Here is a 576,716-nt window from a genome sequence, read left to right as displayed (position 1 = left end):
TAGCAGCCATTTGAGGGGTGAAAAAAATGGAAGGAAGACCTTTCTCTCTGTCTCTCTCTCTCACTGTCCAACTCTGCCTGTCAAAAAAATAAATAAATAAAAGTCATATTAAATAATCAAAATCTATTTTAATCAACATTTCAGAATATTAGTCTATCCCTCTTGACACACAAGTATGTTGTTTGTACATCAGCATTTTTTTAGAAAACTTTTATTTAATAAATATAAATTTTGAAAGTACAACTTTTGGATTATAGTAGTATTTCCCCCAACAACCAACCTCCCACCTGCAACCATCCCATCTCCCACTCTCTCTCCCATCCCATTCACATCAAGATTCATTTTCAATTATTTTTATATACAGAAGATCAATTGAGTACAAACTAAGTAAAGATTTCAACAGTTGGCACCCTCACACAAAGTATAAAGTACTGTTTAAAGACAATTTTTACCATTAATTCTCATAGAACAACACATTAAGAACAGAGATCCTACATGGGGAGTAAGTGCATAGTGACTCCTATTGTCGATTTAACAATTCACACTCTTATTGATGACGTCAGTAATCTCCCTAGGCTCTTGTCATGAGTTGCCAAGGCTATGGAAGCCTTTTGAGTTCCCCAACTCTGACCTTAGTTAGACAACGCCATAGTCAAAGCAGAAGTTCTCTCCTCCCTTCAGAGAAAGGTACCTCCTTCTTTGATGGCCCGTTCTTTTCGCTGGGATCTTACTCATAGAGATCTTTCATTTAGGTTATTTTTTGCCACAGTGTCTTGGCTTTCCATGCCTAAAATACTCTCATGGGCTTTTTAGACAGATCCAAATGCCTTAAGGGCTTATTCTGAGGTCAGAGTGCTGTTTACGGCATTTGACATTCTATGAGTCTGCTGTATATCCTGCTTCCCATGTTGGATTGTTCTACTCTTTTTAGTTCTATCAATTATTATTAGCAGACCCTAGTCTTGTTTATGTGATCCCTTTGACACATAACCCTATCTTAATGATCAGTTATGAACTTAAGCTGATCACTTTAACTAGTAAGGTAGCATTTGTACCTGCCAACTTAATGGTATTTGGAGTCCCATGGCATGTTTCTAGCTTTACCCTTAGGGGTAAGTCCTAGTGAGCGTGTGCCCAGTTGTACATCTCCACCCTCTCTTATTCTGACTCTTATTTTTAACAGGGATCAATTTTCAATTGGATTTAAATTCTTAAGAATAATTGTGTGTTAATTAAAGAGTTCAACCGATGGTATTAAGTGGAAAAAGAAAATACTAAAAAGAATAAAATAGTAAGTTGTTCCTCAACAGTCAGGACAGGGCTGATCCAGTCATTGTTTCTCATAGTGTCAGTTTCACTTCAACAGGTTTCCTTTTTGGTGCTCAGTTGTCACCGATCAGGGAGAACATACGATATTTGTCCCTTTGGGACTGGTTTATTTCACTCAGCATGATGTTTTCCAGATTCCTCCATTTTGCTGTGAATGACCAGATTTCATTTTTTTTTTTACTGCTGTGTAATATTCTATAGAGTACATATCTCAAAACTTATTTATCCAGTCGTCTGTTGATGGGCATTTAGGTCGATTCCATGTCTTAGCTATTGTGAATTGAGCTGCAATAAACATTGAGGTGCAGACAGCTCTTTTATTTGCCAATTTAATTTCCCTTGGGTAAAATCCGATGAGTGGGATGGCTCAGTCATGTGGTAGGGCTACATTCAGGTTTCTGAGGAATCTCCAGACTGACTTCCATAGTGGCTTAACCAGTTTGCATTCCCACCAACAGTGGGTTAGTGTCCCTTTTCCCCCACATCCTCTCCAGCATCTGCTGTTAGTTGATTTCTGTATGTAATCCATTCTAACTGGGGAGAGGTGAAACCTCATTGTGGTTTTGATTTGCATTTCCCTGATGGCTAGCGATCTTGAACATTTTTTCACGTGTCTGTTGGCTATTTGGATTTCCTCTTTTGAAAAATGTCTATTTAGGTCCTTGGCCCATCTCTTAAGTGGGTTGTTTGCTTTGTTGTTGTGGAGTTTCTTGATCTCTTTGTAGATTCTGGTTATTAATCCTTCATCAGTTGCATAATTTGCAAATATTTTCTCCCATTCTGTCGGCTGCCTCTTCACTTTCTGTACTACAAAAAAAAAAAAAAAAAAGTCAGGAAACTTCTCAATTTGATATAGTCCCAATTGTTAATTTTTGGCTTTGACTACCTGTGCCTCTGGGGTCTTTTCCAAGAAGTCTTTGTGCCTATATCTTGCAGGGTTTCTCCGATGTTCTCTAATAATTTGAAGGTGTTGGGTCGTATATTTAGATCTCTAATCCATGTTGAGTGGATTTTTGTGTAAGGTGAAAGGTAGGGGTCTTGCTTCATGTTTCTGCATGTGGAAATCCAGTTTTCCCGGCACCATTTGTTGAATAGACTGTCCTTGTTCCAGGAATTGGTTTTAGATCCTTTATCAAATATAAATTGGTTTAGATGTTTGGATTGATTTCTGGTGTTTCTATTCTGTTCCATTGGTCTATCCATTTGTTTCTGTACCAGTACCATGCTGTTTTGATTATAACTGTCCTGTAGTATGTCATGAAGTCTGGTATTGTGATATCTCCAGCTTGTACATCAGTATTTCTAAAGTAGACAAGCAACTTATATTCTCACAGAAAAGGTGAAGATTTCATTGCACTATTATTTACTGTGGTCACTTGCTAACTTTCTATCTCACAACCTGCTTCCTACTTAATGATAAACTTTGGACTAAGTTGTATTCTTATCATAAATCTAAATTTTAAAAATTAAATTATTTAATGTTTATTTTAGAATATTTTGATAATTACTTTTAAAAAATTGCCCTTCAAGGAATTAACGTGTTCTTTACCTATTCAAAATAAGTTTTAGTTTCAGTATTTTCAAAGTTATTCTTCATGGGGCCAGCACTGTCGCTCAGCAGGTTAGCACCCTGGCCTGAAGCGCCAGCATCCCATATGGGCGCCGGTTCTAGTCCTGGATGCTCCTCTTCTGATACAACTCTCTGCTATGGCCTGGGATAGCCGTAGAAGATGGCCCAAGTCTTGGGCCCCTGCACCCACGTGGGAGACCCTGAAGAAGCTCCTGGCTCATAGCTTCGGGTTGGCACAGCTCCGGCCGTTGTGGCCATCTGGGGAGTGAACCATCGGATGAAAGACCTCTCTCTCTCTCTCTCTCTCTCTCTCTCTCTGTCTGCCTCTCCTCTCTCTGTGCAACTCTGACCTTCGAATAAATAAATAAATCTTTAAAAAAAATTACTCTTCAGAAACATTTGAGAAACTTTCAGTCAAGAGATTCAAAAGCTGAGGATTTCAATATGTCTACTAAGCAGGCCAGCCCTGCAGTGTTGTAGGCTACAGCTCCACCTGCAGTACCAGCATCCCGTATGGGCACTGGCTTGTGTCCCAGCTGCTCCTCTTCCATTCCAGCTTTCTGCTTAAGGCCTAGGAATTCAGTGTAGAATGGCCCAAGTGGTTAGGCCTCGGTACCCACATGGGAGACCCAGGGTAAGCTGCTAGCTTCAGATAGGCCTTGCTCCAGCTGTTGCAGACATTTGGGGAGTGGACCAGTGGATGGAAGACATTTTTTTTGCCCCTCCCTCTCTCTGCCTATAATTCTGCCTCTCAAATAAATAAATTTTTTAAAAGGAAATATGTCAACTCAGAATATTCCGTGTATATTTTAAGGCTGAACAATGCTATCAGAGCACCAAGATTAACTTGAATTTTCTTCACACTTTTTTTTTCCAATTTAAAGTCACCTTAGGAGTCCCTGTTGTGGCTTAACAGGTTGAGCTTCTGCCTACAGTGCTGGCATTCCTGATGAGCAGCAATTTGGGAAGTGGCTGCTCCAATTCTGATCCAGATCCCTGTTAATGTGCCTGGGAAAGTAGTGGAGGACTGCCTGAGTGCTTGGGCACCTGCACCCTTGTGGGAGATCTGGATGAAACTCCTGGCTCCTGGCTTCGTCATGGCACAGCCCTGGCTGCTGTGGCCACTATGGGAGTGAACCAGCGAATAGATTTCTCTCTCTCTCCCTCTCCCTCTCCCTCTCCCTCTCCCTCTCTCTTCTGTAATTCTGCCTTTCAAACAAATAAATCTTTAAAATGTCATGACAGTTTCAAATGTTAATAGCAAATGTTATCATTATAGCATTTTTCCATATGGCAAATACACTGAAAACAGAAATTGATATAACCATCCTCAACATCAATCATAAAGTTTAAATATTAACATGGTAAAGAAAAATGTATTATTATATTTCATGGTCATGTATTTCAGAGACTCAAACTTTTACACTAAATCATGTAAACAATGTATGCAAAATATGTGTATGAGAGACAGAAAATCAAATAATTCTGAATCACTGAGAACATTCTCCATGTTGCATTCACATTTCAATCTCAAAATATTTTACAGGGGGGCATTTAAGACAAGACGCCATAGCCCTCTTTTATATATAAATAATGGTTGTTCAGTGAAGTTTTTATACAGCAGTTGGGAAAGAGAGAAAGAGAGAAGCTTTGAACAAGGTTGCACACTTAATTTACTTCCCTCGTGAATTCTCTGCGACCCTCTGGGCCTGAAAAGGTAGAAGCTGGACGTTGATGGTAATTATTTTGGATCGCACTGCATGAAGGCCGCTGAGTGGAATCCTATACTTCAAAGAAGTGCAGTCATGTGTCACTTTGAACAACCATCACGAAGGTGACGTGAGGTGCTCAGGGATGCCTTTCGAGCAATGATCTGCGTAGATCAGTGATTTTTCTTTAGATGGCGGAGATAACCACATGCATGTACAAATAGATTTTTTTAAAAGAATAAGTAGAAGAATTGGAACCATGAACCAAATTGTCTTTTGAAAATGTCAAATCAAAATGAGATTTTTAAGTGCACCATTAAGATAAGTCTAAAGAGATAGCAGAAGTCGTACTGAAATTGATGCTGAACTTTTTAGAACCAGTAATATATTGGTAAGACAGTTTTTCTTTTGACTCTGCACAAAGCCAATCCTGTTCAAAGTCAGCTCTGGATAATTGGGAAGGAAAAAAATCTCTTCATCTTGCAGAACTCATGAACTTTTGTCTTCTAACTATAGCAAGATCTGAGTGTAGCACTCAGCCCTTTTTAGTGAGAGCTATTAACCTACAAGAGACATTCTAATTCTCTTACGTGCATACAAATGTATACATTACACACACACACACACACATCCTACTTCATTCTGTATTATCAAATCATTCAAGGTTGACATTAGTTCACAGACATTTGTGAACAACTTCCGTAACAGGTACTGAATTAGAGACTGGGTTTATGGATGAGTCAGTTGCAAAAGGACCCTTACCTAGAGAAACACAGCCTACTCATTGAGACAGACTTGTCTTTAATCCCTAGCAGATCCCAAGGTTACATTATTGAGAGCACCAGTGATAATAACACTCTTGAAAGATCACTATCCTATAGAAAATACGAGGAAAGATCAATTATGAGTATTTTAGCTCAATAAATACATTTTATAGAAGATATTTTCTTCCAAATCAAATAGAAGAATAGATGCTAGAAACCTGTTTGGGAGAGCAGGCATCTGAATTAATAGTTAAGATACCAGTTAAGGTCTGCAGCCCACATCAGAAACCCTGAACTTGATTCCTGACTCTGGCTCCTGATGCCCGTTTCCTGTTAGTTCAGACCCCCAGGAGACATCAGGAGATGTCTCAAGCTGATTGGGTTCCTGCTACCCACATGGAGACCTGGATTGGGTTCCCAACTCCAAGATTCAGTCCCATCCCAGCCCCAGCCACTGCAACCACTATAGGCATTTGGGAAGTGAACCAGTGGATGGGATGGGCGCACCCTCTCGCTCACTATCTATCGATCTATCTATCGATCAATCGATCTCTCCTCTCAAATAATAAACAGTCTCTTGGATCTGTTGGATCTAGTGTTTGTTCATGATCTTCTAAGACAAGTTCTTAAATAATTTTGGTTTAGTTTTTAGTTTTGAAACCAGACTTTAGCTTCTATCTTTCATTCCTGTGTACTGAGGTAATGTGTTGAAATATTAACTGACACCATGTTTTTTCAGGCTTTCTCTTTTCTTTGTTCTTTACCCAGAATAGAGCTGAATTATTCTGCAACAGTCCAATTTTTAGTTTTATGTCCCAAAACACACTCTGAAATTCGTTAGGAGAAAGTAGGAGAGATAAGAGTCTCTAAGGTCAAGAATTTAATCAGCAAAAGCCAAGTTTTTTAGACAAAGAAACCATCTCTTAGTGGGAGGAGTCCCCAGAAACTTACCATCTTTTATCAACCAAATGTAGTAGTTTTACTTTTGTCAATCAATTACCTTCCTTACTGAGTACATGTGTCATATGATGACAGAAGAGAATTGGAAGCCAAAGGAGTTCCAACTAATGAGCAGCTTGGGTGTAGTGATTTAATTGTTCTGAACCTCACTTTTCTCATGCCTAAAACAGTGGGAAAGGAATGTCTATGGCCATTTCCAGTTGCAAAACCTAACACAAAAAGCAAAAGACAGTTGCTCAGGGCCATCACTGTAGCTTAGGGAGTAAAGCTGCTGCCTGCAGTGTCAGCATCCCCTATAGGCACCGGTTCAAGTCCTGGCTGCTTCATTTCCAATCCAGCTCTCTGTTATAGCCGGGAAAGCAGTAGAAGATGGCCAAGTCCTTGGGCCCCTGCACCCACATGGGATACCTGGAAGAAGCACCTGGTTCCTGGCTTCAGATTGGCACAGCTCCGGCTGCTGGGGAGTGAAGCAGTGGATGGAAGAATTCTCTCTTTGCCTCTCTAACTGCCTTTCAAAGAAGCAAGTAAATATTAAAAAAAAATACAGTCGCTCTACTAAACTGAATAGAAGACACTCATAAGTTGGGCAGACTCCATCCAAGAGCTTAAAGTAAAATTCTAAAATCAGGACAAGCTCTTAGGAACATAACTAAAACAACAAGACATGTCTGATTCTTGACTGGTAAACATTTTTCCCTACTGAAAAGAACAGAGATTGTGGGGAAATGACTGATTCCAAGGCTGTGGCAAGGAAGCTCAAGGTGGACCTGTGTCATTTTGGTAAGCCAGGAAGGAAATATCCAAAAACTTAGCTTCCATTTACCAAATCTGGAAAAAATTGGACATCAAATGAACACTAGCAATATTATCAATAATGACTCTAGGAATCTCTGAGATTAGGTAGGCATTGGGCCAAGTGGTTAAGACGCCATTTAGGATGCCTACATCCCACACTGGAGTAAGTAGGCCTGATTCCTACCTCCAGCTCCTGACTCCAGCTTCCTGCTAATGCATACCCTGGGAGTCCACAGATGTCAGATCAATAAATTGGGGTCCTGGGGCATGTGCTGTGGCCTAGTAGGTTAAAACTTCGCCTGCTGTGCTGGCATCCCATAGGAGCGCTGGTTTGTGTCCTGGCTGCTCCTTTTCCAATCCCACTTTCTGCTATGGCCTGGTAAAGCCGTGGAAGATGGCCCAATTGTTTGGGTCCCTGCACCCATGTGGGCAACCCAGAAGAAGCTCCTGGCTCCTGGCTTCAGATCGGCCCAGCTGAGGCTGTTGTGGCCACTGGGGAGTGAACCAGCACATGGAAGATCTTGCTCTTCGTCTCTCTCTCTCCCTATCTGTAACTCTAACTCTCAAATAAATGGAAAAAGAAAAGAAATTGAGTTCCTGAATATGACTTGGCCCTGAACTACGTCAGTCTCATTAGAATTTCCTGTTTCTAAAATGCTGTCTTTTACTTGAAGGTATTTTAGTGTGGTTTATGTATATAAAATAAAGAATATTCAACACTTCTCACATTTCATAGTTGATCTTTAAGGTCAGGTGCTTTGAAAGTCAGCAGATATGAGTAATAAGTTAAACTTTACTTTTAAATTCCTTACTACCTTAAACTAAGTTACAATTCTGAATTGTCTATAAACAGCTATTTGGAAGCACACAAAATTGAAAAACTACTGTATATTTGTGTTTAGTAAGAGTGAGTGCTTTTGTCCTCTCATTAAAAGGACAAAGGTAGAGGAGACATACCATCAGCACAAATTTCTAAATTCTGTGATTACAAAAATACAGATCGGGGGTCGGCGCTGTGGCTCACTTGGTTAATCCTCCACCTGCGGGGCCCGCATCCCATATTGGCACCAGGTTCTAGTCCTCATTGCTCCTCTTCCAGTCCAGCTCTCTGCTGTGGCCCGGGAGGGCAGTGGAGGATGGCCCAAGTACTTGGGTCCTGCACCCCATGGGAGACCAGGAGAAGCACCTGGCTCCTGGCTTTGGATCGGCACAGTGCCGGCTGTAGCGGCCATTTGGGGTGTGAACCAAGAGAAGGAAGACCTTTCTCTCTGTCTCTCTCTCTCTCTCTCTGTCTATAACTCTGTCAAATTTAAAAAAATTACAGATCAAAAAAAGAAAGAGAAAAAGGGGGGGAGAGAAAGAGAGAACGAAAGAAAGAAAGAGAAGAGAAGAAGGAAGGAAGGAAGGAAGGAAGGAAGGAAGGAAGGAAGGAAGGAAGGAAGGAAGGAAGGAAATGGACACAAAACCATTCTGTTCTTCACCTGCCCCAAACAAAACTATTTTGCCAGAGCATAATCTTCTTTTGATTAACCACTGTCTATCTTACCTTGGGGAAAGTAAATATCCAACTCTAGCACTCCCTAGTCTTCCTATCCCATCTAATCTGGAACCAGGAACTCAATCTGAATCTCCTACATGGATGGAAGAAACCCCATCACTTGAGCCTTCACTGTTGCCTCCCAGGGCCTACATCAGCAGGAATCTGAATCAGGAGCTCATCCATCTATTAAACCAAGTATTCTGATCTGGGATGTAGGCACCTTAGTCACCAGACCAAATGCCTGACTCACGGAAGAGAAAAAGTCTGCAGCCAGGACTTTAGCTCACACCCACAGGGATTGCCAGTGCTGCAGGCAATGGCTTAACCTACTCTGACACAGTAAAAGCCCAAAAAGGAAATCTGAAAAGCATTTGTGAATGTCACAGTCCAGGGGAGCACAGGCTCACTAAAAAACCGAGGCCTAATCACAGGGCTATAGAATACTTCCTAACCTCCCACCCCTGCCCATCACATCAACAGATCTCTGTATACAACAGAGAAACTCAGCTGCAAGAACTGCACCCCTTTAAGTGATTCTTTTTAAGAAACAAACCAGGAGCCCAGCAATGTGGTGTAGCAGGTAAAGCTGCCACCTGCAATGTTAGTTCAAGTCCCAGCTGCTTCACTTCTGATCCATCTCCCTGCTAATGGCCTGGAAAAAGCAAGGGAAGATGGCCCAGTGTTTGGGCCCCTGCCCCCATGTGGTAGACCTGGACGAAGCTTCTGGCTTCATCCTATCTCATCCTTGGCCACTGCAGCCATCCAGGGAGTGAACTAGCAGACGGAAGACCTCTCTGTCTCTCCTTCTTTCTAACTCTTTCAATTAATTAAACAAACCATTTGTAAAAGAGAGAGAGAGAGAGAGAGAGAGAGAGAGAGAAGCATACCCTAGGGAAACTCAATGACAAGAAGGGAAACAGATGAGAACACTGGAGGAAATTTAGCTACAGGAAACAACAGACAGAGACTAATTCTCAACTAGGTAAACATTAAGCGTCACACCAAAGGTCTAGTTATTTTAAACTCTCTTACTGATGTGCTATGTCTTGCTGGCAATAAAAAGTCCCAAGTCATGTTAAAAGGCAAAGACAGGATGCCACATTGTGACAAACTAGATTAAGGTGCCACTTGTAGCACAAGAATCTCTTATTGGAGCACCGGTTTGAGTCCCAGCTGTTCTTCTGATCCAGCTCCCTGCTAGTGCACCTGAGAAGGTAGCAGATGATGGTCCAAGTACTTGGGCCCCTGACACCCATGTGTTGACCAGGATGGAATTCCTGCCTCCTGGCTTCAGCCTGACCTTGACCTAGCTGTTGGGGCCATTTAGGGGAGTGAAACAGTAGGTAGAGTCTCTCTGTTCATCCCTCTCTCTGTTGCTCTGCATTTCAAATACTTTAATAAATACATTAAAATAAATCAATGGCAAAAACAATCTTCAGAGGCAAAGTAAGCATTACATTCAGACTCAAATATTACAGCAATTCTGAAATTATCAAATGAGGATTTACAACAACTGGTTAACAGCTAAAGGTTCTGATATGAGAAGAGGACGTTGTCCAAGAAAAACACGGATAAAGTAAGCAGAAAGTTGGAACACAAGAGAGGATGAAAAGGAAATGTCACAAGTCCAAAGCAGTGTAACAAAAGGAAGGTATGAATTTTGTTCCTTCCTAAGTGTGCCATCCAAACATGAGTATGACCTCTCCTTGGAAAACCCTCGGTAATCAGGGCTGTCGTTCCTAGTTGCTGTCAAGTGCTCCAGAAAATAACTGTGTTTGGGGGAAAAGAAACAAGTACACAAAATGGTAATGATTTAGGGTAAAAGATATACAAGAGTTCATAAATTCATATATTTTTCTGAATATTTTGTCATTTAAATATATATATATATATACATGTATATTATATATGTATACAAATATACATATATATGGGACCAGCAGGGTGGCACAGTAGTACAGCAGATTAAGACGCTGCCTGCAGTGTGGCATCCCACATGAGCACTGGTTTGAGTCCCGGCTGCTCCACTTCTAATCCAGATCCCTGCTAATGCACCTGGGAAGGCAGCGGAAGATGGCCCATGTCCTTGGGCTCCTGCACTGCATGGCAGACCCAGAAGATAATCCTGGCCCCTGGCCTCGGCCTGGCCAAGCCCCAGCTGTTGCAGCCATTTGGGGAGTGAACCAGTGGATGAAAAACATCTCTCTCCCTCTCTCTCTCTCCCTCTCTCCAACTGTGCCTTTCAAATAAATAAATAAAAATATTTGAATAAGAGATGTGCATGTAAACAAGATAATACAAATAGAAAATAAGTGGTGGAGTGTGTCCTTTAGATGCGAGAGAGGTAGGTATGATACGGGATCTGACACCTGAGAGCAAGCCTGACGTTTGGAGTGTTTCCAGGGAAGCAAAGAGGAACAGAAACGTGACCATGAGGGAGATGGGCTTCTCTAAAGCCACAGCCAGGAATGCGCACGGTGTGATGGACGGGTGAAGAGTGAAGTCACGTGGCAGAGAAATAACGGGGAAAAGTGCGGAAACTGTCTATGCATGAAAAGTAAACCAATAAGGCAACAAATTACCAATACAGGCATGTCTAAAGATACGCATAGTCCCCATATACACATACAGGGGTAAAGGTATTGTGGACCAAAGTGTGACCCAAGTGACCAGCTGCAAGTTCAGATGAGGTCAGACCCAAGTGTGCATCTTCACATACCAGGTCTAACACCTCGTGCAATCTGTTTTTATTTTTTATTTTTTTCTTTCTTTATTTTATTTTATTTTTTAACAGGGAGAGAGAGAGAGACAGAGAGAAAGGTCTTCCTTTTTGCCGTTGGTTCACCCTCCAATGGCCGCCGTGGCTGGTGCGCTGCAGCGCACCGTGCTGAGCCGAAGGCAGGAGCCAGGTGCTTCTCCTGGTCTCCCATGGGGTGCAGGGCCCAAGCACTTGGGCCATCCTCCACTGCCCTTCCGGGCCACAGCAGAGAGCTGGCCTGGAAGAGGGGCAACCAGGACAGAATCTGGCACCCCTACCGGACTAGAACCCGGTGTGCCGGTGCCACAGGTGGAGAATTCACCTGTTGAGCCAACGGCGCTGGCCCCACCTCGTGCAATTGGAACCTTCTGAGTTGCAGGTTCCCCTCTGTACAATATGAAATAAAGCTTGTTTCAGAGGGACCCAGATGGTTGAACAGAGAGAAGGCTCACCCATCTCAGCCACAGAAAAATACTGGAACAATAAGGGAAAGACCACATTTTCAGGGGACTGACTGAGGGACATTTTCAGTAAAAAGGTGACAGGAATGGCGAACAGCACCAAGACTGTGAGAGCCAGCAGGGAGGGGAACAAGTCACGTCATAGGCACTGGCCAGGGTGATGCCATCTTGTTGGGTAAAGAAGAGAAACTGAAGGTGCATGGGAACCTACCTACACATGTTAGGGCTGCAAGTCTGTGGTGGTGACAACAGAAGTCCATGGTTCTCACTGATGGTAAACGCAGCCTACAGAGCTGACTGGGGTTCAAGCAACTATTTTGCTCTGAAAAGGGAACCCACACTGCCTGTTTCTTTCCCCAAAGCATCGAATTCCAAGCTGCTGTGATGGAGCTGCTGCTAAACCCTATTATGACTTCAGAGGCAGCAAACAACCCCTTCGCTACCAGAAGCCACCAGAGACAGGGAGTTTCCAGGGCAGAGAGCAGTCCCACTGCACCGCTCACGGGGATTCTGAGCACCGGTCTTAGAGCCAGTCTCTCACTTGGTATGATCAGGGCGACTTCCCCCAGCTTCTTGGAGCTGAACCCCAGAGGCAGTCCATTACAAACAATCCAAGAGAACCGGACCTGAGGAACTCCCTCTGCATTTCTTAGCCCATGGTGCTGGGTGCCCGGGCACAGGCCCCAGTATCACTGCTGCGGTTTCTGTGGGAACCAGGAACAGTTCCCTCTGTGCCCTGCAGATCTAGAACCACAGCTCTTGGTACTCAACCTGCAGTGACTTGCAATCACCCGTGGTGTCTGGACCCCTGTTTTCATTTCTCTGTTTCAGGCTGGTGCCTGTCATTATACCATAACTGGATCTCACGGTGTCAGACCTGGTTAACAACCCTACTGCACCCTGACACTACAGGACTGTGGCTATCAGTACTAGAATTCTCAAAGCCACTGAAATCTACCCTACAGGAACTAGCAAAGAACCTACCTGCACCCAACCACACCATACACACACCGCCAGGGAAAAATCCCCAGTGTGTTCTGTAGTCACCCTACAGGACACAGGAGGCCCTGTACACATCTCCCCGTGCTGGGGATAGGGCTTCTGGGGCTATAATCTACAGCAGGAACTGGAAAAGCCCCCTTCCACATCATGTGATCCCAGAGCCATAGCTGCTGCTGCCACAAGCCCCAGCACCACTCGGGCTTGCCTGTTGGAATGAGGTGACAGCCTCCTATTTGTCCTTCAGCATCGAGAACAAAACTCAAAGCTCTAGCCATCACAAACTCAAGTGTGACTGATAAGTAACTCTCTGGGGACTGAGATACACACCTTAAGAAGGCCACTTTCACTTCAAAATCAGACTTTTACCTCCATGAACCCTGCAGACCAGACAACTGTGGCACTAACAGACGCTGCTTCCATTGATTAAAGAAATCACTCAGAGGTGCGGCGGGAGCCGAGCCGTGCGGCGGGAGCCGTGCGGCGGGAGCCTTGCCACAGAATCTCGCCAGCGCGGGAACCAACGGAGGAGGGTAAGACCTCAGAAACCCAAGACATTGAGGGGGGAGGGAAACAGAGGCCACACCCTTCACTCAACAAGCAAAACAAAGAGCACTGCGATTTTACATATCTAAAGCGCAGCCAAACTCAATAACTTTAGCAAAACTGGAGAACACATTGAGGGCTGAATAAACTCTTGGTGTGGTCCCAGAAGTAGATCAAACGAATACTCACAGAGGCCAGATTTCAACTACCCTCAACTCCACTCCCAACTGAGTCAAAAAAAAAAAAAAAAAAAAACCAAACTATAAATTATCTCCAACATGCCAAACAATAAACACAGAAGCCGAGGTAACAAAAGCAAGGAAGACACTAGGACGCCCCCAAATGAGAAAGACACGCCAAAGCAAGATTATGAAGATGAAGAGATAGAGGAAATGCAAGAAGCAGATCTCAAAAAAGCGATAGGAACATTAAGAAATTCTCAAAAACAAATTCTTGAACTACAGAAATCCTTAATGGACAAGATAGAAAATCTCTCCCGTGAAAATGAAATATTAAGGAGAAATCAAAATGAAATGAAAAAACTAGTAGAACATAAAACTGAGATAGTGACAAAAAACCTCAATGAAATGAAGAACTCAATAGATCAAATGGCAAACACACTAGAGAGCCTTAAAAACAGAATGGGTGAAGCAGAAGAGAGAATATCGGAATTAGAAGACAGAGAACAGGAAAGGAAACAGTCAAATCAAAGAAAAGAAGAAGAAATCAGAAATCTAAAAAACACTGTCAGGAATCTACAGGATAATATTAAAAAACCCAACATTCGGGTTCTAGGAGTACCTGAAGGCATGGAAAGGGAGAAAGGATTAGAAGACCTTTTTAGTGAGATACTATTAGAAAATTTCCCAGGTTTGGAGAAAGACAGAGGCATCCTAGTACAGGAAGCTCATAGAACCCCTAATAAACATGACCAAAAGAGAACCTCACCACGTCACGTCATAATCAAATTCACCACAGTGAAACACAAAGAAAAGTTCCTAAAATGTGCAAGAGAGAAACGCCAGATTACTCTCAGAGGATCTCCAATTAGACTTACAGCTGACTTCTCATCAGAAACCCTACAAGCTAGGAGAGAATGGCGAGACATAGCCCAGGTACTAAGAGAGAAAAAGTGCCAGCCCAGAATATTATATCCTGCAAAGCTCTCATTTGTGAATGAAGGTGAAATAAAGACCTTTCACAGCAAACAGAAACTGAAAGAATTTGTCGCCACTCGTCCAGCCCTGCAAAAGATGCTTAAAGATGTATTACATACAGAAACACAGAAACACGGTAGCCAATATGAAGGAAGATAAAGGAAGGAAACCTCACAACAAAAGAACACAGGAATCTCAAACCAGATATTAGAAAATATCTTTGGCAAATGGCAGGACAAAGTTACTCCTTCTCAATAGTCACATTGAATGTTAATGGCTTGAACTGTCCAGTTAAAAGACACCGACTGGCTGATTGGGTTAAGGAACAAAACCCATCTTTTTGCTGCTTACAAGAAACTCATCTTTCCAACAATGATCCATACAGACTGAAAGTGAAAGGCTGGAAAAAGATATACCATGCCAACAGAAATGAAAAAAGAGCAGGCGTAGCCATCTTAATATCGGACAACATAAACTTTACCATAAAAACTGTCAGGAGAGACAAAGAGGGACACTATTTAATGATTAAGGGATCCATTCAACAGGAAGATATAACAATTATCAATGTATATGCACCGAATCACAGGGCACCAGCTTATTTAAAAGACTTGTTAAGGGACTTAAAGGGAGACTTAGACCCCAATACAATAGTACTGGGGGACTTCAATACTCCACTCTCAGAGATAGACAGATCATCAGGACAGAAGATCAACAAGGAGACAGCAGATTTAAATGACACTATAGCTCAAATGGATCTAACAGATATCTACAGAACATTTCATCCTACATCTAAGGACTTTACATTCTTCTCAGCAGTATATGGAACCTTCTCTAGGATTGACCACATACTAGGCCATAAAGCAAGTCTCAGCAAATTCAAAAGAATTAGAATCATACCATGCAGCTTCTCAGACCACAAAGGAATGAAATTGGAAATTAGCAACTCGGGAATCCCCAGAGCACGTGCAAACACATGGAGATTGAACAACATGCTCCTGAATGAACAATGGGTCACAGAAGAAATTAAAAGAGAAATCAAAAATTTTCTGGAAGTAAATGAGGATAACAACACAACATACCAAAACCTATGGGATACAACAAAAGCAGTGTTAAGAGGAAAGTTTATATCAATAGGTGCCTACATCAAGAAATTGGAGAGGCACCAAATAGATGAGCTTTCAAGTCATCTCAAGGATCTAGAAAATCTGCAGAAAACCAAACCCAAACCCAGTAGAAGAAGGGAAATAATTAAAATCAAAGAAGAAATCAACAGGATTGAATCCAAAAAAACATTACAAAAAATCAGCCAAACGAGGAGCTGGTTTTTTGAAAAAATAAACAAAATTGACACCCCATTGGCCCAACTAACTAAAAAAAGAAGAGAAAAGACCCAAATCAATAGGATCAGAGATGAAAAAGGAAACATAACAACAGACGCCACAGAAATAAAAAGAATCATCAGAAATTACTACAAGGACTTGTATGCCAGCAAACAGGGAAATCTATCAGAAATGGACAGATTCTTGGACACATACAACCTACCTAAATTGAGCCAGGAAGACATAGGAAACCTAAACAGACCCATAACTGACACAGAAATTGAAACAGTAATAAAGGCCCTCCCAACAAAGAAAAGCCCAGGACCAGATGGATTCACCGCTGAGTTCTACCAGACATTTAGGGAAGAACTAACTCCAATGCTTCTCAAACTATTCAGAGCAATCGAAAAAGAGGGAATCCTCCCAAATTCTTTCTATGAAGCCAGCATCACCTTAATTCCTAAGCCGGAAAAAGATGCAGCATTGAAAGAGAATTACAGACCAATATCCCTGATGAACATAGATGCAAAAATACTCAATAAAATTCTGGCCAATAGAATGCAACAACACATCGGAAAGATCATCCACCCAGACCAAGTGGGATTTATCCCTGGTATGCAAGGATGGTTCAACGTCCGCAAAACAATCAACGTAATACACTACATTAACAGGCTGCAGAAGAAAAACCATATGATTCTCTCAATAGACGCAGAGAAAGCATTTGATAAAATACAACACCCTTTCATGATGAAAACTCTAAGCAAACTGGGTATGGAAGGAACATTCCTCAATACAATCAAAGCAATATATGAAAAACCCACGGCCAACATCCTATTGAATGGGGAAAAGTTGGAAGCATTTCCGCTGAGATCTGGTACCAGACAGGGATGCCCACTCTCACCACTGCTATTCAATATAGTTCTGGAAGTTTTAGCTAGAGCTATTAGGCAAGAAAAAGAAATTAAAGGGATACAAATTGGGAAGGAAGAAGTCAAACTATCCCTCTTTGCAGATGATATGATTCTTTATTTAGGGGACCCAAAGAACTCTACTAAGAGACTATTGGAACTCATCGAAGAGTTTGGCAAAGTAGCAGGATATAAAATCAATCCACAAAAATCAACAGCCTTTGTATACACAGGCAATGCCACGGCTGAGGAAGAACTTCTAAAATCAATCCCATTCACAATAGCCACAAAAACAATCAAATACCTTGGAATAAACTTAACCAAGGACGTTAAAGAACTCTATGATGAAAACTACAAAACCTTAAAGAAAGAAATAGAAGAGGATACCAAAAAATGGAGAAATCTTCCATGCTCATGGATTGGAAGAATCAATATCATCAAAATGTCTATTCTCCCAAAAGCAATTTATACATTCAATGCAATACCAATCAAGATACCGAAGACATTCTTCTCAGATCTGGAAAAAATGATACTGAAATTCATATGGAGACACAGAAGACCTCGAATAGCCAAAGCTATCTTGTACAACAAAAACAAAGCCGGAGGCATCACAATCCCAGATTTCAGGGCATACTACAGGGCAGTTATTATCAAAACAGCATGGTACTGGTACAGAAACAGATGGATAGACCAATGGAACAGAATAGAAACACCAGAAATCAATCCAAACATCTACAGCCAACTTATATTTGATCAAAAATCCAAAACTAATCCCTGGAATAAGGACAGTCTATTCAATAAATGGTGCTGGGAAAATTGGATTTCCATGTGCAGAAGCTTGAAGCAAGACCCATACCTTTCACCTTACACAAAAATTCACTCAACGTGGATTAAAGACTTAAATCTACGGCCCGAAACCATCAAATTATTAGAGAGCATTGGAGAAACCCTGCAAGATATAGGTACAGGCAAAGACTTTTTGGAAAAGACCCCAGGAGCACAGGCAGTCAAAACCAAAATTAACATTTGGGATTGCATCAAATTGAGAAGTTTCTGTACTTCAAAAGAAACAGTCAGGAAAGTGAAGAGGCAACCGACAGAATGGGAGAAAATATTTGCAAACTATACTACAGATAAAGGGTTGATAACCAGAATCTACAAAGAAATCAAGAAAATCCACAACAACCGAAGAAACAACCCACTTAAGAGATGGGCCAAGGACCTCAATAGACACTTTTCAAAAGAAGAAATCCAAATGGCCAACAGACACATGAAAAAATGTTCAAGATCACTAGCAATCAGGGAAATGCAAATCAAAACCACAATGAGGTTTCACCTCACCCCGGTGAGAATGGCTCACATCCAGAAATCTTCTAACAATAGATGCTGGAGAGGATGTGGGGAAAAAGGGACACTAACCCACTGTTGGTGGGAATGCAAACTGGTTAAGCCATTATGGAAGTCAGTCTGGAGATTCCTCAGAAACCTGAACATAACCCTACCATACAACCCAGCCATCCCACTCCTTGGAATTTACCCAAAGGAAATTAATTTGGCTAATAAAAAAGCCATCTGCACATTAATGTTTATTGCAGCTCAATTCACAATAGCTAAGACCTGGAACCAACCCAAATGCCCATCAACAGTAGACTGGATAAAGAAATTATGGGACATGTACTCCATAGAATACTATACAGCAGTAAGGAACAATGAAACCCAGTCATTTGAAACAAGATGGAGGGATCTGGAAAACATCTTGCTGAGTGAATTAAGCCAGTCCCAAAGAGACAAATATCATTTGTTTTCCCTGATCGGCGACAACTAACTGAGCACCAAAGGGGAAACCTGCTGAAATGAAATGGACACTATAAGAAACAATGACCTGATCAGCTTAGGTCCTGACTCTAGATACACAATGTAATACTTTATCCTTATACTTTGCGTTTCTGTGTGGGCACAAACTGATGAGCTCTTTACTAATGATATACTGAAGTGATCTTCTGTATATAAAGAGAATTGGAAATGAAAAAAAAAAATAACAACCTGGTGTTGAAGGGGAAATGGCATAGAAAGTTAATTAATTTGAAAAAAAAATCATGTGGGTTCTCTGTCTTTAATGTGCTGTACATTGCTATTTGATGCTATAATTAGTAATCCAATGGTAGTTTTTTCACTTTGTATTGCTATATGGGCAAAATGTTGAAAACTTTACCTAATATATACTAAGCTGATCTTCTGTATACAAAGAGAATTGAAAATGAATCCTTACATGAATGGAAGGGGAGAGGGAGCGGGAGAGGGGAGGGTTGCGGGCGGGAGGGAAGTTACGGGAGGGGGGAAGCCATTGTAACCCATAAGCTGTACTTTGGAAATTTATACTTCATTAAATAAAAGTTAAAAAAAAAAAAAGAAATCACTCAGAGATTACACTTTAGGGATCACCCAGAACCAGAGCCAAAGTGACACTCAGATTCCCACCCAAATGGAAAATCTTTTCCAAGGAAAACCATTCCACAAGGAAGAAGACACAATTACATCCGATGCACAAGTATTAACATAGGGACACAGGACATGCGAAGATGGCAAGGATGTGGCACCTCCAGAAGAGCCTAACAGTTCTCCAGAAAGAGAGCCCGATCTGAAGGAAACACCTGACATGCCTGAAAAAGAATTCAAAATAGTCATCCTAGGGAAACTCACTGGGATGCAAGAGAATAGTTAAAGAAATCAGGAAAGACAATACATGAGCAATTCGACAGACATAGGAATCACTTTCTAAAAATCAGAAATTTTGAAGCTAAAAATTTCAAAGAAATAGAAAAGACAATTGGAAGCTTCAACAACAGATAGAGCAAGGGGAAGAAGACCTTCTTATCTTGTGAACAAGATATGTGAAATAATCCAGCCATGCAAAAATAAAGAGACAAGAATTAAAACAAATGAAAAAAAAAACTAGATATTTGGGTTACTATTAAGCAAACAAATATTTACGCTAATGGGATACCTGAAGGAGAACAGAAGCAAAAAGACTTTCAGAACCAAGAGAATGAAGCTTCCTGGGTATGAAGGAGAAATGGACCTGTAGATACAGAAAGCTAAAAGAACCCCAGCATAATTCAATGAAAAAGACCTTCTTCAAGGCATACTATAGCCAAATTGTCACTAGTTCCAGATGAGGAGAGAATCCTAAAGACAGTAAAAAAAAATGCCACATTATGTATTTAAAAAAAAAAAAAAAAAACTTACTAGCCTAACAGTACACTTCTCAGCAGAAACTCTAAAGGCCAGAAGAGAGTAGGAGGATATATCCAAGGTCCTGAAAGAAAAACGCTTCCCCAATATTATGTCCAACAAAATTATGTCTTAGAAATGGAATGTTTCACAAGCAAGCAGAAACTCTGAGAAAGTATCACCACAGACCAGCCTTACAAGAAAGCCTAAAGGGAGTCCTACATTAGAAGTAACTGTCATGAAAACACATGACAACAACAAAATCATAGCACCCAGCTCTTATCTATCAATATTCACCTTTTTAAAAGATTTATTTATTTGAAAGTCAGAGGTTTTTTTTTCTTTTTTTTTTTTTTTTTTTTTTGACAGGCAGAGTAGACAGTGAGAGAGAGAGAGAAAGGTCTTCCTTTGCCGTTGGTTCGCCGTGGCCGGCTTGCTGCAGCCGGTGCATCGCAGCAGGTGCCTCTCCTGGTCTCCCATGGGGTGCAGGGCCCAAGCACTTGGGCCATCCTCCACTGCACTCCTGGGCCACAGCAGAGAGCTGGCCTGGAAGAGGGGCAACCGGGACAGAATCCGGCACTCCGACTGGGACTAGAACCCGGTGTGCCAGCGCTGCAGGCGGAGGATTAGCCTATTGAGCCACGGCGCTGGCCCAGTAAGTTTCTTATGGGTTGCATATAGTTGGATCTTTTTTAAGGTTTATTTTGTTTATTTGTAAGGAAGAGTTACAAGGAGAGGGAGAGGAATGGGCACGGGGAGAAAGGAGGAAGGGAAAGAGAGAGAGAGAGTCAGTGAGCATGCTTCCATCCACTGGTTCGCTCCCTCAAATGACTGCAATGGCTGCAGTTGGGCCAGGCCAAAGCCAGGGGCCTGGAACTCCATCCAGAGTTTTTTTTAAGAAAACTTTTATTAAATAAATTTTGAAAGCACAATTTTGGATTATAGCAGTTTTTTCCCCCCGTAACCATCCTCCCACCCACAAACCATCCCATCTCCTACTCCCTCTCCCATCCCATTCTTCATTAAGATTCATTTTCAATTATCTTTATATACAGAAGATCAGTTTAGAATATATTGAGTAAAGATTTCAACAGTTTACACCCACACAGAAACACAAAGTATAGAGTACTGTTTGAGTACTAGTTATAACGTTAATTCACATTGTACAACACATTAAGAACAGAGATCCTACATGGGACTAAGTGCACAGTGACTCCTGTTGTTGATTTAACAATTGACACTCTTATTTATAAATCACCTGAGGCTCTTGTCATGAGTTGCCAAGGCTATGGAAGCCTTTTGAGTTCACAGACTCTGAGCTTATTTAGATAAGGCCATAATCAAAGTGGAAGTTCTCTCCTCCCTTCAGAGAAAGGTACCTCCTTCTTTGATGGCCCCTTCTTTCCACTAGGATCTCACTCACAGAGATCTGAAAGTCAGAGCTATAGAGAGAATGTGTGATATGGAGAAAGACAGAGAGATCTTCCATCTGTTGGTTCAATTCCCAAATGGCCCCAACAGCCAGGGCTGAGCCAGGCCAAAGCCAGGAGCTTCATCCAGGTCTCCCATTTGGATACAGAGGCCCAAGGACTTGGGTCATCTTCCACTGCTTTCCCAGTCTATTAGCAGGGAGCTGGATCAGAAGTGGAGTGGCCAGGCACAAACCAGTGCCCATATGGGATGCCACCATCACAGGAGGTGGTTTTACCAGCTACACCACAACACCAGAACCTACGTTAACCTTTGATATGAATGGATTAAATTCCTCAGTTAAAAGATGTAAACTGGCTGAATGGATTTAAAAAACAAGACCAGGTGCCAGTGCTGTGCACAGCAGGTTAAGTTCAAGTCCCAGCTGCCTGGCTTCTGGACCAAAGCCCAGTGCCAAGGAAGGCAGCAGAAGATGCCCAAATGCTTGGGCCCCTGACACCCAGGTGGGTGACCCAGACGGAGTTCCAGGCCCCTGGCTTTGGCCTGGCCCAACTGCAGCCATTGCAGTCATTTGAGGGAGCGAACCAGTGGATGGAAGCAGGCTCACTCACTCTCTCTCTTCCCCACTTCCTTTCTCCCCGTGCCCATTCCTCTCCCTCTCCCTGTAACTCTTCCTTACAAATAAACAAAATAAACCTTTAAAAAGAACCAACTATATGCAACCCATAAGAAACTTACTTCACTGGTAAAGAGAAATGTAGACTAAAAGTAAAGGGTTGGAAAAAGACATAGCAGGTTAATGGAAACCAAAAATGAGCTAAAGTAGCTATACTTGTATCAGCTAAAACCAACTTTAAATCAAAAACTAAAAAGAAGCAAAGAAAGACATTATATATTAATTGGAGGATAAATTCAGTAATAAGGTATAATAATCACAAATATGTATGCACCCAACACAAGACCACAAGATATATAAAGTGAATATTATTAGAACGGAGAGAACGACTCCAACACAGTAATACTGGGGGTCTCCCAACATCCCGCTGGCATCAAAGGGCAGATAGCCCAGACAGAAAACCAACCAACCAAGTTCCGAGCTAAATCATATCATGGAGCAAGTGGACCTAGCAGAAATTTACAGCTGACAGTTACAGAATACACATTCTTCCCATCAAGGCATGGAAAATCTTCTAGGATAGACCATGTATTAGGCCACAGATCAAGCCTCAGTATGCTTTAAAAACTATAAATCATATCATATATCTTCTCAGACTGCTGAAAAAACTAGAAATCAACAAAATAGAGGAACAATGGAAAATTTACAAATACATAGAAATTAAAAAATATATTATTAGAGCACCAATGAATCATTGAAGAAATTGGGAAATAATTAAAGAAAAAGTTTTTAAAACAAATGAAAATGAGAATATAAAATAGTAAAACCTGTGGGATATAGCAAAAGAAGTATTAAGGGAGAAGTTTATAGCAGTAAATGCTTAAATTGAAGAAAAGCAGAATGCGAACAATCTAATCATGTATTTCAAACAAGAACAACATATATCCAAAATTAGGAGGTGAAAAATAATAATAATCAGAGCATAAAAAAAGGAATTGAGACTAAGAAATACAGATGATCAACAAACCAAAGGAAGGGCTTTTTTTTTTATTTAAGGCATACAATTTCATGTATACCATATATATAGAGTTATAAACACGGTGTTACCTCCCACCCTACCTTAGCCAGACTAACAAAGAAAAAAAAAAGAGAAAAACTCAAATGAATAAATTAGATTTGAAAAAGGAAACATTGCTACTGATACAACAGAAAGAAAGGATCATAAGCAACTACTATGAACAACTATATGCTAGCAAATTCGAAAATCTCAAAGGAATTTATAAAGTCATGGATACAAATAACCTGCCAACGTTAAAAAAGAAGGTCTAGATCATCTAAATAGACCCATAGAAAGTAAAAAGACTGAAGTACTAATTAAAATCTCCCATCATGGGGCCAGCACTGTGGCACAGCAGGTTAAAGCCCTGGCCTGAAACGCCGGCATCCCATATGGGAGCCAGTTCTCGTCCTGGCTGCTCCTCTTCTGAGATGGCTCTCTGCTGTGGCCTGGGAAAGCAGAAGAAGATGGCCCAAGTCCCTGGGCTCCTGCACACACGTGGGAGACTTGGAGGAAGCTCCTGGCTCCTGGCTTTGGATTGGTGCAGCTCCAGCTGTTGCAGCCATCAGGGGAGTGAACCAGCAGATGGAAGACCTCTCTCTATCTCTACCTCACTCTGTAACTCTGTCTTTCTTTTTATTTTTTTTTTTGGTGTCTTTTTTTATTTATTATGAACACTTTTATTTAGTAAATATAATTTTCCAAAGTACAGTTTATGGGTTACAATGGCTTCCCCCCCCATAACTTCTCTCCCACCCGCAACCCTCCCATCTCCCACTCCCTCTCCCATCCCATTCACATCAAAATTATTTTCATTTATATACAGAAGATCTATTTAGTATATATGAAGTAGAGATTTTATCAGTTTGCACCCACACAGAACATAAAGTGTAAAATACTGTTTGAGTACTAGTTATAGCATTAATTCACATTGGACAACACATTAAGGACAGAGATCCCACATGAGTAGTAAGTACACAGTGACTTCTGTTGTTGACTTAACAATTTGACACTCTTGTTTATGGCGTCAGAAATCTCCCTAGGCTCTAGTCATGAGTTTCTAAGGCTATGGAAGCCTCTTGAGTTTGCTGACTTCAATCTTATTTAGACAAGGTCATAGTCAAAGTGGAAGTTCTCTCCCCCCTTCAGAGAAAGGTACCCCTTCTTTGATGGCCCGTTCTTTCTACTGGGATTTCACTCGCAGAGATCTTTCATTTAGGTTTTGGTTTTTTTTGGTTTTTTGGGTTTTTTTGCCAGAGAGTCTACAATACAGGCTCTTGAGCCAGATCCGAATGCCTTAAGGGCTGATTCTGAGGCCAGAGTGCCGTTTAGGACATCTGCCATTCTATGAGTCTGCTGTGTATCCCACTTCTCATGTTGGATCGTTCTCTCCCTTTTTGATTCTATCAGTTAGTATTAGCAGACACTAGTCTTGTTTGTGTGATCACTTTGACTCTTAGATCTATCAGTGTGATCAATTGTGAACTGAAAATTGATCACTTGGACTAGTGAGATGGCATTGGTACATGCAATCTTGATGGGATTGTATTGGAATCCCCTGGCACATTTCTAACTCCACCATTTGGGGCAAGTCCGATTGAGCATGTTCCAAATTGTACATCTCCTCCCTCTCTTTTTCCACTCTTATATTTAACAGGAATCACTTTTCAGTTAAATTTCAACACCTAAGAATAAATGTGTGTTAATTACAGAGTTCAACCAATGGTATTAACTAGAACAAAAAAATACTAAAAGGGATAAAGTATTAAATTGTACATCAACAGTCAGGACAAGGGCTGATCAAGTGACTGTCAGTCTTTCAAATAAACAAAATAAATATTTTAAAAAGAAAGAAAAGTAAGGACTACTATCAATAGGACCAGTTAGTACATATTTTTTAAAAAATCTCCCATCACAAAAAAAAAAATCCAATACTTCATAACCTCAGACATAAATTCTACAAAACATTTAAAGAGAAAAAAACGCAAATACTTCTCAAAGTATTCCACAATATTGAAAAGGATGGAACTCTTCCAAACTCTTTTTATAAGGTCAGCATCATTCTGATACTGAAACCAAAGACATAATTCAAAAAGAACATTATAAATATCCTTAATGAATATAGCTACAAAAATTCAACAAAAGTTCAGCCAATTCCAACATTACATCAAAAAGACTATATATCATGAACAAGTAGGATTTATCCCTAGGATGCAAGGGTGGTTCCAATATTTACAAATCAATAAACATCATAAATCACATTAATAATATGATTATCTCAATTTTGTGGATAAAGCATTTGATAAGATTCCATAAGATTCAATGCCCCTTCATGATAAAAGCTCTCAACAAATTAAGTATAGAAGGAACATACCTCAAAATTATAAAGCCTTTTAGGACAGATGAGCAAAAAATTTGAAAGCATTTCCCCTGAGATCTGGTACAAGACAAGGATGTCCACTTTTACCCCATTTGTTCAATACAGTATTGGAAGTATTAACAAGAACAATTAAGGAAACCAAAGAAATAAATGGCATAAGATCAGAAAAGAAAAATTCAAAATATCCATTTTGCAGATAACATGATTCTGTATACGGAAAAACCTACACAAGCCACCAAAAAGCTGAATGTAAAAATCAACATAAAAATTAGTAGTAGTTCTATACATAAGTAATAAATATTGCTGAAACAAAATGAAAAAAGAAATCCTATTCACAATAGCTATAAAAACATACATTTAGGAATAAATTTAACCAAAAAAGTGAAATATCTCTATAATTAAATTATGAAGTACTGACAGAAGACCTCATCAAGGGCACATATACGGAATACTACATTTTCCTAGATCAGAAGAACTGATATCAAAAACTGCCCATACAACATAGAGAAATCTATGGATTCAATGCAGTCCCTGTTCGCACAGACTGTGGTCTTTCCTACTTTTTACTTGTTGAATAGTATGATTAGTGGTGAATTAAGCCTCTGAATATACAGTAGAATACAATTATGGCTTTGCAAAAACTGATGAAGGGGGAGGAGGAGGGGACTGTGGGTAAGAGGAGTGAGAGAAGTATGCTTGTCTTCTTCGAACTGTACCTCTGGAATCTATGAAATCTGCTCTTATATTAATTAAAATATCTGTTTAAATTATATTCTTCACAGAATACAAAAAAAAAAACCAAAATTCTTATATAACCATAAAAATATAAATGGCCAAAGCAATTCTGAGAAAAAAACTCAATCTGGAGGGTATCACAATACCTAATTTCAAAGTATAATTTTTTTAAAAGATTTATTTTATTTATTTGAAAGACAGAGTTAGAGAAAGAGGTCTTCCGGCCAGCGCCATGGCTCAATAGGCTAATCCTCCTCCTGCAGCGCTGGCACACCGGGTTCTAGTCTGGTTGGGGCGCCAGATTCTGTCCCAGTTGCTCCTCTTCCAGTCCAGCTCTCTGCTGTGGCCTGGTAAGGCAGTGGAGGATGGCTCAAGTGCTTGGGCCCTGCACCCGCATGGGAGACCAGGAGGAAGCACCTGGCTCCTGGCTTCAGATTGGAGTGGTGCGCCGGCAGCAGCGCGCCAGCCGCAGCAGCCATTAGGGGGTGAACCAACGGAAAAGGAAGACCTTTCTCTCTGTGTCTCTCGCTCACTGTCTAACTCTGCCTGTCAAAACAAACAAAACAAAACAAAAAATTAAAAAAAAAAAAAAGAGAGAGAGAGAGAGAGAGAGAGAGAGAAAGGGGTTTTCCATCCACTGGTTCACTCCCCAGATGGCCGCAACAGCCAGAGCTGCACCGATCTGAAGCCAGGAGACAGGAAACTTCTTCCGGGTCTCCCACATGTGTATAGGGGCCCAAGCACTTGCACCATCCTCCACTGCTTTCCCAGGCCATAGCAGAGAGCTGGATCAGAAGAGGAGCAGCCAGGATTAGAACTGGCGCCCATATGGGATGCCAATGCTTAAGGCCAGAGCTTTAACCTGCTGTGCAATAGTGCCGGCCCCCAAGTATACTACTTTTGACAAAGGTATCAGTAACATACATGGGAGAAAGGAGTCTTTTCAATAAATGGTGCTGGCAAAACTGGACATACATATGTAGAAGAATGAAACTAGACCCATACCTCTGACCATATATAAAAATCAACTCAAGATGGATCAAAGATCTAAATAGAGTACCTGAAACTATGAAATTGCTAGAAGGAAACATAGGGGAAACACTTCAAGAAATTGGTTTAGGAAATAGTTTTTAATATGAGACCCCAGAAGTACAGGCAACCAAAGAAAACTAGACAAATGGGATTTTATCAAACTCAGAAGCTTCTATAAAGCAAAGGAAACAACAGAGTGAAAAGAACCCAATAGACTGGGAGAAGACATTTGCTATGTACATATCTGACAAATAATTGGTATCCAGAACATATCATAAACTCAAAAAATTCAACATTCAAACAGCCACCAATCCAAAAATGAGCAGGAGACCTGAGCAGGCAGTTCCCAGAAGAAATACAAATGGCCAACAGATAGAGGAAAAAATGTCTAAAATCACTAGTCTTCAAGGAAATGCAAATCAAAACCACAATGAGGTACCACCTCAGTCATGTCAGAATGGCTATCACCAAAAAACCGGAAAGTGACAAATGCTGGCAAGGACATAGAGAAAGGAAGACTGTTATATATTGTTGGTGTAAATTAGTACAGCCATTGTGGAAAACAGAATGGAGATTTCTTTAGAAAGTAGAAATAGAACTCACATTCTACCCAGCAATCATAGCACTTGGGATATATCCAAAGATAGTAACGCACTGTGTCAGAGAGATAACAGCGCCACCATGTTTATTGCAGTACTGTTCACAGTAGCCAAGATATGTAATCAACCAAGGTGTCTGTCGTTACACAAATGAATTAAGAAAAAAATACACACACACACACACACAATGGAATATATGAATCCATAAAACAATGAAATTGTGACATTTGCAGCAAAATGGGTGGAACCGGAGGGCACCATGTTGGGTGAAGTAAGCTAGACACAGAAAGATAAATACCCTTTGTTCTTCTTCATATATGGGAGCTAAAAACAAAACAAGCAAACAAACAACTTCAATATAAATACAAAATATTTACTAATAGAGGCTGAGAGGGAAGTGGGATAGAGTTTTGATAAAAAAAAAAAGAGGAAACTGTATATGGTTATTGGATTGTGACACATAAATCAATTGAAGATGTCAATAAAAGGGAAAGCTGAGTGGGGTAGATGGGACTTTTGGTTTGTAAATGTAATGTTACTCTAAAGTTAAAGGTTGATAAAAAATGCAGTTTCCCACTCAATGTGTTTATATAAGTTTGGACTAAGGAAAAGAGACAAGTACATAGAAGAAATTCAATATCATTATTATTAGATACAGCTTCTCTAATTCAAATATTTCTCAAAGGCAGAAATAGGCAAATTGTTATAGTTAGATTTGACCCACATGGCTGTGTCCAAAAAGACTTGAAGGAGAGGAAAATTAAAGTATCTATACACTGAATTTACTAAATGATTTGCAAGGAACAGCAGTAGAATTCTGAAAAGCAAATTCATTCTGAAGTGAGATCAAAAAAGATTTCTGATCTTTAACCTACCATAGCAATCTCAGGGTCAGTATGAATCAGGAACAAAAAGCAACTGTGATTGATAGTTGATGTTAAAAGCATCTAAATCTGTATTCCTATAATTTATAATTTAGTCCAAAATTTATCCTCATAGAAGACATCATCAACAATTAGTCCTGTTCTGTACAAATATCCCAAATACTAGGTCCAAAGCAGGTGATAAAATACGTCACCAAGTAAGATGTCTGTGAGTTAGAATTAGATGGAAAGTATCACCATCTTCCAGTAATTCGCCAAGATGACAGGAAGGGAGAGGGGAGGCACCCAATACCATCCTCCAGGCCTTTTAGAAAACATGGAGCTGTTCCTCTGGCCACATACATATATCCTACACTGTACATATGAAGGGAATGGTTACTTTCCCAAAAAATGCCTCATGTATGTTACCATTGCGAAACTGGAAGAGTCTACAGTGTTACCTAACATGCTGCTGGCAGTATTGTAAACAAAGAAGTTACGGTCAACATTCTTGCCAAGAGAGTAAACGTGCCTACTGAGCATTCTAACCACTTTAAGAGCCAAGATACCTTCCTGAAATGTGTGAAGGAAAAGAGCCAGAAAAACAAACAAAGCAAAAGGAAAGGCACTAGGGTTCAACTCAAGCACCAGCTTGCTCCAGCCAGAGAAGCCCACCTTGTCAGAACCAAGGGAAAGAAGCCCGAGCTGCTGGAACCCATCCCCTATGAATTCATGGCATAGTAAGTATAACAAAAATAATAAAAGACCTCTGGACTGTGAAAGTGTTTCTTAATTGAGCAGAAGCGCACTGTCCTGTTTCCCAAAGAAATATGTAAAAAAGAAATCAGGTGGAAGGGGAAAAATCAGGTGTGGATTGTAGTCTATGAGTTAAGAAACAGTTTTGAAACACATTTTCAGTCCAGAATTGAGGTTCTGTCCCAGAAACTTTGAATTTTTTCCTGCACAGATGATATTCCACAGCTGAATTGTCATAAGGAGAAAGAAAGGTTGAAAAGCATCCAAACAGAAATTGCTTACAAAAGCTTGAAATACTGCATGAAATCCCTATTTAATCTCCTAAACAGATTTGAGGACTCAGTGGCTTAGCTATTTTCCACAGCTGTTATAAAAAGCGCCAGAGCTTACAGTGTTTTCTCAAGCAGAACTCAATTAGCCATCACCTCCTAAGAGAAGCAGAGAACTTGGGTGCTGTAGGTTAAAACAATTCATGTATAAATTATTTCATGCTTATCTGCCAGATTCTATGAATGTTCCTGAGTTGGACTTTGTAGAATTGTGTGTTTGATTAACACAATGGACAGAACACTTGTGTCCTTCTAATTCTCGATGTTATGGTATTTGGAGGTGGTGCTTTTATGGCGTAACAAGGTCACAATAGTGGAAGCTCAAGAATGGGATTAGTGCCCTAATCAATGCGACCCCATAGAATTTCCTCTCCCTTCCACCATGTGAAGTTACAGTGAGAAGACATTTGTCTTGGACCCTTCACAAGCCCCAGAGTGGTCCCAACTTGACGTGGACTTGCCAGTCTCCAGAGCATTAAAAAATAAGCTTCTATTGTTTATAAGCCCCTCAATATTCAGTATTTTGTTACAGCAGCCTTAACAGACTAAGACAACTAGTTAAGGTTTCTTTTGAAGAAAAAAAATGTGTTTAGTTGGCTTACATGATTGGTTGGGCATTTTCCACCAGATGAGTAACCCACACCAAGTGTGACAGTCAGTTACGGTTGTGAGCTGGAGTGCATCAAGGAACACCCACAGAACTGGTGAAGCATGTTTTTCTATGGCTGTCTGAAGTGTTTCCAGTGGAGCTGGTGGCTAAGTACAGACCCGCCCTCTGGTGCCATCCAGCTGGCTGGGTGCTCAGAGAGCACAAAAACAAAGGAGAAATTCCCTCTTTGCTAAAGCTGGGCAAACCTTCTCCTGGCCTTGCACATCAGAAACCCAGGCTCCCCTTCTTGGGACTCTAAAATGTACTACCTATTTACCCATCTCTCTCACTCTTATATACCTATGTGTCTACCTATTATCTATCCGTAGTCTATGGGTTCTGTCTCTGTGGAGAACCCTAACTAACACACCAGCAAGAAACCTATACCTTTGGATGCTCTTGAAGGTAAGGGAATGCATGAGAGAGATCAACCATCTCTACTATCACTTTAAAGAAGAAACTGGTCTTCTGGGCATCACGTTATCACTGCATTGCTCCCTACTCTCACCAAGGTCCTTTCTAAGAGCATCAAGTTTAAACTCTTTTACTCCAACTTCCTTCAGTTCGTCCTCCCACATAATGACATTCATATTTCCCCATGCAATTCTCATCACACCTACCAAGGTTCTTTTCCTTTAAATGTACTCTTCTCTGATATTTGTTCAACAAAAAGAGTCACTGTCCACTAACTTCCCGCGAAGGACTTCTGTCCGCAAAGAGTTGTACCATGAAACTTAACAGTAAAACTCGTTCTCAAGAATCACTTCCTGGGGCTGGCGCTGTAGTGCAGCCGATTAATCCACCATCCCATACGGGCACCCATTCTAGTCCTGACTGTTCCACTTCTGATCCAGCGCTCTGCTATAGCCTGGGGAAGCAGCAGATGGCCCTGCACCTGTGTGGGGCACCTGGAAGAAACTCCGGACTCCTGGCTCAGCTCAGCTCCGCTCCAGCCATTGCAGCCATTCGCAGAGTGAACCAGGAGATGGAAGACCTTTTTCTCTGTCTCTTCCTCTCACTGTCTGTACTCTACCTCTCAAATAAATAAAACCCTTTTTAAAAAATCACTTCCTTTTAGTATATTCCAAAAGGAAAGAAGGGGGAGGAAGGAAGGAGAGAGAAAAAGGGGGAAAAAAGCGAAATCACCTTCCAGAAGCAGTAACATGGATCAGCCCTTGTGTAGACTGCTGAGGAACCCTTCTGTTCGTTTTCTTTACTCCATTTGTTCCTTTTTCTTCTTTTTCTTTATTTCTTTTTATTTCTCTTTCTTGGATAAAACAGGAGAGGGAGCAGAAAGAAGGGGGAGAATGGGTGGGAGGGAAGATACACTGGGAAGAATTACCATGTACATCATGTTGTATTTATAAGATGAATACAAATTAAAAATTAAAAAAATTTAAAAAATAAATGGATTCTTCTCATTAACCATCTCTTTTTTAATCTAAGGACAGCCTGCTAGTAGCTATATATTGCTTTAAACCCAAAAAAATCATTCAGTAATATATATTGTTTTTAACCCAAAAAATCATTCAGCCATTAAACATATGTCTTGAAATAAAGTGTCGATGCCCTAGGCTATGCAAAGAGCTCTGTGCAAAGAGCAAAGGGGAATACACTTATGTCCCTTCCCATAAGAGACAGCCCAGTGGAAGGCATGATACACTGAGTGTCATTCAGTGCCGTGAATGTAATATTATGGCATCACAATATACACATGCTGATATAATTTTACATCTGCATAGCTTCCTCTTTGTCTTCGTTAAATTTCTTGGCCATTATACTAATGCTATCCCAAATCTCAGCTTTGAAAAGAAAACTTTTTTAAAGCTCATCCAAAATGTGAAAAGATAAGAACGAGGTTTTGGGATCATCACTGACACACATGAATGTACATGGAGACAAGATAGGAAGGAAAGAGAAATGGAAGAAGTAGATGAAACGTTTCTCATCAGTATGTGCCCAGAAGTCTAGCGTGTGTCTCTGTTGGCGCATATCCTGTAATGACAAGAGTATGCTTTCAGTCGAGCAGTGATGTTTATATATCACCAAGTGATATGTTCTACAAGCAGTTTCAGAGCATTTTCATATACTTCTGGTACTCATCTAATAGCCAGAATTATTTAAAACAGTCATTTTAGTGAACAGGCATTTTTGCAGTCTGAGCATGTCAACCCCGTAGACCAGTGACTATGGCCTTGTACATCTCTTAGTATGCTGGAGATAAGGAAGAGAGTTTTATCCAGCTACTATTTTTTCATTTTATCTATGCGCTATCTTTTTACAAGTCTAAGGCTAGAGGATAAATTTGTGATTCACACACTGCTTTAAAACTGAGAGGCTGCTACCATGATGGGTGAAAGTACTTCCCCCAGGACCTCCAGCCAGATAATGAGGTCACTAGATAAGTACAGTAGCAGACAGAATACATGCATCTTACATGGCATGGCTAGAAGCAATAACCGAGCCCTCAAGTTTTCCTAAAGTCTTTACTGAAGTCCTTGAAAGTTAACCCACTCAAAGAATGTCTTACCCTAAAACGTCAAAATTGGCCACAGTGCTCTGGAATCCAGGTGCGTAGGATGTCTTGTGTGGGACTTTTTCCTTTTTGTGGGTGTAAAATAAATATTTACTGTGAAATCCATCCGTTGCATCAGAAAATTTTATACAGTTTTTTTTTTTTTTTCAAAAAGTATTTTTGTCAGTGGCCTGGAACTCAGAAAATATTTCCCCATGGCTGCTAGACAAAGAGTAGGCTGTGTACAGAAGGACCAATCAATTCCATTATTTTGTCAAATATTTGGCTCTGCTTTACACACTATGAGATTCGAATAAGGATTTAGGACATCTTACAAAGGCTTACTAAATTTAGCAAGGAACTACAAATAGAAAAGAAAAAACATTAGCCCCATTCTGGCAAAGGTCTGGCAATATGGGGCATCTCATGTATTTTGAAAGGAAATATAAAACATTCAACATTTCTTGAGGGCTATTTTTACCAACATTCACAATGTACATACCATGTGATGCTACACCTCCATTTCTCATCACTGATCTTAAGGAAGTAAGTGTAAATTTACAAAGGTGCTATATAAAGATGCTCACTGAATATTGCATAATAGAAACTATTGAAATGCACAAAATAAGAGACTGAAAACAATGATGTATGCATAGAATATTATCAGGACATTACAAAAAGGTTGTGGAAAGACATATAAATTTACTATAGTACAAAAAAACAATTTCTTCACATACTTGGTTGATTTTATAATCAAAAGCTTAACTCTCCACCAAATAAAGAATTCAACAAGTAGTAAATAGCAAAAGCCACTCTTCCTCAAGAGTACAGACAAGGGTTTGTAAACAATAATCAAATCTCAAAATGTCAGTTTCGTGGCTGGCATTGTGGAAAGCCAAGTAAATTTGCTGCCTACAACACCAGCATCCCATACGGGCAACAATTCAAATCCGGCTGCTCCACTTCCAAACCAGCTCTCTGTTGGTGTGCCTGGGAAAGCAGTAAAGGAAGGACCAAATAATTGGGCCCCTGCACCCACTGGGAGCCCAGAGGAAGCTCCTGGCTGTCTCTCTCTGTAACTCTGCCTTTCAAATGGGTGGATGAATCTTTAGGGAAAAAAATGCCAATTTAACTCATACGTATTTTGTGCTCTGTATATTAAGTACCACAAATCAGGAAAAATGTAATATTTGTGTTTTTGGGGACTGGTTCATTTCACTAAGCATAACGGTTTCCAGTTGCATCCATTTTGTTGCAAAACACAGGATTTCATTCTTTTACATAGATGAGTAATATTCTATGGTGTATGTATACATTTTCCTTATCATTTGATGGATATCTGAGTTCCTTTCATATCTTAGCTACTGTTAATTAAGCTGCCATATACATGGAGGAACAGATAATCCTTTCATATACTGATTACATTTCCTTTAGGTTAATTTCCAAGAGTGAGATGGCTGGGTCATATGGTAGATTTATTTTCATATTTTTTAAGAGTCTCCTTACTGTCTTCCATTATGGTTGTACTAGTTTACAATCCCAGCAAGAATATATAAGAAATCTTTTTTCCCCTCATCCTCGCCAGCATTTTTTATTATTGTTGTTATTTATGTATGAGAGCCATTCTAACTGGGTGAGGTGAAACCTCATTGTGATTTTGATTTGCATTTCCTTGACAGCTAGTGATCCTGAGCCTTTTTTCATGGTCTGTTGGCCATCCGAATTTCATCCTTTGAAAAATGCCTGTTCACATCTTTAACCCATTTAGTTACTGGATGGTTTATTTTGTTGCTGTTGACTTTCTTGAGTGCTTTATAGATCCTGGATATTAATCCACTATCATTGCATAGGTTGCAAATATTTTCTTCCATTCTGTTCAGTTGCCTCTTCACTTTATTCAGTGTTTCCTTTGCAGTGCAGAGATTTCTTAGCTCGATGTAATCCCATTTGGCTATTTTGGCCTTTAATGCCCACGCCTCTGGGGTCTTTTCCAAGAAGTCTTTGCCTGTGCCAATGATGTGCAGATTATCCCCAATGGTTTCCTCTAGGAATGTGATGCTATCAGATCACAGATTTACATAATCAATCCATTTCGAGCTGATGTTCATAGAAGGTGCAGGAAAGGGGTCTTGTTCCATACTTCTGCATGCAGAGATCCAAGTTCCCAGCACCTTTCTCCAGGATTGATTTCAGCTCCTCGGTCAGAGACTAGCTGGTTGTAGACACATGCACTGACTTCTGGGGGTTCTATTCTGCTCCATTAGTCCACATGTCTACATTTCTGTGACACCAGACTGTTTTGATGATAACTGGTCTGTACTGTGTCTAGAATGGTATTAAGATGCCTCCAACTTTATTTTTGTTGTATAAGATTGCTTTAGCTATTCAGTGCTTCATGTTTCCATATGAATTTTAGCAGTTTTTTCTAGATCTTAGAAGAATGTGGGATCGCATTGTATCTATAAATTGTTTTCAGTAGTATGCACATTTTGATGGTATTAACTCTCCCAATCCTCGAACATGGAAGAGTTTTCCATTTTATTGTTTTTTTCTATTTACATTTTGTAATTTTTATTGTAAAGACCTTTCACATCCTTGATTAAATTTACTCCAAGGTAGCCCAGGATTTTTTTCATGGCTATTGTGAATATGACTGTTAGAAGTTCTTTCTCAGCCATTAACTTGTTTATAAAAAGGCTATTAAGGGGGTCAGCAATGTGGCACAGCAGGAAAAGCCACTGCCTATGACGCAGCATCCCACATGGGCTCCATTTCAAGTGCTGGCTGCTCCAATTCTGATCTAGCTCCCTGCTAATGTCCCTGGGGAGGCAGGAGAGGATGGCCCAAGTCCTTGGGCCCTTGCAGCCATGTGAGAGATCCCAATGATGCTCCTGGCTCCTGGCTTTGGTCTGGCCCAGCCCTGGCCATTGTAGCCATTTGGGGAGTGAACCAGTGGATGGAAGAGCTCTCTCTGCCTCTCCATCTCTGTAACTCTGCTTTTCAAATGAATAATTTTTTTAAAAAAGGCTATTGAGTTTTCTGTGTTGATTTCATATCCTGCAACTTTACCAAAATCTCCAATAGTCTCTTAGTGGAGTTTTTGGTTCCCCTATATATAGAATCACGTCATCTGCAAACAGGGATAATTTGTCTCCCACTTTTCATATTTGTATCCCCTTGATTTCTTTTTCTTGCTTAATGGCTCTGGCTAAAACTTCCAGAACTATATTAAATAGTAGGCACTTGTCTGGTTCCAGATCTCAGTGGCAATGCTTCCAACTTTTCCCCATTCAATATGACGCTGGCTGTGGGTCTGTCACATACTGCCCTGCGTTCAGGAATATTCCTCAACACACTTTCCACAAACATTTCCGAAACCATTATCTTAAATCTTTTTTTCCTCTAAGGTAGCCTTTATTTTACATATTTTTAAAAGATTTATTTATTTAGTTGAAAAGCAGAGTTACACAGAGGAAGAGAGAGAGAGAAACTCTTCCTTCCACTGGTTCACTCCCCAGATGGTCACAACGGCTGGAGCTGAACTGATTTGACGTCAGGAGCTTCATCTGGGTCTCCCACACAGGCATAGAGACTTAAGGACTTGGGCCATCTACTCTTCCCAGGCAGAGAGCTGGATGGGAAGTGGAGCAGCTGGGATTTGAACCAGCACCCATAGGGGGTGCCAGCGCCTCAGGCGGCAGCTTTACCCTCTACACCACAGTGCCGGCCCCTATTTTATACATTGACATGGAGATATGTCCAAAACATTTTACTAAGTTAACAAAGTAGATAATGGATAGAATGTAGAATGTTACATTTTCATAAAATGTATGTATTAGTTTTATATTCACAGAAGCATCTTGAGAGATAAAATTCTTAAGAGCAATTATTTCTGAGGAATGAGATGGGGAACTGTTTGTTATACATTACTTTAAAATATAGTTCTCTCCATTTTCAGAAAAACACAAGAGGGCAACTCATCTGAAATGTTGAAGGAATGGTTCATGGTGTTCAAAAATTCAATCACATTGTAAGTGAAAAGAAGCCGGTCTCTAGTCACTATACATCATAGGAAACTAAATGTATTAATACCTAAAAAAGTTCTAAAAGTTTGTACCAAAGCACTCATGGTACCATTTTAATGAGAAAAGTTAATCCTAGTTGCCGTTTGAGAAACCAGACTGGAAAGGCCACTGCCTCCATGCACTCCTGGTGGTTGGTGACTACGGGGATTCTGTCCTCACATGAGGGGACGGCATCACCACAGGTCTACAATCACCTGCAACAAGAGCTCCCGGAAGGAAGGAGTGTCCAGTGCGCCTTAGCACTGTCTGGACAAATAGCAAACCTTGAAGGAGGACGTTAGCAGTGTCCACAGTAGTGAGATGAGCCCAGGGTCGCTCACAGGGAGAGCTCACGCCACAGTAAGCAGGCTGTCAAGAGCAGTGGCTAGGAATGCACTGCTTCACCCTAGAAACAATCTTAGCAACAGAACACTCTGTTTTTTCTTTTTTCCTTTTGACAGGCAGAGTTAGAGAGAGAGAGAGAGAGAGAGAGAGAGAAAGAGAGAGAAGTCTTCCTTCTGTGGGTTCACTCCCCAAACGGTCACCACAGCCGGCGTACCGCGCCGATCCGAAGCCAGGAGCCAGGCGCTTCTCCTGGTCTCCCATGGGGTGCAGGGCCCAAGCACTTGGGCCATCCTCCACTGCCTTCCCGGGCCACAGCAGATAGCTGGACTGGAAGAGGAGCAACTGGGACAGAATCCGCACCCTGACCAGGACTAGAACCCATGGTGCCGGCGCCGCAGGTGGAGGACTAGCCTAGTGAGCCGCAGCACCGGCTAGAATACTCTTATCACCTCCTTTTTTTAGACGAAGAAGCAAATTCTAATAAGTAACCAGTAAGTGGCAAAGCCTATAACATAACACGGGCCTGCCAGATTCCTCAGACCGTGCTTTCTAACGACTGTATGCCTGTCAGTACAAACGATGTGGGCACTGCCACGGTACCTTTTTCTCTTGTTTTAAGGTGTTAGTCAAATCAACGGAGTCTGCTGCTTTGTGTTGATTCAGACCAATCTCACCTGGCTGCCACGTGGATATCCTCACAGGTGCCATGTGGAATACAATGCACTGCATAAAACTCAAGGCATCTTTCTGAAGTGTGCAGTACAACTTTCAACTCGGAAATCAGAGACAGAGAAAGTGACCATCCCCAAGATTGCTCTTCCACAAAAGATAATTGCTGTTCATCTTATTCTGCTCACAAAGTACTTGGCTACAGTGGCACTTACACCATCGGAGGTCAACCTACCCTTCACTGACGTTACCAGTTCAGCTATGTCAACTTCACCTGCACCTGCCGGTCAGCAGTGTTTCCAGAGCACCCAGCTTACCAAGCCATTATTATGTTGTACCTGTGCCCAGAGAGATTTACAAAGGGTGCATTTTAATCCGTCCAGAACAGGTAGATGAATAAGCATCCCGTAGGTAATATGTGGTTTACTGGAGAAGAAACACTGTGACCTGCTGCCCTGACAGTCCCCAGCCTGATGCCTCTAGGGATTGCTTGGAGAATGCGATGGTGCACAAAGGCTGAGTTTCATTTCTGAGCTCATTCCTTGAAATTGTTAGTTGATGGATCTCGCCTCAGCTTGCCTCAAATGTCTTTGCTCATCTCCTTGCTAAGGTAAACATGTTTCACTGAGGAACTGCATCTATGCATGAATAATGACGCAGGCATTCAACATCTCCTACAAGCCTACTCGGTCTATAAAGGGAATCCAATTGAGTGTTGAAAATCACCAAAGCATCTTTTCCTCTCTGCACTGCACACACAAAAATATCAAGGAACAGAGTTCTACTTTTCAGGTCAGAGGATCCATCTATCTTGCACTTTCAGGTACATCTGTGTTGTTCTAATTTTGGCAAAGTTGATTAAAATGTTTTGCATGAGAAGCAATATTAAAGCTAAAGTCTTGAGTTTTAAGATTTATTTATTTATTTAGCTATTTAATTTATTTATTTGAAAGGCAGAATGACATAGAGAGAGAGGGAGAGATTTTTCCACCCATTGATTCATTTCCCAAATGGCCACAATATCCAAGTTTGGGTCAGGTTGAAGCCAAAAGCCATGAACTCTATCTGGGTCTCCCACACAGAGAGCAGAAACTCAAGTACTTGACACATCATCCACTGCCTCCCAGGCACAGCAGTAGGAGGCTGGATTGGAAGCAGAGCCTTGAACCAGTGCCCTAATATGAGATGCGGGCTTCCCAAGTGGCAGCCTACCTGCTGAGTCACAACACACACCTTCATAGTTTTTGCTTAATGGCAAAACTAAAGTCCTTAAAAAACACTCCGAACTCTTAATAGTGTGAGTTTTGTGGACCCTGTAGATTTGGAATTCCTGTTAACTCCTCACATTTTATGATTTTGAATGAGTGTGCATATGTTACAACTTACTAAATGTCTGAAAACCCAAACAGCAAGGGGTCGGCGCCATGGCTCACTTGGTTAACCCTCCGCCTGCAGCACCAGCATCCCATTTGGGCACCAGGTTCCAGTCCCGATTGCTCCTCTTCCAGTCCAGCTCTCTGCTGTGGCCCAGAAGGGCAGTGGAGGATGGCCCAAGTGCTTGGGCCCTGCACCCGCATGGGAGACTGGGAGGAAGCACCTGGCTCCTGGCTTCAGATTGGCACAGCTCCGGCCATGGTGGCCATTTGGGGGGTGAACCAACAGAAGGAAGACCTTTCTCTCTCTCTCTGTCTCTGTCTCTCTTACTGTCTATAACTCTACCTGTCAAATAAAAAAAAAAAAACCAGCAAGGGGGCAGGGTATCTGTAAAGCTAGTGTTTTTTACATGCACATCTATCTCAAAAACACTCATTCATCTTTATTTCATTATTGTTACTTCATTCACATGAGGCCAGTCTCTTCCCATTTTATCTTCTGCCTATTTCTACTTTTAATTTCTGTTATTGAACCATTCCCTTTTGCATATGCTGAAACCCAACTCTACTTAACTGTCATGACTTTCAGTGAGGAACTTTAACTCACAATGATTTTTTTCTTATTTTTAAATTTGTCTAAGAGTCTGGGAAATCACTTACAGAACCTGTGTGCTTGTGTTTTCCATAAATGTCTCCTATATGGTCATCTTCTCTCCAGATACATTATGACATCCAACACATGCATTCACCTTTATACATTCATTATTGTCAGGGAGCCAGCAGCTTGTCAAAGTCAGATATAAGTCTTACCTTTTGTAAAGCCTTTACTGTTAGGTGAACGTGGTAACCACTACACTATGGAAACTCACAATAAAGCCTTTACTGTGACTAAAGCTCTGTATGATTCACATGGTACTATGAACTATCAGTAATCCATGGAAATATCTGTAGTTCTAGCATTCCTCTCTGTAGTTGAACTACCTATAAACAATGTTTCTTCTCAAAAGTTAGAAACTATGATATAACTTTAGAGTGAATATGAATTAAAAAGGAATCAAAAATATGAAGTATTTCTAAAGTAGTTAAATTATAAGTTCTATGTCTAACCCATACAATTTACCATCAAACCCTATTAGCATGTCTGGCAAATATACACACATTTTTTCCCATAGAGTCTGGTCTGCTTCCGCTATTCCATTTCTATCATCCCAGTCTTTCTGTGATCATTGCAAAACCCTCCTGACAAGTATCTATATTTATATCTCTCCCCAGAGTCTCCTTCCCACCATGCCATCAGAGTGAGTCTTTAAAATGTGAGTCAGATCACGACATTACTCTCCTTCAAATGTTCCCGTACCTCTCATCTCAGAGTAAGGAACAAAGCCCTTAAAATGGTCCCCAAAACTCTGGCTAGTAGGCTACCCACACTCCACTTTAGTCACAACTGCTATAATTTTAGTTTTCCTCCTGGGCCACTCGATTCAAGCCAACAATTCCAATTTCTGCACCAATTCCCAGCTGTTCCTTGAACATCTCAAATGTACTCCTATTTCAGGTGTTTGCTATTATCCCTGCTAGCACACACTCCCAGCTCTCCTCTCACTACCTGCTGACCAAGAGGCCGGCCCTGAGCCCTCGGAAAACAGCATACACCTGAAGCACTTACCTTCACTTTGTCTGTTACACAGGGTGCTTCAAAAAGTTTGTGGAAAAGACAGAATTGAAGAATAGCTGATTTCAGTGCAAAACAATTGAAATCCATACATATGTGTGATCACTTAAAAGTTTGTGAAAAATGTGTATTATGAAAAATCTATGCATCAATTCCAAAAAAGGTCACACCAAAATATACTTATCTTTTTATTCCATGTTCTCATGTGTTTTTGAAGTATTTTTATAGTTGGCCTTCAACATGGGCCCATACCTCTTTCTTCCTACTATTCAAGCGTGATCTCATTGGGACTGTACTATACATGCTAGGAATAAAGGGAAAAAGCACACACTAGATTTGCAGAACCTGGCACTTAGATGCTCACAGGAACTGAAATAATATGCCCAGACACATGTACTGGAAGTGCTGAACTGCAGATGGTAGTCTAGAAGGCTGCATAGAGGAGAAACTCTAGACATGTGGCCATGCTTCTCTAACTTAACAACTAGCAGAAGCCTCGGAAGTCAGTTCTAATATACTTTGCTTGGTTTGTTCCTGCCGACTTGGAGAAAACAATGACTCACATTATCTGAGGTGGAAATGCCTTGGCAAAGTATTGGGGGGGAAAGAGATGAGCAGGCTCAGAGATGTGGACAAGATAATTAGGTGGGAACTAGAAGGCAGCAGATGAATCTAATTCCTGCCGAGTGCAGGAGGCACTCCCTCTGCTAAGCACTGAGCAGTGTGCTAGTGAGGAGGACACTGCATCGTCCAGGCTCATTTATGACCGTTCTCAGTGGCCTAGGGTTGACAACGAGAAATGTTCCTGGGGAACTGACTTCCTGTTTCAGTGGTAACATTTGATATAGCACAGTCCATATGGCAGCATTTAATTAGCAAACAAAAGGGGAACGGAATTACCACAACAGACATCAAAATTACACGTGTCCATGGTGATATGTAACACAAAATGGCGTTTCTGGGACAAGTCAGATGGGCAGACAACAAGAGCATCACCTGATAATTTTTTTCCTAAAGGAAGAACAAACACGAGAGTAATGTCAGATGTACTGATGGACAAATCACTGTGCATTCCCTAGTTTCCAGGCTACAGACAGGTCTCAGACATAGAGTCTATCATTTAAAAGGAAGGCCAAGCGTACTTTAAGAAGGTTCCAACAGTGCCACAGCAAGTATATACAACACTGAGTCTCCTAGCCTTCGCCAAAGGGATCTCTAGGCACTGACACAAGTAACTGTACACTGATAAATGGAATACCCGCGTTTTCCTTGTGGCTCAGGTGCAGGGTCCGAGCTAACACTGAAACCAGGAGTTTCCAAAAATGGGGGCCTATGGAGGTCATATAATAAATGGAATGCTGGTCCAAGTCTGTCTCACACTGTGTCCATGGCCCCAGAGATCCAGTCGGTGACAGGACAATGATATTTAGCAGTTGATGGAGCACTTGCGTTGCTTGACATATGATAATGACCATCACTGTAACAAAGCCAAGTGCAATCTCTCAAAACCATGCCCAAAGATAATAAATCAGAAATGCCTCCACAGTCCAGGCAGAATTGTAGAAAGAGGTGATTCATCCAAAGATTTAGAATAAGCAGAGGCAATAATGGCCATTATTTCCTCATTTATATTACCAATCTAGACATTGAATAATATAATTAATTATGGAGAGTTCTTTAACTACATTGCGGTTCCAATTACATGAGCCATACCAGTTGTGGCATTTCTTTTCTTTTTCAACAACCATCAATAAGAAGGATCATTTTTCATCCCAGGAAATAGACAGAAGTATGTGAATGATTCTGACCTCTAACAATGTCATCTAGAGGGACTTTATCATCAGGAAATCCCACAGAGCACATACTGGCCCACTGAATAGATGGCATGATGATGATTGGACCTAATCTACATTACATTGCAAATAATCTGGGTGCCTAGTAAGCACAGGGACAGAAAAAAAAACACAATGCAATGTGGGCCCTGGCCCATAAGTGAGGACGTTAGTAAATCATTGATTTGGACAAGCCAGGGATCCTCCCCAAGATAAACAACAAGTTAATATACCTTGTACCTCCTGCCATACCACTGATAGTTCTCCTCAAGTTTTGCACTTGAAAAGGTTGTTCTAACTCTTACGCTGTGTCACTCTAGCAACTAGCCAATCAAGATAGAACTTTGGATCAGGTTAGGCTTCTGTGTAAGTAATTCAGCCTCTTGGACCATGTAAACAACAGATTCTAGGATGCTGAAGATGTCCCTAGTAAATAACGCTATTTGAATTCTCTGACAAGTCCCAAATAGGGTCTCAGCACAGATGCCAAGGTTCTGAAACATAGCTATGATATTCACGGCAGAGAACTACATACTCCAATTGAAAACAAAATCCTGGGGCCATCGCTGTGGTGTAGTGAGTAAAGCCGCCGCCTGCAGTACTGGCACCCCATATGGGCACCAGTTCAAGTCCCGGCTGCTCCACTTCCAATCCAGCTCTCTGCTATGGCCTGGGAAAGCAGTAGAAGATGGCCCAAGTCCTTGGGCCCCTGCATCCACGTGGGAGACCCAGAAGAAGCTCCTAGCTCCTGGCTTTGGATCAGCACAGCTCTGGCTGTTGCAGAGCCAACTGAAGAGTGAACCAGCGGATGGAGGACCTCTCTCTCTCTCTGCCTCTCCTTCTCTCTCTGTTTAACTCTGCTTTTCAAATAAATAAATAAATATTTAAAAAGAAAATAAAATCCTAACATGTTACTGGGCCCTTGGTGAAACTGAACAAGTAACCATGAGACAATAATTGCTATACTAAAGATTTCCATCAGGATCTTGATTTTGATGCACCCACCAAGCTATAAGATCCACTTATAAACAGTATTTCATTATATATCCAGGATTGTCGGGAAGGCTCAAGTAACCCAAACAGATGTCCTAGGCCCTCATATCATCCACCTTGGTTGTCCCAACACCTCTCTCTCAGTCTCATGATGGTTTCTGACACCAGCTCAAAACACAGACCTGGTTCATGGATGAAATGATGGCACACACTGGTTAAATCTGATGATAGATTTCTGTTATTCTACATTGCCACTCAGAGATAGCCCAGCAAAATGGTACTACTGTATAATTATCTCCCTCAAGATCAGAGTGTCAGCTGGTATACCCAGTCATCTACACTGTTGTCCGGATAAGTGGACTGGGGTGAGGATACAAATGAACTCCCATGCGGTATCAAGTCTTGGCTAATTAGCCAGATCCTTGAGAACAGCAAAATTCAGTTTTGGTGGAGGAGATTAGGGAAAATTAAGGAAGCTCAGAAGTATGTGGATGTGTGTGTGAGAGTGGACACCCCTCAGTGGGTATCTTGCTGATTTCTGCTAGAGAGCAGCCACCGCAGGTATGACTCACAACCTGTCGACAGGATGTCTCACGCTAAGATGTCAAGTATAGTCTGTATATCCTCCCTTCGCGCACCCCAGAACCCGCACAGTAGAGCCCAGAACCCGCACAGTAGAGCCCAGAACCCGCACAGTAGAGCCCAGAACCCGCACAGTAGAGCCAGCTGCCATTGAGGCAGACACGGAAGCTGCTCCTGGGCCCAGAGCACGGGCTCTCCCTCACTAAGGCTGATCAGCTAAGTCCTGTTCAACACCCAGTCAACAGCAAAGATGGACAGAGTTCTCAATAAAGTACCATCCCTCATGGAGAAAGAACATCCACCTAGTGGCAAATTCATCACATGAGGCCCCTCTCACACTAAGAAAGGAAGTGGCACAAAAATTGTACATGTTTATGGGGGCACTATATGATGTTGGAATACATGTATACATGTGTAATGTCCAATAAGCGTAAATATCTCTTCAAAGAATTAATGTTTCTGATGAAAACATTCAAAATACTATCTTACAGGTTTTAAAAGAGGGAAACATACAGCACATTAATGTTACCTAAAGTCACCCTACAGTAGTTTAGAAGCCCAGAACTGCTTACTCCTATCTAACTATAACGCACTACATGTCGATCAACCTTTCCCCGTCCTTTTCTCCTCCTTCCATTTCCAGGTGTCCTCTAGAGTTTTAGAGTTCTTTTACCTCTGGGGTAAATTTATTTCTATGTATTTTTTTGTAGCTATTGGAAATGGCATTGCTTTATTGAATTTCTTCGTCAGATAACTTGCTAATGGTGTATAAAAATGCTGCTGATCTTTGCACATTGACTGTTATCGTACAACTTTTCTAAATTCATTTATCAGTTCTCTATGATGGAATCGTTGGGGTTTTCTAAATATAAGATCATGTCATCTGCAGACAGTGATAGACTGACTTTCTCTTTTCCAATTTGGATGCCTTTTATTTCTTGCTGTTGTCTAATTGCTCTAGCTAGGACTTCCAATATTAAGCAGAACTGGGGATTCCAAGATGGCTGAATAGGGAGAAGACAGGATAATGTTGAGGAGAGGACGACAGCAGGAGAAAAGCAGAGGCAGTGCACTCCCAGGGGAGAGTTAGTTAGAGAGCAGTTAGCAGTGGAAGTTCTACACAAAGGAGGGACACCGTGGAGCGGCACACAAAGGACAGACATGCAGTACAAGTGGAGCTGGAGGAGAGGCCAGCTTCCGAGAGCCAGGTGAGGCCAGGCTGCGTGACAGAGACCCTGCAGATCACACCGACTGAATCCAGTCTGGAGCCCTAGCGGGGGCAGAGTACTCACCTAATCCAGTGAAGCAAAAAGCCTAGTTCTTTATCCCCATCCTCCCACAAAGGCACCCAGCAACCAGCAGGGAGAAGGTGATACCTCAATACCAGCAAAAGCTGTGGCAAAAATGCACACATCAAGGAGACTTTTTTTTTTTTTTTTGACAGGCAGAGTGGACAGTGAGAGAGGGAGACAGAGAGAAAGGTCTTCCTTTGCCGTTGGTTCACCCTCCAGTGGCTGCCATGGGTGCAGGGCCCAAGCATTTGGGCCATCCTCCACTGCACTCCCGGGCCACAGCAGAGAGCTGGCCTGGAAGAGGGGCAACCAGGACAGAATCCGGCACCCCGACCGGGACTAGAACCCGGTGTGCCGGCGCCGCCAGGCAGAAGATTAGCCTGTTGAGCCACGGCGCCGGCCAAGGAGACTTTAACAGAGGAAAATATCTGCATTTCCCACTGCCTGGCTCAGAAGGTTGGCAGGGGGCTGGGTCCCCACTAAGGATTGTGAGGTGCCCCCACCCTCTCAACCTATCCACAGGCTCTAGCAGAACACACACACAAGCAGCTGGATCTGGAAATGACTCTGCTGTCTCTGTGGGTAGAGACAGGATCCTCTGCACCCCTGGCTATGGGAGCTTTGCATGCTGTAACTGTGGGAATTCTGTGACTGCACGACAGGTCATAGGGGTCTCTGGGCAATCACTGTGTCTGGCATCAGAGGCTCAGAGCTCCCTGACTGCTAGTGCTGGGTCACTGTAGAGGGTTCCGTGCTCACACTGAGGACTGCACAGGGCCTTGCAGCCGTTCAGGTGCCAGCATGGGTGAGAGTTATAGGTACTGTGAGCTACTCCTGGGCACTGAGCACCTTGGAAGAGAGGGTATGATTGTGCCAACAGGCATGATCATAACCTTCCCCAGCCAACAATACAGGTCTCCCGTGCCCAACCTGGGTGTCACCCTGCATTGTCACTCCACCCTGAGCACTGACCATAGCTCTCTGACTCCACCCAGCACATGTCTCTGGGTATTCACTGAAGGAGTAGGCACTCCATAAGCCACAGATGCATAGTTCAAAAATAAAACCCATCAGTGGGAAAAAAAATAAGTGTTTCCACAAATGCATAAGAATAAATGCAGAAGTACAACAAATAGAACAAGGAAGACATCATGACTTCCCCAAGGGAACACAACAACAAATCGATATTTGAATGTGAAGACAAAGAGATTGATGAAATTCCTGATAAGGAATTCAAAAGAATGATCAAAGGATTACTAAGAAGCAACGAGAAGCAGTTTAATGAGTTAAAGAAATCCTTAAATGACCCTGATAAAAATGTTTCCTTCCATATACAGATTGCAAGAGAAATTAAGCTGAAGCACAAGAAATGAGGAATCTAATATGTCAAACAAAAAAATACAGTTGAAGGCATTAACAACAAACAAAGTGAGGCAGAAGAATGAATATGTGAACTGGAAGACAAATCTTTGGAAATATTTCAGTCAGACAAAACAGAAGAAAAAATAAGAAAAATTTTAAGAAGTGTTCAAGACTTACGGGATGCGAACAACCCAACATATGGGCTCTGGAATTCCTGAAGCTATGCAAAGAAGTCTTATTCAGAGAAATAACAACAGGACACTTGCCTAATTTGCAAAGGGAAGGGTTATCCCAAGAATTAATATCATCAAAGTCTCCATATTACCCAAAGCAATTTACAGAATCAATGAAATCCCAATCAAAATACCAATACCATTCTTCTCAGTTACAGAAAAAAATGATGGTAAAACTCATATGGAAACACAAGAGACTCCAAATAGCCAAACCAATTATAAAACAACAACAAAGCTGGAAGCATCACAATGCCAGATTTCAAAGCATGCTACTGCGCCCTTTATTGACACCAAGATAGACAACGTAGACCAAAAGAGCAGAATATAAACGCCATAAAACAATCCATGCATCCATAACCAACTTGTCTTTAAAAAGGGAACTAAAATCAACTCCTGGACAAAGAACAGTCTTTTCAGCAACTGGTGCTGGGAAAACTGGATCTCTGTGAGCAGACCTAGGAAACCAGACCCTTCCCTTACACTTCATACAAAAATGAAATCTAAATGGATCAAGGATCTAAACCTACAACCCCAAACCATCAAATTACTAGAGAACTCTGTGGCAATACTACAAGACATAGACATAGGAAAGATTTCTTGGAAAGGAATCCAGAGGAAAAGGCAATCAAAGCCAAAACAGACAAAAGGGACTACATCAGCCTGAGGAGCTTCTCCACTGCAAAGGAGACACTCAGCAAGTGAAGAGCAATCGACAGAATGGGAGAAAATTGTTGCAAACTATGGGAATGTTGTTATGGTATAGTAGGTTTAGCCTCCAGCTACAGCATCAACATCCCATATGGACACCAGTTCAAGTCCCAGCTGCTCCGTGTCCAATCCAGCTCCCTGCTAATGTGCCTGAAAAAGCACTGGACAGTGTCCCAAGTGCTTGGACCCCTACATTCACCCACAAGGGAGACCTAGAAGAAGCTTCTGGCTCCTGGCTTTAAACTGACCCAGCAGTGCCTGTTGTGACCCTTTGGGGAGTTAACCAGCAATTAGAAAACTTCTAGAATGAGTTTTCTAATTGCTGGGAGCCTGTCCCTCCCTCTTTTTGTAACTCTGCCTCTCAAATAAATATATATTTTTTTAAAAAAATTTCAAGCTATACAACTGATAAAGGATTAACACCCAGAACCTATAAAGAGCTTAAGAAATTTAACAACAAGAAATCCAGCTAAGAAATGAGCAAAGGATTTGAACAGGCATTTTTGAAAAGAAATTCAAATATCCAACAGACACATAAAAATTGCTCAGGATCACTAGCCACTAGAGAAACGCAAATCAAAATGACAATGAGGTTTCACTTGGACAAATAAGAATGACTCTCATATAGAAATCAATGATGGAGGAGGGGCTCCAAGATGCTGGAATAGGGAGGGAGTGCACTGATAGTCTGGAAAAAAGATAGTTTATTAAAGTGGAGATACTGCAGCCTCAGGGAAGAGTTAGGGAAAAAACTACAGTGGAAACTCTTCAGGAATTAGTAGGACAGTGGACCTATGTGGAGGGCACAGGCACCCACAGCTCGGGACCCCAGGTTCTGAGTCTATGCACCAGCGCTGGAAAGGGAGGTGAAGCAAACCTGCAGTAGCCCGAAACACTGGTGGAAAAGCAGCAGGAAGAGACTAGAAGGAATGAGGCTTTGAAGCCCCATGGGGGAAAATTCACCAGGCTGACTAGAGAGAGGAAAAAAATAAAAGGGACTGGTACAGACGTGATTCTCTCTCTCCAATCACCTTACAAAGGCAGGCAAGACAATAGAGCAGGCGCCATTTTGGACATACATAACAGCTACACCAGCTTGGGGCTGCACCCACCCTCAGCCAAGCAGAAAAACCTGACTCTGGTGGGGAGAAATAACAGGAGACTAAGACCTAGTGAATGTGTGGAGCTTATGAACTGGGACTGTGAAAAAAAATAAAACTGAGGGTGTGGGGGAATCTACAGGATACTATTAAAAAATCCAACATTATTTTTTTTTGACAGGTAGAGTTATAGACAGTGAGAGAGAGAGATAGAGAGAAAGGTCTTCCTTCCATTGGTTCACCCCCCAAATGGCTGATACAGCTGGCGTGCTGCGCCAATCTGAAGCCAGGAGCCAGGTGTTTCCTCCTGGTCTCCCATGCAGGAGCAGGGCCCAAGGACCTGGGCCATCCACCACTGCCTTTCCGGGCCACAGCAGAGAGCTGGACTGGAAGAGGAGCAACCGGGACAGACTGGCGCCCTGACCGGGACTAGAACTTGGGATATTGGCACCGCAGGTGGAGGATTAGCCTAGTGGGCCGTGGCGCTGGCCTACATTCTTTTGTATGATGGCTGTGTTTCTGTGTTTCTGTGTGTAACACATCTTTAAGCATCTTTTGCAGGGCAGGACGAGTGGTGACAAATTCCATTTCTGTTTGCTATGAAAGGTCTTTATTTCACCTTCATTCACAAATGAGAGCTTTGCAGGATATAATATTCTGGGCTGGCAGTTTTTCTCTCTTAGTACCTGGGCTATATCTCGCCATTCCCTCCTAGCCTGTAGGGTTTCTGATGAGAAGTCAGCTGTGAGTCTAATTGGAGATCCTCTGAGAGTAATCTGAAGTTTCTCTTTTGAACATTTTAGGATCTTTTCTTTGTGTTTCACTGTGGTGAGTTTGATTACGACGTGTCGTGGTGAGGATCTCTTTTGGTCATGTTTATTAGGGGTTCTATGAGCTTCCTGTAATAGGATGGCTCTGTCCTTCTCCAAACCTGGGAAGTTTTCTGCTAGTATCTCACTAAAAAGGCCTTCTAATCCTTTCTCCCTCTCCATGCCTTCAGGAACTCCTAGAACCATCCAATTTTCAGAAATAGATCAACCAGACAGGAGAACAACAAGGAAACACAGATTTAATCAACACCATAGCCCAAATGGATCCTACAGATATCTACAGAACTTTTTATCCTACACTTAAAGAATTCACATTCTTCTCAGCAGTACATGAAACCTACCCCAGGATTGACCACATACCAAGCCATAAAGCAAGTCTCAGCAAATTCAAAAGAATTAGAATCATACCATCCATCTTCTCAGACCACTGTGGAATAAGATGGAAATTAGCAACTCAGGAATCCCTAGAGCGTATGCAAACACATGGAGACTGAACAACATGCTCCTGAATGAACAGTGGGTCATAGAAGAAATCGAAAGAGAAATCAAAAACTTTCTGGAAGTAAATGAGGATAACAACACAACATATCAAAACTTATGGGATACAGGAAAAGCAGTGTTAAGAGGAAAGTTTATAGCAATAGGTGCCTACATCAAAAAATTGGAAAGGCACCAAATAAGTGAGCTATCAATGCATCTCAAGGATCTAGAAAATCTGCAGCAAACCAGACCCAAAACTAGTAGGAGAAGAGAAATAATTAGAATTAGAGAAGAAATCAACAGGATTGAATAAAAAAAAAAAATTACAAAGGACCTCTCCTCACTCAGCACCCCATTCCTCTTTACTGAGCACTCACTAATGCCCACCCCTCACCTTTTTCTCTGTATCCCCTATCATTGTCTATCATTACATATTGATTTGTCTATACCTGTCCCACCAGCCCTTAAGTTCCTTGAGATAGAGACTGTTAGCAGACACAGCGGTCCATTTGCTTGCGGTGTTGCCAATAATGAGCCTCAAGTGGGAGTCGCTCAGAGGAAACCTTTCTTTACTTTTGCCAAGCAGAAGTAGTAGTGGTGAAATCGGAGAAGACCCCCTAAAATTTACACTGAAAATGTGGCCCCTTAAAGTTCCCCAGAAGTGCTACCTGGGGTGCCACATATGCTACCGGAATTTGGGGTACCATACGATTTCTCCATGTGCTTACTAATAAATCCTCAATATTAGTAAGCCCAAGAGGGTTCTTGCCCAATATTTAGAGAAGAATTCTAAATACTGGCACAGATAAATGAGGCAGCATGGTACATTTTAAGCTTTTATTTAGTGAGAAAGATGCATAGGAGAGTGAGAGCTTTATTTAAGAGAGAGAGGTGAATAGGGGTTCATACCAAGCACCAGAAACCAGCCACATGGAAGAGCATCGAGGCCAGGAAGCCTAGAGCTCATGGCCTGAAGGCCACGTGCCCTGGAGGTGTGGGGCTACAGCAAGCCCCCTCCTGGCAAGAGGCCAGGGAAGAAGAGTGGGGACGGGCCACACCGTGTCCTGGCTTTTAACTCACTTCCAAAGGGGAGTGGTTAATTAACCTGATTGGCTGGTAGGCACCCAGGTGTGGCCAGGCAGTAGAATGAGGCCACACAGGGGCCTGGTGAAGGCATCAGGTAGGGGCATGAGGTCACACAGGGGTGTGGCAAAGGCGTGGTCTTCCAGTTCACAAATCTAACAATTTTAGCCTGTATGCCTGCCTACTTCAGTGGGAAAGTACAGTTAAAAAAAATTGTCCTGGTGCCGTGACTCACTTGGTTAATCCTCCGCCTGTGGCGCTGGCACACCGGGTTCTAGTCCCATTTGGGGCGCCGGATTCTGTCCCGGTCGCTCCTCTTCCAGTCCCGCTCTCTGCTGGGGCCCGGGAGTGCAGTGGAGGATGGCCCAGGTGCTTGGGCCCTGCACCCACATGGGAGACCAGGAGAAGCACCTGGCTCCTGGCTTCGGATCAGTGTGGTGCATCGGCTGCAGCGGCCATTGTGGGGTGAACCAAAGGAAAAGGAAGACCTTTCTCTCTGTCTCTCTCTCTCACTATCCACTCTGCCTGTCAAAAAAAAAAAAAAAAAATTCTCCCAGGGAAGTCAGGTCTTTCACAGCAAGGGTGTCCATGATGTAGAAAATGGAGATCCCTTCCTGCTCCGGCAGCACAACTTGTATGTTCAAACTCTGACTCAGACTTGGTCTCTCCTTGTGTGTGGGGTCTCATCCCCTCTGCATACAATGATCCAGGATGGGCTTTCCTGGGACCTCCTGACAAACAAGTGTAGAATCAGAACCAAAATGGACTGAGTGTGGCTAACAGCTAATGCTGGTCTCTTGCTTCTGTACATATTAGCTTGCTTGCTAACAGCTAAGGGTGGATCTTGTGAAACTATGTGGGCCCGAATTCCCAGGAACTAGGTTGACCTAAATGTGTGCTCTGCTGTTATCTTGCCACCATAGCTTGGATCTGTTATTGGGTTTGTTGTTGTTAACTGTTACCTTACAACCATATTTTGGTTTTCCTCTTTATTGCTCACTGCATACCATGGATAAGGTTCAAAATTGTGAGCCCTAGAGGACAGAATACTACAAAAAACTGCGTAACCCGCTGTTAGGGGCCGCACTCTGGTAAGGAGTGTTGGTCCCGATTGGTTACCTTGCCTCTCCTTTGTCTCTCATTTGCTTCTCATTTTCAATAAAATTCGTGTGTGACTGTCACTGGTTTTTGTAACACTCTACCTTAGCTGACGAGTGGATGCAACACAAGCTCAACCCACGGAACTGTTTCAGATTCTCTGCCCCTGCTCTTGTGCCCTCACCCCTTCTAGCCCCATCCTTGCATCCTCATCGCTTAAATCCTACCCCGTTGACCACAAAACTTTCACTTAACTTGTGTGTCCCCAGGTCCTTGATGCCAGATACACTGTAGGTGCTCAAAAGCACTATTTGCTGAATGAAGGGGGGAAAACCTCGAGAAAATACCATGGCTTCCATTTCAGTGTTATTTACATACACATTACCCTTCCAAGTTGCCCCATCCACCACCCCCAGCTGTGTGGCTGATCTCAGCTACAGAAACCCACTCTAAGAAACTTCTCCCCTGAAGTCTTTCATTTTTTGGATGCTTCACATTTTTTCTGCTATCAAATATTAACAGTGCTCCATGTCCTCTGGGAACCACCTTCTCCTCATTTGACTACACTGCCTTGCATATAAAAGGAGCCCAATTACTAGATGTTAAATGAGTGAAGATGGCAGCTTGCCAGCCTATGTTAATGAAACAGCCCTCCTGTCCCCCAAGGCAGCAGGCAGCTTCACTTGGACAGGAGCTCCAGGAGACCTTGTACTACTGCCTTAACACAAAAGTTACTGTTTAAGGAGGATTGGACCCAGGGCAGGTGTCTTGGAAGGAGGAGACCTTGTAGTACCCCTCAGGTCATCTATGAATACAACTGTCTGAACCACTTAAAAGAATGTGCTACGCAGCTTTTTACTTGTCATGCTAATGGGATCTTATTTGTAAAACACAGTCATGAATAAGTTCTGCAAAATAGTATAAAGCTAAAAACATCTGCCCTCTTGTCCTCCGTGTACATTGCTGGCTTGACCCAGAAAAGCAATGGCATACAAACATTTGCATAGAGAGAAAGCAGACCATGTTTGGATAACTTCTACAGAGCTTGTGCTTCTGCTCCCAAGCTTAACTTTTGATGTGTGCAGCTATTGCAAAATCAAGGCTACGCATAATGAGGGGATAGTGGAGCCAAGCTCAGAAATACCCATAAACGCAGAAATACAGACTATCTTAGTCTACAAATCTACTACTCTACAAGACTGTTTTGTGGCACAGTTTAAGCCGCTGCTTGCAACACCAGCATCTCATAGCAGAGTGCTGGTTCTGGTCCTAGCTACTCAGCTTAGCTTCCAGTAAAGCTCTCTGCTGATACACCTGGCGAGGCAGCAGAAGGCGGCTCAAGTCCTTGGGTGCCGGACACCCATGTGGGAGACAAGTGGAGTTCCTGGCCGGGCTGTTGTGGGCATTTGGGAGCTATACCAGAAGATGGAAGGTCTCTCTCTGTCTCCTCCCTACCCCACCCACTCCCTCCCATTTTGTTACTCTGCCTTTCAAATAAATGTCTTTAAAAATTGTGCCTGTTATAGTTAAAACTGTATTACACTCTTAAACATTTAAGAAGGTAAATCTCACATTAAGTGTTTTCACACAACAACAAAAAAGGCTTCTGATTGTGGGTCTGTTACCGGAGAACTGCAGAGTTGTTGTCTTCACGCAAGAAAGAATTCAGGCAGAGACAGAGAGCAGGGGAAAGCAAATAGCAGGGTTTATTAGGGCAGGGACATCCGTAAGAACGGATGGGCACCTCTCCGGACAGAACCTGAGAGAGAGCGCCCAGTCACTCAGACTGGGGGAGAGCGGGGCTGCATGGTTGAGTGGAGAGAGTACACCTGGGCAGGGAGGTAGGCGGCTCAGCAGAGAGGCAGTGGGCTGAGCGCGCAGTCTGGTTGAGGCCGGGAGTTTTTATTTTTATTTTTTTTTTCTTTGACAGGCAGAGTGGACAGTGAGAGAGAGAGACAGAGAGAAAGGTCTTTCTTTTCCGTTGGTTCACCCCACAATGGCCGCTGCAGCCGACGCACCGCACTGATCCGAAGGCAGGAGCCAGGTGCTTATCCTGGTCTCCCATGGGGTGCAGGGCCCAAGGACCTAGGCCATCCTTCTCTGCACTCCCGGGCCACAGCAGAGAGCTGGCCTGGAAGAGAGGCAACCGGGACAGAATCCAGCGCCCCAACCGGGACTAGAACCCGGGGTGCTGGCACCGCAGGTGGAGGCTTAGCCTAGTGAGCCACAGCACCAGCCAGAGTTTTTTAAGGGGATGGGTCTTTGTCTTCCCACATCTTCTCCTCATGGAACAAAGGACTTTTTGGATGTAAATACTAAAAATTCCTTTCTGAGTTTTCCCCCTGAAGCTATCAGACAGGAGGAAGCCTGGCTGGGCCGCTGGTTAGAGGAAGGATGGGCAGGACACCCTGGAAGATCAGGGGCAGGAGGTTTGAAGTGCGGACACTGGGCTGCCCTGGAAGGTTACTGGGATGACTTTGAGATGCAGATGCTGGACCCAGATGTCTCCTTAGGCCTTTGTCACACACACATATGCTCATATCTGACCTTCTACCTAACGGTCCACAGATGTGTGTGGTCACACTGATAATGGTGATTACATTGATCACAATTCTGCAGTAACAAGCTCCTCAATACTTTCATGATTACTAAAGGCAACTTTACCAGGGAATGAGAAGTGGGTTCTCAGCAAAGTCTGTGGACAGAGATCTCTGCACTACAGGCTGGAGGACTATCCAATACACAGCAAACAGTAAGAACAGGCAAGAATGCCAAGTAACTACTGAACAGAGACCTTAAAACTGCTTTGACCTGAAAAACAACTCAAAACAAAACCAGTGATTTATAAACTGAAACAAAGACATAAAAATACAAGTGGGTCATCTGTTTTCCCAGATCTTTCTCACAACAGTGCCATCTGGAGACTCCAAGGGCATGAGATCCTAAGGAAACTCAGATACAGACCCCTAAACGGCTTCTGAGTCGGTTCTGTTTCTCCCATTTCTCTAGTGCCGCTCATCACCAGAGCAAAGAAACCTGAAAGTTCGACAACTGAAATTTTTAAAAAAAAATCTGGATGAACAAAGTAACAAAACAGAAAGTAAAGTCTTAAGTATCCTAAAGGTAAATACAGAGTAGTTAACGTGTGGTGTGTTTAGCCACGATACTATTATTTGAGAATGAGGAAAATGATGATGGGATCAGCATTGTGGCACAGATGGGTAAACCGCAGCCTGCACAGCCAGCATCAGTTGCAATCCAGCTCTCTGCTAATGCACTGGGAAGGCACAGAGGCGGCCCAGGTACCTGAGCCCCTGCCACCCACTTCAGAATGGAGCTCCAGGCTCCTGGCTTCGTCCTGGCCCAGCCCCAGCTATTGCAACCATTTGGAGAGTAAGCCAGTGGATGGAAGATCTTCTTCTTGGTCTCTCTACCTTTTGAATAAACACATAAACAAATTAACTGACTTTTTTTAAAAAAGGTAGCAATAATAACATCCTGTATTATGAAGTATGCCAGTATTCTTAAACATGTTAATTTATACATTTGAGATTACAAGTGAACAGATGTACTTCTCACCCTGAAGGATGCAATTCAAGTAGGATCAGCAAGCCTGATTCTTAGAAAGCAAATAGAACCTGTTAGAAGCTGCTGGGCTAGTGGAATGTGTATTCCTCAGGAAAGCCTCTCATCTGGGACATTCCAAACTTGAGACAATGCATTGTTACCTTCACCACCACCAGGGGGCCTTTCTACACATCCCCCACCCTGACCCCACCCGCATGACCAGGGTCCTTGTGCTGCTTGGCACCTCCCTACTGCCCGAACGGAATGAAGCCTGGCTTCAAACCACCTGCCCTCTGCCAGGCAGGCTCAACCCCTCCTCTCCCTGGCCCTATTCTGTAACCCCTGAAATAAAGTGTTTTCGACTTAAACTGCCTCATTTTCGAACCCTGAAATCCGAAAACCTAACAGAACTCATTTTCCCAGGCCTTCCCCCAGTGCTCACATGAAACCTCCCCAGCCTCCTAGTTCCCTTCCCGGTATCCCTGCAAGGCCGCCTGAAAGGTCTCACCGGCTTACACAGAATCTGGCCAGTAGCCCCTGGGTACCGCCTGGTGCCCCCACGGGCCTGGCGTGACGAACACTCCCAGAGCAGCTTACACAGAATCTGGCCAGTAGCCCCTGGGTACCGTCTGGTACCCCCACGGGCCTGGCGTGACGAACACTCCCAGAGCAGCTTACACAGAATCTGGCCAGTAGCCCCTGGGTACCGCCTGGTGCCCCCACGGGCCTGGCGTGACGAACACTCCCAGAGCAGCTTACACAGAATCTGGCCAGTAGCCCCTGGGTACCGCCTGGTGCCCCCACGGGCCTGGCGTGACGAACACTCCCAGAGCAGCTCCTCCTTTCCTACTCTACCTTTCAGCCCTCATTCTGTCTCCCAGGCATGGCTGATTCTTCTGCTTTCCTGCAGGTGATCCTGGGCACCACCAGCTCCAAGAGCACGGGCTCCCCAAGTATAAAACCTGAGTGGCGGCTGGTGGAGAAGAGGAGGGGAAAAGGGATCCTCACCCTCTTTGTGTGGTACGTTCTGGAAGTCCGATTTCAAAGCATGATTATTTCTGCATGGCCTTTCCTGAAAATTCCTGTGCCCAGAAGCTCTTCCACTCTGGGGAGTGAGCCAGTGGATGCAAGACCTCTCTCTCTCTCTCTCTCTCTCTCTAACTCAAATAAATAAATGAATCTTTAAAAGTCTATGGAAATAGATTATTTAAGTCCAAAAGGACCAGAATTGCTGGTAAGCTTAGCAAGCAGGCTGGGGGGCAGAGGAGAAAGGAAAGCAAAAATTCTAATGATGACAACTTTTTCCAGCAGAGTCTGTTCCCTCTGAGTGTCTCTAGTCTTCCTTGCATAGGAACTTGGTTAACACTTAGGGAACTGATAAAGAAAAAAAAATGAAGTTGTCAATCATCCTTGCGTCAGGGTGTTGGGAAGGATATGTGACGAAGAGTCCTGGAGAAGAACTCACACATACCACTCCTGTAGAAGCCTGTGCCTGCTACAGGAAGACCTCAGTAGTTTGAGCTTCAGCCTAAATTTGTCTTTGCTTTTCTGATCTAGCTTGACATAAGTTACCAAAACATACTGTTTTACTCAATAAATATCTTATGAAGACGTTAGTTAAAATAGCTGTTTCTGATTTAACTTATTGTGTCTAACTGGATTTTGTAGTCCAGGCCTCTCAGGTTTCTCCCTCTGGCTCACGTGTCTTGGCTAGAAGACAAGTACTAGTGGGTACTAATGAATACTGGTCTAGGTACTTGAGATAACCCAAGCTGTTCTCATCACACTTAAGAACCTTCTTTTCATGCACCCCTGAGACTACTTCTGTGTTTTACTCGCCCCTCAGCTGGCAGCAGAGAGAGATTCTTTTCACCTCTAAAATGCTCCCAATTCTCACTTAAGTACCCCCCAGGGGGGTTCCTCCACTGGACCTGGGGGCACTCCCCACGGTATGCAGCGGTCTGAGCCAAGCTGAGCTCTCACACATGACTGAGATATTACATCAACTATCGGATCTGTAAAGAAAAAAAAGTATAATGGCTCAAAGTCAAAAACGTCTGTAGATCATCGAGTCTGAGTAGTCCAGGACCTTTCTGAGGGCATGAGGCCATGTTGCTTTAAAAATCAGATCTATCGGGATTTTTTTCACACAAAATTCAACTGAATTTGTGTAGCCGGTACAAAGGAAGATGAAGAGGAAAAGCACAGCTGGAAGGAAGTTAAGGGGAAACACAGTTCTGTTTCCACCAGGAGCATCGAGAAGTCTGAACCTGAGTCATGTAAACTCCCTGGCCCCTACTCATCGCGTGAAGGCGCTGGGCTCAGTGACTGCCAAGGGCCTGTTCGGTTCCAACAATGTATTTCAGTAATAATTACACGGTTCTCTATCACCTGGACAAAGGAGCTGGTCATAAGTAAAAGAGAGACCTGAGCCTCGGCTGGTTGGTAGCAGGGTTGGCCCAGCAGGGCATCTGGCCAAAGGAAAAGTGGTTTACAGAGTGACTGTGACAGGCAGGGAGACAGCAACCACGGGAAGGCCCAGGAGCTGCCATTTGTGTACTGATGACGTGAAGACCGGCACGTCGCTCAAACAGCAGTGTTTCCCTCGGTCTAAGAAATTCTACTCAGACAAAAGCACTTTCTCAGAACTGAAATGCCACACATGTTAAAAACGGCTTCACAGCTAACATTACAAGTGTGTTCCTTGAGATTAAAAAGCAGCTTGCAGGATCCCAGCCAATTTTAAGAAAGCAGAAATCTGACTTGAAGCAGTTTCCTTTTGGGTCTCAGACATCCTTTTTCTGAAAATGTCATCTTTTTAGGCAATGGACTCTTCACTTAATCTCAGTGAATGCCAATTGTGTCCCCAACTGCCAAAGACAACTCTGCCCAACCTTCCATGTATGGGAAAGCAGCAACTGAGGCACACAAGAATCAACACTTAGCAAGCAGCAAAACTTCGGAGATTTTGTCAAGAAAATAGGGAATAGATACCTATCCTGCTATGTTTTGGATGTGGAATTTCTCCCAAAATTCCATTGATTAATAGCCTGGTCACCGAGTGGTGCTATTGGCCCATTAGGAGGTCGTGTGTGGGGGAGGTCCACAGGGCACTAAGGGTGTGCTCTCGGAAGGTCATTCTCTTCTGACAGTTGGAAAAGCCCACGTTGGGGCCCGCGCAGTCTCGCTGCTTCCTGGCTTACCACGTGATCATTCCTCTGTATGCACTCTGCCCTCAGCCGCCAGGACTCTGCAAAGCCTGCATCGTGCTATCGAGACCTATAACCTCCAACGCTGTGAGCTACATAAACCTCTCTTTCCTTCGTCACTAGCTTGTCTGGTGTTTTGTTGTAGTCACAAAAACCAATACCTACGCATGTATGTGTGTGTGTGTGTGTGCACTTTGTCTTCTTGACAGATGTTTTCCTATTCTCCATGGCACCCAAAGAGATTTCCAGGCCTAAGATAGAAGTACCTGAACTAGCCCACAAACCTGAAAGGAACACAGTAAAATTGGTGTTTGGATTTATAGTAACATATTTAATCATCAAAATTAGGAAGTCATCATGGTACTTTATGTGGTTAGGTTTGTCTTTACTATTCAGCACTCTTTATGGTTCAAGAAAGGAAATTGGGATTCACATGTGAATTTCCTGTTTTGTGGCACTCTATTAAAATTATAATGAAAAATTCAGCTCCTCTGCTGGGAACTTCAGCACATAATGAATTGCATCGAAGAACAGGAAAGAACGGGGGAGAGAAAGCGCAGTTCAGCATGATCAAGTAGAAAGAACACCAGGCGAGGAGTCAGAGGTCTGGATTGGATTCCCAGCTCTGCTACCAACCGGCTGCCTCATTTTGGCCAAATCATTTTCTTTCTCCGAGCCCCGGCTTTCTCATTTGTAAACTGTAGGGACTGGTTCAGATGAATACAATTCTATGATCACCTCTGTCAGATCTTGTAGCACTTTCTGTGCCAGTAGAGCCCCAAAGCAAATTATCAAATCTCTCCCATAATAGGAAACAGCATTTCATTGAATCCAGCCCCTCCCAGGGGACCTGGGGTAAACAGAAGAACCCAAACACTCGGTATATTATGCATCCAGTTGATCACAATTTGTCTGCAGAGTATCCCTTTTCTGACATTTGAAAAGGTCAAAATTCTCAAGAGCTTAATAGGAATCTGAGTGTCCTTTAAGCCAGTATTGTCCCTTGGTTGGGTTGAATCATCCAAGCGCCCATAGGACTATGCAAAATGAATGGCAGTGACATTGCACATCCACTCCACTCTTGTCCAGAGTAAGGGCAGGAGAAGGGGGAAATACTGGTACTCTTTCAAGAGCTTGTATAGTCACTGCCAACATAGTTAATGTTCTGTTCGCATCTTTACCTTTCTATAAATGTCCTGAGATGCAACTTTATTACACTGAGAGATCTATGGGCAACATTCCAGTAGTTTTCCACACAGGTGCTAAGATGCAGTGTAATTACGATAAACATCAGCTACCTGGCCACCTGCCTGGAATGTTACAAGTGGAGAAGGCAAGACACACAATTAGACGTTGGACTGCACAGCCAGAATTCTGTAATTACGCACATTTTTACTTTTAGGAACTTTGGTATTCTTTTGAGAAGAATAATTATTTAGCCTCTTTGCTCAAATTTCCATTGTTTCACTCAGGTATATGATAATCTTCCACATTAGCAATGAGAGTCAGACACCATGTATACCATTAGTTAGTAACAAGTAAATAAATTAGGCAAATAACTTTTCTCCAGTTAATGTGTATGTTTTTCTTATCTATTGTTGAATGTATTATTTGAACACAAAAGAGGATTTTAAAAGTCATTTTACATATTCCACTTTCCAACTGTGATGGACGCCCACTGCTAATTTGAAAAAATTTAAGTTTTCTCTTCTTCCTCCTGATCCCATCCCCACTCACATTTAATAAACAGCAACTCAAGGCCAGTGGAGCGTTTCCTCTCTTGTCTCTGAAAAGATCGCCGAGGCAATAAATTGCTTAGTGTAGATAAATGTATATGAACTTCAACACTGTCATTTTTAGATGCTTAGGGTCTTATTATTTGTATGTACAAACCTATTATAAAACATCAAGGACTATTTTAAAATGTTTACAGGAAACAGACTTGAGATTGAGGGGGAAAAGCAAACAAATAGCAGAGCTGAGTGGGTTAACGATGCAGTTCATTCCAGCAACAAATACTCTTTTTCAAGCTGATGAGAGTTCTTTCTTAAAAAAAAAAAAAAACTGTCAGTATTTAATAAATGCAGAAATAAGTACAACTTTGGAACTAAGATATTTTCAACAGTCCGTTCGGACTGTGCTCAAGAAGCCAGTCCTGACAACACAGTCTAGCTCGTAAGAACCAACAGCTTTACCAATAGAACAGAATAGAAACACCAGAAATCAATCCAAACATCTACAGCCAACTTATATTTGATCAAAGATCCAAAACTAATCCCTGGAATAAGGACAGCCTATTCAATAAATGGTGCTGGGAAAATTGGATTTCCATGTGCAGAAGCTTGAAGCAAGACCCATACCTTTCACCTTACACAAAAATTCACTCAACATGGATTAAAGACTTAAATCTACGACCCGAAACCATCAAATTATTAGAGAGCATTGCAGAAACCCTGCAAGATATAGGTACAGGCAAAGACTTCTTGGAAAAGACCCCAGGAGCACAGGCAGTCAAAACCAAAATTAACATTTGGGATTGCATCAAATTGAGAAGTTTCTGTACTTCAAAAGAAACAGTCAGGAAAGTGAAGAGGCAACCGACAGAATGGGAAAAAATATTTGCAAACTATACTACAGATAAAGGGTTGATAACCAGAATCTACAAAGAAATCAAGAAAATCCACAACAACAAAACAAACAACCCACTCAAGAGATGGGCCAAGGACCTTTAGACATTTTTCGAAAGAGGAAATCCAAATGGCCAACAGACACATGAAAAAATGTTCAAGATCACTAGCAATCAGAGAAATGCAAATCAAAACCACAATGAGGTTTCACCTCACCCCGGTGAGAATGGCTCACATCCAGAAATCTACCAACAATAGATGCTGGAGAGGATGTGGGGAAAAAGGGACACTAACCCACTGTTGGTGGGAATGCAAACTGGTTAGGCCACTATGGAAGTCAGTCTGGAGATTATTCAGAAACCTGAACATAACCCTACCATACAACCCAGCCATCCCACTCCTTGGAATTTACCCAAAGGAAATTAATTTGGCTAATAAAAAAGCCATCTGCACCTTAATGTTTATTGCAGCTCAATTCACAATAGCTAAGACCTGGAACCAACCCAAATGCCCATCAACAGTAGACTGGATAAAGAAATTATGGGACATGTACTCCATAGAATACTATACAGCAGTAAGGAACAATGAAACCCAGTCATTTGCAACAAGATGGAGCAATCTGGAAAACATCATGCTGAGTGAATTAAGCCAGTCCCAAAGAGACAAATATCATTTGTTTTCCCTGATCGGTGACAACTGAGCGCCAAAGGGGAAACCTGTTAAGTGAAATGGACACTATAAGCAACAATGAACTGATCAGCTCTTGTCCTGACTCTAGATGTACAATGTAATACTTTATCCTTTTTAGTATTTGTTGTTGTTGTTGTTGTTCTAGTACTAGTGGTTGAACTCTGTAATTAACACACAATTATTCTTAGGTGTTTAAATTTTAACTGAAAAGTGATCCCTGTTAAATTTCAGAGTGGAAAAAGAGAGGGAGGAGATGCACAGTTTGGGACATGCACAATCAGTCTTGCCCCAAATGATGGAGTTAGTAATGTGCCAGGGGATTCCAATACAATCCCATCAAGGTGGAATGTACCAATGCCATCTCACTAGTCCAAGTGATCAATTTCAGTTCACATTCGATGGCTTGGATAGGTCTAAGAAACAAAGGGATCACACAAACAAGACAAGTGTCTGCTAATACTAACTGATAGAATCAAAAAGGGAGAGAAGGATCCAACATGGGAAGTGGGATACACAGCAGACTCATAGAATGGCAGATGTCCTAAACAACACTCTGGCCTCAGAATCAGCCCTTAAGGCATTCGGATCTGGCTGAAGAGCCCATGAGAGTATTGTAGGCATGGAAAGCCAAGATACCATGGAAAAGAAAAAAAGAAGAAGACCTAAATGAAAGACCTCTGTTAGTGAGATCCCAGTGGAAAGAACGGGGCCATCAAAGAAGGAGGTACCTTTCTCTGAAGGGAGGAGAGAACTTCCACTTTGACTATGACCCTATCGGAATAAGATCAAAGTCAGCGAACCCTAAAGGCTTCCATAGCCCTGGCAACTCATGACTAGAGCCTAGGGAGATTACTGACGCCATGAACAGGAGTGTCAAATTGTTAAGTCAGCAACAGGAGTCACTGTGTACTTACATCCCATGTGGGATCTGTCCTTAATGTGTTGTCTAATGTGCAGTGATGCTATAACTAGTAATGAAACAGTATTTTTACACTTTGTGATTCTGTGTGGGTACAAACTGATGAGATCTTTACTAATTATATACTGAATCGATCTTCTGTATATAAAGATAATTGGAAATGAAAAAAAAAAAAAAACCTGGTGTTAAATTGGAAATGGCATAGAAAATTAATTTTTAAAAAAATATTATGTAGGGAGCCGGCGTGGGGGCGGAGCCTAGGCGACGCCCACCGGGAGCTATCCCGGCGGGCCGCGCGCCCGGCGGCGTTTGAATGGCTGTGCGTCGGGCCCGGCGGGGGAGCCGAGGGACTCTCTAGGCTGCCGGGCGCGGTCAGTCAGCGCCTGGGCACGGCAGGTGCGCCGAGGTACCATGAGGCGCAGCTTCCTGGGATGGCTCAAGTACTTGTGTTCCTGCAACTCACATGGGAGACCCAGATGTAGTTCCTGACTCCTGGCTTCAACATGGCTTAGCCCAACTTTGGGGAGTGAACCAAGGGTATTTAAGAGATTATGGCATCTGAAACCCACAATGTTAAAAAACGGAACTTTTGTACTAATATTGAGGATCATTCCACTGATCTTCCTAGAAAAAGGATCTCTAATTTCACCAATAAGAACATGAAGGAGGTTAAGAAATCTCCCAAACATTTGGCTGCTTACATAAACAGAACAGTTGGACAAGCTGTGAAAACCCCAGATAAACTATGTAAGGTGATCTATCGCAGAAAGAAAGTTCATCATCCCTTTCCAAATCCTTGTTACAGAAAAAAACAGTCCCCTAGCACTGGGGGCTGTGACATGGCAAATAAAGAAAATGAACTGGCTTGTGCAGGTCACCTGCCTGAAAAATTACGCCATGATAGTCGCACATATTTGGTTAATTCCAGTGACCCTGGCTCTTCACAGACAGAAAGCCCATCATCAAAATATAGTAGTTTTTTTTCTGAGGTTTCTCAGGACCATGAAACAATGGCCCAGGTTTTATTCAGCAGGAATTTGCGATTGAATGTAGCTTTAACTTTCTGGAGAAAGAGAAGCATAAGTGAACTTGTAGCCTATTTGGTGAGGATAGAAGATCTTGGAGTTGTAGTAGATTGCCTACCTGTACTCACCAATAGTTTACAGGAAGAAAAACACTATATCTCACTTGGCTGCTGCGTGGACTTGTTGCCTCTAGTAAAGTCATTACTTAAAAGCAGATTTGAAGAATATGTAATAGTTGGTTTAAACTGGCTTCAAGCAGTCATAAAAAGGTGGTGGACAGAACTGTCATCCAAATCAGAAATCAGAAATGATGGAAATATTCAGATTTTAAGACAACAATTAAGTGGGTTGTAGGAACAAGAAAACCATCTTACTTTGGTTCCAGGATATACTGGTAATATAGCTAAGGATGTAGATGCTTATTTATTACAGTTGCATTGAGAGATTTCATCTACTAAACAGCATTTGGTTATTCGAGACATCCTGGGACTATAGGATTTCCAAAAATAGGTCTCTTCTGAGAACTATGAACTGTGGAAGAAATCAAAATCATTTTTTCTTTTAAAAAGCCACAAATTGAAACCACTAATGAAACCCTAAGAATCTACTTCACATTGAAGTGGAATAGTATCCAAAAGGAGCAGTTTCAACTTCAATGAGGTGAAAGTGCACTATGAAGATTGTTCGCCTTTGCTGCATTTGGGATCTGTATGGTTATTTGATAACATTGTTTAAGAACTACTGGGTCTTAATGCAATCATGCATAAGAATATAATTTATACTCTGCAAAAATAAGACAAGAGTTATTACTAGAAACTACAAAGACCAATCGTGATTTTTTTTCAAGATTGTGTTTTATAAAAAAACTTAAATGTGTGCAGCTATTTTCTTATGTTGTAAGACTTTGAAAGTGAAAACATTAAAGTAAATCAATATTAAAAATGTTCACACTGACATGCTGTTTATGCAAAAATGCCTTAATTATTAACTAAGCCAATATATTACGATACCAATATCTGTTTTAAAAAATTGAAACCAACCATGCTTCTGGCATGATAAAATCCTGGAATTAAATCAGGGGTTTACATTCACATAGAATGTTATTGTTCAGATATATTCCACACAGTTTTTAAAACTTGAGAATATTTTTAGTATCTCTGATTTTTTTTTTTGCCAGAATCATCATGCCATGTATGTATGTATTATCCCTATATAAAAAAGGTGAATATGTGTATGAATGTTTAACTGGAAATGTCCATGGAAATAGCTAATTTATATTCACTTTTTATTGTATATATATTTCTAATATTTTTCATTTCTGTATCATTTAAACTTTCTTCACTTGAGTAAATTCACTAAATATTTCAAAAAAAAAATATTATGTAGGATCTCTGCCTTTAATGTGCTGTACACTCTTATTTAATGCTATAACTAGTACTCCAACCGTATTTTTTTTTCACTTTGTGTTGCTATATGGGGGCAAACTGTTGAAATCGTTACCTAATTTATACTAAACTGATCTTTTGTATATAAAGAGAATTGAAAATGAATCATGATGTGATTGGAAGGGGAGAGGGAGCGGGAAAGGGGAGGGTTGTGGGTGGGAGGGAAGTTTTGGGAGGGGGAAGCCATTGTAATCCATAAGCTGTACTTTGGAAATTTATATTCATTAAATAAAAGTTTAATAAAAAAAAAAAAAAAGAACCAACAGCTTTGAAACAAGCTCCTTAGATTTTCACCTGGCTCTGCCACTCTGCAGCGTAATGATTTTGACAAATCGAGGAAGAACTCGCTGTATCCTTGCTAACTTTAATGGGAAACAGGGATGAAAGTATCTCAAAATGTTGACTCGAGTTTTAAAGATCAATGTTAACACCTGTGGAAGCATTGGAAAAGTGCCCAGCACTTCCTAACGGATCAGTCATAGTTAGCTAGCATCATTTATTAATGTAACAAAAATTGGATCATTTAAGAATTCAGCAGTTCTGGTTCACTGCAGCTGCAGGCAACCCGTGAGGACCTGAGAATGCCGAGAAAGAAGGAAGCACAAACAGCATGGGAGCTGGTGACTCAAATGCTACTTACACTTAGTACTATCACCACATTGAGTTTCAGAGGGGTTTGGCCACCCTGCGGCTACCACTGGCCTACAAAACGGACATTATATTCTAATTCCAGTCTACACGATGCTAACGTCTGGATAAAAAGTTTAAAATACTGATAGTTTAAGCCCTCAGTTTTAATACATTGAGGTTTATTTGTAGTGAAAAATGGGAATGAATTCCTTATTTACCTCCAGACTTATTGTCATGTAGCTTTACTGTATAAATATCCATGTCTGTCAAACAAAAGGAACAGCATATAGGTGAAAACCTAACTACCAGGAATATATTAGGAAGAACTATTGGCCAAATAGATATATTTCCTAATTCATTAATCATTGTGTCAATCACTAACATTAGTTGATGATATCCTGTTTTCCTTGTATTATGGAGCCACCCTCATAAACCAAAAGGCTCCGATTGAAGAAACACATTTAAGGGAAGGTGAGTTTACTTATTTTTTGGTCAAAGTCTCTTTTCCTGTGGTTTTCTTTCCGCCCTAAACCAGATATTAAACTCAGTTAAAAGGAGAATGATTCCTTTGTCTCCTGCAAACCTGCCTGTCCCCAATTTCACTAACCCACGTGCCTCACGTGAGCCTCTGAGGGCAGTAAGTCCAGAGTTCAGGACTGGCCCTGGGTTCAGGACTACCGTGAGATAACAGTCCTGCCCCTTCCCTCAGAGAGTCAGACCCCGGAACTTTCACTGCAGCCTGCATCCCTGGAGGGCCCTGGCCAACCCCCAGGGCCCCTCCCGCCCCAGCGTCCACTGTCAGGCAGCCGTGCTGACCTTTGCAGCGAGGTGTGACCCAGCTTTTCCTCGCTGCTGTCAACAAGACTGCACTGCGGTTCTGACAGTTTTGAAGTAACCTATTTTTCTCGCCTTGCCGAATCAAATTGCCAGTGAAATTGTATTGAAGTTTGATGTGTTCTTGTTACCCACATGTCATTTAAACTCTACTCTGTGTAATTCAGATGCTGTTTGTGAAAGTTTACTGAAGATGTCTCAAGGAAAATCTCCATTCTTAGCATGACCGAACTATTTTATTTTTGACGAAGCAATGAGTGTTGGGATGCTTTCTCCCGAGAATCCCTCTAATTGTCCCAAAACTAAAAGTCATGAAGAAGAAAGGTAAACAGGTAAAAGACTGCCATTTACTCCTTTCAGCAAACAAGCAAACCAAATTTCGCTTTCTAATGAGAACAAATTATCTCAGTGGCTAAGGTGCTCTGTGGTTGGTTGAGTAGATGAGAAAGCTAAATTAATTTCTTCGTGTCACCAAGAGGTATTTGTTGCACTGAGACAGGAATTTCCTAAGTCAGGGATGGCTCACAGAAGCATGAAAATGCAAAGGGAATGGAGACCTGTGCGTTCTCTTCTGCCAGTACTGAAGCTATAACCCCTACAGGGAACTCACTCACAGGAAAAGTACCCTCCTCAGAGGACATGGCCTGTAAGCAAGAGTTGTATTTGAAGGCAGTAAAAGCCAAATGGGATAGTGATGAATCAGTGTAATGTCACCACTGTTTTAAGTGTTTTGCATATATATATATATATATATATATATATATATATATCAATTTGTTTACTTTTCAAAACCCCATGATAACATAGAAGCATAAGCACCATTTTACAGTGAGACACCAAGACAGAAGAAGAGTTGTCTTGCCACAAGTTACATCTAACAAGGATCAGAGACAGAACTCGAGCCCCAGTTGTTGGATGGCCAAGGCCTGCTCTTTCCTCCTGTGCTAGCTGGTGATCAACAGTGCTGTCCAGCAGGCCCCAGTCAGGGAGCCATGGGCCCATGGTTGGCTGTAGCCTATCACATCGAAGTGGCACTGAGGTGTCATTCCGTATGCAGACTTGAGAAGCTGAGGACCCATTTGGTGCTGAGATGATCACATGGCAGTGTGCATCAGTTAGAGCTTTCACTGCCTGGTTTCCTGAGTAGTTAACAATGAGCAGAAACCTCCCACAAGCTAACACTGCAATGGCCAGGACTGCGGTATAGCAGAGTGAGCAACCATTTGCAACAACAGCATCCCATATCAGAGTGCTGGCTTGAGTCCAAGCTTCCTGCTCACGTGCCTGGGAAGGCAGCAAAAAGATGATTCAAGTACTCTGGCACTGCCACCTGTGTGGGAAACTAGGATGGAGCTCCTGGCTCCTGGCTTCGGCCTGGCCCAGTCTGGCCATTGTGGTCATCTGAGGAGTAAACCAAGGGATGGAAGATCTCTCCCTCCCTCTCTCTCTCTCTCTAATCCTGCCTTTCAAACAGATAAATATTTTTAAAATAGTATAATAATGCAAATATTTAAGAAGCATCAGATGTGTAGGATAGGTAAGAATCAATTAAACCTACTGGAATTTTAGATTATTTATTACTATTACAAAATTTGCCTGCCTTGAAACAGATATACTGCCTTTTCTTGAAATTTCACTCATGATCACTTTTGGAGAGGATTCAGGATGAGTATGATTTATTGAGGTGAATTCAGGAAACAGAGACAGGAAAAGATGGGATAAAAGGCCAAAAAGCACACTGTGCATGAAGCTTTTGAGATTTCAAGTGGTTGAGAAGATTAAAGGTATCCACATTAAGGAAAATCCATAAAATACACCAAGATTCACATAAAATTTGATGTGGAGGATTGACTTCTACGATCTATTTTTAAATACAGAGCTCTAAATTACTTATTAGATGATCCATTCTGAGATATCAAAGATTCAATTTCATTAAGACAAGTGTATCGGGAGCTGAACTCTGTTGAACTGTTGTCACAGAACAGCAAACATTTGCATTGCAGAAGCTCCGAGTTGTTGGCTGAAACCGGCTAGCAGGTGCCCCAATTCTCAACCTGTATGGCATCTTTTCTAATTCCACTTTATATTTTTAAATTTACATGTAAGCAGGAGTCATTAAAATACTGAGCACATAATCACAGAAGGGCCCAATTTCTCAATACCCCAGCAACATCAGGCATTGAGTTCCACTCTACAGAACAAACCTCATTAGGAAAGCCTTTTGCAATGTTTTGTTATCCTATATGACAGGTAACAACATTATGAAATTATACTATTTCCAAAATATAAATATCCCTTAAAGAATATAATTTTTGTCTTGCTAAAGAGAGACATTGGCGGAGGCGGCAAGATGGCGGAATAGGCAGGGAGCACACTATTAGTCTGGAGAGAGAGACAGGTTAATATAAGTGGAGATACTGCAGGGTCAAGGAAGAGTAGGGGATGAAACAGCAGAGGAAACTCTTCCGGAACAAGAGATTCACAGTGTACCTGCGTGGAGAGCGTGGGAGCCCAAGTTCGGGACACCAGCAGCAGACTCAACGCACCAGCGCTGGAACGCGAGGTGAGCCGAACCACAATAGCCCGAGACACCAGCGGGCAAGCGGAAAGAGGAGGCTAGAGGGAACGAGGCTTTAAACTTCGTGGGGAAAAGTTCACCAGGCTAACTAGAAGAGAGAGAGGAAAAAAATAAAAAAAGCGACTGATACGGACACAAGTTTCTCTCTCTCCGCTCACCTCTCAAAGGAGAGCAAGACAGAGCAGGCGCCATTTTGGACATACGTCATAAGCAGGGCGACCTCAGGTCTGCGCCAGCCCTGAGCCTAGCAGAAAAACCTGACTCTGGGGGGAGGGGTGAAATAACAGGAGATTAGCATCTAACTTGGCAACCCAGTGGGAGATTGCAGGAGAATTGGAGCCCACACTGAGGGCAGCAGAGATTCCCTGTGTGGTCCGTGGGAAAGAGCTTCGATCTCTGGCTCCTGTGGGTATATCATTTGCCTGCTAACTACCTCCAATTACATTCAGCTGTGCAGAATTACTTCCCTTTTGAATCAAAAAAGAGAGAGATTTACCACACCTAACCTGGGAGTCTCATCTTTGACACACCCTCAGCCCTGAGGAACCAAACACAGCTCTCAGTCCACACTCATCTCAAGCCTCTAAGGCACCACTGAAAGCAGACAGTCCACTTAATATAGAGCCATAGTGTAACAAGAAAAAACACCACAGTGAAGAAACCAAATATCTCCAACATGCCAAACAACAAACGCAAAAACCGAGGTAACAAGAACAAGGAAGACACTATGACACCCCCAAATGAAAAAGACACCCCAATTCAAGATTATGAAGATGAGGAGATTGAAGAAATGCAAGAAGCAGATCTCAAAAAATTGATAAGAACATTAAGAAGTTCTCAAAAACAAATTCTTGAACTACAGAAATCCTTCATGGACAAGATAGAAAATCTCTCTCGTGAAAATGAAATATTAAGGAGGAATCAAAATGAAATGAAACAACTAGTGGAACAAGAAACTGTGATAGTGATGAGAAATCATAATGAAATGAAGAATTCAATAGATCAAATGACAAACACATTAGAGAGCCTTAAAAACAGAATGGGCGAAGCAGAAGAGAGAATATCAGACTTAGAAGACAGAGAACAGGAAAGGAAACAATCAAATCAAAGAAAAGAAGAAGAAATCAGAAATCTAAAAAATACTGTCAGGAATCTACAGGATACTCTTAAAAAACCCAACATTCGGGTTCTAGGAGTACCTGAAGGCATGGAGAGAGAGAAAGGATTAGAAGGCCTTTTTAGTGAGATACTAGCAGAAAATTTCCCAGGTTTGGAGAAAGACAGAGACATCCTAATACAGGAAGCTCATAGAACCCCTAATAAACATGACCAAAAGAGATCCTCACCACGACATGTTGTAATCAAACTCACCACAGTGAAACACAAAGAAAAGATCCTAAAATGTGCAAGAGAGAAACGCCAGATTACTCTCAGAGGATCTCCAATTAGACTCACAGCTGACTTCTCTTCAGAAACCCTGCAAGCTAGGAGAGAATGGCGAGACATAGCCCAGGTGCTAAGAGAGAAAAACTGCCAGCCCAGAATATTATATCCTGCAAAGCTCTCATTTATGAATGAAGGTGAAATAAAGACCTTTCACAGCAAACAGACATTGCAAGAATTTGTCGCCACTCGTCCAGCCCTGCAAAAGATGCTTAAAGATGTGTTACATACAGAAACACAGAAACACGGTCACCAATATGAAAGAAGGTAAAGGTAGGAAACCTCACACCAAAAGATCACAGGAATCTCAAACCATATATTAGAAAGTATCTCTGGCTAATGGCAGGGCAAAGTTACTCCTTCTCAATAGTCACATTGAATGTTAATGGCTTGAACTGTCCAGTTAAAAGACACCGATTGGCTGATTGGGTTAAGGAACAAAACCCATCTATCCAACAATGATCCATACAAGCTGAGAGTGAAAGGCTGGAAAAAGATATACCACGCCAACAGAAATGAAAAGAGAGCGGGCGTAGCCATCTTAATATCGGACAACATAAACTTTACCACAAAAACTGTTAGGAGAGACAAAGAGGGGCACTATATAATGATTAAGGGATCCATTCAACAGGAAGATATAATGATTATCAACGTATATGCACCTAATTACAGGGCACCAGCTTATTTAAAAGACTTGTTAAGGGACTTAAAGGGAGACTTAGACCCCAATAAAATAGTACTGGGGGACTTCAATACTCCACTCTCAGAGATAGACAGATCAACAGGACAGAAGATCAACAAGGAGACAGTAGATTTAAATGACACTATAGCCCAAATGGATCTAACAGATATCTACAGAACATTTCATCCTACATCTAAGGACTTTACATTCTTCTCAGCAGTACATGGAACCCTCTCTAGGATTGACCACATACTAGGCCATAAAGCAAGTCTCAGCAAATTCAAAAGAATTAGAATCATACCATGCAGCTTCTCAGACCACAAAGGAATGAAATTGGAAATTCGCAACTCAGGAATCCCTAGAGCACGTGCAAACACATGGAGATTGAACAACATGCTCCTGAATGAACAATGGGTCATAGAAGAAATTAAAAGAGAAATCAAAAATTTTCTGGAAGTAAATGAGGATAACAGCACAACATACCAAAACCTATGGGATACAACAAAAGCAGTGTTAAGAGGAAAGTTTATATCAATAGGTGCCTACATCAAGAAATTGGAAAGGCACCAAATAGATGAGCTTTCAAGTCATCTCAAGGATCTAGAAAATCTGCAGCAAACCAAACCCAAACCCAGTAGGAGAAGAGAAATAATTAAAATCAGAGAAGAAATCAACAGGATTGAATCCAAAAAAACATTACAAAAAATCAGCCAAACGAGGAGCTGGTTTTTTGAAAAAATAAACAAAATTGACACCCCATTGGCCCAACTAACTAAAAAAAGAAGAGAAAAGACCCAAATCAATAGGATCAGAGATGAAATGGGAAACGTAACAACAGACGCCGCAGAAATAAAAAGAATCATCAGAAATTACTACAAGGACTTGTATGCCAGCAAACAGGGAAATCTATCAGAAATGGACAGATTCTTGGACACATACAACCTCCCTAAATTGAGCCAGGAAGACATAGAAAACCTAAACAGACCAATAACTGACACAGAAATTGAAACAGTAATAAAGGCCCTCCCAACAAAGAAAAGCCCAGGGCCAGATGGATTCACTGCTGAGTTCTACCAGACATTTAGAGAAGAACTAACTCCAATTCTTCTCAAACTATTCAGAGCAATCGAAAAAGAGGGAATCCTCCCAAATTCTTTCTATGAAGCCACCATCACCTTAATTCCTAAGCCAGAAAGAGACGCAACATTGAAAGAGAATTACAGACCAATATCCCTGATGAACATAGATGCAAAAATCCTCAATAAAATTCTGGCCAATAGATTGCAACAACACATCAGAAAGATCATCCACCCAGACCAAGTGGGATTCATCCCCGGTATGCAGGGATGGTTCAACATTCGCAAAACAATCAACGTAATACACTACATTAACAGACTGCAGAAGAAAAACCATATGATTCTCTCAATAGACGCAGAGAAAGCATTTGATAAAATACAACACCCTTTCATGATGAAAACTCTAAGCAAACTGGGTATGGAAGGAACATTCCTTAATACAATCAAAGCAATATATGAAAAACCCACGGCCAACATCCTATTGAATGGGGAAAAGTTGGAAGCATTTCCACTGAAATCTGGTACCAGACAGGGATGCCCTCTCTCACCACTGCTATTCAATATAGTTCTGGAAGTTTTGGCCAGAGCTATTAGGCAAGAAAAAGAAATTAAAGGGATACAATCGGGAAGGACGAACTCAAACTATCCCTCTTTGCAGATGATATGATTCTTTATTTAGGGGACCCAAAGAACTCTACTAAGAGACTGCTGGAACTCATCGAAGAGTTTGGCAAAGTAGCAGGATATAAAATCAATGCACAAAAATCAACAGCCTTTGTATACACAGGCAATGCCACGGCTGAGGAAGAACTTCTAAAATCAATCCCATTCACAATAGCCACAAAAACAATCAAATACCTTGGAATAAACTTAACCAAAGACGTTAAAGATCTCTACGATGAAAACTACAAAACCTTACAGAAAGAAATAGAAGAGGATACCAAAAAATGGAGAAATCTTCCATGCTCATGGATTGGAAGAATCAATATCATCAAAATGTCTATTCTCCCAAAAGCAATTTATACATTCAATGCAATACCCATCAAGATCCCGAAGACCTTCTTCTCAGATCTGGAAAAAATGATGCTGAAATTCATATGGAGACACAGAAGACCTCGAATAGCCAAAGCAATCCTGTACAACAAAAACAAAGCTGGAGGCATCACAATACCTGATTTTAGGACATACTACAGGGCAGTTGTTATCAAAACAGCATGGTACTGGTACAGAAACAGATGGATAGACCAATGGAACAGAATAGAAACACCAGAAATCAATCCAAACATCTACAGCCAACTTATATTTGACCAAAGATCCAAATCTAATCCCTGGAATAAGGACAGTCTATTCAATAAATGGTGCTGGGAAAATTGGATTTCCATGTGCAGAAGCTTGAAGCAAGACCCATACCTATCACCTTACACAAAAATTCACTCAACATGGATTAAAGACTTAAATCTACGACCCGAAACCATCAAATTATTAGAGAGCATTGGAGAAACCCTGCAAGATATAGGCACAGGCAAAGACTTCCTGGAAAATACTCCAACAGCACAGGCAGTCAAAACCAAAATTAACATTTGGGATTGCATCAAATTGAGAAGTTTCTGTACTTCAAAAGAAACAGTCAGGAAAGTGAAGAGGCAACCAACAGAATGGGAAAAAAATATTTGCAAACTATACTACAGATAAAGGGTTGATAACCAGAATCTACAAAGAAATCAAGAAAATCCACAACAACAGAACAAACAACCCACTCAAGAGATGGGCCAAGGACCTTTAGACATTTTTCGAAAGAGGAAATCCAAATGGCCAACAGACACATGAAAAAATGTTCAAGATCACTAGCAATCAGAGAAATGCAAATCAAAACCACAATGAGGTTCCATCTCACCCCGGTGAGAATGGCTCACATTCAGAAATCTACCAACAACAGATGCTGGAGAGGATGTGGGGAAAAAGGGACACTAACCCACTGTTGGTGGGAATGTAAACTGGTTAAGCCACTATGGAAGTCTGTCTGGAGATTATTCAGAAACCTGAACATAACCCTACCACACAACCCAGCCATCCCACTCCTTGGAAATTACCCAAAGGAAATTAATTTGGCTAATAAAAAAGCCATCTGCACCTTAATGTTTATTGCAGCTCAATTCACAATAGCTAAGACCTGGAACCAACCCAAATGCCCATCAACAGTAGACTGGATAAAGAAATTATGGGACATGTACTCCATAGAATACTATACAGCAGTAAGAAACAACGAAACCCAGTCATTTGCAACAAGATGGAGCAATCTGGAAAACATCATGCTGAGTGAATTAAGCCAGTCCCAAAGAGAAAAATATCATTTGTTTTCCCTGATCGGTGACAACTGAGCGCCAAAGGGGAAACCTGTTAAGTGAAATGGACACTATAAGCAACAATGAACTGATCAGCTCCTGTCCTGACTTTAGATGTACAATGTAATACTTTATCCTTTTTAGTATTTGTTGTTGTTGTTGTTGTTCTAGTACTAGTGGTTGAACTCAGTAATTAACACACAATTATTCTTAGGTGTTTAAATTTTAACTGAAAAGTGATCCCTGTTAAATCTAAGAGTGGAAAAAGAGAGGGAGGAGATGAACAATTTGGAACATGCTCAATCGGACTGGCCGCAAATGGTGGAGTTAGAAATGTGCCAGGGGATTCCAACACAATCCCATCAAGATGGCATGTACCAATGCCATCGCACTAGTCCAAGTGATCAATTTCAGCTCACAATTGATAGCTCTGATAGGTCTAAGAGTCAAAGAGATCACACAAACAAGACAAGTATCTGCTAATACTAACTGATAGAATCAAAAAGAGAGAGAAAGATCCAACATGGGAAGTGGGATACACAGCAGACTCATAGGATGGCAGATGTCCTAAACAACACTCTGGCCTCAGAATCAGCCCTCAAGGCATTCAGATCTGGCTGAAGAGCCCATGAGAGTATAGCAGGCATGGAAAGCCAAGATATCATGGAAAAAAAAAAAAAAGACCTAAATGAATGATCTCTGTGAGTGAGATCCCAGTGGAAAGAACGGGGCCATCAAAGAAGGAGGTACCCTTCTCCAAAGGGAGGAGAGAACTTCCACTTTGACTATGACCCTATCGGAATAAGATCAAAGTCAGCGAACTCTAAAGGCTTCCATAGCCCTGGCAACTCATGACTAGAGCCTAGGGAGATTACTGACGCCATGAACAGGAGTGTCAAATTGTTAAACCAGCAACAGGAGTCACTGTGTACTTACACCCCATGTGGGATCTGTCCCTAATGTGTCGTCTAAAGCCAAGTGATGCTATAACTAGTACTGAAACAGTATTTTTATACTTTGCGTTTCTGTGTGGGCACAAACTGATGAGGTCTTTACTAATTATATACTGAAGTGATCTTCTGTATATAAAGAGAATTGGAAATGAAAAAAAAAAAAAAACAACAACCTGGTGTTAAAATGGAAATGGCATAGAAAATTAATTAATTTGAAAAAAAAATTATGTAGGATCTCTGTCTTTAATGTGCTGTACATTGCTATTTAATGCTATAATTAGTAATCCAATGGTAGTTTTTTCACTTTATGTTGCTATATGGGCAAAATGTTGAAATCTTTACCTAATATATACTAAACTGATCTTCTGTATACAAAGAGAATTGAAAATGAATCTTTACATGAATGGAAGGGGAAAGGGAGCGGGAAAGGGGAGGGTTGTGGGCGGGAGGGAAGTTATGGGAGGGGGGAAGCCATTGTAACCCATAAGCTATACTTTGGAAATTTATATTCATTAAATAAAAGTTTAATAAAAAAAAAAAAAGAGAGAGACATTGGCTACCATTGTTTTATGCTGAGCCCAACGTTTCCTTCCCAGTTACTAGAAATCCAGTGTGAATTATTTGGAAAACTTCTCCAGGGTAAACCACCTCCACTAAACAAGCACTGCTGTGGATGGGGCCACTGGGAGTAAACTGCCCGGCAGGACGTGATGGACACGCGTGTTTCCATTAAAAGGGCAGACACAGTGGGAGTGCACGGCAGCTCAATCTCCTCCTTCAGGGCGAACCCCGACGCAGAGATCTGTTTGGGTCAGAACCTGAACCTCCAACCCCCCTCGTGCAAATCCAGCCCTGTAATTGCCTATACTCTGTTACCTTTTTGGAGAATTGAAGAACTGATGAGATATCGATAGAGGCTCTGCGAGACGGGAAAAAGAGAAATCAAAAAAAGCGGTCAGAGTTTCTGTGAGTACAGAAGTTCTCTCGCCGTGGGTTTTTTCAAAGCATCCCTGACCCTTAGCTGATGGAAAGCCTTCGATAATCACGCATTCTCTGTAAGTTGCCATCAGGATTATTAATCTCTTTCCCTGTCAACACTGCCACCAACACACACACATATGTAGCACCTTTTGCATTTTACACAAAATTTTATTCAACTCCCTCTACTTTCCAGAAGCTTCCTCAAACAATGCCAGTTACCCACTTGGTCACACAGTGTCTAAAAGCCAACTCGGTCCATTTCTCATCACTGTGGCAGGTTCTCTTCAGCTTCAGTTGATCTCTCTCTCAGTCAGCCGTCTCCCACCAGCTCACCAAAACCAGTTAGGGACAGAAGCTGTCACTACAGCCAATAGGCAGCAGCCTCCAATTCTTTTTTTCAAGGGGGCTTAACATAAGCAAATTCTAAAAGCATGTGTCTTTTAGTACATAATGTAAAAAAATCCATTTCTAGGCATTCTACTTTCAGATCCAGTCTCTAAAAACATAAAAAGACATTATTATGAAAAAAAGAAAAAAAAAGGAAATCCAAAAATATTGGGAGCGTCATTTGCTTGTATAGCAACAGAAAGAAAAGATTGAATAAAACTTTGAGAAGAACAAGCTAGATACTCCTACCGCTAATTCTAAACTTTGAAAATGCTTTATGAGGGCCAGCGCTGTGGCATAGCAGGTTAAGCCGCCACCTGCAGTACTGGCACCCCATATAGCGCCGGTTTGAGACCCGGCTGCTCTACTTCTGATCCAGTTCTCTGCTACGGCCTGGGAAAGCAGAAGATGGCCCAAGTGTTTGGGCCCCTGCATCCATGTGGGAGACCCAGAGGAAGCTCCCGACTTCTGATTTCGGATCAGCTCAGCTCTGGCCCTTGCAATCATTTGGGGAGTGAGCCAGCGGATGGAAGACCTCTCCTCCTCCCCCTCCTCCTCCCTGTGTGTAACTGACTTTCAAATAAATTAATAAGGGGCCAACGCTGTGGTGCAGCGGGTTAAAGCCCTGGACTTCTGAAGTGCCGGCATCCCATATGGGTGCCAGTTCTAGTCCGGGCTGCTCCTCTTCCGATTCAGCTCTCTGCTGTGGCCTGGGAAAGCAGAGGATGGCCCAACTCCTTGGGCCCCTGCACCCTTGTGGGAGACCTGGAGGTAGCTCCTGGCTCCTGGCTTCAGATAGGTGCAGCTCCGGCCATTGCAGCCATCTGGGGAGTGAACCAGAGGATGGAAGACCTCTCTCTCTGCCTCTAAATCTCTATGTAACTCTGTCTTTCAAATAAATAAAATAAATCTTAAAAGAAAAAAAAAACAAAAAGGAAATGCTTATATTTCCTTAATTATTCTTTATTCTTTTCTACCTGATTTCTCCCTCATAAGTGATTAATAGAGATTATATCATCCTGTCCAGAAAGTTCTTGCTGGTGATTGGGCTCAAACAACAGGGTTTACTGCCAAGATGTTAGAGAACAAGAAGAAAAGTGCAGACATCTCCTCCCTCTGCCTGCCTAGTCTGGGCCACATTTGTGGCAGTGGCTGCACGTTGTGATGTGTTCAGCTGTTGTCCACAGTCCGTTCTCCTTAGCTCTAGCTCTCACTGGCGTCTGCGAACGTGATGCGAATTGCTTCTTGCTCTTGTTCATGTCTGGGTATCTCAACTCTCCTTGTTAGTTCCCCGAAATCCCTACACCCAAACACACACACCCCTCTCTCACTTATTTTTATCAAATACATCTTGCATCACTTGAGCACAAGTTCATGAAAAATTGAGTTATTGACTTAGAAGTATGAGTTTTATAATTTGGTATATAATATTTGGAAAATATTTTCAAAAACTATACATTGATTTCAAAATTGTTTTGCACCAAAATGACTATATACTTTTTAATACCATTTTCCATAAACTGTTGCAGTCTGTGCATAACCAACTTTCTCTATTAAGTTAATTACAAGTGTCGTTCTAATAGAAGCTACTGCCAAGCAATCAACCCAAAGTGTTGAAGCAAAACTCACCTGTGTCTCAAAACATTTGTATACTCATTTTCATGGCAGCATTATTCCCAATAGTTAAAATATGGAAGCAATCTGTTCACCAAGAGATGAGTAGATACACAAAATGTAGTAAATAATACAATGGAATATTATTCACCCTTTAAAAGCCTTGAGATTCTTTTTAAAAGATTTCTATTTATTTGAAAGGTACAGTTACAGAGAAAGAGAAAAAGAGGTAGAGAGGATCTTCCATCCTCTAGTTTACTCCCTAAATGGCTGCAGTGGGCAAGGCTGGGCCGGACTGACCTAGGTGAGAGCCAGGCACTTCTTCCAAGTCTTTCATGTGGGTTCAGTGGTCCAAGTATTTGGGTCATCTTTCCCTGCTTTCCCAGGCACACAAGCAGGAAGCTGGATCAGAAGTAGAGCAACCAGGACCCAAAAAAGCAGCTGCTATACCACAATGCCAGCCCCTGAAATTCTTTTTTTATTAATCCATTGTAGAGTCAGAGCAAAAGGAAATTAGAGACGGAAAGAGCTCCGATCCACTGGTTCATTTTCCAAATGCTTACAACAACTGGGACTGGCCCAGGCTAAGGCCAAGAGCCCGGAACTCAATCCACATCTTCCATGTGGGTAGCAGGGATCCAATTACTTAAACCATCAGGTGCTACCTCCCAATGTACACATTAGCAGGGAACTGAACCACAGCCAGAGCCAGGACACAAACCCAAGTACTCTGATACAGGACACAGTCACCCCAAGTACCATCTTAACCACTACACCAAATTTCTGCCCCAAAAGGAAGGAAATTCTGGCATACGCCACCTGAATAAAACTTGAGGACATTATGTTAAGTGGAAAAAAAAAATCACAAGAGCACAAATACTATATGAGTCCACTCATAAGAGGTATAAGAATTTAAAAAAAAAACCTTAGAGACCAAAATCAGAATGCTTGTTGCCTGGGGCTGGGAGAGATGGGGACTGGGAATTACTGTTTAATGGGTATACAGTTTCTGCTTTACAAGATGAAAAGGGTTCCCGAGATGAACAGTGTGACTGTTGGATGAGGATGTGAATGTACTTAGTACTACTGAATGGTACACCTAACAATGATTGACATAGCGAGTTTTATGCTACATGTATTTTAGTACAGTAAAAGAGTCCCACATGATGTTGCAGAGGAAATATTTTCTGCTCTTATATAAAAAAAGAATATTTTATTTGCCTGAGGTCACAGGAAAATCAGGGAAGCATCCAGCAAAATGTATAACAAAAACTACTAAATGTGTAAGAGCAAGATCTTAAGAGGTGCAGTAATCTGGAATCTCTTTTCTCCTCGAAGCTGGGAAACATAACAATGACTGGAAATTTTCACATTGGTCTTATTTGACCTATAAAAATCCTAAAGTTTTCTTTTAGTAGGAACACTTTAGAAAGCTGAACTTTCAATTCCCCAGTGATAGGTAGATACTATTCCTCAATGATCTATCATTTCATGGTTGGTGAGCATTTAGCCAATATATACAATTGCCTTTCATCTAAAATGGAATACCAGACATCTCTTCCCAAGGGTCAATTATATGCCACTAATTAAACAGAATGTTGGGTGTTATAGTGGTTTCCAAATAAATTCTCGAGTACACAATGACCAAATCGCCAAATTGTCCCCTTCACTTTGGCCACAGAGTTCCCGGGAAAAGATATAAAAGACAAATGTTAGTTAAGAACGAAATTATACCTCAAAAAGACAGAAGTATCCAATTTAAATTTTTCTGTTTTACTTGATTATGGCTCTTTGATCTAAATTTCCCCTCTATAGACTTAAAATTCTCATAAAGTATCAGTGTCAAGAACAATGAATCTAAAAAAAAAAATCAAAAAACAATGAATCTCACAGGTGCATATGTAAGCAAATGCAACTTTTAAGCATAAAAGATGACTACAATGAATATTTATCTCTTAACTGACCAGTATCTAACTCTTCTCTATATTTGGAAATTCTCAAACTCCTGAGTCTTAAAAGGCTCAAAATCCCACTCAAGAAACTGAAGATTCTAAGTGCTTCCCCAAGCTTTCTTGTAAATAGATTAGGGTGGCCTGAAGTTTATCAAACAAATTAGCTTAGACTTTGGATAAGGAGCTAGTGACATGAGGAATTAGGAGATAAGGGAAGAACCAATGATATCAACAGCATTTCAAACAAGGTCAAAATCCTTGGCAAGAAGAGAAAACTAATCAAATGTAAACACATGAGGTCTTCCGTGAAAAACGAAAGATGACTAAGAGGCAGATCCCAGAACCCAGAAAGCAAAACTATGAAAACCATTCCAGGCCTTGAACAGTCAAATCTTAAAATACTTGCATACTTGGATGTCCAAGTTCCTGTCAAGCAATAACACACTTCTAATTCCCCTTTTTTAAACACACTAGTAACAGATAGTTTGTCTTCTTCCATGCTGTATGTTTGACGCAGAGGGTGAGAGGCAGACAATTTGCCTCTTTAGTTTCACAGGTACAGAACAACGGGATAGATGCTGTAAGTAAAGAACGATACCTGATGAATGACATCCACATCTGGACCGGACTTGAGATTCTGGAACTTGAGCTGGTGCTATAATGAGAGGAGCCTCTGGGAGACCTATTAGTCATCTTTTCATTAATACAATGAAATGCTTACACAGGCTACTTGTGAAGAAAATAGAAGCTTATTTAGCTCATCCTTTGGAGGCTTAAAGTCCAAATGACCTGGTACAACCTCTCTCTCTGGCCAGGGATGCATTGCAAGTGGTGAAATGCATGTGGAAGAAGGAGCACATGGTGATACAGGAAGCAGAGAGTGGCCGGGCGTCAACGCAGGCTTTTATAGAAACCCTCTTGCAAGAACTACCTTCTGAGGTCACACCCTCTAGGATCTAAGGACTGCTCACCAGGTCCTACTTCCTACAGGTTCCACAAATGCCCAATAAGGCCAATGTGGGAACCAAGCCTTTAACACACAGAACTTTGGGAGAAATCAACTAATACCCAAACCGCATTGGGTGGAGATTCATGCGTTTCCATGTGGAGTGGACTTGACTTACTGGACTGAGGGGGTGAAGCACAGATGGCAACTCTAAGACATCCCCAACCATCCCTGCCTGCTGACTGGAGCTTGTGCTTCACCCTTCCTGCCTGCAGACTGGACTTGGTGGATTCTAACAGAATATGGCAGAACACACGAGATGACATCAAGTTAGAAAAAAACTAAAACCCGAGACTCCCACTTCCATGCCCTCTCCTTGCTCACTCAGAGAAATCATCTGTGTTTCGAGTAGTCACCCGGGAAGACTCCCATTTTCAGGAACGGAGGAAGAACTGGGAGGATTCCAGGATGGACGAATTGGGAAAACACACGATGCTTCTGAACAGGGGGAAGTAGCAGGAAAAAAGATGCAATGCGCTCCCTGGGGAGAGCTGGAGCGAAGTTTGCTGTGTGAGTTCTACAGAAGGAAGAGGGACACCACGGGCCAGCAGAGAAGGCTCAGGGATGCAGCAACGAGTGTGGACACAGCCAGGAGCTGGAGGAGACGCCAGCTTTGGAGAGCAAGGTGAGCGCGGACTACAGCAGCCCATGCCGATGGTGACACTGCCTGCGGGAGAGCCTTGCGAACCACACTGACTGAGTCTGGCCTGGAGCCCTAGAGGGGGAAGGGCACCCTCCCAATCAGCAGAGGGAAAGCAGGTTTCTTTCTCCTCAAACCCCCCCCCCACCACCAAGGGTGCCCAATAACAAGCAGGGAGAAGGCACCATTTTGACAGCGTTAGATGCTGCAGCACTCTTGTGCATGCCGGTGACCAGGGGATAGTAAGCTGCATTTTCCACCGATTGAGTCTGGCTGGGAGGGTTGACAGGGAGCTGGGCACCCAGGTGGACTCTGAGGAGCCCCCAACCTCTCAACGTATCACAGGCTCTGGGGCTCAAACTGCCACGGTGCAGTACCCATGAGAGCTGGCTCTGTAAATGCCGCTGCTTTTCTGTGGATGGAGCAAGCCTGCGGGGTCCTAGCAGACCATCTTCCCCCCATGACAGTGGGAGTCTCGTGTGCTGCGACTGTGGGAATTCTATGACTGCATGATAGGGTGCCGGTGCAGCTGGGTCTCTGGGTAATCACCGTCTGGAGTCAGACGTTCAGAGCTGCCTGACAGCCTGGGGTGAGTCAGTGCCCAGAATTCCTCGCTCATGGTTATGCCCACACAGATCCTCCGTGCAGTTCATGAGCCAGCACGGATGGGGGGAAGGGGGGTTACCCCACTGTGGGTTAACCTTGGTCACTGATAACCTTGGAAGACAGGAAGTGAGGTTATGATTACACAAACAGGTGTGACATCCCGTGTCAACTGCTGACAGTAGAGCTCTACAATACCAAATTTGCGGGTCACCCTGGATTCTTGCACCACCTTGGAGCACTGACCAGAGCTCCCTGGCCTCACCCAGCACACTCCTCTGCATATTCACAGGAAGAGCAGACATTCTACCAAGACACAGGGGCACAGTTCAAAGATCAAATCCATCAGAGGAGAAATCCAACAAGGATTTGCCTAAAATCAAATATAGAAATTCAAGAAAGAAAAAGGAGGACAACATGACTCCCCCAGAGAAACACAACAATACTTTAATATTAAACGTTAAGATGAAGAGATTGATGAAATGCCTGGAGAGGAACTCCAAAGAACAATCAGAAGATTATGCAAGCAATGAGAAGAACATTCAGGAGCTAAAGAAATCCATGCTGGACACAGAAGAAACATTCTGCAGTGTTATTTTTCAAGAGAAATCAAACTGAATTATTAGAAATTAAGAATTCAATGTCAAATAAAAAATACACTGGAAAGCCTAAACAAAAGACTTCATGAGGCAGAAGAAATAACATCCAAAATAGAAGATAAATCTTTGAAAGTTTCAGTCAAGCCAAAAAGTAGAATTAGAAATATTAAAAACAGTGTTAGAGATTTATGGGATACTATCAAGTGACCCAACATACAAGTCTTAGGAATTCCTGAAGGTGTGGGAGAAGAAATGGATTAGAAGGCCTATTCAGTATAAAATTTCTCTCTGATTTGGAGAAAGAAAGGGACATCCAAGTACAGGAAGCACGTAGAACTTTTAATATACATGACCAGAAAAGATCTTCACCACGATACATTGTGGTCAAACTTTCGACAGTAAAACATAAAAAAGAAGAAAAAACCAACCGAAGTGTGCACAAGACAATGCCCGATTACTTTCAGAGGATCTATTATTAGACTCACAGATGACTTCCCATCAGATACCCTAAAGGTTAGAAGAGAATGGAGAGGTAGTCCGAGATTAAAAGAAAAAAACAGTGAACCCAGCAGACTGTACCCTCCCAAGCTCTCATTTATGAATGGATGTGAAATAAAGACCTTCCAGGACAAATGGAAATTTGGACACCACTTGTCCAGGATTACAAATGCTGCTTAAAGATATGCTACACACAGAAACATAGCAATCACTATGAGATAAAGTGAAGGCAGAAAATCATGAAGTACAAAGGAAATCTGAAGCAACCAATAGGAATTTTTATGGAAAAATGGCAGGGCCAAGTTCTTACTTGTCAATAGTAACCTTGAAAGTATATGGACTAAATTCTGGCTAAGTGGATTTGAAGACAAGATCCATGTATTTGCTGGGTACAAGATACACATCTCAGAAACAAAGATACACACAGACTGAAAGTGAAAGCACAAAAAAGATATTTTATGCTAATAAAAACAAAAACAAGCAGGCTTAGCCATTCTATTACAAGATAAAATATTTTAATACAAGAATCGTTAAGAGAAAAGGGGGCATTATGTAATTGTTAAGGGATCAATTCAAAAGGAATATGTGACTATAATAAATGTATATGTACCCAATGCCAGGGCAACTGGCTATTTAAAACAATTGTTAATAGAAATAAAGGCAGACACAGACTTCAGTACAATAGTAATGGAAGACTTCAACATGTTCAGGATCACTAGCTCTCAGGAAAATGCAAATCAAAACCACAATGAGGTTTCACCTCAACCCAGTTAGAATGGCTTTCATACAGAAATTAACAAGCTATGTTCCTAAATCTGTATATATGAAATATTTAAAATTTGTTCACCTGAAAAAGCATAACTGATTTTCTAAAGGAGGAGAAGATGAAGTAAAGGGAGGGTCTCCAGCCAATAGCCAGCAAAGACGCAAGCATCTCAGGTGAACGGCCTGCAAGGAACTTGCTTTTTCAAAACCACTGAGTGAGGTTGGGACTGTTTCCTCTCCTAGATTAGCCTTCAGATGAAATCACAGCCCCCAGATCTGGACTGCATTTTCTTGGGAGCCCTTGGACTACGGGTATCCAGCTAAGCTCTATGCCTATTCCCTGCATAGAGAAATTGTAAGAAAATAAATGATTGCTATATTAAGTCTAAGTTTTAGGATATTTTGCTACACAGAAAAAGGTAACTCATGTGCTTCTCTGAAAAGATGATTCAGTCTACTTCATTAGATAATGTTTAGAAATGAACAATCAATAAATAACATTCACTTGTGTTTATAAATATTCAGTTCAAATAGTTGAAAGTGGTTGCTCTGTGTCTCAAGACTCAGGTGCAGAAAGGGGTGAGACAAGAATTGCTGCCTTAACAGACAGATCGGGCTAAGTTTAAAAGTGATGATATAAATAACATCAAGTACCTGGTAAAAATAATAAAATTAAAAAGGAAGGAAGGACCAACATGGGAAGCAGTCCACACAGCAGACTCCTAGAGTAACATTCACAGTAAATAACATTCTGACCTCAGAATCAACCCTTAAGGCTTCCTAGTTGAGCTGAAAGTCCTGCAAGAGCATTTCAGGCATGGAAAGCCAAGACTCTGTGGGGAAAAAAAAAATATCCTACATGGAGGATCTCTGTGAAACTTCAGAGGAAAAAAAGAGTCATCAAAGAAGGATGTACTCTTCTCTAAAGGGAGGAGAGAACTTCCACTTTGCTTATGGCTCTGTCCAAATACCAACAGAGGCTATGGCCACAAAAGGCTTCCTTAGCCTTGGCAGCCCATGGCAAGAGCCTCGGATGATGACTGACATCATAAAAAAAAGTATTAATTGTTAAAGAAATAACAGTAGTGACCTATGTCCCTAGTGAATTGTAATATGAGAATCAACTGCAAGATCTCTCCCCAAACTGTACTCTATATGTTGTATGTGTGCGTGGGTCCAAATTGTTGAAGTCTATGATTAGCATGGAGTTGTTCCTCTGTATATAAAGTCATACTAAAAGTGAACCATAATGAAGAAGGAGATGGAAGAAGGAGAGGGAGGTGGGATGGGAGCTGGGGAGGGGGGGGTGGGTAATGGGGGAAAGAACCACTATATTCCTAAAGTTGTATCAGTGTAAAAATGCATTCATTAAATAAAAATTTTTAAAAAAAATAATTGTTGCCTTTCATGAAATTGACTGTCAAAGGCTTGCCTCACACTACTAAAAACCTCTATGATAAAATCCCTTCTTCTGGTCTCTGAGGAGTCAAATGTTCATGTTAAGGCTCAGAATTGGAGAGCAGTGTCACACAGCATTAGCATCATCACCAGATGCACTTCTTCTATAATTCCCTCATCTCCTTCAATAGACGATAAAAACAGTAGAGATCCTAACATGGTCCTGAAAGGAAAAAAAATCCCAGAAAGGAGATTACATAACTCTTCAGTGAGAGATTAATTCATAAGACAAAATATTGAATATTAAAATCATGTGAGTATTCTAACATCTAATGACTTTGTAAAGGAAAAAAGATGAAGCAGTTGTGAAAACTCAATGAAGTGGCATCCATAAGCTAAAACTCAAATCAATGTCCTTTAATACTGAGCTGATAGGGTCTTGCTTGATTTAACTTCTTTCATTAAAAAGTCATACAGATTTCTTTGCTTTTTCCCTTTAAACAGCTTAGATCTATAACCATATCAAAAACAGACATCAAGATAAACAGGTGCTGGCGCTGTGGCACAGTGGGTTAAACTGCTCCATTTCCCATCCAGCTCCCTGCTCATGAACCTGGGAAGGCAGCAGAGGATGGCCCAGGTGCCTGGGCTCCTGCGCCCACACGGGAGACCTGGAAGAGCCTCCAGGTTCTCAGTTTATGGCCATCTGGGGAGTGAACCAGCCGATGGAAGAGTCTTTCTCTAACTCTGCCTTTCAAATAAATAAACAATAAATCTTTAATAAAAGGAGTAGGGAGGAGACAGAAATAGCAAGGCTCAAAAGACGGAATTCCAGGATTTGAAGGAAGTAAACATGAGCGCTACTGACCTTCTTGAAGTTGCATGAACTCAGTTAAGCTAATTAAAAATCACCCATGGAGAATAAAAATAAAAAATAGCCATCTACCTCATAAGGCTGTGTGGGAGCGAACAAATAAAAGGGATCATAAAGCACTCAACCAAACAGAACCAAAAGGTTTGGAACTATATTCCATGCTAACAATATTTTGGTGTCCTCATTTAACCCCTAGAAATTGAAAAGCATTGACTACAGACCTAAGACCATAGAGTTGGAAAAAAATGGCTCACAGTTTCCAAAACAAATCTCTCTCCTTGAAAGAGGTGTCAAAGGTTTACCACTCAAATATAATTAAAATGAACAAAAGTTTCCCAGACTGAAGGAGGCAAGTAATGAGAATGAAATCTACAATGACCCATCACCCCTGTGGTTTGTTGCAGGCTTGTCACATGCCAGGCACTGCGCTCAGTCTGTTCTGCTATTTATTTATTCATCACAACACTAATTGGTTATATTTACACCCATTTTAATACAAGAAACATCATAATAAATAAGTATAGCACGCTTAAGTAGTTGAGTTGATATTCAAACAAGATTTTTTAGCCAAAAAAAAAAAATCTGATAGTAAAGAAAGAACACTAGGAATAAAAAGGACCTTTCAGGAACAAAAACAAAAAAGTAAACAAAAAACACAAATGTCTTATCTTTTTTTTAAAAGATTTATTTGAAAGGCAGAGTTACAGAGAGGCAGAGGCCGAGAGAGAGGTCTTCCATCTGCTGGTTCACTCTCCAAATGGCCACAAGGGCCACAGCTGGGCCGATCCAAAGCCAGGAGCCAGGAGCTTCTTCCAGGTCTCTCACGCAGGTGCAGGGGCCCAAGCACTTGGGCCATCTCCTACTGCTTTCCCAGGCCATAGCAGAGAGCTGGATTGGAAGTGGAGCGGATGGGGCTCCAACTGGGGCCCATATGGGATGCGGGTACTGCAGGCGGCAGCTTTACCTGCTACACCACAGTGCTGGCCTCAGTGTCTGTTACCTTAATGAGAGGAAGAAGATTCACTCTCGTTGTTGAGAAATGTACGGAACAGTCTTCTCAGTGTCCTCCATAGCTGGGTGGACCTAAGGGAACTCAAGCAACCACTTCACGTCATGCTGGACAGCGCTGTGGCATATGAAAGACCAGTTGAGCCAGACTATCTATACATCATTTGCTCTAGGAGTATGTGACGAATTTGTCAAGTGGAAGGAGCACAGTTAATTCATGTTAATGCAAACCCTGCAACAGCAATTAAAGCCCCTGCTTTCAGGCACCCGGCTCCACAGGGTCCAGCTTTGCTAGGATTCCTTGGCTTCCTCCGACTGGAAAGTTCACTGCTTCCCGAGTTTGAGCTGTGTGCACTGCCGACATTGTTAGAGGTCAGGGGCAGGTTCCCAGTGAACGCCTTACGTAACAGGGATTTCTGCGCACGAGGTTTACTGGAAAATGCTTTGGAAACAGCATCTCTAAAAGGGAGACAAGCAGGGTTGGGCGGAGTGAGAGTTAACTACAATTCAGTTATAATTAGAGGCTTCAGCCCATCCCATGAGGAGCTCTGGAGCCAAGATGATCCTTGAAAGACAGTGTGGATTGAAGCCTGGGATTCTGAATCAAAGGAGGCCCCACATGGAGGAGTCATTAGGCAAAGCCTTCGACACACAGAGGCAGTCACTCGGGCGAGACAGTTCCCAGTGGCCAGGAGAACGCCCAAAGAGCAGTTCAGCTGGGAACTCTCAGCCACAGGAGCAGGTGCCTGTCTCAGATACACAGCCAGCATCCAGCAAAGTTCACCCCAAAGTCCACCCTCTGTGCCAGCGACATCTACTTGTTTCATACAGAAGGTCCACCTCACTTGGGAAAAACTCCTTCAGAACTGGAGTTGGTCTTTCTTCCTGGGGCAATTTCCAAGAGAACAAACTTCAGCAAACACCACAACTGGTGTTGAAACACAAGTGGTACTCACCCGTCTCTTCATCTACTACTCAGCCCACAACTCTGTAGTCCCAACGGCCTTCCACTTGAGGCAATGCCAAGCCTCATCCCTGAGGAGCTGGGGACCCCAGATTTCAGCGGTTTTTCAGGTCCATGGTTTCTGCCTATACTCTTGAAGTGGAGCAGGGGAGTATCAGCAGATGCCCCAATGGAAGATCTGAATGTACAATTTGTTCTTCCCTACTGCTGCCATGTAACAGCCACTCTATGTCATCTCAATGGTCCAGGTTAACTTCTCTGCAATGTGATGACCCCTCTTGTCCACCAGTCTCTTAACACAGGAAGTCAAAGTGACCAAGTGGTTGTGATAGCTGAAAGGAGTTAGTTTTAACCTATAGCAGGTTTCCTTTTTCATCTACCCAAAAAGCAGCGAGACAGAGAGATGATATAGATAAAGACAGAAAGAGAGAGACAGAAAAAATGAATTTTCCATATACCAGTTCACTCCCAAAATGCCAGGCTTTAGCCAGTAGCCAGGGACTCCATCTGGGACTCGCACATGGATACCCAGGCCCGAGGACTTCAGCCATCATCTGAAACCTCCCAGAATGCACAGCAGCAAGCTGCATCAGAAGTGGAGTAGCCAGGACCAGAAACCAGCCAACACGAGATGAAGACATCCCAAGTGGTGTCCATTCTGCTGTGCCACAATGCCCATCTCAGTGTAATCTTTCTGTGCCTCTTAACGGAAGTTTTTCAGGGCACAAAACTGCAGGAAAAGGAAGCACACATCCGAGTGAGTATCTTAGAGTTGTAGTAAACAGTACTTCCCAAACAAGTCAATGGGGTGTGGCATTCAGTACACACTGGGGGAAAGCGTCTTGTGCTCAAAAGGGTTTATGTTCAAAGTGTCCCTCTAGCCTTCAAAGGTCCACTCCATCGGGCCAGAACATCATTCATGTGGTGTGCTGAGGGACAACTGGATCCCCCAGTCAGGTGCCCATTGTCTGTCTCCTTTGCTCTAAGTGAAATAGGATATGGGATGCCACACTGGTGAATAAATATCCCATAAGCCTTAAGGCGCCGCGGCTCAATAGGCTAATCCTCCACATTGCGGCGCCAGCACACCGGGTTCTAGTCCCGGTCGGGGCACCGATCCTGTCCCGGTTGCCCCTCTTCCAGGCCAGCTCTCTGCTGTGGCCAGGGAGTGCAGTGGAGGATGGCCCAAGTGCTTGGGCCCTGCACCCCATGGGAGACCAGGAGAAGCACCTGGCTCCTGCCATCGGATCAGCGCGGTGTGCCGGCCGCAGCGCGCTACCGCGGCGGCCATTGGAGGGTGAACCAATGGCAAAAGGAAGACCTTTCTCTCTGTCTCACTCTCACTGTCCACTCTGCCTGTCAAAAAAAAAAAAAAAAAAGACCATGAGGTCCTACAAATAGGAAAAGCAAGTCTATATTTAGAATATGTATCACTTCCAGTTAGGATGAACAATTGTCCCTTCTGTAGGAAGGAAAGACAGAGCTCACTGGAAGCAACTTGACACCAAGTTGTATACTGGTCTCCTAAACAGATTATGCTCCAGTGAGGGCTCCGTGATCTCCAGGGCTATCACAATGGACGTTCAGCACCAAGTAGCCAGATCAACCTCTGTGGGGCCCGTGCACTGAGGCCTAGGCAGAGCCTCCGCTCACCACAGTCATTGTTCTTGTGTGTCAGCCTTGGAGCTGGAAATGCCAGAGGCTGCCACAGCTGTCGGCCACTCTGTCTACTTCATTGTTGCCACCCCTTCTGCAGAGAATGGATGTTTTCTAGGGGCATTAACACAGACAGAGATCTCCATACTTTGAGCCTGCTTCCACGTGCTCCGCTCTTTGTCCCTGCTCAAACAGTGAACCATTCACAACTCCCCGTGCATCGAGGCACACATCTTGACTAGAAGTCACTGCTCCTCATACAGGTGCTAACCACTGTGGGGACTTCTTTCATTGCTATCTTTTCAGAGCCACACCCAAGCAGTGTGACAGCAAAACAGCCGTCTGTTTAATGTGCATCCATGTACTAAGCCATTTTATCCTGATACCAGGGTAAGCCTTTGTCTTCCTCCACCAGGGCCATGCAAGCGAGCTGAGGCATTAACACCATTCCAAGAGTGGTGGCCGACATGAGGTTCTCACCTTATCGGTACCTTCTGGACCTACTCATGCCTGATCTTAGATGCATCACTCCTATTTTTGACTAGTTGTTGCTGATCCTGTCCAGCAGTGACTTGGTCGGTCTGACCAAACCCAGCCCGTCGTGGGCAGCTCCGACCCAGGTTTAGACACTGTGCCACTACAACGCCCAGTATCACACCAGCAGCTATTCTGGAATGGATATTGTTTTCTGCTCACAGGTAGCCCTTCAGAGTTATCCTAAATTAAGACAAAGTAGCCAAACATCTCTACCTGCACACACAGCAGCTACCATACAGGGAGCAGGTGCAGTCTGGAACAATGCAGTTCTCAGGGAGGGACTCAGCTGGAGCCCTAGGCCACCAACACTCCCGGTAGGTAGGGGAACGTGACTCACACATCAACAAGTGGGCTGTGTGCAGCACACCCAGCCTCTACTAGAAATAGCTTCAATCAAGCTACTTGCTCGAAACAAAACTACTATAAAACAACAATGTAGCATTTACTGTTTGCATTTGAGCTCTGAACCAAATATCAACAGATATGCGATTACCCTCGGGCAATTCACCAGTTCAGAGAGAAAAATGGGTAGACTGAAACTCATGTTAAATGCATTACTCAACGATGTCACACTTCCGCAGTCTAAGGTAATAGAAGGTATGCGGGTAACCAGGAGCAAGATGGTCTGAATTTGGCGTTGTGGGCTTTTCAAGTTAACAATGAAGCAATATTATTCTCATAACTACACTTACACTTATATAAGCTCATTCTTGAAACTTATCTTAATGACTAGGAATTCACACAATTTCAGACTAACACAAATACTATTTCAAAGGTTCATCTGGAACTCAAAACTATATAGGCAATGTCATGCCTAATAGCCAAGGCTTCCACTAAAGCTTAAAATTGGGGAAAATTGTAAAACAATAAACCACCACCTAAAAGGAGAGATATATGGGATTGGAAGCTGTTAAAAAAAAAAAAAAACAGGGATACAATTTCTTATAAGTGGAAAGTTTATAGACAAAAATCTCTTCCTCCTTCATCTTATCCTGTCCCAATTTCAGAAATAACTTTTATCTAGGTGTTCTGTTTCCCTTTAGCACTTTTTATAGTCTTCTATTGGCATTTATCTCAGGACGTTAATACCTTATCTAAAAGTCTGCCTTTTTATGCACTCATTGCCTAACATCTCTTTAATGCATTATATGTGTTAAATATATACTTGATAGAAGAATGAATGAATCAATGAAGACATCAAGAAAAGGAGCTTATTGTGAAGGACCCTTATGGGGGAGAGGGACAAGAAACTAGGCCTGGGCAGATATCAGGGGCTTCTTAAGAGGTTAGATGTTCCCCAGGGTCCAGCGGGCACGTTCTCTGGGAAGGAAAAGTCTATCCCCTTTAGAGAACCTCTAGGCATGCCCAGAGCAGAGCTGCCACTCCCCTTCGGAGAGTCTCAGTACTCTCCTCAGCATTCTCCTCAGCTGGTTCCCTCAGCACTCTCCTCAGCATTCTCTTCAGCTGGTTCCCTCAGCACTCTCCTCAGCATTCTCTTCAGCTGGTTCCCTCAGCACTCTTCTCAGCATTCTCCTCAGCTGGTTCCCTCAGCACTCTCCTCAGCACTCTCCGGTATGCTAATTGTCCCTCCGAACCGGCCAATCCCATATGCTAATTTGTTGACTATATAACCTGTGTGAAACTGCCGCTCAGGGCTCCTCACCGCCTTAGGTGGGGGCCCGTTTGCGCAAACGTACAATAAATACCTCATGCTTTTTGCATCAACTGGTCTGGAGTCTGGATTTTTGGGCGTCCTCTCGAGCAAGTGGGCATCTCTACAACTGAGAGGTCCAACAATTGCCCCAGAGGAACTACCCTGGTTGTCCCGGCAGTTCAAAAATGGCACCTAGAATTTCATCACTGTCTTCCAAAGAATGAAAAATTGAAAACTGATAAAGTGAAACATTTTTTTCTGAGCCAGGTGTTCATGTAAGACACTAGGATGGCAGCAAGAAGCCTGTGGGAATCCCGCCTCCTTTCCCTTCTATAGCAATGACTGTGGCGGTATCAAAACAGAGCAACCCAAGAAATGTACACAATGAACCAATTTCCTGGTAGAAGTCTACATGTTGAAGCCTTACCAGACGGCCTCCACTAACACAGAATGTATGGCATTGAAGCCATGATTTTAGGTTCAAGGACAAGCTAAGAGTTCCTCTGCAATGCCACATTCATGTATTTTCAGCTTATGTTTACAGCTCTTGTTCCTCTGTCCCCAAACTCAGTTGGACTTACCCTCTCTTAAAATTCAGATGAAGAGTAGAATGGAGGGGAGATGGGAGAGGCTCATCAACCTGAGACATCAAGAATAAGTTCTGAGAGTCTACCACACACCAGAGTGCCTGTGTTTAACAGTCACGTCATGTGTATCAAACTAGCTGGAAGCGGGAATTTTTAATGCTCTCTTCATGAAGACTTGAAGTGACAGATATGCTAATCACTCTGACTTGATCATTATACAAGGTAGACATGGATTGAAATATCACAACATCCCCTCTATAAATGTTCAATTGTTGTATGTCACTTTTAAAAAGGAAGGGGGAAGAAACTAAAATAATTGAGTGCAGTATGAACTCTTAGCCCATTTCCCCATTCCACTCCCTCATGAAGATTTTCTGTCCCACCCAGCCTCTCAAGATCAGAAAGGGGAGGGGAGCATTTGTATTTCTCCCACTTGGCTGTGGCTTCAAGTTTCTTGTGAGCTCGGTTAGTTGGTTTTGTTAGGCAGTGAGGCAGACATTAGCCTATATGTGCAAAAGGGGTAGAAGAGAAAAGACAAGAAGACAGAAGGAATGTAGCAGACTTAGAGGCATGCCTGGGATAATTTTGCCTCTTGGCAATTTCGTAGGTGGTCCCAGCCTTCCCCACTGGCAACATGCCAGGAGAATCTACCCAGTCTGATAACAGGGTAATAAAACCTTGTGAGGAATTCCATCCATTTCACTCAGAAATCCCTTTGTCCAGAAGAAGAGGTAGGGGAAAGGAGAAACAGTGGGAAGAAGTGGCTAGCATGGAAACCCCAGAGTGACTGTGGACTGGAAACATTCAGTTTGTTCCGACAGGTTGTCTATCCAGCCTGCGGGATGTATGCCCTAATTAAACTGTGCTACCTCTGCTTACTGTCACTCTGTCTCATGTCTGCAATTATTTCCTTGCTGGAAGACAAAGACCTATGTCACAGCCATCTCCACTGACAGATTCGGAGACCCTCTCACTGTATCTTTCATACCACCAACTCCTTACCCACATGTTTTGTATTCAGAGACTCTGCCAACCAGTGATCAAAAAAATATTTTTAAGATGTTGCAAAAAGGCAAACTTGAATTTTCCTTACCCAGCACTATAATAATCTACACTAACAAAGCAATATGTAGGTACAGCCTGCTGTAGCCTTCTGCCTTGTGAGCCTGGCACTTTTTGGGTGAATATTTTTACCCTGGCATCTGGTTTGTGTACCAAATACTCAGACCTACAATGCTTGAGTCTGTAGTGAACATACACAGACTTTTTCTTATCATTATTAATTTAACAAAACAGTATAATAACTATTCACACAGCACTTATTTAGTATTTGGTATCACAAGTAATTAAAGTATGTAAGAGGCTGTAGGTAGGTGATATGCAAATATTGTGCTATTTTATACGGATCTTGGGTATCCATTGACTTTGGAATTTGTAGGAGTCCATGAAGCAATTTCTGGTGGACACTGAAGAACACCCATGACCATGAATCCCTATCATATAAAGCAGGACCCAGCCTTTTGTCCATCTCCATTAGCCCAAGGTATCCTTGCCTATCCTTTATCAAAAGGAATGACCTGAAGTGAGGTAGTGATATAGCCGGTCCACCAAGGTTCTAATAATTTGCTTTTCCAACAGATAAAACCCCGTCAGCCAGTATTGCCTGCAGAGGTTTGTTTAGGGGAATTACAGGTCTAAGCAGAAAAATCCCAGCTCTGCGGCAGAAGGCTAACGCTTACATATGATACACTCCCCCCATCCCATGCCAAGACCAACCAAAGCCCACCTGGCCATCATAAATTCCCTACTGCAGTGGCTTTCAATGTGGTAAGCCTGGGCTTCAGCAGAAGTCAGCTTGTGAAGAGCCCTGGCAGCTCTGCCAAGAGTTGGATCACTGGAAATGGACCTGCCCTGGAGTCGAAGGATGCCCAGGTCAGAGCCACAGATCTTATTGGCTCTAAGCTGAAAAGCCCTTCACTCAGCCCAACTTTCAAAGTGACCACTGCAGCTGAGGGGATGGTCAAGTAGGATCAGCAACATTGCAGGCAGAACTGTAAATTTCTTGTTAGAGATGCCACCTGCCTTTACCTGGCCAGCTCTCCTCCCAGCCCAGCCAAGTAATGAAAGTCAACAGAGTGCCTTCCCCTAGGAGATTCACACCTCCCTTAGGATATACCCCATGTGAAGAGATAGATAGGTCTGGGCCTCTTAGCTTACAAGGCCTAAAGCCCAACAGATTATTATCAAGCCCCTTCTATCAGGTTCTACTTGCCTCTCAATCAGAAAACTTAATTGTAGCTTAGACAGCACCTTTCTTAGCTCCTCTAGTAATGACTCTGTCCTTTGTTCTAGACCCTGTCTAGCACACTTGGGCCTCATTCCTTTGTAATCATAACCTCTACTCTACCACCAATGGCTCTACTCCCAACCTGTGTGTACTGATGGTCCTCTTCCCCACTTCATGCTGTATAATTGTTCAAACCTGGTTAAGGCCACTCTTAGGATCATTGGGTACTATCCTCACTGTCTTTTATGACCTTGTCTAAATATGATCAGAGTCGGCAAACTTGGAAGGCTTCCATAGCCTTGGCAACTCATGACAACAGCCTAGGATGGTTACTGGCACCATAAACTAGAATGTCAATTTGTTGGGTCAACAACAGGAGCCACTGTGCAGTTGCTCCTCATGAGGGATCTCTGTCCTTAATGTGCTGTACATTTTGACTTAATGCTATAACTAGTACTCAAACAGTATGTTTCACTTTGTGTTTCTATGTGGGTGCAAACTGTTGAAATCTTTATACTAAATTGATCTTCTGTATATAAAGAGAATTGAAAATGAATCTTGATGTGAATGGAAGGGGAGAGGGAGCGGGAGAGGGGAGGGTTGTGGGTGGGAGGGAAGTTATGGGAGGGGGAAGCCATTGTAATCCATAAGCTGTACACTGGAAATTTATATTCATTAAGTAAAAGTTAAAAAAAAAATTCCCTAAAGATCACAGCATCACCAACCAAAGGCAGGTCAGGAGCACCACTGACCAACCAGGAACTTGGACGTGAACTGAACACACACCTCCCAGCCCCAATTTCAGCCTCCAACAACCTTGACCCCCAACTCCTCTGGAGCCCAGACCTGAGCAACAGCTGCCTGGCTCCTTGTTCCATGCTTTGTAATAAACACCAACTTTCTTCCTTCTCCCAGTTGGCCGTGATTGGCTTTCCGCACGTTGGGCGAGTGCACCCAAGCTTGGGGGTTCCATAACAACTCCTTCAACCAGTTTGGGATACTGTTCTGTGATAACTGTGCCAACAAACTGAAGTCTGGGCCTAAGCTGGATGTCTACGAAGGTCTCAGAAGGGAAAGGCAGACTTTGCAGCAGTACCCATCAAACTAGATTAAAGCAGGATATGAGTTGCCCATGCTACAAATACCCTTCCCTAAGCCCACTACCTATGCCCTCTGTATGCTCCATGTAAGCTCTTGGTCTTCGCATTGCAGCTGGGATCCTCTTGCCCTGTTTAATCCCTGACAATATCCAAAGTCTTGTATTGATAAAGGTAGTTTAGCTTTTTCTTGTTTCTGCGCTTTCCAAGCCTTTCCCTGAAGCTTATTTTTCACAGCCAAATGGCTCATCTATTCCAAAGAGAAATTCTGCTACCTCCTTAGGATTCAGGAGTGGCTACAGTCTGCTGGGATTTTAAATAACAAATTGTTTCTCTTACACACAAAGATTGGTCAGGTATAATAGAAACTCTTCAGGGGCTTCCTCTCACAAGGTTTCTACCCTCTAAGAATTCCCACAGCAGTCATCAGATAAGTAATATGTGGAGTTCTCCTGTCCCCATCTATAGCTGATAAATCCTCAAAGGAGCACCTGACTGAAGCTGGACGAATCTGATTTTCTCCTCCAGGAATTGGTAGCAGGAATTAGACCCAGGGGTCTGAAATCAGAGAGAGCCAGGCCGATGTCAGCACTCAGAGAGGATGACCAACACTCCTGCTACAGAGGTGCCTCAGTCTTCGGCTGCCATCCTGCTCAGGGCTGGGTTGGTTTGCTTTTTTTTTTAACATAGTATTTTATTAAATGATTTTTTTTTATTTTTAACAATTTATTTTATTTGATCTGAAGAGTTACAGAGAGAGATAGAGACAATGAGAGAGAAAGTGAGGTCTTCCATCCACTGGTTCACTCCTCAAATGGCCTCAACAGCCCAGGGCTGGGCCAGGCTGAAGCCAGGAACCCAGAGCTTCTTCCAGATTAGGTCTACACATGGGTGCAGGGGCCCAAGCACTAGGGCCACCTTCCACTGCTTTCCCAGGCACATTATCAGGGACTGGATTGGAAGTAGTGCAGCCGAGACTGAAACTGGTGCCCATGTGGGATGCAGCTTTATCCACTACACAACACCAGCCCCAGTCTCCTCTTTCTGTACTCAGGGAATATTCCACAGACGCTTTGTTGTTTAAATAGGTGAGGTTGGGGCTGGCCTTCAGTGCACTGGTTAAGAAGACATCAGGATGCCCACATTCCATACTGGAGCACCTGATTTGAGTCCTTGCTCCACTTCTGTTCTCTTTTATTATTACTCTTTTTAACCTAGAAGCCTTTTATGTAAGGTACACAAACTTCATGCACTTCATAAATACAAATTTGGGAACATAGCGATTCTTCTCTATTCCAGATTCCTGCTGGTACACACCTTGGGAGGTAGCAGGTGATAGCTCAAGTATTTGGGTCTTTGCCACTCAGTCTGGGCTGTTGAAGGCATTTGGGGAGTGAAACAGAAGATATAAGACCAATATCTATCCATCCCTCCCTCTCTTTCAAATAAATGTTGAAAATAATTTTTAAAAAATTAGATCGTCTACTTTCCATCACTTTTCCCTAAAAGACTTTAGCGGATAGAGTCCTTCTGACAAACCTACAAAGACAACCACACCAACTCTCAGAGCAGGATATGCAGCAAGGTTTTTAAGAAAACTTTGGGTAGTCCGTGTCCTCTAACCAAGGAGGTAGTCAGCCCCAAGTGCCAGAGAATGAAATGCCATGAATTCTCTCCTATGTGGATGCATTCGTTTTACAGGGCAATCAAGGACACCTTGTAAGACATAATAACGAAATTACCAATATCAGAGGCTTCCAGCTCCTACTAATGGAATCGGTAATTCATTCTTGGAAGGGTGCAGAATTCAAATAGTCATTAGAGCATGACAGACAGGATCTTCCAGGACCACTTCATCCCCATCACAACATCTCAGGAAGATCTGGCAGGGGTGGTGGGAGGTACTGTCTGAACGTTGTTTGCTGTTAGAAAAGCTCATCGATTCCCCAGGATCTGCCACTCGCAGGCAGTGGCTAGGAAATGCCATTCTTCAGACTTGACCTATGCAGAAATGAAGCCAGCTGTGTACATGAGGCTGTTTCCTCTGTTAATCGAGTTATGGTTCCTCCCATGCCCTTGACTCTCAGAGTGAAGCTTATAAATAATCTGATCTTAACATTTAAAATATGCGCTCTCCTTCTGTCCGCCAGAAGGTAATGAGCAGTCTGAAGTCACTCAGGCTGGGTTTCCTTCCCCTAATTGCCCTAAAAATTAAATAAAAAGCTTCCTGCGTCCCTTCTGCGGCTCGGTGGAATCAGGATAAAATACAGCAACTTCTAATCAGCCAGCATGCATGACGTTTCCCTCCTTGCCCCTTTAACACCACATTTACATTCCCTTCCAAACAGCACTAACTTCGCTGCCTCTTTATCTCCATAGAAATCAAATCGCCATAGCTCAAATTCATGTTGCAGAGAGAATTTTCCTCTATTAGAAAAAGATCGTCTTCCATTTTGCGGGGAGGAGTTTTCTGTTTTATTCCTTTAATGCAAGACCGGGGAACGGGGAGAAGGGTGGCTTGAATTACGGGACCATTTAAGCTGTAATATTTAATTTCAGACTTCGCCCTTTAGAGCCTATTACCTCAGCTGCCTTCTCGCTCTTTCCCTCATTTTCTGTGGAAAATTGATCTCATTGTTCTTGTCTGAATAAAAGGGTCCAGGCTCAGGGTATTTCAATTGGCTTCAGCTCAAGAATAAAAGATTCCTTTTAGAGTGAAAATCATGGTTTTTTTGCCAATTCAAATCACATTACTCATTTCCCTCCCAGCCCAGGCAGGAAGGTCGGGGGCTGCACCCTTAGGACCCATGCATGTGGCTCAGAGATCTGGCAATCTGCCATGTGGCTGGCACTCTCTGGCATGTGTCCTGGGGGTCTCCTGATGGGAAAACCCCAACAACCTGCTCAGAGGGGTCTTCAATCCCAGAAACAGGAAAAGGACAACATCCCCATGGAGGAATAACCTTTGCACTTGAATTTATTTTCTGCATCTCTGTTAACCACCTACAAAGAAATACTGTATTTGATGCTAACCTATGAGAAAAATGGACACTCATTCAAGTTTATTTGGAAATAAGGCTGCAGAGCACTTAAGAAATCCACGTCACTGGAGCTCAATTTCTGAGTCCGTGTTGCAGGAACAAAGCATATCTGAGACAGTACTACGAAGCTTCCTGTAATTCCCTTAATAAGCCCTTCACTTCAACCCATCCCTCTATTTTTTTTTTTTACAGGCAGAGTGGACAGTGAGAGAGAGAGACAGAGAGAAAGGTCTTCATTTTTGTTCCGTTGGTTCACTCCCCAAGGACAGAACCGGCACCCCAACCGGGACTAGAACCCGGGGTGCAGTGCCGCAGGCAGAGGATTAGCCTATTGAGCCGCGGCGCTGGCCCTGTCCCTCTAATTCTATTCCCACCTCCTCCTAAATGCTCCCCTCATTAGCAGCCCAACAGACCCCACACAGTTGATCTCTATACTCTACGAGGGTAGTGAATTCCCCAAGAATTTAGAAAACAGAAAATGGTCATGTCATTGACCATAGGTTGAACAAACTCAGGATAACAACTGGAGAATTTGGGTGAGACATACAGAGTAATCTCTTGTTCTTGAAACATTTGTTTAAGTGTGAGTCATTTCAAAATAAAATACTACTGGGGCCAGCACTGTGGCGCACTAGGTTAATCCTCCACCTGAGGTGCCAGCAACCCATATGGGCACCAAGTTCTAGTCCCGGTTTCTCCTCTTCCAGTCCAGCTCTCTGCTGTGGCCTAGGATATCAGTGGAGGATGGCCCAAGTCCTTGGGCCCCTGCACCCACATGGGAGACCAGGAAGAAGCACCTGGCTCCTGGCCTTGGATAGGCGCAGCTCCACTGTTGCAGCCATTCGGGGAGTGAACCAACGGAAGGAAGACCTTTCTCTCTGTCATCTCTCTCACTGTCTGTATACCTGTCAAATAAATAAATAATAAAAATAAAATACTACCAAAAGCAGTATCATACTCATAGCACATAGTAAAACTTTGAACTCACCATGTGAGAAACAGCCTCACCTGTCCACTCGAAGGACAGACTGGAACCCAGGAACTGCAGCAACAGTGAGGCTTTGTCTAGAAAGACGGGGCACCTGGTGGGCAGCACAGCCAGGGAGGTTTACAACAGGCTACTTATTTCCCAGCATGCAGGCCCCTCCCCTAGTTCCTCATTGGCTGAATACTATGGGGTTACAGTCTTCTTGACATTTGCTTCAGCTGTTTGGCTACTAACGTCTTGTTTGCCTAAGAACTTTCAGGTGCATATAACCAAGCTTTTATGCTAGCTACTCGTCTGCTGACACCTAAACTTTAACTTACTTTGAAAATCAGACAAATGTTCACTTCTCACAACCAAAGGTGTAACAACATTGGCACTAGTAGAGGCCGGTAGGACAATAGAGCCTCACTGGAGAGAAAAATACTCGTGATTTAGGTGTGAAAAAAAATCCCTCCGAGTTAAAGCATGGAAGTGGATTAAAGATTTTACTATAGAAATGTATTCTGTGCTCTAGTTTATGGATCCAGTTTCAAGGCAGCGACCACGGGGAGTTGTTGCCGAGTTGTTTGCTGGTCTTGAGGCTTATCCTAAAGCACCATTCATATATTTCTAAACACATTTCTGTGTCAGTCACAAAATGCCCCAAGAGAACCCTCCATGTTGGTATCACTATCAGACAAACATAATCCAGGGGCCAATTAAAACATGGCAAACATAAAACATGACTTGAGACAGATTAAAATGAGCAAGATATTCACTGACATCAGACTGAGATGGCAAAGTGTAATCAATAATGATAATGAGCCCCTTATCAACAAAATTATTCCTGAATATAGAGTGAAGAAGCAGTCACAGAGTGAAAGGAAGCAGAAGAAATGTATGTGGGTGACGTTACATGAAAGAGGACCCACAGGAGGCGTATAGTGTGCTACCTTTGAGACAGGCAGGCATACACAGATTACTCTCTCAATTGTTCAGTGAAATGGCAAACAGGCTTGTCATTTCTCTACATCTCCGTCTGGAACTGGATAAGTGAGCCCTCCTGTTTTCAATACTCAAAACTGTTTCCATTTTGTCAAGACTCGGTTCACATCACCAGTCCTCTTTGAAGTTTTCCTCTCCGAAATAAACACACTCAGCATTGCACAGGTGCACGAGAGAGGCCAACTATTTTTCAAACTGCAAGCAGCCCCTTGGAGATGGAATTTGCTGTTACACATAGCAGTTCTTAGGGCAGGAAGCTTTTGGGAAATGGTAGCAAATAAAAAACATTTGAAGATTTTGGGAGTTCACATTTGGGCTGACCCTGGGGTAACTATCACCTAAAACTAAAAAATGTGGACCCCAAATCACAGGTATATAGAAGGAATCTAAGAGCTCTTACAGTTCTCCTCTTAGCTGTACCTGGGTTATAACTGACAAAGTAATGGATAACTTTTGTTTTTATATAAAACAGCCAATGTCCCAAAAGAAAAATAAATACCCCCAGACACACGGAGTGGATCATGTTGGGGCAAACTCTGGCTCCAGTGGAGGGTGAGTTTGACCTAGGACAACTTTAGTGCCTGGGTTTGAATCCTGCCGCTGCTGCCCAACGACCTTGCACGAGTCGCTGAACATCTCTGCGCTGCAGTCTCCTCATATTTAAAAGCAGTAACAGCAGAAAGGGCAGAGCACAGGGAACAAGGCCCTGATAGAGACAATCCAGAGCTCAGAGTACAACAGTGAAGCCAGCAAAAAGACACTGACAGTATCCAAGGAAACGGACAAGAGACCCGGAGAGTACGACGTGGAAATCAGGACCAGAAAGTCTCTCCAAACAGCAAACGCTCTATCTGTGGAGATCAGACCAGGGAGTCTCCTCTTTGAAACAAAGATAATATCCTTCCCCATCTTAATTTAAAAGTTAACCATATGTTACCTTTAGGTAAGCAAAATAGTTAATTCTATCTCAAATGCTAACTATATGAGGGTACTTCACAAAATTTATGGGAAAGTGGAATTAAAAGATAAGTTTATTCTGGTGACAAAACAAATTTGAAATCCACACATAGTTTTTTCATAAAAAGCATTTCCATGAAATTTCTGAGGACTCCTTCAGCTGTATCTCAATTTTTTTGCACCAAATGCAACTTTCAATGTCATTTTCCACAAACTTTTTGAAGTCTGCTCAAACATGTCAACAAAAGGCAAGAAGGAGGCAAGAAAGCAAGAAGGAATATTTTGATTATAACCAGTTCACCATGTGTGTATTGAAGACTGATGTCGTAGCATCCCACTAGAAGAGGCAATTTTCACTTGCATAACCTAAAAATCCCCAAGTGCAAGTTTTGTTTCCCAAAATCATTGAGACCTGTGACTGGTGTGAGGAAAATTCAGCAACTTGAATTTCAAACTCCCTGCAGCAGGCCCGGCTGCTTCCCTTCTGCCACCGACTGCAACGATTTCCAGCGGCTTTCAAAGCCATTTAGGGTCCCAAGGCAGCCCACAGCTTCACAGATCACTGCCAACCACTGAGCAGTTCTGTTTGAGTCAGGCACAGAGGAAGACCAAGCAAAAACATCCACTCTATTCCACAATTCCAGCACAATTTTTCTTAGGGAAATATGCAAAGTTCATATTCTAAAGGTCAGAGTAAAGTTTAAAAGTTAGAACATGCACTTTCTAACTTAAAAGTTAGAAAAATTAGGGCAAGTGACGATTTGCAATGTGTGGAAGTGACTTTCAAACAGCAAAGCGCTGAGGCATGGTGAAATACAGGCTCCATGCCCCAGACCCCAGACCCCAGACTCCAGACCCCAGACCATGCACAATGAGTTAAGGATGCCTCCTCAGGCCTACCTCTCTCCATGTGTCTCCCCGTCGAGAAGCGAGACCCCCTAACACCTGCTTTGTGGTCTATGTTTCTGCAAGCACCTCCTATCCTGAGGCCCTGGGTGTGTGTCTCTGACGAGAGAGCTGACTGGCTAGGCCCACAGTGCCCGCGGGGGGATGAATGGCATTTACTCAGCACTTAGGTAGCACTTCTATTCATGAGTACTGGCCGTTCCTCACAGGATTCCTGGAGGTGGGGAGTCTCCAGAGTCCAGGCAGATGGAATGACTTGCCTGGGGTTCCACAATAGGATGGGAGGCTGACTCAGAGCTCCAGGGCACTGCCTGGCCTGGGAGACAGACATCAGGACAGCATTTCATCAGCAGGAGCCCACGCCACGGAGCTGCAGCGAGAAAGCCCAAATTCAAACCAAAGCAAAAATCCTGCCACCTCCCACTCACAGGGTCTCTCCAAAGGTGAGTTCTTCCCAAACATGAGGCTACTTCAGAAAGTTCCTAGAAATATGGAAAGACAAGATAAATTTATTTTGGTGTGAAAAGATTTTTAAATGCATGCATAGTTTTCTCGTTGTACATGTTTTCCATGAATGTTTTGAAAGCTGCCTCCCACAAGGCCAGGGGGAGAACACACTTGGCAGTGCCCAGTGAGCAGCAGGAGCTGGATGGGACGATCACGCCCCCGCTCCCTGTGTTCACCCGTGCCACCCATGGTCATGAAGACAGCCCTCAGGGGCAGCAGCCTCTGCTGCTTCTGCTTATCAGACAGGAGCCTACGACACTGAACTCTCCCTCTTCCCCAAGAAACAGACGCACGTTCACAGTGAGGCCACGCTGCTCATTTAGAAAGCGGTACAGCGCTGCCTTTGGAAGCTCTCGCCAATGTGGTTTCTTCTCAGTTCCCCGGCTCTGCACATATGGCGAGCTGTGCATTTGGAAGCTCACTGCGCCCTGGCACACTGTTCTGTGCCCTCAGCTCTTAAGCAGAATCAATGGAACCTACTGTCTGGCAAGTGTGTCTTGGAAGTGGGATAAGAACCACACGGCTTAACAGGAGGGCAGCCTTACGAGGCAGCTCTGTTTGAAGGGAAACCTCATGGATTTAAGAGCTGAAGAGACATCAGTTCAAGTCTGCTCCTGCACTTACTGGCTATGTAATCTTAATGAATTCTGATCAATTACCTGAGCCACAGTGGCCTCAATGATAGATCTGGGTAACAGTAATGTACCTTGTAGCATAGCCAGGAGAAATAATAATACGTACTATAAAGACAGCTTGACACATATGAGGGTACTTCAAAAATTTCATGAAAAATGGAATTGAAATTGGTAAGTTTATTTTGGTACAAAACCTTTTCAATCCATGTAGACAAAATGTTTTTTTAATAGAATGAATTTTATTTATTTAATTGACTTTTTCTTTTCAGTTTATTAGAAAGACAGAGAGGAAAATAGAAATTTTCCATCCCCTGGGTCACACTCCAAGTGGCACACCAGCCAGGACTGGGCCAGGCTGAAGATAGGAGCCCAGAATTCAATCTGGGTCTCCCCTGTGTGTGAGTCATCACGCGCTGCCTGCCTGTTTGCACATTAACAGGAAGCGCAGTCAGAAGTGGAGAAGACCGGGCTCAAACCGAGCCCTCTGGTGTGGGAAGTGGCCATCTCAGACAGGGTCTTGACCACTCTGCCAAATGCCTGACCCTTCAAAATTTTCATGGAAAGTGCATGTTCTAAAAAAGCTAGGCATGGACTTCAATTCTTATGCACCAAAATAAACACATGTTTAAAAATATTTACTTATTTATTTATTTTAAAGGCTGAGAGAGAGACAGAGATGTTCCATTTACTGGTTCACTCCCCAGACGACCACCGGTAAAAACCAGGAGCCTAGAACTCCATCTGGATCTCCCATATGAATGGCAGGGGCCCAAGCACTTGGGCTAGCTTCCCAGGCCCATTTGCTGGGAGCTGGATCAGAAGAGGAGCGGCCAGAACACAAACCAGTGCTCCAATATGGGATGCCAGAGTTGTAGGCAGCAGCTTAACCCACTGCACCACAACACTGGTCCAAAAATAAACACCTTATGATACCATTTTTCTGTGAATTTTGCAAAATTCCCTTATATAAGGAACCCAATAAATGAAAGCTCTGGACAAGTTTCTTGGTTCCATGAATTTCAGTCTCTTAATAAAGCCAAATTCAACAGTGAATTGTTAGGATTAAGTGAGATTATATATATATATATATAGAATATACCTCACAGATCACCGTGTACAGCAGATAGAGAATAAATGTTATTTTGCTCTCCTGGGATTCTTCCACCACCAGATTTTATTTCACAGATAAGGAAACCAAGGATTATTCTCATCAATCCAAGGTGGTAGAGTTACTATGACATAATCTCTCTTAGTCTTCCTTCCTGTCCAACAGTAAACCCAGGACCCTTCATGTTTATTAAAGAATTACCTTTGGGGGCAGGGGCTGGTGCTGTGGCGCAGCAGGTTAATGCCCTGGCCTGAAGTGCTGGCATCCCATATGGGCGCCGGTTCTAGTCCCGGCTGCTCCTCTTCCAATCCAGCTCTCTGCTATTGCCTGGGATAGCAGTAGAGGATGGCCCAAGTCCCTGGGCCCCTGCACCCATGTGGGAGACCCAGAAGAAGCCCCTGGCTCCTGACTTCAGATTGGCACAACTCTGGCCATCGCGGCCATGTGGGGAGGACATCAGCAGATGGAAGACCTCTCTCTCTCTGTCTCTACCTCTCTCTGTAACTCCATCTTTCAAATAAATAAAAATAGATCTTTTTTTAAAAAAAAAAAGAATTACCTTTGAATTGGAACCACAGACTCATAGCTGAGATGTTAACGAATAATAAAATAATGACAGTTAACATGTAATTAGTATGTACTATGAACCAGGCAGTGTCCTGAGATTTATATTTATTATGTCCATCAGTTAAAAGAAAACATCTTAGAGCCAGTGTTGTGGTATACACTGTGGTACCGTGGCAGTTAAGCCACTGCCATCCCAAATGAGCACAGGTTCAAGTCCCACCTGCTCCACTTCTGAAACAACTCCCTGCTAATGCACCTAGGAAAGCAGTGGAAAATAGCCCAATTACTTAGGCACCTAGCTCCCTCGTGGGACACCTGGATGAAGGCACTAGCTCCTGCTGCCTTTGGCCTGGCCCAGCCCCAGTAGTTGTGGCCAACCAGGGAATAAATCAATGAGTGGAAGAGTCAGTCTCTGTCTCTCTTTCTCCCTCTCTCTCTCTTCCTGTCACTCTGCCTTTCAAATAAATAAAATAAGTCTTTTTAGGAGAACAAAAGAAGAACAACTGTTTATTGGTATAGCACCGGAAGAAGCTCTGATGTTTCTCCTGGACTCTGTCCTGGCTCTCTGCCTCGCAGCACTTCAGCAGTTATGTCGGTTCCCATTGGTAGACCGCGGTGCACAGACAAGGCGACTGCAGCAGCCGCTCCAGCACGGAGCACAGCGGTGTTTTTGTTAAAGATGGGTGGTGGACAAATGCCCTGGCGCACGTCAGAGGCACAGATGTCTCCTGCTTTGCTTGATCTGCCTCAAGCCACTTACCCAAAAGGAACCACACACGCGCGAGAAATAAAGTCTATTTTAAAAGTCAGCAGAAAGGGAATTTTCCACGCTGGTGCAATCGAGAGGGAGCAGGCCTGCCTGAGGCCAGACCGTGGCAGGAAACGTCTCTGTTTTGTTGTGGTTTTTTCCTGTGCACATCCTCCTTGACCGGCCACTCTTTCATGCCTATAAACCCATGCCCTCTTCAGTCCCAATCAGTCATGCATGGAGACTTGCACACACACTCACTCACTCACAGAGAGACGAAGCATGGTTCCGACTCCTCTGGCATGCATTTTGCATCGGCTTCATTAGGCTAACCATCTGGGTCATTGCTATTCTGTTTTCAGTCCTGAAATAACTAATTACAGCATCTGAATCAGCCATTCCCCACCTCCACCTCCCCCCATTACCCCCTCCCCCAAACTGCACTGGTGTAAAACTCCATAAAGCAATATAATTCACACTTGGGGAACACTGGAGAATTTTTTAATCCACGCAGGATCATATGGTCAGGGGTCCAGAGCGACTCTCTTTGTTCGTCAGAGCAGAAAAAAGTGGCCCAATCGTGCCACGGCAATAATTAGAACTCTGTGTCCTCCCCACCTCTATTTCTGATCTCTCTGAACTGTCTGATGTGACTAAGCTCATAATTGGGACAGCATCCAACAAACAAAATGAAGCTCAGTAATTTCATCTGCATCCATCCAAATTGTCCCGAGACGGCTGCGAAGGCCTTTGGCCTCTTACTAACTGCTTGATTTTATTTATGCCAAAGGAAATGATTATGGTGTGGTTTAGTATAATCTCTTGTAGGCCCCAAGAATTCCCAAGCTTGCAAAGGGTAAGTGGCTAATGTATATAGAAATATAGTTTTTGGAAGACACTGGCTATTAAAGTCCTTCAATTACGGTGTTTTTAAACTACAAGATTTGAAGAGTTATGGAAAATAAAGGAAGGAATTGGACTGATCCTGACAAATCCCCAGCCAGTTACCTCACACTGATGTAGCCATGCGTACTCTGTCTTAAAGATGTAAGCACGCGGGGCAGTTGTCCGGCCTCGCGACTGAGACAACACCGGTAGGGGTGTCCCAGCCGCATAGCCGAGTGCTGGGGTTGATTTCCGGCTCCAGATCCTGACTCCAGCTTCCCTCTAATGCAGACTCTGGGAGGCATCATAGTTCGTTCAAGAAACTGGTCCTCGCCACCCCCATAGGAGACTGCATTGAGGTTCCAGCTCCTGGCTTTAGCATCCCAAGTCTAGGGAGGCGTCTGGGGAGAGATCCACTGGATAGGAACTCTCTCGGTCTGTCTCTCCCTTCCCCCAACCAACTCTCTTCCTCTCAAAAAGAAAAAAAAAGATGCAAGCAGCAAGCTCTAAAACAAAGAGCATCATAAGAATATTTGTTGATTGTTTTTGTTTCCTTGAATGATTATAAATATCTCCGTCTTTTTGCCTAACGTGTCATTCATCTGCCGATATAGGTTAATTTACTCATGTTTATTACCTCATGCCAAAAGACAAAATTGCAAACAAGTCGCACACAGTCCTTGCCCTCACAGAGTGTAGGGTCAGGGAGAAGACGCAGAAGAGTAAACAAGATTTTACAATGTGGCATGAAAAGGCGAAGTACAAGGCATTACCGAACCAAAGCAAACATCCCGGTGACTTGAGGACACACTAAAAATAGATCCAGAGAGCAATCTATCAGATAAAACCCAAGAACCCAGAGTATTCCAGGCAGAAAAACAAAAAATGACCAAAGGACAACAACTTGAAGAGAAGAACCAGTGTAGCAGGGCAGTGGGTTAAGCCACCACCTGTGATGTCAGCATCCCGTATGAGCACCAGTTTAGGTCCCTGATGCTCCACTTCTGATCTAGCTTCCTGCTAATGTGCCTGGGAAAGCTGCCCAAGTACTTGGACCTCTGTCATCCACCTAAGAAACCCAGATGAAGTTCCAGGCTCCTGGCTTCGGCCTGGCCCAGCCCTGGCCATTGCAGACATTTGGGGAGTAAACCAGCAGATGGGAGATCTCTGTGTGTGTCTCTATCTTGCTCACTCTCACTCTCACTCTCTCTGTAAGTCTGCCTTTCAAATAAATAAATCTGTAAAACAAAAGAAGAAGAAGCAGTAGCTTGAGAGACCACAGCTCATTCCAGGAATTAAAAGCAATTTTTTGTAGTTGAATGTTAAAGTATGATGGAGAAGGAAGTCGAGAAGAAACTCAATCGGTGAGAAGGAGCTGAGGAACATGGAATCCATCCTAATGTCAAAGATCTGCATATTTAAAATAGAGAAACGCCACATTCAGAATGGCGGCTGAGAGGCTATTAGCTACGAGGAAACGGAGCCAGAGGGCACACGCTGAGAGCATGAATCCACACACAAAGACTGGGCTAGAGAAATGCCAGGACAAACTGGACCACGCAGATCATTCTTTGCTCCATGTATCGGTCAGCTTTGTGTTTCTATAATGAAATGCCTGTTACGTGGAAAGGTTTCCTCTGACTCACATCCTGGATACACAGGCTCCTGCAAGGGCCCCTGCATGCTGCATCGCATCCCAGCACGTGTGGGACTCTGTGTGGCTTCTCGCTCTGCTTACAAGGCCACCACATTCAACTGTGGGAACTCTCTGTGAATGACCTGATCTCATCTAATCGCTTTCCAGAGACCCCAGCTCTACACACCAGAGTCAGACAAAATTGCTAACCTTTTAGTCCATTAACCTGTGACTCTGGGGTTAAACTCCTATGTGAGTGGGGTAAGGTGGAGGGACAAACCATGCTCAGATCAGAGCGCCCTGATAAGCTAGACATTCATGTGCAACCAAGGACATTAGGCTGTGGGTGTTCAGTGTGTCTCTCATTTCTTCTTTGGAGATGCCTCAGGTTGGTGGTAGGGCTGTTGTCTGTCCGTCTCACAGTGAGGTCCTGCCAGGCCTGTGAACAAGCCAAACAGGGGACTGCCAAACTTCGTATTTCCCAACACTAACAATCATTTTTAAAAATTACTTATTTGGAGTGCAGAGTTATAGAAAGAAACGGAGAGACACGGAGATAGAGAGAGATCTTCCATCTGTTGGTTGATTCCACAGATGACCACAATGACCTGGTTTGCACCAGGCAAGGCCAGAGGCCTGGAAATCCCACTGGGCTTCCCACATGGGTGGCAGGGCCCAAGCACTTTGAGCATTTTCTACTGCCTTCACAGGCACATTAGCAGGGAGCTGCATCAGAAGTGGAGCAGCCAGAACTCAAACCAGCAGCCATATGGGGTGCCAGTATCTCAGGTGGCCGATTAACCTGCTGTATCACAACACTGGCCCCAACCACAACAATCTTACATGCTAGCATGGGTAACTTGTATGCAACAACCACACTTTGCAAACATTGTTAGTTGGGTCAGCATCCAAGTATCATACCTGAAAATGGCACAAGCATGGCCTGACAGATTGCTCATGTTATATCAAAACATTGTATCAATCACATATCACTCAGATGTCATCCCATTGCAGCTCTAAGTAATGACCAGTAATGACCAGTCTGTGAGTGTGTACAATTCATCTCCTGCTTTATAAGATCTTACCACATCTGTTGTTACAAAATACCAAATCCTGGGTAACTTAGAAAGAAAAAAATATTTTTCACAGTTCTTGAGGTTGGGAAGTCCAATACGGAGAGGCCAGGTTAGGGTCTTCTTGTGACATAATATGGCAGAAGGCATAGCATCATGACAGAGCTTGTGCTAGGCAGCTAGCTTTATATTATGATAAGTGAAATAAGCCAAACACAGAAAACCAAATGTTGCATGTTCTCACTGATATGTGGAAGCTAAAAGTACTGATTTCAGAGGAGTAGAGCATAGAATAGTGGCTTCCACCAGCTAAGAAGAGGAGGGGATGACAAGGGTAGAAAGAAGTTGATTTTAGAGTATAAAAATGCATTTAGCTAAGAACAAAAAGTAGTGGGGTTCTGTAGCACAGTAGGACAGTAGGTGGCTATCAAATTAATCATTTATTTTATATTTCAGAGTACCTACAAGAAAAGATTTTGAATACTCTCAATACAAACAAATGATCAATGTTTGGGATGATGAACATGCTCACTGCCCGTATTTGAACACTATGCATTGTACACCTGTATCAAAATATCACACTATGGAGCTAGCACTATAGCATGGCAGGTTAAGCCACCACCTGCACACTAGCATCCCATATAGGTGCTGGTTTGAGTCCCAGCTGCTCCACTTCCAGTCAAGCTCCCTGCTAATGCACTTGGGAAAGCAGTAGAATCAGTAGAATATGACCCAAGTGCTTGGGCCCCTGCAAGCATGTGGGAGACCTGGAGGAAGTTCCTGGAGCCTGGCTTTGGTCTGGCCCAGCTCCAGCCATTGCAACCATTTGGTGTGTGAACCAGAGCATGGAAGATTTCTCTCTCTCTCTCTCTGTTTCCCTCTCTCTCTCTCTCTGTCACTCTGCCTTTCAAATAAAATTTTAAAATCTTTAAAAAAAACACACTGTACCCCAAAAATATGTACAAGTATATATCAAAATTTTTTCAGAGCTATTCTCAAGATAATGAACCCACTCCCAGAATACAGGCATCAGTCTCTGTGAGAGCACAGCCTTGATGGCCTTGGGACATCATCATCTCACAAAGGGCCACCTCCCCACACCGGGTGTTCACAGTTCATCACGAGTTCTGGGTGACATCCAAACCACACTACCAGATATGGGAAGGATTGAGCAAGACAGGCCTGGGAAGAGCCCACCACAAACAGGGAGATCCACTGAAAGGTGGGAAAAATGTAGATTAAGATTACAGAGATTAAGATTTCAGAAAACTGACAATTCAAGAAATAATTAGAAGATTGCACGTGGCTACAGACTACAAGTAGGGCAAGACTCCCAGCTAGGCCAAAGCTGGGAGCCAGAAACACAAGCTAGGTCTCCTGTGTGGAGACCCTACTACTCGAGCCGTCACCTGCCTCCCAGCAGGGTCATTAGCAGGAAGCTGGAATCAGGCGCAGAGCCAGGACGTAAACTCAAGCAACCCAGCGTGGGAAAGGGGCATTTTAACCAGCATCTTAACTGGTGGGCCAAATGCCCAACCCAGACGTACATTTTCTAAAGACTCTGCCAAGAGTACAGCTGCAGTACTGTGTTTGGGGGAGACTTTACCGCATTTTAAGTTGACCAACAGCATTGGCACCGTCACTCTGCATCATCAGTTTGTCCAGCAAAGATTTCAAGCCCAGCGTGGCAGAGGAGGAACAAAGCAGTGAAGGCTGGGGTGGCTTGTTTCCTTACATTCTCTGTCCTCTTTTGGCTCCTACTTTTCCCTCTGGGGCTTCCCACCCTCCACCCACTGAGGGCTTGATACTGATTCCTGGCTTCCAGTTCCAAATAATCCCAGACGCTAGTGTTCTACTCATACACAGTCCAAAGGCAGCACTTCCGTCAACCAGATGCCAGGGGAAGAAGAGCTAATATCAATCCCGAGCTGACCACACTTGCTAGTGGAGCTGGTGCTACAAAAGCCGGGCACTGGCTGATGACAGAGTCACTTTCATGTTATCCTCTGGTTATCTGTAAAACCTGAATGGGTTGGAGTAGGTCAGAGGTCTCAAATGCAAGTACCTTAGAGACTGAGCTTGGAACACAACCTAAGGTATAAGACAATGGGAGGCCGGCGCCGTGGGTTAACAGGCTAATCCTCCGCCTTGCAGCGCCGGCACACTGGGTTCTAGTCCTGGTTGGGGCGCCGGATTCTATCCCGGTTGCCCCTCTTCCAGGCCAGCTCTCTGCTATGGCCCAGGAAGGCAGTGGAGGATAGCCCAAGTGCTTGGGCCCTGCACCCGCATGGGAGACCAGGAGAGACACCTGGCTCCTGGCTTCGGACCAGCACAATGCGCCAGCCACAGCGGCCATTGGAGGGTGAACCAACGGCAAAAAGGAAGACCTTTCTCTCTGTCTCTCTCTCACTATCCACTCTGCCTGTCAAAAAAAAAAAAAAAAAAAAAAGACAATGGGAAAGGTGAATTCCCCAGGGACCAAGAGGACTCCCGCTCCAACCTAAAGGGTGTTCAGCTTCAATAACAGAGCCCGTACTCAGACCTGCTGCCCTGGAGGCTCAATGTTGCCAGATCTTCCAATTTTTTCAAGAGAATTTAGAAATGTACCTTTTTCAGCTTAATTTTCCAATTTCAAAAATTTGCCACCATACCATTCAAACTATAAAAACCACTGAGCCAGCACTGTAATGGCCAAATTGGGCTGATGCTACTGGTGGACATCCTGTGGATTAGACAACCACTGAGGCTTTTCTCTGGATCTTTAACACTGGAGAAACTGAAAACGCCTTCACCTTCGGGAATTAATCTGTAAAACTGGAATTTGAGACTCCGGTCAACCAGAGGTGGACATAAGATTGTACCAATGGGTTGCTCAGAATGTCCTCCAAATCTCAGCACGTACACCCCTCATTAGTATAAATGATTAAACCTCACTCTTGTTGACTTTACAGCACAAGGTTTGAAACCTTCCAATAAAAAGCAAAAAGACAAGTGGATCATTCCTCAGGATACACAAATCCTTGCTTTTATCTTGACCCAAATCTAAATGGAATTTAACCATATTAATAATTAAGATTGTCCTTAGCATTTTATCAAAATGATGTGCAAGCAAATATTTTTTTCGAGCTATGACATTTGAGAATAATCAAGGGTTTTGTTTGTTTCAAGTAACAATCATTTATTATTTCTCACCGTTCTCTGAGCTCACTGGTCCTGCCTCAGTGTGGGCCAGCATGGCTAATGTCTGTGGCCAAGTTGACACCTTGGCTGAGTTGGAGGCCCAACACGGCCTCAGTGTTGAGCCTGTGTAGGCTAGTGCTTTGACTCAAGGGCTTGCCTGTGCTCCACACCATCTTATGCTCCAGTCGACTTCCCGGGAGTCTGCACAGAATAGGCCCAAGGTTCCAGGAAGAGAAAGGGAAGGCATCTCCACTGACTCATCCAAGCAACACACTCAACCCTTCCGAGGGTCAGAATCTGTGACCGCTGACCTCCTCTAAGTAATTTCTGTGATTAACTTTGTCATGTTTCGTAATGTTCCAGGGATCTGACTTTGAATTTCTTCCCTCTCTATCCCTCACATTAGCCCACATCCCCTGTACCCAGATTTGCCAACAAGAGTGGCCTCCCTATACCAGGCCAAGAAGTATGCAATTTTCTGAGGGCACCAGGCTGTAAGAACAATAGCTCTTTCTTATTTTTCTCTTATTGATGTAAGGCATTTGGTTAGCGTCTTGCTCCATTTTGTGCTGCTATAACCACACACCACCAATTGGGGTAACTAGAACAGAAAAATATTGACATAATTCTAGAGGTAGGTACATATGCAGCACCAGGCAAGGGCCTTAGGTTGCATCAGCCATGTAAGAAGAGCAAACAGAAGGGAAACAGTAAGAGGTTAAACTCACAACCTCAAGCCCTTTTCTAATCAGCATTAACCCATTCATGAGGGAGGAGCCCTCCTGAGCTAGACACTCCCTTCAGATCTCACTGCCCAACACTGTGACAGTGAGGATTAATTTTCCAACACATGGGGAGAGCACTGTGGCACAGTGGGCTGGGCCACCTCCTGCAACATCGACATCCCATACTGAAGCGCTAGCTTAAGTCCCGTATGCTATACTTCCAATCCAACTCCCTCCTAATGCACCTGAGAAGGAAGCAGAAAATGGCTGAAGTGCCTGTGCCCCTGCCACCCACATGGGAGACCTGGGTAGAGTTCCTGTTTCCTGGCTCTGGCTTGGCACTGCCCCAGCTGTTGCAGTCATCTGGAGAATAAACCAGCAGGTGGAAGAAATATATATATATATATATATATATATATATATATATATATATCTGTAACTGCCTTTCAATAAATAAATCAACACAATTTTCAAAAACCTTGCCAACACATGCCTTTTGGGAAACACAGTAAGGGTGCCTCATCTCCTCATGTCAAGTGTTGGTAGATCTCCATTCTCTCTGTATGCTCTCACACTTTCTCTGAGATTTTAACCATTTCAGTGTCAGTCTTGTTTGAAACCCAAAGAGCTATGGCCCTGGATCCCTTTAGAAGATAGTCAGAGACACCACTGAATGTCAATTTCCACCCCTCCCGATCCTTGCTTTTTGGCTTTCTCATGGCCTCCTTCCCTTTTTGAGAAAGTAAACTCTCTTTAATGGAGTTTGCCACCTCCTCCTGCCGCATGGCTCACCCTCTGTAATCACTCCTTCAGTACAGGCTCACTATATTTCAAGCCAAGCCCTGGAGAGGGTCTAATTTGCCTTGGGTCAGCAGAAGGTCTAAGGATCAAGCTTAGATCTTCATTTTTATGTCTATTCAAGAGGTCAGACAGGAAATCATGAAGACTTTCGCTTCACGAGAGACTTTTAATGAGAAAGATTAAAGTGGTCATTTTCCAAATAAGCTAATCATTGCATCTAGGCTGGCATGTATTCAAATGGAGTTTAACCACATTAAAATGTAATGTAACGTGGGGGCAGCTATGTGCAAATAGATTTTGTCCACTTATGAAATTTGAGAATGATAATGCAAGGTGTTTTTAATGCCTATAAAATGACTTGACTACCTTTGAATTGACATCTTATGCATTCTTAGCTCAAATTGTTTGCATACAATATTCCAAGAGTCCCTTAGAAAGAAAACAGAAACATTAACTCAGCTACCACTTTGCCTCACATGCTATTTAATTCTGTTTTCCAACTTGTTCAAAATACTCTCTTGGGAGAGCTGAGCAGTTTTAAAAATTGCACTTGTTAACTGTTCATAAGAAGCATATTATTTTTTAATCTATACATTTAAAGTTATTTAAAGATGAGTCCTCATAAAATATAGTGCTAACTGGCTTGAACTTCTGCGCCAATCTTCTAAACTGGAAATGAACATGAAAATCACCGAATCCCTTCAACCCAGACTCATGGGTTCCTCATAATTTGTAAAGCAACGTCGGTCAGCACGTCTCATAACAAGAGTCAATTAGTGCTTTGGGAGGTTGAATCCTGCCCTTGTCTACCACGGAGCCTAATGTCTGTGAAACAGTTTTGCCTTTTGTTACATGCTGTCACTAAGTTATTTTTCATTACATATTTGTGAATTTCTTCTCTGATTTTAAGGACACAGAGAAAAATATCCTTCTGGGGAGTGTAGAGAAAACACACAAGAAGCAGGAGGGGAAAAAAAAAAACCAATTTGAGTATTTGTTATAAAATAGGCAACAAGTCAGAGTAGCTGGCAAAGAGGTGACAGATGGACACGCAGGCCACGCTGTGCTCCAAGCACCGCTTGTTAGGAGGAGCACGGGCAGCCACAGCTCATCCAGGGGGAGGAAGAACCGAGAAATGTAGCCTGCTCCAAAAATTAAACAAAGACCCTGAGACATCAGTGCACAGTTAACAAAGACAAGATTTGGGGGTGGCGGTGGGGGGTGGGTACCGGCACTGTGGTGTAGCCAGTAAAGCTACTACCTGCAGTGCCGGCATCCCGTATGGGCGATGGTTTGAGTCTTGGCTGCTCCACTTCCAATCCAGCTCTCTACTGTGGCCTGGGAAGGCAGTGGAGGATGGTCCAAGTGCTTGGGCCCCTGTACCCATGTGGGAGACCCAGAAGAAGCTCCGGCTGTTGCAGCCATCTGGGGAGTGAACCAGCAGATGGAAGACCTCTCTCTCTATCTGCCTCTGCCTCTCTGTAACTCCGCCTTTCAAATAAATAAATAAATCTTAAAAAAAAAAAAAAAGACTTGGGGGAATGCAAATTCAGGTGAGTAACTTCCTTCAGATTCGTGAAGGACTATCATGCAGATGGTTGACTCACTACGAGCAGAACATGTACCACCACGTGGAAAAAGTGTGCCCTCAGGAGCAGGCGCTTGGCCCAGGGTTAAGACACCTACATCCCACGTTAGTGTCTGGGTTCCACACGCAGCCTTGGCTTCTGACTCCGGCATCCTCCTAATGCAGACCACAGAAGGCAGCCAGTGAAGATGCTAACTGTGTTCCTGCCACCCCTGCGGGAGAACCAGTCTGAGCACTCACGCCTCTCGCCCTATCTCTCTCATACATAAACAGTTTTTAAAAATGAATTATCACGGAGCCGGCACTGTGGCATAGAACACTAAGCCTGAGGCCTCTGCCTGCAGCACTGGCATCCCATATGGGTGCTGGATTGTGTCCCGGCTGCTCTTCTTCTGATCCAGCTCTCTGCTGGTGGCCTGGGAAAGCAGTGGAGAACAGCTTGAGCTCCTGCACCCATGTGGGAGACCTGGAGAAAACTCCTGGCTCCTGGTTTCGGATCTGCCCAGCTCCAGCCGCTGCAGCCACTTTGGGAGTGAACCACAGGGAGGAAGACCTCTCTGTTTCCCCCTCTCTCTGGGCCATTTGGGAGTGAACCACCGGGAGGAAGACCTCTGTTTCCCCCTCTCTCTGGGCCATTTGGGAAGTGAACCAGTGGAGGAAGATGCTCTCTCTTCTCTCTCTCCTCTCCCCCTTCTTTCCATCTCTGCCTTTTGAATAAATAACCTTTTTTAAAAAACTGAATTATCATATTTTTTTTCCAGCTAACTACAGGTCAGAGCCCCCTTAGGGTCTGAACTGTCCAAAGTCAGAAGGGGCCGGAGAGTCCGCATGACGACCATGTGTAACTACAGCCAGGTGAGCAGCAGATCAAAAGGCTGGGTTTTAATGTTCTTTTGTCCCCTCTGGCCTGAGATTGACAGTCAAACTGTGAGAGTTAAGAGCAGGTATCAGGTGCACCTGGGCTCCTTTGCGCTCCATTTTGCCATCCTGGAAACAGTGTCGGTATCACAGAGCTCTTCTGAGGGTTATCACACAGGCACCTGCTCAGTGAGAGCCGAGGTGCCAGCCGCTGCCTTCATGATAACCGCGTCCCCCACAGACCCTTCCCAAGAATGATAACAGTGCAGAGCTCGACTGGCCAAGTGTTCTTGCGGCAGACACGGGAGAGACAGGCAAGCGCAGACCAACGGTGAGGAGAGTGGAAGGATCACCGTGAAAAACCTGGGGATCTGAACTTAATGTTTTAAAAATGCATTTACAGAACCCTTTGAAGCGTGAGGGGTCAGGAGTAGCGTCTCATGTTCTGCACCGGAACACGGCGAAGGAAGCCTGCCTGCAGGCTGGGCTCTGTTCTGGGTCTCTGAATGGAGATCAATAGCCTGGGAACTGAAAAGGGAGTTCCGGCCCCGCAGGTAACTCCGGCCCAGCGGGCTCGATGATTGCAGTGCAGCCCGAGGGTTGCTCCCCAGCGAACGGCAGCGTTTCTGGAAGTGAACTCGAGTTTTTCGGGGTTTAGTTAGGATTATGAGCGAGTTCTGTGTTTGTCTCCGCAGGGCTTTCCAGTTCTCGCACGGGAACTTTTTTCCTTCCCTATTTCTGCTCGGAGAATGAGCAAGCCTCGGATTTATTACCTGGTTACTGGGCGACCCCTGCTGGTTATGAGGGGTGTTGCCGCCTTTTCTAACCTCCTGGCTTTCTGCTTTCCATTCCAGTTACCAAACTGAAACAGAAGCTGCCACTCCCCCGGAGTCCGTTCACCTCCACTCAGTTGCGATCGCTTCTGTTAACGTCTGCTGTGCATTCAATGCCATCTTCACTGCGTTAGACCCAGAGGGTTTGGATAAACCCCTCCCTATGAAATGATTAAATCCACAGCAAACGAAGCCATCCCGTTCGTTAGACTGTGCTGGTGAGTTTTAATGATTCAGTGGTCTCCTGCTGACCCGGAAGATGACAGTTTTTATATTTCCTTGAAAAAATGTTGTCGGCAATAAACATAAGGACGGCCACATTTCCGAGCCCAGCTGGCAACACAAAACATTTGCCTAACTCTGCGGCCCAGTGCTCTCAATGATTGAATGTGCATAGCTACCCAAATGTTACACAAGGTAATCTATGGCTTACATAGCCAGGAGAGATTTTTAAATAATGTTTAAAAACCCCACCATTTTAAAAATCAACACTCTACTCTCCCTGAGCCACTCTATCCATAAAACCATTAATGTTTATCTAATGAATACAGCTTACTGCACACACTATCTAAAAGAATACGTTCAGGAGGGGGCTGGTGCTGTGGTATAGTTAGTAAAGCTGCCAATGGCGGCACCTGCATCCAGTATGGACCCCAGTTCAAGTCTGAGCTGCTCCACTTCTGATCCCACTCCCTGCTATGGCCTGGGAAAGCAGTAAAAGATGGCCCAAGTCCTTGGGCCCCTGCTCCCGTGTAAAGACCCAGAAGAAGCTCCTGGCTCCTGGCGTTGGATCATTGCAGCTCCAACCTCTGTGACCATTTGTGGTGTGAACCAGTAGATGGAAGAGATTCTCTCTCTCTCTCTTTCAAAAAAATTAAAGAAATTTTTAAAAATACGTTCAGGAACAGAATGAGTACTGAGTAGAAAATGGGAGAAAACAGTCATATCTCAGCAGCCACAATAAGAAAATCTATATATTCTTGGGTCTTTTATCTGTTTGCATGTACAAAATAATTTATGTCAGAGGACCTCAGCTTCTACTGAGTTTCTCATCTTCCTCAAGCAGCAGTAACACGACAGCACACACAGAATTTCTTTGCCCAATCTCGTCCTCCATTGCACTCTAAGTAAGAGTTCACTGTAAGTGGAATGGACCCTGGAAACAATTGCATTGGACATCCCTGTGGACAACAACAGCTTTCTTCAGCTGGAGTTGACGTACACAAACATCAGTTCAGCCAACCGAGTATGATCCTTAAGTTTCTATAGAGAAAATAAGGAAAACTCCAGTAGTCTCGGAATTCAGCACCAAAGGAAAACGCAGGGAAAAGAAAAGGGAGATTTGACATGTATTAGTTATATGGCTGTGCGATTGCACAGATGTCCCAACTATACAACAACGTGGATGAGGAACTGCCCATATTCTAACCTGAAAGGCAGAACCACACTGATTGCAAATCACTTGTGGGTTTAAATGAGACATGCTACTTCCTGTTACCTTGTGATTTTGCACTGTTCGATTCTAGGCACATACAACATATCACTTACCCGTCATTAGACTTTGCAGGCACAGACAACATATCACCTACCTCTCATTAGGCTTTGCAGACCAAGCTGTTATTTATTCAAACTCTCCCTTGAAAAGCCAACCCGCACAGACCTGAAACACTTTGGTGGTGTGTGGGGTTCAACTCTGAATTCCCATCTCTGCTCACATTCATCTCCCTGGCAGTGGAATGCCTCAAACTGAATACAAGATCCCGGGCTTTCGAGAAAGGGCCTCATGACTTTCTAATCATAAAGACCTCGCCTAGGTTTTGAAAATCAGCTTGTTGAGAGAACAGTGGATTCACAGCCTTACGCACTTTAGGTCTTAGCACAACTCTGCTCTTATTGACGGATTCGCCTCTGTTTTTCTCAAAGGCCCTTCCTATGTTCTTAGAACATCCAGCCCTCTCCACAGACCTCAGTTTCATTAACTTTTTCTGCTGCTTGGTGTATTTTCTCTTACAGTTTTCACTTTTTCTTGGTGCTCTTTTAAGCCCACCTCTTTCCTATTTCTCAATATTTCCATGACCCTTAGACCTTTGAGAAAATATTTGCAAATCTACTCTGACTTCTTATTTATTCATGTTCTCCTTAGCAATGTTTTTTTTCACTTTGTGGAGAGCTCAAAGCCACTAGCAAACACTGAAGTTATACTTAAAATACACCTCGCGTCGCAACAAAGACAAGGAAACATATTTTAGGAATGCTAAAGCTACTCAGACATGATTTAAGTTAGACATTAGAAGAATATTTTTCAGTGAAATGATGTGGTCCTTTGAAGACACTTTTTCGATCCAACTTGAGAATTTAAACTTTCTCCAACTTCATAAGAACTGAACTCTCCAAATATCATGGAATTTATCTCCCTAAAAACCTAAAAATCCCTGCTTGGTTGCTTTATGGTTAACAGTGAAAGTGTGCTTCACAATCTGTATCTCAGCCACACATCTACTCAGTCTGCATAATTGCCGAGCTTTCCTGATATTCTTAAACCTTCAACTTGTTCTTTCTTCCGGTGGAGGTATAGATATGTCCTAATCTTTCCTATAAAGATGTATTCATTTACTTGAATGAGTTAGAACGAGAGAAGTCTTCCATCTGCTAGTTTACTCACCAGGTGGCCACAATGGCCAGGAATGGGCCAGGCTGAAGCCAGCTGCTTCTTCCGGGTCCCGCACGTGGATGCAGGGCCAACCTCCGCTGCTGTCCCAGGCCATAGCAGAGAGCTGGATCAGAAGTAGAGCAGCTGGGACATGAACTGGTGTCTGTGTGGGATGACATCATTCCAGGCAGCAGCTTAACCCCTTCCCCACGGTGCCAACCCATAGCTATGTCCCAGTCTTAACCTTAGCCAGGTTCTACCCAGTCTGAATCATAACGTTTTCCTTTTTCATGGGAAAAGATCTCGTGGTTAATGAGCTCCTCTGTCACTTCTTATCTGGCTGATGCTTGTGTAGATAAACTGCCGGATCCACAGTTACCCATAGGCCACTGAAGCCTCCTAACCTGTAATCCTGGGAGATGGGCTGGTTTTAACATCTTCACCCATTGCTGCGTATCAGATGACTTCTCAGGGACTCTGGTGTGTGCCTCACACCTTTACCGCCAATGCCAAACATCATGATACAGAATTCTAAACACCATAACAGGAAAGAGCTTGGTTCCTCCTCCCCTTTGCTTTATAAATGAAGGACTGAGTGTGGCAAAAGAATTGAAGAGATTTATGGGCCATGCACTGTGGCGTAGCAGGTAAAGCCGCCACCTGCAGTGCCAGCATCCCATATGAGTGCCGGTTTGAGTCCCAGCTGCTCCACTTCCAATCTGTCTCTCTGCTATGGCCTGGGAAAGCACAAGAAGATGGTCCAAGTCCTTGGGCCCCTTCACGCCCGTGAGAGACCTGGAAGAAGCTCCTGGTTCCTGGTTTCAGATCTGTAGAGCTAAAGCGATTGCGGACATCTGGGGAGTGAACCAGCAGATGGAAGACCTCTCTCTCTTTCTCTCTCTGCCTCTGCCTCTCTATGCAGCATCCCATATCAGAGCACTGGTTCAGATCTTGATTGTTCCAATTCTGATCCAGCTCCCTGCTGGAAAAGCAGCAGAAGATGACCCATGTCCTTGGGCACCTGCCACCCACGCAGGAGACCTAAATGGAGTTCCAGGCTCTTGAGTTTGGCCTGTACCAGACCTGATGGTTTTGGCCATTCTGGGGAGTGAACCAGCGGATGGAAGATCTCTCTGTGTCTCTCCTTCTCTCTGTCACTCTGCCTTTCAAATACATAACATACATCTTCTTAAAAATGCTTATCTAGAGCTTTCTCTACACCAGATATAGTCTGAGCACCTGGGAAATTCTGGCCCTCTCATAGCAATCCTATGAAGTCAGTTCTATCATCATTCTATTTCAAAGCAAAGGAAACTGAGACACAAAGAGGTTAAGTAACTCGCCCAAAGCCATACACCACGTAGCTTGCAAAGCAGGGATCGAAACCCAGGCAGTCTGGCTCCCAAATCTATCCTCTTAATTCCTGTACACTCTCTTCCATGAGTGTCAGTCAACCACATGTCATCAAAAGGCAAACTTGCTTCAGCAAGTGTGTCAATTTGCCTCCAGACAACCTGGCTCAGCATAGTCCCCATCATCAGTCAACACATCTTGGCTTCCACGATTCTCCTCACACTGGGAACACAAATACGCTCTCCACATATTCACCCACACAGCCAAGGTATGCTTCAACCCACGTGCACTGCTACATAAGGAAATGTATAGTCTTACTCCTCCACCGTCAGGGAAACCAGAACCATACAGAAGGTTACAGCAGATTTTTGAAAATCACTACACTCCTCTCCTCTGCTCACAATATGTTTCTGTAAGCTCCCTTCTGTCCCCTCGTGGGATCTGAGCATTTCTAAGGGTAGATGCAGAGTAAGCACCTTTGCATTTCAACAGATTCCTTCCCTGTCCCTGGCTTGCCTGTGGCTGCCTTTTGCTTTTCAGGAGCCTCTGGGATTCGGACATCACGCCAGGCACCTGAGGCGAGGCGCTCTGCAAAGGTCAATCACGGTCTCCATCACTCAGAGCCTGCCCTTGTCTGCATCTGCTGGAGCTTCCACATGTCAGCTTCCCACAGACAGCGCAGGGCGGCCCTGGGCCCCTGAGAAGACTGACCGCATCGTCACCTGGCGAGAACACAAGGAAACGCAATGAGCACACAGCACCAGAAGACTGCTAAGAAGCCCATCACCCACTTACTTCGCTATTATGCTGACAACCTCAGCACAGATTCTTATTTCTCAAAACATGGCAACAAAAACGCACCAGAGAAATACGTTTCTAGGACTTGCCTGTTGCTTTAATGAATCTTTGCTTGGAAGCTGTAAGGGGAACGACATTAATATCATCTTCCCCTAAGACACTGCCCAACCAATGCAATAGGAACAACTAGTTATGCTGTGGGAGCGATTACTGGTCTTGAAAAGCCTGAAGTGGCTTGAAGTGGTTTTAAAGGGGTTTTGGGAGACACAGGGCGAAGCCTCTGACGGGCTTTAGAGGAAGCCAGTGTCAGGTGTGGAATTATCGGACTCGGCAGGCCCACCCAAGGAGTCAGAAAGGGCTCTGATGTTTTATTTTCAAGGAGCCATGGATACCTGCATTTACTGTCAAGAGTAGAGGACCCATTTAGAAGCAGAAAAATCACCCAGCACGCCCGGTATGGGATGTAGACAACTGAGAAAATTCTGAAAGAAGGTGAAGATGGATTTCTAAAATAATGGAGGGGAGCTACAGACGGAATATTTGTGTACTCCCAAATTCATATAGTGAAATCCTACTCCTGAAAGTGATGATAACAGGAGGTAGGGCCTCAGAAGCTGAATAAGTCATAACGGCAGAGCCCCCACAAATGGGACCAGCTCCCTATGGGAGAGACCTCAGGGAACGCCCGCCCCCTGCCTATGTGAGGTCTACGAACCATCTGTGAGTCAACAAGTTGACCCTTGCCAGATACCACATCAGCCAGCATCTTGATCCTGTACTTACAGGCTCCAAAACTGTGTGAAATAAGCTTCTGTTCTTTATTAGTTTACTCATTATAGAAAACAGTATGGACGTTCCTAAAAAAACAAAAACAGAGCTACCCTCTGACCCAGCAGTCCTACTGGGTATATGACTAGGGAAATGAAAAAGTCTGTCAAAGAGACATCCACACACCCATGCTTATGACAGTAATATTCACAACAGCCAGGAAAAGTTAACAAGCTAAATGTTCCCCACTGATGAATGGATGACAAAAATGTGGCACATGACACAATGAAACACTGCTCAGCCGTAAAAATGGACGAAATCTTGTCATTTGTAATAGCACAGATGGAACTGGTGGTCACTATGTTAACTGAAATAAGCAAGCACAGAATGACAAATAGTAAATGATGGCGCTGATATGTAGAGTCTTAACTAAAAAGTGATCTTGTAGAAATTAAAAGTATAATTTTGGGGGCCGGCGCTATGGCACAGGGGGTTAAAGCCCTGGCCTGATGGGTGCCGATTCTAGTCCCGGCTGCTCCTCTTCCAACCCAGCTCTCTGCTATGGCCTGGGATAGTAGTAGAGGATGGCCCAAGTCCTTGGACCCCTGCACCCACGTGGGAGACACGGAAGAAGCTCCTGGCTCCTGGCTTGGGATCAGCACAGCTCTAGTCATTGCAGTCAACTGGGGAGTGAACCAGTGGATGGAAGACCTTTCTCTCTCTCTCTCTCTCTCTCTCTCTCTCACTGCCTCTCCTCTCTCTGTGTAATTCTGACTTTCAAATAAATAAAATAGGGGTTCACTAGGTTAATCCTTCGCCTGCGGCACCGGCATCCCATATGGGTGCCGGGTTCTAGTCCCAGCTGCTCCTCTTCCAGTCCAGCTCTCTGCTATGGCCTGGGAAAGCTGCGGAGGATGGCCCAGGTGCTTGGATCCCTGCACCCATGTGGGAGACCAAGAAGAAGCACCTGGCTCTTGGCTTCAGATTGGCACAGCTCTGGCCGTTGCGGCCACTTGGGGAATGAACCAATGGAAGGAAGTCCTCTCTCTCTGTCACTTCCTCTCACTGTCTGTAACTCTGCCTGTCAAATAAACAAATCAAATCTTTTATTAGAAAAACAAATAAATGAAATAAATCTTTTAAAATATATATATATATTGAAATATCACATGGTACTCCATAAATACATATGATCATTATGTGTCTGTTATAAAAAATTGATCCTTAAAAAGTTTTTGTTATTTGTAATCCATCAAGTCTTTGTTATTTTGTTATCAAGGCCCAAATTTACTAATACGAGGAGTCTCAAAGAGAAGTATGAGGAGTTAAGTTTGTTTTTCAGGCAAGAATATCAAATACACTTCCCTGTTATTATCATGTGACAAGCTTGGATCTTTGTGTTAAATATTATGGACTGTAAATATCACAGAGTGTTTTATCCTTTTCCTCTCAAATTATCATTTAGATTTAATTGGACATTGTAGTCATGGTCTAAGTTTAACCAACTGCACCCACCATGATTTCTTGCTCACTTTAAGAAGCTGTCCCAGGCCCTTCATTGTATAAGGATGGACACAGAGTCAACAATGGACACAGGAGAGGACCAGCCCACAGGACTCACTCCCCAGTCACAGGGGATTGATATTGAAATTGGATCTCCGATTTGTTTGTCTCATTTCTTTCACATTTTCTCTCTCTTTCTCTCTCTCTCTCTCTCTCTGCCTCCCCCACCCTCTATACCCCTCCCCTGTTCTCTCTCATTCCCTCCCTCCTCTCTTTTATATGTATTATAATTCCACTTTCCAGGGTTCAATGTCAAGGTTGGGCTGACTCCATCCCTTTTGGTTTCTTCTTCCAATTCCATCCAATTTTCCTAATAAGGCCACTCAAGCTCAACACAGCAGCCTCTCCATTTGTGCACTAAGAGATAAGCACTCTCATTAGGGATTAAGATATAACAACCTAAAAATTAGACAAATATCAGATATTTCTAAAATTGGGTCAGTGCTATTCAACGAAGTGCTAAATTTGATTTCCGATATTCAACACAATTCCACAAATATGGATCCTACACAGCACCCTGTTTAACAGGGAGCACCAACCTGGATGAAACAGAGTGCTGACTTCCAGTTTGCTCACCACAGGGAAACAGAGTAACGTGGAGAAATCATTATCACAGTAGGCAAAACCTGACTGTGCTGCTGGAGCAAGGGAGGCCTGGAAGGAAGCAAGGGTCAGCCAGGACTTTAAGAGCCTCAGGGTGGCCACTCCCCGTGTGTGTCTACACATTTCACACAGCCAAACTGTGATCGCAGCTGCCCAGAGTCCTTCTTCATAAACATATGCTGAGAGGCATTCGAGGGGCCGGCGCTGTGGTGCAGCAGGTTAACGCCCTGGCCTGAAGCACCGGCATCCCATATGGGCGCCAATTCCAGACCTGGCTGTTCTGCTTCCTGTACAGCTCTCAGCTATGGCCTGGGAAAGCAGTAGAAGATGGCCCAAGTCCTTGGGCTCCTGCATCCACGTGGGAGAACTGTAAGAAGCTCCTGGCTCCTGGCTTCGGATCAGTGCAGCTCCAGCTGTTGCGGCCAACTGGGGAGTGAACCATCGGATGGAAGACCTCTCTCTCTCTCTCTCTCTCTCTCTCTCTCTCTCTGCCTCTCCTTTCTCTGTGTAACTCTGACTTTCAAATAAATAAATAAATCTTTAAAAAAAAAAAAAAGAAGCTGCTAAAAGAGGCATTCGACTGGACTCTTTTGAGACTATTCCTGCAGGCACCAGCTTGCCTGGTCCTCAGGGAAATTTTAGAGTAAGAGATCATGATCTTTTGCCCAACTATTTGTCTAGCTCTTCTCTTCTCTTTTTATGTGTCTTTTGGAATAAAGGCGCCTCCATTCTCAGTTCCCTTCACTTGAACTTGCTCTCTGCTTCCGGAGCCTGCTGCAGCCCACCCCACCTTGCCTGCACTCCACGTCTGTCCCATTCTACCATACTCTGGCCACGTGCTCAGATGCTCTACGTTGAAGGGCACAGAACCGACGACCTTCATCCTCTGAAGTATACCTGTCTTTTAATGGCAACTCACTGACGCCACAGAACTGCAAATTGATAGAACTATCTTAGATAAAGAATTTCGAAATCGTACCTTCATTCAGCCTTCAGTTTTCAGGGTGTCCCAGCATCCCCCCCCCCACACACACACACACACACTCACACACTCACACAATAAAATCTCTCTGCCAGAGAGACACAGGCAGAATTTCTGGCCACCTGGGAAGAAATTAGTCTCCAAACCTAAGAAGTAATAAAACTCTAATTAAACATAATTAATGTTACATAAGCGCCCATGCCATTTCTAAGTAAAAATTCGATTCTGCATACTAGAATTTTGTGCCTTCCTGTTGCTGTGTAACAAATTACCTCAAAGTCTAGTTGTTTAAAACAAACATTTATTTCCTCACAGTTTCTGTGCATCAGGAATTTGAAAGTGTCGTAGCTGAGCCATTCTGAGGGGCTGGAATCTTCTGAAGTTAGGAGATTCCTGAAAAAGTTCTCAGAAAGAGATGTGCATTTGACCTACTGGTTAAGATCCCAGTTAAGATATACACCTCCCACTTCAGAGTGCATGGGTTCAATCCCTGACTCTGGCTCCTGACTCCAGCTTCCTGCTAATACAGACCTTGGGAGGCAACAGTGATGGCTCAAACCTCTGGGTTCCTGCCTCCCATGTGGGAGACCCGAATTGAGTTTCCAGCCCCCAGGTTTGGCCAAGCTGGTTATAGGCATTCGGAGAGTGAACCAGACAATGGAAGTGCTCTCTTGCTCATGTTTCTTCTCTCTCTGTTTAAGTAAATATTTTCTGTTTTAAGATTTATTTATTTATTTGAAAGTCAGAGTTAAACAGGGAGGGAAGGAGAGGCAGAGAGAGAGAGAGAGAGAGAGAGAGAGAGAGGTCTTCCATACGCTGGTTCACTCCCTAGATGGCCACAACAGCCGGAAGTGCACTTATCCAAAGCCACGAGCCAGGAGCTTCTTCTGGGTCTCCCACACAGGTGCAGGGGCCCAAGAACTTGGGCCATCTTCTACTGCTTTCCCAGGCCATAGCAGAGAGCTGGATTGGAAGTAGAGCAGCCAGGACTCGAACGGTGCCCATATGGGATGCCGGCTGCATGTGGCAGCTTTACCCTCTACACCACAGTGCTGGCCCCATAAGTAAATGTTTTCTAAGTTAACTGAAGACCAGAAACTAAGAAAGTGCTAGAAGAAAGCTGAGGAGAAACACTTTAAGACATTGGTGTAGCAGATGATTTCTTGAATGAGACCTCAAAGGCCCAACAACAAAACTAGACAGTTGGGATAATATCAGACCAGAGGCTTCTGCACAGCACAGGAAGCCATCAGTGGAGTGAAGAGACACAAGACAGAATGGGAGCAAGTATGTGCAAACTACATCTCTGAAACAGGATTAAATCCCGAAAATATTAGCAACTCAAATAACTCAATTAATTAAAATCCCAGTCATGTTAGGGAATGGACAAATGACCTGAAAAGACAATTCTCAAAAGAAGAAATACAAATAATTAACAAATATATGTATTTTTAAAAGCTCAATAGCATTCACCAGCGGGGAAATGCAAAGCAAAACCCAATGAGACGTCATCTTATCCTTGTCAGAATGGCAATCAATGCAAAAGACAGCCAAAATGCTAGGTGTGGAGATCCAGCAGGATGTGGAGAGAGAACTCTCACACATGGTGGGGGGGGGGGGGGATATAAATTAGTGCAGCCACTGTGGAACACAGAATGGAGATTTTTTAAAAACCAGAGATGGAGCTGCCACATGTTCCAGCAATCTCACCACTGTATATGTATTCAAAAGAAGGAAATCATGGTACCAAAAAGATACCTGCTCCACCATGTTTACAGTAACACTGTTCACAGTAGCCAACTTATGGAACCAAGCACTGTACCCATAAGATGAATGAATAAAAAATTATATATACACATTTATAATGGAACACTATTCAGCCATAAAAACTTATGAAATTTGCAGCAAAATGGAAGAAACATGATGGAGGACATTACATTGAGTGAAATAAGTCAGACAGAGAAAGACAAATACCACATGTTCTCCCTTACAGATGGGAGTTAAATTTTTTAAAAAATCAATCTGAATATAAAATGTTGACTACTAGAAGTTGGAAGGGTTATAAGAAATAAAAAGATTCAAGATTAAAAATAATAGAGGAATCTGAGTGCAATTCATTAATTTCTACAAATATACTAATATGAGATTTTAATAACAGGGGAAGCAGGATAAGGTATATAAGGGAACTCTTCGTACTACTACTTCACAATTTTTTTTGCAAATTTGAGACTTTCAAAATTCATGGAAAATGTGTATTATGAAAAATATATGCAAAGCCAGTGCTGTGGCTCAATAGGCTCATCCTCCGCCTTGTGGTGCCGGCACACCAGGTTCTAGTCCCGATCCGAGCGCCGGATTCTGTCCCGGTTGCCCCTCTTTCAGGCCAGCTTTCTGCTGTGGCCCAAGGGCTTGGGCCCTGCACCCCATGGGAGACCAGGAGAAGCACCTAACTGCTGGCTTCGGATCAGCGCGGTGCGCCGGCCGCAGCGCACCAGCCATGGCAGCCATTGGAGGGTGAACCAATGGCAAAGGAAGACCTTTCTCCTTGTCTCTCTCTCACTGTCCACTCTGCCTGTCTATATATATATATATATATATATATATATATATATATGCATGGATTGCAAACACTTTGCACCAAAGTAAACTTACCCTTTAATTCCCGGAAAGTCTGACTGAAGCTGGGCTTGACGGAGGCTCACTATGAAACTAGGAGGTTGATGCTGCTTGGAAGGCTTCAGCTCCTACCGTTGTCCTGTGCAGGGTTCTGAGTGTCCTAGTACCATCATGGCTGCCTTCCTGGGGAGGAATCCAAGCACTGGCAAAGCAGAAGCACTGCGTCTTCCTTGACCAGGCCCAGCGTGTTAGTCACCGTAATTTCTCCTTTAGAAGCCAGGCACTAAGTTCATTCACAATCAGAGAATGGAGCAAAGGTCAAGAAAAGAGGACTCGTCCTGCTCTGGTAAGGAGGGCCAGCAATGAATCTTTGTACACATGAGGAGACTTTAACAAGTTCATGGAAAATGGAAGTGAAAAATAACTTCAGTTGGAAGCAAAAATGTTGAAGTCCATGCGTACTTTTTTTTATAATATACATTTTTCATTAACTTTCTTAGTATCGCTCATATGCATGGATTTCAAGGTTTTTTTTTTTTCTTTTTGGCAACAAAGGACATTTATCCTTTAATTCTATTTTCCACAAGCTTTATGGGATACCCTTGTATTTTAAAACTACCATATCTCCCATGCCCACTTCTTGAGTCTCTCCCTATCCCTGTTTGTTTAGTAATATACTATATTGAGTCAATGCTCTGTTAAGTAAATATTTTTAAAATATTACTTAAATTCCTAGATCTTAAATAATCCCATAAGCAAGAAATTGTTTTCAATTATTTGTCCCTAATCTCTTTTCCCAATCGTCCATAAGCTTTCTACATTCCAAAATAGACAGTACTGTTCAAAAATAAATCTTCTGAGTAATTTGAAGTTCTGTTATATAGCATTGCTGTTCCTGAACTGACATCCTTAAAATCAATTTTCATTTGCTTGTATGTAGCCAAGTTAAATATTTTATGAGACATTGGATCAAGCATCTGCTTCTTTTGATTACTATTTCAGCAACGGAATTATTTTTAGAAAAAGTAATCAAATTAGTTTCTCATAATTACAGACTGCTTATGGCTCATATTTCATATCCTTTACAACACTTAAATTAACAGTAGTTATTTTATCCTCAAAACCTTTGTTCAGTTATTTTTCTAGAAGGTAAAGCAGTCTTATTTACCTGACTGACCTGCCTCAAAACTGAAGTCTGTTTCTTAGTAACAATGACAAAAAATGTTTATTTTCTTGTTCCAAAACCAGAGGTATGTTTCTCTCCTGGTTGACTGATTTATGCTGCTGAGAAACTATGGAAAGTATTCACAGCAAGTTAGTTTAAGTGCAGCAAGAGTTCACCAAGCATAAACCATGTAGATAAACAGAAATCACCACTGTCTCTCTCCAAGTCCATAAATTGTGTTAACAGAATAACAAAAGTCAAACAGTCAATGTATCTAATGAGGTCACACAACCTTATATTTCACTGAAACACCCGTTATTCAATTCATTTACTCATTCAGCAAACATCTATTGCATACCTGCAATGTTCCCATTAATATTTTAAATGCCCTAAAGTCTGAAAGGAGTTACTATGCATTTTTAAAACAAAACCAGTATTCACTTCTAACACATTTAAGAAAACTCCCAATGAACCTTAGCCTCATGAAGACAGCAACTATTAACCCGGGCAAAATAAAATAATGACCTGAGGCACAGCAGAGAATGAAGGAAGCAGACAAATCCTGGGGGGAAGGCAGAAATTGGAAGAAGAAACCAGCACCAAACAGACCGTGTTTACAGTTGTTATTGCTTTTCATTTGAGAGCAGAACAAAGGTAATGTCAGAGGCAGTCACTAAGGCTTCCACACAACAGCTTGAGTATTTCTAACACATGTTTGGCCAAAAGAGAAAGAAGACAAGAGTTTGTAACAACCACAGATACCAGAAAGTTATCGAGGTGGGGGCTGGGCAGAAATTTCAGGAAAAGAGAATCAGAGCAAGGGCACAATGTTATCTACAAACTCTCTAGGCCGCCTCATAAACTCAAGAAACAGAGTCAAACAGTGCAGCTAAATTAACATACCTGAACTCTGACTGGAGTCACCACCCAAAAGAATGTTTTAGGCTTAGGTCCAAGTAAGAAAACTATAATAAAACTCTCCTAAAACGTATACAGCAGACTTGAGAGATTCTCCAACATAATTCTCACAATGGCTAGGATAAAATCCAGAATTAATCAACACACAAACAAGAATATCTGACTCATTCTGAAGAGAAAAGAAAACCAATCAAGATAGCTCCTGATGACCCAGATTTTACAACTATTATATGAGGATTTTTAAAAATCTGTTGTAGCTAGGTTCACAATGATATGAAACTTCAAAAGAGAAATATGAACCAGGAACAGGTATTTGACACAACACCATTTTAAGATACAGATTAAGATACCAGCAATATCACAGTTCCTGGTTTGGTACCTGCTGCAGGCTCCTGACATCAGCTTCCTACTGTGCAGACCCTGGGAGACAGCACTGAGGGCTCAAGTTGCATTCCTGCCGTCCATGTTGGAGACCAGAATCGAGTTCCCAGCTTCCAGCTTTGGCCCTGACCTTGCCCCAACTGTTGTGGACATCTGGAGAATGAACCAGGGAGTGGAAGCTGTCTGTCTCTCTCTGCATCTCAAAGGAAAAAAAAAAAAAAAAAAGAACCAATGAAAATTCTATAGCTGAAATATATAATTTCTGAAATTAAAAGCTTGTTTTTAAAATCTAAACATACCTCAAACACCTGAGGACAATATTAAATGTATAATAGATATGAATAAAATTCAAGAAAGAAAGGTAAGATGGTATGAGGTATATGACTTATTGAGGAAACAAAGCCCCCAAACTCCCCAAATTTGATGACAGACATAGTTATGTATGTTCAGGAAGGTCAGTAAAGCCCATATACAAGAAAACCAGGCCAGACACAGCCTAGTCAGACTGCTGATGGCTAGAGTCTAAGGGAAGTAAACCCTGAGAGGCTCGAGTTGTGGCTCAGCAGGTTAAGCCACCACCGGCAACGCCGGCCTCCCATAGCAGAGCTCCTGTTTCAGTACCAGCTGCTCCACTTCACAGCCAGCTCTCTGCTACAGCGCCTGGGGAAGCATCAACATCGTCCAAGTACTCGGGTCCCTGTCACTCACATGAGACACCTGGGCTGAAGCTCACGGTTGGGAAGAAAACCAGCAAATGGAAGATCTCTTTTTCTGTCTGTCTCTCCCCCTCTCTGTCACTCTGCCTTTCAAACAAAGGAAACAAATTTTTTAAGGCAAAAAAAAAAAAAAAAAAAAAAAAAGAAGGAAAAGGGAAATCTTGGAGACAGACAAAGGAAAATGACATACCACACACAGAATATGGATTTGAAATCTGTCATCGGGAACAATCACAAACAGAGCACAAGGAACGTCATCTTTTAAATACTGAAAAAACACTCTCAACCGAGAGTCCACATCCAGTGGAAATGGTCTTTAAAAATGAAGATGAAACAGAAACACTTTCATGTTTTAAAAAATATTAAGAGAACTCATCCCAATAGAACTCTTCTACAAAGAAACGCTTTGAAGTTTCATTCAGGCTGAGGGAAAATGGAACCAGACCGAAACTCGGACCTTCGAGAAAGACTACAGAGCACCAGAGATGGCTACTGTCTGGGTAGACAGAAGGGACTGTGCAATCAAGACCCCCACAAAGACGCAGCTATGACCATCACCCCAGCCTCCCCCATCACGCCCTGCTGTGTCCGCTCTCCCTCCCAGCAGGAGACCAGTGTTCTGAGGTTTTCCCACCCGGGATTAAGTTTGCTGGTTAGAAAGGAGATGCGAATGATGAGGAAATAAAACCCTTGACAAGTAGTGAGTCCAGGGAACTAAGAGAAATCTGCTTTGACCAGCTGACAATACTGCAGTTAAACTTGCACTGAACCAAGAGATGCAGTGGGGCCAGGCCTAATGGCAGCAGCAGCTGTCATCTGAAGGCCGCGACCAGTACACCCGGGGAGCTGCATAAAGCAGAGTGTACACAGATGCTCCTCAGGTTACCCTGGGTTATGTCCCAATAAAAGCGCTGTGAAGCAAACGAGCATGCGATGCGTCTAACCTCAGAGCGTCCCGGCTTGTCAGCACAGCACACTGCAGAGCCCCAGTGGCCGCCCATCGTGATTACAGGGCTGACAGAGGTGCAGCTGCCCCGTGTCCCAGGGGAAGATCTCACTGTGTGTTATAAGACCTGGGAAAGATCAAACTCAAAATGTCAACCCGAGTTCCAGCTGAATGCATACATCTGTCTCATTATTGGAAAGTCAAGAAATCCTGATTCAAGTCATCATTAAGTCAGGGACTGTTTCAACTAAGCAAATCTTGATTCCCTACCTCATTCTTTTTTTTTTTTTTTTAATATTTATTCATTTGAAAGGCAGAGTCACAGAGAGGTATATTCCATCTGTTGGTTCACTCCCCAAATGGCTGCATTGGTTGAGGCTGGGCCAAGCTGAAGCCAGGATCCCAGAACTCCATTCGGGTCTCCAATATGGGTGGCAGGGATACTAGTACTTGGGCTATTTTTGCTGCCTCCTCGGGCACATTAGCAGGGAGCTGGACTGGAAGCAGAGCAGCCCAGACTCAAAATAGTGCTCCAACATCATATGCTGGCTTCACAGGCAGTGGCTTAACCAGCTGTGCCACAATACCCACCCCTCCCTACTTCACTCTTTCTAGCAAAAATCTCAATTACACAGAATAACACCACAGAAGTTCTATAATAAAATAACCATAGCCCTATGATCTAGCACAGATCATTGCATATTTTTAAGACTTACAGGTAATTGCAGTGCTGCACACCATTGTTAAGAAACACTCCAACATTTCACAAGCTCCGCCCCTCTCCTGGGACACTCCTTCTGCCCAGCAGCCATGGTTTCATAGCTCACCCATGGTTGTGGCGTTTATTTGCTGAAATGGCAGGGACAGTATCTGAACGGCAGAGTTTAGAATAGGACCTATAATTGAAACTGCAAATAAACAGCCGAAGTGGACCAGAGTAGCAAGCTGCCTCTGTCCTCACAAGGGAGCCCTGATACATATGTTAGCTGTGTAAGCACTTGGCTTTGCAGTATGTCATTGTTATTCAGCTAAAATACTCCAAAATGTCATTTCCTTTCCTTTAACCAGTGACACTGATGAGACTCGTTTCACGAAATAAACCACATTAGAAGTGTAAACAAAGAATGGAAATATTCCCAACAGGAAGAGGCTTTGTTCTGAGCCTGCTTTTGCTCATTGTGAAATCCACCTGCTTGGTGGACGTCTTGGGTCTTCCTTTCCACATTTCTCATGGGGGAGGGTAAATAACCCAGTGGTGTCAAAAGAACAGTCAGATGGGCATCTGATATCTCTTCTACTAAACAAACTAAATAGTGTGCCCTACCTTTTATTCCTTCTTTCCAATATGTCTACTTGCAAAAACAAAACCAAAGTTCTGTTTCAGTCAACAGTTCACAAAACAGGCTACCTAGCTCTATGAATCTCATTATCTTTCTGTGAAACTATTGTTGAAATTATTTTAAAATCAGTGAGCTAAGGAACATCCACATTTTATGTGGACTGCTTTGAAAAATAAATTACTTGTGGGTGTGGAATCCAGATGCTGTATCTCAGGGGCCCTTTGGAATTAGTTTTAATTAACTGTGTAAGGCAGGACCAGACGTCGCTGCACACCTGCACCTCCTGTAACTCCAAGAGCAATTAACTGATGAGTCATCCTATATATCAGCATTTTTTTCTATGAGGGAAATTCACAAAAGTTCATCGAAAAGTGGATTTAAGGCAGCAGGCATTTATCACAGTGGTTAAGATGCTGGCTAAGACTCTCGCGTCCCACGTTGCAGTACCTGGGTTCAATTAGTGCCAGCTCCTGACTCCTGTTTCCTGTCAATAAAGAAACTGGGAAGCAGCCACCATGGCTCAAGTAGGGACATTTACCACCCACGTGGGAGACCCAGACTGAGTTCCCAACTCCCATTCTGGTCCTGTGCAGGCATTTGGGGAGTGAGCCAGCAGATGGGAGCTAGTGAGCTTGTCTGCTTTCTTTCTTTTTCTTTCTGCTGTTTCTATCTTTCTGCCTCTGAAATAAATTTTAAAAAGAAAAAAAATTTAGAAGATTACTTCGATGCAAAAATCCTTTGAAATCATGCATTCAAGGGAGTCTTCAAAAAGTTCACAGAAAATGTGTATTACAAAAAAAAAAAAAACATAGATTTCAAAAAAAAAGTTTGGTCCAGAATAAACTTATAAATTAATTCCATTTTCCATAAGCCTTGTGAAGAACCCTGGTTGTTTTGTTGTTGTTTTCACTGCTCCATTTCAGAAACCTGTTTGAGAAAGGCTGGGGTGTAGCTTGTTTCCTGGTCACCGTGAGGATTAGAGGGTGTTCACCTTTCACGGTGAAATTGCCTTCATGGTTCCTTCCTGAACCCTTGAGGCTTGACGTTCTTAGGTACTTTGAGACAAGAACCCTGTTCAACCTGTGCTCACAGAGCACACTGTGCAAGGTGCCCAGGACACAAACTCAGACACGTCAGGTCACAGGCTGTGTTCATAATGATCCATCCTTCAATCCTGGCCTCGACTTCCTCCGTAGTGAACTCGTCTCGAATGTGAACTTAAAATCTCTTTCCATGCATTAGGCAGACAAGAGTCTGAGCAGATCTTTGTTTGCAGGCTTCCTTGCCACTGTTGCCTCCTGAAGAACTGTTTTCAGCTGACAGTGTTAAATCTGGACAGTGCTTATGATGCCGCTGAATAATATTTTACCCTGAAGACCCTGTAGATGGCAATTCAGGGAACTGGCCAAAGCAGCACAAAATTCTCTGAGATTACAAAGGTCAAAGCAAGACAAATGGAACAGCAGAAAAGGAAATTAGAAAAGGAGAGTTTGAGTTTGCCCTAAGTCTTGGGCCCAGGAACCAACAGTGCACATTGCAGAAGTCAGCTTATGAAGAGCCCTGGCAGTCATGCCAGCCAAGAGTTGGGTCACTGGAAACAGACCTGCCCTGGAGTCAAAGAGCCGAGGTCAGAGCCACAGACTTTGTTAGCTCTAAGCTGAACAGCCCTCCACTCAGCCCAGCTTCCAAAGTAACCACTGCTGTTGAGGGGACGGCCAACCAGGGTCAGCAACATTGCAGGCAGAACTGTGTATGAACTAAAATGTTTCCCTTTTAGAAATGCCACCTACCTTCTCTTCAAGCCAGCTCTCCTCCCAGGCCAGCTAGGTAATGACAGTCAACAGGGCGCCTCCCTTATGCTGTGCCCCATGTGAAGAGGTAGATAGGTCTGACCCTCATAGCTGGCAAGGCCTTAATCCCACCTGATTGTTTCCAAGCCCTTTCGGTCAGTTTGTATTTGCCTCTCAATGAAAAAAAAACTTGCTCATGGTTTAGACACCTTTCTTAGGGCCTCTAATAATGACTCTGTCTTTGGTTTTAGATCCTGTAAGTTTAAACTGCTTGTTAGATTCATTTTCTCCAGACTTGAAAAAGTAAAATTCTAGGTGGCCACGCACGTGAAACCTCGGATGCAAGCAGTTTCTGCAAGCTGGCATTGCATCCCCTTGGAGAAGCCACCTCCTGCTGGAAGCCTCTCTTGACTGCACTTCCCAACAACGCGCCTTTTCAACGTGAAGCAGCCGGAGCAATCAGCGTCCAGTCCCCCCAACAGGTGTTAGGGTAGATCCTTGTTAAGGGGGGATGTGAGGAGTCAGATGGGTTAATAGGCAGTCAGGGTGGTCCCAACAGATTTGGGGATGTAAAATATTTGCTTCCTCCCCCAAAATGTTACCTTAGCAAGAACAAACAGGCCGTCCTCCTTCCTTTGGAATCTCCAGATTTACCCCAGAAGAGCAAGGGAGCTCCTCCTGAGCTCACAGCTTATTGCGAAAACAAGTCACCTGGCCCAGCCTTCTGGGTGGTTTTTTGTTTTATCAAGGGCAGGCCAGACAGGATGGAGAATTGTAAATCGGGTCTTTTCATGGTTTTTGTCCCCGCCTGGTAACCAAATGCCAATCTGTCAAGTTTTTTTTTCCTTTGAAATTGTACTTAAAAACCCCCGGTGCCGCCGTGGGGGCTTTTGGGATTTTTCCTCTCTTGGGAGCTCCCCTCCCTGCTGCTCTGGCTGGAGCTCTTTGACGCTAATAAATCTTTTTAAATCTCAAAAAATAAAGAAAGAAGCTGACTGTCACCGGGAGTGACAAGCACAGGAGTGGTGCTTGGAAGGGCCCTCACTTAGCCGAATGCCCTGCTGTCCTCATTTTAAAGTCTGAATGATTTTTTAATAAGGACTCTGCGTTTTCATTTTGCACTGGGATCCACAAGTTATGCAGCCAGCGTGGTTTCGTTTCCTGCTCTTTGTAAACATCGTGAATCAGGAAAGAAGAACAGCGGCTGAGGAGAAAGTGGCTGAAGGTCAAGGACGTCTGTGCAGGCTCCTCAGCTCCCCCTTCCGCCGCCTGGCCAGCCTGGGCCGCGCGGCACCTTTAGAGCTCTGCCCTCCGACTCCGCAGTTACCGTGCACTCTGAACAGCGGTGGGTCACAGGTGCGCACCTCCTTTTAGTGTGCAATGGAATGCAGGGCAAGGATACCCCATATCGGGAGGTCCTGGAGAGAGGATGGGGCGCAGTGACTCGAAAAGGAGTGACAGTGACTCTGGAAAAGAAACCTTCAACACTCAGGCAGCATTAAAATAGGTAAACGGGTACACAGCAAGAAGTAAATGCAAAAAGAGAATTTCCCTAGAAAATGACCCAGTTCCCCCTCCACATGGCAGAATCAGCTCAGAGTCCCACGACACAGAATCATGTTAAGGGGTCCCAGAATGCAAGGTTCACACAGAAGATGGTCTCACAACATAGTCAAGATTGTATTCTTTTTTTTTACAGGCAGAGTTAGAGAGAGAGAGAGAGACAGAGACAGAGAGAAAGGTCTTCCTTCCATTGGTTCACCCCCCAAATGGCCGCTATGGCCAGCATGCCGCGCCGATCTGAAGCCAGGAGCCAGGTGCTTCTCCTGGTCTCCCATGCGGGTGCAGGGCCCAAGCACTTGGGCCATCCTCCACTGCACTCCCAGGCCACAGTAGAGAGCTGGCCTGGAAGAGGGGCAATGGGGACAGAACCCGGTACCCTGACCGGGACTAGAACCAGGTGTGCCAGCACCGCAGGCGGAGGATTAGCCTAGTGAGCCGCATCGCCACTCACTAGGCTATTCTGAAAACACATGAGGGGTCTTCAAAAAGTTAACGGAATATGTGTAGTATGAAACAACTATGCATACATTTTCAAATTTTTTGCACTAGAAAACGTATCTTTCAATTCAATCTTCCATGAAATTTTTGAAGTCCCCTTGTGGGTCGATGAGCTAGGGGAGAAGAAGGAAATATTGAGCCCAAGGAAGGGTACTCAGTGCGCGGTTGAGTAGGTGTGGAGGCTGGCGGCAAAGGTGGATATGACACCCACCCCGGAGCGTGAACGATGCTGGGAGGATGAACACAGAGGTAGTGAAGTCCCTGTATCTCAGACGACAGCCTGGGGAAGGAACGGTACCCTGACATCTGCATGGGCTCCAATCTCTGGTGACTCAGGAATCCTCATGGCTTCCACTTGCAAACTGCATTGAAGTTTGATATATGCTATGTGGTATTTTCTCTTAATTAACCTTCCTAATTAAACTTTATGACAAAAACACTTGTCTTTTATTTCAGATAGCCCCGGGAGTGTTCAAAAAGGTGAATGTACCACCAGGAATTAGTCCATAAAAGTAATTACATGGAGGAATTCATGAAACAAATGCACTGATTCAGGTGTTTCACACACTATTAGTCACATTTGAAAAACCATAGTACAAACTAAGTATCTTTATCCTCTGTGGTTAGCACCAGCTCTGAAGAAGGCATCACGCTGCTCGAGTGACAAATGTCAGTGCTGCTACGGCGGGAAGAGCGGCACACTGGAAGCCTTGACTCTGGATCTAATCTCAATTCTGTGAGAACCCAGCCACAGGACATGGCCTGGCCATTGCCTGCATGGACTTCAGTTGAAAAAAATGAAATATTTACTACACTGGTTTCCAAAGCATGATGCCAAAACAATCACCATCAACATCACTGGGGAACTTTTTAGAAATGCAAATTCTCAAGCTCCATCCAAGACCCACAGAGTCAGAAACTAGGGGTACACCTAGCAACCTGGGTGTTAACAAGGCCTCCAAGTGATTCTGATATATGCCGAAATTCGGTGTTTTGATGTTGTTGTTGTTTAGTTCTTATTTATGCAGAGGTACAGAGAAAGCTCCCATCCACTGGCCCATTTTCCAAATGCAGTTGGAGCAGGGATGGGCCAACATCAGGACCCCAGAACACAATCCAAGTCTTCCTGTGGACAGCAGGAACCCATCCACTTATCTCCACTACCATCACTGCCTCTCCAGATACACACAAGCAAGAAGCCAGAGCCGGAGCCGGAGCCGGAGGTGGTCACGTACACCAGGCACCTTGATATGGAACACAGACATCTCAACTGGCATCTGAACTGCTAGGGAAAACGCCCACCCTCGTGGTGAAATTTGAAACTCACTCCATTAGAGGATCGCCAATTCTCGTGATGGCTCAACAGGTCTATAGCATTACCGTCATTATGGCCATCATCAGTAATACAGTCTGATAGCAAGAGTTTGCTTTGTGTCCCCCAGCGCTGTCCCAGGCACTTTATGTAGGAAATCTGTCTGATCATCACAACACCCCGGGAGGTAACTCTACTGTTATCACCTCTTGGCAAACGAGAACCTGGGACATGAAAGGTTCGGGCGCATGGTGAAGAGGCGCCAGGGTCCTTCCCTAAGCGAGGGCTTGCTCTCCAGCTGTCTGCTCCTTCAGGGTTTTCCACAGCTGCAGAGAGCCTCGTTGCCACGTCCTTTCCAAGGAGGCCTTCAGCAAGGAATGACTCACAGAAGGGTTAAAGGCCCGAGCCCTGGACAGCTCCAACAGGGCTGCCACGCGATTGGCCGAGATTCTGGCAGGCCTGCATCGCTGTCCAGCCTCTCCTTCTGCTCAATCTTGCCTGCCCTCCCTTCTTTCACTTGTGTTGATTCATCTTTGAATTATTTATTTAAAAGAGCAGACAGACAGAGAGAGAGAGAGAGGGAGAGAGAGAGAGAGCTCCCCTCCACTAGTGCACTCTCCAAATGCCGTCAATGGCCAAGGCCAGGGCCAAAGCCAGGAGCTGGAAACTCAATCCAGGCCTCCTCCACGTGTGGGGGAACCCCGTTCCTTGAGCCACCACTGCTGCCCCCAGGGTCTGCCGTGGCGGGGACATGGATTCAGGAGCCATGGAAGGGGACTGAACCCAGGCAGTCTGACCGGGGACGCAGGCACCGCACAGGCTTGGCTAACTGCCCACCTACTGTGCTGACTATTAAATCTTCTGCACACCACGCTTTCAGGGAGTGAGCAAGCAGATGGAAGATCATTCTCTCTCTCTCTCTCTCTCTCTCTCTCTCTCTCAGATGGAAGATCATTCTCTCTCTCTCTCTCTCTCTCTCTCTCAGATGGAAGATCATTCTCTCTCTCTCTCTCTCTCAGATGGAAGATCATTCTCTCTCTCTCTCTCTCTCTCTCAGATGGAAGATCATTCTCTCTCTCTCTCTCTCTCTCTCTCAGATGGAAGATCATTCTCTCTCTCTCTCTCTCTCTCTCAGATGGAAGATCATTCTCTCTCTCTCTCAGATGGAAGATCATTCTCTCTCTCTCTCTCTCTCTCTCAGATGGAAGATCATTCTCTCTCTCTCTCTCTCTCTCTCTCTCAGATGGAAGATCATTCTCTCTCTCTCTCTTTCTCTCTTGCTCTATAAATAAATAATTTTTGATAAAAGAAGAAATGCTTTAGTCTTACAAATGAGGAAACCAAGGAAGAGATGGCCCCATGTTACCCCTGGCTTGTTGTGAGTGAGCACCAACTTGATCTGGGACATTCTGACTGCCACTGCTCCACTGCGGGGCACCACCTCCCACTCTAAGGGGAGGGCTCACATCGTGTCATAGCAGTAAGATGAGGGCTTTGGAGTAAACTCTAATCTTATTAAGAAACATTAGATACAAAGCCTAGTTTTAAATAATCTATTTCTAAGGGCCAGCGCTGTGGCATAGTGGGTAAAGACATTACCTGCAGTACTGACATCCCATATGGGCGCCTGTTTGGGTCCTGGTTACTCCACTTCTGATTCAGCTCGCTGCTATGGCTTGGGAAAGCAGTAGAAGATGGTCCAAGTGCTTGGGCCCCTGCACCCAAGTGGGAGACCTGGAGGAGACTCCTGGTTCCTGGCTTCAAATCGGCACAGTTCTGGCCATTGCAGCCATCTGGGGAGTAAACCCACGGATGGAAGATTCTCTCTTCTCTCTCTCTCTCTCTCTCTTTCTCTCTCTCTCTCTCTGTTTCTGCCTCTCTGTAACTCTGCCTGTCAAATAAATACATAAATCTTAAAATAAATAAATGAATGAATAATCTATTTCTATAAAGTCCAAAAAGATCAGAATTGCTTACCAAGTAGGCTATGGAGCAGAGAAGAAAGGAAAGCAAAAATACTCATGATAACAACTAAACCAATGCTCCCAAACGATGGAAGGGCCTCCCCAGATGCTTGTAACACTTTTATCATGAAGATATCAGAGCTAGGAATTATGGGTCCCCGGAGCCCTCAGAGAGCAGGTAACACACAAGCCCGGCTCCGTGCAGTGAGCAGGAAGAACAGAGCCCACACCCTCCCAGATACCAGATATTGGCTGACTGCCCATGTCTGCTCCCAGCTGGTCCACGCTCTGCCCAGACACATTCCAACATCGTTAAGGTCCGCTAGTCTGCGTCCCACTTTCCTCATCAGAAAACCAGACGTTAATGCCTATTTCATAAGAATCTGTGAGGACGGAAAGCAGCCAGCTCAGGGCCTGATGCGTAAGAAATACTCAGCGAGTGTTAGAAGCTGCCCTAGTGTTTATTATTGTTATGAGTATTATTGTTAGAGTATGATTGTTATTAGAGTACTTTCATAATTAATATATTATACTTACACACACTGTAATAATCAATACGAGTATTACTATCAATAAGTGTATTTGCTTGAACCAGATACCTCAGGTGACATGGAAGGTAAAATTACAAGCACTGGGGACCCTTCTGGCTGACTAAGGTGACTTCTTGGCCAGCAGGATATGGCAGTCGTCTGTTAGAAGCAACAAGGTTCCCGAGATTCTGTTGGTAGCCTGCTGAATGACAGGGGCAGTGCACCACCTAGAGACAAACCCAAGCAGTAAGCTAACAGCTCGCCTCACAGGCCATCTCCAGCACGGCAAGCGTCCTGGTGAGCACCAGGACTCTAAGTCTACATTCAAGATTCATCAGAACCCCAGAGCAGGGCCATCGCAGCCTCACCTCTCCTCAACAAAAATTATGAGCCGGTGCGTTGCTCTAAGGTCACACACAAAATCAGGATCCAGGTGGAGAATCATGAAGTTTCCCACGTGCCCTACTGCAAGAAAACTGGATCAAATGAACCCTCTCTTGACCCAAATGGTTACTCTTCTTCCTCCTTTCTGCTGTGGCAGATAACAAAATATAGTAATTTTTCTGATAAAAAGGATGGGTAGACCGGTGCCGCCATAGCTCAACAGGCTAATCCTCCGCCTGTGGCACCGGCACATCGGGTTCTAGTCCCAGTTGGGGCGCCAGATTCTGTCCCGGTTACTCCTCTTCCAGTCCAGCTCTCTGCTGTTGCCCGGGAAGGCAGGGGAGGATGGCCCAAGTGCTTGGGCCCTGCACCCGCATGGGAGACCAGGAGAAGTACCTGGCTCCTGCCTTTGGATCAGCGTGGTACACCGGCCGTAGCTCACCGGCCACTGAGGGGTGAACCAACGGAGAAGGAAGACCTTTCTCTCTGTCTCTCTCTCTCTCTCTCACTGTCCACTCTGCCTGTCAAAAATTAAAAAAAAAAAGGATGGGTAATAGAATGATTTCTAGAGTGCTAATAATACCTGTCATCTTTAGAGTACTTCCCACATACCAGGTCTGTGCAAACCACCTTACAGTCATGACGTCACTGATGGCACTTAACCAACTGAACACCACAAGAAGAAGAGGTCTTGTGTTCTAGGCCTCTGCTGTCATCCTGGCTCAGCCCTGACTTGGTGAGCATTTGCAGACTTTACCAGTGTTGGACTATTTCAACCTGTCTTTATCTCTCTGCCCTTCAAATAAATAAAAATAACGTTCATTAATTTTTTAAATGGAGGCTTTTATTTCATCCAGGAGGAATGGGGGCCACTGGACACTGTTCAAGAATAAACAGAGGACGCTAGGAAAGCAAGGAAAGTAAGTCTCCCCCAGGCAGCCAGTTTCTAAGAAGGAGTGATCTTGCCGTTAAAGGAAGGAGAAGAGCAAAACAAAAAAGAGGAATGTGTCAAGGAGAATCAAAGACTTCCAACCAAAGTGTCCTCTTCAAAGCAGGGCCTTTTTAAAAAAGAAACGACGGAGAGGAAACCTGCGAGAGCTTTGGACAGCAGGATTCCGGGCACAGAATGTTGTCAGGCTCTGCAGTGTGCTACACACAAAGCAAAGAAATAAGCTCGTTTAAAGCAAATAACCATTCCCAGATAAGATCCCTCCCTGGGCACACACGCTAAAAATGCAATGACCAGAGTCTGCTTGCACACTGACGTTCAATACTGGGTGCTCAGGGAGCTACCAGAGATTCCAACTTAATTGGTCTGGGGGACGGCCCAGGCATTGGGATTTTTTTAAAGCTCCCTGGATGACTGATATTCAGCGAAGATTGAGGACTCCAGCTTCAGGGTAAACCCAATTCTCATCACACAGCAAACAACTCCTTATTATAGGAGAAACCACTCATGTGTGATAAATTCGGAAAAACATTTAAACATTTCATTTCCTAGGGTGACCTGTTTGATAGATTTAATAGCATACAAGAGATTTATCCAAAAAGTGGCGAGATACAAAATAAAGGTGCATTTCTATTTTAAAGTAGGGAAGAGGAGAAAAAAACTTCTCCCATTTTCCTGCCTCTTTCTCCCATCCCAAAGTCAGCCCCGTTTGTATCACAACCATTAAAGCTGCCTTTGGTCAGATTGAGAATGACAGATATTCTAGGCTATTGACTCCATCCTGATAAAAACTGACGACTGAGGGTGGGCATTGGGTCTAGCAATGAGAGCACCACGTGAGATGCCCACATCCCATATTGGAATCCTGAGTTTGAGTCCCAGCTCCACTCCTTAGTCAGCCAGCTTCCTGCTATGTGCATCGTGGAAGGCAAGCAGGTGCTGGCTTGAGTTCTCAGGCCCCTGCCCCCTCCGTGAGAGACCCAGACGGAGTTCCAGGCTCCTGGCTTTGGCCTGGTTCAACCCTGGCTGTGGTGCCATTTGGGGAGTGAATCAGCACATGGAAGATTCTCTCTCTCTCTCTCTCTCTCTCTCTAATAAACGTCTTTTTTAAACTAATGCCTATATACAACTTATTTCTCACAGAGAAAGAATCATCACATTCAATACCCACAGAGGAAACTCTGTGAGAATATTGTGAGTAGATGTTCTATTACTTAATAAACCTGGGAAGGCTTAGTAAGGTGCCCAGTGCCACTGCTCCCCCTTCCTGTGGAAGTCCTCAGAAAACGTTGGCAGCCATCAAGGGTTATAATGAAGACAAGTAAGAGCTCAGCGAACAAATGAAATTTCTGTAGTGAACATAAGCAGAACACAATCGGGTAGAGGAGGGATACACTCCCACCACCAAAGAGAAACCATGAAAATGAAGCCAGCTGAACCAATGGAGGATCAAATAAATATATGTAAAATATATTTATTTATCTATTTAAATTGCATCTGGGGCAAGTATTTTGCAGTGTCTGAAGCTGCCACATGTGACACCTGCATCCCACATCGCAGTGCATAGCCCAGGTCTCACACTCCAATCCAGACCCCGGGAGGCAGCAGGTGATGGCTCAAGTGCTTGTGTCCTGGCCACCCACATGACCTGGATGGAGTTCTGGAGCTAGCTTTGGACTGGCTCGGCCCTCATTCATGCATGTATTTGAGGAGCAGTTGATGGGGATCTCTCTCTCTCTCTCTCCCTCACTCTTTCTCTCTCAAATAAAATGAAAATAAATTAATTAAAATTTTGAAAAAAAAATGAGTCTTTACTGAACATGTACAGACTTTCCTTTCCCTTGTCATTGTTGCCTAAACAATACACTATGACAATTATTTACATGGCATTGGCATTGGGTTGGGTATTATAATCCAGAGATGGTTTAAAGAATACAGGAAGATGTGCATATGTTACATGCAGATACTATACTATTTTGTATCAAGTACGTGAGCATCCACAGATGTTAGTATTGGGGTGGGATACTGAGGAACAATCGTATTCCACTCTAGAAACCAGGCTGGCCAATGCATAGGGGGCACGTTGGAAAATAAGATGAGGCAAAAGAGTAGGCTCAGAGTCTACTCAACCTGAGAAATCAGAGACGAGGTCCCTGGGTCTCTGCACATCCAACTCAGTGGTTTAGAGAAGCCCGGGGCCACTCTGGGTCATGAATAGCTCATCAACTAAATGGAGGAGGGAAGGCGGCTGGGAGGTTTATCCCGTCTCCTGCTTCACAACCTTATGATTTAATGTGACTGCCCAAGGGGAAGCCGTGGGAGGCTCCTCAGTGGGGAAACAAGAAGATGAAAGGGAGGCTTAAGGAGAGGGCCTGTCTGCAGCTATCTACTGCGGGAATTACATGTTGATTACACTCTCAGCACAAAGCTTCCGTCCTGATGTCACATGTTGGAGTCCTCAGAAAGCCTTTGATCTACACTGGGCAGGAAGCACGCATCACTGACTGGACACGGCCCTGTGTCTCTCCTTCAGAAAGCATAATGGCATAATTGCAAAATGGCTTCAGATGCGGCTTTCAGAAGAGGCACTGGGGGTGGCGAGATATGTGTAACTGCACCCATGAACTGCTCAGCTCTCTGTGGTACAGATACTGTGCATTTAGTCAACACAGGACTGGGCACTGCTGTAGGGCGGGCACATGACAGGTGAGGCATACAGCGGTTATGTCAAGCTAACCCAGTCCCTCCCTGTATGGAGAAGATAAATAAGCGTGCTAATTTAAACTGCCAGCAGCACGGGCAGGCACTTGATGCAATGGTTAAGACATTGCTTTAAATGTCGAAGTCCCTTATTGGAAGGCCTGGGTTCAAGACCCGGCTCTGGCTTCTGATTCCAGCTTCGTGCTGGGGCAGACCCTGGGAGGGAGCAGTGATGGCCCAAGTAATTGGATTCTTGCCACCCATGTGGGTGACCTGGATTGAGTTCTGGCTGTTGGCTTCAGCTTAGTGGTATTTGGGGAACCAGTAGATGGGAGTTCTCTCTCTCTCTCTCTCTCTCTCTCTCTATATATATATATATATACATATATATACACATATATACATATATACACATATATATACATATATATACACATATATACTCATATATATACACACACATATATATACACATATATATACATATATATATACACCTCTCAAATAAAATAACTAATTAGAAGTATAAACTGTCCGCAGCACTATGAAGAAAGCTACTGGAGAGAATGAACAATTTTAGCCTGAAGTTCTGGGTTCTGATCTAGATCAGGAGTCAGAGGAGCTGACAAGTCCTCTGTCAAATGTTTAAACTGAGAACTTGAAGGATGGGAAGGGAGCCAGGACAAAAACAGGGCGACCACTGGGGTTCTGGGCATTCATTCCCTTCAACTTCCTCAAACAGCACAGCGAAGACTGAATGGGAGTTTATGCTGGGGTGCTTTAGAAAATGTGTGGGAAAATGGAATTAAAAGATAAACTGATTAGGGTGTACAACATTTGGAAATACATGCATTTTTTTCATAATACGCATTCCCATGAACTGTTTTTGTAAAGTGCAAGTTTACATGGATCCCAGCTAAATGCAAAAGGTGACCCACTGTCCAGCAGCCCCAATCCCTGCAAGCCACCAGCTGGCTCAAGAAGGAGCAGCAGAGAGGGTGTGGCCCCATGGTTGCAAGTGTTCACATCCTGCTCTCATCTCCTGGAGTTCAAGGTCCCCATAAAGCTCCTCCCTTTCTACTTCCCACCTACAGAAAGAGGGAAGACTACTGTTTTTACTCATTTCTTTTCTTAAACATTTGGAAAATGATTCAAAAGAAAAAAATTATGTGGCGCAAGTGTGGTGGCACAGGAGGTTAAGTTATGGCTTGTAACACCCCTATCAGAGCACCTGTTCAGGTCCTGGCTACTACTCTGCTTCTGATCCAGCTCCTGGTTAACGTGCCTAGGAAGCAACAGATGATAGCTCAAGTTCTCTACTCCATGACATCCTTGTGCAAGACCCGGATGGAGTTCATTGCTTGTGGCAGACCTGGCTGTTGTGGCTATTTGGGTAGTGAACCAGCAGTGGAAAATATTTCTCTCCCTTGCCCTCTCCCACTCCCTTCTCCTCCCTCTTTCTCTCTCACTCTTCTCTCTCTCCCTCTCCTTCTCTTTCTCCTCTACCCCCCCCCCTTACTCTACCTTTCAAATCAATAATTTTTAAAGGAAAAAATGCTAAAAAAGAAATATTACCCAAAGTATTTCTGGATCAACTGCCTCAACACTACATAACACAGGTACTGGAACGCTCTCTCCTCCACAACTGTCTCCTTGGTATTCATTCTTTTTTTTTAATCTTATCTTCACAATTGTTACTCCTGCTAACATGTTGGGCATTCCCTTCTTGATTTTTTCCTGTTTACTCAAATTTAGCTTTTTTTTTTTTAATATAAATGACTTCTCGTTTCACACTTGAAGGTTTCTAGAAAGTATATTCCCAAGATGTATATACAATACAACATCATTCATTTCCAAGGAAAGAGAAAAGCCACCACCATCTGAGAAAAAGATCCTCTTATCATTCTGATGTTTCCCCTCAGGGATGTTGGACTCAGCAGATTCTGAACGGATAAACCAGGACCTACTTTGAACGACAAGATCACTGGTATGGAACAGGGAGACCCACAGTCAGAGGGCTAGGACAGATCAACCACTTCTGGGTTAAGCTGTGCTTAGGCCTTAAACATAAATTATATTTAGAACAGTAGAGTTTAAGTTTTAAAATTAAAGAAGGGGCAGGCTTTTGGCCTAGCAGCTAGGACACCCATGGCCCAAACAGGAGTACCCGGCTCCTGTTCCTGACTGCAGTTTCCTGCTAATGCAGACCCTGAGCCAGCAGTGCAGGTGGAACTGGGTTCCTGGCAGCCACACAGGAGATCTGGATTAAGATCCCAGCTTCCAACTATAGCCTCCTTCACAGCACAGGGCCACGTGGGCATCTGGGGACTGAACCAGCAGGTGGAATCAATCACTCTCTCTCCTTCTCTCTCTCCTTCCTCCCCCCTCCCCCACCCCCAGTCTCCCAAATAATATAACACAGCATAACACAAAACATAAGATAAAAACATAACATAATAACATAACATGAAAACACCAAAAGTGCTATATTGGGGCACTTTGGAAAAGAAAGAGAAATTAAGACTATCTTAGTGAAATGACTGTGTATATAGCCTTTGTTTCATAAACAAGCTAACACATCTGAAGAAGAGTTGAGACAAGTGAAATGAATAACACATAACAATATATATAATGCATTGGATCGAGGTCTTATGACACTTAACAAGAGTTGTTTAGAACAAAGAAGAAAGAAAAAGTATTTAACAATTTCAGCAGGCACAAGAACAATATGCAATTCCATTATCTCTGAACAAAAAGGAGACAAAGAACAGGCTTAATTAGAAAACAAATTAGAGTAAGATTCCCTGAGCAAGGTAAACTGATTATTATCAAATTAGTTTTAATACAAACACTCATGTTCAAGTATAGGTAGGTGCAATGTCTTCCATGAGCTTTCAAATATTTTTCCAAATTAGCCTTCTTTTACTTTCCCATCATTTAAAATACAAACAGACTGTTCTGCAACCTCCCCTATCCATGGCCTCACTGGTTGCTATAGTAACCAAGCAAAGCCACTTTTAAAGTGTTCAGTTCAGGAAAAGGATGGAACCTCTGACATGGCTTTTGTGATGTGTCTATCATTCCCTTGGAGCCTGGAAGGTCTTTGAGTGGGAAGCTTCCATTACAAAGAGCATACGAGTGGAGTTTAAAATCGGCCCCATTTCTGCTTATCCCTTACTCCAAGAAATCTCAGGGAAATAGTCTGAGGTTGCCTGGAGCTACCACCAGAGGGCACTAAACCATAAGAAAGGAGCCGAAGGAGGAGGACTAACAGCAGGAATTCCAAGAACAATTGGAAAGAAAAATAGTGTTTATTTTGTCAGTGCATTTTTGAGATTTGGATATATTATTTATAATTCAATATTTAATATGTACAAATAAGGCTGAAAGAATAAAAGAAACACCTCTATAATCCCACATAGCCAAAGACCTAATCCATTCAGAATACCATGAATGCCCTGGGTTTGCATACTTTAATACAAACATATGAATCCCTAAAAGATACATTACTGTTATGTATGCTTTTAAGCTTTATGTGGCATCATACTGAATATGTAACTTAATACCTTGTTCTGTCATCTGAGAGGTTTAATCATATTGGTTACACACAGTGTTAATTCCTTTTCAATGAATTTGTCGCACTCCTTTGCACTTATATACTGTAATATCTATATCAATTTTCTGTGTCCAGAATAAAGCACCCCTAGGTTTAATAAGAAAAGGATAAACAAAGCAATGAAATGCTGTGTAGGAAATATATTTAAAAAGACAGGATATTATCACCGTATTCCTAATGCAAATAATGTTATGAAAGCAATAGTAAACACATCCCATCATATACATGGAAGAGTTTCTCTGGGATATATGAGTATGCATGGATTTCAAATTTTGGGCACCAAATAATGTTTTAATTCTGTTTCCTGGAATATTTTTAAATACCATCATATACTCAGCAGTGAGCACACTAACACAAATTCACACGCAGCACGCAGTTACTGTTCCACCTCCTCATGTGTGCTGGATGCTCTCAGACCTTCGTACTTCCCCCACTCTGATGAGCATGAAGTGCCTCCTCAACTTGGTTCCGCTTCTCATCCTCATCACTCTAGTAAAGTCAGGAATAATGCCACATGGTTAATAGCCATTCACGATTCCTTTGTTGTTATCAACGGTTCAAATCTTCCATCCGTTTTCCCAATAAGCAGTTTATCTTTCCTTATTGCTCCTGGGAGTCCTTTAATTGTTAGACCTTCATTTGTTTGATGTACTGCAAATAACTTTTCCCCATCTAGCTAGACTTCCACTTTTTAAATAATGATTTTTGATAAACAAGTATTTATTTTAAAATGTTCTCTTTAGCAATATTTTCTTTATCTTTTGTACCTTCTACTACATTATTGATAAAAATTCTTCCATATTCTGAAGCTGTATCCATGCCTGCATTTCCTCTTTAATTTTTAATGTTTGGTTCCTCTTATTTATCTTTAATCCATGAAAATTTGTTTTTGTGTAGAATATGAAATGGAAAACTAAATTTTTCATATGGATAAACAATTACTTGAGAATCATTCAGGAAAAAATCCAAAAATGTGCACTCCATCTGTGTCATGTCAGATGCACCTGTCTGTCTGTGTCCTCTCTACTCTGTTCTGTTAGTCCACATGCCAGTGCTTCCTTCAGTATCACATTGTCCCCATCTACTACCAGATGATGCCAGATAGTCTCTTTGTTCATCTTCAAATTTGTTTTGGCTGTTTTTAACTATGAGTCTCTGTACAAATATTATAATAAGCTCACCAGGTGCTATGAAACTCTGAATTTCTTACTGTCCTGCATTTGATTTATGGTTTAATTTGAACATGAACTCGACATACATTCCATGAACATAATGTATTTTCCCTTACTTAGGACCTCTTTGAAATCTTCTAATAGAATTTTATAATTTTTTTCATGCATTTGTTAAATGTTGTATGTATACCTTGTGCCTCTTTTTTTTTCTTATTGCATATTATACAGTTTTTAAATTATTTTTTGTTTGGTTGCTAGCATACTATATAGTAATTCCCTTCTCTACAATTTATCAAGCTATAATATCCATATAATAGCTGCACACGTTTAAAATGTACACCTTAATGTGTTTTCCATTTTATATAACAAACAATGAGCAAGATGAGAGCAATTACACACATCCAAAGTCTTCTTGTGCCCTTTGCAGTCCACCCCACTTCTGCCCATATTGCCAGGAAACTAGTGATCTGCCCTATGTGCCTGTGGGTCATTTTCATGTGCAGAACTTCCCATAAATGAAACCACATGGCATCTACTCTTCGACAAAGGCATCTTTCTCTTAGCAAAGTTTTCCTGAGATTCATCCACACAGTTGTGTGTCAATAATTCATCTCCTTTTTTCCTATACATTGTATAGAGAGAATACATTTTGTTTATACATTGACTGAATGGTTGTGAAATATGTTCACTTGGTTGTCACCAGTTCACGGCTCTTAGGAATAAAGCCACGATAAGCATTTGTGTAAAAGATTTCATGTCGATATATATTTTCATTTCATTGGGTAAATCCAGCAAATGTAATGGCAATATTATATGATGGTAAATATTTACTTACTTAGAAACTGTCAAATATCTCCCAAACTGAGTGTCTGAGAGCTGCCATTTCTCCACAATCTTGTCAAAACTTCCTAGTTAATCACTTTAATTCTAGCTGCCATAATGGTATGTAATGGTATTTCACTTGGGTTTCAGTCTGCACTTCCCTGATCACCACTGGTGTTGAGTATCATTTCATGTGCCTACTTGTCATGTGTATGTCTTTTTGTGTGTAAAGTGACTGTCTGTTCAAGACTTCTGCCCACTTTTTTTCTTGAGGGGTAGAGAGACAAAGAGCTCTCATCTGTTAGTTCAGTCCTCAAATGCCTATAACATCCAGGGCTGGGCCGAGGCTGAAGCCAGGAACCACAAATCAATCTAAATCTCTCGCATGAGTGGCAGGGGTGTGATCCCTTGAGCCATGACCATGGCCTTCCAGGGTCTGTACTAGCAGAAGCCAGAGTCAGAAACTATGGCTGGGATTCAAACCCAGACACTGCAATGTGAGACCCAGGCATCTTAACCTCCGTCAACGCTAGCCACGCCCTCTTACACACACTTTTTATCAAGTTGTTCCTCTCCTTAAGCTATAGAATTTTTTATACACTTCATCTGAAGCATATACTGTGAATATTTTATGCCAATCTAAGACTTGTCTCATTTTCTCAACAGTGCCTCTTCAAAGAACAAAAATTTCTCATTCTGATAAAGTCCAATTTATCAAATTTTCTGAGACTCTGTCCATTTTCATAACCTAAGAAAATTTTACCCAACAAAAAATTTATGTTTTTTAGTTTTAATAGATCTTAAGGATTCCAAGGTGGTGCAATAGGGTGGGAGCTTACTGCTTTAGTCTACAGGAAGATACTTAAAAGAACGTGGAGAGAGTGCCATCTCAGGGAAAAATTGGGGAGGAAATGTCAGAGAGACTCCACACACATTAGAGGGACACTGCAGATCCACATGGAGGGTGTGGACATATACAACTCAGGACTCCAGCAGCTGAGAGCCTCAGTACTAGCTTTGGAGAGTGAGGTGAGACCAGACAGCCACAGTCCAAGCCAATAAAGCTATGGGAAGAGCTGTGAGAACAGCTTGGAGCTCTGTGGGAGACAGTACACCTGTCAACCTAGAGGGAAAAAGAGGGGGCACATTTCTCTCTCCCAACCACCCGGCACCAGTGTCTGTAAGTAGCCGAGAGTGGGCAGATGGCACTTTGGACGTACGTAACAACTGCACCAGCTCGTGTCCGTGCACCTGGCAACCAGCAGAGAGGAGATGTCTGAGACTGGCTAGGAGAACTGACAGGGGCTGGGTGCTCTTGACTGTGGGAGGCTTGTATGCCAGGACTGTGAAAACACTGTGGCTGTGTGTGAGGGCACAGGGTGTGACTGGGTCTTTCGGCAGTCACTGTGGGCAGCTCCACACACTCGGGGCTCCCTGACCCCCTGGTAACAGTCACTGCTGCACAATCGATGCTCACACCAAGGACTGCACAGATCCTTTGTCTGGTTCTTGTGGCAGCACAGATGAATACTGTACCCACTGGGGCTAGCGCCTAAGCATTCGTCTCCTTGAAGAGGAGGAGATGAGTGTGAGACTACGCCAACATAACTGATCAAACTTCTCCTCCGACAAAAAATAAATAAGTAAATAAAAGGATAGAGAAGTTTAACACTCCCAACTTGAGTGTCACTTTGGATACTCCCCTCACCCTGAAGCACTGAATTGAGCTCCATGGTCACACCCAGCACATACCTCAGGGTATTCACTGAAAGAGCAGACACTCCACTAAGCCACAGAGGTATTGTCCAAAGATAAAAGCCATTAGAGGGGGAAAAAAAGTATCTCCACAAATGCCTAAAAATAAATTCAGCAATTCAAGAAACACTAAGGAAGATAACATGACACTCCCAAAGAAACACAGCAACACTTCAATACTAGAAAGTGAAAATGAAGAGACTGAAGAAATGCCAGAAATGGAATTCAAAAAACTAATCATAGGATTACTTAGAATTAATCAGAAGCAAAGCCATGAATTAAAGAAATCCATGCATGACATGAATGAAAATTTTTCCATGAAATTGATTTTTTTAAAGATTTATTTATCTATTTGAAAGGTAGAATTACAGAGAGGCAGAGGCATAAAGAGAGAGAGAAAGAGGTCTTCCAGCCGCTGGTTCACTCCCCAGTTGGCTGCAATGGGCAGAGCTGCCCGATCCAAAGCCAGGAGCCAGGAGCTTCTTCTGGGTCTCCCACATGGTACAGGAGCCCAAGGACTTGGGCCATCTTCTACTACTTTCCCAGGCCATTAGCAGAGAGCTGGATAGGAAATGGTGCAGCCAGGACTCGAACCAGCATTCATATGGGATACCAGCACTGCAGGTGGTGGCTTTACCCACTACACCACAGCATCGGCCCCAAAATCGAAATTTCAAAGAGGAATCAAAATGAAATACTGGAAATGAAGAATTCAATAGAACAACAACAAAAAAAAATGCAGTGGAAAGCCTTAACAACAGAATCAGTGAGGCAGAAGATACAATATAAGAGATAGAAAACAAATCTCTGGGAATTTTACAGTCAGACCAAAAAAAGAAGAAGAAATTAAATAACTGAAAACAGCACTGGAGATCTATGGGATACTATCAAACAACCCAACATAGGGGTCTTAGGAGTTCCTGAAGGCATGGAAAGACAGAATGATTTAAAAGGACTTTTTAGTGAAATAATCACTGAAAGCTTCTTTAATTTGGAGAAACAAAGAGATGTCCAAGTACAAGAAGCACATAGAACTCCCAATAAACACGACTAGAAAAGATCTTCATATACAACACACTGTAGTCAAACTCTCCACAGTAAAACATAAAGAAAAATTATAAGATGTGCATGATAGAAACACCAGATAACTCTCAGAGGATCTCCAATTAGACTCACAGCTGACTTCTCATCAGAAGCCCTACAGGCTAGGAGAGAATGGCGCGATATATTCCATGTCTTAAGAGGAAAGAACTGTCAACCCAGAATACTATACCCTGCAAAGCTCTCATTTATGAATGAAGGTGAAATACAAACCTTTCATAACAAAGAGAAATTGAAAGAATTTGTCAGTACTCGTCCAGCCCTACCAAAGATGCTGAAGGATGTGATACCAAGGAAACACAGAAACATGGTCATCACTATAAAAGAAGGTGAAGGCAGAAAATCTCCCAGTTTAAAAGTACAAAGGAATCCAAAGTAAACAATAGGAATATTTATGGAAAAACTGCAGGGCCAAGTTGTTACTATCAATAGTCACCTTGAATGTAAATGGCCTCAACTCTCCTGTTAAAATATACAGACTGGCTAAATGGATAAAAATCAAGGCCCACCTCACCAACAAAGATACATGTAGACTGAAAGTGAAACGGATGGAAAAAGATATTCCATGATAACAGAAACCAAAAAAAGAGCTGGTGTGGCCATCCTCATATTAGGAAAATAGAGTTTAACACAAAAATGGATAGAAGAGACAAAGAAAGTCACTATGTAATGATTAAAAGATCAATTCAACAGGAGGATGTGACTATAATAAAGGTATATGCACCTAATTACAGGGCACCTAGCTATTTAAAAGAAATGTTAATGGATCTAAAGGAAGACACAGACTCCAATAGTAATGGGGGACTTCAATACCCTACTTTCAGCAATGGACAGATCAACCAGACAGAAAATCAGCAAGGAAACAACAGAGGTAATTGATACTATAGACCAAATGGACATAACAGATATCCACAGAACTTTTTAATTCTACAGTATCAGAATACACATTCTTCTCATGAGTGCCTGGAACTTTCTTTAGGATAGATTACATGCTAGCCATAACGCAAGTCTCAGAAAATTAAAAAAAAAATCAAAATCATACCATGCATCTTCTCAGACAATAATGAAATAAAGCTGGAAATCAACAACTCAAGAATCTCTAGAACACATGCAAACACATGGAGACTGAACAATATCCTCCGGAATGAACAGTGGCTCATAGAAGAAATCAAAAATTTCTGGAAACAAATAAAGGTGAAAATACATCATTTCAAAACTAAGGGGATACAACAAAAGCAGTGTTAGGAGGAAGTTTATAGAAATGGATGCCTATATCAAGAAATTGGAATGACACAAAATAAATGAGCTTTCAGTGCATCACAAGTACCTAAAAACAAAACAAAAAATAATAATCTGAAAAAAAAAAAAAAACAAAATTGACATATCATTGGCCCAACTAACCAAAAAAAGGAGGGAGATGAAAATCAGTAAAATCAGAGATGAAAAAGGAAATGTAACAACAGAACTCACAGAAATAAAAAGAATCATCAAAAATTACCACAAAGAACTGTATGCCAACAATTCAGGAAACCTAGAAGAAATGGATAGATTACTGGAGACATACAACCTACCTAAATTCAGCCATAAAGACACAGAAAACCTAAACAGACCAATAACCAAGACAGAAATTGAATCAGTAATAAAGACTCCTCCAACAAAAAAAAGCTCAAGACTGGATAGCTTCACTGCTTAATCTATCAGACATTTAAAGAACAACTAACTCCAAATCTTCTTAAGCTATTCAAAACAACTGAAAGGGAGGGAATCCTCCCAAATTCCTTCTAGGAAGTCAGCATCACGTTAATTCTTAAACCTGAAAAAAAATACAACAGAGAAAGAGAACTAGAGACCAAATTCCCTGATGAACATAGCTGCAAAAATCCTCAACAAAAAATAGCCAACAAAATCCAACAACATATCAGAAAAATCATCCACCCAGATCAAGTGGAACTTAACCTTGGTGTGCATGGGTAGTTCAACATTCGCAAATCAGTCAATGTGATATATCACATTAATGACATGAAGAATAAAAAACTTATGATTCTCAATAGAGAAAGCATTTGATAAAATACAACACTGTTTCATGATGAAAACTCTAAGCAAATTGGGTATAGAAGGAACATTCCTCAATACAATCAAAGCAATTTATGTTCTCCCTGATCTGTGACAACTAACTGAGCTCCTAAAAGGAAACCTGTAGAAGTGAAATGGACACCATGAGAAACAATGACTTGATCAGCCTTTGTCCTGATTTTTGAGGAACAATTTACTATTTTATTCCTTTTAGTATTTTTTTTTGTTCTACTTAGTACCATTGGTTGAACTACTTAATTAACACACAATTATTCTTGGGTGTTTAAATTTAACTGAAAAGTGATCCCTGTTAAATGTAAGAGTGGGAGTAAGAGAGGGAGGAGATGTGCAATTTGGCACATGCTCACTCGGACTTACCCCTAATGGCAGAGCTAGAAACGTGCCGGGGATTCCAAATCAATCCCATTAAGGTGGCATGTACCAATGCCATCTTATTAGTCAAAGTCATCAGTTTAATTCATAATTGATCATAAAGATAGGATTAAGTGTTAAAGGGATCATACTGTTGGTGGGAATGCAAACTGGTAAAGCCACTATAAAAGACAGTATGGAGATACCTTAGAAATCTGAATGTAGACCTACCATATGACCCAGCCATCCCACTCTCGGAACTTAGCCAAGGGAAATGAAATCAGCACATCAAAGAGTTATCTGTGCACCCCTGCTCACTGCAGCACAATTCACAATAGCTAAAAAATGGAATCAACCAAATATCCAACTGAAGACTGGACAAAGAAATTATGGAATATGTATTCCATGGAATACTACACAGCAACAAAAAATGAAATCCTGTTGTTTGCAACAAAATGGATGCAACTGGAAAACATTATACTCAGTGAAATAAGCCAGTCACAAAAGGACAAATACCATATTTCTCTCTGATCTATGGTAACTAATAGAGCACCCAAAGGTAATCTATAGAAGTAAAATTGTCACTTTAAGATGTGGTGACTTTGAACAGCCCTTGTCTCGACAGCTGAGAAACAGGTTTTTTTTTTTTTTTTCCATACTATTTGTTGAACTCCTTACTTAGTACAGTTAATCTTATGTGTACAAAGTTAATTGAAAACAGATGGGTTCTAGTCCCGGTTGGGGCACCGGATTCTGTCCCGGTTGCCCCTCTTCCAGGCCAGCTCTCTGCTGTGGCCCAAGAAGGCAGTGGAGGATGGCCCAAGTGCTTGGGCCCTGCACCCCATGGGAGACCAGGAGAAGCACCTGGCTTCTGCCATCAGATCAGCGCGGTGCACCGGCTGCAGCGCACCAGCCGCGGCGGCCATTGGAGGGTGAACCAATGGCAAAGGAAGACCTTTCTCTCTGTCTCTCTCTCTCACTGTCCACTCTGCCTGTCAAAAAATTTAAAAAAAGAAAAAATAAGAATAGGAATAGGAGAAGGAAGAGGAGGAAGCATAGTTGTTTAAATCATTTATCAATTTTTAAAGGCTAGGAAAATGCTAATAAATATTTTGTCATCAGCATTTCCATCATTATTGCACACTATTCTTAAAATTATTTAATGGCCATTATTATGTGATATAAATAAACCTTGTCAACTTAAATCATTCTTGACCTAACATTGATGTGGTTTCATGTTTTGTAATGACTTAACATCTTTGTATGAAGTGTACACAATGTATTTTATTACAAAAAGCATAAATTCTTTTCTGAGTCTCAGCGTATACTGTACCTAGGATTCTGCATTTCAGTCATGACTACTCTGCTGCTGGAGCCTTCTTAAGTTGAGTTATCCAGGTGCGTGTATGTGGTTTCTTCAGTGCTGTCTCCTCTGAACGTCACAGTTACAAGAATCAAAGCAATGTATTGCTAAATATCCCCAACCTCAAGTTGTCGTGGGGATCCCAAGCCTACCATCTCCAAAACTTTACTCATTGTGTTCCTCTGCCACCAGCCTACAATTAGTATTGAAAACGCTCTTCATTGAGCACCTAGTTACCTAAGCTAGAGACATGTGAGCCATCCTCCATTACTCTTCTACTACTCTTCACAATTCCAATGACTCATCAATCACTGAGATTTGCTGTTTGCATATTCATCATAGTTCCCAAGCCCGTTTCTGCTCTCCTTGCTTATTAACTACTTCTACTACAAACTTGTCCCTCTTAAATGTTTTCCTCTCACTGCTTCCAGAGCAATCCACCTACAACAAAGCAGTCACAAGCCTATTCAGGTTCTGTGTTTCATCTTGCCTAACCTGGAGGGCGGGGCGGTGTCATGGCTGCAGGGGGATAAGCTCATTTCTTCAAAGCTGTCAAGTGTGTCACCAGGAACTTGCTTGTACTTGCCACTGCTTAGGTGCTTTTGCCTAAAACTAGAACTAAAAATCTTGGGTTGAAAGTTTGGTCCCCAAAGTGATGCTACTGTTAAGTGGTAAGACCTTGAAGAGGTGGGGCCTAGCAGGGAAGGGATGAAGTCACGGGGCACTGTCCTTGGAAGGGTTAGGCCTCACTGCAAGAGTGGCTGTAACAAAGCAGGTGAGCCTCCTTTGTCCACTCTCACACACGCGCGTGGCTGCGTGCAGCTGCCTCCATTCACTCCTCCACACTGACGTGGCACAGCACGTGGCCTTCACTAGGAGCACGGTGCCAAGCTCTCAGACCCCCAGCACTGTGAGTGAATTAACCTCTTCTGTTTAGAAACCGTCCAGCCTCTGGTATTTTGCTAAAGCAATAGAAAACAGACTGTGACAAGAAATTGGCACTGAGAACTGGGATTGATAGATAACTATAACTGAAAATATGGAGGTGGCTTTGGAACTGGAGGTGGGGAGACGTTTGGAGGAGCTAACGACAAAACGCCAGAACTGTTGTAAATGGGGCATCGGGATTTTCAGAAGAGCTGAAAACAGAAAGTCCACAACTTGTTAGAGATCAGCTTCAGCGACTGATCAGATTGCTGCTGGGAACGTGGGTGGCAGGGGCCGGCACTCGGCCTTGCAGCCAAGATAACTGCTAACTCGGCTGCACCGCACCCTGCGGTGCCTGGGTCTGGCCCCCGGCCCCGCTCCGAGCCCTGCTTTCTTCTGGTGGATAGGTGCTCTGTGAAGCAGCAATGATGACTCCAGTCCCTGGTTCCCTGCAACCAGCGTGGGAGACCTGCATTGAGATCCCAGCTCCTGGCTTTGGCCCAGCCCAAATGCAGCCACTGAGAGCATTTGGGGAGTGAATCAACAAAGAGGAGCACCCTCTTGCTCTCTTCCTCCCTCCCTCCACCCTCTCTCCTTCCTTCTCAAGTAAATAATAATTAAAACATGTATATTTTATCATGGGTAGTAGAAGCCATGCTGGTGAGGTCTCCTATGAAAATAAGGACAATCTGACCGGACACAGGAGAAAAGACCCTCCTTGTCACACGGTTGCCAAGAACACAGCTGCATTATGTCCACGCCTTAGGACTTCATGAAAGGACAAATATAAGCATGATGAAAAAACTGGCGGAGACGTTTCTGAGCAGCGAAGTTTAGGCAACTGTGTGGTTAGTTTTAACTATAAGCAGTATGATCCCGGAACAAAGGCATGAGCGGAAGGTGAACTGATAATTAAATGGGAGGCAAAGAGAAAAATGTTGGAGAATTCACAACTTCGTCATGAAAAGAAGGAGACAATGTGCTGAACAGAGGACGCTAAGAGTATTGCCAAGGACAGGCAACTAAGGAGATTGGGAAGGCAGCCAGGTACTAACTGTCAAAACAAGGCCTACAGTCAGAACAGTTTGTAAGAATGGGCCCAAGGTGAAGAAGCTCCTGGTTCCTGGCTTCAGTGGGCACAGCGCCGATCATTGTGGCCATCTGGGGAGTGAACCAGCAAATGGAAGATTTCTTTCTCTCTCTGTGTCTCTCCTTCTCTCTTGGCAAATCCAACTTTCAAAAATAAATAAATACATCTTAAAAATGAAAAGAGATAGTTCAAGTTCCATTTCTTTTTGAAAATGGTTTCTGCATTTTTTTTCCTTGAAACCATACTTGTATAAAATCAGGTGACTGTAGATACGTGGGCTTACTCCTCGGCTCCTTATCCTGTTACATTGATCAATGTTTCTGATTTTCTACTAGCACCATATTGCCTTGACTTCTGTAGCTTTATAATATGTTTTGAACACAGGGAGTATATTGTATCCAGTATTGTCCTTTTTCCTCATGATTATTTTGGCTATTCAGGGTCTTCACACACAAAATTAGGGACTATATTGGCAGTTCTGTGGAAAATGGCATTGAATGTTTGGTAGAGGTTTTGTTAAATCAGCTGCCACCCAAGGGCAGTCCTGGAAAGCCAGCCATGTTGACACAGGGACCAGCCCAGCCACCAGCCTTACTGAAGGCAATGGAGGCCCTGCTACGTTCTGGTGGTAGTATTTCCTCCCATTGAACACTAGGGGGTGCTCTGTACACTTCTATAAGAGGCACTGAGCCCAAAAATATGCATGCCCTCCCCTGAAATCACACAAGTAGAGAAACAAAGACTTCTTAAGCATGCACATGTTTTCAGACACATGGACAAACACCCATCATTACACACATACTACACACCTCCATGACAGAGACATGCACTTGCGCACCGGCGTGCACACACACTCATGAACAGTTACACGTCTATAAAAGTCCAGCCAGGCACACCACTGAATGTATCTATACACACGACAGATACATCCAGATACACACATAGAGACCCACACAGATCAGCTTACACACGCATGCATACACATACAGCAGAGGTGCACAGACGTGTAAGTAGTCATGGACACACAAGCAGACACACTGCACAGATACTTTTCTGCCCGTGAACTCAGACTGGGTTGGGATGATCACTCATGAGTTACAAGTGAGGAACTGAGAGAGCACCCAGGGATATAAACTGCTAGTCACACAGTAACAGATCACAGTTCAGATCAGGCTCCATGGGCTCCCAGGAGGAGCAGCATTGTCTTAAAGAAGACGAGTCAAAGTGGCCATACTTTTACAGCTCCTCCCTTCCTGAGGTCAGTCCAGCAGCTGTTCCTTGAAAGCTATTGTTCTGAAGGCACCACACTCAGACACACTAGTAACTTCACTGATAGTCTTTTGCCAACCAAAAACATTCTGTTTGTTTTACTATGAGCAGGGACAGGGAGAGGAGATGCTTAGATCATTCCAACATTGCAACTGCCTCTCAACACCCAGGGTAGCGGAGTGCAATCTTGCTCAGCAGGAGAGGCCAAGGAGGAGGACAATGGTCTCTGGTTGAGTTCACTCTTTCAGCTCTCACAAAATCAGTCTTTAGTTTTTAAGATTTTTTTATTTATTTATGTGAAAGGCAGAGATACAGAGATAAAGGGAGGGAGGGAGAGAGAGGCATAGAGAGAGAGAGAGAGTGAGAAAGAGAGTGATTTTCCATCTACTGGTTCACTACCCAGATGGCCACAAAGGCCAGTGCTGGGTCAGGCCGAAGCTAAGAGCTAGGAATTTCATCCAGGTATCCCATGTACATGGCAGGAATCCAAGCACTTAGGCCATCTGCTGCTGCCTTTCCAGGCACATTAACAGGGAGCTGGACTGGAAGTGGGGCAGCCTGGACTCAAACCGGCGATCAGGGATACCTGGGACGCAGGCATCACAGGCAGGGGTCTAACTCGCCATGCCACAACGCTGGCTGACATAAGCACGCGGAACTCACAGCCAGAGTGCTGGCTGCATCAGCGTTTGGATAGTATACATTTGACCCTTCAATATCCAACTGGGAGGGTGGAATGACATTTGAACAAACTTCCACAGGGTCCACCGTAGCAAGGTTAGAGTCCGTAAGTGGTAACTTCAAGATTCCAACTCAGGACCCTCAGACAAGCAACAATGTGTTTAACTGGTAGTGTGTATTTTTACAGGTGGAAATTGGTATTAACAGGTCCTCCAGAAGCCAGAGCTTGAGGCAGTAGAGTCTTGGTATAGTGTTTATTGATGTGTTAGGAAGCAAAAGTGAGCAACAGGAGGGCAGCAGCAAGAAGGAAGGCGAGCCAACAGAAGAACGCACTTTGAGCTGGCCACAGCTAAATGCACCTCCTTGCTGGATCTGTGAGACTGCAGCCCTGAGATGTCGCAGAAAATGCAGCTCAGCTCAGTAGGATTGGAAAGCGAGTTCTCCTTTCTATCAGTCCAAGGTTCATTGCCAGGAGCATCTTGGAGCAGCAATTACAATGCTGCTTGCGATGTCCACATCGCATACTGGAATGCCTAGGTTCCCGTTCCCGTTCCTCTCCCACTCCCAGCTTCTGATATGGCACACACTGGGAGGCAGCAAGTGATGGCCGCCATCCATGTGGGAGACCGGGTCAGGTTCCGGGATGCCACCTTTAGTCTGGGCCAGGCCCCGTTGTTCCAGACATTCAGGGAGTGAATCGGTGATGAAAGCTCGCTCGCTCTCACCACCTCTCCCTCCATCCTTCTCTCCTCCTTTCAAATAACTAATAATTAAAAAGGAGAGAAGGGTTCACTCCTAGAACATGAATTCCACCACCACTTCCCAGCTATGTGTGCATGTCTAGGACACGCCGATGATTGAACAGGGAGGTCACTTCGTAACGGGCCGTGACCGGTGGCTCATAGATCCAGGGCTTGATTCTGTGAGCACTGGAGAGTCGCAGAGATGTTTTGAAAAGGAGAGTGGCACAGTCAGTTGCATGATTTTCTTAGAGAATCTTCATGATCTCCGAGAGTGACGCATGTGTAGAATTCTCTCTGCATCCCTTGGGAAACAGGTGTGACGCGGACGAACTGCCCGTCCCACTTCCAGAAGGGGCAGCATCAAGCAGACCTGGAAGATGGAAGACTGGGGTGGCCAGAACTAAATTTGGCCCAGGGAGCAGGCTGGACTGGGAAGTTTCGTTCAAATGGAGATAAATTTCAGTTCTCTGCCAGGGAAAAAGTTCTTTCTTCCAGACAAACAACAGAAGGACAGCATTGTGGTTTCCCTTAGGGTTGTGGAGATGCTGTTAGGAGATGCTGCCTCCCCTCCCACTGTTTTCTCTGCACAGGTCCCTGGGCTAGGTACCAGCCGAGCACTGCCAAGCCAGATGGCTGCGGCTTTTGCTGCCAGCATCATCCAGTGGGATAGGGCAGACTCTGTTCCCTGCCTGCTGCTCTCCTAGCACTTTCAGTCTACAAAAAACCAGGGCAGATGATATGAACAATCTTTCATTTGAATAGCAGTTTACAGAATCAACCCTTTACATGTCCAAATATTTACACGTGCTAAATGCGCAACTTTCAAAACCTTTCTGAGTTCCTATCCCAATATTTCTGTTCTACTCCCAACGACAGTGATTTCTGGCCAATTACTTACCCTCTCTGTGGTTTAAATTTTTAAAAATAGAAAAGACAACAATCTTAAGAAATAATAGTCCTTACTTCATGTTTTGCGGAAGATATAACAGGATAATGTAGAAAATGTGTTAAGCACATTACCTGGCATGTATACAGAAATTTCAACAATTTTGTTACTAGAATAAACTTACCTTTTTTAAAAGATTTATCTATTTTGAACTTCAGAGCTATAGGACAGAGGGAGAGACAAGAGAGAAAGAATCGTCCATCCACTGAAGCTGCAACAGCTAGAGCTGGGCCAGGCACAAGCCAGGATCCCAGAGCTTCATTCCCATACTGACTGCAGGGGCCCAGTCACTTAGAGCATCTTCTTTTGCTTTTCCCAGGCCATTAGCAGGGAGCTGAATCAGAAGTGGAGTGGCCAGGACTCAAACTGGCGCCGATATGGTATGCCAGCATTGCAGTCGGCGGCTTTACCTGTTGTGCCACAACTCTGGCCCCTAAGTGTATCTTTTAATTCCATTTCAAAAACTTTCTGTAGTGCCTTTGTGGAACGCCCTCAGTAAATGCCAGCTGCTATTTCAGTTGTCATCATTATTGCCGTTTTGCTACTCTCAGCAAGTATTTGGTTCCATTACGAACCTTCTAGAACTAACCCTAACTGAGCAGGACAAAATAAAATGCCCAGCTTACCATCTAGCATGTGGCACTCCATACATGCTACAGATTCCAGCTGCTTTTCCCCACAGGAGAGCTGGTCCATGTATCTATGTCCCATTTCTCTGAGGAGCCCTAATACATTACCCTAGCAAAGGGAGACAGTGTGAAAACAGAGACAGCATTACAACACCCTGACTGGAAAGTCTAATTTTAAAACTTCTTAACATTCCAAGTCAGAAACATGGGCTATCTAGACACTCTGTCCAAGCTCTTCGAAGAGCAAAATCTAGAAGTAGGCCCTACCAATCGAATACACTAGTCAAATGATTTGTCAGGCATTAACATCTGAGGAGCATAAGCGGTGAAACCAGCCACTGTCAAGATGAGCAGGACCACAAACATGTACATTACCGAATTCTGAAAAGGTAAGGTGATATATCCGTCACCAATCTCCACCCAGAAGATTTGCTTATTTAGGATAATTTGTAAGAAGTTGAATCCACATGGGGCTATGGAGAAAAATAGTTCCTGTGCCCAGAGATGTTTTAGAGAACTGTTTGCCTTATCCAATGACACAAACGCTGGTGAGCCTGCCAGTCATACACCCAGCCCCGGCAAGCACACTGGTGGATGTGAAGCCACACTAAGCTACAGGCTACAGTCAGCAGAGTCACACCCCCCACCATGACTACGTCTTAGTCTGAGGACCAGTGAATCGGAGATATTACATGGCAAGGGGGGATTGAGGGACCAGAGTAAAGGTTGCTAACCATCTGACCTCACAATAGGAACAATATCCTAGACTATAAAGGTGGGATTAAGTAATCCTAATAGTATAGAACTCAGTCTGGTAAGAAACAGGATGCTAGGTTTGACCCAGGTGAGCAAGAAGCATTTTGATATTAAGTCCCTTGGTGTTGAGATGGGTCAACTTTAAGATTTTTCTTTGAATATTTATTTACTCGAAAGTCAGAGAGACAATGAGAGCAAACACATACACACACACACAGAGAGAGAGAGAGAGAGAGAAAGAGAGAGAGAATCTTCCACCCACTGGTTCACTCCCCAAATGCCTACGACACCCAGTGCTGGGCCAGGCTGAAACCAGCAGCCAGGAACTCCATCTGGGTCTCCCAAGGGGATGGCCTGCACTCAGGTCCTGAGCCATCCCTTCCTGTCTCCCTTCCTGCTCATCAGCAGGAGGCTGTATTCAAAGCAGAGCAGCAGGGACTTGAATAGGACTCCTCCAATGTGGAAGGCAGGTGTCCCCTAAGTTAGGTGGCTTAACTCTCTGTACCAGAGTATCCGTCCCTGTCTTAACATTTTATTGGAATTTATCGAGGCAGGAACTAGAAGTCGAAAGTCCATCCTCAGGCAGAGGAAGGACTCAGAGAGAGAACTGGACAGTTTGGCCAAACATCACTCCTCTGAAACAAGGTCTCAGAGAATGAACCGTCTCCCTCTGCCCTCGGCCCTTCTCTGAAGGGCCAGGGCTGCCCGGTGGGTTCATCCTTTACTGCTCTTCTCAAGTAGTCATTTATGCAATCCTGCTGCTTTTCAGAATATGTGAAGAAACCGCCAATGAATGTCACAGGAGTCCGCTGAAAGGAAATATGGATGGCTTCTCCACTGAAGAAAACCTCTGTGAAATGCCAAATTTAAGAGGCCCCTAGGTTCCTGGCCTCTGGTGTGATGCCCTCCCCTTGAGTGCTCACTGGAAACTGTGAATTTGATGGAGCAGGCAGTCCCCTGATAAATTTACATCACTCTAAGGCAAAAACGCGAGCAAAGTCACACTGATTGCATCAGCCTTGCAGGATTCTGTTTCGTAGGCCTGGCCTGAGACGCCCCTGCTGCCCTTGGTGGAGTAAGCTGCCGTGCTGCGAGCCACATGGCCAGCAACAGCAGCACCTCCCTGCGCTGGGAGAGCCGGCAAGAAAGGAGACCTGTGACCGCAAGGAGCTCAGTTCTCCCAGAAGCTGAGGACGCTTGGAAACAGACCTCTCCCCGCTCAGCGTTCAGATGAGAACAGAGCCTGGCCTGGCACACGTTCAGCTGGCAAGACCCAAAGCACAGGACCCAGCTAACCTGTGCCTGGACTTGTGATCTGTGGGAGCAAAGACAACATCTGTGTGTATTGTGAAAGCTGCTAAATTTGTGGTAACTTGCTGTACAAAAATAGGAAGCTAATAAAATGTTCAACCTCACAAAGAAATGCAAATTAGAGCTCTAGGGTGATACCACTTATTCCCTTGTCAAATTGACAAAGAGCAAAATAATTGAAAATACACCACATAAACAAGAGTATGGGAAACAAGCATGCCCATAAATTACTAGTGGCAGTCCAAGCAGTGTAATTCCTGGGGGAAGTAGCTTGAAATATCCAGCAAGGATTAAAAACACATCCCTCTCAACCATCACATCACCTGAAATTTAACATAGATACATTCACACACACAGCAAAAGGTCAAGGTGCAAGCTACTGAGAGCAGCACTGTTTGTAACAACAGACTTAGATTCTTCCTCTGTTTTCACCTGTAGGTGCCTGGTTAGGTCATTTTGATACCTCTACAATATGGAATATTCTGGAACTACTAAAAAATGAGAAAGTTCTCTATTGCTATTGAAGATATTCAAGACACATTCTTAAAGAGAAAAACCCATGTTTTGTACAAGCTATATACTTCATTACTATTTTGTGGGCAGGAAAAAAGGAGATGGAAGAATATATTTGCTTATATAAGCATAAAATATCTCTGGAGGGTTGACAAGAAACTGGTAACACTGTTTATCTCCTAGGAAGGCACTGAGAGGTTGGTGCAGGAGTAGAATGAAGAATTATTACTATGTATTTTTATATGTTTTAAACTTTGAACTCTGTGGATGTGTTGTCCATGGACATGTAAGCAAGTTTGGAAAGGCCGCTATATGCAGGCTCTTCCTGCCCGTGCCTGATTGCTGACTGGTCCCCTGGAGAACACCCCACACCTCGAGGGGTTAGATGTCCTCAGAGCAGTGCAGGCCCAGAAGAGCTAACACAAGGCCCTCCCTGAGGGGCCAGCACGGTGGTGCAGGGCCTTAAGCCACCACCTGAGACACCACGGGCACCTCATATGAGTGCTGGACTCGGGCCCCAGCTGCTCCACTCTGATCCAAATCCCTGCTAATGCACCTGGGAGCAGCGAAAGATGGCCCACGTGCTTGGGCCCCTGGCGCCCATGTGGGACATCTGGATGGAGTTCCTGGCCCAGCCCTGGCCATTGGAGCTGTTTGGAGAACAAACCAGCAGATGGAAGAGCCTGTCTCTCTCTCTCTCTATCTCTGTGTAACTTTGCCTTTCAAATAAATAAATATTCCTTGGGGGGGGGGGGGGGACCCTCCCTGAAGGAATCCAGCGTGTTTTGTCCTGAACATTAAATATTCTAAAACTGTAAGCAAGTGTATGCATTAAACGGGAGAGGACATGGGTGGATTTTCAACTACCGGTCACAGCGAGTAATTAAAGCTCCGTGAGATCTGTTGTGCCAGGGAGCGCAGCCCGGAGCTTTCTCAGCAGCTGAAGCGCAGCCGCCCAGGGTACCTCTGATAAGCAGAAGGAGCCACCGCAGTGCCATCCTGTGCCCCAAGGACAGGCCCAAGTGCATGCTCCAGATCACAGAGAACGGAACGTCATCAAGCGTCACTGATCAGTGTCCAGAGAAAAGAGGGCAGCATGAGGTGAGAGGAAGCTCACCAGGAGAATTTTTAAATAAATCAAAGGGTACTTGCTAAAACAAGAAAACCGAGCCTGAGGCCCCAAGGCTCCATGATCCCGGGGGAGCGCAGGACTTGGAGGCAGGCTTGTCTAACTCTCACCGCCTGTGTTAGCACTCATCAGGAGTACCGCAGACAGAGCTGGGAGGCTGGCGAGGAAGGGCGCCGTGCTAAGTCGATAGAGACAGGGCGATGTCGGTCAGCTACAGTTCATCCAAAATGCGTCTGCAACAAAATTCAAAAAATGCTCCATCGGAGCACAGAGATAATCACCATGAAATTACTGTGAGTCTCTCATGAACATTCAATGTCAACTAATTGTCACTGTGACTACCCTGTTGTTGTTTTCTATGAACAACAGTGTGATAGAGGTGAATAATGAGGAATGCTATATAATCACAAAACACCACGACTACGGAATATGAAGTCACTGCTTGTTTGTCAAATATTTATTGTAGTTATTTGTTGAATGGCTGAAAGAGAGAAAGGCAGAGAGACAGACAGGGCTGGGCTAAGCTGAAGCCAAGAGCCAGGAATTCCATCTGAGTCTCTCCCGGGGGTGGTGGGGACCCAAGAACGTGAGCCATCTCCTGCTGCCTCCCAAGGTGCACATCAGTAGGAAGCTGGAATTGATGATAAAACGTACGTACTGTGTGTGTATGTGCATCTGCACACCTTGCTTTTGTTTTTAGCCTAGTATGGCTGTGTCGTGGTGGCTCCTTTGAAAAGTTGATCATTGCAAGCACTGCTGATCCATGCCATTGCTGGCCTCTTTCGACCATGGCTAAGGGAGATGGATAATTCGGGCTGCACATATTCGACACTGGAAGCTGTGTTGTTTTCAGGCCTTTCAGAGGCAGCTGCTTTATGAGTTTTATGCTTTTCCAACAACCTTCCAAACCCACTGCAGAAAAGCAGAACTTCCTGCACCCCAGACAGGGGCTCCAGGCAGCAGGTGCATCCGTGCTGTAACTACGACAACCCCACAAGCCCGACGACTGGCTATCCTACAAACTCCCCATTAAGCCAAGAGGGGCTTAAAGGAAGACTGATGGCATTCGGGATGCTTAGTGATTCAACCTCTGCCAGGGACAACACAGAGAAGGACAGAATGAAGGCATCTGGACAAAAAAAAAACACAAAAGTATTTACAGTAAAGCAACTATTCGCAGCAGCAAGATGCTGGAGCAAGCCCCAGTGATGCAGTCAGGACGGCCCCTGAAGACCCCAGCCAAGGACCATGTGAAAAATGGAAAAATAATCCTCTTTCTACTCAGGCCAAAGCCCAAGGAAACCAAGAACAGATCAGAATCCAGATCTTTCCAGTCTTGCCCTCTCCTGACCATGTCCACTTTCCCCAGAAGGAAGAACTTTTAAAATGTAAGTCAGAAGGGCTGGTGCTGTGGCGTAGTAGGTTAAGCCACAGCCCACAGCACTGGCATCCCATTGGGGCACAGGTTCCATCCAGCTCCCTGCTAATGCAGTGGAAGGTGGCTCAAGTGCTTGGGCCCCAGCGCCCACATGGGAGACCTTGAAAAAGCTCCTGGCTTCTGTCTGGCCCAGCTCCAGCTGTGGTGGCTATCTGGGGAGTGAACGAGTGGGTGGAAGACTTTTCTGTCTCTCCCTCTCTCTGGAACTCTTTCAAATAAAAAATAAATAATTTTTTAAAAAAAGAAAAAAAAATGTGAGTCAGAATTAAATTTTGGCTATGTATGGGATTGGGCATTTAATTACTAACCAAAGAACTTTATATTATCTACTCGTGAACACAGGAGTCATTAAAATTTGTTCCAAATTTCACTCAGCACATAAATGACTTCCAAAGAGTAAATCTCAACTATGAGAAGCAATAAATAAATGAATTTGCCTTCTGATTTTACCTCCGAGATGATTTTAAGAATTACAGAGAAAAGGTGACTTGGAAAAAAGACAAGAAAGGGGCTGTGATGATTTTTAAAATGACTCGAAGTCACATTCATAATTCATTCACCAGTTACACTAGTTGAATGCATAAGAATCTACTAGCCACTTGACACTTGACAAATGTGAGGGCTATAAAGTGGGAAAACGCTACTCCTGAGGCCCTGCAGAGAGGAAAGGGAGTCAGCCTCGCAGCCCCTTCCCAGCAGGGGCTGGAGGTAGTTAGTTCTATGTCACCACTCCACCTCTGGAAAGTTCCCCATTGGCAGCCTCTGCTCCCAACCTCCCATCCTGTCCTCTCCCCTGACACAGGACGGCAGGTCTGAGGAGCATCACGGGAAGACCTGATCACCATGGAGTCTCTCAGTAAGCTGACAGCTTGAAGATCAAGCTGGGACAGCATGCCCTTGGGCATCACAATCCTGGGGGAGTAGTTGCTGTACTTCTAAGACTCGCAGGAACAAAACAAGAACGCAAGAGCACAAGACCTTACATTTCAAGCCAGCAAGGGCTGGCTCCGAACCCTGTGAAAGGAAGCATCTTTATAGAGTACAAAGCCTATGGCCTCCACAGCTCACGGAGCCAACTGCAACATCTCTCCATCAGTTAGAGAGGATAATCCCGGAAAAGACATTGTACTGACGAAATGGGTTCTTTCCTGAATTGATTCAGTACAAATATAAATTGTTAATTTAAAAAAAAATTTAAAACCTATTCTGTTATTGTTCTCACTTAATGCTCTGTCTTCTAATAAACCCTAATCTTGCCAGATGATAATCTGCCTGCCGTTCTCCTAAGAACCGCAGCTTCTTCCCCAGACGACAGCGACAGCCCCCTGCGTGTTCCCAGCCGCAACGTCTCTGGCATTGTGTAAACACTCATGCTTTCCTTCTCTCAGGAAAGAGCCCAGGCCAAACATTCCTCGAGTCAGAACCACTGCGTTAAGGCAGAGTTTTGCATTATGAATTTAGTTTGGGAATTTTTTCCCTTTTTTAGAAAAAATGAAATGCAAGCCATCATAAACTGCTGGACTTTTCCCATTTGAATTCCAGCCAGACACTGGGGTCAGGTGATGCCTGCAAGCACAGTCCTCTGTAGTTCTCAAAATAACCAGACATTCTCTCTGACTTGAGGGGGTTATTTGTTTTTCCGCAACTGGCAAATTACCCAACCACTGGCCGTGATAATCCCAGCTATGATATTAATGATATTTAATATTTCAAAAAAGGGACCGTACCTTCACGGCTTCTCCAACCTCTGTGACTTCAAGGCTGTAACACTGATTCAGTTCTTTACAAACAAAGGAAAAGATTCTGAAATTATGAAATGTCAGTGCTTAAGGTATAGAACGTCAGAAACAGCTCAGTGCTATATAAATGGTCTCAATGGCTGTATTATTTGTTCTCAATGCATTTATTAGTAGCCTGCTGGAGAGACTGAAAAGATCTCAACAACAACCCCAGCTGTTTCTGAACTGGCAGTCCTTTGAGGGAGAAAGACACGCACGAATAACTAAAAACAGGCAACACGTGGACGTTGCCTTGCAGTGAGAGTGGTGCAATTACAAGCTGGAGTTCTCCCGGACATCTGAGTAATCGCTTGTAGAATGGAGGACATAATTCAGGTTCTCTGTAACAAGGTTGGTTCCTCAATATGGAAGTGTGTGGTATGGCACGCTCTGGTTCAATGGTTTCCAAATATGTTTGATTACATTTATCCATCAATAAAACTCATTGTATCACACTCCAAATATTTATCTGTAATGATGTGCATGTACTAATATATTATATATACTATAACACAATAATTAGCTTGGGAGGCTTTTTTCAAAAATACCAAGGCCACGGGGCCTGCACTGTGGCTCACTTGGTTAATCCTCCGCCTGTGGCGCCGTCATCCCATATGGGCACTGGGTTCTAGTCTCGATTGCTCCTCTTCCAGTCCAGCTCTCTGCTGTGGCCCAGGAGGGCAGTGGAGGATGGCCCAGGTGTTTGGGCTCCTGTACCCGCAGGGGAGACCAGGAGAGGCACCTGGCTCCTGGCTTTGAATCAGCACAGCGCCAGCCGTGGCGGCCATTTGGGGAGTGAACCAATGGAAGGAAGACCTTTCTTTCTGTCTCTCCCTCTCACTGTCTATAACTCTACCTGTCAAATAAAAAAAAAAAAATACCAAGGCCACGATCCTCTCCAACTAACCCTACTGAGATATCTGAGTTGGGCATACACACAGCTACTGTTTAAAGTACTGCAGGATGCATTGAGTTAGGATGCCCACCTCTCACATCAGAGTGCCTTGGCTTGATTCCTAGCTCTAGATTTTTAAAAAAGATTTATTTATTTAATTGAAAGACAGAAACACACACACACACACAGAGAGAGAGAGAGAGAATCTTCCAAACACTGATTACTCAAATGGCCAAAACAGTCATCTAGGCCAGGCCAAAGCCAGGACCCGGAACTCTCTCCTGGGCTCTCCCATGAGTGACAGGAGCCAAAGTACGTGAGCCGTCCACTGCCGCCTGCCCAAGCACCTTACAGTGGGCTGGATGCAAAGCAGAGTAGCCCGGAGTCAAGCTGGCACTCTGGTACTGGACGCTGGCGCAGTAAGCAGAGCGTTAACCTCCTGAGACAATGCATGCTCCCAAGCTCCAGATTCTGGTTCCAGCTCCTGGCAATGCAGAGCCTGGGAGGCAGAAGTGATGGCTCAGTGCGCGGGTTCCTGCCACTCATGTGGGAGACCTGGGATGCATTCCCACAGCTGGCTCTGGCCTTGGCCCAGCCCCAGCTGTGTGGGCATGTGGGGAGTGGACCAGCATATTGGAATGCTCCTTGGGGCTGGCACTGTGGCGTAGCGGGTGAAGCCGCCACCTGCAGTGCCAACATCCCATATGGGCGCCGGTTTGAGTCTCAGCTGCTCCTCTTCTGATCCAGCTCTCTGCTATGGCCTGGGAAAGCAGTAGAAGATGGCCCAGGTCCTTGGGCCCCTGCACCCATGTGGGAGACCCAGTAGAAGCTCCTGGCTCCTGGCTTCAGATCAGCTCACCTCTGGCTGTTGCAGCCATCTGGGGAGTGAACCAGCAAATGGAAGACCTCTCTCTCTCTCTCTCTCTCTCTCTCTCTCCCCCTCTCTCTCTGTGCCTCTCCTCTCTCTGTGTAACTCTGACTTTCAAATAAATAAATAAATCTTAAAAAAAGAAAAAAAGAACGCTCCTACTTGCTCTCTCTCTGACCACCCCACCCAAAATTAGAAGTTACCTCTGAATCACATAGTGAAAAGGTGGAGGCAAAGTGACACAGTGTCGCTAGAACAAAAGGTAAAGCACCTCAAGACCAAAACGAGACGAAAAACAAGAAAGTAAACATTTGTTATTGTGCTGGGATGAAATCTGACAGACATAGAGAAAATTAGGTGTTGGCATCGTGGCACAGAGGTAAGACCAGCACCTGGGTCGCCAGCATCCCATAGAGGCACAGGTTTGCGTCCCAGCTGCTCCACTTCTGAGCAAACTCCCTCCTAATGGCCTGGAAACAAGCAGCTGGAGATGGCCCCAGTGTCTGGGCCCTACCACTCATGTGGCAGACCTAGACGAAGCTCCGGGCTCCTGACTTCAGCCAGGCCATTGCAGCCATGTGGGCAGTGAAACAGCAGGTGGAAAATCGCTCGCTCGCTCTCTGTAGCTTTTACTTTCAAATAAATAAACAAGATCTTTAAAAGACAGAGAGAGAATTAGAGAAAATAAAATTAACCATGATCAGAGGTTTCTCCTAGAAGGCACCCCCATTTAGAAGCTGAGCTGTGCAGGCTCTCTGCGTGTGGACAGAGGAGCTGGCAGGAGGAGCCTCACACACTGAAGCCCACATCCAGGAAAATGACCAACTAGAGTAAATGCGGCTGAATTCGAAACTGACATGAGGGCCGGCACTGTGGTACAGCGGGTTAAGCCACCATCTGCAGCACCAGCATCCTGTATGGGCGCCAGTTTGAGTTCTAGCTGCTCCACTTCCATCAGCTCCCTGCTAATGCGCAAGAGAAAACAGCAGAAGATGGACAGAGTCCATGAGCCCCTGCACCTTTGTGGGAGATGTAGAAGAAGCTCTTGGCTTTGATTTGGCCCAGACCTGACCATTGTGGCCATTTGGGGAATACACCAACAGATAGAAGAAGTCAATCTCTCTCTCTTTCTCTGTCTCTCTCTTTCTCTGTAACTCTACTTTTCAAATAAATTAATAAAATCTTGGCCAGCGCCATGGCTCAACAGGCTAATCCTCCTTGCGGCGCCGGCACACCGGGTTCTAGTCCCGGTTGAGGCGCCGGATTCTGTCCCGGTTGCCCCTCTTCCAGGCCAGCTCTCTACTATGGCCCGGGAGTGCAGTGGAGGATGGCTCAAGTGCTTGGGCCCCTGCACCCACATGGGAGACCAGGAGAAGCACCTGGCTCCTGGCTTCGGATCAGTGCGATGCGCCGGCCGCAGCGGCCATTGGAGGGTGAACCAACGGCAAAAAAAAAAAAGGAAGACCTTTCTCTCTGTCTCTCTCTCTCACTATCCACTCTGCCTGTCAAATAAATAAATAAATAAATAAATAAATAAATAAAATCTTGAAAAGAAAAATTGACGTGAGCTGAAGCTGGAGAATTAAATACTACCTGGTCCTTTGGGGTCTTACAGTATGAAACCTGTCAGGATCTCAGCAGGTCAGTTACGTGGTCTGAAGAAAATACTCAATGTATAATTAGCCTGAACTTTTCCTTAAGATGCATTTATTTATTTGACAGACTTACAGAGAGAGGGAGGGACAGAGAGAGAGAGAGAGAGAGAGATATTTCATCTTCTGGCTCACTCCCCAGGTGGCCACAACGGCCAAGGCTGGGCCAGGTCAAAGCCAGGAGCTTCTCCCAGATCTCACACATACAGAGCAGCATACAAGCACTGGAGTCACCTGCTGCTGCTTCTCCCAGGCCATTATCAGGGAGCTGGCCTGGACGTGAAGCAGCCAGGACAAGATCCAGCATCCGCCTGTATCTAACTGAAACACGCCATGTGATCTCCGAGAAGCCTGTCCTCACACGTTCACAGTGCAATTTCAGACTGGAAACCACCCAAACGCTGCCAACAATAGACATTGCACTCGCATTTGCAGCAGCCCTGATGAACCTCACAAGCACCACACTGACTGAGAACTGGGCACAGAGGAGCATTTACCGTAAGATCCCCGTCATACCATGTACAGAAACAACTCTTTCCTTGAACGTGAAGGGAGGGGAGCAGAAAGTGCGGACAGGGCATTTGTACAGCCAAGGTTAAGAAGCAAGGACGTGATATAATGGATACCAGAAAGACACAGAGCATCTCTCAAGCCTGTGGTTCTAAGTGTGGCCAGAGTAGTGTCTGTAAGACCTTCTGGTTAAGCTTTCACAACTCTTTCTCTAAAAAAACAAAAAGATTACATATTTATTTATTTAATTACTTGAAAGGCAGAGTGATAAAGAGAGGGAGAGACATCGCGGGTTCACTTCCCAAATGGTTGCAATAGCTTGGGGCTGGGCCTGGCTAACCCAGGAACCAGGAACTCCACCCAGGTCTCCCAGCTGGAAGGCAGGGGCCCAAGCACTTGGGCCATCTTCCTCTGCCTTCCCCAGTGCATTAGCAGGAGTGCCATCCAGTACTCAAACTGGCGCTCCAATACGGGATGCTGGAGTTCCAAGTGGTGGCTCCTGTACCTTTTTAAGAGAGTGCTTTAAAAGAATTAATGCCTAAGGACAGAATAATTCTGCCTGGAAATTTTATAACTTTTTTTATAGTGACTTTAAAAAATAAAATGCTACCCATCTGGATTCCCAAGAAAAAATAAATAGAAGGGGAAAAAAGATTCAGCAAAAAGGGAGAGGGGAGCTCCTGCAGGGGAATATTACAAAAAGGAAAATCAAAGAGCCCAGTGAGTGTCATGAGCCTGTTGACAAAGCTACCCTACTGTGGAGAGACTTTGCAAGCTCCCAGAGACCTGCGGAGCAGCCTTCTGATTGAAATGGGGCTTCCAAGCCGGTACTGCGCAATCACCATCTAAAGGAGGGTGATCGGCTGCTCACACTGGCAGGCACTCCTTCACTCTTCTCTTTGTGTCTGCTAGGTTGTTTTTCAATGAACAGTCTGAATTTATACATCAGTCTTTGTAAGCCAAGTAAATAACAGATATTCTCCTAGAAGATGTTCTTGTGAATTCTGTATGCTTCCACTTACATGAACTATATGAAATAGTCAAGTTAGGGCATTTAGCCTAGTGGTTAAGATGTCCCACAGCCTGGGGCAGTTCCTGGCTCCAGCTCCTGACTTCAACTCCAGTGATGGCTCAAGTACTAGGGTCCCTGTCACTCACATGGAAGACCAGAGAGCATGCCAAGCTCCCAGCTTCAGGATCTCTCTCTCTCTCTCTCTCTCTCTCTCTCTCTCTCTCTCTCTCTCTCTTTCTCTCTGCCTCTCTGACTCTCGAATAAATTTTTAAAACTTACAATAATTAAATAAAACATTAAAATTACTTTTTATAAATATTAAACTTAACAGAAGCAAAAAACAGGATGGTGGTTGCCAGGGAATGAAGGAAGAGGAAATGCTAATTGGTGTCCAGTTGGTGTGACCCTGCAGTTACACAGGTCATACCAGATCTGCTGTACAATGTAGTGCCTACAGAGGACAATCTGCTGTTACAAACACGTTCAGAGGCCAGACTCATGTTAAATGCTCTTAGTACACACAGACGGAAGCAAAGGGACACAAGATACTTCTTGGAGGTGAGGGATAAATTTATTTCCTTGGTTGTGATAACACCATCACAGGTGTATTCCTATGTCCAAACTCATCAAACTGTATACATAAAATGTGTGTGGGCTTCTGTCTATTAGTTATGCCTCAGCAAAGCCAAAGTTTTTAAAATCGTGTGTGCTCCCAAGTTAGAATTTCTAGCACACCTGGCCAAGGGGCAAAACCTAGACTGTGGAGAATCTGCATCAGTATTACATTGTTTCCTCAAATCTAGACACAATTCATTTCAAGCTTCACAATTTCACTTTAACAATGGCTTTATTTTGAGGAGTGAGGTGGAGGCTGGAAGGGTAAGCGTGGGAGAGAAGAAACACTGCCATCACACTGAAAGTCCCTAGCAACAGGAAATTTCAATGTGCCTCGGAATTAAGACCACAGGTTCCTCCCAAGCATCTTCCTGTTTCTTTGTCTCATGACCTCTCATTGTTTCAGGCTCCTTGTCGCCTGGTATTGCACACTGAGCTCTCTAACAAGGTTCCTGAATCTCTTAAAAAAGATGAAGTGACTGCTTTCTTTGGCAGTGACATTTGCCACTTGAAAGGTTTACTCTGGTGCCCACTCCTTCCAAGAGCTTCTACCAATGTGGCTGAACTCAGCTCGGCATCCACTATCCTCATTGCTATTTGGGAGCCCTGCAGGCTAACCACGCTGCAGCCTTGGAGAGGAAGTGCAATGTGGGTCATCTGTAGGTGGAGGGGAGAAGAAGAAGAACACGAAGATTTGTTAACAAAACCTTAATGTGCATGTGGCCTCCTGGGAAGCCAGGGAAGCACGCAGGCTAACCTGGTTGTAGTCACAAGAAAATGGAACAGCTATTTTTAGCACACATGCCTGGCATTTAAAGCAGCTACAAGCAAAGCCCTAAGGGGGGAAGAGGGGGACTGTGGTTACAACTGTGAGCTACATCAGACAGATCTGCAGTGAGAAAACAGCTACTTCCTAGATACACCTTCTGCACATGACATCCATACACAGCGGCACAACATAGAATCAACTGTCTAACCTGTTCATTGAGGTCATAGTCCAGTTGTTTAGTGACTAGTCAGGACTGAACATAGGAAATCGTCCATCCCATATGATCCATATTTTACCCTTTATTGATACAGCCAGTTTCAAGCTGCCCCCACAAAGCAGATGGCGCAAGGTCACAGGGGTCTAGAGACTTAAGCTAACTCCCTGAGACTGAAAGACGCCCCTGTCCCCTTCCCTCCCTTTTATAAGCATAAAAGCAAACAGATCGATGCACACCAACATCATCACTGGGAATTCCACTTGTTCCCGCAATATATGTCACGTGCACTTTGAAGACAATCAAGAATACTGCCTTTCATACTTTAAAAATATGAAACCCCTTTCATCCACAGACTATATTAAAGAGTTCATACAAACACAAGTAAAATATCAACCTATTTCAGTATTGTTGAATTGAATGTGTGTCCCATGAACACATGTTGTTGTTGTTTGTGACTGTGGGGCCTCAAATGACGAAAGAAAAAGACCACAGAATCAGACAGCACTGGACAGGAATCCGAGAAGAAGAGAACAACACATACGCAGGTCTCCAGAAGTCAGTAATCCCAGTGGAAGGTAAAGGTAGGCCTATGTTCTAGGCACCATGGAGGATAGGAAATAAAACAGTCTCTGATCTTGAGGACGTGCCTTTGTCCGTGTCCTACTGCTGTAACAGAATAGCACAGACCTGGTGATTTATCACAGATGGAAACCTGGCTCACAGTTCTGGAATCTGGGAGGTACAAGAGCACGGTGCTGGCAGCTGGCACAGGCTGCCATGCTGGGTCACAACGTGGCAAAGGCAAGGGAGTGTCCGTGAGACAGAGAGAGCAAGCCAGGCCAAGCACATCTTTTATCAGGAACCTATTCCTGTAACAAGTAACCCACTCCCACAGTAACAATGCTCTGGAAACACTGTTAACTGAGAAATCAGTTAGGGCTTCATGGGGGTGATTGCATTTGAGCCGGGATTTCAAAGCTTTTTTATTTTTTGTTTTATTTGAAAGGCAGAGAGGCACTGACACACAGAGACACAGACACCTCCCATGCGCTCGTTCACTTCTCAAATGCCTGCAACAGCTGAGCCTAGGACAGGCAAAGTCAGGAGCTAGGAACTCAGTCCTGGTTCCCCTCGCCTGCTGCCTCCCAGGGTGTGCAGTAGCAGCAAGCTGGAATTAGAAGCAGAGCCAGGACTCAAGCCCAAGCACTCCAACCTGGGATGCCAGCATCCCAAGGCTCTTAATCATTACACCAAACATCCACCCCAGATTTGAGAGCTTTTTAACAGGCATAGATAGAGATAAGGCAACTGTATGCTAAATATTTGCTTAAATCCCCAGGTCTTAAAAAATTGCAGGTGCTATACAAAAAAAATAAAATTAATAAAATAAGAATAAAAAGAGAGGGACTGGGTTAAAGGAAGAAAGGCAAATATGACAGCCTGAAGTATGTCGTATGATTTTCAAAGGCTGAGCATGTAAGTTTGACTTTATGATACCTAACACCATACAAGCAGTATCACTAAAGGCAATCACCTGGAAAGATGTATAAAGATCAAGGGACAAGTAGTTCAGTGTGAGCTGGAAAACAGAGATGGAAGAGCTATGGAAAATAAAGCTATTCAGGATCCTTTTGCATTTCTACTTTGTACACAATCATCTACTGTCCAAAATCCCTATTCTTTTTTTATAGAAAGCTTATATTTAATAAAAATAAATTTCATAAGTACAACTTTTGGATTATAGCAGTTCTTCCCCCATACCCGCCCTCGCACCCCAAAACCATCCCATCTCCTATTCCCTCTCCCATCCCATTCTTCATTAAGATTCATTTTTAATTATCTTTATATACAGAAGAGCAACTCTATACTAAGTACAGATTTCATCAGTTTGCACCCTCACAGACACACAAAGTATAAAGTACTGTTTGAAGACTAGTTTTACCATTAAGTTTCATAGTACAATACATTAAGGACAGAGGTCCCACATGGGGAGCAAGTGCACAGTGACTCCTGTTGTTGATTTAACAACTGACACTCTTATTAATGACATCAGTGATCACCTGAGGCTCTTTTATGAGCTGCCAAGGCTATGGAAGCCTCTTGAGTCCACAAACTCTGACATTATTTAGACAAGCCCATAATCAAAGTGGAAGTTCTCTCCTCCCTTCAGAGAAAGGTACCTTCTTCTTTGATGCTACCTTCTTTCCACCAGGATCTCAGTCACAGAGATCTTTCATGTAGGTCATTTTTTGCCACAGTGTCTTGGCTTTCCATGCCTGAAATGCTTTCATGGGCTTTTCAGCCAGATCCAAATTCCTTAAGGGCTGATTCTGAGGCCAGAGTGCTGTGTAGGGCATTTGTGAGTCTATGAGTCTGCTGTGTGGCCTGCTTCCCATGTTGGATTGTTCTCTCATTTTTAATTCTATCTATTATTATTAGCAGACACTTGGTCTTATTTATGCTATCCCTTTGACAATCCTATCTTTATGATCAGTTATGAACTTAAACTTATCACTTTAACTAGTAAGATGACATTGGTACCTGCCAACTTAATGGGATTCGGTGTCCCATGGCAAGTCCAAAACCTCTATTCTGAACCTTCCTATTTGCATATTTGATATGGCCTCCAAATTATTTGACACTTTTCTTATTTTTGTGAAGATTTATTGATTTATTTGAAAGTCAGAGTAACAGGGTGGGGAGGAGGATCAATCCATCCCCTGGTTGGCCACCAATGATCAAGGCTGCCCCAGGCAAAAGCCACAAGCCAGAAACTTCTTCTAGGTCTCCCACATGGGTGTCAGGGGCCTCAACATCTGTGCTATGTTCTTCTGCTTTCCCAGGCCATTAGCAAGATGCTGGATTGGAAGTGGAGCAGCAGGGATACAAATTGACACCCATAATGGATGTCGGCATCACAGGTGGTGGCTTTATCTGCTACAGCACAACTCTGGCCCAGATACTTTTCCTGGTAAGAGGCACAGTCTTTTCTTTCTGCTTGTTTGCTTGTTTTCCATGAGACTATTACCTAGGTTCAATTCTCATCTCTCTTCTACTCTTATTGCACACTTTACCTGATGGATACTGCTCATTTCCCCTTCTGCTGATATTGGTACCCTGAGGATGATCCTAAAACCTATTTCTCTGGTTCTGACCTCTATCTTAAATTTCAAACTGCCTGGTAAATATTCATGTTTAGGTGTTTTGCCAGCAGATCAAACCTAGATACTTGTACCTTTGACAGCTATTTACCAGTAATATGTTAAATCCTGGGCAGTGTGCTAGGCATTAGGAGTACAATGACATGGTCTTGGGGCCAATGTTGTGGCAGCCGTATGGGCGTCCATTCTAGTCCTGGCTGCTCTCCTTCGGATCCAGCTCCCTGCAAATGCACCTGGGAAAGCAGCAGAAGACAACCTGAATACCTGGGCATCTGCACCCACGTGGGAGACCCAGAAGAAGCTACTGACTTCTGACTTCTGTCTGGCCCAGCTCTGGCTGTTATAGCCATTTGGGAAGAAAACCTGTGGATGGAAGATCTCCATCTCTCCCTCTCTCTGCTGCCTTTCAAATAAATAAAATAAGTGGTTTCTAAAAATAGAAGTTTCTAAAAATAGATATGCTCTTTACTTAGAAGAGCTTATATTCTAGGGAGTCAGAATTAACTAGAGGTGTAGGCTTGGAGGGAGAACCACAGAGTGTTCTGGGAAGAGGGTAAAACACATATAAAAGCCGCATGGTAGTGTTATGGTTGATGAAGGTGATCTTGGTTCTTGTCATCCATCAGAGAAGAATTTCTACATGGATAGGGATAGTGAACAAAGCAGGATTTATGGAAATGAGAAACCTCCTGCTGCAACAGTCAGGAGAGGGTCTCCAAGGGAAGTGTTGCCCAGGAAACCTCAGGGTATCGGCTCTTTTATGCACAAAAGTGGCTACCTAGATTCAGCCAGTCAGGGGAGTAGAAGAGTAACAGCTAATAACCAGTCAGCTAGAATAACAACCAATCAAACGGCTGGGATAACAACTAATCAAAGGGCTGGGATAACAATCACTCAGAGGCAGAGATAAAAATCCATCAGAGAGTTGAATTCATAATCTGGTCTAGCCTGCTCTTATGGAATTGGTAATCCTGCCTAACAGATTCTCATGATAAAACTAAGTGTTACTAAAAGCAGCCTCTGGGAAGAAGCAAGCACTTTGTCACTCTGAAAGGAACTTTGCCCTTTTCTCATTCTGACAGGGACCTAACCTAACTTCCTATTAGCCCATCTAACTCTTCATAGTAGGGTCACAGAAAGTTCAAGGACTAAAGATCATGATGGTTATCGCAGAATGGAGCAAAGTAATGTAATGTTTAAAGAACAAGGCAAAGATGGACCTACCCTGCAAGCCTTATAAACTATGTTAAGACTTTGCTGTTAATATTGAGAGCTACTGGTAGCCATTGGGAATATTTTTTAAAAATTTGATCATAGTTACATTGGAAAAAACACTCTGGCTTCGAGGAGCAGATCCAATGTCTGGAGCAGTGTTATGTTGAAAAGAAAGGCTCTAAGGGATATTTTGTAAATAAACAGACAGGATTTGGTGTGACAGTGAGTGTGGGGAGGACGGAGGGATCTGTCCGGATGTACACTAGGTCTCTGGGTTTGGGCAACTGGATGGACAGTATTACCATCCCATGAGACAGAGCATGTTGGAAAAGGACCAGATTGAAGAGAGAAGATAGGTACTAAATTGGAAGCTGCAGCCAGGCATAAAACTACCACACAAAATGCTGGCATCCCATATGGAGGCTGGTTAGTGTCCCAGCTGCTCCACTTCCCAACCAGCTCCTTGCTAATGGCCTGGGAAAAACAGAAGATGGCCCAAGTGCTTTGGCCCCTGCCACCAAAATGAGAGACCCAGATGAAGCTCCTGGCTCCTGGCTTCCACCTGGTCCAGCCCTGGCCACCATGGCCATTTGAGGAGTCAACAGTGGATGGAAGATCTCTGTCTCTCCCTCTCTCTCTGTAGGTCTGAATTTTAAAATAAGTAAAAAATCTTTTTTTCAATTGGAAGCCAGGTACATGATGTGTATGTATCTGATAGCAGAGACATGGATATTGGCTGTCTTCCAGAGCACACCTCTCTGGATATCCACACATCCATGAGCACCTCACTTCCCACCAATGGAACACAACTTTCCCTCAAAGGAGAAACCCAAAGTAAGGCTCTTTGGGGACCTTATTCTTCAGGTACTTACTATAAGGAAGTTCAAAGTTTGCTTTCAAAGGTTTCAAGTTGAATTCACTGAAATGAACTGACAGTAGAAAGATTAACAAGAGAAAGATCTCACACGTTTTATCAGTACACATAAGCACAGAAGCTATCCAAATATGAAAGACACTCAAAGAAAGGGCCAGATAGCTGAAGCTGAAGCAGCATTTTGAGCTCCAGAAAGAAGCAGGCTCGAGAGTTCTGTAGAGAAAGGCAGTGGGTACAGCAGAGTGAAAAGAGGAAACTTCACCTCTAACAAACGTGTGCAGATCAGTCTCCCAGGTTGTCTCTCAGACGTGCCTACAGGCTAGCAGATGAAAAAGTGTCAGGGGAGATGACAACATCTGGTTTCCTCTCTCCTCTGGTGGTTTATCTTGTCTTGTTATTTAATGAGGTTGCTCAGTACGGGTTTTAAGATGGTTGCATTTCATCTGGAAGATTTTTTTCTCAGTCATATAAGTGAATTCCAGAAACAATTCTTCCCTGAACTTGGCAGGGAGAACCAAGAGAATGGTACCAAGTCCTTGATTCTGAAGACTCTTCTAAGGTCTTCCAATTCCTTTTAATTCACAAGTGTTCAGCATACTATAAAGCAGCACAGTAGGCGATATGGCTCTCTAAGCAAACTTCCTTCCCATACACTTGTCTTCTCACAGTATTCCTGCCTCTGAAGCCTAGGACTGCTTTTCCTTTGTCATGTTGCTTCTCTAAAATTGACCGCCCTTCGTTGAAATACTATTTATAAAGTAGACTCCTAATCCACAGCTTGTGTGTAGACGCAATGCCTATGTTAGTAGACTTGCTTTGTGCTGCTTTTTCTCTTGTTGATCTGTCCCTTGTTACAGGAGACTGCCCCAACTGCAGACAATGAGAGCTAAGGGAAAATTATGTTTCTCTCCTTCAGAGTAGGCCAGTTGCTTCTTTAGAAATACAATTTCCTCAGAATCTTCATGGTTTCTGGTGTTGGAATTCACTTCCGGCATTGTTTGCCAGCCACAGTTTTTAAAGCAGTTTTCTTCCTGTTTTTGTTTTAAGTAATATAAAGTTGCTGTCTAATGGTACTGGAGGCTGAGAATCTGAGGTCAAGGTGACAGCACACTCAGATTCTGGCAAGGGCTCCATTCCTGGCTTGCACATGGTCGACACGGCTCCATGGTGTATTTTCATAACACATAGCTTTCCTCGGCACAGCCATGCTATCAGGCCCCAGGAGCACAGGGCAGGGAGCCGCAGAAACCCTAAAGGAGGTGAACTCTGAGCTTGCCGACAGTTTCGGCCCTCTGATGATTCTGTCCCCATCCGCTGACACCTAAAGCTCTTCAGGCGTGCTCCAGAGGAAGCTCCTCCCAGAGGAAACCTGCTTCCCACCAGGGACCCTCAGAGGGACCCTCAGAGGAATGCCGTGCTGCTGTCCCTCAATAATTCCTAACAGCATTTAGGGTCCATCCTCCCGGTGAGGGGAGGGGCACGCGCGTGGGATGTGAGGAGTCATATGGGCTAGTGAGCAGTTAGGTCAGGTCCCTGTTGGAGCGAGAAAGGGAGAGTCCCTTTTAGAGTGGACGAGATGCTTGCTTCTCTCCAGGAGCTGCCTCTAGCAAGACAAAAGTGCCGATCACACCCCTCTGAGTTTACCTACCCCACCCTTCAGCTGGCTTTTTTTTTTTTAATTCAGCATGTTATTGTATATTTTATTATATTATCCAAAGTGTTAAAATTAAGAAACTGAGGGAAAAATGTAGGAGGATCATTGAATTATACTAGAGATTGGGAATATACTGGAAAGCCTTCCTAAAGAATATGAAATACAAGATAACACTCAAAAGACCAATAGAAAACAGCCAGATCTTGGTAGAAGAGCCAAGGACATATAGGCAGAGAATAACAGGGTAAGAGGGAAACACGCCGAGGAAGAGATTCTTGGAAGAGGAAACTACATGTTTAAAGTAGTGAGGCATCATGCTGTCAGTGTGTCTAGGGAACTCTAAGCACTTTGATAGAGCCAGAGTAGGGTGCCTGATGTGTGTGGAGTGGTAGCAAAGGGAGGCTGTGGTGAGAGAGGGATTGGGAGCCCACAGCCTGACAATGAAGGAACTTTTCTCCCATGTTTCATCTTTACAAGATTTTATGAAGAATGACTTGATCAGATGGGCTTTTAGAAACAAGTTTGTTCTACATTACTCAGGATGTATGAAATGTGTCTGAAAATGTGCAGACACTGACCTGTTTCACCTACACAGGTTCAATTTCCATGACTCAATACCCATATTGTACAAACTTACTCATAGTCACTGTCTATTGGCTTTTTTGTTTCACCATGAGATGGCTAGACAAGATTATCACCCCTCTACACCATAGGTGTGTCAGGCTAAATTGTATCTCCAGCATCGTCAACCAATGAGAACCAGAGGGATGCGACCTTTGTATGGCAGGGATAAAAGGAACCGAGTGCCTGGGCTGGCCTGCTCCCACCAGCTGCTCACCAGGCTGGAGGATAAAGCCTCACTTTCTGCTTCCTTCTGATTCCTGGGTCCATCCTTTGGTGGGTAGGTGAGCCACAGTTGGCTTATTTCCTACACAGTCACCCTCCTTCTCATGGTGTCCTCTGATGGCCTTTGCATGGTGTATGCACATGGAGGAAAAACAAGCTCTCTTCTCTGTCTTTTTATAGAGACACCAGTCCCACATGAAGGCGCCACTCGCCTGCTTTATTTCTTAGTCTCTGGCTTCTATTCCTTTTATTTTTTAAACATCTGCTTTTTAAAAATGATGTGTTTATTTATTTATTTGAAAGAGCAACTGAGAGAGAGACAGTGAGAGAGATCTTCCATCCACTGGTTCACTCCACAAATGCCTGCAGGAGCCAGGCCTGGGCCAGGCCAAAGCCAGAACCCTGAAACTGAGTCTCCATGTGGGGGCAGGGACCCAAGTACTCAGACCATCACTGCAGTCTTTCTGAAACTGAACCCCCATAGAACGTCCCTGTGCTGAGGAAGGAGGACAACCAGACCCGGCCTCCTGGCCACTCACCCTTAGCTCAAGGTATCCTTGGCCTCCCTCTAGCATTGCTAACTAACCACTATCAGGCCAATGCTGTGATGCAGCCGGTTAACACCCTGGCCTGAAGTGCTGGCATCCTTTATGGGCTCCGGTTCAAGACCCGGCTGCTCCACTTCCAATCCAGCTCTCTGCTGTGGCCTGGGAAAGCTGTAGAAGATGGCCCAAGTCCTTGAACCCCTACACCCACATGGGAGACCTGGAAGAAGCTCCTGGCTCCTGGCTTCGGATTGGCACAGCTCCAGCCATTTGGCCAATTAGGGAGTGAACCATGGGATGGAAGGCCTCTCTCTCTCTCTCTCTCTGTCTCTCTCTCTGTCTCTGTCTGTCACTCTCTCTCTCTCTCTCTCTCTCTCTGTGTGTGTGTAACTCTGACTTGCTCTTAAAAAAAAAAAAAAAAAAAAAAAACTTATCAAAAGGAATTCAAAGAATTGAGGGAGTGGTGCAAGTGGCCCAGAAAATTTCTCCGGTAATTAAAATCTAAGTGGTCAGTGGAGTCTCACAGGGTCTCACTTCAGGGAAACTCCTGCCCAGCCTGGAGGAAACCACCACCTGCAGCCCCTAGACTCACTGAAGCCCACTAGGCCAAAGTAAAAATTCCCTGACGAGCTGGGCATCACTAACCTATCCAAGGGAAGTCATGAGCACCAGTGACCAACCAGGAACTTGGACATGAGCTAAACACACTCCTCTCGGCTCCAGCTTGAATCTGTAAGAACCTTCGCACCTAACCCTTCAAGGAGCCCAGGAATTAAGCAGTGGCTTCCCAGCTCCTTGCTCTGCATTTGGAAATAAACGCCTCCTTTCTGGGGCTGGTATGTGGCGTGGTGAGCTAAGCTGCTGCCTGCAACGCTGGCATCCGATATCAGAGCACCAGCTCAAGTCCCAGCTGCTCCGCTCCTGACCTAGCTCTCAGTTACTGTGCCTGGGAAAGCAGTGGAAGATGGCTCAAGCACTTGGGACTGTACCACCTGATGTAGTATAATTAGGCAGCTAATTCAGGTCTGAGGGAGCTGGAAGTCCCGGCAAGCCCCAGTGCAATGCTGAAGCAAGAGTGGGTCATTGTTCCCACCCGCTCAGGTTCACTGTCTGTGTCAATGAGGTAGAAAGGCATGGACACAGATGGGTGAGTAGTGGAACAAAAGTGTAATGAAGAGAAGTACCCCCGACAGACCAAGTGGGCACCTCAGGAGAGAAGCGAGAACCAGGCTACACTCAGAGCAGCGATCTGATGGATTTGGGTATGGGCCCTTTGTTTCTCCTCCCTCCTCCCTCTCTGGGATGTTACTTGGTAGAGGGCTTTCTGGGCATAGATGTCATCAAGTTATTCCCAGAACTTCATAGTGGACCTAATAGCCCCCTTGGTGTAGAGTGAGGTAGTTTCCCCTAAGCTGCGCTGGGAACACCCAACCAGGTTATTGAACAATGACAAGACTTTTGATATGTAAATGCTAATTTGCTTCTACATTGCTTCCCTCATTCAACCTACAAAAATTCCCTTTTTTTTTTTTTTTTTTGGCCCCTCTCACATACATAGGTTAATATCTACCTAGCTACCTTAATAATACTATTACTCCAGTTGCCAAACACTTCCTCCCCCAGGATGCACCTACTTCATCCGGGGACACCATGAAAATATGGATACTAACCTTCATGTGGAATTTTCGGAGGTATCATACAACTCCCAGGTGGTTTCACAAATGTAGAGCCATCACCCTCTGCCTCAGGAAAGAGGCCAAAAAGAGAGCTCTCGCTCTCGCTCTCTCTCTCTCTCTCTCTTTCACCATGGACCACCACTGGTTACTCAGGTAACTTCCCCCTTCTGCCTTTGGGCAATCCTTTGGGTATTTCTTCCTGTGGGGCAACCCACATTCACACATGAATTTATGCTTTCTCTCAATGGTAAGTCAACCCTGTTCTTATTTGTGCATCTATGTAAATTCATTTAGAAGTCTTGTCTTTGTGTAAGACAAAATCTTGCAGTAAAATTAATATGTTCATGCCCACATCACAATCCATGTGGGAGACCCAATGGAGTTCCAGACTCCTGATGTCAGCCTGGACCAGCCTGGCTGTTTCAACCAGTGGAGGGTGAACCAGAAAGTGTAACATCTCTCTCTCTCTTTCTCTGCCTTACAAATACATAAATTTTTTTTTTTTTTTAAGAAAAGCCTCCTTTTTCTACCACCCCAACGTCAGTGACTGGTTTTCTGAGTGTCAGGCGAGCAGACCAAGGTTGGGTGTTCCATAGCAACACCTCCAACCAGTTTAGGGGTTGTTCTGCCCCATTTCCAGACACATTAGTAGGACGCTGGATTGGACGCAGAGCAGCACTTTGGTCAGCACACTGATATGGGCTGTGGGTGTTCCAGGCAGTGGCTTAACTCACTGCGCCACTACACTGCCTCCATTCTTCATTTTTTTAAAAAGAGGTATTTATTTATTTGAAAGACAGAGTTACAGAGAGGCAGAGGCAGAGAGAGAGGAGAGGCCTTCCATCTGCTGGTTCACTCCCCAGTGGCCACAAGGGCTAGAGCTGGACAGATCAGAAGCCAGGAGCCAGGAGCTTCTTCTGGGTCTCCCACATGGGTGCAAGGGCCCATGGACTTCAGCCTTCTGCTGCTGCTTTCCCAGGCCATAGCAGAGAGCTGGGTTGGAAGAGAAGCAGCCAGGACTCCAATCAGTGCCCATATGAGATGCTGGCACTACAGGCGGCAGCTTTACCCACTGTGCCACAGCAGCCTTCATTTTAATAAAGATCACCTTGAGGTCATCTGAAACAATAGATTTAGTTAGCAGAGCCAGAACCTTTTGCCAAAGGCCTGTTTCTGGTTTTTTTTGGTTTTGTTTTGTTTTGTTTGCAGAAAAATCTCCATGAGTCTTTTTAGCAAACTTCAAGCGGTTCAGAAGTAGTCAGCCTTTCTGACCATATGAGGCTCCAGCTCTCCGGACTCTTCCCATTGCCTTACATCTCTGACTACAAACTGGTTAATTCTTGCATGAACTTGACTTTTTATTGACTTTCTTGTTGAAATCCTCAAAAAAAAAAAAAAAAAATCCCAAACCACATACTCAATTCTTTCCAATCTCTTCTCTTAGATCAATAGTGTGTCTTTCAAGTAAAAGTTATAGCAAGTACTTTGCCATTGTGTGCAAAAATATCGCTGTTGTCCAGTCTGCACTATCAGTATTTTTCACCATTTCACTGTTGTCAAGGAAAAATAGCAAACGTGCCACCCCAAAATATGTCACTTTGGCATCCAGATTATTTTGACCTGAAAACTCAAAACTGAAAAGAAATATAGGGGCCAGTGCTGTGGCGCAGCAGGTTAACGCCCTGGCCTCAAGTGCCGGCATCCCATGTGGGTGGGTGCCGGTTCTAGTCCCGGTATGGGAGCTGGAGTCCCTAGCTTGCTAAATGCTGGTTTTGCTTCTGTACTCTGGCTTGCTTGCTTCATCCTGGACCAGGAAGGAGGCAGGCCGGGTCCTTGAGAACAAAGAGAGTAAGTTCTCCTAGAATTTATGACCTTTGCTCCCCACCAGCTCCCCTGGAATATATGGCCCAATGCTTCCCGCCAGTTGCTCCCCTGTGCTGTCTCCTTTGTGTGGCCTTCCCACCACCTAAGTATAGCCTTTACATTTAAATGAACCAATGAGCATGCTAGGTCCTAATACCTTGCCATATAGAGAATAAGAAGGTAACCTACATACAGATGACGAGATGACTGCATCCTTGTAAATGTGAGGCTAAAAAACCTCTCTGTGCAGACGAGGGGGCCTTTAGCAGTGTACTGCTAAATGGCTGTGTGTGGGTAGGGGGTACCGGTTGTGTGGCTGTGTGTGGGTAGGGGGTACCGGTTGTGTGGCTGTGTGTGGGTAGGGGGTACCGGTTGTGTGGCTGTGTGTGGGTAGGGGGTATTGGTTGTGTGGCTGTGTGTGGGTAGGGGGTACCGGTTGTATGGTTGTGTGTGGGTAGGGGGTACCGGTTGTGTGGTTGTGTGTGGGTACGGGGTATTGGTTGTGTGGTTGTGTGTGGGTAGGGGGTATTGGTTGTGTGGTTGTGTGTGGGTAGGGGGTATTGGTTGTGTGGTTGTGTGTGGGTAGGGGGTCCCAGCCGGCTGGTAACAAATAAACCTCTGTTTTTGCATCCGCGACTGTGCCTTGAGCATTGATTGGGAAATTTGGACACAACACCGGCTGCTCCACTTCCAGTCCAGCTCTCTGCTGTGGCCTGGGAAGGCAGTGGAGGATGGCCCAAGTGCTTGGGCCCTGCACCCGCATGGGAGACCAGGAGGAAGCACCTGGCTCCCTGGCTTTGGGTCGGTGCAGCTCCAGCCATTGCAGCCATCTGGGGAGTGAACCATCAGATGGAGGACCTCTCTCTCTCTTTCTGCCTCTTCTCTCTCTGTATAACTCTGACTTTTAAATAAATAAATAAATCTTTTTTAAAAAAAGAAAAGAAATATATACAAGTAGAGCGCTATACCTTTCTGTTTGCCTAAAAATGGGACATAAATTTGTCAATGTGCCATCCTCCAGCAGGAAGGGCAGAAGTTAGTCACCAGGCACCCTCACCATCCTGGAGACGCCAGAGGAATCCATAGAACACAGCTGCAAATTATCCCTGACCTTCCTTAGTTTCCCCATACATTTACCCTCCCACCATTTGCCATCCTTAACAGTTCTTCTGTCTTCCAGTTCTCTACAACTCCATTGTTCTTCCCGTAAGATGCAATCTGAGCTCAAGTTCCAACTGCTACAGAACAACCCCCAACTGGCTGGAGGTACTGGCGTAGAACAGTGAAACCACGCAGAAAGCCAGTCACTGCCGTCGAGGGGGTGGAAGAAAGCAGGCATTTATTACAAAGCACAGAGCAAGGATCAGGACAGATGTTGCTTAATTACCAGGTTCCCGGGAGCGGTAGGCATGAAGGTTCTTACAGACTGAAACTGGGGCTGCACATCAGCTCATGTCAAAGTTCTGATCGGCAGTGGTGCCTGTGACCTTCCCTTGACTGGTCGATGACGGTGTGCTCTTTAAGGAATTTTTATGATGTCCCAGGAGGCTTTGTTTGCTTGGGGCATTACAGGCAAGTATCCGTTACTTCTGTCACAGGCCTGGAATCCCATGCCTGAACCTGTGATTCCTCTAAACAGACCCCTCCAGACAATACTAGCCAACAGGGTTTATCTTTTGTAGAAGAAAATGACTTCTTGAGTCTGGGAATTAGAACCTGGTAGAGCCAGCTGCACCACCTCTGGAATCGTAAATTCTCTTGATAAAGGACAGGCAAAGACACCTTGGGCTAAGGGAGACAGATGCGAGGCTGGGTTTCCATTATAGGGGTTCCATTTCACAAGCACCCCACTGAGTTACTCCTCAGTGATTCTGCATGATAACAGGCTTCTGTTTGTTTTTCCCTGTAGATGTGCCTTTTGTCAACCAAATTTATGGAACCTTGGGCATAGAACCTAGAAAGGTAGAGGGGAATTTTTTCCTTCCTCACCTCAAATAATTCATAATTAATAGTATAGTTATTTCACAATTAAGGCTACATTGCTTTAACAGAAATCAAAAATACAGTGAGTGGCCGAACAATGAAGATCATTTACCTGTCGGGTAACAATCTCAGTGAGTGGGGCTTCCCATTCCACATGACTATTCATGGACCCAGGTTGCTTTAATCTTGTTCTGTCAAGGGCTCTGTGGCCACCTCTTTGATCAAAGCTGAGTCACAACCTAGCTCCACAATCTCACAGGAATGAGAAAGAGAAAGCCCAGTGTCCTCAGAGCATGGAGAATCCCACAGGAAGTCCGGAAAGAGTCACAGATCACCGCTTACCTGACCAGCAGAGGAGGTGATGTTAGGAAACTGGCGCAGTTTTAGCCAGGTAGCTGCATGGCCCAGCTACCTGAGCCAGGCTCCACCCCCATCCTAATGGGATTCGCTGCTCCTGCTTCCCTGCCCACCCTCAGGCGAAGTTTTAAAAGGGCCTGTTCCTGAACACGTGCTCTCTCTCGGTTCTCTCTTGGCTCTTGATCCTTCTCTCCTGCGCTCTCTTGGCCTCTCTTGGCTTCTTGGTTCTTCTCTCTTGGTTCTGCTCTTCTCTCTCTTCTCTCCTTGCTAGCTCCTCTCCTCTCTGTTGCTCTCTTATACTCTCTTTCTCTCTTTTCCCTTTGCCGCCCCTTCACTCCAGTCTATAGGGTGTTCCCCAATAAACCCTTTCCCTTACTCTGGTGTCTGGTGTGTTTTGCGATGGCTAACATTAATATATAACAGGTGAACTGTGGAAACTCCACAGGAAAACATCTAGAGTCAAAAACTGCCACTAGCCACAAAGTGAACATAACAGAAAATGGAGTCACTCATGCTAAGCCAGGAGCTGATGACATCACTCATGTCAAGCTCAGCGTTTGCTAGAAAAATGCCCCTCATCAGACTGGACAGACATCTCTGGACAGTCTGATAAGCATGTGCTATGGGCGATAGCTGGAATTACCTCACCAACTTGCATGAGGATTGGACAAGAGTGGGAGACACCCGAGCCCAGACAACGGATTGGTGACACCTCGGGGAACTCTGAGCTGACTGGACTGAGTCAAGCGTGGACAGCACGTGAACAGCAGGTGAGCTGCAGGAAAGAATTAGGATAAAAAGGGAGCCTTTTTGCACTGCTTTCCATCCTCTCGGGGATCATGGCCCGGTGTGTGTGAACCTCTGGATCTGCACACATCTGGAGCTGAAGAGGCAGCCCACTACTCTGCATGGAGCAAATAGCAGCACAAGCCGACAACGGACAGAGGGCCCAGTGCGTGTGAACCTCTGGATCTCCTCGCACTTGGAGCTGAAGAGGCAGCTCGCTAGCCCCCTTGCTAAGCAGCACAAGGCAACTACAGGATCAAAACTCCAGCCAAGATGCCGCCTCACCGCCTTGCCTGGACCCCTTATCAGCTTACTGCCAGACCTGACCACAGAGCCGGACCAGGCCTCTCAGCAGGGGACCTCTCCAACTTCTCGCCTGGCCGTCCACCTGGGAACTTTGAGCCTACTGCCTAGAGTGACAGCCTTCCCACAACTTCCTGCCTGTAAGTGACTGATCCGAGACGTGGAGCTCTGGACCTTGAACACTGACACTCTTTTTTGTGACCGTGATACGAGCCTTGAAAATGCAGCTTTTACAAATAATGTTAGTCATGTGTAATACAATATAATTATGCTTTGACCCTATGTTTTGACACTATGCAAGGTATCTGTAAATAATGCTGGAGACCTTGATGTACATGTGCTATTATAACTGGATAGCCCTCGGCCGGCACCATGGCTTAACAGGCTAATCCTCCGCCTCGCGGTGCCGGCACACCGGGTTCTAGTCCCGGTTGGGGCGCCGGATTCTATCCCGGTTGCCCCTCTTCCAGGCCAGCTCTCTGCTATGGCCCAGGAAGGCAGTGGAGGATGGCCCAGGTGCTTGGGCCCTGCACCCCATGGGAGACCAGGAGAAGCACCTGGCTCCTGCCTTCGGATCAGCGAGATGTGCCGGCCGCAGAGGCCATTGGAGGGTGAACCAGCGGCAAAAAGGAAGACCTTTATGTCTGTCTCTCTCACTATCCACTCTGCCTGTCAAAAAAACAAAAAACAAACAAACAAAAAAAACTGGATAGCCCTCAAAATTACTTTAACACTGTATACTGTGATCTGTGGATTAATGAATAAGTTCAAGTAGTATTATTGATATTAATGGTATTGATTCCAGTAGTCCTCTAGTCATTAAGGAAATAGTGTTACTTTGATAGTTAAGTGTTATTATAGTAAGTTAAGTAGAAGATAAGCAGTTATGTTAAGCTAAGTAGTTAAGCTAAGTAGTTATGTTAAGCTAAGCAGCTAAGTTAAGCCATGTTAAGTAGTGGTGTTAAGTTTATTGATAAGTGTGTTAAATAGTATAGATTGATAACTATATTGATCCTGATAGTTGTATTGACCTCAATGAGCATGCTGATGAATAGTGTGATAAAAAAAAAAAAAAACCTGGTGTGTAAGCAATAAAATCTCTCACTGGAAAGAGTTTTGTGTCCTTGTGTTCCTTTCTTCCCCATGCTCTGACATGTTGTTCTTAGACCATGTCGAGCTGTGTGACAGCAGGCGCTCGTGACACAGAATCATAGCAACCAATCTCGAACACCACTTCTGCTCATATTCCATGGACAAAACCTTGGTCATGTCACAAGGGATTTTGGTCATATGTGGATGGAGCAAGAGGTACTGAACAATGGAAAATTTTCATTTACTGTGTATTACTTCTCATTGAATTATAGACCAAACCTCTTCTACCTGTACGATAAAGGTTGCCCAAATTTTTTCCTGCAGCTGGCCTCCCAGAGAAAGGATTGGCTTTCGGCAAATCCCATAAAATCCAGCTATGGCCCCATGCTGAAAGCAATCAATTCTCATCAACAACAAGCTTGGACCTCAGTCTTCAACCATGCCAGCAGAAAGCAGGTATCTTCCCAGCCTTAGAAGCTTATATATCAAATCACACTGCCATCTTGCCACATCACACAGCAGTAACTGCAAGGCCCTGAACACCAGGCCCCTGACCACCCCAAAGGAAAGGTTAGCATCTCTGGTAATAAATATTTAACCTCCAGGATAAGGCTCAGCTCAAGACTTTGCCTCGTGATAATGTAACGAATGACTGTCCTGATACCAACAAGGGGGCACTGGTGCTTCACCAGTAATGCAGGGTCACACGTCTGACTTCAAAATTTTGGCTCCCTCTCCCACCCTGTCTTACTAGATTCATTCGCAGTGTCGTAGAAGGCAGTGTTCAGGGGCCAGTGCTGTGATGTAACAGGTTCAGCCTCCGTGGCATCAGCATCCCATATGGGTGCTGGGTCCAGTCCCAGCTGCTCCACTTCCGATCCAGCTCCTTGCTTAAGGCCTGGGAAAGCAGTAGAAGATAACCCAAGTCCTTGGGCCTCTGCACCCACGTGGGAGACCCAGAAGAAGCTCCTGGCTCCTGGTTTCATATCAGCCCAGCTCCAGCTATTGTGGTCAGTTGGGAAGTGAATCAGCAGATGAAAGACCTCTCTCTGTCTCTCCCTCCCTCTGTCTGTAACCCTGCCTCTCAAATAAATAAGTAAATCTTAAAAAAAAAATTGCAATGTTCAATGAAGGACAAGTTTACCTACTACTGTTCCTGTCTCTGTCAGTCTTGGCCAACACATAGTGAGTGCTACACCAGCTGAAGTGAGTATGTTTCTTGGCAGTCTGTCTTGTGCAGAACTCAGGTGTACATGTTTTCTCTAAAGGAAAAGCTTAAGACCTTTTTATTTAAGTACCACATGCAGGGGTAATTCACAGAAGCTGGGAGGACATGAGACACATGGGACACTGACATTTGGGTTACACCAAATACCAGGCCCAACTAGACGATATTTTTTTCCCTCCAATATCCTAGAGATGAAGGAATTAACTTTTTATATAACAAAACACTACAAATTCAGAAATTAAGGTTAAACATCTCAACACAGTGATTATATCATAGTATTGGTACTTTAGATTAAAAAAATCACTATTTTTTCAATAAGTATTATCAGCTCTCCCTTTCCAGTAGGCTTTTCGGAATGCGCTAATAAAAGTTCACAGGTTCAGGAGATCCAAGATGGCTAAACAGGGGCAGTCATGCTAGCTGAAGCTCCCCTGGGATATGAAGAGACCAAAGACAGGACTATGCTCCCAGGGGTCTGACTGATGGAAATTTTCAGTGAAATGAAGAAAAATAAAAGACTCCCTGGGAGAAGAGGAGAGAAGACAGAGACACTGCCACAGCCGTGCGGTACAGCACAGCCAGCTGTCAGCTGTGAGCCACAATCTCACCGTGCCCAGGTAGGGAGAAATCACCGTGCAAACCTCTGCTGGCACCTGTAGCTGAGCGGAAATTGCACAGTCGCTCCTGGCTTTTACTTCAGCCCAGAGAGCTGACTGGGGTCTGAGCCACTGCTGGGCGTGGAGCAGGGAAGCTGCCTTGATTCCTGCCCCTCCCCACTCCTGCAGGGAGCCGTACTCAGCAGGGAAGTCACTCAGCGTGACTGTTCTCCTGCCAACATCACAGTCAGAGTCAGGGCAACACGTGGGGCAAAGGACACACCCCTGCATCCTGCAACTGTGCAAGTTTTTGGGCATTAATCCAAGAGCTACACTCATGCACTCTACATGAGCCGAAGGATTCACCTTAGCTGCTGGGGGCCAATGCCAGAAGCAGCCCATAAAATATCTGCTCACACCAGGGAGATCTGGGTAATGACCCCACTACATGCTGCAACTCCAGGAGTGCAAATTCATTTTAAATTTCTAGGAGCCGCTGGAGTCTGCCCAGTGGACATGGGGAAGAACCTGCTGGCATGCCACCTCTCTGGACCCATGTACCCTCCAGAGTAAAATCTCCTGGATACCTTGTGGTCATGCTGTAGGGCTGAACAGGGCTCAGTCCACAGCCCCGAGTCCCAAGACTACAGCTGTTGGTACTACAGGCTACAGCACCAGCTGGATTCTCCTGGCAGGACCTGAGGAAGGGTCCATCTGCATCACACAGTCCTAGAGCCACAGCAATGGTACCACAAGCCCCAGAGTCAATCAGGCTTGCCAGTAGGACAGGGGGCAGCCACCCCTGTCTCCTCAGCACCAAGAACAAGGCCCTGCCTATCACATTCACCAGAGACTGACACCGAACTCGCTAAGGACCAAAGACACACACCTGAGGAACCCTTATTCCTCTCAAAGCCACACTTCTACCCCTATGAACTGCAGCAGATTAGCCCCCTAGGCCACTTATAGACACAGCTGACGCTGATTAAGACAAAAGAAATCACTCAGAGACTACACTCCTGGGCTCACTTAGAACCAAAGCCAAAGCAGCAAGCCAAGTGATACCCTGCATTCCAGCTAAACCATAAACTCTTTCCCAATAAAACCTACTCCATAAAGAAGGGCCGAGTACACCAGATGGGCAGACATTAACGTCTGGACACAGGAGACATGGAGAAGCAAGGTAGCGTGATGCCTCCAAAAGACACAATACTCCTCCAGAATTAGGCCCTGAATGGAAGGAAGCCTATGAAATGACAGATATAGAATTCAAAATAATGATTGGAAGGAAACCCAACAAGATGCAAGAGAACACAGATGGACAGACTGAAGAAATGAGGAAACAAGAATATCATCTTCATTGCATCTGATGTGAGGACATATTTCTAAGTTTTATGAGAACAGGAAACTTGACTGTTTTTCCTGAGTCTAATGCCCTGGCACCCGGAGGACCTACATGGGGAGTATTTTTGGAGCTGATGGTTAAATAGTGCCTTAAAATATCAGCCCGGTATAGTCAGAGCTTTTGCCATCACTTCAGTCTAAGCCTAGAGCTTGACATTCTCATCAAGCAGAGAAAGACCAAGCTCTCGCCTCTGCGTACAGAAATACGACACAGCTACTTGCAGCCTCCTCCGTTTTCATCTGCCGTGCTCACAGGACCAGATGGCTGCCCGCTCTGTCACACTGCGGCCCAAGGGGGACAGCATGACAGAATGGGAGGCTGGCAGCGTCTCATGAGCTCTCCACCATTCCGCAGCGAAGGCGCTCCGCTCGTTTTACATTTTTGGAGGACTTGCCGTCTAAACAGGGTCCATCAGATGAACAAGTATACAAGCAGGTAACCTCTGCGGCAGAGAACTCACACGGCTTCCACTGGTGCTCAGACATCCCCAGAGCGCCAGCGGGCTGTCCACCACACCCCAGGGGGCCCCAGACCCCCCGGGAAAGCAAGCTTCCGATTCTGCCTTTGCAGTGAACGCTAGGATAACAGAAACAGGCTGTGTTTTCCCCACGTCACAAACAGCACAAATCGCACAGGCATTTGGTACTTAGAAGTGAGCAAAATGGCGTCAAGTGTTTCAGGTGTGTGCCTGCCTTCCTCCTCAGCCCTGCAGGAGCTGCCTGTCTCAGGTGTGGAAGTAGCCAGCTTGTTTCAGAACAGGCAGTTCAGGTCCCGAGACTACAGAGAAATGGACTTTCAGCCTTGACCCTTGAGCCTACGTCTCTACAAGTTCCTGCTGAAGGACCCTGTGTGGCCCCCAAGCACGCCCTGTGTGGCTTCTCGGTTTTGCCCGTGGGGAGGCCACGTGGAGCCCTCAGCTCTTCAAGGGGTTTGTGTCCCTGGGTCCTGTGACTGCCTCACGCAGCTTCTTGGTGTTTTTCTGTCTCTGACCTAAAAAAGAAAACCAAGTTTGCATCTTTACCAGAGTCAGTCACAAAGCACTAAGATCGAGTGATTTGTGGTCCTCGCTATTCTAAACAAAACATATATTTAAGGTTATTTTGGGAAGTGTCTGAGTGTGTGTGTGTGTGTGTGTGTGGACATGTGTAAGTGCTTAAGGAAGTTCATGGGTTAGAAACTGAAAAATAACTTTAATAGATCTTTAACAAACGATGGCTCCTACCCTGTCAGGAGTGACAGACAACAGCAAGCTCATGAAAGAACGGCTGTTAAACCACGAAGGGTGGAGGAGGTCGGGCTGGAGCAGCAGACCCTCACTGACAGAGAAAAACAAATGAACACAGGCGAGGACAGGATCCACCTCCTCGCACCTGAGCAAAGCTGCACGCCAGCACAAGCGTGGAGAACTGCCGCTTCAGTCCGCTTAGCATCTTGTGCTGTTCATAGATCCACTTCTCAGGTAGTACCTGTTAAACCACCCAAGGGTGATTGATAATGGATGATACATAAATGATAGACAAAGATTTAATGTGTCCATCTATTTTTTTAAATCAATGAAAACTGAGCTTAAAAATGAGCAATATGCAAATAGGTAGATGTGCAAAAGTGAGACAGACAGAGAGACCTCATTTGGCCTATTTTTTGTCACACAGAGAATTCACAGGTCTTCTGCAAAATTAATATTTCCCTTCACGTTAGGTTTAGCTGGGATGATTTAAAATGGCACTGCTGGCTGGTGCCGTGGCTTAACAGGCTAATCCTCCGCCTTGCGGCGGGTTCTAGTCCCGGTTGGGGTGCCGGATTCTATCCCAGTTGCCCCTCTTCCAGGCCAGCTCTCTGCTATGGCCCGGGAAGGCAGTGGAGGATGGCCCAAGTGCTTGGGCCCTGCACCCGCATGGGAGACCAGGAAAAGAACCTGGCTCCTAGCTTCGGACCAGCATGATATGCCGGCCGCAGCGGCCATTGGAGGGTGAGCCAATGGCAAAGGAAGACCTTTCTCTCTGTCTCTCTCTCTCACTATGCACTCTGCCTGTCAAAAAAAAATAAATAATAAAATAAAATGGCACTGCTGGACTGAATGCTAGTGAAAACAGAGAAAAAACAAAAACCCTCAATAAAACAGCCCAGTATCTATCCTTGGTTAATCCTACCTTAAATCAACACAGCCCTCACCCCCACGTCCTCAAGGGGAACGAAGCCAACATGATCTCACTCATTCGTCACTAGACAACTCTGTGACTCACATGCAGAAGCAACAGCAAACATTTCTGTAGAGCTTTCAAACTTTCTCAGACACTTCACCTACAGACGATGCACCATTCTTGTGATAGTATCTTTATTCTTTTTTAAAAGAGCTATTTATTTATTTGAAAGGCAAATTTAGAGAGGGAGGGAGGGAAGGAGGAAGGGAGGGAGTTTCTTCTGCTGGTTCATTCCCCAAATGGCTGCAATGATCTGGGCTAGTCCTGGCCAAAGTCAGCAGCCAGGAACTCCATCCAAGTCTCCTAATTGGGAGGCAGGGCCCAAGAGCTTGGACTGCTTTCCCAGGAGCATTAGCAGGGAGCTAGATCAGAAGCAGAGCAGCTGGAACTCGATCCAGTGCTCACATGGGATGCAGGCATTGCAGGCGGCGGATTAATTTACTTCATCACAACATAGCCTCAGTTTTGCTATTGTAAACAGTTTCCAGAGACGACTTTAGTCAGCCAGTTTAGAGGTCCTGTGGGGTTTGATTGGCAGAAACTGGATGCATGCTTATGGCCACTAACGGCAGAGCCCATGGTGCTTTCACATTGCAAGCAGTTGACCCAAAATTCAAAGTGAAAATAAATGAATAAGATCTCATAAGAAAAACCTGGGAAGTCTCTCTGAGCACAGATATGTTCTAGGGATGGTAATCTTTTCACATGCTTCTTTAGCAGTTAGTTTGGTAATTATAAATAATTTTCTTTGGAGTAATTGGTTAAGTTGTATATTAGCAAAACAGTTCAAAAAATTGAATACAGAAAGTTTAGTAAGTTAAAAGTTAAAAGGGAGACAGAGTGATGAGAACCAAGGAATTAAATAACAGTGTTTAATTCACTTTTTTTTTTTACCTGAAAACCTTTTATTTAAGGTATACAAATTTCATGCATTTCCTAAATACTAATTTAGGAACATAGTTACTCTTTCTAACCTACCCGCCCTCCCACCCACACTCCCCACCCTTCTTCCTCCTCACTCTCCTAGTCCCATTTTTATTTTTTACTAAGGTCTATTTTCAGTTAACTTTATACACATAAGATTAACCTACACTAAGTAAAGAGTTCAATAAATAATATGAAAAAAAAAAAAAACCTGTTTCTCAACAGTTGAGACAAGGGCTGTTCAAAGTTGTCCTGTCTCAAAGTACCAATCTCACTTCTATAGATTACCTTGTAGGTGCTCTATTAGTTACCACAGAACAGGGAAAACATGATATGCGTCTTTTTAGTCCCAGCTTATTTCACTAAATATGTTTTCCAGTTGCATCCATTTTGTTGCAAATGATGGGATTTCTTTTTTTTATTGCTGCGTAGCATTCCATTGTTTAAATATCCCATAGTTTCTTTATCCAGTCTCAGTTGATGGACATCTGGGTCGATTCTGTATCTTAACTATTGAGAATTGAGCTGCAATAAACATGAGGGTACAGATAACTCTTTCATATGCTGATTTCATTTCCTTTAGGTAAACTCCCAGGAGTGGATGCTAGGTTACATGGTAGGTCTATATTCAGATTTCTGAAGTGTTTCCATTACTGTCTTCCACAGTGGATGTACCAGTTTACATTCCCACCAACAATAGCTTAGGTTATCTTCTTCCTCACATCCTCACCAGCATTTGTTGTTTGTTGATTTCTGTATGAAAGCCATCCCACCTAGGGTGAGGTGAAACCTCGTGTTTTTATTTGCATTTCCCTGATGGCTAGTGATCCTGAACATTCTTTCATGTGTCTGTTGACCATTTGGATTTCCTCTTTTGAAAAATGTTCAAGTCCTTTGTCAATTTCTCAACTGGATTGTTTGTTTTATTGTTGTTGAGTTTGAGCTCAACATAGGTTCTGGATATTAATCTGTATCAGCTGGGTAGTTTGCAACTGTTTTCTCCCATTCTGTCAGTTTCCTCCTCACTTCGCTGGGTGCTTCATTTGCAGTGCAGAAGCCTTTTAATTTGATGTAATCCCAGTTGTTAATTTTGGCTTTGACTGCCTGTGCCTCTGAAGTCTTTTCCAAGAAGTCTTTGCCTATACCAGTGTCTCGCAGGGTTTCCCCAATGTTCTCTAATAATTTGATGGTATCGGGCCATAGATTAAGGTTTTTGATCCATTTTGAGTGGATTTTTGTGTAAGATTTAAGGTAGGGTTCTAGTTTCACACTTCTGAACTTGGAGATACAGTTTGCCCAGCACTGTTTGTTGAAGAAACTGTCCTTTCTCCAGGAATTGATTTTAGCTCCTCTATCAAAGATAAGTTGGATGTAGATGGGTGGATGGGTGTATTGATTTCTGGAGTTTTTATTCTGTTCCATTGGTCTACCTGTCTGTTTGTACCAGTACCAGGCTGTTTTGATTATAACTGTGCCCTGTACTATGTCTTGAAATCTGGTATTGTGATGCCTCCAGCTTTGTTTTTCTTGTATAAGATTGCTTTAGCTATTCGGGGTCTCCTGTGTTTCCATATGAATTTCAGTGTCATTTTTTTCTATATCTGAGGAGAATGTCCTTGGCATTTTGTTTGGTATTGCACTGTCATTCACTTTTCAGAAAACGTGTTTTTTAGGGCCAGCATTATAGAGCAGAAGATTATAGCACTGCTTGCGAAGCTGGCATCCCACATCTGAGAGCTGGTTTGAGTCCTAGCTGCTCACTTCCCATCCGGCTCCCTGCTAACGTGCCTGGGAAAGCAGCAGGAGGTGCTTGGGCCCCTACCATCCACATGAGAGACCAGGCTGAGTTTCAGGATCCTGGCTTCAACTTTGCCCTGCCCTAGCTATTGTGGTCATTCGAGGAATGAACCAGCAGGTGAAATTCTCTCTCTCTGTGTAACTTTGCCTCTCAAATAAATAAATCTTTAATTTAAAAAAAGTTAAGGTTGGGCATTTGGCACAGTGGTTAATTCGTTGTTTGAGAAGAATTATGGCTGCTTGAGACACCCATATCCTGTATCAGAGTGTGGCTCCTCCACTTCCAATCCGGTTTCCTGACAGTGCACACTCTCAGAGGAAACAAATTATTGATCAAATACTTGGGTCCCTGCCACCCATGTAAGAGACCCAGATTGAGTTCATGGTTTCTGGTTTTGGCCAGGCCCAGCAGAGGCTGTTGTAGGCATCTGGGGAATGAACCAGGGCCTGGAAGATAACTGATTGTCTGTTTCTTGGTCTCTCTTTCTCTCTGTATTTAAAATAAAATGAAAATAATATATCTATAAAAATTTGTAAATAAATAAATATAGAGAAATAATGTGTGGGAAAATAGCTCAATATTCCCTTGAAAGGGGCTACTTGAGCCAAGGAAAACAGAGAGACCACGTCTCTCCTCCATAGTAATTACATGTTAGTAGGAAATAACTATTTTTGAAAATAAAGTCTCATGTAAGGAAGTAGTCAGTGCTAACAACAAGAAGAAAAAAATGAGGAGACAGACTATGCAGGACACTATTTTGGATAGAGTGGTTAGGCAGTTCCTCCAAGGAAGGGACTTTCAATAAAGATCCCAAAGGAACACAAAGAAAATCAAAAATCAAAACACTAAAAATACATTGAGGAAGTGCATCCCAGACTGAGGCGAGAGTACATACAAAGGCGCTGAGGTGGGAAAGTCCTTGACATGTAAGAAATGAGATCATGGTGAGGGGCAGGGTCGGTGTCTTGGCACAGGAAGTTAAGCCGCTGTCCGGAACACCTGCATCCCATGTTGGAGTACTGGTTCAGCTCCTCGCACCTCTGCTTCAGAGCCAGCTTCCTGCTATTGCATCCGAGGGGTAACTGATGATGGCTCAGGTGTTTGGGACCCTGTCACTCATGTGGAGACCTGTATGGAGCTCCAGGTTCTGGTGTTAGCCTCGTTCCAGGCATTCAGGGAGTGAACCACTGGATGGAAGCTTGTGCTCTCTTGCGCTCTCTCAAACCCCCTCTCTTTTCTCTCTCTCCTCTCTCTTTCTCAAAATGTCTCTCCTCTCTCTTCCACTCCACTTTTCAAGTAGATAAAAATAAATAAACATTATTTTAAAATAAAGAAATCAGTGATGTCAGTGTGGTGAGAGCAGATTGAAAAAGGAAAAGAAGGTAGAAGTTGGAGAAATGTGCAGAAACTTGATCATGGAGAGCCTTTTAACTGATGTGGTATAATACTATTTCATTTCAACTGTATCAGTTACAATTCCACAAACAGAATCAATTGTGTGTGTGTGTGTGCGCGCACACGTGTATATGAACTGGCTCACATGATTATGGGGACTGATAGGTCCTAGTATCTGCAATCTACAAGTTGAAGACCCAGGAAAACTAATGGTATAGTTCCAGTTGAATCCAAAGGCCTGAGAACCTGGAGAGCCCATCAATGGAATACGTCTAGTCCAAATTCCAGTAGCCTCAAGCTCCAAGATGAGCCAGGGTCACAGTTCAAGTCCAAAGACAGGAAGACACCACTGTCCTGGCTCCAAGGCAGCCAGGCAGGGGGAAGTCACTGCTGTCCCAGAGGGCCAGCCTTCTCATTCAACTCATGACCACTGTGCTCCTCTGATCTGAAACTCCAGAACTCAGGGGAATAATGGGAACCTGGCAAGGTGTGGAGACCTGGGATGGCAACACAGAAAGGGGAACAGGGCAACCAATAACCCAGACCTGACCCAGTGGCCAGAAGGAGCCCCTGCTGCAGGGGAAGGAGCGAGAGGCTCAGCAGAGCCCATCAGCACAACTACCTTAGCAGGCAGTACTTGCCACAGGATAAATGCTCGGGCACTGCTGACCAGGAGCCCAGTAATAGAGATCCCTGCCAGTCTCATGCTCAGCTGCTTTGAGTCAGAGAAAGAACTCACATTTTCTCTCCCCCAACTCCCAGGAGCCACTGTGGGAATCCACACAGCCCCCGGGGGATGGGAGTCCCTGCATATCTCCATTCCCCACAGAGACTCCACCACACTAGCAAAATAAATACATAAATTTCAGACTCACGAATCCAACGAGAACCAGCACAGCAACGGTGAGCCTGGCCCTGCACTCACAGTGCTCTGCCTTTATAAAGGACAAAGAAGACCGAGCAGCAGAGGGATCCTGCCCCCAGGACTCTAGGAGTAAGGGCACCCTCGGACGGCAGCCCACCTCTCCAACTCCCCGCTGCCCTCGGTCACCAGGGGTATTGCTGGCTACTGCTGGGACTCGTGCATACCAGGCCTCCCAACCAGGGTTCCTGGGTTCCAGCCTATCTGAACAGCACGGATCAGAACTGTGTTTGCTCTCCGCACTAGACATAAGCACCAATGCTGATTCTGCAGCCTTGGACCCTTGGACAGACAACAGCTGGGATTCGGGTGCCCTGCACACCCTAGTACCTACGTAAGCCTTTCAGCTTCAGGCTCTTGAGCAGAGGCCAGTGATCTGCTCGTGCCATCATCCCAGCACCAGCATGGCCCTTGCACAGACAGAAGAAGGGTGCTGTCAGCTACACCCACGCAGCACCAGTGCTTACCCACATCTTCAGGCCCTCCCATACTCCACCTCTCCAAGACAGTCCCAAGGTTTGGGTCCTTGCACAGGCAGTGGCCAGAGGCCTGTGTGCCTGCTATCTGAGCGATCTCTCTGGACCCAGGAAATGCCACATTCCTCAGCCACTGCTACCACCACTGCAGCAAGAGAAGGTGTAGGGACACTGAACTGTAACGTCCCAATGTCCCGGAGTCAAAGCAGCCTGTGAAACTGACACCAAAAGACACATCTTCAGAAAAAAAGTGCCCCAAATTCACAAAAATAGTGATTTAAAAACAACAGAAATAAAAGATCTGCTGGAAGCACAAAATTCAATGTAGGGGTAAAAGAACTATGAAAAAACAAGGCAATAGGATACCTCGAATAGAATACAATAATGCTGTAGTATCAGACTACAATGAAAGGGAGGCTGAAGAAATGCCTGATAAATAATTCAAAGAGTGATTATATTGATGCTCACAGTTATACAAGAGAATACAATTAAATGAAATTGGATGCTATGAATGAGAAATCAGCAGTCAGAAATCTTGAAAAAAAAAACAAGCAGAAATCTTAGAGATGGAGAGGTCAATTAGTCAATTAAAAATACAGTGGGACAGCTCAACAACAGACTAAATCAAGCAATAGAAAGAAAATCTAAACCTGAAGACAGGTCTTTTTGAAATATCCTGGTCAAAAAGAAAAAAAAAAACATGCAGACAGCTACCATGATCTTTCAGACAACATTAAATGAATTAATATGCGCTTAATGGGCATTCCTGAAGGAGAGGGGGAAAAGTGTAGAAAACCTACTCAATAAAATAACAGCTGAAAATGTCCCAGTGTGGAAAAAGACATGGACATCCAATTACACAAGGCCCATAAGCCCCATATGGACATGGTCAGAAAAGATTCTCACATTATTGTCAAACTCTAAAAGGACGATGCAAAGAGAACTCTGAAATGTTCAAGAGAAAAACAACAGATTTCATTTAAGAAACCCTCAACTAGATGAACAGTAGATTTTCCATCAGACACCTTAGAGGCCTGGAGGGATTAGAATGGCATCTTCTGGGTTCTGAAAGGAAAGAACTGCCAGTCATCCGTCATAAATGAAAGAAAAATAAAGACTTCCAAGATAAGCATAGACTGAAAGAATTTACTGTCATCAAACTAACCTCACAAAAGATGCTTAAGGGTGCCCTACATACAAAGAAAGACAGCTACCATCATGAAAATACAAGAAAGCGCAAAACCCACTAGAAAAATAACAAAGGATGTTCAAAACAAAAATAAATACTAAAGAAAAAACTGGGGCTGGTATTGTGGCATAGCGGGTAGAGCTGCTGCCTGCGGTGCCAGTATCCGTTATGGGCACCAGTTATAGACTCAGCTGCTCCACTTCCATTCCAGATCTCTGCTGTGGCCTGGAAAAGCAGTGGAAGATGGTCCAAGTGCTTGGGCCCCTGCACCCATGTGGGAGACCCTGGAGAAGCTCCTGGCTCCTGGCTTCAGATCAGCTCACCTCTGGCTGTTGCAGCCATCTGGGGAGTGAACCAGCGGATGGAAGATAACTCTGTCTTTCTCTCTCTGCCTCTGCCCCTGCCTCTTTGTAACTCTGCCTTTCAAATAAATACATCTTTTAAAAAAATAGGACTGATATCACTTATCATTTATACCTTTGAATATAAATGCACTAAATTCCCCAATTAAAGAAATACAGATTGAATAGATTTTTTAAAAAATCCAACAATATGTTGTCTACAAAAAACTCACTTCACCAGTAAAGACACACAAAGACTGGAAGTGAAAGGATGGATAAAGGTGTTCCATGTGAACTAATGTGAGCAGGAGTAGTTACACCGGCATCAGACAAAACAGTCTTTCGGACAAAAACTATAGGAAGAGTTATACGAAGATGGTCACTACAAGGATTGAATTCACATGAGATGTGATGATTATAAATGTATATGCACCTAATTCTGAAGCACCCAGTTTTATAAAACAGACATTGTTAGATCTAAAGGGAGAGATAAGCTCCCATTCAATGATATTTGGGGACTTCAACACCTGTCTTCCATCAATGGAAAGACAAGAGATCAACAGAGAAACAGCACAGTCCATCCAATAGCTGCAGAATACAAATTTTTTTCATCAGCACATGGTACATTCTCAAAGACAGACCACATATGAGACCACAAAATAGCTCTCAGAAATTTCAAAAAATTGAGATCACATCATATGTCTTTTCTTATCACAATGGAATAAAATCTGAAGTCAACAACAAAAGAAACTAGAGATTCTACAAATTCATGGAGACTGACCAACATGCCCCTGATAAGTCAAAAGGGAAGTTTTAAATTCCTGAAATGAATGAAATACAACATACCAAAACTTATGGGATACAATAAAGTCAGCATTAAGAGGAAAGTTTATAGCAATAATTGCCCAAGTTTAAAAAAAAAAAAAAAAAAACAGAAAGCCGGCGCCGTGGCTCACTAGGCTAATCCTCCACCTTGCGGCGCCGGCACACCAGGTTCTAGTCCCGGTCGGGGCGCCGGTTCTGTCCCGGCTGCCCCTCTTCCAGGCCAGTTCTCTGCTGTGGCCAGGGAGTGCAGTGGAGGATGGTCCAAGTGCTTGGGCCCTGCACCCCATGGCAGACCAGGAGAAGCACCTGGCTCCTGCCATCGGATCAGCGCAGTGCGCCGGCCGCAGCGCACCAGCCACGGCGGCCATTGGAGGGTGAACCAACGGCAAAAGGAAGACCTTTCTCTCTGTCTCTCTCTCTCACTGTCTACTCTGCCTGTCCAAAAAAAAAAAAAAAAAACAGAAAGATATTTAAAAATGTATCTCACAGAGATCTTTCATTTAGGTTTGTGTTTTTTTTGTTGTTGTTGTTTTTTGTTTTTTGGCAGAGTGTCTTGGCTTTCCATGCCTACAATACTTTCATGGGCTCTTCAGCCAGATCCGAATGCCTTAAGGGCTGATTCTGAGGCCAGAGTGCTGTTTAGGACATCTGCCATCTCTGCGACTGAGATCCCAGTGGAAAGAACAGGTCATCAAAGAAGCAGGTACCTTTCTCTGAAGGGAGGAGAGAACTTCCACTTTGGCTATGACCTTGTCTAAATAAGATCGGAGTCAGCGAACTCAAAAGGCTTCCATAGCCTTGGAAACTCATGACTAGAGCCTAGGGTGATTACTGACACCATAAACAAGAGTGTCAATTTGTTAAGTCAACAACAGGAGTCACTGTGCACTTACTCCTCATGTTGGATCTCTGTCCTTAATGTGTTGTACAATGTGAATTAATGCTGTAACTCATACTCAAACAGTATTTTACACTTTGTGTTTCTGTGCAGGTGCAAACTGTTGAAATATTTACTTAATTTATACTAAAGTGATCTTCTGTATATAAAGATAATTGGAAATGAATCTTGATGCAAATGGAAGGGGAGAGGGAGTGGGAGATGGGAGGGTTGCGAGTGGTAGGGAACTTATGGGGGGGGGGAAGCCATTGTAATCCATAAACTGTACTTTGGAAATTTATATTTATTAAATAAAAGTTTAAAAATGTATCTCAAGGACTTATAAAAATAAGAAAAAACTAAACCCAATGTTAGAAGGAAAGAAATAATAAATATTAGAGAATAACTAAGTGAAATAAAAGCTAAGAAAACAATACAAAATATTAATGAAATGAGGCAGTGTTATTTTGAAAAAGATATACAATATCAATAAACATTTCCTTAGACTAAGAAAAAAGCAAACTCAATAAAACCAAAGATGAAAGAGAAACATTTCAACTGATACCACAGAAAATCAAAGGGTCACTAGGAATTTTTATGAAGAACTGTATGCCAACAAATTGGAAAACTTAGAACTGGATAAATTTCTGGATACATATAATTTACAAGATTGAACCATGAAGACATAAAAACATGAACAGACCAGTAATCAGTGATGAAAGTGAGTCATTAATAAAAAGTTCTCAAACTACAGCCAATAACCAGCTGCCTTCACTGTTGAATTCTACCAAACTTTCAAGGAAGAATTAACACTAATATTTCTCAAAATTTTCCGAACAATGAAAGGGAAAGAACCCTTCCAATCTCATTCTACAAGACCAGCATTATCTTGATTTTGAAACCAGAAAAGAACATAACAAAAATAAAATAAAATAAAACTATGAACCAATACCCTTGAAGTACATAAATGTGCAAATACCCAATAAAATACTAGCAAATCAAATATAATCACATATCAAAAAGATCACAGGAGATGGTGCTGTGGTGTAGAAGGCAAAGCTGCTGCCTGCAATGCCTGCATCCCCTGTGGGTGCCAGTTCATGTCCTGGTTGTTCCGTTTCTGATCCAGCTCCCTGCTAACGACCTGGGAAAAGCAGTGGAAGATGGCTGAAGAACTTGAGCTCAATCCTTCCACAGCTTCAGCCTGGCCCAGACCTGGCCATTGTAGCCATCTGGGGAGTGAATCAACAGATGGAAGATCTCTCTCTATGTCTGTCCCTTTCTCTCTGTAACTCTGACTTCCAAATAAATAAATAAATCTTTTTTTAAAAAAAATTAAAAAAAGGTCATCCACCCTGAATAGGTGGGAGTTATCCCAAGGATACGCAGATGGTTCAATATGCACAAACCAATAAACAATATATTACATCAATAGAATGAAAGGGAAAAAAATATGATCATCTCCATAGACACAGAAAAAGCATTCAATAAAATTCAACATCCATTCATGATTAAAAACCTTAAGCAGTTTATGTAAAGGACTATCCATCAACATAATAAATACTGTCTATGACAAACCCACAATCAACAATATTGTGAATGGTAAAGAGCTGAAAGCATTTCCTGTAAGATCCTAAACCAGACAAGGATGTCTACTGTCACTACTCTTATTTGATGTAACACTGGATATCTTAGCCAGAGCAATTAGACAAAAGAAGAAAGACATACAAATAGGAAAGGAGGCTGCCACGTTATCCCTATGTACAGATGGCATGACTGCATATAGAGAGACAGAGAGACTTCACCAAGAGACAATGAGCACTGATCAACAAATCCAATGAAGTTGCAGAGTACAAAATCAACATGCAAAAATCAATGGGATTTCTCGTGAGAATGATCCAAAATTATAGGAATTTAGTCCTTCAGTAGGCGAGAGGGGATGGCATACGGTACACAGGAAAGAAACTGGCCTAGACAATTCACCCGTCATACGTGCAAGGAACGCAGAGGACATCTAGTGAAGCTGCCTCCTGGTGACTTCCACATTCAGCGAAAGAATTTCAGGAAAGTGAGAGAGAACAGGAGATAGTCTGCAAGACAAGCCTGTGTGGGAATCACTGTAGTTTGACTGTCTCAAATTTAGAACGAGACTAGTTCAGTTGTGTTATTTTCTGGCCATGCAGCTACGTGACTGTGGACATTAGGGGAGAGCCTGATTCAAACCTGGTTCAGAGGTCCGTTGGAAAGATGGAGAGAAACAGAGACTTAAAGGTATAGGCAAGAGATAACTGCAGTGATGAACATAGACTCTGGAAGAGCCAGGGGCTGGCATTGTGGCGTAGGAAGCTAAGCCACCACCTGAGAGGCCAACATCCCATGTGGGTGCTGGTTCAAGTCCTGGCTATTCTACTTTCAGACCAGCTCCCTCTTAACATATCTGGGAAAGCAGCAGAAAATGCCCCAAGTCTCTGGGCCCCTGTACCCACATGGGAGACCCAAATGAAGCTCTTGGCTCCTGGCTTTGGCCTAGCCCAACTTCAGCTGTTTCAGCCATTTGGGGAGTGAACCAGCAGATGGAAGATACCCCTCCCTCCCCCCCCCCCAACTCTGCCTTTCAAATAAAATAAATATTTTTTCAAAAAGCTGAAAGTTCCAGTAGAGTCAAAGAATTATTAGAATGGGAAGCCCACAGAAGTGAGATGTAAATACTTATATAAGATGTAGCAAAGAATGTGATCTCTTTAAATTTATTTATTTGAATGGTTAAGTTTCAGAGAAAGAAAGAGATCCTCCATCTGCTGGTTCACACTCCAAATGCCTTCAACAGTAGAGCCAGGTCTCCCAGATGAGTGGCAGGGACCCAAGTACTTGAGCCATTATCTGATGCCTCCCAAGACGCACATTAGCAGGAAGCCAGATCTGAAACGGAGGCAGAACTTGATCCCAGACACTCTGACATAGGATGCCCAAGCCTCAAGAGGCAGCTTAACCTGCTGCACCACACCACCCTCCTCAAAGAATAGGATTCTTGAAATTAAAATTTTGGATGCTGTGGAAGTGTAGGCATTGGCAAGAATATGACGATGGTGGGATGGAGGACAAATCATTGCGAGTGAGAATGTTATCCATACATCGTTTATAGTGATCCTGATGAAGAAAGAGGACATGAGTCATGATAGGTAGAGCAACAGTGAACTGGCCACTAAGATCTTCAACAACAAGAGGGAAAGGAGTAACCATGAGAACGGTAGTAATTGCAATATGAAGCAGCAGAGGTAGAGCAAATCCAAAGGCATGTGCTTCAAAAGATCAGAAATGTGTTAGGGAATGCCATGAATAATGGCTGGGAAAGAGCAATGCGGAGCCAGGGGCTACCCCCCATCCCACGGGCCCAGTCTGTGCAGAGGGCATGAGGAAAGGCCAGCCCCCATTTGAGTGGCATTCTGAAGAAAAGGGTCCTCGAGGGCAATACCAGATCTCAGCCAGAGCAGCACTGCCCTACAGCAACACCATCTGAGCCACACGAGTGATTTTAATTTGTCTACTAGCTAGAGCTGACACTATGGCATGCTGAGTTAAGCTACTGCCTGTAATGCCAGCATCTCAGATGAATGTGGATTTGAGTCCTGGCTGCACCATTTCTGATCCATATTTCTGCTAGTATGCCTGGGAAAGAAGCAGCTGATAGCCCAAGTACTTGAGCCCCTGTCACCTATGTGAGATATCTGAATGAAGCTCCTAGCTCCTGGTTACTCTGGAAATTTGGAGAGTGAACCAGTAGATGGTGGATCTCTCTCTCTCTCTCTCTCTCTCTCTCTCTCTCTCGCAAACTCTGGCTTTCAAAAGTAAATCTTAAAGAAAATGAGGGAGAGAGAAGATAACAGAAAGAAAGAGAGAGAGAGAGAGAGAGAAAGAAAGAAAGAAAGAAAGAAAGAAAGAAAGAAAGAAAGAAAGAAAGAAAAGAGATTGATTGATTCTATCTGCTGGTTGACTCCCCAGACAGCCAGGCCAAATCCAAGAGCCAGGAGTTTTACCCAAGTCTCCTACATGGGTACAAGCACTTGGGCCATGCTCCACTGCTTTCCCCAGGTCATTAGTAGGGAGTTGGATTTGAACTGGAGCAACCCAGGACCCAAACCAGCCCCTAATAAGCAATTATTTCTTTAAAAATTGCCTACTAGCCATGTTTTTAAAAGGTAAACAGAAATAGGTAAGCTTAATTTTAGTCACACATTTTATTTAACCCCATATAATAAAAATATGAATTTTATCATGAGAAACCATGAAGGCCAAAAGGAAATGATACAACCTTTCGACATACTAAAGAATAAAACCTATCAACACAGACTCATATACCCACCTATCTTTTTTTTTTTAATTTTATTTTTATTGACAGGCAGAGTGGATAGTGAGAGAGAGACAGAGAGAAAGGTCCTCCTTTTTGCTGTTGGTTCACCCTCCAATGGCTGCTGTGGCCAGCGCATCACGCTGATTCAAAGCCAGGAGCCAGGTGCTTCTCCTGCTCTCCCATGCGGGTGCAGGGACCAAGCACTTGGGCCATCCTCCACTGCACTCCCTGGCCATAGCAGAGAGCTGGCCTGGAAGAGGAGCAACCGGGATAGAATCCAGCGCCCCGACCGGGACTAGAACCCGGTGTGCCAGCGCCGCAAGGCGGAGGATTAGCCTGTTAAGCCACGGCGCCGGCCAATACCCACCTATCTTTAAAGATGGTTTAAGTTCTGCCTTTCCTTTTTTTTCCCCAAGATTTTATTTATTTATTTATTTATTTGAGAGTCAGACCAAGAGAAGGAGAAACAGAGAGAAAGGTCTTCCATCTGCTGGTTCACTCCCCAAACGGCCTCGTGGCTGTAGCTGGGCCTTTCCAAAGCCAGAAGCCAGGAGCCTCTTCCGAGTCTCCCACGTGGGTGCAGGGGACCAAGCACTTGGGCCATCCTCCACTGTTTTTCCAGGCTATAAGCAGGGATCTGAGTTGGAAGAGGTGCAGCAGGACACAAACTGGCGCCCATATGGGATGCCGGTGGCACAGGTGGAGGCTTTAGCCTACTACACCACAGCACCAGCCCCACGTTCTGCTTTTCTTAGAGTCTTCAGATGCAGCTGGTATTTCATGTGGGCAGCACATCTCTGCTGAGACTAGGCCCACGTCAATACTCTGCTGCCACATTGGGTAACAGCTGCTGTATTGGACAGCAGAGTTAGAACAAGGAGGTGAAGGAAAGGGTCACAGATAACACTGAAGACAGGGAACGCTATGTGGCCGGCTTTGGGTTTCTGGGCACACAGGAATGGCAGGGGGATGGTGGGGGCTTGCATCAGAGGAGGATATGTTCTGAACCCTCAGGGAATCTGAGCCAGTCATTAAGGACGGCCTGGAAGACTTCAGGAGTGACTGAGAGTTGCAGGGCCCAGTGGTGAAGGAGTTTGTCCCAGTGTTTCCCTGTAGGGATATGGGTAATCAATTCCAATGACAGCCTCCTTTGGGGGATGTTGCCACTGGCAGCGAGGACGAAGGGCAGGTGGAGGGTGTGGGATGGGGGGCTGTATCAGAGCTCCTGGAACCCTGTGGCCCTCTGGCAGCCCTGTGGGGGAGGGGCTCAGCCTGGGAGAGGGGTCAGAGCCCTGGCCTTGCAGCCAACTGTGAAGGACAAAACTGCAGGAAACAGAGACTGGCCAGGCACGGGGAGGGCGTTTGCTACTCTGAACAAAACAGTATTGTGCGGGAGAGAAACAGCACAGAATGATCATACTGATGACCAGCCTTAGCTAAAGGACCCGACAGGACTTTCAACAGGAAACCTCAACAGAGCAGACAAAAGGAGGCAAGGAAAGAGAAAAGGGCAGGACAGGAAGGCCAGAGGGTGGAGGAGGACAGGAAGAGGGCAGTCGGAGGGCATGAGCGAGGGCAGGAAGGCTTCTAACCCTCGCCGTCCCCCTCGTTCTCAGGGACCCTACAGAGACCTGCCCTCGGTGCTCTGGGGGGCCCCGCCCTGCAGCCCTGACCTGCGCACACTGTCCGTGCTTATGCACCGCGCCTGCTCCTAGGCACACCTTCTGGACACAGCGACCTCCTGTCAATGCCGCCATGCAGGGCCGTCTGTCTCTCATTTGGATCTCCTTGCCCACCCTGCAGAATCCTGCGTACAAACGACATCGCATATGTCCCTGGAATAAACCCCTTCTTGGCATCTGCTTTCCCTTCTGTGTTCATTCCAGAAAACGGGGCTGCCTCTCAGCCCCCAGCAAGCACTTTCCCAGCACGTCGTCCTATGAGCCCCAACTCGCCCGCCTCAGAAACGCACCTGAAGGACCCAGCGACAACTGGCATCCCCAGGGCTTTGCTTTGCTCCAAGCTGCTTCTCAACACCTCCGAAATGTGGGTGTATGCAGCCGCTGTTCTCAGACAAGGTGCAGGCGGTGTCCAGGGACAGTTCTGCAGGCTGTGAAGTGGAAAGGGCAGCTGCTGGCCACCCTCCGGAGAAACTCTCCCGGGGCCGGTTCCCCAACACAGAAGAGGCGGCAACATCCGCAGGGGAAACGTCACTGGGGTTCTAGGGGCTGCCTCTCCCAGCAGCAGCGTTGCATGAAACATTCTCAGAGTGCAAACAACAAAAAGGCCTGTGAGAAGGCTCCACTGGTCTAATTTTAGGATAGCATTCTACGCAGTTCAGAGGAAAAAGGTGGATGTTTGCTAAATTCGTTCAAATTGGTTTGACTGCAACAGAATCGCATTCCCCCTAAGAGTCGGACAACCCCAGCTCAGGCAGAACGGGTGCACCAGCTGTCCTCGGCTTAACCCTCAGTGAGCCTGCACCTTCATGAGCTCCTACCGTAGGACCCACAATGGTAGGACATTCAGCACCCGGACAGTGGGGTGTCCAAGACCGTGCTCTATCAGGCTGGGTCACCTGCCCTGCCCTGCCTTCCATCCAGGGAAGGACTTGGCCTGAGAAGAGCAAATGAGCCAGCAAGCAGACTCCCTATGGCCTGAGGCGTCATTGTGCATCTCTGAGGGACACCTTGCTCCCTTTGCCAGCCTCTTCCTCGTGGCTACTGACCTACAGGGCTGACCACGTGCCATGCCTCCATTCCTAGCCTTGAAATAGGAATAACAACAGTAGCACTTTCGTCACAAGAGTTGCTGTGAGGGTCAAAATGCATAACACATGCAAACCAAGAAAAATCACTTGGAGTACTTCATAGCCACAGACCGCTGACCTTTGAGAAATTCCAGTTATCTCTGTTCTGGCCAGATCTTGTCTGTATACGGTTCAGAAAGCTCTAGAAAAGAAGCCATTGTGGTCGTCTTTGGCCATCCAACCCTGATTTCGCATTCACTAGAGGGGAGAGAAGCCTGATGTCATTTCAAGCGTACAGGCGAGGCAGCTGCATTATGCCGATGCTTCCAGGACCCAAGTTATGTTTGTAGGTGTTTAATTAACACACAAGAACTACATCTCCCATTTACACTTAAGTTCTAGCTTCTCTTCTGTAAAGTTAAATACCTGCAGTTATGTCCTGTGTTGGGCATTCTGCAGAGCGATGGGCCAGGATACAGAGGGAAGAAATGTGTACAGCACATTAAAGGCCGTCTTTCTGAGGAAGCAACTGGTAAATCTTAGCCATGTTAAGGGGGGACATCTTTGCCATGTTCTGCTCTTTGCAGGCCTAAGTCTGGCCTCAGTCTCTTCTTGGTCCTGGCAGCCACCAGTTTTATTTGAAGTTCATTTTTCAGTATAATGTGACACATTCCTCGCCCCTACACCATCACCATCGCCAACTGATCTAAACCAGAGAGAAAACAGACATTCTCCAGTGAAACCAAAAAGTTAAATACATGTTGGGATTTGACTAAGATCTGGCTCCCCAAACTTGCAGTCACTTCAGCCCAAAGTCTTATGGTAACAGTTAACAAATTCATGCTGATGGCTGATAGCTTCAGAGTGGACATTTGATCTAATCAAGCATGTGGGAGATGAGCTGGCAGGAGGTCCTTGGGTAGAAGGTAGCTTCCACCAGATGGTTAATTCAGGAAAAGCAAGCTTCCTGTCTCTGCTTCTTTGTTTGCCATGTGCTCAGCCTTCTGCCACCCTCGGACCTCACCAGATACCTGAAGCATCAGGGCTGCCTGGTCCTGGACTATAAACCTCCAAATCATGAGCCAAAAGAAATCCTATTGCTTCCTAAGAAGCGCCTCTCAGGCATTTCAGTAAAGTAACAAAATCTGACCAATACAACACCTAGAAGCACTCTACCTTCCCTCCATGGCCAGTGTGGGTACACTTCCATTGCTCTGCTCCAGGTGAGTGTCTGCTCCTGCTGGCCCACAGCTTGGGAGGTTAAGGAGAAGACTCTGTACCTCAATTTGTCCAAGAGTTTGTGCTGAAGCTAATTCTGTCAACCCAGCCAGTCCTTGAGATCTCCAGGGGAGTCCTAAAGCCCAGAGAAGCCCGCAGAAAGGAGGCTCATAGATCCCAATTCTCATGGAAGGCCCCTCTGTGTCTCCAGGGACATGGGTTCAGGGCACGTCATTTTTAATGTATTCAAAGTATTTTAACATATTATTTTAAATGTATTTTTATGTTCTAATTTCAGAGGAAGAGTGATAAGAGAGAGATTCCATCTGTTGGTTCACTCCCCAAATGCACAGAACAGTCAAGACTGGGCCAAGCCAAAGCTAGGAGCTCAGAACTCCATCTGAGTCTCCCACATGGTGGCAGGGACCCAAGCACTTGAGCCTTCACCTGCTGCCTCCCAGGGTGCACAGTAGGATGCTGGACTGGAAGCAGAGGGAGAACCCAATCTCAGGTACTCAAGTACATACAGGATGTGGGTATCTCAAGAGATGACTTATCCCACCGTGCCACAATACTTGCCCCGGGACACGTTACTTTAAATAAGATGGATATACCCGACAGACCATACGGCTTCTAAGTTAAAGGTGAGCAGGTAGCATGTTTTAGCCTCTGTGTGGAAAGGTTTCAGGTGAACTCACAAGCTAATGAGTATTCAGTGGAAACATGGCTGGTCTGTGTTGGGATGCAGGCCCAAGGATCTGACTAGCCTCCGGTTCTCGTTCCTCCCTCTAAGGACTTCTCTTACATACACCACTGGGCACTGCCCCTCCTCGCAGTCAGCCGAGGACGCTTTTAATTGTAATTGGATCTGCTCTCCCCAGAGTCAAACATGTGCTCATGTCTGAGAACCAAAGTAAATAAACAAGGAAACCTTTTCCGTGGCTCACCACGTTGATTTTCCCAAGTTTTTCCCAGCTATTAAAAGATACTTCAACTGACAGGAAATAGTTTCCTGAGCGGCACTCGGTCTCCCCAGGGGAAGTGTCACTTCCTGTCTATGGGCATTCTAGCCTGGCTAAGGAATCCGCCTAACTTCCTCTGAAAGACTCCTGGGGCTCTGGCTCCTGGGTAATTAGGTGTTCAAGTCATGAGCCCCACCCACGATATAATCTGCACTTGACGTTCCTTTCACAGAATTCAGCTCCCTGGGAAATCCCCACCTTTACCCCTAACTGGAAATATTCTTTTAGTTGACTCAGGGAATGAGGCCCAGGCATGTGTGGAGACCTTTTCTTCTCCCTTCTAGCAAGAGGTAAAATATTTTTCACCAAGAGGTATTCCATTCCAAAAATAAATATTTAACTTTGTGTATTAGTTTTCTTTTGCTGCTATAACAAATTAACACACATTTTGTGTCTTAAACAACACAATTGTATTCTGTTACAGTTGTGGAGGTCAGAAGTCTGGGTGTGACAACAACAGCAGGGCAAGTCCATTCTGTAGGGCCCGGAGAATTCATTCCCTGTCTTTTCTGCTTCTAGAAGCTGTCTTGGTATTTCATGGTCCATGGCCACAACATTCCACACTGTTTCTGTTTCACATTACCTCCTTCCTCCATTGACCTGCATCTAGGTACCCTATGACCTAGATGAATTATTACATTTAGGGCCTATGTGGACCATCAAGTATGATCTCATCTTGTGATCCTTCAGCCAATCACCTTGGTAAAGCCCCTTCTGCCTTACAAACAATACCACTTTCTGGGACCAGGACGTAGATGTCTTTCTGGGGTGGAGGGGTGGAGGAAATGCCACTATTCAGCCTACTATGTATAACTTAATTCTTTTGAAGAGCGTGGACTAGCTGCGTTATTTTTTAAAGCAATTTCTTGCCTTTAACATTACACCGTGGGTTAACTGACAAAACCAAGTTTTTTTGTCTGACAGCGTGTATTATTTAATTGCTAAATTGAAACTCTGTCCTTAAAGTTGATTTTCTTCAGTCTCTCATCTAAGACTACAAGACCTCCTTAACAATATTTCATTCCTTGCCCTGGCCAATTGTTACAGTTTTCAGAAAAACAATTGAATTGATCAAGAGTTTTATGGCTGCCCGAATAACCTATTTAAACTCACTTAAATTTTTTTAAAAATGTGTTTGTCCACAGAACTGAAAAATACAGGGATATGCATGGACCCAGGCACAGATGAAGGAAGTGTTTAATTCTTTTTTTTTTTTTTTTTTTTTGGACAGGCAGAGTTACACAGTGAGAGAGAGAGACAGAGAGAAAGGTCTTCCTTCCGTTGGTTCACCCTCCAAATGGCTGCTACAGCTGGCGCTGCGCCGATCCGAAGCCAGGAGCCAGGTGCTTCTCCTGGTCTCCCATGGGGTGCAGGGCCCAAGGACTTGGGCCATTCTCCACTGCACTCCCAGGCCACATCAGAGAGCTGGACTGGAAGAGGGGCAACCGGGATAGAATCCGGTGCCCCGACCGGGACTAGAACCCGGTGTGCCGGTGCCACAGGGCGGAGGATTAGCCTATTGGCCTACCCAATCACTTTAACTAATGGGTGCTCTGATTGGTCAGATCTAATCAACGCTCTCCTGGAAGTACAGAATAAACATTTGAACCAGGCCACATAATAAAGAGGCGTGGACTCCCCTGCGCCCCAAATAAAGGGACAATGAATAGGAGAAAGGGGTTATGGCTAAACAAAGCCAACATGTTTACTGTACCAGTGTCATACCCAAGTAAAGCCTTTTACATGGAACGTCTGATAACACACAGACACAGTTTCTGAAGGCAAACTTAATTTATCATTGCTTTCTTAAAGCTAAATCCTTACCTCTGTCCTTGAGCTACACAGGATTAATTGGTTGTTTGTGGATTCTCAAATAACACTGGAGTCTGGGGGAAAGTGAGCTTTTCTCATGCCCAGGGCTGAATCACAAAAGGATTATTTTCTTACTAAAATGACCAAATGCTATGGGATTGCAAAACCACATCACAAAAATCTCAACCCATAGTCAGCTCAGTTAACCCTGGGGAAATTTAAAAGAAAATAAGCAATTCAATTGTCCAAAAGATTAACTGACAACAATGAAAACATAATGTTTACAGCACTATACTCTCATTTCCAGCAAGGCACAGAATGATAGGAATAATTGATTCAGAAGTGCTTGATTTTCAAAAATCTTCTGACTACATCAAATAAGAGATCGATAAAGCTTTTGATTTTACGGCTTTTTAAGTTTATTTTCCCAAACTAGTTCTTGGATTCACAAAGTTAAAAAAAATCTATTTCTGGGTGGAATATTCACTCTTCATCCAAGAGTAGATAGATAGATATTCTTAGCATGTTTTTAATTTTTCTCTTATTTGGAAAAGATGACTTAGAGTATCAGGGGAAAATGATACATGGAGGAAGAAATCTGCAAAATCATAGAATGTACTTTTATATAGATATTTATTATTCATATTGTATTTATTATCGTATACTGTATTTATTATTTATATTGTATATAGATATTTATTATTTATATTGTAAAAGTTTAATCTCAGGCTCTCACAGTACATGTCGAATCAAAGACCAGGGATCGATCTTTCTCATCTGATTTTCCTATTTGGGGAAGAGAACTTTATGTCTGCTTTTAGTGGGGATCCACTTTGCCCATATAACTGTGGGAACAGCCAAGGACGCTGTTTAAGTCATCACAGTAGGGTGGAGGGTTGCCCCATGACACTGAGAAAGTCCCAACGCTAAGGCAGGCTCAGGGGCTCCCCGGCTCTGCCCAGAATGGAAATCACCTACCTGGGAAAACCTGTTTGATCATGGGAAAAGCTCGACCTCACTGAGCAGGTAACGCAAGTACAAGTTTGCCTCTCTGTAGCAGACAACCTCTGCCTTCCTGCCCACTGTTCCCTTGCAGCTCCCGGACGGCAGCGGCTTCCAACTGTCCTGCCAGCCTGTTGCTCCCTTGCAGTGGGCTTACTAAATCTAACTGCTCACTCAGCCTGACTGCCCTGGAGAATTCTTTCACGACCTGCAGCAATCGTGCAAACAACTGCAAAGTTAACAATAATAGCTAAACTCACATCACAAAATAAGGATTGTACACGTTACAGTAATTAACTCAACCATAAAGGACAAACAATAATCTCTGACATTTTGATATATTAGCTCCTCTTAGGAATCCAGGACACAATTAAAAGTATTTTTGCTCGTTTGTGATTGTCTTTTCTAAGTTTTTCTGGTTTTAACTTTAGAAGTCTCCACTGAAATATTAAGTGCAAGGTCGTTATTCTGTATCATCAATTTATTTTTTAATTACTTTTCCTTTCTTAGAAAAGTTTTTTTTATTTGAAAGGCAGAGTTACAGAGAGAGGGACACACAATACTCACACACACACACACACACACAGATCTTCCATCGGCTCACTTCCCACAACAGCTAGGGTTGGGACAGACCAAAGCCACCCAAGTCTCCCGTGTGGGTAGCGAGGACCCAAGTTCTTGGACCAGGATCAGCTGTCTCCCTAGGCATATAAGCTGAAAGTCGGAGCTGAGACTCAAACTGGCACTCCAATACAGGACGCAGGCATCACAAACGGCAGCTTAACCCACTGCGCCAAAATACGAACCCCCACCTTTTTATGTTAAATGTTCTGTAAAACTACTGCAACTCTCCCCTGGGAATAGTTCTTCTCTATCAAAGTATGTACACCTTTGATAAAGCAAGAGGCTCCCTGTAGCAGGTTTCTGCTCAAAGTCGCACTCCTAGACACCCAGTCGGTGATTATACTGGAATTTCCTTCTTGCATACGACGAACAATAAAGGCACAGAAACAATTCTCAAACGTCTCCCTGTTGCTCTGTGTTCTCCATTCCTCTCCTTCCCCACAACTGTTCAAGATCCTCTCCTAAAGCTAAACGAAAGCTTTCACTCATCCCTGCCTGAGCACCCCCCGACTGCAATACCTAAGACTGGGACAGTCAACGGCCCAAGTTAAAACAACCCAAAAAGAGCAAGGGATAGAGGAGTCCATACAGAGAAAATCAAAATCGTCTGCTGAGAGTGGGGGAAGGGCCCGAGGACTATCACAGGGAACCAAAGCCTGCCCCTTGTGTTTTGGCACATAGCTTCTGGATCCAGCCTGTGTGACCCACATCAAATAGAACAGGGTTAGAAGGGTTTGTACAGAGCCCATGTTGTGGTGTAGTGGGTAAAGCTGCTGTCAGCAACGCTAGCATCCCACACAGGCTCTGATCCGAGTACAAGCTATTCCACTTCCTGACCAGCTCCCTGCTACTGGTCTGGGAAAGCAGTGGACTGCCACCCATGGGGGAGACCCGGAAGAAGCTCCTGGCACCTGGCTTCAGACTGGTTCAATTCTGGCTGTTGTGGCCACTTGGGGAGTGAAGCAGCAGCTGAAAGCTAACGCGCACTCTCTCTCTCTCTCTGAAAATCTGATTTTCAAATAAATAAATAGATATTTTAAACTAATTTTTCTTTTTTTTTTCACCTGATAGCAAAACAATTTTAATTAATAAAACCAACCCACCAGTGCCAACTTGTTTTTCCTACGTGAGAAAAACAAAGATCATCTGTTTCGATACAGTTGTAAAAAAGAAATAGTAGCCAATGACTAAAAAGCACTTCTAAATCACTCAAAAACAGCGTGCAATCCTTTTCATTCAATGGATGTTTTTTAAAACTTTGTTCTTTTTAAGATTTAACAGAAAAAAAATTCCCTTAATTTCAAGTTCATTCACACAGGTGATGAGAATTCACACCAAACGAACATCTGCCACGTACTGAGGGGCACATAAATGAGAAATAGTTTTGGAATTCCCTAATTCGACAAGTCATGCGGAACCCTGGTGTGCATGGTGGGAGTGAGGCTCACAAAACCTCCCTCACTGTATGCAGACACAGGTCCCCACTCCCACTAGTAAGATGCCACCTCCAATAGTAACTCCCTATCCTAAATGACAGCAAAGCTCTAAAGATTTACAAGTAAGTGTTCCTATTAAAACATGGCAATTATGCTACAAGCACATTATTAAGTCCATCTAATCCAAATTGCCACAGAGGTCCTTTAAAGCAATCACAATAATCTGTGAAAATATTCAAGAAAAGTTATTCCTCTTCCCCAAGAAAAGGTTAAAACATTTGGCTGGCGCCACGGCTTAACGGGCTAATCCTCCGCCTTGTGGCGCCGGCACACCGGGTTCTAGTCCCGGTCGGGGCACCGATCCTGTCCCGGTTGCCCCTCTTCCAGGCCAGCTCTCTGCTGTGGCCCGGGAAGGCAGTGGAGGATGGCCCAGGTGCTTGGGCCCTGCACCCCATGGGAGACCAGGAGAAGCACCTGGCTCCTGGCTTCGAATCAGTGCGATGAGCCGGCCGCAGTGGCCATTGGAGAGTGAACCAACGGCAAAAAGGAAGACCTTTCTCTCTGTCTCTCTCACTATCCAATCTGCCTGTCAAAAAAAAAAAAGAAAGAAAGAAAAGGTTAATACATTAGTCATCTCTACTTTTCAAGCTACTGGAAATGGAATAATGAACATTTAAAAAATAATAATAAAAAGGAAAACTCCCTCCAATAAAGATCTGCTAGAGGCAGAAATTTAAAGCAGCACACCCTGTTTAAGCCCCATCAACCAGGGAACAAAACGGTGTGAATCTGAAATTACCTGAATGTCTGCTGCTTACAATATTGAAGACAGACCATGGGTTGTAATAAAAATAATTTTTCTTAAAAGAAAGGTTATACAGGAACTTGATTTTTAAAGAAGAATAACTCCCAAACAACCTGAACTGATTAGTGCCCTGAAATCGCGAGTCCCGCGGCAATTTGAAGGAGTTATTCCATCAGCCTTCCAGCAGCTCAGCAGTTAGCGTTTCTGCTCCTTTGTGGAGGAAAGACCCAGAGGAGTGCAGGCTGGGGGTTTCCCACAGCAAGCTGCTCACCTCTGTTGTGCCTCAGTTTTGTTTTTTTGTTTTTTTTTTTTTTCATATTCAAAATGGAGATAATAATAGACCCTCCCATATAGGGTTGTGACAGATCAGCCTGTCACTTTATGTGACATGCTTACCACAAGCCCTCACTCTCAGAAATGGCTTAACCCCTAACACAGATTAGTGTTGATCATTCATGTCCAGTCATATAAGCTATACAGACACGGTGATTTTGCATATTAGGGTATTATCTACTAAAGTACTTTTAAAAAAAGATTTATTTATTTATTTGAAAGAGTTACACAGAGAGAGGAGAGGCAGCGAGAAAGAGAGGTCTTCCACCAGATGGTTCACTCCCCAATTGGCCTCAACGGCCGGAGCTGCACTGATCCGAAGCCAGGAGCCAGGAGCTTCCTCCGGGTCTCCCACGTGGGTGCAGGGGCCCAAAGGTTTGGGTCATCTTCTACTGCTTTCCCAGGCCACAGCAGAGAGCCGGATCAGACCTGGAGCAGCCGGGTTTCAAATCGGCGCCCATATGGGATGCCGGCGCTTCAGGCCAGGGTGTTAACCTGCTGTGCCACAGCACCAGCCCCTAAAGTTTGTTTGTTTGTTTGTTTGTTTTTTACAAATAGAGTCATAGACAGTGAGAGAGACACAGAGACAGAGAGAAAGGTCTTCCTTCTGTTGGTTCACACTCCAAATGGCCGCCATGGCCGGCGCTGCGCCGATCTGAAGCCAGGAGCCAGGTGCTTTCTCCTGGTCTCCCATGCGGGTGCAGGGCCCCAAACACCTGGGCCATCCTCCACTGCCTTCCCGGGCCACAGCAGAGAGCTGGACTGGAAAAGGAGCAGCCAGGACTAGAACCCAGCGCCCTTATGGGATGCCGGCACCGCAGGCAGAGGATTAACCAAGTGAGCCACGGTGCTGGCCCCCTGAAGTACTTTTAAAACAGTCATGGTTTACACGGTGGCAAAAAACAATCTAAATGAAAGACCCTGGTGAACAAGACCCCAGCAGAAGGAACAGGCCATCAAGGAGAGAGGCGCCTTTCTCTGAAGGGAGGAAGGAACCTCCACTGTGACACGGCCTTGACTAAACAAGTTCAGAGTCGGTGAACTCAAGGGGCTTCCATAGCCTAGACAGCTCATAGCTCGGGTGATTGCTGACGTCATAAATAAGAGTGCCAATTGTTAAATCAACAACGGGAGTCACTGGGTACATGCTCCCCACGTAGGATCCCTGTCCTTAATGTGTTTTACTATGAAACTTACAAACACTACTAGTCGAACAATACCCTATACCTTGTGCGGTTGCGTGAGTGCAGCCTGTTGAAATCCTTGCTTAGTATATACTAAGTTGATCTTCAGTATATGAAGGTAATTGAAAATGAAACTCGGTAAAGGGCGGGATGGGAGAGGGAGAGGGGAGGGCCACGGGAGGGAGGGAGGTTGGGGCGGGGGGAAGCAACAACAATGCAAAAGTTGCACTTTGTAAATTCACATTTATGAAATAAAAAATAAAAAAAATAATAATAAAAAGACAGTCATGGTTTAGAAAGATTTCTATCAACTGCAGTTCCACAACTCTGGGTCCACAAAGCTATTTAGCTAAATTAGAAAATCTTAATTTTAAGTCTCCTGCAAGCAAAGACCAGCTCTGCTAACAGAAAGGCTTATGAACATGGGTGCTGGGTACGTGCAGCATCATGCAGAACAGTGCCAAGTTTTGACTGAACTTAACAGTTGAACAAGTCATGGTTGGCCAGTGGCCTGCTATTTCCATACCTGAAACCGCTCCTTCCAGTTCTGGGCTTTCTCACTATCATTCTAACACTTCTGTCAACTGAGTGCGGCCATAGCCTCTTCCGTTCAATGTGAGGTCTTCCTGATTCACGGTACGAGTGATTTTCTATTGAAACCTAGACATTTGGGGTATCATATTGAGATCTGGGAAAGCGGACTGGGACATGGACTGCAGGGCCTATTCCTGCTCCACTCGTGGCCTCCAGTGGCCCATGGAGGAGCAGCAAGTCCTGACTCCAGCGAGTCTGCCAGCACCCAGCAGGCAGGGGCAGGGGCACCTTCTGGAGGCCGGTGCAGGGGGCAGGTCAGGGATTCCATGTGCTCACCCGACACTACCCGGGAGGGAAGCGAGCTTCCTGCATCTCCCTCCTTCGTTTTCTCTGACGCCAGCCCACTGGGGGACTGCAGGGGAGGTCGGTGCCACCGCCATTGCCGCCTGGGCAGAGCGGCAGGCTCTGCTTCCCATTCCACGTGCATGGGCGAGGGATGGAGTGGAGCTACCGCCTGCTCTGCGGTGTGCAGCAGAGCGGTCACTGTGGAATCATTTGCTGCCTCTCCAGCTGCCCACCTCCTGGTCCTCAGTGAGAGAGAGCCGGGCTTGGGGGATTTTTGCTCTGCTGTGTGGTTTGGGCCTGTTTGTCTGCTGCCTGTAACCTCTGGCATTTCTGGGTTGCCAGGCTCTGCAGCTCCCAGTCTGGGGTCCATGAGTCAAAGGAAAGGCAGGGGACTCTGCCTTCAACTTCACCTTCTGGGTCGTCCTATCGTGGCCTTAGATGTCACAGCCAGGGGTCTCATTTGTACGTACAGGAAACAGTGGGGCAAGATACATTCACTGCAGCTTCCCGGGGGTTCATTTCTGAAGACGGAACTGCAGTGAACTATTGTAAACACAAGAGGTCTCTTCTAGCACACTTCTTCATAATCTTTTCAACTCAAGAAAGACTTATTTTCAACATTCTCAAACATAACTCTGAGGGATTAAATAGTTGTTTTAATTTATTTTGAATTCCTAAATACCTAAATTTTTTTCCATTCCATCTTGAAAAATATTGGCTTTATGTAGTTTTTTTTAAAAGATTTATTTTATTTATTTGACAAGCAAAGTTCAGAGTGAGAGACAGAGAGAGATTTTCCATCTGCCTGTTCACTCCCCAAATGGCCGCGATAGTAAAGGCTGGGTCAGGCTGAAGCCAGGAGCCTGGAAATCTATTCAGGTCTCCCACATGGGTGGCAGAGGCAGAGGCCTGAACACTTGGTCCATCTGCTGCTCCTTTCCCAGGCACATGAGCAGGGAGCTGGAGCAGAAGCAGAGCAGCCAGGTACTAAACAGATGCTCTCTTAGAGAATGCCAACATCGCAGCCAGCGGCTTAACCCACTGTCCCAGAACTGGCCTTATTTTCTAAGGTTACAGTATTCAACAGGAGAGGCTGGGGCCTGAGTAAACTGTGGTACTATTAACTCATCCACATTAATCAGTTGACTTTTGACATATTATATCTATTAACGATTTTAGAGGAAATGCATCAGGATCTCCAAAGAGATCTGAAAATGTCAAGTCAACTTAAACGTTTTACATTTTTGAACTCTGGGCCTGCATTGTGGTACAGTGAGGTAAGCTGCCACCTGTGATGCCGGCATCCCATATCAAAGCACCAGATCCTGTCTCAGCTGCTCAGTTTCCAACACAGCTCCCTGGTAATGCTGCTGGGAAAGCAATGGAAGATGACCCAAGGACCAGGCTCCTCCACCCATGTGGGAGACCCATGTGGAATTCCCGACTTCAGCCTGGCTCAGCCCTATACGGAGCAGCTATCTGGGGATTGAACCCAGGGATGGTAGATCTCTGTGTCTGTCTCTCCCTCTCGCTGCCATTCTGCCTTACAAATAAATAAATAATAATAAATCTTTTAAATATATATTATATCAAATTTCTTTTTTTATAAACATTCTTGAAATCTATGGAGGGTCTTTTTATAAAAAAAAAAAAAGATTTGTTTATTTATTTGAAAAGCAGAGATACAAAGAGAGAAAGAGAGAGAGAGATCTTCCATCTGCTGGTTCACTCCCCAAATGGCAGCAATGGCTGGGGCTGGGCCAGGCTGAAGCCAGGAGCCAGGAGCTTCTTCTGGGTTTACCACGTGGGTAATCTTGGGCCATCTTCTGCTGTTTTCCCAGGCTCATCAGCAGAGAGCTGGATCGGAAGTGGAGCGGCTGGGATTTCACCAGCACCCGTATGAGATGCTGGCACTGCAGGCCGAGGCCTAACTTTCTATGCCACAGCCATATTGAAAATTTCAGTTTGACAGGAGGAATAAGTTCTGGTGATCTCTTCCACAGCAAGACGGGCCTAGTTAATAGTAACATTTTTTAAATGCTAAAAGAGTAGATTTTAAATGTTCTCACTGGAAAGACTACTATGTAGATAATGGATGTGTTAATTAGCCTGATTTTCTCATTTTACATTGTATAAATATATCAACACATCACATTTTATTCCATTAATATATAATTATTTATCGATTAAAAGTAAAATTCTAAAGAATTTTAGAATTAGTTTCACTATTCATTGCAAACCTAAATTTTTCTCACCACATCCAGAAAAGCAATTTACAATAAAAGTTTTTCCCATTTTAGCCAGGAGTGAAACAACAGATGTTGTAATGCTTGAATCTCTGAACTTTAAATAGTTTATCAAATATGAACACAAAAGTGAGTTAAATATTGCGATGGAAATACTGGAAACCCTTGTGGTGCCTCCAGCTGATTGTCAGCTCATCCTGAGTCTCCCCTGCTCACACCTATCCCCACATTCTTTCATCTCCCAGGATAAAGCTCATCCTCTGCAGCACAGAAATTCACATTGCAAATTGGGTCTTTGGACATCAGCACGCCAGTCCAAGTGTAGGGGAAGGTCACCAACTGCTTCTTTACGCCCAGTGTCTACAAGCCTTTGGCCATGTAATAACTCACATCCAATACCTTACCCTGAGCTAGAAAGTCATTCCCATGACCTCTAGCAGCAAGCAGGATTTGACCACTAGATCTCTTCTGTATTTAAAAATAAAAATTACCATGACAAAGCACGGGTGTCATTTCAAACCAAGATTCCCTACACTTTTGACCTGGCTGCGTTTGTAAGGGAAGACAGGGAAGAAAAACAACTTTCCTACAGAGAAAGCATTTTAGTTGCCTATTATTCAGAATTAGTGGTCATGACAGCTTTAAAAAAACGGGGTTCACAAATCTAGTGAAAGGCATTCCCTACTGTGAACTCTGAAAGGGACCAATGGGGAACAAGGGCAGGTTTGCTTCGTGCTGCTCCGAGGGGTCTTTTCCATAGACTACAACAGGAATGCCGCCTGCTGCTACCACTCAGCTTACTCATCCCTAGAAACCACACCTGCCTTATATGAGAGTACATCAAGTTACTGGAAAACTGAACTCAAAGATAAGTTATTTTGAAGCAAAAAGATACTGAAGTCCCTGCATATGAGGACCTCAAAATTTCATGGAAACATATATTATAAAAAAAAAACTCATAATTTTTGCATCAAAATAAACACCTTTTACTTTCATTTTCCATGAGCCTTTTGACATATTCTTGTGTGTTTCATGAGTGTTTTGAGGAATGAGTGAGATATGAGTTCTGAGCAGGGTGTTCAAAGTACAAAGTAATATTTGTTTTTCCCCTGTTGAGGCTGTTTTTTTTTTTTAATGTGTTTTTTTTTTTTAATTTGCTTTCAAAGTTGTAAGAGATATTGCTGAGGCTTGCTGGCATGTCCGAGTTTACTGACAGGATCTGGGGGAAAGAGAACATGTATGAAAGCAAAATAGTATAAAATAATTGATAGGGGCCAGTGCTGTGGCACAGCGGGTTAACACCCATATGGGCACCAGTTGGAAGCCTGGCTGCTCCACTTACGATCCAGCTCTCTGCTGTGGCCTGGGAAAGCAGTGGAAGATGGGCCACGTGGGAGACTCAGAAGAAGCTCTGGCTCCTGGCTTCGATCGGCACAGCTCCGGCCGTTGTGGCCAATTGGGGAGTGAACCAGCAGATGAAAGACTCTAGCTCTCTCTGTGTGTAACTCTGCCTTTCAAATAAATAAATAAATCTTTTTTTAAAAAATAAAATAATTGATAGCACTTAAGGAAATACAGTGAAGAAACTGATGAAATGAACAGAATCCAGACCATGAGCAACCTTGTCTACTTAAAGGTTTATTTATTTATTTAAAAGGCAGTTACAGAGAGAGAGGGAGAGATGGAGAGAGAGATCTTCTATCTACTGGTTCATTCCTCAAATGGCTACATTGGTTGGGCTGGGTCAGGCCAGAGCCCAAAGCCTGGAATTCCATCCAGGTCTCCCATGTGGGTAGGGGGCCCAAGAACTTGGGCCATCTTACACGTCTTCCCCAGACACATCAGCAAAGAGCTAGACTAGAAGTTGAGCAGCCAGGACTTGGACCAGCACTCATATGAGACACCAGCGTCATGGGTGGTGGCTTAACCCACTGCACCACAATGTTAGCCCGCCTTCTTCATTTCATAATATTTCTTTATCCTTACATCACAGGAGGACGCTAAGTGCTTCTCAACAGAAGAGACAAATGAGTACATATACACTTAAGAAAGATCTGGCCAGTGCTTTCTGGAGGACCAATTAAAGGCAGGTGAGTTCGGAGGTCAAGAGAGAAACTAGAAGCTTGTGGCCAGAGGGAGGAAATGCTGAAGCCCATCATGATGAGGGCAATGACAGTGGGAGGAGATACCAAAGGTGCTGAATAGGCAGAGCTTTGCATTTTGATGGCTGTGTCGCAGGCACAAACAGGAAATTAAGGACAATTCTCAGATTCGCTAACATGGAAAACCATATAGAGTTGATTTTGTGTCTTGTGATTGTATATTTTTCTTTTCGTAAGCCTCTGAGAATGGACTTGTTCCTGAGTTTTGTTTCTGTGGTCCATTCTGGTATTATCAAACCTAGATACATCGATTTGCCCATAGGCATCAGAATACCAGGATACTGAAGCCTAGGTCTTTTGCAAAGAACAGCTGAGTAAGGATTCATGAGTAATGCTCAAATCTGACTCTCACCCAGGAGTCAGGGAGAGGCGGGGAAGCTTCTGTGGATTAGGTAGGAGGGAGCTGGCATGCAGAAATGTTGCCAAGGCAAGTTCTGAGTAAGTGCTTGGAATCATGCCAGCAGGGTGCTGTTGTGTTTTTAATTTTTATTTACTGCACTTGAGAGATAGGATGGGTGAGGGGGAGGGTGGAAGAGAGATAACTCCCTTCCAGTGGTTGATTCCGCAGATACTGGCAACAGCCCTGGCTGGAATTCAGTCCAGGTCTCCCTTGTGGGTGGCAGGGACCTAGGCACTCGGTCATCACCTGCTGCCTTCCAGAGTACACATCAGCAGGAAGCTGGAACAAGAAGCAGGACCAGGACCAGAACCCACGCACTCTACTACAAGATGTGGGCATCCCACACAGCACCTCAACCACCACACAGACACCTGTCCCATAGTTACTGTGTTTTCAGTCATTGTACTAAGCAAGCATGAACTTTAAAAAATATATATGATTAAAGTCATTGTGAAAAAATATATATGGAAAATATATAAATATATATACAAAACAAGCATGAACTTTAAAAAATATATATGATTAAAAACCACTGTGGGGGCTAGTGCTGTGGCATAGCAGGTAAAGCTGTCGCCTGCAGTGCCGGCATCCCATATGGGTGCCAGTTCGAGTCAGCTGCTCCTCTTCCAGTCCAGCTCTCTGCTATGGTCTGGGAAAGCAGTAGAAGATGGCCCAAGTCCTTGGGTCCCTGCACCCGAGTGGGAAACCCGGAAGAAGCACCAGGCTACTGGCTTCTGATCAGCTCAACTCCAGCCATTGTGGCCATCTGGAGAGTGAACCAGTGGAGGATGGAAGACTGACTTTCTTTCTTTCTCTTTCTCTCTCTCTCCCTCCCTCCCTCCCTCCGCTCTAACTCTGCCTTCAAATAAATAAATAATATCTTAAAAAAAAAAAAGCATTGTGAAAGCCTAAGATTAGGGAGCTTGCAGGAAAGGAATGGGAAACAAAAGACGTACACAAAGCTCCATTGTGTACTTGTAACTTGTGTGAAGTTGTGAACCATTCCAAACACAACTGAAAAATAAAGGCATTTTATACTGAAATGATGTCTTGAATTTCTTCACAGTAATCCATTGGGATGGGGGAAGAAATATACAGTGCTAGATAAGATAGTTAATCATTGTTAGAACGGGATGCATGGAGAATGTATCAATATACAATCTTCCCTTCCTTTGTCTATAATTTTCCATTTATGAGCATATGATAAAAACTTACTTTTAAAACTAATTTTAAAGTAAATTAAATACATGCACAAGTTTCTAAAACACATCTCCAAGGAAATTTTGTTAAAAAAAATGTCATTCTGGGAACTAGGCAATAGTGACAATAGAGTTTTGTAGTCTGTCTGAATTCCTCTATAACAACAATCAGAGCAAAACCAAAGCCAGAGATTTCCAGTGCTACTCTGTGTTCCCCTCTGGAAGGCAGAGGGGGCGATTCTGAGAGTAGCTGCAGATTCTGGAGCAGCACCTTGCAGGTGTTATCGTACAGCTGTCTGCAATGGGCTTGCAGGGCCATCTGGGAATGCAGGATCTGACCAGGGGTTTGCACCTGCAAACTCTCGAAAGTATCATGTTGTTAAACACACATTTGTCCCTGCTTTCTGGCATACACTCCTAAAATCCTGGGCCTCTCTGAAGCAGTCGTATGCCTTTCTATATTAATGAGTTGCCCGCCTGGCTGGCAGCCCCTCATGTCTCCAGGACGGGGGCTGATTACTGGAAATACCAAAGCAGCTTGACAGGAAAGAGATGTTGAAGCCCACCCCACAATCTCTGGGGAGGAGAGGAGAGGAGTGAGTGAAGATTAAATTGGGAGGGGTTTGGAGAGCTCCAGATAACGTTTCAAACAAAATGAATTTTTTTTTAATATCTGCTTCTTTCTAATTTGAAAGACAAAAGGAAGGGAGGAAGAGGCATCTGTAGAAGACAGTAAAAGAAGGTTTAACAGCACATACAAGGGGTCTCATATCTGAAATATGGTAACACTTTCCTTAGAATTTGAAATTACTTATGGAATGGACTCTGCTTGTACAAAACAGTAGCCCGGAGTCTCCAATGCCAACACTTTTTTTCTTTAATTATTTTTATTTACTTGAAAAGCAAAGGAACAAAGACAGAGAGCACTAACCTGCTGGCTCACTTCTCCAACACCTACAACAGCTGGGGCTGAGCCAGGAGAAACCAGGAGCCTGGAACCCCATGCAGCTACCTGTCCCATGTGGGCAGCAGGGACCCAAGGGCTTCAGTCATCACCTGCTGCCTCCAAGGTGCACATTACAGGAAACTGGCATCAGGAGCAGAGCTGGGGCTCTGACCCAGGCACTCTGATACGCGATGCAAGCTTCCCAAGCAATATCTTAACCTCTGTGCCAAATGCGCACCCCACCAAGACTTATTCTAGTAAAGCTATAGTTTTCAAAAGAAGAAAAAAAATTCCTTTATGCCTCAATGCAAGAAGACCACAGTACTGCAGAGAAATGAGACAACTGACATCAGATTCTGAGTGAGCACTTCTGTACGCAAGAAAAAAAGGAGTACCATCTTTTAGATGCTCAAAAAAAAAAAAAAAAATGTGCTCAGGACTGTATATAACCACACTGAATCCCAAGTGCGAAAGCATTCCCGTAAATCTTGCCTAATGAATCTAACAGCCACCTCACTCCAGACAACCAAAATGACCAGAAAAGCAGTGTTGGAAGGATGGGAAATACAGCTACGGTTGTGAGCCTGACCCATTCATCCCAGAGAAATCTCTGTCATTTTGCACTAGACCAAAAACTCCTATGTCATTTTGAGCAAGGCATTGGTTTTCATGGCTCTGACACTAGAATTATAGATGGCGACAACTGAGCCGACATTCACCAGATTCTAGGGAAAAATCATTCCTGGGAGATTCGGGACACATTTCAAAGAACAAAAGCAACATTTAGGAACCTGTATTAATTCATTGTCTATTGTCTAATAAATTATGCCCAAACCCAGTAATTGAAAGTAACGAATAGTTTCTGTGGTCAGAAACCTGGGAGCAGCTTCACTGGGTGGTTGTAGCTCGGGTGTGTCACGATGCTGCAGACAACCTGTCACGCGGGGACGCGTCGTCTCAGGGACCGCGTGGAGGCAGCACATCTGTTTCTACACTCCCCCACACGGTTGTTGGCAGCCTCCAGTGTCCACCACGCAGCCGCTCCACAGATGGCCTGAGTGGCCTCGCAGCAGGGCAGCTGCGTCCTCCCAGAGCTGCGAAGCAAAAGAAAAGCAAGAATTCCAGACATGCATTGCAGCATTTTATAGCCTAATCTGGGAATACCGCTATTTTTGCCCTATTCTTTAAGATTTATTTATTTATTTTGAAAGTCAGAGTGAGACACACACACACAGAGAGAGAGAGAGAGGGACAGAGAGAGAGACAGAGAGTCTTTCATCCATTGGCTCACTCCCCAGACTGCCGTAAGGGCCAGGCTGGGCCAAGCCAGGAGCCAGGTGCTTCTCCTGGTCTCCCATGCGGGTGCAGGGCCCAAGGACTTGGGCCATCCTCCACTGCACTCCTGGGCCACAGCAGGGCGCTGGCTCGGAAGTGGAGCAGCGGGGAAACAAATCCAGCGCCCACGCGGACGCCAGGGTCACAGGCCTGGGCTTCACCCCTTGCGCAAAAGCGGTTCCCGTATTCTTACAACTACGAGAAAAAAGGAACTAAACTGTCCAAGAGTCCATACCTACACCTGCTTGTTTTTCCTCTTCTGACGTATTTATTTATCCGGAAGGCAGAGCACAGAGCTCCCATAGGTGGCTCGGCCAGGCGGAGCCCTGGTGCCCAGCGCTCTGGCCCTGTCTCCCGCAGGGGTGCGGGGGCCCAGTGTAGAGGGGAGCGCCCCGCAGGCCTGGCCCGGTCTCCCGCAGGGGTGCGGGGGCCCAGGGTGGGGGGGAGCGCCCCGCAGGCCTGGCCCGGTCTCCCGCAGGGGTGCCAGGGCCCAGGGTGGAGGGGAGCGCCCCGCAGGCCTGGCTCGGTCTCCAGCAGGGGTGCCAGGGCCCAGTGTGGAGGGGAGCGCCCCACAGGCCTGGCTCGGTCTCCAGCAGGGGTGCCAGGGCCCAGTGTGGAGGGGAGCGCCCCGCAGGCCTGGCCCGGTCTCCCGCAGGGGTGCGGGGCCCAGTGTGGAGGGGAGCACCTGCAGGCCTGGCCCGGTCTCCCGCAGGGGTGCGGGGGCCCAGGGTGGAGGGGAGCGCCCTGCAGGCCTGGCCAGGCCGGGTGGACACGTGACTCCCCAGAAGGCCAGAAGGCGGGAGCGCTGACAAGCATGCGCACACGCAGAGCCCCGTGGTGAGGGGGTGGCCTCAGGCTGCCCCGGCGGGCGCGGAGGCGGCAGGGGCTGTTCAGATGGCGCCTCCCAGCGCCCGGGAGAAGCGGCAGCATCCCGGAAGGCGGTAGTTTGATTGACAGGTGGGCGGGTGCAAGGGCGGGCGAGGGAGGGGCTTCCGGCGCAGCAGCGGAGCCAGCTGCCCGCCTGTCCCGTACCGGAAGTTCTTGAGCGTCTTGCCCCGCCTTCCCAGGCGCCTCAGCAGGCAGCTGGAGTAGAAGTGAGGTAGCCAGGGGCCTGCGGTGCTGCCGTCCCATGGGGCCGCTGGTTCGAGACCCGGCTGCTCCGCTTCCAATCCAGCTCTGTGCTGTGGCCCGGGAAAGCAGTGGAGGATGGCCAAGTGCTTGGGCCCTGCACCCCATGGGAGACCAGGAGGAAGCTCCTGGCTCCTGGCTTCGGATCGGCACAGCTCCAGCCGTTGTAGCCATTTGGGGAGTGTATCAGCGGACGGAAGACCTCTCTCTCTCTCTCTGTCTGCCTCTCCTTCTCTCTGTAACTCTGCCATTCAAATAAATAAATACATCTTTTAAAAAAATAGCCAGGACCTTAACCAGCACATAGGAGGGGTGATGGCACCACAGCAGGGGCCTGGCCCGCCCTGCCAGGACACCGCGTACCCGTACATTGTTTGTTTGCTTATTTTTGTACCTAAGAGGCAGAGGTTTTCATCTGCTGGTTCACTCCCCCAATACCCGCACTGGGGGGTACGCCAGCAGATAGCCTGTTGGGCTCGCTTGCAAATAAATATTTACAATGACAGAAAAAGCAACACAGGATGTGAATAAGCAGCTTCTTTTTGGTTTGTTTCGTGGGTAGCTTCCTTGTAATGTAGCTGAGTTTGTTTTTAAAGGAAACTTACTCCTGACTTCACAAGTTTCTGTTCTCAGAGAGATGGCTTACACCATTTTGTTTCTACTCCTGGGGGATGAGTATGATAAATAGAGGCTCATATGGATGTCAGATTGCTCTGAGCTAGCAAATATGCGTAGACATTAGCGATACACACTTTGATTAATTGCTTTATTGTGTTGAATGCATAGCAACAGAATTTACTACAAATCAGCAAATAATTGTTAACGTATACACTTTTGGAAAACATTTTATAATCTAGAAAGTCTGACAGAAGGCTCCGGTGCTGTGGCATCGCGTGGAAAGCTGCCACCTGCGGTGCCTGCATCGCAAATGGGCGCTGGTTCCTGTCTCAGCTGCTCCACTGCTGATCCAGCTCCTCGTCTATGGCCTGGGAAAAGCAGTGGAAGATGGCTCAAGTGCTGTGCCCCTGTGTGGTGGAATGAGAAGGCCATGCCAAGGTGGCCACTGGCAAGCCAGCGTCAGTTACTCAGGATGGGCTTTGAAACCCACCTGGCAACAGAGCCTGCCTGGCAACAGGCTGTGATTGGATGGCTCTGGAAACTGCCTGGCAACAGGCTGTGATTGGATGGATTTGAAACTGCCTGGCAACAGGCTGTGATTGGATGGCTTTGGAAACTGCTTGGCAACAGGCTGTGATTGGTTGGGGCATAGACCGCCCCTTGACCAGATTGGCTGGTCTTGGCTATATAAGCTGTTGTACCAACTGTAATAAACGAGTCTGCGGGCTGCTCGCCTCAAGCCTGCTTTCACCGGACTCCCGGGGTCTGTGTGTTGACTCTGCGCCTCTTGCCCCCACCACACTGCTCCTCTCAGAAGCGAATCCACTGCAACATAGTTGAGAAATCAACGGCAACACCCCTGCTACCCTCGAAGGAGACCTGGAAGAAGTTCCTGGCTCCTGGCGTCAGCCTGGCCCACTGCTGGCTGTTGCAACCATCTGGGTTTCTTTTAAAAATAAAAAACCTAACAACAGCTCTCATTCTCTGAGTACCTACGATGCACCACAACTGCATAAACTATTTAACAAGTGAAATCTCCTCTGCTCTCACTACATAAGCCACTGAGGTAGGTACTATCTTTTTTTTTTTTTTTAAGATTTATTTATTTATTTGAAAGGCAGAGTTACAGAGAGGCAGAAAGAGAGAGAGAGGTCTTCCATCCACTGGTTCACTCCCCAAATGACAGAGCTGGACAGTCCAAAGCCAGGAGCCAGGAGCTTCTTCTTGGTCTCCCACATGGGTGCAGGGGCCCAAGAACTTGGGCCATCTTCTACTGCTTTCCCAGGCCATAGCAGAGAGCTGGATTGGAAGTGGAGCAGCCATAGCACCAGCCCCGGTAGGTACTATCTTTTAATCCATATAAGAAATTGAGGTGCAGAAATTCAGGTCCATGTCTAGAGTCTTAGAAGTAAAAAATCAATACCAAGCAGTTCAATTGCAGGATTCAAACGTGTAGACTAACGAAGACTGTGAGAGAAAGCCTGGCATTTCACAGCTGCTTTTCCAGAGCCCGGCATCCTGCAGCCTTGGCTGTGGCCCAGGTGGAGCAGAATCCATCTGAAGGACTTGGGCTTCCATTGCCTGTGCTTGACAGAGGGGCTCACTGGAAGGCCAAGGCACAGGTGCACCTTGTCCAGGCAGCTGCTGGGAGAACAGAGCCCAGAGTCGGAGTTCTGAGTAGGCCGGGCCAGTTTTCATTCTATGGGTCCTCTGGGGAGTGATTTTTTTTTTTTTTTTTTGAGGTGGGGGAGGATCTTTGAAATCACCTGGGTCCCAGGCTGGCACGTGAGTGAACAACTCTAATTTAGCAGGGCCCGTGGTTTTAACTCCTTCCCACTCCTTATTTGGTTCTTTCCATTCAATTCATTCACATCTGCTCGTCGTTGTCTTCTACATTTTTGGTCTTCTGAAGTCTATAAACCAACAGAAGCAAGATCACATACGTTCTGTCACTGAATAGTAACCTGGGGACACAGTGCCAGAAATAGCTTGGCTGCACACTGCCCAGCTGCCGTAACAACATATCTGAAGTTAGATGCTCTATGGAGAAAGCACATTTATGCAGCACACGGCGCTGCAAGTGCAGAGTGAACCCGCTGTTCCTTCTGTGCGAGGGCCCCTTGGACTTCGTCACAGTGGGGCAGAGCCGCACAGAAGGAAATCAGAGGCAATCCGAAAGGGTAAATGTCTGGGAGGCTTCTCCGGTTCACAACCAGCTCTGACAAGAACTTGCTCTGCAAGAACGGTGCTAATTAATCCCTTCACAGGGCGGTGCCTCCATGACCCAGCTACCTGACCCGAGGGCCTCCTCTTTAAGACTGGGGCACCTCAGTGCTCTCACACTGAGGACCAAGCTTTCAGCACACACATCCAGCCACCTTCAAACCATAGCGGATGTAGTGCCTCGTCCTCAATGGCCTGCAGCCCAAATACGATACAAAACAATCATTCAAATGTGTTTTTGTAAAATGCAACTATATACTGTGTGGGCTTCCCAGTGCCCTCACAGGGTAGAACGTCCATTTCTCCTAACACGTGGAGATTTTCTTTGTGGATGCAGGAGGTATACTGGGGGCAACATGGAACTTCAGATCCCAAAGACAAGAATCTCTTTTGACTTGGTTTAAAAAAAAAAAAAATCAGTATCATGGGACCACCGCCTGCCATGCCAGCCCCGGGGCTGCCCCACTTCTGATCCAGCTCCCTGCTAATGTGCCTGGGCTTTCAGGCATGTGTTAAGTGCCCAGGTCTGGACGGCAGCAGCCGTTCCCTAGCTACCTACCTTCTCCATGCCTCACCCTTGCAACTTGCCTGGTGCTGCTGAAGCCAGTCATTCTCTCACACCACTGTCTCATCAGATTCTGGCATTCTCCTTTCTTTCCTTTTTTCTTTCCAGACGCATTTAATGATAGCCTAAAACGAGTAAGCACAAGCTGTGTAAAACTTCTTTGGTCTGTGTCATCTCATACTCTTCTAGTTATCCCAATGTTTAGGCTGTCCAAAGGTGATGCTCCAGCTAATCAAGCATCAATCATGGTCCCACAGCCAAGTCAATGCCATGGCCTCCTTGCTTTGGTTCATCAGGTATCCCAGCAACACTTCAAGGTATAGGTGAAGTCTCCATAAGAGACTTGGCTGATCTTTCCCCCTTCTGAATTTCTTTAGGCATACACAAAAGAACCATTTAAAAAAATTTTTTTTATTTGAAACACAGAGTGACCGAAAGGGAAGGAGATAGATCTTCCATCCACTGGTTCAATGGTCTCAATGGCTGGGGCTGGGCCAGGCTGTAACCAGTAGCCTGGAACTCCATCTTGGCCCCCAACATGGGTAGCAGGGGCCCAGGTTTTGGGTCATCTTCCACTGCTTTCCCAGGCACATTAGCAGGGAGCTGGATTGGAACTGGGGTAGCCAGAACGTGAACGGGTACTCTGATATGCGATGCCAGTGTAACCACCCCCAAACAGAGCTCTTAAACAGTCCTTCATTGCTTGCTCCTTTTGGTTAATCTTAAATCCTTTCTAGCCTTGTTCAGTCATTTATTTCACTTTTGAATATTCACTAGTATGAGCATAAATAAATGCATTTTGGCTGTCCAGTTGACCTGTGTGATTTGGGCTGTTTAGATTGCTTGGTAGATTACTCACATACTCAAAATGTTTACAAGACCCCAGGCACTGCTTCTAGGTGCTGGGCACAGAGTGGTTAATGAGAGGACACACAAAAGCCAGGAATGGCTCTCCCTCCTCGTCCCACTCAGAATATGAACAGTCCTAGAGCAAAGCTCCAGGGAGTGGTTCTGATGCTTCTATTCTGGTACGATCACAGCAGGTCACTTGGTGGCTCTCTCAGAGATAGGTGTCTGCTGAGCTAAGTTTTCAACACTACTTCTGCCTTTGACTACTCGAGTCCTTGACCCTAGTAACCCTTTCTCCTCCAGGATTTCCGCACATGCATCATTTCTCATGAACTTGGCACACTCACTTCTCTGGGACAGCTTCTTTTGCCTTTGCGAAGAACGTTCCCAAAGAAAATGTGGCACGTTCCTTGGTCGTTACTTTACCTGCTGGTCACAGTGCTCACCGCAGCATACTCCTACAAACTGCTGGCAGGCCTAGGCTGATATTTCCTGGGCTAGGTGTCTCCTTTGATCCAGCTGTGATGGAGGCGATGGGGTCACTCAGTACACACTCACCTGAAACAAGGAAGTTTAACTTGAAGCTTCATCAAGAAAGTGCTTATACCATAGCAAGTGAGCAATGTGAGTGAAATTAGCTCACTAAAATAGATGCAGAGCATTGTACATACTTTCATCTTTTCAAAAGACATTTGAAAGGCAGAATGACACACACACAGAGAGAGAGAGAGAGAGAGAGAAAGAGAGAGAAGAGAGACAGTTCTTCCATCTAATGGTTCATTCCCCAAATGACTGCAACAGCCAGATCTGGACCAGACCAAAGCCAGAAGCCAGGAATTCCATGCAGGTCCCCTGTGTAGGTTACATAGTTCAAGGACTTGGTTCATCTTTTGCTACCTTCCCAGGTGCTTTAGCAGGGAGCTAAATCAGAATGAGAGCAGCTGGGACTTGAACCAGCACTCCAATATGGGATGCCAGCATGGCCAGAGGCAGCTTAACCTGCTGCTGCACCACGCCCGCCCCCTCCCCCCCTTTCATCTTAATACCAAATGTAACATGGACCAGATCCTAAATTCTCTAGTCCTATTGGAAAGCAAGGTCCAATCTATACACATTAGGGAGAACATCAAATATTCTGAGATCATTACTTCATGGGTTCTCATCTGCCCATTCAACATTTGTCAACTGCTGTATTGGGTCAGATAGCTAATATCATTAAAAGTTCTTTACCAGCTCCTGGTTGAGTGGAGGAATACCCTAGCCTGAATTTATTTCACATTTCCCCCTCTTGTATAAAGTTGGTCATTTGACTCTATATTTACTGCAGATACTTCAGGCTTAGACATATTTCCCATAGTGAAAATTGTTTTAATCTTGATAGCCCATAAAATAAGAACTTTCCTAAGATTTTTTAACCTTGCATGCAATGTTTTGATCACCTCTATAAATTTTTCTATTATGTAGACATGCAATGTTTTGATCACCTCTATAAATTTTTCTACTATGTAGACATGGAAATGAAAAAATTAACTGAGCAATACATAGACTCTCACATACAGTGATTTTATTGTGCTTGCTTTGTACTTGGCTAAAATGTGAATGTTTAAAAAAGTACAATTCACAAAAGTTCCATTCCACGTTTTTGTCAATTTCAACTAGGTAAGTTTTCATTTTAAAAAATTAAATTTTTATTGACTCATTTATTGACTTTAAGGTCTTAATAAGACTTGTATTGACCTTGCCGGCAGTCTACCTTACAACTCTATTACATCAATGCCCATTTCAACAGCCTCTGCTGGTTGATATTCTTAGTGAATCTCCAAAATGTCATTTGCCTCTCCAAACAACAGTTGGACTCCTCAGCTGCTAGATTGCCTTTCATCTCTAAGCCGGCTCTTTTAAAAGGAGAATCAAGGCATCAGAGAGCTGCGTGTTTTTCTCTGGCACACATGTAAATGTAATCGCATGGCCGACACACATGCTCACTCAGAGGCTTGAATCACACATGTTGAGATGATGTCAGTTAACTGGAGATAAAACACATTAAAGCAATGAGCACAAAACCTACAATTCTCAATAGCAGGGCAATGTTGACTGAAACAGAACAAACATGGAAAACTTGAGCATAGGTAGCAAAACACAGCCTCAGGTCTGCCTGGGCTCTTTGCTGAGAGAGGAGAGCACCAGATACCCACCAGGATCTCCTGTGGTATGCTTCAAACTGGAGGAAGTCCTATTATGAACAAAGATTAAGCAATGTCACCACTGTTGGTTACAACTGGCAATGCCAGTTTCTTAAACCTTTGAAGCAGACACAAATCTTTTGCAACAGAGAAGTAGCAAAGACATACAAGTGTAATAAAACACAATTAATAAAACACATTATGGCTGATTTTTCATTTTCTTCTATTTTTAGCACAATACAAAAAATGATGATCAGGAGGTTATTCTCTAAAACACCAGATTCTTAATATTTTTCAACAGAAAATTTTTGAGTGACACAATGGTTTTTTTTTAAAGATTTATTTATTTATTTGAAAGTCAGAATTACACAAAGAGAAGGAGAAGCAGAGAGAGAGAGAGAGAGAGAGAGAGAGAGAGAGAGAGGTGGTTTACTCCCCAACTGGCTGCAAAGGCCAGAGCTGCGCCGATCTGAAGCCAGGAGCCAGCAGCTTCCTCTAGGTCTCCCATGCAGGTGCAGGTGCCCAAGGACTTGGGCCATCTTCCACGCTTTCTCAGGTCATAGCAGAGAGCTGGACTGGAAGTTGAGCAACCGGGTTTTGAATTGGTGCCCACATGGGAAGCTGGCACTGCAAGTAGCAGTTTTACCTGCTACGCCACAGCGCTGGCCCCACAATGGGTTTTATAATGGAAAGATAGTCAAGGTGACCACTTAAAAACACATGCATAGGAGTACAATCATTTTAAGAAGGTACTGGGATGGCACCAATGTGGAAGATTTCACACACTGTTTTGGACGGCTAGATGTTTAACATTGTTATTCAGCAAAACCGCTGGTGCAAATTCCCCAGATTTTCAAGTTTGGCTGGTGGCTGTACAGTCAAGAGGACGGACTCTGGACTCGGCTTTCGATGCCCTCTCATTTTCTCATGTTTTGTTCAGGGGCTTTCACTCCAAAGAGTTCCCAGTGAGGGAGCAATACTACTCTCCTTTATGCCTGCTTGACACTAAGGAATGAGACCTTAATTTCAAAACATACTAAAATAGGCTATTGCTTAACAGACTGTTACCTTCTAAACAGAAGCGCCCTGTGAAAGCCTGAAATATTATTCAGATTTTCTAACAGTCTTAAGAACTAGTCAGAAGTTCAGGGTCACCCAGGGATCAGGACCTTGAAGGTCAGTGTAGGAGTCTCAGTATGTATGCTGGGAATCAGAAGTTTAAATCCCATAGAGCTTTTCACAGGAAAAAGGCTGAGATCAGACAGATTTCATCAAACACATTTTGATGTCATCTTCATTTTTCAAAAGAGATTTTTCTATTTGAAAGGCAAAGTTACAGAGAGGGAGGAAAAAAAAAAAATTGGGGGATGAGGGGGAGAGAGAGAGAGCGAGCTTCCATCTGCTGGTTCACTCCCAAAATGGCCATAGCAACTACAGCTGGGCCAGGCCAAAGCCAGGAGCCTGGAACTCCACCTGAGTCTCCCACGTGAGTGCAGAGGCCCAATCACTTGGGCCATCTTTTGTGGCTTTCCCAGGTGCATTAGCAGGGAGCTGGATCAGAAGTGCAGCAGCTGGGACTCGAGCCATCACTCAAGTGGGACGCCAGCATCGCAGCTGGCGTCCTAACCCACTGCTCCACAACACTGGCCCCATCACCTTCATTTTCTCCTGAGCCTTGAGAAACACTCTGAATTCTGAACATGGTTTGGTTGGTGCTAGTATTAATGATACTAATTTCTGAGTCAACAGAAGGCTATCAAACAGTTCCTACCAAGCAAGAGCCACGCCTCCTGATGTGAGACCAAAGACCTCTCTCTGTCACACGCACCTCAATCGCTAACAGCATGCATGGTTTTGTTAAGAATATAGGCAACACATTATGTTATATCTATTTATTTTCCAGCTTATACAAACTGGATGTAGAAGCATAAACATAGTACATTTCTACCATCTTCAACAAAAATATAACCAATATGTACAATTATTGTATTAAAAATACAAAAGGGATACAGACTCCACCAATGTCTTTCTAAAAGACATACAGGTACAAGTAGTATCAAAAGTATGAGGAAATCACCAGTTAATTGTACATTCTGCACTTGACATCACAGAGCGAACTGAGATTAGCAGTCCTATGTTCTACGATTACTTAATGTTTAGATAACATTTGTGCAACTTGTGGTAGAGCTAGATTTTTGTCTTTCTATATGCACATGAGGTCCATAGCCTATATAATAAAACTGGCAAAGAATGCATATTACATGTAAAATTACAAATGCATAATTGACAATGTAATATATAAGCAAGTAGACAAATGCCATGATACAGGAGAGAAATATTAAATAAAGCACTGACATTGTTTGATACAGTGAAAAAACACTGCAATTCGACTTTTAAAATTTGAAGCTATTTACGTTTACCTACTGATCAATATGATCAGCTGAATTTAATGGAAAAAAAATCCAAGACCAGCAGTTCCTCACATTTGAGTACTACTCGGATTGGCAGCCTTCACTTTTCCGGAGTCTGTGCAAAAACAACACAAAAATAGAGTGGAGGGGTCATTTTCAGTCCTTATAGGGTTAATAGCAGCTGTGAGCAGATGGTTGCTACACGTAGACCTCTACACGCACTGTCCGTAAAGCCACTTCATGGTTAGTCTTTGATGACTAACCTGCCTTGCAAAGGCTGGCAAGTCTAACCAGGTTTCTGATCTTTTATACCACGTTTAAAGGCTTGTTTATTCCCTAATGCCAATTCAGTAAAGGGAAGCTGTCTTGAAAGAGCAGTATTAACAGCTGGCATTAGCTCCAACACCCCAAGCTGCTTTCACTGCAATGCTATCCAGTTATAACTGTTTCTCTTAAAAAAAAAAAAAAAAAAAAAAACCTAAAATTCTCAATTAATAAAAGTCTAAGAAACATAACTTAAATGTTGGGGTTTGCCATCTGTCTCAGTGGAGCAGGACGCACCCTCAAATGACACTGTCCTGCCTCCGTAAGGCTCAAGAGGACGCAGGAGTCCCACTTCTCTCCCCTGGCCGTGTGCAAACAGTTCTACAGAAGACCCCCACCAACTGGGGAAGGGGTGGCGGCGGAGGCGTCTCGGCATCGAAGGAATTGGCCAATGTTTTAAACTTCCGGATAGGGCACTTCGCAGGTGAGGCCACAAGGATGTGGGAAGAGAGGGCTGTGAGCCCAGCCGTCCCCTTGTCTTGGTGTGGCCACACCGTGTCCGGCATATTTGGTTTTGCAGAAACCAAGGCTGGCAACCCTACTTAAGGATCAAAATAATACTGTAATCAATAAATGGATATAATAACATTTACTCTCTGAACACAATCTTTAAACTCATTAAAAATAAAAATTAAAAAAAAAAAAAAAAAGGACATTGTAAACAAGTGGACAAGCACTGTACTCAAAGGATTTCTTGTTTCTCTTTGTCTTCCTCGGTGGGTTCAAGGCCCCAAGTAGTTCAATGGCTAGCTTTTCTCATTATCCCAATGAGACCAAGTGCTGGGACTGGATTGAAATCGATAAGGAAGATTTAAAAAAAACACCAAATCCTTCCAGGCATTGAGAAGTGCAGCCAGAGTGAATCATCTTGTCATGATGATCTTGGAATTTGGAATGACACTGTGTGACGTGGCAGGCAGCAGCAGTGGGCGCTCAGAGACTGCTGCACTGTGCATTTCAAGCAACAAAGTCTGAAAAGTGCCAGGGCAATTTCTTCACAGTATTTCACATGCAAAGGGGACAGGAAGAAGGGGAGAAGCCCCATGCTGCGTTTAAGGCAGGGAAGGAGGCAAACTGGTCCACCATCCTCGGGATGCGAGTTCCAAGGCTGCGACGGGAGGGACGTCTCCGTGCTCTCCTTGTGGGTGGCTCACGGGAGGGACGTCTCTGTGCTCTCCTTGTGGGTGGCTCACTCTGGATCCAGGGAAGCCTGTGCCTCAAACAGCAGAGACCTGCTCATCTTCTGCAAACACGGCAAGGAAGAGGAAAACAAGAACTGGTGAGCAAGCAAGTACGTTCTTGCACTGCGGAGAATACATCCACTGAGACGCTAAGTGAAAAGGTCACAGCTAAGCTTCCCAGTATAACTCACGGTAAAATCCTCGTCTTGTTTTGGGGGCAATGACCAATGAATTTAAAAAGTTTAAAACTGTACTTGTGACGCGTATCTTTAAACATATACGCAACACAAGAGGTATTGACATTTTTCTATTTATTGGTCAGAAAGTTATTAGTGACAAACTCATTGGAAAAAGTTATAAAATGCATATGCCACTTTTTAAATAATATAGTCACACACAGATATTACACAGTCTAGAAGGATATATAAAAATGTTAACGGTGGTTGTCTGCAAGTGGTAGATTTAAGTAATTTTTATGTAGTCAGTATAAGTAATTATTATGTCTTGCTTTTTTCTACAATGGTTGTGTCCTAAAATCTAAACCCACAGAGGATGGTGTGGGGGGGTCATGATGCCCCTCCTCATCCTAACCCACTATGTCAAGGTGGATTTGTAAAAAGAAGGCTAAACAGTTTGACCCCTCTGAAATCTCTGGCCTTTCTTAAGCCATTTAGAAAAGAAAACGAGAACGACCAACATGACATCAGTCAAAAGCTTTAACCCTGGCCCAGAACCCAGTCTCCCATGCTGTGTGGGCAGCGATCAGCCGACCCGTGCTAAGAAAGCAGCGATGCCTCGGGGACCCATGGGCAGCCCCGGTGGCTGTGTGGAACCCAGGGCTTCAAGGACACAGTACCTACCGTCCTCCTCGGTGGAAAACCCTGGGGACTGGTAGGGGGCAAGGCGCGGGTCCGACTCGTTGGGCTTGTGCCACTGAGGTTTGCTTCCAGGCCTGCTGCCCGCTGCGTGCCCAGGCGGCTGCTGTACCGGGGAAGGCCCAGCCGCCTCCGAGGATCGGGCCACCATCCGGGATCTCTGAAGGGCCACGTTGTAGTCCGGGGGTTTCCTGGCTGGGTGGGGATGTCCTTCTGGGAAGTCCGTGATGGGGATTCCGATGTAGCCCGGAGGGGTGGGCGGGGGCTCTCGATACCTGCCCTCCTTTCGCGCTACAGTAGAGACAACGCACCAGCCATTAGCCACTCTGCAGAAGAGCATCTCACGCTGCAAATACTTCCTGAAGTATTTTTTAAATTTCTGAGGCAGAATACGCAGCGCAGCAGCCAATGTGCTTTTTTCTGATAAGGGACAGTGGCCCAGGCCGGGGCAGGGATGTTGGTGAGACAATTAATTAGACAACGGCGATCTCTGTGTGATAAAACTGGCAAGCGAAGCTATTAAGCAATGTAAGTATCTCCCCTTTTGGAAATTTCATTTTTATTTATTTGAAAGGCAGAGCGGAGAGAAGAAGAGAAACTGAGAAAGAAGAGAGAGCAGGAGAGAAACAGCGATATCTTTATCCTCTGGGGCTGGGTCAGGCTGAAGCCAGGAGCTGGGAATCTATCCAGGTCTCCCATGCTGTGGCTGGGGCCCAAGCACCACACAGCTATCATGTGCTGCCTCTCAGAGTGTGCTGGACCGGAAGCAGAGGCAGGATCTGATCCCAGGCACTCGCATACGGGATGCGGGCATCCACAGGAGTGGCTTAACTCAATGAGCCAAATACCCATCCCCAGGGGTTACTCCAAACCCTGTCTATAACTACAGGATAGTACTAAGGTTAACACTTAACCTTTGGATTTATTGGAAAGATTAATGCAGAGCAATAACATAACAAGTACCTAACACCATGCCTGGAACACGCAAGCACTTAACGTTCCCTTTCCTTGGCCCTACCTGCCATCGTCATGGGGCTCTTGCCCCTGTCAGTTAAAGAATCAACTCCACATGACTTTCAGATCTTTGGACTTCACCTTGAAAACTAGTACATTAAAATAAATTTGGAAAAGCAGTCGCCAAAAAGGGTAGCAACTTAAAAACCTTAATACTACACAGTATTAATATTTCTGAAAATCCTTTCATTTTGTATAATGTAAATATACATTTTTAAATATCTGTTTTCATTTTTATTCAAGATCTCCCATCTACTGGTTTACTCCCAAAATGCCCACAATAGCCAGGGCTGGGGCTGCGGCTGGAGCCAGGAGCCAGGAACTCAACCCAGGTTTCTCCTGTGGGTGGCAGCGAGCCAACGACCTGAGCCATTATCTGCTGCTTCCCAACATGTGCACTGGCAGAAAGGTTAGGAGCCGGAGCCAGGGATCAAACCCAGGCCTCCCACTGCTGGGCCAAGTGTCTGGCCCTTTGTAAAAACTCTTTAGTACTAGTGTACATGATCTAGGACATGAAATCTGGAAGAGCTAGCAAAAATCAGATTTTAGTTTCTTTAACTTTCTAGATTTAACTGTTAGGAGCTATGCATTGTTATTCATTTCTCGGCAATAGAAATTCTGATGATTAGTTAAAAGAAAGCACAAGAAAAAGTTGAGCTTAAAAATATGCATCACCCAGGGCTGGCACCGTGGTGCAGTCGGTTAATCCTCTGCCTGTGGCACCAGCATCCCATATGGGCGCCAGTTCTAGTCCTGGCTGCGCCTCTTCCAATCCAGCTTTATTCTATGGCCTGGGGTAGCAGCTGAAGTTGATCCAAGTGCTTGGGGCCCTGCATCTGTGTGGGAGACCCGGAAGAAGCTCCTGTCTCCTGGTTTTGGATCAGCCCAGCTCGAGCTGTTATGGCCATGTGGGGAGTGAACCAGCAGATGGAAGACCTTTCTCTCTCTCTCTCTCTCTCTCTCTCTCTCTCTCTCTCTGTCTCTACCTCTCAAAAAAAATAAATAAAATCTTAAGAAAAAAATGCATAACTGTGATCTCCTTTTTCCTCTTAAGAGGATATTAAGCTTGACACCCTCTCAAGACTACTTACGACTACAATTTCTCTATTAATAAATAGTGACATTTGCAATAGTTAAGACTCCAGTTTTGTTTTGTTTTTTAAATTTGAACATCAAAGTTATAGAGAGACAGAGACAGATAGACAAAGATCTTCCATCAGTTGGCTCACTCCCCAAATGGCTGCAGTGGCCAGGGGTGGTCCATGCCAAAGCCAGGAGCCAGGAGCTTCTTCCTGGCCTCCCAGGTGGCTGGCAGGGGCCCAAGCACTTAAGCCAACTTTCATTATTTTTCTAAAGCCATTATCAGGGAGCTGGATTGGAAGTGGAGCAGCTGGGACACAAAGTGACGCCCATATGGAATGCCAGCGTCGCAGGAGGCAGTTTACCCGCTACGCCACAACACCGGTCCCCAGAATTTCTTACTCTACATCGTACAATCTATCGCTACACTTTGCTTAAACAGACATTAAGTATGCCATAGAAAATGCCTATTTTCCATACCCTTAAGGGAACACAAACGCCTTTACTCGGGGGACAGCGGCAGCACCTGCCCCGTTTTGGGAGTCTGCCACCCGGGCAGACTCGGCGCTCTGCACAGCTCTCCTGCCCTCCTCACGCCCTGTAGAAGGAAACTAACCCCGTGAAGGAAAACTGCTTAAGATCACTTTATAGATGAGGAGTCAGGCACGGTTTACTGCTTTGCCGAGTGTCACCCAGCTGGTGCAGTGGCCACACAGGGGCTCAGAGCCCAGAGTGCCTGGCTCCTAGCCCAGCTCTCCTCACTACACTACCAATTCACATCGGCGACTCCAGGACATGCAGAAACTGTTTAGCACAGAGACAATTTTTCTGCATAACAGAACCCACTGGAAGATGTTCAAGGATTTCTAAATCCAACTCAAGGTAATAAAATAACATTTAAAACAGTCCCATCTAAAGAAAAGATCTTCCTCTATGAAGAATGGGAACTGTCCCGGTAATTTTCAGAGCACAAGAAAAAAGATCAGACCGGACCCCAACCACACTGACAGTCTACGGATTGACTGCTTTCTTGACCTGGAGTAAATCAGGGATCTTAATCATGATTCGCTTCAAAACGTACACAGCGCTAGCTTGGAAGCCCTGCACAGCAATGGACGAAACAAAGAAAAGAACCACAGACACACAGTTTACTCTTGAAACAAGCCAAGTCACAATTCAGTAACTTTTAAACTCACCAATGAGCCCCTTGGCAGTGCTCGACGTCACGGCTATGTGGGCAGGCACGGGGACGGGCTTGGTTTCCTCCGCGGTCACCAGTGCTATGCTGCTGCTCTCCGCTTCCATGGAAACGTCTTTCCCGCCCCTCCGCTTGATTGTGCCCGTGTCACCTTCCGAGTCCTCTCCCCAGTAACCTGTGGATGACGCCCAGCTGGCCCGGGACTGGGCTTGCTCCAGACTCTCTCTACTTTGATTTTGCCTGTTGTACTTTGTGCTATGATCAGAAAACATCATTTGGTCCATATGGCTGCTTGAGGCCCATAAGCCTGCAGGATCCCCTGAATAATCAAAGTGAGTGTGCCCGAATGGAAGTGTCTCCCAGCTTCTCTGGTGCTGGATGGTCTGTATGTTGTCGTGGGAACCACTAGAGCAGGACGTCCAGCTCCCTCGGCCGCTGTCGGCAGCGTCGAGGGAGGCGCGGTCCCCTTGATCTTGGGAAAGTTCCTCTGTGCTCGGAGAAGAGATTACCGTAGCTGTGGCGTACAATCCTCGACTCTCAGACATCGGTGCGTAGGACCTAAGTGGTCAAGAGAAAATGAAACAAAAGTGAAATAAAAAAGCAAATTTTTAAAATATTCTTTTTTCCCCTAGGAGAGCAGCTTTCTGTCATCCATGGGACAGGAATGAAAGTGCCACTGAGTTGCATCACAATGTCCAGTTCCGCCCTGTCCTGTCTTTTCACCTTGCCATGACTACGGAGACACTGACTTGTATAAAGACAGGGACATTTCCCTTATAAGGCTAAGGATAGCTCAATACAATCTCATTGTTCCAGGAAGGCAACTGACACCAAGCAACTGTGGTACACGCTACCGTCACACTTCAGCACAGAACAGCTGTGTTTCAATAAAGGGAAACCTAGCGGGGGAAAAAAGTCCACACAACAAAAACACCCTGGTGCTCAGAATCCAGGAAATCTGAAAATGAGCATCGGGGTGGGAGGAAATTCTCCTCTTTCTAAAGATACGTTGGTTTATTTGTTTGAAAGGCAGAGTGACTGAGAGAGAGGGGCAGAGAGAGACACGGGGAGCGATCTTCTGTCAGCTGGTCTGCTCCCTCAGGAGCTGCAAAGACCAGGGCTGGTCCAGACCTCCCATGTGGGTGGCAGGGGCCCAAGCACTCGGACCATCACCTGCTGCCTTCCAAGACTCATTTGCCAGACGCTGGACTGAAAATTGAGCAAACGGGACTGAGCTGCACTCTGATACGGATGCTAGCATCACAAGAGGCAACTTAACCTGCTGTCCTAAGTGCCAACCTCAAGAGGAAATCTCTTAGGCACTGTGTAAAATAAACACAAATACGTGGGGCAGGCATTTCGTTTAGCAGTTAAGCAGTGAGTAAGATGCTCCCTGCTAATGTGCACCCTAGGAAGCAGCAGGTGATGGCTACAGTCGTTGGGTTCTGACCCCCATGTGAGAAATCTGGAGTGAGCTCCTGGCTCCCAGTCTCAGCCCAGCCCGACCTTAACTGTCGCAGGCACTGAGGAAGTGGATCAACATGTCAAAGCTCTCTCTATATCTGTTTGTCTCTCTGTGCCTCTGAAATACATAAATAAATACAAATGTTAAGGGGAAAGGATTCATTATTAAAACAGACATGAAAGAATGACTGTTTTTTTTAAACAAGCAGAGAACGTGGGGAAAAGCCGCCTACCCCAGGCTGTACTGGTCGGGTTCAGTCATGGCCCGCCGCTCCATCCTGCCCACACCCAGGCTTGTCTCCACGATGCTGACAGAATGTCTCTGGCGCCGCTCCTCGTGCAGCGAGACTGGCACAGAGTCAAAAGAAGAATTGCTGACGATACTGGAGCGCGAGGAGATTTCACTGTGGCCAGAGTCCGAGAAGTTATCCACAGTTCCACTGGGAGCCAAAGTGTAGCCTGGACGAGAAGTGTAACCACGCCAGTTAGACGCACAGAGCTACAGCAGGAGAACTGCAGTCCACCAAACAGAAGCAGAAGGGAACTGTAGGCCCAGACACCGCCACTGAAGTACACAACACTATGTTCCTGGAGGAGCCAGGTGACTAAGATAAGGTGAATGTTCACTCTCACAAAGCTAAGCTGCTGAATCAACGGTTGGAGAGGCAGAATAAAGCACTGTTTACAAACCAGGGAAAGATACAGAAATTACAGAGCCACATGACTCTTCTCAGCTCCCTTAGCTTTGTATTACACTGATTAGGCCACATAAACGAAGCCATGATTTAAAAGTCAGATTTAAAAGTAGCTATTTTTTTTTTCAAACTGCAAGGTCAATAATCTTATTTTCAACCGAGTTTTTAATTTTTAGAATTTTAACTATGGTACAGAATAATTCAACTGGAAACATGTGCATCCTACTTACAATTTCAAGCAGACATTATAAATAAAGAGACTAAGAGACAACACCCAAAGAAGACATCTTTGGATTTGTGCCACTCAGTTTTTCAATATTAATAATGCATTAGTGGAATCATATAAAAGCCCATTGTTCTGGAGGATGGGATGTGCATTTTTCTCCAGGCGATCACTATAAAATGTCTAAACTGCTGCCTATTTCCTGCCCTGAAAGGACTTAATTCTCCTTTCTACTGAAAATACTTTTGAAAGTCATAAAGAAAGAGGCTTGTTTTGATACTTTTAATGTAAAAATCCAAAACTTCGTTCTCGGCACTTATATTTGTTCTTTTTTACAACAGTACTAATTGAACTCACATTAGTTCAACACTGATCTTATATGATGACACGCAATGTGAATTTTATCAGTGTCACTTGCACACACACACACACACACACACCTGGACCACCTCAGTCTTCTCACCCTTTCAGCAAATTGGTAGCTCCTGATTTATTTTTTTCAAGGGTGCACAGGTCTTGATAAGGTTTCATGTGTTTGCCTAATGTGTTTTTATAAAGTCACACTGAAAGTTATGACAGACAAGGTGTAAGGCCTTCCCTGAACAGTAGGCTAAAAAAGGAGTCTCAGGGAAAATCATCACTCAGATGGAGTGCCTGACAGCTGCAGGAATTCCCCATCTTCTGGGACCAGGGACACCGCTCCTCTCCTTCCCACCCTGTTTCTGGTTCTATCAACCCCACCTACCCCACAGGCCCACTGTTATCGATATGGAGCACTTCTGAGAGAAGAGGAGGAACTGGTTAAGTCCAACCCCCAGGAATCAAAAGATCTCAGCTGACTGCCACTGCCGCTTGACAGCAGGATGAGAAAATAACGGAGAGATACCCACTGAACCAGGACCGGAGGCCGACATCCACCCTACACCTTCAGGGGTCGGAAACAGCTACAAGTACAGCAGGATTTGCTCTGCCAGTGAAATCCCACCATTGGCTAACCTTTCTGGCTTTTTCCTGGGGAAACACAATCTTAGCCATTTATTACTGACTTATACCCATTCAAATAAAGGTTAGGAGGAAGTGGTAACCTGGAGAGATACACAGCAGAAAACAGGCTACCATTTTAATATGAGAAAGTATCCACCTAAGGAGATGACTCTGGCTGCCTACAATGCAGTCTCTTTAAAATATGACAGCAACAAAAAAGTAATCAAGACCTGTGTTAGTATATGAAGAAATATATATTAGTTTTCTAAAGGTCTTTACAGCCCTTTTTACCCAATATTAGTGTTCTATAAAAAATATTAGAGAAAATTTTAATACACAGAGTTTCTTTTCAAAGTTACAACCAATAAAAGAAATTTAAATGTATTTTTAAAAAGCTGGCCAGCGCCGTGGCTCAACAGGCTAATCCTCTGCCTTGTGGCGCCGGCACACCGGGTTCTAGTCCTGGTCGGGGTGCCGGATTCTATGCCGGTTGCCCCTCTTCCAGGCCAGCTGTCTGCTATGGCCCGGGAGTGCAGTGGAGGATGGCCCAAGTCCTTGGGCCCTGCACCCGCCTTGGAGACCAAGAGAAGCACCTGGCTCCTGGCTTCGGATCAGCGCGATGCACTGGCCGCAGCGGCCATTGGAGGGTGAACCAACGGCAAAAAGGAAGACCCTTCTCTCTCTCTCTCTCTTTCACTATCCACTCTGTCAAAAAAATAAATAAATAAATAAAATTTTAAAAAAAGCTTTGTTTAACAATACTGTAAATATTAAAAAATAGATATCAAAATCCTTTTAAATTTATAAAATGAGGAGACAAATCCGTTGAACGTTATAAATAAGATCTTTTGACTAAGATTAAAAATTAAGTAATACATAATTCTGGAATTATGATAGCTGAAAGGTAGACATTTTGCTCAAAGGAAACAAGTGACTTCGTGCTACCTTTCCTGGGAGAGCTCTGGGGAGAAGTGGGTGGAGAAGAAAGCTGGGAAGACGCATTTGACATCGTATCCTCAGCTTGTTTCTTGTGACGCTCTAAACTTCCTTCTTCAGACAAAGAAAGAATTTTCTTTAAAGCTTGTGGAGAGTTTATGCCTGGAAAAGAAAGAAATGGCTAAAATATATCTCTGCAAGACTGAAAAGAAACAACACTGATGACTGAGAAGCCGTTCGTATTAACATTTCCTATCGTATTGTGTTTCCGCCTGTTTTCAATCACTGTTCTGTGTGCTCTTCATTGATACTTGTTGCTTTGTTTCTTAATGGCATCTGCCGGAGGACAAACAATGGGATGCTTTTGATGTTTACTTTAGATTCCGAGCTTTAAAGTGGTCACCGTCTTTATCCAAAGATGACTTATAAACATTTGAATCTGGGCTCAAATGGCACAGCTAAGAATATTTGTTATCAGAAGAAACAGTTATTTTGGTCCTGCTGGAGACCTTAATTCAAGGGAGGAAAAAAGTGAAGGACCAAGAGCTATTGAGAACTTCCTAGGAAAACGGACTAACAGAGCCCTCATGAGTTCCAAAGAAATAGATGAAAGAGAAGGCGGGGCAGCGCTGTGGGAGTGCTGCATCACAGAAACCACACGTTTCCAGAGAAGGGAATGAGCCGATGCCAAGTGCACAACCCAGTAGGATGAGGATGGAGGGAAGGGAATTACAAGTGACAATAAGGAAATCTTCCCCAACACGTATTTTTCAGAAATGAAGATTCTGGGGGCTGGTGCTGTGGCACAGCAGATAAAGCCAACACCTACTATGCCGGCATCCCATATGCGTGCCAGTTCGAGTCCCAGCTGCTCCACTTCTGATCCAGCTCCTTGCTAATGCACTTGGGAAGGCAGAGAAAAATGGCCCAAGTCCTTGGGCCCCTGCTCCCATGTGGGAGACCCAGAAGAAGCTCCTGGCTCCTGGTTTTGGACCCGCCCAGCTCTGGTCGTTGTGACCATTTGGGGAATGAACCAGTGGATGGAAGATCTCTTTTCTCTGTATCTCTCTGTATCTGTGTGTGTGTGCGTGTGTGTGTGTGTGCAACTCTACCTTTCAAATTAATAAAATTAAACTTTTTTTAAAAAAAGATTTCATATCAAAATATTTTACAAAGCTCCTCATATTGTTATGACACACTCTCAACTACTTGTTTTGAAGATCAAAGAGATATGAGGGAAGGAAGGCACTACAACCTCAAACTAATTCCGATCAGTGCTAGTTTGAGATGGTCACTTAACGGTCCGTCAAAGAAGAGCCAATGAAATCCAGCATAGACTTAATCCTTCATCTCACCTCACGTAAGTGCTTTGGTATCGTTTTAACATAATTTTTTAAAATCACTTTTAAAGTAACACAATAATTAAATGTAGAGATACTAATATATACAGTAAAATGAAAATACAGCTACGTTAGAGTCACATGAATGGTTTTCACTTGGAAAAAAATTTCCAAGGTGAGCATCACACAAAGATTCAAAAAAGTTCTGCCTTTTAAACAATGTAGATGGATGTGAAGATTATATTAGAAAATTGCTAAATACTTCAAAAGTAGTTCTAGAAATGATAAAGACATTGATCTAAAACATACAAACTGTTTTGAACAAAACTATTTCATGAATTATAGTGTGTGTGGGGTGAACTTAAGCTCTATAAAGTGATATATAATGTGACTTTAAATACAGTCTTAAATTGAAAAAACATCATAAGATGACACATGGTACTATTTCTCTAGGGCAATGCCTGCCTGAGACAGTCAACATTTCTATTCTCACAATGCTTCATTTTTGAGAACAGGATGCCCTGTGGTTAGAGGTTCTTCCTCAGGCTATCCGGCCAGAACAAGCTGGATCCAAGATGGCCATCTCAGTGACCTCCAGTTGACCTCAGAATGCATTTCAATATAATCTCCAAGCTAAATGAAACATGTAGTGACCACTAAGACAGGGAATAGTGGAACACAAAGGGAGAAAAAGAAGTGGCATGCAAGTTAAGTGAAATCCCCACCTATTCCAAGAGGAAAAAAAAAAAAAAGAATATTCCTCATTCATTAGCATGACCTCATCCTTACTCACCTTGCCCTATATCTAGGACTCCTAAGCCCTCAGCAATTTGAGAAGATTTGAGAGCAAGGCTCTTGCTTTTTCCATTCTCTGGCCATTGAACAAACTTATGTTCCTGATGTTCAAATTTTGGTTTCATTATTCAAAGAGGGAGGGCGACCAGCATTATGTTGGTAACAGATGTGGCGACCACAGAGGGGCTTATCACTCATCTTCCTGTTAGGGAAAGTTGCATTTAACCTCCCCACTCCATTACTTGGGATGCCTGAAGTTACCTGGGACTTTGAGATGTATTTACTGGGGTAACTTGGAGGTCACATCTTTAACGATTCAATGACTCTCAACAGCGGTAAGGGTTCGTGTTGAGAAAAGGACACCCTGGGATAAACAGGCTGGTGGTGTCTGCCCAAAAACGAGGGTCATGCATGGGGGGCTTGGCACAAGGTCATGATTCCACCTAGATTAAAAGTTCCAACTCCAAGCTCCTGAGAAGGTGGGTGAGGGTCGACATCCACCCCTGGAAACCGAGTGGCCTGGAAGTGACTGCAGCTTCCTGGTAAATCATCCGTTAGTCACGTACATGTCTTTCACTGGTCTTCCTCCTGTGCAAGTTTAACTTGAGTCCTTTTCACATCCTAGCTCCCTGTAGACCTCAGCGGCTGCCCTCTGCAAAGCTTCTCTCCCACCTTCCCTCCCTCATACGTGGGCAGCTGACTTGCAGACTCCAGGTTTCTCTGTCTCATTCCTGGACCGAGGACTTGCTCTCACTCCTTTTAATGTACAGGGACGGCCCCCTTCTTGGTGACCTCCCTAATCTCAAAGGTGGTAGCTTTGGGATCCGCAAGGAGGGAAGGCCTATACTTCCAGGAATGGAGAGTCCTTGTCAAGGTCCCTGCGAGTGCCTAAAGATCAACCAATGAGGATCAGACCCGCCTCCACCTTTAACCCCCATGCCCTGAATCTGTAAAAGGAGCCCTCCCAATCTCTGACGTGCGACTTCCCTGGCCCCCACTCTGTTGGGACCGGGGAACCTCGCCCGGGAGTGGAATCCCAATAAAAGCTTGTGAATTAATTGATTCGTCTGCCTGGGAAGATTTGTTACGCCCCGGACACCTTGCAAAAGGTACTCTCCGGGAAAGGGTGGGTAATCTTATCATTTTCAAGAACTGAGTAGGCAAGGCCTTGAACATCCATTTTCCTGATGTTTCCAGGCTCTTTATCTTTAAAAGGGATGCCCCAACTTTGCCTTACTCTACCCTCCACCTCCTCAGGGCCCTTACCTCTCTCATCAGCCAAGAACTCTTTGGCTAGCCTCTTTCCTTCCTACCTTTAAACTTCTTTCTATTCCTTCTTACTTTCTCTGTTGAGGTTCCTCTGATAGGCTCTGCATAGGAATCCATAGGATTTCTGGAACCCAAAATGCTATCTTTTTATTTATTTATTTGACAGGTAGAGTTATAGACAATGAGAGAGAGAGAAAGAGAGAAAGGTCTTCCCTCCATTGGTTCTCTCCCCAAATGGCCACCACGGCTGGTGCTATGCTGATCCGAAGCCAGGAGCCAGGTGCTTCCTCCTGGTCTCCCCTGCGGGTGCAGGGGCCAAACACTTGGGCCATCCTCCACTGCACTCCCGGGCCACAGCAGAGAGCTGGCCTGGAAGAGGAGTATCCGGAATATAAAGCAGCAGGTGCCACAGGCATAGGCTTAGCCTAGGCCACAGCACTGGCCCCAGAGCTTTTTATTTTTTTAAAACTTTGTTTGTTTGTGAACAAATTTCATGTATTTCATATATACAGATTTAAGAGCATAACGATTCTTCTCAACCTATCCTTCTTCCTCCACACACTTCCACCATCTCTCCTCCATCCTATGCTTTAATTTTTATAATGACATACTTTCAATTTATTTTATAATCACAAGCTTAACCCTCCACCAAATAAAAAATTCAAAAATAGTAAGTGGAAAAACCACTGTTCTATAGACGATGGCTGTAAACAATAATCAAATCTCAAAATGTCAATTTTGCTCAAAAACCTTTTTTGTGCTCTGTGTATTAATTACCACAAATCAGGGAAAACACGATATTTGTCTTTCGGTCACTGGCTTATTTCATTGAGCATAATGGTTTCCAGTTGCATCCATTTTGTTGCAAAAGATGGAATTTCATTCATTATTTTTTTTTACAGCTGAGTACTAGTCCATAGTGTATATATACCAAATTTTCTTTATCTAGTCTTCAGTTGATGCACATCTGAGTTGATTCCATATCTTGGCTATTGTGCACTGAGAATTGAGATGCAATAAACATGGAAGTACAAATAACTCTTTTGTATGGTGATTTCATTTCCTTTGGGTAAATTCCCAGGAGTGGATATGGCTGGGAACATGGTAGATCTATTTTCAGATTTCTGAGGAACCTTTACACTGTCTTCTATATGGTTGCACTAGTTTACATTCCCACCAACAGTGTATTTGGGTACCTTTTCTCAGACATCCTTACCAGTATTTATTGTCTGTTTTTGGATGTTGACATTCTAACCTCACTGTGGTTTTTATCTGCATTTCCCTGATGGTTAGTGATGCTGGGCATTTTTTCATGTGTCTGTTGGCTTTTTTAATTTCATCCTTTGAAAAATGCTTGTTCATGTTCTTTGTCCATTTCTTTCTCTCTTTTTTTATTTTATTTATTTGAAAGACAGCATTAAAGGGGGAGGGGGGGTCTTCCATCTGCTGGTTCACTCCCTACATGACCACAATGGCCAGAGCTGAGCTGATCTGAAGTTAGGAGCCAGGAACTTCTTCCGGGTCTCCCACAGTGGTGCAGGCCCAAGGACATGGCCATCTTCTACTGCTTTCCCAGGCCACAGCAGAGAGCTGGACTGAAGAGGGGCAGCCAGGACTAGAACCGGCGCCTACATGGGATGCTGGCGCCGCAGGCAGAGGATTAACCTACTGTGCCACAATGCCGGCCCCCTGGATGTCAATTCTTTACCAGTTACAGAGCTTGCAAGTATTTTATTCCATTCTGTCAGTTGCCTCGTCACTGCTGAGTGTTTCTTTTGCAGTGCAGAAGCTTTCTGGTTTAATATAATCCCATTTATTGATTACTGGTTTTGCCTGTGCTTCTGGTGTCCTTCCCAAGAAGTCCTTGCCTATGCCAATGTCTTGTAGAGATTCCATGATGTTTTCCTCTAACAACTGGAGGGTGTCAGAACATAGATTTAGATCCTTGATCCATTTAGAGTTGATTTTTGTATAAGGTGTAAGGTAGGGATCTTGTTTCATACTTCTGCATGTGAAGATCCAAATTTCCCAGCACCATTTTTTGAAGAGATTGTCCTTTCTATGTAGCCAATATTCTATCACCAACCCCATGGAGGAGACGTCAGATCAGAAGACCAGGATGGTCTTCAACCTCTGGGCGAAGAGTTAGGAGGCATCACATGGAAGGCCCAGGTCTCCCACCAACCAGTGGTGTACCCAGGATTTCTCAAATTCTATCTCAAAACACAGGAAGTTGTATGTCAGCTCCAGGCTCCCCCAAACCAACTCAAGGGCTTTCTGGGAAAGGTGGGGTTCTTTCAGATGAGGATCCCAATTTTTTGTCTTATAGCCCAGCCTTTATGTGAACAACAAAAAGGGAAAGAGAGCGACCCTTTTGCAACTCAACTCATGACAGCTCCAGCACTTTAATCCCGAGTGAGTTTTCCATCTCCATGTCCATGAGAGAACCAGAAGGGCCCTACGAGTGCTGGCTCAAAGGCTCAGCCCCTCCCTAGTTGGTAGCCTCTTTCTCTAAACAACTAGACCAAGTGACTAAGAGCCGGTCACCCTGCCTCTGGTTGGTGGCAGCTACCATCCTTCTTTTAAAACTGACCTTTGGATGACTCCTGGCTATCTGCAGACCTCACCATACCCTACACAGTATCTTACAAAGGAAAGGGGGATGGAACAGCTGGCTCCATGCAAGCAACGCTCATCGACAATCCAAGCATAGCTCTCATGGTATGTGTTACCTTAAACCCTGCTACGCTCCTTCCCATAGTGGGCAGCGGAATAGCTTACATTGCTTGGAAGTGTCTAAAGAAGCATATTCTTCCAGCTCAGATCTTAAGAGTGAGCCCCTGAATAACGTAGAACTTGAATGGTTTACAAATGGGAGTAGCTTCATGCAAGGATGGAAAACAAGAGCAGTTTAAGCAGTGGCCTCTCTAAATGAAACTACAGAGGCAGGCATTTTAATACCAGGAAGCCCTGAACAAAAGGCACTTGACTAAGCACTTATTTTCTTGATGAAGGCACTGGAACCAGGAAAATCAAAGATTCTTAATGTAATCCAAGTACACACATTCCACCCTACAAGCACATGGGGCCACGTGAAGAGAGGTACGTTGACCTCTGGAAATAAACAGGTTAAAGACTTCTGAAATCCTTTGTCTTTTAAGAAGCCTAGCCATGTGACAGTGAGAAACACTGAAGTTATCAAAGGAAACAATTAACAAATAAGAATTAATCTTCAATCGCTTCTCGGCCTTTTGGCTAAGATCAAGTGTGAAGAATTAATCTTCAGAGAAATCATTTAGCTTAACAATATTTTGCCCAAATTCCATAATAATTGATAATGAGGTAAAACTACTTTTAATACTGCACAGGAAAAAGGCAATTCCTATAAGTCCTTTAGAAATTAAATCAGAAAATGTATAACTTCCCCACTTGCCCCCTCAAATTCACCATGAGGAATGAACATGGTTAAAGGAGGAGCTATTTCTAAAAAGAGCATCTTCCACCAGCAATACCGAAATCTAACTTGCTGAATATTAATGTTTTATTAGGAGACAGGAATCATGGGGAAATTCAAGTATACTGGACGAAGTTATCCCAGATAAGCACCTTTTCCCTAATCTGAGAAACATGACAGTGACTAAGTACCCACACGTGGAGTCACTCACCGAAAGGCGGGAGGTCCTTCACAGGCACTTTCTTGCGTGAAGGGTACAGGGACACAGCAGGAACCTGCAGTCCTTGGCTGACTTTGTGTGGGGGCGGGGGCAGCTGTGGCTGCGGCTGTGCCTTCTGCTGTGACCCTGCCCTTGGAGCCACCGGGGAGGTCTCGGACTTGACGGGCTTTTTGTCACCAGGATTCTTAGGCACTGGCAATTATTTAAAATCAGAACAAAGAATGTATGATGTCAGTAGCTCTGTAGATGCGACCTTAAGCAAACCGCGAGCATTTGCTGCCATTACATTACAAAAACTTTTCTGTTGTCTACACGGAGGACAGAAATCAGGGAGTCGGGGGAGGAACCCTAGTTACAAAAAGTGCTGAGCTTGTCGCAGAAGATGGTTTTACTGCTAAACATCACATTAAAAGTGACAACAGAAAACCGAATAGTTCAGTATGTTATGTCTGTGCATAAGAAACACAGGATAAAAACTGTAACTGGAAAACTGTCAGAAACTATTTTTCAAAAACTATTCCAATTAACTGAAACACAGGCTATGTTTTTATTTAATAAATGCTATTAACACTAATGCATTTGCTATCAAATTCTCCAATGGGGTAGACTTATCTATGTAAGCAAATAGCAGTCAACACTACTGGAGTCTTATGCTGAGTATATAATTCTGTGGCAAATAGATGAAAAATCAAATTAATAGGGCATATAGTATCTTAATGCTCAAAACAACTCAATGCCATGTGTCCCTCCTCCATTTAACACATCAGGGAGCTTGGCTTAGTCATGCTGCCAGTAAGAGAAAGAAGCAGGATCTGAACTCGGACCACCTGATCCTCAAGACAAGCTCTTCACCACGACACACAGTGCCACAGCAGGATCCTGAGTCAGTCTAATAATCTGAATCTCCTCAAATCATCAACTACATTCAACAGAAGTTATCTTCAAAATTGCCCATAGAACAGTTAAAAGCACTCTAAATGAAAAAAATAAAAAAATGCCGGTCTTGCAAGTACAGGTAGAGATAAAACTACCTGAACTCTACCCCAGACAAGTGTTTAAAGGCTGAGAACCTACACGCTGGCTGCTGGGGTCCACTGGACAGCGGAATCACTGCTACCCAGTGCCTATCGGGTCCGCAGTCTCCCTCTGGGCACCAAGCCATTGCTGGCACCACCCCGCCACTGCACAGGGCCTGCGTTCAAGCCAGTGCCCGCAGCCCTTCAAGCAAAGACTCACGTGTGTTGGTTGCTGGCTCGCACTGCAGCGACAGTGTCTGGAGGCTCTCCTCATCCATTTCTAGCTCCAGATTGGACAGGTACTGCTTCACTTTCCGAGCCATCTGGGCGTCTTCATAAAGCTTTTTGGCATTGAGAAAGGAACTGCGGCGTACCCGCTTTTTATGACCACCTGTCTGAGCAACATCTAACACTGTTGCGTTTGTGCTACCTTGGCTGAGAGACCTGCAAGACGAAAGGGCAGATACACACTCATTCTGGCATGGGGTCACTCCGCCTAGCCAAAATGTGCTGAGACTTCAACAGACCCAGTCTATGCTCCAAAGGTCACAAGCCTCCTTCCAGTTAGTGAACTACTACGATGCATTACAGAGTAACACAGGTTGACAAGAAAAAAATACCTAATACACATTTAAGTAAACCTTCGGCACATGCTCTATTTCCACTAGAAAACTCTAGCTTTCACCTCTGTAGAGCACTCAAGGCGGTTCTCTCATAGAAGCCAGCAAATAATTATATATAAAAGCTCATGCGAGAATACACAGCTATAATCATTAAGGTTTACAAGACTAAATTTATTTCTCCTAAAAAGGATGCTTATATGGGTTAAAATAAAATTAGCTACAACGTTCACGGTTGTTCTTATTCCTTGAGTTGAATGTGGTAAGTTTTTAAATGCATATAGTCAATCTGTTAATAAACATCATCATGCAAATGTAAATACACACATATGGAAACTATTTAGCACATGAATTGTTAAGAATTATTTTTTTAAAGGATTGGTTTTAACAGAATGAAAACAGTAGTTAGTTGAGCTGTAAAAAATTTGGTCTTAACACCTGGGGGCACCTTTTATGTTATTTACTTCTCAAACATCTGTGCAATAGTAGCTCCATTGCACCTCTTCTCCCCTTCTAAAAGCCTTCCTCCCCTCCCCTCACTTTTGGACTTTTCCCACTTTAGGATATACAAATTATATTGAAATAAAATCTTTCTGTGAGCTCAGAAATACGCCTGGCCGACAGTTCCCCAGAACAATCATCAATCATTTCACAGCTCTCATGGACCATGACTTCAAAAGTGAAAGCTCAAATGGATTAAATTTGAAGTCAGTTTGCCATCTGAAATTCAGCTACAGCAAGAGGGTTAAGAAAAAAAAATGCAAAAAAAAAAAAAAAAAAAAAAAAAGCCAAGCAACAGAAAATACAGCAGGTAAGAAAATAATGCAATGGGTGGAACAAGAACTGTGTGTGGGTGTGCAAGGTCTCCTTCCACTTACCCCAGACTCCGCCATTTCTTCTTCCTGTAAGTGAGAGCCATGGAGATGGAAGCATGGGTGTAGAAAGAGAGACAGAGATCACAAGCTCAGAGAGAGGACCAGACTTCCGGATAAGCAGTCTAGAAGCCCACAAACATCGAACTGCACAGTCACCTCACACGCACACAGCTTTACTAGAAACACTTTTCTGGCTCAAAAGACAAATATGTTTAAATCATTTGGTCTAGAAGAACACTAATTTCTTCTCTCTCCTCTACAGAATTCATTATTTTCTCCTACACTGACAGCTAACTCCACGGCGTGGCTACTGAGACCATATTGTTGGGGGCTGTTTACGTATTGTGGTTCTTATTAACAGTTATGAATTCTAACTCTACAACTCAGGGTCCTGAAAAGTAAGAAACAATAACCAGTGACAAACGTTAAGTCACCAGTGTCTGAAGGACGGACTGATTTTGCCAGGGGTCCAAGCACGAATGGATGAGAGCGCGCGGGGTGGTCCTCGGTGGTCTGGACAAGCACCGAGATGTCCTCTCCCCTCACTGACTCGGAAGCTCTACACTTGGCTTCTCCAACCCCACACACGCCACGGACGGTGACACACTCACCGAGTCCTGAACATGAGGGCGGGGTCCATGTTCACGGAAGCCATGCGGCCCACGTGACGGATCTCTTTTGCGATCATCCTTAGCTTCTCAAAGTTGACCAGCCCATCGACCTTCGAGTCGTTTCCTGCAATCGGCAGAGAGCACAGTGGAAATCAGGTGGCACTCAGGCTACGCTTCCGCAGATGAAGACAGAGGTCCTCAGCTCAAAGTTACCTTCGTGGAGGAACGTGAGGTCCTTCTTGATGACTGGGAACAGAGGGATTATGGGAGGCTGCAGGTTTTGACTGTTGAGCACGTTGCGGTATTTCGCCATGTTTCTGGAGGGATCGAACAGGTCCTGGAGATCTTGAAATAGTTTTTCGTATTTATTAGGAAGTTTTTCCCAGGTGGTCCGCAGTCTTGCCACTGGTGCCAGGTTTAGGCCACTGAGAAGGGCAAAAAGAAAAGTGGTATACATGGAAATGATCTCTGATGAGCTGAGGGAAGTAAAACCGTGTACTGTTTGTCTACTGCTGGACAACGTCGCTGTGCACGTGTTTTATATACAGAGCGATTCACAGAAGGATGCGTGAGAAGCCACAGATAACAGCTCTGAGTAACTGGAATGGCGACAGGAGCAGGGCCGCACCAGGGGGTTTCACTCTTCTTCCCTTTCCACCCTCCAGATCTACTATTCCCAAAACCACGAGAACAGAAGTGCTGTTCCTTCGGCTTCACACACAGAACAGTGCTTGGCCCAGAGCGGGCATTTGATAACACAGACTGAGCAAACACCCCGTGTTAGTAAATTAAAGCAAGAGCCACAGCAGCCAAAGAGAACAACCAAACTCCGAGAAAGGCATAAAGATTAATTTAATAGCCATCCTCGATTTAACTAATTGCTTCCATTTGTATCTTCTTCCAGCTTCAGTCTCAGCAGTAAAAAGGGAAGAAAATCAACATTAATTGGGCATCTGCTCTGGCTGTCTTCTAGCCCTGCACACACATTGTATCACTTAATCGTTGGACGATTCTTTGAGATACTGTTGTTTTACAGAGAAGTAAACGGATGTTCAGAGATGCTCAGATAATTCCCCTAAGGTCAGAACTATAAAGTGGTAGATACTGACTTTCCGGACTCCAGATGAGGAGAGGAGGAATTTTAAATGAAGGACTAAGAATAGGATTCAGAGAGAAAGCAGTGTTCATTACGAGTCGGTTAGGAAGTGGGTGTTTGGTCTAGCAGTTAAGACGCAGGCTGGGACACCCACGTCCCATACGGAAGAGCCAAGGCTCAAGTCCTGGCTGCACTGCCCATTGTAGCACTCTGCCGACACATAGCCTGGGAGGCAGCAGTGACATGGCTGGAATCCAGTGAACAGAAAGCCCTGGGCTGGTGTAATTGGGTGGTGTTCCTGGATCCATGCACACCCTTACCGTGTAAACGGAACTGCATCTCAGGACAAAATGCTCTTACCTGATGATTGCAAACATTGAGTTAAAATTCTTGCACTCCCTGCAGTGCAGGGCTATTTTGATGAAATGCTTAATGATCTTCATCCTCTTCAGCTGGTTTGTCTCTCGCAGAATTTCAGATGCCACCCAGAACGTTTCCTGGTTAATGACTTCTTCAAATTTCTTCAGGTTGGCACAGCTCGTTTTTGACTTGAGCTTGAATAAATCATCTATGTATTCCGTAGGCTCGATGTTGCGGAAGAGCTCGAAATTGCGCATGGAGAGCTGCGTGGCCACCTCGACGGTGCTCAGCTGAAGCAGCGAAATCTGACTTTCTCTCAGCAGCTCCTGAGCATCCTCATCCGAACACAGCGTTTCTGTTTCCATGTTGTTTTTCAGGTAATACCTAAGGAAAACAGACACTTAATAGGCTTCGAGGCCGGCCAGCAGTCTCGGATATTCCTCGAAAGGACCATGCTACCTCTCAGGCACGTGTGAGAGGACACAGTCAAGGGATGCCAGAACTGTCTTCCCAAGGAGCACGCACCTCCTACCTCAGTCACTGGACCCTGCAGCTTCCTGGGCAGAAGCTGGCGATGGAAATAAACAGGTCACTCTGCGTCCGCTGCCGTTTCTTTTTCTCCTTTCTCACTTTTCAATTATTTTGGACTGCTTACTAACAGTGACAGAAAACGACTAAAATCTGTTACAATAAAAGACCCTCAGGAAGGAAGCAGGAAAGATCAGACACAAGTCATTATTTTCTGAGAGGGAAGGGAGGCTGACTACTGGTAGGTCTAAACTGGATCAGCCCATGCTTGCTTACTTATCCAAATACCTAAGAAACCTAAAAAGCTATTTTCCCTCCATTTGAGCCTCTGACTAGAACTATCCCTACTGCAAATTTAGCTGGTAAATTTCTGGATTTTCATGAGAAGCCTATAGGTAAAAATGATAGGTATTATCCTATTTTTTCAGAACAGGGAACAGAGGCTTCTGAGATGAATGAACAGAGAATACTAGATGAACTCTAAATGAATGCTGAAAACTCAGAGCTGGGGGCGGCACAGTGGCATAGTGGGTAAAACTGCCACTGCTGTGCCAGCATCCCATATGGGCACCGGTTCAAGTCCTGGCTGCTCCGCTTCCGATCCAGCTCTCCGCTGTGGCCTGGGAAAGCAGTGGAGGATGGCCCAAGTCCTTGGCTTTGGAAGAAGCAGCTCCTGGTTCCTGGCTCTGGATTGGCACAGCTCCAGCCATTGCAGCCAACTGGGGAGTGAACCAGCAGATGGAAGTCCTCTCTCTCCCTGGCTCTCCTTTCTCTGAGTAACTCTGACTTTGAAATAAATAAATAAATCTTAAACAAAACTCAGAGCTGGTGCTCCTTCCTCTTTGTAAGCAGTTTGTGGAAAACAGCTACCAGAAGGTTGCCCTATGATTCATTTGGGTAGGGAGGACTTGGGAGAAAGCCAGAGGTACACAGATGTGTTCTCTCAGCCGAACTCTATAAATGAAGACATAGAATGAGCACAGCCAGAGTTCTGCTCAAGTGATCAGAAAACAAACACCGTGAGTCCCTAACATTCATAGACTTTATGTTTTCCACTTTGATTACCATGAAGCCACAATATGGATTCATCTACAATTTTTCTGAGTAATGAAATCTGAATAATGGATCCCGCAACCCACTGAGATTTGTAGAAACCCGTCATAGTCACAGATGCCAATGGACATTCAAATGCTAACTGGGGAGAGCTGACCTCCTAAAACAAAACCATCTGCTACTGATGGTTGGAAGTAAAAGAGAAGAAGGTAAGAAAGTTATAGTTGATAGGAAGAAAACAGAACTTATGAATGAATTAAATCATAGTTTAGATCTATAACATGAAGAGGTCAAGTACAATGAAACAGTCTAAAGGGCAAGAAAAATATAAAAAATGTCATTTCTGGAACTATTAACTTTCCATCAGTGTAGAATCTAGTCATTATACAAGATCCAAATTTTACTACCTCTTTCAATATTCATTTATTTTTGACTAGAGGGTGATATTCCATATATTTAACTTTGGAAATATCATTCAAGAGAATGACAAAATCAGGTTCAATGTTTTCGTGCAAGTAACATGTATGAGGCAGGCTCCTACATGGCAAGGCATCAAGCTCTGTGGCAAGTATGGTTTGGTCCGGAGTTAAGATATGTTTTTCACAGTGGACAACACTTGGCAATATTAGCTGGCCATGCTGTCACAGTTAGCTCTGCCTAAACCAATGAAGCTCCTAGAAGGAAGGATGCAGGAGCCAATGTCACTAGAATGTTATTAGAAAATGCGTTTATGAATGTACAAGCGATCCTTCAAAAGCTCATGGAAAACAGTACTATGCAAAAAACCATGCATGGATATCAAACGTTTTTGCACCAAATAAACACCTTCTAATTCCGTTTCCCCATGAAGTTCTGAGGTGCTCGTATAGAGGCCCACGGAGAGGAGAACATTAGCCTGATTTCGCTCCCACTCTCTGCCCAGTGCTCTGCATACACGGCAAACCTGAGAAGTTGCTGTGTGGACACTGCCAGTCGATAGCGACAGTCTGGTCACGGTGCCTTTGAGCAAGTTCTTGGGGAGTCCCTGTGATGGTCAACAGACTGCACTGTGCTTTTACTATGCTACAGCAATTCTTGGTGAAGAAAAAAAACAACTTTTCTTTTTAATGTGCAGGGGCACTTATTGATTTAATAAACTCCTCGAAAGTGCTCTTCTTTGAAGACTCTGACGTGGGTTTGAACAAGGTAAAGAAATGGAGTAAAATAGATATTGCGTACCTTCCGCTCAGTTGTATTCTATCAGCAAGTTTGGAAAGCTGATCTGGAAGTCGTCTTTGCTTGATGACTCCCTCAGGAGTGACGGAGACCTCACACAGCGAATACTGATCCGGGGTGGCAGTGACAGCAAACTCCCGGATCGCCTGGACGACCACTTCCTTCGCTGTGGTGTCCTTGCTGATCATGATGTAGCGGCTCTGCTGATCAGCCTTGAAAACTCTTAGCACCTGGTCTGGCAAGTCTGGGGGAAAGAAAAGCCACACTTCACTGTAAAACGTTTTAATGGCTGAGAGTGCAACTAAGCAAAGTCAATCTGCAAAGAAAAATCTTCCTAGCAAAGGTGATGATGAGCCCCCCCCCCCCCCCCCCCCCCCCCCCGCAAAGAGTCCATCAGTCAACATCTGGTATGCGGCAAGAACACATTTTCCCCTATAGACAAATGAATGATCTACAGACAACACATTAGTACACTGTGCAACATTAGTACAATGTACTAATGTGTTGTGTGTAACCCACAGACAATACAACACATTAGTATAAACACATTAACACACAATAGCAGCACTAAGAAAACATTTAAACTTGACCTTTATTGTTGTGAAAAGTCCACTAAGCTGACGTAAAATATGCCTCTGCTCTATTTATTTGCTATAACGTAGTAATAACTGCATGGTGTGTTATTTTATGGGAGGGGAAACAAGATCAGAGAGATTTATTTGCTCACAACCATCTTAAAATAGTTTGAAAAATATAAAAAGAACTGGTTACAACTGTTTGAAACTTAAGGTTCATCTTGTCTCTGAGTAGCTGATATACCCCACATCAAACCGAGACACACAACACACAGCATGGTCATGTCAGAAGGACAAGGATTGCTGCAAGAAAACAAAGGGCATGTTGGTGGTGCTCACCAGGAGTGGTGCTGAAGTCTAAAATGCGATGATGTGACTGCAGTAAGTCAGGGTTACTGGATGATAAGGTTCCACTGACAGGCAGTGCAGTTGGGATGTGCTTTGTCTGCCTCAATCCCACGATGCTGTCGTCTTGGGACTGGCCAATCCCAATATCACTGAACAGAGAAGAAAATGGGAGAATAATCAACAAATTTAAAAGTTATAAAAACTGTCAATATATAAAAGACCACAAATAAACTATATTCCATAAAATCTGCAGTTAATATAAAAAGTTGTCAATAAATTTGTTTGAAAATTGCAAAAGCAACTACTGTCCAAGCGTATCTAAATCATATTACCATTTTTTAAAGTATATAGAAGGTTTTTCTAAAACTTGTCTTTTGATCCAGACAAGCCATAAGTAAAGTAGCTTCTCAGTATAGAAATTGGAAACAATATATTTCTGCTACAAATGGATTCAAGAAAAAGCACGTTAGAGAGAATGCCTTTAGTCTCAGCCAACTAACGGTTCTGCATCAGAATAATAAACTGTTTTTACACTCTGATCTACAAGAACTAGAGAAACTGAATGAGGCCAGCACTGTGGCATAGTGGGTAAAGCCGCCTCCTGCAATGCTGGCACCCCATATGGGTACCGGGTCCAGACCCGGCTGCTCCTCTTCTGATCCAGCTCTCTGCTATGGCCTGGGAAAGCAGTAGAAGATGGCCCAAGTCCTTGGGCCCCTGCACCCACGTGGGAGACCCGGAAGAAGCTCCTGGCTTCGGATTGGTACAGCCTGGCCATTGCAGCCATCTAGGGAGTGAACCAGTGAATGGAAGACCTCTCTTTCTCTCAGTGTAACTCTTTCAAATAAAATTAAATAAATCTTAAAAAAAAAAATCAACTGAATAAAATGAATAGAGGAGAAGAAAACTGAGCTGCCCTAATTTTCCTCCCCGATGTTTTAGAGAGAAAAAATGAGATCACTCTGGAGTCCAATGTAAGGCCCTGACACAGACTTCATTTCTTAATTATACAGAGCGTGAAAAGCGGTGGTGCGTGGTGACACTTCCTAGCATCAAAGAAAAGGCACCGGAAATCGAATGACTCGTTTCTACTTCTAATGCTCAGCTCAGAATTCCATGTTACACATTTAAGTTCCCAGAGAAATACTGGTTATTACTGATAGCCACAAACTCATTTCCATTTGTAAAAAGTCTGTCACTGGCCGGCGCCGCAGCTCACTAGGCTAATCCTCCGCCTTGCAGCACCGGCACACCGGGTTCTAGTCCCAGTTGGGGCGTCAGATTCTGTCCCGGTTGCCCCTCTTCCAGGCCAGCTCTCTGCTATGGCCCAGGAGTGCAGTGGAGGATGGCCCAAGTGCTTGGGCCCTGCACCCCATGGGAGACCAGGATAAGCACCTGGCTCCTACCATCGGATCAGCGCGGTGCGCCAGCCGCGGCGGCCATTGGAGGGTGAACCAACGGCAAAGGAAGACCTTTCTCTCTGTCTCTCTCTCACTGTCCACTCTGCCTGTCAAAAAATTTTAAAAAAATAAATTAAAAAAATTTTTAAAAAAGTCTGTCACTGTGGACACTCTTGAAACATGAATTAATAATATATAACAATTCTCTCTCGATATGAAGCCTCAAGTGTCCCCAAAGCAGAACCGGTGGAACAGTGAGCCTGCATGCACGGTGATAAGTCCATCACAGGTAAAGGCTATTCTTCTGAATAGTTTCTGTGAAGACTGTCAAACAGACGGAAAACTACACTAAAGTGTCATAAATAAAATTAAGCCACATCTTTTAATAAGTTTTCAGCCATTAGCATTTGATCATAGTACCTCCAATTTTTAAGTTAAGCTTAAAAAATCTAGCACTAATTCTTCTCTATTTTGGGGGGAGAAATGGAGATCACAGAGGTAAATAACCAAGGGCAATTACCTCCTTTTAAAGTCAAGACAAAAAGTAAACTTAGAGATGATTTTGGTGGAAAGTCTTCTAATCCATAGTTAAATCCAGGCAAAATTAAATCTCTATTTAAAAACATAAATACATTCACAGAAAAGTTAAAAGTATTAATTCTCTATGAATGATTAAAATGTTCTCATTGGCAGAATTTTATTTTCCAACATATAAGTATCTTTTCTAAAGATATTAGACATAGCTGACGGGGCCACTCCTAGACAAACAGCTATAAATAACAGTACACTCCAGGCACAGCCCCAGAGAACTGCCTCTCAAGAGATGTGTCTCGGCAACACTTTAACACCTCATATGATGATCTAACTTTACACTCTCACAGTTTCTTCTTCTTCTTCTTCTTCTTTTTTTTTTTTTAAATTTGAGAAGCAGAGAGCTGAGAGAGAGAGACAGACAGACAGACAAGAGAGTATGACCAGGACCAGGGCAGACTGAAGCAAGGAGGTAGAATTCAGTCCAATGTCCCTCTGGAGTGGCAGGAACCCAACTCCTGAGCCATCCCTGCTGCCTCCCCGGGTCTGCATTAGCAGGGAGCTGCAGTCAGGAGCCAGAACTGGTATTGAACCCAGTTACTCTCATACAGCACATGGACATCTCAAACATTAGGCTAAATGCCTGTCCCTCCTATAGTTTCTTGACTGCCACCTATTATTTTTCTCCCACAAACATGAGGATAACTTGGAGTAATACTCCATATTCATGACAGCACATAAACACCTTTCTCTGATAACACTTTTTTACTGTTGAACTTCTCCAACACTTTGATTGTTACTGAAACTAGCTTTTAACCTTGGCTGATTATATAGTTGATTGACTCACTCCTGTTCTCTGGGATCAGTCAGATTTTTTCTCTCTACTTACTACATTTGAATTCTCTAATTCTCATGTCCCACCCGCTTCTTTCCCCTCAATGCAAACCATTCTACTGTGCTGAACCTTGTCAATTTGTCACCATCCAACATCCTAGCTTCTATGAGACTGATAATGTCTGATGGCAAAAACAAAAATGTGTATTAAATCTAGAATCTTTAGAAATACCTATTGATATCTAGAAAAATTTTAGTAACTTCTATCAAATAAAGTCTATTACCACATTATAGAACTACAGTTTTCTAAGCCTTCTTTAAATGCAATATTTTCATTTTAATTGCATTACATATATAAAGGTATTTCAAATAATTCTCATAAGAAAATATTTAAGCCACATTTTCTTAAATATTCATACAAATTATTTAAGATGTTTCCCCAGTGTTTTAAAATCAACACATCTAATTATGTTTTGTTTCCCTCGTCTAACTTGAATATCTTTATAAATACACATAGAACAAAATTATACATAGTATTCTCACACTGTAGTCCTTGCCAACATCCTGTACTGTGGATGGATTACATCCCAGTTCTTACATGTGACATGTCTATTAATACTTGGCAGGGTCATGGTGGCTTCTGTTTGATTTTTTTTTTAAGATTCATATTTAACTCATGGTCAAATATGACTCTATTTTCTGTATTATGCTGCTAATAATTCCTCATTTAGCTACTTTTTTTTTTTACTTGTTTAAAAATAAGTTTTTCATTGAGAAGGGCTCCTTTACAAGTCAATTCCTATTTTCTGTAAATGCCAACTGTCCCTAATCCATTGTCTCTTAGAAACTTGCTCAATATAAACATACTTAAGACTTTATTTATATTTTATTTTATTTATAATCATCAAACTCATTGCTTAGCCTTAGGACCTAAAGTCTTTTTCAGAGAACATGAAACCACCAATCAATGCTATATAGTTTTTTTTGGACAACACAAGTTAGACACTCAACCCATCAATAATATATCTTAATTCCTATCTCTCTAGTCTGTGGGTGAAATGTTATCTGAAATGCAATTAAAAATAAATGCTTGGTTTCATCCTAAAGTCTACTGCCTCTCTTTAGACTCATTAAATGACCAGAAAAAGCATAAATCTGTATGTTTACTAAAGCCTGAGGAATCCATAGTGCACATGGCGTGTCCTGCTACTTAACATTCAAAATACTGGATGATAGTAATGGAGTTTCATAAAGCTACTCTAAAGTAAAGAAGAAGCAAAATGAAGACATAAACCAGCAAACAAACAAAGCTCAAAGAGCTAACCTTACCTAGTCTAGTTCCTGGCATAAATGCACAGCCAAGAAGAAAGTCAAGAATACACCTGACTTCTTACTGTAGAGCTGGCTAGGAACAATACAAAGAGGTCTGCACTGCTTGTTGTTTTTGACAGTAGTTAAAGAATTGAAAACAGAAGAGGAAGCAGGGAAAGAGAACGGCAGGGATGGACAGCAATGACTGAAAGAGGCTGTGATTTGGCCGATCAAGAGCAGATGCAGGTGGTAGAGCAGAGACCCAGACAGAAAGATACAACAGCAAAAAATCAATTATGGAGGAGACACACCTTGAAGAAGTCTAAACAGGAAAAATATAGTTCGAATGAACAAGTGTTATACCATCTCTAATAAACATTAGGAGTGGACAAATAAGTGGCAAAAACAGAATGAAAACAAACTTGATGGTCCAACACTGATTCTAAGAGACCTCATCCATAAAACCTTAAAACATTCATCAAACTCAAGTGCAGGTATTAATCCTAGCACTACCCCTGCATATCATTTTAACACCGATAAACAACACGGAAAATTTGCACAGGCACTTACTTATATGGTTTCTGTGGCAAGATACTTATCCGAGTCTTGTCAAGTATTTTTTTTAGCTTGTTCCTTCCTCCAACAGTGTTTGCTTTACTTTTTTTGTTGACTTTTTCAAGGCCTATCACCTGCTCCACGTCCACAGCGAGATCGGGAATGGAGTAGCGGCTGGCCTTCTTGATGTCTCCAATCTTAGGAAGGTGAGGGGCACCGTTTCTTTTCTCTCCCGACAATCTCGTTAGAAGTTCTTTAAATACTAAAACACATGGAAACAGAAACACCAACTATAAAAAATCTGAATAATTTCAAGGTAACTGTAGAATTTGGAAATATATGAGAAACATAAACTTCTATCAAAATTTCAGTCATGCAGAAATATATTACTCCAATACATAAATGACATCAAGACATTCCTTTGTATGTTGCTCGGTCACACCAAGCTTAAAGTACCGCACTCTCTAATCTACAGGCATTTAGCATTTATCAACGAAAGATAAATTTCATATAATAACAAAGATAGATCATAAACATATTTATGGTCTTCAAATCAGTAGATTTTGATTTAGATCTAGTCACACACTTATGTAATTAATTCTGTATTTGTGGATTTCACTTTACTCTAAATACTTTGATTCTTATGATGTTTGAAATACGACTTAGAAAAAGGTCTCCCTTCATGATTAAAGACCTGCATGTACGATTTTTTTAAAAAAAAAGACCAAAAGGAAAAAGATGAAAAGATGCAAAAATACTTACCAAATAAATTGGTTTTCACAGTGATAGATAAATGTGTGTTATTTCTAAGAATTTCCATGGCTTTTGACAGCTGAATATTTTCAAAGTTTTGGCCATTTACTTCTAATATCTAAGAATGAAATTATAAAATTAATGACAGTATCATTTCTTCTGATGGAAGACAAGACAGACAATAAAAATTCCCCCATAAACCTGGATTTAGGAATATCTTACCTGATCCCCACGTTTCAAGCCTGCTTCTGTTGCTTTGCTACCTGAATCTACACTGTCAACAAAGATCCCAAATCCCTTCTCAGAGCCTCCAAGTAAGATGAAAGGCAAAGGAGCTTCCCGGGACGGCTTTGTTAACGTCATCAATCTTCTTTTTGCTTTCGCTGCACACGCGATATTCAGCAGCCTGAGATGCCCACCCATTTTCTGTAAGAGTTCAGAAAGAGTGGTGTCAATGCAAACATAGGCTGACTAAAATGAAGGTAAACTTGATTTCTTATTAAAGACAAAAATCACAAATATTACCTCCCTTTCCAGATTGTTTTCAAATTCTTCTAGAAATCGAGTCATTGCCGGATCTCCTTCAAAGTCATTGAAGTGATTATTTACCCACAATAAAACTACCCGTGTAACCTGAAAAACAAATTATTTTCAGTGTTTTCTCCTTTGTAGTGCTAACAACCTGTGAATGCAGTCACTTCAACAAAGATATCTAACTTTCTATCATTTACCTAATAATATTGAAGAAAAAAAAGCAGCAATAAAGCCTTCAATAAGAATTTATTCACATTAAAAATTAAAATAGTCATTTAAAAAGGGACTTATGTTTTTTAAAAGGCAGAGTTACAGAGAGAGACAGAAACAGAAAATACTCATATTTTGAATGCAGACTTTATGTTGCTTTGCTAGGAACAGTCATAAAACTGTGAAGATATTTACATCTTGATTTAAGTTCAAAACATATAAAGAAAAAAGAAGTACAAGGTCGATATAAAAGAAGACAGAAACCAAATAATAAAGGTAGACGGACTAGACAAAGAGAATGAGCAGTATAAATCTAGAACGACCTGCAATGGGAACAGGCCATCTAAGAAAGAGGATTAGAATGAACAACATGGTCATCCAATCTGGCCTTGAGGGAACCCTCCAGACGTCGTGGGGTCCTACAGCCTGCGAGCACTGTCATGTAGTGCTGCTCTGAGGAAAGCGCTGGAAGGCTCACTTTAATCTAGCTTATCCTGCCAAACTGGAGCATGCCGATTACCAGGGCTTCCAGGTAGTTGGTTCCCAAGGACTCCAGACGTCTGGGGATGCTTAAACATGATCCCAACAGAACTAAAGTTTAAACATTTGGCAGTGAACATATTTGCATTTCAAGAAAAAAAAAAATCTCTTGGGGTGAACATAGAAATCTACATACAAAAGCAATATTTGTATCACCTTATCTTTTTTTGGCTTAACAAACACATTCTCCTATTCCATTAAATCAATCTGAACATAATAGCTATGACAAAAACATACATTATAGTAATTTTAAGTTTGTACTTCAGCATTCCACACCTAAGAATCAAAAAGGAATATTATTTCTAACCTTATCCCTGAGGCTCGGGTCATTAAACCACTCCAATAACTTCTTGCCCACTTCCATTGGGCTAGAGAGAAAAGTCCTATAGGTCAACAGGAAGTCTTCTATGAACGTTGGATCCACTACCGAGTGTTCTTCCACCAAGTGCATCGTTAGCCGTTCTGAGGTGCCCTGGAAATAAAAGGTTTAATTATCACCCTGAACAAATAACACACATATGCTACCTTAATTTCAAACCTTCAGCATAAACTGGGTAGTAACACAGATAATAACTAATAATGTGTAATTCATCCAGAAACATTTTTTGCAATTGATAACCGTTAATAGGAAAAAAATCCTCTTAAAAATAAAACTTTTAAATATGCTTAAAAATGAAACACACAAAATTGCCGTAACTGGTGCTAGCAAAGACTCCCTTTCTGTGAAGGGAGGAGAGGCGGCTCTGCGTCTCACCTTGATGACGATGTGCCCCTTTCTTGTGCCAGTGCGATCAAGTTCTCGGTGTTCTTTCACCATAACAATCTCGCCTTCTTCTTCCACTTTTTGCATGTTCTTTTCTACCTGGTTGAGAATTCGGCAGTAATCTTGCTGGGCTATGCAGACAAACTGGAATAAAACATAAGTCACATGCTAATGATAAAGCGCCCGAGAAAGTCCTAGCAGTACTAATAACTCAGTGTGTTAATTATTTAATACGGACATTTTTCTTTGTCTCCCATACTTTCTAAATTAATGCAGTAATGGCCCTTAATCAAGCATCTCTACTTTTAATGTATTTCTTCCTTGATCAAGAAGTTTCATTTTTGGACTACTTATACGTAATTTACATTCAAAATCCTAACAATTTTATCTAGAACTCCATCAGGGTTCTCCACGTGAGTGCAGGGACCCAAGGCTGCAGCCATCACCTGCTGCCTCCTAGGGTGTGCAGGAGCAGGGAGGTGGAACCAGCAGTGGAGCTGGGACTTGAGAGAGAGCAAGGTGAACCAAGTGTCGTCGTTACGGCTGTGCCAAACACCCACCCTCTTAAGATTTTTAAAAGAAACAATTCAAAAACAGGAATAGTTCTAATGAAAATATATGTTGAAAGATACTCATGGAGTGCTTAAATTTGCTAATTATACTGATGAGAAGCCATTTTATAAAGGCTATTCAAAAAGGTCACAAAACAAGCCATAAATTTGTTGTAGGTCAAACCATTATTCCTGGGCCTGGCGCTATGGCATAGCAGGAGAGGCCAGCGCCTGCAGTGCTGGCATCCCACATGAGTGCCAGTTCACGTTCTGGCTGCTCCACTTCTGATACGACTCTCTGCTATGGCCTGGAAAAGCAATGGAGGATGGCCCAAGTCCTTGGGCCCCTGCGCCCACGTGGGAGACCCAGAGGAAGTTCCTGGCTCCTGGCTTTGGATTGGTGCAGCTCTGGCCGTTGCAGCCAGTTGGGGAGTGAACCAGCTGATGGAAGACCTCTCTCTCTGCCTCTCCTTCTTTCTCTGTGTAACTCTTTCAAATAAATAAATGAATAAATCCTAAAAAACATTATTCCTTATAACTGGTAGTAATAAAGATAATCTTCATTTTTAAAGAATAAGTTTATATTAAGCATATACCAAGTACTTGCTTCTCCATGACTCCAAATACAAAAAAATTTTAGGACTTGGGGTCAACCACATAAGTAATCATGTCCCTTAGTAGTTTTAAAGAAATTTAAGAATGAATTGACTTATTACACAAGTGAGCCAGAGACCAGTGAAGAAACAAGACCAGATGCTTGGACACATAAAAACCACTGTCTTTTTAAAAGTTTAATAATTTATTCTGATGTAAGAAATCACTTGAAAATGGGAAAAACCATGGCATTTCTTTTCCCCTTAGAGCAAAGATGATGAAAAATAAGGTGGTTAAATTATACTGCATAAGATAAAACAGGATGCAATCATCCAGAATTATGTTTTCATAGGACATCTAGACCCCTGCAGTACTGCTCATGACTACATTGGATGTTTTAGAAGGTACAGTGCAATACTATCAAGATTTTATTTTATTTTATTTTATTTATTTGAAAGGCGGAGTTAGAGGAGGAGAGACAGAGAGACAGATCTTCCATACGCTGGTTCATTCTCCAAATGGCTGGGCCAGGCCGAAGCCAGGAGACTGGAGTTTCCTCTGGGAAGGGGCCCAAGGACTGGGGCCACCTTCCGCTGCTTTCCCAGGCACATTAGCAAGGAGCTGGGTGAGAGGCTGGAGCAGCTGGGTCTTAACCCAGAGCGTGAATGGGATGCCGGTGCTGTGGCTGGAGGCTTAACTGGCCATGCCGCAGCGCAGGCCGCCATGCTCACTGTGATAGCAATGAAAGCAGCAGCCGCAGCAGCACCAGAGTCTTGTGACCTTACAGCTGCTCTCTCAAGTCCTCCTCATCACCCCACGAAGGCGGTGCTATTGTCCCTAATGGGCACATGGAGAGACACCCCTAAGCTTCAGAACCACATAGACACTCACATGCACACCATCATCTCGATGGGAAATGTAAGCAAATGCTAATCATTATTTCTGAACAACATGAATTCCAAGTGACTTCAAATTTACTATACTTGTCAATATTTTCAGCAAAATTAATGTTTTTTGAAGTAGCACCAGATATTCACAAGACAAACAGCATATTGCACTATCAAGGTTCTCCCACTATGTTGGCGAATATTACTTCATTAATTTTTCTATTAAGTGTTTAGAACACTTTTAACTTTTAGAAGTTAAAAATTCAAAAACTAGAGGCTTTTCTTGTAACAAGTAATGGTGCACAGTTTAATTAAAATTTAAAAAATATTGAGGCGGCATTGTGGTGTAGCGGGTAAAGCCGCCACCTGCAGTGCTGGCATCCAATATGGGCGCCACTTAGAGTCCCGCTGCTCCACTTCTGATCCAGCTCTCTGCTATGGTCTGGGAAAGCAGTGGAAGATGGCCCAAGTGCTTGAGTCCCTGCACCCACATGGGAGACCTGGAGGAAGCTCCTGGCTTCTGGCTTCAGGTCTCCTCAACTCTGGCTGTTGCGGCCACTTGGGGATTGAACTAGCAAATGGAAGATCTCTCTCTCTCTCTCTCCGTCTCTCCCTCTCTCTCTCTCTCTAACTATGCCTCTCAAGTAAATAAATAAATCTTAAAAAAAAAAAAAATTCAAAGCTTGAGCACACCATGAGACTCCAACCAAAAGAAACAGACTCCCAAATCTAATCTGTTCACCACCAGGTTTTTAGGCTTAACATGAGCTTAAACATACAACACATGATATGATACTCATTCTAAAACCCAATGCAATGTAAGATAACTCCAGGAAAAACTGCTTTTGCTTGGTAAAGATCCTATCACGTTTGCTCATTTCCTTCGATAACTGCTGATCCCCTACAATATGGTCCAGAGAATGATAAACTTCTGGAGGCTGTCTTACGGGTGAATAAAAATATGGTTCTATTTCCAAGAGGAAGAGCTAACATTTTTATTTTCTGACAGACATACAGTAAAATGTTATCCCAAACAAGCCTTTACATTAAAACGTCTGAACTCATTGTCCATCAGTGTTGTAGTCGGCCTGAGCAGGTGGGCTGGTGGAAGTACTGACTGAACCTGCTCCTTTTACAACGGCTTGGAGTTCAGCAGACACGAAGACAAAGCCTTGCCCCAGCAGGGACCTCACCCGTGAACCCCTTCTCACTCCTGGGGGCTTCACTAGGGGTACGGGAACCTATGTGTCTCATCATGAGAGTTTTCATGTGAACTGGACGCCACCTTGCTGACTGCCACTCTGGGTCTCCCGCCTATCCTTTGTTCTACAAAAAGATTAAATGCTTCCCCTGCACTGCCCCTACTTTCTCTTCCTTTCCCAGAATTCCTAGATAAACAATGTTACCTGGTACTTCTGACATAACTTAAGCACTCTGTGAGTGAGATCACATACTCATCAATTGTTCTGAAACATTTATATGCTCCCCGTGCCATTTCAGTTCCATGATAAAAATTTCTAACTAAAGGGGTCTGGCCAACTAATGGGTGTTAAGGTAACAGTGAAATTCTCAAAAAGGAGTAACTTTTTTATTTGTTCCTTAAAGGACAGAGGCCCCCAGCTTAAATGCTAGGGAAATCGCAACACACAGAGGCAGTTACAGAGCACCTGCTGAGAGACAGGGAGAGACACAGACAAAGAGAGACAGGGAGAGGGAGAGAGAGAGAGAAGCAGGGAGAGAGGGAGGGGATGGAACAACCTTTAGCACTTTTCTACCTGACTTGGCTTCATTTGGTTTTACTCTTTTTTGGAGTACAATTCTAGAGCCAAAGTAGCGCTTCTGATCCCTTTTAAGTGCACATTCCAAGGCCAAATGAAGACTCTGCAATTCATCTATCATTTTGTTTTCCTCCTTTAGACTAAATATTTGAAAGATGACTACAGTTAGGATGTTTTTTGTTATTACATATTTAAAACACTGAATTCAGGTTTTTCTTCTCAAGAGTGTTCACCAAAGGTTTATCTAGCAAAAATGTTTTAATGCTACATGTAACTTTTTATTTATAGCAGTAAAGTAAAATGTGTATATGGAAAATTAAGTGATGCCAGTTTACATTGATCTGATGCTATAAAACGCAATTATGTTCTTTTAGAATAAAGTATATGCATAAGCTTTTCAACTCAGACTAATAAAAACAATGAGTAGTTAACTAGGTCAAGTCTTGTTTTATTTACATGAAGACATTTTATTTTTCAAAGAAATTTTCTATGAAAATAAAAATTAGAAACAATAACAAAAGCATCTTAAACTTATTTATTACTAATATAGAGGTCCCTGGTTAAATTAACTGTCACATTTTAACTTCATATTTGCTCTATTCTATTAGTTATTTTAAATATCAATACTGATATTATTTCTCCTTAGCAAAAGTAATTTTAGAAGCATTTTTTAGCAGTAAGTCTTTCTAGTTTTTCATACTATGATTAATTTCCATGCTTCTTCTAAAATTAACTCTTATTTAAATAAAAACACTGCAACTTGTACCACATCTTTATTAATCTACTTAAAGTTTCTTTTCAAAAGATGCATTTTACTTTAATATATTTGATGACGAGGTCATTCATTATTATTGATGGAGATTTATAGAACTCTTTCTTAAAAGTAGAACCCTTTTGGGGGTAGGCATTCGGCACAGCTGTTAAGAAGCTCAAATCCCACATCACAGCGCCTGGGGTTAAGTCCTGGCTGCACTTCTGATTCTAGTTTCCTGCTATGTGCATCCCGAGAGGCAGGGGGTGATGGCTAGAGTACTTGGGTTCCTAATAGCCAAGTGGGTGGGAACGTGGACTAAGTTCCAGGTTCCTGCCTTCAGTCTGGTCCGGACCTGGTTGTTGCAGGCATTTAGGGAGTGAACTAGTGAATGGGAGAAACTTTCTTTGTCTCTTTCAAGTAAATAAAACTAATTAATTAATAAAAATAAAACTCTTTAAAAATGTCCATGGCTGTGATAAGATTACAAGTAATAGTTTTATGTTAATCTATCTACAAATCTAAAAGATGACACTTACAAAGGTAGGGAAGTCTCACCACAGCTGCATAAGTGTTCTTTATTAAAAACAAAATAGACATGTTTTTATACCTGGCAGTCATCCACCTTTGTCCTCATGACTCCTTTCATGTACTCTTTGTCCATGGTTGGAGAGACACCAAAACTATTTCCCATGCATAACATCTCTGCCTTCCCGTCTGGATAAGTCACCTCCACAGAACCATTGAGAATCACTGACCAGGAGTCCAGCTGGTAAAAAAAGAAAAAGAGAAGACAATGAGAAAGCACTATTGTAGTCATGCTGTCCTAAGTGCTAGAGTGATTAAATGACTTCAGTGATCCTCCATCGTCAACATGGAACCAAGAACTCAAATGAAGTGAGCTGCCTACCAAGTTCACAGTACAGGAGCAAAAGTCACATGTCCACATATTTTCAAACACCTAGCTCAGAGACGTTATTCTTCCAATTTGACCTTGCATGTTATTCTTTAAACTGATACAAGGAAAAACATTTATTCTGCCTCCCAAAGTGCATGTTCAACAAAATGAAACAATTACCTCAATAAGAATAGCGTTTTGTTCTAACAAAAAGCATTACAGGAACATTTAAGATGCAAAAACTGAAACGTTAATACATCAAAAAATCTCTATCAATATTTTATGTAATGCTCATATAATAGAAAATAAAACTGTGAGTTTGGAATACTGTGACATAAGAAAGTATATAATAATTCTTGACTTATGCAAACTTATGATGTGTGCTTTTAAAAAGAAAAACAGTAAACAAAAAAAATTGCGTTTCTGTTCTAGCACTGTCCTGAAAGATCCTCAAACAGAAACTCAAGTGGTAGAGTGTTCACCAACCTCTTCACCATCATTTAACACTACAGTTCCTGCTCTCTCCACCACTGCGAACACCATCACGGCACAGAGTTCTCGTCTCACCGACATCGTCATATTGGCGAAAGCAGGCAACTGGTGCATGAATTCCAAGAGTTGTTCTGAAAAGCAAGCAAAAGATGTTCCTTGTCAGAACTACAACTTTTATCCAAAACAAGTATTCAGAAATGGTGTCATTCCCTTGTTGATCAGAAGTACCCGTTTACATCATGACTCAAATTTTACTGCCACTGATGTTTAGTAAACTTCAAATGGAAATTTCAGTTGAAGATGAGCTATGATCTTATTAAGCTCATACTGAGAGCTGAAATGAAACGGAGCTCTGGGAATTATCCAACAAGTCAGTAAGTCCATCCCAGTGGATAAATAAAACAATCAGCATAAATAACTGTCTTTAACTAACAAATATCCCAAGGGATATCTGTTATGGATCTGACAGGTTCATAAAAAATAATCAATTAAAATTTACAATATGATCTGATAAATGCACATGAAAACTGATCCCAAAGTCTGGCAAAAAAGAAAAGTTTGGCCATTGCTTCTCTCGGCAAGGCTGCGAAGCAATAGACTGGGCTGTTGGCAAGGATGATTCAGGGTGTCTCTAAGCCACACATTCCGTACTTTTCGATCCTGTTTCACTACTATGAGGTAGCTTTACATTGCCTGCAAGGGCCTCTCCTGTATTGTTTTTCACTTCACAGGGAGGAAAGTGAGGTTCCAACTCATATAATTAGTGACATGAGTTGGGACCATGCTCCTCCAAAGCTCTACTGAACTTTATTGAGAGAGATAAACAGCTTAGTGTGTATTGCCAGGCACTTAAATACATAATAGCTGTATTACTTTGGGCAAGTTGCTGAACTTCCCTAAGGCATAGTTTTCTCATTTGTAAAAGACTAATCTAATACTCACCTTCACTGAACAGCTGTGAGAACCAAACGCAATGAAGATGACAAAGGCTTTGGCACCAATACCCAATAAATGAGAACTGCTACTGTGGCATTTTTGTTACTACAGTCATGATAGCATTCAAACTCTCAGCTAAATAAAAACTCCTCATTTTTTTGTTCCTACATAATCTACTGCCCCTATGTATAATCTCTCTATCTGTTAAGATTCACTTAAACATTTGCTACTGGATACAGTTAACTGCAAAAACAAAGAAGAATAGAGTTACATTCTGTGAAAACATGACGTTTCCAAGAGGAATGACAAGTGGGGTTTCCTGGTGGAGCTGCGTAAGGTTCTGCTGTGGTCAGATCTATGCCAGTCCTGCTGGATGAAACTTCCTTACGAAGGGTCGCTCTGACAGGGATCCTGCCCAAAAGGAAGGTGTTCTTCAACCCGACCCCGGCTCACAAGTCAGGGAGGCACTGCTGCAACAGCATTTTCAATAACAAAGATAAAACTATCAAAGCACATCCCTTACAAAAACAGCTACGTTCTCTTGAGTGCAACTGGTATTTCTGGAATGGGTAGGTGGACTTGTGCCATGCTGTAAAATGGGGACAGCCCTGAAGAGTCTGGATCACAACTCTAAGAGGTGACCCGCATCGCTCCACGTCTGGCAGGCAGGAATGGCTATTTTATGAAGGTGATGGTCTTCTGATCTGAGACAGGAAGGCACCTGGAGAAGTCACGCTCTGAGACCAGCACGCTGGAGTCAGCTGTGGCTGGCAGCCTCTGCTTCCTGTCCCGTCAGCCCTCATCACAGAACACACACTGCGCTGTTCTTCCGTCTCCAGCAGCTGCTGCCTCTCCTTGGGCAAGCCGAGATTTACAGGTTTAAGACAAACGTGAGAGCAGGGAAGACGAAGTGGGCAGAAAACACGAAACGTCTTCACTGATACTCGCTCTCGTGAGTTACAGCGTGCTCACACACGCTTCCTGCTTTGTGCAGATTCCTGTTTTGTAAGTGGGTCATGAAGTCAATTTCTGATTTAAGAGTAGTGGCCAGCATGAAAGAAAATATAGCAGGATAGAAAATAACCACGTTACACGTGTTACAAGGATAAATACAGGAAGCAGCAAAGATCATATCATAGCCAATGTACAGGATTCCCTGGGCTCAGCGGAAAACTCAAGTTAACACACACGCTTCACTGAACAGCACCTCAGCGTTTTTAAGACTCTCGAAGATTCAACAACAGCATCATTAGTTTTGTGGTAAATTCTTTCCTAGTATTTATTACACTGGAGGACTGAAACAATTTAAAAAATAAAGAACTTTATTACCAGTCTTCATATATGACATATTACATACACACACACACACACACACGTTTATATACAGAGAGTATTTGATTACAAGGAGCTCAAAATAAACTCTAGTATGGATGCCATGGGTGGGGTATGAGGTTGAGGGATTAGGATGACCAAGACTTCAGAGGTCAGGACGGGTCCTCAGTTCCCAGGACATATGCAAAGCAGCGGTCACAGATGGGAGAAGAAGTACTACTTTCTTTTCTGTTTCATGATAGAAATATTAGAATCACACACTAATGCACTAGGATGATATACTGCTGTGCTGTACGCTATTTTGTTAGTTAAGAGAATAATCCAGTTTATGAAAAACATTAATCTTAAAAATCTTTTCTGGTTAATGTGACACTAAGAACAAATAATCAGCTTACAGACACCACAAGCCGAAGCCAGTTCAGAACACTGCTTATCTTGGTTCGTCTGATTAGATTTTACACAAAAATGCATAGTTTTTTTGGTAGGACAAGAGGCAGAAAGATCAAGATGTCCTTGAGTTAAAAGTAGCTCTCTCTACCTTAATGTATGAAAGCCCTTAAAACAAAAATATTCACAAGCAATTGGTGACTGAGTACTTACAAAGTTTGGAGTTTTCGAGTGAAAAGGAACATGATAAAGTCCCTCTCTTCAAAGTGCTGAAACAAAGGACCAGCCAAGAAGCTCGGGGAACCCAAAGGAAGTCTGCTCCCTCCTTGCAGTTGTTGAAAATCTGGGAGGCAGTAGTTAGGACGCCTCCATGCCACACTGCAGTGCCTGGGTTTGGGTCCCCGCTCCTGCTTCCAGCTTCCTGCTACTGCAGGCTCAGGGAGGCAACAGTGACAGCTCAAGTCACTGGATCCCTGCCCCGCCTCATGAGAGACCTACACTGAGCTCCTAGCTTCCACCCAGCCGCAGCCATTACACCATCTGCAGAGTGAACCAGCTGATGCGAGTTCTGTCTCTTTCTCTCTGCCCTTCAAATAATATTTTTAAAAAGAACAAATATGAGTGATTTCATTTAATTTGACCTAAACACTCAGGTCTGCACCTGTGCAGCACGCACATTCCGCCCCCCGGCCCCAGACTTTTTTGCAGGAGGGGAGGAAGGTTAAGTAGGAAGAGAAGAGTCTAAAGAAATCATCAATCACATAGATGTTTGCGGTCATATAAAACATGTCTCATTTTCACAAAGTACTGGAGCATGAGTGAGATTTAGTGACAGTGTAACAGCAAACGAGCTCGAGTCCTCTCATGTTGCTGAATTTTGAAGGCTACAATACAGCATTTGCAAGATCCAACACTCTTCAGTCCTCCTCTTTACAGGTAATGATTTATTACTTCACATACATGTAGATTTGATAGCAGTAAGCATCCGAATTGTCACTGCTTCCAAGCGATTTTGTATTGAAACAAATGTTATTTACTGGAGAGATTATACAGACAAGCGTGTTTTTTTCTTAAAAGAGACAGCTTTGTATTTATATTTATTCACAGAAAAAAAGCACAGCTCCTGCTTTCCAGAGATTCTGGGAGAGAAAGCTTCTCACATACACATTGAAAGCCTTAAATTTCCAGGAACGACAAACGCGCCACACGTATTTGAATAGCCTGCATGTTCTTCCGCGACTGTGCTACCGTGAACAGACTCCAGAGGTACAAAAGGACAACTTCCACGTCAGTCTGTTCATCAGCAACGGTCCATCTGACTAAAGGAGGAACACACACAGCTACGAGCAAGGATCCTGGATTAAGATGCTAAACTGAACACATTTTCAATGTAAATCTTTCTTTAAAGTACAATAAAGAAGTTTTAAAAAGAAGCTGGCAAGGACAAAGAATGAGAGAGCGAAATCCAATTTTGGATGCTGGAAATCCGATAAACACGTGGTAGTGGACCAAGAAAGCCAAGTCCTAAATCCTCAGGGAGCAGCACTGAGCACAGCTCTGTTCAGTCCTCTCCTCTGTGTCTGCTGGCCCAGCCCCCGCTTCAGCCTTCCTCACTGAACTCACCACAACCTGCTTACCACGCCGCCCCCCTAAAAGACAGACAGCAAGGACCTCATCTTTCTGGTTCACCACCGACTCACCAGGAACCACAGAAACCGCGGAACCACACTGGCTGAAGACATACATCTCCCATAGTTTGCAATTCTTAAAAACAATTTTAACTCAGTTTTCAATATCTAATCCAAGGTTCTGGTTTTCTACCTTTAATCTCCTCGCAGATAGTTGAACTATTACACGTTCCTCTTCACATGGCGGTCTACTCAAACACGGGCAGCAAGCGCTCGACCTCACGCCCGCACCCTCCTGTCTCTGATCCCATAGACTCGGGGCATAGAATTTCTCCTGAAATACATACTGGCCCAAGAGCTGGGGCAGTGGTGGAAGCAACGCCAGGCAAGGCTGATTACGGATTTCAGAAATATTATTCCAAGAAAGAAGTCAGAGTCTGGGAGGCATCCCCAAACACAATGCCACACTTGCTCCAAGGGAAAGGTGGGTGAGGCCAGCTGAATTTTTAAGCTTAGGGTCTAAACTTCTGTAGCCCCCATGCTGCTAACCTGACACTTGGCTGAATTCCTCCACCTAGTCTCATCTCCATATGTAACCGGGGTAGAATCAGATTCATGTGTGGAACAATTTTACCCGCTGTGACTTGAGTTGACTAATGTTTACCTACAGAACCATGAGCTTAACAGAATAATCTTTACAAGAAATTAATAAAGAAACACTGCTTAGAAGATCACTTCTAATTCCCCCCACCCCTTCTTGTCATAAACTAAGAAAGAAGCACATGGGAAGGTTTTACTAGGAAATTCTATTCAGTCTTATTTAAGCCTCTTGGAGGTACTGACTGGGTCAAGTTTTTTTCAGCAAACATTACTATTTACACAAAAGGAAAACTTCCAACACTGCTGTACATCCAGAGAATTTAACAAATGCTGACTTCTCGAAGCCTGCGTGTCTCACTCTACTGGACGAGACCATGGTCCCTCCTGGTATTTTGCACCACTCTTGGATGCCGTCTGTCACTCGAACTTACCGATGTCATCGTCCGTCCTGTCGATCGGGTCCTTCTCCAGGCAGTCTCGCACAATGTCCCTGCTCATCAGAGGATCCGACGCCCGCTCGATGTCTTCCTCATCGTCATCGTCCTCGGAATCCACCGCCGTTTCTGGCAGCCCACTCAGGTCCATATCACCAGCCTCACTTTCGGTGGCCTTACACCAGAAAAAAAATTTTTTTAACTATTCTAAGCAAATCAATTTTCTTCTGTTTACTTTCATCCAACAACTATTTATGCATCAGACATTGTACTGCACAAAAGAATTACTTCAACAGAATACGAGTGATTTTTATCTCCTATTAAATGTTAGGTCAGGATTAATGTTTTTTATTTCAGTAATTACGGTTTCTTATCTGAGCTGTCACATGGCATTTGAAGCAGAATTAAAGAGGAAAGATACTTGCTTTCATTCCACTTTTCAAAGAGAAGGGCTTAAGCTGAAAGCTCAAGGGTGACAATTTATTAATTATGAGCAGTTCCTTCTCCACAAGACAGGTGTGAATTTGCTAACGTCAAGAATCACTTTTCCACATTAGATAGTCTTTATGACAAAGTGAACCACAAATCAAAGGTGATTTGATAAATATACAAACATATTATCAATTAATTAGATTATTCCAATGACCACACTCAAACTATCAATCAAGAAATAGTTGGGGAGACCAGATCCCTAAAGATGACACATTCTTTCTTCCCATTAATCAAGTATAACTGATTGTATCACCAATTAAATTTCAAGCTACTAAGATACACACTAGGGGCTGGTGCTGTAGTGTAGCAGGTAAAGCCATTGTCTGTGGTGCTGCCATCTCATATGCGTGCCAGTTTAAGACCCAACTGCTCCAACTTATCTTATGCTTTCAAATATACTACCAATCCTTATACACATATTTTTCTTTTAAAGATTGGTTTATTTGTTTGAAAAGGCAGAGTTACAGAGACAAAGACAGAGAGAACACTCCCATCTGCTGGTTCACTTCCCAAATGGAAGCAACAGCTGGCCAAGTAGAAGCCAGGAGCCTGGAACTCCATTTAGGTCTCCCAGTGAGTACAGGGGCCCAAGCACTTGAACCATCCTCTGCTGCTTTTCCAGGCATATTAGCTGGGAGCTGGAGTGGAAGTGGAGCATCTGGAACATGAACTGGCACCTATTTGGGATACTGGCATCATAAATGACGGCTTAACCCACTGTGCCACAAAGCCAACCTCCTTGCACATCTTTTAACATGTGCACAGAGTAAAGATGGGCACTGTGGCACTGAAGACAGAAAAAAAAATTTCTCTTCAATAATTTCTTTAACTAAAGGGTCTTCTTTAATTTTAAAATAGCTAGTAAAGACTAAGAGATGAAAAATATATTTTAGAGCATCCAAAATAAATCATTATCACTTAAAAGGATTATATTGACGTCTTCCAAAGAATACAGATTTTCAAATGTTCACTGGATCCATGTCACCAAATCTGAACCTCATTTCTGGAAGTGAAAATAGTTTGTTATCTCTATGTTTTCCATCCTCTAAGAAATAACATCTTCATAAAAAATTCATTAAAACAGTAACTTGGAGGATTAGTTTTATTTAGGCTCAATATCCATTTTGTTTAAAACACTATTGAATTCTCCGAGTAATATGTTTTAAAAGAACTTGATATTCAACAGATTTTCAGGAATCTACTAATAGCACTGTCTCCTGAGCAAGGCATTTGGATGCTGAGTTAAAAGTTTAATCACATAAATTGCTTTCCAGGAAAAAATCTCAACCTAGTGTCTGCTAACTTTATATTCACAGAATAAAGAAACAAAGAGTTCAGTGGCTCCAAATCGTGCCTCTACCATTCATCATGGGATTGTAGCGAGACTTCATCTCCACGAGCCCCCGTTTTACCATCTACAAACTGCAAGTACAGCTTCTAGCCTCTTACAAGCCTTCTTTTGTATAAAATAAGGGACAAGAAAGCCAGATACAAGCAGAGGAGAACCCCTCCTTACACTCTACATCTTACTACGTGTGCGCCCTCTACCTTTCTGCTTATCAGCAATGAGCCTTGAACACAACTATTATATAGATTGTTTTTAATGACTTATTTTATTTATTTAAAAGACAGAGTTACAAAGAGAAATAGAAAGAGAGATCTTCCATCTGTTGGTTCACTCCCCAAATGGCCACAAGGGTCAGAGCAGAGCCAACCCAGAGCCAGAAGCCAGGATCTTCTGCTGGTCTCCCACATGGGTGCAGGGACCCAAGGATTTGGGCCCATTTCTACTGCTTTCCCAGGCCATAGCAAAGAGCTGGATTGCAAGAGTAGCAGCCGGGTCTAGAATTGGCACCCATATGTTTTCTGGCACCACAGGTCGGGGCTTAGCCCACTATGCCGCACAGTGCAGGCCCCTACATTGACATTTTATATTTAAAGGGCATCTAATTATATTTGTCTCAGAAGCAAGCTGAAAGCCTTACATATTTCAGTAGGCAAATAACTCTTGTCCTAAATTAATCTACCTTATACATGTGTAGCTTCGTACTGGCTTAGCTGCCTGGTAATAGTTAAATAGTAATCTGCTTTTAAAATTAATATTCTCAGGTAGATATTGAAAGCTCTATGACTTCCTTAAAGTATTTCCAAAAAATGAAGTTTTGCTTAGTAAACATCCCACACATACTTCTACATTTCAGAGGCTGTTTGGTAAGTACTCTTGATGTGAATAATTTCTATGCAGAATCTCAAACCTATATAATTAAACCAAATAGCAGTTAATTTAGACCCCAATATAAATTTAGACTAGAAAGTTATACTGAATGCTCATACGGATGTTAATGTAAGAAAGACAAGAAGTAAGCAGGACCACATAAAATCATACATATGTGGAAAGTATAAAATATATTTAGACATAAACATCATGGTTGCATTAAGTTTAGTTTGAATATCAGAATAGCTTATGTTTTTCTAATTACATGCTATCATAGATTTTCACTTCAATTTAGACTTTGAATTTATATAAATGCCTAAAGGCAAGGGACAAATTTTAAAGCTCTTAATGTAAAGTGTTAGGTTGCTTTCCAAAAATTTCAATCCTATCAGGAGTATATAAAAATGTCGGCCTATAAGTATTTAAATAAGAAAATCTGTGCTAATTTAATAGGCAAGCCAGTTTCGTTTTTAAATCCTCATATGGAGTACTCAATTACCCCCATGTTTTAAATACTTTATTTAAGGTACAGACATTCATATTTTCCTTTCCATAAACCACCTATTCCTGTCCTTTGAACATTTATTTTTATATTATGTTGAGTGTTTTTCTTATTGCTTTGTATAAATTAGTGACGTTCTGACTTTAAATCTTTGTCTCAATTAATTGATCCTTTAATTATTAAATGCTTGAAACATTACAAAATTAGAAGCTTGCTAACTCTTTAACTGAAATTCACTTTATTTATGATATAAAGTGACTATAAAGTGATTCCCCCACTTCAAAAAGTTCACTCCCCCAATCATTAACAAGAGGTTTGTATAAGATATGTATTATGAAACAAACTGTGCATGAATTTCAAATCTTTCTCAACAATATAAACATAATTCTATTTGTCCATGAACCCACTGGAGCCTGTTTTGTTTAATAACCCATGGCTCACTTCAGTGAGCTGTGAGGTTTGTGCTATTACATGCCACATTCTTACATGAATTCCATTCTGCTGGAACTGTTTTACTGATTTATTTCTGTACAACTACTTCTAGTCCACCTAAGCAACCCACTGTGTGACAGTCACATCACTTAGACCTTATCCTGGCCGGAAGTGCACCATCTGGTGTCACTAACATGAGCGTTCCGCTTTCTGTCACAGTCTCCTGCTCTTCCCGCTGGCTTCCCGAGCCAGCCTTTCTCCACTCACAGACCTGCAGTCTCGACGACTCCACTAGCACGTCCAGCTCTCATTCTTCCCCAGAAGTTCATATTCCCTAGTCTACTTCCATTCCATTCACGGAACACATGCGTTCTGAACGTGTACAGTTTCCTGGCACTGGACGACGCATGGGAGAGGAAACATGGACAAGACGGGTAAGTTCCCTGCCTGCCTGAAGCCGTCACCCTGGAAGGCAGGCAGACAACACAGATGGCAATAATCATTTCCAGTGCAATCCAGGAAGAAAAGAGAATGACCAGCCAAGGAAGGAATCACTATGTAGGACTCCTCTGCAGAGGGCAGTAAGGAAAGAACGCTATGAGGAGAGGACACCTGAAAATGAAGGCAGGAGATCAGACTGGGAGACAACGTTCCAGGCAGAGCGTACTGAAAAGCAAAGCTGTGCACTTAGAAGGAGCTTGGCATGTAGCTTCACCTGACTTGGTATTACATCCATTTAGCAAAACTTCAATCCTGAGTGAAAGCCAATCTTTGCTTTCATTGTGTTTACTGTGGAGAAAATTACTTAACAGGGCAGAGGGATATCACTCTATATTTGAGGGCACCAACTCAATCGAGCCTCCAGTTTTCTGGCCAATTTGCTCCCCTACTCTCTGCAACCATTATTTCAAAAACTTCCTTCTTCTTAAAACTCCCTACCCACCAGCCCTCTCACTCTCCACAGATGAACTCAACTCTTCAGAGAGAAAACAGAGGCCACAGGACAGGAACCCACTCAACTTACAAATTCCTCGTGTCAAAGCTCTCAGGCTGTGTCCCTGTTAGAACAGAGGGGGGGTTTCTTCTCCTAAAGTTACTCATTCCACTTGAATTCCTCTCCTCCCACCGTCTCAGTAACATTATTCTACCAGTTTCTCTCTTGTACTCAGCCTTCAATTTCAACCTCTTTGTGTTCAACTCGTGAACACTGATACTCACTTCAATATGATGCTTTCCACAAACAAACAGAAAAGACTATTTAAGTCAGAATTGCACAAAGATAAAATGTGCTCCCCTGGAAGACAGTTACTCATTCCCAAAACTGTTCAAGACAAGACTGAATGCTTGGTTGGTGGAAAACAGTGAATGATTTAAATATGAAATTAGAAGTTAAGGGATGAAGGTACTCTAAAAGCTTGTAGAAAAAAGTATTAAAGTTCATTTCCATGCAAAGACACATTTTGAAAAACACGCATAGTTGCCACAACATGCATTTTCACAACCAGCTGAAGAGCCCTCATCTGTACGTGTGGATTTCTGAAGTTCCTGATAACAAAAGAAACTTTTCTCTGAATTCTATTTTTCAAAAACTTTTTAAAGTATCCATGCACATGTATCAGACTTCTCAGGTTAAGAATTACTGATCCAGAGAAAACAGGATTAGCCTTTACAGGATTTCTATTATATGTTAAATTTTGCATAGCCAAGCCTTACATTTTTAGATACAGCTTTGGATTTTTATATTTTTTTCTTCTAAAGAATTACTGACTCATTCAAAAGGCAGAGTTACAAAGATAGAGGGAAGAGTCAGAGAAACCTTTCATCTGCTGGTTCACTCCCCAAATGGCCACGACAGGCAGGGCTGGGCTGGGCCAAAGCCAGGAGCCTGGAGCCCCATCCAGGTCTCCATTCTTGGGCCATATTCCACTACTTTCCTGGGTGAACAAGGAGCTAGACTGGAAATGGAGTAGTCAGGGATTGAATCAGTACCCACATAAGATGCTGGCATCCCTGGTGGCACCATAACTTGCTGCACCACAATGCTGGCCCCAGTCTGCAGATTTTTCTTGACAGAGGATATGAATGTGTATAGGCTACATGTCTGCGATCAAGTTTAAAATGAAGAGCCTTGGGGGCCGGCACTGTGGCGCAGCGGGTTAAAGCCCTGGCTTGAAGTGCAGGCATCCCATATGGGCGCCGGTTCTAGTCCCGGCTGCTCCTCTTCCAATCCAGCTCTCTGCTGTGGCCTGGGAAATCAGTGGAAGATGGCCCAGGTCCTTGGGCTCCTGCACCCATGTGGGAGACCCAGAGGAAGATTCTCGCTCCTGGCTTCGGATTGGCGTAGCTCCAGCCGTTGCGGCCACCTGGGAAGTGAGCCAGCGGTTGGAAGGCCTCTCTTTCTGTCTCTACCTGTCTCTGTAACTCTTCAAATAAATAAAATAAATCTTAAAAAAAAAAAAAAAAAAAAAAAAAAAAAGAAGAGCCTTGAAATTCAATCAAACGAATCAAAACACTGTGCTGGGGGATCCTCCTCCTCCTCCATCTCCAGAGATACAGTCAGACGGCAGGCTGCAAGTTCCCGTTCTGTCAGAGCAAGCAGGAACTCTCACCGCACTCTGGTTTCTCAGAGATTCTGATGACAAGAAGCCCCACCAAGAACTTCCTCCTGCACTCATCCAGCTGCTCAGTGAAGAGCACATAAAGCTAACACCAGCCTCAGGAGACGCCTCCATGGATGACAAGAACGAGCCAGCACGCGCTATTGCACGCACTGGCCTTCCGGGGATTCATTTATGGCTGCCCAGCGGAAGGAAGCAGTGATAACCGCTGTCACTTCAAGTTGTATTCCCACTACAGATCTTCAAAGCGTATAGTCATTTTTTCAAGAATTTAGAGGACAGGGGCTGGCATTGCGGTGTAGCGGGTAAAGCCACCACCTGCAGTGCTGGCATCCCATATGGGGGCCAGTTTGAACCCCAGCTGCTCCGCTTCTGATCCAGCTCCCTGCTGATGCCCTGTGAAGGAAGCAGTGGACAGCCCAGGTGCTTGGGCCCCTGCGCCGAAGTGGGAGACCTGGAGGGGAGCTCCTGGCTCCTGGCTCCGGCCTGGCCCAGCCCTGGTCATCACAGCCATTTGGGAAGTGAACCAGCGGATACAAGACCTCTCTGTCTGTCTCCCTAACTCTGCCTTTCAAATAAAGTCTTTTTAAAAAAAATGTAGAGGACTAAACTTCTGCCATAATGTTACGATTAATACAAGCCAGAACGCAGCTTTTACTCACACTGTTCACTGTGCTGTGTAAATAAGCACTTAAAGAAATGTTTTTTAAAAATCAGCTTCCAGGCTGGCGCCGTGGCTCAACAGGCTAATCCTCCGCCTTGCGGAGCCGGCACACCGGGTTCTAGTCCCGGTCGGGGCGCCAGATTCTGTCCTGGTTGCTCCTCTTCCAGGCCAGCTCTCTGCTGTGGCCCGGGAAGGCAGTGGAGGATGGCCCAAGTCCTTGGGCCCTGCACCCCATGGGAGACCAGGATAAGCACCTGGCTCCTACCATCGGATCAGCGCAATGTGCCGGCCATGGCGGCCATTGGAGGGTGAACCAACGGCAAAGGAAGACCTTTCTCTCTGTCTCTCTCTCTCACTGTCCACTCTGCCTGTCAAAAATTTTAAAAAGTCAGCTTCCAGAAACAGGCACAGGTGTGTTTGTGTGTGTATGTACATGTGTGTATGTACATGTGTGTGTACATACGTGTGTATGTACATGTGTGTATATGTACATGTGTGTGTATGCGAGTGTGTGTACAGGGCAGGTAAATGTACCCTGACCCATTGCCCCCACTGCCATGTGAGACCCTTTAACATTTAAAATGGCATCAACATCTACTGAGTTAAACTCCTAACGGATTGAAGTTAACATGTAATTGATCAACACACAAATTTGTGATATGACCTTAAAGAGCCAGATCACTAAATTTCTTATTGCAAAAATAATAAAGAAATCTTTAATCAGCTAAGAATTTACAAATGATTGCATGTATGGCTAACAACACATTTTTTGAAAAATATATTTGGAGTTGGGGCTGGCGCTGTGGCACAGTAGGCTAAGCCTCTGCCTGTGGTGCCAGCATTCAATATGGGTGCCGGTTTGTGTCCCAGCTGCTCCTCTTCTGATCCAGTTCCCAGCTATGGCCTAAGAAAGCAGTGGAGGATGGCCCAGGTGCTTGGGCCCCTGCACCTGCACGTGAGACCCGGAAGAAGCTCCTGGCCCCTGGCTTCAGATCAGCTCAGCTCCGGCCATTGCAGCCATTAAGTGAACCAAAGTATGAAAGACCCCTTTCTCTGTCTCTCCCTCACTCTGTCTGTAACTCTGCCTCTCAAATAAATAAATAAAATCTTTAAAAATATATCTTAGGAGCTATTTATAATACAGTTACTCATCAGTGAATTCTCTCTAAAACCACTAAATTATAGAAAGTATGCACCCAGTATATGATCTTTTCAAAAGAGAATTTATTTTCTAAGATCCAGTAAATTTAGGACTTAAGTATAGCTTACACTTTGGTATTCTGTTCACTTACTTTCAGAAATTAAAAAAAAAAAAAAATGAAGCGGTCTATGGCCTAAATGCATCAACAATCCTGATTCACTACAATGCTCCCATAGAGAGGTACTTTGGCAGTCACTTCTTGCCACAATTCTTAAGAAGTCAAGAATGACACTTTGTAACGTGAGTATGCTCTTTTTGTTTGAAGCTACCTCAAAGCCAATATTAATAGTTTGTATTTGAAGGCCCCCCAGAAATGATCTCTTTTGGTCTATTGTGGTCACTTTCCCTAAATTTGCAGATCTTAAGACAATAAAGTATCATTTAACAAAAAAATTATCATTTTAAAAAACATTTTTAAAATTTCATACTTGCAGCATTTTCCCCTATCAATATCAAAAAGATTTTCCTCAAATATATAGCTAAGTCTACAGGTAATTTTTTTTTCACAGATTTATTTATTTATTTATTTGAAAGTCAGAGTTACATGAAGAGATGGAGAGACAAGAAGAGACAGAGAGAGAGGGAGAGAATGAATCTTCCATCCACTGGCTCACTACCCAAATGGCTAAAAGAGCTGGGACTGGGCCAAGCCAAAGTCAGGAGCCAGGAACTTCTTCCAGATCTCCCATGTGAATGCAGTGGCCCAAGAACTTGGGCCGTCTTATGCTGTCACATGTAGCTCCTGAAAGTGGAACAGCTGGGTCTCGAACCAGAGCCCATATGGGATGCCTGGCACAGCAGGTGGTGGCTTTACCTACTATGCCACAACGCCTACCCCTACAGGTAATTTTTTAAACGCACAAGAAATATAATCTGATGACCCGATCTTAATCCCTCTCTCTTGCCATACTCAATATGAACTTTAATAAGAACATTTAAAAGTATAATCCTGCAGCTTTCTTGTTCAGTAGCGTCAAGAAGGAGTTATAATACTGCTATGCCTACAGCTAAGTGAACAAGATATTTAAAATAAGAGAAATTATTCCACTGCAATCCTTCTATTTAAAATCTTGCTAACTGGTAATAGAAGAGGCTAGTTAGATAGTAGTTCTACTTCCCAAAATAAACAACATGCTATGTGTCTGTGTGTGTACATACATGTACTTATACTTACTATACAGAGTCTATCAACTCAGAACCATAAAACTCCTTGGAATAAATTAAAATGAAATGAATGACAGGGAAAACAGCTTCTTACCTGGTAGATATCAGAGAGACTGCTGCTTCCAGAGTCACTAGTGATACTACATCCTGAATGGCTAGAAGAGACGTGGGTCACCTGTGGGTGGAGACTGTCAGTAAGGTGCAGTTTTGTGAAATCTGCAGGAAGCTACGGAAGGAGCAGGAAAAACTAAGATTACAATTTGAAGCAAGAACTCCAAGAAGTCATTTCAAAATTATAACATTACATCTGATACCACTGAGCCAAAAGTTATTATGAGTTTCCATTTTTCAAAGTCACACGTTATAAAATATTGCCCTATTTACCAAACTCACAAAATAATTTTTTAGAATTTATCAGCATACAATAAACCTTAAGTAACATTAAATTCAATGATTAAATAGGTGAGTTTCGTGAATACTTTGAACTTGATTGAGCATTTAATTAGTAAGCTTCCATTTTCAAGTTATATATCAATGAGCAAATTAGTCTAACACTATTGTTAATAATCATAAATGCAACTCTGCCGCAAGAAACAATGTAAATAGTGAAACAAAAAAGAGAGATGTGAGGTTCTTTTATGTCCAAATGATGTTAGAAAGTAAAACAACAACAAGAACAGAATATTTTAGAATCAATGATATGTACTGTTAAAAGCAACTGTGGGAGGCTCCATGGAGAAAACAGACAAAGGAATGCCATAAAAGAAGTTAACATTGAGAAAGTTATGGACAACATTTACCTATCCATACACAGATATAGATATCATTTTATTAGTCGCTCAGGTTTAAGTAAAAATAGCCTCCATTAAAATAAACACTGAGCATCCCTCAAATGCTTCTATCACCCCTCCTTTATCAGAGAAAAGACATCTTAAAAGAAAACATTCATACATTCACTCATTCAACAAATATTTACTGAATCCCTTTTTTCTCACTGTGTGCTAGTCTGCGAGGCTCTATGAATACACAGCCCTTGTGATCCTTTTCCTCTTATTACCAATGACTTGCATTAAACAAGGACACTACAGTTCTCTATAATGCTGTACCTTACACGCAGTATTTCAAACTCCATACTCACTGGCACCACGAAACCTCTGCAACATTTCTCTTTCCTGCCTGCACACTGATCTACGTAGCTGGTTAATGTTCACCACCCCCTAGACCTCTAGCCTCTCTCCTCCTCCAAAAACACAATGCTACTGCATAATTTATTTGAAAATTTATTTTCAACTGCTTGAAAGGCAGAGAAAAAGAGGTGGGGAGAGAGACAGAGATAGAGACGGGGCGGGGGGAGAGGGAGAGAGGGGGGGCGAGGGGGCGAGGCGGGGAAAGGGAAGGAGGGGAGAGGGAGAGAGAGAGAGAGAGAGATCTTGCCTCCATTGGTTCACTCCCCAGATGCCTACAACAATCAGGGCTGCATTGAGTCAAGCCAAAGCCAGGAGCTGGGAAATCCATGTGGATCTCCAGATGGTACCCAAGCACTCTGGGCTATCATCTGCTGCCTCCAGGGGGCATATTAGCAGGAAGCCAGATCTGAAGCAAAGCAGCTGGGACTCAAACCAGCTCTAAGATATGGGATGCAGGCACCACATGCCACAGTTTAATCTAGTGTGCCACAATGTCCAATTCCAGAGGTGGGAAGAAGCCTCACAGATGATTCAGGTTTGGGACAATGACGGATGGGTTTTGATACTTCAAAGCTCCAAATGGGCAAAATGTATTTATATCCCATAATCATTCAGACCTCACTCCATGAATAGATTACACTCCTTCCTACTTTAAGTACATGGTATTTAACAATATTGACAGATAATCTGGTCAGAAACAATGGGATACAAGGTATACAAAGAAAAGACTGAAACATGAATTAACTAGGAGTCATAAGATTAGATGACAAACAGACATAAATGTTGGAGGAGCTCAGGAAAGTGAGACACTCAAATGCAGAGAATCATTATAAATATGAATGAACTATCTCACTAAGTACTTTTAAAAAAAAAACCTGCTAAGTGAAAATCTTATGAAATAAACTTTAGGAGACTAAGGACTTCTCTAGAATTTACATGTTTTATTCACAAGGTAGAATGGTGAACTACTCTCAGGACTTCTTCAGGAACAGACAGGGATTGACAACCATGACTTTACAGGCAGGATATCAGACACTACAATGATGTGTTCATGGCCAGGATGAATATCTTCATCATCCCAGCTACATTTTTAGTTAATCCAGTCACTTGCTGCAGACGGCAGTTGGAGACATTATTCTGCGGCTCAGCGATTTTAAAAGGCATCAGTCTATACTTGTAATTACAAGACAATAGACTGATTTCTGCTGACCATCTCTTACAGACACGTCTCACCACCCAGTGTACATGTGACGTGTCAGACGAAGATGCAGCCGCTGAACGCACTGCACTAGGTGATGATTCAGGCAAGCCTCACGGTGCTCTCTTCTCCAGGTGTCCATCACCGGGCCATCTTTCCTGATAGAATTCACGATACGCAGAGCAACCGCTGGAGCTGCACAGGGCTCCAAAGCTCAGAGAAGAGACGTCAACTCAGGCTGTATGTATCAGTCAAAAGCCCACATCCCACGCTGGAGTGCTGGGGGTTCAGGTCCTGGTTCTCTTCCCAATTCCAGCTTCCTGCTATTGCACAGACAGCAGGCGATGGTTCAAGTAGCTGCCTACCTGCCACCCACATTGGGACCCCAGATTGAGTTCTGTCTGGCTGCCAGCTCCAGCCTGTCCCAGCCATGGCTGTTGCAGGCGTCTGGGGACTGAGCCAATGGACAGGCGTTCTTGCTATCTTCCCGAACCACCAGGCACTCCAATAAATACATTTCTTAAATTACACGACCAGGTAGGCCTGGAACCATAAAGACTGTCAAACAACAAATATTCTTGCTTTTAAATATTTAGTTCTATTTAATAAGTAATTACTGAGTACCTGCTATGTCAGATAACCTACAAGGGACAGGGACTATCAAGGTGAGAAATTCCTTTCTATTCAAAAAAGTCATCGTGACAGGTGTTATAAACAATATAACATTGCTTTTGTTCCCCTCTCCCTATCGTCTATGTTCTTTCATTATTATGGTAATAATGATATATTAAACTTGGGTAAATACACAGCTAATTTAGTATGCATTGAATATTTATGTATATTAGAAACAAAAAAATTATATTAAAAAAAAACCCTTTAAGATCTTTTCCCATAAATTGGGGTAATAACACAATTATTGAATTTTACTGACAATAAGCATCCATCAAGGTTAAAGAGAGAGAGACGCTGTAAAAGGTGTTTCCATAAGACAAGATTCTGAAAGCACTGATTTGGTCCTGCCAAAATGCTCTAATGAAAAAGACCTGAACCCATGCCTTGAAAAAGATGGAAGTCTGAGGAGGCAAACAACCCACACAGGGGCTGGGAGTGGGGAGGCAGACGAAATACAGGACCCAGGTTTAAACTCCAGAGCGCCAGGTTAACACGGGACCTCCAGGGAGATGGCAACTCACATTCCTAAGATGGTTTTTAAAAGGCACAACATGACAACAAGATTCACTTGTTTCAAATTTTTGATTTAAACTACCATCACTATGCTATTTGATTTCAGATTAAAATGGGGTTATGAATCATCTTGTGACTCTAGCCTCCATTTATCACAGAAATTCTGTTTAAAAATTTTATGAAACGGCTGGCGCCGTGGCTTAACAGGCTAATCCTCCGCCTTGCGGCGCTGGCACACCAGGTTCTAGTCCTGGTTGGGGCGCCAGATTCTGTCCTGGTTGCTCCTCTTCCAGGCCAGCTCTCTGCTGTGGCCCAGGAAGGCAGTGGAGGATGGCCCAAGTGCTTGGGCCCTGCACCCGCATGGGAGACCAGGAGAAGCACCTGGCTCCTGGCTTCAGATCAGCGAGATGTGCCGGCCGCAGCGGCCATTGGAGGGTGAACCAACGACAAAAATGAAGACCTTTCTCTCTGTCTCTCTCTCTCTCACTATCCACTCTGCCTGTCAAAAAATAAAAAAAAAAATTTTATGAAGCTAATTTTCCTTTTTTTCTTCATATTATTTGCTGAACTCTTTACTTAGTGTAGGGTTAATCTTATGAGTATAAAGTAAACAAAATAGATCAAGAGCGGGAATGGGAGAGCAAGGAGAAAGAAGGATAGGAGTGGGGATGGCAGAGAGGGTAGGGCTGGAAGTATCACTATCTTCCTAAATCTGTATACATAAAACGCATGAGACTTGCATAACGTAAATAAAATTTTAAAAATTTTTATAGGGGCCAGCACTGTGGCATAGAGGGTAAAGCCCCAGCCTGCAGTGCCAGCATCCCATATAGGTGCTGGTTTGAGTCCCGGCTGCTCCACTTCCAATCCAGCTCTCTGCTATGGCCCAAGTGCTTGGGTCCGTGCACCCAGGTAGGAGACCCAGAAGAAGCTCCTGGCTCCTGGCTCCTGGCTCTGGCCGTTGTAGCCATTTGGGGAGTGAACCAGTAGATGGAAGATCTCTCTCGCTGCCTCTACTTCTCTGTAACTCTGCCTTTCAAATAAATAAATAAATCTTTAAAAAGAAAATTTTTATGAAGCTAGGACTGACTACACACAGTAGTTACCTAATAAAATCAATACTAATTAAAGGATAAATTGACATATTTTATACATTTTGATGTTAATACTGATGCTTCCCAGAAAATCATTAACAACACAAAGGAATCTAATATTTTCCATTTAAATATTTTTATTCTAATACCTAATAGTAGGAATATACTACTGCTCAAAATTTTCCTGTGTCAACAAACTTATAGTCCTAAAGATATTTTCCTTGTGAATAACCTACTTTTATGCAAATGACTGAATCATTTGACCATAAATGCTATTAAGTACTTAAGAAATATGAGTGATATTAATTCAAGTAAAACTCATTCCATAACACTTTTATATCATTTGTATCATAAGGTATTATGTTTATTTGGGGGACAAACAAGAAAGTTTCAATCAATCATTAGCTTTAAAAAAGGAAGTTGTGCGTATCACTTAAATTTTACAAATGAACAGGCATTTGATAACCACTGATTAATTAATCTAATGGTTGACATTTATAGACTACTAGTTAACACATGAATCTATTTTGAACACAAATGAAGTACGTATGGATGCCTTGAAGGCTAAGATGTCACTATGTAAACACTTTCTTGAAGAGTTGAAATTCCTGAAGTTGGGCAGAGTGTAGTAGAGGGTCTTCCCCCTCCTAATCTTTCTAGTAACCCCTCGTTTGCTGATACAGCCTACATTTGTGGTACCAGACCCTCAATCCAGCTACAAAGTACAGGGATGAGTTCTGTCGAATTCTATGTCCAACTGGTGTTCTATATGAAAGACTTTGATGCTCCACAATGTTTATTATCATGTAGGGCCACTGGGAGTCATAAAAGTTAAAAAAAAAAGGGGGGGGGGATGGGTAAGTGACAAAAATAAGCAAAAACTTCACATATTGCAACCACTAGCTGAAATTTATTTAACTTTAGAATCACTCTATTTCAAGTCACAGTTACCAAAAAACATGCAGGATTTGCAGTCTTACTAGGCAGCTTACCTGGAATACCACCACCTAAAGTAAACTAAATACCACACTTATTAAAACCAGACTTTATATTAAGATGTGTCACTAAGAATTTACCCACAGAAATACTGTTTATCCTATTTCATCACCGGAGTTTGGTGAATACTCATCTTTGTGTTTTTCTTTGATAGGTTCTGTCAGTATTACTGGATATATTTTCTATTTTTTTCTCAGGTATTAGTAAGAATATAGGAGATTGTGTTTTCGCTCGTCACTCACCTATCATCTTTTGAAAGCCAGTATTGTGAGGATTAAACGAATTAATGCCTGTAAACCACTTAAGAGATGTGCCTGGCACACCAAAATCACTAAAATAGCATGGCAACTTCAGATTACCACCTGCCAGACTCCGCAAGGTCCTTTCCAGCTCAAATTCCTGCAGCTGGATCTAAGATTAGAGACCAGCGAGCCGGTCCATGAAAAGGCATGGACGGCCAAAGTCATCCAGCTACAGACGCCGGCCTTTACCCACTGTGGAGCTCAATTCACAGTATGTCTCTCTTTTTCTCTGGATATACACACATGGGCGAATGTACATGCATGTACACGGAGTGGGTTTGGTTTCTGCTTTTTTTTTTTTTTTTTGGTTCCCATTTACAGTCTTTTCAGATATTACTCTTTGACCTCTTTCCACATATGCTTAGTTAAACAGACCAGTCCATAATATGATCCACTTTTATTCCCCTAAATCATAGTTCTTAACATCAAAAAAGTAAACATCTGTACTCCTAAATATTACTTCCCTCACACCCCTTAATATACACCCTGGATACAGGATATGCTTTGAATACTTTATCCACCAGTAGCCATCACAAAGCAAAGAGAAAGATTTTTGTACAGCATACAATTTCTTATGTTTATAAATACATATGATGGTAGGAAACAAGTTTTCTAAATGCATCAAGTGACAATACAGTCACAGCACTTTGAATTTTTTGTCATTAAATTACATGTACAGTTGGAGTTGTTGAAATGACTGTTGTATAGGAAAAGTTCTACAAAAATTTATATGCTTTGCATCTACTGGATAAATCCAGCAAAAAAAAGTTAATAATTTTTAAGAACTTAACACTCTTCCAGCTTCCCACCTTGTTCAAATGAAACATTTATGGATTTAAAATCTGTTCAACTACCTGCCAAGTAACTTTGGGCAACTTAATTCACTTCTTTGCATCTTAGTTTCTTCCATGAAATGGATATAACACAGTGATCAAATAACGTAGTCACTGTGACCCAGAGAATCTCAGATGCCTCTGTCTCCCTCTTCCCTTCTGTTGTTTTCCTGAAGTTCCCCAAAACGTATTTTTGACACTGTCACAGCTAACACCACCATTAAAGTAATCCACTTATTATGTAGTGTCCTCCTCAGAAATCTATTTGTTACATGTGCAGTGAGTCACATGTTTATGTGGAGAGTCCACTGCTTAAATATGTGACAATGGGCTTTGCAAACTGCGAATCTTCACTGTCATGGTATGCCTGTGTAGTCCATTTACTCTTTTTCATAAACATTCAAGTTTTCATAGCTGAGAATCCTCAAAGAAATAAAAACTTAGGTGGTATGTGTGCTTTTCAGTGTGTAGTCTTATTTTGTCTGACCACAAATGTCCCCAGAATAGTTGTGCATTTGACCCAAACACATATTACAGACTAGGTGTGGTGCGACCACAAAACATCCAGCCTCCAGAGAGCAGTGTGACAGAAACAGCAGTGTGTGTGTGTCGGGGGCTGGGGCTGGGGGGCTCAGGGGCTGCTTCTTTCAAATGCTCCTTGCTACTTTCCTACATTATGATAATATTTTAGAAGGAGCTGTCATGGAGAGGACTTGATAATAAGATATGGCTTACATACATAAATATTTCACATGCCTTTCTGTCCAAACAAAAATGTTTATGGGTTGGAATCAGCTACTGAAATATGGTTAACACCTCTAATTCAAAATTCAAAATGCTCCAAAATGCAAAACTTTTTGAGTACTGACATGATACCATAAATGGAAAATTCCACACCGCAGGTGACAAGTCTTCAGTAGAAATGTAGGTCCCTGAAAATATTGTATAAAATTCTCTCCAGACTATGTGTACAAGGTGTGCATGAAACATAAATGAATTCTGTTTAGACTTGAGTTCTTTCCCCAAGATACCTCATTATGTATGTGCAAATATTACAAAAAAGTCCCAAAATTTGAAACATTCTTGATCCAGACATTTTGAGTAAAGCCACCTTTTTTTTTTTTTTTTTGAGCTAGAATTATCAGCTTAATTGATTACATTTGAGGAAATTAGAATCTATCAGGATCAGAGCTGTGATGCAGTGGGTTAGGTTAGGCCACCTGCAATGCCAACATCCCAAATGGGCTCCAGTTCATGTCCTGGCTGCTCCACTTCCCATCCAGCTCTCTGCTAATATGTGTCTGGAAAAGCAGCAGAAGATGGCCTAAGTGGTAGGACCTGGAAGAAGTTCCTGTCTTCAGCCTGGCCCAGCCGTGGCTGTTGCAGCCATCTGGGGCCTGAAACAGCACTAGAAGATCTCTCTTGTCTCTCTGTAATTCTGCCTTTCAAATACATAAATAAATAAATCCTTAAAAATTCCAATCTATCTAAAATTTAATTTCTACATTAAGAAAAGGATACAACATGAACACATATAGGACATTCAGGGCCCCAGTTGAGAAAAACAATCAAAATTAGTGAACTGATTGAAAAGACATTATCAATCACAAGATGACTGAAGTTTGCTAGCAAATCATTTTCTATTACATGTTTTGAGAGAAAGCATTGAGTTGAAGGAAACCCACATGTACCTGATTTCAAAATGGGAAAGAAGAATCATTTAGCATGAGAAAGTATAAGGGTGCAGCCCATATAGTGGTGGTGAAACGGGTAGGGCCATCGCCTGCAGAGCTGGAATCCCACGTGGGTGCCAGTTTGAGTCCCGGCTGCTCCACTTCCGATCCAGCTCTCTGCTATGCCCTGAGAAAGCAGTGGAAGATGGCCCAAGTCCTTGGGCCCCTGAACCCGCATGGGAGACCTGGAGTTGGCTCTTGGTGCCTGGTTTCGGTTCAGAGCAGCTCTGAACATTGCAGCTATGTGGGGAGTGAATTAGCAGATGGAGGACCTCTCTCTCTCTCTTTCTCTCTCTCTCCCTCTCTCCCTCTCTCTCTGCCTCTGCTTCTCTTATAAGTCATTTCCCCAACATTTCAAGCTAAAAAAGATTATGCTGAAAAATTATGAGTGTTTATATAGACACAGACACCCAAATCACAGAGACACATTTAAGCTAATCATCGAATTTCATCACCTTAAGAAAGACACCTGACATAGCAAGAGCAGTTACAGAATTACTTTTTTTTTAAAAGATTTTATTTATTTATTTATTTGACAGACAGAGTTACAGACAGTGTGAGAGAAAGACAGAGAGAAAGGTCTTCCCTCTGCTGGTTCACTCCCCAAGTGGCCGCAACAGCCAGAGCTGTGGCGAGCCAAAGCCAGGTGCCAGGTGCCTCCTCCCAGTCTCCCATGAGGGTGCAGGGCCCAAGCACTTGGGCCATCTCCACCTTCCCAAGCCACAGCAGAGAGCTGGACTGGAAGAGGAGCAACCGGGACCAGAACTGGCGCCCGTATAGAATGCCAGCGCTGCAGGCGGAGGATTAAACTAGTGCGCCATGGCGCCAGCCCCAGTTACAGAATCACTGTAAGAACTACAAGAACGCTGTCATCTAAGATAGTCATGTGTTAAGTATATGTATACACATATGTAAGATTTAGTTACTTCTCTGAAAGGCAGAGGTTGAGAGAGACCTTGCATCTTCTGGTTTCTCTCCCCATTGGCTGCAGTGGCCAGTGCTAAGCCAAGCCAAAGAGCCCTAAGCTTCGTCTGAGTCTCTCACATGGGTGCAGGGGCCCAAATGCTTGGACGGAGTTCTGGTTCCTAGCTTTAGCCTGGTCCAGTCCCAGCTGTTGCAGGTATCTGGGGAGTGAACCAGCAGAGGGAAGATCTCTCTGTCTCTCCTCTTCTCTCTGTAACTCTGCCTTTCAAATAAATTACATATTTTTAAAAAACTCATCTGAACTGTTTATACAATTTTCCATAGCTATACTGAGGTAGCTGGTGAATTTCCATGTATACAAGGGTATTCTAGAAAGCTCCTGGAAAATGGAATTAAGAGAGAAGTATATTTTATTGCAAAAACAAAAACTGCCTAGTCAGGCACAGTTTTTTCAAATGCACATTTTCCATGAACTTTTTGAAATAGTCTCAACTATGGTCAAAGGAACTATCCTGTTGCCGTACACACACAGTTTGATGATACTCTTCAGGAGACAGCCACTCCATTCTCCAAACACATAAACGCACACACTCTGCAGACTTCCTGTCTGATCTTCAACCACCATGAAGCACTCATCTGAAAAGTACAAATCCCTCCAAGTCAGTCAATGTCAGAACGTGCTCTGAAATACATGGTAAACTGTTGGCACTCAGGTGATTCAAAAATCAAGTTCTGGGAAGCATTTCACTTAACTTAAATCCCATTTTCTCTCCTCATTACCATACTTACTTGCCATTACTCTGGGGTGGGAAAGAAACATGAACTACATGGCTACCATGGGTAATGTACTCAAATTTTTATACACTGTTAGTTCTAGCACATACAAAGAGCTACTGAGTTCAAGTGGCTTATACAAGCCCTATGGTGAGAGGTTCCAACATCTATGCACGTCAACCAAAGAGAATAATTAGATTCTAAGCATAAGGAAATCTGCTATTCATAGAGTACCACTGATGATACCGTGATAATTTTCCACAGTCACTAAAACTTGAGTTCTCAGGCTCTTGTTTTCCATAACCAACCCACACTGGTGCTATGGAAGCAGCAATCCTCAGAGAGGGAAGGTGGCTGCTGGTGATGCCAGAAGACAGCTTCTACAACCAATTAGATGGCAGCCTTGATGAGCTCCAGAGAGACTGTGCTTAGTTATCCCAGCTGAAAGGAAAATGCTCACGGGAGTATGGCGGCCAGAAATGAGTGTGTAAAGCCGAAGGAAAAAGATCCCCGTGGGATCCATGGCAGACTCTAAGCTGTCTTCTTTTTGAACAAAAATATAGTCATCCCTTAGTATCCACTAGTATCCATTATTAGTATCCACTAGTATCCATTTTATGGTTACATAAAATGCTGTAGTATTTGCCTACCACCTACGCACATCTTCAGAATCTGTATAATACCAAATACAAAGCAAATACTATGTAAATAGATGTTCTGTATAGTTAAGGGAATAAGACAAGGAAAAGCAATCTGTTAATGTTCAGTATAAATTTTCATTTTTAATTTTTCCAACATTTTTGACCCAAGATTGATAGAACCCATTAATGTGGAACTTGTGGATAAGGATAGCCAACTATAGTAGCTTGTTTGGGAAGAAAGCCTCACACTAAAGTAAAAACATTAACCTGTGAGTAATATTTAACTTTTTTTTTTTTTTTGAGGAGACTTTTTTTTTTTTTTTTTTTGACAGGCAGAGTGGACAGTGAGAGACAGACAGAGAGAAAGGTCTTCCTTTTTGCCGTTGGTTCACCCTCCAATGGCCGCCGCAGTAGCGCGCTGCGGCCGGCGCACCACACTGATCCGATGGCAGGAGCCAGGTGCTTCTCCTGGTCTCCCATGGGGTGCAGGGTCCAAGCACTTGGGCCATCCTCCACTGCACTCCCTGGCCACAGCAGAGAGCTGGCCTGGAAGAGGGGCAACCGGGACAGAATCCTGTGCCCCGACCGGGACTAGAACCCGGTGTGCTGGCGCCGCAAGGCGGAGGATTAGCCTGCTGAGCCACGGCGCCGGCCGTAATATTTAACTATTACATGGCTGAGCTGAAGCCTTGGGGTATGGATAACAACAAGTGATTAGGACACGTACATGCTTAACTTATGGCAGTCTTGCATATGAGCTCCTTCACTGAAAGAAACCAACACAAACTTCACACTGAAGGTTAAAGTTAACAGAGACACAAAAACGGAGGGGCCATGAACCCTGAATTCCCGCTTACAGGGGAATTGTCTGTTAATCAACAATTTCGGATTTTATGCAACAGAGAATAAAGTTCTGTGTGTTTGGACCTATATTTTATTTGCTTTGGTAAAATGGTTAGCATTATGTTAACTCATACAAATACTGTGACCTTTCTTTTTTCTTTTTTTTTTTTTTAATCTACTTATGGAAAATCTTCCACAGTGAAATTCTAAATTCCTGATGGAGGAGAAAGGGTTCTGATAACACCCTGATTTATCTTTTCATAGGACTGCATGCATGGACTTCACGCATTTCAGATAAAATGAGCTCATTTGCTTATTTAGTCTATTTCTAGTCAAACAACATTTATTGAAAACTGGTATGCTAGGTACTAGTCCATGTTCACAAAGTATAGCAGCATAAAACCCATGGTCTCATGGATCTGATAACTAAGTGTGTGGAAGCAAATAACTAAAGGAGAAACAAGAAAACTGTCAAATAGCAGGAAGTACTATATTCAATAAAGATGAAAAAGAAACTGATGAGACAAAGGGACTAAACAGCCTAGGATGACCTAAGATGTGATAAAGAGATGATAAAAATTGTTTTTGTTTTTTTACAACTCAGTTATTTCTCAAAGGAACAGTATCATCTTTATGAAATACATATACACATATACAATATGTATATGTGCAAATATCTATACAAACACAAACCACGTATTCAACATATTTTCATGTATCTACATACAACATATGTTATGAAGTATAGTTTACATTTGTTTTTGTATTCAGTTGAGATAAATCTAGCATATCAGGGAAGGTGTTGTGACGTAGCAGGTAACATCCCGTATGGGTGCCGGTTTGGGTACTGGCTGCTCCACTTCCAGCCTGGGAAAGCAGTGGAAGATGGCCTAAGTACTTGGGCCCCTGCACCCACGTGGGAAACCTAGAAGAAGTTCCTGGCTTTGGATTAGCCCAGCTCCAGTCATTGCAGCCATTTGGGGAGTGAACCAGTGGGATGCAAGACCTCTCTCTCTCTGCCTCTGCCTCTCTGTGACTCTATCCTTAAAATAAATAAATAAATAAATAAATCCTAAACAAACAAACAAAAACCCACAATCTAGCATATCCCCTAAACCAAAGGAATATTACTAAGTATTTTATGAAAATCTCTTGTGCTATATATACAATTTTAAAACAAAACAAAGTATCATAGTATCTTATGAACCAAAGACAATGAGGTGTTCAGCACCCTATGAACTGCACAGTGCTAGTATCTACTCAAATTTCAAGATGCAAATGTTAAACAATAGAAATATGAAAGCTTCCAGACAGTTATTCTCAAAAGTACTGCTTATTGGTTAAACGGAAAATTACATCTAGATGTCACCTACCTGGGTCTGTTGATTTTGATTATTCATAAATTTCATTGAGTAACAGGGGAACTATTTGAGAATAAACACATCTACTGAAATTTACGCTACAATCTTTTAAAAAATATGGATTAAGGAAACTTGATTTCAGCTTAGACATACTCAAATCCTTGATCCCACAGACCAAACATCCTAGCATCTGCGTGGGAGTAGAAAGCTGGGGGAAGACCATCAAGCAAGACAGAGCATCTCACACATCAATGAGAAATCTGAAGACTAACAAAGTAGGGTATGGAGGTTAGAAGTTCTCATTGCTAAGGCAACAGTAAACAGTAAACAGCTCTGGATGAGGAGCTAAGCCCTGCAGAAACACATGGGAACAAGAGGCACTTCAAGTACAGGTCAGGAAAAGCAGACAAACACAGGGTGGCCTTGTCATATTTTAGTAACAGCTGGGAGGTCAGTGCAGGCTCTGAGAAGACCAGAGGGAGACTGTGGTAAAATCATGGAGGGCGTCTACTGCAAAGGGTTCGGGTGTTATAGTAAAGGAGGCAGGGAGCCACAGGAGGGTTCTGAGCACTCCAGCATGATATATATCAAAAATTTAAAACACTGTAAATGTCAACAAAGTAATAATGGTGCATAAAATAACTTCCTCATCTCCTTGTGAACCAACTCCATCTATAATCTACATACACATAAGGGTACTTCAAAAAGTCCATGGAAAATTGAATTAAAGGTTTATTTTGGCGCAAAAAAACTGAAATCTATGCACAGCTTTTTCATAATACACATTTTTCATGAGACTTTTTTAAGACGATGGGAAGTGATAAATGAAATTTTAACAATAACATTTGCAGGCTGAGATTATGCATAATTTAAAAAATCTGCTTATTTAAATTTTTAAGTTTTTAATGGGAAAATGCATTACTTTTGTGGTAAGAAAAAGAAAATTTTATGAATAAGTTCATGTAATGTAAATAGAACACTACATCTATTACGTTTGTAACAAGAGGCCATGACTACACAGCACCACAGTTGTCTTGTGGTTGTACCATGTGCAATGATCCAACTGTGAAGGTGTATCTACCCTAAGTTATCACTTATGGGTGCAATGGCTACGTAACATCCCCTAGTGAAAAATTTCACCCCATTCCAGAAGGTAGCTAATGAGCACGTAGGAAGGTAGGCAGACAGACAGATAGGTAGATCACACTCACACTCCCACACACAAACCCACTTTAGTTTTAAATGAAATTTTAGATTCCGGACTGCAAATGGTCCGTTTCTTGGTTGTACTGCAACACCACCACAGGTACAACGCTTCAGGGATGAGCGTTACCACCCGGCCGGGCAGTAACTTGTAAGTTAGAAAACCACTATATGCTGCCAGTCTTAAGATGCTAACAAAAAATGCTAGACGTTGACTTCATGTGTCTCATATATCCCCTTTTCTTTTTTACTCCAATGATAAAGACACTCATATGAGCACTGACTTCCAAAGACACTGGTGATAAGACACTCAGTTTCATGTTTATTTTCAAGGACTTGATGTGTCAGCCTTGGCACACCAGACAGTTTCGTGGCTTTCTCTGGGTCTGGAGAGTGCCAAAAAAGAACTGATTGAATCACAGCTCACTACTCAATGCCCGGGCCAGCACAAAAGTGCACTCCTGAATGCAGGAAAGTATAATCGAGTTTTCCTTTTCCTTCAACTTGCCTTGTTAAAATTGTGCTCACATTAGTAAGCCGTTTATCCTCATATGAATAGTCTAAATTGCTAATAGTCTGAGAAACATTACCTCATGAGGTCTCCTTTCTAATACCCTCACTTCTGTCCAATGCTCCAGTATTTTTATGACTTTTTTGTTCATCTGCAATGACTTATTTACACAATCAATTCAGTGGCTCCCATAAAAAGTTCATTCTCTCTAAATTAATACCAACTCAAGGCTTTCTATGACTCTACTGAGCTTGGCTCACTTTCATCAGCTTCAACTGCTTTCTCTGACTTGTGCGCTATGTATGTGTGACTACTAAGTTATTATCCTAGATTTAAATCAAGGAAGTATAACAACACTGATCAGGATATACTCAGATAATCTTATGACCAGTTAAATATAATGTGTGGCGTCATTAGTGCACACACACACACACAGTAATAACTTGAAAATGTCTTTAGTTATAAACAGTTTAACCCCAGAACTTACAAGTTATAAAGCCTCAATCCACCTTCAGGAATAGCCAAAATTAACCGAGCTCCCACTACATCTGAAGGCTCTCTGATGGAGGAGGATTGACAAATAATATCCCGCTTCTTTCTAATGCTGCTGCGTTGTAATTGTGTTTTGCTTCTTCCAACAATCTCCCATTTCCCTGTCAATTTCTTCTCCGTGTTGTAGTCAGAATAAGCTTTCAAAACACAACAGGAAAATACACAACAAACTTACTCCCCTGCCTCTCTTTACCCTTAGGAAGAAGTTTATAACCCACTGTCTGCTCCTTTTGATCTTTGCACACGCATCTCTCTTCCACTCCTATCTGTTCTTGACAGAGCTACTTCTGGCTATTTAGTCCTACTTCCTCTCTCACTCCTGGGTCTTTGTTGTTCCCTTCTCTAGAGTTAGGGATTCTTTAAGATGCTCCTGTGATGTCCAAGGATGTTTCCTGTCTCAGAAATTAAACACTGTTTACAATAGTTGCTGATTTAACTGTTGGATGCCTTCTCTAGATAATTCCCAAGAGAGCACTCCTGGCTTTTGCATCACTCTTCTCCCAGCTTCAAACACACTGCCTACAATATGACACAGTCAGTACAAAATAACTCATTGACCTTCTAATGCTGGCTTACAGTCAATGTGCTGAGGCTGAGATAAACTGAACAGGATTGCCTGATTCCGATGTTTTCATTATTTCCCACCGTATGGCTGCTCCCTTTCACCAGCAATCCCAAGTAGGAACACCAGGATAAAGTTAAAAGAGAAGAGAGATCCACTTACACTAAACCCAGGCCAACAGTAACTACAACTAAGCAATCAATGTATGTAAGGACAAAAAGTCTAGGAAAAACTTTCTGAACTCACACATTTTTAATTTCCTATCCTTATGGAACTCAACAGAGGAACCTGGCAGACTAAGAGTTACATGAACTCTATTCAGAATCTCAAGACTCATTCAGCCACTGAAATCAGCCAACAAGTCTTCATGGCACTGCACAACAAGTCAGTCTCTGTTAACGGGAGCTAGTTAGTGATACGGCAATAAGTAGGGTGAGCAAAGTCCCTGTTCTCTGGAATCTGTATTCCTGGAAGGAGAAGGAGCTTGTGTATCAAAGAGGAAACAGGACAGCGTAACAACAAGCAAAACAACTCCAGATACCATTAAGTACCACAAAGACAATACTAACAGAGAGGGATAGAATGATGATGATGGCTGGGAATGGGGAAGCTAATATTTTAGATTAGGCACCCTGGGAGACTCACTCTAAGAAAATAACATTTGCAGTGAAATATGAGTAAATACAAAGGCTCTAGCCAAAGATCTGCAGGTAAAGTTTGATAGATCAAAGGATGATCATGGGCAAAGGCCCTGGGGGCAAGCGCCGTGGCGCAGGTTAATGCTGTGCCTATAGTGCCGCCATCCCATGTGGGTGCCGGTTCTAGTCCCGGCTGCTCCTCTTCTGATCTAGCTCTGTTATAGCCTGGGAAAGCAGTAGAAGATGGCCCAAGTTCTTGGGTCCCTGCACCCACATGAGAGACTCAGAAGAAGCTTCTGGCTCCTGACTTTGGATTGGCGCAGTTCCAGCCATTGCGGCCATCTGGGGAGTGAACCAGCAGATGGAAGACCTTTCTCTGTCTCTCCCTCTCACTGTCTGTAACTTTACCTCTCAAATAAATAAATAAAATCCTTAAAAAAAAAAAAAAAAAAAAAAAGGGCAAAGGCCCCAAGGTGAAATGAGCTTTCAACATTCAAGGAACAGAATGAAATTCAAGGGGATTAGAGGACAGACAGCGAGAATGGTTGTGTTACAACTGCAGCCAGAGCATGAGGACCGAGACTACTAAAAAGTAGGGTAAGCAAAAGAAAAGCCGTTTGCGTGTTAAAGTTAACAAGGTCCCGTTATACGTCATATTGTCTGTAAGGGTGGGGGAACAGACTGTAAGGGGCTGGAAGGAAAGTCAGAATGGAGTGCCGCGTATCACATCACCTAGAGATAACAAACTGAAATCACCATTCAAAACCTGGCCTGATGATACTTTAGAATCCAGGTCTTACTTTAATGTAAGAAAAAAATGTAAATAATTTCCAGATTTTCTGCAATGTAAATTTTATCATTCATTTTTTAAACAAGTATTCTTAAAAAAAAAAAAAAAAAACCTGGAATTCATCATTAATGATTTATTAGGTTGCCCAAACAAAAATTAACATGGTATTTTAAGATGAGCTCCATGATATATGCACATTAACATACCGACTGCTCTTGAAGAAGCAGGTATGTTTCATAATGCTGCCTAAGGTCAAGGTGCCATCACTTACCTGGTTTGGGCACCAAATTAATTGAAAGCCTTCAAAGATAGTTATATCTTCAATATAATACACATTTGTATTCTTTCTAAATAGAATATCTTGATTTCTTAATTTAAAAAAAGGTGACATGTGTTTATTTATTTGAAAGGCAGAGCTACAAACAGAGCAGGAGACACAGAGAGAGACTGTCCATCTGCTGGTTTACTCCCCAAATGGCTGAGACAGCTGGGCCTTGGCCAGGCTGAAGAGAGTGGCCAAGAACTCCACCAAGGTCTCTCACATGGATGACAGGGGCTTTCTTCCGCTGCATTCCCAGGCACATTATCAGGGAGCTAGACGGTATGTGGAGCACCCAGAACTTCAACTGGCGCTCATGGGGTACTGCCATTGCAGAAAATGGCTTGCCCTGATGCACCACAATGCTAGGCCCCAAACAGTTGAACTTCTTTTTAAAATAAAGATTTATGTATTTATTTGAAAGGCAGAGTTACAGAGAGAGAAGACACACACAGATATCTTCCACTCACTGGTTCACTCCAGAAAAAAATGCAACAGTAAAGGCTGGGCCAGGCAGAAGCCAGGAGCTTCAACCAGGTCTCCCAGGTCAGTGCAAGGGCCCAAGGCCTTGGCTATGTTTTGCTGATTTCCCAGGTGCATTAGCAGGGAGCTGGATCAGAAGTAGAACAGCCGGAGACTAGAACCAGTGCCCATATGGGATTGCTGGCACTGCAGGCAGTGGCTTCACCTGCTACATGACAATGCCAGCTCCCAAATGTTTGAATTCCTAAAACTTTCTTAGCTGTTTATCCTAGAAAATGTTTGGCATCTAGGTAAACAATATTTATTTCCATATTTCATGTTCATAGCATTCTATGACTTGTAACAAAATTCTGACATTAAACAGTGTCAATCCTAATGTATCTGAAAGGTTGTCAATATGAATATTCAATGGTTGATGCCTGCTGACTCTTTACTGCTTTTAGTCTTTATACCCTATTCATTTCATCTAACTTCAGCCACAAATGAAAAACAAACAAAAAAAGACACTCCCAAGATGAAACAATTATCCACTAATTCTGAACTGATGGGCTTGTGTGCCTATAAGTTTGTTTAAATTTTCTACTAGTCCATCTCTCACCCATCCCAAAATATTTATCAAAAGGTTTTTATGTTCAACACATCCTAGACACATGACATGGACCATGTCCCTACTCCTGGGATGCTTACATTCCAATGGGGAGAGACTGAAAAAGCAAGCAGTGAAAACATCCTAACCAACAACAAACAAAAGCTATAATAATAAATGCTTGGCAGAGAATTAATACAATAGGGTATGTTTGAAGAGATGGCAAAGCCAATGAAAAAAACTGGGGAACCATAAGAAGAGTCTATTGGCTGGTGTGGCTTAGGTTTTTGGTGGAGGATAGTGGCAAATGCTCAAAAGTTATCTTTTGGCCATTTCAAATGGGAAAGAAAACAGTTATACTGAAATACCTCACAGGTAACTGACTATACAGTCTTGAATTTTATCATAATCAACCAAAGAGTGTGCCATTTTGCCCAGATTTTATGAATTTTTCACGTGGTGATCAAGACGACTATGATGTATGATGCTGAGACTACTTTGAGCCACACTGTGGTAGGATAGTGATTCTTGAAATCGACAGACGGTGGGATGACAGGTAGTAACAACAGCCCCACAGGAATGCAAAATAAGAATTCACTTATATTTTAAAGTAAAGTTTGCTTAAACAGGTAGATTTTAGCTCATAGAATCTTTTGAAGAACTTAAGAAATACCTAGTTTTTTCTTCAAATAGAGAAACCTATTAAAAGTTGAGGTAAATTATCAAGCTGGCTAAATGTGTTTTCACTTTTATCAATAGGATTAACAAACTTCCTTTGACAGAAACCCTTCCTTTTACATTTCAAGTCATAGAACTGAGAAATTAGAATCAAGAAAAACTAAACAGTAACCCAGATGTCTATAACAAAACAAACCAAAGCAAATCAGATATGGCCTGTGGTTGCTTTTGTGTGTCCTCTGCATTTGAAAATCCCTGCCTGATACCCGTGATTCCCTGGTGCTTAAAACCAGCGATCTTCACGTAAACTAGACATCCACGTGTCTTCACACGTGGCCGAGCAAGGCTTATTCTGATGTATTCTACACATATGGAAAACTGGGGAAGGAAAATGAGAAGAGAGAGAGAGGCAAAGTAATTTCTAGTCAATGCAGTAATAGTAAATTAAAGAAAAACATCTTTAATTCCAAGGTGAATAACTACTTACATGATGAAAGGAAAAATAAGTTGATTAATTATACCTTCACCAAGAATCTTATGTACTCCAGATAATGATGGTTCAAACCTCTACGATGCTTTCTAGGGAACGAAGCAACAACAATAGCAAAACACACAAAAGATTTCATTATTTTAACCCAGGGAAGGGAAGATGGGCCATCTACTGGAGCAGACACCTGAGAAATCAGGCACCACACACTCCCACCACACCAGTGGTTCTTTATCTCTGTGAACCGACTGGAGTGTGTGTGTGTGTGTGTGCGCCTGTGTGTGTTGGGAAGGATTAACTGTGTCTTTAATATATCCAACCTGACTCGTCCTCAGGGTCCCAAAGAAACAAATCTTGAGATGTTAAACTCCCTAATCCTTGAAGGATTTCCCCCCGCTATATATTTAAGAAGCTTATATAAGCATCTCCCTCCAAGTCAGTGCTGAGACAAGAAAATGCTTGGACCACATGAGAGCATATTTAGTTGACAGAGTCAGTCCATCACTGTGCTACTGTGTTGGAAGAAAGCACGTGCCTTTTCAGCTGGCTGATTTGGGGAAAACAGCTCTGAAATAATGACTGGCATCCTGGTAGAGGTATGACGGACAAAGAGCCAACAAAGCCAAATTCCGGGGCTCTTGTGCTATTTTTCAGTAAAGAAACAAAAGCCTGAAGTTGGTTAGTTTTTAAAAATTGAAATACAGATGATTCCACTGTAAAATGCCTACAAAATCAAATATTCTACACAGCATCTGAGAACTTCAGTGCTAACACCTCTTTTGGCACAGATTTGCAATTATTATAGCATGCAAATTTGAGGACGGGAGTGGAGAATGAACTCATGGCTTAAGAATCTGGCAACTGCCTGAATTTCACTGTAGAGAAGCATCATTAAGAAGCTGGGAATCTGAGTCACTTAATATCAGGCTTCAGCTAAATTCTTAAATGGTTACATAACACCACTAATTTTTAAGAACAAGAAAGAGCTGTTTTAAAATGTCATGATTTTCGGATTTCCTTTCTGCTTTCCATACTCTAAAGTCATCTTGTCTGATCCTTCCAAGTACGTGTGCCTATATGGGTATGTATGTAAAAGTATATTTAGATAAACAGAAACTTATTTGTTCTTTTCTTGAAAAATGAGTGCTCTCCACATCTTCTGACTTTCCAAAGCATGTCTTTCTCAAGGGACTGATTTCCCTATGATGATGCTTCATGCTTTCAATATAAGGAAAAATAGGAAGAATTCCACAGTACTAAGGTGTGTATTCACACGTTACCACATAACTAAACTAAAAATTCAAGGCTATCTTTAAATTCTGGGTGCTTCACACCGTGCAGATAACACATTTGATTAACACGAAAGCTTTCATTCAAACTTTGACACTTTGACAAGTAGTAGATATAACTTTTAAATTTTCAAAGATGGATAAAGAATGTTTTCAAAAATTAATTTTAAAAGTCTTTTAAACATCTAAATGAATAGTTTCCCAAAACTAGCTGTAGTAAAATTAGGGAGGAAAAGGTAAGTACTACATTTAGTAAATCACTAAACAGTCATCCTTTTGTGAGAACAAGTGTCACAAACAACCAATATTAATTTGCCTAAAAACCCAGAGTTTCTTTTCCCAGTATTTTGAATGCGATGCGAAGAACCAGACAGAAGAGGATATTATCATAACTTCATATAAACACTATGTTCAGAGCAACAAGAAAGCACAGAACCACGTCCCACTTATATGCTCGTCCCTCTGCCATGCGCGGCATTAAATTACCTTTCGCAAAGCAAAAGGCTTTTTTTTTTTTGACTGATGAAGTAGCATGTAGAGTTAGGAGGTACAGAACTCCCACATCCTGGCCTTTACCATTGTTTTCTAAAAAGAAGGGCGCATTTATGAGCCCATAATGACTATTTCAAATCATCCGAATCACAGTGTAACAGAAAAACACGGTGAAGCATAACATACAATGGAATATTTTAAAATGACCCAAAACTGCACGCTTCTGTGGTTTATATTAAGTTGTAAGCAAATAAAGACACTTCTACCTTGATCATTTCACTAAGCAGAGGTTAACCAGGAAAGCCAGCCTTAGGAAGAAACAGAATACATACCATGGTATAGTCGCTTTCGTTAGAAAAGGCAAGAAGAGCAGATTTAAATTAAGACTTGGTGTATAAAAGCTGAAAGCATAGAATTTGTGTCCACATAATGAACTGATGTCTCCTCTAAAGACGTCAGATTGCTGTTCAGCTAAACCATCTAAAAATACCTCCTTGCAAACACACACACGGAATGACTACAAAGACAGGTCTTACTAAGCAGCTCTACTTGCACAAAAATCACTTAATAAGTGGAGAACATTTCTGAAGTACTTAGGGAAAAAAATTAACAGGATTTTTTTATACATCAGCTATGATCTTTCATGAGCTATTTTGCAAACAGGTACCAATGTATAAAAAATGTGATAATGAAGGCTCTTAAAGCAAACCACAACTGATCTAAAATGTCCAACGGCAAATTGTATTCTGTGAACTTAAAAATTGTATAAAGAACACCGGGTTCTAGTCCCGGTCGGGGCACCGATCCTGTCCCGGTTGCCCTTCTTCCAGGCCAGCTCTCTGCTGTGGCCAGGGAGTGCAGTGGAGGATGGCCCAAGTGTTTGGGCTCTGCACCCCATGGGAGACCAGGATAAGCACCTGGCTCCTGCCATCGGAACAGCGCGGTGCGCCGGCCGCAGCGCGCTACCGTGGCGGCCATTGGAGGGTGAACCAACGCCAAAGGAAGACCTTTCTCTCTGTCTCTCTCTCTCTCTCACTGTCCACTCTGCCTGTCAAAAAAAAAAAAAAAATTGTATAAAGAATGAATCTGCAAATCACCATCGATATTCTATTAAAAAACCAATTTTTCCAGTTGGAAAAGCAGGTGTTGAGTCCATGGCTGCCATGGTGTGTCAGACCACGTGCCAACTATGTGAACCCTCCTAACCATGTAGAAGTAAGCACTGGTAACAGCACTTCACAGTTCAGAGCATTTACGTAGTCCGATTGATGCCACACAGGAACAAGGAAGAGGTGCGATTCCAAGCCACAAACAGGTGGCTAGAGCAGGGCTCTGAGGTTCGCAGACTCTAATGTTTTCAGGATTTGATTCTCAAGTTTTCATCTGCAAAATGGGCAGAATTCCACTTTTCTCAATATTCTTTGATGATTAAGGAAAACCATATACATAAAGCACTTAATAAAATACAAGAGTATTTTTAAAAGTGATTGGAAAATGGAATTAAAAGATTATTAGATGCAAAAAATCTTGAAATCCAAGTACACGAGGGGTCATCAAAATGTTTATAACAAATGTGTGCTAGGAAAAAGCTATGCACAAATTTTAAACCATTTTGTACCTAAATAAACGTAACTTTTAATTTCATTTTCCTCAAGCTTTTTAAAGTACCACTATAGTTCTAACTATATATATGTAACCATTTTATATATATATAATGTAATTTATATATATATATATATAAAATATAACCATTAATAATCTTCAAAACAACATTATAAAATTGGCCAGTAGTATAATCAAGATCATCACCATTTTGAAGTGAGAAAAGAGAACCTTTAAGAAGTTAGATGATGGGGCCCACACTGTAGCACAGTAGGTTAATCCTCTGCCTGTGGCGCCGGCATCCCATATGGGTGACGGTTCTAGTCCCGGCTGCTCCTCCTCTGATACAGCTCTGTGCTGTGGCCTGGGAAAGCAGTAGAAGATGGCCCAAGTTCTTGGGCCCCTAAATCCATGTGGGAGATCCGGAAGAAGCTCCTGGCTCCTGGCTCCTGGCTTCAGATCAGCCCAGCTCCTGCCGTCAGGCAATTGGGTAGTGAATCAGCAGATGGAAGACCTTTCTCTCTGTCTCTCCCTCTCCTTGTCTGCAACTCTACCTCTCAAATAAACAAATAAAATCTTAAAAAAAAAAAAAAAAAAAAAAGCCTGACTTGTCTAACCAATGCAAAGCTAGTCAACATCACAAGGCTTCAAAGGAAGCTCTTCACACAGGAGATAGCTTTACACACAAAACCTGGTTGAAATAGTGCTTTCCTATTATTATGTGGAAAGACCTACTGATGACATAAATTCAGAGGATTTGCTTTAAATATTCCTATTAGCATTCTTGAAGATGATGTGTTCTGAGCTCTGTTAATGAGCTTTGCCATGTTTCCTTCGCATCCCATTTGCTCTCAAAGCCACTCATTAACCGCACCATAAACCAGCCGAGGGTAGTATCTTTTTCACAGCAGCTCTGGATGAAACTTAAAAGGAACAATATGGAGAAGGCATGTCCAGAAAGCCAGATTTGACATACATGTCCTTATTGGAGGACATACCTCCTCCAATGCACCACCCATCACACTCCTCGGAACTGAACTCAGGGCAGTTAGCCGTGCCAGGTGAAGGACCGATTGTTCGTGATGCAAGCAGGACCAAACTCCTCAGCTCTGAGGTCGTTCTGCTGTGGCCAGGTTAAAATAACTTTTAATACAGCTTTCCAAAAGGAATAATTGAACTCCAAAGTCCCAAGTGTTTGTCTTTTTTGATGGAAGTTAAAGAATTATCAAAAATGTAAAAACAGATGGAGCAAGTGATTACTTTTATTTATCTGTATTTTAAATGGCCTAGATAATATGGCCAAACCTGGCTGGCTAAGAAAATGCCTTCATCTGGTCAGAAGCTTAACTTAGCTCTCTATAAATTACGAGCTGCAAACAAATTATTAGAGCAAACGCATCATCCAAACAGCAAGTCACAGTAAAACTCTTCTCAGATCAAGTCTAAAACCAGGATAATGTGAAAGACTGTGGAGAAATATGTAGATGGGAAATCTCACATAGACCTGATGACCTTATCTTGAAAGGCTAAATTAATAGGAGAGAATTTGCATATAAAGACTTAAGGAGTGGCTGGCGCCGTGGCTTAACAGGCTAATCCTCCGCCTTGTGGCACCGGCACACCGGGTTCTAGTCCCAGTTGGGGCGCTGGATTCTGTCCCGGTTGCCCCTCTTGCAGGCCAGCTCTCTGCTATGGCCTGGGACGGCAGTGGAGGATGGCCCAAGTGCTTGGGCCCTGCACCCACATGGGAGACCAGGAGAAGCACCTGGCTCCTGGCTTCGGATCAGCGAGATGTTGCTTTTATTTCCATCAGGATAAAGGTGAGCCACTCTATAATTTATGGTGGTGGTGGCGTAGGTACTACATCATACGCACGACTCTAAAACTTATGCAAAACAGAAGCAACTCTGGATGCAGAAGGAGGTATGAAGTATTTTCAAAATTTCTACTGAGAAGGAGAGTCTACAGGGCACAAGGAAAACAAGAGAAACTGTCCATTCTTGCAGCTTTGTAGTAAGAGCAAAGTTCATGTGTTTTTAAATTTTATTTAAGTATTTACTTGAGAGGCAGAGAGACAGAAATCTCCTACCAGCTGGTTCAACCCAACAATTGCCTGTAACAGCCAGGACTCCACGAGGACGAAGCTGGGAGCTGGGAACTCCATCTAGGTCTCCCATGTGGGTGGCAGAGGCCGAAGTACTTGAGCTTATTACCACTCTTCTCCATGGTGTGCATGAGCAGGAAGCTGGAAACAGGAGGGAAGCCAGCGCTTGGACCCACGCACTCTGATATGGTTTGTGGGTATCTCAACCACTACACCAAAATCCTGGCCCCCGAGAGCAAAGATTTTAGATATTTCATGCTGCCTCCCAAGATTGATCTGTGGGTGCACTCCTGTGCGCATGTCTGTGTTTGCACATACAACAAAGACCTCGATGACTTCACCCATTACCTGTGTGACTTCGCGAAAGCTACCTGAGCTCTTTGCGCCTTTCTTTCTTTATGTATAACAAAGGGAAAGCACACGTACACTGTTGTAAGGGTTACGTGAGATGAATTTGGAACACTGCCCAGAACACAGAAAACTTCCCATCTTAGCTAACACCACCACTACTGCTACTGTTTTGCCATAATACCAAAGTAATCATCAGGAGATTACTGGCCAGCGTAGACCTGCAAGGGAAAGGACGGCGAATCACAGTGGACCGGTCATCCACACAGAAGGACATCAAATGCACTGTCCCCGATCCACCTGCAAGACAGATTTAACTTTCCTTCCCTTCTGCTTAATGGAGTTGGATAAACACCACCTACGGAAACATAACAATCGTATTTATTATGGGCCATGCATCCCTCTAAGCTCCTCACGGGTTTTACCTCATTTAATCTTCACAAAATGCTGTTATCTCCACTTTACAAGTAAAGATTCCATGTAAGAGACACACAGCCAGGATCACAACAGTGCACGCGCGGTGCCACCTGATTAGAAATCCGAGGGACCCCCACTGCTGCACGCTGGTTCTCACTTATGCCTTCTCTTCCCATCATTCCCTTCCCAGAGGTCACAGCTGGTCAGATGGCAGCTTTCATAACCCCAGGTACAAACTACTCCCTAAGCCGGGTTATTTTCCTGACAACCACATGGCCAGGCTGGATTGCATTTCTGGCTTCAGCCTGGCCCAACTCCAGCTGCTGCAGGCATCTGAGAGTGAACCAGTGGATAGATACATTAGCAGGAGCGGTTTCACTCCCAACCACTGCTAAGTTATCAGAGCGCCTGTGGAGCCCAAGGGGGTATTTCAACCTATTTCAGCAAAAGGCTCCCTTCGGAGCAGGGATGACATCATCACGTAAATTACAACCGTATTTAAGACAGTATTGCAACAGGTCCTCTTCAGCCCACTTCCTCTTGAGCTTCTTCAAATCCTGTAAGCTCTCTCTTCTAGGTGACTCCAATACGCTCTTTAAAAATCTCCAAAGTCCATCTGCCTGCAAGGCCCTTATTCTGCATGTCCACCAGTCCCCACCTGGTGGGTCCCAGCTGCTCCCTGAACATTCCCCAGATAGCGTGCACCTAACACTTAGCACACGACTCAGCAGGTCTTCTCACCTGTCACTATGCCACAAGCTGCTTCAAGACAAATAACCACGGCATGTGAATCTTGACACTGAGTGTTTCTTGACAAGTGAGTCTGTGCCAAGGAAATTGGAAAAGGCAATAGTGTATCTAGTTCCACAATATCTTCACACTTCTGTTACTGTAACATACAAATGTCACTATATCAAACACAAGAAGTCCATTAATGGCCAAGATCGTATTAAATTGCTTCTAAGATTTCACTTCATTTTAACATCTTTGAAATCATAATCCACCTCAAAAACAATGAAAACAACGTATTACTGGGTCATTTAAAGTAAGCTGAATTAAGGAGCGGATGCTTAGCCCAGTGATTAAGACGCCTGCATCCCAAGGCAGAGTTCGTGGGTTCGAGTCCCGGTTTTGGCTCCTGACTCTAGCGCCCCACCCACGCAGACCCTGAGAAGCAGAAGTGAAGGCTAGGTAACTGAACCCCGACACCCACATGGCAGAGCTGGGTTGTGTTTCTGGCTCCAACCTGGCCCAACTCCAGCTGCTGCAGGCATCTGGCAAGTGAATCAGTAGATGGGAACTCCTTCTCTCAAGTAAGCCAAAAACAACTTTTGTAAAAAGTAAGGTGAATCAACCAACGTTGCCTTAAATTTGATGAAAACATGTCTTTAAAGCACAGAACAATCAGGGGCCGGCGCTGTGGCACAGCAGGTTAAAGCCTCTGCCTGCAGTGCAGCAGCCCACATGGGCACTGATGAAGTCACAGTTGCTCCACTTCCGACCCAGCTCTCTGGTAACGGCATTGGGCCCCTACGCATATGCAGGAGACCCAGCAGAAGCTCCTGACTCTGGATCAGCCCAGATCCAGCTGTCACGTCAATTTGGGGAGTGAATCAGATGATGGAAAATCTGTTTCTCTTTTTATTTATTTATTTATTTTGATAGGCAGAGTTAGACAGTGAGAGAGAGAGACAGACAGAGAGAAAGATCTTCCTTTTTCCGTTGGTTCACCCCCCAAGTGGCCACTACGGCTGGCGCGTGCACCAATCTGAAGCCAGAAGCCAGGTGCTTCCTCCTGGTCTCCCATCCAGGTGCAGGACCTAAGGACCTGAGCCATCCTCCACTGCACTCCCAGGCCACAGCAGAGAGCTGGACTGGAAGAGGAGCAACCGGGACAGAATCCAGCGCCCCGATCGGGACTAGAACCCAGGGTGCCAGCACCACAGGTGGAGGATTAGCCTAGTGAGCCGCAGCACCGGCCTCTGTTTCTCTTGATAACTGTCTATAACTCTACATCTCAAACAAATAAATCTTTTAAAAAAAATAATAATCTCTCTGTCTCTCTGCCTCTCTCTCTCTCTCTGCTTTAAAAAATAAATAACAATCAATCAATCAATCTTTAAGGAAAATACTGCCAGGGAAGTCTGGATCCATCTACCCACTCACATAGTATAGTTAGAAGTGAGTAATGGGCCGGCGCTGCGGCTCGATAGGCTAATCCTCCGCCTTGCGGCGCCGGCACACCGGGTTCTAGTCCCGGTCGGGGCACCGATCCTGTCCCGGTTGCCCCTCTTCCAGGCCAGCTCTCTGCTGTGGCCAGGGAGTGCACTGGAGGATGGCCCAAGTCCTTGGGCCCTGCACCCCATGGGAGACCAGGAGGAAGCACCTGGCTCCTGCCATCGGATCAGCGCGGTGCGCTGGCAGCAGCGCGCCTACCACGGTGGCCATTGGAGGGTGAACCAACGGCAAAAAGGAAGACCTTTCTCTCTCACTGTCCACTCTGCCTGTCAAAAAAAAAAAAAAAAAGTGAGTAATGAGTCAGCTATGTCCGGATCAAGGGAGACGCTCGACCCTATCTAAGAGACCCCACACATGAACATTCTGTCAACACAATGGGCCCATGCTACTCCACTTTATTTCATTTTATTCAACTATGAACAGCTTTTCAATTACATGAATGCATAGTATAAACCAAAACTCCTTGAAGACCGGACACTCTCAGAGGCTTCTGCAGCCTAATCTTTTCAACCTCCCGACTTTGCTCCACTTGATCCTGTTCTTCAACCAACTTGACCTATTCATAAACTTGATCTATGTACATAAACACTCTGCTTCAGTGCTTGGGAGTTCATTCCTTTTGCCCTGGAGAAGTTCCTCCCTTTTCCTTGGTGCTTCGCATCTTGTTTCAAGGCACAGTTTAATTCTTATTTCCTTCTCAAAGTGCATGTGATACTCCATCCTGTACACTCCTATGTGTTCTTTCTCCTCACTGCTCACCCAGCGTTTAACTATGTGGGTACTTCAAAAAGCTCACGGAAAGACTGGAAAGTGTATTTTTTCAAATGGCTTGGGAAAAGCAGTGGAACAAGGTCTGTAATCATCACAACTCAACATGTCAGCTGTACTCCTACCCATGATGTTTTGGTACTCGACCAGTGTGTCTGCTCCCATATTTAGCACCGCATTCTAATGTACATGTTATACTATCAATATCTATTATTTGAGTATCTTATCCATAACATATGGCAAACTTTAAACCAATAAAGTAGATGGAATAGATTATGATACAAACTTAACAATTATAAAATGACTCTTAAGTTAGTTGACCTTAAATATATCTGCTACTTATCTAGAATAAATACCATTATCAGATTTTATGTGATGGAATAATAAAAAAAATATATAATAAAAGAATCTGCATCACAATGTAGTTTCACCTGGTTAGAAAAATTGTGATTCCTTTTCTGTTCTTATCTTCCTCTATTCACTGACTTTTCTTCAATAGCTACACAGCTGTGTATTTTTAAATTCACAAGCTATACACAAGACTAACGACACACAGATCAAACCACTGCCAGAGTGACCAAGATAAGTGGTAAAAACTGGGTTGGCAACTAACAGGATACCACTTCTAAATAAATAGTTTTAAATTACGTTTACTCTTAGGTGAGTATTATCTTTAAAGTAGTCTGATTTTGACATTTAGTTGTGTCCAAGAATAGCATTAATAATTTCAACAAGAAATAGGAAGCCCTATAGTTTCGTATTTTTAATTGACACTGAAAATGAACAAAAGCATGCGTTCAGAAAAACAAGTCTGGCCGGCGCTGTGGCTCACTTGGCTAATCCTCTGCCTGCAGCACCGGAACCCCGGGTTCCAGTCCTGGTTGGGGTGCCGGATTCAGTCCCAGTTGCTCCTCTTCCAGTTCAGCTCTCTACTGTGGCCCGGGAAGGCAGTGAGGACGGCCCGAGTGCTTGGGCCCTGCACCTGCATGGGAGACCAGGAGGAAGCACCTGGCTCCTGGCTTCAGATCGGCGCAGTGTGCCGGCCATAGCGGCCACTTGGGGGGTGAACCAACGGAAAAGGAAGACCTTTCTGTCTCTCTCTCACTGTCTAAATAAATCTGCCTGTCAAAAAAAAAAAAAAAAAAAAAAACCCACGCAGAAAAGTCTAAGGTTAAAGCTAATTTCGCCTTCACAACTCAAACCCTGGAAACCCATGGTGTAAGCTGTGCTCATCACTTGACCACGGCTGAGCTGGCCACCACGGCCAGGCCTTTAGGGTCCCGAATCTGCTCTTCCACTGTGACTCCAGGCACCAGCCAGTCCTCAGCTCCACGATGCCCTTGAAAATGCTCTGCTGCCATAGTCTCATGCAAGTCTATAGATTGCTAAACTGCAGAGAGAAGTTTTTAAAGGTGCTTCCACTTATTAGAAATAGAGAGAAAACTCTCTGGTTTATCCATTATTTTCTAGGAGGGGAGAAGAAATTTTAAAAAAATCACTTCTCTACAGTATTTTTACAGTCATGTTCGTCTTCTTTCATGTGACTCTGTCCCGGCACTCTTAGTGAAAGGAGTGAAGTGAAGACCTCCGGAAATGCCCCATAGCAAGGCGGCTCCTTGGTAATCTGCACCTCTAGCACAGGGCAGTAGGAATACACTTATCACAAGACAGGGCACTCATTCCTGAACACTGATCTCTACTAATAAAGGAAACCAAGAAGTTTAAACTAATTAGCCTTTTCTGCATGCCTTAACTAGAAACGGGATGGTGGATTAATCACATTTACACACACACTTATACACAAAATATGTGCATGTATAAATAGGCAGAGAGGTAGGAACATATGTTTCATCTGGTAATCAAATCTAGTCAATATTATAAACCAATAATGCATGCCTCTAGAGTTCACTAAAGAAGAACATGGGCTTAGTAACGGGAAAGGGATTTTCCAGACTGCCACTTTATCAGTCAATAAACATGAGGCTAATCCGTGCCCAAGATGCCTCTCTTAGGAGGAACATCTGGTTGAGTTAAGAGGAAGGTTCCAGCATGGTGACGTGGGATGAAGAGATCAGAGTGTGCGTGAGCATTTATAAGGCAGAAAAGAAACCCAGAAACGGCAAGACTGCTAAGTTTTGCAGAAAGGACAACTATTGCAGACCGTGCAGTTCAGTGTTAACATTACACCTGCAGGTCATACTACACTGGAGATAGACAACAGAGGGAGCCTGGCACATTTCACACAAGGCCTGTGTCGGCAGAGGCACAGCACTGGCTGTGAGAATGTGGGTGTGCTGCCTCTCCACGTCTTTGTGGACATCATAGCAGCAGATCTCTACTTACTGCATACTCTGTGCTAGCTTCTCAACCTATGTTGCAAAAGTTAGGCACTCTTCTTTATAACTCGTTCTATAAAACACTCGGGACAATCCTAAGAGTATCGGCACTTGAATGAAACAGGTAGAAACAGTCACAGGCATGTGTTAGGTCTCCAAACACAAAGACGACTTCTTAATGACAAAGAAAAATACACAGACCAGAGACAGCAATGATGTGAGGACAGGAAATTGATGGACACTGAGACCTTGAGGACATATTTCACAAACTTTCATTTTAAATTAAACACACACACACACACACATAGACATGAACATTGTTATGCATATATAACCTACCTGGCTACGTGTATAAATATCCAGACACTCATTTTATTTTAGAAATATTTTTAAAATGCATAACCCGACCATAATCCAAATAAAATATACAGTTAATAATGGAAGGTTTTTCAATCTCAATAGGATAGGCTTTTGAGAGTTCACAAACATTGCTACAGACAGGACAATGGTAAAGTTACTCTTTTTTTAACCAGGTATACAAAATAAGCATTAAGAAAGTAGTTCATTATGAATTTAAATTATCTATAAAATAAGATTTATATCCTTACTGCTAGCACAGGAAAACTAAGAAAACGGAGGCACACTCCGCATAAATTCTCAATAGATTCCAGAACAAAATATTTAAGGGTATGGGCAGGCCTGCAAGCAGGAGATGGGCTAAAGAACTGCCAAGTTATGTCTAAGGGGCAATTATACCTACAGAGTGAGTTTATCCAGTGTTTATCTGGGTACAAAACCAGTATTCCAAACATATAAAACATGATATTTAACATGAGTAACTGATCTTTTTATGGCCTAAATAATTGAGAGAGAAGTAACTGAGTTTCCAATGATACATTTTGAGCATTCTGTCCATTTAAAAAGTCTCTTTTCCACTAATCTTAATTGATATAATTTTCTTTTCAAGTAGTTTATTTTGAATGGATCATTACTCAACAATATTAAGAAGCAAGGCTATGACATATACTTCCTCTTTTGAATAAAAGCAAAGCTCTTACTTTAACATGTCCTATAATGAGACAGAACTTTTCTTTTAATCTTACACATATAAGCAGTGCATGTACACAACGCCTTTCAGGTTTCTAAATATATTTCCTCACTTCTAACAGGGGTAGAAAGGATCTATTATTTGTTGCCTGGGTTTCTTGGCCCAAATCCAAGGCAAGATGACCTTGTCCTTGAATAAAACAATAGGATATTGCTTCCTCTCAGGTCTCTCTGCAAGCAACACGGTGGAAAACCTTCCCAAGAGACAAGGTTATGTCATCTCAGGAAATGTTATCCGTTATAATAGACAAAATGAAAATCAGATAAAGAAAAGGTGGAGTCTTAACTCAAAAGAGCCATAACTTAGGATCTATAAGTAGTACAGGTGCTATTTTTCTACCTTGCTAAGGAGAAGGCATTGATCAAATTATATTAGAGAGACACTGTTCCCCATGTCTACAGACAAGGTTAAATGGTCATGATGAGATAAAATCAATTTTTAAAACACATATTCTTCGATATGTTCTAGTTCAAAGAAGGAAAGGTGCGAGGCGGGGGGTGGGGTAGAGAAGAGGCTGTACTCATCTGCTGGGCCCTCCAATTATCGTCCTCCGTTTGTCAGGTACCCTACTGGCCTCGGCTCCACCACCCGTCCTGACCCACCGCCGGCTGTCTAACGACCCACACCAACAGTGACGATTTCATTGTTCGACCTCATGAGCTTCCGTAGCCTCACATCCTGTATCTTCCTACCTTGGGTCCTCACATGCTACGCACTCAGCCATGCAGAGCCTGCTCCATACTTGACTCCTAACAGCTGATAAACAGCTTTAAATTCCAACAATACCCTTAACACATGGCACACAGAATACAAGGGGGTGAGGGGATGGGGGGTCGTTCAACAGACGATCCCTTGGGAGCAGGCATTTGGCCTAGTGGTTAAGATGTCTGAGTCCCACAGGAGAGCACCTGGGTTCAAATCCCAGCTCTGGTATATGACTCTGGCTCCCTGTTAACGCAGACCCTGGGAGGCAACAGTGATGGCTCAAGTTGTTGGGTTCCTGCCTCCTATATTGAGCCTATCTCAGCTCCAGCTTTTGGGAAGTGAACCAGTAGATGGGCACACTCCCTGTCTCTGCCTCTGGTCTCTCTACTTCTCAATAACAACAACAAAGATGTGAAACCTCACCTAACTATAAAGGCCAAGCCAACTTAAAAGCATGAATTAGAAGATCTAATACAATTAAGTCTTAGACTGAACCACTATTAAGAGCTACAAGGGAGAAATATGAGAGGACAAGGAACAAGACAGTAAACCAAACAGCAATGCAAGCTGGGAAACAGAACAGTAGTCGCTGTGTAATCAGATCAGCTTGTCCCAGATTTACAAAGCATAGTTTGGGGGGAAATACTCATGTGTTTATCAGATATAGAATGTATATTTTTTAGTCTTAAGTGACGTGTTGGAACTGATACAACATGGTTAAGTTACATTACAGTCGTCCTATTTAAGAGGCTTACGCAATGATGGAATTGATACGTACACCTGCAAGAGAAACATGGCCAGTGTGGACCTGGGAGAGCTGATCAGGGACTGGAGTTAGGCTCCTGGGGGGGCAGATGAAACAGCAAGGCTCAGTGCTTCAGGGGAGCACAGGTGGTCAAGGCCAGGAGGCCAGAGTTACACAGGGAATGGACAGAAGAAGGTGAGGTGTGGCGTTTATACTTAAAGACCAAGCCGCAAAAGGGAGAAGGAACAGGGTAGGGATCAAACCGAGAAAAGCAGGAGTTGGGCCCAATGGCATCTCTGCCTGAGGATGTCCAAGGACAATTTCAAAAGGAGAGAGCACTGCCGATTCAGCCAAACAGAAGTTTTATAGAAGACTTTCGCCCACAATCCTGCTCTTCTCTATTGACAGTGATCGGAGTGTCCTACGTGCCAGGAAAACGAGAGCGGGGGGTGGGAAGCAAGTACCCTCTTCTAATTGTGTACTTAAAGCCAAGGGCTGTGAAATCAGGCAAATGTAGGCAGACTCCACCACTTACTACTAATACACACCCAGGAAAAATTATTTTCCAACCTGTGTCTTCATCTCTAAAATGGTGCACTATTCTTGAGGGGGCTGTTTGAAGGATCAAGTCAGACAGTGCAAAGCACAGTGTGTGCCACACAGACGTAGCCACTGCTCAACGGATGTAGCCTTTACTTGCTATTTACCCCCCACATCTGGGTATGGCACTTTCTTCTGGATGCCGCTTTTTACCTTATGAATCATGACTTCAGGTGTTGCTTACGATGATATAACTACAACACACTGCAAAAATGAGTAATTTCTTATAAAAACTTAAAACCAGAAAACAGGTGACCAGTTTGACATCATTAAATTCATTTAATGTGATCTAAAAAAGTTTACAAAGTTTCAAAGTCATTCCATACTGCAGATGTCTCAAAGGCATCTAAGATGGGCAAAAAAGTAGAGAGAAAGGTTCTATGTTTAAAAAAAAAAAAGACTAGACTGAGTAAAAGACAAATGTGATCCCAAAATTTCCCCAGCTGAGTGAGCCTACAAAACTTTTCTACATGCTATCTAGTAAGAATCTGTACAATTATTAGTCTACGGTACCCTTTTGAAAAATACAGTTTTATAATGCCTTCCTCAAATATTAATATCTTATTTTTCTTAAGTGTAAAATCTTTTTAAAGATTTATTTAGTTACTTGAAAGGCAGGCTTGGGGGGGGGGGGGAGAAGAGAGAGAGAGAGATCTTTCCATCTACCGGTTTATTCTCCAAACGGCTTAGCTGAGATTAGGCCAGGCCAAGACTCCATCCAGGTTTCTCATGGGGGGGGGGGGGGCAGGTACTTGGGCCATCTCTTGTTGCCTTCCCGGATGCATCAGCAGGAAGCTGGATCGTAAGTGGAGCAGCAAGTTCTCAAACCATCTCCCAAGTGAGATGCTAGCATCACAGGTGGTGGCTGAATCTGCTGTGCCAAAACACCAGGTGCCTCGATCTTTATATTTTTATATTCAGAGAATCCCAAGGTTCTGATAAAGACTACCTAAAAAGCACTGCTTGAATATAAAAAATACAGCTCAGTGTTGGGTGCACTTCTGGTGACAACGAAGTACTCATCGTGGTGTTGCCGTCAACTTACGATACAGAAAGTGGATGGGGCAGAGGTGGTATAAAATTATAACATTTACTACTTCAGGGGTTTCAAGGGCTTAATGGAACTTCATTAACCCCAAAATTCAATTAAATGAAAGGTATATGCTAGCAACTAATACGCAGTGAGAATAAAAAAAAAAAATGAGTAAATAATAGTCCCTAGGATGTGAAAGATTCTGACCAAGTAGAATAACTGAGTTTACCATGTGTGTTCAATCACAGCAAAAAAGAAAAACCCTCCTCCCTCCAAGTTATATTTTTGTTTTTTTAGCAGCATATTCCTTTCTGTAAAGAAGCAAAGTCACTTAGAAAGCCACAGACTTCTCAAAGACGCAACATAAAGGATTCGTGAATTCCATGATTTTACCCGTGTGACACTATCCCTGCCGTTATCCTCACGAAGCCTCATCAGCTGAAAGGGAGGCCTTCTTGCTCATCTTGGCTCAACAACTGTTCACCGAGTACCTCTGATGTGAAAGCCAGAGTTGTTATTCTCTTACGCAACTCTTCACATAGGAAGGAGTCTTCAAAAAATTCATGGAAAACATGAATCATGAAAAAGCTACGCATGAATGTCAAAAATCCTTGCGCTAAAATAAACGTAGCTTTTCCTTCTGTTTTCCTACAAATTGCTGGGGAGCAGAATTAAAAATGTAAAGGTCTGATTAACACTGAATGGCAAGACCAGCTAACAGAGGACTAACTGACAAGTAGGCAGTGAGACCCTCACACCATCAACCTCAACTCTGTTGCACGTGTCACGCTGGGGAAGCACACCCAGTATTTCACTCTGTATCAAAAGTAGCTTGAGAAACACACAGTTTAAATCTGTTCCCAAGGCGCCTCAGGTATGGTTTAATACTCTTACATTTTAGGACTACAAAGGAGTGCTTCAAAGGCCCTGTTCAGAGATATCGAAGTGGGATGGAGCTTCTCTATAACAACCTTTCCTGTTAGCGAAGTAAGGATAAGGTTGGTCTCTTTTTGGATCTGATAAGAAGAGATTCAGCTATGAAGAATGGCAGGGGCCTCATCACGAGGAGGCCAGGTTCCAGGAGCAGGCCCCCAGCACGCCTCCAACACAGCGACCACCCGAAGAACATCTAAGGTCCGCTAGTAGGTGAGACCATGCCCAAGAAAATCTCTTGGGCCGAGTTAGTAATTTTGTTCACGATGATGAACAAAATCAAATTACACTAAGAAATATAATTCTCAATGCATGGCCTTCTATATGTAAATTTTCAGACCCTTGGCAGTTTATGTCCATTTTTGAAGTTTAATATCTCATGCTTTCCAGAATCCGTAAAAGACAATTCCTGTCCCCAACTGAAACAACCTGCTGGATGCTACAATGCAGAAGGAGGCATTTCAGAAATACTTAAGACTACTGTACACGCTGCCTAAATTCACATGTTGAAATGTAATATTTGTATATCCATCACATGAATTAGTGTGATAGCAGAGAATTTCCAACATGGAGATATACAAGTAGTGCCGTGAGCACCCACAGCCCTGAGGGAAGAGGCGCGGACTTGGTGTCAGGCACAGAGAGTTTTCCTGAACAGCAGCAGCTGCCTATGGGATTTCAGCGTGAGAAACGCAAAGCTGACTCACGGGATCAATTAGGAAGAAGTAATCGTGTGTGTGTGTGTGTGCGTGTGGCATTAAAGAAATTCTGCGTTCCCACCATCAATTAATACTTGCTAGGCAATCGGCTGAGTCTCACTGATCATTTTATTACCAAATCAATAGCCAAAGCTCTCCCTCCCTCACTCAGACCTGCGTATGAATTCCTCCCTACAGGCTCATTCTCGGGAACCTTTCTCAACATCTTGCATCAAATTCAGCTACAAAAACATTTAAAAGAGAAAACTATTCAGGTATGAAGCTACATCGCCAAGCTTTAGCCTCTGATCACAAAAATCAGTTAGTTGTCCAGCATTTCTCAATGTGGGTGATTTTGGCTTTAAATGAATTGTTGGTCTTGCTTACAATGTTTTTAAAATCACCACAGAATGAGAAGAACAAGCCAGTTGTCACTTACCCTCCCCTCCTCCCAGCAGAATATCATGCCCTCTGCGATAACTGTGGTCCCTCACGAGAACGAGCGACAATTCCCATTTTAAAGCGGTTCTCTGCGATGCGCTGAGGAAGCACAAGCAGCATTTGCAATACTTACTGAATGTTTCTCTTGCTGGCCCATAACTCCATGGTTAGCTGGGATTGCTAGTGGTTTCATAATGAAGAAACATATGCTGAACTGAATTTACACATCATGTACCAATCTCTCACGGTGGCAAGTCACCCTCTACGGCATTCAATTAGAAGAAAAAGAAGAAGAAGAAGGGGGGGAAAAAAAAAAAGAGGGAGGAGGGAAAACCAAGCTGCAGCTTAAAGTGTCACTACTGGTGAGCTTAAAAAACCCCTCACACTTGTAGACCAGAAAAGGAGCCCGAACGACGGCATTCGTCTCCATTTTTATAACCCCAAAACTCTAACCATCGTAGCCTATGACAAGACCGAGGAAACCTTACACAGCTCTCAGTCTTCCAACAGCACAAGATCATTTCTGAGACTGAAGAACAAGAGGCAAAAGAAAAGGAGAGAAAAAAAAAAAAAAAGCTAAAATGGCTGACTGCACACAGACTCCCTTCCAAAAGGCTTAATACAGAATTATATTCGTCAGGGTGGCACAAGAACCAGTCTCCAGCATTCAGCCAAGCATTGTTAATACTCTTGTTTCATTTGCAATCACACATACAGACCCCTCCGACCCAGAAAAAAAAAGGAAAGAAAGAAAAGAGAAAGAGAAAGGAGGAAAAAAAAAACCAGGGCAGAGCGTGTGAATCGGGACCTCCTCCCTAGCTGCTAATGATGCTGACAGAGTGGTCACCAGTGATCTCTGTCCCACTGCACTAACCAAGTTTGCACAATTAATCTTAGCAGCATGACACTGATGGACATTTAATTTAATGATGTCTGTCCCCCACACTCCACACAAGCATGCCTGCTAGCAAAGAGAGTCCTGACAGAAACACAGCCCATGCACACACACAATCTCAAGAATCATGAGTCTGAATGCAACACACCAATATAATTACATTACTGTGCTTACTTTGGAGGACCATGGCTGCAGGCAGTTGGCATAGCAACGCACAAGGAAAGCCATTTCCTGGGTAGAGAGAAAGCTTCCTTCTCTAAATAAAAAAATTCCTCTTAGGAAACAAACGGCATTGCTGCTTCCTGCAGAAAGCGAGACGCTGTAGTCTGTCTCTTAACCTGCAAGGCTCACACTCAATGCAGTTCTAGTGATGTAAGTGGATTTCTCTCCCACCCTCCCTCGCTCCCTATATACACTGAAATATTCTGCTCAAATGGCACACACATTCCTTAAGGCTCGCCCCCTCCTCTACTTAACCATTTCACTCATTAAGGTAGCGATGGACAATTCAGATAAAGTAACAAGCTCTTGCCTGGATTATATCAGCAGCTGTAGGTTAAGCAAGTCTCAGAGGGGTGGAATCCATTGATTGCTGACTCCAAATAATATCGCTGAAGACAGGGTGGGAAAACGGAGCAAGGACTTACTTGAACAGCTTTGAACTAAGATATGATTTTTCACCAAGGTGAAGATAAAGCAATCAGTGTGACCTCTACCCCACCCTCACATATCACTGTGCTACAGTAAACAACTGTTTATCAAAAATTTATAAAATGCACACTTGGCGAGCTTTGAATAAATTTAGAAAATGTGATTTTCACTAACATCCATACACACACATACACCATGTTGACTTGCTAATGATATAAAACTATGCCCACTTAGGGTTAAAAAAAACTTAGAGGTAGAAAGCTGAAATTAAATGATACACTATTCTACCAGAAACTCTTAATTTCACCTAGGAATGTCAGTTATCTGGAAGACTGCATGATAGCTGACAAGGAGTGAGGGTTCTTTAACCCTGAAACACTGACCCGTTTCTCACAATCAGATCTATCAATAAACGGCATACAAAATAGAAAACACAGATGAAAACCTAGCATCTTAAATAACTGATTTTGGAGTTGTCAGCCTTTGCTAACTTGCGTCTTTATCTGTCTATTTAAGACCGCACCCATCCTATTCTCTCTCTTTCTCCTCATCTCTAAAGACAACCACTCCTTCCAAATCACTGCCTTGGGTCCTTCTCCCCACCCATCCCCACCTCTCAGACTTCTTCTTCATCTTTTTATTATTTTTTTAAAATTTATTTAGAAAGAATTACAGAGAGACAGAGAGACAGACAGAGAGAGAGAGAGAGAGAGAGAAAGAGAGAGAGAGAATCTTCCACCCTCTGGTTCACTCCCTAGGTGGGCGCAACAGCCAGGACTGACCCAGACCAGAAGCTTCCTCCCAGTCTCCCACAGGGTTGCAGGGGCCAAGCACTTGGACCACCTTCCACAGCCTTTCCCAGACCACCAGCAGGGAGCCGGACCGGAAGTGGAGCATACGGGATGCACACTGGTGATGTATGGAATGCTAGTGTTGCAGGTGGCGGCTTTACCCACCATTCCACAATGCCGGCCCCTTTCTCTGACTTCTTAAATTACCCATTACCCCTCTCCTCCACATCTATGTAACCTCCCCACCACAACCAGAGATCCTGCTCCACCGACTTGTAGACCAGGTCTCTACCATCTCAAAAACACACCAAAACACAAATTTCCTCAGACCTATGTTTTCCTATGGCTACAATCTGACCTCTTCCCCTTACTTCACAGCCAAATCTCAAGAACCACATTTTGGTTTTCATCATTTCCACATTCCACACACTACTGAATGAAGGACCACCAATCTGAACATTCAGGAGTTACCCTTAGCTCACAAGGCAACAACTGTCAATCAGATTCTCTAATTTTTCCTTCAAATGTAGAGTTCCCTCCATGTTTGCTGCTATAATCCCACTCCAATCTTCATTTTTTGCATTGAGAACTGTAAAAGTCACCTTAATGAACCTGCTGGTTTTGGTTCTAACCCCATTCACACAACCTTTTTAAGCATGCTATCTCCAGAAACCATTTACACACTAAAGTCCGATCATCATTCTCATCCACTGAGCCCTTCCACAGATTAGAACACTTCAACGGCTTCCCACTGCTCCCAGCACAAAGTCTGCAGCGAGACTTCCATGTTTCCCAGACCCACGCCACGCCACGCTCCCTCCCGGCACGCCAGGTCTCCGGGGCTGCGCTGGCTCCCGCGACGGGCCAAGGGGCCTCTGCACTGGCTGCTTCCTCTGCCTGAAACTCTCCTCCTGCCTCCCTTTTCCGACTCACTCCAGCGCCTCCCCAAAGCGTGCTGGTGAATGCCCGCAGTACTTATTCAGCACATGTATGGTTCTGCCTTTAGTCATGTAGGCTTATGCAGCTGGTGTATGCTTCCCTGACTCGACTCAACACTGGCATCATGTCTTTTGCACGTACTCTTTTCTTGCATATTGTAGGCACTTGCGTTTTGGTTCAATGAATAAAATCTCCAGTGACTGAGAATGGACATCTAAGACCATATCGATCTTCTAAGACTAGTTTCTGTCACAATCCAAATCTTCTGGGGTGGGCATTTGACCTACTGGTTAAGATGCCTGTTTTCCAAACTGGAATGCCTGGGTTTGAACCCCAGCTCTAATCTGAATTCCAGACTCCTGCAAATGCAGACCCTAGGTGATGGCTCAGGTTGTTAGATCCCCGATTCCAACATGAGAGACACCGATTGAGTTCCCTGCTCCTGCTCGTAGCCTGGCCCAGCCCCAGCTCTTGCAGGCATCTGGAAGGTGAACCAGTGGATGAGGGAATTCTTGCTTGCCCCCTCTTTCTGCTTCTCTCCTCTCATAAAGATAAAAATTTAAAAATACAAATCTTTTCTATAATTGAAGTAATGAATGATTTATTAGTAAATGCCTACAAAGGAGAAAGGTAATTCAAGTGTCCAGAATACAATGTACAAATAAAATGCTATATATTCAGGCAACAGGATATTATTCAGCCTTAAAAATGAACAAAATTCTGGTGCATGCTACAAGGATAACCTTGAAGACAACAGGCTAAGTGAAATAAGCCTGTCAAGAAAGGAGAAACACTGTACAATACTCTATGTACCTAGAGTAGTCAGATTCTTAGAGAGACAGAAAGTAAGGCAGTAGTTGCTAGGTGCTATGGGAAGGAGGAGGGATTGTAGAGTTACTCCTTAATGAATATGGGATTTCTGTTTGGGAAAATGAAATAAGCTCTGGAGACAGATGGTGGTAATGGTTATCTAATGATGGCAATGGATTAAATGTCACCGTATTGTATGCTTAAAACTGGTAAATTTTAGTGTTATGTACATGTTATCCAATTAAAAAAGTGAATGGCAACTCAAGGGTGGAATAATGGACTTCTACATCTCCCATCCAGCTCATGTCTTACATAGTCATGTGCCAAAAATTCCTCTCCAAGTTTAAGTCAAATTACCCAAACTGGTGGTGTCTGAATTTACATGTGAAGGTGTGCCACTGCTTGCCTCTCTGGAAAAATGTGTCGTTTTTCTCAAGAAGGAAACTAACCTAATCAATGAATCCGACAGACAAAGCACGAAAATCACAAATTCTCAGGCCCTGATGCTTTTTCGTGCTAAGTCTCAGCTTGATTTCACGCACTGGTTGGCCCCACGCCTACAACCTACATACCTTAAAACTCATGATTTTAAGCCAGCGCCGCGGCTCACTAGGCTAATCCTCCACCTTGCGGCGCCGGCACACCGGGTTCTAGTCCCGGTCGGGGCACCGATCCTGTCCCGGTTGCCCCTCTTCCAGGCCAGCTCTCTGCTGTGGCTAGGGAGTGCAGTGGAGGATGGCCCAAGTCCTTGGGTCCTGCACCCCATGGGAGACCAGGAGAAGCACCTGGCTCCTGCCATCGGAATAGCGCGGTGCGCCGGCCGCAGCGCGCTACCGCGGCAGCCATTGGAGGGTGAACCAACGGCAAAAGGAAGACCTTTCTCTCTGTCTCTCTCTCTCACTGTCCACTCTGCCTGTCAAAAAAAAAAAAAAAAAAAAAAAAAAACACCTCGTGATTTTAATACTGGAAATTTTTTTAATCCCTACTCTCCTGTACATTGAAACACAACCATGTCAGGTTATAATTTGCCAAACATTGCTTAAGAAATGATATATAAATTCAAGGTTCAGGAGAATCCTATACTATTGATTTTACCCAAACAAGAGTAAATCATGTTTATCTTGAAGTAGCACAGATCTGAGTTATATTTCCCCAGTCTTTAATCACCTAGATTTAGCAAGTAACATTAAACAGATCCAGCCAGGAAAAGAACCAGCTAACAACTCTCATCCCTGTGTCAAGAACATCCAACAGTCGCTAACTTATGAGTAATAATGCTCCAGAGGTAGCAATCACTCAGCTTGGGCAAACTCCTTCACGTAAAGCTTTTCCATGCTAAATCTGCTACCATTATATTCATTTATATTTATCCTCCTAAAACATTCACTTCCTGATTACTAAGAAATTGAAAAGATCTGTTCTTCTCAGTAATTATTCATCATATTTAGGCTTATACAGTCTTCATCTGTAGATCTCAATGTGTAGGACACAGTTAACGTATAAATACTCAATTAAGCTTCATCAAAATGCAAGGGAAGGAGCCGGCAATGTCGCACAGTGGGTTAAGCTGACGCTCGTGATGTGAGACCGGCATCCCAAATCAGAGAACTGTATGGGCTCCAGTGCATATCCCAGCTGCTCCATTTCCAATCTCTCTCTCTCTCTGCCTTTCAAATAAATAAATAAATAATTTAAAAAGATACAGATCGTCCAGATATACTCCAGATTTATGTTCCAAGGAAATCTTTAAGCTATATCTTTCTTTAAAAAATGTTTCTAGCAGCAAACTATTCATGTTGCATCTGATTCCTTCCTAATTGCAAAATTAATGTAGCAACTCGTCCATCCTAAAGATGCTCAATATTTATATGGCAAATGTCAGAGGAAAAAGACAGAAAGATGACATCTTAGGGAGACACACAGAAAACCAGGTAACATATATAAGCCTGCAAATCAGAGAGAAATTCCAACACGGGTTTTTAGAAGCATACTTGTTTGAAAAATGAGCAGACTTCAAGAATAGATTTAGCAAAGTTCACTTCACTTCCTAAAACCTTTTTTTTTTTTTTAACATTGTATTGATTTATTTGAGAGGTAGAGTTACAGACAGTGAGAGGGAGGGACAGAGAGAAAGTCTTCATCCACTGGTTCACTCCCCAGATGGCCTCAAGGGCTGGAGCTGGGCCAATCTGAAGCCAGGAGCCAGGAGCTTCTGCCCGTTCTCCCATGCAGGTGCAGGGACCCAAGAACTTGGGCCATCTTCTACTGCCTTCCCAGGCCATAGCAGAGAGCTGGACCGGAAGAGGAGGAGCTGAGACATGAACCAGCACCCATATGGGATGCCGGCACTGCAGGCAGAGGATTAACCAACTGTGCCAAAGCGCCTGTCCCTAGAACCTGTTTTAAGAAAAACCCAGGCTTCATCTTGCCAGAGTCAAGGTGTCAATGGCAGTGTCCTTCAGTGCTGGCTGCGAATCATGTCCACGCCTTTTCTAGGTGCAGGGGCCTCAAACAGAGCTCGCTATTACGTAATACGTTACACAGCAGCACTCCATGTAGAATTATCTACATGTCTAACTTGCCATGTGATTACTGCGTTGCACAAGCAGAAGCAACTGTTAGCAATCCCTCTGCTTCCAACAAAAACAGGAAATGATGCATCACAAATTGGGATATAAGTCAGCTGAGGTCAGGGACTACCTAACATTTCATTAATCTGATATTATGCTAATTAATGCCTCGTGCTTAGTACCTGAAACAGGGTAATTGTGCAAAGAAAGAAAGAACACGTAAGGGATTCCACTTCAACTTCAAAACTAACCTGCGAAGGGGCAAGTCTTTGACCTAGCAACCAGGACATCCATCCATGGGTTTCATACCCCAGTTCCTGCTCCTGACTCCAGATTCCTGCTCCTGCCTGTGCTGAGAGCTGGAAGGTGATGGCCCAATGTGGGAGACCTACAGTGAACTTCCAGCCCAGGCAGGGGCCACTGCAGGCATCTGAGGGGTGAGCCAAAGGATGGAACCCCCTCCCACCTCTCCAATAAATAAAGACTTTTTAAAAAGTAAATAAATGAAACTTACTTTAGAGTATTATCACACTGTCTTTAAGACAAGGAAACACAATGGCTAAGTACATAGAATGTCTAATTGGTTTACTGACAAAATAAGGCATGTAAAATAACTTACTAGGTACAAAGAGTTGACTAACCCAGTGAGTTTAAATTTAACAGGGACAAATACATAAAGACTTGCATGTGTGTTCTCAAAACGTCACTGTACAAGTGCAAGGCAGGGGAGATGAGGCTGGAGCAGCAGTTCTTAGGAAGAGTGGGAGAAGAAAGGTGACCAGGAAAGCAGAGCTAATCAGAAGCTCCACATGAGCCACTGCATGGTTCCTACAAATCTTAGTACAATTTCAGGCTGCATTACCAGATATACGATGTCCACAGCAAGGAAGATAGGAAGTTCTGCGGTAATCGACACTGTAGTATTCCAGGACCTTACACAAATGACAGCAACCAGCTGTCCCATAACTTGGGAGAGATCAGGAGTGCTAAGGTATGTAACTGACAGAAGCCTTGGATGATAGGTGTTAAGGAAAGCTATAGACGCTGAGAATGTGTAACGCAGAGAAGAGGCTTACAGGGACAAGATCTCTCTTTAAAAATTCCGAATCACATTTTTGTAGAGACGGATATGAGTATAATCTGCGTTGCTTTGTGAGAGACCTAGAACCCTGAACTAAAATTATGGGAAGGCATAGCCGGCGCCGTGGCTCAACAGGCTAATCCTCTGTCTAGCAGCGCCGGCACACGGGGTTCTAGTCCCGGTCGGGGCACCAGATTCTGTCCCGGTTGCCCCTCTTCCAGGCCAGCTCTCTGCTGTGGCCAGGGAGTGCAATGGAGGATGGCCCAAGTGCTTGGGCCCTGCACCCCATGGGAGACCAGGAGAAGCACCTGGCTCCTGGCTTCGGATCAGCATGATGCGCTGGCCGCGGCGGCCATTGGAGGGTGAACCAACGGCAAAGGAAGACCTTTCTCTGTCTCTCTCTCTCTCTCTCACTGTCCACTCTGCCTGTCCAAAAAAAAAAAAAAAAAAAAAATTATGGGAAGGCAGATTTCAGCCAGCCATAGGAAGAGCTTCCTTGCTATGACAGGCAACCACGATTTAGCAAGTTCTTTGTGCCAGGCACCTGCAGTCCAAATCAGGTTCTCATGTAAAAGACTCTAAGATATTAGTGCTCATTGCAATTAAAAAATCTTAAATCAGAGACGAAATGCCGGAGATTACAACAGGGAGAAAAAACGTAGTCGAACTAGGAAATTCTTAAAATCCTTTCACATTTAAGGTGGCGTAGTCTCACATGGCTGATGCCAAACATCAGCAGGTAAAAGGAAGAGAAGGCAAAGGAAGATGTGACAGAGTGATGGAAAAAGAAAGACTACATGAATGGATAAGATGTCCTGCACCAGCTACCCTGTATTTTGAGCTTTCTGTCTTTTTTGGCATTAGGATGGGGAATATTAAAATGTCCTACTTTAAAAAAAAAAAAAAAGATAATGGTAACTAGACAGTAACTTCAAAGGTTCTTGTAATGCCTTTTACTTGAAAAATTAAAAGTTGTCAAACTTAGAAAAAGGTTAAAAGGAAAGTGATTTGCTTAATGGAAATAATAATTTGAGTACTAGAGTGTATATAATTGGAAAGAAAGTTTTATAACTTTTTTTGAAACTGCTTAAAATTACTTAATATACTTTTTCAAAATTCTTAAATACTTCCAAAATATTTTCAATACTTTCTGATGTATAAGGCAAGCAATTGTATGAGTGGGGTTTTTTTGTGTATGTGTGCTTGTTTTTGGTCTCTAAAAACTGAACAGTTTTAGACAACTCTAAGTTGGGTTTTCTTTGGGAGGGGATGATTATTTATTTATTTGAGAGAATTACACAACACACACACACTCTGCGCGCACAGAGAACTATGCCACAGTTCCGGCCCCTCTAAGTAACTGGGTTTAGTTCAGTAAAGAGCCATACCCACAAAAGATCTTTTGGTAAAAATTTGGCTTTCCTCATTACAATATCAGTGAGACTAACTTTTCAGACACACTATGCACACAGCCATCTCATTGTTAATAAATGTTACTACTTACCAGTAAAAAATCATTCTGTATTGAAATGAAGTTAGAAAGAATAAATGGGGGGAAAAATGTCTGTAAAAGCCAGGGCTGAGCCAGGTAGAAACCTGGAGCCAGGAGCTTCTCCCTTGTATGTGCAGGGGCCCAAGGACTTGGGCCATCTTCTGCTGCTACCGGAACATTCGCGGGGAGCTAGATTGGAAATGGAGCAACCAGGACTTGAACCAGCACCCACATGGGATGCTGGTTACTGCAGGCAGTGGGTTTACCGGCTGTGCCACAGCACTGGCCTCTCTATTAATTAATATCGTACGGATGGCTGAAACTAGTATTTTTGTGATGACACCCTTGTAGGAATTATTAATGCCAATGAATCCATATGCCATGTTAGATGTTAATTAATGCGAATCCTGTGAGATTGATCCAAAGAATCAACATAGAACCATGACACTGCTGAGGTAGCTTACCTGTTGTGCCAAAGGAACACACAATGGCACACAAGATGCTATATGCTTTCAAAGACTACCGAATTTAGATTTTAACACGTTTTCATTCTAAAAAAATCCAATGTCTGAAAACAAATAGTAAAATGTGGAAGTTTTCAAAATGGTTCATTTTCATTCTAAAAGGAAATGATAGTAATTTAAAATGTAATCATTAATCAGTGGACTTTACTACCAGGAATAGAACTGTGCCTGCCTTCTGTTGGAATCAAATATATTCCAGACAGGAAACGCTTCCAAGTAACCCTGCCTGGAAAACATTAAATATAGAAGACTGTCTCAATATAGAAAATATTTTAAATGCCACAGAAATTTTTTAAATGTTTTCTTAAAAACGAATTCGGACTAATGATATGGACATAAAAGTTGAAGATGAGAGCATTCAATATTCTTTCTCAGCATAAGTGAATGAACAGTTAAGTACTCAAACCATAGGTAGATTTAATTTACAAAACGAGAAGACAGGTACATTAGTTTCAACAATGCAAATATTTAAAAACTAAGGATAATACTAGAGTATTTATTGTATATATTAGACAATTAAAATTGTTCGAATTGCTCACAACTGGCCAGATGGATCACATCAGGAAGATTACAACTCCTGGGGGTACGATAAAGTAGTACTCCACAGTGATCAGGAATATAAATCTACAATGAGGTATTCACTCACTCATTCAACAAAAGATTATCAATACACTAAATAGGACGGGACAAGAATCAAAAAATCACAAGTTTTTTTTTTTTTTTCCAGTTCAACAGTGTGTTCCATATAAGCAAAATATACTGTCGCCATGTATCAAATGCTTAGTGAAAGAGGAGACACATAACGAACCATGTTTTTGATGGCTTCTGTTTCAGAGGAAGTATATGTTTTCTCCAGAACATAATGTAGTATGAAAATACGTTGGATCAAAACTTTAAAAAACACCACTCATACTGTAGGCTTTTAAGGTTAAAAACAAAGACAAAAATGTATAAAATCTTAACAGTGGGACTAGCACTGTGGTGTAGAGGTAAAGCCACTAGCATAGGCATCCCATATGGGCACTGGTTCATTTCTCAGCTTCAACTGCTAATAGCCTGGGAAAACAACCATTGGGCCCAAATGGTTGGGTCCCTGCCACCCACCTGGAACACCAGGATGAAGCTCTCGGATCCTGGTTTCGGCCTGGCCTAAGCTCTGGCCATTGAGGCTATCTGAGGAGTGAACCAGAGGAAGACCTCTCTCTGTCTCTCCCTCTCCCTCTATAACTCTTTCAAATAAAAGAATAAATTTTTTTTGACAGGCAGAGTTAGTGTGTGAGAGAGAGAGAGAGAGAGAGAGAGAGAGAGAGAGAGAGAGAGAGAGAGAGAAAGAAAGAAAGGTCTTCCTTTTTCCGGTGGTTCACCCTCAAAATGGCTGCGCCGATCTGAAGCCAGGAGCCAGGTGCTTCCTCCTGGTCTCCCATGCAGGTACAGGGCCCAAGCACTTGGGCCATCCTCCACTGCCTTCCCGGGCCACAGCAGAGAGCTGGACTAGAAGAGGAACAACCGGGACAGAATCCGGCACCCCAACTGGGACTAGAACCTGGGGTGCTGGCGCCACAGGCAGAAGATTAGCCAAGTGAGCCGTGGCGCCAGCCAAAAGAATAAATTAAAAAAAAAAGTTTTATTTACTTTTCTAGGTCATTTAATTTATCTATTATATCATTTACCATTATTCTTTATCCTAGAATGTTGAACAAATAATGAAAAAATCATGGTTATTCAGACTTGGGTATCTATAGATATTTGCTTGTAAATGAACAAAATGAGTTTGTCATTTGAAGAAAAGCAGCTGAAAGTACTTTGCTAATGATAAAATTTGAGGGTGCAATTTAAAAAATTGAAAAACACAGAAAACTCAATAAACTAAAAATTATGGCCTACTCTTTAGAACTGTGTGGATATTAACACATGCAACTTTTCTGATATTGTATAATGTGCCAAAAGAACACTGCTTAATCCAGTGGTGACCAAAGGCTCACGTTACAAAACCATGCATGAGTAGAATGACCCATTCCATATGCAACACAAATGGATTCTACTAAAAAAAAAAAAAAAAAAAAAGAAAAGAAAAACATTTAAAGTTCACTGACATGGTCTTGTATCTTTTATATAATTGATGCTTAAGAAACCACCACTCTGGGTAGGTGTTTGGCATAGCATTTAAGGCACTGCTCGGGCTGCCACATCCCACAAAGGAGTGCCTGGGTTGGAGTTCAAGTCCAGCTTTCTCCTAAGGCTTCCCCTGGGAGGCAGCAGGTGTTTGCTCAAGCAGCTGGGTTCCTACCACCCTAGCCTTCAGCCTGGCTCAGCCCCATCAGTGGCGGGCAAACTGAGCCAGTTGATAACACTATCTATCTTTCAAACAAATAAATTTATTAATTAGAGAAAGAAAGAAACCACCATGTGTCAAATGCTAGTGTAATATATCCAAGAATATCCAGAATTATTTTTAAAAGTAATAAAAACATTCTTCTCTTTTTTAGTTACCTGTATGGTTGTATTTTCTTTATATACTACACACTTAAAGAACAGGTTGGAGACAGAAGTAAATATGAGAATCTAGTAGTCTTCTATAAGGCCAAATGTTGAATATACTTGCAAAAGTATAGAACACTACCATACATATTGTAATTTTTTTGTTTTATATATTAGTTATTTTTCCCCTGAAAGACCTTTTATGTTAATGTGGAATGAGGCTATCAGCATTTATAAATTTATGAACAAATACACTGTTAAAATGTTTTCTGTCTCAATTTCTTTTTTAGCTTTTACTTATTCATATTTATTTGAAAGACAAGAATGAAAGAGTGATAGAGGGGAGAGACAGAGAAAGTGCCCACAACATCCAGGGCTGGACCAGGCCAAAGCCAGGAACCGAGAACTCCAGGTCTCCCACACAGGTAGCAGGGGCCCAAGGACGTGGGCCATCATCTGCTACCTCCCAGGTACATCAGCAGGAAGACAGATCTGAAGCAGAGGCAGGACTCAATCCCCGGCACTCCAGTACACGATGTGAGGATCTGAGCTTCAGCTTAACCCACAGCACCATAATATCTGACCCTCGGTTTTCTAATACTTCCAAACTGTACCAAAACCACAAGTGATTATCACGGCTATATCACAGGCAACTGAGTTTGATAATCAAGGCAATGTGAACGTTTTCTTTTTCACCCTCAAATCTCTCCCGTCTTAACTGTGCTATTATGTATCCAAATCAGTAAAACCGTATTACTGATGTGGTTGCCCCCTCTACTTCCATATCATTTCTTTCCCAGGCTAGCTATTCCAAATTCCACACTACGTACAGCCAACTAACACTTGATTGCTACTTGAAGGAGAGGAAAATTTAAGAAAAAAAAAGGCTGTCTGATCCCGTTCTGAGCCCACAAGGAATTGCTCTAAGACAAGCAATTCTTTAGTGTGAGGTTTTTTCCCAATAGATTTTACAATTAATTTTTCCAATATATTTTTAAAGTTATTTTTAGTCCATATATAATTTTAATTATTAAAAAGAGAATTCTAGGTATGTCTGTGAAATGGATATGATCAAGTCTATCAAAAGGCTACTACTGACAAATACTTAACATTACCCAGATATACACATGACAAAAAATGGTTAAGAAAATTTAATGTTATAGAGAGAGGCTTTTATACCCAAAAAATGAAAAACCATATAATTATACGCTTTAAGTAGGTGAATTTTATGAAATGTAAATTGTATCTCATTAAATATATCATTTTTAAAAACAGTGGAAGTTTTCTCCTGATCAGTTTAAATTAAAAAAAAAAATACTTTGGATAATGACTATTTTTTTGGAGAGAAAAGAGGAAAATTTTATATGCATAGCTTTTAGGAGGCACTTTTAAATTGTTTAAAAACACATAATATAGGCTGGCGCCGCAGCTCACTAGGCTAATCCTCCACCTTGCGGCGCCGGCACACCGGGTTCTAGTCCCGGTCGGGGCACCGATCCTGTCCCGGTTGCCCCTCTTCCAGGCCAGCTCTCTGCTGTGGCCAGGGAGTGCAGTGGAGGATGGCCCAAGTGCTTGGGCCCTGCACCCCATGGGAGACCAGGAGAAGCACCTGGCTCCTGCCATCGGATCAGCGCAGTGCGCCAGCCGCAGCGCGCCTACCGCGGCAGCCATTGGAGGGTGAACCAACGGCAAAAAGGAAGACCTTTCTCTCTGTCTCTCTCTCACTGTCCACTCTGCCTGTCAAAAAAATTACATTTTATGTATATATTCCTTTGACCAATGACTTGCAACCTAGTGTGTGTACATTCCATAATGCTACGTTCTAGCTAACAGAGAAGCAATCCAAGTTAATGATACTTTAAAACTGGATTCAAAACCGAAGGAGAACATTTCTAATCATACAAACTTTCTAGTAGTGAAACCAGGTACCTTACAAATGATAGCTTAATTGTAAAATGATCAAGGCAGCACCAGTACGAAACAGCTCTGAATATCAAAGCGGATTCTCCAAAGAAAACAGACATTTTCAAAACAGCATGTAGCTCCAGAAAATCTCATTACCAAAAAAAAAAAAAAAGGGGGGGGGGGGGAGAAGAAGAAATCACATGATAAGAAATGAAACAGGGAGAGATGAAAAGGATCTTTGCTGTTGTGAGTAAAAGCTAAATTTTAGCCAAGTATATTTAAAACATGTACAGGCACAGAGAGCCGCCAGTGTTCACAACGAAAAAGAGGACAAAGTGGCAGTGATCTTTTTGACAAATAAATCGCTTGAAATATTGCATGACTAGCGCTACACAACACCCTTATTGCTTTCAATTTCCAAGTGCAACCAAAAGATGGGTCCAATTATGACATCAATACAAGCTTTCTTTCAAAATGCACTGAAAGAACAGTAAATCCCAGTGGATGCCGGAGTTCTGCAGCAGGGATGATGTAATATATAAAAATAGACATCCTCCAACAGAAGCTGAACTTGGGTAAACAGCACACTGCACACTATTCTCAACTGCCTGGCATGGATTTGCAATGCATGCTGTTAATAGCGTGAGAGAAATCATTTCATGTCTTAAATTATGTTCTGATCTGCATTTCAATGTCTATACATGCTCTATGGTGTAATTTCCTAATGCATATAAATTAAATCAACATAAATACCTGATTATCACTGCAAGAAAGAAAAACAGTCCCCCCAAAGCGAGGAGGCTGAGACCACTGTAGCAGCTTTCACAGGCTGCATTTGTCAGAAACTGCAGCACATATGGCATGGTACGGTTACGTCCACCTACTGTTAGAGCCCTTTCCACAGGGAGCTTTCTGCGGATTTTAAAATGCAACATGATCTAGGTGAAGAGGAGCCAGTCAACCTGCTGATAATGAGCAGGGAGAGCAAAGAATCCTCGACACCTCTCTCGAAGACCGATGCAAGTATAAAAAGCACCCAGCATGCACACAACAAACAGCATCGGCAAAACGTGTGGGGCGTTTCTGTGTGTTTCCTTCGCCAACACACTCTCCACACATCCTTTTCCACTCGTTGCTACCTAATTCAGTTTTCATATTTCTATTGGGCATTCTTGATTAAAGAATTAACTACTTCAAATTAATCTACCTCAAACTACCACTTAAGTATTATGCTACTGTCACTGGAAGTACTGCCCACAATGTAAATTAATAAGAAATCAAGGAATTACAGGAAATTAAGATTTTCTTTTGAAACAATCATTTTTACCTTTCTTATCCCTGAATATCATTTAAATCTTTCTACCCTTAATTCTTACCCCAATTACCAAGTTCTAGTCACTACTGTCATTTGTAAACAAGGTTCTGAAGTCCCATTTTGTCAACTCCACCTCCAAAATCTATTCCATCTGGAAGCCAGATTAGTTTATCTAAATGTAGATCCCAGCATGTCACATCCTGGCTTCAGTCTCCCTGGTGTTAGTTACAGCCCTAATGAAACAGTTCACCTTTCAACATGACTTCCACATATTCCAAACATGTTACTATCCTCTTTGAAAAAAACAGGTGCAAAAAAAAAAAAAAAAAGAGAAAGAAAGAAAGAAAAAGAAAAAAACAGGTGCTTTGGGCACACATTATTTTTCTTTGAGCCAATACATCATTCATGAAGCCATCTCTGATTCTTCAGGGCGCTTCGTGTATACATCTCCACAGTACCTGTACCTCCCTACATGGTAGCTATCTGTCTATTTATATATGCGGGGGGGGGGGGGTGGGGACAGACCCTCTGTCAGGGCTATAAGGTCATGACACCAAGATTCTGCCTGCCTTACAGATCTTTATATTCCTAAAATATGGCACAAATCTAAAACTTGCTGGGCACTCAAAAAATATTTGCTGGGGCTAGCACTGTGGCATAGCGAGTAAAGCTGCTGCCTGCCATTCTGGCATCCTATATGGGTGCCAGATCGAGCCCAGGCTGCTCCACTTCCAATCCAGCTCTATGCTAAGGCCTGGGGAAGCAATGGAAGATGGCCCACGTCCTTGGGCCTTGCACTCGCATGGGAGACCCAGAAGAAGCTCCTGTTTCCTGGCTTTGGATCGGCTCAGCTCCAGCCATTGCAGCCATTTGGGGAGTGAACCGGTAGATGGAAGACTCCTCTTTCTCTCTCTGCCTCTCTGTAACTTTCAAATAAATAAATCTTAAAAAAAATTTTTGCTAAATGATTGAAAATATTGAGCTAATCTCTTTATGATACAAGAAATAAAATATTTATATTCTCTAAAACTATCCTATTCAAATTCAGAGATACTAGTGACACTAGTGAAAACAAAGACTTAGGTTCTATTAAGCAAATGCTTGCTGACTTTAGATTGGAAAAGGATCAACACATTAAAGTAACCAAGGCACTTCCCCTGTATTTCAATAATTTCTCATTTGCATAAAAGACTTTAAAATATTATAAGAATTAATATAGACAGGATATGATATGAACTGAAAGTAAAATATGAAGTCATTAATATTCTAGAAAATTTACTAAATATACATTACTTAAAATACCCTTTTACTGTTAAGAGGCAAATATGGAATTAAATTAATGAGACCCAACACAATAATTAAAGAAAACACTAAGTGTCCAAGCAAAGGCATGGCATGAGGGAAAATGTTGCCTATCTCTACTGAATTCCAGCCAATAAGTCTAATGTCAAATTAATGTGCATAATCACACAAGGGACAAGCTACTTCAGAGACATATAAGATATATCCTAGGAACAGTTCTATCTTATATAGCTATCATAAGAAATAGGACCTGTCTTATATCATTATGAAGGTTAACCTAATTTTTAAAAATGGGACTGGTTTTCAAAAGCCTCATACAAGAACTGGTCTTATTAAATCAACATCACATTTTATAGACAACGTAGTATCATATAATTAAAAATTTTATAATCTCATATGATATTTTATCCAACTGAGATTGTTATTTTTATGTAGTATTTTCTATTATTTTTGTATAGCTCCACCAAGAACCTCAGATCTAATCAACTGAAAAACCCAACTATTCAATGGTACTCTGAAATATATATTTATACTGTACAAAAAGCAAAAGGGTTACTAATAAAATACATGCAAGAGGGGCTGGTGCTATGGCGTAGTGGGCTAAGCCACCTTTCGCAGTGCCGGAATCCCATATGGGCAGTGGCTCGTTTGAGTCCTGGCTGCTCCAGTCTAGCTCCCAGCGGAAGAACCTGGGAAAGCAGCAGAGAATGGGCCAAGTCCTTGGGCCCCTGCCACCCATGTAAGAGACCCAGAAGCAGCTCCTGGCTCCTGACCTGGCCCAGCCCTGACTGTTGCAGCCATTTGGGGAGTGAACCAGCAGATGGAAGAGCACTTCCTCTGTCTCTCCCTCCCTTTCTCTCTATAATGCTACCTTTCAAACAAATTAAATAAATAAATACATAAAATGCATGTGAGGTATCTTTTTATATGACCGAGTGTTGTTGTTATTTCAAAAATTCTGCACTGCTTGAACTTTAATGAATGTATTCAACCCTTCCCATTTCAAATTTGTATAAAGTGGAGTCTTATCTTTTTTGGCAAGTAGGATCAGGGGTGGAGAGTCAATATGAACTTCAAAGCATAAGACAGCATTTTAATTTTGCAGCTGGCCTAGAAGGTTGGAAAGTTGGTCCACACAACCTCCATAAGATAAGTTTTGTCAGTCTTCACTCTGTAATCTCTCTGTACAATTTCTGCTCTTTCCACACCAGGAAGAGGGAAGAGTTGTTTTTCCCATTAAAATAAAAGATGCCAGAAGAGGTTTGCACTCGCTCCCCATGTCACTTCATCAGGTAAAGGTTAAGATGTGCCACTCTCCCCTCTGTCCCTCACCTCTCCTCTTCACTTTTACTCTGGAACGCAGATGTTCCTTCCCATGCAAACGGCTAGAAATTACCGCGTATGCAAAGACGGTCTGACATTACAGACAAACAAAGCTTTCCTTGCCCTACTGTACTGTGAACCTGCAGAAAAGGTAAACTGTTGCCTATCCAGCATCCCAACTGACTCCAGACCTCCCAGCCTCTGCCTGGACCTGAACCCCTACCACTCGTTCTAACACTGAAAACTTACGGCCACATCTCATTCCTCTGGCAGTCTTAATCACAACCTGAATCCTTCAACAGGTAAGAAAAGGATAATAAAAGCAATCTCCAATCTTCCCTTCTCACTGCATTTCAAAATGTTTGTTTTTTCTGAGACTCCACATGCTCGTCTTGAAGAAAAATGACTGAAAACTATACACGGACTACATTGGCATTCATGTTTTTGAAGAAAATCATTAGGATCTGTTTTAAACCATAACAACATACCTAGTTTTTCAAAGTGTAGATAATGTTTATATCATAACCCAGTGCACATTTCAAATTCAATACCAAGTTCTAAATGAGAATTAGATGGGTAATTCTTCATGCAAAAAGAATGCGATCAATTACATAATTATTTCTCTTTTAAAATATTGTTTATATATTTCAAAGTATATTCCTCCCATATAAAATTCAAAACACTGATGTATTTAATATTGTAAAGCAATCTACAAATTGTAAAATTATAAACTTTAAAAACTGGTTAAAAATTTATAGATTCATCACATCATTTAAGAATTACCAATGTGTCTAAAAATAATACAGCAGCCATGCCCCTGTGGCATGTCAATTTGTATTCTCTTGCATATAACATTTTAATCTGAAAAATTACAAATAGATCATGCTTTTAAGAAAGCTTATTCTAATAGCCAAAGATAATCATGATAGACTCTGTATGATGTGAATTAAATTATTCACACTTTTAAAAATCTATAATTATAAAACAAAAACCATAAAACGCTCCTAGTTACTTAACCAATTGGTTTCCAGACATCAAAGAATTTCTTTTCTTTAACTCCAGATTCCTCTATAACAATCCCCAATTTGATGCACAATTTCAAAAGATTAATAGTGAAATTTACCGACTGGTCATTTATTAGAATGAAAGAAGTGAGCAAGGATGTTATAATAGGCCTCTTGATTAAAATGCAGAATGAAATAGGCCGGCGCCTTGGCTCACTAGACTAATCCTCCGCCTGCGGCGCCAGAACCCTGGGTTCTAGTCCCGGTCGGGGCACAGGATTCTGTCCCGGTTGCCCCTCTTCCAGGCCAGCTCTCTGCTGTGGCCAGGGAGTGCAGTGGAGGATGGCCCAAGTGCTTGGGCCCTGCACCCCATGGGAGACCAGGAGAAGCACCTGGCTCCTGGCTTCAGATCAGCGGGGTGCGCCGGCTGCAGTGGCCATTGGAGGGTGAACCAACGGCAAAGGAAGACCTTTCTCTCTGTCTCTCTCTCTCACTGTCCACTCTGCCTGTCAAAAAATAAAATAAATTTAAAAAAAAAAAGAAATAAAAACATGAAATCTGGTTAAAAATAAAGTGCAAATAAGAAAATACAAGAGACTTAAAACTCTCATTTCCCTTTTTTGACTAAATCCCTTTTCTATCTGTTTAAAATTTTAACAGCACCCTCCCCAAACGCTTTCACATTGGGTTTCTGGAAAGTTTTCATCTGTGGCATTTAAATGTAAATTTCTAATGAATTTCCTATAAAAAGCAATAAAATCTCACTGTGTCTTCATCTGCAAAGCAGGTTAGTACAGAACAGCGACCCATTCAATCTTAAAAACAAGTAGGTTACACCTGTATTTCTTCAAAGAAGGTAGACAATCCACTCCTAGCTCTGAACAAATAAAGCAGCCTATGCCACCACACACATCACCAACAGTCTCAACATCTTACAAGCTTCTACTCAATCAGGACAAAATACAAAAGTACAAGACCAAGCAAAACACATCAATATTGTAAACTCATTAGTTACAATGCAAATTCACAAATAAACTTGGGTTAGTGTAGGAGACCACACACAGATTACAATACCTGAGATTTAGTGCATTCCTTTGAGCCAAAATGAAATGAGTGCCATAAAGGAGGAAAGGAAAAGATGAACATTATCAGACATGCTATATTATATCTGCCAAAATGAAGATATGTTAAATTAGGTTACGAATGACCACACAGAACTGGCTCTCAATGTTCTTCAGCCATGCACTTGCAGTCATTTAAAATCACCCATGAAGTATTCTCATGCAGTTCCTTTAAATATGTTTTTATTCATAGTTCCACCCAGTTAGCCAATTTCTTTCTAAGTGGAATATTTCCATTAACAATAGGAAAATACGGCTTAAATCTAATGAGGATGAATAATTTTGCTATTTTCCTATATTGCAATTACACATTATACATTGATAAATATAATTAAAACACTCCTGGCACACAAAAAATGACCCAGTACTTTTAATTATGACCATGTTGCTGCCAATCTTAATACATTTAGTAAAATTAATAACAACATGTCACATATTAGTAATCTAGTTTATGATCCATTAGTAATCAAGTTAAATTTTTTTATCCCAGTTGAATTTTTCCCTAAAAGTGCCTGTTGGCTAGCTAAGACATTCTTAAAAACCAAAAACTATAACAATAAAATTCACACTTTTTTTTTTCAACCAGAGCAAGAAAGAGGAATCATGTAGAAAATTTGAATGAAAAGTTCCGTAAAAGTGAGAAAGTTAGGGATGGGAGAAAGAAAGTTATGAAACGACACTCTAACTTAAGTGTGACAAGCATCAGGGTATAGCAAAAAGTCACAGAAAGTAGATTGCAAAGGTGAGTTCATTTTGGTGCCAAAAATTGTGAACTGCATGCATGGTTTTCTCATAATCCACATTTCCCATGAGCCTTTTAAAGACCCTTATATGCGTGAATTTCAAAACTTTCTACACCAAAATAAACTCCATCCTCTCAATTACACTCTCCATGCACTTTCTGGAAGACTTTCATCTGACTATGAACTAAACCTGTCAGTCAAATGCTAAATTTTAAGAAATTCACACTCCTGCCTTCTTAGTTTAGAAATTAATTTGGAAAAACAAAGCAGAAAGAATACTAATAATATCACTACTAGGCTAGAGTATTATAATCAAGATTACACTCCTAATACGCACCACTATTTTTAATATGTATTTCCTTTTTCCATGAGTCTGTATCAACACTAAAAATATTACCTTCCTCATGGACACTGCTAACAAAAAACCTTTTATGAGTTGTTTCTTTTTTTTTTTAAATACCAAGTCTCTCCAACAGACAGACAAAGCTGTCTTTGTGATGAGCAAAAAGCCAGCCTTCCACATGAGCTCAATGAAATGATTCAACTATGAAATTCATGCTAAATTAAAATAGTGCATGGGCAGTGAGAGGAGTAGGCGGGCTGCTGGTGGTCAAAACCACATTAAATATGTAAATACAAAAAGTTCTCAGAAGTGGAATATTTGAAGTGTGGGGATAAAATATATTATTTAAAGTAACTAAAAACTGAGTAAAAACATTTAAGTCTATAAACATTCTCCCGTGCATTTGTGATTGATACTAATTTGCAGAAAGAAAAGGCAAGCAAGAAAAACTGAGAAATGTAAAACAGCCATCTATTACCTACTTTTCTTTTCAAATTGATTTTATGTATAATGACTGCCCCTTCAACAGTGCTACATGCATAAATTCTTTCGCCTTACTATGACATGTTCAAGAATTCAAGTTACTTTGAACCAAGCAGTAAGAAAAAACAAGGCTCTAAAGTCACTCTATTGAGGTCTTACACAAAGCACTCATTATCCGGGTCATGGCTTCCTCAAACATAAAAAGTAGCTTATTTATCAAATTATTTATTAAATGACAATCACGTGGATTACTGCATTTAAGAGGAAAACTGAATGAACCTATTAGAACTATTTCAGGATATCTCCAAATTGATAATTTAAAGAGCATCATTTCAAATTATTCTTTTCACTGAATCTTTTTTAAATTTCAGATAGTATTCTCACAACTGTATGAGAAACTATCTTATTTTTGCATGTCTACTTTATAAATTACAAATAGATATGATACCAGTCATGTGGACAAAGAGGTGAAACGCACAGGAGTTAGCTAAAATTTTAGATCCAGCAAAGATGACATAAAAGACATCAAACACAAGTGCATTACACTGATCACAAAGCTGAACTTCCAAGAACATTCTAAGTCACAAATGAGCTAAACAATGTCTCATGACATCTTATGTAAGTGCAATATCATGTGTTTCATGCAGAATCTACTCTTCGAACAGTATGTCTATCATAGAAAAGAATTATTAACCAAAAATAGAAAAGCCAAAGGTCTTTCCACAAAACTTGAAACAAAAAAGTAGGTGAAATAAAAATTCTACTCAGAAAACTCACCGTGTGGTAGCCCCTCGGCAAAGGGGGTTTGCCCACAGGATAAGGATCCACAGTGTCGATGATCGTTTGCCTTTCCCCTTTCTGGTTGATTTTTCTAAATCGCCTCCGAGACTGTCTGTGGGAAGCTTGTCGTTGAAAGTACTCTTCATTTTCATCCATATAGTCCACCTGAAACGAAGCCCGAAACAACTTCATTTCCTCAAGCACCTCATACCATAGTCATGCGAGACATGGAAAGAAACGTACAGATAGCTCATAGCCATTCATTTTGCAAAGACCTTTGTAGACAAACTAGACAAACCTCAAGTGTGTTTGAGCTTCCCTGGAGCGAAATGCTTTTGAGTAACTTTTAATTTATGAAGAGGCATTTTTCAGTTCCACTTAGGCCATTATGGGTAACTCTTGAATTTCCTGCAGTTTCAAAGGGAAGGATATTTTCGGTAGTCTTTGTACTGGCTTATTAGTGAAAGATCTCACAGGATACATTACCGCACATAATAAAAGCAACTTCTATATTGTCTTAACCAAAGCACAAAAATATCTGACATGTATGAGTACATCTGAAAAAACCCCCAAATCCCAGAAGGCTCAAACTGGATTGCCAGCAGAATGGCTTGGCTGGATTACTTAAGAGTTTCTCTTCCTGCTTGCTCTCTGTATTTTTTAGAATATTGTACAAAAATAAGCCCACACTTCAGGAACTCTGAAGAGTGGCTCGATAGAGAACAAACGTGGTATTAGGTTGTTCTTTACCAGAGTAATATGTTGAAAATGTGACTGCTCACATCAGAGGTATGCGCACATGCAAGTCTGTTCGTAGACAGGCAAACTAAATAGTCTGTGTCGTATTGGCATCGATAAGATACTCAAGGTTCATCGGCCTCTCCCTCAAATAAAATTTAAAAAAAAAAAAAAACAACTAAATACTCAAGGGAGTTTTTAAAAATTCTTCAGAGAAATTTTAAAAATGGCATTAACAGGACAAAAATCTGTTTACGATGCTTTACAAAGTCTTACGTATCTGCCTACGCTTTTCCCAGTCCTAAATCTTGACTCACCACCAATGCATTTTCTCACCTAAGAGTAAATTTCTTGAAATTTTACCAAAAGTTTGCAACAGTTTTGACAAGGAACTTCTCATCTCTGATGGGATCTCTCTCTTACATCATATGGAAAAACCCTAAGGCTTTTCTGAAAACAGACCTAGAGTTGTAATGAAATACTTTGTTAAGTGTTGATAAAAAAAATTCCAGTAGGGGCAGGTATTTGCCCAGCAGTCAAGTCCCTGCGGGGATGCCTGCGTTCTGTATCACAGGGTGTGCTTCAAGTCCCAGCTCTGCTTCCTATCTCGCTTCCTGCTGACTTACACCCTGGGAGGCCGCAGGTGATGGCTCCAAGTATTTGGGTCCCTGCTACCTAGGTGAGACCCCGGATGGAGTCTCCATCAGGCCCATCCCTGGCTGTACCAGGAATCTGAGGGGTGAACCAGCAGATGGCAGATCCCTCTGTGTTTGTCTGTCTTTTTGCCTTTCAAATAAAATGAAAACAAATGAAAAAAATTGAAAAGCTTCCATCTTCATTTCTATTGGTCATGTCTGGTAGGGCTCCTCCGTACCAGACAGGGTGCTGGCTGGGGACAATAAGAATATCAATATCGATTAAATGTCTGGACTGGGAGCCCCCTCCCACCTCATTTTATTTTTGTTACTGATGTTTTAAAAAAAAGCATATTACCCTATCTTAAATAATTTTTATAAATTAAGGAGACTATGACGGGGTTTTGTTCTTTGGAGCGTCAATGAGATTAATTAAGTTGTTAATATCTATTTTAATAGTATGTTTAATATGTAATCTGTCAATATATTTTCAAATACACAATGTCACTTAAAAGAGAGATACAGAGATGTCAATAAAGTGTTTAATCAGTACAGTAGTCCTCTAATTTTCTTTCAATTACTTAAAGGAACTAGGATGATTTCCTTGGCATTAACTGGTCCTTGAATACATATCATTGTGATTCATTTAAGTAACTCATTCATTCTAATCAACAAAGACCTAGAATTCAAAATTTTCCCCATATTTCAATTAAATGTGGTTAACACAAATTGAATGACAAAGTTAAAAACAAACCTTCAGGTGTCTGCCTCCTTCAAACTTTAACTGGATCCTGTAGGTAATTATAATAGTCCGATTGGGATTCAAATTCACAATAAAAAGTTATGAGATACCTATCCTAATGTTAGAAAGAATACAATACCTTACGACAAGTAGCTTATGAAAATGTCTTTACTCCTTAGAAAGTGCTAGGAAAACAAACAGAGAAATATTCTTACCACAATCATTTCAGAAGGCTCTAAGACAATGCACTCGCAGCCACGCCTAAAGCTCCCTGCAGAACGTTTGCCAAAACTGCAAAGGAAGAACAGGAAACAGGCAGTGAGGACAACCTCAGGAATACGGACTGCGAAGTGAAGCCAACCCTCCAGATAACTGAGAACCACAGACAGTCACAAAAAGTACACGTGGAGGAGAGAGAAGTATCTTTAGTTGCTATTTACAGAGAATGACCACGGAGGAGTCAAATGCTTCAGTTTCAGTTTTCTCTTTTTGGAGAACAACATAATGTGCTTTCAAATTAACAATGCGAGCGCAACATGAACATTTAGTATGAACGTGTGCTGTGCTGTGTTTTCCATCATTCTGTTAAGTGAAGTTTCTAGAAAACCCCAAGCTGGGTGGGAAATGTCTCAGGTGCAAACTAAAAACCCATTCAGGAGTGGGGGTTGTGGCTCTAAGGAGGCACTGGGGACACGGGCATCCCACATCCGAATGCCTGGTTTGAGTCCTGGCTACTGCACTTCAGAGCCATGTGCACCCTGGTAGACAGCTCCCTGCTGTCTACACGGGAGACCCAGCCTGTGTTCCAGGCCCCAGCCTTCAGCCGCAGCCCTAGCTGTTGCAGGCACCTGGGGGAACCAGCAGGTGGAAGATATCTCTCTCTCTAATAAAATGAAGTAATTTTTAATATCCAAAAAAGTACAAAAGGCATATAATTCTCTTCTATAACTTAATTTGCTCACTTTAAACATTTCTTTCACCTACAAGGTGTATCTACTTTTTGTACTGTACTCTAAATTCTTTAAGTAAAAGATACTCATTAAGACTGTCTTTAATGTGCTGTACACTGTTATTTAATGCTATAACTAGTACTCCAACAGTATTTTTTTCACTTTGTGTTGCTATGTGGGGGCAAACTGTTGAAATCTTTACTTAATATATACTAAACTGATTTTCCGTATATAGAGAGAAATGAAAATGAATCTTGATGTGAATGGAAGGGGAGAGGGAGCAGGAAAGGGGAGGGTTGCGGGTAGGAGGGAAGTTATGGGAGGGGGGAAGCCATTGTAACCCATAAGCTGTACTTTGGAAATTTATATTCATTAAATAAAAGTTTAATAAATGGGAAAAAAAAACTGTTTTTCCTTAATTAGAAAGTGACTTAAGAGGATATGCATATTAAAAAGAAAGAAAGCCACCCTGAAAACCATCCCTCTGCTGTATGAGCGGCATCCTTCCACCCAACACTGGAGGACAATGAGTCTTTCTGGCCTAGACACATGAAAACTGGGGTCAAGGACAGGGAATCCCCGGGAAGCTGGGTCGTCCCAATTTGCTCCATCAATCTCATCCCTTTCTCATTCACTACTCTAAAAATTCGCCTTTTTCTCCAGTCGACACTAACATTTTAAGTATTCTTTTTTAGTAAACTTATCTCTCAGGGAAAGAAATGTGATATACTGAGCAATCTTTTCTCCCAAGTTAACTAGGCATTTTGAGTGATTCCTATGGAAATTCTTGTTTCTTTCATAACCCTATTTATTTCACAATGGTACACAGCATTCATGCACAAAGCATCAAACAATGATGAAAAAAGTCATGGAAAACAAAGAGAACAGGACAGTCAGCATTTGTCTCCTCATCATTTGTGATCTCTGGCAAACCACACTGAACACTTCTCATGCTGAATTTCATTCACTTACATTAAGGCTATCAGATTAGGTCAACACGTAAGTTCTTCCCCACCCAAAAAAAAAAAAAATCCATTTTAATTCAATCAAGAACAGAATGCATGCACAGATAGGTAAACGTACACATACGAGGACTTTTCTAAAGGAGAAAACACGTTGCCAAATGAAATATATAAAAGTATCTTCTTAGTCACCTTGGTTCTTGTGTTAAGTAAAATGATCCAAATTTTTGAATCTTTTCTTTTTAGTTTGCAACTAAAATCCCCTAATTCTTCAATACACACAGAAATATTTTTCTGAATCTGTGGCTGCAATTTAGCTTTTTCCCCAAAGAATCTTTTAATTTAAAGATACGCCACTAATTGTTAGTAAAATACACGCAGCTTTCAAACTATCATTATCCATTTAACCCTGTTAGATGAGCAGGTGAAAATACATTTTATGTTTAAGATTTATCTCTAAATAACATTAAAATCTAAAAATCCATGACTGTGAGATCCTAAATCTGATCCTATTTCATTGTGGCAGACCTGAGTACGTTTTAAAAAAATATAATGAACAAATGGTTATTCTTTTTAAGTGTACTATATGTAATAAAACAAAGCCATAAATGAGACACATACAACAGGAGTTATAAAATACTTGAGAAAAACCTGAAACACGCTAGGATTGAAATTTTCACAAGTTTTAGGAACAAAAAGATGTTAATGTTCACATATATAAGTTAATGTTCACATATATGAACTATTGGTAGTCATCTATTTTATGCCTAGCTATTTTTATCGACTCCCAACACAGAATTTAGTCTGTAAATCCTCTTACCAATTAGTCACTAGTTCAACAGAAATTTATGACTAAGAAGTCACACCCCCAATGGCATTAACACTATCACTCTGGGTATAAAGAGCTTACATTCCCTAAAACGTGCTATGCTATGAAAAACCTTTCCACGAGCACGCTGGAAAACGAGCTGCACCAGAACGGGACAAAACTCTGCAGCCACAAAAGACTCACAAAGGCAGCAAGGCAGAATCAATTACTTCATTTGTCCAGAGAGCTGTGTTTTCAAACACAGCCTGGAACCCAGAGGAAAGACGGCCTCAGAAGAGCCAAACTGTAGGTCATGAGTGCCTGTGCCAGGCCTGATCAACGACCAGGCCTCCGGGCTCTCGCAGAGGTGACTTATCCTTAGCTTATAAACCCAACGGCCAAAGCAGCAAAAAGTATCAGCCAGAAACTCATTAAGCCCACAAAATACGTTGGGCTCTTGCCTCACTGATTCTTTGAAACAACAAACACACACGCAAAAGTGAAAACACATAATTAACAAAAAAATGCTATGGGTGGGATATAGTTCATGTGTTGGAAACATGGTCCTCGTTGTGATGATGTTGGCAAGGGATGGGCTTCACACAGGGTGTTAGATCATTGGGAACAGTGGCCTCAGAAGGCATTAATTGGAGCAGGCCCTGTGGCCAAGCAGGTAAAGCCACCGCCTGCAGTGCCAGCATCCAACATGGGCGTCAGTTCAAGTCCCGGCTGCTCCACTTCTGATCCAGCTCTCTGCTATGGCCTGGGAAAGCAGCAGAAGATGGCCCAAGTCCTTGGGCCCCTGCACCCACGTGGGAGACTTTGAATAAGCTCCTGGCTCCTGGCTTTGGATTGGCACAGCTCAGGCCATTGTAGCCAACTGGGGAGTGAACCAGCAGGTAAAAGACCTCTCTCTCGCTTGCTCTCTCTCTCTCTCTTTGCTCTCTGTGTAACTCAAATAAATAAATCTTTTTTAAAAAAATAAGAGACATTAATGTAGTTCTTATGAGAATCTGGATAATTCTTGTGAGATGGTTGTTGCAAAAGAGAAAAACTGGCCCCTGCCTGCTCTCTGGCTTCCTGTCTCACCTTTGGGTGCCTTACAGGTGCAACTACCACCATGATGTCCAAAGCCACAGGCCCTCACCAGAGGCCAAACTGATGTGGCTGCTTGATCTTGGAATTTCAGGCTCCCAAATTCTGAGCTAAACAAACTCCTTTCCATCATAAAGTAGTCCGCCTTAAGCTACAGAGAATGGACTAATACGCCAATATTCCAAAACTCTTTGATCAAGTCCTATACAAACAAATGCACTGTTTAAAACTTCAGTTTTTCAAAATATACATAGAGAGTAAAGAAAACCAGGCAACCAAATGGAGACACAAAGGAGACAAAGTTCCCCATAGATTAAATCTTTTAAATATTTTAGGATGACTTAGTAGAAAGAAGTAGAGCCAAATTTGCAGGTTTGCAAATGGCACATTTTTAGATACTAAAGCACAAAACAAATCTAGTAAAAACAAAGTTTTATGGGTGTGGCAAAGCAGAGGATTCAATGTGTACCAAAAAAATTTCATCACAAAAAGTGATCAAATGCAAATGTTTAATGACATTTAACAATAGTTTCATCTGAGAAATGAAAACTAGAAGTTTTGAAGGCATCAGCACAGAAAGTCACCTACTCAGCAAACCAAATGATAAAGACAAAACTTAAAATGATGGACGTGCCAGAAAGGAACCAAAACCCAACATCTGCGATGGGCACCTGGAGCAGTGGTTACGACGGTGCTGATGAGCGCTGGGGTTAAGTCCAGGCTCCGAGCTTCCACTTCTGCGTCTTGCTAAGGCCCGTCCTGAGAGGCAGCAGCTCAAGCACTTGGCACCTGCCATCACGTGGGAGTCCCAGGTGCTGTGGGCATTTGTGCAGTAACCCAGCAAAGGAAAGATCTTTCTTGCTCTTGCTTTCTCTCCATTTCAAGTAAATAAAAACAAACCTTTAAAAAGTTTGGATTTTTTTTTTTTTAACATTACTCAAATTCTTATAGGAAATAGTTTGAGTCTATGATAGAATCTCGCTACATGTTTCCCACAATAAAACCAAGAGCATCTGAAAGACCAGGGGTACTTAAGGAACATTTAATGCAGTCTTAGTAACAGCACCTGAGAGTCAGCATCACTTCAGCTTCCAAAATAACGACTTACGAAAGTTTAGAAATGATGCAATTAAAGAAAAACTTGGATGATTTAAAAAACATCTACCACCCTTGAGGATTTTAAGAGATATCAAACAAGGAAGGATTGCTCCAAGGTTGAGTGACCATTTTCTGTTCCATACTGCCACTGTCAGAAAGGACCATTCGTCCTATCACAAGCAGCACTCTTTTTTATTATAGAACCTTAAAGTGGACTGTATAAAGAAATCTGCAGAGTTATTCCTTCACAAAATCTCAGCAGCCTGTTTACAGAAATAATGATGAATAATAATGAATAATAATGGTCCTCATACTCACATGGAATCTCAAGGCACCCTAAAGCCAAACCACCTTGAAGAAGAAAGTCAGAGGAGTCACACTTCTCCCATTTCAAAACTTATGACAAAGCTACAGTAACCAAAAAGCTATGGCTGGGGACAGGCATATAAACCAATAGAAAAAACTGAGGCTCAGTAGAAAGAAAATCATCTTCTACAGCCAACCGATTCTAACAAGGGTGTCAGCTTTGATCAGTGGAGGATTCCACATGAAAATGAATGAAGCTGAACCCATACCTCATACCCTTCACAAAATAAAAATTCAAAATGGATCAACATTTTTTTTTGGGGGGGGGGACAGGCAGAGTTAGACAGTGAGAGAAAGAGACAGAGAGAGACAGAGAGAAAGGTCTTTCTTCTGTTGGCTCACCCCCCCAAATGACTGCTATGGCCGGTGTGTTGCGCTGATCTGAAGCCAGGAGCCAGGTGCTTCCTCCTGCACCATGCAGGTGCAGGGCCCAAGCACTTGGGCCATCCTCCACTGCACTCCCGGGCCACAGCAGAGAGCTGGACTGGAAGAGGAGCAACTGGGACAGAATCCGGTGCCCCGACCAGGACTAGAACCCGGGGTGCCAGCGTCGCAGGTGGAGGATTAGCCTAGTGAGCCGCCACGCCGGCCAATCAACATCTTAAATATCAGAACCTAAACTCCGAAGTTCATAGAAGAATGAGTAAATGGATTTGGCAACGCATTCTCTTTAATATTTCTTGTAAGTTTATTTATTTGAAAGACAATGAAAGGTGGAGGTTGGGGGGGGGGGCGGGGGTCTCCCATCTACTGGTTCACTCTTCAAATGCCTGCACCTGCAACAGCTAAGGCTAGGCAAGGCCAAAGCAGAAGCCATACTACTTCCCGGTTCCCCACATCAGAGGTAGGAACCCAAGTACTCAGGTCGTTGTCTGCTGCCTCCCAAGATGCCTTAGCTGGACGCTGGATCAGGACCAGAGAAGCTACAACTCGAAACAGCAGCTGATATGTGATACTGGTACCCCAAGCAGCAGCTTCATCTGCTGCAGCACGGGGCCCACCTTAACAACGGACTCTTAGTAAAAGTACGAGCAGCAGCAGAGGGAAAATGATCAAGTAGGTTTCACCAAATGCGTGGACTTCTGTGTATCAAAAGACATTATTAAGAAACAATCCAGGCCGGCGCTGTGGCTCACTAGGCTAATCCTCCGCCTTGCGGCGCCGGCACACCAGGTTCTAGTCCCGGTCGGGGCACCGATTCTGTCCTGGTTGCCCCTCTTCCAGGCCAGCTCTCTGCTGTGGCCCAGGAAGGCAGTGGAGGATGGCCCAAGTGCTTGGGCACTGCACCCCATGGGAGACCAGGATAAGCCCCTGGCTCCTGCCATCGTATCAGCGCGGTGCACTGGCCTCAGCGTGCCTACCGCGGCGGCCATTGGAGGGTGAACCAACGGCAAAAAGGAAGACCTTTCTTTCTGTCTCTCTCTCTACTGTCCACTCTGCCTGTCAAAAAAAAAAAAAGAAAGAAAGAAACAATCTACAGAACAGGAGAAAATATTTGTGAATCACATGTCTGAAAAGGACTTACTATCAAAAATATGATGAATTCCTACACTGAACAACAAAAAGGGAATCCAATTTAAAAATGGCAAAGAACTTAAATAGTCATTTCTCCAACGAAGATACACAAATAGCTAAAAAGCACATGAAAATTTGATGAATAGCTTTAGTTATTGTGGAAAAACATACCAAAATCCCAGTAAGATATGATTTCACACCTAAGTCTAGATGTAAATGAGATATTAGGATGGCTATAATTTAAAAGGAAAGAGAAAGAGAGAAACTTTGAAGCCTTGTAAACTGCTGATGGGTACATAAAATGGTACACCTTCATAGAAAACCATTTAGTATTTCCTCAAAAAGCTAGATATAGAATTACCAGCAATTCTAATCCTAGATTAAAAGCTAAAGACAAACCTTATGGACAAAGAGAGCTAGTTTGATAACTGAACTATGCCACAGATAAACAGGAAACAGACCTCTTTGATAATTTAGCAAAGATGTGATGGAGGTTGTGGGTAAAAAGGGAGAAGACAAACAAATATTTTAAATCACAGTTCTGAAGAGTTGATTATACCTACATTTTTCATTCATCCAGAGCTAATCTCATTTTTCTTCATCCATAGTCCCATATTTAAAGTGCCGGCATCCTATATAGGCACCCGTTCAAGTCCTGGCTGCGCCACTTCCAACCCAGCTCTCTGCTAATGGCCTGGGAAAGCAGTGGAAAATGGCCTAAGTCCTTGGGTTCCTCTTCCAACATAGGAGACCCAGAAAAAGCTCATGGCTCCTGGCTTCAGATTGGCCCAGCTCCAGCGGTAACAGCCATCTGGGGAGTGAACCAGCGGATGGAAGACCTCCCTCCCTCCCTCCCTCCCTCCCTCCCTCCCTCCCTCTCTCTAACTCTGCCTTTCAAATAAATATTTAAAAAAGAAAGAGAGAAAGACCATCTGGGACACTCACATCGCCTATCAGAGTACCTAGGTTTAAGTCTATGTGTTATTAATTTGTTAGCAGTTCCTCTACCCAATGTTCACTGGACATACAATGTAGGATCAATATTAGCAATATAAACTCCGTAATAAAGATCTTGCAAAACACTGGGTTTAAGCAATTTATATTCCTAGGAGGATGAATACCCAAACAGCTGTAACCCAACAGCAAAGTGGATAAGTGAGTGGATAAGTGAGTCATTGAGAGGTGACGTCTCATTGGCTGGGATCACTCACTAGCTAGTTGAATGGAAAAAGACTGATCAGCATTTGCACTTTAGACAGCAATTCAAATTCAGCAGAATTACAAATGACCATGAAGAGCTTTAGGGTTACCCCAAATAACCAAAGATTTCAATGTCAAATCTATCAAGACCAAGTCTCTTCAGACAGCTGCTGCCAGGACTTCAACTATTAGGGAATCCGCATCTCCGAAATGCCAAACGTGGTACCATGTATCCAGATACACACAGATACTTAAGACTGTTAGACTGTTCCGTTTTTTAAGATTCTTAACTTTTTTTTTAACTTAGAATTAAAATCTTTTAAAAGTCATTCAGTCTTTATTATCTTGTGTATGTACTTAAAACTGAACTATTACTGGACACATATATGAACAGCCATCTTTCAAAAGCTAAGACAGATATAGGCAATAGTTATCAGTGAGACATGGCCTGGATCTCTAATAATTTTGAATTCAGTAATTTTGAATAGCCAGCCCATGCTATAGTCTAGCCTTTGACAAGAGGTTGGAAAGCCAGATAAGGAATGGAAGTTGGGGGGGGGGGGCACCTGGAGTGTACAGTTCTATATGTTTTAAGAATGCTGAAAGTCTCCTGGCTCTACACAGTCTGAAAATTTAATCATTGTGATCTGTTTTAAACCCTTCTGTATAAATACGCTGTCCAGCTTAGCTTTCAACTATTCAATCTCAACGTAATTTTCAAATTTCCTTATAATCTCATATTAAAGAGCCACAAGATGACAACTAAGTGCAGGGTAGGCTCACGTTTGGTCAATCTAATGGTTGTCTGCCCTATCAAAAAAATAAAAATAAAAGCCCATAGAAAGTGATTGCTTTTAAAAAAAAAATGTACTCCCTCAGCACGACTAACTGAGGAATGGTTGCTCCAAAAACAGTATGACCACCGGATTCTCACTCCCATTAAATGAAGTTCTTGCTCAAGTTTTTAAAGATCAACTTAAAAATTAACAATCACCAACTGATTCAGCTTTTAATATTGAAATAAAATAACTATTTTCACAAGTACAAATGCCATATCTCTGTACTATCAAAAAATACGTAGACAAAAAAATTACCAATATGCTTCCCACATTACATAAAAAATTCCAGCAATCAGCCAAACTGCCCTTCACATTGAAGACTGTCGACCAGAAAGCACAAACGTCTGAGAGCAGTCTTACCTAGTCCCCGTAAACGCCCACAGACAACAAAGTACTGCTCGGGGTGCCGTGGCTTTCGTAGGGCCAATGTGTCCCAAGTTTCAGTGACCACATCTTCCCCAACCAAGTGGAGTCAAGGGCACTTTGTGCTAGCGTGAGTTTTCCACGGAAGGCAGTGGCCAGCAGACGCCTCTTCCGTCAGCGTCCCTGGTCCTGCCCTCTGTGTGGCCTGCACATTCTTGTGCACGTCAGAACTTCTCCGTGGGACGCACTCTCTCAGTCCTGGAATGTGCATGGACTCGGGTAGGAGAGGCAGATCGTACGGGTGGTAAACCCTAACTTACGACGCGATTAAAGTGTGACACTCTGAGATCGCGATGCTTCACACCTTCATTGCTAGACAGTGACAGGCACTTACTAAATCCTATGTTCTTCCTTGAAAACAACCTAACTGAACTGACTAGACTGATTGCTCCTCAACTAAAATCGATTTATTTGTTTAGGATGTACCAAAAAATGCACCTAACAGCCTGAAGCTAGATAACACAGCAGCAATTAAGTTGAAGGGAAAAACAATGAACAAACAACAGCTGATGCCATCAATTCCATTCTTAAAAATTAGCGAAATATATGGGAACACATTTTCAATAGAAGAGGAAAACAAAGGAGACTGTAAAAATTTTCCATAAAAATAGATTTAAACTCTTCAAATAGGCCTCAATTATTCATCAGTTTCATCTCTTTCTTCGCCAAAAAGAAACAGCTACTTCAAAGACAGTAACGCACACATGAAGTACATATGTAAACGCAGGTACCTGTATAAATTACAAACCAAAGCATGAACGTGGACTGACTCATATTCCAGAAGTATATGGAAAACTCAACACACATTTAAGCGTCTCTCAGTTTTTTTCCCAAGGCTCATTTTAGGCATATTCTATCAATCACCACCTGCACATATTAATGGAGGTTTGTCTTCCGCATAGACTTGCTTATAAAAATAGAACACAAGAAAAAATTACAAGTGAAGGCCTCACAGCTGCACGTCCCCCCGCGGAAGTCTGCTGTCTATGTCACTACACGAGAAGTACGAAACATCTGATATTTATGTGACGGACACTCAAACTCCTTTAAAACAAAAATCTGACCTGCACTGTCTTCAATGTCTGTGCAGCACCAGTAACAGCAGGGGTGCTGCCACCTCCTACAGGAGCTCCTGGCTCTGCAGCGCTGGGCGCTCCCCATCTCCCCGCGTGTTTCCTCCCAGTGAGTCCATGCGGCTGTGGCTTGTGCAGAGAGCCAGCATTCCTTCTGCCGGCCAATTTCCTGCTTTGGTGACCCGCCCACCTCTCCTGGCCGCAGTTCTGTGTTACGCATGTTGCATGGGCACTCCTTCCGCATACCAGCACCATGACCTCAGTGGCTGCCTCACAGACTCTCTTTATCAATTTCTACTAATGCATTGTCTCATCTCGTGTCAGTCAAGGGCAAGGAGGGAAGCCTGCAAGGTCTGCCCTCCTGTGAGTCTTCAAGGTCACGTGCTTCGATGTGCTGGCAGTGCAGAAGTACGCAGGCTGTACTGTGACCCAGCCGCTCTCCACTGAAGGGGGTGCTGGGCTGCATACCTGGCTGGAGGGCTTATCATGGACAAAGCTAGCATACATTTAAATCAAAACCGTGCGGGAAAAGTTGCAAGAGGCTGCCTTTGCCCCTGCTTTTCCCTCCAAGAGAAGAAAGGAGGCGCTTACCTCAGCAGGACTGGGGTGAAGAGGAAGCAGGTTTTCCCTCTTGCCACAACCCACACCAGCAAAGGACAGGGGTGCGTGATGACTGCACTGTGGTGCCTGTGTCCTCGTGACTGAACTGCTGGAGAACAGCTCAGCTAAGCTGATCTGCTGCACGCAGTCTACACAGAGGCACAGGCAGGTCTCTGCTGATCACAGTGCTTCACATACAGATGGCAGCTGATGGGTCTGCGTGAAAGTTATGGCCCATGACAGCTTCTGCCTCCCGCACGTAGACACGTGCCTCTCCTACAATTTCCTATGAAACGTTCACCACGTCAGGGTGCAAAGCTGGCCACGCGTGCATTGAACAGACACGAAAGCTTACTTACAAACGGACTACTTTAAAAAAATTCATTGAATTTAAAAAAATTCATTATTAAGGAACCACCAAACAGATCTATGTAATTTATTTTTAAAAAACAGTACATGAATTAATAATGATGATTCCAGACTGGTCTTCAGTAAGGACCTGAATTGATCTCAAAAATCAAATAATCCGGGGCCAGCGTTGTGGCGTAGTGGGCAAAGCTGTCGCCTGCAGCGCTGGCAGCCCGTACGGGCGCCAGTTAGAGCCCAGGCTGCTCCACTTCCCATCCAGCTCTCTGCTGTGGCCTGGGAAAGCAGTGAAGATGGCCCAAGTCCTTGGGCCCCTGCACCCATGTGGGAGACCAGGAGAAGCTCCAGGCTCCTGGCTTCGGATTGGCCCAGCTCCAGCCATTGCAGCCATTTGCAGAGTGAACCAGTTGATGGAAGATATCTATCTCTCTCTCTCTCTCCCTCCCTCCCTCCATCCTTTCCTCCCTTCATAACTCTTTCAAATAAATAAATAAATCTTTAAAAATTGCTATAAAACTTGAAAAAAGGGGCCGGCTCTGTGGTGCAGTGGGTTAATGCCCTGGCCTGAAGTGCTGGCATCCCATATGGGCACCAGTTTGAGACCTGGTTGCACCACTTCCAATCCGGCTCTCTGTTATGGCCTGGGAAAGCAGTGGGGAATGGCCCAGGTCCTTGGGCCCCTGCACCCGTGTGGGAGACCAGGAAGAAGCTCATGGCTCCTGGCTTCAATTTGCGCAGCTCCGGCTGCTACAGCCAATTGGGGAGTGGGCCAGTGGATGGAGGCCCATCCCCCACCAGCCCCGTGTAACTCTGAGTTTCAAATAAATAAATAAATCTTCAAAAAAAAAAAAAAAACTTGAAAAAATAATCAACAATGACAATCAAGTATCCTTAAGGGTGTATAAAAATAGCATTAAATCCCAGCAACAAGAGCTGTAGACTGAGTGTAAAGCTGCATAACACTTTTCCGTCATCTTCCGCCTTCTGTGATTTCTACTGTAGCAACATAACTACGGGCCTTCCACAAAAAACAGTTCACTTTATTCCCTGAGTGTGCTATGTAAACGGTTTTCGAGATACGATCTGGCTATATAATTACTTAGAAAAACACCAAGTAATACAATCCTAAATTAACTCATGTGCGTGAAATAAGGACGCTCCTCATGAGCCACACTTTGTTTTGCAGATAGAAAGCTGTTCCTTACTTTACCAGTTCTGGAAAGACCGCTTAGCCTCTGTTTCATCGACTGAAGTAGTAAAATCTATTATTTGTCATGAAAACATAAAATACCTGGAATAAATTTAATAGAAGATATACCTGACCTTAACCTTGCGAGGGGAAATTCTAGAAGATTTAAATGAAGAGACATGCCATGTTCATGGCTGACAAAGCTCGATATCATTAAGACAGTAGCTTCAATCTTGCTGGCTCTAAGCTACAAAACCCTTCACTCAGCCCAGCTTCCAAAGTGACCACTGCAGCTGAGGGGACGGCCAAGTAAGGTCAGCAACATTGCAGGCAGAGCTGTAAATTTCCTGTTAGAGATGCCACCTGCCTTTACCTGGCCAGCTCTCCTCTCAGGCCAGCTAGGTAATGGAAGTCAACAGAGTGCCTTCCCCTAGGAGGTTCATACCTCCCTTAGGATGGACCCCATGTGAAGAGATAGATAGGTCTGGGCCTCTTAACTTACAAGGCCTAAAGCCCACCAGATTATGATCAAGCCCCTTCTATCAGGTTCTATTTGCCTCTCAATCAGAAAACTTAATTGTAGCTTAGACAGCACCTTTCTTAGGTCCTCTAATAATGATTTTGTCCTTTTATGTAGACCCTGTCTAGCCCACGTGGGGCCTCATTCCTTCGTAATCATAGCCTCTACTACAATGGCTCTACTACCGACCTGTGTGTATTGATGGTCCTCTCCTCACTTAATGTTGTATGATTGTTCAGGATTTTCTCTACAAATCCATCTACCCACAAGAGACAAGTGGTCCTTTCTCCCAGTCCTGGTTGGGATCAGCTTTAAACCACGTCCATCAAACAGGCTTCACAAGGGTCCAAAGACCACCCCCTATTTCCTCTCCTCTGTGAAATCCTCTCGTTACTTGGTTGATGCCACTATTAGGACCATTCGTTGCTATACTCACCCTGTCTTTTATACTACCTTGTCTGTTTAAGTGTTTACAGGAGAGGATAATGGAACGAACCAAGGCCTTCACCAGCCAGCAGTCAACCAAATGCTGTTACAGGAGTAGACTCGGCTCCGCACCAGGAGTTTGAGACATCACCCCATGACAGCACAGAGTACCTCGTCGCCCCATATTAGCAGGAAGCAGCTCTAAAGACATGTCATCGTCCCTCTACCCCTCTTGGACTTTCGGAGCTAATGTGATCCCATACAGCTCTTGCTTTATAAAAAACAAAAGGGGGGGATGTTAGTAAAACGGCACAGTCTTATCTGTGGTGCTATCTACGCCCCCGATGCCATCCTAGACTCCAGCCCCTGCCGCCATGACTGGAAGCCAGGTGACCCCATGGCCCAACCACCGGTGTCAGCTCCACCTCCATACTAACGGGATTTGCAGTTCCTACTTCCTTGCCTGCCACCCGGCAGTTTCAAGAGGACCTGTTCCTGAACATGTCTCTCTCTCAATCTATCTCTTGATCTCTCTTTCCCTAGCTCACTCTCATTCCCTCTCTGGATCTCTCTTGGGCTCTCCTTTTCTCTTTTCCTTCTTTGTCCCTTCCCTCCAGTCTGTTAGGTTTCCCCCAGTAAATACTTTCCCTTAAAAAAAAGGGCAGGGGGAGCAGCACTGTGACATAGCAGGTAAAGCAGTGCCGGCATTCCACATTGGCGCCAGTTCTAGCCCCAGCTGCTCCACTCTCTGCTGTGGCCTGGGAAAGTAACAGAGGATGGCACAAGTCCTTCGGAACCTGCATCCATGTGGGAGACCTGGAGTAGGCTCCTGGCTCCTGACTTCAGATTGGCATAGCTCCAGCCGTTGTGGCCATCTGGGGAGTGAAGCAGTGGATGGAGGACCTCTCTCTCTCTCTCTTTCTCTCTCTCTGCCTCTCCTTCTCTCTGTGTAACTCTGACTTTCAAGTAAATAAATAAATCTTTAAAAAAAAATTACTTCCACTTAAAAGATAGTAGCTTCAGTGTAGTACCAATCAAATCCAAGCAATCATTTTTGACACTGACAAGCTAACTTTAAAATGTATATGGAAATACAAAGACATAGAAGAGAATCAATTTTGATAAAGACCACAACTGAGTATCTTTGCTATAGGATTTCAAAAGTTACCAGGAATCCAAACAAATGAAGACAGTGTGATATGGGTGCAGGGCAATGGAACAGAAGACAGACTCCAGAAATAGATACAATGAAATAGTTACATAAATACTTTGATGATTAATTGACTTTTAATAAATGTGTCAAAGCCATTGAATGGATGAAAAATTTCCTTTTCAGCAAACTGTTCTAGAACAACTTAATATCCATATGCAAAGATGTAATCTTAACCCTTACATCATATCACACACAAAAATTAAACCAAAATGGATCTTATACCTAACTAGAAGAGCTAATTTTTTTTAATTTCTAGAAGAAAAACATAAGACACCAGGTTAAAAAAATAATTTCTTAAACAGGACACTAAAAGCACACAGTATGAAATGTGTTGACAAAATAATCTTCATCAAGATCAAAAGTTTTAGGTTTTAGAAAGAAAATATTAAGAAAAAAAGAAGCCATGGAGTGGGAGAAAACTTTTGCAAAGCATATCCATCAAAGGAGTTGTATCCAAAGTACATAAAGAAGGTTTACAACTCAAAAATAAGACAATCTAATACATTTTCATGGGCAAAAGATTTGGACTGACACTTCGCCAAAGAAAATATATAAATGGCTAATAAACATAAGAAAAAATTCTCAACATCAGTCTTCAGAGACATGAACACTACCACATAACTACCAAAATGAATAAGATGAAAAGAAAAAGACTGACAATACCAAACGTTGGAAAAGATGTAAAGACAATTAGAGATCTTATAAACTGTTCTTGTGAATACAAAATATTACAGCCACCCTGGAAAACTGTGAGGCAGTTCCTTCTACAATTAAAACATACGCCTACTATGTAATCTACCAAATTCTACTCCTAGGAGTTTCTCCAAGAAGTAATGAAAACATACGTTCATGAATGCTCATAGGAGCCAAAAGCTAGAAGCAGTTAAAACCATCATTTTCAAATTAATGTTTTATGAAAGATTAAAACCATCTCATTGGCAAAAATTAATGAGATATATGAAATTTAACATCTACCTTATATAATGATAACGCTCTGTATGGCTTGATAAGATAGGCCATGAGACAATTTTTGCATCCGACGAGCAGTAAAACAAAACTTCAAAGTTATTAGTCTGCTCCTATTACTTTCTGATACACCTGCATCACTGTTTTCCTTCTGTATTCCCCCTGCTTACCCAATCCTCCACCTACCCAGCCCTCCGTCTCTACTTTTTTTAGGAAACTCATTCTGTATATCCCCTATAACTCCCACCTGTGTATCAGTGCACCTAACTCAACATGGCTAAAATCAAAGACCTCCATTTCCACTTGGGTACCACCCAGTCCCTTCCAGTTCTGGTAATTCCTGCCAAAGACATCACTTCACAGGCATCCAAGTTCGAAGCACTGACACTGTCTTTGACTCCTTCCTGACCCTTTGTCTGTAATCTTCAGTCACTGAATTTCATCACTTAGTCTTTCTAAATTGCTCTCATTTTTGTCTCATCCATTTTTATTTCCATGAAAATACCAGTCAGGCCCTTAGTGTGATGCTCCAAGAACACTGAATAAGCTTCCCGCCTCTCATCTCCGCTCTACCCAAGCTTTCAGGGACCTTCTCAGTCCTACTGACCTGCTTCTTTAGTCCCACATGGATTTCAGTGTCATTAGTCCAGCCTCTCCATTCAAATCCGACTGACCGTGTGCGTCCAAGCTTCTAACACAGTTTACAGTTTGACCCAGCTGTAGTGAAACAAGATGGCTGGGGCCCAGGACTCAGTATTTTACTCATCCTAAGCCATCTGAACCCAATGATTAGTCTGGGTTGGAAAACGCTACCTTGGGCAATCACCCTTCAGGGCTTCATCTTCTAAACATCTTTTCTGCCACACACAAGGACTGTAACTGAATGTTTTTTTTACAAGCATATTCTTAGAAAAATTAAAATTCATACTTCCTGGGCTGGAGTGGTAATCAAGCAGCTCTTCTCTACTATATTTGAAAGACTATAAATAAAGGTCTTTAAAAGTTCACTTAAAATGGGATAATGGTCATGAAACATGAATGCCTTATTCATAGACAACTATTTACTGTGTTTCCAAGCTTCTATATATAGTAGGTTAAAATTCTAGATCCAATGACAACGTGGTAACCTGAAATGGTCTCAAGATTCTAAGTAAGCAATTAATTATTATTTTAGACTATTTGAATCATAATAGCAAGAAGGGAAAAAAATCACGTCTTAAATATATATGCAGGAATATATACAATGTAAATGAATGAAATGGAATACTGTCTATCTGAGATTTTTCTATTTGTATTAATTAAGTTTGAATATGCAATGGTTGTTTTCTAAATTCACCTTAATGAACATTAACATAATAATAAAACACAGGAAAGTGCAGATTTGATCACTGCCCTATTTGAAAGTGTTTATTTCAGAAATACCAAAGTTATCTTAACCAAGTTATATACTAAAACACGAGGCCGTTTGTAACCATGAATCACAGGTGGGGAACCACTTTTCTGCCAGTGGCTACCTGGATACTTGGAACATCATCTGCAGGCCATACGGATTTACTGTGTAAAGCCCTACCTGCGGTCGCCTTGGCAGGACCAGACCAAATGATTTTGTAGGTCGCATACAACCTACAGGCCAGATGTCCACGACCCCTGCTTAAATCATGAATATGGTAAGTCGTTAGAGAGAACTATCTTGAAATATCCCACTCAAAAAACATGATAAAGGTATCACTAAGAGAAGCTATTTATGTAACTACCTAATTACATGAAGTTCTATTTTGGACTTAATTGCAAAAATATGTAACTACTATAAAGCCACACATGGGTTGGCCAGAGTAAGAAAATAAGGAAAAAAATATTCTTAGTATTATGAACTCATCCTTCAATATTCAAATTGGTAATAAACATCAAACAGACAGTTTCAAAACTCTAAGTTATTTATTTAAATCCTTGCATAAAAAGCAACTGTCTACATAACTGAGACATTATTTCATCTCATTTCTTTCAACAAGTGCTTTTCAACAATTTACAGCACAGCAAAAATATTAAGTTGAGCACATAATAGAAGATAAGGTCACTTTATCATTCAAATATACTTTTATTATCTCTAAAATGTATGTGTAATTCAGTTCATAAGAAAATAAGTGTCCCTGAACTATAATTAATTAGAAATTCTTATTTTAGTAAAGACATTCCATTTTCACTGAGTATAATTTGCTTCATATGGCAATTGCTCTTTTAACAATATCCCTACTCGTTATTTTGTCAGCGTCCCCACTACAGAAAGTAAACTTGCTTCATCCAAACCAAACTGACTGGCTGTACAAGTATGTTGAGGCACATACTGCACCATATAACTTACAGCAGTAACGTACACATCCCTCCTCCCCAGCTCCAAAAGCACAAGTCACTATGGCACAAATAAAGGTTGTGAGATCCTCCGTACTCAGCAGACGTCTCACTGAGAAGAACAATATGGTATTTCATTGACACACACATCAGACTTTAAAACTTTATAAAATATAATAATGTCTATTTCCAGAAAAGAAAACCAACCACCCCTGCAAATTAGAACTTTAAGGGTGAACTATCATGAGCTCATTTATACCAAGGGTCATAAATGCCAACTTCAGCATCACATGACTGAGATACTGCATCAACTAAACACAAAAAACATTAGGATCACTCCCTCTAAGGCTACTTACCTCGTGAAGACACTACCGATGCCAGCACTCCCCAGACCACAGGAGCCTGCCTTCATGTGTACAGCACATCTGGGATGTCGTAGTTATAGCAACCAAATTCCCAACTTGGTCCAGCAATTGAACTCCCTCTCTAGAGAACAGTTTTGCTCTGTGCATCAGGTATCACCTCAGAACATGATGTAAAAGCGGAAAGACTACTCTAAATAATGCTAAAAAACTCATGTTAACTTTCCAGGATGAAGCCATTTCATGCTGAAGCAAAAAGTACAACAAGTACCCAAGGGGGCAGCATTTTCATATATCCCATTGGCTTCATTTACAGATTTTACATGACTCCTTTGATTTACTTACCTGCTTTAATTCAAATTTAAAACAGGCTACATTTATATCAAATGCAACTAAATTTTCCCTTCGACATCATCAACTCCAGTCACACCACGTTTATGCTTGTTTCATGATTTTCTTTTCCTCATTCTGAATTCTCTCCCGGCAATTCCTTAAAATCTTGAGCATACAGGTTTGCATTAGGTGTTGTGGGACTACCAGAACTTGGTGAACTTTAAGTCGGGCAAGAAGGAATTACGGATGATGTAAGACCTGGTGGGATATGGCTAAGCTGATGTGCAGCATGAGCACCGGGCTGAGGAATGATGTAGCAAAGAGAATTAACAAGACTAGAGAATGGGAGAGAAATGGTGAGAGTGAGTAGAGTGGAGCCTGCTGGGTGCCTACTCTGATGTCCGTTCTCTCTCTCCTTAGGAGGATATTTTTATATGATTATTTTTAGCGGAGCACATCACATTGCAGAATAAAAGACTGCATGTCCCTGGATCCTGTGGCCTGGGGTGGCCACAGGACTACATTCTGGACAATGAAGTATAAATAGAAATGCCGTGCCAAGGAATCTGAGTTGGACAGAAAGGGTAACTTGTTTGCTCCTGTGGTTCCCTTCTGCTTCTGGCTTCCAGTGCAGACCTGACAGCCGGAGCTCCCCTTCCACCTGGGCTAGGAACTGATCCTGCAAACAGTAGGCAAGGGCTAGCATAAGGAGAGGAGAGAGACAGAGGCCAGTAACCCTTTCACACTGTGAGACAGAACTTAGCTCCTGCTGTGTTTATGCAGCCAACACTAACTGCAATGAACACAGTGAGCACATGGACACCTGGCAAGACACCGTCTCACTTCCTCCCTCTCCCGAACACCTGCACAGGTCAGGCAGTATCGACTTCTTACTGGTTCCCCCTGGACTCTGTCTTCCAGTACCGGCAACCTCCTCTCCTCCTCCATAGCACCCTGACATTCAATAAACAGTAGGCAGTTGAAAGGTTATTTCTGAAAGGGAATGTTGTCATGATATTGGCAGACACTTTCAGTGACTTTTTATAAGGACAAGTTCAAAATACAATGCTGAACAAACACTTATTAAACGCCTGCTGTGTCCTGGGCCCTAGGGAAGCGAGGATGAACCGTACGGTCCATGCCCCTGGAAAGGTTATGGTTTTGCAACAGATCTGGAGTGTTTAAGCCTGGCAGGAATGGGAGGAAGGCATCCCACAGAATGAAACCAGGGGTTTCCACAGTGAGTGAGTGGAGGCAGAGTGAACGCGGCCACAGTGGGGCGCTCAGACCGCAGGGACCTGTCTGGTGTCACTGGAGCGAGTGTATGAGCAGTGCTGTGGGCGGAGCACAGTACTGTGGCTGCTCCACAGAGTCCAGAATTTATGTCTGGCAGTGCGAAGCCAGTGAGACACATTTTACAAGAGACCACCACCACCACCACCACCAAAACACTCTGAGTTTTTCAACAGTGATTACAGTGGCTTAATGGAAGGACTGAAGCATGGTGACATCGGAACAAGGACAGCAGCAGTGGGGACAGAGGCATCTGATTTGACAGACTGTCATTTCAAAAAAAAAAAAAAAAAAGAGGACAGAAGGAAGACACAGAAATTTCTCAAGGATAAGTGACCAGCAGCTTACCAAAGCAGACTCACAGCTGTGTGTTATGTGCCAGAAATGCAACCTAGAGTCCAAGAGCTTGGAGAAAATGCACATGAAGACAGGGGCATTCAACCTGCAGCCCCAGTTCCTGCATGCCTCTCTCACTGCACTGCACAAACTGGCAAAAGAGCAAGCCCTAGCAAAGTCCAACCTCCCACTCCTCCATGCCTGCCCCCAAACAGCTGACAGTTGCTAGAAAAAGAAGGAAAAACCACAAATCTATGATGACAAATAGAGAGTGTGAGCTCGGCACTCACTCTGCTTCTTTCATTTGAAAGTCAGAGTTACACAGAGAGAGAAGGAGAGGCAGAGAGAGAGAGTGCTTCCATCCGCTGGTTCACTCCCCAGTTAGCCACAATGGCTGGAGCTGTGCTGAATCCAAAGCCAGGAGCCAGGAGCTTCCTCTTGGTCTCCATCATAGATGCAGGGGCCCAAGGATTTGGGTCACCTTCTACTGCTTTCCCAGGCCACAGCAGAGAGCTGGATTGGAAGTGGAGAAGCTGGGACTCGAACCAGCACCCATATGGGATGCCGACACTGCAGCCAGCGGCTTTACCCAATACGCCACAACGCCAGACCCCTCCCTGTGTTTCACAACCTCACTTTTCTAATCTTCCCATACCATCACCGAACTCCCCAATCTGCCAACTGATCTATCTCACTCTCAACCTACGAAACAGTGTGCCGTGCTCTCACTCTTTGAAAAGCTAACATCCGGGCCAGTGTTATGGTGTAGCAGGTTAAGCTGCCACCTGTGACACCCACATCCCATACGGGCCCTGGTTTGCCTCCCAGCTGCTCCACTTCCAGTCCAGCTCCCTGTTAATGCATCTGGGAAAGCAGCAGAAGATGGTCCAAGTGCTTGGGCCCTCGCCACCCACGTGGAAGACCTGAATGGAGTTCCTAACTCCTGGCCCAGCCCTAGCACTGCAGCCATTTGGGGAGTGAACCTGTGGATGGACGATTTCTCCCTCTTTCTCTCCTGCTCTTCCTCTGTAACTCGCCTTTTAAAAAATGAAATAAATAAATCTTCAAAAAGAAAGAAGAGCTATAACCTATCACCACCGTCTGCAGATTTCATCTACTTCTGCAAGCACTTCTCTTCTTTCCTGTGCTGTCTATTCACCCCTCTCTACTGGTTCGTCCCATCAACACACACACACACTCACACACACACACACACACACACACACCCCTACCCGTTCATCTCCTAATTTCAAACAAACAAGTCCCTCTTGACTTCACAACAACTGCTCCCACCAGCCCTTGCCCTGCTCCTCATCACCATGAAACGTCTGGACATGACAGAAGATTCATCTTCCACCAGCTCGGCCACTCCGCCGATCCTGGTTCTGTCGGGTCACCTGTGACTTCAAAGCTGCCAGAGATACCCAGGTGGTGTCTCTGTTCCCACATTCCCGAATCGCGCTGCAGCGCGGACAGTTTGTCCCGTCTTCCTTCTCGAGATGCTGTGTCTTGCTTGGCTTGGATGAGTCTGTAGAGTTTGACATCACATTCCAAGCAAGCACACAAGAGGCACTCACTCACTCCTACACTATAGGATGAAAGTGTTATGGGAGAAGTCTGAGGACATAAGGAGATGCAGGTGAGCCGTCTAGGACATGGGTCAGGACAGAAGAGCTCATTAATCCTGAGCAAAGCATCAAGGTGAGGAATCTCACAGACCCCCTAATAACCTAGCGTAATGACTGATTTTAGAAGTCAGTTTTGGACCCCTTTGTTTCTACTGCTGAAGAACAAGGTTTGGTTTTGGTTTGGTTTGGTTTTTGTTTTTTTTTTTCCATGCAAATTGTTGAACTCATTACTTAGTACAGAGTTGGTCTCACCGGGTTCTAGTCCCGGTCGGGGCACCGATCCTGTCCCGGTTGCCCCTCTTCCAGGCCAGCTCTCTGCTGTGGCCAGGGAGTGCAGTGGAGGATGGCCCAAGTCCTTGGGCCCTACACCCCATGGGAGACCAGGAGAAGCACCTGGCTCCTGCCATCGGATCAGCGCGGTGCGCCGGCCGCAGCGCGCCTACCGCAGCGGCCATTGGAGGGTGAACCAACGGCAAAGGAAGACCTTTCTCTCTGTCTCTCTGTCTCTCACTGTCCACTCTGCCTGTCCAAAAAAAAAAGAAAGTTAATCAAAAATGTATCTTAGTGGAGAATGGGACTGGGAATGAGAACGGGAAAGGGAGGAGAAGGAGGTGTGGGAGGGTGGGTACGGTGGGAAGAACGACTATATTCCTAAAGTTGTACTTAGGAAGTGCATGACGTCTGTATTCCCTAGATAAAGGTGTCTTTGGGGGGAAAAATCAGTTCTGGTCTTAGTGCTCATCACTTCTGATAAGGCTTTTGATAAACAATACTAAGACAAGAAGTTACTGGGATGCTCTTTTGTAGTGATCAAGTTTTTCACAAGTTAATACTTTCAAAAGAATAATATAGGTATCACACACTCTTGATAACTATCTTTGAACTTAACAAATACTTAGCCTATGAAGTAGAAGGCTTTGCAGCTTTCAGTCCAAGCATGCCAGTTCTTACCTGCTGTTGGATTAGGTGTCGGGTAAATAGCAGTAGAAGAACGAAGGGACAACAGCCAAGTCCCAGAGGAATGAATCAATCAATCTCTCTCTCCCTCTCTCTCACATACACACCTGTGGATTTCAATTTCTTTTTGCAAAAATTCTATTTCCCAAGAACTATTTTAAGTCCCCTCATATTTTTTAAAACCTAATGAGGACAGTTTTATGATGATTCATAATTTTGCTTTTTCCCGTGTGTTCTCTAATAACTCTCCTCTTCCTCCCACGTTCAATTCCATGTTTCCATCGTTGTGATTTTGTCCCTCATACTTGAAAGTAAATAATACCTCAATGCACAACTTCCAAACTCCACTCTTCACTTCTCTTTACACGTTTGTACTTCTACCCTTCTGGAAATTATTCACTGGTGAACTATTTTACAAATGCCATATTCCATCTGTGATAAGGTATAAAATGACTTACGACAAACTTGTGTTCTTTGAAGAATATAATTTTCTAATCCTATACTGTACTTCACATGAAATAGGAAAATTCAAATTTGTCTTCAGCCCCTATCACATAAATACAGAATCATTTAACCTTGGATTTATGCTCTTTCAGTACTAAAAAAAAAAAAAAAAAAAAAAAAAAAAAAAAAAAAAACTAGCCACATTCTCACAGCAATCAATTAACTTCTCACGTAGCACCAGCAAGAAGAAAGTAGGCTTGTGATTTTTACAATCAAGTAGCTCATTGTTTGTCATGCTAATCATAATGAGAATAGTATTTCAACCTCTCAGAATTGATTAGCTAAATGTCTTGTTTCTCTACTTATCCTCATTATAGCTGCCAGCTCTAATTTAAAACATGACTATTAAGAGTACTATGACACAATTTTACCTTTTAAATTGTGAATATATTTTGTGTCAATGAAAAACGCTAACTGTAAACGGACACAGTCAACAAGGTCCAAACGGAAAATGTGCACCTTTCTTTCAGCCTTCTGCCAATGTTACTTGAGACTGAATTCACTAATAGTTCTAGCTTTCCATCAAGTTACACAGGTTTGTAAACTAGATCACTGCCTAACGCCACCATTACCGATGCCTGTACAACTACTTCACTCCCTAAACTGCACTTCTGTTCTACAATGTTGTCTTTAATCAAGCTTTTGGTCGCCACTAATGTGCTCTCCCTCTGTGCCTTCACTCATGTTCTGTACTATGTCTGGATTTCCTTTCCAACAATCAAATCCTAAACCCCAACTCAAAGTTGACTTCTTTAAATGTCACCTTTGATTTAAAGTCACAGACATTAAAATACCCCGTATCTTCCAAAGGAAAGAATTTTATTTGCATTTTGTATGGCCTTTGCTAAATTGATTTACAGTATACTATCTGTTTAACAAAACATTAGCAATGTTTCTTATGCTTCACATACAACTTGCCTGATCTTCCCAACCAGACAGATACTAAGTTATATGATAGCAGAGGTAGATCATTTTATTTCCTTTGTATACCCCAAGACTCAATGTTGGGATCACACAGTGACACTTGATCAAAGTTTCAATTTATCTTTGAAATAATACGCAAATACGACTCAGACTTTGAAATCTACCAAACCTGTGCTGCAATGACAAATAATAATTCATAAACATGAGACAAATCCATGAACAAACTCTCAATTTTAATGGCACTTTGGTGGACAGCAGTTGCCACTGAGTGCAATGCCAGTTAGGGACCAGCTTGTCGTGCAGCCTGCAGTGTGGAGGTTAGTGTGCTTCCTGGGTCTGCTACCTCACACACCCCGGTAAACCAGACCCTGCAGTCCACGCACTGGACGCCTGCACCCTCTGTACAGGTCTCTGTCCTAACTCCCCTGATGCCCAGCCTTAGTCCCACCCCAACAGCCATCCTTCTCTCAGCACCCCCCAAATTCCTGGCTCACACCTTGCCTGGGTTTATCCTTCCCCCCAGTCTTATGGGCTCCCTACAGTGTCCACCCGCACAAATAGGAAGAAAGAGTTTATCAATCACTCTGCATCAAAGATAAAGTGTTACAGTATCAGAGCAATAAAAATGCTATTTATGATTAAACATGGTATACATGACTGTATCTATTAAACGGCTCTTTCCTGGGGACTACTATGACAAAAAATCAATTCTACTGAGAAGATCAGATGCAGTACTTCTAATACAGTATTTTTTTCCTAGACTGTGATCAACATAAATTCAAAGAGTCTATATAGCAATAATGGTTCATGTCTTAAAACATCTAGCTTACTATTGCTTTTTTTGGCAAATAATTTTTCAATGACTGTGAAGTCACTAGAAAAAAATTCAAATTCTGTTAATAAAAAAAAAAACTGAGTAAATTATCTTCCTTTTTAACAAATAATTTAGGCAATAAGTTATAAATTTTAAGACACAGTGTAAGCCTATCTTAGTAATCAAATTAGAATTCCTAGTTTTTCAAAGATGTCAGTGGCCAAAAAATAAAATTGATTCAAATTATTATGCTGTGACAGAATTCATACAGTGATGCAATTTTAGAACTAAGAAATGTTGGGGCCGTTCTGTGGCTCACTTGGTTAATCCTCCGCCTGCAGTGCCAGCATCCCATATGGGTGTGGGATTCTAGTCCTGGTTGCTCCTCTTCCAGTCCAGCTCTCTGCTGTGGCCCTGGAAGGCAGTGGAGGATGGCCCAAGTGCTTGGGCCCTGCACCCGCATGGGAGACCAGGAGGAAGCACCTGGCTCCTGGCTTCGGATCAGTGTAGCTCCGGCCATATCAGCCATTTGGAGGAGTGAACCAACGGAAGGAAGACCTGTCTCTCTCCCTCACTGTCTAACTATCTGTCAAATAAATAATAAAAAAATAAAATAAAATAAAGAACTAAGAAATGTTAAAGAACATAATAACGTCTACTGCAGTTCTTTAAATGCGCTCATTCTGGGCACTTCAGGACAGTAAGCTTTTTTTTTTTTTTTTGACAGGCAGAGTGGATAGTGAGAGAGACAGACAGAGAGAAAGGTCTTCCTCTTTGCCGTTGGTACACCCTCCAATGGCCGCTGCGGCCAGTGCATTGTGCTGATCCGAAGCCAGGAACCAGGTGCTTCCTCCTGGTCTCCCATGCGGGTGCAGGGCCCAAGCACTTGGGCCATCCTCCACTGCCTTCCCAGGCCATAGCAGAGAGCTGGCCTGGAAGAGGGGCAACTGGGATAGAATCCGGCACCCCAACTGGGACTAGAACCCGGTGTGCCGGTGCCACAAGGCGGAGGATTAGCCTGTTAAGCCACGGCGCCGGCCAGGACAGTAAGCATTATTAATGTCTTCCTATTCACTATGTCTCATCAACCAAAGGTACAGTGGGAAACCATTTCTGACCTGCAACTTTATAATTTTCATCTCGTTTCCCAGCCCGACAGCTAATGCAAATGATGCCTTTGGAACAATGAAGGGCAAAAAATGTCCTTCCCTGCTGCCCTCTGTCAATTATCCCAAGGTATGCACCCACAGCAACCACAGGGGTAGGCAGCACACACCCTGCACAACACAGTGGCCACAGGTTCACAGGTGGGTAAAATGCATGTGCTTTACAAGGTTCCTGTATCTTCTCTGGCAAATATTCCCTCTGGCCCCGCCCCAACACCATACTCCTTCATCACCTTTGCTCATAACCTTCCCGTTGATAGGAAGAAACTGAATTCATTTAAATAAAACTTTAAGAAAAAAACATAACTATGAATTACACATTGCTTCGAGAAGACAAACTGCACTACAAATAACAGTTTAGCCCTATCTTAGGGCATTATTATATTTAACAACATAAAAATAGAAAACATCGAAGCCACTGGTACAAATGTCAGCGTTCCAAGATGTGACAGATTGCTAACAGACAAACAATAAAACTCATAAAAACAACATTTTTGTCACCGGAACTGCTGTTAAGTTGGACAGAGAAAGTTAACAGTCCCTTAGTGTCAGAGGAATTCAGCAGGTCTACAGAGTTTACAAAGATTGCCAAGGAACAGTATTTACCCCTCAACAAAACCACCCTCATGCAGAAAAATACAAAAAATGAAAAAAAAGGAAACAAGATAAACACAAAATACTAACAAATATCAACTGGGGATTTAATAAGCCTAATGAAATCTTGAAGCCAAATGACACATTTTCTGCAAAAACATAACCTCCCCCCACACGCCTGATGAAATTAGGGGTCACATGGAAATGTTATTCAAAATGCTTTGACATGAAATTCATAAGGTGAATTACCCATCAGAAGGAACTGGCAGCTTCAAGAGAATGCTCAGCTTACTTACTCTATACAGCAATAACCAATCTCCAGGCTTACATGACGGAAGTCATAGGTGATGAGGAGACACAGCAATAACCGATCTCCAGGCTTACATGACGGAAGTCATAGGTGATGAGGAGACACAGCAATAACCGATCTCCAGGCTTACATGACGGAAGTCATAGGTGATGAGGAGACACAGCAATAACCGATCTCCAGGCTTACATGACGGAAGTCATAGGTGATGAGGAGAGTCATCTGTGAGCTAGCTGTTTCATAAAATTGGACCACTACTGACACCTAATCCATATCAAAACCCAAGATTCTCTAGAGAGAGAAATTCATGTGAACCACTCATGTCGACCTTTGGTGGAGAATCAGTAGACTCTTCATTAAAACAATCTCAGAACTATTCCTAAGGCAACGTCCCCAAAGGAAACAAACAACTTGGACAGAGCAAATGCCACCAGGTGCAACGTGAAGGAATGGCCTATATATAGTGCTAGCTTGTCACTCAGTCCCAAATACCATTCCTTCCTTTATCCCTTTAAAGTGGTGGCTTGCGAGCATTTGACATCCAGCCAAAGAAAGAGTAACTTATGTCATCTTTTAAAATAATTAGGCAGGAGGTTGGAACTGCAAGTCCTCTTTCTTCCCGAACAGCAGCCTTCTGAACACTGGGTTCCCCTTCCAGAAATCAGAACAAACTGTCACTTGAAAGGCTGAGACGGCCAGCTAAGGGGCCCGTCCCAAGCCCCCATCCCAGGCTCCTACACCATGCGAGGGCTCTGGTGTGCATTAACAGACTCTACGTCAGGATGGGTATGAAGTCCCTAACCAGTCTTCCCTTTCAGATACAAACATTTCAAGTCATATTCTTCATTGCCTTACTTATTTTAAAAAGTATCAAAAATTTACCCTACGTAGCTGGCGCTGTGGCATAGCGAGTTGTCTCTGCCTGTGGCACACCATATGGGTATCGGTTCAAGTCCCAGCTGCTCCACTTCTGATCCAGCTCTCTGCGATGGCTTGGAAAAGCAGTGGAAGATGGCCCAAGTCCTTGGGCCCCTGAATCCGCATGAGAGACCCAGAGAGGGCTCCTGGCTTCGGATCAGTGCGGCTCCAGTCATTGTGGCCATTTGGGGAGTGAACTAGTGGATGGAAGACCTTTCTCTCTCTTTCCCTCTCTCTCTCTGTAGCTCTACTTCTCAAGTAAATAAATAAATCTTTTTTAAAAATTTACCTTTTATTATTATTCACTAAACTGTACAAAGTTTTAAAAAACTGAGCAATAAATGGGTATTAAAAGTTATAAATTTGTAGTTTAATATTAAGAGGAAATGCATATATATGTACACATAGTGTCTAAATGAAAAAATATGAAATTATATATAAAATATGATATTAAACATGTGGCACATACATGTAAAAACAAAGACTAGTGGGAAAAACACTGGAATGTTAAAGAATGATTGTCCTGGATAAGAAGATTTTATCTTTAAAAATTTACATAGTGGGGCCGGCACTGTGGTGTAGTGGGTAAAGCTGCTACCTGCAGTGCTGGCATCCCTTATGGGTGCCAGTTCAAGTCTCAGCTGCTCCACTTCCCATCCAGCTCTCTGCTATAGCCTACAAAAGCAGTAGAAGATGGGAGCCCTGTACCTGCATGGGAGACCTGGAAGAAGCTCCTGGCTCCTGGCTTTGGATTGGCACAGCTCTGGCCACTGTGGCCATCTGGGGAGATAAACCAACGGATGGAAGACCTTTCTCTCTCTGCTTCTGCCTCTCTGTAACTCTGCCTTTCAAATAAATATATAAATCGTTTTTAAAAATTTACATAGTTACTATTTTTATGTTAAACCTATAAGCAATTTTTAAAAATATGTCAGTGTCTAAATCCTATTATCCTCTGTTTCCAAGTTCAAACAGTAGAGATAAGGCAGGGTTTTGCTATTCCACTCTGCATCCCTCTAGGAAACATAATTCCTGGAATTGCAATTATGGATTCACAGTCACTCCAGGCTCTCCAGAAAGACTTCCAGGAGATACAAGGACCCCCATGCTGGTCCACCAGAGATTCTGCATCTGTAAAACGCAGGTCAGAACTAACCCTACCTCAAACAGGACACCTGTAAAGCTGAATGACCTCACAGTGTAGACAGCAGAGAGCAGGACTGGAAGCCTTAACTATCTTGTGACCATCATGTTATTACAATGATCACTACAAGTCCCCTACTCCACCTCCATCCAGGCTATCCCCACCTCCAGAACCACTGCTACAACGAGAACAGGACAGGCAGCAACACTTCCCTCGCTCACGGGACCGTTTTCCTGACCTGACCTCGGAAACACAGAGGGGCACAAAGGCATGAGGGCTGCACCAGAGATTATTTTTGTCACTTGCCTCTGGCACGCCTTCCCCCTCATCCCAGCCAGCCAGGGTCCACCCTGTTCCCCCAGGCTGCCACGCCCCAGCCGATGGCTCTCTGCGGTATAAAATTACCTCTCCCTGTCCTACTGGTTCGTTATAAAAATCGTCCACATTTTTAAAATAGATTCTGAACATGACCCTTGGCCCAATCACAATTATTTATCAGGACCATATCTCAATATTTTTATAAAGGAGTCAAGTAACAACAAGGGGATTGTTAGCCTATTAAAATAAGTATTTAGTAATTTAGGATACAAATGCTTTGCTTAAAAGCTCTTTATTCAAAATAGAAATATTTACCTGCTTTTAAAAAAAAGTGCAATTAAGAGGCAAAAAAAAAAAAAAAAAAACACCAAAACTCAGTAGCTGACAGCTTTGGGAACCTGAATACAGGCAGTCACATAAACAATTAATGAGCCCAACCCTTTCTGGCCACAGCGGATGGGGACAGACACGCTCATCTACCGAGAGCCGGGCCAGATCTTATCCTGAAGGATCCAAAGACCTGACACAGGCACCACAGTCGTATGCCATAAACGTTAGTTAGGCACCTAAGGTCATAAAGCAGCAGTCAGCAGGTCTAAGCCAAAGTGGAGGGGAAAAAGAAGTCCACAGCCTAAGAGAGTGGGAAGCCAGCTCAAGGACAGACGCGAAAATTGGAGCCCAGATGGTCCTGAAAGGCAGAAGGTGCAGACAGGGCCTGCCAGGGCCTGAATCTGGTGCGAACTCTGTGTCAGTTCTGGCTTTCCGTTCCCAGGCCCCGGCCTCCTTAGCGACCTCCCCCTGCCCGTCTCTGGATGTTTGAGAGACTGACCGCCATGCTGCAGGTCAGCTCCCCTTCACATACCACAACTGAGGCCCATTCCACTCCCCAGGAACAAATGTGCCCGGAACACAGCTGATGATCACGCGACACACACATTCCCCAGCAGGTTGTCTGTTCCCGCCATTGGTTAGAGAGCTCACAGCAGGGTCTACAACATGGAACAGTCATTTCCTATAAGATTTGTGTGTCAATAGCCCCCACCATACTGCCTTGCTTTGTGTCAGCAGCAGAGGAAACAGAGAACGAAGTTTACAAAAGAACTCCTTCCCACAAAAGAACTTCGGGACCGTCTATTACAGAGCGTCTGTACACTACCTGCTCCTTGGAAGAAACATGGATTCCTTGATGAACACGGAGCCAGAGAGAAGAATATACCAGCAGGTCCCAATGTCATCAGGACTGAAAAGAAAAGGTGACAGAATCAGATGATTATCCGTAACAACAACAACAAATTCAAAACATATACACATAGAACCCAACGGTCACGTCACTTTTAGAATGGTCAATAACAGTGGCACAACACGTGGACCAAAAAGGCACTACTCTTATCTATGGAATAAGCTGAAGATGCTCATCAGTATATTTAAATGTCTTAAATGCTCCTTAAACTTACAGCATCTACAATTTCAAGTTCCACTTATTGGATAGAAAATATTTTCACTTGCTTCATACAAAAAAAATAGAAAAAGCATCCGTGAAACTCAGTCTCCCCAACACTTTGCACTGTCTACCATGTTCCCCAATTTCTTTTTTTTTTTTTTAAAGATTTTATTTATTTGTTTGAGAGGTAGAGTTACAGACAGAGTAAGAATGAGAGACAGAGATAAAAGTCTTCCATCGGCTGTCACTTCCCACATAGCCACAACAGCTGGAGCTGGGCAGATCTGAAGCCAGGAGCTTCTTCCGCATCTCCCATGTGGGTGCAGGTGCCCAAGCACTTGGGCCTTCATCCACTGCCTTCCCTGGCCATTATCAGGGAGCTGGACAGGAAGCGGAGCAGCCAGGACACAAACCCATGCCTATACAGGATGCTGGCGCCACAGGTGGAGGCTCAACCTATTATGCCACAGCGCCAGCCCATAGCCCCCATTTCTCCACACTCTACACATTGTTCTTTCTGTTTTGGTAACTGGGAGGTCTTCTTATGCATTCTTATGGCTGTAGAGGGTTCCATTCCATAGAACGCGTGTGCCATACTTGACCTAAGCAACCCCTACTTCAGTTGTTTTCAATCATACACGATTATATAAAAACAAAACTGTAGCAACTAGAAGGTAATGTGACAAAAAAGCAACTTTTAGGTCAAACGGCACATATGGTGGGGCTGGTGCTGTGGCGTAGCAGGTAAAGCTGCCACCTGCAGTGCTGGCATCCCAGCTGCTCCACTTCTGATCCAGCTCTCTGCTATGGCCTGGGAAAGCAGCAGAAGATGGCCAACGACCTTGGGCCCCTGCACATAGGTGGGAGACTTGGAAGAAGCTCCTGGCTCCTGGCTTCCGATCAGCACAGGTCTGTCCATTGTGGACTACTGGGGAGTGAACCAGCAGATAGAAGACCTCTCTCTCTCTCTCTCTCTCTCTCTCTCTGTACCTCTCCTTCTCTCTGTGTGTAATTCGGACTTTCAAATAAATAAATAAACCTTAAAAGGGGGGGGGGGGCGGGGCGGCGGTGCTGTGGCGCAGCGGGTTAATGCCCTGGCCTGAAGCGCTGGCATCCCATATGGGCACCGGTTCTAGTCCCGACTGCTCCTCTTCCGGTCCAGCTCTCTGCTGTGGCCTGGGAAAGCAGTAGAGGATGGCCCAAGTGCTTGGGCCCCTGCACCCACGTGGGAGACCAGGAAGAAGCTCCTGGCTCCTGGCTTTGGATCGGTACAGTTCTGGCTATTGCGGCTATCTGGAGAGTGAACCAGCGGAAGGAAGACCTTTCTCTGTCTCTACCTCTCTCTGTAACTCTTTCAAATAAATAAAAAATAAACCTTTAAAAAAAAAAAGTATGTAGTATTTAAAAAAAAAAAAAAGGCACATCTGGGACAGGCATTTGGTGCCGTGGTGAAGACGGTGCCCGGGGAGCCAGTATCCCACACTACAGTGCCCAGCTCTGCCTCAAGTCTGGCCTCCTGCAACGCGCACCCCAGGGGCAGCACGTGACGGCTCACAGACCTGGGTCCCCGCCATCTACACGGGAGACCCAGATGGGAGTCTGAGGCTTCTGGCTTCAGCCGGCCCTGGTTATTGTGGGCATTTGGGGAGTGAAGCAGCAAATGCAAGATGGCTCTGACCTTCAAGTGAATAAAAATCTTAGAATTAAAAAAGGCATACAACACTGTACTTTTTTTTTTTTTTTTTTTTTGACAGAGTGGACAGAGAGAGACAGAGGGAAAGGTCTTCCTTTTCCGTTGGTTCACCCTCAAATGGTCGCTATGGCTGGCACACTGTGCCGATCCAAAGCCAGGAGCCAGGTGCTTCTCCTGGTCTCCCATGGGGGTGCAGGGCCCAAGCACTTGGGCCATCCTCCACTGCCTTCCCGGGCCACAGCAGAGAACTGGACTGGAAGAGAAGCAACCGGGACAGAATCCGGCGCCCCGAATGGGACTAGAACCCGGGGTGCCGGCACCACAGGCGGAGGATTAGCCTATTGAGCCACAGCGCCGGCCAACAGTGTACTTTTGATAGGCACTATCTAATGGCACTCTATAGGTTATTAGCACTGTGGAAGCCCACCTACTTGCCCATGACCTTACAAGCCATGTTACACTTATTTAACCAATGACAGTTTTACATTGAGGGCTTGCTAAGCTGACGAGGATCCTCCAAAAAACAATGAAAAGATCCCCGCAATTCTCGGCAAAAGGCAGGAGGCGCGGGGTGCAACGCGAGGGGCCCAGCAGGCCAGGCAGTGGGGCTGAAGCAGACTGGGCACAGGGCAAGGCATGGGGACGCGAGCACATGGTCCTGGGGTCCCCGAGGCTTTTAACAGACTTGCAGATTTCTGCCAGTGTGCGTGGTGAAGATGAGTAACTGAGCTTACTATGTGTTTACATCTGTGTTTTTTCTTCTTATATGAGCATCTATTTCCTTACGTTCGTGACACCAGTTCACAACCTTTCACTGACTTTCTATTGGTTGTGAGATTTTTGTCTAGGAACACTTAAAAAAATACCTTTTGAAGACAAAAGCTGTGAGTATCTTTTTTCCTGACCTGCTGCTTACCGTCTGACATTGTTTATGGGGCATTCTACCATAGATAAGTTTTTTTAAGATTTTACATACTTATTTGAGAGGTACAGTTACAGACAGAGAGGGAGAGACACAGAGAGGTCTTCCATCGGCGGTTCACTCCCCAGACAGCCACAACGACCACAGCTGAGATGATCTGAAGCCAGGAGGCAGGAGCTTTGTCCAGATCTCCTACATAGGTGCAGGGGCCCAAGGACTTGGGCCATCCTCCACTGCTTTCCCAGGCCATAGCAGAGAGCTGGATCGGAAGTGGAGCAGCTGGGGTGCCGGCACTGCAAGTGGTGGCTTAACCGACCATGCCACAGCACCAGCCCCAATAAGTTATTTTATAAAGCCAAGTTTATCAAATGGATTAGTTGGGACACAGGCCTAAGCAACTACTCAGTAGAACAATAATCTATTCTTAAGCAACGGCTGAATAAAGGAAGGAGTTCACTTCTCTTGCACATATCCAGCAGTCTGGGCCCCAGCAATGCAAGACTGATATGGAGGCTCCCAGGCCTGGGAAGCCAGGCTCTTGCTGTAGCAGGGCGCGGCTGGCCTCAACCTGTCACTTCTGTGTCCTGCTCTAAGGAGCCAGCTCCATCTCTCGCTACCACAAACACAGTCCGACGGGAGAGAGGGGCACCAAGGAACCATGGTGGATACCCCATTCCTTCCCAAAGTTAACACAAAAGCTAACCACAACACTCACATCCCATTCTGGAGTGCCTGTTCCAGTCCTGGCTGCCCCACTTCCAATCCAGCTCCCTGCTAATGCACCTGTGAAAGCAGTGGAAGATGGCCCAAGTACGTGGGCCCTGGCACCCGCATGGCAGCCCCAGATGGAGTTACAGGGTCTTGGGTTCAGCTCAGACCAGCCCTAGCCATTGCAGCCACTTGGGAAGTGAACCAGCAGGTAGAAAATCCCACTGGCTCTTTTTCTGTCACTCTGCCTTTCAAATAAAGTAACTAAAAACAAAAACAAAAAACCCTGTGTTGGCCGGCGCCATGGCTTAACAGGCTAATCCTCCGCCTTGCGGTGCCGGCACAGTGGGTTGTAGTCCCAGTCGGGGCACCGGATTCTATCCCGGTTGCCCCTCTTCCAGGCCAGCTCTCTGCTGTGGCCTGGGAAGGCAGTGGAGGATGGCCCAAGTGCTTGGGCCCTGCACCCCATGGGAGACCAGGAGAAGCACCTGGCTCCCAGCTTCGGATCAGCGAGATGCACCAGCCGCAGTGGCCATTGGAGGGTGAACCAACGGCAAAAAGGAAGACCTTTCTCTCTCTCTCTCTCTCTCTCTCTCTCTCACTATCCACTCTGCCTGTAAAAAAAAAAAAAAAAAAAAAAAACAAAAAACCTGTGCTTCTCTAGAGCCCAGCGGATGACAGGTAAACCACAAGGAGTAAACCACAAGGAGTAAACCACAAGGAAGTGCGTGTCGATTTTCCGGCAAGTCCTTTGTTACATTTGTTTACTTACGTTTGGTACATGGCTTCACGTTCTATGCATAGTTATGAAAGATTAGGCTTTTTAGTAAGACCTCTGACCATCATCTAATAGTTTTTTTCCACTTTTATTCATTAGAAAGGCAGAGAGACAGAGAGAATGCACCCATCTGTTGGTTCACCCCAACCAAATGGCCAGACACGGGAGCCAGGAACTCCATTTGTCTCTCCCATGTGAGTGGCAAGCACCGGGTTCCTTGAGCCACCACTGCGGCCTGCCAAGGTCTGCATTAGCAGGAGAGTGGAGTCAGGGGCCCAAGGAGGTACTGAACCGAGGCAGTCTTACACAGGACGTGCGCGGTCTTAACCAGCAGCCCAAACGCCTGCCTGCCCCTCACCAGACCACCTCGTCGCGCTGCCTGCTAGAGTGGATCCAGGGCTGGTCATCCCCACACCCACATCACACACTCGCACCCTTCACCAAATTCATGACTCTTAACGGTCCTCAGCAGCAAGGCCTCAAGAAAACATGGAGGGAGAATGCTGACAAGTGGACCTCGGTTCCCAAGAGGAACCACTTTGTAAATAATAATGTGAGATACTTAAAAACAAGTGATGTGGCCGGTGCTGTGGCGTAGCAGGTAAAGCAGCCGCCTGCAGTGCCGGCATCCCATATGGGTGCCGGTTCTAGACCCGGCTGCTCCACTTCCAATCCAGCTCTCTGCCATGGCCTGGGAAGGCAGTAGAAGATGGCCCATGTGCTTGGACCCCTGCACCCGCATGGGAGACCCCGAGGAAGTTCCTGGCTCCTGGCTTTGGATCAGCGCAACTCCAACCATTGCGGCCAATTGGGGAGTGAACCAGCAGATGGAAGACCTCTCTCTCTCTGTGCCTCTCCTTCTCTTTGTGTATAATTCTGACTTTCAAATAAATAAAATAAATCTTTAAAAAATAAAAACACAAGTGATATCATCCTTTCCTCTCCTGTCTTTTAGGTTTTGCAACTGGCATTCATTTACCTAGCGACTGAAAAAAAAAGTACTTGTCTTTCTTAATATGACAGTGTTATTGAATTCTAACTTATGCCAAGTAAAAATGATATATTCTGCCAGACTCAAACCCAGTTCAGCCTTTTAAAAACAAATGATAACCACTGAAATAGAAAGAAGAAAAGACAGAGTATTCTGTAACCTTATTTTAATCTGTTCTTACAAAAGTTCCCTTTAGCACAAAAAGGTCAGTGTTGGCCAAGGAAATCTCGAGAATGTGGGAAGTCACAGCAGAGCACCACTTAGTAACTTTGTGGCCTGTGGCGAACCCCAAGAGCTGCTCCAGGGCGTAACTGAACAGGAACCTTACATCAGATAATCATTCTCTGACAACTAATGGCTTCCCACGTTGAGAAGTATAATGAAGGGCTCCATGGCCCAGACTAACAGTGCTGCGCAGAACACAGCTAGTGCCGTCCACCTTTCCAGGTACTTCCCGTCACCTCGGAAGGCAGTTAGCACGAACAAAGGAAGCCCAAGGTTATAAGCCCAGCTTGTCTGGCATGAGTCGTAAAACACACTTGCAGTGACTGGCAAGCGCGCTTCCAGTGGGCAGAGAGCACAGTGAGAGGGATCGCTCCAGCACCTGGGAATTAGGGCCGAGTCAGGAAAGCCACGGGAAGGCGGTGAGGAAGGAAGGTACGGGGCTTTTTAGATGTTTATTTACTTATATAAAAGGCAGAGAAAGAGACAGAGTAGGAGAGAGATCGTCCATCTGCTGGTTCCTTCCCCAAATGGGTGAGACAGCTGCATCTGGACCAAGCCAAAGCCAGGAGCCTGGAATGCCACCCTTGGTCTCCCACAAGGGTGGCAGTGGCTCAAGGACTTGGGCCATCGTCTGCTGCCTTCCCAGGCACATTAGCAGGGGGCAGACTTGGAGGGAGGGAAGTGCCAGACTAGAACCAGCGCTCAGATCTGGGATGCGGCATCACAAGCAGCAGCTTGACCTGCGGCCCCACGACGCCAGCAGCTCCCTCCTTCCGTAGTGTCCCTCGAGATACTCAGATCCCACTCCTCCTCCTCCTCATTCCCTCCTCTCACCCTGCCCCACTGACCCAGCCCCGTCTAGGATCTCACAGGATCTGCCACTCTGAACCGTGCTGTGCCTTACACAATGGATCAAACCATGTTTTTCCCTTTCTCCTTTCCTTTGTTCGGGAGGTGGGGTGGGGTGTGAGGGTGTGGAGAGAGAAAGGGAGGAGGGGGTCTCCCTCCCTCTATCCGCTGGTTCATTCCCCAAATGCCCACAACAGCCAGGGCTGGGGCCAAAGTCAACAGACAGAAACTCCATCCCGTTCTCCCATGTGGGTGGCTGGAGCCATCAACTGCTGTCCCCCAGGGTCTGCATGAGCAGGAGGCTGGAGCCTGGAGCTGGAACCGGGAATTGAGCCCAAGCTCTGATGCAGGACATGGGCACCTTAGTCCAATACTAAATGCGCGCATCCAAGTCACACCCAAAAGCTTTGTATTTCTATCTCCTTACTAACTGTTTACCAAACTCCAGAATACTTATCCCATCTAATTTCAGTCTGGTTTGTATTTCCTCTAATGATTTCTTGCTCTTCCTCCTTCTGCACGGAACCCCACTGTAGGCAGGGACCAGGCAATATTTCAGCTAGCATGTGTCAGCTACGTCAGACTGGAACTCGCTTCTGCTCACAACTCATGGTTCCTTATCAGGATCGAGGGCAAACCCAGGAAGGACCTGAGGGCCAGGTTGTCAACTGTGGACTGGGATACTCGCACCTTCTTCGCAATGTTAATACACAGTATCTGTAAAAGGTACACAGAAAACACAACTCTCTTTCTCCTTCTTCTCTTTACTCTCACCCAAAAGAGGGACCAAACCCTAAGGCTCCCACGCTGCAAGCTTCACGGTGTGCAGCGGCACCACACTCTTTGTTCCGCCTATGCCCCAGGGCCTTTGAACACACTTACAGCTCGAGCTCCTAAACAGCCCTTTGATCTGGTGAGGCTGGTGCTCACCCTTCAGAGTTCCAGGTTCACCTCTACCACCATCCTCACCGTGGTTTAGAATCTGCAGGTACAGTGAGTCCTCTCCCTCCCAGCCTGCCAGGGCACAGGGAGCAGCTGTGGAGTGTCAATTATTCTAGGAGTTTCCCCTAGCTTTTACACTCTTCTAAATCACGAATACTCCCAAACACTGTGCGGTGCTTGACTGGTACTCAGGTATTTTCTTAATGAATAAACATCAACTTAAATGTTTGTGAGAGCCAAAGATGTTCGTTCCAATCCATCAGTAACTGGGAAAATGAAGCCAGACTGAAAGAACTTAAATATTCCAGGGGTCCACAAGGTGGCGCTGCCTCCACACAAAAAAGCTGTGTGTGCTGTTCATAAAGGAAGCTAACGCAAGTGATCAGGTGTAAGTTGACGAGAGGATTGGAAGAGCAGAGAGCTAATGAAGACAAAACTGACCGTATCAGCACGGACATTAACAGGGGGCAAGAACACAACCTGTCTTGTGAAAAGGCGACTTTTTTCAGTAGTTAACACAGTATGAAAAATTCTGTGGGAACTCACCCTCATAATTAAGATACTGGTTAAGATCCCTGCATCCTATATCAGAGTGCCTGGGTTCAATTCCCAGCTCTGGCTCCTGACTCCAGCTTCCTGCTACTGCAGTCGCCAGGAGGCAGCCTGGTGGCTCCCTGACTGGGCTCCTGCCACCCACGTGGGACACCTGGCCAGGACTGCATTCTGGCTCCAGGTATTGTAGGCACTCATGGGGAGCTCTCTCTGTCCACCCATCACTCAGACAGACAAGAAAACTTAGCTGGAAAAGGCTGTGTAAGTCAATGAAGCACGGTGGACAAGAGAGAAGCACATGAGACCGGCAGACGTGACTGGGCAAAGCACCCTGGCCCCATCACAACCTGCAGCTCACAGCAGGACTCCTGCCTGCCACGGACACAGACTGCTCAGTCTTTGGGGGCATGAAGGACAACTCAAGGCTGCCCAGGCAAAATCCAAATGACTCCAGACCAACCAGGACGTCGGTGCTTTCCAAGATGACGCCGACGACATGTGGAGTCCGGAGGGTGCAGCCACAGGTGACCAGAGCAGGTGCAATATGGCGTTGGGCTGAGCCTGAGGCCCAGGGGAGAGACAGCGTCTCTCAGTGCCTCACATGTGCACCATTAACAAGGGCACTAAGAAGAGAAGAGGGGAGCCAGCGATGTGGCAGTGGGTCAGGACGCCACGTGTGACGCTGGCATCCTGTATGGGTGCTGGAGTCTACACACGGTTCCACTTCCGAGCCAGCTCCCGGCTAATGGCCTGGGAAAAACAGCAGAAGATAGCCCAAGTACTCGGACCCCTGCCACTCACATGGGAGACCAAGAAGCTCCTGGCTCCTGGCTTCAGTCTGCCCCAACTCCAGCCACTGTGGACATCCGGGGAGTGAACCAGTAGATGGAAACACTCACTCTCTCACTCTCTCTCTCTTTCTGTCTCTCTCTTCCTCTCTCCCCCCTCCCCCTCCTTCCCTCCCTTCATTTCTCCCTCCCTCCCCCTCTCTCTGTCTCTCTCCTCCCTCCCTCCCTCTCAGTCTCTCTCTCTCTCTCTCCCCCTTTCTCTCTCTCTCTCTCTCTCTCTCTCTCTCTCAGCAGGACATAACCACAACACTATGGCACACAGCACCAGGCTCAAAGGGAAAGCTGGCAGCCTCTGGGGACAAGAGGAGACAGGAATGTTACCCCCACAGCTACTGGTCCTGCATCTTGGGCTAGTAAAGACCAGGAAAGGAAGCGAAATGGAGACTAACAAAAACACCAACAGCCAAGCGGAGACAAGCAGGGAGGAATCCCAGTGGAGTGGAGACCACCAGTAACACACCTGCTTCCTCTCTTGTCCACTGTGTCAGCAGCAGCTCCCAGCCAAGGACACGCCTGGGAACGGGCGTCTGCCCAAGCTTCCCCACTACCCACCTCCATGCTCTCCGGGCTCCCTGCCCCAGCCTGTGTGGGGAAGCCCTGGCTCCGGCTCACCTAAGCTGCTACTTCAGTCGCCCGCCCCGCTCACGTCTCAGGTATCTAGGGGTGGCGCCCCAAGGCCACAGTGGAGGTAACGATTTCCAAGTCACCCTCTTGGTGCTCTCACAGGACTCCAGGGGATAATCTCAGACCAGAGCTGTTCAATGTCCAGTCCCTGGGACTCGATGCCGCTCCTGTCTCTTTCAGCCCTGACAGCTCCCAGCATCGGGCAGAGGAGGGCTTCCTGGGAACACAGCGTTCCTCGGCTTAAAACAAGAGTTCGAACGAACGATGGCCGCCTTCCAGCGTGCACATGGCTTCTCAGATACTCGGTGCTTTCCCTGTATCTCACAAACATGACACCACTTCCAGTCCTGTGCTTGTCACAAGGCTTCCTGACTACCTGCAGGCTCCTTCCTCTACCAGCGCAGAGACACAGCTGTGTTGTTGATTTTGGCACGGCCAGCGTTTACAACGGAAGCTGACCAGATACGTTAGTGCAACATAGCACAGTAAGGGTTTGTTTGTTTTGACACGCAGAGTTAGACAGTGAGAGAGAAAGAGAGAAAGGTCTTCCTTCTGTTGGTTCACCCCCCAAATGGCTGCTACGGCTGGTGCGCAGCACCAATCCAAAGCCAGGAGCCAGGTACTTCCTCCTGGTCTCCCATGCAGGTGCAGGACCCAAGGACTCGGGCCATCCTCCACTGCCCTCCTGGGCCACAGCAGAGAGCTGGACTGGAAGAGGGGCAACCGGGACAGAACCAGATCCCCAACCAGGACTAGAACCCGGGGTGCCGGCGCCACAGGCGGAGAATTAACCCAGTGAGCCACGGCGCCGGCCCAGTAAGGGTTCTAATGATAACATCAGGTTCAAAGAACCATAAGGGCACACATCGCTGCTGCATTTATGTTTTCCTTCTTCAGAACAGCAACATTTTCTTATATAATTAATTGCATTAATTTTATACAATTTCTCACAATATAAAAACAAGTACATTTTTAAAAGTCAAGGTAAAGGCACCACCTGCAGTGCCGGCAACCCATACGAGCACGGGTTTGAGTCCTGGGTGCTCACTGCGATTCCAGCTCTCTGCTACGGCCTGAGAAAGCAGTGGAAGATGGCCCAAGTGCCTGGGCTCCTGCACCCGCATGGGCTCCGGGCTCCGGGCTTGAGATCGCCCCAGCTCAGTTGTGGCCATTTGGGGAGTGTACAGCAGATGGAAGAGCTCTCAATTTCTCTCTCTGCCTCTGCCTCCCTATAATTCTGACTTTCAAGTAAAATTTTAAAAACTGTTTTAAAAAAGAATAAAAAAAAAAAAACCCTGAACTTCAACAAAAGTCAAGGGTAAATTTTCCCTCTTCTTCCTAACAGTTCTAAATAGGAAGGCACCTGGAGTGGGCATTTGGCTCAGCAGTTAGGATGCCAATGGGGAAGTGCACATTCCTCTAGTGGGGTGCCTGGATTTGAGTCTCAACTCCACTCCCAGTTCTAGCTTCCTGGAAGACAGAAGGTGATGGCTCGGTGCTGCGGTCCTTGCTACCCACGTGGGAGACCTGGACAGAGTTCCTGGCTCCTGGCCCAGCCCTGCCTGGTGCAGCGATGTGGGGATGGGTGGTCTGTCTCTGTCCCTATGTGTCTGCCCTTCGAAGAAATATCAAGCTGGTAATGGAATGTTTTTAAAAATCGTATTTATAACACATCATAAGGCACTGACTTCACTTTCAAAATTTTAAACTGAAGGAAAAAAAGAGGCATTATTTGAACACGGAGCTTTTCAGAAAACCCCTTTTGTCAGTTCAATAACGCGAGCAGAGACCTCACATCCTCACAGGGGCAGTCAGGAGCCGACCTCTGAGGGCTGAGGGAAATGTTGAGGACATTCCAGCGTTAAGCTGAAACAGGAGACAGAGTGGACATCCAAGTGGTTTTTAATCATTATCATGCATTTCACCAGCTGTGTGATCAACACAAACGGAGAACTAATAAAGCCAGAAATTCTGTAGGCTCCTTAACGCGGTCATTCTTACATTTACAGACCTCTTTCAAAAAATGAAATGAAGGAGCGGGGCCCTGGAAATTAGGACATTATTCAATAAACTCTTCTGCAATGAAAAATGTCAATGCAAACTACACACTGATTATAATCTATCAAATCAATGATCCAGCTCTTCTGTGGGTAGGAAAAGGGATGTGACAATGCTTCAAAATGCTCATAGAAAATGGAATTAAAGTATTGTTTGGTTTTGCACAAAAATAAATTTTTAATTCTATTTTCAAGGAGTTTTTCTTTTAACTCCATGTGTGTCCAAGGACTCAAGGAATAACATCAAATATAAAAAAGCAGTCAAATTTGGAAACTCCCAATGGATCATAAAGTCAATTCACAAATTTGTCTTTTACTGCAGTTTGATATACCTGCTCCCCACCTGGCATAAGCTGGATCCCCGTGAGGTTAAACAGAACACACGCCCGGGAGAGAGCACTACAGACCCAGGTGTGCCCAATCACAGTGACAGAGGAGTCCCCACAGTGGAGGAGGCACACCGCAGAGCGGCGTACAGCACCCTGCACCAGCACCTGTCAGAAAGCACACAGCAGGCCATTTCATCTGGCTAGGCGCTGCTTTAAACAGGGGGTGTGTTCAGTGGTTTCACAGGAAACTGATACAAAGATTCCAACGCCTAATGACATGTGATCAGCCATTGTGTGCGGAAGTTTCACCACAATGAAGGTCTTTACTGACATGTCAAGGGGGGTCCCTCCCCTCCAATAAACTGTTCAAAAACTGACAGACGACACTACATGCAAACTCCTAAGCTATGTATGGCAAATACAAGATAAATAGAGAGGGTGCTATGCCACAGGTGAAGCCACCATTTGGACTGCTCGCATGCCACTTGGGACAGCCCACAGTGAAGTGCTGGGTTCAAGTCTGGCTCCCTGGTAATGCACATTAAAGAGGCTTGAGTCCCTGCCACCCACAAGGGAAACCCAGATGGAGTTCTGATCTGCTGGCTCCGGCCCACCCAGCCCTAGCTTTTGCAGGCATTGGAGGAGTAAACCAGCAGGTGGAAAATCTCGGAGTCTCTCCGCCTCGTAAACAAATTTTTAAATTGTTTATAAAAAGGAAAATAAATGGCTTGAAGCATAAACATGGTCTCAACACCCTCAGAATTTACAAACTATAATTTTTGATGTTTTCATTTAAATAGCCTTCTGCTCACCATAAAAATTAAGCATTTTCCTTTAAAAGTTAGCACTAAGTTTTAAAACATCACAGGGCCAGCACTGGCATGTGATGGGTAAAGTCACCAACTGCAGCGCCAGGAAAAGGTAAATTTCTTCTGTTTTTCCCTTGTAGTCCTTCAGAGAAATACAATGTTCCTTACTAATCCTATGACTCGAGATACAATAAGGGGCTGGCACTGTAGCGCAGCGGGTAAAGCCGCCACCTGCAGTGCCCGCATCCCATATGGGTGCCAGTTCAAGTCCCAGCTGCTCCGCTTCTGATCCAGCTCTATGCTATGGCCTGGGAAAGCAGTGGAAAATGGTTCAAGTCGTTGGGCCCCTGCACCAGTGTGGCAGACCCAGAAGAAGCTCCTGGCTCCGGATCAGCCCAGCTCCAGCCATTGCAGCTATTTAGTTATTTGGGGAGTGAACCAGCAGATGGAAGATCTCTCTCTCTCTCTCTCTCTCTCTCTCTGCTCTATGTAACTCTGCCTTTCAGATAAATAAACGAGCATTTTTAAAAATTGCTGACAGAAATTAAAGATATAAAGAATAGTTAGTTATAACTTGTTTAAAAAATAAAATAAAAATGTCGCTGTTGTCAGGAAGCCTGAAATATCACAAAACATACATAAAACAATCCTGTGGGGGCTGGCGTTGTGGTATAGTAAAGCCACCGTCTGCAGTGCCAGCATCCCAAATGGGCAGCGGTTCAAGTTCTGGCTGCTCCACTTCCAATCCAGCTCTCTGCTATGGCCTGGGAGAGCAGTGGAAGACAGCCCACATCCCTGCACCCACATAGGAGACCAGAGAAAAGCTACTGGTCCTGGCTTTGCATAGGATCAACTCCAGCTATTGTGGCCATCTGGGGCGTGAACCTGCAGATGGAAGACCTCTCTCTTTGCCTCTGCCTCTCAAATAAATAAACCAATGTTAAAAAAAAAAATCCTGTGGAAGTACACATGTGTGTGGGCACACTTATATGCGTGCTTGTATTTCCACACTGTCATACCATACACGTGCACACCAGAACATGCCCACCAGGGGGTGGGCCACCCTTGTCCTACACTTCTATGCAAAGCCCAATTTTTTAGACATATTTTTTGAATAAATTAAAACATTAAATTTCACTCTTCGTATGCACAAAAGTACAGAAAAAATATGAAAACACTTCAATAAAGTAAACAAATCTTTAATTATGGAAATGCGGACAGGAAAGATACTTCAAAATCATGGCTAGGTGTCACTCGGTAAGAAAGGAAAGAAGATTTGAAGTATTTTGCTTCACAGGGGGGGAAAAAGAAAGAAGCCATTCAAATGCCTAAGTCGTCCATGAGTGCTGTGCAATCACTTAAGAAATCAAGACTGCAATGTAAAATAAAACAAAGGCCTGGCCAGATCAGAAGGGAAAAACAACAGTGCAATCACGTGGGATGGCTGTGGGACGCATTCTGGACCAAAGAGCTTGCGGCACGGTTAGCCTGTGGGAAAACGGGCAGAAAACACCGCCGCCCAAGGACCACCGTGTGCTCCTCATGAGACAAGAGGCAAATGTAAACAGGGACACAGAAACCGGGGCACCTAGAACAGAGGGCAAGGTACTGCCGGGGCGGGGGGCTGGGGTAGGGGGATGAAGCAGACAGTGTCGGATGACCCACCCTGCAGAGAAGCCGGGTGTCTGCCCCAAATCAAACCCAAATCTTGGGGGGCCAGCACCATGGATCACTTGGTTAATCCTTCGCCTGCAGCGCCCGCATGCCATATGGGCACCAGGTTCTAGTTATGGTTTCACTTTGTATTGCTATATGGGGGCAAACTGTTGAAATCTTTACCTAATATATACTAAACTGATCTTCTATATATAAAGAGAATTGAAAATGAATCTTGATGCAAATGGAAGGGGAGAGGGAGCGGGAGAGGGGAGGGTTGCGGGTGGGAGGGAAGTTATGGGAGGGGGAAGCCATTGTAATCCATAAGCTGTACACTGGAAATTTATATTTATTAAATAAAAGTTTAAAAAAAAAGGTAAGTTTATTTAGTTGAAATCCATGTCTTATTTATTTGTAACATGCCTTTTCCATGAACTTTTTGAAGCCCCCTCGTATACATGCAAAACGGACACTGAGCTATAGAGTTACACACGCACATTTGCATATATGTATACATTTAAAAATTTTTTTCCAGTGTTTGAATTCCCCTTGCAAAGGTTTTGAGTTCTTTACATGTCACACTGTTACATGGAAAGAGTAAGGATGGCTGTCATTAACCTAAAAACTAAAGCAGAAAAGACAGCTTCAAAAATTCAGTTTTTCAAGATAACTCCAGGTACTAGCAAATTAAAAAAAAAAAAAAAAAAAAAAGATTTCCCAACTAATGATTCGTTCACTAATGGGTGGTGCTCGGAGATTCTCACTACTTTTTGTTGAGTGCTTTTACATCCATGTTTGTGTCATTTCAGATTGGATTCTAAAGGACAATTCTAAATTAAGCTCCCTCAGCTAGGAATTGCTGCTATCCACTATCATGCCCAGGTGCCCAGGACAGCAAAACACCTAACACGGAATAGATGATACGCAAGGAAAGGTGGACTATACCCGTCTTCTGTACTGTGTGAAGTCCAGGCAATTTCACCCAACCTTCTAATGCAATAAACACAGCTTAATTCCAAATGGGCAAATCTACATTCTTTCAAAATGCAATTTTATTAGAACCACCACTCTTCCCCCTAATTGCTACACAATTTAAAATGACATTTTTGGGAAAAAAAAATAAATAAATAAATGGCATTTTTGTCATCTTGCCTATGTTAAAATAGTAACAGCATGAGCATTATAGTATCACTACTATTATTCCTTCCTAACAAACATTTTTCTTTTTTTCATTGGGAGACACATTTCCAATGTTTTTTGTTTGTTTTAGTATGAATTTTATTAGTTTGAAAAGCAAAGTGGCAAAGAGGCAGAGATCTTCCATCCACTGGCTCATTCCTCAAATGGCCAAAGCTGAGCCAGGCCAAAGCCAAGAGCCTAGAATCTCATCTGGGTCCTGCACGTGGGTGGCAGGGACCGGAGCACTTGGGTCATCTTCTGCTGCTTTTGCAGGTGCATTAATAGGGAGCTGGCTCAGAAGTGGAGCAGCTGGGACTTGAATTAGCACCCCTACAGGATGAGGGCATTGCATGCTGTGGCTTACCCCATTGCATCACTGCCCCCCCTAAACAAAGGTTTTAAAAGCAACTAAAAACATGGGAGGCCAAAATGCAACCATCACGTCGGTGGGAAGGTTGCTGACACTTGTCCTGGAGGCACTGCTCTCAGCAGCTGGTGCACATGACTGCAGGTGATCCTTCGCCAGCCCTCAAAGCAGGAGCTATTATTACTGCTTCCATTTTATGGAGGAGGAAAATGAGGCACACAGGTAGATCAAAAGAAGACTACAGTCAACTGGTGAAAGTATTAAAGCCAGAGACGCGAAGTCACCAGCACACAACCATAATCAGGAAGATGACTGCTCACCTCTTGGCCATAAGACCAAAGTCTGAAAGTCTTTGATATTCTGACGACATTACGAGCTCCAGGGAGAACATGAAAAAACAAGTTGTTTCCTCACGAGATCCTAACAACAGGTGCCCCAAAAGGGGTACTATTATTAAGTTATCACTTAATAACAACACAGATTTTTATACACCACCCATACAGGGCCACAGAAGAATATCATTCATTATACTAAGATTGGCCAAATACAAAGTATCTGATTGTGTGAATTAGTCTCTGAATTTCTGGTCTTGTGAAGAGATGATTTACCGGATACCAACACTGTTACTTAATTGTAACCAAACATGAGCAGTGGCTACAATCACCTCTGGCTACCAAGTCTAATGCATTTGACTGAGGATTATCTAAGACATGACCTTGTTCCATGGTACTTCAAAAGGCTTGTGGGGGGCAGTCAGGAGGTTTGCAAAAAAGCAAAGTTTAAGTTAAGTTTATTTTGATGCTACGTATTTTTCATGAATGTTTTGAAAATCCCTTTATGTATGGATCTTTTATACCTTAATAAACATTATCTTTTTATGCTTTGCTTTATTGAAGAGGCAAAGAGACACACAGAGAGTACTTCCATCTGCTGGTCCACACCCCCCATGGCCATGATGGCTGCTGGGCTGGGGCGGGAGCCAGTAGCCAGGAACTCACATCAGGCCTCTCACAGGAGTGGCAGGGACTCAACCACTTGAGCCACCAGCACCTGCCTCCCAGGATTTACATTAGCAGGAAGCTGGCATCAGGAGCGGGAGCCAGATATTAAACTCAGGTACTCCAAAGCGGGACATGGGCATCTTTAAAAAAAAAATACACACACACACACACACACTTGAAAGGCAGAGTGAAGGGGCATGGCTTAAGGGGGAGAAAAGAAAACAGATCTCCATCTACTGCTACACTCCCCCCAAATGGCTGCAATGGCAGGGGCTGGTCCAGGCTGAAGCCAGGAGCCAAGAACTCCATCCAGGTTCTTCACATGGTGGGGCAGGGACCCAAGCTCTTGTGCCAGCTTCCACTTTTTCCCAAGGAACATTAGCGGGGAACTGGACTGGAAGTGGAGCAGCAGTGACCTCCAAATGGTGCTCCAACATGCATCACAAGCAGCAGCTTAACCCAGCATACCACAGGCCAGCCTGGGACACGGGCATCTTAACACCAGGCAGGCCACACGCATCTCCAAAAAACATTACCGTTTCCATCTTGCATGAGCCTTTTGGAGCTCGGCACACATGCACTATAGAAACCGACCTGAAAACTTCAGGAATGTTAAAGGCACTGCAAGCCAGCATCATTCTAAATGAGGATCAAGAACTGCTGGGGGTTCATGGTAGCGCAGGCAGTACTGCAGGTGGGTTTCCACAGCCACTACCACCCCTGAGGAGGGCCGGGGCAGGTGGGAGTCAGTGTTATCCCAGCATGCACACAGCACTACCATTGTTCTACGGTGCCACGACATGAAAAAGGGCTGGGCAATGCGGGTGACTGGGCGAGAGCTAACGCTGCAGAATCACGTTTGGGCCCACACCCAGGTCCCGCTTTCGGCAGTGGGACCACCTCGGGCACGGTCCTTCTCTTTCCGTAGGCCCAGTTTCTCTGTGAGTGAAATCGAGATGATGGCAACTACCTCACAAAACCCCATACAGGGTAAGTAAATGAATACGTCCAAGGCAGGTCTCAGAGCACACAGGACAGGGACAGGGCTGCGAAATGCCTGCGGTCACTCTGTCATCTACACTGCCCGCATGGCGCCACAGCGGAAGAGAATAACGGGGGAGGGTGCTTGCTCCCACCAGCCTGCTTCCATACAGGCACAGCACTCCCAGAGACTTCCACGTGGCCCATCTGCACGCACATTCCACCAAAAACTGCCCCAGCAGGAAACACACACTCAAGTTATTTACATCCTACGTTTTGAGAGTCAGTAAGTAGAGGGCCCTTGCCTCTGTGGTCACTCTCTTATCACTGATTCTGCCTTGGATTTTTATTCCACTTCCATATTGGGCCCACGTCCTTCTGAGCTGGAGATGGCTATCCACAACTGCCTGCAGAACGGCTCCTGGTTTAACAGTTTGCAACCCAAAACGGTCTAGGTCCTATCTTCCTCTTCTTTTTTAAAGACTTATTTATTTATTTTGAAGGCACAGTCAGAGAGAGAAAGAGATCTTCTGGTGGTTCACTCCCCAGATGGCAGCAACAGCCAGAGCTGCGTCAGGCCTTTGGAGCTTCTTCCAGGTCTCCCACGTGGGTGCAGGGGCCCGAGCACTTGGGCCATCCTTTGCTGCTTTCCCAGGCCATAGCAGGAGCTGCATCATAATTGCAACAACTGGGACAGGAACTGCAGCCTCTATGGGATGCTGGCATTGCCATTCCACAATGCCAGCCCCTCTATCTTCTGCTAAAACCATCCAGCTCCCCCAGTGCCTCTCTCTGCCTCAGCTAAGTACTTCCCACCTCACTGACAACTGAGACTGCCTCCTTTGACCCCCACTCACCCAAACCCACCCTTCCCACTTCCACACAGCCAAGGTGCCACCTGTGAGGGGCTGGCAGGGTGAGGAGGCATTTGCTCACACGATTCTGCTGCCTGAAAACTGGCCACCAAGCTGCAGACTGAGAGACTCGCGCACAGGACTTGCAGCCTAGCCGTGAGGACACCGCGTCACACGCTGGAGTGCCTGGGCGTCTGATCCACTGGCTCCAGCTTCCTGCTAGGGCAGACCCTGGGAGGCAACAGTGATGGCTAAAGGAACTGGATTCCCACTATCCACAGGGGAGGCCTGGATAGAGTTTCCAGCTCTTGGCTTCAGCTCCAAAAGGGCGATGTTTTGGGAGGGAACCAGCAGATGGAAGCAGTGTGTGTGTGTGTATGTGTGTGTCAAACAAATAAATAAACACATCAAAGTATTATGGATAGGTTGACACAATGTCTGGGATTCATTTCAAAGTAACCCAGTTGGAATTGGGAGAGGGAGAACAAGAGATGGAACAGAAGCAGCCCCAAGCTCACAAGGCCAGAGGATGAATTCCTGGGGTCTGCACGTGAGTCCCAGCAGTCTCTACAAAGTGTTTATAGTTTTATGTTCTTTAGCAGGGAAATCACTCATGTCCAGCTGCATGCACAAACAGGTGTGACCCCAGCCTGCCTCCTCTCCGACTCATCACCCCGAGCCTCACTGCAGGCCAGTGGCATGAGAGCTGCCACAGGCTCACAAGGCTCTAAGCAAGGGCCCAGGCCCCCGTGCCTCCCTCCGGCCGCAGGGCACATGCCCAGAGCTCAGTAGACAGGGCCACGTCATTCAAGCGCTCCAGTATACGTCTTTTACCCTTCATACACACTTCTTCACTCAGCTGTTTGGGCTTAATCATTTTCCTTGTTTCCTTTTATTCTATTTCTACCTCATTCAAAAGACTATGGATTCCTTAAGGACATTTCATTCAACAGTCTCTGTGATATGCCTGGGAGGTGGTAATTACTTAGTGCTTTGTAAAACTGAAGCAAAAATTAAACAGAACAGGAGTCCTTCATGGCAAATGCCATCAAGTACGTCTATGTGTCTTTCCTATGGTTGCACTGATCTCTTGCATGTCACCACCTTCTTTAAAAATGGCTTTCATGTTTTACAGCGATCTAGAATGTATCTCTAAAGCATCAGTATTACATCAGGAAGAAAGGCTACTCAGAGAGATGAGGGCAACTTGCTTCCCTGTTTCTGAACTAATGTTCATGCTACTTCGCATCTCTTCTCTTGTGGCTGTGGGAACACATGCTTTGTTCTGTTGGGAGGACAGTTCTGTTTCGTATTCCATAATGATAAAAATGTCAACATGCTCTGTTATGTGACATACTATCTCTGGCCCACTCACCAGAGATAACGATGCAGACTCAAACACGAACTTACCAGGAAAGGACTGTGAGCCTTTATTTTATGAGAGGAAACAGTTCAAAGGTTTCAAATATCTAAACCATTAAAAAACAAGCTAATGCTGAGCCCACTGTTACTAACACTCCATTGATAATTTAGGGAAATGTAGTTACTACATTCATTATACATTCTACAAACAGAAAGGAGACACTTACTAGTATAAAACCTCATTTGCTTCGTGTCTTTCGTATCTCACAGTTTCACACATTAACCTGTAAAAGAGATGAAGACATGAGTTCAACATCTGGCACTGAAAAACCTGCTAAAAACCTAAAGGAACCAAATTAACATCATTTTTATGTAATGTTTTATATAATACAACCATTTACTAACCTCAACATGAATACTTCTGGTATCCGAATTAACAAAATATACAGAACAAAACAAGATATGCTTAAGATGTTAGGGAAAAAACTCCTACCAAGATGTCAACTTTGCCAGTTATTTTATGGGGAAAAGGACTGTGGCATGTGAATAAACTAATGTTTCCCAAGGTCAATGGTGAATGAGAAAGAGCTCAAAAATTAGCAAGGAAAACCTATCCATTTCAAAAATGACAATTTCGGGGCTGGCACAGTGGTGTAGCAGGTAAAGCCTCCACCTGCAGTGCCAGCATCCCATATGGGCACTGGTTCCATTCCCAGCTGCTCCACTTCCAACCCAGCCCTTGCTGTGGCCTGGGAAAGCAGTAGAAGACAGCCCAAGTCCTTGGGCCCCTGCACCTGCATGGGAGACCCAAAGAAGCTCCCGGCTCCTGGCTTCAGATCAGCGCAGCTCTGGCTGTTGCGGCCAATTGGGGAGTGAACCAGCAGATGGAAGACCTCTCTCTCTCTCTGTGTGTGTGTAACTCTAATAAATAAGTCTTTAAAAAAATAAAGTGACAATGTCTTGCACAGCTCAACATTAACATTATTCAATTGCACGGAATTCCAGACAAAAGCGGGCATTTGTTAACTCAGTTTTTGTATGAATGATGACTACACAGAGCATTAGAACTCTAATTTTTCCCAGGGGGGGGGAAATTATGGAAAACATGAATACTATTTAAGTGTCTAAAATGATCTGAAGAATGGCATTTTTAAGAAGCTTCCTGTTACATTAAATCCAATTAAATATTAAAAAAAAAAGTACAGAAATGCAACACAGAGAATGCCTATTCCTTCTATGAAGGAACTAGCATAGCAAAAGCTGGCTGTAGGAGTGAGCGTTCTCACAGCACCTGCATTTTGGTGCATGGGGGCTACCATCCTCTGAACTGCAGATCAAACCCACATCCATATCCCCTCTGCCAAGTCCAACAAACGTAGCCAATGAGGGCTGCTCTGTTCCCTGGTTCTTCTCACAGCCACATGACCACCACCCTACTGCCCCCCTCCCTCAAAACATGGCACCTGCATGTCCACTTCACCACAGGGAGGCAGTACATCTTGAACACATGTCAGTAAACACACAATTTTTTCCCCATGGGTCTAATCACAGTTCTTCAAGGGAAAGGCTGCTGCTCACAAGTGGTGAGTCTAAAAACACCTGGTCCTAGGGGCCTAGCACTGTGGTGTAGTGGGTAAAGCTGCCGCCTGTGGTGCCAGCATCCCACATGAGCGCCGGTTCCAGTCCGGGCTGCTCCACTTCTGATCCAGCTCTCTGCTATGGCCTGGGAAAGCAGCAGAAAACGGCCCAAGCCCCTGGGCGCCTGCATCCACGTGGGAGACCTGGAAGAAGCTCCTGGCTCCTGGCTTCGGATCAGCCCAGCTCTGGCTGTTGTGGCCATCTGGGGAGTGAACCAGTAGATGGAAGACCTCTCTCTCTCTCTCTCTCTCTCTCTCTGCACCTCTCCTTCTCTCTCTGTGTAACTCTGACTTTCAAATAAATAAATAGATCTTAAAAAATACCTGGTCCTAAATTAAGTCACAGGCTCTGCCCTGCCTCTTTATGCCCACTTTGCATCTTATTTCTCCTGCCCCGTGAGCCCTGTGTGTCCGCACGCCTACATCGCCCTCTGTGTCTGCTGCTCCACTACTCGCTCCCAGTAACACACAAACGAGCTCAGCAGTATCCATGCGGCCGGTAATCCTGCTTTCCTAACCCAGAGCCCCCTCCAGCTGTCCTCTGTACTCTGCCGGCCCGTCACAGAGTCTCCTGCACAGCTATGTCCTGTGTCCGCTCGTTCACCTCCCTTCACTGCCCCTTCAGCTGGTCCCTGAAGCTCCACCGAAACGGCTCTGTGAGTCACCCGCTCGCTCCTGGTCACCTCAGTCCCATCTGTTCCTACGAGAACCGCACCTCTCAGCAATGGGTTAGTCCTTTCTCCTTGTACCACTTATCTTCCTCAGACTTCTGTCTTTGGATTTTGCACTTGACTCACTGGTCTCCTTTGGAGTCTCCCCATCCCACTCTGCTACTGGACTTCTAAACGTTGTCACCTTTAGAGGCTGTCCTTGTACCTCTGTTCTTGGGTCAGATACCCAAGCAATCTCAGTTTGTGACTTTAAATTTAACCCCTTTTCTTGTATACATACTTCCGAAGCAATGTCCAAGACCTCATCTCCCGCCAAGACATTCACTCATCCAAATGTCTACTCCAGGAAGCCCCTTGAATGCATGATGGACACCTCCTATTTAAAATGTCCTAAACAGCTGGGGCTGGCACTGTGGCGCAGCACGTTAACGCCCTGGCCTGAAGTGCTGGCATCCCATATGGGCGCCAGTTCGAGTCCCGGCTGCTCCACTTCTGATCCAGCTCTCTGCTATGGCCTGGGAAAGCAATAGTGGATGGCCCATGTCCTTTGGCCCCTGCACCCACATGGGAGACCTGGAAGAAGCTCCTGGCTCCTGGCTTTGGATCAGCCCAGTTCCAGGCGTTGTAGCCAACTGGGGAGTGAACCAGCAGATGGAAGACCTCTCTCCCTCTCTCTCCTCTGTGTAAAACTCTGACTTCCAAATAAATAAATCTTTTAAAAAATTTTTTAAATATAATAAAATGCCCAAAACAGAACTCGAATTTCCTCCCCCAAAACCAGCACCAAACACACAGGCCCTCAACCCTGGAGGCAGCTTGCACTCCTCTCCTTTCTTCTCTCCATCTTTCTGCCAGCACCTGTCTCCAAAATGCATCCTACAACACTGATCCTGTTTACCGTCTCCTCAGCTGAGATCCAGTAGGAACTAGCATTACCCCACTACTATGTCTTAGCAGCACCCTGGGTATAGGTTTCTGCCTTTTCTTTTCCATGCCCTTATCCAGAGAGATGTTTCCGTACAGAAAAGCAGGTCATCTCATACCTCTGTTGCCACAGTCTTTAGAAGAAAACCCAAGCTGCTTGTCCCTGAACACAGTCCTGTACTAACTGCTGCAACTACTACACCAGTTACCCACCTACACCACCTCACTGCACCATGGCCTCGCCTCCCGCTGCACCAAGTATGCTGCTGGGACAGCACTTGTGGGGCACCTGCACACGGCAGACATTTTTCCCCAGTTACCGTCACCTCCTTTTGGCTCTGAAGTCACGGCAACCCAGCATCCATTCGTACCATGCCCCACACACCGAAATCTGAATGAAAAGCACAGTGATCTGTTGCCCTCAAGTGGTCTGCTCCACCAGGAACATGGATGTTCTGTGATGCCAAGGGTCTGGCTGACATCAACAACCTATATCACTCTCCAGCGCACAGCAGGCATGCAATTGCTCACTGCTTACAGAATCCATTTATCTGGTGCTATCAGAAAGCCATGGTAAAATCTCTTACATGGTAAGCAGCAAAATGCTTTTGTGTTTAAACATTGTTAGGAAATGTTTCACCAAAAGCACACGGATCGCCCCTGAATTCTTTAAAGAGTTTAACAACCATAGCTTAGTTGCTACTTAATGATCTAAAGGTGCCTGTATGATGACAACTATACTCATCAATAATGTTGAAGAAAATACTTAATCCAGTAGATGCTTGTTTGCAACTCTCATTAGTTCCAAACAGTCTGTTTTTTCGCAGTTTTAGTCTCTGTTCTGAACCTCTACCCCTTTGGCAAATACAACACTTCTAGTCCACATGAGTTAAGGTAGTAGAAACACTAACCTATTACTAAAATTGTGGTTTTTTTTTTAAAAAAAAATCTGTCATTTCTAAGTGAAAATCTGAAAAGCTTCATATCACACAAAGTGTGCTATCCTGGGGTGAGCAGCAGGGGGCAGTAGGTTGGGCCACCGTTTGGGACACCCACATCAGAGTGCTGGTTCTCGCGCTGTGCTTTGATCCCGTGAATGCACCTGGGGAAGCATGGACGATGGCGATGGCTCGAACACGTGGGCCCTGGCCACGGACACGAAGACAGATGCAGTGCCAACCTCATGACCTAGCCTGGCCCCGCCCAGCTGTCGTGGACATGCGGGGAGTAAACCAAAGATGGAGGAGACCTCTCCTCCACCCTCCTCTCTGTCAACCTGCCTTTCAAATAAATTAACTTTTTACAGGAAAATTTTAAAACTGCGTGATCTTAGCACAGCACAGCGAATGGCCCTAAGTGCTGGGAATCAGTTGCTGGCTCCCAGGTGGAGCGGCTACAACACAAGCAGCTGAAGCGTCCCACGCAGGAAACCCTCTCTCCTCCTCATGGGACAACAGTGCCCTTGCTCCAGCGTCCTCTCCCGAACGGGCAAAGGGAAATCTTCATCAAGAGCATTTTCCCACTGTAATCACATGACCATGTTGCATGGAAGTCTTAGCTGACTGTTCTCCATTAATCCAGGGGTAAAAAACCTTTACAAAATTTAAAAAAAAACCATTGATCTAAAGGAGTATCACTCCCAGAAACGGTAGTATTATAACCCAAGCTACTGCTAGTATTCATTTGGTATCCTGATCTTGCTCTAAAAAAGAACTCATGTTTGCCTAAGCAGATGCTTTCCATAAATGTGAATTTTCAACACCGGCAGAATAAGATCTCAAAGGCCACTCTCTGTAAGCTCATGCCAAGAAAGGGTCTGAACAGGCTCCAAAATGAACCTTCTACAGCCTTGAAGCAAGTGGTTATTTCTAACCAAAGTGACCTCTAAAAGCAAAGTTGATAGTTCTCAAGCTAAATGATGGGTGTATGTAGTATTTCCACTTTTGGAATTCTCGAAATTTCTGTAAGTATTAAACATTTTATTTCCACTGTATAAAATAACTATTACCTAAATAATTTTAAATGCATGCCTACTATAAACACACAGTGCATCTGTATCTGAATGCTACACGTGTGTGTGTGTGTGTGTGTTTTTAACTTGAAAGGCAGGAATACAGACAGAAGGAGAGCGAGAGATCGATCGATCTTCCATCCGCTGGTTCACTCCCCAAATGGCCGCAACAGCCAGGGTTGTGCCAGGCCAAAGCCAGGTGCTTCTCCAGGGTCTCCCATGTGGATGCAGGGGCCCAAGCACTTGGGTCACCCTCTGCTGCTTCCCCAGGCCACTAGCAGGAAGCTGGATCATAAGCAGGGCAGCCAGGACTCAAACCAGTGCCATATGGGATGCCAGCACTGCAGGCGGAGGCTTAGCTCTATACACCACAGTGCCAGCCCCCGTTAGCATGGTGTATGTGCACAACAGAAGTGTCAGTTTTAGTTTTGCAGATTAACTGCATCCAATTATATAAACAATTGGTGTTATAGCTTTTTCTCAAGAAATTTGTCATGATAAGACATAAAATCAAAGTTATACGCTTTAAAAATTATTCTTGCCTTAATTTGAGCCATCTTCTAAAACCCCAATGGTTTTGCCCTTTCTAATAAAACTTGACTGAATTTTTAAACACTTAATCTGCAATCTACTTAAATTTAAATGATTTTCATTAAAAATTTAATTTTAGAAGTACTCAATCCTCTCGGTACCTTTTTCAATTAACAACTAAAGACAAAATTGACATGCTCACAAATTAATTAGTGTTGAAAGAGTAAGGGAGAAATATATAGGACAAGAATTCCTTCCATAATTAAAAACTACAGGTCAGGACTGGAGGAGACCTGACCTGTCCACTAGGTCCCTGTTGGTGTTTATCTGTAAACCACCTACTACAGTTACGGTAAAGTCACTCCTATCCTTTATTACTTTTGAAATTTTCTTTCTTTCCTTGCTTGCTTCCTTTCTCTTCTTCCTCAGACAGAGTGATAGAGAGGAGGAGAGAGAGAAAGAGGCTCTCGCATGCACTGGTTCACTCCCCAGATGGCCACCGCAGCCAGGGCTGGGTCAGGTGAAAGTCAGAGCCAGGAACTCCATCTGGGTCTCCTACCTAGGGGCAGAGACTCAAGTCCTTGAGCCACCAGGCACACTAGCAGGGAGCTGGATGGGGAGCAGAAAAACCTGGGCCTGAGCCAGCTCTCATGTAGAAATGTCAGTGTCCCAGCTGGCACTACAGCTGCTGTACCCTAAAACCTTCCCCTACGCCTGTTCCTATATATTAAGTCCAGATAACCCTAAATAAAGTTACTGAATTACTAAACAACAGAAGTGATTTCAAAAACAAATATTCTGCTCCCCACCCAAAAGAAGGGCAGTTTACTTAATGCAATAAACATAATCATACAAAGACCTACAACATACAAAAATAATGAACCGAATCATTCTTTGAATTATAACAATCTGGTTTCGAGTGTATCTGTGTGGGGGTGAGAGGTAGACTTGTATTTACCAGAATGGCAAGCGGGGCCCCTTCTGGCATGTTCACCAAATGGTGGTTATTACTTTCGAGCAGGGAGGGGGTGAGAGAGACACACACCAGGGTAGGAGTGGAAGAATATTCGTAAAATAGGAATGTCAGCAATTCAATTCAATTTTGGAAAAGTTATAAAGCCAAATATAAGAGGCTAGAGGAAGGGGAGTTCTCATACCTTTTCTTTAAGCCTACTTCTTAACAATAAAAAAAAAAAGAAGTAATACAAAATTCTAACATTCCATCATTAAGAAAATATGAAAATGACCTACCTGAGTTGATGCTCCCTCAGGTTTGACAAGGCTTCCATACCATGTAAATAGGAATACACTATTTCCAGATCCTGTCGAAAGGAAAAGATAGAGATTATCAGACTTCCAGGGAAAGAAGTTTATCAAAGACATCACTCGACCTGCAGGCAAAAACAAGCTATCGATACCACTGTTTCCCCCGTTAAGCACATGTTTTCTTAGACTTTAAACATTATTCAAGGGAAAGGAATTGCACAAAGGTCCTCCATTATAACCACTTATGTGAAAAGCACAAAATCTACCTAAACAAACTAATCTATGAAAATAATATTCTTAAGTTGTTCTTTATCACCTATTTTCTGACTTGTACATCAAAATAGCCATTGCAAAGTTTTAATTTCCCAGTATATATACATATATATATATATATAGGATACCATCATTATTAAATAAAATTATTTTACTATAAAATCAATGCATATTACTTCAAAAGTACACTTAAAAATGAATGTATATTCAATTTGTTTTGATTCTACCAAAATAATATTTCTTATGTAAAGAGGTACACATATTTGAAATATTTCCATTTTAGAAAAGAAAATATGGCCAGCGCCACGGCTCAATAGGCTAATCCTCCGCCTTGCGGCGCCAGCACACCGGGTTCTAGTCCCGGTCGGGGCACTGATCCTGTCCCGGTTGCCCCTCTTCCAGGCCAGCTCTCTGCTGTGGCCAGGGAGTGCAGTGGAGGATGGCCCAAGTCCTTGGGCCCTGCATCCCATGGGAGACCAGGAGAAGCACCTGGCTCCTGCCATTGGATCAGCATGGTGCGCCGGCTGCAGCGTGCCTACCGCGGCGGCCATTGGAGGGTGAACCAACGGCAAAAAAGGAAGACCTTTCTCTCTGTCTCTCTCTACTGTCCACTCTGCCTGTCAAAATAAATAAATAAATAAATAAAAATTAAAAAAAAAAGAAAATATATGTTGCTTTTTGGATCACATTGTAGCAGGTGCAAAAAAAGACTTAAGTAATGAGTGACTCTTACTGAGTCACTGGTGCTGCACCAGTGCTGTGGTGCAGCAGGTTAAACCCCAGTCTGCAGTGCCGGCATCCCATATGGGCGTCGGTTCCAGTCTTGGCGCTCCACTTTCAATCCAGCTCTCTGCTATGGCTTGGGAAAGCAGTAGAATATGGCCCAAATCCGTGGGCCCCTACACCTGTGTGGGAGACTCAGAAGAGGCTCCTGGCTCCTGGCTGTAGGTCAGCGCAGCTCCAGCCGTTGCGGCCAACTGGGGAGTCAACCAGAGGGTGGAAGACCTCTCTCTCATTCTCTCCCTCCCTCTCCCCACTCCTCTGCCTCTCCTTCTCTCTCTCTGTAACTCTTACAAATAAAATAAATCTTTAAAAAAAAAAAAAAGAGTCACTCCTCATTCTCTCTTTCCATAAACTCTGGCAAGCACCAGTCTACTTTCTCCTTCTCCAGATTTGCCTGTTCGGGACATTTCCTGTAAATGGCATCTTACAGTGGAATGCACAGCCTTGGAGGGCAGGCTTCTGTCACGTAGCATGATGTTTCTGGAGGTCCACTCATCTTGTAGCATGGATCAGCACTTTCTTCATTAATGCTACGTCATATTCCACTGTGACTATAGACTACAGTGGCTTAGCCATTCGTTAGCTGATGGGTATTTGGGTTAGTCCCAGTTTTTGGCTATTACTACTATGTTGTCGTGAACTCACGTGCATACGTTTTTGCTTGAATGCCATTTTCAGTTCTCATGGGTAGACTTCCACAGAAGGGAGCTGCTAGCTCACACAGTAACTCTGCTAAACTTTTTAAGGATCTGCCAACTGCTTTCCTAAGAGGCTGTAGCATTTTATAAGCCATCAACATTGCAAAAGGATTCTGGTTTTGCCACATGCTTGTTGACACTTATCATTGTCCATCTTTTTTACTTTAGCTATCCTACTGGGTGTGAAGTAATATCTCATTGTGGTTTCGATTTGCATTTCCCTAATAACTAACTCACATGCTTTCTGGCCTTTTATATAATCTTAGGTGAATATTCAAATTCTTCATATTTTAATTGAGTTGTCTTTTTATCATTAAATTGTGAGATTTGTGAATTCTGGATTGAAGGTCCTTTTCAGAGTCACATTTAAGAAACCATTACCCAGGCCAGTGCCGAGGCTCAACAGGCTAATCCTCCGCCTGCGGCGCCGGCACCCTCGGTTCTAGTCCCGGTCGGGGTGCCGGATTCTGTCCCAGTTGCTCCTCTTCCAGGCCAGCTCTCTGCTGTGGCCAGGGAATGCAGTGGAGGATGGCCCAAGTGCTTGGGCCCTGCACCCCATGGGAGACCAGGAGAAGCACCTGGCTCCTGGCTTCGGATCAGCACAATGCGCCGGCCGCAGCAGCCATTGGAGGGTGAACCAATGGCAAAAGGAAGACCTTTCTGTCTCTCTCACTGTCCACTCTGCCTGTCCAAAAAAAAAAAAAAAAAAAAAAAACACCAATCCAAGATCACAAAGATTTACTATTATATTTTCTGTATTTTCTTCTAGAATTCTATTTCTAAAGGCTATTCTCTCCTCCACTGAACTGTATTGTAATCTCTGGAAAATGATCAACTGCCCATAAGTGTAAGGGTTTATTCCTGGACCTTCAGTGCTGGTCCACTGGTCTGTGCGCCTATCTGGATGCCAGTTTCACACTGTGCTGATTACACAGCTTTGGGGTCGAGTTTTAAAGCACATGTGAGTGTTCCAACATTGTTCTACTTTTTCACGATTGTCTTGACTCTCTTGACCACCTAGCATTTCCGATCTGAATTTCTGAATCAAAGTGTCAATATCCGCCCCAAAAACAAGGAAAACAGAAAGCTGAGATTTCACTGCAGCTGACTGCGGACCAGCTGGTAGCGCTGCCATCTCAGCAACACTAAGTCCCCACTCATTCAGGTCTCCTCTAATTTCCTCCAACAGTGTCCCGGACCCTCCAGCGTCCGAGTCACAGTTCCCTGGTTAAACCTAAACCGTTCCGTGAAGAAGGAGCTTTTGGGGCCTTACAAAAGACTCAGGAACAACGAGAACTCTGTGCCACTGAATTCCGTGTACCAAAGCCCGAGGTCAACAATTCACAGTGTAACTGGATGAGGAACCAGAAACCTTTCTAAGAGAACACCACGACTTTCAGCCTAAAATATTTTATCATAATCTCTAAACATTATGATGTGTTAAGAGGCAGGGGGGGAAAAGACTTGATTTATAATTTCAAGTCATTCTGATTTAAAATGCATCAATGTTAGGAATTTTTCAATGTGATAAACGATCGGATGAAGTGAATGACAGCCTTCCATTTTATTCATCTGTAGTCTTTGACTTCTAAGAAGTCTTTTAAAAAGGTGTTCTAATCATAATGTTCTATTTGCATTTAGGGAAAATCAACAAAAATGTCCCAATTAATGAAAAGAATTCATTTTTTTAAGACTTATAATGAAAGGTCCTTCTGGATAATTCTAAAGCTCATGATCTGGTTTAAATACGTGCGTTTATGCTGCTTGAAGCCGTCAGCGACACAGGAGCAGTGCCCTTTCACTTCTGAGGAGCTCACATGGTGAGCCCAATACCAAATTCTTACATGTTTTTGTTACGAACCCATCAGCCCATTGCCATCTGCCCAAAGTCTACACTGCCTTCCACCTAAGCACAGACACATGCAATACTTAGGTTCATTAAACAGTCATCAAGCAGATAAATTTACACGGACCGAAAAAAGTATTATTTGGAAAAATATTAGAAAGAAAAAGGATTTCAAAAATCTGTTCATTGAAAGGAAGAAGTCTAAAAGAAACACGACAGAAGACAGAATTTGGAAGCTTAGAGACAGGACCAAGGAAAGGCAAAGCCTCGAAAGAGAACAAGCCTTGAAAACAGCGGACTTGACTCTGAACTCAACCAGGCAAAATCAAAATCAAAAGACCGGTTCCTTGGCCAAATGGCACAATATTAACCTACTGCTTTGTTTTTAATAGCATGGGGTTTCACAATTAAAGAAGGATCACATTTCTGAATAAATCATGTGTCAATAAGATATACATGGACAAAACAATTTTCATGTGAATACGTAACTTACATGATTGTATAGCAAGCACCTACACATAACTATTGCCATTATTTCTTTACCTTTAGACACTCTAAATAAAACTTGCAAATTAAGTAAGGTTGCTGGTTAGTTAATAAAGCCTAGGAAACAGTGGGCTATTACCACCCGTACTCACTAATCGCCTTTGTCCCTGACACAAGGAAACAGGTCAGAGTTGTTACTGAGCCTGCATCACAAAGCCCAGCAAGTGAAGGGGAGACCCGGTGGACTCAGTGACGTCATTAACATGCTGTATACAGCTGCATAATGAAATACTCGCCCTCCCAGGGACGTGCGTCACTCAAACACACAATCAGAAAACCCTGTGTGAACTACCTCATGTGAGTACCTTATGCATCAAACCAGACTACAGACATCTTAGGTGTTAGTTTGCCAATTATGTCAGTTCCTCCTATTGCTCTTAGAGTATGTTAATGCAAAAGAAGCTTGGTTTAAATGGTCTATGACACAAGGATCTTACAAACCAGGGAAAGGAGAACACCATTCTGTGACATTGTGCTACACGGAAGGCAGCACTGGCTAGCTTGAGCCAGATGACTTTACAGACAGACTCCACCTAGACCTGAGATTTCCTAGTTGGAACGAACAGGAGTGGTAAGAAATCGGAGCCCAGAGGGCAGACAACCAGCAGGATCTGACTGTGCGAGGTGATGAGCACCAGTAGCCCGGAGCCGGGTCTCAGGGAAAACAGGTGCTGTGGCAAAGGCACGGAGAACTCTCTCTGGTCCTTCGGGATGAAAGGAAGTGGACCACAGATGAGCACGCACGGCTGCGAACCTAAGGGGGCGGGGATCTGCATTTAAGCTTTTCTTCAGTTTACCCTGGGAGCCAAGCAGGACTGTTAGGCTGCCCGGCAATTAGGGGGTGCAGGGAAGGTACACCACGCTGAAAGCCAAAATGAAGATCCCTTTCTCATTTCTAGGAGCGATATTTTGAAGTTCACAAACCCTGCCTTTCCCATCTGAACACAGACGCAGGTCTGTGGGGACCTGGAGCCTTCCCCAGGAGCTGCCTGTCTGCATTTGCATGTCCATGGAACATGAGATTCCAGGCGGCACAACCAAGAGAAATGAACTGTGTCCACAGCATGGACGGGGAGACGTCTGGGGGGATGAGAGGTCCCTGCGAGGGGATCCAGTTCTGCTGTCCCCCTTCCCACCGGAAGCATCACCCCTAACAGCGTCTCTCCCCATCTCAGGGCGCAGCCTGGCTTCCACTTACTGCAACACTGTTACTGGCATGGGACTGCCCCTACCCTGCAAGGAAGCAGAGTATAGGTGAGGGCTAAGAAAACCCCGCTCCTCAATCAACCTGCACCAGTCAACAATCAGTGCAAACCAGGGAGGTGACCTCAGCAAAGACATAGGAGGGAATTCTCCTATATGGCCTTCGTAGTCTTGCATTCTAATTGTTTTTTTCTCTCTACACAAACAAAAGAGATATAAACAGAATGAAGCTGTATGTCAACAAACTTGACTAATTAAAACAAAACGCTGGGCAGTGAGATCACCTGAAGTGTTCCAACTTCCGCTGAGGCCAAACAAGCAGGTCACGTACACCGGGAAATGTCTAACCTCCCAAGACAAAGAGAATGCACACGACTGTTACTATTTTAAAGGAACCTTAAAATGTCAGCTCTCCCCCCGCCCCCCAAAAAACTCTCCAGTCTTGGAGCACAAATAGGAACAGCTTGCTCTAACCAGGAAGCCGCGTGTTTTAGAACAATAAGCCTTTCCTTCTGCCCCAGGAAGGACTTCCTTTGCTCAGAAACACGTGCTACTTGAGAGCAGACTAAAGCTCTAAAACTCGCTGTACTCCCAGCAGACCAAGAGATGGACAGGCCACCAGAAAGAAGCGAAAGGAGGCTCCCAGGAAAAGCAGACTCCCTCCTCCCTTCCCTTCTCCCCCAGGCAAACCACCTGCAGCATCCACAAGCACCGCCGGAGGGCTTTCAGGAGCGCTCACAACCTAACCGCGCCGCCCTGCTGCGCAGATCTGCACCGTGCAGCGGCGCCCCAACGGCAGAGGCAGAGGGAGAGCGGCAGCCTCCGGGCTCTTGCTCCAGTTTCTCCCTGGAGACTCATTCGGACCAAGCGGGCTTCAGGGCACACTTATCATTCACTTATAACCGGCCGTTCGGGATCGTGTGTTTGCCAGCATCAGAAGTTCGCTCCCTGCGTGCAGCGTGTGTTTTAGCGCGGTCTTGCGGAGAGCTGAGAAGGAACTACGCCACCTCCTCCCGGCCCCCACTCCATATGATGCTGCACCCACTCCTGGCCTCTGCCACTCCTCACTGCTTGTGCACAACAAAAACACCGGGCCAGAGTCACAGGCGCCAGGAGAAATGTGCACCATCCCCCCTGTGAAATGGGCTTGCTTGATATCCTAAGCAAGGTATTTACACTGTGTTTAGAAGCAGGTTGAGTGAGAATCCTGTGCCTGTGTGAGAAACAGCAGGCCTGCTGGGGTGGGCAGTCCACGGATTTTCAAACCGGAGGAGGAGGGAGACGGGCCTCTTGCTTCAGGGGACCAGGGTCACCGGACTGGGACCGCCAATGTTAGCAACTCTCACGCATCCAGAGAGAGGAACTTGCAAAGACAAAAATGCAAGCTCTCCTTCTGGGCAAAGGCCCACGAGCAATGACCATGATTAATACGAGGGTTGGGAAGCTCACTACCCAAGGGTCAAAACTCCTGTCTGCAGTCAGATGGGAAGGGGTGGACAGGCAGGGAGCATCGCTGCCTACTGATGCCAAACCTTTAGAAGAGCTCACATATTCCCACCCAAAAAACATAGACAGGGCTTCTCCTGAGAAGCAAAGAGTGTGTTTCTGGGGTCAGAGGGGGCAGAGTTCAAACCCAGGCCCCTTCACTCCCCAGCTGTGATCCTCGGTGTGTTACTGAGACCAGATCTGCCAGGCCAGGTGAATCCTTACCTGGCTAGGCTGTGTCGCGGAAGTTGCAGTTTCCTGACAACACACAGAACAGTAGCTGAGTCTGAGATCCGAATGGAAGCAAAAGTAATCCTAAGACTCTAAACTTCTGAATACCCATAACATATGTGTGCACATCAGAACTGTCACAAACTAACGCATGCATGTCTACCCCCCAGAAAGAGCCGAGGGTGTGACTTGTAGAACACACAAAGGCCCTGGATCGTCTGCTTTATAAACCCAGATTTTTATACCAGGTTTAGAGAGAAGTATAACCAACGTGTGTTTTAGGCCATCACATCTGTTATTAATATACTTTCCAAATGACAGGGGTTTAGAATCTCATATCCCTAAGAATGACGAAAAGGGGAACACGCAAAATTTCCAATTTCAAAACAGCCCTTTAAGTTTTCCTCCCAGAAAGAATAACAGAAATATATTTAAAACTGGCAGAACTGGATTAAGTATTTTCCTAAGTTTACTTTCCATAGCCAAAAGCTGTTTCATAACACTCTAAAATGCAGGCTTTAAAAATGTCTGCATGTATTCCATTAACTTACGCTTAAATCCATATTCCTTTTTCTTTTTTTGAAGATGTATTTGTTTTGAAAATCAGAGTTACAGAGAGAGAGAGAGAATCGTCCATCCTGACTGTTCACTTCCCAGGTGGCCACAATGGACAGCACTGGGCCAGATTGGAGCCAGGAGCTTCTTCTGGGTCTCCCACATGGGCACAGGGGCCCAAGCACTGAGCCATCTCTCAATGTTTTCCCAGGTGCATTAGCAGGGAGCAGGATCGGAAGTGGAGCGGCCAGATCTGGAACCAGTGCCAATATGGGATGCCGGCGCTGCAGGCGGAGGCTTAACCCACTATGCCACAGCGCTGGCTCTAAGATTTATTTTTTTTAAGGAATTATTTTTATTTATTTGAAAACCAGAGTTACTGAGAGAGAGAGGTAGAGCCAGGGAACATGCCTCACAAAATCTTGTCATGTACAACATTGCAAAACATGAATTTCTAGCAGGTTCACAAGCGGCAATTAAGCTCCTACAGGGAAGAAAGTGGAGACTTCAGCCTAAAACTTGCAGAAGGACCCTCACCTACGGGGGGGGGGGGGGGGGGGCAAGGGCTGCCCTATTCCCTGCAGGGCGCACCATATCCAAACCCTGGCTTCAGAATAAAGCCCGAACACGGCCTCCTGCATGCACCCTTGCTAAGCTGTAACCAGCCATCTCTGGGCCCGCCTACAACAAAGTCCCTCAAGACGCCCTCCCTTCCGTCTGCCTGCTCAAAGATCACCCAGTCTCCCTGGGCTTCCTTTCTGAACTACACGGAGTCTCTCCTGCCCCTCCCGCTGGCCCCAGGCCCTGTGTTTGTGCTCTGTGTGGTCACTTGACTTCCAGGGGTTAATATCTGTATCTTAAACAAAGACAGCCTGTCTTCTCTTCCACCTCCTTCTATCTCTGCAGCTAGCAGCACACTGTGGGTGTTCTGGGTGCAGAGGGAGAACAGGCGGCATTGCTGCAGGGCAGGTGGTATGCAGGTCCCTAAGGTGAGCACTCCCTGAGAAGGAAGAGTCAAAGTGATCCCAGGCTGGGGTCCAGCCTCACCCATGTAGACTGCGGCGACTCCACGAATGGCCACAAGGTGGCAGCCCTTGCCCAGAGCCCCCTCAAAACAGCGCGTGGTCTCACCATGACACAGGACACACAGACACCGGGGTCAGGGAGTGTGATGATCCCTTTCTCTCCAAGCCCCTAAACCAAAGAGGCAGAGGGCAAGCCCATGGGCACGCCCATCACAGCCGCTTCATTGCCATCCTCCCTGGCAGGGAGATGTGTATTGTGAAGCAGCCTCCCCAGGGCAATTCAATTACCAAAGCAATGAAAACAAAAACGTTGGCTCAGGACACTGCTAGGCAGCCTGTGCTGCCCAGCCATTCATGCCTCAGGATTACATCATCACACACATGGAACATACACATGGAGCATGTGTGAGGAGTGAAAGCCATCGCAGAGTGTACGACTTCTGCTAGAAGTCGTATGTATGTTCTTAAATAGCTGTGTGGTCCTAAATCACGTGAAGACAAAATACAGGGAGATTTCAAAAACTTCGTGGGGAAAACAATGGAGAGGCGAGTTTATTTTGGTGCAAAAGATTCTGAAATCCCTGCATAGCTTTTTCCTTAATTTGTCTTTTTTTTTTTTTTTTAACTCCATCTTCCATGATCTTTTTGACTGCTTTGAGCTTACTAAATTATACCCAAAAGAAAAGTAGTCCTCTAGGACTGGGATTTCATTCCAATACAAACGTCAAAGCCCAGGGAAGCCTGGTCATTCTGTCACTGGTCACTTATGGGAAGGCCCTGGCGTAGTCCTTGAGCCTGCCCGAGACACAGGCACGGGGAGTTCCAGGACCAGACACATTCAAGCTCTTCCCCGTGCGTCCACAACTTCTTTGGGTTGCTTTCTCCTGAAAAGGACATTCTTCATGTGCTCTCAGTCAGGCTTTGTTTCTCAACAATTCCTAAACTTGAGACAAAAAGTAATGATGAAGCAGTTCCCTGGATAACCTTCCAACCTACACAGGAGAGCAGGGCGGGTGCGAGGGACAGGCAAGAATCACCTACAGGCCATTCACACTGCTTAGTGAGACACGCTCATCACTAACGCCCCACTCACCGCGACAGCCCGCGTCGCGGGGCACGGCTGTAAAGGTGACCAGCACTGTGCTCAGCAGGCTGGAAGACAGGACACGAACCCTTTTGTCCTCGTGGGGCGGGGGAGGACACTCAGAGAAGCGCAGATTGAAATTTAAATATCAACAAGCTGGCTCTCACCAAAAACTTTGCCTTGTGAACAAGAAAAATATCAAGTGTCCCAATCTGTCCACAATTCCTGTTTTTTCAAAAGCCAGTCCAAGTATTTCCCCCTCAGAACAATGCATTACGCCGCAGCCTACAGCTTCCCAGAATTCACATCTAGGCAGCAAGAAGAAGAAACCCGACAAAAGATGCCTGCGTTTCAAAGTTATTTCTTTAATCTCTCAGACTGCACATTTGCCGTCAGATTTTAATTCCCCACATTATTTGCACAGGCAAATGTTTGCTCCCCAACAAGTGACTATATTTTCAGTTAACAGTCATTTAAATACAAATACCGAAAAGCTACATCAATGATATACACACAGAAACCTACACCCCACTACAATAAAGCAATTTCGGGACCACTTTTCACGACAGTTTTTAAGGCTATCAGGCAAAGACCCTCCCCTGTGTTCTCTAACAACACAGTCAACACCTCTGGCTCGGTGCTCAGTTCATTTGCTTAGGGATGGTCTGGTGCTGGCGCAGCTCAGGGAACCCGTGCTGCACTGGGGCTGGGCAGAGCGGGCCCCCATCACCCCTGGAATTCCTATCTCTACACCAAGAGCCAGCACCCGCAGGACATTCAGGTTCCTGCCTCAGGTCTGCCCCCAGAGACCCCATCAGCCTTTTGTGAACTCAGCAGCCCTGGGGGAGGCTGGCGGTCTTCATAAAGGCAAAGCAGAGGGGCCACTGTGGACGCGGCTCTTTATGGCCTCTTCACAAAAAGGAAGTGCGCTCTGAAAGGAAGAAGGTTTTAAATATAGAAAACCTCATTGCTGCCATTTTTTCTAGGACAAAAGACAAAAATACTTTGACATCTGTTTTTCCCATCTTGAATGCTTTACTGAGGAGCCAACCACCAGCAGTTTTACTTACTCTGGGACGTTTTTGTTTCTCAAGAGGACAAGGGAAGCAAATGAGAATATTCCACTCAAGTAATTGAAGCCTTCCACCACCACTGGTCAGCAATGAGCGAACATACTCAAGAAATTTTAGGCAGTGTTCAGAGATGGTTTCCCATTCAGATTTGTCCAGAAAAGTTGAGGCAGCCAGGGAAAAGGGACGGTGTAGCCATCCAACCAGATAGAGTTTTGGAAAGGGTGGAGTGGAGATTATGGAAAAGGAATTAAGTGGGGCAGATGCTGTGGCGCAGCAGGTTAAGCTGCTGCCTACAAAGCCAGCACCCCACATCAGAATACTGGTTCCGGTCTCAGATGCTAGTTTCAACCCAGCTTCCTGCTAACGTGCCTGGCTGAAGTCCGTGGGGGCCTGCGCCCATGTGGGAGACCAAGATGAAGCCCCTGGCTCCTGGCTTCCGATCAGCCCAGCTCCGGCTGTTGTGGCCATCTGGGGAGTGAACCAGCAGACAGAAGACCCTCTCTGTCTCTCCCTCAGCTTCTCTGTAACCCTGCCTTTCAAATAAATAAATAAATAAATCTTTAAAAAAATAAATAAAATGAAGTAAAAGACAGTGCTGTAACAGTCTTATAACAGATACCTAAGAAGTAGACTACCGGACACAAGAGAGCCTAGAAATAAATTCGCTCATTTAAGGTCAAGTGAGTTTTCAGAAAGGTGCTAAGAACAGGCGATGGGGAAAGAATGGTCTCTACAGCAAAGGATGCTGGGAAAACTGGTTACCCACACACAAAAGAACAAAACCAGACCCTTGTCTCACACCACACGCAAGCACCAACTCGGAACGGGTTAAAGACTTCCACCTATGACCTGAAACTGAAGAAACAGAAGAGGACGTAGGGGGGATGTTCCAGGACACTGCTCTGGGCAGTGATTGGTTTGGATACTCCCCAACAGTGCAAGAAAAATTGACAAATAGGATCACAGCAGACTAAAGCACTGTGCAAGCCAAGGGAGCACTCAACAGAGTGGGAGAAAACGCCTGCAAATTACACACCTGACAAGGGACTGCTATCGAAAACACGCAAGGAACTCCAACAACTCCGAGCAAGCCAAGGCCAGGTTGGGAACTGTACAACGGTAACACTTCACTGTAGTGATCCAGGAAAGATGAGACGTGGCCTTCGGAAGTATGGTGGGTGCTGGGGGGGGGGGGGGGGGTTGCTGCAGGAAAGGAAACATGAGCTCCAGGGAAATGGTCTTGGACCCTTGCGTTCTGCCTTGGGATGCTGGCAAGCGATTCCAGAGAACCTCCACCATGGTTTGGGATGAGAAGGGGTCGCCAGTGAGGCCTGGGGGGAACTCCAACAACTCAATAGCAACAAGACAAATAACCCAATTTAAAAATGAGCAAAGGTCCCAAACAGACACTTCTCAAGAGAGTACATACAGATGGCCAACAGGTCAACGAAAAAATGCTCAACATCACTCACCTCACACCTGGTAGGATGGCTGTTATCAAAAACACGGAGGCAACAGAAAGGTTACCTTTGCACATCACTGGTGGGAATGTCAACTAGCGCAATCATGGAAAACCGTACAGAGGTTCCACAAAATATTAAAAATACCATGAGCTAGTAATCCCACTAAAGGGTCTCTATCTAAAGGACATGAAATTAGCATGTGAAAGACATTCTCACGGACACTCACTGCTGCATCACCACAGCCAAGTGCGCACCAGTGGAGGAGTGCATGAAGAAAACGTGGTCACAGACACAGACCGGGACACCACAGGCTCACGGGAAAGGATGGAATGCTGTCATCGGTGACAGTAAGGATGAGCCTGGGGACGTAACGTTAAGCAAAACAGCCAGAGAGGAAGACAAATACTGCACTGATAGCACTTACTCATGTATGTGTGGAATCTAAAAAGCAGAGCGTAGAATATTTCCCTGGAGCTGTGGTGCCAGGGTAGGGGCACGGGGGCCAATGTGGGTCAAAAAATGCCAAATTTCAGTTAGATACAAGGAATAGATACAAGAGTCTGTGGTACAACACGCTGGCTACAGTAAACTATGCACTGCGTTCTCAAAAAGTGCTGAGAAGATTCTTCGCACAGAACAATGGTACGTGAGGTAACGCATGCTGGTCTGAGCTATTCCACAGTGCTATTCCACAGTGCACACATACTTCACAACATGCTGGTCTGAGCTATTCCACAGTGCACACATACTTCACAACATGCTGGTCTGAGCTATTCCACAGTGCACACATACTTCACAACATGCTGGTCCAACAAAAGCATGGACAGTGTTTGTCAATTCAAAATAAATAGACTTCTTTAAATTGAAGCAGAAAATAGCAGGGTTTGGGAAAAAACAAAGACTCCTTAACCACAACTTATACTTTTCCTAATAAAAATGACCACTTCTACTTCAACAGAGACTGGCAAAGGGAAGAACCCGCACTCTGAGGTCTCGCCCCTTCCCTGTATTGTCCCCAAGTTCAACAACTGCTTTCGGCCTCTCTGTCGTTGCTGCCAGCTGTTATCACACTTCCCATATCCTATCGCTCTCCTGGCCTCTGGTCTGCAGGATACCTGCACCAACCAAATTATTACATGAAAAATCACAACTATCTGTGACCTGTCCTGCTTTCACTTGACAAGTGGCTCTCTGTGCCTAATGTGCATATAGAAACATGATTAGATCCTATATTTAACATCAGGCATTAGAGCAGTGATGTCATTTCCAAAGCATACATTTATTGAGTTACTTAAATTTATTACAGCTCAACAACAATATAGAGTGAGGCCTCCTGCCAAAACGTGCAGGCCCCCGGGAAGGAAACCCCACTCTGCAGAACCACCGGCTGTGCTGGCTAAGGGTGGGGCTTGCCTTCCACCACCCTGCACCCAACAGCTGCCAAAGTCAACTGCCAACTACACGATGAACTGGGGAGAGGAAAAACAAAACGCAAAAAAGGGGGACGTGCTTCCTGCCTTTCACTGGCCTGGCCGTTCACACGAAGGTCCTGGCCGCTGGGATGTGCATGAGGTAAGCGTGCTCAAGAACACCTGTGGGCACGGTCTTCACACTATCCGGGCAGGTTTGGCTTTTTTTAGGGCATCCAACATCCACCCAGAACTAAGTTGCATGAGTTGTCATCTAAGTTCAATCAGGCTCAAAAATAACATAAAATTGCATGAAAAAGAGGTTCCCTTCTTTGTGGGATTCACTAAGCCACTCTGATCAAGACCCCAAAATAAATTCTAAAAATGTTTTGAGCGATGGCATCAGGTTCTTGGATAATATACTGTATATATAATACTTCTTATTTTTAAAATGTTACTGTTCTTGATCCTCATGTTCAAGAGAATTTTAACAAATTAAAAAACAATTGATATTTATGAAACTAAATCTACCACATTAAAAACTGCTTGCGCTGCCATGTCATTTAATATAAGGTTATGCAAGCTTAACCTATATGTCAGATAAATACCATCTGTCCCATTTCTTATTCATTGAAACCAGAGCACTGTTTTACCTTTTTGTTCAAGAAAGGAAGTATTGCACACCATTAAAACGATACACATGTAACCTTTACGAACCCTTGCTTTATCATGCCAGTGAGAATTCCACCAAATATTTAGGTATGGGTATTGCCCAAGGGGACCAATTATCTTTTGAGTTGAAGACTCAGTGCAAAAACAAGTCTGATAGTCTAGTAAACTCCTTCTCACCCTTTTGTCCCTGAAAATATTTATTCTGCCTTTATTATTAGTATCCTGAGCAAAAATTAAAGTTTTACAAACTAAAAATAGGGGTGAAAAAAAACAGAAGCAGTATTTCCCTTCTTTATCCCCTTTTTGAATGTCTTTTTTGAAATTAGTAAGCCATTCAAGTAAACAGAATTGCAAGTAAAATAACAACATACACTCAGATTTCTGAACTATTAACAATGCGCCCTCTGCATCATTTCCAGTCCTACAAGCACACAAGTGTCCTGCTTTGGAAAGCCTTCACTTGGTCCCTCCCAAGTCCTCCGCAGCCAGGGTTCTGCTCCTTGGCCAGCATTCTGGAATGGCAGGTGCAGCTCTATTGTCCCGCTTTTCACAGGTATCTAGTTGTTGTATAACCTCAGGAAATGTGACCTTTGCCCCTGAATTTACTGGCACATCTTTCTCCAAGATCACCAATGATCTTTTTAAATCAAATTAATATTTTTCTCCCCCTGAGCCAGGAAAAGCTTCAAGCATTACTGTAAACTGCTAAGAATGCAACAGCATGCAAAACAGACCAACGGCCGGCGCCTCGGCTCAACAGGCTAATCCTCCGCCTAGCGGCGCCGGCACACCGGGTTCTAGTCCCGGTCGGAGCACCGGATTCTGTCCCGGTTGCCCCTCTTCCAGGCCAGCTCTCTGCTGTGGCCAGGGAATGCAGTGGAGGATGGCCCAAGTCCTTGGGTCCTGCACCCCATGGGAGACCAGGAGAAGCACCTGGCTCCTGCCATCGGATCAGCGCGGTGCGCCGGCCGCAGCGCGCCAGCCGCAGCGGCCATTGGAGGGTGAACCAACGGCAAAAGGAAGACCTTTCTCTCTGTCTCTCTCACTGTCCACTCTGCCTGTCCAAAAAAAAAAAAAAAAAAAAAACAGACCAAAATCCCTATCTTTGTGGATATGACCGTCTAGTCAGACAGGCAAGATTAAATAAAGCATTGAAGATGCTAAATAATGACAAACAAGGAAAAAAGAAACACATGAGGAAAGGGAAGACAAAACATCAGGAAGGGGGCCAGTGCTGCGTTTGGACAGTCCTTCCCCAGGTCTTCCCAGGCCTGACCACACAGCTCTGAAGGCTACGCAGGGCCCTGTGTGCCGGGTTTCTTCTCCAGACCTCTTCCCAAAGGGCTGTATCTCTCCTCAGCCTACACAGATGACTTCCAAGCCCCCGCCATCACCGAGCCTGCTGAAGCATCTCTTCACATGGTGCCCAAATGCACGCCATGCACCTTAGACACAAGCGGCCCCCCGACTGCAACGAAGCCTCCCTAGGAGTCATGCTCAAGCTGGCTGCTACTTGCAGCAACTCTTTTCTTTTACACGTTTAATTAGGTTTTTTGAAAAATCCTGTTAAGTCTTAGAGTTTTCATTTTATTTTTAATAGCAGGAACAAGCCCAGGGCCTCTTCCATTTTCATCACTTATTATGCAAGCAAAAGTAAGGGACGCAAGCAGCTTTTTAGGCTGCTCCCCTCACCCGCTGAAATACTTCCACTGACCACCAAATCGCAACTGTCACACAGGTACCCAGTGCTTTTCCCAGCCTGCATCTGAGGTCGCCTGCCTCCTGCATGCCTGCCTTGCAAGAACCGCGCTGCCTCCTGCCTTGCACGCACTGACCACCCAAGCCACCCTGAGGGGCATCAACACACATCCTCGGAACAGCCTATTCAAACCACTCTATCCTGCTCTCCCCTATTCTCATCTCCTAAACATCCATCCAGGCATCATCCAAAAGGAATTTATCACATGTTCCTTTCTCATAGTTGGAATTTTGAACGTACGTAAGAAACATCTGTGGGACAATACAGATACCACTGTTAAAGACTGTGCTCCCAGAGAGGGACCCTATTCTTGCACCTGCTTTTGCTCCTCCTAACCCCTGGAAAACGTCTACAAGCACTACATTCGGGAACTTGTGTGACAGAGAGGTGGCCGGGGAGAACCACGCTAACCTCTCCACTCTGACAGTGAAGCCCAGGGAGATGAACAAAGTAATGAGACTAACCCGGCAGGTCTGCCCGGTACTTAGCACTGCAGACCCACAAGCACCACCCAGCCTCGATGCGGGTTTGCTTGGTTTGATTTACGCCTTTGCCCTTTCCATAAGGCTATGAAGCACATTCGACCAGTTTCTATTTCCTAACTTCTTAGTTCACTCTTTAATTATCTTGTATTTTTCTTCTATCCTCTGTGATTTCTTTTCAAATTGTGTGCAGAATTTGATGTTCAAAATTCAATCTGATATGAATTGTTCACTACTGATAAACTGACTTCAAAAGCCTTTAGGCAAACAGAGTATTCTTTTTAATTCTCTTTCTGTGTTATATATAGATTTAATATATGGAAAATCATTGCCAGAATACATCTGATCTTGGGGCAAGCAAGTAGCCTAGTGGTTAAGATGCTGCTGGAGGGGCCGGCATTGCGGCATAGCAGGTAAAGCCGACACCTGCAGTGCCGGCATCCCACACAGGTGCTGGTTTGAGTCCCGGCTGCTCCATTTCTGATTCAGCTCTCTGTTATGGCCTGGGAGAGCAAAATATGGCTTGGGCCCTTGCACTGCCATGGGAGACCCAGAGGAAGCTCCTGTCTCCTCGCTTTGGATAGGCCCAGCTCTGGCTATTGCGGCCACCTGGGAAGTAAACCAGCAGATGGAAGATCTTTCTCTGTCTCTCCCTCTCTCTGTAACTCTTGCTCTCAGATAAGTGAATAAATCTTTTAAAAAAATTTAAAAAGAACAAATACAGCAGAAAGAATTCAAAGTCTTTAGCAGGTGGGAAATTTAACATTCTATTTGATGCGCCACTACTTTAAATAGAACTTCTTTACACTGAGTCATCATTTAATTAATATCCAAATACCTTGAGAACCACTAACAGTTCAACAAAACAGCTGGAAATCAAATATCAGCGATAATTACTCACAGCTGGCTTTATTCAACTGATGTCATATTAAATAAACTTATCCCACAGACCTTTTCCCTTTCTCCCCAAAAGGAAAAAAAAAAAAGTCAAGAAATATAGAAGGCTCTTTGTATGAGTGTTTTTTTTTTAAGTTTGCAGAATATATTCCAGTATTACATATTTTAAGGTCAAATTATATTAAAGATTTCTGGAAGAATTCATAGTCGTGTCTGTCTCATCTTGTATGCTTTCAGTATTCTGAACTTTGCTTAAGATGAACACAAAAAGAGAAAACTGGACTAGCTCATAAAATGAGTAGACACCTGTATTTATGATTCTGCCATTCACTTTAGTGTTCTGATACTGGGTTCAATCTATTACTTTTGAGGAGATGTCATTCTTAACTTAGTAATATTAACTAGCACAGTAAAATACTGGTTCCAAACCTGTTGCTTCAAACTATGATTTAAACCATTATTCATGGTGTGGTACCACTGTGTAATGTGAAGTGACAACTTCTTGCTACGTGCCAGACATTGTGCTGGTTGTTCTTGATCCCTACTTCCCATACCAATCCCAAATGTCCATCATTTACATCTAATAACCACCACAGGGAAAGAAAACTAAGTCAGCGTTTAAACTGTTACACACGCACACGTGCTGGGTGACTGTTTCTAGCACAGCAGAATGCTCGCATCTCCAGGACAGATACTCTCACATTCACGCTTCTCATCCAGATTCATTCTCACTGTCCCACAGTCACTCACGTTTCCCCCATTCTCCTCCTTCTTAACAGAGAGAGAGGCAAATGGAAAATGATCAGTGGTGATGTGTGGGATGGTTATCTAGCCAGGAAATGCACACTAGATTCGTACCTCATGAAACCTCACAATTAGTCCTGAAGGTTGTTTCTACAAGCACCTTTCCAGAAAACTAAAATTAAGATCATGTTCAGAGGTAACAATTTAGGAATAAAACAAGTCCTAGCATATCACTTTTAAAAAATAAGTTTAGGTCTGTGGGTGTTTGAGTGGAGGTGTGTGTGTGTGTGTGTGTTGACACCTAGAGTCATTTATTAAGTCATTATAAAGTACTCTATTGCTGAAAACAAACCAACGCAATACTACTATACTGAAAATACCGGGCAGCCATCACAGCCAGGATCCAACTTTGCTCACTTTATCTGTGTACTACTAATTCTCCACACTCCTCTGGGTGCCGCTCATGAATCCACTACTGCAAGAGGTGCCCTTGTGTTCCAGAACCTCTCTGATGCTTTAATAAGCTTCTTGGCATCTGTTAAAAGCATACAGCCAGGGCTGGCACTGTGGCATAGACGGTTAAGCCTCCAATGCCGGCATCCGACACAGAGGCTGGTTCCAGTCCCAGCTGCTGCACTTCCAATCCAGCTCCCTGCTAATGCACCTGGGAAAAGCAGAGGAAGACGGCCCAAGTACCCAGGCCCCAGAACCAACATGGGAGATCCAGAAGAAGCTCCTGACTCCTGGCCTGGACCTGGCCATTTGAGGGATGAACAAACAGATGGAAGATCACTCTCTTTCTCTCTCTATCTCTGCCTTTCAAATAAATAAACAAATTTTTAGAAAAAAAAAATTAGGAGGAAAAAAATAATTAAAAAATTACAGAAGAAGCAAAAAAAGATTTTCAAGAACTATCCAGCCTCCAGCACAGAGTAAGCCCTTGATTGGAATGTGTCAGGTCAATCGATTTAACTCTTCAACGCACTGGGAAAGGTGACTCGATTTGTATTCTCACCCAGTTACTATTAATTAAACATCTATTAATTAAACATCAACTTTTCTTGACATGTCTTAGCTCCCACTTTTATTTTTACATGCAAGCCCAGATTACTCTCTGCTATCGTGTTAAGAAATAGGGACTTGCAAGTTGAATGCTCTTGCATTTTCATTGAGCCTTTTCTTATTTGCTTTATTCTGTCTCATAAACAACCAGTTTGACCCCTCAAAAATAAAGCAAGCCTCCACACAGAATTCTCCATCAAGACAGAGTGCTCATTCAACACTCAATGTCGACACCTCCCAAGGAAATGATGTCTCTATGACTATCTCTCATGTGAAGAGCTAACGGAATGTTAATGGGGGGGGGGGGCGCACTGATTCTTTCACAGTTGCCACCATGTTATAAATCTACAAAATAAATAAAATGATCATACACAAAATTATTGCCATAGAAAAACCATTCTCACTGAGTAAGTAACTAAACCGTTTACTTCAGGCACGCCTATCTTTCAGTAGGGATAATGACTTTGTACTTCTCTTTCCTGGAAGAGTATCATTCAAAATTGGGGCGGGGAGGGAGTCCTTAAATAGCTCAGCAAGAAATAAACAGTCACCATCAGAAATGATTCCTGCTCAGAACAGGTATTTCTAAGTGTGTAGCAGCAATCACAAGATTCTAGATTACAGTCCCCCTCTTTGACACTTCACCTAGTTCTTCCTTCCCTGGGTAATTTAATGAGGGAGGGGGCATTAATAAACATAACAAATGCAACTCCTGAAAGGTGTCTTTTAATAACCTTGTAGGCCAGCGCGGTAGAGGAGAGACTGGGCTCCAGAGCCAGGTTGAGCTAAGATCTACAACTCTGCCACCGGTACGCCTCCCAACGGGGGACCGATTACCCTGAGAACCAGCGCCATTGGAACAATAGTGGCAAAGGCATGCTCAGCACACAGGACTGTTCTGTGAGACTCAGGTGCAGATGTGGGCAGGGCCTACGTAGGTTTTACAGTCTGCACTCATTAATACGGACAACAAACCTGAAGTCCAAGTGTAAAGACTGACAGGTACGCTTCCCTGAAGGTCAAAAACTAGGTTCAAGTAACAATTAAGAGAGTTATCATAAGTGAGTTTTTTCAATAAGAATTCCCAGATTTTTAATCAATTTAAAAATGTGTTAGCACATGGAGGAGCAGAAGCTAAGGTTTGCCTTTGCATGCTGGGTTCTCAAGATTTTTCTCTTCAGAGCTTGTAATGCTTTAGAAGACCAAACAGTTCAGAACACCCATATATCTGGCAGATAATCTAAATTACAATGGCTCTCAAAAGAAAAGTCTATTAAGCAACCATTTGATTCTTGAAAGGCATCACCATTTTCTATTTATTTACCCAACCTGACCACAGCAGGGGCCTAATTTAACCTGTATGGAGACAAGGAATTATGTGCGGCTGTGATGGCAAATTACCACAATTGCAGTCACAATCTAAATTGTTTCTTTAACTCAAAGAGCTCTTTTGTAGAAAGAAAAGTTACAAAGGAGATAAAAATTATATATACAGCAATGTTCAGAAAACATGGCTTACTATTCCTAAAACTAATGTCTTCTAATCACTGGCTTTCTGAAACCTGAAATCACAGGAAAACTCTTTATGAAATTCAACTTTGCTATCAGTTTTTAATCAATATTTGCAATTCCTGAGACAAACTGGTACATATTTCTCAAAATATTTAGAATCTCTTTCTGTATGGTTACATCCAGGATCATTTGAAAATGTCCTCATTCAAGCTGCTACCCTTTTCTCTTCCACGTAAGCTCACACATTATCTTCAAACGAAAGCATTCAAATCCTATTTACTCATCAGCCATAACAGTGAAGAACTCTCACTTCGTACCCAGCACTGGGGTGCAGCAGGTTAAGCCGCCACTTAAAGCCAGCATCCTATTATGAGTGCCAGTTCGAGTCCTGGTTGCTCCACTTATGATCCAGTTCCCTGCTAATGGGCCTGGGAAGCCAATGGAAAATGGCCCATGTGCCTGCACCCCTGCTACCCACTGGGAGACCCAGATGGAGTTCCAGGCTCCTGACTTCAGCCTGGCCCAGCCCCAGCTATTGCAGCCATTTGGGCAGCAAACCAGCAGAAGGAAGATCTCAATCTCAATCTCTCTCTTCCTCCTCACCCCTGTCTTTCAAATAAAGAACATTAATTTCTAATTAGTAGTAAACATTTGATCACAAGGAATTAGCAGAAGATTGAAAATACAACAGAGGCCAAATTATAGCAGAAACCATTACAGTTCTTACCTTTTAGACCTTAATGTAAGTAAACTCCACTTTAACATGATTTTCTGCCTTGGACTCAGAAAAATTCATTAAGAAAAGAAGGGGAAAGGATGATGGACAGGACGGCATGGAGAGAACACAGAACGTGCAGACAAGTTCACTTAAATCAAGCCCACTTCTCAGGAAGTCATTACTTTATAGCACAAAGCCGCAGATGTACATCCTTAGGAGTACACTTCAAAAAGTTCACTGAAGATGGAATTACAAGCCAAGTTTATTTTGGTGCAAAAAAAAAAATTGAAATTCATGCATAACTGTGTATAGTCCAACATACAGAAAAAGATAAACTGCCTATCCTATTAAAAATATACACCTGACTGTAGTCTAAGCTCTGTGGGTGGCCATGAAGTGGATTTTTAAAAAATATTTATTTTACTTATTTAAAAGGAAGAGCTACAGGGGGGGGGGGGGGTGTCCTTCCATCTACTGGCTCACTCCCCAAACGGCCACAATAGCCAGGGCTAGGCCAAGCAGAAGCCAGAAGCCAGGAGCCAACAGTGTCCCACAAGGGTACAGGTGCCCAAGGACCTGGGCCATAGCCCACTGCTTTCCTAGGCACATTAGCAGGGAGCTGAATCAGAACTACAGCAGCTGGGACTTGAATCAGCAGCCCACAGGGGATGCCAGCACTGCGGGCAGCAAGCAACTCAACCCAGTACACAACACCGGTCCAACGTGGTGGACTCGAAGTGGACTTTCTTTACATGTTTACTGTTGAAATAAATCAAACAAAAATGTGGCCACAGATTTTTTTTCATTTATCAAAGATTGTCGAGGGCATTGCTGTGCTGCGGAGAATTTATAATCAGAAGAGGATGTGTCTGAGGCTCGGTTCTAAGCATCTGCCATCTGTGTGACTCTGGGCAAGTATACCAACTCCCGTCACCTGTGAAAAAAGGAACGTGGTGTGTCCCTCATCCGGTCTGGGAGAGAACTAAGTATGAAGAAGCACAGACGTGCCAAGCACGGTGCCTGGCTTTTCCTACACACTAGCCATTATTAACATCTCAAATAAAATCACCGCTGTCAGTTACTGGGAGAGAATCCGTCAGTAAAAGGAGCGTGTCATAAATGAGAATTCTAAGTGAGAGCACGTACGTGTTGTCTATGCTATACCTGGCATAATCAAAGACTGTGTTAAAGCCTATGCACAACTCAGACGCTAAGGTGTTGTTGAATGATGATCACTTCTTAATGACATAATCTGGTTTGACTACAAACAAGGTGGGTGACAATTAAATGAACTCAGTATCACATTTCACGCTTAGCTATTAAGAGACAAAATGGATTCTTCTCCCTAACAGATGAATAAAAGCTTGGTGGGAGGGAATCAATGATACCTGTGTTCTACTTGTCTCGCATTTTCCCACAGGACTCACCTGACCGCACAGAACAAGAGTGCTCCTTCTTAAGCACAGAAAAGGGATGTGGCTGCTTCCAGGTATGACCTGGACGCTGCTTCACACACCGAGAGCACTGTTCACACCACTACATCCACACTTCCGATGAAGAGGACCACTCATCAAACGTTCATATTGTGCTACTTTAAAAGAAAAAGCCAAAGTGGTTTAAGCCACAAGAAAGGACGTTAACAAAGGAGCAAGAGAAACCACAGTAAGAAATGAGTGCACTTGGGGGCGGTGCAGTGGCACAGTGGGTTAAAGCCCTGGCCTAAAGCGCCCGCATCCCATATGGGCGCTGGTTCTAGTCCCGACTGCTCCTCTTCCTATCCAGCTCTCTGCTATGGCCTGGGAAAGCAGTAGAAGATGGCCCAAGTCCTTGGGTCCCTGTACCCATGTGGGAGACCCGGAAGGGGCTCCTGGCTCCTGGCTTTGGATCAGCGCAGCTCTGGCCGTTGCGGCCATCTGGGAAGTAAACCAGCTGATGGAAGACCTCTCTCTCTCTCTCTCTCTCTCTCTCTCTCTCTCTCTCTCTCTCTGCCTCTCCTCTCTGTGCAACTCTGACTTTCAAATAAAAATAAATCTTTAAAAATAAGTAGCAGTAAACATTGTGTTTAAAAAAAAAAAACACTGGTAATTATACAGTTGTGGCTGTTGTTTTAAATGTAAGGGAAAAAAGGAATTAGCCAAACTCCAAAAAAACCAAATAACACAGAAACTTGAGTAAGGGCTTCTAGCAAGACAGCCAATTATAATTTTTGGTTCCTTCCAGTTCCAGTAAGTAACCACCAGTACTTACTTAAACAATATTGTTATTGTCCAATTTGTCAAATACTGCTAGTAAAATTTCATCTTTTGGGGCTGGCGCTGTGGTGTAGCGGTAAAGCCACCGTCTGTAGTGCCGGCATCCCATATGGGCGCCAGTTCCAGTCCTGGCTGCTCCACTTCCGATCCAGCACTCTGCTGTGGCCTGGGAAAGCAGTAGAAGATGGCTCAAGTCCTTGGGCCCCTGCACCCACATGGGAGACCCGGAAGAAGCTCCTGGCTCCAGATTGGCACAGCTCCGGCCATTGAGGCCAATTGGGGAGTGAATCAGTGGATGGAAGACCTTTCGCTCACTCGCTCGCTCGCTCGCTCTCTCTGCCTTTCCTTCTCTCTCTGTGTAGCTCTGACTTTCAAATAAATAAATAAAACTTAAAAAATTTCATGTTTCACACTGAAGTTCAATTAATATTGCACAAATTGATGAATTGAAAAGACTTAGTTTGTGTGATTTAAGATATTCTGGATGCTCTCCTGATTAAGTGACCAAGGCTTGTTCTTGGTAATCACTTACTTATGCCGCCCCACAAAGAACACTTGCACAAGGTTCAAAAGGGAACTTTGTAAATGACAAGTGTCAGCTACTTAAAAACAGGGAGATTTAGTTAGGGAATGATTGGACAACCTCTGGTGACCTTGTAAATATTCCAGACAGGGACGGTTAAGGCACTGCCCGAGGGAGGACTGGCGATCCCCCAGCCAGCAAGCAGGTCCTTCCAGTCCAGGACGTGAGAAGAACCAAAGGGAAGGAGCATGCCTGCCCATCTGCTTCGCCCGCTGCTGGCTGCATCTCAGTGTACGCTAGGCAGTAGCTGCTCCCACATCAGCAGAACAATGAAAGGTAGAAGACCCTGAACTGCAGTCCCTGGAATTCACCTCTGGGCGGAGGGTGCGGCTGGAGGAGAACAGCAGCAGTTTTCCTGCTTCTTACCTTCGGCAAAAAAAAAAACAAATGCAGATCTGCTTAAGGGAAGAAAATAATCACTAAAACCTCCTAGTTAATATTCGTCTCCTTTAAGAAGAAAATAACTCAACCCTAAAAAGCCAAATAAAGCAAGTCTCTTTAAACAGTCCAACTGGGGAAAATGACCTCCTTATTTTTTTTTAAAGATTTATTTTATTTATTTGAAAGACAGAGTTATAGAGAGAGTAGAGCCAGAGAGAGGTAGAACCAGAGAGAGAGGTCTTCCATCCTCTGGTTCACTCTCCAAATGGCCACAATGGCCAGAGCTGAGCTGATCCAAAGCCAGGAGCCAGGAGCTTCTTCTGGGTCTCCCATGCAGGTACAGGGGCCCAAGGACTTGGGCCATCTTCTACCATTTTCCCAGGCCACAGCAGAGAGCTGGATCAGAAGTGTGGCAGCTGGGACTGCAGCTGGTGCCTATATGGAATGCCGGTGCTGCAGGCCAGGGCTTTAACCCGCTACCCCACAGCAATGGCCCCTGTGAATAATACCTTGCTGCCACTGCCACAGCAGAAGAGGCGGCGGAACCACCTGAATTGCTCCAGGGCCTGTCACAAGAGGAGGGCAATTCCTTGCTCAGCAGAGGTGTGTTGGGGGTCTTTGTTGTTGTTTGTTTTTTGACAGGCAGAGTTAGACAGTGAGAGAGAGACAGAGAAACGTCTTCCTTTTCCGTTGGTTCACCCCCAAAAGGCCGCCACAGCTGGCGCACTGCGCAGATCCGAAGGCAGGAGCCGGGTGCTTCTCCTGGTCTCCCATGCGGGTGCAGGGCCCAAGGACTTGGGCCATCCTCCACTGCCTTCCCGGGCCATAGCAGAGAGCTGGCCTGGAAGAGGGGCAACCTGGACAGAACCCGGCCCCCCAACCGGGACTAGAACCCGGTGTGCCGGCGCTGCAGGCGGAGGATTAGCCTAGTGAGCTACTGCGCCGGCCCAGTCTTTTTAAAATTCTGAATGAAAAACTTGAAGTTCTGATGGATTAGGAAAACTGTGGCAATAGAAAAATTAAATGTACTGTTGCCTGGGGCAGCAGTTAAGCCAGCAAGCAGGATGCCCATCCCCTACCAGAGTGCCTGGGTTGAAGTCCAGCTTCCTGCTAATGCAAACTCAGGGAGGCAGGAGTAATGGCTCAAATACTTGGGTCCCTGTCACTTATGTGGGTGATCTAGACCGTTCCTGGTCCCTAACTTTAACCTGATCCAGTCCTAGCCATTCCAGGGATTTGGGGCGTGAACCAGCAAATGAGAGAATGCCTGCATGCCTTCCCCCCTTCCCTTTCCAAATTAAATAAAATTTTTAAAATAATAAAGTTATTGTCTCCTAAGTTTTCTGCCCATCCTTAAGAATGACCTCAGTAAATAATTCCTTTTCATGAATAGATTATAGACAACAAGTGCATCAAAACTTGTAGGCTTGTGAAATGCCTTTCTCACCCCAGCTAACCAGAACAGCAAGAATACAATAATTACACAACTCGGAAGTACTAGTGGATGGAAACATCAATGCTCCTCCTCTCCCAGCTGCTTAGTAACCAACCTGCTGGTTGGCTTTTCCTCAGGCCCAGTGAAGGGCACCACCCTCCAGGCCGCCACAAGCAGTTTCGTTCAGACTCCCTCAGTTATAACCAGCAGATCCTGACCTCATGGTACTGGCGTCTGCCTACGTTTACTGACGCGGACGGGCCGTGCAGTCCCTCCCGTGTGCACAAAACACAACTGCCCCTCGGAACCCTGACCAGCCGACGACCAGGCACACACCAAGCGAGAGAACGAGGTGTCTTAACCAGCACTGGCATCACCGAGCTTCTTAGGTAACAGATACTTCTGGGGTCCCCTCTAGTTGCACTAAATGCCTGGATCTAGAGACAGGAATCTCCTGGTTTTCACAACCTCTCTTCCCCACAAGTAAGTCTTACAATGAGGTGGGTTTGGCAAACTCAGAAATAGGAAACAGTGGAAGGAATCACTCAACTCCTATCACATGCGGTTGGCTTCCTCGTCAAAAACACCTACGCAGGAGCCAGTATCATGGCTCACGGGTTAAGCTGCTGCCAGCAACACAGTCATCAGATATGCATGCTGGCTGGAATCCCAGCGGCTCCACTTCCAATTCGGCTCCATGCTAATGTGTCTGGGAGTGCAGCCGGAAGACAGCCCCAGTACTTGGGCCCCGCCACCCAGGTGAGAGACCAGTATAGACTTCCAGTCTCCTGGCTTTGGCCTGGTCCAGCCCCAGCTGTTGCAGCCATTTGGGAAGTGAACTAGGAGATGGAAGATCTCTGTGTGTGTGTCTGTGTGTCTAACTAACTCTGACTTCCAAATAAATTTGTAAAAACCTCTTTAAGTACGTAAATACCAAGATGAGCACTGTGGCACATCAGGTTAAGTTGCCAATGGGACACTCTTAACCCCATGTCAGAGCGCCTAGGACTGAACTCCACTTCTGCTTCCACAGGGGCAGCAGGGGATGGCTCTGCCAATGCACCAGGAGACAGGAGGAAGTTTTTGGTTCTTGGATTAGGCCCTGGCTGCTGCAGGCATTTGGAGAGGAAGCCAGCAGGTGAAAAATCTCTCCCCTCCTCCCTTACCCCTCTCCAGTTCTGCCTTTCAAAAAAATAAAAATCTACACATTTTTAAAAAAAAAAGTGTCTGGGGCTAGTGCAGTGGTATAGCAGGTAGAGCCACAGGCTCTGGCACTGACATCCCACATGGACGTAGGTTTGAGTCCTGGATGCTCCACTTCTGATCCAGCTCCCTGCTGATGTGCCTGGGGAAGCACAGAAGGCTGGCCCAAGTGCTTGGGCCCCCACCCACATCACGTGGAAGAATCCAAGGGAGCTCCTGGCTCCTGGCTTCAGACTGGTCCAGCTCTGGCCATTGCAGCAATTTGGGGGGCACAGCAGCAGATGGAAGACCCCTGTCTTTCTGACTCTCCTCTACTCTTAGTAACTCTGATTTTTAAAATCAACAAATAAATCTTTAAAAAACGGCATCTAATCACTGTACTTGCTAATAATATGGTACTAGAGGGCACAATGATACCAGGATTTTTATTTTTCAGGTAGGTTGTAAAAATCATGGTTTTGTCTCAGGTTAGCTTTATGGCTATGTCAAAGCAACATAACCAAACAAGAATGCCATACATCAGTTAAAGTGAAAATGCTAACACAAAGCATCTTAGTGATTACAGTGAACTCCAACTTACATTTCTGGAATGAACAAATGTTAAGTATTTGTTATTTCTTTTAGGCAAACAGACAAATGCTATATGGGAGTATATCAGGAATACGCTGACTTGGTTATCTGAAGCTCAGATTTGAATCTCAGCTTACCTAAAAAGAAATGTCTCTGAGCTTCATTTATAAAAATGGACAACAGGGGAGGCCAGCACTGTGGCATAGCGGGTAAAGCCGACCACCTGCAGTGTTGCCATCCCACATGGGCGCCAGTATGACCTGGGAAAGCAGCAGAGGATGGCCCAAATGCTTGGGCCCCTGCACCACGTGGGAGACGAGATGACACTACTGGCTCCTGGCTTTGGCCTGGCCCAGCCCTGGCAGTTGCAGCCATTTGGGGAGTGGACCAGCAGATGGAAGCTCTCTCTGTCCTTTCTCTCTCTCTGCTTCCCTCTCTGTAATTCTGCTTTTCAAATAAATCAATCTTTTTAAAAAATGGACAATAGCAATTTTATGGTTTTACCATTCAGCACAAAGAGAAATGGGCATATTATTAATAACAGTAACATATTTGAAGCTACTCTGTAAGACACTATTCTAAGCTATCCTAATTTTTTATATATAATTTTTTTAAGATTTATTTATTTGACAGGTAGAATTATAGACAGTGAGAGAGAGACAAAGAGAAAGGTCTTCCTTCCGTTGGTTCACTCCCCAAATGGCCGCGATGAACAGAGCTGCGCTGATCCGAAGCCAGGAGCCGGTAGCTTCTTCCAGGTCTCCCACGCGGGTGCAGGGGCCCAAGGACTTCGGCCATCCTCTATTGCTTTCCCAGGCCACAGCAGAGAGCTGAACTGGAAGAGGAGCAACCGAGACTAAAACCGGGACCTATATGGGATGCCGGCGCTGCAGGCAGAGGATTAACCTAGTGCACCACTACTATCCTAATTTTTTGAAGTAAAAATCTATATAAACAAATTGTATTTCTGGTTTATAATTTCTCATTCCCGGCTCTACTCAAGCCCTTAACAAAATGTAGCCAACTATCCGTATTCAAGTAATGGATCCAAGAGTGCCCAACTCCTAGAAGCCATCTGTTGGAAGAATCCTCCTCAAGCCCACAGGAGCCCTACGAGGCAGCTTCTTTCAGTGTTCTCTTCTTACAGATGAAATGAATTCAGAGTAAGAATCTTGTCCAGGGGCTGGCACTGTGGCACAGCAGGTCTAAGTCGCTGCCTACTAGAGCCCCGGCTGCCGGACTTCTGGTCCAGCTCCTCCTGATGCATCTGGGCTCACGTGCTTGAGACCCTGCTACCCAGGAGGGAGACCTAGATGGAGCTCCAGCCTCCTGGCTTTGGTCTGGCTTAGCTCAAGCTGCTACTGCCATTTCAGAAGGAGACCAGTGGACGGAATCCATTTCTGTCTTTCTGTCTGTCTCTCTCTCTCTTTCTCTCTCATATTCTTAACCACCATGATAAATAAGATCTCTTCAGCATAAAATACAAAGTACCAGAATACATTTTAGTCCTTTCTTCCCAAACTCTGTGAACTCAGGATCCCAGGTGGCAGAAACACCTTTCATTCCAGTAAGGTTTTACACACACTCCTACCCAGCACATGGGTAGGAACTGTCTCTCTAACTGTTCATCCACCCGATCCGGTCATTCAACAATATCCTGCTTTGTCTTGCCAATGAGCATTTTCTTAATTCTATAAGCCCAATTTTTAAAAAAACATTTATTTATTTATTTGAAAGAGTTACAAAGAAAGAAGGGGGGGAGGGGGAGGGGGAGGGGGAGGGAGAGAAATGCACTGGTTCACTCCCCAAATGGTGGCAACGGCTGGAGCTGGGCAGATCTGGAGCCAGGAGCTTCTTCCAGGTCTCCCACATGGGTGCAGGGGCCCAAGCACTTGGGCCATCTTTCACTGCTTTCCCAGGAGCATTAGCAGGGAGCTGGATCGGAAGAGGAGCAGCTGGGACATATAGGATGCAGGCGCTCCAGGCGGTGGCTTCACCCCACTATACCACTGTGCCGGCCCATAAGCCCAATTTTCAACTTTAGAATGCTTTCTTTGTTACCTACCTTTTATTAATTGTAATTTGTATGTATAGCAAATGCAAGCACCACTTCAGGCACATTCAGCAGTCCACTAACTTTATCCAAAGAGAACAGTGACAAAATCGAGCAAGCACCATTCCCCCACCTACTTCTGCTTGGTGAGGCAGTAATTCACAACAGGTGACTCATGGCTGCGGCTGACAGCTGCCTTTCAGTTTAGAATCTCGGAAAGAGCAGCTTACAGCTTGCAAGGAGAACTTAGAAACAACAAATAATTCAACTGGATAATATAAAGGGCTCACCTCAGAGGTTTTCAGGGCAAGGATGTTAGAAATGGGCTATTTCAAATAATTACCTAGCTCGTCTACACTTAGAAATGATACATAACAAATGAAATTTGTTGTTTTTCAAGATCACACATTGCTCTTACTTTTAAAAAAGAGTCCCACAGTTTGACATAAGGGAGCATTTACTAATTAAATTCACAAGCCTGCCAAGACACCAGACAGTGCTGCTTTATTCCTTGAGAAAGAAACAAAAAACACACCTGAGAACTATCAAGTCTTCTGCAATGGCGCTCAAACAAATTCCAGGAATTCTGCCTGTCCTAAAGTCAATTCAAGCGGGGCAAAAAAAAAAAAAAAAAAGAAAAGAAAAGAAAAGAAAAAAAGCCCAGCAATGGTCCTAGCAGAGAAACAGAAAACAGATAACATCACTTATGTTCTCCTACCTGGAAAAGTCTTTTACAAAGAAGCCCATTATCTCCGTCCCAATAAAAAAATATTTCTTCTCAGGAAAGAATTCTATTAATGAACATTCCCACCTTTGTTCAGGGCCAAGGGGAAGAAGAAATGCCAACACTGAATCTTCTACTCCTTTTAGATCTTGTCAAAACAAGGAAGAGGAAACAAAGAAATGGGCAAGAGGCTGACCCTCGAACTGCTCAGCTGGAATCTCCGACTGGCTTTCAGTGCTGAGTGTCTCCCCTTCTCCTCACCTGTACACACCGCTAGTGAACAGACAAATCTGTCTCCACACTGCAGTTTCCAGGCGGAGAATGACAGCAGCCATACTCACCCACAAAAGTCTCCCCATGTAAATTTCTGTGGTTTCTATTAAAGAAGTTATAGATACTCTGAATGCCAAATATCAAAATCGTTTATGCTTTTTCACAGCTGAAGCCTGTTGCCTTAAGTGACTGTGTAAGCTACTAAGAAACAGTTCATACTACACATTTATAGTAGGTTATACACCTGGCTAGCTTTCTAGGCAGTCAGAATTGTTCCTGTGGTGCATGGATGATTCTCATAGCAATCGCTACCAAAACAGAACGTATGTCTCCATCCAGTTAAATGTAGAATTCTCAAGATGCATGGAAGGAAACCTGATGGACATCTGAGAACGGATTCTATCCGAAAACCTGGTCAAGTTACTGATTCGCTCTGCAACTCTGATTCCAAAAGTGTTTAAGACCGGTTAAACAAGACAGGTCTAAATTCCAAATGCTCCTTAGTCAATCACTAACTCAGAAGTGTGTGGTACAAATCACCCAGTACATTCACACAGCCAAACATCGAGCACTCATCACTAGCTCTTTCTTAAGTGCGAAGTGCAACGCCTGCTTTCTGAGGCAATCCAAATGAAAAACAAAGAAAAAACACAAGCAAGGTGGTTAGAGTAAGGGATTGTGACCTGAGTGTAAGGATACTAGGAGGATGCATTTTCTAAAAACCAAAGACAACCTTGTGAGCAAAAGGATTTCAAAAGACAGACACACATGACAATGAGTTAGGCAATAATACAATGTGCCCTCGATAATGGATAAGTCGGACAGATAAAGTTCAGAAGCTGGAAGCCACACCTCCCCCGCTCCATGTTACCATATCCACCTATCTGTCAATCAGATGTCTCCTTCCCCAGGAAGTACTTCCTCTTACCCAGGACCTGGGGTGGTATCATGTGAACACTTCCATTTTCCTAAGCTCATAAGAAACTGGATGAAGCATAAGCGCTCTCTCCTCTCCTCATGGACCCAGGGTGAGCAGGATATGAAAATCCTTCACCTTTCCCAGTCCACTCTCCCTAAATAAAGCCCACAAGTGTCTGTGTATTTTCCTCACTTTGCAAATAAATACTGTCACACTGCACATCAGGTTTGTGCCTGTACTTAGAATTCCTCTCTAAGTAAAAGGCAAGACTCTGGGGTAGAAATTTAGGCTCAGCCTAGCCCAACATCTTCTCACTTCTTAGGAGAAATCAAGAGTTGTGCTGGGAGAGAATGGATCAAACACTGTCCTTTGAAGCCAAATTCTACAGACCTAATAAGTTTTTTTTTTATTTGCCATTTCATCAATGTCCTGAGTCCTACTTGCTTCTCTCGTTTTTTTTTTGTTTGTTCGTTTGTTTTTGTTTTTTTTTTTAATATATTTTATTTGCTTCTCTAGTTCTAACCAGATGGACAACCTCCTGAGGAGCCCAGTGACAGCACTACCTCCTCCAGACGGCTAGGAGATAGCATTCTTACTTAATATTATATTGGCAAATGTTAATGGTTATAGAATCATAAAATGCTAAGAGCTGGAAAAGTCCTGAAAAAGCATCTATCCAACCCTAACTTTATAAGAAAACTAGAGCCTAAAGAAGCTAAGTGACTTGTAGAAGGTCAGAGTCCTCATCTAACCAGTCAATGCAGAGATCCTTGAGGCTACAGTATCCGAACTTATCAGCTGAGAGATAGCCACATGCTTAACAACTAAAACACAGACCTTTCATTTGTTCACGCACATACCAACTGAGAGACTACCGTAGATCATGCCAGGCAGTGCAGTGTGTGTTTGTCCTCCTAACATAAGGGCAGCTAAACTTCGGTTTCATTCAAAACACTCTTTACTTGACATTTTGCAAAGTATTCTTCCTTGAACAGCCTACAGTTGTTCTATAAATAACATCCACGGTGGGGATATTCTCTCAAAGAAACTGCAGACATGCAATTTCAGGAAATTGTTGGGGGGGGGCGGGGGGGCGAGTCAGAAAGGCTACAGATGTCAGACACCATTCAGCCACTCCTGCACTGAATCCAAACTTCTCACCTTGGAAAGTCACTGGTAGCCCAGCTGAAAGAAAAGATTAGGAGAAGAGAGACTGCTCCAGCCTTTCTAGTTGCACGTCTAAATGATTAAAAGCATCAGTATGCACATTAGTTTAAGAGTCATGCTAAATTTCATAATGGTTTTGGATCCTCAGAGTAGCAATTACTTGATTAATACGTCCAGGTCTCATTTTTCTCGTCCTGAGGAAGGGATGATAACAGTTTCTCAAACCTGACTGCACATTACAATCACCTGGGGAAGCTCTGTAAAAGTCTGGGGCCCAGGCCACACTCCAAATCAATTAAATTATGATTCCTGGGGATGAGAGCCCAGCAGGAGTATTTTTTAAAGCTCCCCAAATGTTTCAATGTACAGTCACGGGGACCACTGAACTGGACAATCTCAATTCAGTTCCAAAACTCCACATCAAAGTAAATGCATGCCCACCGCACCAAGTGATATTAATGCCAACAAAGGAGGCGGGCATTTGGCCTAGTGGTGTCCCACATCAGTCAGGGTTTGATATCCACCCCGGCCCCTGGCTCCAGCTTCCTGCCAATGCAGATCCTGGGAGAACATGGTGATGGTTCAGCTCACTAGGTCTCTGCCTCCCACAAGGGAGACCAGGATTGAGTTCAGGGCTCCTGGGTTTGGTCCTGTTCCAGCCCAAGCCATTGCAGGCATCTGGAGAAACAACCAGCAGATGGGAGCTGGCTCGCTTGCTCTCTCTGCCTCTCAAGTCAGCTTTAAAAAAAAATGCTTGAAAACTAATATAGAAATTCACACATGTGAATTCTCTTTTCACAATAAACTCATGACTATGAGGAAATTATCCCAGCTTGTAACCTATCAAACCCCAAAACAACCGAAATCCAAATATCTCTTCTTTTAGGATAAATGTGAAATATACTATTCTTCACAGGCTGCAAAAAGTTCTGCACAAAGTTCCATACCGAGAGAGTCAACAGTAACAAAAATATAATACTTTACAACCAAAAAAGAAAAAGAGGGCTCTGGAGGAGATGGCTATGTAATGGTATTGATTTACAGACATTCGTGGTCATGCCTAAAAAATAACAGATTGCCTGCAGAGTTTAATTTTAAAAGATTTATTTATTTGGAAGGCAAAGTGATGGGGGGGGGGGTGGAAGGGCGAGGGGCGAAGCAAGGGGACAGGGAGAGATCTTCCACCCACTGTTTCACTCCCCAAAAAGGCCACATCAGTCAAGCCAAAGCCAGCAGCCAGGAACTCCATTCAGGTCTCCCATATAGGAGGCAGGGGCCCAAGTGCTTGTGCCATCGTCCACAGTCCACCAGCCACATCAGCCAGGACATGAACTGACACTCCCAGCAAGGGATGTCAGCACAAGAAGCAGCAGCTTAACCTCCACGCCACAAGGCCAGCCCCAAGCGCTCGATGTTAACCTCAAAGTATGAAGCTTTACGCACAGAGCGTCTGAAACCCTTGGTACAACAAAGCTATACTTCTGTGTATTGGTACACCTGCATTTGTGTCCTATCTTCTTCCAGAGAGACCCAGGGAGCGAGCAGCAGCCCAGCACCCAGGCCTTGGTTTCCAATATCACTCTCCAGTAAGTAAGAGGATCCAGGGGACCCTTAGAGAAATGGTGATCCTAGCACTGGGGCGAGCAAAAAGGAAAATGCATGATGAACCTGGAGTACTTCCTAGTAACAAGCGGTAAGAAAGTTCTCAAATAAACAAGGACACTCTGAATGGAAACAGGGGCAAGCAGTAGAGAGCTTGAATGCCAACGGCTGCAAAGCCTGAGCAATGAACTACATGACTTACTACTAAGTCATAACCCACAGGTGAGAGAAATGCACTTGAGTCCATCCTGGAATAAATATGTACTGGAGACAGACAGAGGTAAATACACCTTACAGAAGAATTCCAAACACAGCCCTGTAAATTTAGATACTTCCCTCCAGGAGGTGAAACTTAACTACACGTCCCCCTGGAGTGTGTGCTGGATCTAATGGCTGGCTCATGAAGAAGTGGGTGCACGGGAGGGTGGAGGACTATAGTGGAGACCCCTGACAACACTAGCGCAGGTAACTGAGGTGGTAATCAAGGTTGACATCAGCAGTGATGAGCCACGGTGACAGGATGTACACTTGACACAACATGATTCAAACAGAAAAACCTATGACCACAGTCTGATTACCAGAAACCCATCACACAAATCCCAACTGAGGGGCACTATTAAAAACACCTGCACATCAGTCCGTAAAACTGTCAAAGGAAGAAAAAACGAGGAAAAGACACAGGCCAGAGAGGGAGGCTCAACAACAACACAACGAGGGGATCCTGGGCCAAACAGATTCACTAGTGGAAAAACCAGGGATCTGAGTAAAGTTCAGTTAACGGTAATACACCAACGACGGTTTCTTAGTTTTCACAGATGGATGTTAAGATAGTAACCACTGGGGGAAAACTCAGTCAGGTATAAACCAAAACTTTCTAGAGTACCTTTGTGACTTTTCTGTAATCTAAAATTGTTCCGGAATAAAAGATTTATTTTTGAAAACAACCATGTATGTGTGGACAGATGAACCTAAAAAAAAGTTTTGTGTTGCAGCTAAAGATCTAAACAACGCTAAGGAATTTCATGGATTCTGACCGTGTCATACCCACGGATCTTCTGGTATGAACTCAAGACAAGGAAGGCCTCAGAAACGGCAGACAAGGCACATCCATCAGCTGAAAGGCCCCGGTGCTCACTGCCCACAGTCTCTCTATTCATCCTCAGGGATCAAGACACACAGACTCTTGTCCTCAACCTCTCCTTCCCACGGCCATGCCCAGGATCCTCGAAGGGGCCTTATCCTACAGGCAACAGCTTGTCTCTTTCCAACACTCCTGTCCAGTTCTGTTACTGCCACACAAGTACTACTCTCCTGAAATGCAACACTGGATTACTCTGGGTGATGCCCTACTTTTATACACAGATACTCCCTCTGCAACACAAACACACACGAATGACTACAACGTCACAAAGCAACGTGATGCTGCCAGCTACCTTCCACTCCAAGCACTGACGAACCAACTTCTCTCCAGAAGCCCACAAACTTTTGTTTTTTAATATTTTGCATTCTAAAAGACAGACTGTGAGCGCCTAAGAGGAACAACATGTTTTACTTATTTAGATTCACTCTCCACACTCTACCACAGAGCTTTAAGCCTAACAGGTGCTTCATATGTCTTTAATCTTATGAAAAACTAAGTCACCACCTAAAATCCATTTGACCATCTGAAATGAAAAAGAAAAATCCTTAGTAATTAGTTAACAAGCCCTGCTTAAGTCTGATCATTCCACTGGACTCAGTTACCTCTTCAGTCCCGTCCCGCTCAGTCAGCACCAGGCTGAACCACCCTCCACAGCGGAGCCAGTGTCCACAGAACAAGCCGCCAAACGACTGGACGGCAGAACTCAGGTTGCAGATGGTGCAGTCTGTTTTTGAAGCCAGTGTTTGTGCTACTTATGCTCTTCATCATAACTTACACTAGTATGCAAAGCACAAGGAATAGGAAAGCACAATGTACATCTGTGCTACAGCCAACAATTGTGAGCACAATGTGTATAGCTGAGCCCTAGTTCTGGTCACTACACCGTCTTCATGCTCCAGGGGACCTAGAACACCAGCACCAGGCCAAAGAGAGGCAGGCAAGCAGGGTCAACTCATCAGGGGCCTGCCAGCTGAGCTGCTGGGTCAACATTTGATAACAGAAGCACCCAAACACAGCCCATTCATCACAGGTTCCACAAACTCCTATTTGTGAACCTATTTGCAAAAATGTATTTGTAACTACAACATACGATGCTCGTGGCACTTCCACAGTTGTTCCAGGCACACATGGAGCAACACTCCCAGATGAGGTTGGACAAGCTAATACTCTGCCTTCTTGCTTTGGTTCTCATACTGTTAGGAAGTATCTTTTTCATGGTAATTCGATATCACATTTTTCCCAATTTTTTGTGCTTCTTTGGTGATTTAGCTATTCAAGGTAGGTATTTAACCTAGCAGTTGAGACACCTGTGTCCCACATAAGGGCCGCCTGCATTCAGTACCAGCTTCAGCTCCTAACTCCAGCTTCCTTCCAGCACAGACCCTGTGAGGCAATGAAGCAGTTCAAGTAGTTGGGTTCCCGATATCCAAGCAAGCGACCTGGACTGCACTCCGGCTCCCAGCTCCAGCTTTGGTCTAGGCCAAGCCACAGCTAGGCTCTCTCTCCCCCCACCTGCACCTCTCCATCTCTATCTCCTTCTCTGCCTCTCAAACTTAAAAAGAATGAAGCGGACTTCAGGCACAGTGCTAAAGCACTGTCTAGTGCAAGAAGGCTGTCACGTCCCTGAGAGAGAAAACGTGTAAGACAAGCTGCCTTCAGGTGTGGGCAACCTTGCTCCTGGCTACAAATCCCTCATCAACGAATCAAACATACTTGTGTACATTAAGTAAGGTGTTTGTAAGCAGATGCACACATGTGTTTCCTGATGGAGCTAATTCAGTGGCTACAAGTGACTTTACAGAATTACTGAAAATAGAATAATACTGCTAGTAATACAATATAACTAATAACAATATATATATGAATAATACAATTTGGTGAGCCTACTAGGATTTGGAAAATGCAGGTCAAAACCTTCTCACTAAAAGAACTAAGATGGGTCAGAGCTGTGACATAGCGGGTAAAGCCGCCACCTGCAGTGCTGGCATCTCATGAGTGCCAGTTCGTGTCCCGGCTGCTCCTCTTGTGATCCAGCTCTCTGCCATGGCCTGGGGAAGCTGTAGAATATGGCCCAAGCACCTGGGCCCCAGCATCCGTGTGGGAGACCTAGAAGAGGCTCTTGGCTTCTGGTTCTGGATTGGCCCAGCTCGGGCTGCCGCAGCCATCTGGGAAGTGAACCAGTGGGTGGAAGACTCACTTTCTGTCTCTCCCTCTCTCTGTAACACTGCCTCTCAAATAAATAAAGTCTTTAATTAAAAAAATTTTATTTTAATTAAAGTCTTTAATTAAAAAAAGGAACTAAGACTACAGGGGCAACATTCTAGATCCAATTTCCACCTGTGCCAAATCATCTTTACAACAATTTTGGTGCCAGGAAGTTATATCTATTTAGTCTTAAAATTATGTTTTCACTAAGGCATATCTGTTTGTAACAGCAACTTTGTCTCCTAAGAACTTCTGATAACAGATGGGGCACACTTACCCCTGCTGAGCAATTCCATCAAGAACTCTGGGGGCTTAACAGGTAAAACGATTTCTGAGAGCTCATACAAGTAACATACATAGAAACAATCTATTTAGGGAATAAACACAGGGAACCGTTCTTTGGTTCTTTTCCATTATTGACAAAAATAGCCTCTTATTAAAGGAGGGAGGAAGGGGCCAGTGCTGTAGAGCAGCAAATAAAGCCGCCACCTGGAGTGCTGGCATCCCATATGTGCACTGCTCCACTTCCCATCCAGCGCCTTGCTAATGCATCTGGGAAAGCAGTGGAAAACGGTCTGAGTACTTTGACCCTGGCACTCATGTGGAAGACCCGGAAGAAGCTCCTGGCTCTGGATAGGCCCAGCTCCAGCTGTTGTGCCCATTTGGGGAGTGAACCACTGGATAGAAGATCTCTCTCTCTCTCTTTCTCTCTCTCTCTCTGCCTCTCCCTCTCTATAACTCTGCCTTTCAAATAAATAAATAAATAAATCTTTTTTAAAAAAAAGGGGGGGGGTTAAGGAAGAAAGAAAAACTGAAAAACTGAAACAAACTTTAATTAATTTTCATGATGACTCTGCAGAAGGATTCTCAGTCAATGAAGTTTGAGCAACATATATTCTACCCTCTCTTGCTTAGGGGTTAGACCAGAAACTCAAGGCACCGTGGAGCTTAGAAAGTCAATAGCTAGAAACTGCTGTAGTAAATAAACTGTAATATAAGCTTAATTTGGATCCAAAAATAATTTATCCACAACCTTCTCGCTTTAAGAAACACAGTAACAAAACGCTAATGAAATATGAAACCTGAGAAACCAGGCTATGGAGAGAGATTGCACAAAAGGAAATAATGTGTTTAATAAGAATTCAATTTACTTTTGCTTCTTCTTGACAGTCACACCAGAATACAATAAACAGAAAATGTTCTACTACTGAAACAAACAACAGTAAAGTCTGGGTTCACTAAACTTCAGGAGTGCTTACCAGAAAACTATGGAAAGAACAATAAGTTCCATTGTTAGTGGAAAAAGGAAGTAAACATGGAACAATATGTCTCATCTAACACCTAACCCACCTGGGCACGCTTCAACCAGCTTTCATCCCTGACCTCTACCACAAGTGTCTTCAGGATCAACAAGACACAACAGCCTTGTAGTCTCAATTCTGTATTCACACCATCAAGCCATATAATTACATGGCTTGTAATATATAAGTATTACAATACCATAATACTTATCTGCCACTCAAAATGTGTGACTCTGGCTAACCTGTCTCTTCAAACCCCTAGGAAAACTGGCTATTATCTTTATCCAATATTTTTTCAATTTCAAAAACCAAAAAATGGTGTTTTGTGCAAATTGCAAAGTTTCTAGTGGAAATCGCCTTTTGTGTATTTTAGACCACGTGTAGTTCTTCTTGTGTTTTTCCTTTCCCTTGTTCATTACTGCTATTTTTCTTACTGAAACATAAAAGTACTTTGTGTTCTGTATGATACCCCTTACATTGCAAGTCACTTTCCCTAATAATGTTTAGCAAAAATCATCAGTTTTATATATAAAGAAAAAGCCAGTTAATAGAAAAGTAATGTAGAAAATAAAAAATAATTTTAGATTAATGATACCACAGTTTCCTCCCCTTTAATATGATGGTAAAGATGTAAAGAAAGTCCAAAATGCACTAAAGTTTAAAATTCTAATTTTTGATTGTACAACTGATCATACCCAAAGCGTTAAACATACGCATACAGGCCAACATCCCACTTGTTGTTGCTTTTATAAACTCATTCCCATCCCTAATCACACTCTTTACAGTGATCCAACTTAGAATGATATACCAACCACCTCAGAGCTTATCCAAATCAGTTCTCTGCAAGGATGACCATGAAATGTGGGAGGAGGGGAGTTATCTGTTGAAGAGACACACAACACTTTCATTAACCTGACATTAACCGGCATTGTGGCGTGGTGGGGAATGCCCTGGCATCCCATATGGACGCTGGTTCAAGACCCAGCTGCTCCACTTTCGATCCAGCTCCCTGCCAGCTATGGCCTGGGAAAGCAGTGGAGGATGGCCCAAGTCCTTGGGCTCCTGCACCCACGTGGGAGACCCGGAGGAAGCACCTGGCTCCTGGCTTCGGATTGGCGCAACTCCAGCTGTTGAGGCCAATTGGGGAGTGAACCAGTGGGTGGAAGACCTCTCTCTCTCTCTCTCTCTCTCTCTCTGCCTCTCCTCTCTGTAACTCTTTCAAAATAAATAAATAAATCTTAAAAAAAAAAAAAAAGTAACCAGTCTGCATGATCTTCTCCGACCAGATAACCAGATAAGGAATCTGTCCTCACGAACAGATGGCACGTGGCTCCGCCCACAACCCTTGATCAGGTGCTGAAGCTTACCCCCAGAACCCTCCCTTCCCACTTCTCTGAAGGTCAGCCCCCGGGGTCAGGCCACCTGCTTACTCTGGCATGAGACAGTCACTCCTACTGCTCAGGCCATCCACCTAGGGTCCTTTCTGACATTCCACGCAGCATCTAGTTTCTTAGGTCTACTGAGCCCTGGGGGAGCCTCCCAGGAAACTCCCTTCAACCTGCACCCATCCTGATCCTTAAACCTGTATTTTCTATACCTGACTGCCCACCATTTTTGCCACTTGCAACACTTAGCTGTGGCATGCACTCTGGTCCCAACTGGGACACACTGTTGAGCATAAAACACACAACTGAGGAGCAGGACTTCCAGCACAGCCCTTCAGATGTCACTTGGGACACTGGATCGCATATCTAGAGGGCCTGGAATCAAATCCAGCTTCCAGCTAATGCACACCCCAGGAGGCAGCAGGTGATGGCTTAAGTACTTGGGTCACGGCAACCCACATGGGAAACCTGAACTGGTTTCTAGGCTCCTGGCCGCAGCTTGGCTATCGTGAGCGATGAAGTGAAACAGCACATGAAAAATCTCTATCTTTCTCTCTCTCTCTCTCTCTCTGCCTTTCAAATCAATACAAATTGTAAAAAGGAAAAAATTTTAAAAAATCATACTGGATTTCAATCACTTGGTATGAAAAGAAACAAAATATCTCCACAGGCTTGTAAATATATAACACGTTGAAAGTAACAATGCTTTGGGGGCATATTGATTAAAATAACATTTATTTTACCTGTTTTCAGTTTACTTTTTTAGTTTGGCTCCTAGAAAATTTTAAATTTACATGTGTGGCTTACATATTTCAATAAGACAGCACTGACATAACCTGTATTTTTCACAACTGTGTTGAGCAAACACAATTCCGTGTTACTTTCTGTGTTCTCCGTGTTACTTTCTGAACAGCACTACGATAATGTAAAAATGCTTTTAATAAGAAAGTTTTTAATAAGCGCAATCATCAATGCAGCTTGATCCGAAGTATCCAGAACGTTTTATCGACGCTTTCTCTACAACTCACTGACCCACCAAGGATGTTACAAGCAGCCCCTGGCAGTAACAGCAGTGCTGTAATTATGGCCTTCTACAGACAAGGCATATCTTGCGAAGATGAATCAAGAACATCCCGGAGCCCAGCCACGCAAGTTCCCGGGTGTGGGTACCACACTTTTGCTAGGTTGAAAATCCAAACAAAAGAAACGCCTGAGGGGTACCCAAGATAATCTGTTTTAAACATTTCTTTATTCGAAAGGCAGAACAACAGAGGGAGGAAGAGAGGGAGAAATCTTCCATCCACTGGCTCACTCCCCAGCTGCCTGCAACAGCCACCAATTGGGCCAGACTGAAGTCAGGAGCCAGGAAGTGTGTTCCGGCCTCCCGTGTGAGTGGCAGGGACCCAAGCACGTGGGCCATCTTCTGCTGCCTTCCCTGTTGTGTGAGCAGGAATCTGGATCAGAAGCAGAACAGCAGAAGTTGAATTGGTGTTCCAATATGGGATCTGACACTGCGAGTCATGGCTAACCCACTGCAACACAATGGGAGCCCCCATCGAAGATAATTTTATTTATTTATTTGAGAGGTAGAGTTACAGAGAGGGAGAGACAGAGAGAAAGGTCTTCCATCCATGCCCCAAATGGCCACAATGGCTGGAGCTGGGCTGCTCAGAAGCCAGGAACTTCTTCTGGGTCACCCAACATGGGTGCAGGGGCACAAGCACTTGAGCAACCTTCCAATGCTTTCCCAGGCCATAGCAGAGAGCTGGATCAGAAGAAGAGCAGCCAAGATACAAGCTGGGGTCCAAATGGGATGCTGGTACGACAGACAGAGTCTTAGCCTACTACACCATGGCAGCGGCACCTGGAGACGATTTTTTTCTTTTTTAAAGATTTATTTATTTTAGTTTAAAAGCAGAGTTACAGAGAGAGAGAGAGAGAGCGAGAGAGAGAGAGAGAGCCTTCCATCCTCTGGTTCACTCCCCCCAGTTAGCCACAAATGCCAGAGCTGCACCAATCCAAAGGCAAGAGTCAGGAGATTCTTCTGGGTCTCCCATATAGGTACAGGGGCCCAAGAACTTAGACAATCTTCTACTGCTTTCCCAGGTCATAGCAGAGAGCTGGATCAGAGGTGGAGCAGCCAGGACTCAAACCGGTGCCCAGATGGAATGCCAGCACTGCAGGTGGTGGCTTTACCCGCTATGCCACAGCACCGGTCCTGACAATTTTTTAAAAGTAATAATAAACTGAAGAGAGATCATTTCAAAGACTTGGGAGAACAGATTAAAGACAACTTAATAATTAACAAAATAGCTTTAGCCAAATAAAAATGAAATCAAGTAGATATTGAGTTCCTAAACTCAACAACACGGAATGGACAGAAACAAATGGAACTTTGGAGTTACAGAAGAATGTCTAAATGTCCATTGCCAAAGAACTAGATCAACTGTGATGCGATGGTATACTATCCACCAACTAAAACAAATGAACTTGGAGTGGGTGTTTGAACAGCAGCTAAAACCCAGCTTGTGATGCCAGCATCCACAGAGTGCCTGAGTTCAAGTCCAGACTTCACAACCAATTCCAAATTCCTGCTTCAGCAAACCCTGGGAGACAGCAGGTGACAAGTCAAGTACTTGGGTTGCTGCCACCCATGTGGGAGATCTGGACTGAGTTTCTGGCTCTTGACTATGGCTTGGCCCGGTCATAGCTGTTACGGGCATTTGGGGAGTGAAGCAGCAGATAGGAGATCTCTCTCTCCTGCTCACTTGCTCTGTAGGTGTGTGTTTATCTGTGTGTGTCTGTTTGTGTGCGTGTGCGCACGCACACATGCCTTTTGAATAAAAGAAAACAAAAAATAAAAATTTTTTCAAAGTAAGTTTCCATCCTCTTTAAAATAATAAAATACATGAAGCATGCTGGTGTTGCACAGCACACTGTGGGCACAGTAAGCTTCCAGGTTTCATGAATGGCTGGAAGAGAGCTGCTGGAAGGCTTCAAACACGAGATGTCCATGGCGACATGGAGTTGTTGATTTCCCTGACTTAATCAGTATGTGCTGTTAACTTGCTTGTGTATTGGAGTGTCACACTGTACCGCCGACACATGTCACTATCATTAAATATTTCTTTAATTTTTTTAAGTTTAAGGAAATGGAAAAGCCAACTACTCTGTTTAGTTATTACATATTGTATACATGTAGCATATCGTTCTGTAACCTACAAAAAATTAAAATTAAAAAAAAAATGTAGGGGCTGGTGTTGTGGTACAGTGGGTTAAGCTACCGCCTAGGATGCTGGCATCCCATTTGAGCACTAGTTTGAGTCCCGGCAGCCATTTGGAAAGTAAAATAGCAGATATATTCATATTCATTCTCTCTCTCTCTCTCTAACTCTGCCTTTCAAATAAACTAAATAAATCTTCAAAAAGTTTTTCAATGACTGAATGAGATGTCAATGTTAGTTAAAGGGCAGGCATTTGGCCTGCCAAGTAACAAGCCAGCTGGGATCACACATCCCACATCAGAGTCCCTGGATTTAATTCCCCACTCCAGTTCCGGATCACAGGTTACTGCTAATACAGACCCCAGGAGGCAGCAGGATGCCTCAAGTGGATAGGTTCCTGCCACTCATGGGAGAGACCTGGATTGAGTTCCTGGCTCCCTGGTTTCAACCTCCCTAGCTACTGCAAGCATTTGGAGAGTGAATCCAAGCATGGGAGCCCTCACTCTCTCAAATATATAAATAAAACTTTAAAAAAAAAATCCAGTAACGAAAAGGCAAGTTGTAAAATGACATATGAAGCATGATGGTATTTCGATGAACTTTAAGAGTGCAGTTTATGGACATACAGATGGAGCACAAGAATTGAAAACAGACTGGAAGGACGTCCAGCGAACTGTGGCTCTGGGTGAGAAGGGGCACTCTGAGACTCGTGAAGGGACAACTGCCTCACTGTGCCCACGTCACACACACACACAGAGGAACAAAGACAATGAGGAAGGCAGGTCGTCAAGGACTGACTCATGGGTGTCTGGCTACTGCAAGATAAGCTCCTGAAAACTGGCTATATACCTCTGCAAAGCACTCTGCTCTCACAGCCCCCCACACACATCCCAACGCCACGCGTCCTATTACCAGAAGTTAGTTTTCAGAATATACAGATCTCCATGGCAACAGGGTCTATCAAAAAGTGAGGCCATCTTTCAGAGACAACGCCTTCCTCCAAAAGCACCCTGCCCATTCAAAACAAGACCAGAAACACCTACTCCGTCCAACTCACTCCGCATCACATACCAACCCGAGAGCAGCCACAGCACCACGTGTGACCCAGCTCTTACCCAGGCTTGTCTGTGGCCTCCCAGCTCAGTCCAAGTGAACTCACTTACATCCTAAGTTTCAACAATCCTGCTTTTATTAACTCGTTCTGGGCCCAGTGGAATAGTCTCTGCCAGAAACGGACTCTTCACGAGCACACCATAAAACTGAGAAAACAGGCGTTCCAAACATAGCCTTGCGTGCTCCTCATTTTTACGGGCTTCCGTTGAGTGTGTGGGACCTAAACGTGGGAAGCCTCAGACCCAGATCAAGAGCTGGACAAACAGCAACATGTCTCCATCAAGAAAGCAAGAAAAATGGGATTTATTATAGCAGGAACCAATCACTTCTTAATCCCTGAAGGTACTCAAGGAAAAAAATTTAATACACGAAAATAAACAGCCATTTGTTTTAAGGAGACAGGCTCAATTCACAAATCATGTTTTTTCTTGATTACTTGCAACCAGTGCTCAGAGTGCGTGAGGGCACAAGTTCCAGAAGAGCCCCTGCCAGCAACCCCTGTTCCACCACTCCCACCTGTATCAGCTCTAGAAGTCTCTCACTTGCAAGGCCTCTGCTAGGGGGATAATCCTCACATGTCCATCGCATAAGACGACTGCGGGTGAAATGTTTAACACACAGGCCACAGCCACCAACTATCAGCTACCAGTTAGTATTATTTACAAGCTAGAGGAGTTTTTAAATTAACCATTACTTTCTATAATGTAAAACACTGAAAGAAAAACAAATGACTGATTTTAGAATTATGTTTTAAGCGACCTTTTAGCAATAAATGTCCTTGGTTCACCATTTCATGACCAAATGCATTTTTCCCTTTTTTCTTTTTCATAAATCATGAAGTATCCTGGTACGTCAACCCTTCCCCCACAACAGCTGTTGTGTGAAACTGACTCATGAAATGTAGATATAGAAATGAAATATTTGATCATCTGGTCCCATCCACTTGCCAATGTACCAGTAGGATTTTTCCATGCTATAATTCATTTCCAAATACTCCAAATAAATTGCTAACTGGTTTTGTCAGATATCAATCGAGACTTGTTATATAAGAGAAAAAAAAATGTTCCTCATTTGTCAAGAGCTATAAATCCATTAACTTCCACCTCTAACAAATAGGGAAGAAATAAAAGGGAAGTAAAACAAGACAGAACCAGGACTTTATTTTAATTTTCTGAGCGGCACTGGGGCACCTCTTGTTACTTCCAAAGTCGAAAAGGAAAACTAAATGTCCAGTTTTATAAAGGGAGGATGAAGCTGCTACTCCTATCTGAGATGTCCTCAATGTGGTGGACACATATTCTGTGTCTTCAGTTTAGTACACACGCACCTCCCTCACGGATACATGAGTGTGGCTTTCAGAACACCACTGTGTGCTGAGCCTGTCTCTCCACATAACATACAACCCTCCAATCAAAACAGAGGTAAAACTAGCTGATGCTACCTTTCAGAATGGTCAGTCAACATATGACAATATGTTCAAAATCATTCAGAATCAAAGAAATGCTATTCGAACAGTGCAATATATATTTCCGCCGCTCAAGAGTGGCAAAATCTAAAAAATGCAATGAAAAGCTTTTTCCGGCATGAAACATAACTCACTTTTGGTGGAACTATAAATCGGGACATCCTTTTCAACAACCCAATTGGCAGTACATATCCAAATGTTAACTATACATTCATTTAGACTCAGTAATTCTACTACCAGGAATCTGATTGATAACATCTACTCATGAAAAGTTTCCTGCTAATGTACACCCGGGAAACATAGGTGATGGCTCAAGTACTTGGGTCCCTGCCACCCACGTGGCAGACCTGGACTGAATTCACTCCTGGTTCCAGCATGGCCCAACCTTCGCTATTAAAGACATCTACAGAGTGAACCAATGGATAGATCTTTTTCTCTTTCTTTCCCTCTCTTTCTCTCACCCCTACCACATGCATACATATGCTGTCAAACAAAATTTTTAAATTGTTTTTTCAATTTTATAAAGCATCCACAAACATATCAACACACATATGAGGGTATTTCAAAAGTTTGTGGAAAATGGAATTAAAAAATAATTTTGCTTTGGTGCAAATATTTTTGAAACCCATGCAGTTTTTTCATAATATGCAATTTCCATGAAATGAAATGCTGTGTGGTGACACAGAAGTATTTACTTTTTTTAAAAAAGACCTATGTTATTTATTTGAAAGAGTTACATAAAGAGGTAGAGACAGAGAGAGAAGCAGAGATAGAGAGAGAGAGAGGTAGTTCATCTGCTGGTTCACTTCCCAAATGGCTGCAACAGCCAGAGCTGTGTTGATCCAAACCCAGGAGCCAGGAGCTTCTTCTGGGTCTCCTACGTGGGTGCAGGAGCCCAAGAACTTGGGTCATCTTCTACTACTTTCCTAGGCCATAGCAGAGAGCTGGATTGAAAGTAGAGCAGCCAGGACTCAAATCAGCAGCCTTATGGGAAGCCGGCACTGCAGAGTGAGGCTTTAACCCACTGTGCCACAGCGTGGACCTCAGAACTATTTACCTCTAAGGGGATGTGGAATCTGTAAACACCCGGATTGGCCACCCCTAGAGGACACTAAGATAAAGGACGCTGTACCCAGGAAGACACTGTGCATCCGCTGGGCAGAACCATGCTGGCCTCAGCCTGAATCCTCCCACTGAAATATTTAGAGGCAAGAACTCTGTGTACAGAATGATTGCATTGGCTTGAGATAATAAAAGACATCTAAATACGCTGATGGGATTATATAATTTTTTCTTCAAGAATATAAAATCACATTAGAGGCTTTGGAATGGGGGAATACAAAAGGAAATTTTGCTTGACTTTTGCTGTTTCAGATTAGGTTCTAGAGGGTTTTTACTTTTTGATAAAAATATTATTTCTTTAAAAAATGAGAGGTACAAAGCCTCGGTGTCACTGCCTCTTAGACTCTCATTAGACCTTACACTGGTATTACCAGCATTCGGTTCTTTCCTCCAGCCGCTCTCTGCTAAATAACGTGCTGGCGGTCCCGACTGCATTTGCTATTTCTTTGTCCGCTGGGGAACTAGGAAATCTGCTTTATTTACCGTTCCCCTGACATCAGAACAGTCTTCCACATTGGTTATCCACTTCTCTATTTCCCCAGCACTCAGCACATCCTGAATCCTCGGATATTTTTAACATTCAAAGCTGTCACCATACCATCCAAAATTTAGCGATCACAAAAAGATATATCCCCCAAAATATTCTAAGACTATTAAGGAGCTAATACATAGCTTCCAACAACAACTGCTTTGAAAAGAGAAGTCTCGGGTTAGCTTTCTGTGCAGTGCCTTGATGTTCAGGGAGCAGTGCTGTTCGAATATTTACCCACCATTCCCCCAACCCCTCACAGAGGAGGATACTTCTGATTGCCCCAGCAGCTACGGCAGCCGTGGCTCATATCAGAGCACCTGGCTCCCCTCCCAGCCTCAGCTTCTTGCTCACACACACCCTGAGGGGCAGCAGGTGGATGGCTGAAATGTTCGGGTCCCTGTCACCCACATGGTAGATGTGGCCCAGCCTTGGCCCTTGTGGACATTTGAGCAGTGGGCCACTGGATGAGAGCTTACTCACTCTCTCTCCACCTCTCAATTTTAAGAAAAAAAAAGTCCACTTTGGTGTAAAAAATTTCAAAATCCATGCCAAGTTTTTGCATAATATATATTTCCATGAACTTGTTGAATACCCCACATATGCATGGATTGCAGATTTTTTATACCAAAATAAGCTTACCTCATAATTCCATCTCCCACTATTTTTTATTTAAAGATTCATTTATTTGAAAGGCAGAGAGAAGAAGGGATGGAGGGAGGCAGAGAGAGAGAGAGAGAGAGAGAGAGAGAGAGAGAGAGATCGATCTTCCATCCACTGGTTCACTCCCCAAATGGCTGCAAAGGCCAGGGCTGGGCCAGGCTGAAGCCAGGAGCTTCATCTGGGTCTCCAATGTAGGTGCCGGGGCCATATGGGGTGGTAGCACTGCAGGCAGAGGTTTAGTCTTCTATGCCACAGGGCCATGCCCCTCCCATTAACCTTGCAAAGACCCCTATATAGAGGAAAACATAGAAACATTTGGCTATACTACTACTGAAACTATACTAACCATATTATACTACACTAAAGCTATTGCTATCTACACTGAAAAACTGTCTCCTTATAGCGTAAAGCACTGGCAGCGTTAAAGCTAAAGACAAATGATAAGTCTGGGCCGGCACTGTGGCACGCAGTCACCACCTGTGACACCAGCATCCCGTGAGTGCCATTTGAATCCTGGCTGCTCCGGGACTAATCCAGCTCCCTGTTTCTGCACCTGGAAAGGCAGCAGAAGGTGGCCCAAGTCCTTGGACCCATGCCACCCATGTGGGAGACCCAGGAGTTCCTGGCTCCCAGCATTGTGGCCATTTAGGGAGAAAACCACGGTATAGATCGGTATCTCTCTTTCTCTCCTTCTCTCTCAGTAACTCTGCCTTTCACATAAATAAAAATAAATCCCTAAAAAAATAAGTAAATCTTGAGGCCGGCAATGTGGTGCAGTGGGTTAAGCCACCACCTGCAGCACCAGCATCCCCCAGGGTGCAGTTCCAGACCCAGCTTCCCCACTTCCAATCCAGCTCCCTGCTAATGCACCTAGGAAAGCAGTGGAAGTGGCCCATGTCCTTGGGCCCCTGCACCTACATGGGAGACCCGGAAGCAGCTTCAGGCTCCTGGCTTCAGACTGGCCCAGCTCTGGCCATCTTGGCCATTTGGGGAGTGAACCAGTGGATGGAACACATCTCTCTTCCTGCCTCTGCCTCTCCCTCTCAGTATAACTCTGCCTTTCAAATAAATAATCTTTAAAAATAAATAAATAAATCTTTAAAATACACAATAAGCACAATCGACTGATCTGTGACAACATAACTGAATTAACTTGCAGATCTTCAGTCCACCACATGCCCTCTTACAAAGATGCTTTATCACCCGCAGGAGTCAGCAAAGAGCACTTGGCACTCCACTGGATTCAGCATTCTTAGGTAGCTGCTCATGGCGGTGAAACATCACTCAGCCGAAACTCTGAGCGCTGAGCCCCCTCGTCCCCTGCGAATTCTCTCAGCACACAATTCCTGTTTACTGGCTTTCTTTCTTCCTGTTTGATGACTCCACCCCTCATCTGACAAAACCAGAAACCTGAAGGAATGTATTTTTAGCACTGGCATTCACTGAGGCATTTTCTACTTAATCAACAGGATGCAAAGTTGTTTATGCCTGACAAAAAATCTGCCTGCTTTGTTCACTGTCCACTTGCTAATTCTAGACAAAATAAAGACTTTTACCAAATCTTATTTAACAAAATATAACATTAGAACAAGCTTAACATACTTGCAACGATTGTTTAGAATTTAAAATCACCAAAGTAACCTTTAAGGAAAAAACACTTTAAATTGTCTGTGAATTCTGGATATATGCCCAAATGGAAAGTAAAAATGCCTTAGAATCTTCTTTCATCACTCTATGCTTTAATGTGTTTGACGCTGTATAAGATGCCCTAAATATTACAGCATTTATCTGAAATGGGGCTGAACAAAATACAGAGCAGAGGCTACCGCAGCGCCAGCAATCCTCCCAACAGGAAGAATTAGTCTCATCTGCCGGCTGCAAGCTCCGGCTCTTTTCCCGGTTCCCAGACCGCCTCCTCACTGCACTCACACACTGCTTCGTGAATCCTCTTTGAGGGTCACCCTCACTGACCTTTGAGCTCTCTGCCCTCCGCCTTAGTCATCTGTGGCTCCCAGGGCACCAGGCATCACAGCACAGCACACAGTCCACAGTATCCCGCAGGCGGCAGAGGCTCTTGCTTGTGCAAAAATGCACCTCCTTCAACTTTACAGTTACGCCTTGTGGTACACTGACCCATTCACTGAAAATGTTACTTAGCTAAATGCACCAAATTGCTTGAGACTCTGTTTCCTGGAAACTTTAGAAATTCTTCTGCCTTCCTACCTAGATTCGTTGTTGTCTGGATACGTCCCTCGCGTGGTCGGTATGCTGAGGACGCTTTCAGTGCATACGACTTCACTCAGATAGGACAACAGGGGCCCTTGTCCTTTTCTTTTCTATCCCAGATGGCATCAGAGAACAGCTTCCTACTCCAGTGAGGTAAGCAAACAAAGACACGGTACGAGATTATTATACCATGACTTTTTTTTTTAAGATTTATTTATTTGAAAGTCAGAATTACACAGAGAGAGAAGGAGAGGCAGAGAGGCAGAGAGAGACAGAGAGAGAGAGAGAGAGCGAGCTTCCATCCGCTGGTTCACTCCACAATTGGCTGCAGCAGTTGCAGCTGAGCTGATCCGAAGCCAGGAGTCAGCAGTTTCTTCCAGGTCCTCCACGTGGGTACAGGGACCCAAGCACTTGGGCCATCTTCTACTGCTTTCCCAAGCCATAGCAGAGAGCTGGATCGGAAGTGGAGCAGCCGAGACTCAAACTGGCGCCCATAAGGAATGCTGGCACTGCAGGCGGCGGCTTTACCCACTACACCACAGTGCCGGCCCCTATACCATGATTCTTATTCCTTTCAATCAAAGTCAAAATTCTCTTGTCTTCTTAACTTAAAAAAAAAAAAAAATCTAAGGGCAGCACAGAGGCATAGTAGCTTAAGCCTCAGCCAGCGGCGCCAGCATCCCATATGGGCGCCAGTTCCAGTCCAGCTGCTCCACTTCAGATCCAGCTCTCTGCTATAGCCTGGTAAAACAGTGAAAGACGGCCCGCTTGGGCCCCTGCACCCATGTGGGAGATCCAGAAGATGCTCCTGGCTCCTGGATTTGGATCAGCCCAGCCCTAGCCATTGCAGCCATTTAGTGAGTGAACCAGCAGACAGAAGACCTCTCTCCCTCTGCCTCCCTCCCTCCCCTCATCCCTCATCTCTATCTCTATGTCTGCTCCTCTCTCTGTAACTCTGCCTTTAAATTTAAAAAATAAATTAAAAAAATCCCAATATGGAAGTTCTTTTCCTTCATATGCACCTTTCTACTTCCCAAATATTCAGTCAAATAACTCAACACAAGGGTAACTACTTGACTCTCATTTGTAATGAGTAGCAGAATTTATTTATTCAAATAGAGTCGTTTATTTGAGAGGCAGAGGGAGGGAGAGAGGGAGGGAGGGAGACTTCCATCCACTAGTTTTCCCAAATGCACTGAATTCTGGAAGACTAGAGAAGTGGCGACACAGATCTGGGAGGTGGGGACTCAACCCAGGTCTCCCGTGTGGGTGACAGGGGTGCATGTACTTGAACCACCACACCTGCTGCCTCCCAGCCGCAAGTCCCATCACTCTGATGCGGGCCCCTGTGTCCTAACCTGTGACCACTCTCCACTCCCTCCCAAAAAACACAGTATTTTGACAAGCACTGGCCTTCATCGAAGGCAGGAAATTACTGTTTCCTCCCACCATATCTGCCTACATTTCAAAAGCGCAGAGAAAACTTTATTCAATGTAGCAATGGAAAAGTTAGTATAACCAAACCACTGTATCAATATTTGTAGCTCTTGCTGCATAACACAGGAGAAACTAAAAAATGAACTCCAGTTTTTTTCTTTTTCTGAAAGAAAATCTTACATGTTGGTGCTTTAGATGTTTTGTGGATACACATACATTTCATGTATGTGTGTGTCTCCCAGGTATGCCTCCACCCACCCCATCTATTCCTTTCAGCAATGTAGAGGGTGTGAAACAGACACAGTGTGAGATCTCCATGGAGACATCTCTTATCCCAATACCTCTCTAGAGAAAGCTCGTAGTTGACAGATCAGGCCACATTATCTGGCAAAATTAAACCATATTCATTAACATTATACTAATTAGTAATCCAATCTGTGCTAAAGTCGATTACACCATGAAAATGCTAACCAAATTAATAACAATTAAATCTGTATGAGGGCACATTTACTCTACTTAAATAATTTAAGACTGCTAGCCCATCAGCTGAATGCTAATTAAAAATGAACAATTTCTGAATTTACTAATCAATCAGTAAAAACTTTTTAAGAATTACAGTAAGTCTTTGTGCTTATGGGTAATGAGTTGCGCATATTTTTAAGTACTCTACCAGGCAAGCATTTCTGAAATTCAAAATGCCCTTCCTAGCAAATTTAAATCTTTGCTGCTTCTTTTTTTGCATTTATTTTCACAAACCCACTCATTTCCTCGACTGACACTGCAAGTGTAAATATCTTAAAAGGTTGTTCTCTGTTCTCTCTCTCACATACACACAGGAAAATGCAAAATAACCCAAGCATTTAAAGATGTTACTCTCGTGTTAGGAGTTGAATTAAATTCCCCCAAAATTCCTGCGTTGAAGGCCTCACCCCCAGTGTGGTGGAGTTTGAAGATGGGGGGTTTTGGGGGGTAACGGATTGGAACAGGTCACAGGTGGGACTCATCCACGTAAGAGAGGAAAAGCTGTTGGAGCACTTGCCCTGACAGCCCCTACCCTCCTCCCTTCTCTCCCCTCCATGAAGAGAACAGGTTCTGTAGGGACACAGCAGGGAGTGACCTGCCAGCCACGCTGGCCAGAACCTCGGTCCTGGACTTGTGGCCTCCAGGACCACGAGAAGCCAAGTTTCCCTTGTATCTGTATTGTGTTAGAACAGCTCAAACCAATTCAGTCAACTTCCGAAATCAAGGACCGTTCTTTACATAATACAGTCTTTACATAATACAGTCAGGAAGACTTCTGGGCTACTGAACAGAGCCAATACGCAGTTATTACTAAAACCTTCTTTTTTATATTATAAGAAATCCCTTCTATATAAATTTAACCTCTTACACAGTCTAAGCATTAGAAACCAATGGCCATTAAGGATAAGAACCGTAATTAAGCAGGCAGTGAGGGGGCAGGATGGACGGCCCAGCTCAGCAGCAGGCCCCACTTTATTAATGTCTACACACTTCCAGAAACTTGCTTAAGAAGGGTTAGCAAACATTCTCTTGACAAAGTTTCATTTTATTAAAGTTCACATGAGAGAAAATAATGTGCACTTCAAATACCGGAAGCTATTACTAGAGGAAAATGTGTATTTATAGAAACCACCACCCAGACTTAGATTTCAATTCTGTCCAACGTATTCGACATTAAGCCCCTCTGTCACATCAATCATTGTGCTAGGCACTCCTTGCTTAAGGTAGATAAAGACTTCTCATGATAAACAAGTGGTAGGTGTGAATTAGAAAGCAGAGTAGCCATAAATCTCTAGCCCAGTGGATTCCGAAGTATGTCCATCACTCCTCTGTGCACTATGAATACGCATTCCAAACTCCATCTTCCACAACTCACGGTGACCACCAGCACTACACCTCCCCTTCTCAAGCCTGGTCTTCTGACTCCTCCTTAGCATACCCCTCATTCCCATCTGCCCAGAAACTCGGGAGCCATCCCTTACACCCTGGTGTCTCCACACCCAAACCTAACATATCTCATCCACTCTATTGTAACCGATCCAACACGTCACTGTTTCTCCCAACTAATGCCACAGGGGGCCGACCGCTCTAGTCCCCTGGCTGGTCTTCTGGTTCTATTCTCACCCCTCTACCTCCAATCTCAGCCTGGCATTTGGAGGAGTCCTACTATACCTCTAGTTCAATCTCTCCCAGTGCCCCCAGCACTCTCAGGGCCAAAGCCCAAGCCCCTGCTAATCAGGCCCCCCCACCCCACACTTCCCTGTGAGCCCCTGGATGTCTTTGCCTTCCCGATGTCATTCACTGTGCTCCAGCCCTGAAGCCTACATTCCCTCCCAAGCAAGATCCCACCTAGAAAGCCTGAAGTTCTCTCTTGTTCACCACAAAGCTGGCCTCTCATCCCCCAAGGATCACTTCATCATCAGCGATGCATTCCCAAGGTGGCCTTGGCTAAATTTTTTTCCTTTTTTTTAATAATTTTTTTTTGTTATTTAATAAATGTGAATTTACAAAGTGCAACTTTTGTATTGTTGTGGCTTCCCCCGACCAACCTCCCTCCCTCCCGTGGCCCTCCCCGCTCCCTCTCCCATTCCGCCCTTCAGTGAGTTTCATCTTCAATTACCTTCATATACTGAAGATCAACTTAGTATACACTGAGCAAGGATTTCAACAGGCTGCACTATGTTCGACTAGTAGCGTTGTCTTTAAGTTTCATAGTAAAACACATTAAGGACAGAGATCCTACATGGGGAGCATGTACCCAGTGACTCCCGTTGTTGATTTAACAATTGGCACTTATTTATGACATCAGCAATCACCCGAGGCTCTTGCTATGAGCTGTCTAGGCTATGGAAGCCCCTTGAGTTCACCGACTCTGAACTTGTTTAGTCAAGGCCGTATCACAGTGGAGGTTACTTCCTCCCTTCAGAGAAAGGCGCCTCTCTCCTTGATGGCCTGTTCCTTCTGCTGGGGTCTTGTTCACCAGGATCTTTCATTTAGATTGTTTTTGCCACCGTGTCATGGCTTTCCATGCCTGTGAGACTCTCATGGACCTTTTAGCCAGATCCAAATGCCCCAAGGGTTGATTCTGAGGCTGGAGAATCTTTTTCTGTCACCCTTATCAACATCCCATGTGGGAGACACTGCAACACGGGCTCTATGTGCCACACCAGGGCTGTTGTGGTTCAACACCCAAGACAGGGAGAGTGCACAGCAGATGCTTGATAAATGGTTGTTGACGATCTCCATCACACAGGGACTCCCAGGAGTCATGAGTGATTACTGATACCTGTTAAGATACCAGTATTTCTGCAGTGAGGATCTTTCCCTGTGTATGTCAGCAAAATTACTAACACAGGAACTAAATCAACAACAAGGAAAGTTTCCCAAGAATATTATCAACAAAAGCTATGGTGGAATCTGAGAACAATGTCATTTCTAACAATTTTTAAAACATGCCCCATTGTTATAGAGGCTTCTAGTGGTATGTAAATTAAACCTCTATACATATATAAACACACATACATACATTTGCATTCAACCAAAAAAAAAAAAATGAGTAATGATTCTGCTACAGACACAGAATACTTTGCAGAACTGCAATAAGTAATACAGTGGCATTAAGCCTAATAAGACTTATATAGAGAATATTTAAAGAACTCACAAAAGAAAAAAATAACCCAATTTTTTAAACTGCTAAATGTAATGTGATACCCTGAATTGGATCCCAAGAGGAAAAGCAGAAAAGCTAGTAAAATCCAAATAAAGTCTGTAATTCACAGTATTGTTCGAATAATAACGTATTACCTTTGACAATGTATTCTAAAGTGGACAGCATGGGAAATCTGAGTGACAGGTACTTGGAAGCCTACTTTGGCAGCTTCTCTTTTGTACTCTATTTTCTTTTTTACTACACGGTACTTACATTCAGTTTTTAAACTTCACACTTAAGAAATTCATATTCTGTAAAATTCGTTGTATCAGCAGCCCCACCTCCCAGTGCCCCTTTGTAGTACTAGGGAGTGGAGGCAAGCTGGGGGGTCCATCCTTAGAGGAACGAATCAGCAGCCAGGAAAACTAGACAGGACATGGTCCCCCCCCCCCCATGGAACATGTCCATTTTCCTTTTCTAATAAATTATTTAAAATTTTTAGTTAACATACAAAGCTTCGTTGTGGGGCACAGTGCAGTTATTTCAACACACACATACAACCTAAACCAATCAAGGCAGGAACTACCTTTTCTGTGTTTGACACCTGTCAGCTTCCAACTCTTCACACGGAATCTAACATGTGAACTTACTTGTCCTGCTGTGAGGTGGAACACTAGAACCTGTTACTCCTATCCAACTCTGTTTTGGTGACAGTCATCCCACCTCCCAATCCTTCCCAACCTCCAGTAAGTTCAGGTCGACATTTTTTTTTAAATGCCCCCAGGAGACAGAACATGCTGTACTTGTCCTTCTGTGTCTGACTTGTTTCACTTAACATAAAGATCTGCAATTCCATTCACTGAGCTGCAAAGCTCAGGATTTCATTTTTTATGGTTGAATAACAACAGATATACCACACTTTATTTATTTGTTCAATTTTTTTTTATTGAGTTATTTTCCTTTTTATTTGAAGGAGAGGGGTCTGTCATCCACTGGTTCACACCCTAAATGCCCAAAACAGTTAGGGCTGAGCTAGGTCAAAGCCAAGAGCCTGGAACTCTACCTGGGTCTCCCATGTGAGTGACAAGGAAGCAAATAATTAAGCCATCATCTGCTACCTCCCAGGGTGCATATTAGCTGGAAGTTGGATGGGAAACAAGATCTGTGACTTGAAACAGGCACTCCAATATGGAACAAGGGTATCTCAAGTGGTGACTGAAGCTGCTGCAAACTCCCTCCCACCCCATTCATCTACTGATGGACACCTAAAGTCGCTATTGAGAATACTGCTGCAGTGAAGATGGGAGCACCGGTATCTCGTCCCTATGCCAACCTCATTTCCTCAGATATATACCCAGAAGTGGAATAGCTGGGTCATATGGGAGATCCACTTTTAGTTTGTTTTAGGAATCACCACACAGTTCCCCATTCATATCTTTGCAAACTTTTGTTATTTTTTTGATAAAGAGCTATTCTAACTGCAATGAAATGATACCTAATTGTGGATTTTATTTGTATCTCCCTACTAGCTAGTGATGTTCAACACTTATTCACATATTTGCATTTGTAACTTCTCTCTGTAAATCTAAATTTACATTAAAATTAGAACTTAAAGGGTTGGTGCTGTGGCACAGTATGTTAATCCTCCGCCTGTGGTGCCAGCATCCCTCATGGGCACCAGTTCTAGTCCCAGCTGCTCCTCTTCCAATCCAGCTCTCTGCTGTATCCCAGGAAAACAGCAGAAGATGGCTCAAGTCCTAGGGCCTCTGCACCCATGTGGGAGACCCAGAAGAAGCACCTGGCTCCTGGCTTTGGATCAGCACAGCTCCAGCCGTTGCAACCATTTGGGGAGTGAACCAATGGAAGGAAAACCTTTCTCTCTGTCTCTCCCTCTCACTGTCTGTATGTAACTCTACCTCTCAAAATAAATGAATAAAATCTTGAAAAAAAAATAGAACTTAAAAGGGGGCCAGAATACTTGAAAACACCTTCGCAAAAGAGATACAAATGGAAAATGAGTACATGAAGCGATACTCATAGTCAGCTGTTACGGAAATGCGGACTTGTACTTGAGTGTTTGTAACAGCATTATACATAATAGCCAAAAGGAGGAAACGACCCAGACATCCATCAACTGATGAATGGATAAACAAAATGTGATACAGCCTTACAAGGGACTATTATTTGGCCATAAAAACGAATTGACTGCTGATACCTAGTATAAGATGGATGAAACTTGAAAACGTTACGCTAAAGGAAAGACAACAGCCATAAAAGACCACACATTATAAAATTCTGCTTTCATGGAAAATTATTCAGCCAGAAGGTAAGTTGGTGGTTGCTTTAAATGAGGGGATGGAAAACAGAGAGTAACAGCTCAAAGATAGAGATTTCCTTTCTGAGATGACAAAAAATGTTTTAAAACTAACTGTAGTGACAGTTGTATATACCTGGGAATATACTAAAAACTCTGACTGTATACTTAAAATGACTGAATTGCATGGTATGAAAATATACTTAAAGCTATTCTGAAAAAACACAATCACATACCACTATACACCTGTTGGATGACTTTAAAAATAAAATTGACAGGGGCTGGTGCTGTGGCACAGTAAAGCCACCGCCTGCAGTGCCAGCATTCCACATGGGTGCTGGTTTGAGTCCTAGCTGCTCCTCTTCTGATCCGGCTCTCTGCTATGGCCTGGGAAAGCAGTGGAAGATGGCCCAAGTGCTTGGGTTCCTGTACCCATGTGGGAGACCTAGGAGAAGCTCCTGGCTCCTGGTTTTGGATCCATACCGCTCCAGCCATTGTAGCCATCTGGGGACTGAACCAGCGGATGGAAGACCTCTCTCTTCTCTGCCTCTGCCTTTCGGTAACTCTTTCAAATAAATAAATAAAACTTTAAAAAAATAAAATAAAATAAAATTGACAAATCCAAGTGCTGGCTAGGATGCAGAATAACTGAAACTCTTCCACGTTGCTGGTAAAAATGCAATATGAAACAGCCACCTTGGAAAAATAGTTTGTCAATTCTTTACAAAGTTAAACATACAGTTATTATAACCCTGAGCAATCTCAAATTAGGTATTTGTCAAGAAAAATAAAAACACGTGTCCATACAAATACTAACATATGAACATTTATGGCAGTTTTATTCATAATTGCAAGTAAGCAGAAGCAGCCCAGTCATAAAACAGAAATCAATAAACAAATTTCAGTATATCCATACATGAAATATTACTCAGCAATAAAAAGCAGCAAACTGTTGATACATAAAACAGCATAACTGAATCCCAAGAGCATTAACCTTGGGATGGGGGAGGAGAAGCCACACAGAAGAGTGGACAGTTCTGTATGTGGAGACCCAGAGGGAGTTCCTGGCTCCTGGCTTCAGCCTGCCTAGCCTCAGCCATTGCAGCTATTTGGGGAGTGAACCAGTGAACAGAAGAACTTCTCTGTCTGTCTCTACCTCTCACTATGTCACTTTGCCTTTCAAATAAACAAAATAAATCTTTAAAAACACATTAGGGCTGTCTTTGGCAAAGGCTTCATTCAAAGTAATCGCTTTTTATTTAAAAAAAATGAGCGATACAACAGTACTCTAATTGCTATTCTGATAACTATCAAAGGAAAATTAGAAATGCATGAGCCTGTCAGATTGGTCAGGTCACATATGTGAGGGATATTCACTGTGGCATACTCTGCACTAATTAAGAAGCGCCTCTGTCTGCTTCACACACACACACGCTTCTCATGTACTGATCTAGGAAGAGCCTCAAATTATATTGTATGTTAAATATATAAGGGAAAGACATATAGACATATGTAGATCTAACTTAGGGATAGGGAGCTATATTTTCTATAGAAATATATGAATAAATATTTTTTAATCTTTAAAAAAATACACCAGCAACCAAAATCGCTCACTCTTAGGGGATTGGGAATTAGACAAGTGTGGAACAAGGGAGGAAGTTAAGATTCTCCACTGTATACCTCTTTTTTTTTAAGATTTTATTTGTTATACCTTTATATATTTTTAAGCATATGAACCATCCAAAAAACAAACTAAGTATACAATATATAAAGCATTAATTTAAAAAAATAGTTTGAATACAAGGTATAAATATTTTTAGAACACTGTAAACATCCTAGAAACAGAAAGTATTATCATGCACACTTACAATGCAAGTTAACTTTCAATTACCAGAAGAAAATGAGCAACCCACATGGGAAACCATATACTTAACCTTTGTTTCTGACCCAGCATCCCACAAAAATAGAAGAAAATGAGGAGTGTGAGAAACAGACAACAAAGAATGGTTTGGAAGGAAAAAGTCGTAATTTTTTTCCAAAGAAGAAAACACATAAATGTGAAAACTGACATTAAAAAAAAAAAGCCCAGGACCTGTTACACTTTTGAAATCCCTCTACCTGGCTACCATGTATAAAGGCCAAAGAGAAACAAGTAAGACACAGCCACCCAAGTCTTAAGTGAAGAATTCATCATTAAGATCTAGGCACACAACCACCACAACCAAAGACGTGCATGCCTTATTTTAGGGTTTCAGAAGACTCCTTGACAACTCATATTCCAAAACCTAGCAAGCTAGTTCACCTTTCATTCAAAATTCATTAGGACTGTCAGGTAAATCACAAAATGGTGAGGGCTAGATACTGTCAAGTAACAAGCATGTCTGTGTGAGATACAAGCTTATATAGTAATTCCCAGTCTATCTGGAGCAGTGTTTCTCAAATCCAGTTGAATTCCAGTCCAACAAGTCTCTCTGAATTCCATGGAGAGGCAATGGATGATGCTCAAATACAAGCTAAGACATTACAAGATATTACATTGGCAAGAGTTGGAGAAGCAGAAATGTTAGGAACAGTTCATCCTTCAGCTTAGGCTACACTCACTCAAAATCTGCACTCTCATTGTTCCCAGGATCCAGATCAGAGCTGGGATCTCCCGATTAGGAGACTGCTACCTCTGGAATCCCTCTCCCGGCTTTCTCAGTCGGCACTGACACCTGAGGTGCCCAGGGATGTTCCTGCGTAGGCAACAAATCAACAAAGTGATTCCACGCTGGGATTTCAGAGAGAATGGGAACAGCAGGTGCATCAATCCCATGCCAACGGTCAACTAGCAGATCCCTGGTTACACTACTGCTGGGGGAAAAAGTGGCTACTTCCCTAAGTACAGAAAAACCTGAAAAACATCAGCCCAGGGGTCGGTGCTGTGGTGTAGTGGGTGAAGTTGCTGACTGTGGTGCCAGCATCTCAAATGGGCATCGGTTCTAGTCCAGCTATTCCACTTCCCATTCTCTGCTATGGCCTGGGAAAGCAGAGGAAGATGGCCCAGTCCTTGGGCCCCTGCACCTGCGTGGGAGACCTGGAAGAAACTCTTGGCTCCTGGTTTTGGATCGGTGCAGCTCCAGCCATTGAGGCCATCTGGGGAGTGAGCCTCTCTTCCTCTCTCTGTGTAACTCTGGCTTTCAAATAAATAATCTTTAAAATAAATAAATAAATCTTAAAAAAATAAAATAAAAAGATATCAGTCCAGCCCAAAGAACTCAACTAAGTATATCATTTACTTTTCTCTTTAAATGGCAAAAATCCCAATATAGTTGATTGTAGAAAAAAAAGAACAGAACCAAAACACCAACAGTAAAGAATCAGAAGATATCAATATACTACATTCGGAGGCCGGCACTGTGGCGTAGCAGGTTAAGCCACTGCCTTCACTTCTGGCTTCCTATATGGGCACCAGTTCAAGTGCTGGCAGCTGCACGTCAGACCCAGCTCCCTGCTAATGTACCTGGGAAGGCAAGAGGGTGGTTGAAGTCCTTCAGCCCTTGCACCCATGTCAGAGACCTGGAAGAAGGTCCTGGCCCTGGCTTTAGATTGGCCCAGCCCTGGCCAGTGCAGTTCTAGTCCTGGCTGCTCCACTTCTGATCCAACGCTCTGCTGTAGCCTAGGAAAGTAGCAGAAGATGGCCCAAGTCCTTGGGTCCCTGCACCCGCATGGGAGACTGGGAGGAAGCTCCTGGCTTCGGATCAGCTCACCTCTGGATCAGCTCAGCTCCGGCCATTGTGGACAATTGGGGAGTGAACCAGAGGATGGATCTCTCTCTATCTCTCTCTCTCTCTCTCTCTCTTTCTCTCTTTCTTTCAAAAAAAATTTTTTTAAAAAAGATCTTCAAAACAAAGCCATGAGATTTCAATCACACACCCTTATTCCTATTATATTTTTATGCAAATTTCTGGACACACAGCTATCTTCTCATTTTATCATTCAAATTAAATAAATTGGTGACATACTTCAATAACCAAAAGACAAGTGCATCTATTCGTATCATACAAAGCTTTTGTCCTAAAAACACGTATTCCAATAAACAACCTTAGAATAGAATGTTACACAAATGGAAACACTTTGCCACTTTTGAAAGTAACTAGTGGTTCACCTTCTTTATTCAAATGAAATGACTGAAACGATCTGAGAGAGACCAGCACTGTGGTGTAGTGGGTAAAGTCGCTGCCTACAATGCCAGCATCCATAAGGGTGCTGGTTTGAGTGCCACCTGTTCCACCTCCAATCCAGCTCCCAGCTAATGTTCCTGGGAAAGCAGAAGAGGATGGTCCAAGCCCTTGGGCCCCTGCACCTATATGGGAGACCCAGAAGAAGCTCCTGGCTCCTGGCTCAGCTCTGGCCACTGTGACCATTTTAGGAAGTGAACCAGCAGATGGGAACTCACTCTAACTCTGCCTTTCAAATAATTAATTAAACATTAAAAAAAAAAAAAAAGCTGTCTGAGATACACTGGTGTAAATGAGTTTTACACAATGGTTCTTTCAAGTCTGAAAAAACGCTCTAACAAAGAAAAGCTCTTCACCCAAGTCAACACAATGCTTCCACTTCTAAAATGATCCAAGTAATAATACTAATCTGGACAATCAAACACCAGAAAGAATTTGAAAGCACAGATCTACTGCCTTTTACACGCCGAGAGACACACTTCTGTAAATGCTGGCCGCCAATTCTCTTTACAAATGACTCACAATTTCTACTTTCTGGCGCTAATCCCACTGGGATTTGCCTCTGTACTGTCACTGGCATGTAGTGACGGTACCATCTACATTAATGCAGCACTCTCTCGTATGTCGGGCCCACTTAAGCCTCACAGCCACCCTGGGAAACAGGTCTGTCAGCACCTGTGTCGACCCATTGCGACTGAGAAAACTCAGGCCAGCGCCGCCGAGGCCACTCAGCCAGCAGCACTGGGTAGAATGTGAGGCCCCCAGTTCCCACCATTAGACTCAGAACTCCAAGCCTGCCCTATGCAGAGTGATATCAACGCAAAGTGAAGGTCTCATTTTTTTTTTATCCCTGACCTTAAATAAGATCTTTCTCTTTTTTTAATATTTATTAACTTGAAAGGCAGAGTTACAAAGAGAGAGGAAGAGGCAGAGAGAAGAGAAAGAGAGAGAACGGCACCGTGGCACAGTAGGTTAATCCTCCGCCTCCGGCACGGGATCCCATATGGGCGCCGGTTCTAGTCCCGGCTGCTCCTCTTCCAATTCAGCTCTCTGCTATGGCCTGGGAAAGCAATAGAAGATGGTCCAAGTCCTTGGGCCCCTGCACCCATGTGGGAGACCGGGAGGAAGCACCTGGCTCCTGGCTTCGGATCGGCACAGTTCCAGCCGCTGCGGCCATTTAGGGAGTGACCCAATGGAAGAAAGACCTTCTCTCTGTCTCTTCCTCTCACTGTCTGTAACTCTGCCTGTCAAATAAATAAAAATCTTGGGGCAGGCACTGTGGCACAGTGGGTTAACATCCTGGCCTGAAGCGCTGGCATCCCATATAGGCGCCGGTTCAAGACCCGGCTGCTCCTCTTCCGATCCAGCTCTCTGCAATGGCCTGGGAAAGCAGTAGAAGATGGCCCAAGTGCTTGGGCCCCTGCACCCACGTGGGAGACCCAGAAGAAACTCCTGGCTTCGAATCAGCACAGCTCCGGCTGTTGCAGCCAATGGGGAGTGAACCAGTGGATGGAAGACTTTCTCTCTCTCTCTCTCTCTCTCTGCCTCTCCTCTCTCTGACTTTCAAATAAATAAATAAATAAATCTTTTTTAAAAAATTTAAAAAATAAAAATCTTAAAAAAAGAAAGATCTTCCATCCACTGGTTCACTCCCCCAGATGGCTGCAACTGTCAGGGCTGGGCCTGGACCTTCATCTTGCAAGACATTTAATACACAATTTAAATACTTGTAGGTCTCCAAACTTAAAAATAGTTATAAGGTAGGTATATAAAACAAAAAGTTGAGAATCTAATGGAAGCAGATGTAGCCATACCTAACTACAATCCAAGGGGACAAGCGGAAGTCGGGAACACAGTCATTCATGCCATGCCTGGAACTCAGGTTGCTGCTTTTGGCTTGCTTCTTGTGACTTACACAAGTCACGGTGACTAAGTACAATTTGAGTCATTATCACCTAACCAGGCAATTCTGAGAATCAGTTCTGCCTCACCCCTAAAATGATTACAAGCCTGAATGAGGCTACATTCAAATAATGGAAATAATCTTCTAGTTCAGTTTTTTAAATTCTATGATACTGGGTTGGTTCCCATCAGTAGTGCTGATTCTCTGAGACTCTCTGACAACACCCTTTACATACGGAAATATGCACGGGGCGCCAAAGCGTGACTAAATGCCAGGGAGGCACAAAGGTCAATAAGATAGTTGCAACTCCAAGGACTACAGCTTAAACGAGAATGTACCATGTGCGCACCTAATAATTATTAAGTCAATGTCAAGGATAAATGCCTCAAAGAGATGCACAGGAATCACATGAAGAAAAGTTTAACCTCTAGGCCAAGTGACCAGAAAGCGTCACAGAGGAGGAAACTTTTAAGCTCGTCCTTTAAAACTGACCAGCATATGTGTGAGGTAGGGACAGAAGCATTAAGGAAGACTCACAAGCATGAGTGAGAAGGAACGAAATCGGAAAGGTACACTTGCGGGGCATTTAAGATGTGAGAATAATGGCAGTTAAAATAAAAAGACGACCCACGAGGGAAGACAAACCACCGTTTTCTCTCCTAAACCCCAGTTACCCCTTTACAGAATCAATTCAAGCACAGGCACAGTTCACCCAGGAGATAATACAGGATCATTGTTCTCTGTGGTTGCAAGTATGATTGTTGACAATTACCATCCACATGAATGGGTTCTATTTGACAGTGAGAAATGAAGCCTTGGGTTTTTTCCTCTAAACACTGCCCTAAATAAATAGACCCACAACAGCATTTTTCTTCTTGTAGCTCTGATCTTACAATTAACTGGGAAAAGAAAAAAATGAAAGGAAATGGAAGTTAGGGCCCAACCCAAAAGTAGAGGGGAATAATTACCGTGGGTTCCTGTAAACATATTCAATACACTCATTTTCATAATCAGCAGAGGAGACATTGATTGATTAAAAAGAAAATTCTGAAAATTTCTTACAATGAGATGATGTGGAGGGAGGAGATCAGGCTTTTTTTAAGCTTAGGAAAGAGGCAGAATACCATCATTCCACAATCAAAATCATTTAACTTAATTCATTTATAAAGAAAACTATAAAAATAGATAAAAGAGGGGCCGGCACTATGGCGTAGTGGGTAAAGCTGCTGTCTGCAGTGCCGGCATCCCATATGGACGCGGGTTTGAATCCCGGTTGCCCCACTTCTGATCCAGCTCTCTGCCATGGCCTGGGGAAACAGCAGAAAATGAATGGCCCAAGTCCTTGACCCCTACACCCACATGGGAAATCCAAGAAGCTCCTGGCTCCTGGCTTCAGATAGGATCAGCCCAGCTCCGGCCATTGTGGCCATTTGGGGAGTGAACCAGCAGACAGAAGACTTCTCTCTTTCTGCCTCTGTCTCTGTGTAACTTTGCCTCTCCCATAAATAAATCCTTTTAAAAAGATAGATAAAATATCAGATTTTAAGTTATGTGAGGAGCTCACCTTTCTTATCACTCCTTAAAAGAATTTCACCCAGTTTGATGTGAATTTTGTTTGATTAAAATGATGGATTGCTTTACTCAGACTTTCAAAGATTTATAGCATATGTTAGGATCTTTTTCACTATCCCATGATGGTTTGTATTTTGTTTCAACCAACGTAAAGGCACCTATTGTTTTCCTGAAAATGTACTCCCTTCTTTTAAAAAAATCACTAATACAAATGGATAAAATGCCATATTCGGTAAGGTTTAAAATTTTCAATCCTTTCAAGTAACTACATTTTCAGATACCTGGGATAATATGTGAAAGTATAACAAATGATTATCCTCTAAAGATCAGTAGCTGAAGGAGAAGAAACACTAGGAACAGTTCTACTTGGAAATGCTGAGTTCTGACACCACACATGGTTCAGTTTTGGACTAGCATTTTCTATAAAGTTACAGTTAACATCACAGGCGAGACACTGTTGCCAAATTCAGTGTCCTTCTTGAACCATGACAAAAGCAAATGCTCTCAACAAAGTAATTTCACTTGGAACTTCAAAACTCCCACTGGAACAGTCTTCTATTTTTTTTTTTTTACTTGCATTGATATAATTAATTGCCATGGATGTTCAAATTATAATGTCAATTATTTAAAAGTGATCTTTGTGGTTCCCGGGAAGTAACAGCTACTGAAAGCAAAGAGAATGAATGGATTATAAACAATCAAATTTGTTTGGATACAAGATGGGAAAAATGTAAATAACTTAATAAAAAATAAACAATTTTATCTCTGATTCCAACTTCAAGGTTCAGATAATATGCCTACAATTATTTTAAATTAGATAAAGTGGCAGTAAAAATATTTCTGGACTGCAAAGTAAGTGGGAATTAGGGTATCTCGGAGTCCAACACTTGCATTGTGAGCAGAGAGCCTAGCACATATCAGAGCCTGCTGTATCTAACAGACTGAAAGGGTTCCCAGTTGTGTGTTTACTTTATTAATAATAAAAAGCCCAATTCAGGAAGAAAATCAGATCTCATGGAACACTAGACTTCAAGAAATCCTAGATCAAGAAAAATTAGCCTGGAAAACCAAAAACAACAACCTAAACAAAATGTATCCTTCCTATTAGCAAAATTGTATGATTCAGTAAAACCATATGCATACACACACATATATTATATCTATTATAAAGCTGTTTAGGGGATACAACTTCTTTTCTGCACCCTCTGGGTAGACTTGTAAACATCACTGAGAGATACTTTATTAAGGCAACTAAAAGTCTTAGTCCTTGTTTGGCTATATTTAGGATGGAAAAATAACCGGGTAGACAAGAAAGCTTTGTTTTTGCTGTGTTTAAATGACAGTGAGAAGGGCTAGAGTGAGTCCCCTCCTATTCATCGCCTTTGCCTAAAGATCCCCTTCAGCGAAAGGATTAGAGGTGTGTAATTATAGATGGCCTATTAGGTCCTCGAGTCCTGAAATCAGCCGGTAGTTCTCAAGAGAGCCCAGGAAGGGCCAGCACCTGCAGTGCAGGCATTCCATATGGAAGTCAGTTCAAGTCCCAGATGCTCTTCTTCTGATCCAGCTCTCTGCTATGGCCTGGGAAAGCAGTAGAAGATGGCCCAAGTGCTTGGGCCCCTGCATCCGCGTGGGAGACCTGGAAGAAGCTCCTGGCTCCTAGCTTCGGATTGGCGCAGCCCCAGCCATTGCAGCCATCTGGGGAGTGAACCAGTGGTTGGAAGACCTCTCTCTCTCTTTGCCTCTCCTTCTCTCTCTGTTGTAACTCCAACTTTCAAGCAAATAAATAAATCTTCAAAATAAATAAATAAATAAAATGATGAACATCCACATCCACACCCACTCCTCCACCACACATACTTAGTTCCACCTTTGTCTTCCTGACAGAGAAGTGTCCTCCTTTAGTGTACGCTCTCCTTCCACAGGCAAAGGTAACTTATCTCAAGATGTTATTCTTATCACACTCCTAATGCCAAATACGGAAACAGTCAGGGATCCTGCCCATATACTGTAATTGATCACTCAGAATCACAAAAAAAGAAAAAAATCAGAAAGTCCATTAGGTGCAAAGTATTGTCCCTGAGTCACTGGTGGGCCCCTTTCCTCCTAAATTTGATTCAATTCAAACTGAAAGTGGCTTGGCTAGGCAGGAGCCAGGAGCCTGAACTCCATCTGGGCCTCCCATGCAGGTGGAAGGAGACCAAGCACTTGGGCCATTTTCCACTGCTTTCCCAGGCGCATCAGCAGGGAGCTGGATCAGAAGTGGAGCACCCGGGACTCAAACCAGTGCTCAAATGGGACGCTGGTGTCAAACACAGCAGCTTAACCTCCAGTGCCACTCCAGCCACAAAGCAGGTTTTTAGAACATTAAAAATGAAACCATTTTCCTTAAAGACATGCTTATGATGTAAGTATGAATTATACACAGCAAGGAAACTGTACTTAAGTAGCTATCTTTAACATATATGTTTTAGATACATATTTATAAAATGATGATCCAGCTTGAGAGGGATGATCAAATGGTACCTTAAAGTTCCAGAAACATGACACCAGCAGAAATATTAATATACAATGAAATCAAAGTATAGGATTGTATAATTTTTAAAACAAAAGGAAACAGTCCAGAAATATCCTAAGCCTGTATATATCTTTTTTTTAAATATTTTTATTTATTTATTTGAGAGGTAGAGTTATAGACAGTGAGAGGTAGAGACAGAGAGAGAAGTCTTCTGTCTGTTGAATCACTCCCCAGATGGCCACAACGGCTGGAGCTGCACTAATCCGGAGCCAGGAGTTTCTTTCAGGTCCCACACGTGGATGCAGGGACCCAAGGACTTGGGCATCTTCTACTGCCTTCCCAGGCCGTAGCAGAGAGCTGGATTGGAAGAGGAGAAGCTGGGACTAGAACCGACATCCATACAGGATGCCGGCGCTGCAGGCAGAGATTAACCTACTGTGCAACAGCGCACGGACCCTAAGCTTGTATCTTTAAATTTTAAATCATCACATGAGATGTTTAGAACTTGGTTACCATAGAAATCAACAAATTTAAAAGTTAAATGCAGTGTTTTATAGGCAAATATTTATTTATAATGCTGACCCACTAGTATTTTTGTCCCCATTTTTAAGTACGAAACTGAGGTTAAGAAAAATCATATGCCAGTATGGAATCAAGAAATTGAATATATCCCTACTATTCCATAAATGTAGCTCCAGTAATGTATTTTTACAATTCAAGAAGCCTTTCAAAGAGATCTCCTGAGAAAAACCACTGCATAAACTTATTACAATCACCTACTGCCTGCGCAAGCTAAACTAAACAAATGCTATCAGCTCAGGCCAGCCGGTTCATCTAATCTTTCTTTCTTGCCTTTCTGCATTAAAGAGGCTTAAAAGCAAAGCAGAGGTGTGCATCCTGTGTCCCAAAGACTTCCTGCAGATTTCAGTGTTTTCCAGGTTTTTTAATATTTGCATACAAATAAAGAGCTATCTTAGGGGAGGGAACTCAAATCTAAACATAAAATTCATTTGTGTTTCATATACATCTTGTACACATAGCCTGAAAGTGGTTCCTTTTTTTTTTTTTTTTTTTTTTAAGATTTATTTATTTGAAAGGCAGTTACAGAGAAGGAAAGACGAAGATCTTCCACCTGCTAGTTAACTCCCTATTCGACTGGCACTAGGCCCAGTCAAAGCCAGGAACGTCTTCGGGGTCTCCCACATAGATGCAGGGGCCCAAGGACTTGGGTCATCCTCTGCCGCCTTCTAGGCGCGTTAGCAACAGAGCCGGACCAGAAGTGGAGCAGCCCATATGGGATGCCGGCACTGCCGGCACTGCAGGCACTGGCTTTGCCCACTGCCCCACAACACTGGCCCCCTCACGGTAATTCTACAGAACATTTTTATACGTGTATGTTCTGACTGTACCTACCACACAAGGTCGTGGGTGGAAATTTCCGTTTGTAGCAATACATCAGAGCTCACAAAGATTCAGAGTTTGGATTTCCAGATGAGGGATGTTCAGCTTATACTCAAATTTCCAGCCTCCTCTGCAGCCAAGAGTCGACCTGTGACAACTCTGGCCAGTAACCATTTCCTAGAGAAAGCTTTCCTCAAAACAAGACAAAACCCTCACCCAGAAAAGGATTTGTTTTGCCACAGTACTTTGTTCTTGTCAAGGATAGCTGGAAATTTTACATCCTTCCCTTCTCATCACCACTTTGTGACCTTGAAGACTATAAAATCTCACTCTAAATAGAAGTCTGAGCCAGCTTCCTTAGTGACATCCTGGAGCAAATGCACAACCCAGCCTCGCACTGCCTACCTTTACATTTTAACTGGGTGAGAAGAACACGTCTCCATACGTGAGGTTTCTGTAACCTGGAAGCTTTAATGCAATGTTGGTGCAATCTACGCTATCAGTTAAGTCCATCAAATCATCTAAGGGTATAGATCACTTTGGTGAATTAGTGGTAAGATACACTAATGATAAGTTACCAATAACAAGAAGATCAGAGAGTAATGAGTACCAACTATGGGAAACCAGTAATAATAAAAGCACCAGAGATTGTATTAAGAACCTTAATAGACACTAACGTATTGAATTTTCACAACCATATGGAGTAGTATAACACCACATCTATCCAGGGTAAAATTTCCAGCAATCTTTGAATAGGACAATATGGCAAAACAAAGCTAAATATACTTGTTCTGAGATTATAAACTTCCATTTTTAACTTTGCCCCCATTGGCTGGTTCACTCCCCAAATGCCCACAGCAGCCCTGGCTGGCGGCTGAAGCTGAGAACTCAATCAAGATCTCCAATGTGGGTGGCAGGGTCTGCATTAACCCAAAGTGGAATCAAGAACAGAGCCACGACTCAAACCCAGGCTACTCAATGTGGGATCCGGGCACCCCAAATGGTGACTTAACTGCTACACCAGACACCCACTGCACAGCACCCTTTCTGACATGAGAACAACGCCTGTTCGTGTTGATTTTAACACGCTTACATGGCAAACCAATCTCAGTGCCCCCTTGTGTGATGGAATGTTAATAGGCTACGGCATCCAAAAGCCTGAGCCCCACTAAGGTTAAAGAACCTACCCAAACTCACAAAGCTTTGTTTGACACCAAAGTCCACGTTCATGACCGTTAAGTTATATGAAGGAAATACACTAAATAAACTCAAAACAACTATCCTGTGAATACAATGAAATTAAAGCTATAAATTTAAAGGAAACCGAGCATCCCAGAAAATATACAGTAGGAACAAGGACTTTTAAAGTGAAACGACTTTACCATGTTGCCTCCTACAGAGTTGGCTGGAACTGTGTGATGTAGATTTAAACCACACCAGAGAAAATGGAATCAAGATAGGAATTCCCACCCATGCCCACTTAAATCTCAGATGACAAACTAGGTTTGGAGGTTCCATTTGGGAACAAAGAAACTTCTGGGTCTCGAAGTACATCATTTGTGTCTGAAGTTTGTGGTATCCCAGATCCAAGGAACGGGCATGCAAAAAATGCCTGCCCCTAAAGCCTGCTCCTCAATTTCTTCCAGCTCCACAAAAGTAGTGGAGAGGGAGGGGGATGCCACATGAATGAAAATTAGAAACAAACTGAAACGCTGTCAAATTCTTCTTTACCTCAATTCTTGGCATGTCATGATATTGTGTTTCAATTTTTTAAACCCATATGAGTTTTTAAACTCATTCCTGTTTCTCTGGAAAAGTAAAAGTTGGATCAAGCAGTTTTTCAACACAGTAATTCAAAGACGCAACTTAGATCAATAGAGAAATACTTATCACAGCTTGACCACTACACTTGTCTACTTGTCTACTACACTACTTGTCTTGTCTACTACATTAATGTGTGTTTAAAAGAAAATGGAGTTTGCAAGACAGCATAATGTAGCTTAGAGGAAAAAAAAAATCACATCCTCCTAAGTTACTTCTATAAGTAACCACTGGATGGATGTTACATAGCTTTAGTCAACATCTATATGTTTACACTTGTTCTATTCTGGAAGATTTTAGAAACTTCAAAACCTGGATGGGGACAGTGTTGTGGCACAGTAGGTAAAGCTGCTGCCTGTGACACTGGCATCCCATAAGAGCCACGGTTCAAGTCTCAGCTGTTCCACTTCCAATCCAGCTCCCTACTGATGGTCTGGGAAAGCAGTGGAAGGTGGCACAAGTACTTGGGTCCTTGCCACCCACATGGGAGATTCAGATGGGCTCCTGGCTCTGGCCTGGCTCAGCCTGGGTCATTGCAAACCTCTGGGGAGTGAACCAATGGATGGAAGATCTCTCTCTCTCCCTCTAACATTAATTTTCACATAAATATTAAAAAAAAAAAACCTGGTGAGCTCTTTTCTATTTGTGCCTTCAAATGCAAATTATTATTAAAAACATCAAACACCAGTCAGCATTATGGTGCAAAGGGTTAAGCTGCCACTTACAGAGCACAAATTCAAGTCTTGGCTGCTCCGCTTCTGGCCCACCTTTCTGCAATGTGCCAGGGAGGATGACCCAAGTTCCTGGGCCCCAGTCACCCATGTGGGAGACCCAGATGGAGTTCCAAGCTCCTGCCTTTGGCCTGACCCAGCACTCAATATTATAGTTATTTGGGGAGTGAACAAGTAGATGAAGATCTCTCTCTCTCTCTCTAACTCTTCCTTTCAACTAAATAAGTAAATCTTTAAAATACATACATATAGAAAACAAATGGTCTGCCTTTTTTACTGAAAAGAGTGAATGCTTTTCCTGCTTCTTTTCCAGCTTATATCTTATTTATACTTATCTCAAAAAAATCTTATTTATACTTATCTCCCATATTTTAACCCAATCTTCTTACACCAGTTTTAGTTACAGGAAAAAGTAAACAGTGTACAAGAACAGCATGCATTCTCCAGTACTTACCACCAAAAAGAATAAAAAAGATATGCAGGCATCGTGGTGCAGCAGGCTGTACCACCCTTTGGGACTCCTCCATCCCACATGGGAAGGCTTAGTTCTAGTCAAAGCTACTCTGCTTCAGATCCAGCCTGGGAAACCAGCAGAGGATGGCACAAGTTCTTGCTTGCTTGCCATCCACATGGAGATCCCAGCTTAGAACCCACTTAGCTGTTGTAGGAATTGAGGGAGCGAACCAGTGAATGGACGATATCTCCGTTCCCCTCTGCCTTTGTGTGTGTGTGTGTGTGTGACAGGCAGAGTTAGTGAGAGAGAGACAAAGAGAAAGGTCTTCCTTCCGTTGGTTCATCCCTAAAATGGTCGCTACCAGCACGCTGCACTCAGCGCGCTGGGTCGATCCAAAGCCAGAAGCTTCCTCCTGGTCTCTCATGCGGGTGCAGGGCCCAAGCACTTGGGCCGTCCTCCACTGCACTCCCGGGCCACAGCAGAGAGCTGGACTGGAAGAAGAGCAACCGGGACAGAATCCGGCGCCCCAACTGCGACTAGAACCCAGTGTGCCGGCGCCGCAGATGGAGGATTAGCCTAGTGAGCCGCGGCGCTGGGCCCCCCTCTGCCTTTCCAATAAATAAATAAAACTGTACACATGATGTTATTTAAAAAAAGAGAGAGAAGAGAGGAGAGGGGAGGGGAGAGGTAGAGAAGGGGAGGAGAGAAGAAGGAAAGAGATAGGAAAAAGTAAAGGTAGTTGGTTAATCATGGCGGGGAGGGGTGTGGGGAAGTAGTTTGAGGGAAGAATGCCTTTATAATCAAAATACAAATACACAAAAATATATACACAGAAGAAAAACAGTAGATTTTCATTTGATTTTTATTTTTAAAGTTCATTTAGTTTTCTTTTTCAATCCTAACAAAGTCCTTAAAAACAAGCCCACATGAAAGTACTTAACATAATTGGCTTAGATATTAACATCCATGGCTCTATTAGTGCTTCTAACAAGACTTTTTAAACACACCCTCTACATTTCCTTCCCTCCCTTCCACCCCCTCACTTACCAAAACTAACAATTTAAAGAATTTTTCAGTTCACAGGAAAGTGAAAAGGGGGAAGGGAATCTACGACTTGAATTCCACTAATATTGACTTCCTTAAACTACTACCACAATTCTTCCATTTTGCCTAATTACACAGAACATTCTAGTTCCCATCCTTTCTTCCTTATATTAAATATTCTTTTTTATAAGAAATATTCTAATTACTTAAATTCCAGATCATGAAACGTTCAGAACTGAAAAAACACTTTTTATCAACCGCTCAACACTTCTGGGGAGTACCCACCAGTTATTCTGTAGGATGTCCTGAAATCTGATCTGTCTGTTGTCCTCTCTGCTGTTCGGTTTTTGTTTTTGTTTTTTTTAATAAGAATACCACAGATGTCTCCTTCCCAATGCCTGTCAGAAGACACATGGTGCTGGCATCTTGTAACTGGTGATGTGAGCTTTGATCATCCGGCTAATTTGATGTCAACCAGTTTTCTCTGCTACAGGGGTATTGATTTTTCCCTTTGAATCAACGTTGTGAGAGAGATTTTGATTCTATGCAAATATCCTGGTGAAGCTATTTAAGGGTACTTCTCATCACACTTTCACCCACTAATTCTGGCATCCACTGAAAATTCCTGTCTGTAACAGCTACTACTGAAGTGTTTGCTTCCTGGCGATTTTATCTTTCCATCATCCCACACTGTCTAACTGAAATTACACTGTAACAAGAACTTGTCCCTTTTCTCTATTGATTCACTTATTCAATTAGTCACTTCTATCAATATAAGCTCATGGATATTTCCTTCCACAGGTTATAATCCAGTACTGTCATTATTTATTTTGTTACTCAATTCATGCCAAATTTGGAAACCCCTTTGTATATACAGTGGTCTCCCCTTATCCTGATTCTAGTTACCTGCTGAATTCTTTTCTGAAAACGTTAAAAATTACAGAAATAAATTCATAAATTTAACCTGCATGCTGTTCCAAACAGCATGATGCGATCTCCTTCTGTGCCACCCAGGCTGTCCAGTGTCTCTGTGCTGTGTGTGCTACCTGCCCATCAGTCACTCAGTAGCTTTGGGTTATCTGATGGAACGTTGCAGTATCACAGTGCTTGTGTCTGAGTAACCTTTAGTTTATTTAATAATTTGTCCCAAAGCCCAAGAGTAGTGACGGTGACAATCTTATTACAGCATATTTTTAGAGTGGTTCTATTTTACTGTTAGTTGTTAATCTCTTAATGTGTCTAACATACTAAACTGTATCATAGATAAGTATGTATAAGAAAAAACAGTAGATATATTTTTATGTGTATATGTAACATGTCCTCATGGATAAAGGGGGACTATTATATATTCATTAGACTGCCTTCTGATTTGTTTAGAATAGACACCACTTCATTTGGAGAAGAGAAGTAATGTCTGAAGGCAGGAACTTGTCATTGTGATCAAAGAAAAATTTTTATGGAAATAAAATAAACATATCAACATATCCCAAATGTGTTGTACTACCAGCTCTTGCTCCTCCAAAATCTTATCATGATCTTTGGTCTGTATTTTATACAAAGGACTATAAATCCATCTCTTCTTGCACTACTACCATCTATCCCAGATGCCACTGGTGCTTTTATACACTTTTGAAATGACACAATTATAGAGTTAGAAGACAGACCAGTGGTTGCCAGATGTGGCTGAAGGAGTGATTGTGGCTATAAAAGGGTAGCAAGAGGAATCCTTTGTAGTGTTGGAAATGTCTTATGTCTTGACTCTATCAATGTCAATTTCCTGACTGAGATATGGTTCTATAGTTTATAAGATATTTCTCATGGGAGAAGTTGGGTAAAGAGCGTAAGATCTCTCCATATTATTTCTTACAAATGGATGTCAGCCTATAACTACCTCAAAACTTAAATTTTTTTTCAAAGGATAATGAACTTTAAATGAATTTTCAGGAGAAATCAGGTAATCACGACAATGCCCAACCTTCTAGGTACACTGATTATTAGCTTCAAGGAAAGTTACAATCAGGTCTCCCTAAAATGACCAGCTAATGACTACTTCCTAATTAGAATCTTTCCTTATTGACTTTGACGTCAAACAGGAACAAATACCATGAGCTAGAGAAGAAAGAAAGGTTCCAAGGGCATTATATTATTCTGAGTGTTGGTCTTCCAACTAAGCTGCCAGTAGGAACAAAGTGTACTTCAACTTAACTCATTAAATATCTGAAAAACTCTAAAGCTCCACAACTTGCAGGAACAAGACAATGAGAAACTAAAGGAGGAGAGAAGAGGAATTTATTTCCAGTGACAAAAGTCATTTCCTGGGGCTGGAGCTGTGCCACAGCGGATAGAGCCAGGCAGTGTCCACATCCCATAGGAGCACTGGTTTGAGTCCCAGCTGCTCCATTCTGATCCAGCTCTTTGCCATGGCCTGGGAAAGCAGAAGATGGCCCAAGTGTTTGGGCCCCTGGACCTACATAGGAGACCCCAAAGACGCTCTTCGCTCCTAATCTGCACAGTTCCTGCCGCTGTGGCCATTTGAGGAACGAACCAGCAAATGGAAGACTTCTCTCTCTCTCCTTCCCTCTCTCCCTCTGCCTCTCTGTAACTTTCAACTAGATAAACAAATCTTAAAAAAAAAAAATTCATTTCCTCTCCAAGTCACTAACTCCTCCCAAACAACTCCTAGGCACAATGGATATGAAAGCACAGAAGTGGCAAAGTCCATACAATTAATTTTAAAAACAAGGACTAGGGGCCGGCGCTGCGGCGCAGTGGGTTAAAACCTTGGCCTGAAGAACCGCCAGTTCTAGTCCTGGCTGCTCCTCTTCCGATCCAGCTCTCTGCTATGGCCTGGGAAAGCAGTAGAAGATGGCTCAAGTCCTTGGGTGCCTGCACCCACGTGGGAGACCCAGAAAAAGCTCCTGGCTCCTGGCTTCGGATCAGCACAGCTCCGGCCGTTGCGGCCATCTGGGGAGGAAGACTCTCTACCTCTCTCTGTAACTCTGTCTTTCAACTAAATAAAATAAATCTTTAGGCTGGTGCCATGGCTCACTTGGCTAATCCTCCGCCTGCAGCGCCGGCACACTGGGTTCTAGTCCCGGTTGGGGCGTCGGATTCTGTCCCGGTTGCTCCTCTTCTAGTCCAGCTCTCTGCTGTGGCCCGGGAGTGCAGTGGAGGATGGCCCAAGTGCTTGGGTCCTGCACCCACATGGGAGACCAGGAGGAAGCTCCTGGCTTTGGATCGGTGCAGTGCACTGGCAGTAGCAGCCATTTGGGGGGGTAAACCAACGGAAGGAAAACCTTTCTCTCTGTCTCTAACTGCCTGTCAAAAAAACTAAATAAATAAATAAAAAATAAATCTTAAAAAAAAAAAAAAAACAAGGACTAAACCTGCCTCTCAAAAAAAATCAGCCCCACTAACATCACCCCAAGGTCACAGACTGGAAGAGAAAAAATAACACCTAAGCATAGCAAAAAAACACACTTCATACAGCTCAATGATGACTATTGGTTAACCAACATGTGAGATCAGAGGTGGTCTTTTTCCTGAAAGAATAAACCCAACAGTCAAAAGAATGTGACAATCAGCTTATTTTTCACCCCAGAGAGGCTGACACTTTAACCACTGGCCATATTTTTACTAACTATATCTGTTCTAGCTCTGACAAAGCTACAAAAAGATCAATAAATGTATTACAAACCGCCTCTCCTCCTAATTTACCGACTTAGTCTACACAAACAAACCAAAAAAATGGTAAAAAGACCTCAGAACTGTTCTCTCAGACTCAATCATCACACTGTGTCATTACAAGTCACTTTTGAATTTTATCTAAATAAATTCTTTTCTTCCTGCTTACATTTGAAAGTTCTTTAACTCCTTCAAAGGACAGAATGTTTGCAAATCACATTATCATTACAGATTAAGAAATATTATATTGGGGTTGGCGCTGTGGCATAGCAAGTAAAGCCATGGCCTGCGATGCCAGCATCCCACATGGGTACCGGTCCAAGTCTCAGCTGCTCCATTCCAATCCAGCTCTCTGCTAACGCCTGGGAAAGCAGTGGAGGATGGCCCAAGTCCCTGGGCCCCTGCACCTGTGTGGGAGACCCAGAGGAACCTCCTGGCTCCTCGCTTCAGATCAGCCCAGCTCTGGCCACTGCGGCCAATTGGGGAGCAAACTAGTGGATGGAAGACCTCTCTCTGCCTCTCCTTCTCTGTGTAACTTTCACTTTCAAAAAATAAATAAATCTTTTTTTAAAAAGAAAGGTTATATTTAGCATAATTATGTGAGTCAGATACTGATAGGATCCCATTTAAAATGATTGGACTATGATGTTTCAAACACGTGACAGGGTGAGTGCAAGAGGCAATCAATAGAAACCATATTTATATTTTGAACTTGGATCTTTTCTTGGGCTAGCAATAACAGGAAAATATGTTGGGGCCAGCTCTGTGGCACAGTGGGTAAAGCTGCTGCCTGCAATGCCAGCATCCTATATGGGTGCCGATTTGAGTCCTGGCTACTCCACTTCGGATCCAGCTCCCTACTCGTGGCCTGGAACAGCAGTGGAAGATGGTTCAAGTGCTTGGGCCCCTGCACCCATGTTAGAGACCCAGAAAAAGGTCCTAGCTTCTGGCTTTAGCCTGGCCTGGCCCTGGCCCTTGTGCCCATTTGGGGAGTGAACCAGCATATGGAAGATCTGTCTGTCTGTCTGTCTCTCTCTTTCAAATAAACAAATAAATCTTAAAACAAAAAAACAAGAGGATACTTCCTGGCTATGCTGGACAGCAGCACTGAGCACAGCTCCCAGACAACCACACAATCACGAGGGTAAAACAACAGACCAATAGACACACTACAGTGTGGCTAAGCTGTGGCGTTCAGTAGGGTGGGTCTATTAAATGTATTTACAACTTGCAACATATTCTCTGTTTTTTTAGATTTTATTTATTTATTGTTAAAGATGTATTTATTTGAAAGGCAGAGTTACAGAGAGGCAGAGAGAGAGAGATCTACCATCTGCTGGTTCACTCCCCAAATGGTCACAACAGCCGGAGCTGGGAAGCCAGGAGCTTCCTCTGGGTCTCCTACAGGGGTGCAGGGACCAAGCACTTGGGCCATCCTCCATTGCTTGCCCAGACCATAGCAGAGAGCTGGATCGGAAGAGGAGCAGCCAGGACTTGAACCAGCGCCCATATGGGATGCCGGCACTGCAGGCGGCGGCTTCACCCACTATGTCATGGTGCCAGCCCCAATATCTTCAACTTATAATGACCTCACTGCAAATTGAAGAGCCTCTGTATTTCCTATCAGATCCCTAGAATGTACATTTGGTGGAAGACATCAAAGTTAAGAAAAAAAATAGTATGAGTAAATAGTATGAGTTAAAAAAATACTTCTAAACATCAAAATTATACTTAACAACCTGGGAGGTTTTTTTTCCTATGAACTAGAAATGTCCATTGTAGTCACCTGCTATGATTAGGATACACTGGCATAACGCAAGCATAGGTTAATACAGCGAGTGCTGACATAAGCGTGAACACATTCCACCAGCCTATCCAGCAGATTCTACTCCGGCAACATTTCTAATTCATCTCTGCTGTGTAATTCAAGCTCTCGATCCTCTCAGCCTGGAGAACGGACGTCAGCCTTTTATTTATTACTTTGGAGGCAGAGAGACAGAAAGAAAGAGAATTCCTACCTGCTAGTTCACCTCGCAAACACCCAGGAGCTGGGAACTCAATCTGGGTCTCCCAAGTGGGTGGCAGGATCCAACTACCCAAGCCACCACCTGCTGCCTCCCTGCATCATCATTAACAGGAAGCTGGAATCCGGACACAATCAGGAATCAAACCCAGGTATTCCAACAGAGCACAGGTCCTACACAGTCTGAACTGCTGGGGCAAACAGCTGTCTCTGGCTGTCAGTCCTTTAACTGAACTCCCGGTCTCTTCTCACGCCCCTCCAAGCCACAAACATCTATACTCTGCCTCCCAGCACACTGAACAAAGGTGCACCTCGTACGAGAGCAGGTCAGTATGGAAGATCCCTCATGTCCCCCAGGTGGGCAGACACCTACTGCCCTAAGACTCAGCCACAGGACAACGGTCACAGTGCTCGTAAACCACAGCCTGCTGACTGGGTACAAGACTGGTGAGTCAGGACACACATCTCATTCCAGCTTTGAATGCCCATTGGTAAATAACAGGCACTCCACTGAATATATGCTATCACAGAACAAAAACTACCATTAGGCATGGCACGAGTTAAAGCACTTTCTTTCATTTAATCTATAAAACAACCTCAGGAAGCTATTATCATTTTACAGATGAGAAAACTGGTATCAGAAATGGAGTGAAGAGAGGAAATAGTCCATAAAATGCAAATATCAAGAAACCACTGTTACCAGTTTTCACATCTCTTTAGTCTACATCAATTACCTCAATAAAAAATTTACACAATCATAAAAAAATTTCTTCCAGTAACTTTTCATGATTTAAGCAGAGGCAAAGTCTTTCTGTGTTTCTAAAAAGGTATCAGATCATTATTCAAGACAGTCAATTTTCATCTGAAGCATAACCCAATATTACTTCGTGACTTGAATTTCAATATCACCAAAGGAAGATCTTATTGTGAGTGTAAATCCACCAAAATCTACCTTTCTTTTTTTGGTTCCACAGTAAAAATTTTTAAAAAATTTTTTCCAACGAGGCAAAGTATTTTATTTCAAGAACTGATCTTTCTGAGTAATAATGTACTTCCCCTTTTTAAACAGCAAGATCATTAATTAAATTATACTAATAGAAGTCTTTTATTTTGTTTTTATTTTATGTCCTTTCTTGGCAGGAGGGGCGGGGACACAAAAAGTATCTCTTATTTTTTCCTTTTTAAACTATTTTGTGCAATCCCAGGGTTTGAGAACACTAGGATAAACCAGGATTCTACATCCAGTACTACAGTTGGATTCATTTTGAACCTTGGCCAAGATATGCAAAGCTAATTATAGAAGTGTTAATTACTAAATTTTTAAAAGGTTATTAGAAGGCAACTAAGCTTCTACCAGTATTGCAAAAGAACATTAATATTTTTTACCATAAATTTAAGCCTTCACTTAATAAAAGTCACAAGCTAATGCTAAAGTTTGAAATTAATATTTCAGCTATGTGTATTTTTTTTTTAATTTTTATTTTTTGACAGGCAGAGTGGACAGTGAGAGAGAGACAGAGAGAAAGGTCTTCCTTTTTGCCGTTGGTTCACCCTCCAATGGCTGCCGCGGTAGCGCGCTGCGGCCGGCGCACCGCGCTGATCCGATGGCAGGAGCCAGGTGCTTCTCCCGGTCTCCCATGGGGTGCAGGGCCCAAGCACTTGGGCCATCCTCCACTGCACTCCCTGGCCACAGCAGAGAGCTGGCCTGGAAGAGGGGCAACCGGGACAGGATCGGTGCCCCGACCGGGACTAGAACCCGGTGTGCCGGCGCCGCAAGGCGGAGGATTAGCCTAGTGAGCCGCGGCGCCGGCCAGCTATGTGTATTTTTTAACCAAAAAAATCAGCTATTATCATTAAGAAATCTAAATGCTTATGGACAATCATTTCATTGTGAGACATGCTTTTCAAATTGCACACAGTTTAGCTGTGTTTTATGGGGGGAAAAAACACTTAACAATTACTAGAATCCAAAAATGAGCTAAAATATAATCAAAGTATAAGCTGTCAAATGAAAATATGAGTCGGATGAACAATGGTAAAAAGAAAGTCAAATGGAAAATTTAGCTGTAAGACACAATTCTTCAACTAGATTTGAAAGTTAATGATTTGCCAAAAATACCATTTGTGCAAATTGTAATAATCTTAAGATTTCCCATACTAGAAGTATTTTTTTCAGCTCGTTCAATATGACTTAAGATGAATTCTACTGAGTGACTACAATGAACTAAGTCTTGCACTCTGTGTTACAAACTATCCCTCGACAAATTCATGAGTTAGCAACTAAATCAAGAGGTGTAATCCCCCCAAAATCTCTACAGTGAAAGACCAAGTAAAATTATTAACTAGGGGGAGATACAAGTCTGTATTATTTTATAAGTCTTCAGAAAGTCTTGAAAAATGTGTATTACAAAAAACTATGCATGGATTTCAGAAAGTGTTGCACCAAAACAAACAACTTTTAACTCCATTTTCCACCAACTTTTAAGTACCCTCATACACATACCATTTTAAGAAATAACTTTCCAACTCACTAAAAACACATTAAGTTAGGCCTCTGAGGTAGATGAAACAATTTTACATGTTCCAGTTGGAAAACTAAAAACATTACACATTTAAACACTCTACAGAAGCAGTTTAAAAGAGCCTGAACTCAACAAGTTAATAAAACGTTTCAAAAAAAAGTCATTTTATTGTATGAAGCCTTGGGGGAGAAAGCTGTTTGCAATTTAGTTACATCTTTTGCTTCACTAAATCACTTTGGTGACCACATTTCTCATTTAAGTGATTAAAGACACAAACCCAAATAATTTAATAAAGCAATTACTTATGAGCCCTGTTTTTCAACAGAGGTGCTGTGAAAAATATCAATAAGCTGTTTAGTGCCCATTATTTTCAAGGGGCTTTGTAATTATAATACAGTGCCCCATTGACTAAAACAGCCAGGTTTCCAGACACAACATACGTCACACTTTGGTACTAGAGAACACTTTTTTCCTTCTTTCAGAATAACAGGTGAAATAGTAACAGCTTCGTGAGTCTGAATATGCATGATTTGGCTAAAAATTCAGATGATTTTTTTTAACAATTTCTCCTTAACATTCCTCCTCATTGATTGCATACCAAAACAGAATGGGTTTCCTTTTTCCTCTGTGGACACAAAACACACCCAATTTAACGGAGGCCTGGGTCTTTCCCAACCCGACTGTCTTGTGGCCAGCTTCTTAGGTTACATGAGTGACATCCCAATTACTTCCAGGCAATTGATTGACCTAAATACAAAACTATGTCTTCAAAGGAGTTTAACAGATAAACTGTTAAAAATTAAAATTAAAAAAAAAAAATTGAATTGCGGTAAAAAATTGTAAATTTTCCACTATTTTCTCTTCCTTTTGCCGGAGAGACTCACTATATACATCATAAAGAGAATCCTTTTCTGAGTTCATCCTCACAGTCAGAAGGAAGTACAGACAGCAAAATGCCCTTCTGTTTATTTAACTAGGTCGTGCTCTTGCAGCACAAGCATCCAAGGATCATGAGGACAGAACACACACAAACGTCCAGATCTGCATGAACAAAGCACCGGATACAAAAAGCACCTTCTGGCCGCCGCCGTGGCTCAACATGCTAATCCTCCGCCTTGCGGCGCTGGCACACCGGGTTCTAGTCCCGGTTGGGGCGCCGGATTCTATCCCGGTTGCCCCTCTTCCAGGCCAGCTCTCTGCTATGGCCCGGGAGTGCAGTGGAGGATGGCCCAAGTGCTTCGGCCCTGCACCCCATGGGAGACCAGGAGAAGCACCTGGCTCCTGCCTTCGGATCAGCGTGGTGCACCGGCCGCAGCGGCCATTGGAGGGTGAACCAACGGCAAAGGAAGACCTTTCTCTCTCTCTCTCTCTCTCACTGTCCACTCTGCCTGTCAAAAAAAAAAAAAAAAAAAAAGCACCTTCTGTGAAGGTATTTTTTTTAGTTAGTGTCAAACTTTTACAACATTAACTATTTCTGACAAGTCAGGTAAAGATGGAAAATGATCACATTTCAAACTACTTTCTCTTTAAAATAAATAAAGGCGGGGGTGGGCGTCACCAACAACCAAACAAACTTCAAAGTCAACTGGGCTGACACTTAAGAATGTTCAAAATGTTTGGTAGGTTTGCTATGTTTACTTTTCGGATGGAGGTTAAGGCCTGGGCAGACACTGCGGGCGGCTTTCAGAGTCAACGGAGCTTCCATGTACCGGCGTTGGTAGTAACTGGCCCCGCTGGCCTCCGACTGGCCAAGTTCTGCGCTGGGTCAGTGTGAACGCTGTTCTACACAGCTGGTGGGGGAACAGCAAAGCTGAACAGTTCATTTACTCCGCACAATGCTCACGTCCGCACAGCGCAGGTTTTGTCTCCTCCAGCCCTGTCTGGTGACCACCCTCCCCCCCCCCCCCCCCCCCGCACCTGATAGGAGGTTTCAGTCATTGTTATTCTTTACCTAATCAACCCAAAGCACCACTTGCCCCCTCCCTCATTTCCACCCAGGGCCTCTGACGTCACGTTCTGACCAGCCTTGCAAGGGTCTCCCATTCTCGGCGTGTGATTCCACTAGGCACTTCCGACCGTGTTCCTGAAACACCTCGCTGAAACCTGCCTTTCCTTCACGCTGGGACTGGGCTTGTGCACGTTCAGGTGCAAAGACAATGATGCAACTGGCCATTGCCAAAGCAAGAAGCGAGGAAGGCGCGTGAGAGGCAGGCCACGCTAAGGGAGGAGGAGCAAGATCAAAGCAAGACATTCCTCGGCCAGCCGTGGTAAAACAAAAAACAGTTTTCTGGAATCACCGAAATGCGTTTTCTTGTAAAACCACAGCCCATCTTCCACAGGTTTGGTAAATGTGCGGGATCTATCCATGATCCCACAGATGTGACAGCTCCATCAGGAGAAGGGGGAAAAAAACCAAAAACGGTACCAGGTGCCATTCTTGGGGCTTGTCCAAGGCAGCCAGTGGAAGGTTCTATTTGATGCTATTCTCTCCACATTAAATAATAATAATCAACGCCAGAGAACAGGAGAGCATTTGGGTTTGAACAGATGGCATCCAACACCTAACCCTAGACGTCTGGTGGTCCCAGGCACCAGGAGGGCTTACTGGCCTTAAGCGGGTTGGCAAGCAGGACTCCCCAAGCCACCACCCCAATGCTTAGGAAAAAGCATCCTGGATGCAGTCAGCAACCAGGCGCAAAGAAAAGCAAGCCATGATATTTTGAATACAATCTGCCTCTCTCTACTCCAACCTGAGGTGACCAAATCCAACCCCATCAGCAACTCCTCTTGTTTAAAATGAGAGAAACATAAGCCTGAAGGTAAACAAAGGTATAAAGGTTAACAAAGTTATCTAATTTTGACAAGGTTGTGCAACTCCGCAAGAACCCACAGGGTGCCCTTCCCGGGGCTGTCTGGAACAGGCCTCCCTGGGCCACTCTGGAAAGCAACACCTCCCTTTCCAAAACGCAAAAATACACCGGCACCCCCGCGTCCCACTCCACAAGGCCAACACGTCTGTGCCTTGCGGAACCGTGCAGATCTCCACCTTGGCAAACGGCGCCCCACTGCAAGGGTAGAGGGGCCACAGGCTAGGGCAGGAACGGAGCCTGAGGACAGGGTGGCAAGAACATCTGGCCAAGGCAGGCGAGACCCCCGCCCGGGACCCAGAAGCTCCGGGGAGAGAGGGAAGCCAGAGAACCCTTCCCCCAACACGCGCACCCCTCCAGCCGGGTCAACCCAGGGGAGGTCAGGGGTGCAGACAGGCGCGGAAGGGAGAAGAGAATCCAAGGGACGAGGAAACCAGCCCAGGGTGGCCGGGGAAGAGCCTTGGAAACGGGCTGCGGTTGGAAGCTGGGGTCCTGGTGGGGCGCGCGGGGCGCCAGGACGCGGGCCGGGGGAGACGCGGCCAAGCGCAGGGCCGCCGGCGGCGGGTCTCACCTGAGGGGTCCTCTCCACCGGGTTCTTCATCACGGCTTGGCGGAAGCTGTTATCCACGTAGGACGCCATCTCCCCGCGCGGGCCGGGCCGGGGCCGGGGCCGCTCCGCACCCTCGCCGGCCTCCTCCCGGCCCAGCGCAGCCGGCGCCTCCGCCCTGCGCGTCCCGCCCGCCGCCCGGGGCCGATCGGCGGCGCTGGGCCCGCGGCGGGCGGCTCGGCGGGGCCCCGCGTTCCGGAGCGCGGGACGGGCGCGGGCTGCGCTCTGCCCCGAAACGCGCGGCCGAGGGACGGTGCCTGCGGCCCGGAGCCCGCGGCGCGGGCGGGGACCGGGGACTCCTCCTCCTGCTCCTGCTCCTCCTCCTCGCCGCTCGGCCTGCGAGGCTTCCAGGCGCGCCCGGCTCCCTCCGGCCCTGGCTCGGCACGCCTCCCCGGCTCCTCTCGGGGCACACGGGCGGCTCCTCCCGGCCCGGCGGGCCCGAGTTATTTTTAGGGAGGTACCAGTGGCGGTGGGGAGGGGGAGGGCCGCGGCGGGCGGAGCCTCTGCTGCCCCCTCCTCTCAGGGGTCCCCGGGAAGCGCCGCGACCTCCCGCGCCCCTGGTCCTGGGGCGCCCCGGGGCTGCGCGCCGGGTGGCTCCGGCTCAGGTCCGGGCGCTGCGAAGCCCGAGCGCCGCCGCCGGTCTCCGTCTAGTGGACTCGGCCGCGGCTCCACACTGCTGCTGCTGCACCGCCTCGGGCCGCCCCGCCGCCGCTCCGGCTCCGGCCGCCGCCGCCGGCCCCCATGAGCACGGCCGGAGCGGGGCTGCCCCGGCGCAGAGGCGGGGCTGCAGCCCTGGGGCCCGGACGCCGCCGGCAACTTGGTTCCCCGTCGGCGCGGGCCGGGGCGGGCAGGAGGGCCGCGGGCAGCCGGGCTCCGGACTCCGCGTTCGGGAGACGGCGACCCCCCGCCTCTTCCTCCGCCTCTTCCTCCGCCGGCGCCTGCCCCGCCGCCCGAGCCGCTCCTCAGGGAGGAAGCGGCCTCCGGGGCTCGTTGCTTTGTGCCGCAACCATGGTGAGGAGTGAGCGACGGGGCCCAGGCGAGTCGGCGGCCGCCGCGTCATCGCCGGGGCGGAGCGGCCCGCGCTCGCCGGGCCCGCCTCCCCGCGCCGCCCGCACCGCCCGCCGGCCGCGCCCGGGCTCGGGAGCAGCACCTGGGGCGGCCGGCAGGTGAGCCGGGCGCTCGGGCGCCCGCGGGTCCCGCAGACCTGCCCAGCCGGGCCGCGCCGAGGCGCCGCGCGCGCTGGGGCCCGGACAGGAGGCGCGCGGCCCCAGGCTCCGCGCCGCGGGGAGAGCCGGCGGCTGGAAGTTGACCCGAAGCCCAGTTCGCAGCTCGGGCCGCGCCGGGCGTTCCTGCAGCCCGAGGGTGGCTGCGCGCAGCGTCCCCGCGGCTAAATCCTCTTAGGAGCTAGTTGCGACGTCCCGCAGGGACCGTGTGGCCGCCCTGCCTTGGCGACCTCGCTCTGGCGCCTTTCGGACACTTAAGTGACCCCAAAGTTAGGCCGGGGGAAGCGTGCTGGCTTCTACACGAGACCCAGACGTGCCAGAAGCACTCACTGCCTTGGGCCGAGACGCCCCCCTGGACCCCAGATTTCCAAGCCGACCCACTCGGTGCAGGTCATTTGAGAGGTTACCCGTGTCTGCTGCCTCCCTGACTCCCTGAGCTGTGGTCCAGGTGTGCAAGACCCGCAGCCGAGCACTGGGGAGCGCTTATCTGCTCTGGTCCCGGGGTTTTGTTTCTGTTTACCTTTTCCCCAAACACAAATTCATGTCCGGAGCCGCTGAGACTTTTGTGTGTGTGTGTGTGAGCTACTACACCGAACTTTTTTCAAACCCAGTTTTCAGAACATCCAGTTTATTTTAAACACTTGGAACAGATTGTCCGTTCACATTTGCTCGTCCCTAAGTCACCTGTGTGTCGCTGAACAGACCTCCCTGCGACCCTCCGAAACTGAGTCTGAGTTAGGGGCTGTGTCTATAAACCCTTTTATGTTACCCTTGCTGAAGCGACTCCCTGTGCGGCTCTCACTTCTCTGCCGTAGACTTCCACCTTGAAAGCAAAGGGACGTGGAAAAGTGCTGCTCTGGAAACAGAGGAGGGGCCATTCCAACCCAATGAAGTGAAAAAGTACACCTGACGTCTCCACCTGGTGTCTAACAGACTCTCCTTAGTAACGCGCAAACCAGGCCCCAAACGCTCCCCGCCCACGTGCTTCTCCACACCGAATAATACCTTCTACACCTTGCTCTTAGGCTCCCACAGGCCTCCGTAAAACTGTCAGCTCAACCTGCAGAGTGCCCTTCCTGGAAGCTAACCTCTGGCTGCCACTTCTGCTGCCATGACCTGGGTCCAAGCTAGCATGGTTTTGGCCTGCACTTTGCAGTTAGCATCTGCCTGATCTCTCTCCATCATCTCCTCCAACAGTGCAGCCAGAGAGATTCTTCTCACTCCACTTACATAATGCCTCTGCTTGGCCCCCATGTCACTCAAGGCACCATGGCCTGAATGACCTAGGGACCTGGTGCCCCCCTCTTTCTGCCTCTGACCTGGTCTCCTACCACTCTTATTTCCTACTCATTTTCCCAGGCACATTGGCCTCGTTGCTCTTTCTGGAACAGTAACTAAATTCTGGTCTCATGGCCTTCCCATCTTCTGTTCTCTAATGCCTGGCTTATCCTCTACCTCTCCCAGCCCACCTGCATTCAGAAAATGAGAAAGAAGACGGGGAAGGGGAAGAGGAAGAAAGACAATAAATAGGACATTGTTCCTTACCTCTGTTTTATCTTCATTCAGATGTCACCTTCTACAACAGGCATCTGGCTGTGTGGTTAAAACACCTGCATTCCACATCAAACTACCTGTGTTTGATTCCTGGCCCCAGCTCCTCATTCTAGCTTCCTGCTAATGCACACCACAGGCAGCAGTGGTAATGGCTCAAGTAATTGGGTTTCTACCACCCACATGGGTAATCTGACTTGAGTTCCTGACACTCAACTTCGACCCTGGCTGTTACAGACATTTGGAGGCTGAACCAGCAGATGGGAGGTGTACTCCCTAGTGCTCCCATGCGCACACACAGGACCCACACACATCTCCCTGTGAAATGAATATATAAAATTTTTTAGAAGTGATACCTCCACTCACCCTAGCTCTCTTCCTTTATTTACCACCGTCTGACAGACCGTATACTTGTTTGTCTCCCTCCCCCACTGTAATTTTTGAAACTATCACTTTTTAAAAGATTTATTTACTTGAAAAAGCAGAGTGATAGGGAAAGACAAGGGTAGAAATTTCCATCCTATGATTCATCCCCCAAAATATTGCAATGGCCAAGGCTGGGCTAGACTGAAACCAGGACCCAGTAACTCCATCAGGATCTCCCACATGGGTGGCAGGGACCTCAACACTTGGGCCATCTTCTGCTGCTTTCCCAGGTGCATTAGCAGGGAGCTGGATCAGAAGCAAGGCAGCAGGGACTCAAAGCAGAGCCCTGATATGGAATACTGGTATCACAAGTGGCAGCTTTACCCACTGTGCCCCTATACCTTTTGATCATTGATATAACCTCAACACATAATAGGCAGTCAACAAATATGTATCACATGGATAAAGAAATTAGTAACTATCATGTTACATTGTACTTATGTGAGATTGTCTCTTCTTTGTGTCCCTGGTCCAGGAGAAGAAACTGGAAGAGGAAACCTGAACTCCCTGAGCCTCTTTTCTTTTCTGTATGAAGGAAATAAGAACTACATGCCCTGAAGACTTACAAAGATCAAATATATTACATGCTAAGAACCTTGCATAGTGTTTGAGCTATAGTCTATATAAAGCATAAGGTAGCTATTGTTAAGATTATTCTCATCATGACTGTCCTTTGAGGTTAGTGGAGCAGTTATTACCATCCTGTTTACAGAAGGAGGAAACTGACATGAAACAGTTCATGTGACTTGCCCCAGTTCCAGGCCTGCCTTTGGAAGAGTCTGGAGACTCAGGTACCCTATCATAAATGCTAGAGGCTGCAGATTAACTGGGGGAGGACCACTGTACAGTGTGCTGGCTTCAGGCTCACAGCTCTCAGCCCCTGTCCTTCCTGTCTCAGCTCCATACCATTCCGATAAAGCTCCCGGCGAAGGACGCCCCAACATGTACAGCTAAGCTGCATCACACCGCTCACAAAAGCCACCCCTGGACAATGTAGGCCATGGACCAGAAGGTGAGTCCTAACAGCAGCACAGCCATGAGGGCAGGGGTGAGGGCAGGGGTGGGTCCCGGCATTCAGATAGTATGGAACTCTAAACCCCATGGCAGGACTGGGGGTGAGGCTGGGAGAGAACTCCTCTCCCCCAGATCTCACAGCCAGAAAGTGGGAGTTCCAGTTGCAAATCTGTTCTTTGGACCATTATTGTGGCACAGTGGGTTAAGCCACAGCTTGCCATGCTAGCTTTCCACATCAGAGTACTGGCTCCAGTCCCCGGTCCTTTGCGTCAGATCCAGCCCTCTGCTAATGCGCCCAAGGAAGCAGCAGAAAATGACCCTGGTATTTAGGTCCCTGCCACCCATATTGAGACCCTGATGTGGTCCTGGCTCCTGATTTCAGCCTGAACCAGCCCTGGCCATTGAGCCATGTGGGATGTGGGGAGTAAACCAGTGGATTAAGGATTGATTCTCTCCCCCTCCCCCTGCATCACTGTGCTTTAAAAATGAATAAATAAATAAATTTTTTAGAAATTTTATTTATTTATTTGAGAGGTAGAGCTACAGACAGAGAGAGAGAGAGACAGAGAGAAAGCTCTTCCATCCACTGGTTCACTCCCCAAATGGCCACAACTGCCAGAGCTGAACCAATCCAAAACCAGGAGACAGGAGCTTCTTCTGGGTCTCTCACATGGGTGTGGGGGCCCAAAGCACTTGGGTCATCTTCTACTGCTTTTCCAGGACATAAGCAGAGAGCTGGATAGGAAGTGGAGCAGCTGAAACACAAACCAGTGCCCATATGGGATGCCAGTGCCACAGCTGGAGCCTTAGCCTACTAGACCACAGTGCCGGCCCCCAATAAATAAATCTTAAAAAAAAAAAAAAAAAAAAAAAAAAAACACCCTAAGCTCTTTTTTTCTCCGAGTACTCTACTGTGATACTAAGTTGTGCCTCTGACCTCAGGGAAGGCCTAATAGTATGTCTTATCCATCTGACTCATGAGAACTTCTAAGCTATCATTTAACTTCAATTAAAGCTAATTTCCCACTATTTATAATCTCATCTACATATGTCAACAGGCTAATCACCACTCCGAATCTAGAACATCTGATACGTGGCATACATTGCTGTTTTATTAATATTTGAGCACAAACACTGTGCTAGGTACAGCATCAAAGACAGACGTGGACACACATTTGACAATCTGCTAAATAGTCTAAACCAAACTCTGTCAACAAACCATAATGGAAGCCAGCTATTACTCTGTTTCATAAAGGCAAGTATAAAAATGAGTTTCTTTATTCTGTTTTTGCTACTATCGTATTATTTAGAAAACCATTAGGGGATCAGTAGAGAGACAGACTGTTGGGTTTTCATTACAGAAATACATTTCAAGTTCTGGCCTTGATACCACTCATATTTGTAACTTGAAAAGCCTTGATCTAAAATCTAGTACATCCCTAAATGTTTAGAGTCATCTTTAAAAACAAGTTAAAGGTACATGTGTGTATGTATATGTTATGTATTTTGTTTATGAAACACATTAATTACCTACTATTCAAAAAATATGTATTGTGTGCTTCCTATGTACCAGATACAGATTTTTTAAAAAAATTTTTTAGGTGAGCAAATTTCATATATTTAATATATTCAGATTTAGGAGCATAGTGATCCTTTCACACTACCCTCTCTTCCACTCCTACACACTCCCACCCTCCTTCTTCCTTTCTAATTCTTTCTGTTTTTATAATGATTTACTTTCAGTTTACTTTATTCTGATAAGATTAAGCCTACAATAAGTAAAGAGTTCAACAAATAGTAAGGAGAAAAAAAAACTGTTCCTCAAAAGTAGAGATAAGAGCTATAAACAATCAAAGAATCTCAAAATGTCAGTTTCACTCATATACATTACATTTTTTTGGTACTCTATTAGTTAGGACATATCAGGGAAAATATATGGTATTTGTCTTTTTGGGACTGGCTTGTTGCATCCATTTTACTGTGAAAGACAGGATTTCATTCTTTTTTATGGATGAGTAGTGTTGCATTCTATGCATATACCAGAGTTTCTTTATCTAGTCATCAACTGATGGACATCTGGGTTGATTCCATATCTCAGCTACTGTGACCTGAGCTGCAGTAAACATGGGGGTACAGATAACTCTTTCATATGCTGATTTCATTTCCTTTTGGCAAATTCCCAGGAGTGGGATGGTTGGGTCATATGGTAAATCTATATTGAGATTTTTGAGGTATATCCATACTGTCTTCCACAGTGGCTATAGCAGTTTACATTCCCACCAGCAGTGTATTAGGGTGCCTTTTCTCCCATATCCTTGCCAGTATTTTTTTTTTTTTTTTTTTTTTTTGGTTATATCCATTCTAGCTGGGATGAGGTGAAACCTCATTGTGGTTTTGATTTGCATTTCCCTAATAGCTAGTAACCTGAGCCTTTTTCATGTATCTGTTGGCCATTTGAATTTCCTCTCTTGAAGAATGCCTGTTCAAGTCCTTTGCCCATTTCTTTACTGGATTGTTTGTTTTGTTGTTGAATTTCTTGAGCTCTTTATAGATTCTGGTTATTAATTCTTTATTTGTTGGGTAGTTTGCAAATATTTTATCCCATTCTGTCAGTTGCCTCTTCACTTTGCTGAGTGTTTCTTTTGCAGTGTAGAAGCCTCTCAGCTTGATGTAATTCCATTTGTCTATTTTTTCTTTGATTGCCTGTGCTTCTGGGTTCTTTTCCAAGAAGTCTTTGCCTGTGCCAATGTCTTGTAGGGTTTCCTCAATGTTCTCCTCTAGTGACTTGATGGTACCAGGTTACAGATTTAGTTTCTTGATCCATTTAGAGTTGATTTTTGAATATGGTGTAAGGTAGATGTCTTATTTCATATTTCTAACACATGGAGATCCAAATTTCCCAGCACCATTTGTTGAAGAGACTTTCCTTTCTCTACGGGTTGATTTTAGCACCTTTGTCAAAGATAAGTTGGTTATAGATGTGTGGATTGATTTCTGCAGTTTCTATTCTATTCCATTGGCCTACATGTCTGTTTTTGTGCCAGTACTAGGCTCTCTGTGTAACTCTGACTTTCAAATAAAAAAAATCTTAAAAAAAGAAGTATTTAAAAAGTATTTTGTAATTTTCATCATAGAGCTCTTTCTCCTCCCTGGTTAAATTTATTCCAGGGTATTTAAATTTTTTTGTAACTATTGTGAATGGGACTGATCTTACAAGTTCTTTCTCAGCCATGTCACTCTCTGTATATAAAAAAGGCTATTGATTGTTGTGTGTTGATTTTATATCCTGCAGCTTTACCAAACTCTCTTATGAGTTCTAATAGTCTCTCTCTCTCTCTCACTCTCTCTCTCTTTTTGAAGATTTATTTTGTTTATTTGAAAGACAGAGTTACAGAGAGAGGTAGAGACAGAGAAGTCTTCCATCCGCTGGTTCACTCCTCAAATGGCTGCAACAGCCGGAAATGAGCTGATCCAAAGCCAGGATCCAGGAGCTTCTTCCAGTTCTCCCACATGGGTGCAGGGGCCCAAGGACTTGGGCTATCCTCTGCTGCTTTCCCAGGTGTGTTAGCAGAGAGCTGGATCAGAAGTAGAGCAGCTGGGACTCAAACCAGCACCCATATGGGATGCCAACACCGCAGGCGGTAACTTTACCTGCTATGCCACAGTGCTGGCACCTCTTATGGTCTCAGTCTCTTTTTTTCTTTTTAATTTTTTAAAAAATGTGTTTATGTGAGTGGTAGAGCTAGAGAGAGAGAGAGACAAAGAGAAAGGTCCTCCATCTGCTGGTTCACTCCCCAAATGGCCGCAACGGCCGGAACTGAGCCCATCTGAAGCCAGGAGCCAGGAGCTTCTCTCACATCTCCCATGTGGGTGCAGGGATCCAAGCATGTGGGCCATCTTCTACTGCTTTCCCATGCCACAGCAGAGAGCGGGATCAGAGGAGGAGCAGCCGGGACTAGAACCAGTACCCACATGGGATGCTGGCACCACAGGCAGACTCAGCCCACTGAGCCACAGCACGGGCCCCTCTAATAGTCTCTCAGTGGAGTCTGGTGCTTCCCACTGACACTGATCTTAATGCCAAGAGTCCCAATGTTGAATAGGACACAGTCCCTTCCCCAGGCCCCATGGAGGTCTGGTTTGATTTACAGCCTGTCTAGGAGGAGGGCACGTGATAGGAGGACCTGGGGAGCTTCCCTGCTCTAAGACAGGAGCTGCCTCTCCAGTTCTTAGAAACCTCAGTAGGGAGGTTTTCCAGCTGAGAAAGCCTGAATTCTATCAGACATTCCTTACACTCTCCCCCTCCCCGGGAAACATTTTTAAACAGTTTTCCAGGTTAGTAGAGTCAGTGAAAATCTCAGGAGAGTGAAAGGCTATATAGTCCAGACACTGTATCATTCTCAGTGAGCACGTGCCACCAGGAAATATTGTACTCACCTGCAAATAGCATTCCAGAGAGTCCCAGACGGGGAGTAGAGTTACGATATCCAGGCAGAGATACAGTGTGTTCTTCCAGCAGAGCTCTTGACACTCAGGAAAGTGTATCCAAAGCACAATTAGGTGTGATTTTGCAGCAATCAAATTCAGAGTTGAGGATGCTTCTGTAAGACCCCCGACAGGTGTCTCACACTTTTACCGACCCCAGAAACACGATTCCAATCCAATCGCTGCAAGTGCATGAGGAAGTTTATTACATCTGCGCAGATGGGCCATCTCTGTGCAAGAAGAGAGGCCCCGACCATCAACTGCTCAAGGTATTTAAGACTAAAAACCACAACATTAGCATATCTCCATAGCATGACACAAAGGATCACAAGATAAACCGCAGCATGACGAACCATCATAAGATCCAGGGTAAGGGGACAGAAGACCTTGAGTAAGCATAAACACGGGGTCATCATGACCAAAAACTTGTCATATGCTCAGTTATCTCATAAACGCATTAACTAAAGTTCAATTAGCTCATGAAAGCATTTTGCAAGCCCAGCTATTTTGTACAAAAGCAGAACAATATGCAGTTAGCCAAGCGACTCCATTTTAAACCCAGGCTGCCTAATTTCTTTCTTTAAACCTGTCTAATTTCCTTCATTCCCCCCTTTTCTTTTGGTCAAATTTTAATCTTAAAATTTTAGGAATTACTTTTTAAATTTTGTCCCATATTGGTAACAATTCCTTTGTTTCATAGGGGAGTCTAATCAGAAAACAGGTGCAAGGAGGGCCACCATATCCCAGAAGGGGCCACGCGGGCCACACAACCTCAGCGGTACCAGATATTACCTCCCACGTGATCTTCATTGGGATATGTGGGCTGCCCATCACCGGGGTAAAACAATACAGCCAATCTTATAAGCACAGAAGCAAGTCTGCAGGGTAGGGGAAGTAGGCCCCGCAGAATACAAAGTTACAAAAAGGCATCAAAATTCAAAAACAGAAAATACAACAGAGACAAAAAAAAACAAAAAAACACATTTCTAAAGAAGTCATACAAATTTGGATTAATACCTGGTGCCTGTTCAGCTGAATTGACCCAAATACTTTCTGTGACTTTCACACACCCTCTTCGACTTACTTTAAACATTTTACCATTTCCATTTCAGTCTAGAGTAAAGTCATTCTGACAAACCATGTCCTTTCCTTATATAAAAAGCTCTCTCTCTTTTAAACCCTTTTCACCAACAATACTCTTTTCTTTTATGTCCTTCATTTTTAAACTTTGGCACTGCTGGGTCAGGACCAAGGTATGGGTGATAAACACTTCTACTTTTAATAAACTAAAGAAGTCTATTCATTATGCAGGGTCAGCAATACTTCTTCTTTAGCAATAACAGTATCACACAGATCTATTTGGTAACTTCCAGAAAAATCTCTTAACCAGAATTATATATAAAGTAGAGCCTCCTCCACTTCTTGCTGGATGGAAAAGGTGATGTTCTGCAGCACTCTGGACGTCTTGCTCGATCCCAGTCCAGGCTGCGGCGTCTTCAGGATATACAGCAAATAATCCTAAGCCAGCATATGTACATAGGCAAACTCGCAGTCACTCATCTTCCGCTGCTCGGAGAGCAGAGCCAAGGACTGCTTCTTCAGGAAGCCTTTAAAGAAAGCCCTAAAAGGCAAACATTTAAGCAAAGCCTGGCAAAATAGAGAAGTTGCAAAAGAGTAGCAGCATATAAAGGACATGTAGCATTATAAAAATGTGTAGCAGCAATTTGACCCAGTCTCCAGTGCCAGTCCCCACCATTAATTATATGTTTTTCCTAACTATATCCCCAGTACCTTGGCTACCGCTACCACCATCTGACTTACCCTATAAACACAATGTAACTTTCTATTTCCAACACCTGTGCCACCATCTGACTTACCCTGGAGACGAAGGCCGGCCCGGTGTCTGACCCCAGTACCTTTGGTAGTCCAAATCAGGGAAACATTGGCACAATTCTTCTTCCTGGTCGATAAAGCCTCTGTCCATTTTGAGTTCCCCGTAGGTAGTGGCGAGAGCGTACCTGCTGTTCTTGTGCATTGCCACCCGCTCCTTTTTCTTAGCTGCACGGAGTGCATGGTCCATAGCGATCAGCCCTGCCTGCCGAGCAGAGTCCTCGGGGGGTTGAAGGTGGAAACCCAGACGTGTCCCAATGAGGGAGGGGCCGAGGGGCCGCTGTCGCCCAGTCTCACCACTCCGCTGCTGTCGTCTTTCCTCTCGCTGGCTTGCAGAGGCCGTTTTCGGTCAGTTCAGTCTCGTGTGGCAGTCGTACACCACTTGACTCTCGTTGTTAGTCGGACCTTAGGCAGACTTGTCCTTTTGGGCACTTTTCTGTGCTTTTGCCAGTCTCCGGGGGTCCCTGCTTACCCTGATTCTCCCTTACTCTGCTTCCTGTTAACTGTGGTGGTCAGGATCCTAGTTAGTTCCTCTTTCTTAGCCCATTTTAAACTTCCCCTTTTTTAACTAAAAAACTTTAACCCCTTCAGCTAAACTCCTCAGGGGAGTCTGGCAGTAGAGACTGAGTCTTTTACAAAATTCCATTTAAGTAAAGTAAAATTAATGTTAATAAAACAGGCCCTGCAAGTCCTGTCAGGGCTTGTCTTCCCAGTTATATGGAGGAGGAGGACGGCCAGTTAGAACGGGCCGGGGGTCCTCCCTCCTCTGCTTCATTCTAACTGTTACATTTTTGTAGGTTTGTACAATCTTAACTATTTATTTCCCTTTTGGCTAGACCTCCCGTTTGATCCACATTTGAACTAGCAATACATTTGAACTAGCAACGCCTGGTTGTTTAGCGTTAGCTGGACGGAGACTTCATCGGTCCCTTTTAAAGGATCTGGCTTCTGAGCCAGAGACTGGAGCAGCTAGAAAGAAACATGTTTATAGCTGAAGTTTAGCATCATTTTACATCTTGGCACCACTTTTAATTTAAACAGCCGATCAGGATGAGAGATCTCTTTTTGACATCTCCAGGGGCCCTCTGGGGGTGTCAAAAGTTCGGATAATTTAGAACTTGGATTTTTAGAAAGTCTGTTAAAGGTGCCAAGAGAACTTAGAGTATCTGGTCAAAATAGAATTCCTTAACATCCTGAAATAGTAGCCATTTATTAGTCAGGGTGATTTTTACACTTTTAAACCAGATTTGATCATAATACTTAACAATGCTTCTTATTAATTTAAACTTAACAAAAACAGTAGAGTACACAATAGATCACTTTGGTAAAACATGAATTTTATGTCTGTTGTTAAGTAAACCAGAAATAAAAACCTTGAACATAAGGGTTTACATAATTTAGAACTACCCAACAGAGTCAAAAAGAGCTTATAGGACCTAACTCTAAAAATGGCAGAATAACTGATTCAGTAGACACTGTTAAAATAGACATTACAATTTTTGCAAAAACAGATTTTAAAACTTAGACCATTTTTAGGTATTTTGTTGTAACAGAAGATCAGACTTTAACTTTAGGTCAATGTAATTTTGGCATTAGCACTTAACCCAAAGAAAACTCTGTAAACAATTCTAAAGTTGCAAACCCTTTAAAACTTTTTATGACTTGCTCACATTTTCTGAAACTTTATACCTGTAGTTACTTTTACATAGTCTTGAATTGTTATGTATAGACAATCTATAACAATACATGTTAACAAACTTAAACAGTCTCTCCCATCGAATTTAAGATGTGAAAAGTACAATACATTTTTTTTTACATTTTGCTTAGCATTAATGCCTAGATGGCTTAAGACACTGAGTTCTGAATTAAAAGTCAAAATTACATTTCCATGCTTTTAAGTAACATAAGAATAACTCCTCCTGAACAGCAAACATGGGCACAACTTTAAAAAGACAGCATAGGTCTGACACCATTTATAACATTTTAATATATTTTACATAATCTAAATTGACTCAAGCAGCGGTTACTTTAACAAATTTTAGAGTCTCATCCTTTGAGAGTTCCAGGGATCCGACTGGAAGCCCAAAGTTGGAAGACTCAGTTTAGAATTTAAGCTGTCAGAGTCAAGCAGTTTGGCCAACAATTAGTACACTTCTAATCAATTGGGTAATCACTCAAACACTGAAAACAGATAAACAACATAAACAACTTCGCGTTGCAGTTTTCCCAATTAAGACTCATAAAGTAAGACTCAAAGATGTAGTTAATTCCTGTCCCATATTGAAGGGGAAAGGCAAATAAGGAAAGTATATTAAAACGCAAAAAACAACCACAAGACTCACAAATCACAAGACTTCACAAAGACACTGCGCACAACACTGGAACGAGACCTGCGCGCCCTAATGAGACAAGACCTGCGCGCAACAAAACTGAAACCAAAACGGGAGTGGCTGCTGCCACCAGCTCTTCTCCCGGGGAAAAAACCCTACTGAATCCTAACCAGAGCTTCCGATGAGAGCGAAGCGGCTGCCACCCGCCACGCTCCCCTGGTAAGCTTAATAATGGGAGCGAAGCGGCTGCCACCCGCCAGGCCCCCCCCAGAATACCGCCAATGGAGCGTCCTCCAAGGGCCTGAGCCAGGGGTCTTGACACGTCTGTCCTTCCTACTACTGGCTCAATACAGATACAGGTCCTGCAGGCACAATCTCAGTAAAACATGAACCTCCGGTACGTCAAGCGCCCCGGGAAAAAAATAAAAAATCAACAAAATCAACAGAACACAAAAAAACACTTAAAACAGCAAAAACTTACCTCCGATTGGAAAATGGAGCGTGGGTCTGGGGTCTCGAATCTCGGTGGGACCTCCAAGAATGTAAGACCCCCGACAGGTGTCTCACACTTTTACCGACCCCAGAAACACGATTCCAATCCAATCGCTGCAAGTGCATGAGGAAGTTTATTACATCTGCGCAGATGGGCCATCTCTGTGCAAGAAGAGAGGCCCCGACCATCAACTGCTCAAGGTATTTAAGACTAAAAACCACAACATTAGCATATCTCCATAGCATGACACAAAGGATCACAAGATAAACCGCAGCATGACGAACCATCATAAGATCCAGGGTAAGGGGACAGAAGACCTTGAGTAAGCATAAACACGGGGTCATCATGACCAAAAACTTGTCATATGCTCAGTTATCTCATAAACGCATTAACTAAAGTTCAATTAGCTCATGAAAGCATTTTGCAAGCCCAGCTATTTTGTACAAAAGCAGAACAATATGCAGTTAGCCAAGCGACTCCATTTTAAACCCAGGCTGCCTAATTTCTTTCTTTAAACCTGTCTAATTTCCTTCACTTCTACAGGAGTAAGAACAACACTGATGCAGATGTCACATAGATGTTTGGATATTTTGGAGCTAAGAGTAGGAAAAGAAAACTGTATTCCTCAGATATAGCAGGATCATTGCCCTAGTTCTGCCCTGGACAAAAACAACAACTAAATATTTAAATCACATAATATTCGAGATAGCAAAACTGGTATTTGGTATGCCATTTTATCCCTCACACTTACACAGCTACTTAATTTCATTGATTTGTTTGCATTTGAAATACTGGGCCAGTAGGTGAGAACAACCTTCTTTATTTTCCTGATTGGGAGAAAGCTAATGCTAACACTTCTGAGAGGAAATGCATTCTTAAACTTTTGATCCACTATCAGCTCCTTCCATTGTTGCCTCCTGTTTGGAATGTATTTTTATAAGTTACCCTATAGTCTGCCTATTTTAAGGAAACCGGAAAAAGACTTTAGGCAACCATGCAGGCTAAGTTTTTTACTTATTAGAGGAAACAAGAAAAAATGCAAAGGAACAATACTACAAAAAATTTATTTAATCCTGAAAATAAGTAAAATTCAAGGACTTCATTGTAAAACTTAACAATATACATACCACTACAACATCTGAGTGCTTAATGCATAGGTTTTTGAAGCCCACATTCTGTATCATAAATGCTCAAGCTATTAAAGAGAAAAATTCTCCCATTTCAAATATGCAGTTAACCCAATGAGATAATTTGGTCATAATAGAGTGTAAGATTGCATCTAAGTTTCTCCAGTTATGTTAAGGTGATTATGCTCAACTGAAATTGCACCCACAAACGAGCTGGTATGCAGTGCAGAATTTGGAAATGTGTTCCAGAGAAGATCAGCTGTAATTGCTGCCAGCTCTGGTCTCCAGGTGGTATCCAAGGGAAAGTGCAAGTGAGCTATGGTACAGCTGTCTGCCAGAGGAGAGTCAAAACCAAACAAGGTCATTCGAGAGGAAAAAAAAAGAGCAGTATTCTTGTCTAGCTATGATTTTTAAAATGCCAGTACTAAAAGTCATTCTGAAGTCATGATTATTTAATATTTGTTAAAACCAAGACTAGTGCTAGGCACCCTATGCACATAAACAAAGCGTCTGTGCATGGAACGTACAGATCTAAATTAGGCAAAGGAAGTGAAGGGCGAACAAGGGCGTGGGAAACACGCACTGAGAGCCTGTTCAGAAAATGAGGCCATTTTATTTGTATTGTTATTTTAGTTCTAGCTATCAGAAGGTCTAGTTTGTTGTAGCACAAATATTGAAAGGAAGGAAAGAGAAAAGCACTTTGCCTTCTGGGGAGTTCAAAGAGGATGCTACAAGTATGAAATGGCAAAATGTATCCAGTTAGAGATCCAAAAGAGGAAAACACAAGGAAACGCAGAAAGAGAAAGACTGAAGACTGGATGTATCCACTGCGGGGGCTAGGTCAAGTCACTGTATGAGACATGGCTCAGAAGAATGTGAACCCGCTCCAGCCCCTGAGAGGCACATCACCACTGGCCCTGCCATCTTCAGGGGTTTTCTTATAAAAAACATTTTACTTATCACGTAAAATAAATGTTGCCGGTGATAAGTGCTGCTAAGACATTCAAAGCAGAGTTCAGTTTCACCTCATGCTTATCTCACCTACAAGGAATGAGCCTGTGTCATCATAACAACTCTGCAAGAATCCAGAGATGATTAAACCGAGTTACAGACCAATATAACTCCCAGAACTCCACCCCAACCTGGACAGGTGCCCCACAGATGGGTCTATTGACACAGAAATATCGTAGAAGTGATTGGAGCAGCAGAATTTTATAACATTGCCACAGGGAAGAAAATGCAAACTGTTTTTTCAGTGCAGTCAATCAATGTAGCTTTAAAAAGGCATGGTGGGGGTCTGCACTGTGGCATAGCCGGTGAAGCCACTGCCTGCAGTGCCAGCATCCCATATGGGTGCCAGTTCAAGTCCTGGCTGCTCCACTTCTCATCCAGCTCTCTGCTATGGCCTGCGAAAGCAGTAGAAGAAGGCCCAAGTCCTTGTCCAAGTCTCCCACCCACATGGGAGACCTGGAAGAAGCTCCTGGCTCCTGGCTTCCATCTAGCCCAGCCCTGGCCGCTGTGGCCCTCTGTGAGCCAGTGGATGGAAGACCTCTCTCTCTCTCTGTCTCTCCTTCTCTCTGTGTAGCTCTGACTTTCAAGTAAATAAAAAAAATCTTAAAAAAAAGAAAATAAAAAATAAAAAGGCATGTTGGAATAGATGATGTAATAGAGAAGGACCATCTTGCAAGGGACCTCAGCACTGAAATTGAAAGCCTGTTGTGATGCATGTTAGCTCTGTAAAGAACTTAATCTGCCTGAAACTGACATTTCCACCTGTGTACAATATGATTAACACTATCTTTCTTTCTAGAGAAATATATCAGTGACTCCAAGCAGAATTAACATAATCAAATACCCTTTCTAATTTCTCCCTTCTTCCAAAAAGGAAATGCTTTCTTTAGTCGTGGAGTATTTACGGGACCCTTTAAGTTTCTAGGAAACATTTTAGGTTAAAAATGTATCAGCCTAAACTAAAATGTGACAAAAATGAGCTTTAACTGGCTTATCATAAGTAACTCAGACCCCACGTGTGCATCACCCTCAGTGGTTCCTGGCTGCCAGTGCTGTGTATCCTCACACCACTGAGAGTGCTGGCCCAGCCGCACAGAGCTGGCAGTCTTGAGAACACTTCTAGCTTTCCGTAGGCACTCATGCCAGACTTGTCAAACCTGAGGGCTGAAGACTTCTCTGCCCTTACGGAAAAAGTGAAAAAGTAGAAGTGACTCTTAAAATATTTAATCTATTACCAGATTTATGTTCACTTCTTAAAACAAGAGATAGTTGCCATCTGTTTGTTACTATCTTCCTTTTTAAAAAAAGATTTATTTTATTCATTTGAAAGGCAGAGTTAGAGAGCGAGAGAGGGAAAGACAGAGAGAGAGAGAGATCTTCCATTTGCTGGTTCACTTCACCAGTGGCCACAATGGTCGAGTCTGGGCCTGGCTAAAACCAGGAGCCAGGAGTCTCTTTCAGATCTTCCACATGGATTCAGGGGCCCAAAGACTTGGGCCATCTTCTGCTGCATTCCCAGGCACATTAGCAGGGAGCTGGATAGAAAGTGGAGCAACTGGGACTCGAACCAGTGTCCATATGGGATACCAGCCTTGCAGATGGTGGCTTTACCTACTAAGCCACATTACCAACCCCAGTATCTCAGTTTTTAATTTTACTTATTTATTAAATTCATTTTTGCAGCATAGAGATCCAAAAATAGACAAACACACAAAGAGATAGTAAGACAGAGCTTCTATCCTCTGGCTCGCTTCCCAGATGCCTGCAACAGGGCTGGGCCAGGACAAAGCTAGAACCTGAAACTCAATCCAAGTCTCTCACATGGGTGACAGGAGCTCAACTATTTGGGTCATCACCTGCTGCCCTCCAGGGCATGCCTTAGGAAGAAACTGGAATCAGAAGCAGACCCAGGACTTGAAGCCAGGCACTCCAACATGGGATGCAGGCATCCCACTCCACATCTTAACCACTAGACCAGACACCAGCCCCTGTCCCATTTTAAATGTCAGAAGTATTGGTTCCAAATATTAATATACATAAGTCTATATATAACACTAAAATACTAAAGCTAAAAACTATATATAAAGTCAAATTAATTAGACTAAACGTAATTATGTTCAAAGATAATATTCACAGTGATATATTTGAGACATTTATAATTTTCAGGTTTTAAAACAATTTAATAATCAAGTCAGTCTGTGCAGTACTCTGCATAATACCATGGTCCACCATGGGCTGCAGAAGGAGCCTTTAATTAGTCACCCAAAGCTAGCTGCAGTGTTACAATGTAACCAAGCAAAATCTTTGCAAGATTACCCGAAACAGTTTTTCTACCTATTAATCTTTATGGCCATTTAAAAAACACTTTCAAGACATACTTTATTTTTATTTTTCTTAAGATTTATTTTATCTATTTGAAAAACAGAGTTACAGAGAGAGGTAGAGCCAGAGAGAGAGAGAGAGGTCTTCCATTCAGCTGGTTCACTCCCCAAATGACCGCAACGTCCAGAGCTGAACTGATCCGAAGCCAGGAGCCAGGAGCTTTTTCTGGGTCTCCCACGTGGGTGCAGGGATCCAAGCATGTGGGCCATCTTCTACTGTTTTCCCAGGCCATAGCAGAGAGCTGGATTGGAAGAGGAGCAGCCAGGACTAGAACCAGTGCCCATATGGGATGCTGGCACTGCAGGCTGGGGCGTTTTTTTTGTTGTTGTTGTTTTTTTTTTTTTTTTTTTAGATTTATTTATTTACTTGAAAGTCAGAGTTACCCAGAGAGAGGAGAGGCAGAGAGAGAGAGGTCTTCCATCTGCCGGTTCACTCCCCAGTTGGCCGCAATGGCTTGAGCTGTGCCGATCTGAAGCCAGGAGCCAGGAGTTTCTTCCAGGTCTCCCACGCAGTTGCAGGGGCCCAAGGAGTTGGGCCATCTTCTACTGCTTTCCCAGGCCATAGCAGAGAGCTGGAATGGAAGAGGAGCAGCTGAAACTTGAACCGGCACCTATTTGGGATGCCGGCACTTCAGGTCAGGGCATTAACCTGCTGTGCCACAGCACAGGCCCCCAAGACATGCTTTGTCCAAGTCTCAGCTGTTTCTCTTATTTTTTTTTTTAAAGATTTTATTTATTTATTTGACAGGTAGAGTTACAGACAGTGAGAAAGAGAGACAGAGAGAAAGGTCTTCCTTCCGTTGGTTCACTCCCCAAATGGCCGCAATGGCTGGAGCTGCGCTGATCCAAAGCCAGGAGCCAGGTGCTTCTTTCTGGTCTCCCATGCAGGTGCAGGGGCCCAAGCACTTGGGACATCCTCTGCTGCTTTCCCAGGACATTAGCAGGGAGCTGGATCAGAAATTGAGCAGCCAGGAGTCAAACAGGCTTCCATATCAGATGCCAGCATCGCAGGTGGAAGCTTTAGCTGCCATGCCAGAATGCCTGCCCTCTGCTCCTCTTCTGATCCAGCTCCCTATTAATGCACCCGGACAGGCGATAGAGATTGGCCTGAGTATTTGGACCCCTGCCACCCACATGGGAGACCAGGATGGAGTTCCAGGCTCCTAGCTTTAACATGGCCCAGCCCTGGCCATTGTGACCATTTGGGGGAAGGACCAGAGGATGGAAGATCTCTATCCTTAACTCTGCCTTTCAAATTAAAAAATAAATCTGTAAAACAGGACAGGAGTTCTGCACAGTGATTGAGATGCCCATATGCCACATCAGAGTTCCTTGTTCTGCGTCCCAGCTCTGGTCCCAATTCTAGCTCCAGGCTAATGCACACCCTGGGAAGCAGCTGGTGAGGGCTGGTGAGGGCTGGTGAGGGTAGTGGCTTCTCTCCAAATAGTCCCAGATGGCACCATCATACACCCAGTTGCCCAGCTAAACCAAGGCTCAGCTTTTGACTCACTTTCTCACTTTCAGTACCTGAGTTCAATCAGTTATGTTGATTGTTCAAATTATGTAATGAGTCCTCCCCACCACCACTCCCACTGCTGCTGATACAGTTCCTACTCTCTTCCCCTTCAGCCTGATTTCCTGTCTCCAATTCTCCAAGATACCTACTAAGGAGAAGCATGGTTAGACGTAGCCAAAGGAGCCATGGCATCCTTTAACACCATGTGCAAAAGTGATGCCTTTTCAACATTTTTAAAAATTTCTATTAATTTGGGGGGGGGGAGTGAGCGACATTTACTGGTTCACTCCTCAATGCTTGCAACAGGCATGGTGGGGGTGGGGGTGGGGACTGATGCCTGGAGCCCAGAAATCAGTCCATGTCTCCAACATGGATGACAGGAACCCAACCATCTGAATCCTCACCACTGCCTCCCAGGGGTTCACATTAGCAGGAAGCTGGAGCCAGAGCTGAGGGGATGGAACTCTGGTATGGGACACAGATGTGCTGACATCCTAATCCCTAGACCAAACACCTGCCACAACATTTTTTAAAAAAACATGTTGATGAATGGCTTTTATTATGATGATTAAAATGTGTTACCTTTTGTTACAGGTAAAATATGTTACATTGTGTCATGTGGAAAGAAGAGCCATGGGGCTGGTGCTGTGGCGTAGCAGGTAAAGCCGCCACCTGCAGTGCCAGCATCCCATGGGTGTCGGTTTGAGTCCTGGCTGCTCCACTTCCAATCCAGCTCCCTGCTAATTCTCCTGGGAAAGCAGCAGAATGTGGCCCAAGTGCTTGAGCCCCTGCACCCACGTGGGAGACCTGGAAGAAGCTCCCAGCTCCTGGCTTTGGACCGGCTCCAGCTCTGGCTATTGTGACCATTTGGGCAGTGAAGCAGCAAGTGGAGGATATCTGTCTCTCCCTCTCTCTCTCTGTAACTATGCCTTTCAGATAAAATAAATAAATCTTGGAAGAAAAAGAGAGAGAGAAGGAAGAAGGGAGGAAGGGAGGGAGGGAGGGAGGGAGAAAAAGAAAAGAAAGAAGGGGAGAGAATGCAGGCAAAGGGTAAGACCGTTTATGCTGGTGGCTCCCTCCAGCCAAGGTGCGTGCCTGGCTCTTGCCCTAACTGGTTTCCCACTTGTTAGAATCTGCCTGGTCCTTTGCACATACATCTGTATAAACAGCAAATTTGATCACGCAGTTCTCCCAAAGTGTAGAGTCCTCCTGTGGCTTTCTGATACTTACTCCATAAAGTACAAAGCCCTTTGCACAATAGTCAAGAGCCCCACTTGTTCTAGCCTGGCTAAGACTACCCAGTTTCCTCTCCCAGCACTTCCCATGCACATAATTTCTACTCCAGTCACTCCCAATAATTGGGCCTGTGGGGATTTGCTAAGCTCTCTAATTCCTGAATGACTTGCATATGCACCTCTGCCTACAATCGTCTTTACTCCTTGGCTCACCTGTGAAATTCCCACTTCTCCTGCAAGACTCTCCCATGCCAAGGACCTGGGCAGGTGGTGTTGCATACCAGATGAGCAAGAATCTGTGGCACCTGAGTTCTAATGTAGACTCTGTCTTTCCACATGCCAGATACTTATCCACATGCCAATCACATACCTCCTGTGACACTCGGGGCCTCTGTCATCTATAGATACCAGGGAAAATATATTTTACTGATAAGAGAGTATATGGGTTCTGAGAGCTAAAAAGCTAATATTGCAGAAGAAAAAATTTACCAGAAGAACCTGTTAGTTAGCTTTAAAGGGCTAAATCCTCTCAGAAAACAATTATCATTTGGCCAATAACTTCTGGGATTGCTTGAATTCATGTCTTGTTTGCATGTTCTTAAATCCATTTATCTACAATAAATGACCACACATGTTCTTAATATTTTTAGGTTTCTTTGATAAGTATCTATCAAAGATGTAATCTCTCAAATATCTTAGTCTCTGAAAAAATTAAAATATTTAGCACCATGTGATATGAAAAATCTTTCTTTTGATAATTGGCATTCTAGATTTAATGACTGTGTGGCCTTCATCCTACAGAATAGTTGAGGATATAGTGCATGTTTTACCATATTTTTGTCACATTTGCATTATCTGTCCCTTTGCCTTTATTTCTTCATGTCCGTCTGTGTGTGTCTTTACCCACAGATTTTGTTTTTGCTGAACGATTTGCAAATTACAAACAACATGACCAAAATCTAAATATTTTTGCATGTACTTTCTACTAATAAGGTCATTTCCTATATATCTAAAATTTAGTCTATATTCCAAGTCACTCGATTGTCTACAGAATACCTTTTAAAGAAAATTGATTAACTTTTGAAAGAGAGAAAGAGAAAGACAATCTCCCATTTGCTGATTCACTCCCCCAGACCTGCAACAGCAGGGACTGGGCCAGGCCTCGGCTGGGACCCAGAAGCCAGGAACTCAGTTCAGGTTGCCCATATGTGGGGCAGGAACACAGCCCTGTGATGCCTCCCATGGTGCGCATCAGCAGGAAGCTGGCAATGGGAACAGAGCTGGGACTCAAACCCAGGCATTCTGCTCTGAGATGAGACAGTTTCAAGCAGCATCTTAATTGCTGTGCCAGATGCTTGCCCCTGTAAAATACTGTTAAAAAAAAAAAAAAAGCTTTATTTATTTATTTATTTATTTTTTGAGAGGCAGAGTTACAGCAAGAGAAAGAGAGAGAGAGATCCTCCATCTGCTAGTTCACTCCCCAAATACCCCAATTGCCAGAGCTGGGCTGATTGTATGAAGCCAGGAGCCAGGAGCTTCTTCAAGGTCTCCCACGTGGGTGCAGGGGCCCAGTCACTCAGGCCATCTTCCGCTGCTTTCCCAGCCCACAGCAGGAAGGTGGATCATAAATGAAGCAGCTGGGACTCAAGCCAGCACCCATGGAAATGCCAGAGCCACAGCCGGAAGCTTAATCTACTACACCACAGTGCCAGCCCTGTTAAATGCCTTTTCAATGCTGTTGATGACCTAACTGGGACTTAGGTATTTACCTTTGTTTCTTTTCACTTTTGAAGGAAGCAGAGCCATCTTCATGAATTGAGTTACCTGGCGAAACTGAGCACCACTGTCCATTGGGACTATCTAGATGCGCGTGGTAGGGACCCCAGCAAGCTGGAGACGTTCTGCCGCGTCCGTCAGTGGTCGTGGTTAGTAACCGAGCAGGCAGGTTGAGGATTCAGTGGTACACCAGGTTAAACCACTGCCTGCGATGCCAGTACCCAAGATGAGCAGCAGTTTGTGGGCAGCTATCCTCTTCCCGGCCGATGGATGGATACCTTATAAGTTCATAAAGCACAACATCTACAAAGGACTTGGTCCCTGGTTTTTCAGCCAAGCAGATCTGAGTAACTTACAACAATTTTCTTAAACCACAATATGATACTAATATTTACTGTACTTAGTTGTAACCATGTAGTTAAACTGGGGACTATTGTCCCCTGTGGTTCCAGAAGCACTTTAAAAGTAATGGAAATTACAATGCACTCTGGAGAGAATTATGAGAATATTAATTAACTTCGACTTGCCCTAGTTTCATGGTTTTACCAGAATGCAGGAGGATGAGAAGTGTGGCAAGACTGACATATTTTCAAAACACCATGTCCCTCGGAACTGTGGATTCAAACACAGTCCAATGAATCTTTAGAAAAGATGATTTCTAGTGGAGCAGAGCATTTTTACCTCCAAAATTTCACAATAATTTATGCTTTCGATACGCCGGGGACTCAGCTGACTGTTGAACTATGAAAGGAATCAGGCAGATTTCTGACAGTGAGCAATCGGCAGCATCTCATCTCCCCAGGCGTGGCCTGTTCATAGGTTCACTTTGATGTGCACACATAATATGTATTAACGTTGACAAGAGTTAAGCACACAATTTAAAGGAGAAAATTGCACCATGTGAATCTATGTCCCAAATGACTAACAAACACCAGAACTATGTTTAAATAGAAATCTACCTTACAATGCCAGGAGCCAGGAAATTAAGCTCTATTATGCTGTCAGGCACGAAGACAAACAGAGAGAGCAGGGGGATCCGAAAGTTTAATGTAACATAGTAAGTCCCTAGGCTGTGAGGTGAATCAATTATTTGATTTTTACCTGCTGATTTAAAACCAGAATTATTTCTGCGACTTCATTTCTAATTATAATTGGATTAATTATATTTATGAAGATGTGATTGAACATATTCTTCGTAAGATTGTTCAGTATTGCCTGCGCCGTGGCTCACTTGGCTAATCCTCCACCTGCGGCGCCATCACCCTGGGTTCTAGTCCCAGTTGGGGCACCGGGTTCTAGTCCCAGTTGCCCCTCTTCCAGTCCAGCTCTCTGCTGTGGCCCGGGAGTGCAGTGGAGGATGGCCCAAGTGCTTGGGTCCTGCACCCGCATGGGAGACCAGGAGGAAGCACCTGGCTCCTGGCTTCGGATCGGCACAGCACGCCGGCCGTAGCGGTCATTTGGGGGGTGAACCAACAGAAAAGGAAGACCTTTCTCTCTGTCTCTCTCTCTCACTGTCTAACTCTGCCTGTCCAAAAAAAAAAAAAAAAAAAAAAGATATATGGATACAAATAATAATTGACGATCAGAGAGGGTGGAGGGCATTTGGTATAAGAAAATATATGAAAATGTCAACAGTAGCCATCTCTGCTTTATTTCTCTTTAAAACATACACATTCAAATGTGTTTATGTGTTTATGGCTTTTTAATCAGATATTTATAGAGCCCTATCCCAGAACTGTCTAAGAAAGGCTTTCAGATCCGTGGAACAACCCTAGTTGCTTTTTTGACTACCGTTAATTTCCAATCATCCTAAGCTTCTATTTTTTTTTAAGATTTACTTTATGTATTTGAAGGCAGAGTTATAGACAAAGAGAAGGAGATCTTCTATCCATTGGTACACTCCCAATAGCCACAGTGAAGCCAGGAGCCAAGAGTCAGGGCCTTCGGCTGAGTCCCCCACATGGGTGGCAGGGGCCCAAGCACTTGAATCATCTTCTGCTGTTTTCTCAGGCCCATTAGGCAAGGAGCTGGACCAGAAGTGGAGCAGCCAGGCCTTGAACACAATATCAGCCCCTAACCTTCTATTGCAATTAATCTGTATGTCGCAATAACCTACTGTCCGTTACTGAGTCAGTTCAAGGGTCAAGTAAGGCTGTAGCCTGTGTATCAGCCTGTGTTTTCTGAACTGTAAGTGTCTGGAGTCCAGTGGGGAAATTTTCATCAACTTCTTTGCACATTAAGATATACAAGCAGAAACTGATGGCTGCTTCCTTATTTTATTTATTTTTTTGTCTTTTTTTTTTTTTAAAGATTTATTTATTCATTTGAAAGAGTTGCACACACAGAGAAGGTGAGGCAGAGAGAGAGAGAGAGGTCTTCCATCCGCTGGTTCACTCCCCAGTTGGCCACAAGGGCTGGAGCTGCACTGATCCGAAGCCAGGAGCCAGGAGCTTCTTCTGGGTTTCTCACATGGGTGCAGGGGCCCAAGCACTTGGGCCATCTTCTATGCTTTCCCAGGCCATAGCAGAGAGCTGGATCGGAAGTGGAGCAGCCGAGACTCAAACTGGCGCCCATATGGGATGCCGGCACTGCAGGTGGCGGCTTTACCCACTATGCCACAGCGCTGGCCCCTGCTTCTTTAAAAATAGTAGAATGGAACAAAAAGATAATTTTGAGACTCTCAGTGGATTTAAATGCTGCAAAAAGGCTTCTTAAGCAACATAAATAAAATTAATTTTCATTACTGTTTTAAAAACACGTTCCTCAATCCCATTTCCTATTACTAAAAAACTAACTAAAAGGGAAAAAAAGTGACAAAAAATAAATCAATTTCCTGTGACAATTTTCATGCTGCCAATATAGAACTCATGTAGAACACTAAATTAAAGCAGAACCTAAAATGAAATTCAGTATTCCAAAACTGTTCTTTAAATATATGATTAGGGGACATGAGGAGTCAGAAGGGTGAACAGGCCGGCAGTGGGAGCTGGGTGCAGGGTGCCTGCTTTCCCCCAGGGTTGTCTTTAGCAAGGTCAAAAGTGCTGGCCTGCCCACTCCAGGAAAGCTCCCAATTTTACCATCAGAATAGCAAGGGAGTGGCGAGTCCAACCTCCTGAGGGTACAGTTTATTGTGAAAACAAGTTACTTATCCCACCCTTCACGTGGCTCTTTTTATCTTGAGCAAACCTGGCAGGATAAAAGATTGCAAATCAGGTCTTTTGATGGGTTTTGTTTTGTTTTGAATGTCAAGGTTTTTTTCTTCCCCAAAATTGTGCTTAAAAACCCCAGTACCACTGACCTCTTCAGGTTTTCCCACTTTGGCTGCTGGTCTCTAACGCTAATGAACTTGCTTTTAAACCTTTTATATATAAACTATATATATTCATATATTTATATATTATATATTCATATATATGTATATATGACTAGTCTCTGACTTGGTGAAACCAACTAGTTTACCAACCAGACACCAACCACAAATCTGAAGCCTTCTTGAATAAAACAGTACGTACATTTGTCTCAGTCTGTTCAGGATTCTATAATAAAAAGCCATAGACTGAGCGGCTTCTAAAAGGTCTAGGGGCAGGGCCAGCGTTGTGGCATAGCAGGTTAAGCTGCCACCTATAGCGCTGGCATCCTATAGGGTTCCAGTCCTGGGTGCTCCACTTCCAATCCAGCTCCCTGCCAATGTGCCTGGGAAAGCAGTGGAAGATGGACCAAGTGCGTGGGCCTCTGCATCCATGCAGGAAGAAGGTCATGGCTCTTGGCTTTGACCTGGCCTAGCCCTGGCCTAAATAAATAAATGAATAAATAAATAAATAAATATTTACAAAAACCAAAAGTCTGGAAACGTGGGAGCAAGTTTTCAGCTGAGTGGCTGTCTGGTGAGGTCCCACTCTGATTCACAGATGGTGACTCTGACCACGTCCCCTGACTGAAAGAGACAAGACAGCCATTTTCCTGTCATGAAGGTTCCACCCTCGTGGTCTGATGACCTCCCCAAAGGCCACAATACTGGGAGTTCTTTTGACCTTAAGACTACCACCTTGGGGGTTAGGATTTCAACACATGAATTGTGGGAGAACCCAAATATTCAGACCATAGCAATGCTTTAGTGTTCTTTAAAGATTTATTCATTTATAAGTCAGAATTATAGAGAGAGAGAGGGAGAGAGAGAGGGATCTTCCATCTGCTGGTTCACTCCCCAGAGGGCCACAGCGGCTGGGGCTGGGCTAGATGGAAGCCAGGAGCTTCTTCCAGGTCTCCCACGTTGGTACAGCGGCCCAAGCACTTGGGTCATCTGCTGCTGCTTTCCCAGGCCCTTTAGCAAGGAGCTGGCTTACAAGTGGAGCAGCCAGGACTCAAACTGGCACCCATACGGGATGCTGGCACTGCAGACTTAACCTGCTGCTTGCACCATAGCACTGGCCCCCATAACAATGTTTTAATGTTTTTAATGCTTTTTTAAAAGATTTTATTTATTTATTTATTTGAGAGGTAGAGTTACAGACAGTGAAAGGGACAGACAGAAAGGTCATCTGTCCACTGGTTCACTCCCCAAATGGCTGCAATGGCCGGAGCTGCACTTATCCAAAGCTAGGAGCCAGGAGCTTCTTCCAGGTCTCCCATGTGGATACAGGGGCCCAAGGACTTGGGCCACATTCTACAGGTTTCCCAGGCCATGGTAGAGAGCTGGACTGGAAGAGGAGCATCCGGGACTAGAACCGGCGCCATATGGGATGCTGGCACCTCAGGCGGAGGATTAACCCACTGAGCCACAGCGCTGGCCCGATGTCCACTTGCTTTTGAAATGACAAATTAGTTTATGAATTGAAAACACTGATAAAATTAGACCATGTTTCTGTTGTGTTAGAGCACCTCTGACCCCACAGGTAAAGTGGAAGTTCTTTTTTTTTTTTTTAAGAAAGTACTTAGTTTATTGGAAAGGCAGACTGTTGGAGTGAGAGGGAGGGAGGGAGGAGGAGAGAGAGAGAGAACTTCCAGCAGCCAGGTCGAATCAGGAGAATCCAGGAGCCCAGAACTCCATCCAGGTTTCCTATGTGGGTGCAGGGGCCCAAGCAGTTGAGCTATCTTTAGTTGCTTTCCCAGGCACATTAGCAGGGAGCTGGATAGGAAGCGGAGCAGCCGAGACTGGCACAAACAGTGGCTTTACCCACTGTGCCACAGTTCTGGTCCCTGGAACTTTGTCTCTTTGCTTACTGCCTTTCCTTTGTGTCCCACCCAGACAGCCTGAGCTGTGTTCCCTTCACATCCTTAACTCTTCTAAATAATACCCATCTTTGGAAGGCTCTCACCAATGCCTTCAGCCGAGATAAAAACCGCTGACTGACTTAATGAGCGCTTCTGTGAAAACGTTTGCAAGTTACTAGGTAGTGCGCAGAGGCCTCCCTCCCTGCCTGCACCCCGGTGTTTCTCAATGGAAAGGGGTACTGTTTACATCTGGGGCAGGGCCGTGCCAGTGTGCACGGGAACTCCACACCGCCTTGCTCTGAAATTCAGCAGTGGGGTAGAACCGGTTCCACCGTGCTCTGTCCTGGATCCCTGCCCATGGCTCAGGACTGCGTTTACTCAATGGCTTTTCTTTGGGAAACTACTACAAGGCAGGCAGTGTGCTGGCATCTCTGTGCAAGCCCCAGGGTCACCACTGCACAGGAATCATGAACTTAAACACAACACATTGAAGACGTCACTAACAGAACGTACTCTGTCCTGCTGTCTGTTTAATCTGTGAGGGAAAACTACAAAACACACACAAAAATCCTAGGTTAGGGTTAGGCATATGTAGGGGTTAAGATGCTGCTTTGGGGAGCCAGTGCTGTGGCGCAGTCGGTTAATCCTCTGCCTGCAGGGCCAGCATCCCATATGGGCGCCGGTTCTAGTCCCGGCTGCTCTGCTTCCCATCCAGCTCTCTGCTGTGGCCTGGGAAAGCAGTAGAAGATGCCCAAGTGCTTGGGCCCCTGCACCCACGTGGGAGACCCGGAAGAAGCTCCTGGCTGCTCGCCATTTGAGGAGTGAACCAGCGGATGGAAGACTTCTCTCTCTCTCTGTCTCTGCCTCTCTGTAACTCTGCCTTTCAAATAAATAAATAAATCTTAAAAAAAAAAGAAAACAGGATGCTGCTTCAGGTGCTCACATGCCACCCTGAGTTCCTGGGGTTTGGGCCCCAGCCCCCTGCCCAGTCCGATGTTTCCGCTGATGTGCACCCTGGGAGGCAGTGGTGACAGCTCAGCAGCTGGGTTCTGGCCGCCAACACAGGTCTGGTGTGAGTCTGGGCTCCCTGCTTTGGCCTGGCCCAGCCCCCAGGCTGTTGTGGGCTTCAGCAGGGGAGGCATAAACCAGCAGATGGGAACTCCCCCTTTCTGCCTTTCAAATACTAGCAATAATAGTAATATCAAAGGTTAGGTTTAACCTGCCAGTAGCTGTCTTGCCAGGCCTCTGCTCTTTTTCCAGCTTTAATGGTTTTTATAGATCTTGACTTTTTTCTGGGCTTTCTATGTGCAGACTTGAAGTTACTGATGAGATCCCTCCTTGGATAAATGGATAGGAAAATGAGAAAGCCACCTGCTGCTCCCACAACAGCATGGTGCACCTGCTGCTCCCACAACAGCGTAGTGTGCGGATCTAGGCTGCAGTAGTCCATTTGAGAGGCTATTGTTTTGTTCCATTTGATCAGTAGCCTCTGTTTTGTTTTGCTTCCAATATGTTAGTCATCCTCACTCTGATACTTAAGTTCTTTCTAGGTGATTAAAAAGCTCTTCATATCATGCTTGAATATTGCCTTAAATGAGTTAAGCAGTAGACTTTGGTCTTTTGAATATAATTAGGTCTCTTTTAATAATTTTCACTTAATTTTGGCTAATCCTTCTCCTGTGGCACTGGCACCCGGGGTTCTAGTCCCGGTTGGGGCGCCGGATTCTGTCCCGGTTGCCCCTCTTCCAATCCAGCTCTCTGCTATGGCCCGGGAAGGCAGTGGAGGATGGCCCAAGTGCTTGGGCCCTGCACCCGCATGGGAGACCAGGAGGAAGCACCTGGCTCCTGGCTTCAGATCGGCGCAGCGCTGGCCATAGCGGCCATTTGGGGGGTGAACCAATGGAAAAGGAAGACTTTTCTCTCTGTCTCTCTCTCTCTCTCTCACTGTCTAACTCTGCCTGTCAAAAAAAAAGTATAAAAGAAACATTCTATTACATACTCCTAATAATCCAAGATTTAAAATCTTATTAAATAAGATAATAATTGATAAAAATTATGACAAAAGTTGGATTAAAAATCAAGGAAATGAACCTCCTCCCCCTCCTCTCTCTCTTCTTGGAAAATGTTCATTAGAAAAAAACAAAAGGAAAACGCTTAAAGTATTGACAGCTGTTTATGTGCCATCTTTTTAAAAATGAACATCTGGATTTTACTCCTACTTTGCTTATGCTTTAATTTGTGATAATGGGGTCTAGTGTTGTGGTGTAGTGAGTTAAGCCTCAATATGTGATGCCAGCATTCCATATCCAAGTGCCAGTTAGAGTTCCAGCTGCTCCAGTTCTGATCCAGCTCCCTGATAATGTGCCTGGGAAAGCAACGGAAGATGACCCAAGTGCTTGGGCCCTGCCACCCATGTGGGAGACCCGGATGGAACTCCTGACTCCTGGCTCAGTCCTGGCTGTCGTGGGCATTGGGGGAGTGAGCCTGCAGATAGAAGAACCCTTTCTTGGTCTCTGTCTCTCCCTCTCTCTGTTGCTCTATCTTTGAAATAAATAACTGTTTTAAAAATGGTGAGCATGTATTTGATTCATGAACAAAAATAATTCTTATTTTAAAATCATCTTTTCTCTTAATACGCTGGTCATCTCAATATTCTAGTGAGACATGATACATTTATATATATGAATTGTTTATGCACATTTAAAGTAATAGAAATAACAAAAATATTCAGATAAAACTGAAATTATGGCTTGCTCTATGTAGAATATAATTATATGTATAATAGTGTAAATATATTACCCAGAATTACAATCATAAGTCTGAAAAGCAATTCAATGGGAGTCAATACTCTTTATCCATCAGGACAGATTGCAGTGACACAGGTAAGAACTTGAAAATGATTTTTAACACTTCTTAGAAGTGGGAACTTGTTTGAATCACCTCTCTGAGTTGTACGCTCTTCATCCGTAAGGACAGAAGACCTGACTCGTAGTTGTGGGAAGAATTAAGATGTGTAACACACACACTGCACAGGCCTCCGTAATGTCAGCAGCAGCAGCACTCTCATGCCTGCCGCTAAGGATACGAGAAGCTGGGGCAGCAGGTTCAGCTGCGGTTTTGACTCAGGCATTCCAACAGACTGCCGGTTCCAGTCCCGGCTGCTCCACTTCTGATCCAGCTCCCTGCTAATGCACCTGGGAAAACACTGGAAAGTGGCCCAAGTGCTTGGGCCACTGCCACTCGTGTGATGGAGTTCCTGACTCCTGATTTCAGACTACCCCGGCTTGAATGTTGCAGGTATTTGGGGAGTGTATTAGCCGATGGGAGGTCTCTATCTGTCTCTCCCCCATCTGATGAATGAATGAATGAATAAATAAATAATTCTGAATGAATAAATAAACAGTCTTTTAAAAGAAAGAGAAACTAGAACCAATTTTTGGTTTACAAGCTTTAAAAACCTAGTTAGGGGCCAGCGCTGTGGTGTGGCGGGTGCCAGCATCCCATATGGGCACCAGTTCAAGTCCCAGCTGCTCCACTTCCGATCCAGCTCTCTGCTATGGCCTGGGAAAGCAGTGGAGGATGGCCCAAGTCCTTGGGCCCCTGCACCTACATGGGAGACCTGGAAGAAACTCAGCGCAGCTCCGGCCGTTGCGGCCAACTGGGCAGTGAACCAGAGGATGGAAGACCTCTCTCTCTCTCTCCCTCTCCCTCCCTCTTTCTCTTCTTCTCCCCCTCCCTCTCTCTCTGTGTAACTCTTTCAAGTAAATAAATAAATAAATCTTTTAAAAAAATACCTAATTAGTGGCAAAAACTTTTTGATTACATGAAAAACATTAGTAGGATTTTTTTTCTGTTGAAAATTATGTAACAGAAAGAGAGGGAGAAACAGAGTGAGAGAGAACTTCCATCTGCTGGTTTGCTCCCCAGATAGTCCTAGTGGGCAGGACTGGACCAGGCCAAAGCCAGGAGCCAGGAGCTTCATCTGGGTCTCCCATGTAGGTGGCAGGTGCCCAAGCACTTGGGCCTTCTTCTGCTGCTTTTCCAGGCAATTAGCAAGGAGCTTGATGGGAAGTGGAGTAGCTGGGACTTGAAACAGTACCCATATAGGATGCCACTGTTGGAAACAGCGGCTTTACCCACTATGTCACAGCGCTAGCCAGTAGGGGAGTTTTTATGTTATAGAAAGTGGTGGAGAAATTTTTTTAATGGTATATTTTTTATTTCAAACACAGTTACAAAGGGAGAGGGAGGGAGATCTTTCATCCACTGGTTCTGTACCAAGGTGGCCCAATGGCTGGGTTGAAGCCAGGAGCCTGGAACTCCATCTGGATCTCCCACATGGGTGGCAAGTGCACAAGCATTTGAGCCTCTTCTGCTCTTTCCCCAGACACATCAGCAAGGAATTGGATGGGAAGTGGAGCACCCAGACCATGAGCTGACGCCCATATGAGATGCTGGCCCCTATGGTGGAAAATTGTTAGCATTATCCAATACTCATTGATAATCTGACTGCAAATGCAAAGAACTCACTACAAAATACCATAGAGGTTTCAGAATTTTAAAAAATAGTCAAATTATTTTGTGCTTGATAGCCATTGCATCACTATTATGTTTGTATCTAGTCATCTGAATGTTGGCGATTTGCATATATTGGAGCTCACAGAACACTGATCTAGGACACATACTGTCTGCACACATGACTGCTTTGGTCTCCCACTGTTGGCCTGTTTGAAGTTAAAGTGACAAAGACCATCACAGGGATTCAAGTCCAAGGTAACCTGCCTCTGAAAGCTTTCATTATGTCATGCTCTCTGTGAATCTTTTCTAGGCCACTCTCATCTACTAGAAAATTAGAAACTTCTCACAGATATAGAAGCTCAAGTACAAAAGAATCCTATATAATGCAGTCTAATTAATTTTTAAAGTATGGTTAGAAAAAATATCAAAGGGAAATCACCTTTTTACTTATGTAAGCCACGTTTGAGGACTTAATTTTTGAATGTCACAGATAAAATATCACTTACATATTTATATACTCATGTTAAAAAAGTACATGGGGAATATGTAATATGAAAAATCTATGCATGGATTTAAAAAATTTTGCATGAAAGTATGAGTGAGCTTCAAAAGTTTTGTGGAAAAATGGAATTAAAAGGTAAGACAAAAAACTACTCAGCAAAACTTTTGTCAAAATTAAGACACTTTTGTAAGTGATGATATCAGCCATTTAATCCCATTTTTTTCAGATTTATTTATTTGTAAGGCAGAGTTACAGAGAGGCAAAGGCAGAGAGAACAAGAGAGAGAGAAAGGTCTTCCATCCACTGGTTCACTCCCCAAATGGCCACAACAGCCAGAACTGGGCCAATCCGAAGCCAGGAGCCTGGAGCCAGCAGCTTCTTCCAGGTCTCCCACATGGGTGCAGGGGCCCAAGGACTTGGGCTTCCTCTACTACTTTTCCAGGCTGTAGCAGAGAGCTGGATCAGAATTGGAGCAGACAGAACTCGAACCAGTGCCCATATGGGATGCCGGCAGTGCAGACAGTGGCTTCATCTGTTATGCTATAGTGCCGGCCCCCATTTAATCCATTTCTAAAGGATCAAGAGTTCTGGTAATTTAACCATGTTAATGCACTCTTTTTTTTATATTATTAACTGGAAAAAAAATGAGTGCCCTTTGACGATTTTTTTAAAGTAGGAAATATGGGCCGGGTTGTGGTGTAGCAGGTTATGCCTCTGTGACGCTGGTTCCAGACCCAGCTGCTCCACCTCCAATCCAGCTCCCTGCTAATGCCCCTGGGAAGGCAGCAGAAGATGGCCTAAGTCCTTGGGCCCCTGCATCCATGGGGGAGACCCAGATGAAGCTCCAGGCTCCTGGCTTGGGCCTGGCCCAGCACCAGCTGTTGCAGCCACTTGGGGGTGAACCAGTGATTAAGAGTTCTCCCTCTCTCTCCCTCTCTCTTTGTCTCCATTTCCCTCTCACCTCTTTCTGTAACTCTGTCTTTCAAATAAAAAAAAAATTAAAAAGAAGTCATAAAGAGCAAAATCAGGGTTGTAAAGTAGATGCCCAAAGATTTCTCGTTGCAACTCTGAAAATACTGCCCTTGTTGGATGAGAGGAAGAGGAACGAGCAGGAAACTGTTGTCATGGAAAACTCTCCAGTGAAACTTCCCTGGGCATTTTTCTGCTAACACTCTGTCTAATTTCTCAACAGACTCTCGGATGAGCCTATGACATCGTTCTTTGATCCTCTGGAAAATCAACAAGCAAAATGCCTTGATCATCCCCAAAAGCTGTTGCAATGACCTTTTATTTTTTGTTTAAAGATTTATTTATGTGAGGCCAGCGCTGTGGCACAACAGGCTAATCCTCCGCCTTGCGGCGCCAGCACACCAGGTTCTAGTCCCGGTTGGGGCGCCGGATTCTATCCCGGTTGCCCCTCTTCCAGGCCAGCTCTCTGCTATGGCCCGGGAGTGCAGTGGAGGATGGCCCAGGTCCTTGGGTCCTGCACCCGCATGGGAGACCAGGAGAAGCACCTGGCTCCTGGCTTCAGATCAGCGCAGTGCACCAGCCACAGCGGCCATTGGAGGGTGAACCAACGGCAAAAAGGAAGACCTTTCTCTGTCTCTCTCTCTCTCCCTATCCACTCTGCCTGTCAAGAAAGAAAAAAAAAAGATTTATTTATGTGAAAGGTAGAGTTAGGGAGAGAGAAAGAGAGAGAGAGAGAGAGGGAGAGAGAGAGGGAGAGAGAGAGAGAGATCTTCATCCGCTGATTCACTCCCCAAATGGCTGCAACAGCCAGGACAGAGCCAGGCTGAAGCTAGGAGCCAAGAACCAGGAGTCAGGAGTTTCATCCAGTCTCCCATGTGGGTTGGCAGGGGCCCAAATATTTGGGCCATCTTCTGCTTCTTTCCCAGGTATGTTTGTAGGGAGCTGGATTGGAAGTGGAGCAGCTCGGATTCAAACTGGAGCCCCTATGGGAGGTTGGCGCTGCAGGCCAGGGCTTTAACCTGCTAAGCCACAGCTCCAGCCTCATGCTGGCATGAGCTTTGTTCTCAAGCAATGCACTTTTGCCTTGACTAGAGCACTTCTACCTCTTGGTAGCCATTACTGTGGTTGTGTCTTGTCTTCAGGATTTCACTGGCAAAGCCATGTTTCATCTCCTGCTAGAGTGCTTATAAGTCACACTCAGACCTCAGTACCACTTGTTTAACTTTTCCATTGAACACTCCTGTCTGAAGCTCATCTGACCACAAATGTTGGCACCCATCAAGCAGTCTGCTCCACTTTGTTTTTCAGTCATAAATATGTAGCTGAACCAGTTGAGTTGTGTGCAGGGTTAGCTATTTTTCTGCTGTTAATTATCAGTATTCTTCAGTTAAAGCAACAACAAGGTTAATTTTTTCCTTGCAAGTTGATGTATGTGTCTGCCATGTGACGTATGTGTCTGCCATGTGACGTATGTGTCTGCCATGTGATATATGTGTCTGCCATGTGACGTATGTGTCTGCCATGTGACGTATGTGTCTGCCATGTAATGTATGTGTCTGCCATGTGACGTATGTGTCTGCCATGTGACATATGTGTCTGCCATGTGATGTATGTGTCTGCCATGTGACATATGTGTCTGCCATGTGATGTATGTGTCTGCCATGTGACATATGTGTCTGCCATGTGACGTATGTATCTGCCACTTCATCATTAACATCGTTCTGTCCCTCCTTAAAGTGAATTATCCATTTGTAAACTTCTGATTTATTTTAGGCATTGTCCATACATTTTTCATAAAGCTTCACCATAATTTGTTATTTGCTCTTCAGTTTTAGCAGAATACATGTTGCTCTGATAGAGACTGTTTTCTCTTATGTCTCATCTTTCTTAGTGCCTAAAACTAGGTCCCGTACAAACATATCATAACAAGCTAGTGTGAGTCTACTTTGATGCAAAAACATTGAAATCCATCCATAGTTTTTTCATAATATGCCTGTACCGTGAAGTTTTGGAAAACCCCCTGAAAAACATATTTTTAAGTCCATTTTTCTAAAGCCTTTTTAAGAACCCTCACATGGTCATATTTGTTGGATATTCACTTGCACAGTTTCTTCTATCATATTAAATGCATATGTGTGTGTATGTGTGTATGCATGTGTGTGTATGTGTGTGTATGCGTATGTATGTGTGCATGTGTGCATGTGTATGTGTGTATGTGTGCATGTGTATGCGTGTGTATGCGCGTATGTGTGTATGTGTGTATGCATGTGTATGTATGTGTGTATGCGTGTGTATGTGTGTGTATGTGTGTATGTGTGTGCGCGTGTGTATGTGTGTATATGTATTTTTGTGTATGTGTGTGTGCATGCGTGTATGTGTGTGTGTATGTGTGTGTATGTGTGTATGCGTGTGTATCTATGTGTGTGTAAGGCCATGGTGGACATTTTCTGTGTGGCTCTCCAGATCTCTACCCTTTTCCACTGTGGTCTCTGTACTGGTAGGCTGGCTGTAAGGGCAGTATCAGTGGGTTCCCTCGTGTGCTGGCTTCTAGACAAGTTCAGTCAATGGGGTGCCTCAGCAGGAGATACAGGGCTCAGCAAGAGTTTGGGGTATTTGTTCCCCACCCCTCACTAAGGTAGTCACTGCGCAGGGACCTGGGCTGCTCCTTGACCAGAGGTGGGGTGAGTGGGGCCCTGGGAACTGCGTCAGAGTGGTTTCCCTGCGTCTTCCAAGCATCCATTGTTGTTATTAAGGCCTCTTCAAACGGCCCACTGTGACCATCTCGTGTCAGTTCACGTTCCGAGGGTCTTGAGACCCTTTGGGTGGTATAAATTCTTAACAGAGATGATATCATGGACTGAATGGATACTAGTGTAATGTTCTGGTCCACTTCCTTTCTCTGTCGGGGTGGTAAAACACGCCCCCTTCCACCGCAACAACCAGCCAGGACTGTGATGTGTTGATTGTGTTAATACTCCCCTCCAGAATAATAGCTAGTTCATGAGGTGAAGCAGCAATTTAAACCGAACTAAGAGGGATTCTTCACCCATGACTTCCCAAATTAGAGGGACAAGGGTTCTCCTCTTCTTAAAATAGAACTGATGGATGGAACCTCAGGTTGTGTGTGGCTGAACTCTCTGCTCTCAGGCAAAGCCTGCCGAAGCTTGGAGCTCAGCAGATGGCTAGGTGAGAGCAAGCAGGCACCAAGGACAGGGTCCTGAAGTCGTTGGGCACAGTCCCACGCCCTGAGCCCTTCCACCACTGCCTTCCTCACCGTTGTGTGAACGAACACACGGTGCGTGGTGTGGCTGTGGTGTGAGACCCCTCTGAAACTCAGGCAGCAACCTCGTGCAGTGACAGTGTGAAGAGGCGGGGTCCTGACCAAGGCTCTGAGTGTGGGACTAGGTTAGGCATCTCAACAGGGGTTCCTGCTACAAAGGGTGCCCACGCCCCGTGTTCTTTTTGTCTTCCATGGGCTCCTCCTTGCCACGGGATGCCCTCTGCTCTGTTGGGAGGCAGCAAACTCAGCACACAATGGAGCCCTCCCCAGGTGCAGGCCTTCAGCCTTGGACTCCCAGACTCCAGAACTCAGCACCCAGCAGAGCCCTTCCCGGGGCGGGACCCCCAGACTCCAGCACTCAGAACCCAGCAGAGCCCTCCCCGGGGCAGGACTCCCAGACTCCAGAACTCAGCAGAGCCCTCCCCAGTGCAGGACTCCCAGACTCCAGCACTCAGCACCCAGCAGAGCCCTCCCCAGGGCAGGACACCCAGACTCCAAACTCAGCACCCAGCAGAGCCCTCCCCGGGGCAGGACTCCCAGACTCCAGAACTCAGCACCCAGCAGAGCCCTCCCCTGGGCAGGACTCCCAGACACCAGAACTCAGCACCCAGCAGAGCCCTCCCCTGGGCAGGACCCTCAGACTCCAGAACTCAGCAGAGCCCTCCCCGGGGCAGGACCCCCAGACTGCACAGCTCAGCACCCCACAGAGCCCTCCTTGGTGCAGGACCCACAGACTCCAGAGCTCAGTACCCAGCAGAGCCCTCCTCGGGGCAGGACCCCCAGACTCCAGAGCTCAGCACCCAGCAGAGCCCTCCCCGGGGCAGGACTCCCAGACTCCAGAGCTCAGCACCCAGCAGAGCCCTCCCCGGTGCAGGTCCCCCAGACTCCAGAGCTCAGCACCCAGCAGAGCCCTCCCCAGTGCAGGTCCCCCATACTCCAGAGCTCAGCACCCAGCAGAGCCCTCTCCGGGGCAGGACCCCCAGATTCCAGAACTCAGCAGAGCCCTCCTCGGGGCAGGACCCCCAGACTCCAGAGCTCAGCACACAGCAGAGCCCTCCCCGGGGCAGGACCCCCAGACTCCAGAGCTCAGCACCCAGCAGAGCCCTCCCCGGGGCAAGACTCCCAGACTCCAGAGCTCAGCACCCAGCAGAGCCCTCCCCGGTGCAGGTCCCCCAGACTCCAGAGCTCAGCACCCAGCAGAGCCCTCCCCGGGGCAGGACCCCCAGACTCCAGAACTCAGCACCCAGCAGAGCCCTCTCCGGGGCAGGACCCCCAGACTCCAGAACTCAGCAGAGCCCTCCTCGGGGCAGGATCCCCATACTCCAGAGCTCAGCACCCAGCAGAGCCCTCCCCGGGGCAAGACTCCCAGACTCCAGAGCTCAGCACCCAGCAGAGCCCTCTCCGGGGCAGGACCCCCAGACTCCAGAACTCAGCAGAGCCCTCCTCGGGGCAGGACCCCCAGACTCCAGAGCTCAGCACACAGCAGAGCCCTAACCGGGGCAGGACCACATACTCCAGAACTCAGCACCCAGCAGAGCCCTCCCCGGGGCAGGACCCCCAGACTCCAGCACTCAGCACCCAGCAGAGCCCTCCCCTGGGCAGGACCCCCAGACTCCAGAGCTCAGCACCCAGCAGAGCCCTCCCCGGGGCAGGACTCCCAGACTCCAGCACTCAGCACCCAGCAGAGCCCTCCCCGGGGCAGGACTCCCAGACTCCAGCACTCAGCACCCAGCAGAGCCCTCCCCGGGGCAGGACCCCCAGACTCCAGAACCCAGCAGAGCCCTCCTCTGGGCAGGACCCCCATCCTCCAGAGCTCAGCACCCAGCAGAGCCCTCCCCGGGGCAGGACCCCCAGACTCCAGCACTCAGCACCCAGCAGAGCCCTCCCCGGTGCAGGACCCCCAGACTCCAGAACTCAGCACCCAGCAGAGCCCTCCCCGGGGCAGGACCCCCAGACTCCAGAACTCAGCACCCAGCAGAGCCCTCCCCGGGGCAGGACCCCCAGACTCCAGAGCTCAGCACTCAGCAGATCCCTCCCCAGTGCAGGACTCCCAGACTCCAGCACCCAGCAGAGCCCTCCCCCGGGGCAGGACCCCCAGACTCCAAAACTCAGCAGAGCCCTCCCCGGGGTAGGACCCCCAGACTCCAGAACTCAGCACCCAGCAGAGCCCTCCTCGGTGCAGGCCTTTAGCCTTGGACTCCCCAGACTCCAGAACAGTGAGAAACAAATTTCTTTTTCTTATAAGTTATCCAGCCTGTGGCATCCTCATAGCAATAAAACAAAAATGAAAAAGCCCACAGATTCAGGCAAGTGCGTTCCCTTTTTACTCTAATTAGAGTTTCTGTCACTTGCAATGAAAAAAAAAAAAAAGAAGAACTGTGATTAAAGTGATGGCAAAAACTGCAGATGCTTATGTTTGTCATACTTGAATCTAAATTGTTTCAAAGAATTCAGTGGTGCTGGCAAGAAACCCACTGAAAAGGTCCTGACCCGTGAATGTGCCCAAATCAATAGGACTTTTTATTATGGGGTGGGGGGAGGGGAAGTTTCATAAGGCTCCACTGAAATACCGTTTGTTTTAGGACATATTTTGGCACATTCCTAGTCCACGTTTTTTTTCTTAGGAAAATGACTGGATTAGGAGGGGGGGGTGGTGGTGGAATGTGCAGAGGAGAACTTGCCTTTGTTTCCATTTTAAAAGTGAAAAATAGTGATTAGGTGGCAATGATTAAGAGTGGTGTTTTGGTTCCACTGCTCATTGTGGAATTTTACTTACTTATTTTTTTTTAGTTGAAGAGAGCTGAGTGGATCTTAGGTAGGATGCCAGAAGATGTTTTTTCCTGAACAAGGTAGCTTCCCTCCTTGTAGGTGTGACATTGTGTTGATTCGGGAAAGTGCAAAGTCAGCACAAAAGATAAATGGGGAGTGTACACTTATAATAACTTGCACATAGGTTAACAATTCTTGTCACCCACTTCCCTGGAAGCACCACTGTGAAGTGAACAAACAAAGTTTTCGAAGAGATAGAAAATGGCCCATCAATATTAATAATAGTTTACCTTTCTGCATTTAGAAACAGCCAACACAACTCCCCAGTTCTGGTTGTACTTACCAAGCCAAACCCGTTTTTCACTACACTACATTCTAAATCTAGCTTTAGAGCGTTTCTCATCACTGGTGAAGTGAACATGGGACTAGGACTGGCACTGTGGCGTAGTGGGGTAAGCTGCTGCCTGAGAAGCCACCATCCCAAATGGGTGCCAGTTCAAGTCTCAACTGCCTCACTTCCAATCCAGCTCCCTATTAACGTGCCTGGGAAAAGCAATGGAAGATAAGTACTTGAGCCCCTGCTACCCAGTGGGAGATCTGGATGAAGCTCTTGGCTCCGGGTTTTAGCCTGGCCCAGCTCTGGCCATTGCAGCCAGTTGGCAAGTGAACCAGCGGATGGAAGATTTTCTCTCTCTCTAACTCTGCTTTTTCAAATAAATAAGTAAATATATGTGTGTGTGTGTGTGTATAAAGAACTTGGGCCACTGAGAAAAGAATCCATATGATGAATAATGAGCATCATTTGAACACTGTTACAGAGAACACAGATCAAGAAATAACCATAAAGGAAAGCTGCGGAATATTTTTCTAATATTCTCCAAGGAGAGGACAATTAAAAGAAACATTCAAATCCAAGTTGTTCTCAGTGACAAACTGCTGATTTTACTTGCAAAGCAGAAATTTGTGAATTCATTTGGGAACTAGAAGAGAATATTTCCTAGGGAGATCATGTTTACAAGGGTGGTCAGGGGCTGTGTGTTTGGCACAGTGGTTAAGATAGCAGTTAAAGTGCCCACACCCCGTGTTGGAATGCTTGGAGTCAAGTCCCGGCTCTGGCTCCTGACTCCAGCTCCCTGTTGATCTGGATGCTGGGAGGCAGCAGCGATGGCTCAAGCCGTTGGGTACCTTCCACCCATATAGAAGAGCTGGACTGAGTTTCGGGATCCTGCCTCCAGCCCCTGGCCCAGCGCCAGCTGTTGCAGGCATTTGGGGAGTAAACCAGTGAATGGGAGCTCTCTCTATCTCTTCAAAAAACAAAATAAAAAAAGATGGTCAGGTTTCTAGCAAGCCTTGTAATCCTACTAGCCACGTGTTAGTGGAACCAGACTCTACTGCCCTGTTGTTCTCGTGGTGAGAGTGAAATTCCACCTGAGACTGAGGATGCCGGCGTGTCTCCCTGCCTGCGGACATCACTGTCTGCTGTGAGTGACAAGGATTGTTAACTTGTGTGTCGCAGCTTGCAAAGGGGGAGTGGAATCCTCCAGTCCTCCGATCCCTACTGGGCCAACAAGGGTAAAGAGTGACTTCCATCACGGTGACAAAAGCAAGAAGAATTCTAAGGTGGCGCCTGTCCGCAGGCAGGAAGCAGTGACTCACGGAGCAGGGCTGTTGCTGAGTTTTCAGGGTTTGGGAAGGGCCCAGGCTGGACTCTTGCCTCACTGTCTCTCCCAGTAGGTTTGTCACTGATGGTCTGTGCTGCTTTTCTAACACGGGAGGTGGGGGGTGTTTTGCATCCTCCTTCTTGTGGACGGGTAATAGTCTAAATCCAAGGCTGCTCCCTTCTCCAGCCCTTTGTCCTCTGGAGAGCCTCACTCAGGGCTTCCAGGACCCCCACACAGGCTCTGCCAGGCACCTGACAGGACCCTGGTGATGTCACCTAAGCACAGTCTCCTTTATGTGACTCCAAAACTCGAGCCAGGAATAACTGAGATATGTGTCTTTAAAAATGTTAAACTTCGGCCGGCGCCGTGGCTCAACAGGCTAATCCTCCGCCTTGCGGCACCGGCACACCATGTTCTAGTCCCGGTTGGGGAGCCGGATTCTATCCCGGTTGCCCTTCTTCCAGGCCAGCTCTCTGCTATGGCCCGGGAAGGCAGTGGAGGATGGCCCAAGTCCTTGGGCCCTGCACCCGCATTGGAGACCAGGAGAAGCACCTGGCTCCTGGCTTCAGATCAGCGCTATGAGCTGGCCACAGCGGCCATTGGAGGGTGAACCAGCGGGAAAAAGGAAGACCTTTCTCTCTGTCTCTCTCTCTCACTATCCACTCTGCCTGTCAAAAAAAAAAAAAAAAAAAGTTAAACTTCAAAAGCTTTTCCTCTTCCCTCTAGAAAAACATTAGCATGCAAAGGAGTGAGTAGTCACTAGTAAGTTTTTTTGCTGCTAAATCATTGGCTAATTATACCAATTATTGCATTTTTAGCCTACCAGACCGCGCTTTGATCATCCAGAAACAAAAGTGTTCCTTGGAGCCGATCCACGGGCAGCAAGCGGAGTCTGTTCAGATGGTTCTGTCTGAAGTCCGTGCTGCCAGCAGTGCTCGTCAGCGTCGTTGCTGGCCACTGAGGCTTGGCGCAGCTCCAGAATGCGTGGGTATAGCCCGCTCTCAAGAGTTTTTACAAGATGACTCCTTGCTTGGCCCCTTCCCTCTAAGACGTTCATAAAAATGAATAACACAAAGTTAGCCCTCTCGTCTTTGAGCACGTGGGAAGTCCTGAGTGTGTGGGTATGCACACGCTGAAGAAGCCTGTCTCTGCCTTATAGCACACTTCCCTTCAAACTGCATTACGTTATAGAGCGCCATGGTTTTGTTTATCTTTCTCATTTACGTAATGGTAGAGTGCTGTATTGAGACAATCTAATAAGACTTAGTGTGAATAGGAGATATCTTACAAAGTCAGCAAAATACCACATCGACCACTTGGTTGACATTAATGATTTAAAGCTCTCCAAAACCATATGTGTATTGCTACATTTGAAAATGTCTAGGGATCATCTGGCATTAAAACTTAATCACCACCCAATAAAATTTACTCTGTGTATGTCAAAGCACCGGGAAACAGCAGAACAACAAACGCTTGGACTGGATTTTTAAGTTTGTACGAGACAATAGGATGGCAGCGTTAGCATGCACCTTAACAACTAATGTAAGCATATTTCATTCATTCATCTCCCAGCGTCTACCTTACCTTTGAGTTAATTAGTTAATGGCCATTGGTGTTTATGATGCCAACAGGCCTTTTACAATTTTTGCTTATTTGTTTTATTCATTTGAAAGGTGGTGGGACAGAGACACAGAGAGAGAGCGTTCCCATCTGCTGGTTCACTTCGCACATTCTGCAGCAGACAGGGCCAGGGCAGGCTGAAGCCGGGAGCTGGAAAGTCAGCCCAGGTCTCCCACATGGGCAGACGCAATGACTTGAGCCATTCACTGCTGCCTCCTAGGGTGCACAAGAGCAGGAAGTTGGAACTGGAGCAACGTGAAGACACCTGGAGTGCAGGGGTCCCAAGTGGCATCTTAACTGCTATGCTAATTGCCCTTCCCAAAAGATTTTTTTCATTCTACCATATATACTGGTTTATAAATTTAGTTATGAGGGCACCTCAAAAAGTTTGTGGGGAAAATGGAATTAAAATATAAGTTTCAATCCATGCATATGAGGGATTTTCAAAAAGTTCATGGAAAATGCATATTAGAGAAAAAACAATTCGTGGATTTCTAATTTTTTGCCCTCAGTTAAGCTCCACTTTTCCACAAACTTAAATACCTTCATATATATATATATTTTTTTAAGATTTGTTTATTTATTTATTTATTTTTTTGACAGACAGAGTGGATAGTGAGAGAGACAGAGGGAAAGGTCTTCCTTTTTGCCGTTGGTTCACCCTCCAATGGCCGCCACGGCTGGCTCATCGCGCTGATCCGAAGCTTGGAGCCAGGTGCTTCTCCTGGTCTCCCATGCGGGTGCAGGGCCCAAGGGCTTGGGCCATCCTCCACTGCCTTCCCAGGCCATAGCAGAGAGCTGGCCTGGAAGAGGAGCAACTGGGACAGAATCTGGCACCCCAACCGGGACTAGAACCTGGGGTGCCGGCGCCACAAGTGGAGGATTAGCCAAGTGAGCCACGGCACAATCCTACTTGTGCTCTTTAACTTTTCTTTTTGGTATTTAGTTACTTTTGTTTTTCATTTGCTTAAGTTCCTTTTTTTCTTTTTAAGATTTATTTTATTTATTTGAAAGATAGAGTTACTGAGAAAGGTAGAGACAGAGAGAGAGGTCTTCCATCCGCTGGTTCGCTCCCCAGATGGCCGCAATGGCCAGAGCTGCGTCTATCCAAAGCTAAGAGCCAGGAGCTTCTTCCAGGTATCCCACATAGGTGCAGGGGCCCAAGGACTTGGAGCATCCTCTACTGCTTTCCCAGGCCATAGCAGAGAGCTGGACTGGAAGAGGAGCAGCCGAGACTAGAACCGGCACCCATATGGGATACCGGCGCTTCAGGCTAGGGTGTTAACCCGCTGAGCCACAGCGCTGGCCCTGCTTAAGTTCTATTTGATGATTTCTTTCAAATCTGTGTGTTGGTTTTTCATGCTTTTATTCTTTTTCCATGTTTTAGTGTTTCTTTTATGCTTTTATCACATTTATATCTATTTTATAGTTCTTATCTAGTAGTCCTGTTATCTGATGGTCTTGGGAAGTCGAATCCTCCTATTATGTTGGCTAGGCCCTATGTGATTTGTTTTCTTGTGTGCCTTATATTCAAGAAGATGTGTTCAGGGCCGCTGCTGTGGCACAGCAGGCTAATGCCCTGGCCTGCAGTGCTGCCATCCTATATGGGCACCGGTTCTAGTCCCTGCAGCTCCTCTTCCAATCCAGCTCTCTGCTATGGCCTGGGAAAGCAGTAGAAGATGGCCCAACTCCTTGGGCCCCTGCACCTGTGTGGGAGATCCGGAGGAAGCTCCTGGCTCCTGGCTTCAGATCGACGCAGCTCTGGCCATTGCGGCTAATTGGGGAGTGAACCAGTGGATGGAAGACCTCTCTCTCTGTCTCTACCTCTCTCTGTAACTCTGTCTTTCAAATAAATAAAATAAATCTTAAAATAAAATGAAGGTGTGTTCATCTTTAGCAAGGGCATCCCTCATACCCTAACCTAACAGGAATTTGCTCCAGAACAATTTGTATGTTTGTGTCTTCTGGGAGCCCTTGGAGTTATCTCCTAACAGGACCAATTTTTATATGAATTTTTGACTTATGGTTTCCTGACCCATGCAACTAATGTAAATCAATAGGTAGTTATCTTTTTCCATAAATAAAGTTTTACTGGAACACAATCAAATCCACTTATTTGCATATTGTCTGCACCACCTGTGACTACAGTGGCGAAGTTGAATAGTTACAACAGACTATATATGGCCAACAAAGCTGATAATATTAAGTCTTAGGCCCTTTACAGAAAATATTGCCTAACTCTTGATGTACAGTCACACCCTCAGGCTGGCGTAAGCTTACAAACTCTTAGGGAAAACTGTTCTCTTCCACTCAGGTCCAAGCTGACAGGTTTCTTTGTTGCCCCCAAGTGCTAGTGGGAAGGGTCTATTTTCTTTTCTTCCGTACACTTCACCAACGACCTAGCTTCTTGCAGGCTCTGAGTTCAGGCAGAAACATTGATTTTAGCTCCCTGCCTTGCATGAGTCCGAGACCCAAGGCCTCGTCCTGGGGGCATTGATCCACGGCCCCTGCTCTAGGAAGGCACGTTTCCCTGTCACATCTGCGCCCTCCCTAGGACTCACTGCTGTGCTCTGCTCTTCATTTCCCTCAGCCAAGATCACTTACAGATCAGCTGTGCAGTAGCCACTGTCCTGGCACTTACAGGTGTTTTATGCAGAATGTTCCTCCAGTCATGTAATATATTTCTAGAAATTCAAAGTTGTATAAAATGTAACTAGAATCTTGAAGGCTGATTTTTTTTTAATCTTGCTAAAAATTTTGGAATTTGGAGAAAACCATATTTGTGGAATTGTAAAGGTGGAAGCTCTTTAGTAAAACAGAAAAATAACTGGAGAAAGAGAGATGTAAAGTTCTAGCCACAGCCATTAACGACGGGAGACCACAGGGCAAAGAGGACTCTGGTACCAGACTTGCATCAATTTGAATTTGAGCTGTGGGACCCTGGACAGGTGATTTAACTTTTCATAACCACAGTTTTCTTATCTGTAAAATGGGGATAATGAGAGCTGACACAAAGCAAACTCTCAGCATACGATCTTTGCAAACAATGTGAGTGTAATCCAATGCCTTAGGAATGTTGCTCACTCCTCCCCTTACCTCTCTTACATTGAAGGAAGCAGAGAGCCGTATTTCACATGTGGCATATAGAACAGCCAACATTTCTAGCTGAATGTAGCCTTTGTCATCGTTTCCATGGTAACTACCTTACTCTGAGGAAAGGGACAAAACCCATAAAGATGCTATAAAGCATGTGCAGTCACTTGTTTGGGATAATCTGCATAGCTCTCAGGGTTTGAGGGAAGTTGTCATCCCAATCGTGTGCTGATGAAAACCGAACGTGGTTGTCAACTGCTTCTCTTGGAAAACAACTTGGTAATTTTTAACTGTTTAATGGCCTGGGTCTGTCAACAACCAGGCTTGCACAACTGTCCCGGATGCTCACCAGACTGTCTCAGTAGTTTGTCAGAGTTCGCTCATTAGGTGGACATGAAGAAGAGAACAATCAGCCAGAAGACATGGGGTGAGGGAAGAAGAGAAGCTCAGGCTTGGGAAAGGAAGGCAGGATGTTGGTTCTGATTGTGGGGCTGGGAGCTGTGGTGCAGCCTGCAAGTAGCCAACACAATACGGGGGCCGGGGGCCGAGCGGAACAATGTCATAGGGTGTGTCTGGTCAGTGGTCTGATCAGTGTGACTCCGATACACAAGCAGGAAACAGCCAGTGTGAAGACCTAAGAGCTTCTTTGCATCTTATTTAGATGTAGTTTTTTTTTTCCACAAATGATCTTTCTTTTTTCCTTTTTTAAAAAATTTATTTATTTATTTGAAAGGCAGAATCACACACACACACACACACAGGTCTTCCATCTGCCAGTCCACTCCCCAAGTGGCTGCAATGGCCAGGGCCAAAGCCTGGAGCCTGAAGCTCCATCCAGGTCTTCCGCATAGGCAGCAATAGGCCCCAGCACTCGGGCCATCTTCTGCTGCCTTTCCAAGCACGTTAGTAGGGAGTTGGAGCAAAAGTGCTCATATGGGATCCGTTATTGCAGACAGCCGCTGAAACCCACTGTGCTACAACGCCGATCCCCAGATACAGCACTGTTTTCTCACTAAGTGTGCACTGTGGCTCAGCAGGTTAAGACGCTGCTTTTGAAGCCAGCATCCCATATCGGTTACTTTGCTTCCCTCCCAGCTTCCTTCTAATGGCTCCTGGAAGGCACACGGTAGTCAAGGGCTTGGGCCCCTGTACTCTCCTGGCAGACCTGGATGGAGTGCCAGGCTCCTGGCTTCAGCCTGGCCCAGCCCAGACTGTTGGGAGCATTTGGGAAGTAAACCAACTGATGAAAAATCTCTCTCTCTTTCTCCCCACCCTTCAAGTAGATAAAAATAAGATAATCATAAAAAAAGAAAGCAACAACTCATGTCTCTAATGAATTCTTTAGGTGAACTTTTATTTTCAAGCAATGTTTTCTGTTATCAGTTCTTTTTTATTTAGTTTTTCTTATTGTACATATTTATGGGATATAGTGTGATAATTCCATACATGAGTTTAACAGGTAAGGTTCAAATGTAGTTAGTTAGCATTTCCATCTCCTTAAACATTTTTTAACAATTTGACAAATACTAAATAACTGTACATGTTTAATATTTCATTAATGTGTGCAATGTGCTATATTTTTCTTTTTTTAAAAAAAAGATTTATTTATTTATTTGAAAGGCAGTTACAGAGAAAGGAGAGACAGAGAGAGATCTTCCATCCACTGGTTCTCTCTCCAAATGGCCTCAATGTTCAGGGCTGTGCCAGGTAGAAGCCAGGAGCCAGGAGCGTCTTCCAGGTCTCCCATGGGGGTGAAGAGGCCCAGGATCTTGGTCCATCCTCTGTTGCCTTCCCAGCATTAACAGGGAGCTGGATTGGAAGTGAAGCAGATGGAACTTGAACTGGTGCCTGTATGGGATGCTGGCACTGCAGACCACAGCTTAACCTGCTGTGCCACAGTGCTAGTCCCATGTCACACTTTTCTGAGCTCTGTATATTAGTTACCAAAGTCAGGGTAGTGTGTTCATTTTGATGATATTAATTATTCCAATCTATGAACATGGAATATTTTCCATTATTTGTATCTTCTATTTCTTTCTTTAATGCTTTATATATTTTCATTGTAGGTATCTTTCACATCCTTAGTTATATTTATTCAAGGCATTTAAACTTTTTGTAGCTACAAGTTCTTTCTCAGCCAGGACGTTGTCTGTGTATACAAAGGCTATTGATTTTTTATGTTGATTTTATTTCCTTCAACTTTATCAAGCTCTCTTCTGAGTTCCCAAAGTCTTTGAGTGGAGTCTTTTGGTTTCTCTCTACGTGGAATCCTGTCGTCTGCAAACAGGGATAATTTGACTTCCTCCTTCCTAATTTGTTTCCTTTGATTTCTTTTTCTTGCCTAATGGCTCTGACTAAAACATCTAGAACTGTGATGAATACAAATGGTGAGAGTGGGCATCCTTGTCTGGTTCCAGATCTTAATCAAATGCTTCCAACTTTTCCCCATTAAATATGGTACTGGTTGTGGGGTTGTCATAAATTGCCTTGATTGTGTTAAGGATTGTTGCTTCTATAATCAATGTGCTTAAGGATTTTACCATGAAAGGATGTTGTATTTTAGCACATGCTTTCTCTGTATCTAAGAAAAACATATGGTTTTTCTTCTTCAGTTGTTAACATGGTGTATCACATTTATTGAATTGCATATGTTGAACTATCCCTGCATAGCAGGGATAAAGCCCATTTGGTCCTGGTGAATGATATTTCTGATGTGTTGTTTGATTCAATTGGCTAGTATTTTGTTGAGGATTGTTACATCTATGTTCATCAATGATATTGGTTTATAGTTCTCATTTTTTGTTGTATCTTTTTCTGGTTTTGAAATTAATATAATGCTAGCCTCAGCTGAGCTGATCCGAAGCTAGGAGCCAGGAGCCTCCTCAGAGTTTCCCACATGGGTGTAGGGGCCCAAGGACTTGGGCCATCTTCTACTGCTTTCCCAGGCCATAGCTGAGAGCTGGATGGGAAGTGGAGCAGCTGGGACTCAAACTGACATCCATGTGGGATGCCAGCACTGCAGGCGGAGGCTTAACCTACTGCACCACAGTGCCAGCCCCCAGATCAATTTCCCAAATGAGTTTTCTGTACTTCAACATGCTGCAGTTACTCAACAGTTTCATTTCTTAAAATCTTGAACTTGTTTTCCATTAGAAACTGCTGAATTACAAGATTAGATATCCTCTTTGCATTTTACATTATTTCTAAATACCAACTAACAGATTATAATTTCACTTCCAACCATGTGAAGAGAGAAAGGAAAGCAATAAAGTATTTGAATACTTTTAGTTTCTAAAATACAAATACTCTCGATTACTTTGAAGTTTAAATTCTATAGAGAGGATAGTTTTTTGAAAAATCGACTGGTGGCTGGGCCGGTGTTGTGTTGCAATGGGTTAAGCTGTATCCCACATGAGCACCAGTTACAGACCCAGCCGCTCTACTTCTGATCTAGCTTACTGCTAATGTGCTTAGGAGAGCAGTGAAAAGATGGCCCAAGTGGGAGATCCATGTAGGAGACCCAGATGGAGTTCCAGGCTCCTGGCTTCGGCCTGGCTCAGCCCCTACTGTCCTGGCCATCTGGGGAGTGAACCAGCAGACTGAAGGCCTTTTTCTCTCTGTCTCTCACTCGTTCTATCACTCTGCCTTTCAAGTAAGTATAATAAATCCTAAAAAAGAGAGAAAACTTTAAAAATTGAGTGAATGTATGCACACTTTAAAAATTTCAGTTTAGGCCGGCGCTGCAGCTCACTAGGCTAATTCTCCGCCTGCGGTGCCGGCACACCGGGTTCTAGTCCCAGTCGGGGCACTGATCCTGTCCCGGTTGCCCCTCTTCCAGGCCAGCTCTCTGCTGTGGCCCGGGAGTGCAGTGGAGGATGGCCCAAGTCCTTGGGCCCTGCACCCGCATGGGAGACCAGGAGAAGCACCTGGCTCCTGGCTTCGGATCAGCGCGGTGCGCCGGCCGCAGCGCGCTACCGCGGCAGCCATTGGAGGGTGAACCAACGGCAAAAAGGAAGACCTTTCTCTCTGTCTCTCTCTCTCACTGTCCACTCTGCCTGTCCAAAAAAAAAAAAAAAAAAAAAAAAATTCAGTTTAATTTAGTGTAAAATGCTGACGAGAAGGCACTCTTCCTCATAGTATTGAACTGAGGTCGTACTACACTTGCCAAAAACATTTCCAGGAAGGCAGAGAACTGATCTGATCCTACCTCTCTCTTCTCCAAAACTGGTGCTGCTGTGATGTCACTGGTCATTGTCAACTACAGTCAGCTGTGAGCTCCGAAAGCCCATCTGCTTGGCGAAGTCGTAGCAAGACATCTTTGCTTAGGGACTTTCCAGAATAAAAGTGCAAATTTATGTAGGTTTATGGGAACGGGTTTAACAAGAAACACTCTAAAAGGTCCCCTGACCAAACACATCTTCCCCAGCTCCACTCTGTGCAGGAATGTGAATTGTGTTTGCGGATAGCTACATACATTATTAATGCAAAGGTACGGGACCACAGAGGAAACGCCACACTGCCGTACACTAATGTGGTCTGAGAGCCCATCAATGCCCCCTTAGCCCCTCGATGCACAGGTGTGGAACTTGAGTCGAAAAATCTATGCATCTTCACAGGTCAAAGAGAGTGGTCTCAACAGAATTTAGACTAAAACATTTCAATGAAAAGAACCAAATACATACATTAACACATGTAACTTTTAACAACTAATGTAGTTTTCATAAACTCAGGGATATTTAATATTGCTCAAATATCAAAATAATGGAATTTGGAGGACAAAGGCTTAAACATTGCAAATATTAGAGAAAAAGTTGACATGAAAAGCCAGTGATGCTTTTAAAAATATCCTGTCAGTCACTATTTTTGAATAAGAGGAAAGATATTATTTGTCTGTATTTTAATCAAATAAGCAAGAAACAGCAAAGAATAACAAGAAAATCACTGACATTAGAAATATGCCTTTCCTTAGTAGTTCTTTTCTAGCTTACTAGGCTTGTAATTTTTTCTTTTCAAGATTTATTTATTTGAAAGTCAGAGTTATAGAGAGAGTGCAAGAGACAGAAGAAGAGAGAGAGGTCTTCCATCTGTTGGTTCACTCTCCAGATGGCCACAACAGCCAGTGCTGGGCCAGGCTGAAGCCAGGAGCTAGGAACTCCATCCTGATCTCCAGGTATGTGGCTAGGGCCGAAGAACTTAGGCATCCTCTGCTGCTTTTCCCAGGCCATTTGTGGGGAAGTTGGATCCACAGTGGAGCAGCCAGGACACAAATCGACATACATAAAGAATGGTGGTGTTGCAGTTAGTGGCTTAACCAGCCACGCCATAGTGTTGCCCCAGGCTTGTTATTTTTAAATTGCAATGAAAGACATGGAAGAAATGAGACATTTCTCTTAACCATTCAAATGGGTATTTAGAGAGAATAGCAATGAAGCTAATAATAAATTGCTTTTGTTTCCCTGTGAGTTTCCTTTTCAGAAATGTTTTTTCAGACAATTCATCTAAAGTGGTTTTTTTTTTTTTTAACAGGCAGAGTGGACAGTGAGAGGGAGAGACAGAGAGAAAGGTCTTCCTTTGCCGTTGGTTCACCCCCCAATGGCCGCCGCGGCCAGCACACCGCGCTGACCCGATGTTTTAAAACTTGCTCATGCATTCATCTGGTTGCATATGATTCTTTGGCTGTGGTGCAACATGAAGAATGCAAACCCATGATCCACTAGCATCAATCACTGTGTTCCAACCACCGCTCACAGCAACCTTGTGGACTGGAAAATAGTCATCGTTCATATTGCTCTTCATTGTTTATTCATCAGCTCATTAATAATACATAGTGATAAATTGCAAATATCAAAGTTAACACTCTTATAACTGTCTTTTAATATTATCCCTGCAAGTACCTAAATAAACAAATAGAAATGAAAGCTTAAGGGATAAACTTCAGTGCAAAAAAAGACAAAAATACCCCCCTCTTAAGGACAAGCTTGTTTATCTTTAGAACACAAGGACGCTAAGCCCACTGAGTCAGTCGTGCTTCCATGCATTTTTTAGGCCTCCTATTTTTGCTTAGCATCTACTCTTTTAAAACGAAAGCAATGAAACATTGTGTTGCAAATCCACCCTAACATCGAATCTGTGATTATCATTGAGGGCTGAGTCATAAATAGAGCTAAACTTAAACCAAATGGTAATGTCTTGATACAACTTTTTGGGAGTACAGGCCGTTAAAAATGCAGTCAACCTGAAGGAACTTAGACGGATCCACCAACAATGTGGGCAGTGAATCCCGAGCAGTTTTCTAGACTCACCAGGGCAGTAAAGTGAGTTGACAAGAGTCAAGGCACCACCCATTGTATGGTAAACAGAGGACAGAAATAGTAGGGAGAGGTAGGGGAAGTTTGGATGTTGAAACTAGTCACCAGCTGGGTTTAAATCTCAATTTTTTTAAAGTTTTATTTAAAGGCAGAGAGACAGACAGAGATGTTCCACCCTCCGGTTTCCCCCCCCTCCCCCAAATACCCACAGTAGTTGGGGCTGGGACAGGCTGAGGCCAGGAGCCAGGAGCTCCATCCCAGTCTCCCACATGGACGACAGCAACCTAAGTAGTTCATCCATTGTCTGCTGCCACCTGCAGTGCACATCAGCAGGAAGCTGGATCAGAAGTGGAGCCAGGATCATACCCAGGTACTCTGATATGGGATGTGACATCCCAGCACCATCCCGACTGCTTTGCCAAACGCCTGCCCCTCAGTTAAAATTTTCAAGTGTCAATTCCCTTATGTAAAAAAGAATTGTTAAGGGGCCAGCTCCATGACGCAGTGGGTTAATTCTCTGCCTACAGCACCGGCACCCCATATGGGCACTAGTTCAAGTCCTGGGTGCCCCTCTTCCAATCCAGCTCTCTGCTGTGGCCTGGGAAAGCAGTAGAAGATGGCCCAAGTCCTTAGGCCTCTGCACCCATGTGGGAGCTGGGAAAGAAGCTCCTGGCTCCTGGCTTCGGATCGGCGCAGCTCCGGCGGTTGCAGCCAATTGGGGAGTGAACCAATGGAAGGAAGACCTTTCTCTCTGTCTCTTCCTCTCACTGTAACTCTACCTCTCAAGTAAATAAATAAAAAATGTTTAAAAAATTATTAAATATTTTCATGTGTGTAAATACCCTATTCTATCATGGTGACTAGCAAATGGTAAGTTTTAAAAGAATGGCTTTTGGGGCCAAATTGTGGTGTAATGGGTAAAGCCAATGCCTGTGATGTCTGCATTCCATATGGCCACTGATTCATGTCCTGGCTACTCTACTTCTAACCCACCTAGTTCCCTGCTAATACACCTGGGAAAGCAGCAGAGGATGGCCCAAGTGTCTGGGCCCCTGCCACCCACATGGGAGACCTAGATGAAGCTCCTGGCTTTGACCTGGCCCAGTGATGGCCATTGTGGCCATCTAGGGAGTGAACAAGCAGATGGAAGACCTCTGTGTGTGTGTGTCTCTCTCTCTCACTGTGTGTGTGTGTGTCCCTCTATAACTCTCTAAATAAATAAATACATCTTTTATTTATTTACTTGAAAGTCAGAGTTACACACAGAGAGAAGAAGAGGCAGAGAGAGAGAGAGATAGAGAGAGAGAGAGAGAGAGAGAGAGAGGTCTTCCATCTGCTGGTTCACTCCCCTGTCGGCCGCAATGGCTGGAGCTGCGCCAATCCAAAGCCAGGAGCCAGGAACCAGGAGCTTCTTCCAGGTCTCCCATGTAGGTGCAGGGGCCCAAGAACTTGGGTCATCTTCTGCTGCTTTCCCAGGACATAGCAGAGAGCTGGACCAGAAGTGGAGCAGCCAGAACTCGAACCAGCACCTATATGGGATGCTGGCACTGAAGGTGGCAGCTTTACCTGCTACGCCACAGTGCTGACCCCAATAAATCTTTTTTAAAAGTGATTTTTTTTTTGACAGGCAGAATGGATAGTGAGAGAGAGAGACAGAGAGAAAGGTCTTCCTTTGCCGTTGGTTCACCCTCCAATGGCCGGCGCACTGCGCTGATCCGAAGCCAGGAGCCAGGTGCTTCTCCTGGTCTCCCATGGGGTGCAGGGCCCAAGCACTTGGGCCATCCTCCACTGCACTCCCTGGCCACAGCAGAGAGCTGGCCTGGAAGAGGGGCAACCAGGACAAAATCCAGTGCCCCGACCGGGACTAGAACCCGGTGTGCCGGCGCCGCAAGGCGGAGGATTAGCCTAGTGAGCCATGGCGCCAGCCCAAAAGTGACTTTTAAGCATCCTGGGAGGCAGCGGGGGATTCTCAAGCACTTGGATCCCTGCCACCCACATCACTGATCCGGATTGGGTTCAAGGCTTCTGGCTTCAGCCTGACTCCACCCTGCTGTTGCAGGCATTTGGAGCATAAACCAGCGCATGGAAGATCTCTGTCTCTCTGCCTTTCAAATAAAAATCCAACAATAATAATTAATAAGATAGTTGCTTACATTAGTGGGTGAAGAGATGATATCAACACAGTTAATATGGAAACAAAGGCCACTAATCTTAGTTTGAAATCCACATAACCCTTGCTTTCTGGACCATAGCAGCCTGTCAGTGGACAATGGAGAGGTAACCATCATCTCACCCAGATATCTGGGTCCCTGACACCCACATGGGAGACCCGGATAGGGCTCTTGGCTCCTGGCTTCCCCCGGCCCAATCCTAGCTATTGTGGGCATTGGGGAAGCAAACCAGCAGAACGAAGTGCGCGCTCTCTTTCTCTCTCTCTCTCTCTCTCTCTCTCTCTCTCTTAAATTTAAAAAGTAGCCACAGTCATGTTCTACATAATAATCTTTTGGTCAAGGATGACATTGTATATGAGGGTACTTCAATGTGTGGATTTCAGAATTCCTTATACCAAATAAGGTTTTCTTTTAACTCCATTTCCCTCTAATTCTTTGAAATGCCCTTGTACTTAACCCTACTCTATAAAAAAGAATGTGGAAGTACAATTTCTATATGGTCAGGGTGTTTCACAGGTAAGGCGTATGTGACTTGGCTTGCTTACACGGAATGAAATAGCAGAATTACACCATGGTCTCCATCTCTCCAGCTGCCCCAGAGCCCCTCAGAGTTTTAAGTGTTTATAATCCTTTCCATGGATACCTCTTCAGAAAAAGCTTTATCTGAGAGCCAGCATTGTGGTGTGGTGGGTTAAACTGCTAACTGCGACGCTGCCATTCCATATCTGGTTTGAGTGCTAGCTGGTCCACTTCTTTTTTTTTATGATTTTAATTATTTATCTGAGAGGTAGAGTTACAGACAGTGAGAGGGAGAGTCAGAGAGAAAGGTCCTCCTTTCGCTGGTTCACTCCCCAAATGGCCACAACAGCCGGAGCTTCGCTGATCCGAAGCCAGGAGCCAGGAGCTTCTTTCCCATCTCCCACATAGGTGCAGGGCCCAAGCACTTGGGCCATCCTCCACTGCTCTCCCAGCCACAGCAGAGAGCTGGACTGGAAGAGGGGCAACCGGGACTAGAACTGGCATCCAAATGGGATGCCAGTGCCGCAGGTGGAGGATTAACCTACTGCACCACAGCACTGGCCCGTAGTCGACTTCTAAGCCAGCTCCCTGCTAATGTACCTGGGAAGGCAGTGGATGATGGCCCAAGTGCTTAGGCCCCTTCACTTGTGTGAGAGACCTAGATGGAGTTCCAGGCTCCTGGCTTCTGCCTGGCCCAGCTCAGGCTATTGAGGCCCATCTAATGGCTGGTGATCTGTACTCAACAGTCTGACCCCCCGAGTACGTTAGACCCCTACCTAGGACCAGATTCACTGTGCTGTGTCCTGTATACCTGGTGGGACCCCTGCTGCCTCACCTTGGAGCTGTCCTGTGCATGACTCAAGACCACTCACATATTGGCTTTTGGACTTTCGGTCACCCCAAAGAGTCTCTGAGACCCGCTGGGCACCATGCCATGGGCATCTATATGAGGGTACTTCAAAAACATTGTGGAAAACTAGAATTTTGTAAAAAGTTAATTTTGGTGCAAAAAATTGAAATTCATGCTTAGTTTTCTCATACCTATAGACTTTTTGAAGCCCCCTTGTATATCTCTCATAGGGAGGACTACTCCAGTCCCCCGCTCCATCTTTTTTTTTAATTTATTTTTTTATTTTTTATTTTTTTATTTTTGACAGGCAGAGTGGACAGTGAGAGAGAGACAGAGAGAAAGGTCTTCCTCCGCTCCATCTTTTAAAAGCCGGTCTTCCATGTCTCTTAATAAATGCTGTGATGGTCTCCCCTCCCTGTTTAGACATTATCTCCCTTCCAACATATCCTACATGTATTGCTTCACAAACCTCATGTGCACTTTAAGTCTCCAGTATGTGAAAAATATGGACTCCAGTTTCCGTCACTCCTCGATCCAAATTTGCATATTAGGATACAGAACCTCCAGGAAACTTGCTTTCTGGGATCAGTGGCAATGCACAGGCTTCAGCCTCCAGCCTCTTACAGATTCTCACTGTACAGGGAAGGTTCTTCAACAAGCCATGGAAACGTGGGTTGTGAAAAAAAGCAGGGAGTGTCAATTGTTAAATCAACAACAGGATCACTGTGAACTTATTCTCCATGTAGGATCTTTGTCTTTAATGTCTTGTACTATGTGAATTAATGCTATAACTAGTACTAAAACAGTACTTTACACTTTGTTTTTCTGTGTGGGTGCAAACTGTTGAAATCTTTACTTAATATATACTAAATTGATCTTCTGTATACAAAGATAATTGAAAATGAATCTTGGCCGGCGCCATGGCTTAACAAGCTAATCCTCTGCCTTGCGGCGCCAGCACACCGGGTTCTAGTCCCGGTTGGGGCACCGGATTCTATCCCGGTTGCCCCTCTTCCAGGCCAACTCTCTGCTATGGCCCGGGAAGGCAGTGGAGGATGGCCCAAGTGCTTGGGCCCTGCACACGCATGGGAGACCAGGAGAAGCACCTGGCTCCTGGCTTCGGATCAGTGAGATGCGCCGGCCACAGCGGCCATTGGAGGGTGAACCAATGGCAAAAAGGAAGACCTTTCTCTCTGTTTCTCTCTCTCACTGTCCACTCTGCCTGTCAAAAAGAAAAGAAAAGAAAAAAAAAAATGAATCTTGATGTGAATGGGATGGGAGAGGGAGCGGGAGATGGGAGAGTTGCGAGTGGGAGGGAAGTTGGGGGGGGGGGAAACCACTGTAATCCAAAAGCTGTACTTTGGAAATTTATATTTATTAAATAAAAGTAAAAAAAAAAAAACTGCATGGAATTAAAAACTTTTTTTGCACCAAACTAAACTTATCTTTTAATTCCACTTTCCAAAAAACATTTTTAATATTTTACTTATTTATTTGAAATGCAGAGAGAGAGAGAGAGAGAGAGAGAGCTTCTCACCAGTGGTTCACTCCCCAAATGGCTGCAACAGCTGGGTCTGGGAGCCAGTAACACACTCCATCCAGGTCCACCATGTGGGTTGCAGGAACCCAAGTCCTGTGCTTCTCAGGCACATCGGCAGGGAGCTGGATCAGAGGTCGAGTGGTCAAGACTGGCACTGGCACTCTGCATTATGGGGCGAGGGAGACCCAGTCGGCAGCTCCATCAGCTGCACCTCAATGCCCAGCACCTCAGAAACGTCTTTGACGCATACTTGTGTTGTATCTCCGAGGTGTCTGCGACTGTTCTGGTTCGGTTGTCTTTTCTCTGTGTTCATTTTCTGAGCTGTCCTACAACATATGCTGCATTCCAGCTATCTGCTTTAGAATAGAAATTCTCAGACTGGGCACTGATTTAAGGTGTGTTATTTTATAAAGGACCCACCACAGTGACATTGGCACTCAGACTTTTTTGTTTTTTTGAGATTTATTTGAAAGGCAGTTACAGAAAGGCAGAGGCACAGGCCGGGAGAGAGGGGCCTTCCATCCGCTGATTCACTCCCCAAATGGCCACAGCGGCCAGAGCTGCACCAATCCGAAGCCAGGAGCCAGGAGCTTCTTCATGTCACCCAAGCAGGTTCAGGAGCCAGGACCTTCTTCTGGGTCTCCCACACGAGTGCAGGGGCCCAAGAACTTGGGTCATTATCTACTGCTTTCCCAGGTAGCAGAGAGCTGGATTGGAAGTGGAGCAGCTGGTCTCCAATGGGCACGCGCATAGGATGCCAGCATTGCAGGCGGCGGCTTTACCCACTATGCCACAGCGCTGGCCTTTCAGATTTTTTTTAACTACTGTGTTTTCATTGTAATGATTATCCTAAAATGAAAGTGGGGAAGCAAATTAAAGATATGATTAGCCATTTGTGGATCTATATTTTACTTTATGTGAAATTGTGAAGATAATGGGCAGGAAAGTGCTTTGTAAAACATTATTTCAGTTATTCCTGCATTTTTCAGTTTCATAAAAATGCTAGTTAAAGTAAAAAGGTATATTGCTCTCTGTTATAATTATGCTTTTAACAAGAAATAAGCCACTCAGCCATGCTTCCGTGGTTTTCTTTGTAGCTATTTATTTTCTCTATTCTGCAGAAGCTGTGAATTCTAGAATGACAGTCACAAAACCATACACCTAAAGGAGACTTTAAGTTCTTGTCCAGTTCTTTGCCTTTAGGCAGAGCTGGCCTTAAACCTACTCAGACAGATGGAGGCATGCATAATTGAAAAAATGTAAAGTGAATACTTTCCTGATTGTAAAGGCTACTTATTTATAAAGAAGCTCCGTGTGTTCCCTTCATGCAGGACTTCTGGGTTGACAATACAAATATGAAGTGGGCGGACAAAGAACCGACAGAGACGCTCTGTTTGTGTTGCTGGCAGTCGGCATCCGCAGTGGCACCTGGGATTTGTTATTACTGTTTTCAGTGGTGAGTATTCTGTCCCCTTTCACCCTACTTGCTTCTGCCAGCAGCCATGACATTTGGAAAATGATATCATCAGGAACTATTCAAAAACAACATTCATTAGACTTTAAAGAAAAATGCACTCGCCATTTCCCACTTTCCTGTAGTCACCAATACACAAGCTGATTTTAAAAATTCAATCATCTGTGACCAGCTTTTCTACATATGCCATCGCATCATAAATATTTTCATATTCTGTGTGGTAGCTATATGTTTTTAATACATAGTATTCCATTAACCTAATATACTACCATGGTTTATTTTCAACTAACATGTAGTGAGACAATCAACACGTTTGACAGAGTTTTCTCCCATTGAAGTAATGTGTAATCCAAATTTCTGAAACCTAACATTTTCAAGACCTGATTTATAATTTCAAATTACATTTCCAAGTGATTTTCCTACCATCAGCCATGTGTGAGCGTGCTTTTGGTTTGCACTAAATTTGAAAGTGGTGTCTTAGGTGTCAGTAATCTCTCGGGACTCCAATAAAGGGGGAGGAAAGCTCAACTGTCGCACATATTAGATTATGAAAACTCAATTAATGACAGAATTTTTTAACAGTGGCAACATTTATAATATTTACAAATGTTCTGATTCAGAGAATAGTTCATGTGGGCTCAATTATCATAAAGGAACAAGTGCTTGGGATTATTAAACAATGTTGTGGGGATGACCAGACCAGAATGGAGCTACAAAGGACAATATTTAAAAATGAACCAAAACTCACCATCACAGGACTAGAGAACCCGGCGTTAACCCAGTATGAAAGGGAACTTTCGAAATGATTCTAGTAAGAGATAGATCTTTTTAACAGATCTAAGTGACCCCCTGAGTATGAAAACTCATAGATAGGCTGCTGGAACCCAGAAATCCTCCTGCTTATTTGACCTCTTCCAGAAAAAGTGCAAGTGAGCCCAGTTACGAAAACCACAACTGTGCCTGAAGAAAAGGGTTGGTGTCAGTGACAAACCCAAGGCTGTTTGTCTCAAGTGGAGTCATTTCAGATTGTAAGGAAATGTCTTAAGGTCTTGAATCAGATGACCAGTTAGTAGACATACTAACAAGGCAGTTAAATGAGAGCTACAGTTCTGGCTGCAAACTTCCCCACCTGGGCCACACCCTCGGGAGGCCCTCGATCTATGCAAACACAGAACATTCTCAGGATGCTTCTCTGTTCTAATTCGATTGTGTTTCTCCCTCCTTGGAAAGTCCTCAGGGGCTCCAACTGTCCGCACATACATTGCAAACCCAAGTCCTGGAGTGAGGCCATGGCAGGACACTGGAACAGCAGAACCCTGGGAGGGGCACAGGCCGCACCCTCGGAGCAGTGAGAACACTGTCTATTCTGCTGGGCTGTTTAGAAGGTTAGATGAGAATTACAAGAGCCAGCGCACCGTCCAGGGCCTCCTACCATCAGCTCCTTCCCCTCTTTCCTCCTCAGCCCGCACTCAGCCTTGGTGTTTGCCCAGCAGCCGTGGATCCCCACACTCACCTGTCCTGATGCCAATCTCTGTCGTTCTGTTTTCCCCAGCCAAGTCTTGTTCTTTGCATCTGCAAAACCCCGAGACCGAAGGAGGCAGCTGTTCCAGATGGCGCTCCATCACTGACATCACTTTTTCTCTTCCAGCCCTGACCATAGCTTGCTGGGTGCCACAGCCACGTCCTTAGGAAATGGAGCCCGTGTCTCAGTGTTCTCTATGTGCCTACGGCCCCCGTGCATGCCTGGCTCACAAAGAAGCCACTGCTCACTACTGGCTTCATTCACCTCCATCCTGCTGGACTCCAGGCTTTGCCTTCCTGCTCTGCACCTGCTGCCTTTCTACTTTATGTTTCACTCGCAGTGACATTCTACACTGAACACATTCGCCGTGAACAACAGACAGAAGACCCTGAACTCCCCCTAACCTCCAAGCAGCCGCACACAAATCCCAACGAAGGGAGGGGGCAAGCTAGCCTGTCAAGAGAGCAGCTTTTCCATGTCTAGATCTGTTAGGTTTGGGCCGGAAGCCAACGTGAGAGGTCCAAGACAATTCTAATTCTGTGGCATTCCATTCACTATTTGTATAGTGCATATTGCTGCAGTCCCTAAGCACTTCGCAATGAATGTAGCCGTGCCGTTGGGAGTGCAGAAGGAAATGAGGAACCGGGCTGAGGGGTGGGGTTGGAGCATGGGTTATCATGACAGCAGCAAGGTCTGAGGCAGCCTCCCACCCGACACAGGTGTGAGCCACGCGCTGTTCAGTATCAGTGGCACGCGCTTTCGCTGGGGCTGGAAGCCAAGCTTTGCAGAGAAAGCTTTCTCTACCTTTGCGTCAACTGCGCAGGGTCTTCAGGGAGAAGGGCCCCTCTGCTCCTCTGCCCTCCGCCCTGAACTCCCATCTCCACGACCCCCAGGGAGCCTCACCCCTTGGGTTTTTTATTTTGTGTGGGTATTTTTTTTTTTTTTTTGTCAAAGATGACAAAAGCTAAAGCACCTGGATTCCGTTTCCCCTGGCATTTGGCCGCCTCCAAAGGGAAGGAAGAGCGAGATGAACGTGGCTCGTCAGAAAACTCACAGGGCACCTGCGTTCTCGTCCAGCAGCGCCTGCCCGTCTGTGTGCACAGGTGCCCGCACACCTGCTTCTCTCCTCACTGAATTCTTCAGGTGGCTCCTGATGATGCACCCAGTGAGGGCGAGGGAGCCTGGGACCTCTCCACACTCAGAAAATCGCCACAGTGCTTTGCCAGCCGGCTCCGACATTTCTGATGTTTTTAAAGGCGATCTGACGATAAACTGCCTTTCTGAGGGGGTGACAGGGAAGGGGACTTTGCAAAGCTTTTTCTTTTTCTGTATCATAAGGTTGCAGATTTCCTTGCCAAATCCTTGCACCTACAGAATAAGTTAAATACAGCTGCCTCTGCCTGGGGGTCCAATATTATCTTTGATGATTAAAAAATGCTAACTCCAGTGGGAGCAGAGCCCACGCTGCACAGATGATTAGGGCTTGAAGCATTTTCTGTGTGAGTGGCAGGAGCAGGGCAGAAGGGTTAGAGAATCAGACCAGGGAAGTGTCAGTTCCCATGGTGAGGAGGCCGAGGGGCCTCGGCTGCTCAGTGGGGCAGCTGGAGATGAACAGAGGCACGCTGGGGGCTGGGAAGGGACTGGCCGCTGTCTTTTGGAAACAGCGTTTTTAGGCTCGGGTCATCTTCCATTTTGTGTGCCAAGGCCCTAGGTAGGCCCGCCCTCAGGGTATTCAGCAGGGCTACCCTCTGTGCTGGGAGGGAAGCGCGCAGGGGTATATGGGCAGGGCAGGGACCAGAATGAGGAGGAGCAGCCAAAATGGGTTGATGGGGGGGTGAGGGCCTTGTCAACAGGACCCCTGACTCCTCAGCAATATTAGCCATGAGGGCCTTCCCTGCATCCGTGTACGATGGGGGAGGGATGGGAGATCGTCACGATGTGAATTCATTCATCTGAGAGGCAGAGACAGAGTCAAAGAGCGCCTTATCAGGTGGTTCACTCCCCAGATGGCTGCAACAGCCTGGGCTGGGTCAGAAGGAAGCCAGGAGCTGCAGTCTCAATCTGGTGTCCCACGTGGGTGGCAGGGACCCACCTGCTGCCTCCCAGGGTATGCATTAGCAGGAAGCTGGTAGTGGCTTTGCCGGCTATGCCACAGCACTGGCCCACAGAGCCAGGATTTGAACTCGGGCACTCTGATACAGAATGCTGGTGTGTTAACAGCTAGGCCAAATACTGGCCCCTAAAACAAAGGAAGAGTTGAGCTGGAATAATGCTGAAGGGATTGAATTATGACGGGACAGAGGAAGAGGAGAACCTGCTCTACTCCTGGGCACTCATGGATTCAGTCTGCTTAGAGTGGAGCCTGGGGAAGGGAGGATATGGGGCATTTCTCCGAGAATGGCTTTACATGACAGCGTGGCGGTGGCAGAAGGAGGCTCAGACACACAACACATCTGCACTAACGAGAACTCCCAGAGTGCCCTGGAAGCACCTAAAATAGGAAGATGCAGAGCTGGGGCCGCAGGGGTGTGAGCTGCTGGGCTCCGTGGTTCCCTAACTGGCACTACACATTCTTAACGCAGCATCTTACTCACCCATGCTCGCATGCTTAGATTTTTAAAGAGGGCACGTCAGGCAGGTAATATTTAACCCAACAGAATGGCCAAGAAAAACGAGCAGCCATGCAGTTTAGCATGTACTGCTTCACTCATCATTTTCTTCTTTAAAAACATTTATTGGTTTGGAAAGAGTCATGTTGTTGTTTTCAGGGTCTGGGAGTCTCTGTCCAGCTCTAGTTAATTGTTGCCATCAGCAGTGTGGACTTGGGTCTTCCAATTTTTCCAGGGAACTGGACATGGATTACTTGTGCGTGGAGTCTACTATTTCAGGGTTGGTTCATTTGCAAGAGACTAAAGGGAAACACTGCCAAACTAAGTCCTGTATGCAGGCCTCCGTTGTGAGACTTCGCCCTGCCTCTGCACAGCTGCTCCCTCCAGGTTTATCCCCGAGAATGTATAAAGGTGATGTTGTGATGTCTGCAATCCCTACTTCTTTCTTTGCAGCAGACTCTTAAAAAAAGATTTATTTATTCATTTGAAAGACAGAGCTATAGAAAGAAAAGGACAGAGAGATCTTCCATCTGCTGGGTCACTTTCCAGATGGCTGCATGGACCAGGGTTGGGTCAGAGCAAAAGCCAGGAACCAGGAGCCAGGAGCCAGGAGCCAGGAGCCAGGAGCCAGGAGCTTCCTCCCTCTTCTGTTGCTTTTCAGGCTTGAGCAAGGAGCTTGAACCAGCATCAACACGGGATGCCAGTGTCACAGGCAGCAGCGTTGCCCGCAAAAGACTTACTTGTCCCTGGAGTCCTTATCTCTTTGGACTGCTTCCCATCATCTGAGTTTTTTCTGCTTTTGTTTGTTTGTTGGTTTTGCGCTGAGAGTGAGACTTGGAAATGAAGTGATGGCAAGGGAAATTGTGGGTTACAAAAAATTGTTAAAAAGTTTATTTTAGAAACAGAGGGAGAGAGAGATGGATAGATAGCACTCCCTTCCTCTGGTTCACTCCCCACATGCCTTCACGGCAGGGGTGGGGGCTGGGCCTGGAAGCTGGAAGCCAGGGTTGCAGTTCCGGTCTCCACACGGTCTCCACACGGGTGACAAGGACCCAGCTATTCTGACATCACTGCTGCCTCCCAGAAAGCCAGATTCAGGAGAAGCAAGGTGTTCGCCCCATGCACTCCGCTGTGGGATGCAGGCATCCTAACCAGCGGCCAAACATCTGCCAGAGGGAAACTGGGTTTTTTGGTTGTTGTTTTGTTTTTCAGCATCCAGAATCCAGGCAAGCTGAGAGCAGGCAGCTGGAAATGGGGGCAGAGTTCAAAGAAGGAAGGCTGTCTGCAGGGTGCCTCCTGCAGGGGCTGCCTGTGCAGGAGGGGCAATGAAAGGCGGGAGCTGACAGTGCCTTAGTATGTATTAAATAATAATGAAATAGAGAGGATGGGCCAAAGAGACTGCTGTAAGCACGCCAGCAGTTTACTGTATCTTGGCACCCAGCTGGGTACCAGAGCTTAACACATTTCTTCTGACAGTGCAAACAGTTTCACTGCGCTGGGAGCAAACCTGAATCATGAATTAAAGGCGAAGCCTTTTGCTATTAAAGAAACAAATAAGTGCTGGAATAAGAATGGCAGCATGAAAGAGACAGGTGCTATTTCCACTGCTGGAAGCAGAGGTTATACCTTGTAGCGGTAAGGTTTCACTAACTAGCAACCAGAGATTCTGGAAGTAAGCCTGGTGTACAAGGTCTCTAACTCCGCCTTTGGTCGTGGAAGGGTTTCGCATGTGATGCATTAGTAGTTCAGACACAATATTTCCTCATTCCTGTTGTGTGCAAAGTGCCAGGTGTTGTCGGGGGAAGGCCGGCAATAGTGAATGTAATCCTTTCTTCTGAGTGGTTGACGGTCTAGTGGGATTAGAGTTTCAAGAAGGACCAAGTGCCCCTGAAAGTTCACATCAAACCTTAAACGGTTCCAAGCAACACGAAAAGCTCCGTGCTAGACACCGCTCCCAGAAAACATCACTTCGCATTCATCTGAACATAATTCAAACCACGTTTACCAACTCCCTGTCCCTCCACTTCACAGCCATTGGTTTTCATGAGAAAATGCAAAGAAATACATTTTCTTGGAAGCATCATGAGGATTTTTAAACAACAATATGGAATCAGATTTTAAGGCTGTCTAAATTAGGCTGAAGGTTTCAATGACTGTATATGAGCTGACTTCAGAAAGAAAACGGAAAATGAAATGAAAAGATAAGTTTATTTCCATGCAGAAACCCTGGAATTCATGCATAGGGGAGATCTCCAAGTTCATGGGAAATGTATATCATGAAATAAAGTGTGCATGGATTTCAAAATCTTTTTGCACCGAAATAAATATCTTGTAATTCTAATTTTTATGTAATTTCTGAAATAACTTCATTCAGAACTCTTTTTTCTTTCTTTTTTTCCCCCCAGAAACCTTTTATTTAAGGAATGCAAACTTCATTCATTTCATAATTACAACTTTAGGAACGTGGTGATTCTTCCCACTGTACCCGCCCTCTCATCCACTCTTACCCCTCTTCCTCCTCCCTCGCCTATTCCCACTCTTATTTTTTTACTAAGATCTATTTTTTATTAACTTTATATACATACGATTAACTCTAAGTAAAGTCTTCAACAAATAGTGTGAAATAAAAAAAAAAAAAACTCCTCAACAATTGAGACAAGGGCTGTTCAAAGTCGTTGCTTCTCCAAGTGTCAGTTTCACTTCTACAGGATGCCTTCTGGTGCTCTGTTAGTTACCACAGGTCAGGGAGAACTCTTTCTTCTAACCATTCGTCTTCCCATTTCACTTTCTTTTGAGCATTTTCCTCTTGCCGTCGTGAATTTCCTTCACATGCATTAAAAGTGCTATCACATCCCCTCTCTCCGTCTTCTGGTTCAACAGAGCAGGCCGGCAGTGAGGTTCTAGGGAGTCAACTTTCCACTGCTCAGGGCGTCAGTGAGCACCAACAGGCAAAGAAGAAAACAACAGCAGTAGTGCCACCCAGTGAGAAGAACGAACTCCAAACACTATGAAAACAAAGGCAGGTTTGAGTAATGCCACCATTCGCTAAATTACATTGCCTCCCCAAGCAGAGTTTAAAAAAGCCAAGTGGGGCCCACCAATGTGTTGGCACTGAGGAGCATCTCACAGCAATACACTTTTTTCTTTTCAGTAGTGTCTAAGTTACTCCACGTTATCAAAAGGTTGCCTTGTATCCAGCAATAAACTTTAATGCTCATTTCTACCAAAGCTTTCCCAATATGAAAAATTTTTAAAGTTTTTTATGGGGCTGGTGCTGTGGCACAGTGGGTTAATGCCCTGGCCTGAAGCACCAGCATCCCATATGGGCACCGGTTCGAGACCCGGCTGCTCCACTTCCAATTCAGCTCTCTGCTATGGCCTGGGAAAGCAGTAGAAGATGGCCCAAGTGCTTGGGCCCCTGCACCCATGTAGGAGACCTGGAAGAAGCTCCTGGCTCCTGGCTTCGGATCAGCACAGCTCTGGCTGTTGTGGCCAACAGCAGAGTGAACCATCAGATGGAAGACTTCTCTCTCTCTCTGCCTCTCCTCTCTCTGTACAACTCTGACTTTCAAATAAATAAATAAATAAATCTTTAAAAAAATAAATGTTTTTTATTTTTCTCTACTTGAAAGGGAAAGAGAGAGAGAGAGAGAACCCACTAGCTTCCAATTTACTCCAGATATCCACAACACCAGCGTTGGGCCAGGTTGAAGCCAGGAGCCTGGAATTGTACCCAGGTCTCTCACATGGGTGTCAGGCCCACATATTTGAGCCATCATATGCTGCCTCCCAGAATTCATTAGCAGGTTTAGAAGTGGAGCAGCCGGGACTTGAACAAGGCACTCTGGTATGGGACGAGGGTGTCCCAGGCACCTCTACATGCCCCACCCCCACCCCAATATCCGATTTACTCTTTGGCCCTTCTGTGAGTGCTACTGTCAGTAATGTGACGCAGAGTATATTTGGATCTTCTGTGATATCTGGGGACACCAAAGCCTATTTCACAAACACAAAATTCATGGGACTTTTAACTAATTTTAAAGTAGATCTCGACCTAACATAAAAAAGTGAGAACAGGTGGCTAATATTCCTAATAAATCATAAAAACTTAGAACATTCTGAGGAACAAATACCTCTAAGAAAAGCTGACGACAACCCCTGTCACTTAGTTCACGTTCCCTCCTGTAATCCGCCTGTGAATCTTGCTGTTGTCTGCGCACCTCAAGCTTCTTACATGCTCTCAACCACTTGGAAGCTATTGTGGGGGCCGGCGCTGTGGCACAGCAGGTGAGAGCCCTGACCTGCAGTGCCGGCATCCCATATGGGCACTGGTTTGAGTCCTGGTTGGTCCACTTCCAATCCAGCTCTCTTCTAATGCGGCTGGGAAAGCAGAAGATGGCCCTAGTCCTTGGGCCCCTGTGCCCATGTGGGAGACTCAGATGAAGCTCCTGGCTCCTGGCTTTAGATCGGCGTAGCTCCAGCCATTGCGGCTATCTGGGGAGTGAACCATCGGATGGAAGATCTCTCTCTCTCTCTCTCCCTCTCTCTCTCTCTACCTTTCTGTGTAACTCTGTCTTTCAAATAAATAAATAAAAAGCTATTGTGGTGCCTTTTAAATATCAGTAAAAATTTCTTAGATTAAAAAAAAATATGTATTTGAAATAGAGACAGGAAGAGACAGAGAGCTCCCATCTGATGGTTCACTCCTCAGATGCCCACAACAGCCAGGGTTGGGCCAGGCCAAAGCTGGGAGATGGGAGCTCACTCTGGGTTTCCATGTGCATGGAGGGACCTGCTGCCTCCTGGAGTGCACATAGGAGGCAGAGACAGCCCTGGAATGAGGCCCTCTGAGTGCACATAGGAAGCAGAGACAGCCCTAGAATGAGGCCCTCTGATACGGGATGTGGGCTTTCCAAGCAGTACAGTAACGGCTAAGCCAAATGCTCATCCCCAATTCCCAGATGTGTAATGAAAGGACAGAGAAATTAGAAGAGCTTCATTGATCACTGGGTTTTCTTATTCACTTGAATAAAACATAAGCTAATCTGTATTGAAGGCAGAACCCATTGAAAGGGGACCTATTAGGATGATGTGGTGGTGTGGCGGATGGATGGGCCCAGTTGCTCCACTTCGATCCAGCTCTCTGTTAATATGCCTGGGAAACTGGCAGAGGATGGCCCAAGTGCTTGGGCCCCTGCGCCCACGTGGGAGACCAGGAAGAAGCTCCTGGCTCCTGGCTTCAGCTTAGTCCCACTCCTGGCCATTTGGGACTGCTACCATTTGGGGAGTGAACCAGCGGTTGGAGTATCTCTCTCTCTGTAACTCTGACTTTCAAATAAATAAATAAAAGTTTTTAAAAATGTGACATATTGATGTTGCTTTATCTTTCTCTACAGTAATTTCTCAGAAATCCTCATAATGTGTGTAAATTAGCAATTAGAATATTTTATCTTCTTACTGTGAAAATCAATGATTGTTAATTTTTTAAAGATATTAGTAGCATATCCCTGACATCCCTACTTTATTTGTATCGCAAAATCACATATGTCAACCATAAGCCTGTGTTTTACATTCTGGTTCTGGGAGCTGATGTCGTGATGAGGGGGTGCAGCTGCTGTCTGAGATGCTGGCATCCCCCCCAGGAGGGCTGGCTGGAGAGCTGCTTGCTCTGCTGTGGGTCTGGCTCCCTGCTAAGGATGGCCCACATGCTCGGGCCCCTGCTACCCACCTGTGAGACCTGGAGGAAGTTCCAGGCTGCTGACTTTGAGCTGGCCCAGGCCCTACTGTTACAGCCATCTGGGGTGTAAACTAGTGAGTGGAAGATCTCTGTGTGTGACACTCTGTCACTCTGCCTTTCAAGTAAAGTGAAGCTTTAAATTCTGATCTGAAATAATGTTTTGAGCTTTTAATCTGATAAATTATCTCAGGTTTTTACAAAATAACTAATGGTTACCATTGTATACACATTTCTTTGACAGTATCTTCCTAAGCAAACTGGTAGGCATTTTCAGTTCAGAATTCCTATATAAGGGTACCTGAAAAAGCTCATGAAAAAAACAGATTTAAAAGATGTTTATTTTGGTGCAAAGTAACTTTGAAATCCATGCACATGAGGGCCATCAAAAAAGTTCATGGAGATGCATTTTATGAAAAAACATGCATGGATTTCAAGTTTTTGTACCCAAATCAACTTACCATTTAATTCCATTTTCCGTGAACTTTTTGAAGTGGCCTGGTCTATGGAAGGCAAGAGGGAAATGAGCCTGCCGAGTGTGCCCTCCTCTGCTCCTGGCCCAGGCTTTCTCTCCCTGCGCTCAGGGGCTGGAGCGCCGCCCCCCTGGCTCGGTGCCAACAGCAGCGCCTCTGGAAAGGCAAGCCAAGGCTGTTCTGAACGCGCTGGCTGCCTCTGGGAAAGATGAGAAGACAAAGCTGGACACAGTGGCAGCGCTTTGGACCGCTTTGCAGGGAGCTGCGCGTTCTGTGTGTGGGAACGGCGCTGGGAGGGCGCACAATGCAGGCATTTCTGTGCCCTGTTGCCCCCCAGCTGTGCCCGCCCTGGGCAGGAGGCAGGCGCCCCTTCAGCAGGAGATGGGGCAGCCCACGGGAGCCTGCCTTCCTCCCCACTTGGGCCAATTACCTGCCTGCAGAACAGAGGCTGGTCTGTTCCCAGATGTTGTGTTTTGGAGAAGGAATGAGTCTATCTATGATCACGTCAGTTAGTGCAGGTGGCCTAGAGGGAGGCCCAGCAGTAGGCTCCTAGACTGCCGAAATCGCTAATCACAGGCAGCGTGGTCCTCGATGCTGGGAGTCGCGGCTGCGTGACTTTCCCCTTTGAGCCCTTGGCTGTGATGTGCTGTTCTCTAAGTGACTTTGACTGCACAGCCGCTGGTTGCAGGTATGTGTGGGACGTGGGTCCCTGTCTGCGGGGAGTGGTGGCCAAGCACCGTGTGCCACTCTGCTGCCTGTGCTCAGTCCAGCGCCCTCCTGTTTGAGGCTCTGATCATCCAGAATTACAGGCGACTGAGGACAAAATCTGAGAACACCAGGGACCCTCGGAACACGAGGAGGCCACCCTCCGTGGCACTCCTGGTTGTGCCTTGTAGACCTTGGGGCCGGGCACTGGGCAGATTCCTGAAAACCACCCTCACTGCCGTCTCCAGTCGAGTTAGTGTTGGCCGAGCTTGTGCGGTAGAAGACTGGAAATTCTACTTTACCGAGGTGTTCAGTTGTCTAGGAGCGCCTTGGTATTGTGTGGGTGACTAAGAATGTGCTGTCATGTGATTTAGTGATGCCCAGGTGAAGAGCTCAGATGGGCAGCCGACAGACTCTGCTTCCGAAATGTGCACAGTAAGCACCAGCAGATAGAAATGTCATCATTCAACGTGGAGCAGGGCTGCAGGGAGGGCGCGCTTCCTAATTTAAAATCGGGTGTAAATTTTGTGTTTAACAAATCAGAGAAAAGGTGAAGAAACAGGAAAATTTTAAAAATATAAAATTAAGCAAGACAAGTATTTCTTATAGATAAGCATAATGTGTTAGTCATAAATAAATGTGTAGATGGGGTTTTTCCCTTTTCTCTTAGGACTAAGGAACTGTTTTGGGCAACTTTATTTAGGAGGTGATTATTTTGTCTGTCAATAGTAACAGCCTACTTTTTTTACAGTTCTTTACTAAAACTTCAAATGCATGATTAGAGATTGGTTTTAGAAAA

General features: G+C 44.0%; 3 protein-coding genes across 6 annotated transcripts; 2 read left to right on the top strand and 1 right to left on the bottom strand.

Moving 5' to 3' along the window:
• Window positions 1-64,070: 64,070 nt before the first annotated feature.
• LOC133765430 (KATNB1-like protein 1) lies at window positions 64,071-66,103 on the top strand. Its single transcript, XM_062198987.1, has 2 exons — window positions 64,071-64,157; window positions 64,273-66,103. Exon 2 carries the CDS (start codon window positions 64,288-64,290, stop codon window positions 65,113-65,115), a length of 828 nt encoding a protein of 275 aa, XP_062054971.1. The 5' UTR covers window positions 64,071-64,157; window positions 64,273-64,287; the 3' UTR covers window positions 65,116-66,103.
• Window positions 66,104-246,059: 179,956 nt separating this feature from the next.
• RAPGEF2 (Rap guanine nucleotide exchange factor 2) lies at window positions 246,060-506,002 on the bottom strand. 4 transcript variants are annotated; one of them, XM_062199353.1, is made up of 30 exons: window positions 505,896-506,002; window positions 420,076-420,146; window positions 413,278-413,334; window positions 393,039-393,122; window positions 362,545-362,620; window positions 360,212-360,379; window positions 357,819-357,836; window positions 300,022-300,153; window positions 290,637-290,814; window positions 285,317-285,453; window positions 284,543-284,701; window positions 279,363-279,515; window positions 278,916-279,080; window positions 277,850-277,957; window positions 277,547-277,750; window positions 277,334-277,442; window positions 276,587-276,833; window positions 271,932-272,089; window positions 271,021-271,261; window positions 268,222-268,605; window positions 266,979-267,190; window positions 266,766-266,889; window positions 266,158-266,181; window positions 264,880-265,103; window positions 263,635-263,835; window positions 256,575-256,727; window positions 253,961-254,186; window positions 252,262-252,821; window positions 248,957-249,262; window positions 246,060-248,158 (listed from the first exon to the last, which is right to left on the bottom strand). In XM_062199353.1, exons 1-30 carry the CDS (start codon window positions 505,962-505,964, stop codon window positions 248,133-248,135), a joined length of 4,974 nt encoding a protein of 1,657 aa, XP_062055337.1. In that variant the 5' UTR covers window positions 505,965-506,002; the 3' UTR covers window positions 246,060-248,132. The 4 variants fall into 4 exon arrangements, with proteins under 4 accessions (XP_062055337.1, XP_062055339.1, XP_062055340.1 ...); XM_062199355.1 differs by lacking the exon at window positions 266,158-266,181; XM_062199354.1 differs by lacking the exon at window positions 357,819-357,836 and having other exon boundaries at window positions 246,061-248,158.
• A 37,121-nt stretch (window positions 506,003-543,123) lies between these two features.
• LOC133765802 (uncharacterized) lies at window positions 543,124-545,001 on the top strand. Its single transcript, XM_062199334.1, has one exon. The coding sequence runs from the start codon at window positions 543,124-543,126 to the stop codon at window positions 544,999-545,001; it is 1,878 nt and encodes a 625-aa protein (XP_062055318.1).
• Window positions 545,002-576,716: the final 31,715 nt, after the last annotated feature.

Source organism: Lepus europaeus, chromosome 8 (genome assembly GCF_033115175.1).
Source record: "Lepus europaeus isolate LE1 chromosome 8, mLepTim1.pri, whole genome shotgun sequence".
NCBI classification, from domain to species: domain Eukaryota; kingdom Metazoa; phylum Chordata; class Mammalia; order Lagomorpha; family Leporidae; genus Lepus; species Lepus europaeus.
This window is presented reverse-complemented; position numbering and strand designations above follow the sequence as displayed.

Bases quoted from the DNA above. Each gene is read 5' to 3' on its own strand.
- LOC133765430 (XM_062198987.1), top strand. From the start codon at position 64,288: ATGGCATCTGAAACCCACAATGTTAAAAAACGGAACTTTTGTACTAAT.
- RAPGEF2 (XM_062199353.1), bottom strand. From the start codon at position 505,964: ATGGCGTCCTACGTGGATAACAGCTTCCGCCAAGCCGTGATGAAGAAC. The intron at 279,081-279,362 runs GTGAGACGCAGA...TTTTATTTCCAG, and splicing joins AGGGGCACATCGTCATCAAG to GGCACCTCAGAACGGCTAAC. The intron at 268,606-271,020 runs GTACGCAATATC...TGTTTTCCTTAG, and splicing joins AGAATACAACTGAGCGGAAG to GTATTACCTGAAAAACAACA.
- LOC133765802 (XM_062199334.1), top strand. From the start codon at position 543,124: ATGGAGCCCTCCCCAGGTGCAGGCCTTCAGCCTTGGACTCCCAGACTC.